This window comes from Acipenser ruthenus, chromosome 9 (genome assembly GCF_902713425.1).
Source record: "Acipenser ruthenus chromosome 9, fAciRut3.2 maternal haplotype, whole genome shotgun sequence".
Classification (NCBI taxonomy): domain Eukaryota; kingdom Metazoa; phylum Chordata; class Actinopteri; order Acipenseriformes; family Acipenseridae; genus Acipenser; species Acipenser ruthenus.
In genome coordinates this window covers 18,762,326-19,339,041 of record NC_081197.1, presented here as the reverse complement: position 1 = coordinate 19,339,041, position 576,716 = coordinate 18,762,326, and the positions used below count along the sequence as shown (strand labels likewise).

At 37.7% G+C, this 576,716-nt stretch overlaps 1 protein-coding gene across 5 annotated transcripts; it reads left to right on the top strand.

Moving 5' to 3' along the window:
- Window positions 1–134,991: 134,991 nt before the first annotated feature.
- On the top strand, window positions 134,992–575,340 carry LOC117405462 (roundabout homolog 1-like). 5 transcript variants are annotated; one of them, XM_059031315.1, is made up of 31 exons: window positions 134,992–135,185; window positions 204,495–204,636; window positions 330,443–330,526; window positions 408,798–409,124; window positions 517,132–517,289; window positions 529,502–529,622; window positions 529,858–529,996; window positions 530,593–530,720; window positions 536,803–536,927; window positions 539,057–539,228; window positions 542,025–542,230; window positions 545,593–545,674; window positions 545,860–546,028; window positions 546,298–546,464; window positions 546,614–546,735; window positions 548,023–548,254; window positions 548,739–548,860; window positions 551,359–551,530; window positions 555,007–555,210; window positions 558,365–558,391; window positions 560,248–560,290; window positions 561,549–561,703; window positions 565,128–565,463; window positions 566,618–566,728; window positions 567,226–567,367; window positions 567,746–568,015; window positions 568,750–569,162; window positions 569,679–569,831; window positions 571,666–571,881; window positions 573,275–573,477; window positions 574,367–575,340. In XM_059031315.1, the coding sequence occupies exons 2-31, from the start codon at window positions 204,543–204,545 to the stop codon at window positions 574,379–574,381; spliced, it is 4,908 nt and encodes a 1,635-aa protein (XP_058887298.1). In that variant the 5' UTR covers window positions 134,992–135,185; window positions 204,495–204,542; the 3' UTR covers window positions 574,382–575,340. The 5 variants fall into 5 exon arrangements, with proteins under 5 accessions (XP_058887298.1, XP_058887296.1, XP_058887299.1 ...); XM_059031313.1 differs by having other exon boundaries at window positions 571,594–571,881; XM_059031316.1 differs by lacking the exon at window positions 330,443–330,526 and having other exon boundaries at window positions 571,594–571,881.
- Window positions 575,341–576,716: the final 1,376 nt, after the last annotated feature.

Sequence of the window (576,716 nt, the reverse complement as noted above, 5' to 3'; positions counted from 1 at the left end):
AGTTCCACACACCATGACAGCAGTGGATAAATTCCAGTCCCCAAACACTGTTCAATCTCCCTTGCAATATTTGCAGTAGTGTGATCCTCAGAGAATGCAATTGCTCTGCAACTGCCATTCAGTCCACAAAGTGTATTGTCAGACTCATAAATGGTTCCATTGTGAAGGATTTCCACATATAGTAAAGGCATAACACACAGCATCTTGCAGCCCTGCAGCTGGAGACCTGCAATTATTCTAAAACTTTCAAAAGCTGCTGTAGTAGACCTGATCTGCAAAAAGCACACATTTATTTAACTTTCTTATAAATTGTTATATCATTTTTACTGAAATGCAATATAACGATTGTGTACTGTAAGTGCAATGTAACTCAATGTGACGACATGCTGCAATGAGTCAAGGGTTTCGGTTTGCAATTCAGCCTCCCGACAACAGAAGGTATCGAATCAACCCAAGGCTTCCCTTACCAAGATCACGTGACCGTGACGTAAATCACCTTTATAGGGGGCGCCATCTTGGTGAGGGCAGAAGTGTGAGTTTGAAAATCCCTGCCACTCGAGTCATGTGAAGGTTTAGAACTGTTTATTTTTTTATAACCAGCGAGTCTGCCATCAGCCTGACAGAGACAGCTGCTGAAGAAACTACCAGTGTTATTTTTTTGTTTATATATTTAATCCCTCACTGCTATCCCCTCATGGATTTCTTTTGTTTATTTTTGTAAATAAACCCTATTTTGTTTTGTCACTTACAACACTGCCTGGATTGTATTTTGTTGCCTACACAACCAATCATACCACACATGCATATGGGCCTCGTCAAACCATAGAACCTCAAAACTTCACTGTGGCTGCTAGTAAGCCTACTCTGAATGACGATATATCATTAAGATATATGCAGAAACACAGGCACATAAACGGCTTGAATTGCAAGCGTTTTTTTTTTCTTGCAATCTGGCTCCCATTTTGAAAGGAAGTCGATTTTAATCAGAAAACAGAGAACAATAATGTGCTATCCTGTATAAACAAACAAAAAGGAACAAAGTCGTTATCACTTTGTCAAGATGTTATGCATTTATGGCATCTGGCTACTGAAAAGCAAATATAAATTCAGACTAGTTGTGTTTCTGCTCCCACAGACAGACTGAGCAAACTGCAGCTAGATTTATAAATTTATTGAAAAGACACTGCTGACTGGTTTCCTGCAGGCGCATCTTAAAGCCATTGTTGAAAATTCAAAAGCATCAAACTTTTTGTAAAATAATCAAATGTTAAGATACTGTTTTCCACCACCCACGTTTTCTCATTTTTTATTTTTTAGGTAATTTTCAAAATTCAGATGGAGAAGTGATTTGGATGTGTTTGGTACCAGCTATTATTAAAGGTCTGTTCAGCCATGTGTTCAATTCCCTATCAAACCTCACCTTCTGTCCCAACATAAGTAAAAGCTGTTGCTTCCTTCTGCAGAAACTGAAGGATCAGGGTTTAGCTCATTTGGTCGTCTACTATATTATCCTCTATACAATTATCTACAAGTGCTTGTTATTCACAAAAATGCTATATACTTGAAATTTGGTCTGCTAATAGGATCATCGATCAAGCACAGTCTAATAGATTCTGAGCTCTAGCTCAAATATATGAAGGTTTACTCCTCAGCAATCTCTGCTTGAAGGGGATTTATTGATTTGGGGTATTCTCCCCTTTTGACCAATTATTTTATGACTTTGTTGGGATTTCATTTGATGCTGGATTAATTGTCTGAATTACCTTTTGAGAAAATGTTTATAGTATGACGTTCTTGTCTTCCTAGACAGCCTTTCTACTGGCAGTTACTTCTGAAAAAGGGTTAGTGATTTGAGTACCATAATCCATAATATGCAATTATCCATAAACAGATCCATTTAAACATCTGCCAGTTGTGTCTCCATTTTATGTTAACTTGTATTGCACTCATTTTACCATAAACCTCAGTTGAGCATGCTATGTGGTGTAGTGTGTTAGGTATACAATTTATTTAAAAATGAATAAGTCTTTAGTCACCCACCCAGGGATGCCAAAAATGTAAGAAATTATATACATATATATATACCTATCATGTAGAACCCGAATTCCCTTGACAATAATCAACATTCACACAATTTGTCAGAAATATAAAGCAAGATTTTATTTAAGAATAAAAAGGGTGCACAACTAATTTAATATTACAGAAAGGAAAGGCTATTGGTTAGATGTATGCATAAATAGTATACAGCTCATTGAGTCCTTAGTCAAATGATTACAATGACCACAACGTTTGTATTTAATGTACTATGCCCTGTATTTCACTGTATTTACATGTATTATGCATTGTTCCTCACTTGTAAAGTGCTTTGTGATGGTGGTCCACTATGAAAGGTGCTATATAAAATAAATATTGATTGATTGATTATTGATTGATTGATTATTATTAAGATACTAATATTAATTATTGTTAATCACAAAGTAGTGTACTTTGCATTAGTATTTTCAAAACTCGTTTCTCGTTGTCACCAATCATATTTCATATCAAAATGAACGAGAATTAATTAAACTTCCCATTCAGAATGGAATCCAACATTCCAATAACTAATTTATCAAATTAGTTTTACTTTTAATTTAGTTTAGAAGTGATCTACCAAACTGGCAATATGTTATCAACCTCAATTGATTCTATATTCAAATTAACTCAGAAATGGGGCAATGATCAAATTCTCTGCATTTATTAGGCAACTCCTTTGAGTTACACATTGCAACAAACAAAATACATTTTTTGCACTCTAAAACAGGAAGTTATATTATATTCCTAGAACAATTTATCCACTGAGTTGATAGAATTAGCTACAGTTAATTTCTCATAAAATTATTTAATATTTGATATGTTGAATACCTATCGATTTTCAACAAAGAGTCAGTCTTCTTAGAGCGATGAGAACACTGCAGTTTCTCACATTCTCTCCACTGAAGGAAAAGAAGACGGTACTTTACTTGTAGTAGGCACTGTATTGCATCGGCTCTCAGCAAACAATAGTTATTTTCAAAGGTAGGTAGCTGTTGATTTTCAACAGTCTTGCAACATTATCTTTGTAGTTTGTAAGAGTGTTCTCGTTGCAATTCTTTGGCATGGCTACGGGACCTTCCAGATGCACAGCTGCTGGCTAGTTGCTTCAGTTTGTTTTGTGGTTGATTTCAAGCAGCGAAATAAAACAAAGACCTGTTTTCGGATCTTTGTTGTGTCCTGTTTCCTGGTTCAGTCTCTCGCAGGGCAGAGAGCAGGGCCCTCGTCTGAACTGATTTCAGCCTCCTCGGGACATGATTTTAGCCAGACACTTTCAGAACACATTTCTTAGAACACATTTAGAACATATTTTCTGACTACTTGTCTGACTTCTTCAGAATAGTGTCCCAGTCTTTTGAATTAAACCTCAACCCGTCTTGATTGGAACGTTGAATTCATGGGTGATGTTTAATGTCATGCAAGGTGCCTAAACACTGGTTAATTCATCTCTGGCCACTCCTTGGCCTTGCCCACAGCTTGTGATTGACAGTTCACTCGAAGTTCCTTTGTCTTGTCAAGGATGATTGACGCCCCCCCTACCTCCGCATTCTTGATGGGGGAAAAGAACTGGCTCTCATCAATGTCCAGAACTGCCTGTTTGTAGAGATCTCAGTTTGTGATTACGCAAAGGAGTTTTTAGATCTCAGCTTCACAAAGCTGCATTTGTCTAAGTTTGACCAAGAGATGAGGAGAAGAAAGAAAACATTAACTTGCAACTTTCTCAAACAAGTTTAAACAGTCAATATCAATATCCAGCAGTAACCTGATTTGACTGCACTGTCTGCTCCAGTGGCATACACTTGATATCCAGTCTGCAAACTCTAACTTATTTTTAGTTTCATTAGATGTATGCAATAAGGGTTTTGCTGTTTCTTATGAGTACTCACGAATCCCCAGTGAAGACAGGCGACTTCGCAGAGCCAGGATATGAACTTGCGCTCCCCTGACTGTATGACTCACCCTGCACACCATACAACCAACCCTTAGCTGTGATTTTGATTAACAAAAAGTAGTTCTTTATTGCCTTAGCATCCCTTGTTAATTAAGAATTTATAAATATTTACATTCATTGAACAATTCTGACATATGTGACTGCAGTGTTTCGTTATATACATAAACATTTTTTCTTTTTTTATATTTCCAGCCTTTTCAATAAAGAGCTTATTTAAGATTGATATGGGAACTGTGATTTGGAACGTGGCTTCATTAACTTTAATGCTGCTGTGAAAAGTTAAGATTTGTATGAAACATTTCTGTTTAAATACATAGGCCTGCCCCTCGTACTTTCTGGAAGTAATTTAGTCCAACGTGTTTTATATTCTGATATGCACTTATTATTTTGCTGTGAGTATTTAATTATCTGGAATAAATTACTAAACACAAGTATGAAACATGGACTTTCCATTATTTAAGAAAATAATTTATATTTTTTAGAAACCTTTAATATTTTAGATCAGCTCTAAAGTTTATGAAGCCGGTAGACGGTGTGTAGCGGCAAAACAATGTACTGGAGCTGTCCTAAAAATCAATAATGGTACATTGTAAAGTATACTAACTCAGTTGGCACAGTTAAATCATTTACTTAAATTACTTGAACAATAACACATTTCCTGTTGTTTTTCACTCAACTTTTCCCTCATAAGAAATCCAAAAGTTATAATCCAGTGTGTCCAAAAGCCAAACTATAGCTTTTTAACAGTGTAAAATACAAATGCCCTCACTGGAGTGTAATCATAAAATACAGCGTTTTTTTAATCAAAATCAAGGGTAAATGCATTTTGCATTAGAAGTTTTCCCCATCATCAAATGTTATGGAAATTATATTTCCTCAGCAGCACATGTTTACACTTGATATTATAGTTTTGGGATGTCAGAATAGTACATGAATTGCACGTACCTGGCTTATATGTACCTTATTATTATTATTATTATATATTTCTTAGCAGACGCCCTTATCCAGGGCAACTTACAATTGTTACAAGATATCACATTATACATTATTTCACATTATACAGATATCACATTATTTTTACATACAATTACCCATTTATACAGTTGGGTTTTTACTGGAGCAATCTAGGTAAAGTACCTTGCTCAAGGGGTACAACAGCAGTGTCCCCCACTGGGGATTGAACCCACAACCCTCCGGTCAAGAGTCCAGAGCCCTAACCACTACTCCACACTGCTGCCCCACCTTCTACCTACCTTCTATGTGCAATGTCACATTCGTGGACAGCACAGAATCAGCAATAGAGTATTTAGCAGACCTGTCAACTCGCCCTTATTTGCCAGGACTCTCCCAGACAACTGTGGCAGTACATGACAGTGCATGGGTGGCTGCGAGGGAGTTCATTTATTCCCTACAAACACATGTGGGAATGTGGCTAGAGTTATCAATTGAATACATGTTTAAATGATTAATTAAGTCTCCAGCTACAGATGTTAGTTAGAATTGTGTTGGTGAAGGAACGGTGTGTTTTGTTGTTTTGTGAGTGTTGTATAAATGTAAATAAATGTGTGCGTAAGGGCTTACCTACAGCAGTTCATGGTCTGTGAGTCTCCGTGGCAACGCTCACCCTGTCACACAACTCCTGGGACAGATTTTCTCCTGTATTTTGCTCAAAACTCTACTGTTTTCTGCAAAAGTCAATTTCTCGTTAAGATTTCAGGTACTAAAGTTATGGATACTGTGTCATGTATGGTCTGTGGTTACTACAATACCCGTTTGTATCTAGCAGGGTTTAGGACCCAGGGGAGCCCTGTGGCCGGCATGCATTCAGTGTGCGAGGCAAGCTCACATACAGTGCCTTGCGAAAGTATTCGGCCCCCTTGAACTTTGCGACCTTTTGCCACATTTCAGGCTTCAAACATAAAGATATGAAACTGTAATTTTTTGTGAAGAATCAACAACAAGTGGGACACAATCATGAAGTGGAACAAAATTTATTGGATATTTCAAACTTTTTTAACAAATAAAAAACTGAAAAATTGGGCGTGCAAAATTATTCAGCCCCCTTAAGTTAATACTTTGTAGCGCCACCTTTTGCTGCGATTACAGCTGTAAGTCGCTTGGGGTATGTCTCTATCAGTTTTGCACATCGAGAGACTGAAATTTTTGCCCATTCCTCCTTGCAAAACAGCTCGAGCTCAGTGAGGTTGGATGGAGAGCATTTGTGAACAGCAGTTTTCAGTTCTTTCCACAGATTCTCGATTGGATTCAGGTCTGGACTTTGACTTGGCCATTCTAACACCTGGATATGTTTATTTGTGAACCATTCCATTGTAGATTTTGCTTTATGTTTTGGATCATTGTCTTGTTGGAAGACAAATCTCCGTCCCAGTCTCAGGTCTTTTGCAGACTCCAGGTTTTCTTCCAGAATGGTCCTGTATTTGGCTCCATCCATCTTCCCATCAATTTTAACCATCTTCCCTGTCCCTGCTGAAGAAAAGCAGGCCCAAACCATGATGCTGCCACCACCATGTTTGACAGTGGGGATGGTGTGTTCAGGGTGATGAGCTGTGTTGCTTTTATGCCAAACATAACGTTTTGCATTGTTGCCAAAAAGTTCGATTTTGGTTTCATCTGACCAGAGCACCTTCTTCCACATGTTTGGTGTGTCTCCCAGGTGGCTTGTGGCAAACTGTAAACGACACTTTTTATGGATATCTTTAAGAAATGGCTTTCTTCTTGCCACTCTTCCATAAAGGCCAGATTTGTGCAGTATACGACTGATTATTGTACTATGGACAGAGTCTCCCACCTCAGCTGTAGATCTCTGCAGTTCATCCAGAGTGATCATGGGCCTCTTGGCTGCATCTCTGATCAGTCTTCTCCTTGTATGAGCTGAAAGTTTAGAGGGACGGCCAGGTCTTGGTAGATTTGCAGTGGTCTGATACTCCTTCCATTTCAATATTATCGCTTGCACAGTGCTCCTTGGGATGTTTAAAGCTTGGGAAATCTTTCTGTATCCAAATCCGGCTTTAAACTTCTCCACAACAGTATCTCGGACCTGCCTGGTGTGTTCCTTGTTCTTCATGATGCTCTCTGCGCTTTAAACGGACCTCTGAGACTATCACAGTGCAGGTGCATTTATACGGAGACTTGATTACACACAGGTGGATTCTATTTATCATCATTAGGTCATTTAGGTCAACATTGGATCATTCAGAGATCCTCACTGAACTTCTGGAGAGAGTTTGCTGCACTGAAAGTAAAGGGGCTGAATAATTTTGCACGCCCAATTTTTCAGTTTTTTATTTGTTAAAAAAGTTTGAAATATCCAATAAATTTTGTTCCACTTCATGATTGTGTCCCACTTGTTGTTGATTCTTCACAAAAAATTACAGTTTCATATCTTTATGTTTGAAGCCTGAAATGTGGCAAAAGGTTGCAAAGTTCAAGGGGGCCGAATACTTTCGCAAGGCACTGTACTTGACCATCTACAATGGCTGTGCGTGCGATAAGCCCACCTCGTCTGCTAAAAAAAAATGTTGCCCTACCACTTTGTTGTGTATTTTGGCTTTTGTTTTGTATTTATTTTGATTTTTTTTAATTCATAGGTTTTTTTTCTTGTTATAAAGTAGGTGCCATAGCTCGTCCTTTGAAGACTAGGTCAATGTGCAGTACCAAACTCTGCTTTAAGTTTGTTTTGTGATGAAAGTAACAACACCAACTGTGTATGCTTCCCTGTTGTGCAAAATCAACTACAGTGGACCGTTTACAAATCAGCCACCTACAACTACAGTACAATAAGAACCACAGGGGCCAAGAGAGAATTTGATTGTGAAGCAATTCATGGTTGTTTTTCTGTTTAATATTTTTCCTTTTTAAAAGCAATTAGAAGGAACAACATATCACAGTCTATCATTCTACCAAATAATAACATGGAATAGTTGTATGCCTTTGTCTTTTGTAGGTATTCACTTACAAAAGCTCCCTTCTTTTGAAAACTCATTGTTGACAGGTATGATTTAGATGTTGGTCACTGTACAAAGGATGCCCTCATAAAGTCAGAAATAGATTAAAATGAATCATTACTGGTTAGATAACAAATAATTGATCACACTCCACCAACACCACTAATAGTGTATCAAAAAAAGAAATGTAAAGTTGATGTGTAGTGTTTAATTATTATTTTTTTAATTATTATATATTTTTTTAAATTTGGGAATCACCAATTGTTTTTTACCCCATTATCTCCCCAATTTGAAATGCCCAATTTTAAGCCTGGCTCACTGCTGCAACCCCCGCACTGACTCGGGAGGGACGAAACTTTGAAACGTGTGTTGTCAGTCATCCACGTGTGCTGTGTTCTGTCAGCCATCCACTTATTTCAGCCATAGAGCTACCTTCAGAGCTACAGCGTTGGAGAACCACACAGCTCTGGGCTGCTTACAGGCAGGCCCGAAGGCGCCAGGACTGTCTACAGGGGTCGCTGGTGTGTGGTGAGCCCAGGACACCCTGGCTGACCTAAGCCCTTCCCACCCCGGGCGGCAATCGGCCAATTGTGCGCAGCCCCCTGGGAACTCCCGTCCACGGCAGGCAGTGGAATAGCCTGGACCTAAACCAGCGATCTCCAGGCTATAGGGCGCATCCTGCACTCCAGACGGAGTGCCTTTACTGGATGCGCAACTTGAGAGCCCCTTGATGTGTAGTGTTCATACTCGAAAAGGCTGATACACTGCACTCCACAAGTGGCTTCTTTTCATTGTTTAATGATTACACCGTGTAACAATTTATTTTTTTTTGGTTCCTGGGTAGTAAGTGTTCCTTCTAATTGCTTTTAAAAAGGAAAAATATTAAACAGAAAAACAACCATGAATTGCTTCACAATCAAATTCTCTCTTGGCCCCTGTGGTTCTTTTTGTACTGTAGTTGTAGGTGGCTGATTTGTAAACGGTCCACTGTAGTTGCTTATGCCTCAAAAGTATAGAAAATGGCTATTATTCCCCACAAACTTTGCTTTTGTGACCAGGACAGTGATACTTTGAAATTTACCTATTTTCCAGAACATTCCAGATAGATTCAGTGCTGAGTAAACTTGGAGTAACTTCTAGAACTTTCCAGTAATATAAATAGTAGTATAAATACAGGGGCCTTAAGCCCACCAGTTCAGTTTAGTTCCAGCTGCCTAAGTGGATACATATCTGCATTTTTCTGAGATGGCATCAAGGTCATAGGAGACTTCAAAATGGTGGCATTCCTGATGGGTCTCCAAGGCGGTTTTACCAAGTTTCCCTGCTATCTTTGCCTTTGGGACAGCAGGGACACCAAGGCGCACTACCACAGGCGGGACTGGCCACAGCAGACCGAGTTCTCTGTGGGGAGGAACAACGTCAAGTGGGAGCCACTGGTGGACCCCCGGAAGGTGCTGATGCCACCACTGCACATCAAATTGGGCCTTATGAAACAATTTGTCAGAGCTCTAGATAAGGAGTCGGCAGCCTTCAAGTACCTTCAAGACTTCTTCCCTAAGCTGTCTGAGGCAAAGGTCAAAGTCGGTGTCTTCGTCAGACCACAGATAAAGAAGATCCTGGAGTGCAATGAATTCCCCAAGAAGCTCACTAGTAAGGAGAAAGCGGCTTGGAACAGCTTTGTCGCAGTGGTTCGGGGCTTCCTGGGCAATCACAAGGCCAAAAACTATGTGGAGCTGGTTGAGACTCTGGTGAAGAACTACGGCACAATGGGCTGTAGGATGTCCCTCAAAGTCCATATCCTTGATGCTCATCTTGATAAATTCAAGGAGAACACAGGAATCTGCATTTTTCTGAGATGGCATCAAGGTCATAGGAGACTTCAAAATGGTGGCATTCCTGATGGGTCTCCAAGGCGGTTTTACCAAGTTTCCCTGCTATCTTTGCCTTTGGGACAGCAGGGACACCAAGGCGCACTACCACAGGCGGGACTGGCCACAGCAGACCGAGTTCTCTGTGGGGAGGAACAACGTCAAGTGGGAGCCACTGGTGGACCCCCGGAAGGTGCTGATGCCACCACTGCACATCAAATTGGGCCTTATGAAACAATTTGTCAGAGCTCTAGATAAGGAGTCGGCAGCCTTCAAGTACCTTCAAGACTTCTTCCCTAAGCTGTCTGAGGCAAAGGTCAAAGCCGGTGTCTTCGTCAGACCACAGATCCTGGAGTGCAATGAATTCCCCAAGAAGCTCACTAGTAAGGAGAAAGCGGCTTGGAACAGCTTTGTCGCAGTGGTTCGGGGCTTCCTGGGCAATCACAAGGCCGAAAACTATGTGGAGCTGGTTGAGACTCTGGTGAAGAACTACGGCACAATGGGCTGTAGGATGTCCCTCAAAGTCCATATCCTTGATGCTCATCTTGATAAATTCAAGGAGAACACAGGAGTGTACTCGGAGGAGCAAGGCGAGCGCTTCCACCAGGATATACTGGACTTTGAACACCGCTACCAAGGACAGTATAACGAGAACATGATGGGAGACTACATTTGGGGGCTGATTTGTGAAAGTGATTTACAGTATAATCGTAAATCTCGAAAAACTACTCACTTCTAAATCTTTTGTAGTCATTTTTGTATTACTTTAGTATAAATACATGTTAATTTGGATTCATATGTTGTTTTTTTCTGACTTTATATGAACGAAAAGACACAAATTCGCCCGTTTTCTCATTGGAAATAGGTACATTTCAAAATATCACTGTCTGGTCACAAAAGCAAAGTTTGTGGGGAATAATAGCCATTTTCTATACTTTTGAGGCATAAGCAGTTAGGAAATAACACTTACTACCCAGGAACAAAAATTGTGTTACATAGTGTTATGTTACATTTTTGTTTGAAGCACATTTAAATATTTAATATTAATATTATAGTTGAATGGCTGAATTACAATGGTCTTAATACAGAGCTCTTCAGATTATCTCCAAATGGAAAGGGACTAACAGAGAGACTAAGAGAGTAGTCTAAATGGTGAGTTGCTATAATAAGCGGGTCAGAACAAGGGAGTTCAATGTACAGTGTTCCTTTGGTCAATTCTTCCAGTTTCCTTCAGCTTGCTTTAGCATCATTTGGAGCAGGCATATATGATCCTCACCTTTGACTATTCCACAAACAATTCTGTATGTGAGTGAGGAGAATTGTAATTATTTCTTTTTTTAGAAAATTGTCTTGAGGCTATACTTTTTTGCTTGATCCCACGCTGACCTGTGTGGGTTCTACAGTATCCTCTCATCTGTATAAGCCCTTTTCTGTAATCATAGTTTTAAAGTATATAGCATGTGGTTTTAGAAACAGTGTTAACCTGTTAGACATACTGTGAGGCTCGTAAGAGTTCTAAATAAAATACAGGTTTTGTAGTATCAGTCCTGTATTACTTCACAATTAGAATAGCATCCCCTCCCCCCCGACAATAAAAAAGTAATAAACTGGCACACACGGTACTACATTCATCCGACTTTGCATCATCAGCATTATGATGTGTACTGAATATTGCGATCGCTTGATGATCACACGAAATGGCAGTTTCAGTGATAACAAATTGCAATATTTATATATGCTTTTACAATTGCATACGTCTTGCAGAACTTGCAGAATTTGTAGGCTATACATTTTAGATTCTGTAGCAGTCACAGATGGTCGACAATGGTTTTGTTTCTATTTTCTTTGTTGATCTGTGTTTAATTAGCATTATATTTTCCGTAACAATGTTTTTAAAAGCAGAAAAAAGCTGCAATGGTAGTGCGGCAGGGTACACCCTGTCCCTGTGTGTATTTTGTTTATTTTGTGTTTTTTGTGTTATGTGTTGTTATTATTTAAAATTATTTCCATGTCCCTATTCGTCCAGCGCACAGGAAGTACCTCCGCTTTGCCTTTCAGGGGAGCGTCTTCAAAAAACATGTCAGTAGTAGCGTACATGAACCACCAGGGAGGGCTTCGGTCCCTGGGGTTAAACCGCATAGACTTTCGGCTGTTGATCTGGGCACAGAGGCACTTACTATACCTCTGGGCTGTCCACCACACTGGGAGTGGTGAACTGGGCAGCACACCTCCTCTCCAGGGAGGGTCCTCACGCGTCAGAATGGTGATTGCACCCTCAGGTGGAGCAGCACATTTGGCAACGCTTCGGGGAAGCCCGTCGACCCATTGCCCCCAGTGGTTCTCCCTCCATAACTGCGGAGGTCCACTAGGCATTGACGCCCTAGCCCACGAATGACCCAAAGCGTTTTGTATGCTTTCCCGCCGATACCACTGCTCCCTGCCTTCTTCGAGAAGGTCAGGAGAGACAAGGCGACAGTTCTCCTAGTAGCCCCCAGATAACCCAGGAGATTCTGGTTTTCAAACCTCTGCCAGCTGCTGCAGGGCCAGCCCTGGGAGATCCTGCTGCGAAAGGATCTCCTCAGTCAGGTGCAAGGCACCCAACTGTGGGACTGGCCCCTGAACGGGACCGTCTGTCCGCCTTAGGGCTCTCAGACGCAGTTGTCAGTACACTGCTGAATGCTAGGGCCTCCTCCACAGGAGTGTTGTACCTCTATAAGTGGAAGTACGCCTATAAGTGGAAGTATTGCCCTATAGCAACTGCGAAGGTCCACTAGGCATTGACGCCCTAGCCCACGAGTGACCCAAAGCGTTTTCTACCCTTTCCCGCCGATACCACTGCTCCCTGCCTTCTTCGAGAAGGTCAGGAGAGACAAGGCGACAGTTCTCCTAGTAGCCCCCAGATAACCCAGGAGATTCTGGTTTTCAAAACTCTGCCAGCTGCTGCAGGGCCAGCCCTGGGAGATCCTGCTGCGAAAGGATCTCCTCAGTCAGGTGCAAGGCACCCAACTGTGGGACTGGCCCCTGAACGGGACCGTCTGTCCGCCTTAGGGCTCTCAGACGCAGTTGTCAGTACACTGCTGAATGCTAGGGCCTCCTCCACAGGAGTGTTGTACATCTATAAGTGGAAGTACGCCTATAAGTGGAAGTATTGCCCTATAGCAACTATTTTGCAGTTTCTGCAAGATCTGTGGGTCTATCCCCCTCTACGTTGAAAGTGTACCTAGCAGCCATGTCTGCATGCCATGTCCCCATTGACTCAGTGTCCTGGGCGCTCATATACTAGCGACCCATTTTTTGAAGGGTACTCAGAGGTTACGTCTTCCTAAGAAGGACATTCTCCCCGAATGCAGCCTAGATGTGGTATTGGAGGCTTTCACTAAGGCCCCGTTTGAGCCTATACACTGCATAGAGTTGAAGTATCTGTCTATGAAGACAGCCTTCCTCTTGGCTATCACCTCCGCAAAGCGGGTCAGTGAACTACAGGCGCTGTCGGTGCACAGCTCCTGCATGCGTATTTGGGACGATGGCAGCAGGGTGTCACTATGTACAAACCTTGCTTTCCTCCCTAAGGTGATCATTGTCTTCTACATAAACCAGTCTGTGTAACAGGAGTTTTTCCATCCACCTCTATTTTCTTCGGAGGAGGATAGGAGATTGAACTTCCTCTTGATAGGACAAGAGCTCTGCGTCATACTGACCAGCTCTTTGTCTGTCATGGGATACGGACCCTAGGACAGCCCCTCTTGAAGCAGCGACTGTCGCACTGGATTGTGGACACAGTCTCGACTGCGTATGACAATGCTGGCTTGCCCCCACTTGGGCGGGTAGCCGCGCAATCTACCAGAGGGTTGGCTACATCTTGGGCCCTCTTCGGAGGGGCCTCGCTGTCCAATATTTGTACTGCGGCTAGTTGGGTTACGCTGCATACTTTCGCCAGGTTCTATCGCCTTAATGTGATAGATCATTCCTTGCCTTCATTAGGCACGAGGGTCCTTGAGGTTGCAAGCTCGCACCGCTAACCTTGGGTTATGCAATTCTGATGCGTCCCTCATCTGCTGCCATTCCTTCTCCCTCGCGACTGCTCTAGTGTACTTTCCCATAAGTATGTTTTGGTGGTCGTCTTCGAATTGAAAGGAAACATTAGGTTACTTACCGTAACCCTGGTTCCCTGAAAGAGAAGACGACCACCAACCAGCGAGGTCGCATCAGTCGCCCTCACGGGTTTGATGCAAAAGAGAACATGGCTTCCATGGGTTGACTGTTTAATCCCTCGGTAGGCGGGACCAAGGACGTCACCTCAGGAAGGGGCCTATCGGTAGCTCTGATATAAAGATCTCAGTGAATACCTACCCAAGGCAGACATGTCCCGTAAGTATGTTTTCGTGGTCGTCTTCTTTCAGGGAATCAGGGTTACGGTAAGTAACCTAACATTTTAATTTGTTTTACTTACCGTGTATGACCTGGACTATTCAGGTTTCCCTGCTGGCTGTTTAACCCTGATTTACTGAGAACCTGACTTGTGAACTGACTCCTGCTATCCTGACCACATGTGCTGCCTGTTGCAGCACGGGAAAGCAAATAAATATACAGGTACTGTCCTGTTGGAACTAATTTTCTGTTGTGTGTTCCCACACCGTTTTGTGTACAAGTTCTAATAACCCCTAAGAACTTTATCACAATATGTATAATTTTGATTTTGTGATTTATATTATTACTCAATTTTTATATACTGTAGGCCAGGGATGGCGAACCTTTTTTAGCTGGAGTGCCCAAAGTTGGATTTTTTTTTTAAATATACATCACTAAGTGCCAAGGGTGCCAATGATTAATTAGGGGTGTAAAAGGTTATCTGCCGGCTAAATGGTAACTTTTTAAAATAATATTTACTTTCCTTTTTTGTAATTAAGTTTTTATTAAGCAAACATACCAAAAAAACAGCAATCCACAATACAAAATAATCAAGAACATTACATGAACTAGGACAGAACCCTTCCATCAGCCCTCATCCCCTCACAACCTCCACAAACCCTGAACCCCCTCCCCCCTCTCTTGTCTGGAGAGCAGGTGTGGGGGAACAATATTTACATTCCTATGACTAATGGGACTTCTGCTGCTGAATATCCGCTAACATTTTTTCAACCCGTGGTTCATAGAAGCACACTGAAACAGGTTGTCTTACTATCACCCCAGAAGAGGTCTCTATACAACAGCAGCTTTCAGCATGAACAGCTATCCCACTATTGCAGATATTTGCTGGGTGCCATACCTAACAAAAAATGGCCACAGTTAATATTATTATTATTATTATTATTATTTATTTCTTAGCAGACGCCCTTATCCAGGGCGACTTACAATTGTTACAAGATATTTTTACATACAATTACCCATTTATACAGTTTGGTTTTTACTGGAGCAATCTAGGTAAAGTACCTAGCTCAAGGATACAACAGCAGTGTCCCCCACTGGGGATTGAACCCACAACCCTCCGGTCAAGAGTCCAGAGCCCTAACCACTACTCCACACTGCTGCCCTCCACATCCCCTCCCCCCATCCCATCCATATCCCCATCCCCATCATAACTGCCAGACCAAACACACACACTCTCTCTTCAACCCCATCCCACTCCTGTTCCCCTTTATACTTCACTGGGCACTTAATGCTGGTCTCCCCTCACCTCCCATAATTTCCGCTTGTCCCTGAGAACTCGCAATCTGTCCTAAGCAATTCCCTTAGGTTCCCCATTCCCTGTCCCTAAGTACACTGCACATTCTTTTTTTGTAAATTTACAGACATAAAAAGCAATAGTGATAGTGCACCTCACAGGGACCCATCAACCTTTGCATATGCCCCTCTATATATTTTGGACAATGACTCTTTAATCCTTATTCAAGTAAGATCAATCAATCTTAATTTTATATAGCGCCTTTCATAGTAGAACATCATCTCAAAGCACTTCACAGCATGTAAAAGAATAACAGTGCATACATAATTTGAATATTATATTGTATTACTTGTATTGTAACACTTGAAATGTATTTGCTTACGATTGTAAGTCGCCCTGGATAAGGGCGTCTGCTAAGAAATAAATAATAATAATAATAATAATAATAATAATAAACTACTGTAAAATACATAAATCACATTTCATGACGCATTAAGTTTAGAATTATAATGCTAAACATCAGTAAAAGCAACAATCACAGTGCATCATACAATAAATATAAGACGTTTGCTCAATTGGCGCGCTGCACCAGTAACCCTGGCCATAATTGTTTTGTTTTTATTGTTTGCAGTTGCACACAGTGGCAGCCATTACCGCTGTACTGTCATTTTTTCCCAACTGTATATTTACTTACATAAAACATATCTACTGATTTTACATTTTGTAAAATAACTATTCAAAAGACAAGTAGCAGATAACATACTTATTAGAAAAAGATTTCTGTGGTGTCAAACTACCTTGAAAAAAAAGGAGTATCCACAAATGTACTCTACATATCGGAGGCATAATTTATTTTGAGACGATTGTTTTTTGAGAATTTACAACCTGCTTTTCCCCACTGTATGAAGAGGGGTAACATACCACAGTATGACCCGTAATTAAGATTAAAATAGTATTAAAAAAAACAAACAACAAAAAAAAAACAGTGCATCAAACAAAGATTACATAATTTGAGATACGAGTATGTGACAGTGAAATATATTTTCGGTATTTATGACAAGGGAAAGGTTTGACAATCAAAACTGCGTGGGACATTTGCTTTAAAGTTCAATGCACGTGTTGCCGCCAGTGACACCTGCAAAAGACCTTGCACTGCACATTAACACGTGTGCGAAAAGCTGTACATCTTTTTAAAAAAGACGTAAGCCGAAAGTGCTTGGTTATGTAATTTCAACCTATTTTAGGCTCGCAGACCCCCGACCCCGAGTGTAAAGTATGAAAGATTGTGGCCATTTCTCCATTTAGTAGAGCAGATGACGGTCAGTAAAATGCTACGAGCATCAGGCTAACGATCCCTTCCTCCCCGCGTGTCCCGCTGACACATCCATAGCTGACCACAATTACATTTGATCCTCCATGGGACAGACTTACTGTTTTTGATCAGCTTTCCGTTCCCAGGGTACTTGAATAAAGCAGCTCAGCAGCATAAACAGCCAACCATGAACGTGTAGATAATAACGGCTACAGTTAGCGCTGCTTAATTACTGGGGGTGGGGCCGTCCTTGCAAATCAAACTGACTGGCTTTCCAAAGTGCCACTCAGAGGGCGTGCAAAAAAAAAAAAAAAGCAGATAACTGCTCACTCGGCGTGCCAACAAATACGACTCTGTGTGCCACTCTGGGCACGGGTGCCATAGGTTCGCCGTCGCTGCTGTAGGCTATACTGTGATATTAAGGTTACCACGGTACAGTACACCCTTGCTATAACACTTTGATTGTCTTTTCGTTATAGCAAAAGGACAATCAAAATGAACGATAAACTGTTGGGTGTAATAATGAGATGAGATTGTGAATAAAAAGTAGAATTACATTAACCTGTTGGTCTCATGTATGCAGTATTTGCTTTATCCTTTTCATTAAAGAATTAAAAAGCTGTATAAAAAGCAAAAATCCTTCATTGAAGCTGAACTTTCATTCAAAATCAATCAGACAGAATCATTTCAAAGTGCACCAAATCTTAATCCAACATGCAAGAATCCCAAACTGAGCTTTTATTCCAAATCAACCTGACATGAAAAGTTTGACATGAAAAGTTCATCAGATCCTCAAGTTTTTTGTTGTTGTTGTTTCTTCTTTAATCAATTTTGCTTTGCCGCAAGGTTGCTGAACAAGCCAAAAAACAGAGTGCTTTTTGACAACCTATATTCACGACAGAAATATGCCTGCTTTACTCGTTACTCCTTTTTTCAAACGATCAATAGTTTCCAGCTTTGTTTCAACATAAAATTATTTTTGTTTTGGAGGCATAGTTACACAGCATTCACTTTTTATTGAGACAAAAGAGTTGACTTTACTGCGGAGGTGGCATCCCATGCGTACAGACCAGGATGTTGACAGCGTGTATTTATATTATCTTTTTTTTTATTTGGGGTCCAGGGACCAGGTTCATTACAGCTGAAGGTTCGTTATAATGAAGGCCGTTATAGCGAGGGCGTACTGTATTTTTATTTTTATACCGGGGCCCACCCGTAGTCCATAGTATTTTGACAGTGTCTGCACTGCTGCTGCATACACACTATGCACATCGGTTTCGATGTACAGTACTGTTGTTTTTTGCTTTGGGCCCCAGGGAAATTTCCCCATCCTCCCCGCCCTTTCGGTGGGCCTGACTGTACGAATGGGAACAGGCATCACCCAATGTTGAAGGTTTCTGTGATTTTGACCACTTTAGAATGTCTGCTGCTTGTCACAACAGTGCACAGGTCTGCAGGTTCAATTTGTTCCTGCTTACAAACAAAGTTGTTCTTTCCAGTAATGTATTTTTTCTGCAAACGTTGCCATTCCAGGAATACCCAGATAAGCCCAGCATGGGCACGCACTATGGCGTCCCTTGTGACAGATATTATTTGCTGACCAAATCAAATAAATTGACATTGTAGACAAAGAGGGTTTCCAATTATTCTTACATTTCCAATTTTTAGCGTCATGCTGGGCCAACTTCAGGATGTGTGTTGTTGTGACCAAGAATTATTAGAAAAAATGGTTACAAGAGCTGAGTTCAGTGCTTTACTTATAATTAGGGCCCTACCAAATTCACGGATGTGAAAAACGCATCATGGACTGTGAAATCTGGTCTCCCCTGTGAAATCTAGTCTTTTGTGTACTTTTACCCTGTAGTAAAATCCAATGCAGTTAAATGTACCGTTACAGATGCGATTATTAGCTTGTTTCAATTTAAAAATGAAAGCTCATCATGAACAGGACATGATTTATTGATTGACACTTGACAACAGCCAATAACTGGGCTCTACTCACTGATTGGTAGACCCAGACATCCGGGGTGGGTTTAGTATGACCTAAGGATCTCAACTGGTAGTACCGTCAGGCGAGTCAAATGAGACCTACATTTTAAAATGAGTGTCCAAAATAAATCAAAAAGTGCTACAATCATTACTGCAGTAGATCATGTAAAATAATTTGGAAGCCAAATATACACCAAATAGTAGTATGAGCAGAAAAATACATAAAAAACACAGCAGAACAATAAATAAATAAATAGATATGTCAGTAATTTCAGAGACTTTATATTTTTTGGCATCTGAATATACTGTCCAGCTACAGACTCATCCCTAGCTCGGCACTGTCTGTCAATTCCAAGAAACTCTGTGGATACAGGTATTTACACCACAGACAGGGAATGAAGAAAAACAGCATTTCAGAATAGTTTTTGGGTTATGGTTGCATACAATGACGTTTAAAACCAGAACAGTTTTTTTTTAAATATAATAACAATAACAGAAACGCAACAATCATAGAGTGATCCTCTGGATTTCAGTTTCATTTTCTTTTAGCGTTTCTACTTTGTTATTCACATGATTCTGTTAACTTCAGGGCTTTAAATGTTTATATTTTTCCGTTTTTTAACTACCTGTTCATACTTTGTTACACCACTGTGAAATTTAACATTTAAATAACTGAAACCATGAAAGCATTTTTAAAATGTTATGACTGTGAAATGTATAAAAATGTACCGAGAATTTGGCTGGGTCCTACTTATAATGAGTCTCAGGGGAAACCATAAACCAGAAGTGCAATGATCATAACTCCGAACTCCAACACACAAAAAAACCCTTAAAGCTCTGTATATGTTTTAAAGATAAGCATCTGAATGTAACAGGTAAAACAGTAAACACAAATGCTTGTATGAACATGCATGGTTGATTAGTCCTTTGTAATCAGACACTTTGTAATGAACATGCCAACAATTATGAAAGTTTGCAATTTAAAAGTACGTAAAACCTAGTATTTAACATCCTTATTTCTTCAAATGCAATTTGAGGGCAGTGACTGGTATTAGAGTGTGACTTAAATTCAGAATTTTCTTCACGTGTGTGTCTGGCACATTTTCCATTTCAATAAGGTCTTGGGAAGGTGGTGTCTGGAGAAGATATTGGGTAGGCTTTGTGTATCTTTTTGAGTGAGTCATAACTTTTAATCATGGGAGTCTTGTATAAAACTATAAAACCAGCTACAAATGCTGTCACCCCTTTTGATTTTGTGCTGCCCCCCTCCCATATATATACAGTATAGAGTTTTTTCCCAAACTTAATGTGTCAGATGCTTTATATGAGTCGCATTAAAACTAATAAATGGTTTATATCTAATTCCCGTCAATGGTGCTACAACGAGTATAAGTGTAATTGAATCATTATAACCCATTAGTGCTTCAGTGTGATGCTTTCATTTTGAACATTGCATTTTATAACTTGTTTTTTTGGCTACATTTCAACCTCATTACCATATACAAGTTAGACTAAATTCTGCAGTATTGGGTGTCTGGTGTTATCTCAACTCTGTGTTCTGTCTGGTCGTTATGTCAGAGTGAATGCAAAACGAAGTGCTTTTCTGATTGATTTGAACTTCCACCTTATCTAGCCTTGCAGTTTAAAATATGAATTAATTCAACACTTCCACTCAAACAGTGAAAACTAAAGTGGTAGAACAATAGTGAGCTAAATATGTTGTGGTACAGGAACATTTAGGTGCCACTAATGTACAGGACTTGAAATAAATAAGCATATCAATTAAGTGCCTGTTATATATGTTCTATCTTCTCACTCAGAGATCAATCTGAATTAAATATCCAAATGCCAATGTTGGGGAACAGAATTTTCAGACAATATGAACCCCAATTAAAGTACAAAAAAGGTATAAAGCATATTTTATGGCACTTTCTATTAGCTCTATATCAAGAGTAAGACAAGAAAGTATATAAGTATGATAACCTAATGTCAAAATTTGATTGATTACTTTTGTATGACCTTTTATGACTTTTTATGACCTTTTATGACCCCCTTGAATTGCCGAAACTAACTGTCCTAAGTATACGTGGTTATTGACTTCTTCAAGCCTGATCCCACTGACTTCAATTGCCTGTGGAGTGGTATATTTATTGAACATGACATGAGTCTTCTTCAGGTTCATTTTAAAACCTGCTTTGATGCTAGCCTTGTGTAGTTCTTGTATTCTTGTTTGTAATTCTTCTGGGCACGTTGTAAATATGAGTATGTCGTCAGCAAATCGTAGGTGATTCAAGTAGGCTCCATTGATCTTCAGCTTCTTATTTTCACAATCCAGTGTTTTGAAAATGTCTTCTAGGGTGGCCGTGAAGGGCTTTGGGGAAATTGTATCTACTTGATGAACTCCTTTTTTAATCTTGGCCAGGCGGTTTGACGAGTGCCTCGTCCACTTTGGCCGAGTATGTTACTCAAGCTTTCACAGCATGGTTGAACCTGCCAGTCAGGGGACCCTGTGGCAGTGTGACCCCGCCTTGTGCATATTGTTTGTTTATATGTTGCATGTTGTGTGTTAAATGTTGGTGTATAGTCATTGGTACACGGGATATAAATGGGTCTGCGTAGCACGAGTGATAAAATGTATATTTGTATTTAGCCACGAGGGTTGCACATAACTTCACGTGCTGATTAAAATGTAATACTATGTGAGCACGGGGAAGGACACATAATTAATCCATGTGCAGTTGTACCGAGATTCTAATTGAATGATTGATTAGCAATCGAGTCTCGGTACAACTGCATAAAAGATGCACATTGTCACTCGGTCGGGGCTGGGTGTACAGAGAGGTGGTACGGGGGAGATAGAAGGGAGACAATAACAATTGCTAAAACGTGCTGGATTAGCCAGCACGACACTTACTTGTTTGTCTGGCCCTTGTGCCCGTTTGTTTTGTGTGTTTTGTTCAACTTTTATTTTGAATTATTATTTAATAAAGAAACTGAGCACTTTCAGGTCTCGGTTTTAACCCGCAGCTGCTGTGTATTTGCGTCTTCTTCTGGGTGTGACGTCACCACTGCAGCCATCGTGCCACAGACCCGCTGTACTTTGTCTTGAGAACCCATTGTCACCCTCCTGTCACTTTGATATAAGAAAGGAAAAAGTGTTTAGTTTGGAGAAATACATAAATAAATAAATAAATGGGAAGAAGCCCCGCTGTCTCCAGCGCGAGAGGGAGAATCCCCGCTGTCTCCAGCTCGAGAGGGAGAAGCCCCGCTGTCTCCAGCACGAGAGGGAGAAGCCCCGCTGTCTCCAGCACGAGAGGGAGAAGCTGCGCTGTCTCCAGCGCGAGAGGGAGAAGCCGCACTGTCTCCAGCGCGAGAGTGAGAAGCCCCGCTGTCTCCAGCGTGACAGGGAGAAGCCCTGCTGTCTCCAGCACGAGAGAGAGAAGCCGCGTTGTCTCCAGAGCAAGAGGGAGAAGGCCCGCTGTCTCCAGAGCGAGAGTGAGAAGCCCCGCTGTCCTCAGTGAGCGAAGGAGAGCCGCACCAGTTCCCCGCGACCGATGATGGAGGGAGACTACCTGCTGCTCTCGTCTCCACCACCAGGGGGAGACTACCAGCTGTTCCCACCTTCGTCACCAGGAGACTACCTGCTGCTCCCACCTTCACCACCAGGGGGCGACTACCTGCCGCTGCCACCTCCATCACTAGAGGAGGACTACCTGCCACTCCCACCTCCGCTGCCATGGGAGGACTGCCTGCCCTCCCACCTCCACCACCAGAGGGAGAGGAGCTGCAGCTGTTTAGGCCCGCACCTGGTGATTGGCTGTCCCCCACCGCCTGGGGTTGCCTCTCCCGCACCGCCAAGGGCTGCCGAGCCTGCCGGGGTGGTGTTAAATCCAGCAGCAGTCTTTGCACTGCTGGAAAGTCTGGGGCCGGAGCCCCAGAAAAGGGAGCCGTCAGCTACAGAACAGAAACCCTCGAGTTCACCTCCTGAGGGTCCGGAGCTGTCGCTGCAGGAGGGTTCGGAGCCATCATTGTTGGAGGGTCTGGAGCTGTCACTTTCAGAGGGTTCAGAGCTATCGTTGGCTGTCCTGCAACGTTGTTCACACCATAGTATTAATTTTTATTATGGAATTCATATTTTGCATTATATATGTTTATTTGTTTGCACAGTCCATGGTACTGACACTGTGTGTTCCCACCGGTCACAATTGTGACCGACAATAAAACATACTTTTTCACAAACTTTCCACATTTTTTTTTTAAAGCTGATTTAGATTATTTGAAAGGGTGATAAATATAATATTATATTTATAGTTTTATGTCTGGAAAAATTGGGAACAAATGGGTTAATATTATTATTTATTTAAGTAAACACAGATGATTGAACATGTCATAAGTAAAAGCCTGGGCATCTTACACAGCTGTCTAAAATAAAATGTATCCATCTGTTAACAAGAGAAATAAGAGAAAATGCTCACAATCCTTATTTTAAAAACATCAAACAGGACTGATTTTTTTAAACCACACCATTTTTTTTGCCTATTACCAGCCACCAGGGCTACACCACCACGCAGTGCCTACAAAGGTACCAAGAAATGCACCTGTCAGGACAACTGAGGAAGTCAGCACCTCCGGTCACTTTTTTGTAAAGTAACAAAAATGCTTATTCACCTCCAAACATGTACTACTTTAGGTGTGTAATGGCTGAAGTATAGGATACTGACCTTAGGTTTAGGGTTTCGTTGTTGGGAGAGGATTATTCATTGTTTTATTAACAATAATATGATAACCAATCAGAGTGCAGTGTCCTGACGGGAACATTTGGTGATACCACTCCCCATGTAGTATCATTTCCTGGTTTATATATACCAGAATTCCTGTCAGGTGATACTGGGAGTTCTGGGTCTTGTAGGGTTTTTTTTTTTCTATTAGCCTACAGAAATCTCACACATTCTACACAGAGACATTTTAAAACAACTGTGACAATTATTATTTTGCAGTGCAACAGGACTAAATCATTTAAACCCCACTCTTTTAACGCATTTATTCCGGAAAATCTACATTATCTGTCATAATATATATTAGTGGGCCTATTCTTATTCAAGGAGGTCATAAAAAGTCATAAAAGGTACTGCATACTTCTACTACTCAAGGCTATCCATTATGTTATGCTGATTCAGTATATTAAACATTGAATTTTTGGATCAGAACTTGTGTTTATAATAATATGTATTTACTGTATGTACATATTTGCTTTTGTTTTTTTTAATGTTATTAATCTGTGCTTTTATGTAGTACAGCCTTTTTGGGAGACCTCTTTTTAAAAAATACATGCATTGAATAAACACCAAACTGAAAAACAAGGAAAAAGCAAACGGCAAACATGAAAGGCAAACTGTAGTGCAGTGAAGTAAAATGTGCTGTATGTTGTCTCTGAATGTCGCAAGGCAAAATATCACATTCCTTACATTACATATATACGAGAGAGAGCATTTTCAAGAGTGGATTGGGCACCACCTGGCAATCCCAGATTGAGATGAACTGATTTTGTATATTGGACATTCCATAAGGGATACACAATAAGTTTATGTTTTGAGTGCCCTTAGGCACGAGGAACTGTAGATTATTTTCTTACCAATTCAACACATTGAGGTGTTTACAGTTGGATAAATCATCACATTCAAACAGTTTAGCATTAAAGTCAGATGTAGTGGTCCTCTTCTGCTAGATAACTGACCACAGCACTTGACAAAAGAAAAGGTCAATTGTCTGCAGGTCAGTTATCATTGCAGGCATATTAACTGAAAAAAATATTGTTGTGTATGAAGACATTTTTATGTTTTTAGTAATGCTGTTAAAAGTAATCAGCACAAAATAATCTAGAAATTGCTCCAAAACTTGGTCACCAAGGATACCTCTGTCTGACTATTATTTGAGCTCATAGAGAATGTATCTCTCTAACTGATGAAAATTAAAGCAGGATTGTCCAAAGCAAAGCTTTACAGCACTAATCCCTATTCAACTGGCATTGACTATGAACAAGATGGAGAAAAATACACAATTTAAAAAGAACAAAAACACAGTGACAAACCAAATGATGAAGGCCTTGATATATCTTAACTCCTGCAATACTTCAAAGCTAATCTGTAACAAGAACGTAATTCTCCTTAAGAAGCTTTTGGTGAAATTTGTATTGATTCAGAATGAAGGTGGCTGACAAAATTGTAATACATTTTGCCTACTTAAAGGCAATCAATACAGATTTGAACCCTTTTGTGGGAAATTGTCATCTATTACCTTTGCTACAGCCAAGTGGCTGCTACAGATAATATCTTGCTCAACAGATCGCACATTTTATCTCATCATAATCGCTACGGTAGGACCATTTACATTTAAAACAGTGCCCCATAATTTGCTTTATTTTGCATATTGGGTGCAACTATAGCATACACAAATTGTATTGTCCTTATTTTGGTAAATTGTTTTTCATTACAAATATGTGACTAATCACAAATATATATAAGTTATCTAATTTAAAAATGATAAATTGATTTGTCCTTTGTTACTGTGAGTAGCAAGATAATAGTATTTACCAATTGTGATATATATATATATATTTTTTTTTTTTTTGGCTGAACCCACAGGTTAAGAGGTTTTCATGAAAATAAAAATAAAATAAAAAATCAACAGTGGTTCAAATCAGTGTGGTCTTATTGATATGTTTCCTTTGTCTTGGTGGTTTGGCAAATTGCCATGGTTACCTGGGTTGATGAACCTGCAGTAAAGTGTAAGCATTCCCTTTTATGCAATGTCAAAAAAATGTCCTTTCGCTACAATTCAATTTCTCCCAGTAAACACCAGATATTTTATTGAACAATACAAATAATACCAGGTCTAATAACATGTTAAGCAAGCATAGTCATATAGTATGTAAGACACCTCTTTGGAGATTCACATGGAGCACATTTTGTCATTCATTGGTGATATGTAAAGGCTTATATATTGCTTTTCTTGCTATTCTGCTGCATAGAAATATATATCCCTTAAAAAACATGTTTTTATACGCCCAGACTCTTTGACAGTTTTTTGTTTTGTTTTCAAGTTGCCTTTTACTGGTCTAAAGCAATTAGTTAATGGTGTGCTTAAAATGCACTCATAAGCTCCACCACCCAAATGAATACCTGGATCAGCAGCGATGGATATGCACTAATTAACTTCAGGGCTGCATCAGCACTACTGCATTGCATTTATTATTCCAAAGCTGCATAGTTCCATTGGTTTCTTTCGTTTTTGGTGCCTGACACGTCTCATTAAGACCATGATTTAACCTACTGATCTTTATGCTATAAATCTAAAAACAAGGCATATAAGAAACTCTGCCAGTAATGTAATTAGCTTAGTTTATATATATATATATATATATATATATATATATATATATATATATATATATATATATATATATATATATATATATATTGGAAACTGGAAAGAAGGAAAGAAAACTGACCTTTCAAAATTTGAATGTAGGGGACAAAACCAAAGAAAACAATTTAAGAAACATGGAAACCAGCGAAATGTGATTTAAACGATGTAATGGCTGCAGCTAGAATAAAACCTAGACTTTCAATTCGGTCACGGCGACTGAACACACTGGTAAGTTGACCTTATGTGTTACAAGGTCATCAGTCTAAATAATGCTTCTGCTGGTCGAGCTAGTACCCACATTACTGATTCAGGGTTCTGTTTTAATTCCAGTAATGTGTGCAAAAGCCAGGTGTGCTCTGTGCACATACTGCGGCATTACTCAAATTAAAACAGAGCTCATATTACTTTACATATGTCAACTGAGCATGGGGAGGGGCTCCATTTGCTCAGTTCTGGGGTAAGTAATTGATCTCAGCAAGAAGTGTAAGGCAGAAAATGAATGCAAATCCTTTAGATCCAACAGCCAGCCTGACCAGGAGTGGGAATTGTCAGGTAGTGCTCCAGGGGGAGCAAACAACCACATCAGCTCTAGCAGAAGGAAGCAAGCATGTATACACTCCACTCAATCTAGTTATTCATTTGGGACATGATTGTGCATAATAAATATTCCCTATCATTCACAAAAACAAACTAACATTGTGCTAATATAAAAATACACATGGTGCCAAGGTATGTAACATCCAATATGGTTCTGAATTAGCTGCTATTTTGTTTGTAATTGGAAAAAGGAAAAGGCAGTTGGATGAATTTCACAAAGGTCAGCAATTTGCCATTTCTACAGCACTGCAGACAGTTTTGATGGTGGTGTGACCTGTCAGTATCTTTCTGAAAAAAATGAGAAAGCAGAGTTCAATGAAAACAAGCAGCAGATTCAATTCAATATGAAGGTTATTTGGAACGGCTATGCTGACAGAGTTGCTGTAATACTGCAATCAACTGCATTTCCCCCAGTGGCTACGCTGATAAAAACAGGCCTTTGTGAGTATTGACTGTGTTTTTATTTGATGTTGCTATGGAGTCATTGGCAGAGATATAATAGGTTACATTTTATAGGTAGTAATAGATGCTGAAAAAATTTACCTTTAATAACTGTATTATTATAGTGTAACAACACTATATATAAGGTGGGCATTTTTCTTAGAAAAAGGGTAAAATTTGGTTATAGACTGGTACATGCACAGGCTGATACTTTGATTTCCCTACACCTCTACTGTTTATTGATTGCTGGCATGGGTTAAATAGTTAGTTAATTGTTATATATATATATATATATATATATATATATATATATATATATATATATATATATATATATATAATCACAGCTATATTTAAATTATAATTATATAAATTATAGATAAAATATCATATAGAAGAGACAATAATCTAAGAGAATAAGTAGTCCACAGTGTGATTTGTTTTTCTGGGTCGTTAACAAAGTTACCTCATCATTGGCTTGGGACATTTTATTTTTGTTTTGTTTTTTACTTAAGCAATAATGACCGACTGGCTGAGCATTTAACCCAGCCCCGGCTGGGTTAAAGTCCCTTGGCTTAACGACCAGGAAATGCCCTGCCTGGAGGTCATTATTGCTATTATAAACCGTCTTTATGGTTTTAACAGCAATAACATTAAGATTTATAACATTTTATTTATTTTTTTCTTTATGTCCTGTGGTGCTCATCCTGTGCTGCTGCATTAGAATGAAGACCATTCTTGTTTGTTGGATGGCGATGGAGCCAGTAATTGTTTTATAGAAAAGTTGTTTTTGTGACCTCTTATAGACATTATTTCATGGGTTTGTTGTGGTTCTGACAGTTGACAGTTATACTAGATGTTCTTTTAGGCAGATTGATACCTTACTGTACTTTATCAGTGATGGTTGTGTGGACATTCTGAGGGCATTTCCTGGCCATTAATGCCCTCTACAGCAACCAATCAGAAGACAACATTCCCATTCTATTCATTTTATAATGATGAATACAATATTGGTGTGCAAATGCTGAAACACTGTGCTCAGACCTATCAGTCGATTATGAGTTATTTAGTTTTCCCTCTTTTAAACATATACAAATGATTACATATACAATTGTTATTTTGGCCTTTTATGAGCGGTACATTTATTAGGGCGTTGTTTAATGCAGTTAAACAAATACAGGAGATTCCTGTTAACTGCATAGGCCATTTGCCTAACATTTTGATGTAATTTACTAGCATATGCAATTACTAGGAACAATTATGTGCATTTTCATATGAAATGTTTCAAAATGCAATGCACTTAACTAGAATATACACAAGCAATTATCACACATATACAGAAGGTCTAAATTACGTAGTTGCTTCATTGTAATTTAATATTAACTACCTTTGGTTTAAATAAAAATAATATTTTAAAATGTTTTACATTCAAGAAAGAAAGAGGTGGCATTTAGCTTGTCCTGAGAGAAAAGCTTGTCCTAACAGAGTGGCACGGAGCTTGTCCTGAGAGGAAAGCTTGTCCTCCCAGGAGTGGCACGGAGCTTGTCCTGAGAGGAACGCTTGTCCTCCCAGGACTGGCATGGAGCTTGTCCTGAGAGAGACATTATTATTATTATTGTTATTTGTGTTATTAGTAGGAACTCTGCATAAGGAACTTCTGCAGAGTCACTTACAACACAATATTGCAGTTTAAATAATACAAATGTAGCCCACTTGACATTTCTACATGCTTTAAAAATAAAAATACTACAAAGCCTCCCATGGATGAGACACTTTGATATAATTTGAAAAATGTCTAAGGTGTGAAAAAGAAGGTATGTCGCGAACTATAAAGATTGTCAGCTCATTGGATGATTCCAGATATAATTGAAGAAAAGCTCAATGAATTGAATAAAGGCAGCAAAGGAAATTTCACTCAGGTGATTAGAAGATGTGATATCCAACAAAAACCATGTGGCATTTGTTCTGGAAACCCCACAGCGACAAGAGCTAATGGCTGTAGTTCCTACATTTCATTTTAAGTGTTGAAAGAGGGCTGTAACATAGCTCTAGTTGTTTGTGAACAGTTATCTCTAACTGGTCATGATCTAAAGAAAGCAGAGGAAAAGAGGATCAATCCCATTGATCAAATGTTGATAGGCCTCAGTAATGTCTTGCTGTCTTTACTGAAATTACCTTGAAAGCTGTAGAATGGGCACAGTTGCATGGCAATACGATGTTGCTGATAGAAGATATTACTTAACATTTAATGACATTGCTTTTCTTAGACAACACTGGAAAAACTCTTACAGATTTGACCACAATGAAGCAGCTAGTGTGAATAAACTTATTCAGACTGTACTATAAGAGGATCTTTTACTAGCCTTTATCTTGTACCAACCGGGACCCCCTGATTTTGTGCTTGCAGTCTGCTTAGCAGAAATGCCATTTAGAAGAATATGGTAAAAATTTAGTGTTTTTGGATGCAACATATTCAGGTGAGTCTGCATATGGATATGCATTGCACACACTCCTTATCATGAATGACCATGGACACAGTGTCCCAGTAGCATTTTTTGTGACCAGCTGTGAAAAGCAATAAACTCTGGAAGCTCTAAACTATTTTTCACCCAGGTATTTAACAATTAGGCCTAACATTTGATGTTTCTATTCAGAATATGGAGGGAGCAAGTGGGATACACTATTTTGTAAACCTGTGGCATTTTTAACCCAATATCTTAGTGCAAGAGTTTTATGAATGTCTCACCAACATTGTTTATCTAATGCCCTGTTCACACCAGCATTTTTATACCGGTAACCGTACCGAAACATCTGTCCAGACTGGAGTTCTTATCGGTGTACAGTAATATCGGTACAAAACTCAAAAAAGAGCAGGTTTCATACCAGTACTGTTTCGATACGATTCGGAACAGCTTAAAGGCCATTGCACACTGGATCCGTTCCTTCATTTAGCATCCGTCATCCGAAAAAGTTGTGTGTCAATCCATTGCACACTAGGTGCGTTAATATCGTACTTCAGAGCGCTGATGTGCAGTGGAGGCTTTGTAGTAAATGTACCTAGTTTCAGTATTTTTTTTTTTTTCCTTTCTAAAAATGTAGTCGTTGCCAATTATTTTTTATTATTTTCTCCCAATTTGGAATGGCCAATTATTTTATTATGCTCAGCTCACCGCTACCACCCCTGCGCTGACTCGGGAGGGCGAAGACGAACACACACTGTCCTCCGAAGTGTGTGCCATCAGCCGACCGCCTTTTCTCACACTGCGGACTCACCATGCAGCCACCCAAGAGCTACAGCGTCAGAGGACAACGCAGCTCCCGAGCAGCTTACAGGCAAGCCCGCAGGCGCCCGGCTAGACTACAGGGTTCGCTGGGCCAATTGAGCACCGCCCCCTGGGAGCTTCCGTCCTCGGTCGGCAAAGGAATAGCCTGGACTCGAACTCGCGATGTCCAGACTATAGGGCACATCCTGCACTCTACGCAAGTGCTTTTACTGGATGCGCCACTCGGGAGCCCCTAGTTTCAGTATTTTAATAAAAAATAAATACAATTCTGTTATTAATTCTTACATAACTGAACAGAAAAAAATATTAAATGTAGTATAAACTTAATGATCAGCAAACGCTGATGGAAGTTAAAACATTTGCTAATTATTACGTTTCTACTAGAGCTACAATAATGTTGTTACGCAATACATAACAACAACAAAAAAACATTTTTTTTTATTACACAACAGAGATGTCATAGCATCAGAAACTATATGACCAATATTTAATTTTTCAAACGCTCGCTCCTGTAATAAATATCTATAACAAAAACATTCTCAATGTAAAAAAACAAGTTCAAAAAACGCAACAGCCGTTTAAATTAGTGATATCAAACACAAAAGCCCAAGTTAGGAGAAGCAATTGGGGCAACCTTGTCAAGCATCAAGTAAATAGGCACAATTGGAAAGGTGCTGGGGCCCAACATTCACACAATTGTTGCTTCTAACTTGGCTTCTTTTTTTGATCGCTCCACTTTACATTGAAATGCTCTCTCCCTTATCAGCTGGGTTGTAACCAGAATAAAGATGCTGAGACACATGTGCCAAGGAAAGTGCTCAACACAGACTGAAGTGTTCTTGGTTATCCTCACAAGCACAACTACAGAGAGAAAGACAGCCAGGGAATGGGAGGCGTCATCACAGGTGCAGACAAGTATGCTTTGGGAAGACACACTTGGACAACATGCAGGTAAGGCACAGGTAGATGAGGGCACACATGGACAGACATTTAGCCCATACATAAAAGAATACGTGAAAGAGCATGAAGCAATATATTTCCAACAATGAAGATGATGAATAAGACCAATAATGGCAACGAGTGCAAGGGATAATGAGAATGCAAGGTAAGTGTATGGGAAGTGACAGTTGATGGGGCAGGCATTGCAGATCCAGGGGTGGGGTGCATTTTTTTTGCTTGTGCATTTTCAATATTTTTTGTTGCAGATGTGACTTTTGAGTTGATTAGGGAACGGTCACAATGCCCTTGAAGTTGTACAAAGAGCATTTCAATGTAAAGTGGAGCGATGAAAAAAAGAAGCCAAGTTAGAAGCAACAATTGTGTGAATGTTGGGCCCCACCACCTTTCCAATTGTGCCTATTTGCTTGATGCTTGACCAGGTTGCACCAATTGCTTCTCCTAACTTGGGCTTTTGTGTTTGATATTACCTCTTTAAACGGCTGTTGCGTTTTTCTAATGTTTTTTTAACATTGACAAAATTTGTTATAGATAATATAAACATATATTCATTTCTACATTTATTTATTTAAAAATATTTATTTCTAAATGTATTTATTCCTCTATGCATTTGTTTAAATCATTTATTTATTTCTAACAAATAAATTATTTATTTATTTCTTTTTAATTAAACAAGGAACTACAATTTATCAGAGATCAGAGATTTAGACAAGGAAGCTACATGCCACTCTTGTGTACAATTCCATTCTATGGTATCTACCAAACAAACAGGAAACTGGATATTTTCAAACAGGAAACAGAACATTTCTAGAAATTGAGCAGAACCTTCAGGTTTTCAGCGAGAGCTGGTCAGGCATGGATGTAAGCTTAAAAAATTAATGCATTTCAACAACAGTGCAGTGGTGCAGCGGGCTAAGGTAGTGCGCTCTTCAAACATCTAGTTCAAACCACGGTATTTTTCTTTTTTCCTGCGATATGTGCTGTTTTAAAACATAAATAAATTGTTTAATATAAATGGTGTGGATATCAAACTGCTTGCATTCCCTAGTTTATTTTGACGTTGACCAAAAAGTGGAATCACATGATTGGTAGATGTCCAGTTATTTAGCTTTTCTGTTTATAAAGTCGCTACACACGCTTAAAAAGTAAACAGAAGAAGAAAAAGGAGGAGAAGGAGAATAACAATTTTACCTTAGTTTAAAGACTTATATCTCATTGTGTATAAGAGGTATTTACGTTTTTTTCACATTTTATCTAAGAAAGTTTCAGACTTTTGGTACTGGTATAGATGGTAATTCTAAGTGATTTAGTTTTGCTGCTGCAACATGGTGAAAACAGCATAACTCTTGCAGCTGTATAGAGACTCTCGGTAGTTTGTACGAGGAACAACCGTTTCTCTCAATTGGTAGTTTTTCTAACTTGTACAAGGAACTACCGTCCCTCTCAATTTGTCCTTAGGAAACTAAGAAACAGTTCCTAATTGTAATTGTAACTTTAGTAACTTATGTTATTCCTTGCAAAGTCATGTTAGAGAATGTCTTCTATGAAATACTATAGGAATTACTTTGCCATATAGTTTTGGAAAATATCTTAAATGGGAAACTATGAATTTCCATTATAACTGTTATAAACTCATGGTATTAAATCGCTAAATCATTATATGGTATTCATTTATAAATATTACTAGGCTATTTCGTTTTCATCCCCGTTTTCCCTGGATTGTCCCTGTCTTACCGAGACACTAAATGATCCTGGTTTTTAATCCCCGTTTTTAGTTTTATGCTTCCACATCAAATGTAGATATGATTACTACAGCAACACCACAATGCCACTCCCATAAATTTAGCAGAAGCAAAAACATTATCAAGATAATATTACTGCAATAGAACCACAATATGAATTGGATGTCAGTACTGTTATCAATGCTGTATATTAGATCACAATAGTATTTCTTGAGAATTTAAAGGATGACATCATGAAGGATTTACAAACTGTAATTAATACTAACTGTTAAATTCCTTAATTAGAATATGGATATAAAATATAGCCGTATCTACCCCCCCACCATACAGTTTAAATTGCAGTCTTCAAAGACATCACCCTTTGTGTGTGTGTGTGTGTTAGTGTGTGTGTGTGTATATATAAATCTTACTACATATTTGTTTATACAGTATGGGATTTCAAGTGGATTACGATCTGGTGTTGTGAAGGTTGAGGAAGGTGTGTGAAGTCCCCAAGGTACAGTGTCTGTGATTCCTCTGAACCGATGTACTGTTTATGCTCTATCTTGTCTTTGTAACATCTACTCTCGTGTAATGGAAATCATGTACAGTAATAAATACATTGCAGAGCTGTATCTGCTATTATAATGCCCATGTTTCAATATCCATTTTTTTAATATAGTAAAAAACATGTTTAACTCTCTCAAGGTATTGTTCTGCCCATTGCTCAAACTGACATGGCTAGTTCTGCTCTTTTAAATAATCTCAATCAGTTAGGACCAGAACCCAGAGTATTGATTGTGACCTGTATAATACTACAATTGTGTAGTTATGTTTTTATACTATGCAAACATATATGTAATCAAAAATGTGTATACAACACAGAGACAGTATATATATTTTTTATGTAACTTACTAAACTCTTTCAAATGACAAACTGCACTGTACACATCTGGAAATATTTGAATATCAGAATGCATTTCATTACAGTATGATAGTGTGGTTCGGACTGCCCCTTACACACTGTCACTTCTACCGGCTCACAATCCCACGTAATGTGAAACCACGTACCTGGGTCGTACCCGGGTTAACCCGGGTCCCAGCTACCCACCCTCAGGATGTGGGTCTACACGCTTTGACCCGGGTTGAGCGAGACAAAATGCTTGAAGGGCGTGAGCCAACACAATAACAGACAGCCACACCTGCGTGAAGGTTTCACTTCTGCAAGGAACATTTCTGTTTAGCCATATTTTTGTTAATTGAGACACAGCATGAGCCATATTGCAGCAGGGATGTAGAAACATTTGCTCTAATCAATATTTGACCCAGGTAGGGACTCCTGAGTGGCGCATCCGGTAAAGGCACTCCTCCTGGAGTGTAGGATGCGCCCTATAGCTTGGAGACTGCCGGTTCAAATCCAAGCTATGCCACTGCCGACCGTGAACGGGAGGTCCCAGGAGGCGGTGCACAATTGGCCAAGCGCTGCCCGGGCAGGGTAGGGCTTAGGTTGGCTAGGGAGTCTCAATGCACACCAGCGACCCCTGTGGCTGGCCAGGTGCCCACTGTATCCCATCAACCCATGCACCCAACTTTTGGCCTATCAGGGAAATCAACGACTTGACGTCTCATCGCTGCCTGAAAGGCTCCAATATGTCAGCTCCCTCAAGTGTTACTTGACCCAGAAAGTGGACAAAGAAATTACAAACATCTCTAAACACGCAACTTGTTGACCAAATCGGTGCAGCAAGAAGCATTATTGGATATGCGGACCACAAAGAGAGCTTTGTTATTTTTGGGTACAGGTACCCTTTAACACAGGTTAAAGATATGCCATCTACTGTAAATTCTCAATATTATTTTTTGTTAAAATACATTTGTGTTCCTCCAAGCCATATATAAATACTATTTAGTTAATAAAATAATCTTCAATAGTTGTTAAATGTTTTGTGAGGAATTAGTTAGATATTAAGCTTTAGTGAGAACATTTCTATTGTAATTAACAATATTATCTATTAAACTAGTATTCCTTGTTTGTGCTGATTCTCTGTGTTTTGTTGGACCTCTAAGTTTGTTTTTCTTGTTAAGATTTTAAATACATGTTCTTACCTCTGTCATTTTCACTGCCCCCCCCTATGAATGAATTCTACCCTGCCCATCACATCTCAGTATCTATGCTAAAAGTGTAACCTGGATGCAGCTGAGTTATGGGTGGTGGGCATTTCTTGACTTTTGTGACTTCAAGTTTAAACCATGACAACGTTTTTTTACTGAATTCCGTGACTTGTAAATGGTCGTGTGACAGGATAGCACTGTGGGCCCAGGTGTTAGTTGGCAGGAAAAAGACAAGGAAGCTACAGTTTAAGCAATGGTGCACACCTTTACTAACAAAACAAAAACAGGAACAAAATAAACTCGCACGAGGACCAAAATAAAATGTTCAAACAAAAGAATAAATCACTTGTAGGCTGGGGATTAACCTTCACTACCGATTAAAAACAATACAAAAATCAGAGCACACTCATACTCAAACCGATTTTGCCTCCTTTTATACACGTGGCCACTCCCCAATTAGCATCAATTACCTAACTGGGGAATGGCCACGCCTGTGATTGTTGGCAGGGACAGATTTAACCCCATGCTTCTGCCCTGCCACAGATAGTAATACTAGTGTTTATTATATAAGCAGTAACCCATGATAGGGTTTGTGGTCAGACATAGCTTACCGCACAACTGGTGCATTGTGAGGCTCTAGGCTGCTATGTCTTATCGCACACCCAGTCGTGGGTTATTGTGCTTATTAAATTGCTCTATGTTTATTTTGTAAATGTATTAAATATATCCTTCCACAAGTGCAAAATATTTCATATACATTAGAGACTACAAGTTAGCTTGATTAACTTATTGCTGCTGAATAAATTTTGTATTTATTTTTGTAGATATGCACATTTATATGAATGTATGTATTTATTTTTTCTGTAAAGTAAAACTACAAAAATGTAGAATGCTTACCTACATGTTTATATATATACATTGGTAAGTAAATTTGATGTTTACAATAATGACGCTCTGTACCTTTAAATTTGAAATGCCAAGCCATCATTTGTTCTCACCAGCAGAGACAGGCAGGCTTGCTTACTTGCTTGCTGGATGTCACTCAACACGAACAAAACGGTTCACTGCATTTTAATACACACTGATGTCTGCAAGTATTGTACCTCTGTTTACTTTATTACTTTTTTCACCGACTTGAAAATTTGAAACAAAGAGTTTTTTCTTTAGTTTTTTTCAATGCGCAATCTCTTCGTAGTTAAGGTATAACGCCACCACTCACCTGTAATGGTGGTGAAATTCACTTTTTTAAAAGCTGTTGACCCAGGTGCTCTTTGATCTTAATCTAAGTCCATAATGTTATATACTCTACAGTCCTACAATTTTCTTAATGTAATTTAACTTATATTTTTAATGTTACAAACTCATCATTTGTGAATATTCTTCACAAAGAACGACAGAAACATCAAAGCAACACAAACACAAAATAGTTCAATTTGACAGCTAAAATATGTATTCATGTCCCCTGCTGGTGTTCAGAGAATTTAAGCCGAACGCTGTGAAAAATCTATTTCCGAAACAACCAACCAGAACAAAATAACATTGGTGTTTTTGCATGTGACTGGTTTAATATTCCCCCAAACACTCAAATATATAAGCCACACAAATCTATCAAATTATACCACCATTGGAAATTAGTCAGCACAGACAGCAACATCTGCATTGAGTACTATGCTGTAGCTATTATTACTGTTTTTTCTAGCGGCACTATAATAAGTTATAACTTTTTTTTTTTTTTTTTAATATTAAAGTAGCCCTAAAAATTGCCCTTTGATTTCAATCCCTTGGATATTTACATTATGCACTAAAACCACATATCTCGATCAATAACACCCCAACATTTGTTTTTAATTTGAGTACTACTGCCAAAAATTATAAACAAATGGCATATTTAAGAATATAGTGTGGAGCAGCAGTGTGGAGTAGTGGTTAGGGCTCTGGACTCTTGACCGGAGGGTTGTGGGTTCAATCCCCAGTGGGGGACACTGCTGTTGTACCCTTGAGCAAGGTACTTAGATTGCAAGGTACCTAGATTGCTCCAGTAAAAACCCAACTGTATAAATGGGTAATTGTATGTAATTGTATGTAAAAATAATGTGATATCTGTATAATGTGAAATAATGTATAATGTGATATCTTGTAACAATTGTAAGTCGCCCTGGATAAGGGCGTCTGCTAAGAAACAAATAATAATAATAATAATATATTTTTCATTACCAACTGAAATCATTATGAGTGAAAATGGTGACTGCAGTTAACTTTAGTTCAAATTAATAACAAAGAATAATGTTGTCTTTTATCTTAAATAAGCCATTAGATGGTAGTTTGCACTTACTGAAAATAACTTATTTTAAAGTATTTTGTAGCTGTCAACAAAACTGCAAACACTCCAATTAACAAAATGTGAGTGTGGTGCAAGATGTTGTATGTCGGGAATTATGTTTTAATTTAAATCTGTTTACCTTTCTGACTGAACTTGTTTCTACCCAGATTTAAAGACATCATTTCCTGTATGGCTGTATCAGGTGAGGGTAGGGGAATTTTCTTAATGCATTTAGACAGAGCTATTAATGGCTGGAAATTGGAGTTTAACATAAAAACAAAGTTAAAATCATGAGGCTATAATGTTTAAGTAAAGGAAGCAAGTTTATATCAACTATTGTATATGGAGCAGGGGAGCGGAGCAGAGCGGGGTAGTTGCTGGAGCGGACATTTCCGGCCCGCTCCTTTACAGCACTGAGAAGAACTGAGCACTTAAATATACGTTCTGCCATGGAGTTTGCACAAAAGAGTTATAACAAAGGTGACAAATACAGATGCAGTCACTTTACAGTATTTTCCATCACGCCTGTGCATGGTAACCATTCATTTTCCAGTTTCAAACCACAATTAGGCACTTTTATGTTTGCAGACTTGAAAATTGCATTTTTTAAAAAGGCTTTTATTTTTCTTTTATATTCAAAGTGATTAACATGGCACTTTATAATTCATTATGATATATATTTTCCTGATTGTGGAGCTGCGTTTGTGCCATGTAAAAATGTGAGAAACATCATCCGTGTGTGTGTGTGTCCATCTGTCTGCGGTTATTGTTCTTATACAGTTCTAAGGTTATGCACCAATAAAGAGTGGTGAACACGGTTTATATTTTCTGCACTCTTAAGTATAGTTCATACACTAGTACGGGGTGGTCCGTCATGGGTCGTTCATGGGTTACTTTGAGCTCCCTATGAGATATTCAGCCCTGTATAAAGCTAATTTGATACGAATCATATGCAAAGTTTGAAATGGACGCATCTTTTCAGTACCAAACAATAATAATGATAAAGTGTCTTCGAATTGAATTAGATTATTTCTATGAGCACTTTATGTCGGCTTTTTTCTTTGCTGGTCACAGCTGGGGATTTTTTTTTTTACTTTGGTCAAGGTATGCGATTATAATAGTGACGATTAAATAATATTCCTTTCTGAATGTAATTACATCTTTTCATCTGCAATCGGCAACACGATGGGGGAAAAAAACCAGCTAGTTTATTTATTTACTTATTATTATATATCTTTTTTAATACCGTGTGAGCAGAGAGTGCCTATTTTGCCTGGAGCGGGGATCACAAGAGTGGAGCTGAGGATATTATGAGTGATGACCGGAATTGTCACTGCTTCGCTCCTCTCACATTCTCTGTTAACCCAGGATTTGCACATCACAGGAGAGTAGAAGTGAGTAAACTCTGTGTCTCTTATATGAGAAGTGGGTGAACAATATATTGCTCAAATTCAAACTGAGTAAACGCCCTTTACCTGGGTATACCCTCGACTACACCACTGCCTTTACCCCCCAACCATTACGGAAATATTAATGGTTGAAAATTGGAATTTAACATGGAAACCATAACCGTATAGCAACACTATCCTGCTGCTATGATGGGGCTTATCGTGAATATTCATAAACCTGTTTACATTCTTGTGAACCTGTGTACATCCTCTAGTAAGCTAAGTCCTGCCCCTGCCCTTAAAACAATCAGGATACTGTTGAAAGAGGTGTACTAGGAATATGTACAAAATAGCATGTGTTTTGTTATAAACTCTGTTCATTCAATTTGAATCACTGATTTGTATTTATGCTAATATTAAATTTACATGTGGAATTTAAATGATTTTTTGATCAGATTTTTGCTTGTTTATTGATCTTCTATTTTGAAAGAATGATTGCTTGACTATATGTTGAAATGTTGATATTTTCAACATATAATCAATTATTCATAGCATGACTGGCAGCCTCCCCAGGTGACGCATGCACAGGGATCAGTATTAGGTCCTCTGCTATTCCTAATCTACATTAATGATTTAGATTCTGTTATAGTAAGCAAACTTGTTAAATTTGCAGACGACACAAAAATAGGAGGAGTGGCAAACACTGTTGCAGCAGCAAAGGTAATTCAAAATGATCTAGACAGCAGAACTGGGCAGACACATGGCAAATTACATTTAATAGAGAATAGTGTAAAGTACTGCACGCAGGCAATAGAAATGTGCATTATAAATATCATATGGGAGATACTGAAATTGAAGAAGGAATCTATGAAAAAGACCTAGGATTTTATGTTGACTCAGAAATGTCTTCATCTAGACAATGTGGGGAAGCTATAAAAAAGGCCAACAAGATGCTCAGATATATTGTGTATTTATAAGTGTTGAATTTAAATCAAGGGAAGTAATGTTAAAACAAGGAGGCTGTGTGGTCCAGTGGTTAAAGAAAAGGGCTTGTAACCAGGAGGTCCCGGGTTCAAATCCCATCTCAGCCACTGACTCATTGTGTGACCCTGAGCAAGTCACGTAACCTCCTTGTGCTCCGTCTTTCGGGTGAGACGTAATTGTAAGTGACTCTGCAGCTGATGCATAGTTCACACACCCTAGTCTCTGTAAGTCGCCTTGGATAAAGGTGTCTGCTAAATAAACAAATAATAATAATAATAAAACTTTACAATGCATTAGTAAGACCTCACCTAGAATATTGTGTTCAGTTCTGGTCACCTCGTTACAAAAAGGATATTGTTGCTCTAGAAAGAGTGCAAAGAAGAGCAACCAGAATTATCCCGGGTTTAAAAGGCATGTCGTATGCAGACAGGCTAAAAGAATTGAATCTATTCAGTCTTGAACAAAGAAGACTATCAGTGATCTAATTCAAGCATTCAAAATCCTAAAAGGTATAGACAATTATGACGTGAAAAAAAGAAACAAGGACCAGGGGTCACAAATGGAGATTAGATAAAGGGGCATTCAGAACAGAAAATAGGAGGCACTTTTTTACACAGAGAATTGTGAGGGTCTGGAACCAACTCCCCAGTAATGTTGTTGAAGATCATTCAAGAAGCTGTTTGATGAGATTCTGGAATCAATAAGCTACTAACAACAAATTAGCAAGATGGGCTGAATGGCCTCCTCTCGTTTGTAAACTTTCTTATGTTCTTATGTTCTTATATCTCAAAATAATGCTAAATTTGTCAGGGTGCAATATTCGGCACGACACAGGGAAGTTACAGAAATAATTCCTAGCTATGATGAGTTACTTGCTGCTCACATGAAACAAGTAACCATATTTACTGCCTCTGCTTTTTGTATCCCAGGCTCTGCTCAATTTTCATCCCTGGCAGGGAATATAGATTTTGCACTGACAATGTCTTTCTGCTGGAAAATGTCATTTATACATATGATATTCATGACGGCCAAATAAATGTATTCTTAATCTCATATAAAAAAAAAATGAGGACTAGGAGTTTGGTTATAAAAGTGCCAACATTTTGCCTATAGTATGGCAAGTATATGTACGTATGTGCAGTACACCGTCACTCAGCTTTTAGTTTTTCATTTTAAATAATGATTAGGAATCTAAGATTTTAGCAACTTTTCTTTGTAGTATTCATTATAAGTGTACATGGTTATTGCCTTTTAGTTATCAGTAATAATAATAATAATAATAATAATAATAATAATAAAACGTGCTAAAGGACAATAACTGCATTTGCATGGTGACAGATGTTGGCAGTGGTGTATCAACATGATGTATCTTTACTATAGGCTTTCCTACAAAGAATTAAAGGAAACATATTTTGTAGCAAAAGTTTTGCTTTTGTGGATGAGGAAAGAAAGTTACAAGAAATAGATTACACAATTATTTATTTCAGCATTTTTTTTTGCAAAACTCAAAAAAGGCACATTTAGAAATAATAACCTATTTTAAATGATTAGGATATTTATCAATAAGCTTTTGGCATGATTCTTAGGGATTTGTGACCATTCTTCAACGCAAAATTGTTCCAGTTCCTTCAAATTCCAAGGACTTCTCTTGTGCACAGCCTTCTTCAACTCAAACCAAAGATTCTCAATCGGATTTAGATAGGGACTTTGACTAGGCCATTCCAGAACTTTGATTTTATTCTTCTTTAACCACTGAAGTAGATTTTGATGTGTGCTTTGGATCGTTGTCGTGTTGGAACATCCAGTTGTGCTTTAAAACAAGTTTTGTAGTGGAGGGTTTCAGATGATTGGCCAATATCTTTTGGTACTCTATGGAATCCATTTTGCCATGTATTGGAACTAAATTTCCTGTGCCATTAGAGCAGTGTTTTTCAACAGGGGTGGTACTGCCCCCCAATGGGCATTCTGAAGCCAAAGGGGGCTTTTACATCCAAGAGGATGGGAGAGGGGCGTTTTAGCTAAAAAAAAAAGGGGGCTGTGTTTTCTTTAAAATTTTAGGAAACTTATTTCAAAATATTGATTAACTACTTACACACAATGTGCCATTGATGTACTATAAGATCGTGTAAACATCAAGTCAGAAATGTGTGTTGCTACGCAGCAACCTAACTGCCATTTCTGCTATCCGGTTTGTCATGCAAATGTAATATGGTCCAATTATGACACAGGAGCCATTCCTTGTGTCTGTTGCCATGTTAAGGTACATGTCTGAATTTCACAGTTTATTCTTATTGTTATCTAGTGATGTGCATTTGAGGAATCGGTTCTGAACAAATACACAAATAAATAGAATGCAAAAAACTGGAGATACATAAAACATGTTTTGCAAAGGAAAAATATTTGACACTGTACATATATGATCCCTAAACAATGCATCTTTTGCGATGTTCGGACAATATTGTGCAATCTATGAAATTGCCCTGTATAATTAAAGTTAACAAAATAATCTAATGTCCAATTTGCACAGTAAGAGTTGTATTACAACAGCGGAAGCCATTATGTGCTTGTACACTGAGTGTACAAAACATTAGGAACACCTTCCTAATATTGAGATGCACCCCCTTTTGCCCTCAGAACAGCCTCAATTCGTCGGGGCATGGACTCTACAAGGTGTCAAAAGCGTTCCACAGGGATGCTGGCCCATGTTGACTCCAAGCTTCCCACAGTTGTGTCAAGTTGGCTGGTAGTGGATCTCTACTCCAAATAACTTGTTCCATCTCATCCCACAGATGCTCAATTGGATTGAGATCTGGTGACTGGGCAGGCCACTGCAGTAAGCTGAATTCACTGTCATGTGCGTGGAACCATTCCTGGACAATCCTAGCCTTGTGGCATGGGGCATTATCCTGCTGAAAAAATCCATTAGCAGATGGATACACTGCTGCCATGAAGGGATGCACCTGATTGGCAATGATGTTCAGATATCCTGTGGCATTCAAAACGTTGCTCCACTTTTATCAAATGTGTGCCATGAAAACACACCCCACATCATCACACCACCACCACCAGCCTGCAATGTTGACACGCGGCATGATGGATGCATGTACTCATGTGGTTTTCTCCATACCCTAGTCCTCCCATCAGCGTGAAACAGCAGGAACCGGGATTCATCAGACCAGCCAGTGTTTTTCCAATTCTCCAGTGTCCTGTAGCCCGTCTGTTGCTCTGCACAATTCGTGTCAGCCTCCTTTGGCCTCTTTCATCAATGAGCCGTTTTCAACCACTGGCCTGCCATTGGCTGGATGTCCTTTGGGTGGTGGACCATCCTTGATACACATGGGAAACTGTTCAGCGTGAAAAACCCAGCAGCGTTGCAGTTCTTGACACACACAAACCGGCACGCCTGGCACCTACTACCATACCCCGTTCAAAGGCACTTAAATCTTTTGTCTTGCTCATTTACCCCCTGACTGACACACATACAGTACACAATCCATGTCTCAATTGTGTCAAGGCTTAAAAATTCTTCTTTAACCTGTCTCCCCTTCATCTACACTGATTGAAGTGGGTTTAACAGGTTACATCAATAAGGGATCATAGCTTTCACCTGGATTCACCTTGTCAGTCTATTTCATGGAAAGAGCAGGTGTTCCTAATGTTTTGTACACTCAGTGCATATGAACCATGTTAATTGCAAATTTCACAAAGCTTACAATTTAAAAAATCTTTGTATGTGCAAACAGATCAGTGTATGTTAGGATCCCAAGCCGAAATACAACCCCATCAGCTTGGGGTTAAATTACTTTTTTAGATAGCTGAAATCGTGTCATTCGGCTTGGGGTTGTCTTGTGAATGATCCCATCGAGGTGCAGAAGATAGACTTTACCGAAAACGTTTTCAACACTTCATTTAAAAGTGATTTAAAAGTGAATTATTCTCCAGGGAAATAAATATAATTAAAAAACAAACAAACAAAAAAAACTTTAAAATCCCCATTATTGCTGTAATAAATATTTTGCAGACCTTTTTTTCTAAGTGTGAACATGTCAATTATAGTTATCGAATGTATTTTTGACAGAAATTAATGTTTTAATAATCAGTTTTATTAAAAACATAATAGTACTGACTGGAACTGGATCCCTGATATTTGTATCCGGTTCGTCGGTTCCAAAGCAGGAACCGGGTACCCGATTTCAAAGGAACCGGTTTGCATATCTCTATTGCTATCCACAGCATGGCGCAAGCAAAGAAGATATGTCGGCAATGTTCCATAATAGTAAACATTTTATGTATGTATCTACATGTTGATTATACCAGCGACTGGGGTTTATTTTTGTTTTATGAATTATTTTAAGCTCAGCTGATCCTTAGGGGGCGTTGTTACGAAAAAGGTTGAGAAACACTGCATTAGAGGAAAAACTGCCCCATAGCCCCATATTACCACCTCCATGCTTGACAGTAGGTATGGTGTTCTTTTCTTTGTACTCCTCACCAGAATTTCTCCAAACATAACAACTATCAGTGTGACCAAATAGCTCGATTTTTGTTTCATCACTCCACAAAACCTTTGACCATATCCATCATTCAAATGCTGTTTTGCAAACTTTAAGTGATTGTCCTTGTGACATTTTCCTAAGAGTGGCTTTTTCCTTGACCTGCAACCATTGAGACCTTCACCATGCAGTACTTGACCTATGGTTGAAATGGAAACCTAGCCCCACTTGCAGCCAATTCACTTTGAATATCTTTGGCAGTCAATCTCAGACTGTTATTAACCTTCCTCACAATTCTTCTACTTGTACTTGGTGAAAGAACCTTCTTTCTTCCAGACCAAGGGGGTGTTGTGACGTTGTGAGTCTTGTACTTCTTGATAATAGAAACAGTAGATGAAATTGGGATACTTAAATGCTTGGAAACTTCTTGTATCCTTCTCTAGCTTTATGACAATAAATAATTTTCTGCTTAGGGTCTTCAGATAGCTCTTTATTTTGTCCCATATTGACTTATTGGTAATGACAGCAATCATCCTATGCCTAACTCTTTTATACTCTCTAAGAATGTTCACCTACAATCCAGCATTTTCTATACTTTTCTAGAATTAGGTTCTGCATTATCATATTTAAATTTCTAGCATCTTGCAGAAAATACTATCACAGTGTCAAAGGGTATGAATACTTTTGAATTAGCATTTTTAGAGTTTTGCAAAAAAAAAATGCTGAAATAAATAATTGTAGACATCTATTTATGTAACTTTTTTTCCTCATACACAAAAGCAGCTACAAAAGATTGTTCCTAAAATTCTTTGTTTCTGAGAAATTTCTAGAAATTATACATTTCCATTGTAGTATGTAAACTTTTGACTATATACAGTGCCTATAAAAAGTCTACACCCCCTTTCACCTTTTGTTGCCTTATAGCCTGGAATTAAAATGCATTAAAATAGTTTTTTTCATTTATCTACACATCCTACCCCACAACTTCCAAGTGAAAGAAATATTCTAGAAATTTGTAGAAAAATAATTAAAAATAAAAACTGAAATAGCTTGGTTGGATAAGTGTCCACCCCCTTGTAATAGCAATCCAAAATTGGCTCAGGTGTAACCAATCGCCTTCAAAATCACACACCAAGTTAAGTGACCTCCGCCTGTGTTAAATTGTAGTGATTCACATGATTTCAGGATAAATTCAGCAGTTCCTGTAGGTTCCCTCTACTGGGTAGTGCATTTCAAAGCAAAGACTCAACCACCAAGGCGCTTTCAAAAGAACTCCGGGACAAAGTTGTTAAAAGGCACAGATCAGGGATGGGTATAAAAAAATATCAAAGGCCTTGAATATCCCTTGGAGCATGGTCAAGACGATTATTAAGAAGTGGAAGGTGTATGGCACCACTAAGACCCTGCCTAGATCAGGCCGTCCCTCCAAACTGGATGACCGAGCAAGAAGGAGACTGATCAGAAAGGCTACCAAGAGGCTAATGGCAACTTTGCAAGAGCTACAGGCTTTTATGGCCAAGACTGGTCAAAGTGTGCATGTGACAACAATATCCCAAGCACTCCACAAATCTGGCCTGTATGGTAGGGTGGCAAGAAGGAAGCCATTACTCAAGAAAGCCCACCTTGAATCCTGTTTGAAGTATGCAAAAAAACACTCAGGAGATTCTGTAGCATGTGGCAAAAAGTTTTGTGGTCTGACGAAACTAAAATTGAACTTTTTGGCCTAAATGCAAAGTGTTATGTTTGGCGCAAACCCAACACAGCGCATCACCCAAAGAACACCACCCCTACTGTGAAGCATGGTGGTGGCAGCATCATGTTAGGGGGATGTTTCTCATCGGCAGGGACTGGGGCACTTGTCAAGATAGAAAGGAAAATGAATGGAGCAAAATACAGAGAAGTCCTTGAGGAAAACCTGCTGCCCTCTGCAAGAAAGCTAAAACTGGGATGGAAGTTCACCTTTCAGCATGACAACGACCCAAAGCACATAGCCAAAGCTACACTGGAGTGGCTAAGGAACAAAAAGGTAAATGTCCTTGAGTGGCCCAGTCAGAGTATGGTGTGTAGATAAGTGGAAAAAAATCCTCATTTAAATGCATGAAACTCTGAGGCACTGACACAACAAAATGTGAAAAAAGTTCAAGGGGGTGTAGACTTTCTATAGAACATTCCTTTGGAATACATTGATTTGCTAAGTGATTTAAATTATATTTTTAGTTTGCTGCATTTGAATTACAGATGAGCTCACTTGTCCTATTTCAATTTTTGGCTGAATTCAGAAGTACCAATCACTAATTACAGTACAGCTTGTTCCTCAACGTGTAGAGACTTATAGCAACTACTTGCTAATGCATTAACACTGCTAGTCCCAAATTAATTTATGATACTACTCCTTCTGCGGTAAATAGCATATGTTAGCCACTGAAGCACAAAATAAGCAGCTGTACATTATTGCAAATGTACATCATGTACATTATTCTTGCAGTAATTTCATACTGTTTAATTGTGCAGTTTTAAACATGTAAAATTCATTTTAAGATATCTGTAAAATAATCAAAGATATCTCAAATTGATTTACAGATATCTTTAAATAATATGGAAACCATGTAGATTTTGCTAGCATGGTACCCCAAACTCATTTAGAGATATCTTAAAATGAGGGTTTAAAAAATATCTCTAAATCATTTGAAGATATCTCTAAATAACTTCCTGTTCATTTGGAGACAACTCTAAATGGACAGGCAGTCCATTCAAAACATAGAGAATTTTCACAGGAAGTCATTTAGAGATAGCTTCAAATGACTTCCTGTTCATTTCAAGATATCTGTAAATGATTTAGAGATATCTCTAAATGAACAGGAAGTTATTTTGAGATCTTCAGATGATTTAGCGATATATTTAAATAATATGGAAACCATGTGGATTTTGCTAGCATGGTACGCCAAACTGCCATTTAGAGATATATTAAAATGAGGGTTTTAAATATATATATCTAAATGACTTCCTATTCATTAAAAATATCTCTAAATCATTTGAAGATATCTCAAAATAACTTCCTGCTCATTTGGAGATATCTCTAAATAGAGAGGAAGTCCTTGCAAAACATTTTCACAGGAAGTCATGTCTCTTCTTCAGGTGAGAGTAGGAAAGAGAGATTGATGTTTACATTTGAATGCTAAAGAAGGTCCTTAGCAAGTTTCATCACTATTGGACAAGCAATTTCCTAGATACAAAACCTTAAAATAACATTCAGAAAGACAGTCAGATAGACACAACCTCCACATACCCTAAGGTTATATGATGCATTATATAACCTGAGCTAAAGATTGTCCTTGGCATGTTTCATCACAATTGGACACATTGTTCTCTAGATAGGTGTACATGTAGACCCTTTCCTTCACAACATTTCCCCAGAGGGATATAAAAAGTACAGAAGTAAAATATATATCAAATGAAGTTTTTCTGAAGTGCAGTGTAATCAGCTAGATTTTCTCAAGTAGGCCAAAAGAAATGGAGTAGCTCATCGTCCAGTTCCCAAGTCTGTCACGCTTACTAATGTATTGACCTTGGTACTGCTTCAAAAAAGCTTACTTCAGCAAAGCCTGACCTGAATATTCAGCCTCTGTGAAATGTTTGTGTTGCTTGAGGTGGCAAGAGTGTGAATTTAATTTATGTTCTGTGATGACATGACAACATATATAAAAAAAAGCTGGTGTGACAAACTTGGCAAAAAAAAGTAGGGCTGCTCCGATTAACAGATTAATCGGACCGATTAATCAACTAAATAGCTGATCGCAGATTACTTTTTTTCACAATTTAATCGGGAATTTTTTTTTTTTTGGCTGGGCATTTTGAACTCCATTTCCCAACATCCCCTGCTGAGAAGGAATGTGCACAAGAAGGCTTCCCACGTCAGTTTGTATCTGGTTTGTTGTTGCTACACACGCACTTATTACATTATCTACAACGTCCAGAACGATCCTCAATGTCTGCTGCCAGCTTGGAAAAATATGTCAGCATTTAATACAATCAAAGCAGACTTTATTCAATTTAAAACTGTATTGGTGAAAAGGGAGTTTTTATGTTTATGCTGGATGTACAATGTTCATTTCAACAGAGTTGACTGTGCAGTGCAGCATTTATTTTTCACAATTCCTTTATTTGGCGTGGCATGGTTTCAGGCAAGTAAATGTATTTTACTAGTGTCACAAGCTGCAACTGTAACGTTTTGTTTTATTGATTTTAGTATTGTTAATATTAGATTACTGTTCAAGTTGTTCATGTATACCGATTTTCACTAGTTTATATTGTGGAACATGGGTAGGAGAGTTGTTTTAAACGATGTTTACCTGTTTCATGTTCATGAAAAGTGTTTTTTTTTTTTTATGCCAAAAACCCGGAAGCCCTAAAAATAAATGTAAAAAATAAATAAAGGTTGTTCATAAGGAGCCATAAGTGTTATATACGGTATGTTTGCATCAAAGACAAAAAAAAAAAAATCCATTCTCAGTTCTTGTGCATTATATTTTGCTATTAAACTCTATTGGGCTTATGTTATTTTAGATAGATTTTTTTATGTATTACAATGCAGGTCGGCCGCTATAAGATCATTACCAAGTGACAGCCCTAAAAAAAAAGTCATGGAGCCCAATTTTCATGATGTCGCAAAGTAGCGCCACTGGCGCAAAGGTCGTTTGGGCACGATTTTTAGCGCTCAAGGTCAGGGCAAACTTTTTTTGCGCTTGAATGCGATTTTTAAGTCATGCTTTTGCGCCTTCTTTTAGGGCTAGGGCTGGTGCTAGCGCCAGTGGTCGGCATAACTTTTGAGGCGTGGTGTCGTTAACATTTTGTTGTGAAGTGATTTTGATGCAGTGCAAAGCCAGTGCTGGGTGCTGTGTTTGCATTTTGAAAGAGACATCTTAATCGGAGAGCAATCATCGGCACCGGGGGTAGAAGGAAGTGAAACGTGGAGAAACAAGAGAAGATGAATGTAAAGACAGAACGTAAAGATAAATGATATGTATATTTTATAAATCAAATATGTATTAATGTTGTGTTTGTTTGTTTTTAGAGAGAATGGGATAGGCATTAGCATTCCTGGATCGAAAGGACAGAAGGAGATATCAAAACAGAGTTTTCCAAACCTGTGTCTCTTTTTTTTACGACTATCAGACAGCGAATGCAGACATCGCCTATGACTAACAAGCAAATTATAGCTGATATCTGCCAGTTACTGCAGGCAGATCTGGAAAGAGATACGGGAAGATATAGCGCATTACCTGTTACATTAAAGGTCATGGCTGCACTAACTTTTTTGCCACTGGTTCCTTTGACAGGACTGTAGGTGCTACTGCAGATATTAGCCAGTCGGCTATAAGTGGTGCAGCACATGAAGTTACTGCATCTTTAGTGAAGCGTGCAGGGCATTGTATTTGTGGCTTATGACATCGTTTTGCAAATCAAGTACTGCTGAATGCAGGTATAATCAAGTCATCACCTCTGCTTAATTGAGCATACATTTGTAATGTTTAAAATGTGTTACAGATGTTTGGATCGGTCAAGTACTACAATACAGTCCTCAGGTCAGCTCATGTTGTGTTTTTCACAATATTGCCATATGAAATGGATGTTGTATTGACCTCCCAGAGGACACAAGGTTTTAGGGAACATGAGGCTTTTAGGGAACACTGGCAGTTGCTCCAGTTGCTGCTACTGTGAGACAGATCAGGGAGCGCCTTTTTTATATGTATTGATTTAAATTGTGTACTATAATAGACATTGTATTACCTATAGCCTACTAATTTTTTGTAAGCTATCCAAGTATTTTTGTTTTCTAGGCATTTACAAAGGGCATGACATTTCACCTCCCACTCGGCAGTTTGGCAAAGCGCAAAGACATTGTGTTGGATTACGCTTGCACCAAGCACTAAATTTAATCAAAATCACTCTCATGCAGCACTACTGCAATGACTTTGAGGGTTGCCTTTGACACACCATGCAGGTGCGCAGGTTTTGTTTACAATATTTACAAGTTCAGTTGCAGTGGTAGGTAGTCACCACTAGGGCACCAGCAAAGATAGTCCTAGTACAGTCAGCACTGATATATCCAACCCTATAAAATTTTGACTTCAGTGACGGTTAAACGAGTGTGACGCATATCCAATTATTTCATTTTGGCCCATTCTAACCCTTGTTCTTTTTTCAGGGAAAACAAAAAAGATACAATGTCAAAAATACATAAATGAAAGGACTGTGTTTTAAAGTACGTAGGCTTCCATTTAGATGTACTGTAGTTGGTTTTGTTGGTACAGTACTATATTTTCAACAGAAGAAGTATTCTAATTCAGAACGATATGATTCTGAAAATATCACTTGCCAATAGAGATGACATGTGGACTGTAATACAGTACATACTGTAGCAGGGGGCAGCTTATTTGCAAGACAATGTGGGAATGGACCTGATTATGGACTGGGGAAGGGGATGGGACTCTGTAACTAATGTGTGTTTGTAAACTGTGTTATTCTTTGGTATTTGGGGTGTGTGGAGATGACGGCGGGAGAGTTGAGAGAAGAGGTTGAGTTTGTGAGTGAGAGGAGAGGAATGAGAGCCATTGTTCACTAATAGCTAAAAAAAACCTACTGCTTTGAACTGCAACTGTTGTCTGTCTTATTATACCCCAGAAACCCCACAGCTGAGCGCTACAATACTTTTAAATCCAGTACGTACTGTGGCAGTATGTACAATTCCCTATTAACGACTCAACAGCAAAATTAAATCAAAATTTTACCCATGCACAGAACTGTGTAAAACATAAAAGGCAATGCTATTAAAAAACAACAACAGTTTCCAGAATTAAAACACCACCCAAAGTCAGTATTCAAACTTGCAGAATATAGCGCTCGATAAGACCCTAATGTCACAGTTCACTTACAAATGAAAATGCATAAAAGATTTTTTTTTTTTAAATGAATCACAGTAAAGTTTATCTTGTTCACTTTATTTTTGCTACATTTTTGTCATGGGAAATTGGAGGAAGTGTTGAGTAACTGCAAAATCAAGACAGACTGAATTGGCATGCGATAATAAAAAATAAAAAACGCGGGCTGTGATGGATAAAGAACTACATTGTAACATTGAAGAGATGGGCTTTGTATCAGACAAATGGTGACGGAGTCGGAAAATGCCTGACGGGTAAGTGCATTCATTTGTTCCATATATATAAAATGGGGATTGATTTTATTCTTAATATAAGGGTGGTAAAACGTGACTGACATGTATCTGAGTAACGGACATCCGAGTTCTGACTGTATAATCAAAATAGTAAATACAAAATGGCAAAGCAAAACACAGTGGGAAAACAGCTAAATATAACAGTTCGACAAAAACACGGCTCAATGCTGCTCCCACTGTAAGGGAGGTCCTGTTGCAGGAACCTTCTCCCTGATACACTTTCAGATACACTAGGTAAGATTAAAATCCCTTAATCTAATCCCTATGATAAATACCAAGGATCCTGGTTAAACACATGGAGGTCGTGTATTTGGCCCACTCACCCTGGATGTACACACAAGACATTAGCCTTCAAGCTGGTAGACAAAGAATAAAGGAATTGCCATTCTAGCTCCTTTTTAAAGCATGTGGCCAGGGTTACTTGATAAGCAATAAATCAATAAATGCCTGGCCACATTCTACACTCGTCCTATTTAGGGAGGGGATTCTAATCCCATCCCTGCCCTATTGAACACACACTTAAATATGTCAATAAAGTTTGTTTACATAGAGAAACAAAAATATACTATTTACACGTGCAGGGCCTCAGCCGTGCCACAGTGGCAAACAATACAAATATGGTCTGTAGATAGGAATTGATGAAAGAATGGAAGAGGAGATGTCAACAATGGCTTGCTTCCCAGTCTTGGACCAACAATAAATGTATTTCCTTGACAAGTGTAAAAGGCACAAACAAGCTAATGGAAAGGGTGATTAACTGACAAGTGTTCATCAGGTAGCAGATACATTTACATCACTGTATGCAAGGAGAGACTGACACACACAATGAAAAACAGTATAGAACATATGAACAGACTGTTGCTGTTCTTTTTTTCGAACAACAACAATTTAAGATGACTGAGGATGATACAGTGAATGATACATGAATGAAGTCCTGTTAATGTAAGGGACCTTTCACATCTGGTTCATTTGGAGAGGATATTTCGCACTAGAGTTTAGTTAACACCTAAGATTGGTTTGTTTGTTAAGGTGTGAAACGTCAAAAATATTAGTTCCACAGAGTGTGCACCAAAGAGGACTAAGATTCACCTGAAAGGGTGGTCTCAGCTCGAGTGAGGGGGAACTGTAATGCGTTTCCCACTCAATGTCGGCCAGTGTGAAAGCAATCGCGTTAGAATTCACAATGCAATAGAAACCGAACCTACTGGTCATTACAATACAATCATATTGAGACGAGAAAGGCTGATAAACAGGGATTGATAGTGACTGCTTACAACTCACCGATGTTGGGATGCCACTGGCAATGCAACAGCCGACAAAAATTGAAAAAATAAAGTGTTCCTCCTCATTTGTCGCCTTTGAAAACGTCTCCTCTGTGAACATAACGCAGCATGTGCTGACATTCTACCAGCAGATGTTGAATAAACAAAATGTACATACATAGTACTATATCACAAGTCTTGCATGGGCGGAACCCTCCATGTTTAGTAACAAACATCTGCCTGGGCATTAACGGGAAGATATCATTTTGGTCATGTGCACAAATCTAGACGATCAGATTCACTTAAAAAATTGCAGTGTATAAACAAACGCAATCTGGTGCAATTACAGTCGAGAAGGCGAACTTGAACTCGTTTGGAGGCATTGCAGTTTGTTTGAGATCTTCTGGTGTGAAACCAATCGAAGCAAAATTGCAACATTTTAGTTCATTTGCAAGTGAATTCTAAATCGGATCTTCATAAACGAACTAAGTATGAAAGGGCTCTAATATGGTGTTCACACACTGTATTCCAAGTATGTGCATGAGGGAATCTCCAAGCACTGCAGTGGAGACTGAACCCAGGACTTCAAGAAGCAAAAAAACTACAGTGCTGTTGGATAAGCTGAAGGATCAATTCTGCATGCTCAGGTTTTCCCATATCTAATTTTTTATTGTCCACGGAGAACAGACATTAAGAAGAAATGTTTATTCTGTTAATCTCTTTAGTGTCACAGAGTGCCTGCCAAAAAAAGTCCTATTAGTGTCCATTATGATTTTTCGATATTTTCCTCATTTTGGGCTCAATTCACATACCAGTGGTAAAACTCGATTTAAGACTGAAGATGTGTTATTAGCACTCCTCCAACCATTACTGCTGTAATTCACGAACGTCCTAATGGCGTTTTTTCCGTATCATTTGATCAGTTCTTAATAATAATTAATTTGTGTTAATACCACCATCTTTACCATGATAGTGGGACTCTTACCTTATTACAGTTGTCCCGCATTATAACGCCCCCCTTTATAACGCCACCCTTGCATACCGCCAGCTATTCTCTCTGAACAAATGTCACCAAAATAAAAACAGTGCTATTTTTACCCATTATATTGCCACCCCGCTGTCCGTCACCCGCCAACTTCCCAAGCCAAGCAAGTGTAAATATAAGCATTGTAGTTTTCCTCAATGTAGTGCCAGCGAAATAATAATGGCCAATTAAAACAACTAAGTTATGCAGTCAACCTTTGACTCGCTTTCCTAATTGGTTGTTAACTGAACATTCATACCAATGTCATCAACACTCCCGCTCCCAAAGCAAAACAGAAAGTACAAAATGTCGAGTCGACCCTACATTTAACACCAGAGTAAAATAAACAAATCAGCATGTGTGCATCTGAAAATAAGAAAGCAAGTCAGCAAGACATTGTTTTCTCGCCTAAGTGAGGCATATACTGTTAATCGAAGGACAATTGGAGACATTCTAATGGATAAAAACAAATGGCTTACCTTGATGGAACGGGTCGATTTTGTAAAAGCTGAAAAAGGCTTGATGCAGTCTAAAATAAGTGACTTTTATAACCACAGTAAATAAAAAGGTAATAGGTTTGTTTGTTAATGTGCAAGTTTTGCACAAATGAAGGCTGACTTAATCTGAAGCATCAGTTTTGTAAACAGCAGAATATTTTTTTTTTTTACTTTTCGTTTAAAAAAGTGTTTGCCTGTACATATTAAACTTTTTTTTTTTAACTGCTTAAAAAAGAATACTGAGCTTAAATTGCTTTGTGAAATAAATAGATGGCATTTTTCAATGCTGGATAGTATTCAGCAGGCTTACAGTCGTGCCACAAACACTAAAGTTCAAATGACCAGTACAGTAAAAAAAAAAAAAAAATTCTACGCTTTTTTGTTTTTATGGAATTGTTGTTTGGGTGACTTAACACTAAATGAGTGTTTTTTTTTTTTATTTTTATAAACTGTTCCTCAAAAGTATCCATGTATGTTTTATACAGGTGTGAAAAGATGATGAAACGTCACTAGTAAACCTATTGTTGTGTAAAGAACTAGTACTGTAGTTTTAAAAAAGATGTTTTATTGTTTTATTAAAATGTCCTGGAGATACTGTAATTGTGTAACAAGAAAAATAAAACATTTGGAGTTATTGCAAACATAGAAGGTTGTGTGTATTTTTTTTTATTGACCCTCACTATAACACCACCCTCACTTATTGCCTGTTTTTGCCCATGGCCCTTACCTGGCAGTATAAGAGGGTTGACTATCTCTCCTTCAAATAAATTGCCACATGCTAATACTTTCAGTACAGCTAGCTGTAGGCACATTGGGATAATATAGCTTGTATTTAAACATTCTTTAACAAAAAAATTTCTAATATGTTTGTACACAAGTTACTTATAATATTATTTTTTCTTTCAAGTTGTATTAGTTACTTTCAAGCAACAGTAATATGAAATGTATTATTTTAAGTGACTAATCATTTGTTTAGTGAGATTAAAAATGTAATTGAAAATGTACATTGAAACAATCCCTGATTTAGTTTAAGTGATTACAATTTCATATTACAGTTAATACTTTTTAGTTATATTACTTGTATATTAAAACAGGCATATTACCCTTGGTGGTGCATCTTTAGTTAGTTAGGAACTCTCTGCACAGCTGCATTTGAAACTGTACCTCAGTTTAAAATATCTCTCCAAATGCACCTCTTTTCAGCTGTCTTCACTTCTTAAGCTTCCTAGATTTTGAAATATGAACTGAGATTTTGTTATCTTGTTTTTATTCTTACATTGTTACCACTGTGATTGGGAAATTCTGCTTTTATCTTGTATTCAAGTTTACAATGATTATAAATGTGTGGACAATTTATTGTGCAGTGCCTTGGGACACTTTGGTGTGAAAGGCACTATATTTAAATGTAGTATTATTATTATTATTATTATTATTATTATTATTATTATTATTATTATTATTATTATCTTAAACTATACCACACAATTACTCCATCTCTATACATATTAAAAAGAAATATCATTATATGAATTCATATTTTTTTAATAAATTAAAATGCTTCCAGACCAAGACAAAATTACCCAGACGGGTCACAAAAAAACTCATACAATAATCATTATTTTTAATATATAGACTAATCACATGGTATAGTTTTCAAGATGTTTCACATTGCTTTAGTGCTCTGACTAGGCAGTTTTTTTTCTTGGTTCGACTTTCAAGCAGTCCTATTAAACATTGATTTTAGTTGAAGAGTTTATTAAAAATTTTAAGTGATATCTGGAAGTCAAGGAACACAACACAGCACATCAAGGAGAGACATAATTTGGAAATTAACATTACAGAAAATAAATGATGTTGGTCAAATAAAAAGAACTGAGAGTGAACAAAAAAAAAGATGAACTTACAAAGCAAAAAATTAAAGAAAAAATTGCATTGTCAAAAACAAATCTGGTTGGGTGGTCGACTGCCTCTGGATACTTATTTAACCCCTCTGGAAGTCCAATTAACTAAACATCAAATGAATTAGGGGAACAGATGGCATTCAGTCCTCAGACAAATGGTATGTACTGTACTGTATCTCCATATTTATTTAAATAGAATATGTCAATGATTCTTGGTAGTACATCTCCCTCCCGATCTGTAAGGGCGTTAGCAGCGAGAACAGAGTACCTTGGACGGGCTGGCCTGACAGTTCTTTCCCAGGGTTCAAGGGAAGTCGGCCAGGTAGAAAGGGGGCGGAACTCCGATGCATTAACTCATCGACCCGGAAGGGAAACGGACTGGAGGGGCAGCAGCACTCGTTTACCAAGCGGTCATGTGTGACGGCATAAAAGGGGACGGAGAGACGCAATCTGTTCCTTTGCTTTTGTTTCTGATTTGAACCTGAAAGGACCCATGAGAGACCCCATGATAAAACCTATCGTGAGCGTCTTGTTTGTTATTATTTGATGGTTAACACATTCCGGAGCTGTCGCCAAGGGCCAGCACAAAACCCGGAACAGCACTTCACTTTTGTCACGCATAAACTTGTATCATCCATGCACTACAGCACGCACCCAGGACTAGTGACCGTGTTTGTATATTGTGGGAAAGATACATGTGTTTATTATTTGGGACTGCAACCCGTTTATTTATTCCAGTGCATTACATATTGTTGTGTATTGCCTGGAGTTATTGTTTGGTCACCAGACAAGGATTATAATTAAAAACCCTTTCCAAGTGGATTACAACTCTGTCTGTTAATTGCACACTGCATCACTCCTGCACCTGTACACAATCAACCACTCTGCCACATGTGGTGTCAGAAACGGGACTATGGACCACAACGCATTGGCAGAACTGCTGGAGGCGCTGGATAATAGACGGGAGGCAGAGGAGAGGAGTGAGGAGCGATACAACAAGCTCATTGAGAGGGTAGGGTTGGCAATGACAGCGCCAAACCCTACGGGAATACCAGCGATGTCGGCACTGAAGGCTCGGGCGATGAAGATGATGGCGAAGGATCACCCAGAGGCGTACCTGGTCGCCTTTGAGCGGCTAGCCACCACCGCGTCATGGCCACGGGAGTTCTGGGTGAGCCAGCTGGAACCCTGCCTGATCAGGGAGGCTCAGGCAGCCTACCAGGCTATGAGCGATGCCAACACTGCCAGTTACGACCTGGTGAAGCTGGCCATCCTTCGTCGCCTCAACATTATGGCAGAGACTCAATGGGTACGGAGGTCCCTGGAGACATTATTATTATTATTATTATTATTTTTTTCTTAGCAGACGCCCTTATCCAGGGCGACTTACAATCGTAAGCAAATACATTTCAAGTGTTACAAGTAATACAATAAGAGCAAGATAAATACAATTACTGTTCAAGCAAAGTACAAGTGTGACAAAATACAATTCAATAATACAGCAGATAACAGTGATAGTTACATCAGGATATGATTAAATACAAAATACTACAGATTAAACACTTGGCAGATTACAGTATTCTGAAGTACAGGATTAAATGCAGTAAAATAGGGGGCAGATAAGAGCAAATAAAGCGCATTTAAGGAAGGGTGATAGTGTCCCAGGGGAAAAACAGAGGAGTTCTACAGGTGCTGTCTGAAGAGGTGAGTCTTAAGGAGGCGCCGGAATGTGGTCAGGGACTGGGCAATCCTGACATCTGTGGGAAGGTCATTCCACCACTGCGGAGCAAGGGTGGAGAAGGAGCGGGCTCTGGAAGCAGGGGAGCGTAGCGGAGGTAGAGCCAGTCTTCTAGTGCAGGCGGAGCGGAGAGGTCGAGTGGGGGTGTAGGAGAGATGAGGGTCTGGAGGTAGCTGGGTGCAGTCTGGTCAAGGCATCTGTAGGCTAGTACAAGAGTCTTGAACTGGATGCGAGCGGTGATCGGGAGCCAGTGGAGTGAGCGGAGTAGTGGAGTAGCGTGGGAGAAGCGAGGCAGAGAGAACACCAGGCGGGCAGCGGAGTTCTGGATGAGCTAGAGCGGACGGGTGGCGGACGCAGGGAGGCCAGCCAGGAGGGAGTTACAGTAGTCTATGCGGGAGAGTACCAAGGCCTGGACCAGGAGCTGGGTAGCATAGTTGGTGAGGAAGGGTCGGATTCTTCGGATGTTGCTCAGGAAGAATCGGCAAGTGCGTGCCAGAGTGGAGATGTGCTGGGAATAAGAGAGGCAGGGGTCCAGGGTGACTCCAAGGTTCTTAGCAGAGGAAGAGGGAGAGAGTGTGGTAGATTCCAGAGGAACAGAGATAGAGAGATCAGAGGAGGGGGAGGAGGAAAGAAAAGGAGGTCAGATTTAGAGAGGTTGAGTTTGAGGTGATGCGAGTGCATCCAGGAGGAAATAGCAGACAGACAGGTAGAGAAGTCCATTTAGCATTTGTCACATATTTGCATTTGCATTTGAGATACGGGAGGAGATGGTGGAGTCAGAGGTGGGGAAGGAGAGGAAAATCTGAGCATCATCAACCAGGGTGGTTGTGGAACTGTTGTGCGACCACATGGTACACTGGCTGACCCCTGAGAAGAAAACCAACTTGCAGATGGGGGAGGTGGTGGTTGTGGTGCAATTCTGCCATGTGGTCGGCACCGAAGCCCAAGCTTGGATACGGCGCCACAGCCCCAGACACCCTGGAGAACGCCGTGAAACTGGCCGAGGATTTTGAGGACTGCCTGGTCTCCACCCGGACAGGGATCCTGTCGGTCCCCGCCCTTTGGAGCAGCCGAGCACCTCTCTCTCCTCCACCACCACCAGCATCAGCCCTGGGATCCAGACTTCCGAGATAGCCGACCCCAATGTTCCCCCTTGTCTCCCCTTCATGGGAACCAAGGTTGGCCCCCAGCTGGGGTAGAGGTGCTGCCCCTGTCCCGTTGCCATACCAGCAACAGGACAGATATTTAACCACTGTTCCCTCTGTCCCCCCAACATGTTTTAAGTGCAATCAACCGGGACACCTGGCCAGTGTAGGCACAATTGCCTGCAATTAATAATAATTTTTGATATAAGTACATATCTGAACTAATATTTTGGATTCATTCTTGAACACGCAGTCCAATGCAGCATGTGAACTTTTGACTGGAGCAACTCCTGAAACATCCTACACAAAGGAGGGGGGTAGTGATCTGCACTAATCTTGGACTACCTTACCTGAGTTAACATTAGGTAGTCCTAGATTAGTGCTAATTGACACCTGTGCAGCCAGCCATTTAAGAGCTACAAATAATTCAAATGCTCTGATTAGACAAATTATTCATTCAATTGAGGGTTCAATTCAGTAATTTAAAGCTCAGTTGGAACAAAAATCAACAAACACTGGGTCCTCAGGACCAAGATTGTGAAACACTGTTTTATGTAACTTGCTTCCTATATTGGTACATACCTGTTAATTATTATAAACTATGTGATTACTGTGTTTATGTTGTTATTATATAAACTGTTTTCCTTGTATGTCACCTTGGATAAAGGCCTTTGTCACATATTTGCATTTGTATTTAGTTTGGTAGTAAATGTATCACATTTGCATTTGTATTAAGCAAATTCGCAAGAACATTGACATTGCCACTGGTCTCATCAATGGGGCAATAGGGAAGCTTCAAGCTGTTTCCTACTATCTGGAAAACACAAGTATGGTCAAAACCATAACCATCAAATTTAACAATGGGGTCACCCATACCTTTCAACGTTAACTGAGCCATCATTAATGAAGTATCTTGCATGGTTTCAGTCACAATAAGTCATGACATCCTATGTACTAGATGTAACTACTGCTCATCAAACCGAGAGGTGTTGCATGTTTATCCTCTACATGTACCTGCTGGTACAGATTCCATGTGTTTGGAAGAACTAATTTATAGTAATGACAAGTGGGCAATGATTCCTGGTAGGAAATGTAGGCAATGCAAAACTTCTCCAATCGTGAAGCGTGAACTTATTCAATCAGCAGGAAGAATGATTGCAGTCCAACTTATGCTTTGGGAAACCAAACCAGACACGACTGTTACAAAGTAACACAATGCTAAGTTTACTGCTGTGCAGAAGAGCACAATTACTGTCGACAACAGGAACTTACAACTAGCTTCCATTATCATACACCAAGGACAGGGTGTTACTTCAGGACACTATGTGTCTGTTCTTGCTGTGGTGCTACAAGAAAATGGGTGCATGAAAATGATGAACTTATTGAAGTCAAACCATGGCCAAGAAATGCAAAGTACATGCATATGGCCTTTTATGAAGAGATCTAATGCTTTACAAATGCCTTACATTAGCCTAAGTCCATAACACCACTATATCAAGGAGAATAATGTTTTTTTTCCAGCATTAAAATCTGTTAGTTTACTAACCTTTAGCACTGACATGCATATGTACCTTTTTAACCATTCATAATATTGTAGTTTTGTACCTATGTAAATATCAATACCTACCAAAATAGACATATTGTTTTCACCACTGATGCAACTATAAGAATACAATGTTTACACTTTCAATACTGTCCAAAAGTCCCTTCTACCATTATTTGACTTTCAAATCTTTTCTCATTTCTCTTATATTACTCTACTTAGTACTCTCTTATCTTGTCTGTCTGTCTGTCTATTTACCATACACATTCTCGAATATCTTTCCCTCGCTATATTCATTATTTGATGAAGTAAAAAAAGAAGTGATATCTATAACAAAAACATTTGCGTGGTCGACAGCCAATCTGTCAATAATTCCTTAGCTGCCAACCACGCATTCTCACGAGATGTAGCCTGGCAGAGACGAGCAGCACACCTTGTCCCTTCCAAGCTACCTTAAATTATAACAATACAATCACCTGTTCTAAATAAACACAAACAATACATTTAAATAACAATAAACCATTATTTTAAATTAAAACAACACATTTATCAGCATATTTATATGCAGGGCTCTTCTACCCTGCTACATCCCTCCTTATTGCTTCTACCCGTCAATAAACTAGAATGTATTCACTCACTCACTCACTCAGATCAACAGAAACCATTTCAACACATTTCTTTGCTCCTGAGGCATTGCAATTTCCCCATTTGCATGATTCCTCAAGGTAGGAGCTTCAGATCTTGTCTCCTCACTCTATACACTACAGTAACAGATCTAGCCCATCAGAATATAGCTAATATGCCCAGAGTGGGGGCCATCTCTTCACAAGGACCACTGGTCGGCTCTCCATGAGCCAAGGGGAAACCCTGTACACTTTACAATCTGCTTTCATCTGTGCCAGTCTCCCTCTATGGAGACCTCTTCTTTGCCTGTTTATTTATTTCTCTCTTTCAGCGTTCCTGTCTCCCCGCATGGCTCAGCCTCGGAAGTCTGGCTGCACCGACCTCCCTAAGCGTAGGCGACTCTTGTAAGCCTGGGAGACTTCTAGAACTCTTTGATTTATCCACTTTCCTTAATTTCCCCTTAGAGGAAGAAACGCTTGCTTCTCAGCGTTGGAGGCTGACTTTTTTGGTTCTTGGTATGTACTCATGATAGCTGCTTGTGACAGGATTGGCAGAGGTTGAGGCTCAGAGACAGTTTGAAGTTCAAAATAAAGCTTTTTAATAAACAAAAATAATCAAATAAATAGGCACAAGGGCCAAACAGAAAGCTTTCAAAATACAAAATAGACACAAAACAAAACTTACAAAATAAATACAGCTTCCAGGCTGGGCATTGCCTTCACTGGTTTCAAAACTAACAAAACAGCACACAAAAAAAACCTGCTTCTTCTTCTAGAACTCTCCCCCAAATGGGAGGCTGAGGCCTCCTTTTATGCCAGGTGGCTAAGTCCATAATTGAATAATTAATTGACTGATTGCTCCCACCTGAAGCAATCAATCTGGGCAGGGAGGAGAATTTAACTCCTTCCCTGCCAGTATTTCTAAGGGCAGAGCCCTGCTCTGCCACACTGCTACTTAAGGCTAGTGTAACATGAATTGCATCTTATCTTACTGCTAAGAGACAGAAAAGTCCCTTAGCAGTATGCTTAAAGCAATCAGCTATCCAATCACCAAACATGAAAAAAACAAAAATGTAAAGGATAAAAAATATATTTGTATGCTTTGCAAAGGGCTTCCTTTATTTATTTATTTGTTTATTTATGTATGCAAAAAGCTGTTTTTTTTACTTTGTAGTAGCTTCAATGTTTTTTATAACCTTGCTTATAAAATAACTAAATTATAAAGCACTTTCATTTTACGAGTTACCTGCAAATGGCAATAATTTGAAATGTTGAATAAAAATTAAAAATACAAAAATACCTAATGAAAAGGTCTCTAAACCCCTTGTACTGTATGCATATATATTTTTTCGTTTTAGTAAAAGAAACTTGTCAGGGCTACTTTCATCAGATCTCAGTTGTTAATAAAGAATTGCTTGGTACAGCCTTTAGTTATAGTAGAAACAGGATCTTGATACTGCTTTAGAACTTGTTGCCATGAAACAATCTGGGTGGCTTTTTAGTGTGAGTATGCAATTTAACAACCCTTTTTAGCCGTACCTTGTTTTGGTTGAAATTTGCGTCACATTCTCACGACAGTGGAGAGAATTTGGAATATCTAAACTGAATGTCAACCAAGTCAGTGATGACCACTTTAATTCATTCAGGGATAATCTACAGCAACAACTTTAAAACATATAACATCACTTTTTGAGACTTTTGTTGTAAAAAGTAATTTGTTCATTCTTGGATACAGGAGCGCCTGCCAACCTAGTGAGTGACTAATGTGAGATCTGCTTCCATATAGTAACACCCTCCTCAAAAGCATGTTTTACCAGGAAAAGCTGCCAGTTTCCGCCTAGCTTTTTATAAAATGTAAGCTGTTTTAAAGCTCATTTCTTCATAAACACAGAGAGGACCTTTTACAGTGTTTGTACAGATTTTTATAGTACTTGCATAAAAATTCAATTCCAATTGATGAAAATGAACTGCTGCTCTCATGCTACGTCGTAAAATATGGTAGGTTTTATATTGACACATGTGTGCGTAAAATGCAAAGGTTTCTCACTTCATAAAAAAACACTTTCCATTTATTATCACAATACAGCCTCCCCCGCTGTAAAAATCTGTGTGTGCATGTGTATACATCTGAAAAAAAAACAAGTTCACTTCACAGAAATGTAATATACTGAATTTAAACATAAGGAGCTTATAAATATTTCATGTTTCATTTAAACCTATATGGTGTGGAATATTTAATTTTGTTTCATGATTACATGCTTGTGGACAGTGCCGGTGCTAGGATTTACTGGGTCCTGGTGCAAGACTGAATTAGACCCCCCCACCCCCCTGAAACAAAAACACACATGCATTTCAGCTGCAGCATAACCTATAGAAAACCTTCTGAAAACAAATACAGCAGCAGCAAAATCTGAATCGGTCAGAAACATAGTCTTTTTTTTATTTTCCAAGAAACTTTATTTTAAGATGCCTGTGAAGAAGTAACATTATACAAACATTTTAATAAATCAATGATGTAACAAGATGAATCAATTTGATTAATAACTAGATTTGGTTAATATTGAAACATATTAATAGCTTCCAATTAGTCACAAAAATTTATTAATCATAGGCATCAATTCAATTTTTGTCTTAATGAGATCTGAAAAGTTTCACTGCACTGCACGCATACAGTTTAGTTTAGTTTAGTGAAAACTAAACGTTTCTAGCCCTAAAGGCTGCTTGAGAGTGATAGCTAGCAAATAGTACATTTACTCATATTTGCAATATTTACTCATATTTCATTTCTGTATGTGTGTGGGGGCCCCTGGCGGTTGCCCGGGTTTTCGGGTGCTGATGCCGGCCCTGTCTATCACGTCTGCACTTTCCACCTGTATGAATGCATGATTTTGTTTGAGCGGATTTTCACTCTGATATATATAGTATTTACTGCTGGGTAAAGCAGGCAATTACACCTATGGAGAGTGCTTTGTGCTGCTCATGATCTTTGCTGTTTTCAACTTGTTGTATCAGTGAAGCACAATGTTTCTGCATTTTTTAGAAGTATAAATGCTCCGATAAACATAAATAATAATCACAATACCTCATACTTTGACGGTTTTTGTTTTATTTATTAGGCACGGCTGTATTTAGCAAAAGCGTCTGGTTGAATTTGTTTTCAGTGTTTGAAATGGATACATTTCTTGCAAAAGAAAAACGAAGGAACAAAACACAAGAGTCTACAGAAAGTGTAAAACGTTATACAGAGTCCCTTTGGATATTTTTTATGCTGGGTTTAAAAAAGAAAACATTTATCATTGTTATTATCGTTTTGTCTCGAGGTTAATGTTTTTGATATTGTAAACATTTTAAATGGCACACAGACTTATGCTGAGATGGGAAGTAAATGGTAACATGATAAGTATTTACAATGCAGACTGTTATGTATTATTTATAATAACTTTGCCGAATAGAAAGCAAATATCAGTGTTTCCAAAGAGATTGTCAGTCCCAAACTGTTGTAAAAATGATATATTAAATAAACTGGGGGAAAAAATGGTTAAACAGATTATTCTGCCTTTGTTGCAATGTGGTACCATTCAGTGGAGATAAAATTGTAAAGGGTACTTTAGTTGAAACCTCCCGACAGAAGGGGTACAGTTTAAAAAAAAAAAAAACTCTGCCCAAGAACAATGGTTCTGTAAGTCAAACCGAAAGCACGCCCACACAATAACGAAAAGTCATAAGGATTCAATCAGAAATACTTCCACCAAGACTCACACACAGATGTAAGTGGATTCAGACTTCTCTGCATTCTCTGCCAGCAGTCTGAATAGGGGCTAGTGCCAGCGGGCGGACCAAAGGGGCCTGGCCTCCCCTGAAACATTGTTGCCCCCCCCACGCTATCGTGTAATCAGATTTTAACTTGAAATGTGTGGTGCATCTGTGACAAAGAATTCCGTGTTGTGATATCAGCGAATTACTGTCATCACGGGATGGCTTTTAATATTGCGATAATATGGCAGTGTGGCAGTGAACCCCTACAGAAATGAAATAGTCAATTTTTTTCTTGAACATGACCTGTGAGTTCCATGTCTGTTCCAGTTGCCTTAGCAGAGCTTCCAGGTTGTGTTCCAGAAAATTAAAAACTTGCAGCATTGCCTTTTACTCAGCAGACACCAGCCATGTTAAGAATGAAATTATAAATGTGTCATAAGAAAAAACAGGGACATATCTCTTCATACAATATCCTCCTCCAAAGTGTATCTCATGGAAAGGAAATAGAAGGAAAAACTAGCAAGAAATCTGTAGCTAGTGCAAGCTTCTGTGTATTCTAGTGAGAGATTTTTAATATTTAGATTAATTTCATTCTACTTCTGACGTGGTGTGTATTCCAGGGTGTGTGGCTTTAAATATTTTGTTCTGTCAAATGATTTTATGTATTCTGTGGTTTTAAATATATGGGTGCATTTTATTTGGTTTATAAAATGGTGTATATTCTAGGGTGTGTGGCTTAAAATATTTGCCTTCAGTGGCTTGAGCTCCTTTAAATTTTTTGATAATTTAATTTCAAATTATTTAAAGGGTGCACTAAATGTAAAGGGTGTGTAGCTCTCCAAATGTTGGTAATAGTAACTAACATTTCCATGCATGCATAAGGCTTACTTAAAATGTAGTTAGTACCTGGTCTGAATTATCTTTCTAGCTGGACTATGTATGTATTTATACATTTTTACGTGGTTTAGATATCGCAAAACTATAGTGTGTCATGGGGGTGCATTCTGCTTAGGATGAGGCTCTGAGCGGAAATGAATGGTCCACACATGTTACAAAAAACTGCAAACAAATTGGCTAGGGACATTTTCAATGTATCTCCTTTTCAGATGGCAGTCTTTTGTCATGCTTTTTGAATTGTACATGAATATTGCATCACCTTACATTTCCATACATTTTTGTGCATTGCTTTTATAATTGAAAAAATAAATAAACTTGGCACTCTTCTGCATATAAGTGATGCTGAAGTGTGAAATTATTCTGTATCCATCTGATTTTGAAATACTCCATCTGGGCAAGGACAGCTTGGCTTTAAATATATATATATTTATATTTAGGATGTCCAATTATTTTTTCCCCCCACCGCAGCAATTCCCCACAGCTCATGAGAACTAAAGGTTCAGTTTGCGTCCTCCAATCCCACGATCAAGCCAGTTTCTTCTTTTACACCCAGGGAAATGAGAGTGGATTTCAGTGAGTTACCATCCTGTGGGGTGTCCAACTGAGCTCACTAGGTGGACACCTGGCTGTCGGTTTTGCCTCCTTAACCCGCGGGAGTGCCAGAGCCAATGCGGCGCTTCCTCCAGCATCTCCAGCAAAGGCCGGCAACTTTGCACTGCCAGGATACAAACCTGGGCTCCCCTCACTTTATGACTAGGGCCACAGAAAATTCACGATTTCACAAATTTCACAGAAATCATGTATTTGACTGCCTACTGATTTCTGGGTGAGGTCTGAAATCAGATTCCCAAACATGGCAAAAATGGCATGCTGTTTTTTGTCAATTCCACCAAACTGCACGGATAAATGGGGGTCTACTGTGTGTGTGTGTGTGTGTGTGTGTGTGTGTGTGTGTATATATATATACAGTATATATATATATATATATATATATATATATATATATATATATATATATATATATACACAGTAGAGTCTCAAAAACAATCATGTTTAGGGCATTTTTTAATTTTATTAAATATCCTTACGCCAATAAAGTAGTCCCATTTATAACTTTGAACTACACACTTACACAAGTTTAGATGACGAAACTAATTTAATTAAGACATGCAAAAGAAAGTACAGTCAAACCTGCTCATGCGACCACCTTTATTTAGCGACCACCTGGTCTAAGTGACCACTTTAAATTCCTCCCAATGATATCTGTGCTTTTATTGAACTGTATTAAGTGACCGCCTGTCTAACGTGACCAGCGACCACAATTCTCTTACCCAGCAACAGACTGTGTAAGCAGCCTTACACAGGGCTATTGTTATAAGAAAAATGTGGTTTTAAATGGTACATCCTAAATTCAAAGGAATACGGTTACCACTTCAGCTGTCTTTTATCCGTAATCAATAAAACAACAGTGCTCTCTTGTAAAGGAAGAGAGAAAACATTGAGAAACAAAAGTTCCTCCCTAGATGACAGAAATAAAATTATTAAACTTGTAAAGACAGTAAGTGCCAGAAAAATTCAGGACTAGAAAGACGCAGATAGAGCATTTTGAAACGGAAAGAACTAGGGCTTGAAGTTTTCGTTTTTTATTTTTGTTCATGTGACTGTGTTTTGAGCTGATTCAATATCTTAATTAAACTGTTAATTACTCAATAAAGTCGCTTCTTTTTGCCTTGATGTCCTGATTGACTTGCTGATTCTGTTTCAGCTTCTTCATTATTCGAACATAAGAGCAAGCAATGACATTAATCACTTCCCCCAGATGCTGCTTTAACTTACATTTCGTTCTTGAACTTTCTTGGGAACTAGGTAGCTTCCAATGTGTCCATTTTGTGTTGTGTTGTTCTTTCCCACTAATTTAACAGAATATTCTCATAATTAGGATGTAGCGGCTTAAAACTTAAAGGCAAACCGTTAAAAGGAAAATAGGTCCAATTTGGGTCCAATTTAGGCTTTGGACAACCTTTATTGTTAATTTTTATTCTTATTTTTTCCTCAACATTATAAAAAATATACTACGTACTGTAAAGGGAAATCAAAACTTAAGGGAATAGCCACATGTGACACGTGGCAACAGACACGTCAAGATTAAGTCTAATTATGAGTGGCAGAGGCTAGTCTCAAGCTTGCCACAACTGTATAAATGTTAGAATGTAGAAACTCAGGTACACCAGCCAGCCAGCCAGCCAGGGATACTATAGATTCAAGTAGTGGACTAATTATGGTTTTCTCTCCATGTTTCTAACATACCCACCCTATATTTTAACAATTTGGATCGTTTGTAGTCTATACTAGCTCCCTGCCTTAATGCACAAATCTTGCATTTAAATGGAATTTGCTGATTCTCTCATCACCTATATAAAAGCGAAGCACGCATTAAGAAGGTCACAATGCATGTGCATTTGCCATAAATCTGGATCCAAATGGATCGACACATTTGACCATAAAAAACAGGACAGATGACTTTCAAAACTGAAAGAAACAGAAGCTAGGGATTGCAACATGCTATTAAGCTGTCATTCCATTTGCCATGATGTTCAATTAAATTAAATTGCTGTGCATATCTACAGTACTTAGCACTTTCAAAAGGAAATTAGTGAAGTCTTAAACAATGTTATGTTAATAGTTACAACTTAGAGCTTTATTATCCAAATAATACTGTCTTGGTTCCCTAGTGTAATGTGAGTACTGGAAGACACAATGGTTATATGTGCATGCATTATTATTAACTTAAAACAGAAAGAAAAAAACAGAATAAACAAATCACAAAATACTATTGGTTAAACTGTGACTGTTCTGGAAGTATGGCCTGTAAAATAGTCAAGCACTGTTAAAAACTCTTTAAAAGAGGCATCCTTTATTCTACGTGTTCTTGATCAAAGACAAAGGGCAGCATTTTCTATTGAATTAGTATTTACTCATTAAAGGAGTTAATTAAATTTGAAATTAAACTTTAGGTTCTTTGTTTGTATTTTATACTTCGGTTTGGAATATGCAGATATTTTAAAGACAACACTATAGATGAAAGGTTTCTGAAATTGGAGTATAAGATGTAAACACAGTCAGAAATCTTGCAGAGATGGTGGTGGATTGCACACTATCTACCATGGGGACCAGTCAGTGCTACAAATGCTAACATGTATTGTTTAATGCAACTGGATCAAAATATTACATTATTCCTTCAGTTTTTCCAAGTGCAGACAGAATCAGACCAAGTACATATAATATAAGTCTCTTTTCATTTAGAATCTGAGGGAAATTCAGGTTCAGGCTCAACCCAAGGTCAGACCAGTGAGATTAAAATCCAAAATCTCAAGGTGTCATTATTTGTTCATAAAATGTATTACAGATACAATGATAAGTATCATGTTTCAGTTTGGACATGTTCTTCTGTATTAAGGTGATTCTTACTGCAGACTGCTTTTCATTAAATTCCTAACACACAGTTTCCAATAACGTTCAGATATCAAAAAATCTCCCACTAATAATTGATCTGCCTTACTGTAAGAAAGAAAGTAGAATACTTTTTTATCTTCTTGGTACATAGATTTGTGCTTCCCTGTAACTCAATGTAAATGTTATGTCATCAGAGATCAAATTTGCAGTAGTTGCCAGAATGAAATGTAGGACATTCTGAATATGACATGTACATTATGATTTTTCGCAGATCCTTGTACTGTTTAATGAACTACTAAAACAGACAAGCATACAAACTGTTGTAGACATCCATCTCTGGAAATGCAATTTTACAGGTACGCTTGTTTGTTAATGTCACAGCCTGGTCAGGTCTTTTGCATACAGTATTAGAACTTTAATAAAATACAACTGTCAATGGATTTAACATTATATCAAATATGACATGTGTATGTAAATTGTTGTCAACTTAAAATCTGTCTCTTATGTCAAAGTTGCCAGATTATATAAACAAACTGACTGACACACAGTTCTGAATCTTACAATCTGTTGTTTGTAAAAGACAGGTAGCATACACTGTTCTGTTTCAATATCTCTGCTGCTGTCTTTTCCCTTCCTCGTTTCTTCCATGCTACACCGCTGCTCCGCTGTCTGCAATGGCTCCCTATTGCTGCTCGCATCCAATTCAAAACTCTTGTACTCGCCAATTGCTGTCTTGACCTTTCTGCTCCCTCTTATCTTCAGACTATCATTTCTCCCTACACCCCCTCCACTCCTCCACCACTGGCAGATTAGCTCTGCCCCCCCCCCCCCCCCCCCCCTTAGCTCCCCCTCTTCCAGAGCCCACTCCTTCTCCACCCTTGCCCCTCAGTGGGACGACCTACCCACGGATATCAGAACTGCTCAGTCCCTGACCACCTTCCGGCGCCTCCTCGAGACACACCTGTTCAGACAGCATCTGTAAACACAACTCTCGACTACACTGGACTATATGGCACTGTAACAGGGCGAGGTGCCCTGTACATTGTTTTGTTTGTTTTATTTTAGAACGGAGTCCCCCTCCGCCCGTGTGCAGTGGATTTTGTATTTATTTTGTATTATGATTTAGTATTGTATTTTATATTACGGCGAGACGCCGCAGGTTTTGTTTTTGTATTTATTGTTATTATTATGTTTAGATGATGGCGTAGCCGTTTGTTTATTATTTGGTAACGTGGATGGGAAGCCCCATCCACATAGTAATTAATAAACTCATGCAGATTGTGGCCGAGGGGTAATAGAATAATTAATTGCAAGCTAGTTAAACCCCTCGGCCACGATATAAAAAGGCTGCAGCTCTCCAGCTTCGAGGTGGGTGTTGTAGGAGCGGAGAGAGCGAGAGTGGAAAGAAACGTAAACGGTAAAACATTTAAGCATAACAATACAGGAACAGTGACAGCGACTGCCCAGCCTGACCTGTATGGTTTATTTAGTATTTAGTGTTTGTTATTTATTTTTGTTTAAATATTTATTTTCGCTCTGTGACCAAGTTTCGTTTTTGTTAAAATATTTATTTTATTTTTGTTATTAATAAAAACGGTGGCCATTTTGTCAAAATATTGGGCCTTTATAATTAATTAGTTTGTTCATTAATTCATATCCAGGTTGAGGTTGATGATAGGCCCATTTCAGCTGTAGTGGAAGAGAGAGTCAGGGAGAGCCAGGATGCCAGCCCAACTTTTGATTATTTCAAGAGACCCAAGTCAGATGACCTAAACATGTTTTTTAGTTTCCACCCTCAACAGGAATCAAAAAACCCTGTTTTAAAGATGGCACCAATCGAAAGTGGCTGTCATACAGTGAAGAAAGCCATGCTTTATACTGTTCAATTTGTATGGCATTTGCCAAGCCCACCGACAGCAGTATTTTCATGAGTGGAATGACAGATTGGAAACATATTCACCGAAGAGCATGAGAAGAGCAACATGCACAGAAGTAGTGCTGAGGCATATGTTTTAAGGGCCTCCAAAGCAGATATTGAAAATCTGCTCAGTGGCAGTCAGATTTCTGCTCATAGAGAGCAGGTTCGCAAGAGGAGGCAATCATGACAATTCAGGATGTGTTCTGTAGAACTCTTTTAACAGTGTACAGAGTGTGTGTGTGTTCTGTAGCACTCTGAAAATAGTACTGCATTAGTGTACAACAATAGCTGTGATGCAGCTAGGTGGTGGTATTAGGGGCTGGTGTGTGAACGTGCGTGCGTCGGCGGGGCGGGGGCGGTGGAGTATCCGCGGACCGGTTGTGGTGGGCCGGTCTGGGTCCAGGGCCGTTTTTTAGTCCCAGTCCGTCCCTGGCACACCCTACCATATGGGGGTTCATTAAAGGTCTCCACAAATTACAGAGGAAGTGGGACGGTGAATTTGAACAGCTGGTGGCTGGAAATCCACCTCCTGCACAGCGAAGAGTGTACCGGGACATCAACCAGAAAATTGAAGCCATAGTCCATGGGTATGCTGGTCAAACCACAGAAGAGTTCCTGCATGGAACTGCTCATAATTTAACATTTTAAAAGTAAGTATGCTCGTTTAAACTAAGTTGCGCGTTTATATGCCAGCCTTTAGGGGTAGTTCGGGGGGCGGTGGAGAGGGCGCTCTCTCCTTCTTTCTCTGTTTTCTTCCATCTCTCCATCTCTTATAAAGATCCTCTCAGATCGCTTTCATTAAACAAAAAGATGTAGATTCCAAGGTTTTTTTCATAGGTGGAATATCATCTTCAACTCTACAACTAAAAAACAAACAAACATCATTTAAGACAATTAAGCGAATTATTTGTTGTTTTTTGTGTTTCACCTGTAGGAAAACTGCATCAGGATGCTGCTTTGTATAACATGGGTGGAGGACTTAGTTAAGGTTAAAAAATGTGTGTCTCTAGCATTACAAAATAGAGGTTATGTCACTAAATGTAAAACCAACATTATAGCCTACTTTGTAACAGACGTGATAACCTGAACTTGTAGATTCTGGTAATGTCACTTTTAAACTTAACGTATTAAAAAAAAACTACAACTCCTACGTTGCAGCGCAGTTATCTTAACCTCTACAGCACAGCACATTTGTTTTAATTCCTGTTAGCGGCCAGCTTATTAAAGACAACATTTTGAAAGTTTTGCAAGGAAACTTATTGGGGTAAGCGATTAAAAACAACAATAACAACAACAGACACAAATACATTAATCATAAAAGTGTTGTAGCGGACACACTTATTGGCTCATATTTGCAGTCTCAATTTGCATATTCCCAACCAGACCACGTGAACTCAGACAGGCATGCTACGCATAGCGCCTGATCATGCACAGCAGAGACCTGACAGCTGAAGCAACAGCGAGAGGAGAACAGTTGTGCACAATTACAAACCACCTGCACATTAATAGAATAGGTGTGTTTCCTATTCCTATACAGATGCTCAGAATGAGCTGGAGGGGTTAGCGCACATGTGTGCAGTCTATTGCTCCCTGATTTTAGGGAAAAATAGGTATTTCGCTGTTTGCCTCAGAAATGCATTGAGTAGAACTGGCAGTGTATGAGAAAAGTCAGACAAGGCCATGCCAGCAACAATTGCTGCCACAAAGCATTCCCTAAAAAGTCGCAAATAGCATTACGCCTGTTTAGTACATTTCACCCAAGACTTCCGACTCGTTTGCAACTGATTTGCAACTATTGCGACAGGTGCAACACTTTGTAAACCTACCCCCTAGTATTTTGTCTAGTTATGTTGTAAGCTATTGCCTTACTTGGTAACATTGTGATGTAATCTTTAGCATATTTCAATAAATGTGACAGAGGTTTCTGAAATTCCAAGGGGACTTAAGCAAGAGGGGTCTGCAGAAGCATTTTCTGTTCCGTATTTAGAGAACTTTAATAAATGCTTATTTTTCCCTGCTTGGGATTCACAATGTCTGCCTAGGGGGATGTTGTGGAGGCTGGCATATGAGTTACATATAGCCAGATAATTGCTTGTCCAATTGTGTATCATGTAAGAATGCTGTCCGTCTGTCTGTCATACATCTATGTAGAGAATTGCTTATCAAAGTCATGATAATAGGAATTTTAAAATTACATATGTGGCAGGGAATACATGTCCCTGACATTTTTGGTTCTTTTATTTTGCTTTAATCCTTCACCTGACTGTTCATTGTGAATCACCTCCAACCCTTATAAATCCTAAAACGTGATTGTAACAATACTTTTCTGATACAAAATTTAGTCTTTCCTTATCCACACTTTCATCTGCACTTCTAAAGATGGAGGGCATCTCATCTATCCAGGGTTAATCTTCTGTCGTATCGGCTTTGACTTCATCCAATCAACTGAAGATTTTTCCGGACCTGAAGGTGAGATTAAATTTGATTTTCAAACTCTTTCCTATCCTGGCCTGAGGGAACACATTTGCGGGAGTACATGTAATTGTTGAACAGAAGTCTAACTACTGGATGTATTAATGCAAATATATCCAGGCTTAGTTTTGTGCCGCAAATTATAAGCAGAGCAATAGGTTAGTTATTCTGCTTAGAGCCAATTAAAACTTTTCAAAGAAACTAAAAAGCCTTTACTGTTTAGCTACAGTACATGCCCATGACTGTGCACAAACTGATTAAATGTTCTTGTTTAAACCTTATCTAAATGAGCTCATTAGCCTTTTTAAATGTGTAAAAACTCCAAAAGAGAAAAGAGAGATTCAACTTTAATTTTCCTGGTGATCCTGATCTCAGAGATTCTTGCTGCTGTTCATTCTGGTCTATTTACCTAATCATCCCTGCTGTTTGTTTGTAATTGTAATTACCATGCAAATCCTGTGACCCTCCAACCTGACATTCCCCTACAACAATTTCCTTCTGTTGCTTTTCTAATAAAGCAGAAGTCGTCTGCAGCATTTATACAGTATGCCCTTCTTCAGATAAAGCAAAGATGTAGCGACAAATATATGTAGAATAAAATAGATTGCATGTTGGATACTACCTTCTGTCAGATTAGGTGCCAGATTGACACTTGAAAAGTGAACATTGCATTTAACCAGATTTGATGTCATTTAGTTTTTCTTCAGTATAGACCCAGTAAAGCTGGAGTTGGTTCTCCAGCGTAGTTCTTTACCTGCATGACACAGCCACATAAAAAAGTAAGTTGCATTATTTTTTTATGTGGTTTGGTTTGTTGACACATGCTAATGTGCATGATAGGCTACTTGCACACCATGTGTTGTCTGCTGCTGCAAGCAAGTTAGAAAAGGGGTTCAAATTGTCTCCAGCTCCTTCTGTGACTATGAAGGGAGTTATTACATTTGTCGATGTATTTATTTTCATTTCTTTCTTTCTTTTTAATTATTTCTTTTTAATTCAACATTGCTCGACTGAATTTTAATGTTTCAGTTAGAATGTGTTACTTATCGTCTGTCGTTATTTTTATGTGGTGCATAATGTGTTTGTAACTAAGTTATAAACTCTGAAAATGTTTAAAAACATTTTTTTTTAAATTGGCATTAAAGCCTACTTAATTAGGCATTTGTTGAACTTGTATGTGTGCTGCGTTTTTAATATGCAAAGTCTGCTGTGATTATGTATGAGTGGGTTGTTGTGTTTTATATTGTAAAGCGCTTTGAGATGTGCTATTTCAATTTTGCTATATAAAATAAAGATTATTATTATTATAAAAGTACTTTCCAAATTCATCAAGTTCCTTTTTTTGTTAGTGTCAAACAAATACAAGGTGACAGCAGAAATCAGGATAAGGTCTCACTGTTTTAAATCCTTGAAGAAGAATGAGAAGCCGCACAGTTTAATAGTTGGGTGTAAAGTTCAGAGTTCCAGTTCTTGTAGCTTGCACATCTGTTTTGTATATAAGAATAACAATGAATACAAAATTGTACAGTTTCATGACATAATCATTGAAAAATTCTACTGCAAGCATTTGTAAATATGTGCATGCTATGAATTTAAATAGCTAATGCCCGGTACACAAATATGTGCATATAAACAGAGCCCCGACCTAAATCCTATCGAAAATTTGTGGCATTACTTGAAGATTGTTGTCCATCAATGCTCCCCAAGGAACCTGACAGAGCTTTAACAGTTTTGTAAAGAAGAATGGTCAAATATTGCCAAATCTAGGTGTGCAAAGTTGGTAGAGACCTATCCCAACAGACTCACATCTGTAATTGCTGCCAAAGGTGCTTCCACCAAGTATTAACTCAGGGGGGTGGAGACTTATCCAATTATGATCTTTCAGTTTTGTATTTTTAATATATAATCTTTTTCTCAATAAAAACTTTTTCCCCTTAACAGTGTGGAGTATGATGTGTAGATAAGTGGAAAAAATCCTCATTTAAATGCATGAAACTCTGAGGCACTGACACAACAAAATGTGAAAAAAGTTCAAGGGGATGTAGACTTTCTATAGGCACTATATATATATATATATATATATATATATATACATATATATATATATATATATATATATATATATATATATATATATATATATATATATATATATATATATACACACACAATGTAGGCCATGTGGTACATATGGGCTTCATTTCTGATTTAGTTGGAATTTAGGTTAATAGGGTGTCACAGGGGTATACAGGTGTGTAATTGACTGACACATTAGTTAATCAATTGTGTTCAGTTTGAGAAGACAGGAGGGACGTTACAAGAAGGAAAGGTTCCTTTCTTTATGGGCATTTCAGTTTTTAACTGTATAACTTCAAATGGCTACTGCTGTCGTGGAGTACATTATAATTCCTACCTTGAGTTCCTGCTTATGCCTGTTCTGATCAAGCTACCAACCACACCAAATTAAGTTCTTGGTATTTTTCTTAATACTGAACTTTGCTTTGTGGTACTGTTATTGCTTCAATCGTCAGGTAATAAGGTAATAATAACAGGGGTAAGATCCTGGTATTGGAATTATTAATTTAGATCCATTACAATGGATTCCTACGGCAGTTTTTTCAATCCATTATACATTCTATTCAATTCAGCACTACATGGCAATGCCTAGAAGTTGGAATAATGGCAGGATGCACCATTTCTCCACTGGCTTTTACCATGGCAATGGAAGTAATCATTAGGGCATCAAAATGGGTAGTAGGAGGAGAGCGCTTGGCTTCTGGAATGCGACTACCACCAATTCGAGCATACATGGATGACATGACAACCATAACTACAACAGTAGCCTGCACTAATCGGTTATTGGGCAAATTAACCAATAACATTGAATGGGTACGAATGCAATTCAAGCCCACTAAATCAAGGAACATCTCTATAATTAAAGGTAAAGTAGTAGATAAACCGTTCTTCATTAACGGTGAGGCAATACCAACAGTGTCTGAGAAGCCAGTGAAGAGTCTTGGGAGATGGTACGACGGGGATCTAAAGGACACAGTTTGTGTGGGAGAAGTTAGACAACAAGCAGTGGAAGGGTTGAAGAGCATAGACAGCAGCGCTTTACCAGGCAAACTAAAACTCTGGTGCTTTCAGTTTGGTCTACTGCCGAGGTTGCTGTGGCCACTGACTGTGTATGAGGTTTCTTTGACAACAGTAGAGAAGCTGGAAGCCTTAATCAGTTCATACATCAGGAAATGGTTGGGAGTTCCACGCTGCCTCAGTAAAGTGGGACTTTATGGTAAAGGAATACTGCAGCTACCAGCATCCGCTCTAACCGAGGAGTTTAAGTGCGCCAAGGTCAGCCTGGAAATGACATTAGTAGAGTCACGCGACAAATGCGTAAGGGAGGCAGCACCTGTGTTGAAAACTGGAAGAAAGTGGGCAGCAAAGAAAGCTGTGGAAGATGCAAAGGCTGCCCTTCGAATTAATGATATCATGGGGCAAGTTCAGCATGGAAGAGGGGGTCTTGGTCTCAGTTCAGCTCCTCCTACATGGCACAAGGCAGCCCCAGCTCAAAGGAGGAAGCTGGTAGTCAACGAGGTGCAAAAGCAGGAGGAGAGGATGAGGTGTATAAAGGCCATTTCCCAGGCCAAGCAGGGAAAATGGATGAGATGGGAGAGTGTGGAACAACGCAAGATTGGCTGGCAAGACCTATGGTCAATGGAAGCCAGCATTACACTTCAGCCATCAACACCTGACAGAAGGATATCTACATCATCATATGGAAGGAAGCGCAAATGGATGGAGACACCTATGGATCACATTAGTTTACTGTAAAGCTATGTGTTAGTTGGTGCTTATCTTGGCAAGAGCCGAGTTCAAATCAGCATGAAGTTTTAACATCTACTCTCGTGTAATGGAAATCTCAGACAGAAGATTTCTCTAAACTCATTTAAGAACAATAACTTTTTTCTACAAAGGAGGAACAATTAAACAAATATACCAGGACCCAATTTATTAATCTTCAGAATGAAAAATTGCTTCTTGAATAAATAATATAATTGATATATTGGAAGGGAGATATTTATTGGAGGGGTTTTAGTTATCAATTATACTTTATAAGATTCTCCAGCCTGCATAAGCTGTTGGTTGATATTGTTTAAAGTTAATGTATAAATATCACACTTTGAAAAAAATAGTTTTTTCTCACATTGCCTGCATTTCACTTCTTCAAAATGATATCTATATGCTGTCTTAGAACTCCCCAGAAACAAAAATCTGTGAACGTGTTCTAACATGTTTGCAGTGATAGGAAAAGGCAGGTACTCCGTTTAAATCAATGGCATCAAATCCAAGTTCTCAGATCACAACAGCTCATGGCATCACTTTTTATGTCACTATCTTCTCCAGATACTGTTTTAGGGATGTCATTGACAAGTCAGTGCTGCACAGATTTCGATGTCCTCAACAGCACGTATTATAAGATGTTATCTGTGTGACATTGTCAGTGACAGGCAGCCAAGGTCAAATGTCGGAGATTGATCTGACCACCAGGTGGATTGCTCCAGCTCTGAAAACCCTGTAGTGGCCCTTTCTGTCAGCAACATTGGAACATTAGTTGACCATTGTTGTATTAGTAAACTATAGCCTTTTGTCCTTGATAAAATACAGAACCTCATTGCTGTTTTAGTCTGAATTTTGGCCATTGTCAAGGCAAAACAGATCATTTTGCTTTTAGAGTTGAGTTGAGTTGAGTTGAGCATACTGAATATTAAAGTTCAGTGGATGACCCCATATATCAGGCTGTATTTCTGATATTTAGTTGCAGAAAGTGTAGGGTAATGTTAGTTTTCTGACTGGCTTTATCAGATCCATTGTCATTGGTTATTATGCTTATAAAATGTTTAGAAACTATGTTTCCTTTACCAAAAGAAAAAAAAAAAACAATATATGTTAATCTTTAAAGAAGAACTCATCACTGCTGAGTGGATTTTTTCAATGTATTTTTGTAGATATGTATTGGTTTAAGTTTGCTGAATTCTGAGTTCAAAATGGTTTAACTGCTGCATTTGAAAAAACCGCTCGATTACATAAGTGTACTGCCATTTTAACTAGATGACCACTGGAAATAAACAAAAATGCAATTTTTGCAAAAAACACCCCTTAATGGATTATGTTCAAATTCAAATGGTAGTTATGACCTAGTGGTGAATTTTTTACTGTATATGGAAATGGCAGCCGTTTTTCAGTTTTCTCCATGAACTGGCACAAATGGGCAATATCTCATAAAAACCACATGATTCATTATGCTAAAACTTACAGAGGAGTTAGTGTATGACCCACCAATGGATCTATGAATGTTTTTTGTTTACTGTTTTTGGAAATGGCAGCCATTTTTTACTTCCTTTGTCCCGTATGCACAAGGCACACTTTGAGCACACAAATCCATGATAAACTAATTAGCAAAATTCACTTCAAATTAATTAATGTATTGGTTGATCAGTCTGTTCAAGAATTCCATTGCACATCCTGCTTGATATATACAGTGTGTGTGTGTGTGTGTGTGTGTGTGTGTATATATATATATATATATATATATATATATATATATATATACAGTGCCTTGCATAAGTATTCAATTGGTTGCACCAGAGCTTATTTAAGGGTGTCACAGCAAAGGGAGTGAATACTTATGCAATCAAGACTTTTCAGTTTTTTATTTGTAAATAATTTTGAAAAATATGTAGATTTTTTTTCCCCACTTCGACATTATGGACTATTTTGTGTAGATCAGTGACAAAAAATCCCAATTAAATCAATTTTAATTCCAGGTTGTAACACTACAAAATGTGGAAAAGTCCAAGGTGGGTTAATACTTATGCAAAGCACTGTACATTATATATATATATATATATATATATATATATATATATATATATATATATATATATATATATATATATGTATATATATATATATATATTGTGACAGTGCTTGTTTGTCAACTTGAAATACACCACATTGTACTCAGTTTCACTTAGCCACCAGGGGTGTGTATTATTTACTGGTTGTTAACCAAAGTACTCAAACAGATTACCCTAATTGTCCCTTTAATTGGGTTGAGTTAACTGGGGGGGGGGGGGGGGGCAATAACTTTTTCACACCTGAAGATTGCAATCTGACCAAATACAATGTGAAAAATGTGTAAAAAAGCAGAAAAGCAGACAGGGGGCAAATAATTTTTCATATATATTGTAACCGGTTGGTATTAGTTACGTAATGTGTAGGATAGCCAGAAGGTGTAGAACAGGGTGAACAGATGGACGCCACACAGGAAATGCAAAACTACAGTAACTTTTATTGTGCTGCTGCTCTTTCTGCGTTATCCACAACACAACATAGAGTGTCCCTGTAGTCTTGAGGGAGTAAATCATACACGTAATAAAGTTCAGGATTGTCTCAGGTCCGTCGCTCACCATCCACTTAAACCTCCTGGCGTGGAACTGCAAGGTGAGTAGGTTCAGCTTTCTAGTGGGCACTCCCAACCCTTATAAACCACAGTTACTTTATTCCTGCGTTGCATACAGTTCCTCCAGTCCCCTCTAGAGGCAGTGCACAGACAGGCCACCCCTCCTCCAGCGAGTACGTTGGTTCAGCTCTGCTGCTCCTGGGTTACAGAGGTCCTGTACTGCAAGGTGGACACGACTGCCCCTCCTGGTACTTGGTGGAAGTCCTTTATATGCTGCAGGTCTTAAAGTTAAAAAGTATACCGTCCAGAGACCAATCCTAACAACTAATAAAACAGTACTTCAAATAAAGCACACGGTGTTTTTTCTTCCACTGTACACCGTGTGCGCCAATCTCTGCTCCTCTCAGCCTTTGTTCCCCGTAGCTCAGAGATATAACAGTCACTGACTTATATGCATTGTAAATCCACTCCGTTGAGTAAAATAATTAAACACGCTGTTACTTCACGTCTCACAAGAACAGACGCGCACTTTCTGTGTGCACAAGCAGTGTGGTACTTCCCAGCAGCGTCCTCGGTGTTGTTAGTGCACCGCAAGAATCTTAACAATCAGTCAGTCCCACAAAGAACGCCAGTTCCCTGTACACATTAACACAGGCCGTCTGTCTGGTAACAGCGAATGAATAACAATGCAAAAACCTGGGTTTACATACCCTTCCTTTAAGCCTCTGTACTTCGTCCAACTCAAAAGACGTTTCAACTGCTGGTTGTTTTTATAAATCCGAAGTGCCTCTTCAGGTCAATAAAAGAAAGCTTACAGCTTTCCTTCTTCATAAACTGAACTGTGCTTCGTTGTTCAATTTAAATCTTCCACCGTACGCCGTCTCCAACTACTTCAACACTTTTAATATTGTAGACTTTCGCCGTCTCTACAATCAACACGGAACTCTCCACCGTTCCTACGACCCCCCCCCCCATTAGCTTCGCCAGTCAATTTAAACCTGCGCTAATTACCCAGTATGCATTGACTGGTCACGCTAATGATTATGGGTTCTGTAGTTCACTCTATCCCTTACTTCTCACAACGGGATTTAAAAACAACCAGCAACACATTCATCTTAATACATCCCATTTATACAGCGTTTTCGTTTTGGTACAACCGTTCTTTTTACTTCATTTATTTTATTGTACCCTCTGTATACCTCATTCCTTCTACATATCCTCCCACTCAGCTCTAACCTACCGGTTCGAGCGACCTTACTACCCCAACAATGTATTCTAGAGAGGCCATCAGCATTGGCATTCTGCTTACCACTACGATGTTCAATTGTGAACTTGTAAGGCTGTAAAGCTAGAAACCATCTAGTTACTCTCGCATTCCGTTCTTTATTTTCCTTCATCCATTTCAGCGGCGAGTGATCAGTGACTAAGATGAATTCTCGTCCTAACAAATAGTACTTTAAGGACTCAATTGCCCACTTCACAGCCAAGCACTCCTTTTCCACTACTGCGTAACGAGTCTCTCTAGGCAAGAGCTTCCTGCTTAAATACATGACTGGGTGCTCTACACCATTCTTTATCTGCGACAGTACTGCTCCTAGTCCTATTTCAGACGCATCTGTCTGCAAGATAAATTTATTTGCAAAATCAGGTACCGTTAATACTGGTTCACTACACAATGTTCTACTGATCTCACGGAACGCTGCCTCCGTCTCCGTGGTCCAGTTAACCTTATTCAAAGCTGACTTTTTAGTTAAATCAGTTAGTGGTGCTGCAACAGTTGAGAATTCTGGTACAAACCTCCTGTAATACCCTGCCAAACCTAAAAATGCCCTCACTTGTTTTTTCGTTTGCGGGGTTGGCCAGCTCTTTATGGCTTCTACCTTACTGACCTGAGGTTTGATAATACCACCACCTACCACATACCCTAAATACTTTGCTTCTTTCAAGCCTACATAACACTTCTCAGGGTTCGCCGTTAAACCTGCGTCCCTTAAGCTACCCAAAACGGCTTCCACCTTTTTTAAATGATCTTCCCACGACTCTGTAAACACGACAATGTCATCAATATACGCAGAGGCATACTCTAAATGAGGTCTTAGAACTTTATCCATTAGGCGTTGGAACGATGCCGGTGCGCCATGCAACCCAAAAGGCATTACCTTATACTGGTACAATCCCCACGGTGTGGAAAAAGCTGTTTTCTCCCGTGCACCCGGTGTTAATGGGATTTGCCAATATCCTTTGGTAAGGTCCAACGTTGTTAAATACCTCGCCTTACCTAGCCTCTCAATAAGCTCATCTACCCTTGGCATGGGGTAGGCATCAAACTTTGATACAGCGTTTAACTGTCGGAAGTCATTACAAAAGCGCCAAGTGCCATTGGGCTTAGCCACCATGACAATTGGGCTACTCCATGGGCTATGCGACTCTTCGACTACGTCTAGGGTTTTCATTAACTCTAGTTCTTTCAGAACATCTGCTTTCTTTGCTTCCGGTATGCGGTATGGTCTGACTCTAACTTTAACACCCGGGGCTGTCACAATGTCATGCTCTATAACACTTGTTCGGCCCGGTGTTAAGGAGAACACTTCACTGTGCCGTTGTACCATTCTACGTACTTCTTGTACCTGTTTTTCTGCAAGGTCCGGTCCTACGTTTATTTGACCCTTTTTACCACCTTTCTCCATATTATTTTCTACGGGTGTCTCTGGACTGCGAATTGCCTGTCCAGTTTCAACTGTTAAAGCTTCTCTATCTACCCATGGCTTTAATAAATTAACATGATATAGCTGTTCCTTCTTACGCTTATCATGTTGGCGCACCTTATAATTTACTGGCCCCACTGCCTCGATAATTTCATAAGGTCCCTGCCAATGGGTAAAGAGCTTACTTTCTGGAGTAGGGACTAACACCATCACTCTATCTCCAGGGTTAAACTGACGAACTTTAGCCAGTTTGTTATACTGCACTGCCTGTTTCCTCTGTGCCTGTTTAAGGTGACTAGTGACAATGGGAGTGACCCTATCTATCCGGTCCTGCATTTGGATAATGTGGTCCACTATATTTTTACCTACTTTGTTTTGCTCCTCCCACGTTTCCCTGGCAACGTCTAATATTCCCCGTGGTTGACGCCCATACAACAATTCAAATGGCGAGAAGCCTGTGGAAGATTGGGGTACTTCTCTAACTGCAAACATTAAGTAGGGTAACAGTAAATCCCAGTCTTTCCCATCCTTGGATATCACCTTCCTTAACATTGATTTAAGGGTTTTATTAAAACGTTCTACTAATCCATCCGTTTGTGGATGGTAAACAGATGTTTTAATTGGCTTTATTTGCAGCAATTTACACAAATCTTTCATCAGCTTACTGACGAACGGGGTCCCTTGATCCGTCAGGATCTCTTTGGGGATTCCCACCCTAGAAAATACCTGGATTAACTCTTTGGCAATGGTTTTTGATGCCATGTTCCGTAAAGGAATCGCTTCAGGGTATCTAGTGGCGTAATCTAAAATTACCAGAACATATTCATGTCCCCTAGCTGATTTATTCAGCGGACCTACCAGATCCATAGCTATCCTTTCGAAGGGTACCTCTATAATAGGCATAGGCTGTAGAGGAGCTCTGAAACTAGGTCTGGGGCTAGCTCTTTGACATTCAGGACAGGATTTACAAAACCGTTCTACTTCTTTGTTAATCCCTAGCCAATAGAACCTTTGCACTATACGTTGTAATGTTTTCTCACTTCCCAAATGGGCACCAAACAAATGATTGTGTGCTAATTTTAACACTAGTAAACGATATGCCTTGGGTACCAACAGCTGTTCTACTTGATTACCATTAATTACCGTAACCCTATACAACAAGTCATTTTTAATGAGATAATGCTCTTGTGGGTTAACAGTTACATTCTCCACGGGCACATCATTAATAGAAACCACTTTCTCTCTAATGTTTATTAGCGTGGGATCCTGCGCTTGATCCCGCCCAAAATTCCTGGTTGAAGGAGAAAATGTATCATACCAATTATCTACCCCACCGTCATTTATCTCCACAACCTCTTCACCAGTTTCCTCTAATATGTCACTGGGGGAGCACTGGGTGCTTACACCTTTCCCCGCCCTTTTTCCAACTTCTCCCACCAAGACATTTCTACCTGGTGACACTTTCCATTTTTCTAGGCGTCTTTGTCGACGACTCTTATAAATTTTATGGGGCCGTGGCCCTTCAAACAAGGATGCATCGCTAAATGGAAACAATGTTGCTAGACTCTCATCAGTAGTATTCCCTACTGTATCTTTTAGCTTTGGGCATGCCAATTCCCTCTTTATGGTTACCAGGTCTTTGAATCCTGGATAATCTCTACCAAGGATTACACGATGGGGTAAACTGCGCACCACACCCACTCTCAGAGTGTACACTTGCCCTTGAAATAACACAGTAGCCAGAGTGGTGGGGTAACATTTCACATCCCCATGTATACATGTAATACCTATGGTGAAATTATTGTCCAATTGGTTTGTAGCTATTAAATCTGCTGCTACTAACGTTAATGAGCTACCAGTATCAATGAGAGCGTTAACTATGGTTCCATTTATACCTACTTCTGCTACATAGGGAGCTTTACCTTCCAGCTTCCCTGGTATTACAATGCTACCACAAAAGTGATGCCCCATATTGCACTGCATAGGCTCTTCCGTCTGCGGACAGTGCCTAGCAATGTGACCCATTGCATTACATTTATAACATTTGTAAAAAGAGTAATCAATTCCCTCTCGTTTACATGTTATACCACGCCCCGCCCCCTGCATTTGTCCCTTCACGACTGTATGCCGCTCTTCATTACCCCTTGTAGAGGACTTACCCGTCTTGAAGTAGACGCGCTGCTTCCTTTCCACCGGGTCAGGCGTTGAAGTTTTAGGACTGGGGTTCGCAGTTGAGCGCACCAACTCTTCGGCCGCTAGTTGGCGTTCCACCAATGAGATAAACTCATTCAGTGTAGTTGGATCTCCTTGGCCCACCCACTTTCTCATAGGCGATGGAAGGGCTCTGAGATATCGATCCATCACCAGGAGATCAATAACCTGGTGACTGCTGTTCTCATCTGGTTTTAGCCACCGCTTGGCTAAGTGGATGAGATCAAACATTTGCGATCTTGGCGGTAGTGACATCTTGAAGCTCCATGCGTGATATTTTTGGGCTCTCAAAGCAGTAGTAATCCCAGCCCGGGCTAAGATCTCAGCTTTGAGTACGTCGTAACTGTCAGCTTCCTCTTGAGCCAGGTCAAAGTAAGCTTTTTGGGCCTCTCCAACCAGAAAAGGTGCGACAATTCCAGCCCACTTATCACGTGACCAGCCCTCTCGTATTGCAGTCCTCTCGAAGGCTAAGAGATAGGCCTCGATGTCGTCTCCGCTCGTCATCTTGTTCAGGACATGTGTTGACCTGATTGATGCATTGGTTGCAGATGGAGTAGAGGAAGTAGGGGCTGTAGCCACTTGTTCCAACCGTTGAAAAATAGCCACTCTTTCTACCCTTGCTTCATGTATCTGTTCATTCTGCAACCGGTTTGCTTCCTGTTGCGCACTGGCCATGTTTATCATGGTCTGTAGCAAGACGTCCATGTTTGCCATGTTCAATGGTGTTCTTCGGTCAGGTGGGTACTGTAGTTGAATCCTGCAGTTTTGGCAATCCCACCGCTGCCACCAAGTGTAACCCGGTTGGTATTAGTTACGTAATGTGTAGGATAGCCAGAAGGTGTAGAACAGGGTGAACAGATGGACGCCACACAGGAAATGCAAAACTACAGTAACTTTTATTGTGCTGCTGCTCTTTCTGCGTTATCCACAACACAACATAGAGTGTCCCTGTAGTCTTGAGGGAGTAAATCATACACGTAATAAAGTTCAGGATTGTCTCAGGTCCGTCGCTCACCATCCACTTAAACCTCCTGGCGTGGAACTGCAAGGTGAGTAGGTTCAGCTTTCTAGTGGGCACTCCCAACCCTTATAAACCACAGTTACTTTATTCCTGCGTTGCATACAGTTCCTCCAGTCCCCTCTAGAGGCAGTGCACAGACAGGCCACCCCTCCTCCAGCGAGTACGTTGGTTCAGCTCTGCTGCTCCTGGGTTACAGAGGTCCTGTACTGCAAGGTGGACACGACTGCCCCTCCTGGTACTTGGTGGAAGTCCTTTATATGCTGCAGGTCTTAAAGTTAAAAAGTATACCGTCCAGAGACCAATCCTAACAACTAATAAAACAGTACTTCAAATAAAGCACACAGTGTTTTTTCTTCCACTGTACACCGTGTGCGCCAATCTCTGCTCCTCTCAGCCTTTGTTCCCCGTAGCTCAGAGATATAACAGTCACTGACTTATATGCATTGTAAATCCACTCCGTTGAGTAAAATAATTAAACACGCTGTTACTTCACGTCTCACAAGAACAGACGCGCACTTTCTGTGTGCACAAGCAGTGTGGTACTTCCCAGCAGCGTCCTCGGTGTTGTTAGTGCACCGCAAGAATCTTAACAATCAGTCAGTCCCACAAAGAACGCCAGTTCCCTGTACACATTAACACAGGCCGTCTGTCTGGTAACAGCGAATGAATAACAATGCAAAAACCTGGGTTTACATACCCTTCCTTTAAGCCTCTGTACTTCGTCCAACTTAAAAGACGTTTCAACTGCTGGTTGTTTTTATAAATCCGAAGTGCCTCTTCAGGTCAATAAAAGAAAGCTTACAGCTTTCCTTCTTCATAAACTGAACTGTGCTTCGTTGTTCAATTTAAATCTTCCACCGTACGCCGTCTCCAACTACTTCAACACTTTTAATATTGTAGACTTTCGCCGTCTCTACAATCAACACGGAACTCTCCACCGTTCCTACGACCCCCCCTCATTAGCTTCGCCAGTCAATTTAAACCTGCGTTAATTACCCAGTATGCATTGACTGGTCACGCTAATGATTATGGGTTCTGTAGTTCACTCTATCCCTTACTTCTCACAACGGGATTTAAAAACAACCAGCAACACATTCATCTTAATACATCCCATTTATACAGCGTTTTCGTTTTGGTACAACCGTTCTTTTTACTTCATTTATTTTATTGTACCCTCTGTATACCTCATTCCTTCTACAATATGCAGTGCCTTGCAAAAGTATTCAGACCCCTGACTAATTCTCTCATATTACTGAATTACAAATTAAATTAAGTACATTGAAATTTCGTTCTGTTTGATATTTTATTTTAAAACACTGAAACTCAAAACCAATTATTGTAAGGTGACATTGGTTTTATGTTGCTAAATATTTTTAAGAAAAATAAAAAACTGAAATATCTTGCTATGGAAGCTCCCAGTTTACACCGATGAAAGAAATTGCCCTAACAAGGACACTATTACCTTACCATTGGCCACCACCTATGAACCATTAAAGTTGCTGTCACATTTTCTGGATAAAAACCCCACTGTTGAAGGATCATTGGTCAGGCTGTGAATCTGAAGGAAAATGAAGACCAAAGAGCATTCTGCAGAAGTTAGAGATAAAGTAATACAAATGCATGGATTAGGGAAAGGGTACAAAATATTATCCAAGTGTTTGGATATCCCAGTGAGCACAGTTGCATCAATAATCAGGAAGTGGAAGCTGCATCACACCACCCAGGCACTGCCAAGAAAAGGCCGTCCCTCAAAACTCAGCGCTCAAACAAGAAGGAGACTTGTGAGAGAAGTCACAGAGAGGCCAACAGTCACTTTGAAGGAGCTACAGAGTTCAGTGGCTGGGAGTGGAGTAATGGTGCACCAGTCAACCATATCAAGAGCTATGCATAACACTGGCCTGTATAGGAGGGTGGCAAGAAAGAAGCCGTTACTCAAAAAGTACCATCTGAAAGCCTCCACGTCTGGAGTTTGCCAGAAAGCATGAGAGTGACCCAGCTGCGATGTGGGAAAAGGTTTTGTGGTCAGATGAGACCAAGATAAAGCTTTTTGGCCAAAACTCAAAGCGCTATGTGTGGCGCAAACCTAACACTGCCCATGCCGCAAGACACACCATCCTGACAGTGAAGTATGGTGGTGGCAGCATCATGCTGTGGGATGCTTCTCATCAGCAGGGACTGGGCATCTTGTTAAAATTGAAGGAAGAATGGATGGAGCAAAATCCAGGGAAATACTGCAAGAGAACCTGCTTCAGTCCGCTAAAAAACTGAAGCTTGGGAGGAAATTCACCATTCAGCAGGACAATGATCCCAAGCACAAGGCCAAAGCAACATTGGAGTGGCTCAAGAACAAAAAGGTGAATGTCCTACAGTGGCCCAGTCAAAGTCCTGATCTCAATCCCATTAAGAATCTGTGGCACTATTTGAACATTGCGGTCCACAAGCATCATCCAACCATCCTGAACAACCTGGAGCAAATCTGCCAAGAAGAATGGGCCAAAATCACTCCGACACTGTGTGCAAAGCTGGTACATACTTACCCCAAAAGACTTAAAGCTGTTATTGAAGCGAAAGGAGGCTCTACCAAATATTAATGTGTGGGGGTTGAATACTAATGCAAGCAAGATATTTCAGTTTTTTATTTTTCTTAAAAATATTTCCCAACATAAAACCAATGTCACCTTACAATAATTGATTTTGAGTTTCAGTGTTTTAAAATAAAATATCAAACAGAATGAAATTTTAATGTACCATTTGTAATTCAGTAATATGAGAGAACTGGTCAGGGGTCTGAATACTTTTGCAAGGCACTGTATATATATATATAACTATGTAACACAATTTTTGTTCCTGGGTAGTAAGTATTATTTCCTAATTGCTTATGCCTCAAAAGTATAGAAAATGGCTATTATTCCCCACAAACTTTGCTTTTGTGACCAGGACAGTGATATTTTGAAATTTACCTTTTTCCAATGAGAAAACGGGCGAATTTGTGTCTTTTCGTTCACATAAAGTCAGAAAAAAACAACATATGAATCCAAATTAACATGTATTTATACTAAAGTAATACAAAAATGACTACAAAAGATTTAGAAGTGAGTAGTTTTTCGAGATTTACGATTATACTGTAAATCACTTTCACGAATCAGCCCCCAAATGTAGTCTCCCATCATGTTCTCGTTATACTGTCCTTGGTAGCGGCGTTCAAAGTCCAGTATATCCTGGTGGAAGCGCTCACCTTGCTCCTCCGAGTACGCTCCCATGTTATCCTTGAATTTATCAAGATGAGCATCAAGGATATGGACTTTGAGGGACACCCTACAGCCCATTGTGCCGTAGTTCTTCACCAGAGTCTCAACCAGCTCCACATAGTTTTCGGCCTTGTGATTGCCCAGGAAGCCCCAAACCACTGCGACAAAGCTGTTCCAAGCCGCTTTCTCCTTACTAGTGAGCTTCTTGGGGAATTCATTGCACTCCAGGATCTTCTTTATCTGTGGTCCAACGAAGACACCAGCTTTGACCTTTGCCTCAGACAGCTTAGGGAAGAAGTCTTGAAGGTACTTGAAGGCTGCCGACTCCTTATCTAGAGCTCTGACAAATTGTTTCATAAGGCCCAATTTGATGTGCAGCGTTGGCATCAGCACCTTCCGGGGGTCCACCAGTGGCTCCCACTTAACGTTGTTCCTCCCCACAGAGAACTCGGTCCTCTGTGGCCAGTCCCGCCTGTGGTAGTGCGCCTTGGTGTCCCTGCTGTCCCAAAGGCAAAGATAGCAGGGAAACTTGGTAAAACCACCTTGGAGACCCATCAGGAATGCCACCATTTTGAAGTCTCCTATGACCTCCCAGCCGTACTCATCATACTTCAAGGCGTCCAGCAAGGTCTTGATGCTGTTGTAATCCTCTTTGAGGTGCACTGAGCCAGGGGAAGAGACGGGTACTTTTTACCATTATGGAGCAGCACAGCTTTGAGGCTCCTGGATGAGCTGTCAATGAAGAGGCGCCACTCATTCTGGTTACAGGCGATTCCGATTGCCTCGAACAGACTGGTCACATTGTGGCAAAGCAGAGCCCATCTTGATGGGTGAAGAAGCTGGAAAAAGGTCGGTGACGCTTCCTCTGATCTGCGACATGCACACTTTCATCCAACAAGTTCCACTGCTTGAGCCTAGATGTCAAAAGCTCGGCATTGGACTTGGTGAGACCAAGATCTCTAATCAAGTTGTTGAGGTCTTTTTGGTTGGGGTAGTATGGGTTTCTCTCCTCAGCTCCACCTCTGAAATTGTCATCTGGATCTACAACGTCTTCCTCGCTCTCTGACTTGCTGCTCTCTTCTAAAGACGGCTGCTCTCTCTCCGGAGGAATGGGTACGGGGAGCTCATGGCAGTGTGACAACGACCCCAAACATACAGCAAAAGTCATTAAGAACTATCTTCAGCGTAAAGAAGAACAAGGAGTCCTGGAAGTGATGGTATGGCCCCCACAGAGCCCTGATCTCAACATCATCGAGTCTCTGGGATTGCATGAAGAGAGAGAAGCAACTGAGGCTGCCTAAATCCACAGAAGAACTGTGGTTAGTTCTCCAAGATGTTTGGGCCAACCTACCTGCTGAGTTCCTTCAAAAAGTGTGTGCAAGTGTACCTAGAAGAATTGATGCTGTTTTGAAGGCAAAGGGTGGTCACACCAAATATTGATTTGATGTAGATTTTTCTTCTGTACACACACTTTGCATTTCGTTAATTAATAAATATAAACTATTAACATGTCTATTTTTGAAAGCATTCTTACTTTACAGCATTTTTTCACACCTGCCTAAAACTTTTGCACAGTCCTGTATGTCATAGATTGGTGCTATATCAATTATAGGAGGATAGGATGCAGAACCTCCAGTCTAAAATAATTGATATAGTATTTTGTGCAGTATATGGGGATTTAAAGTTTTGGTCTACCCACCACTAGTTAGTTTTGGAAAGACAGGCATTAAGTGGGTTCTAGAAGCTTCTGAGCTGGCCTCGATTGATTGGTTTGGGAACAGGAAATTCCACCACCTAGAGTCAAAAGGAAGCTGTCATGACCCAGGAAGGGGGAAGTAACCAGGAAGAATTATGTTTGGAGAGCATGTGCTGCTAAAGCTGGAGACTTCTCTGAGAGACCAAACAAAACCTAAAAGGAATTAGTGAATCCGTTTGTTATTTTTGAAAAGCTTTTGAATGTGTTTCTTTAGCCTTAGATTATTAGTAAAACAACAAGTTTGTCGAGTTGTTTGTATTTTGTGTTTGCAGTTAGCGAGTCTGTCGAGCTAACTAAAAATAACTAAAAGAAGAGAACCAAAGTGGTGGAGTACAGGGAACCTAACAAAAACTCCAGCGAGTGTGTCAAGCTGGACTGCACTGGAACCAAGGAGCCACTCGGAGGAACTGCAATACGCTGCTGCCTAGAAGAGGAAGCACTAGCCCGACTCGTTACCAGGAACAACAATGTGAGCACCACTCTGAACCTTACTATTAAGATTGTCGTTGTTGGGAACCCAACTGTGGTTAAAAGTGTTTTAAAGGCAGAGCGCAAAAGTAGCTATCATAGGAAGATAGTGAAGGTGTGGAAGCTTTTGGGCAAAGAAAGACAAAACAAAGGACAAGTCAGCGACGGTTTTATTCTTGCTGGAACTGAGGAGTGGTATCTATGGAAGGAAACCAGAAGACAATTACCAGGGAAACCACAAGGGGCAACTGGACAACAAACAGAAGCAAAATACTTACCGTTGGTTTTTACTGTGGGCTTTGACTGCCACCTTGTGATTCTCTGGAAAAGCATCACAGGACCTTCAGGAGGACCCCACTGTTCTACTACTCCCCTCTAGAGGTCGCTGAGAGACAGAATTTTAACAAGATTCACCGGTAAATAATACACACGCCTGGTGGCTAACAGTGAAACAATACAGTGTGGTGTATTTCAAGTTGACAAACAAGCACCGTCACATTATATTATATATATATATATATATATATATATATATATATATATATATATATATATATATATATATATATATATAGTCAAAGTTAGTTGCATTCAGTTTTTTATTAAATCACATTACTAAAATCTGAAAACACTGAATAAACTGCTACTCTGCCATATTTTATGGCAATTGAAGAAGAAAACACATACAAGTGTTACTGTTTTAATCAAATCCAAACTAGGCAGTCTTACTGACCAGTTTAATCAGCAAACAAATGTAGTCCATGGTGCAAAATAAATATTTTAAATAAACAAAAAAACAAAACAAAAAAAATTGCTGAAATAAATAATTAAATAATGAAAGCAATCTGTACAAAAAGTTTACTAACTCCCTGCAATATCAATATCTCTTTCCTTCTTTTATATTTTGCCTTTTGTTTCGTTTACCCCATTTCTACATCTGAATCACTATTAAATGTCTCAATGAGACTGCACTGCACTCGTTGATTATAATATAGAAACACCAAGGCCTTGACGTTTGATTCAGACAGCAAGCGTCTCCTGGCTGACAGCACCAGTTTCTGGATGCTGTAGCTTCTTTCCACATATGCAGAATTAGTCACACAATCCTTGTATGTTTTGGCCAGTTTGGCAAACACAGGTGGTAGTGCCTGCGTGCTGTCCCAGAAAAGATCAGTGTCAATTACACCACAGCCAGAGGACATTACAGCATTAGGACCAAACTTGGTAAAGTACAAGTGAAGCTCTTCATCTGGTACATCTGTGAATCCTGGGATATGTGAGAATTCTGTCTTATCCTCTGGAAAAAGGACTAGACGAAGGGTTGAAAATCCTGCACCATTCATGTACTTCGAGAGTTTCTCTTCAGCTAACTGGTAAGCCTGCTCAATGGTTGCTAATGTCTCTTTCTTTTTTGAAAAAGGCAGATCACCAAAAGGCTCAAAGGAGGAACGGTCTTCTAGCTTCAGAACTTTATTTGCAGCAAAACTGATCTACAAATCGTCAAGGCAGTCAAAAGCTTTCATTGCCACAGGCCTACTGCTTTCAAACAGATTGCTAAGCTGCAGAAGAACTTTAGACTTTTCTGTTAAAATATTCAGCTGCAACTGCAGTAATTGGGAAAGCAACTTATTCTGTGTCATTTGATGCAAGCTCTCCAGAAAGTTAGGAGAGATGTGCCTATGCTCCTCCATTTCTGATTCAACAAATTATTTGTATAAAGCAAAGTGCTCTGCATGGTAGGCTGTTGTTGTGTACCAGGAATTCCACCATGTGCCACATGGATTTGGAGCCATGATTGCTTTTTTGCCAGAGGCAGAAGCCGAAAGCTCGGCTGTAAGATAATTCAAGTACCTTCTCTTTCTTGCACCTGCCACGTAGAAAACTTGTGAGAAGCACCTCATAAACTTATTCACTTCTTCAAATTGTTTTCTAAGGCAGGTCATGTGGACAGAATTTGGAAAGAGAGCTGTAGGCTTTTGTCATGTACGCAGCATTGTCAGTATCAATTGAAATTACATTCTGATTAGCAACTTCATAGCTTTGCAGAGCACTGACCTAAATATCTGGATGCTTATCAAACATCACAGCCACTGACTTGTCACAGATAAGTTCTTTGATAGCTTCTTTTTCAACTGCAAGTATTTCTCTTGAAGCTGATGTGAGCCTGGAATGGCCCCTCCACTGAATACTCTGTTTCTCAGAAAGTCTTCATGAGGGGGTGGTCTGTTCTGGACAGTGGTATACTGGTTGCAGTACATGCTCAGACCCATTCGTGGCAAACCTAAATGGTGGTGATTGTAAAGATAAAGAAAAGAAAAGAAAGGTTCCCTATAACTATTGGCAGCCTATTGGATACTGTTTATTGGATGCCATTTTTGAAATAATTATTTATGGATATAACTATTATGACTAGATGAAATCACATTTTAATAAAATTCACCTAGCAGAATAAGATTTTAGTGGTGCTCTGGAATTAAAATTATTATTAGTACATTTTACAACAGCAATGTTTTATAAACATGTTCTAGGCTTGGAGAATGTAAATATAACATGGTATTTTTAGGAAGATTTTCTGTTTACCAAAATATTGTAATTTTAAAACGTATCCACATCAAGGCAGAATGTAGAAATAGATAGGAAACTGTGAAAGGCACTTAGAAACAGTGTGACATGCAACATTGATATAAACTAGCATTCAGACTCTGATACAATCAGAAGGCAGCTTTTTTGTTTATTTGACCACAATGTGAAAGTACTTTCACTTTCCACAAAACGATCAGGAATGTAACGATTACAAAAAAAAAACAAAAAAACTTGTCTCGTTCTTCAGCAGCCACTGTTTGTCAAGTCTTGGTTGTTGTCAAGGTCTTCTGCCATTTTAACAGAAGCTCGGTCTGTGAGGCATTGTTAATACTGGACTTTCGTTTTGTATGGTGAATGGACTTCAAATGGTCATCAATGGTTGACTTCCTTCTGAGGTCAAGTACCTTGTTGCATACAGTACAAAATAGCTTCCCACCATCTTCACGGAGGTCTTTGTAGTCTTGTGCTCGTTTGCCGTTATATTTTGTGCTAATTTGATTTGCTTTCAGAGCTCGCCGATGGCCTTAAATACCTCTCTATGGCTTAAGCTCCTACTGAAACCCCGTCATAAACTGATACAAATAGCATTTAGGTGCTACTCTAGTGACATCTAACCATAACAGTCGGTACAAATGAAGAACTTTTTTTAATGGAAAATTCTGCAAGGGCAAATTCCATGTTTGTTTGTTTTTTCGTGATCGCGGAATCCTGGAGGGACTAACTGATGTTATTATTATTATTATTATTATTATTATTATTATTATTATTATTATTATTATTATTATTATCCTTACCTGTAAATAAAATCGTTTAAAATGTATTTATGCATTTATTTAAGGTGGAATGTATCCATACCGTACCGCCAATAATTTAGAAATTACAAATACAGTACACCCTTGCTATAACGAACCTGTTGGGGTCCAAGCCTTTTATTTGTTATATCGAGGGGTTAGTTATAGAGAAATGAGCAAAAAGCAAAAATCCCGAAGTAAAGCTGAACTTTTATTCAAAATCAATCTGACATGAATCGTTTCAAAGTGCACCAAATCTTAATCCAACATGCAAGAATCCCAAACTGAGTTTTTATTCCAAATCAACCCGACATGAAAGGTTTATCAGATCCTCAAGTTTTTTTTTTGTCGTTTTTTAAATTAATTTTGCTTTGCCTCATGGTTGCAGAACAAGACAAAAAACAAAGTGCTTTTTGACAACCTTTATTCATGACAGAGATATGCATGCGTTACTGCTTTTTTCAAATTATCAATATAGTTTCCAGCTTTGTTACTACATCAAATTATTTTTGTTTTCGGAGGCATAGTTACACAGCACATGTTTTTATTAAGACAAAAGAGTTGACTTCACTGCGGAGGTGGCATCCTGTGCGAACAGACCGGGATTTTTTTTTTGGGGGGGGGGGGTCCAGAGGCCAGGTTTGTTACAGTCGAAGGTTCATTATAATGAAGGGCATTATAGCAAGGGTGTATTGTATATATAAATTATTTATAATGAATTAGTATTGCATTATTTATGCAATAATGGACTTTTATGTATCTTCTGATCTTCATCAACATCTAGAATTCCCTATTCTGATACTGAGGGTGATGAATTTCACCAGCTTCAAGAGAAATCAAGCAATTTTCAGATACAGGTTAAATTCCTATTATCTTTCGTCTGTCACTTTCAGATTATCTGTCCTTGTGTGAACACGATGGCATGGATTCAGCATGACATTGGTCAAATGAAAGGGCTGGACTGTTCTGCATCAGTTTTGTTGCAGCATATATACAATTAACACACCATTTCATTCCTACACAAATGTTCAACTCGGGAAACAGCTGTCTCATTATCTGGCCTGTATGCAACCGTATAGCATTTGATTGCCTTTGATGTTTTGCCATTGCCGTACACAGTAAAAAAAAAAAAGATGTATTGGTGGGTCATAAACTCCTCCAAGTTTTAGCATAATGAATGATGGGGTTTGAGATATTGCCCATTTTCGCCAGTACATACAGAAAATCAAAAAATGTGCGCTATTTCCATTGGGCAGTAGTGTGTAGTGGTTAGGGCTCTGGACTCTTGGTCGTGGGTTCAATCCCAGGTGGGAACATTGCTGCTGTACCCTTGAGCAAGGTACTTTACCTAGATTGCTCCAGTAAAAACCCAACTGTATAAATGGGTAATTGTATGTAAAAATAATGTGATATCTTGTAATGATTGTAAGTTGCCCTGGATAAGGGCGTCTGCTAAGAATAAATAATGTTTTTTTTTTTCTTTTTAATGTTTTGCAAAAATTGCACTTTTGTTTATTTCCATTGGTCATGTAGTGGCGAAAGATGGTAGTACAGTTATGCAAATAAGGGGTCAATTTACATTCTGCAGTCAAAGAGAAAACAATTGATGATAAAAGAAATGCTCAAATAGTTTATTCAGGTCTTTTAAATTTAATGTCATTTTTTAGATTTTTTTTTTTTTTACCCATCACCTTCTGGTGTGAATTATTTGTTTTGTAGAATTTTGAAAATAAGGAGTATGGACCCATATGCATTTTTCAAACTCAGAGATATACATTTTTCCACAAATTAGAATAATAACTAGATTGTGTTACATAGTGTGTTCATATTGCTTATTATTATTATTTATTTATTTGCAGACTTACAATTGTTACAAGATATCACATTATTTTTACATACAATTACTTTTTTTTTTTTTTTTACACATTATTGTTACATACAATTACCCATTTATACAGGGGTTTTTACTGGAGCAATCTCCCCTCCCCCTTCCAGCTGCTGTTAATTAAACTCCTTTGGCCATCCCGGAAAGTGGAGCCCTATGGCAGTTACTCTGTGGGGTATTTAAAGACGTATCAGACAATTTACTTAGTGATAATTTGTCCTGTAGTAATGTAACTATAGAACCTCACCTTTCTATGTTGCATTATAACTTACTCTTGCATATTTATCACAATATATATATATATATATATATATATATATATATATATATATATATATATATATATATATATTCAAAATAAATACATGTATTGTAAAAGGCAGTCAAAATGACTGCTTTGGCGGTTCTAGGTGGGCAGGATTATAACTTCCTTATTTTCGTGATCCTGCCTTTCAAACGCCGTCAGGGTATTTAATACATGTAATTGGGAGAAATCATAAACAGACAACCGCATAACTTTCAGACATGCTGAGTAATTTCAATTTGAAAACCTCAAACCCTCAAAATGACTGCCGTGGCAGTTCTAGTGTTAACCACAACCTAAAATATTTATTTGAAACACTATTAAGCAGTTAATTTAATAAACGACCACTTTTTATTATTTAAGGGGGGTGGAGGGGGCAGTGGTGTACTACTAATTATTACTCAATATGCATGTGTGACAGGAATGGCTGAGGGTCTGACGTCACGGCAGAAGAAGGCACAACAAAAACAAAAAGGTATGGTGCAGTGGCGCGGGCGCCGTTTTATTTAAAGCAACCAAAAAATAAAATATTTAAACAAAAATAAACACTCGCTCACAGAGCAAAATAAAAGGTTAAACAAAAACAAATCACGAACACAAAATAAACAATAAATAATACGATCCCAGGTCAGGCTGGGCAGTTGCTGTCACTGTTCCTGGAATCTATGTTTTAGTTTTGTTTTCAAATAAATCTTCTCTCGTTTCTCCGTCACTCCTCTCGCACACTCTCTCCTTCTGACACCCACCACGAGTTGGAGATCTGCAGGCTTTTTATAACAGGTGACCATCTCCCGATTAGCAACAAATTACATCACCTAATTAATTCGGGAGATGGCCACCTTCTGCACGAGTTTTAATTATTACTCCTGGCAGAGGACGAGCACCGATCTCGCCTCTGCCAAGAAACGTTTTAAAAATAAACAAAATAATGTACAGGGCTGCGCGCCCTGTTACATATCCCCCCCCCCCCTTGTGCAACGCACACATGGCCCCAACGGCCACCTCCCCCCTCAGTCTCAATGTCCTGGAAGAGGGGGAAGCAAGTTGTTTCCGGGGGGTGGCCATGGTGGAATCTCCGGCACCCCCCAATTCTTCGTGGCCGGCAGCTCCCTCTTCTGGGGCTCCCTCCACACTCTCTCCTGCCGCGAAAGTGCGGCTGGGGGAGCTGGTCTCCTGACCTTCCCCCTTCTCTTCATGGCCAGCAGTTCCCCTCCGTGGGGCTCTGACCACCCAAACTCCTGCCGCGAAAGTGCGGCTGGGGGAGCTGGTCTCCTGACCTCCCCCCCTTTCTTGATGGCCGGCAGCTCCCCTCCGTGGGGCTCCGACCACATGACCTCCGGCCGCGAAAGTGCGGCTGGGGGAGCTGGTCTTCTGACCTCCCCCCCTTTCTTGATGGCCGGCAGCTCCCCTCCGTGGGGCTCCGACCACAGTGTAGTGACCCCAGGTGAAGCAGGATCCCTGGCGACCCCAGGCGACGGCAGCGGCAGCGGACCCTCGGGAGGCGACGGCAGCGGACCCTCGGGAGGCGACGGCAGCGGACCCTCGGGAGGCGACACAGGACCGGCAGCAACCCTAGGAGACGCAAGGGAGACACAGGCAACCCCAGGCGATGCCGACGGCGGGAGGGGAGCCCCCGGCCATGAAGGCGGCAGCAGGAGCTCCACTTCTCCCAATGGTGGTGGTGGTGGAGGTAGAGGTAGCTCCTGCTCCTCTCCTCCTGACGGTAAAGGCGGCAGGGGCTCCTCCTCTTCTGGCGGCCGGGGCTCCTCCCCTTCTGGCGGCCAAGGCGGCAGGGGCTCCTCCCCTTCTGGCGGCCAAGGCGGCAGGGCTTCCTCCCCTTCAGGCTGCGAAGGCGGCAGGGCTTCCTCCCCTTCAGGCTGTGAAGGCGGCAGGGCTTCCTCCCCTTCAGGCTGCGAAGGCGGCAGGGGCTCCTCCTCTTCAGGCAGCGAAGGCGGCTCCTCCCCTTCTAGCAGCGAAGGCGGCTCCTCCCCTTCTGGCAGCGAAGGCGGCTCCTCCCCTTCTGGCAGCAAAGGCGGCAGGGGCGCCTCCCCTTCTGGCTGCAACAGGGAAACCAGCAGGCATGTTCCCTCTGCTGGAGGTGGTGGAAGCGGAACCAGCAGGCATGCTCCCTCTGCTGGTGGTGGTGGTGGGAGCGACATGTCGTCCTCCCACAGTGGTGGAGGTGGAACCAGCAGGTATGCTCCCTCTGCTGGCGGAGGTGGGAGCGACTCACAGTCCTCCCATGGAGACGGAGGTGGCACCAGCAGGTATTCTCCCTCTGCTGGCGGAGGTGGGAGAGACACCCAGTCCTCCCAGGGCGGTGGAGGTGGCACCAGCAGGAATGCTCCCTCTGCTGGCGGAGGTGGGAGCGACTCACAGTCCTCCCACAGAGGTGGAGGTGTAACCAGCAGGAACTCTCCCTCTGCTGGCAGGTACCTGGGCTGTGGCCCTTCGGCCTTCCCCTTCTTGGGCTGTGGACTCACCGACTCCCCCCTCTTGGGCTGTGGACGCACCGACTCCCCCCTCTTGGGCTGTGGACGCACCGACTCCCCCCTTTTGGGCTGTGGACGCACCGACTCCCCCCTCTTGGGCTGTGGACGTTCGGGCTCCTCCCTTTTAGGCGCAGGACGTTCGGGCTCCTCCCACTCAGACGCAGGACGTTCGGGCTCCTCCCACTCAGGCGCAGGACGTTCGGGCTCCTCCCACTCAGGCGCAGGACATACCAACTCCTCCCTCTTGTCTCCCCTCCAGCAGCTGTAATCCCAATCTTCAGGGAGGGGGCAATTAACTGGGAAATGCCCCCGCTTCCCACAGATGCAGCAACAACTCAGCTGGCTTATGCTATGGAGAAGGGCTTCCCAGCTCATCTCCTCCTGTGCCTGCTGTTGCTGCAGTGGCTGCTGTCTCCTCATCCTCCTTCTTCCCATCTTCCTCTTCACTCTCCACACAATCAAAAAACGAAAAAAAAATGAAAAAGATGCAGTACCCTCTTCTGCCTGCGTCCTGGAGGCGCTGCAATCCCACGCAGGACACCACGTGTGAAAGGAATGGCTGAGGGTCTGACGTCACGGCAGAAGAAGGCACAACAAAAACAAAAAGGTATGGTGCAGTGGCGCGGGCGCCGTTTTATTTAAAGCAACCAAAAAATAAAATATTTAAACAAAAATAAACACTCGCTCACAGAGCAAAATAAAAGGTTAAACAAAAACAAATCACGAACACAAAATAAACAATAAATAATACGATCCCAGGTCAGGCTGGGCAGTTGCTGTCACTGTTCCTGGAATCTATGTTTTAGTTTTGTTTTCAAATAAATCTCTCGTTTCTCCGTCACTCCTCTCGCACACTCTCTCCTTCTGACACCCACCACGAGTTGGAGATCTGCAGGCTTTTTATAACAGGTGACCATCTCCCGATTAGCAACAAATTACATCACCTAATTAATTCGGGAGATGGCCACCTTCTGCACGAGTTTTAATTATTACTCCTGGCAGAGGACGAGCACCGATCTCGCCTCTGCCAGGACACGTTTTAAAAATAAACAAAACAATGTACAGGGCTGCGCGCCCTGTTACAGCATGTAAAAATGTATATGCACAACACTTGCTGTGCTTCATTTCTCTAACTGAAGCTCAAATATTTCATTACTGTGACACATGTAAAGTAAGAGTGTTCAGTGAAAGATCCAATAAGCAAGCCAAATAAAGTATGAATCTACAGTATAACAACATGTGGGGAAAAAGTAACACTTAGGATATCCTTATATAGAGATATTGTGCAGATAGTGGTACGTCTGTATATATGTCACACTTACGTATTAGTGTAGCTGCAAAATATACAACCCCTTCAAAAATATGGGGTTAAAATGTATTCTGTGTCAAGGGTACTTCATATTAGCCATTCATCACAACGCCTCAGGATTTAATCTTTCTTTTTAGTTTACCCAGACCCATGGAAGAAACTGAAGTCTCCATAAATCAATACACATTTCACATTATTCTGTTTCAGAATGAGGACTGTGCTGATACTTGCGTCTATTTCATTCACTCAAATGAATCTGAAATGAAATGGGGGTGTGATAAAACCTCATTCCACAAAAAAGAAGCAGCAGCTGTAATGGAGAAGCCCCGTTTTTGATTGGCAATGCCCTCAGCTTGTCTGAAAAACACCTGGTTACTGTTTGACGGTAATTTGTTTGGACATGGTTTATAATTTAATTCCACTGACGAATTAACTTCCAATACAAGAAGCTATTAGCTGTAAGATAGGGATCGCTGAGCTCTATATGACTCTTCAAATAGGGATGGGATAACACTTTGCAGCTAAATAGATCGGCCCAGAGATCTCTAACACAGTGTGATTGAGGCTCCTCAAGGAAAATATATCCTGTTTAAAGTTTTGGTTGCAGTGCAAGTACCTATACATGTTTACTGCAATGTGTTATTTTTCTGTCCTCATAGATACAGCGTATTGTCTAAAACATGTCCTCATAGATACAGATACAGTATATTGTCAAAAACAGGCAGGTTTTAATATATTCAGTACAAACCTCAAACAAACTGTCAGTGATACACTAAATATTTAGCATTCTCCTTGTTTTAAAAAACTTGGACTGGCTGTTCAGGTCATAAAATCAATAATCTACATATCTATTTTTGTAAAATAAATCCATTAGAGTATATCTGTGAGTTAAATAATTGCTTTACAGGTCTCAGCAGGTGGAATCTTGAGCAAGAAAGCTGCCAGTAAACCTACAGGTTTCGACAGGTGGTCTTCGAGCCCCACCTTGGCCTCAAGATGTTGTCTGAGCTGCCAAGGTGACAGAGGTGGTATGTCTGAGCTGGCGTCAGTGTAGATGTCATTTTTCTGAGCCCTGAACATTGGTTACAGACATGAATATACAGGGCAGGTTACATCCCACTGGAGAGCAGCATGCTCATGACTCGAATGTTGGTTGTGAGTGAGTCCAGCATGCAGATACATGCAGGTGTATATATAGACAGAAGACTAAAAGAGGGCAGTCAGACTCTTTACAATAGGGGTGGCACCATTGTGTGGTGGGCAACAATGGCAATGAGAGGGGAGACTGGCAAACAATGTGCTGATTTATTTAAATAAAAGGCAATCAAGAGTGGGTGCTTACCATTGAAGATATGTAAATCACTTCAGGACAAGCAATTACCACCTCTTCAAAACAATGGCTGTGAGACCACCTTTGCACTTCTCTTGGAAACCACATTATGCCGGTTCACACAACCACCCAAAATACAGTCTGGCTCCATGACAAGAAGGAATAGTCTTTATAATAATTCAAAGAGTATAACTTGACAAAAATATCCTTACAGTAGTTTACATAATAATCCCATAATTGTTTTCATGCCATGCACTTCCATTCACTTTACAGGTCTGGTACACTATGCAAATGAAAGCTATGTTTGCAGTCTTGGCGTTGAGATTTTCATGGTAATTCCACATTCTGTAACACACCAGCTTTGTCCCTGTAATGACTGACATGCTTGACCATGAAGACACTGCTGAGGTTAAATTACCTTGGAAGTGTAATGTCCTGGTAGACAAGGCAAGGTACCTTGAAATACATTATTAGGAATTTCACAACATACTTCTTTGAATAATGGGGCAGCAGTGTGGAGTAGTGGTTAGGGCTCTGGACTCTTGACCAGAGGGTCCTGGGTTCAATCCCATGTGGGGGACACTGCTGCTGTTACCTAGATTGCTCCAGTAAAAACCCAAGTGTATAAATGGGGAATTGTATGTAAAAATAATGGATATCTTGTAACAATTGTAAGTCGCCCTGGATAAGGGTGTCTGCTAAGAAATAATAATAATCTCAAAACAGTTAATCTGTTTGTTTTTTTGCTGTACATTCTTTATAAATCGAAATTACAAATACAGTATAGTTGAGATATACACTTCCAGTCTGTCACTGATAAAAACCACTGAAATGTCAGGACCAAGCAGAACTATCCATGTAGCTTAGTCAGTAAAAATGAGTTTACAGTCCTTCAGATCGAAGCGCTGTTGTTGTATTTTAATACAAAGGTACTTCTCTGACTATAACTCTAGTAGTTATAACCTCTCTGAAAATGTAATTGGTTTGGAGTTAAGAATCATATATCATATATCTTGTACCAGACATTTTATTTTAACTGAAAGCTGTAAAATTTGACCAAGGTTTTATTCATATTACAGGGAAGCTGTTGAAAGTGATGATTGCATTGCTGGTGAGGGATACCCATATTATCTGTATATACTTCAAAAAATAAATGTCAATGCAATTGTAGTAGCGGAAACATATAACAAATAATTAAATGTATCCATCCTCACAGACAAGTGGAACAAATAGCTCCTCCTTAATTACCATAAAATTACATCCACTGCTGTGGTAAATATAAACCCATGTTATAATAAACAATAATGATAGGGTCAAGTAGATTTTTTCAAGAATAATAGCACTACAATCAGCATACCATTTTCTTTGTAAATGTAGCCATTGTGTATGCATCTGTGCATTGTGTGTCACATACAGGAATATGCTTCTTATTTGAATGCACTAATAGCTTTGTTGTAAGATTTATTTGTACCGATATCAATGTAAAGTCGAGGTGAACACATAATGTTGTATGTATGTAAGAATGAGTGTTCAAGGTATACAATGGTAAGTGGAGAAAAGGAATGTGAGAGTTTCCTATTGCAGGGGCTCGAAGGGGTCCAATTCTGAGTGGAGAAAAGGGAATACATATTAAATACGTCTATTCTATGGAAAGTACTGTTTCATGCATAATTTGAAACAGATGTGAAACAAAGCATATCATTTTTTAGGGAATTTAGTTTGTACATGTTCAGAGCCAAATTAACTGTTCTATATAAGAGTAATTAAGAAAACAACCAGATGAGTTGCTCAGGTCTGGAATCACAGGAATACCTTCATAATCTGTCTGAAAGATTGGTCCCAGTTAAGAGGTAATATGACATCATTACTATTCAGACTGTCAGCTAGGAGGCTACCAATATTTCATCTAGAGAAAATGTATTTTCTAGAGAAATGTATGCAGTGTGGAGTAGTGGTTAGGGCTCTGGACTCTTGACCGGAGGGTTGTGGGTTCAATCCCTTGTTGGGGACACAGCTGCTGTACCCTTGAGCAAGGTACTTTACCTAGATTGCTCCAGTAAAAACCCAACTGTATAAACGGGTAATTGTATGTAAAAAAAAATAAAAAATACAAAAAAAATAATGTGATCTTGTAACAATTGTAAGTCACCCTGGATAAGGGCGTCTGCAAAGAAATAAATAAATAAAAAAAAATTGCAATAATTGTGATGTTTCTATCTTGAATAACCAATAAATGTAATCAAATGTAATTATGTATTGAATATAATCCTCTGTTAAGAATAATATTTTATTAACACTAGCACTGCCGGATTTTCGAACTACCTAGAACCGCCATGTGGGTCACTGTGACGCATACATTTTTAAACTGCTTCGTTATGAAAATTAGACATACTATTGGATTCAATGAAAGGTTTTATTCATGAACATTAATATCTAACATTTGCATCCCAGAAACAACGTATTTAAATGGAAAATTAAACATAAAGGCTTTATTTTTAAATGAGCACATATACAGCATGACTACAAACAGTGAAAAAAATATAATAAAATATATATTTCAAAAGAAACAGGTATGTACATATACACCGTGCCTGCTGTAATGCAGCAGAGTTTGCCAGGTAGTTTGGTGTTTGGTCATTCCTGACATCTGTAGGAAGGTCATTCCACCACTGCGGAGCAAGGGTGGAGAAGGAGCGGGCTCTGGAGGCAGGGGAGCGTAGCGGAGGTAGAGCCAGTCTTCTAGTGCAGGCGGAGCAGAGAGGTCGAGTGGGGGTATAGGGAGAGATGAGGGTCTGGAGGTAGCTGGGTGCAGTCTGGTCAAGGCATCTGTAGGCTAGTACATTTTACATAGATTTGTTTTTTTGTACTTATAAAGGCACTGACACCTGACACAAAACATTTATTTTTGCAGCCATTAGACCTGTAAATACATAAACAGATTTTCTTGTATTTACCAAAACCATTAAAAAAAACTGTGTGGAGCTTTTTATTTTTTCATTTAATGCTCCAAACTTTCCCCCTTTATCCTATAGAGAATGTACAAAAATGTGAAGAACCTGCAATTGCATTTCTGCTAGAAAATGGCACAAGAGGTTCAAAACATTATCTTGAGACAAAATAAATATTGCTTGCTAAAGGTGGTCCTCTGTGCATGCCAATATATTACTGTTTTCAGAAATATTTTAGAAAATGTGCTATCCGAAAACTATCGATTCCTTTCCACCCTGAAGTCAAATTCACATATTTCTTCCAATACAAATAATTACTTTATATTTCTCTTGTTTAAAAAAAAATACTAAAAAAATACTAAAAAAAGATACAATTCCCTATTGTTCAGTATGAGAAACTGCACATATGAAGACCAAATTCCCTTCAGGGTAAATTGCAGTTTACATCCAGTTCCTATCCCAATCCCATCCTTTCTTAACATACCATTCAAAACGACTAAAATAAGGTACGTTGAAATCTTAATCCAGTACAATCAAGGCTAAAATATGGAGGTTAAATATCTGTTGGCCACTTTCTTACCACAGAAGCACAATACAAAACTGAGAGCAGGTAAGTTTTAAATCTACATAGAGTAACATATTTATTCATATCTATAATGCAAAGAAAAAAGATACCAGATTTATATTTGCAGCAGCATATGTTTTACCAGATGTGTGACTTAGTATAAAGAACTATATGTACAGTGTGACTTTTTTGGTGGTTTCCAGTGCAAAGTGCAAAGTGATTCTATAAATATACCGAGCATCAAAAGAAATGTATTACTTATATTTGAGCATCAAAAGAAACTTATCACTTATAACAATTGACATCATGAAGATGCTGCAAAATGATCTGTCAATTGGTCTCCCAGTTCGTGGCCTGTCATTGACAGAGTGTGTCTGGTTATACCGTCTCGCTGGCTTTGAGCACCCAAGACGGAGCCACAGTATGCTGCCCTGGTCCAGCCTCCAACATGCTGATTGCACGAAGGCACTGCTCTCTTGACAGACGTGGCATATTGTTTTTTTTTTTTTTTCTGTGATTTTCTTTATTGCTTTTATTCAAGCTTGCAATTCAACAGCTGAAGTCACTCCATGTCCAGTGTCCAATCAACTGTCTCACTAATTAGGTGATTAAGTGCAAAGTCACAGTCACTCAAGCGTGTCATGGTCAAGGATGAATGATTGAGTGATTAAAAAGAAACCAAAAACATTTCGTCAATGTCCATCATTTATATACCTTATTTTTTTTAAATAAATGTGTTATAATAATAGGTTTCTTTTGATGTTCCGTATACAATTGCCAAATATAAATTAGGAGATTAAAAAGAACATTCCAATACATTGTAACACATTTCATTTTAATCATTCCTCATTGTACTAGTTTGCTACTCATTTATTATTTTAGATTTTTTTTTTTTATTTAAATGAAATGTTTCTGTAGAATCAGGTACATACTCTTTCACATCAAGTCTGAATTGCAATGAAAATATTACTGAACACACTGTAAAGTTTATGACAAAATACGCTACTCACTGAGGTTGTCTGCAATGTTGAATTTATCCCTACAATATCTTTATTAAAACAATCATGATTGATTTAAGATTTATATTCATATATCCTTGTTTTTTTTAATTTAGTCGTTGTCAATCTTTTTTTTTCCAGGTTTTCTCCGCAATTTGGAATGCCCAATTATTATTATTTTTTTATCCTGGTTCACCACTGCAACCTCCCCGGTGACTTGGGAAACAGAGGCTGAAACACACGTCCTCCGAAACATGTTCCTGCCAGTCCGTCATTTTTCGCACTGCGGATCCATAGCGAAGCCACCAGACCTATAGTGCCGGAGGTCAACACAGATCTGAATGGCTCCACTGTAGATCAGCAGGCGCCCTATCAGCCACAGGGGTCACTGGTGCACGGTGAATCGTCGATTGCCCTGCCGACCTAAGCCCTCCCTACCCGGGCGGCGCTCGGCCAATTGTGCGTCACCCCCGGTCACGGTTGGCAATGACATAGCCTGGATTCGAACCTGCGATCTCCAGGCTATAGGGCGCATCCTGCACTCCACGCGGAACGCCTTTATTGGATGCACCACTCAGGAGCCCCTATCATATATCCTTGTTGACCAACGGGTGGTTGTATCGCACCAATTGTATCAATCCTGTACTTTACCTGCTCTCAATCACAACCTGTCAGCTCGACTGGAGCTCAGACACAGCCTCTTTCAACAACAAGCCGAGACGGACAGTTCAGTAATATTGCTCCATTGAGATATCTGGCACTGTTCAGATAAACTATAAGCAGCTCTGACAAGTAATAAAAGTTATTTGTTTAATAAAGTAATTTTTCTCTAACCTATCGCGGTCAATTACCATGTGGCAGAGCCTTCATCGACGGGCACTATAGAGTAAATGTTCTACTACAGTTGGTGTTGTTGCAATATGGCGAATGATCTGTAAAGAGCTATTGATTGAACCTACAGATTTCAGGGTTTTTTTTGTAGCAATACACAACATATTGGCAACAAGGATGACTTCCACTGCGATACAACCACCTGTTGCTTTCTTGGAATGCCCAGGAGAACCCAAAACCTTATTACGTAACCTTGAAAATTACCTTCTTGCTATAGACGGACTGAGCAGGTCTTGCTGATACATAGTGTTGGAACAGAAGGATAGAAAATATACTACTAGATGCTTACCTTGTCAGAAATGAAATATAGAGGTACCGTTCGTGTGCTAGAAGGTTACTTAGCTCTAAAAGTGAATGTTGTTGCAGAATGATATCGACTCAGACAACGTACTCAACATCTAGGTGAGTCTACTGATCATAATGTTGCTACTTTAAAGGAACTGGTGATCTCGGATTTCACTCTCGATAAAGCTTTAAGGATCATGAGACAGACCGAAACTGCAATTGAAGACGCTAAATCTATAGCTGATGAAGATATATGTCACTTTGATGCTATTGTTAGGCAAAAGAAACAATGGAATAGCAAAGCTGCAGTAAATTCAAATGCCAAGGAGAAGGTAAATAACACTAAGTGTTTCCATTGTGGATCAGTTCATCATTTAGCAAATTACTCATCATGCCCTGCTATAAGTGCTAAATGCAGATCGTGTGGGAAGTTGGGACACCTTTCTAAAGTCTGCCGTTCGACTTCATGCCCTATAAATGAAGTTACTGTGCCTGAATTTTTTGTTCTAAGTGGTTTAAATGAAGGATTATTGCAGTGTAACATTACACACCAACACAGAATAAATGCAGTGTTGACCTGCTAATAGACACAGGTTCTGCAGTATTCATTTTACCAGAGAGCATTTAATTGTTTAACTTTAAGAATTCTGCGTTGACACCTACAGAGAAACTATTACTTTGAATATTACTTATTCAAAGCAAGCACTAGATGTTTTAGGTTGTTTTTCTGCAATGGCAACACCTTGACAGAAGTACTACAGTGAAGTTCTGTGTGATGAAAACAGGAACACCAATCTTAGCATCTTCACTAAACCTACACATTTGTGGACCTAAATTAGTTTCAGAAACACCAGCTACAATGTTATACATATCCTTACTTACTAATGACTTCAGTGAACAAGCCTAGCAAAAAGGGTTGTGGTTGTGCATAAAGTTAAATTATGTGTCGATGTAAAACCAGTATAAAAAAACCTCAGACGATTATCACTGTCTGTCAGAGATGCAGTCACAAAGGAACTAAAAGTTCTGGAAAATACTGGACTCAATGAGAGAGTTGATGCTTCAGAGTGGGTTTCTCCTATAATAGTAACCCAGAAGAAAACTGGTGGCACACGGAAATGTGGCTATAGTAGTAGACAGCTATCCACTACCACTCATAGAAGATATTTTTGTCTGTGATGTTCTCGACTCTTGATTTGAAAACCACTTACCACTTTTCTTCATGAAGACAGCAGAGACCTTACTGCTTTCATTACTCATGATGGAATATTTTGATCTCGTCATCTGCAATACGGTCTCAGATCTGCTCCTTCAGCCTTTCAGAAAATGATGTCTACTATAGTGACTGGATTGAAAGGAGTGCAGTGTTATTTGGTGTGACTTAACTGTCTATGGAAAGACGAAAGCTGAACATGAAGACAATCTTCATGTTTCTTTATTCAATTTACACTAAGCTGGGCATAAACTTAATACCAGCAAATGCAAGTTCTGACAAAACAAACTTTGCTTCCGGGCCTATCAAGTTTTGCCAGAGAAGTTACACCCAGATGGAGCTCATGTTGCTGCAGTCCTGAGTGCACCACCACTAGTTGATGCTACAAGTTTTTGTTCTTTCTTGGGACTGACTGCATGGTATAGCAGATTTGTACCCAACTACACTACAGTTGTTGAACCAATGCAAACTTTCCTGTGAGGAAAAAAAAAACATTGAATGAACCAGTGCTGCGCAAAATAGTTTTGAAATAGTCAAGCAAATGACTGAATAGCCCTGCTTTAACTCTTTTGACTACTTCCAACCATTGTAGCAGACAGTGTAGTCAGATCAGGTTATTGCTGGATATTAATGTACACTGTTTAAACTTGTTGAGAAAGTTGCAAGTTAATTTTTTCTTTCTTCTCCCCATCTCTTGGTCAAACTTAGACAAATGCAGCTTTGTGAAGCTGAGTCGTAAAAATTAATTTTCATAATCACAAACTGAGATCTCAGCAAACAGGCAGTTCTTGGACATTGACATGAACCAGTTCTTTTTTTCCCTTAACTGTAGCAAATGCTGTCAAGTTAGTGGATACATTGTTCTAGGAATAGAATATAACTTTCTGTTTTAGAGTGTGTAAGAAATGTATTTTGTTTGTTGAAATGTGTAACTCAAAGGAGTTGCCTCATAAAGAGAATTTGATAATTGCCCCAATCCTGAGTTAATTTGAATATAGAATCAATTGAGGTTTAGAACATATTTATAACATATCAGTTTGGTAGATCAAGGCTAAACTAAATTAACACAGTAAAACTAATTTGATAATTTAGTTATTGGAATGTTGCATTCCGTTCTGAATGGGAAGTTGAATTAATTCTTATGCATTTGATATGAAACATCAATGAATATTAATATTAACCATGTATGCTAATAATGTTGTGGTTGTTGTAATCGTTTGACTAAGAAATCTAAGAAATCAATTAACTGTATACTATTCATGCATATTTCTAACCAATTGCCTTTCCTTTCTGTAATATTAGATTAGTTGTGCACCCTTTTTCTTAAATAAAATCTGTCGATTATTGTCATGGGAATTTGGGTTCTACATGATGCTGAACTCATAAGGTATATATATATATATATATATATATATATATATATATATATATATATATATATATATATATATATAATTTTACTTTTTGAGATGCAGTTTTGTTAGTACAGGACAAGATGCATTGATGACTGTTTCAAAACAATTTTGACAGCCTTGGCTATCCTCTACACTCTGCTCATCCTGTAATGAGCTGCACACTGCTGAGCAGAAAAAGATTGGAAGAGATCCAAGCTGCCCTCTGACTTAAACCACTACTGCTCCCTCCTCTCCTCCTTCTCGAAAGCCCTCACCTCTGCCAAAAACTCCTACTATCAATCTATCATCATGTCCTCCTCCAACAACCCACGTCGACTTTTCCCTACCCATTGCACTACTGTGTCAGTGTAGATATAACTTGTAATCTTAACTTGTTGCATCCTAGTTTATATTGTATTTTAGTACATGTGTGCTGTGTGTTCCTACTCTTGGCTGAAATCTGTGCTGCTGGTTGAATTAACATCGAAATAGGCAAGTGGATTGCAGTTAATTTGATAGTTAAAATTGTTTGCTAAATTAACTACCCTGCACTTTATTATTATAATTAAGTTTTCTTAACTGTGCTGGGCTGTGTTGAATTGTGAGGATGATTAGAATATTGTGTTAAGTATACGGCTCTAGGCCTACAGGATAGTATAACTTGGTAAACAGTGTCTTAGAACGCCAGCTGTTCTAAGCGCCAGCCAGTCTAAGGGTCACACGTCCAAGGGCAGTCTGAGCTGTGGCAGTCAGAGCGAGGACAGGTGGAGCAAGGACTTTTTCAAAACCTCTCCCAATGCCTACTAGAGGCCTCATTCCTACTCTGACACCTAACGTCTGGATCCCCTGGACAAAGCGGGCTCACTCTTTCTCCCCTCCTAGAATGAACACTGGTAAGTACTTGCTTAAGATACCCCTACTAACTCCCTCTCCCCCTGTACTGCCTGCTACAAACTGTAAATTTTCCTTCCTAAATTGCTGTTCTCTGACTAACAAATTTCTGCTTCTCAACGAACGTATAACTGATGCTAATCTTGATTTTCTCTGTCTAGCAGAAACCTGGCACTCTGTAAATGATAAGCACTCACTACATCTACACACCCCAAATGGCTACTCGCGCTTTGACAAGCCACACCTCACTGGTAGAGGTGGGGGCACTGCTGCTATTGCTAACTCTGTGCTTGCCGCCTCAACTTTCTCTATGCCAGCCTTCTCTTTGTTTGAGCATCTCGCTATCAAGCTCTCCTCTCCCGTGTCCCTCACCCTTGCTGTTATCCATCGTCCACCAAAGAATAACTCTGCTTTTATTCCTGAGTTCTCACAATTCCTCTCCCTAATCTGCACTACAGCTGACAAAATTCTACTCCTAGGTGACTTCAACATCCATGTCGGTTTGCCTTCTTCACCTCTAGTGACCGAATTTGTCATGCTCCTGACTGGTGCTCTCCTGTCTTCTGTCAATGATGCGGTGTCCCTCTACAACGCCACTCTTACTCAGATCATTGACACAGCTGCCCCGTTTACAACCAGAACAGTGAAGAAACATTGCAACTGTCCATGGTATACCCTCGAACTTTGACTGCTTAAGTCTGCCTGCCACATGTCAGGCAGACTTAAGCAGGCCTCTTCTGTTCAACATCTGTTCTTGGGCCTCTTCTATTCAACATCTACATGCTTCCCTTGGGTCACCTCATTTTTGTCTCATCTGACCATAGCACCCGGTTCCAATCGAAGTGCCAATGCCGTTTAGCAAACTCCAGGCGCTTACGTTTGTTGGTTGCTCTCAATAAAGGCTTTTTTTCTGGCAACCCTTCCAAATAGCCTATTGACATGGAGGTGGCGTAAAATTGTAGATTTGGAGACTTGGTGACCCCAAGATGCAACCAAGTTCTGTATTTCTCCAACTGTGGCCCTTGGATTTCCCTTTGTCTCCCAAACCATCTTCCTCACTGTGCGTGGGGGCAAGATACACTTGCGTCATCTATCAGGCAAGTTTACCACTGTTCCAGTGGTTTTGAACTTCTTAATTATTGCCCTAATAGTGGTAAGTGGTATATTTAGTTTTTTAGCTATTGTTTTGTACCCATTGTCTGATTTATGAAGGTCAACAACCATTTGTCTCTTTTCATTTGTGAGTTATTTGCCTTTCCCCATGGTGATGGATGACAAATGGATTTCATATGCGTGTTACCTCATTTTTATACCCCAGTAAAACAGGAAGCCATGGAAGGCCACAATGCAGTTCCATAAGATTGAAATGAACTTAAAGAAGTTGAATGTTAATGCAGATTTAATTTTGTTTGATTTTATTTATAAGAATCTTTAGGGGTGCCAATAATTCTGACAACTATCTTTTTGAGAAAAAAATGTATTACTTTTTCTCTGAGCAATTGTATTAGAATAAAAGAATATGGTTTTCCCATATATTTGAGCATAAAATATAGCTCATTACCTGTGTTGTTTATTTTATATATCCTTTTTTGCTCATCTTTATCAAGGGTGCCTGTATATATATATATATATATATATATATATATATATATATATATATATATATATATATATATATATATTGTAAGATAGCGGGTTGTGAGAGACAGCAGGGAGGGGGTTAAAACCTCCCTGCGAGAAATGCACCTTTTTGTTTAATTTGTGTTTCATTTAGTTTGCTAATTGTTTTATTATTTAGTTATCATCCGCACCTGGGCGTTATTGGAAATTAGGCCCAGGTGCGGGGTTTAAAAGGTGAGCAGGCAGTCTGTTCGGGGCTGCAGTGAGGAAGGAGGCAGAGAGGTGCGCTGTCTCCAGGTAGCCAAAGGAAGAGAGCGAAAAAGTAAGTGCGGTTCCAAACCGGTGTGTTTTGAGAAGGGCGGGTAAACAGCATAGCTGTCCCGCGTTAGTCAGGGTGTTACAGAAAGTTGAGTTAGTGCTCCAAGAGGAGCTAGGTGTTTGTTTTGCTTTTGTATTTTGTTGGTGTTATTTTTGTGTTTATTAAAAAAAATAGCGCGTCAGCGCTTGAAAAATCCATTCCTGTGTTCCTGGGTCAAGTTCTTAAAGGGGCAACGAACCCGAGTGAGGTTGAACCTTTCACATATGGTGTCAGAGAGTGTGGGCGCCCCTAAGACCCAGAAGATGGATTTATTGCAAATGATCGAACAGATCACCAGAAATGCCGTTGCTCAGAAGGAGCAACTTGAGAGATGGGGGAGAGAGATGGGGTTGGCACCGCAGAAAAGAAGAGAGCCAACCGAATTGGAGCTGTTACTCCAAAAATGGGAGCAGGCTAGCGGAGCTCCGCAGCCTCCCGAGCCAGAGGGGGAGGAGCTGCCGCTGCCAGAACCCAGAGAGGAGGAGCTGCCGCTTCCGGAGCCCAGAGGGGAGGAGCCGCCGCTTCCGGAGCCCAGAGGGGAGGAGCCGCCGCTTCCGGAGCCCAGAGGGGAGGAGCCGCCGCTTCCGGAGCCCAGAGGGGAGGAGCCGCCGCTTCCAGAGCCCAGAGGGGAGGAGCCGCCGCTTCCGGAGCCCAGAGGGGAGGAGCCGCCGCTTCCGGAGCCCAGAGGGGAGGAGCCGCCGCTTCCGGAGCCCAGGGGGGAGGTGAAAAGTTTACCTCCACCACAGCCCCGACCACCGCCCCTACGGTCCAGTCCGGCACCGCTGCGTCCAGTCCCTCACCCTTTGCTCCAGGACACCCGGCCGGTCTTCCCGGACCTTCCTGCGCTGGACCTTGAGCCCAGGAGTGTGCAGCACTGGCCACAGCTTTTCCCCTGGTCCCCTGCTCCGCTCTTCCCGAGCACCCAGACGTCGCTGGGCTGCTGCCAGACGTCGCTTTTGCTCCCCCTGTTCGCTGCTTCGCTTCCCCTGGGTGATCGGACGTCACTGCGCCGGTTCCCAGGGGAAGATCTCTGCCCACTGCTGCATCCTCCAGTGCCACGGTCTACGCTCCGGTCGCCCCTGTTGAGCCGTTGGGTCCCCTTGTCGCCGGTGCGAGGTCCCTACCTGGCTGAGCCGGGACGTGGACCGATCCACCCTCAAGCCTGCCCGTGGAAGAGGGCAAGAAAGGACATTTATGGACTTGAGGGTGGGTGGTTGTGTTTTAGGGGAGGAGGTGGCCGTCTCGTGGCCTGTGTCTTGTAAAGACAAGGGGGGGGAAATGTAAGATAGCGGGTTGTGAGAGACAGCAGGGAGGGGGTTAAAACCTCCCTGCGAGAAATGCACCTTTTTGTTTAATTTGTGTTTCATTTAGTTTGCTAATTGTTTTATTATTTAGTTATCATCCGCACCTGGGCGTTATTGGAAATTAGGCCCAGGTGCGGGGTTTAAAAGGTGAGCAGGCAGTCTGTTCGGGGCTGCAGTGTGGAAGGAGGCAGAGAGGTGCGCTGTCTCCAGGTAGCCAAAGGAAGAGAGCGAAAAAGTAAGTGCGGTTCCAAACCGGTGTGTTTTGAGAAGGGCGGGTAAACAGCATAGCTGTCCCGCGTTAGTCAGGGTGTTACAGAAAGTTGAGTTAGTGCTCCAAGAGGAGCTAGGTGTTTGTTTTGCTTTTGTATTTTGTTGGTGTTATTTTTGTGTTTATTAAAAAAAATAGCGCGTCAGCGCTTGAAAAATCCATTCCTGTGTTCCTGGGTCAAGTTCTTAAAGGGGCAACGAACCCGAGTGAGGTTGAACCTTTCACAATATATATATATATATATATATATATATATATATATATATATATATACAGTTAAAATGTTGGTACATGCTTTATTTTAAAAATAGATGCAACCATTATCAAACCGTAAAATCTCGAATAAGCCACATTGTTCATAAATGTTACTATAAACAAATTTGTGATTCACATTTAATTGATATGTCACTTATAAATGAATAATTGTATTATTATTATTATTATTATTATTATTATTATTATTATTATTATTATTATTATTATTATTATTTAACTAAATATGTGTAGCCTAGCCACCAATCACAATGTCAGATTTGCTGTTAACAAGATTGATATACATATTATATATAAATCTTATTTTTTGTTTGTTTTAGTATGGATGGGTCAACCAAAACAGTAGTTTTGGAAGTAGCAGCCAAATTAAATGTGGAGGAAAGCTCTACTGGTAACATGTTTGTTGTTTTGTGGGAAGATGACACATGGATGTTATTGGTGAACGGGACATCGTGTCTGTAAACATCCAAACATTAAAATATAGATATTCAATTACTGCACACTATGGGAAAGAAACATACACTGCCTTCATTTTATATAGATCAGGTACGACCTCTGTATTTCTTCATTTCTTTTGTAACTTTAAAAACATTTTGATGTAAAGTACCCCCCCACCCCCCATCCCCACACAGTTATTCTGCTGTAGTATTACATTGTATTATATTTCCTGCACTCTGATTTGCTGAACACAGGGATATAATCCCTGAAATAAATCCATTACCAAAGAAAATACTTTTTTAAAAGAAAATTGCACACATGGATATGTCTTTTTTTCTTATCATTGTTCTCAGTCTGTTCAAATAAAAGTTTGCAGTTTTAAAAACACTGTTATGTACCCTGATTATATAGAGTAGTTCCACATCAGGTGTTACCAAGCAGTGTGAAATGCCTAGTAATGTCATCTGCATATAGTTTCCATTGTACAATTTGCTTTCTAGTTTGATGCTTTTAAAATACAATGTTAGTTATTAATAGTGTCTTAATTAATTAGGATGTAGTACATTTATTGCAGTAAATATATCTAATCACATGTACACTATGTTTCAGGTTATACTAAAACAAGACTCGTCATGTCCTCAGGTATATGAGCAAACTGAATTAACGGAACTGGTTGTCTCAAAACCATGGCTCCAAGGAACGCTTGCTAAGTGTCAACAGAAAGGACCAAGCTTGGTGAAAAATCCTGTAATGTGAGCATTAAGATGTAAGTGAAAGTCATTTTAGTAAGTGTAAGTGATTTACAACTGTTATATCTAATGCAACTAATATATGCTTTTTTCTTTTTTTAGTGTATGCCATCAACAAGCTGAGAATGAAGGATTCAGACTTCAATAAAGCCATTAATTGAAAAGCCCACACTTCCAAAAGGGCAGTTTTGGTGAATTGTGTTAAGTAAAAGACTGGAGCTTGTTCTTTTCAAATGGTAAGTCCAAATGTAACAAATCTAATGTTTTTGATTTATTTGAGGTATTCCATATTTAGGTTCATATACAGTGCACTCTGTTTATAAGAATTACTGATATAAGAATCAACCGCATATAGTGATCAAAACCACTGGGACAAAATCATTCCTATACTAACCATGCTAAAATACTCTGCTTGTAAGAATCAAGCAATCTGCTTATAAGAATCATTTCAGGGCAAACTGACTGCATGTAAAACGATACTGTATCATGTGCAATGACGTGTACAGCCAATAAAGCTGTTTCTGAATTTGAATTTGCGTGATTAGGCACATATGTAGCATGTATACAGTATAATCCCTGGTCAGCAGCAACCCCCAGTAGAAAAAAAAGCAAGTTGTGCAGTTTACGTGCGAGTCGAAATGGCAGGTGTTTTTTTTTTGTTCTCTTAGTGAAAATGTGTTTTAATAAAGTGAATACACATTCATTGAATACATGCTGAGTACAGCACTGTTATTGTGTGATAAGCATGTAGAGCGAGGGTGACTGCGTAGCGGCGCAGTGAGGAGGGGGGTGGGGATTGCAGAGCTTTGCATCTCCGCTTAGTGAAAAACTGTGTGAGATTTGCATCACAACTGAAAAAAAGCAAGCCACAGATGCTTAAATGCAGTGGTAGTCGTGACAGTAAAATACTGTACTGTAATGTCATTTTAATTCAAAGGCCATTACACGTAACCCGCATAGCAGTTAAACTAGGCACCCTCGCGAGACAATCGCTTCTCAAGTATACTGTAGTAAAATAGGATTCTGCAGCCTTGAGTAAACATAATCATGAACATAAGAAAGTTTACAAACGAGAGGAGGCCATTCGGCCCATCTTGCTCGTTTGGTTGTTAGTAGCTTATTGATCCCAGAATCTCATCAAGCAGCTTCTTGAAGGATCCCAGGGTGTCAGCTTCAACAACATTACAACAACATCATATAACAAGCTGCTTACCCACAAGGACTTGTTTTGACGTATTGCCCTCATTGGTTGAGCACCATTGACATTTGTATACTGTATTTAAACTGCTGATGCGCGGAGGCACGCTTTTGCTAATTGTAACCATATCATTCTGCTTTTAAGAATCTACCGCTTATAAGAATCAAATCATCCAGGATGGATGTGATTCTTATTAACGGAGTGCATTGTATTTGATTAAGACATTTAAATCTTTTTACTGCTATTTCATATATGTGAATGTTATTTTGTTGTGATACCTTATCATTTTCAAATTATGAGCTTAGTTTACAATGTAGATTTTTTTTTACATTTAAAACTTAATGTTTAGTGCTTGGGAATCGATGTATAGCTGTTTTACTTGACATTGCATTCTATTCAGTGTTTTATGCATTTTGATTGTCTACTGAATAAAGTTTTAAAGCTAGTTTTCAGTGCTTTTTTAAGTTAGTTAAGGGGGCTAATGACTCTTATTGGCTGCTCTTACAGAAAGCAATACCCTGGCATACAATGTGACTCATTTATTTAATCTTTGATACATACATATTTACATTCAAATTACTTTTTAGGCTGATAAAGATGAAGAAAATATGGCTCAAGATATAGCTAGCTTGAAATAACATGCTTTTGTTCTAAGCAGAAATGTAGTTAGCAAAACACACCCTGGAGTACAACAAAATAATTTCTATGTTCACAATATTTTAATCTAGGATTAAAATATTGTTAACATGTTATTGTGTTCCACTGTTTAAATACATGAGCTGAATTGTCAAAACTTTATTCCCAAGCTGGTGTGTATACATTATTTTTTATCTTTTTTTTTTTTTTTACAAAACAGATATTTAAAAATACATGTTAGGTTTTTTAATCTTTCATATATGTCCACTGCATGTCTACAAAAAAAGCAAATCACAATATTCACAATGGCCATTCTCACAATATTCACAATAGTTCATCAGAAGTTTTCTATTACTACACCATAAATGTCTGCCAGAAGATCGCCACAACTGTTTGCCAGAACATCTAATATGCATGTGAAAAGCGACCTTGTGGTAAATTTGCCACAAATATTCACCACAAGTTTGCCAGAAGGTCTATATTTTGGTAAGGGTTGGTTTGGTTTCCTTTTTAGTACTGAATATGTAATCACTGTGTGTGTCTTTTTATGCTTATTTGATATGTATTTTTAAGAATCCTATTAACTTTTACTGATAAACCTGTTAATTGTCTATTTTTTAATATAAAGTCTACTTTGCAGTCGCCACATCAAATTCTTTAATTGCCTGTAAAAAAAAAACAGATGGTCTCTTCTGCTTCTCAATTAAGCCTAATTCCTTTAGAACTCACCATGTTTTCCCCCCCAAAAAAAGCATTCTGAGAAGATTTTTTTGGTCACATGTTTTCTTTTATGTGAATGTACTGATTTACATTGAATGTATGTGAATTAATGCATCTTGAACTAGCAAATTGAATTACCAAAATACTATAGAGTCTACAGTATTTTTGAAATTCACATGTATTTATGTGAATGAAGCTGTTTCCATTGGGCTAATCTTTAAACATTTCCTTTTAGCGAATTAACAGCTCCAATGAAAACATAGCATTGTGTTACAGCGTTTTCTCTTATATTATTCATACGAGGCAGACGGCAAATCTCGTAAGATATATATTTTCTGTTTAAAAAAATAAATAAATCAGTCTAACAGCTTTGTTGCAAAAAAGAATTGCACTGAACATTTATGGAGATAAACTGCACTGTGAGCTGAAGGCTAAACCATGGATTAATGCCCAGGACCTGAGAAAATCAGTGAGTGGATAAAACAGATGATTAGAAAGATATATTAAAAGCCCTTTATTTCTCATGTTTTACTAAGCAAAGGGAAATTGTGTTTAATATATATTAAAAACCATAGATTGAAATAAGCAACAGTACTTGATTAAAAAATGAAAGGACTAAATGCTAATATGTTGATTCAATAACTCTTATCTTGAATGCTGTGTTATTCCCTGTGCTTGTTTCAAATTTGTGTCATGAAAAACTTTGTTATATAATGCAACACAATATAAGACAATTCTGGAGGAATAAAATAATTGTAATAGTACAAAATTACCCAATAACTTGGTTGCAGGCAGTTCCATTATTATTCCAAGTAGTTTTATTACAGTATTTTCTTGGTAGTTTTATACTGACAAAATGATAAACTATGCAGTATGTAAGAAACTGCTACCTTGTACCTTGCTGCATCTGAATGATTTCCTGGTTTTTGGAATCAGGAATGGGGGTGGGTCACAGAATCTCTCCTGTGGCAATCACTATGCACATATTAGTTCTGATTGTGCGAGTACTGTTGTAAAAATGGACCCAGCATATTTGTTCTTGAATGGACCACGTTAATCATTGGTCTTTGGTTTGCTGCTGTTGAATCAGAATCACCTGGTGTCCTGACATTAGCCAGTATATTTTTTGTGTTATTAGAATTCCATGTCAAATCAACACATTTTTATGTGACCTGCCACAACATATAAGAATACCTCGAAGAAATGAACATATTCAGAATAGCACTAAGCAATTTCACTGATTTACCAGCTGCCCAGCTGATTTTCAGCTCATTTCGACTAACTTTGCTCCTGGGGGTAGACTCCAGTAATAGCACATTTTGAAAATGCTATGTGGAAAATGCTGCTATAGCTACATGAGTTCTTGATGAAGGAATGATCCTTGACCATAACTTGACTGAGTTTTACCCAGATCCCAGAGGGATAACCTTGCAGAATGGAGGTTGACTTTCAAAACGTTCAACAAATAACAATACATCTAAAGCATGTAAAGACCTTTAAAATAACCAATTACTGAAGTCTCTAGCTACATTATGAGCAGTTACTGTGAAAATGAGTTGAAGATTAGAAAGCCGTCAAGTAGAAATTCTCAATGCATTTTACCGTCATTTCTCAAGAACAGTTTGTACCAGGACTATTTCTCAAGAACAGTTTGTACCAGGACTATTTCTCAAGAACAGTTTGTACCAGGACTATTTCTCAAGAACAGTTTGTACCAGGTCTATTTCTCAAGAACAGTTTGTAGCAGGACCATTTCTCAAGAACAGTTTGTACCAGGACTATTTTTCAAGAACAGTTTGTACCAGGACCATTTCTCAAGAACAGTTTGTACCAGGACTATTTTGCATGTGTCTATATTTTGGTGGTGTCCATTTATAAAGTGACTTTCAGCAAACTTCCAAAGGGTCATGTTAAAAAAAGTGTGTTGAGTTGACACTGTGTTGCAGATAAAAAATATTGTTGGGAAATATCAAAGTTAATTTAGTGTCAAAATATTTCAAATGTATTTTGAACTATTATATGTATTCAGTATTTAACCAAGGGAGTAATTGTATCTCTTCCATATAATGGAAGTGTTTTGATACTATTGCCTGTCTATTACAGATCAAACAAGTGCCCTGGTTTCTTTCATACTTTATTCACAGTAGGCAATAAGTGAGACTTGCAAAACATGTTTAGAAATCTAAAAAGAATTACTGTCTGTGAAAATATACTTGTTGTAAAGGCTAACAGCCAGCTGCCCTGTGATTATAAGAACAAAATCGTTCTCCTGCAGAGAACATCTTGTTATCTTTTGTGATCAGTTTTGGTATACCACCTATAACGAACCATCATGGTGTGTCACTTAATAAATAACAGAAAATACAAGTATGTTTCATGTGGTGAATTTCTCATTTATATACATAAATGCCAAACACACAGGGCTCAGTTCTCACACTAAGTTACATTTCTACCTGATATATGATATAGCAGTGTTTCCAATTTAATTTACAAGGAATTCTCAAACTTATTTTCTAAGTTTGTATTCAGCCCTGTGCAATTATATGCAAATGAAGGTAAACAAACATATGGAACTAAATGTTGAATTGCATTTGTGATATTTAATGTTCCTAAATTCTATGGCTCAGAAGTGGAATTTTATGTATTACTTTAGCAGTAAATGCTGCAGTCACTTACTGAAATGATATCAGACATCAGTTTTAAACAACGACGACAATCACAGGTGACTTTGAAAGGATAAATCCAGCCTGTGTGTGGAATAAAAACAATGATCTATAAAATGAATACATCCTCAGACCTTTATTCACAAGTAACCACTTTACCTATTACATTTCCAGCTAGTTTAACCCAACAGAAAATAGACTTATTTGCATATTTTGTCAACATGCCATAGATCAGCCACTGACTCATTGTGTGACCCTAAGCAAGTCACTTAACCTCCTTGTGCTCCATCTTTCGGGTGAGACGTAATTGTAAGTGACTCTGCAGCTGATGCATAGTTCACACACCCTAGTTTCTGTAAGTCGCCTTGGATAAAGGCGTCTGCTAAATAAACAAATAATAATAATAATAATAATAATAATAATAATTTGCATCACAAACATATTCCTTTACAAGTGTTCAGTTTGAGTACCAAATGAGTATGGTCCCCATTACATTGTAAATCAGAGGTGGGGGTGATACACCGTAGCGTGGGATGCCTTTGACCCTTCTCCTCACAAAGTTAATTTCCTTGTTGATGAATCTGGCACTGCTTCTCCAACCAGGGGTGTAGTGCTGGGGGGTCGCAGAGGAGCGCCGCCCCCCCCCCCCACACACTTCTCTTGGGCAGGGAGAGTGCCACTTCCGTACTTCATGTGTAGAATTTGAACTGTTTTGCTCCTATTAATATATGGAGATATACATGTGTATAACCCATACAAATAAGCAAAGAATACAATAACCGTCAGAAACCCTCAAGAGATAAATAATGAAAAAAGTTTGAATATTGCGTGCCTGGTCTGGAACAACAGGTGTGAATAATGTGTAAGAGAGGTGAAGGGAACCTGTATTAACACCGTGCTGTCAGCATTTTAGGTTTAGATAATTGGAACAGTTCTTATTTTTAGACCCATATATAAGAAATAATGTAGAACAATAAGCTAAACATTTATTTAAAAGATAAAACTCAATCACAACAAGCAAATAAAGGATACCTGTGGCATTACACATCTTTTTTTGCAAACTGATGCATTTCTGTTTCAAAACTTCAGTCTCAGTCGCACAGTATTGTGGCAAAGTGGTTTGCAGTGTGCAGGTGTAGTGATGATGTGATTGTGAAACACAAGACAGACAACAAAGTTCACAATCCAAACAGGTTTTATTTTTAAAATCCTGCTCTGGCGACCACAAATAATAATCCCAGGCAATACGCAAAAATGTGTATTGCACTGTTCCAAAACAACAGGTTGCAGTCCCGAAATAGTAAGACACAGTTCAGTTAGAACACACACAAAGACACACGTTCACAGGTCCAGAGTGATTGTTATTGTGCTCGTGGTGATTTACAATTTATTCGTGATTAAAGGTGCAGTGTTGTCCGGGTTTAGTGCCTGTAGCGACAGCTCCAGATCATGTTAGCCATCTAATAATAACAAACAAGTCAATTTTTTACACACAACAAAACAAACAAAACATTCCTGATCATTTCACAGTACTCCTTCAGGTTCAGCTTAACCATAATAAAGGAACAGATCACCTCGCTACATCCCCTTTTGTACCGTCAGTCACGCCTCCTTAGTTAGCAAGTGCAACCGTTTCTCCACCAATCCACGGTTGCCACATTGCTTCCCTTCCAGGTCGATGACTTGGTGTACTGTAGCTCCGCCCCCTTCCACCTAACCCTGGTAATGAATTGTCAGGCCATCTATTCCAGGGCACTCTGTTCTTTTTACACATCGCCCTCACTGGTCGGGAGCAAGATTCATCACCAAGATTCATTCTGTCTCTGTGACAATCCTCCAATATCCCCAAATGCTTTCATGATATGTTTTGGCGAGTGGACATTACAAATACAGTACTCAGAACAGGCATCTGAATGAGAATGACTGTCAATAATGCTGTACTGTATACAATTTCTGAGGCTTGTTGTAAAATGGTGGATCATGGAGCGATGTGATCAGATGCCGAAATCAAGGCACATTGATATCTGGAGTGATGAAATCAGTCAAGGAGGACTTCATTTCAAAACAAAACGCACACATTATGATTTAATTTGCCTTGTGTTTTTAAGAAACAAAACCATAACGTTCATGCTAAGAAGCTATGTCTTCCATCGGTACGGGCTCCATATTTGCCGGTTTGTAAACATAAAATATAGTATATGGTGGGATAATGTCATATTAAATCCCACAGTCCATTGTGCTGCTCGGAACTGTAACCAGACTATTTCAATAGTGAGTGTACGCATTAAGCCTGACTAAACATGAAACGATACTTTAGTGTGGATTCTTTGAGCTGGATTAATTTAAACGTTTTTGAGTACAGTTCTTGAGCTCAGTTATATATTGTGGACAGGGCCTAAAATGAATAGCAATCATTTAATGGGGTAATATTTTGTTTACAACATATCAAAATGTGATCATTATATGACTGTTAAAGCAAATGAATTCGTCTCTTAATAAGTTCAACTCTATAAATTATATATTACTTATTTGGAGGTTACATAGACACAGTAGCACAATTGTTTTGTTGTCCTCCTCAATTTATGAGTGTAATATGATTAAACAAAATATTGTATGCATATTTAACTGAAGTCATTATATATTTGGCATTGTTTATTCTAAGATTTTTTTTTTGTAATATGAAATGTCCTGTCATTTATACTTATTACTTAATTAAATGTTATAATTTATAGATTTAATAAATCGCTTTGATTAATGTGTGCTTTTTATCCCTAATTATGCTCTACAACAGTGGTACCCAATTATTTTCCGCACTGGGCCACTTCAGATGATGACAATAAAGCCACTACAGTTTTGTTTACTCTGAGTATTATAATGAATAAAAACACTGTTTTATGAAAACAGTAGTTTTGGAAATAACCAGTTAAATGTTATCACTGAAAAATAGGCAAAACATTTAAACCCATTTTATTTGCTTTATGGTTTAAATGTAAATGCAGCAGGGGTTTATATAATTCTAAATACCTGTGTTGCAAATATCACACAATCTAGCATGCCAATTGCAGTTTTAGCTTTACATATACTTTACGCACCGGATAATGAGAATGAGGCAGCGGCGACCAGATGCAAGCCTTTTGAAGTCAGGTTGGTATGACGTCGTGGTAATACCCAGGCACTGGTGAAGGTGGTCATCTGTGATGCGATTTCGTTGCTATTTCGTTTTATGAGATTCAACGTAGAGAAGCCAAATTCATATATATGTTGAGCCAACCATGGTTAACAATAAAATGGCAAGTTTTTGGGTTGATTTAATTAAACCAGAATTCACAGGGATTAACATCTTTGAGCCTGGCTTTCAGTACTTATGCATTGTGAAGCTCAACCATTTCTAATTGGATAGATCCCTCATCCAGTGTAGGAAGCAGATGGTCCATTTGCAGAAACTGATAAATTGCAATTGATGAATCCTGATCAGATCAGAAATTAAAGAAATTAAAGAACTAAGAGCCCTCCTTTCCACACATCTCACTGCGCTATTGTCAGACAATGGAATCTGTTTAACCAGATCTAGAGTTGATTTTCTTGTTTTCTCATCATTACTGAGCACTTCATGTAGCATTTCTATTGCACAGGCCTTAACAAGCTCTGCTTCAGAGAATGGCTTTTTATAAAAAGCCATGCTACCTAAAGGGATGCTGCTGTCACATTTTCCTGTTGGGATGCTGTTCAACTGATTCTAAGGGTAGAACACATGCAAGAAGAAATCAAGCTTTCAATTTTATCTTTGCAGGTTTTAGATTTCAAAGGACAGCTGTCATTAAAATAACTGTGTTTCGTCTCACAGTGCCTCCAGATGTTTGCAACTTTGCAGACTGCAACCGTTTGAGTGCAATTGAAGCAGGTTAAACTGCCGATTTTCGACTTTGAGCCATTTGGACGCTTTCCTCAACTGCAGGTTCACTCTCACTGTATCTAACATCACTGGAGAACTGAGAAGGAGTTCTATTCTGCACAGTGATTGGCTGTTTCCGTGGAATATCCAATAGGCTTTGCTGCAAAGCACCCCTTCTCTTGCACTTAGCTCAGCTGTGCACACAGCTCCTCTCCCACTCTCCCATCCCTCTGTGTTCTCACGTGATGTCAAAGATGCCACATTTATTTTTCTAAATATAGTATGATTTGAACAGTGTAATATCTGATCTTATAACACGGCTTGGAAAAATAACTACCTCTGATTGGTTAAACAACATCACATGACTGTGCGTATATATAACGTTTAGCACGGCTTGCATACTAATGAGCAGCTTCACACTGAATAAATCACTACTCATCACTACATTCTAAATTCCATGACAAACTGCCATTTTATTTGTTATTAGTTACAAAACCACAGCCAAAATGAGTGCAGAATTGTAAAATACAGTCAGTGGGCCCTATTCACAAAGCTTCTTATGAAAAAAATGTCATTATTTATATTTTCACTGTATAGCTGGATCAATGTTATTGGGTGGACACTTTTTAAAAAGATTTGTAAGATAGACAGGATATATATGGACAATTTTTCCAATGTCATTGTCACATTACGTTAAAGCACTGTCAAGGTCCGAGTGCCTGAAATGATGGACGGTACATCCAAATTTAGCCTATGCCCCTTCCAAGTAGGAGTACCTATACCAACAGGATGGCTCTGAAGATGAGTGTGAGTAATGGCTCCTCTGCACACCACAACCAGAAACCAAGCACCAGACCCTGGAAGTTTATACAGGAAGCAAGGAGCCAACGTGTGCTATGCATACTGGTTCACATTATTTTTATTGTACAGTTCCTTACTTATACTTTACTTTGGGGTTATTACAATTAGTTATATTTTTTGTTGATTTAATATATGTATTATTGGATGTATTTTATGTAAGTTAAGGTAATAAGGAAATCTGTATCTCTGAGATGCCTGACAGCAATAGTTGTAATTTTACAATGGCTGAGGTTCACTTCATACAGTATCATGCACAGCTAGGTTTACACACTTTAAAACCCCATGAGCTTTATATGCATAAGAACTCTTGAGGGTTCCATGGGATTCTTAATTAATCTTGCAATCCCCATGCTAATCTTTTGAGAATTTTCCATATGGGAAGGTGAGTGGTATTTTGAAAAGAGTAGACATTTGGCTCTATGGGATTTCTGTTTATAAATAGGCACTCCTCAGTAAATAGCAGAAGTGTTATAGTCTCTGTTGTACTCTCTTGCTGATATGAATCCTTTAACTTTTTATATAATTCAGTATAATAATAAATAAAAAAAACCTAACTGAAGAACAACTTTTTACACTCATAACTTTACACTCTGTTTCAAAGCTTTTTTCAAAATGGCTGCTCTAGTGCACTGGAGTTTGAGATCTGTCCTCCAAATCACTGCAGGAAGAGTGATTAAAAAAAACAACATAACAAGTGCTCTTGCTTTTCTGTTCTGTTTTCTTGTGGTTTTCTTGTTTTCTTGTGGTACCGGCAGTAGTCATAGTCTGATTTGAAGCCTGCTACATCTCCAGCTGTCAGAAGACAGTAGTTGAACTGATATTTTCAACAAAATTATTTTATTGCTATACATTTATATATACAACTTACTGCAATCTCAGCTGTGTTTCTTTACAAATTCCTCCTTTGATCCTATTTGTTTCTTAAGTTTAAGTATGTTAAAGTGCACATTATTATTATTATTATTATTATTATTATTATTATTATTATTATTATTATTACGTTGTTTTTTTTGTTAAGCACTACATAATCACCATCTTCATTATTATTATTATTATTATTATTATTATTATTATTATTATTATTATTATTATTATTATTATCTGTGTTATGCGCAGGTCACCACTTGCCTTGTATTATTATTTACTTTTATTTAGTTTTTCGTTTTAAAACAGTCCGGTGAACTTGACAGAAAATGCTTTCCAAATATGTCTCATAATCTTCAAAACTATGTATGAGCTTGGTAATGTTGGGATGTGTCACATAGAATACAAATTTGTGTTTGTTTGGTGAATCTCCACAAAACTTTGCTTTATGCGTATGTAAAGGCCGCCTTCTTGTCACAGATTTGTGCCACAGAACAATTTCGTGAACAAAACGTTATCTATCATAAAAACAAACAAACAAAATAAAAAAAAAACATAACTTAAAATTAGGTCACATGTTCAAGTTGTGTGAATGTGGGACCTTTTTTGTGTCATTTTTAAAAGCCAGCAAAAGTGTACATTTTTCTTTTAAATGCAGGGTATGTAGACCACATGTATGCTCTGGTTTATTTTTGCTTATTAATAAACCTATTTTTATGCAGCTTGCACAATCGGAACGAAAATGTCTCGGTGCTGTTAAGTGCACCACCTGCAAGCCATCCAGGCATTGTTGTAAGGAATAATTGATAAACAACTGAAAAACAATATTAGTGAAGTCAAAAATATGTTTATTGCTACAGCGTAGAATAGACAATTGTATTGAACAGAGTCGCGTCATGCTGGGCTGCAGTGAGATTGATAGAACTGAGCACCAGACAATGCATTCACTTCAGTTCCAAAACACACCCTTTTAATTATAGCATTTATGACCCCTCCTCACTATACCTGTGTACGTGGCAAGTTTCCAAGCCTCACAAACATTCCTTTACATCTGTTATTTTTGAGATTCTCCCATCCCCCCATGCAACCAAATAGAGCAGAACAGAGGACCCTTCACAAATGCCCATAAATGGTCATATTTGCTCTCCCTCTAGTCAATCTGCAATTTATTGTCAGACCCTCCATTCCAAAAAATCCCACCTAAACTCTGTGCTCAATATCTCTCCATTGAAAGTACCATGCATTCCAAATATACTAACAATATGAATATGGACTATCAAATTTCCTTACATTGTCTTTCTCCTGAATGTCTTTGTAGTCATTTAATTTGCAATCATATAATAATGGATACTGCTGCAGCTCATAAATTAACTTTTTGAGGTGTGTGTTTGACATGTGTCAAGGGTGTTAACCTTGCTTGTAATTGGTCAGTTTCATTCCAGTCGCACGGCAAAAAAAAAAAAAATCGAAACAGGTTCTATTTCAGCAACGCAAAATTTTCTCAATGCAACATCGCTTGCATCTGGTGTGGATACTCTCATTTGACTGCAGTGACTTCTAAATTATTCGCTCGATCCAGTGTGGACGCAGCTTTACTCGGTGGTCCAGATTGCATTGTGCAAATTGACGAGAGTGTCATGGTACGGGTCAAATATAGACGTGGTCGCAACCTGGGAAAGTCTGACAGATGGGTATTCGGCATTTACCAACCCGCTATCCAGCTCGGGTACCTCACCTTTGTTGAGTGTAGGAATGTGTTGACCTTCCTACCCATCATCACCAAGGTAGTGAGACAGGGCTCTGAAATACATAGCGATCAGTGGCCAGGATACCATCAAATTTCCGCCCTGACTGGAAATCGGTGCATTCACAAAACAGTATATCACTCAGAACACTTTACTGACCCTGACACAGGAGTCCACACTAACAACGTGTAGAATTACTGGACCTGTGCAAAAAAACAGTTCAAAACAATGCAGGGAATAACAGAAGAAATTATTCCGTCATACCTTGATGAATTTAGGTGGCGAGAAAGGTACGGCAAAAACATCTCAGAAGTATTTTCTAATATCCTACATCATATTGCAGACCGCACAGCTGTGCACCTATGCCGTTAGGACAGCGAGGAAGCAAAATATTATACATTGACAGACAACATTCAGAGGGCATGTGCACTACAAGAACGGAGACTTTCTTTCAACAAGCAGGCAAAAGGTAAACTACACGAATACTGTATTTACGTATTTTTGGGAGGATTGATTTGGAACAGTGATTAAACATAGTTTGAAAGATAACATTCAAGGTCCTTTATCAGAGATTTAAGCCCTCGTATTGACCAATCAGGTTAAAGGAAATCTCTGATCCATTTTCTAATTCGTTATAATGTTTCAAACTAGTTAAGGTCGTACGTTATCAGGCAACCAAACCAATATCTTGTTTCAGGTCTGCCGATAGTAGTGACTTATGTCAATCACGGAAACAATGCAAATACATTGTGTCAAGTTTACACAGCAGTTAACTCATTTACAATTGCACATGATACACACACACACAGCACTAGCAACAACCAGGACAGACATACACATACAGATACAAAAGTGGCGCTCCTGTTATGCTGCTCTCCATATACTGTACGTAAATATTTCCCCTTGTAATAATTGCCATGAAAATAAATTGCTACAGTCCTTGTGAAAATAAATGTAGTACTCCATTGTATCTGCAAAACAAGATTTTTTTAACAAAAAATCATATATTTGTTTATTATTAATTTATGAATACTATTGTTAGTTTCTCATTTTTCCATCTTAGGTGCTTTTTTCTTTTCTTTTACTTATCTTTCTTTGATTTCCTCTTTTTATGTCAGTCCAAATGCACGCAGGTGCTACTTAGAACTACTTTGCTTTTTATTGTGTTGTGGCAAAGTGAGCAGGTGTAGATGTGATGCAATGCTTCAAACAATGACAAACACAGTACTGGTGATATGATGGTTTCTTTTATTTATAATCCAAAGGTCGAAACTGACCAACAGAAAAACAATAATGAAACACAGGCAGTACCAAATGGTGGGTACTGCTCTGTATAAATAATACACAGGGAAGTCCCGAATGAATGAACAAATCCACAGACAATAAACACACACAGACAAAACATACACGGTCACCAGTCCTTTAGTGAGTGCAGTAGTGCGAGTGGTGAATTATAACAATGGTGCTCTAGTGCAGTGACGTTCCGGGTGGGTGCTGGCTTCTGGTGACAGCTCCGGAACTTTGTGTTTTAGCCGTCTGTCAATACAAGAAGGAACAGTTAGACAAAGACAAAGACAAAAAACACTCACAGTACACTTAACACGGGTCCTTCCAGTATCCACAAACATTTACCCAAGTGAAGGAACCGATTACAATTCTCCGTCCCCTTTTTATGCTGTCACACATGACCCCTTGGTAAAAGAGTGCAACCACATCTCCAATCAGAGGCTGCCACATCGTTTACCTTCTGGGTCAATGCATTCTTGCAATGGAGTCTCGCCTTCATCCAGACTGGCCGACTTCCCGACCCTGGGAAAGGACTATCAGACCAGCCCGTCAAAAGAACTTGGTTCTTGCTGCTTAGCGCCCTCACAGGTCAGGAGGGAGATTTACAACCAAGCATCATTGTATTTCTGTCACAAGTATGTTCAATTGTTCAATTCCTGATTGCGTCACTAAATAAACCTGGTTTCAGCGTGCTTAACGCAGTGCTCAATCGTCTATTTAGGACCCCATTGCACTCATCAGAATCGCTTCGGCGAGTATGTTAATGATAACACACCCCGACATTTATGCTGACATGTGGCGATGCGGCAGGCGCTCTATAACGGCACAAGACATGTCTTCAGAATACCATTTCAGCGCAGTGGGGGGTTTTTTATGTCTTCGCTCCACTTATGCGCCACAGAATCGGGGGCAAGCACCGTTCGCGCTTGCACTCACATTTGCGCTGTGATCAGAATACAGCCCTAAGTCTGCTTCCTCAGTGTCCAATGCATTTAATCTACAGGCATCTATTTAAATTTATATAAAAATGTATATCAAATAAATAATTGCTGTCTGCGGAAATACATTAACCACAATAGCAACTAGTCTCCGGTTTGAACAACTGGATGCCATCTGATTACTTTCAGCAATGTAATTACAGCATATAACAAAAGAGGACTGTCCTCTCGTCTCTAACAAACACAGTGAAGAGGTTACTGAACAAACAGCACGATCAGCATTAACACATGTAGACTACAAGATATTTTTAATTACTAAAACTAACATTTTTATATATTGTTAATAATTGTAGGACCTAACGGTAACTTAAATACTGAAATGTACACAAATACACTAACCTGCATTCAAATCCTCATAAAAAAAATTAAAGGTTAGCTGTACTTATTCTTTTACATGTTTTGCAAAAAGTTCACAAACCATGTGCGCTTCTGTGTATGAGGTACCTGAACTAAAGAAGAGCTCCATGTAAGCAGAATATTATTTTTTAGTATTGAGGTGTTATTTAGGCGATTGGAAATACCCATGATGCCACACTGAAGCCTGAAGGCTACCAGACCACAAATGCATTTCTGACCAAACCACATTACTCATAGTGAGGAAAACGTTTGTCTTCATTAGCAACAAAAACTAGTGCTGCATAAAAACACGAAAAAACAAACTTGAATTGTTATTTTTTAGCGTATCAATTTTCTAATAGTGATAAAACCCTCATAAGAGGGCTTTACCGTCTGATAAGGCCCTTCTCATTATGCTGAATGCACTCACCTTCGGCTCGGGACATTAAACACACGAGGCAGCCCTACCAGACGGTAAAGCACTCTTCTTCGGGTTCTATTGCTTAATTAAAATAATTCAAAGACAGACAGCTACATGTTTTTACAAACTTTTATTTAAACATTACAGAAGTATAATGAATTTACCCTTTACAATTACAAAAAACATTTGCATTTTACAAACTAAAACCAAAATATAGTATAGTATTCTGATAGACACATCTGCCCATGTTACTGTTTTCCTGGTATTAACTTGTTGTATGTGTGTTTAATCCAGCATAGAAAATAAACATTCATGAATCACTAGAAATAAAGATTTAAATATTTGTCCTTAACAGGATTTATCTCATGAAATCCGCCTACACGTGGAACATAATAAAAATCCAATTCTGACAATTATTTGTAAATCACATTTAGGTGACACCCATGCAAAATCCATGAAAAAGACCAAAATTATTTAAAAACTGAATAGAAATTCAAACAAAACATTAAGTGAGCCATATCCAAAGAAGAACATGTTGAATCTAGAACTGAAATTATGAAGTAGTACCAAAATCTGTGATAATTTAAGATTATAAAAATGTACCAAATGCACCAGTTTACTGTAGTTCTAGTCAACATGATTGTACCGTAGGTCATGTTTCCATTAGGCTCTATTAGTTGCATCTTCATAGATAGACCAGAGCCTTGCCGTCGGAATGCCATTAAAACATTTTTTTTTAAGTTTTAACACAGTGAACCTAAAAGCAGATTAAATATACTATTTAGCTAGTGTAACAGGGGCAGTTTGTTTACAGGTGTGGTGCAGTGTAAGGTGGCCGCCACTAGGGTACCAGCAATGTTAGACCTAGTGTGGGAAGGACATTTACACAAGTGTAAACATAATTATAAAAATACAAAACAAAACACTGTGGGGAAAACAGCTAATAAAACAAAAGCTGGCCAAACACCGGCCGAGTTTTGCTCCTACTATAAGGGAAGTCCTGCTCCAGGAACATTCTCCCTAACACATGCTGACCTATACTTTTGCGAGATTAAAATCCCCTAAATGAATCCCTTTACAAACACCAGGATCCCAGTTAAAACACGGTGGTCCTTGTTGCACTCATGACCCCAGTTAACACACGGTGGTCATGTATTTGGTTCACTGACTGGATATCAAGTCTTCACGCTGATACACAAAGAACAGGGACAAAGAAGGCATGTGGCCAGGGTTGTTTGGTAATCAATTAATCAATCAACACTTGGCCACATTCCGCACATGGATTTAAATTAGGCAAGGAAGGAATTGTAACCTCCAGCAATGCTATATCTAGCACAAACTTAATTTGAATAAACTTTATTTAAACTAAACAAAAACACACTATTTACACGTGAAGGGCTTCTGCCCTGCCACAGCTAGGCATAAAAAGCCAGAGAAAAAAATTGTCATTTTTTTTGTGACCAGTTGCACCATCCTCTGGCAGAATATGTTGCCCAATCTTAGCCACTGCACAAAAGAGCCAGGCTCGTTTGCACAATCAATTATTGTGCTTTTAACATCTCATTTGTCAGAATCTGTATCGGTAGTGCATCACACAACACTCCCTGTGACATGCATGATGAAACCAATGGTAGAATGCTGTCTGGGATGGACATGTATCCAGCTGCATTTAGTCATTTTATGAAAACACAGCATACCAAAAATGTTTTCCCGTAATTTCTTCCAGAAGATCATATATCTACAGTAATCAGTCCCCCTCTGTTTAAATTGCGTGACGTTTTGTACAATCCAAGAGAGATCTTAAGATCCATAGCTATACGTCTCAGTGACTGATCACACTCCCAGAGGCCGATTGCCTTGCTTTGGGTAAGTGGGGAACCATCACAGGCTTCCACTGACTGGCATCATACACTGTTTCATGCTGACTATACTAGGTTGGTATATTCCTTTATTTCTATTGTTGAATTGCCCCATGAGTTATTGAAAAAGGGATTTCCAAAGCTAGCCAAAAAAAAAACTATTGAATTGCCACTGTGTGATGATAATTTTAGTCAAGTTTTCTTTTTCATATTATTCTCATAATCCCTGCTGTGAGGAGTTGTTTGTTGTTTTTTTTATAATGTTCTATATATTTTTTCTGTTTCATTTCATATGCTACAGACAAAAATGTAATAGCCCTCTTTTGGTTAGAAAAGTGAGTATTATATTTATTCTATGATATATAATGTATACAGTGATTCTATGTGTAGGTAATAAGGTAGTTCTCTATTGTGTTTTCATTGTGTTGATAATTTTAAAGCATATTTGAATGCCCTCTGCATATTCAATATTATATTTGGTTTGTAGTTTTACGAAGATTTTTTATTTTTATTTTCAAAGATACATTCCGGTTAATTTTTTTTTTCATTATATAGTTTGATTAGTGAATCAAAGCAGTCTTCTCTAAATTGGCAGTCCAGAACACCCCAAGGGATTTATGCAGTAGCAAGCCATTTGAAAAGCATTAGGACCCAGAGGAAACCTGGAGGTAGCTGCAAGAGCACAAGGAATTATTTGTATGCGATGCTGCTTGCCTTGCGCATTAATAGTAATTCAGATAACGGTTAAGGATTCGCATCAGACGGATTAGGTTTTTACCAGGACCCAGATATTGAAGGACGAACAAACATCTTTGCGTATTTTGCCAGCAGAGCTAAAACTCTTACATCTGTTTTGCTTTCACCCAGAATTATACGATATAGGAAAGTTGTATAGATCTGGTCATGGAACTGATATCCTCTTTCTAAATACATTAAGGGCAGTGGGTAAGTTTACTTAAAATCTTAAGTTTTATTTAAAATCTTGAACATGTTTAAGACAACTGTTTATTTAAATTGTCTGTATGTGTGGGTTTGTGAAGTTTGATTCTGAGTAAAGCAGACACATTGAAATGTGTTAGCATACCTGGAAGCGGCATTCAAGTGTGAATTAAGTCGAGTCCTGGTCTGTAGAGATGCTTACTTGCGCAAGTAGTTACATTTTCTTAAAGCTGTATATTAACACGACAGACAATCCAGTTACTGAAGAAAAAAAAAACATATTTTTTTCTTAAAACCTGTGTACAGTCATTGTCTATTATATACGCGGAACCGACTATGGAAAAAGGGAATTATAATGCACCACAGAAGACAAGTGTAGTTTTACGTTTTGAAACGAGTCAAAATTAATTTATGTGAAGTTCAATAAAGACGCCGACGCTTGCCATAACTCTTCAGTATGACCTTTGTCGTGAATGTGAGCACTTAAAATATATGTGTTTTCTGTTAGTCAGTATTTATTTCTTTAAATAATGAGTTGTTTTAAGTTCTGCTTGCTTTTTTTGCCAGACGAAATGTGTTATTTGGTGTTGTGTAGTCTCGTTTGTAAATCATTTGTTGGTCGCATTTGCTGTCAAATGTTGCGGAGAACCAGAAGTTTTGCATTATTTATGAAGAATAACTCATTTGGGATCATCTCATTCCTCCCGATAGAGACTGGACCCAGTCTGCCTGTGGTATAGTTACACACTGGAAACCCTATCCATCTCATCTACTGAGGTCTACTCCGCACAATGGCAGATGTGCAAGCAAAATATGAGCTGTTTATTAAAATAAGCGTTGTTTAATGAGGCAAATGTAGCTACTTTTTTTTAGCCATTGAAGGTCTGGCGTACATGCCAACCAGTGTGCAAAACACCCAAAGGCGATTTTTTTTCTTTTTTCCCCTTTTTTAATTAATAGGGAGTGGGGTGGGTTGCATCATTTTATCTTGCCTGTATATGTTACAGAACTATGATCTACACATACCACAGGGGCTCTGGGAAGATTCGGTATCAATATGGTTAGTCTAATGTCAGGAACTGACCAATATTATTTTTCAGTTCTGCAAGGTACTATTACATTTTCGAATCGGTCTAAAATATTGTAAAGTAATTAATAGGGATTAATTGTTTTTAGAACTAAACCTGCAGTATATATATATATATATATATATACAGTTCAAATTCATACTGCTATGTTGTATAAACAGAAATATACAGATCCTTGATGTTAGATACTTGATTCAAGCAAACTAGTATGATTTACTGCGTCGTAAGGTATGCTGCGTATTAAAAGTTGTTATGTTTGTAAATGGGTTACAATTAAAGCACAGATAAAAACTATTTTTCCTATGAATCATTGCTGTGTACAGTTGTGTGCAGTACGATATGAAATAATATACATCGATGTTTATGAAAGGTAATGATCATTTTATGATGTGGTGGGTGGAAATACCGTAGTTTTGGATCGGGTTCAAATTTACAGTAAGTGATTGCACTAAATAGCTGGTGGTTACTTAGTGTGATAACAATAAACATATAGAAAATAACACTTGTCGTTACACGTGTGGTGTATCAAGCACAGCAGCTGTATATTTTAGTATGCGACATGCTGCATGGATCAGACCTTTCAACTGAGATAGTCTCCTATTGTATTCTTTCAAAGGGCTGTCTAGAGAGTTGATACCACATGGATGCTGTCCATAGGCTTGTGGTGCTGAAGTCTTTTGAAGAATATGTTGTTTCAGCAAGTGTTAAATGCAGTAGAACCAGGGCCAGCGCAAGGATTTTTGCCGTCCTAGGCAATGAAATTTTGCTGCCCTTCCTTTTCACTCTTTTTTTAAATTTATATATATATATATATATATATATATATATATATATATATATATATATATATATATATATCTATATATCTATATATATATATATATATATATATATATATATATATATATATATAGTAATGAACCGCTGCATTGGAAGTGAAACAAGACAAGGAGACCAGATGGGATTCCAAATTTGCTGCTTTTAATTACTGTACTAAATAAAATAACAGCGAATCCCTGTTTGGGCCGGAGTTCACGCCAAATCAGTAAATAAAAATAACTCCCTCACTCTCTCTGCTCTTCCTCTTCTCTTTCTTTCCTCCAACACTCTCACTCGCTCTCGTCCTCTGTTCTTCCAACTCACTCTAGGCTGTTCCACCGCTTCACAGATAGGCATTCTCTTTGAGCCTTTAACTCTGTCCCTCACAGCCTCACTCCAGTCGAATATACATGCATTCTCCCGCTCGTGGCTCGTCCCCCCCTTAGCTTAGCAACGGGCTCAACAACCACGAGCCTGTTCCCAGGGGAGACCAGATTTGACACCGCATCGGCATGATCACCCCCCCCCCACCCCCCAGTGTTCCCGTACTTCCAGATTTAGACTACACCACTGATCATGATATGGTTCCGTAACGTCATCAATAAGTTTTGCAGAACAAGAAACAGTGTTCTAAGTTGTTGAACAAATAAATGTGAAGTATAACATGTAATTATGTACCGTTTTTGCAGCCCCCTTCAATTTGCCGCCCTAGGCGGCCGCCAGTTCTGCTTATATGGTTACGTCAGCCCTGAGTAGGCCTATCATATTTTCATCAAAAGTTTTCATCAAAAGTAGTAAATGATTAAAAAATTTAGGCAAATAATTCTAACTAACCAAATAGTCCTAAATAGAGTTAACTACACTGCACGGAACATATTTGATAATATGTTATCTAAATAGAGCCCTGCTCAGTTTTCGATATTACACATATATTGATAATTCCCAGTTATTATAATAAAAGTATGTACAAAAATGTACAAAAATGTGAATTGATAAAAATAAAAAAAAATCAATTATATCAGGACGTTTTAGCCCTATAGAATTGTACTTATTTTGTTAAATAAACCACATTTTTTACATTAAATAAAAATGGCATATGAATATGTTTTATGAACATCTTACCTGAAGTTGTAATATATTTGTATATTGGTAAATATCTTTCTGATGGCTATACTGTCCTGGCCTTCAAAGTTAGAAAAGAGACCGTAAAATGGGCTTAAATTAAGCCATTGCTGGTACGTTGAAGTTGAAAAATCTTTTGGACACCTTGTGGTCTAAATTGATAAGTTGCAATTGTGCTCATATACTGGCCTTTTTTAAGACCCGTTCTGAGGTTTAAACCGGTTTAAGTGGTATGTTGCAATTGACCCAAAGTGTTGTATATACAGTATTTGTGACAAAACAACACATCATTTTTAGTTATTTGTTATTTGAAGAACATTTCTGTCCAGGATGAACGGTATGTACTCTCAAGTTTCTTTGTAAATGCAGGACAGAATGATGTGAAATGTTTTCAGTGACATAGTGGCTGACAATAGAGCAACTACCAGTCCCTGTATTCCACAAACTAGCTGTTGCTTCCCCTTTGGATCTGTACACTCCATCTAGCAAAAGTAACCCAATGTATGCATGCATATCAACATGATCAAGTTATTTCCACTTTGCACCAAGTGCAGTACATGCCTGCCTTCCAGTTGGTCATTTCTATTCTAATTGTTTTGATTGCTGATGGTATGAAAAGATCAAATGCTGATGCTATATCATGAATGTGAGTAACAGCATATGTAGTAGGCCCAGAAACCATTTTGATGACATTGACATTTGATGGCTTACCTTGATTCATACATGGAGATGCTGCCCATGTTACATATAAAAGATCAAGTGAACGTATTTTGCTTTCTTGCATACAAAGCTACATTGGATCACATTGAACCCAGCCATTATGTTTGTATACAAGAACAGTTCTAAAAAGCTTCTGATTTTCTGTTTATAAGTGTGTGTGTGACCCCAACTTAGGAAAAGTAATTGAAGGTAAATGGAATCCCATAATAGGAGGGTTAAATAGTTCATGAGTTGATGTTTTTTTTTTTTAAATTGTGCCTTCAAATCAGATATACAGAGAAACATGCATTGTCACCAATGGGACTAAATATCTGTGACTTCTTAAGACAAATGGCTGTTATCACCTGCTGTATATGTGGAGTGGAGGTGGCTACATGTTCATAAATATATATAGAGAACTGTTTATACAAAAATTTGCTAAGGACATTCTTTTTCAGAAGTTGCGTGTAATCATAATCTGGGGGTATATGGAGGCATTTGCCTGCACATCAAATCTGTGTTGAAATAGTGGACGCATGTTAAGGTGATCTAGGCTACTTACATTTGTTCTAATAATGGATGTATGCCTTGGTCATCTACTTTTTCATGTGACTGAAAGCTGTAGTTTGGGGAGGAAGTATGCCACACTAACATACTTGTTTAAGATGCTATTCTCAAACATTTCTCCTGGAGCTAAACATCAATACATACATGGCTTGCTTTAATTCTGATATCAAAATATCCTAAGTGGTTATTTTTTTATGTCCGTAACTGACTACTTTAATCTGTATAAGTACCTCAGTTTCTGGTTTGTGTCTGTACTACTTTGCAGATGAATCAAAGCTCCTGCATACCCACAGTGTAAATGTCTCAAGTGTTCCATGTTGTATGCAGTGGTATATCCAGCTAATGTAGCATATGGGGGAGTGTGTCACTTATGTGGACACACAACCTGCAGGGAGGGCTAACATATTGGTTGTGGATGTCATAGCCTACAACTGTAATATCTAGGCTTCTGTTTTCAGTGTACCTTTGTGGCTACCTTGAACTACAAATCTCAAGCTATGCTAAAATTTAACATTTCTTCCAGGTCATTTTTCTGCAGGGTTGTAGAAAATGGAGTTGTACTGTGTGTCATTTGTTTATTTATTTATTTATTATTACAACTAAATGTGTTTCAAACTAAATATATGTTTGACATTCAAACATTGAATCTATATTTTGTATAATCAGACCTGTAATGTCATATGTTTTTTTTTTTTCTTCTTTGTTGTGTCCTCATTGGATTTAATATAAATTGGACGATAGAAAAAAGTACATTGTTATTTACTGTGTGCAATGTAGTTTTGTGTCGGTTTATAAAAGTCTTTGAAATATGAACGTGAGTTGTAAGTATTTTATCAAATGAAAAACTATTTTTCCAAATTACTAAGTTTCAGTATTTTGGTAAAACTATATTTTTTTGTATATAGTTTTTTTTTTATAAATGTTTTGCCATCATTTATATTTCAACTGTTTTGTTGGAGCAAGGTTAGAAAACATGGAAGAACTTCAAGAAATTACTAACATTTCACACTTTGTAACTTCCTGTCCTGAAAGCCAATGAACTATACTGGCTATCCTTCTCAGAAGTTAACAATCCCCACATGACCTTTTACTTTATATCAACAGGAAGTATCTCACAATATACTACTACAAAGTGCAATTACAGTCTGCTAGGTTGGTTTATTTTTTCATTTCATCCTGAGGCATGTTCAAATTATTCTTTCAAAATCAGAAGATTTGTGTTTGAATGCATACCTTGTAAAGCTTTGTGCACAAACAGAAGTAATTGAAATCTCAGCATTGAAAGTATTGAGTTAAGGTCACATGCTTTAGTGATTTTGTGAAAGGTTTTACTGAGGTGGAAAAATATAGTCTGTCAAGCTTGGTGATTTTATTAGTGTATTGATTATGCCGATTGCAAGTATTTTGGCTTACATACATATTTGTATGATGTGATAGGCTGTACCTTTTAGATTTACCAGCTTCCTTATAAATACATTTTAAAAGGTTGTTCTTTACGTGCAGAACCACCTCATTGCTTATGGGAATACAATGTTCTAAAATGCCTGAAGATGGGTTTTGAAAAAAACAGGATTACCAGATAGAGAGAATGATTTTGATATTATTGCTTCAGAAAATGCCTCTGGTTGTCTGTGAAGAACGATGTGTTCTTTGCACAGAGTGAACACTCAGTCATATCTCTTGTTGCAGGGTCTTTATTATACTAAGGGATAGTTCTCCCTCGATTTCAAATTACAGCTTATCATCTAAATGGAATTTAACTGTAAGAAAACTAAGAAAACAGTAGTAGATTTAATCTGTCATGAGTGATTTTAGGGCAGAAAACGGCTGTAAAATAACAAAACAAATCCAACTAACAGGTTGGTATTTAAAAGGATATTAACTGAAATTACAGTATATGGTCTTTTATTTGAAGACATGTGTGAAAGTAGTCTGTGTTGCTTTGTAATTTGGAAGTTCTCTGGGTAGGAGGTTCACAGCCTGTGGTATGGGGAACACTTGTCGTCCATACTTAACTCTGGTTCCTGAAACATGTCCCAAAATACAGTGCATCTACCAATTTACACATACCCAAGCAGTTTATATATTACGTTGTCTACACCTAACACACACACAAGTTATTTGCCTCGCTATTTGCTATTACTCCATCTTTTTAATAGATTATTAAATATTTCTCAAGCTAGAAATAATCAATCACTGCTTAAATTTAAACACTTGCAAGAATTTGCAAGACATTATCTACAGGATAATTGATTGTATAGCATAAATACAAGTACATTTTGGTCTCATATTGGTGGTGGTTTGTTGGAAAAATGCTTTATTTCTTAAACTGTTATATTTCACTTGTTTGTTCACATTTATTTTTTTAATACGGGTGATAGTTGTATTCCATTATACTGCTGGAGATCCCTCCCTTAGCAATTTAAGCTAACTTTATGTCAAATCATTTAATTTTCATTTCACATTAACTCCTCTCCACAACAAGACACCTGATTCTCATGTCTTCTGTTGCATCTGTGCAGCAAGGGTTCTAAAATGTTCCTGCAACAGAAGTACTTTATGCTTTACAACTTAAGTCAACATTAAGATTATGGATTATGTGAGGACTGTCATTATAAATGTTAGTAACTGTATGCGTTTGTGGCAAAGTGCCCCGCCCCTGTGTGCATTTGTGTGTTTTGTGTATGTATGCGTGCGTATGTTAATGTTGGTGTATAGATTGGTACACGGGATATAAACGGGTCTGTGTTTCACGTATATTTAAAAAGTGTAGATTTGTATGTAGGCACGAGGAGGGCACAAATCACTTCACGTGCTGGTTAAATGTAATATGTGAGCACGGGGTTGCACAGAATTAATTCACGTGCTGGGATTCAAGTGAATAATTAATTAGTAATTGAATCCCAGCACAACAGTATAAATAGGCACATTTTTAGTCAGTCAGGGTGGGGTGTTCGGTGAGTGGAGAACGGGATTGGAGACGGAGGTAGTAATTGTTAGAATAAGAGTAATAGTTAACGTGTTTTCACTCACCGTGTTTGTTCGTCTGTCTGTCCTGCACCGTCTGTTTAGTGTTTAGTCGTTTTGTATGTCTGTTTATTTTGGCGTCAAGTGCCGTGTCCTGTTTTTGTGCTGTTTGAAACCTTTTATTTTGTTAATAAACGCTGAGTGCAGCCATTGCACTCAGCTCATCACCATCACCGTCTGTCTGTGTTTGAATTCCTTCCTGCTTCCGGTCTGACGCCACCCACTCTGGCCGTCTTTGTGACACGTGGTGTCTTCGTGGGATAGCCGCGCCTCCAAGCGTCAGACCAGGAGGGGTCTGGATTACAAAAAAAAAAAAAAAGTAAGAGCAAGAAGAGGGATGGGGAGAAAGAGCTGCAGGAAGCAGCAGAAGCAGCGGTCACCCCAACCAGCAGTAGCCACCCCACTGCCACCGGGTTCCCCACCGTCCCGAGAAATATGGGACTGGTTGGTGCACCCCGAGGGGAAAATGGAAGGCTGGAGAGACGGCTGCCGGGACCTGGAGGACCTCCTCGGGGGCCTCGAGGACCAAGGCTGGTGCATGGCCTGTGGGGTCCAAGGACACACGGTGGCGATCTGCCCCTTCCAAGGTGAGGAGGAGGAGGAACAGCAGCCCGGGTGTTACTGCTGTGCTGAGCCTGGGCATTCCCGCACCAACTGCCCCTGGTACCCCCTCGGACAGCTACCCCAACGATGCCCCATCTGCGGAGGTGAGCACTTCGTGGCCCACTGCCCTGTCCATCAGGAGAGGGAGGAGCAGGGGTCGCCTCAGTCTCCACCACCAGCAGGGGGAGGTAGACTGCTGCTCCCACCGCCCCAACCACAACTGCAACAGCGGCCAGAGGAGCCAGAGAACCTGTTCCCCTGGTGCACCTGGTGCGGAGAGGTGGATCACCGCTGGAGGGACTGCTCCGAGGTGCCACCGAGCTGGTGCGGGCGATGTGAGGAAGGGGGACATGACTGGTCAGGATGCCCCTATGCCAGCTCGCCAGTGCCCAAGCGGAAGGAGCCTGAATGTCCTACGCCTGAGTGGGAGGAGCCCGAACATCCTACGCCTGAGTGGGAGGAGCCCGAACGTCCTACGCCTGAGTGGGAGGAGCCCGAACGTCCTACGCCTGAGTGGGAGGAGCCCGAACATCCTACGCCTGAGTGGGGGGAGCCCGAACGTCCACAGCCCAAGAGGGGGGAGTCGGTGCGTCCACAGCCCAAAAGGGAGGAGTCGGTGCGTCCACAGCCCAAAAGGGAGGAGTCGGTGCGTCCACAGCCCAAAAGGGAGGAGTCAGTGCGTCCACAGCCCAAAGGGAGGCAAGTTGGGGCTTCCACAGCTCTGGGACCCAAGCCACCAGCAGAGGGAAAATGCCTGCTGGTTCAGCCCCAAGAGCCGGAAGGGGAGGGGTTACAGGCCCAACCCCCTGGAAATTTTTGGGGGGGAGAGGGGCAGGAGGCTGGTGTCCCCCAGCAGCCTCTATTCATGCTGCTGAAGGCAGCACGGCGCGCACCAGCCCAGCCGCCACAGCGGAGGGAGCCAGCGCCGCCAGGAGCAGAGGAGCTGCCTCTGCCTCCGCCACCTCCACCGCTTCCTCCACTAGGAGCAGAGGAGCAGGAGCTGCCTCTGCCTCCACCACCACCAGGAGCAGAGGAGCAGGAGCTGCCACTGCCTCCACCACCGCCAGGAGCAGAGGAGCAGGAGCTGCCTCTGCCTCCACCACTTCCAGGAGCAGAGGAGCAGGAGCTGCCTCTGCCTCCACCACCGCCAGGAGCAGAGGAGCAGGAGCTGCCTCTGCCTCCACCACTTCCAGGAGCAGAGGAGCAGGAGCTGCCTCTGCCTCCACCACCTCCAGGAGCAGAGGAGCAGGAGCTGCCTCTGCCTCCACCACCTCCAGGAGCAGAGGAGCAGGAGCTGCCTCTGCCTCCACCACCGCCAGGAGCAGAGGAGCTGGAGCTGCCTCTGCCTCCGCCACCGCCCGGAGCAGAGGAGCAGGAGCTGCCTCTGCTGCCCGTACCTCCGCAGGGAGTACGGTGGCCGGAGCCCCAGAAAGGGGAGCTGCCGGCCACGAAGAAGGGGGAGGAGGTCTGGAGACCACTTTCCCCAGCAGCAGTTTCGCTGCAGGAGTTCTTGTGGCCGGAGCCCCACAGGAGGGAGCTGCCGGCTACGAAGAAGGGGGAGGTCGGGGGACCACCTGCCCCCGCAGCTTTTTCGCTGCAGGACGGGACCAACAGGCTGTCAGCCGTGCCACTACCGGCAGGGGTGCTGACAGCATTGCCAGCCAAGGGCCCACTGAAGCCCCCCTACCCAGCCCGAGACTTTGTCCTGGACTGCTGGGTTTTTAAGGGGGGAGGTGGCCGTTGAGGCCATGTGTGCTGCGCACAAGGGGGGGTATATGTGGCAAAGTGCCCCGCCCCTGTGTGCATTTGTGTGTTTTGTGTATGTATGCGTGCGTATGTTAATGTTGGTGTATAGATTGGTACACGGGATATAAACGGGTCTGTGTTTCACGTATATTTAAAAAGTGTAGATTTGTATGTAGGCACAAGGAGGGCACAAATCACTTCACGTGCTGGTTAAATGTAATATGTGAGCACGGGGTTGCACAGAATTAATTCACGTGCTGGGATTCAAGTGAATAATTAATTAGTAATTGAATCCCAGCACAACAGTATAAATAGGCACATTTTTAGTCAGTCAGAGTGGGGTGTTCGGTGAGTGGAGAACGGGATTGGAGACGGAGGTAGTAATTGTTAGAATAAGAGTAATAGTTAACGTGTTTTCACTCACCGTGTTTGTTCGTCTGTCTGTCCTGCACCGTCTGTTTAGTGTTTAGTCGTTTTGTATGTCTGTTTATTTTGGCGTCAAGTGCCGTGTCCTGTTTTTGTGATGTTTGAAACCTTTTATTTTGTTAATAAACGCTGAGTGCAGCCATTGCACTCAGCTCATCACCATCACCATCTGTCTGTGTTTGAATTCCTTCCTGCTTCCGGTCTGACGCCACCCACTCTGGCCGTCTTTGTGACAGCGTTTCATGGTGCTCTTTATTTAATTCAGGTTTTGTTATGATTCTGCAATGTGGATCATGAAGCGTAGTATTATAGCCCAATACTGGGTTCAACATCACCCCCAAGTATGTGATGCAATAGAAATTGAGCTGTTGCTGCATAGATGCAACAGACAACTTGTGGGATTGACTGAATGTGATGTTATTGGTGTTTTCAATGCATTAAGTGAGGTGTATCATACACTTAAGGAAAATGTCCTGTTTTTAATTATGTTACAACAGTAATTATAAGGATTTATTAAAAGGAAGTTTCCTTAATCATATTCTAGTTTCTGAAAGAGGAGGATATATGTTTTTTAATGAAGTCTGGGTGCAATAAGAACACTTAAGTAGGTAGTGAATGGTATAATTAGTCAGGTAATTGGTTACAGTATGGATCAGTGATTTTGCTAGGATTTTTCAGGGAGGGTACTTTGCTGCCCGTCAAGGGGGTGTCTGCAAATGCCAAGCATCATTTGTAGGAGTAAGGGATTATCTATAAATGACCAAAAAAGAAAAGGTCAGTAATACATAAAGGTTAATCTAAATAATACCCTTTGCTCAAAACAGCAACGATATAGATAAAACTTAAATTTTGGAGAGAATTAGCAATTTTATTAATCTTTTCAATTTATTCATGCAGATCAAGTTTTACTTGCAAAATATGTTACTTTGGTGAACCTGAATATAAATGTGTAGTTATTACATATCTATATAACACATCTCTCCAGTTATATAGAAGGGAGGCATTTTTTTATAAGAATGATTATGGTGAATACCATATACATGTTATTACACAAGTTTTCTATGTGATAGCGGAATTGATAGGGATGCTGTGAGATGTACTGTATCAACGAATTATAGGGATGTTGTGGAAAACCCTGCTGAATTGCGTGTATGTGTGTGTGTGGGGGGGGGAGATATTGTATAGGGAGGGGGTTACATTTCTCCCTGTCAAAGGATTGAATAAATGAGTAAAGGATTAATTAGGCTCCAGCCACAGGTGTATAAAATAGGTGTTCACGGGTGATAGTTTAGAATTAGTAGAATTAATGTTGGTGCTAGAGGTGGAGGCGGAGGTCCGTGTTTGTGGTCCGTGCTGTGTTCCCGTTTACATTCGTGAGTTTTTGTAAAATGTTTTGTTTCGTGCCCTTGTGCCCATGTGCAGTTTGTTTTCTGAAGTGTGTTTTGTCCATGTTATTTTTGTGAATAAAGAGCGCATTAGCGCATTTAACTTGCAGCTTTCTGTGTCTGCGTCTCTCCCTGTCAATACCATCTGGGCTGTGACGCTGCCGTGCCACACATGAATATGGTGGTGTTCAACAACTTTTAAATTATATTCAGGCAGGTCACTTTATATGGAATTAAAATATAACACAGAGTAGTAAACCTTTCCCATAAGTACTTTATAAAAAGTATAATTTTATAACTGCTACCATGTAAACCAATTAATTGTGTTTTATATCAAACTTAACACTTAATACCGGTTGAGTTGCATACATTTTCTTCTTTGTTATGCAATTCAAAGTTGAGAAGCTGACATTCATTAGTATAGGATTGGTGTGTTGAACAGATTATTAATAACTATAAAATTCTATTCGAAAATTAAGGAACAAAACACGGCCAATCAAGGAGAGGCATCTTTTGGAAATCCATAAGGCAGAAAATAAATCCTGTCTGTCAAACAAAAACTCTGAGGAAAGTGAAAAAAGGCAGACATCCTACTACTCCTGTGTATACGAATGGGGTTAATAACCCTTTTTTTAAAAGCGGACCTTTCCTGGTTTTAATAACGCTCCATTGAGAAGGTGCCAACAAGTCTTACACCTTTGTGGATTTCACAGATTATATAATGAACATGGGAACACCCCAAATGCGTTTACAAAGTGCTATTAAGAAAATATGTGCGTAGCACTAATTCAAGCGCACACACTGACCTTTGTGGGTTAGATCATTTGCTGAAGAAGGATATTAAGTCAGAGATGGTGCTCACGGTTTGTGAATCGGTCCAAAGAGTTTAACTACAAAAACCTTTTTCTACAAGATTCCCCGTTCTGCAGCATGTGGTTTACCAAATGCCTTCAAGTAATGTGTGCCAAGAAAAGAAATGAACACAACACCTGAGGCACGACCCTATTTGTCCACTTATACTGTTTCAACTCCCATTGAGCAAATTGCTTGGAGGTACAATACAGTTCATTACTCAGTTCTGACATGGACATTACCCATTGCTCTAATAGTAGGTCATTTATGGCATGGCCCAGGTCTCATCACAAATCTGTCTGTTTAAGTGACATCTTATCAATGGAAACTCAATTAGTCAAGTATGGGGCATACAATGAACAGCATTTAATTTGGCTTTGATGTTTAGTTTCTTGATACGTCATCGGTTTTTACTTATTTTTATTTTTGTTTGGTCTGTTACATCTCCATTTTAAATAAGCTCACACTATGCAAGTGACTGTTATATATTTAGGTTTATAAGTTTAGTATTTTATGTACTGTATTGGGACAGGGACACCAAAACTGTGGTTAAGCATTATTATTTGTTTATTTAGCAGACACCTTTATCCAAGGCAACTTACAGAGACTAGGGTGTGTGAACTATGCATCAGCTGTAGAGTCACTTACTACTACACTCGAAAGACACCCAGAGCACAAGGAGGATAAGTGACTTGCTCAGGATCACACAATGAGTCAGTGGCTGGGGTGGGATTTGAACCGGGGGCCTCCTGGTTACAAGCCCTTTTCTTTAACCACTGGACCACACAGCCTCCTTTACATGGCCAAAGGCGCACTTGGTTTGACAAGTGAGAGAATAATTATTCTCTAAAACAATTTATTCTAAAACTGTTTTTAGTTTTTATTTGCATTATTGAATATTAAAATGAAAAGCAGGTGTCTGAGCAAGTGAGAAAGCTCAGTTATGATTTATCTAACCAATCAGTGATAGCAAGAAGAGGGGTTTTGTCAGAGATGAAATTGCTGTAATTTGAAGCATCCCTCCATATTTCAAACTAAAAAGGAACAGAAAAGCATAAACATGTTCTTATTAGATGTATACATTACAAAACAGATGTTGATTCTGAGTCTAACTATAAGAAGGATTCTGGCATTTTAAGTTCCTGTGGTTATATACAGTTTGTTTTTAGATGTAAATATCCCACTGAGGATAACAGTTTGGGTATATATTCTTTCAATATTGAAGTGCAGGTACCAAAGAAAATAACTCTCTTTTTTGGAGTTTCAAGCTCTTCTTTCCTCTCCACCCAACTAATCCTACCATTTAATAAAATCAACGGTTCCCTCTGGCAGCACAACTTACCACCAAAGATGAATACAAAACAGTTGTCCACCATAATTATACAATATAATGTACTTCATACATACTGTATTAAATATTAGCATTCATTGTAACGTGTGAACAATTGTGCAATGTGATTTTGTTAATAAATAAATAAATAAATAAATAAATAAATAAATAAACAAATAAATAAATAGAAAGTCTATCAAACCTATTATAACAGTGCATTTTGTATTTCTGTTATGCTGAGTCTTATAATTTCAATCATATTGAAAACCTGTCTGACATTTTGACCACAGGGTGCACAGCTGTGTCTCATCAGTATGCATCAAAGATAATAGACTGTGAATGGTGAGTGACTCTGTGAGTGACACCATATCACTTCAAACAGGAAATGTTATTACTGCCAATTGCTGGAGATGAATGCAGCATCGTCATCTATTACTTAAGAAGAAAGGGTTAGTTTTTTTTTCACTTCTCTAGGGCTTATGATTATTTTCCTTTTAAAAAGTCCCTAATTTATTAAAATAACTAGAGAGCTGAAAAGACAGAATACAGATTAAAATTAATAAGCTTTGCTGTATAGTTTTGTATTATATAAATATCATTAAACTAAAACAAATTTTGCAGTAATTCCTTTATGATGCTTTCCAAACACTTTTACATAGAAATCTTTTTCAATGTCTTCTAAAATAATTTTAGTCGAAACATTTGTATATTTCTAAACTGTGTAAATTGTAGTAAAAGGTCAACAACAACAATACAAGCCATTGCTGCAGTAGATATTTACCACAAAGTAACACATACAAACATTTCAACATGTAATTGAGATAGCACTATAAAGAGGAATAAAGTGAACCTCTACTCAATGAATGAATGGACGAATGGTGTCTTCTAAACCAGAAGGGATAGTATTAATACAGTTTTGTTTTTTTTAATAATTTAGTCATCGCCAATTTTTTTTTTTACCCCCGTTTTCTCCCCAATTTAGTATGGCCAATTATTATCTGTATCCTCGGCTCACCGCTTGCAACCCCCCCGCCGACTCGGGAAACGGCAGCTGGAGCACACGTCCTCCGAAACGTGCTCCTGCCAAGCCGTCATTTTTCGCACTGCAGATCCACAGTGATGCCACCCGACCTATAGTGCCAGAGAACAACACAGATCTGGCAGCTCCACTGCAGAACCACAGGTGCCCTATCTGCCACAGAGGTCGTTGATGCGCGGTGAGCCGTGGATTCCCCTGCCGACCTAAGCCCCTCCCTACCCGGGCAGCTCTCGGCCAATTGTGCTCCGCCCCCTAGGAACTCCCGGTCACGGTTGGGTGTGACATAGCCTGGATTCGAACTTGCGATCTCCAGGCTATAGGGCACATCCTGCACTCCGCGTGGAGCGCCTTTACTGGAATCGCCACTCGGGAGCCCCCCTATTAATACCGTTTTTGTATTTGAAATTTGGAGAAAGGCAGAATGAATGAAAAACGTTTTTTTTAATTGACATCCCTTGAAAGGTTGACATAATATTCATATTCTGGTTTTAAGCTCTCATTTCGGCAATACCTAAAAAAGAATTACCTAGAAGATCGCCGTTACAGGTAAGAGCGGCTGGCAGCGCCTTGTTTAAACTCATTTAAACTCTATTTTGAGGGGTATGTTTTCTCTGCCGTTTCAAAACAGATCGGGACGGTATTTCGTACGCTCCGTGTGTGTGACGGATCAATTTTTTTGTCCAAGTTTCGTGAAAATCTGTGCGGTAGTTTTTAAGTTACAGAATTGCGAAAAAAATATTTGGACAAATTTGTCTGTTTTTTTCCTGCTAAAATAACTCGTACTTGGAGTGACTTTTTTTTGGAACCTTAAAAATTGATAAAGTATTTAGCAAGTTATTTATATTTTTCTCCGCACATGCGCGGTTTCTTATTTGATAACTGATAAGTTACGCATGTGCAGTCAGGCTCCACCACCAAGAGTAAGTTAGTGGGTATTCGTCAGTTTAATAATTTTCTTTGAGTAATTTAATTTGAATTCCTTAGGTCACTTATATCTTGTGGTTCTTGTGGATCCTGACTTTATCCATTTCATTTTTTACAACTTATTATTTGTTTATTTTTTTTTAAATGCTTCCGACCTTAACTCAATCTGTGAAGCTAAACCCCGGATGCAGTACCATGATTGACAGCACTATCTCCAATGAGGAATCCATTCGGGGAGTCTGAATTAAATTGTACCTCTTTTAAATATTTAAAGCCAAGATACTAGACAGTATATATTTTGTTTAAATGCACTATATACCTTAAAACATAAGCATAAAATATCTATATTCGTAATACTAATATATTGTGTACGATAACGTATTACAAACAATATAATGTACATGATAATTAATATTACCAAATGTTATAGAGGTTTTTTTTTCTTTCCGAAAACAACAATCACATAATAAATTACTCACAAACTATTATGGATTTGCAGCATTTGAGTGATCATTTATGTTCAGAACCCTCCTTCCCTGTCAACTGAGATGGACAATACATACAGTGCAGTTATGAATACACTAGGATTGCTGCATTTGGCAATGTTTGATCTAATATCATATTGCAGAATGCAGAGACTCATGGTGATATTCAGAATGAACTTCAAAAATGTTTTATTGTGAATAAATGATCTTATTGTCTTTGAAATTGCATTTCTACACAAGTATAGTTATTACATTATACAGTAGCAATTCAATAATATCAAATTCTGAGATTCTATTTTATTGCTGATTACTGCTGCAAATCTTTGATTTCCACTTTCCATCTCTCTCTATCTCTATGCTATCCTCCAGCGTCCAATCTGCAACCCAGGCACTTCCTGGATGAAAACATTACATATCACAGTATTTCTATTTATGATATTGTTACTTCATAGAATCAATTTTCTTCAAAATATTTAATTTCTTACCATCTAATACTGGTATTTGTGGTACTTGTTTTGTATATTTTTTCTATTGCAGTTTCTGCTTGGATCATTAGTATGCTGTGATTAATAGATACAAATAATTTTTTCAGCCACTTTCTACTATTAAACTATTACTATTAAAGGTGATGAAATGTGTTAAATATCCTATCTTTTGTGTGCAATAAATGAAGCCCACTAATCAGCTTTTCTGAGGTTTGTTTAGAAGCTACCCTGATTGCAGAAACAGGAATTTACTTCTGAAGTATTAAGTCTGGTAAATAGTAGGCATGTAGGCAAACCCTTTGTTTCTCAGAATAGCTGTATTTCCAAATCCCCCCTTTAACATGCTGTAAGCTGATGGGCATCACTTTAAATGGAAAGGAACCTGTTAAACTTGTTAATTGCATGATGAAATTTCCTGCCTATTCCATTTTTTCGGTACCAATCAATGAGCATGAGAAAGCGTCTTCTGACAATCTAAATTAGATAAGTACACATTTTACAAAGGCTAATTTCTTTGCTGATCTTGGCTGGAGTTTATTTTTTGAGTCAACAGTATAGGTTGAGACATGGATCAAGGTGTAATAATATGAAATCCTATTCCCTTTTTGGATCAAATGTTGTCACTTCTTTACCTACGAAAGGAATAATATTAAATCTTCCTTAATATAAGCATAAGCATTAGCTTATGTAAAATGTGCACAGACGTTTTCAGATTGTCAGGAGATGCTTTCTCATTATCATTGATTGGTACTGAAAAACTACATAGATGGAAATGTCATCATACAATTAAGTTTTTAACAGGTTCCTTTCTGTTTTAAGTGATACCTGTTGGCTTAAAACATGTTACAAAGGAAATTTGGAAATAAAACTATTTGGGGAAACTTAAAGGGATCGACCCCACCCCCTGCCCCTCAGTAATTTCAGCTGTGACGTTTGCCTCTTTTGCTGAAGGAAAAACATATGTTTTTATCAATATGTTTTTTTCTTTTATTAAACTAATAGCTGTGAAAAAGTAAAATACTTATAAAATACCTTATAGAGCTACGTGACAGAAAGACAATGATTCTTGGTGGTAAATCTCCCTCCCGACCTGTGAGGGTGCTAAGTAACAGGAACAGAGTACCCAGGACTGCTTGGCCTGACACTTTGTTCCTAGGGTTAAAAGGAAGTCTGTCATTTAGAAAAGGGCCGGAGCTTGGGTACACTAACTCATCGACCCTGAAGGGAAATGATGTGGCAGCCGCGGATTGAAGGAACGGCTGCAATCATTTACCAAGGGGTCATGAGTGACGGTATAAATAGGGGTCGAAGCGGTGTAATCTGGTCCGTTGTTTTGGTTGATGGAAAATAACCTGTGTTTTGTGTATCCGTAATGTGAGTGTTAGTTTGTTTTGTCTAATTGTTGCTTGTTATCATTAGACAGCTAACACGTTCCGGGGCTGTCACCAGAGGCCAGCACAAACAAAGAACAGGACTGCACTTTTATCACAAATAACTGTATTTGCACCACTAGCACTAATTCACGCTCTAACTGACTTGTGTATATGTTTTGTGTTTTGTGTGGGTGTATAATAAAAACGGGACTATTATTTCGGGACAAACCCGGGGATTACAAATTAAGTAATACACACTGCTGTATACTTAACATCATTTATTGTTTACTGTTTGTTTTGCCGTCAGGCACTGGACATAAAAATATCATTAAACAAACTTTGCACCTGGATTATAATTGTCTGTCTGTTCATTGATCACATGCACCTGCACACTGTTAACCACTTTGCCACAAGCTATCACATGTATGCAACCTTTGTCTCTATTTTTTTCTTAAACTTTGTAGGATAAAATATACTTCTTCTTCTATAATACATTTAACACAGACATAAAAATAAGGGGTCACCAAATTAAAGAGATTTATCCTGCCTGTAGGGCAGCTTATTTAGATATTTAAAAAAAAGAAAGGTAAAATGAAACAAGGATGTGATTATTTTTTTGTAATTGTTTTAAACTATTAAAAGTGGGACTGTCCCATCCAAAACAGGACATCTGGTCACCTTATGTATATGTGTATAAGGTATCTGAAATGTGGTCCTTCTTGGGAATGTTTTTATAATAGTAGAGAATTTTTCTTATACAAAACCTTATACAAAGAGTTGCACCAAAAACCTAATTTAAGATATACAGAGAGGACTACAATCTAAATGGATGGATCTATTTTCCATTCGATTTGGTGTGAAGTGTGAACAACAAAGTCAGCTTGGGAAACTAACTGTACCGAGTTCACATAAAGAGGTGGTCTCGGCCCGTTTGGCAAACGCACCGAGTCTGGTTTGCTTGTTAAACCTCTATGTGAACAACTACTGGACTTGGTCCTTTTGCACACAGGAAACAAACTATACAAGGTAACCTGACCAGGAAGTAAACATTTTGCACGTAGTTGAGTTCATATTCTGAAAAAACAAGTAGAGCAAAAAAAAAAAATGTCTTTGGGAACTACATTAGGGTTACCAGACATCCTGTGAAAACTGGGATTATCACGCTTCAGCCTTAATTTGTTGTCCCGGTCTGAAAAAGTAATTATAGAGTAATTAGGTTGTGTTATAAAATAAACACTTATAGGGATTATTTGTTTAATCATTCTGATTAGGAGTGTATACCATATGTTTAAATTACAATAGCTGATCTATTTAAAATAATATAAAGAAAATAATGAGTTGTTATGATCTGCAATAAATTCTCCCCAATGTTCAATTTTTAAACTATTATTGTGTTATTATATACTGTTATTTTAACAGCTTCAGAGTTGCTACTGTGGAAATCTGGACAGTGGGAGAAACTGAAGCTCTGACAGACATTTGGTCAGGCAACAAAATCTAGGCTGAACAGGACAAAACTCACATAAATAGTAAAATACATTCAGTATTTTCTTAAATTACTTTGTTTAATGCCGACAGTAGAATTGTGTAGAATTGTGTAAACTGCATTATTCTTCTACTGTAGGCATTCACTTCATCTATGAATTAAATTAGTGAAGTGCTCCCCCAGTGTTTTCTTCCACAGCAATATGTAAGAATCTAAAACATGCTATATTAAAAACTGGATCAATACATCAATAGCTGCCATGTTTCAAGATGCCTTGCAGGATATTGTAAACATCCGGTTCACACACCATATAAACGAACCGAGTTCACTTGAAAACTTCATTGTGAACACAAACGGACTCAGTCCTGAAAAAAATGGAAAAGAACCAAAAAAACAAACTTTAGTTTGCATCCAAACAAACTTGGTCCCTTTGCTTGCAGATAAGTGTGAACAGCAAACACACTGATACATTGCTTCAAACTAAATGAACCAGACAAGTCCATTAGAAACGGACCCAGTGTGAATGCAGCCTACGAGTGCTATCTGGCTCTGTTGCAAACTGATCATTACATTAGATTAAAGCTGCTGCTTAGGTGTTAAGTGAACAGGTGTTCTGAATTATAGCTTGTAATACCATATTTTGCTTTGGTCACCAGAAAAAAAAAAAAGCAGACATTTCTCTGTATATAAGTGGTGCATAATTTACAAAGTAAAAAATGTCATAAAACAGCTTGAAACACTGTAGGGATGCCACACTATAATTGGGGAATTTTTCATACTAAATGTTTTAATGGTTTTTAAGACGGTTTTCTGTCTGGTGTTTAAAATTGCAAATATCTCTACAGCAGCTGGATTGCTGCACAAGCTCTTCAGTACAGAGGGGCCACAATGCATTTCTGTAAAGCTATGTGTCTGAACCAGATTTGAATAAATGCTGAATTAAACAACAGGCAATGATTAAATTACAAAAGAAGAAGAAGAAAAAAAACCTAGTTGCAAAATATTAGTTTATATAACCATAATGTTTCCCTACATTAGATACTGTACATGCACAGTACACTAAAATATAATCATCATTAAAATGCTGATTTAAAAAAAAAAAAAAAAAAAACTTGGGGTGAATAGAACATCCAAAAACCAATTTAATAAGAAATGAAATGCTATCCAGTGCCTGTCAAAAACCCAAAGCAAATTTAAAAACTCCATCTTGGTGCTTCTGAGATGACAGTTAGGCTACCATTGTAGGTATTACGTAATGTTGTTATCTACACGGATTTATACGTTTCGAGGGGACCACTTGCCATGCTGACACTGTACAAACAAAATGTGCTCCTTGTACTGGAACGGTGGGCTTGTTCTTACATGCCGAGAATTTGGGCTTCATAATGTTTCTGTGTAGGCCAACATGTTGAAGTACTTTACGAGAGTAACCAAATGTTTTAAAATATAAAGTTAATATCGTTAAAGTGGTTAGAACATTCATACGTTCTTTATTAGTATTCTAGTTTGTTTACATTTGTTAGCCTTGAGTTTGATCGAAGTTCCATGGAATGGAGCACTGTGCCTTTAAGAAATTAATAATTTGAACAGAGGTAGGTGACGTCACAGATGATATGTGAATATGTCTATGGACTTAAAGTGTACCGTCCGTAGTTGTAGCAAAGATAAGAAATAAAATAAAATATATCTAAAAAGCTTTACCATCACTGAAAGAGACACTGCTTCAAGCAAACCTCTCCATTAGTAGAGAGAGAGAATCTCATGATTGCCAATGGTTCTCATTTCATTCCAATCAGGAAAACCACAGTTCCATATCCATACAGTAAACCACAAGCCATTGTAAAAGTACAGGTGTGGAACTGGACTGATACAACCTATTTCTCAGGTGGTTGTAGACGGTTGCGCCTGGGATGTTCATGAAAACAGGATGTACATCTCAATGTACCCTATCATAATCCTAATGAAAAAAAAAATGTATGCAATTGTGCAACTTCAGGAAGCCTTCATTCACTCCTCTTAAGGCCGGGACACACATATGCGGCGCACCACAGCAAGGCATTTTTGCAGTGCGATACCGCTCGTCCTCAACCAGGCACACATGAGCGGTATGGACTTTCTGCTACAATACTGTAGAAAAATGTAATGGTAGTTGTCAGTACTACACAGTATGCTATGTCCTTGAATATAATGTACAAATATGGCCAGAAGTTTAGCATCACCTAGAATGTTAGGATTGAGATCATAAAAAAATGAACATAATTGATATATTATTAACATCATGTAATCAAAGAAACTACAAAATGATATCGTAAAAGTAAACCGTTATATTTCAAAATGTCACATTTTTCAATTTGTCTGTTTTTCATTAAGTATATGAAAAACTACAAAGCGGTATGTAATTCAAGATATTAACGTAACATTATTCAGCAGGTCTCATTCAACTTTATGAAACAACATTTGTTAATTCTATAGGCTTATGCTAAACTTTTGCCCATAGCTGTTATGTCCCAGTGGCAAGCTGGCCTGTGTGGTGACGTCAGACCCGGAAGAAACACAGCACTGCAAGGTGATGTGGTGAATGAAAGCACTTGCTTGCACGTTTTAATAATACACAGAAAATAAAACAGTTGAACAAAACAGCACACGGGACTTTGAGCCAAAATAAATAGACAAACTAAATGGACTAACACTGAACAAACAGTGGATGAACAAACAAGTGTCGTGCTAGTTTAAAAGCCAGCATGCTTAGCAATTGTTATTTCTTTTTTTTAATTAATTCTCTCCTCTCCACACCCATTCTCCACTCTTGAACACACAACCCTGAGTGAGTGCTTCATGCCTCTATATATACAGTTGTGCCAGGATTCAATTACTAATTAATTATTCCCTTGAATCCCAACAAGTGACCTAATTTGTGCAATCCCCGTGCCTAAATACAACTATATATTTTAAATCACTCATGCTACACAGACCCATTTATATCCCATGCACCACTATATCCACATATAACAGACAACATGAAACACAAAGATACGCACAGGGGCAGGGCACACTGCCACAATCCCTCATATAACATAAAAATTTAAAAAAAATGGTTTGTTTATCAAAGTTGTTTTCTGTGATCTATTTCTAAGTTTATGAAATAAATGATCAACTTGACTAAGAAACTGATATTTATAGTATCAAGTGATAACAGTATCATTTGATACTATAAATATGTTTACCGTTTACCAAATAGGCTACAGGAAGAATGCTTATCAGGAGTGATGTATAAAATACTGACCTGTCTGTCCAATTGTTGCTCCTATGGCTTCATCCCAGCATATTTGTAGGAAATATGGGAGGGATCAAAGGTGCTTGGACACCTCCGTAGACAACGGTTTGTCATTCATAATTTTCCTGTCAAGCACGTGTCACCACTTGGCTGTGATTGGTTCATTCACTAATGGTACCGCGCGGCAGATGGAAAAAATCGTTTTGGATTTGATTTGAGCGGCAGCGCTCAGCAACACTGCGATACTGCTGTATTATATCGCTTTGGTCTATGCTGCACCATTCATAAACACTGACAGCGATATTGGCGGTAAAATGAAAGCCGACGGCATTGCACCGCGTATGTCTGTCCCGGCCTAGGGAATCTGATTGTAAATGCAATACGGTGAATCTGCATGTGAACTTCAGATTTACCCATTCGTGTCCCAGTTGTGGCCCTCCAATACATTGTGATTGTTAAGGAGGATGCCATGTTAGAAGGCTGTTATAGGTGGAGAAAATGATGAACAGAAATCCTTGTTAAACTAACTGTGCCTTCTCAGCCAGTGAAATATTTTCCCAGCTGTATTTGAACCATTATATGGAGTCTCATAAAGATCGTTATTATGTTAAACTGCAGTCTTCTGAATTAACTGATTATTTTTATTCTGAATATAGCATGCAGGCCTCTATTTAAATTCAATGTGCAATTTGAGCTATTGGAGGAAAATAAAATTGGTTATAAAAAGTTAGAGGACTAGTGAAAAACATTTTATTCCACTGACACTGGAAATCATTGGTTTTGGTCACCTTATTAAATCAGCATTGTCCTGCAGTCATATTCAGTTTTCACATTCCTTGGTGTCCACTTTACTGCATTTGCTGAATGTTTATAGTCCAGTTTGTTTACATAATGAATGGTTGTTTTAAAGGTTGTTGCGGTAGGGGGTACAAGCTTACCTTTCAAACCTGCTTGTCACAACAGCATAGAAAATAGGCAAGATTATTCTACTCCTTCCAGCAGTAGGATATTATACATTTCAAATAAAACTATATAACTTTGTAGAGATTGTCTATCTCCTGTTCTATGGCAGTTTTCATATAGTTCAATGAAGAGGTGTGTTTCATATGTTTTACAGTGTGAGCAGCATGTTCCTAACCCTGCGCTGCAGATTACAGCATGCCGTCTGTTGCGACATGCTACATGACAAACATTGTGAATTTTCACCATATCAGTGCAAGACATGCCAGAGCGTATTTTCAGCTTTTGTCTAGTTGTGAACCCCTACTACACGTAATTTCATCAAGCATATCTCATTTGCCATTCCATTGAAATATTGGTCCATGTCTACATTGTTGGTTTTGGTTTAATTTCCTGTTTTATCAAATTAAAATGTGTAGCAATTTGATTTAGAACATTCTAAAAATATTTCAAGCATGTTCTAACGAGTGTTTTGAAGCCTACTGTAGATTGCCTTCCATCAGAACATGATTTTCAGTATGTGACACCTGCTGGTGAACAGCTGTATTTCAGGTATGATTTTTTTAATTCCAGCATTAAAAACACACAATGCCAGGTGAACAAAGCTCAATTGTGCTGCAAATTCTGATGGAAGATTTTGCGTCACTGTGGTCAAGATATACGGAAGCGTATTGCTGCCATACATAAAAAAAATTATATATATATATATATATATATATATATATATATATATATATATATATATATATATATATATATATAATTAGGGAATAGGGAATTATCATGTAATTACGTGATCATTTCGAATCACGTGATTATTCTTAACACATGGTACTGCCACATTGGGTTGCACGGAAGTTTTCTCTGTATTCAGAACGACTGGTGGTCTTTCATTTCCATGTACTAGTGTCACCGGCTTAAAATTCAATTTCTGTAAGTGTGTCATATGATACTTGTTTCATGTTGTTTGTTTACTCTTAGTAAATTAATGGTACAACCAAAAAATATTTTTTAAAACAAACAGCATTTATTTAATTTAACAACAGGTTTATAGAATAGCATTATGTATGCACAAATGTGATCAGAGTTACATTTTTCCAAAGCTGGTAAAGGATTTACTCATGAGTAAGGACAGTACATGTGCTTATTAGATTTACTATATTGTACTTACAGCTGATCTACTCAAACAACATGGTTGTAAAAAAGCCCCCATAAATGATCCCTGTCACAAAATTACATGATAGTCATCACGTAATTACGTGATATAATTTTTTTTTTTATGTATGGCAGCAATGCGCTTCTGTAGAGACCCACAGTCAAATCAGGGCTTGTGGAACACTGACACAAGTTTTGCTAACTTTTGCTAATGCACTGGTTGAATAACGCAATAAAACATGGAAATAATGCAGCTCTGTATCTTATGAAACCAAGAGTTTATTTTAATCATTTGATTTTTAATTGCACATTTAAGATCAGTAAGTCGAGAAAAAAAAAAAAGTCTTATGAGGTATGAGCTTAAGTACCTGCTTTATTTCTGTATGGGACACTGTTGTATTTTGGGAGTAAGAAGAAGCTGATCAGCTGGTTTTATCCACTTTAAGAAAACAAAAGAGCAAATCCTAATTCCTAAACAGTGGCACATATAGAAAGTAACAGTCCTCAGTAACCAGGGGTAAATAAAATACAATAGTTAGTAGAACATGGCTTCTGTTATTAGTGTGTCTTTATGCTTCTTCATTAGTTTCCTAGGACAGTTGAATGCTACTTAGAGAATGATGTCACCCTTAAGAATTGTATGCTGTTATTTTAATGGCAGGTGTAATATAATGGTAATTTCCTGTCCATATACAAACCTGCAGTACACATTATTAACATCAAAGTGAACAGAGATAGAGTTGCAGCTAAAATTTGACAGTTTTTTTTCTTTTTTTCTACTATGAGTCTGTCTCATTATGATCCCTTGTAGATTTGTTTTAATGATGCTGTCAGAAACAGAACCATGAATGCAAGACATACATCAATTGGTTGCAAAGGGTTTAAGTCTCCCATGGCCATAAATGTTCAGTCATCACTAATGTTGACACTATCCACTATGCATGAAAATGCATCTCTTTGTGACTGACATATAGCCTTAAGGAAATGAAAAGGAGGGATTAAAAGGCAGGAATAACGATCACTGTGTCTGTTGTTAATCAATGGCAATCTGCAGTGCTAATGTTTTGTGTTGAGGCCCAATCCATCGACTCAGTCCCTTTGAAATTGATGTTTTGGTTAATTATCTATTGTGTGGTCTATTGGCCATACCCTGTTCCTGTTAATTACACAAAGTCATACATTGCTTCCATTGCTACCAATAAGACATTAGGTGCAGGATTTTCAAAAGGTTGTAAATGGTAACTCCAGTGTTAGTCAAGAAATCGTTATGTAGCATTGACTTTGGGATTTTCAAGTGGTCGCTATGCCTATTTTGTTATTAACTAATCATCCTAATGTGATTGTTGAAATTATGTTAATTTACGAAATACTGTTAATATCTTAACGAGCAGTGCTTCTTGCGACTATTTATTTTGTTTGCGTGGGAATTTAAAAGCAAATCCGTGTTAATTGTCATAATTTATCAGGAGTTCATTTGGACTTGGAAAAGGAGGGTTTTAATTAACGAAAGACTACAACTCACCTTGAAACAGAAATTTAACAGACCGCGGTTGTGATGCTGATGATACAGAGACTACCTAGATAATTCAATATTTGTAGTTATGGAAATATTTTAGACTTTTATATACTTGTGATTGTGAATGAGATTTGTTCACTTGTTTTAACAATTTGTAACCTTAAGCCCGGAACACACTTCCCGATGACATCACAGGAAGGGATGCATGATGCATAAAGTACAGTGGCAATGGAGCAACTGCTGCTATAATCACGATTCATTTATTATTAACAGCGTTATCATTAAATTATACCAAATCACATTTTTTATTTACAATGAAGGTAACCTATACTGTGTCACCCAAATGCTTATAGTCAGCAAAAACATTTTTTCACTTCATTGTAAATAAAAACGTGTTTTGGTATAGTTTAATTTTAACACTATTAATAATAAACTAATCACTTTTTACCGCTTTTTATTCATTATTTTCTCTGCGGTCCAGATTTGAACCACCAACTCTCTCACTAAAGGCAGACACGCTATGCAACATAAGAAAATAAATTCCAACCCCCCGTCCCATCCAAAAAATATGTGACCTGCGACAATTAAGCTTTTTAACGAGAAATGCATTCATTAACGACCTCGTCGACTCAATTTCAATGGATTGATTTAATTAACACATTTTGTTTGAAAATGACTTGCTACTAAAGCTCTCGTTACTATATTATTATTATTATTTGTTTATTTAGCAGACGCCTTTATCCAAGGTGACTTACAGAGGCTGTGAACTGTGTGAACTGTGCATCAGCTGCAGAGTCACTTACAACTACATCTCACCCGAAAGACGGAGCACAAGGAGGTTAAGTGACTTGCTCAGGGTCACACACTGAGTCAGTGGCTGAGGTGGGATTTGAACCAGGGACCTCCGGGTTACAAGCCATTTTCTTTAACCACTGGACCACACATCCTCCTATAAAGTGTTCAGTATTTTTGAAGTTTTCCCATTATTACTATTATCTTATTTCTTAACAGACACCCTTATCCAGGGCAACTTACAATTGTTACAAGATATCACATTATTTTTACATACAATTCCCCATTTATACAGTTGGGTTTTTACTGGAGCAATCTAGGTAAAGTACCTTGCTCAAGGGTACAGCAGTAGTGTCTCCCACCTGGGACTGAACCCACGACCCTCCGGTCAAGAGTCCAGAGCCCTAACCACTAATCCACACTGCTGCCCCTATACCACAAGTTCAATACAATACACTGTTTTTTGAAAATCCTGCCCTAGGCCTCTAATTTCCCATCATTTGTCTGACGGTTATGATAATGTGTTTTGAATTCAGTTATTTTTAAAATAAAATTGGTGCATGTTTTTACAGATATTTTTTTGGTTGCATGCAAAATATTGAGCCTTCAGCTTTAGACACAGATTGATAATTCATCTACATTAAATACATTGTCAGATATAATTATGGTTTAATATTGTGTAGATGTCAAATTAAACAAAAATAAAATAAGCTTGTGGCACAAATGAAAGCTCTGCATTAAAACAGGGATAGTGCAATTTGATTGAAAATATAAAATGTAAAGTAGGAGAAGTTAAAAATAGACTCATACAGAATGCTAACACTTAATCCTTCACACAGTTTATTCAGGGAATCAGATTTTTTTCTTTGCTTTCTCCAGTACACCTTTTTATACAAATATAACTATTTTTTATTAGTTTGAATTATATATTTAAAATGTATGTGTGAATATACCCACAATTGAAATTGTTGAAATAAACATCTAGAGTGAAACTATTAAGCTATCATATTTTTTTTTTTAATTATGTCCACTCCAGCCTATGAGCTGTAGTAACTAACTGTCCAAAGCAGGTTTGCTTATGTTTATATCCCTAGGTGGTGATAAACACGCTTGCAATCATATTGACATTTCACATTGCCCAGCAGTTTTAAAAGCCTCACAATGGATATAAGTGTTTTAGTTTAGCTGATTTCCATTCAGGGAGTGCCTGACAGGTACCATCGTGTGTGCTCTGTCTAATTCCCTGCAGTGTCCTTCAGTTTTCTGTCACAGTACTTGGCAGTACAAGGTATTATTTTCTTAGCCCTGTGGCAAGTTTCCAATCCCCCTTGGGAGTCAGAGTGACAGCTTAGTAAAGACACGGTTTCACAGCTGATGAAATATCAGCTGTGATGCAGTTAGTCTTCACCTTCACTCGGTAACAGTGGTGTCCTTCCCTAGCAACATCACACCACATTTTGGGGCAAAGGTCTGTGCCATAAAAGTCCACAGGGAACCATTAGTGTCTTTAGCAGGGTGTGCCAGCAGAGACAATACAATCCATTAGAAGAATGCCTTGGTGTTGCCGATATTTTTTTTTCTTCTGCTCTGTTAGTTTCTTTAATACAATGTTGAACTCCTAGTTGTCTTTCTGTCTGTCAGAGTTCCATATGTATGCACAAAAGATTCTGCTTAGAAATCAGCTTGCTTCTTTTTTTATATAAATTTAGAGTGACCAAATATTATTTTGATTTATTTTCCCACAATTTGAAATGTCCAGTTATGTTTTTTCTCCTCCCCGCAGCGAGTCCCCACACAGCACGGATGTTCTGAAAGCGTATGAGCATCCTTTGATCTCACAAGCCTAAAACTAGAATCGCTTTTACGCCAAGCAATCCAGAGCAGAAGTGGACAGGCTACCGATCCCGGAAGACAGAGATCAGCCCTACTTCTTAGTCACTCTGAATATGCTCGGTGTCTGTCCAGTAAGGTTTGCTGTTGCGTGATGAGGAGAGTAAGGCCATGCTGGTTTCCCAACCCCACCCCATTGAACATCAGAGCCAATGTGATGCCCCTTCGGAGTCCCCAGCAGAGTTCGGCCTCTTTGCACAGCCTGGTCACGAACCGGCACTAAGCTGAATGACTCATCCTGCGCTTTAACTGGATGAGCCACTCGTGGGACCCAATGTTACTTTTTAAAAGAGGAAAAAAAAAGTGCAGGATGTGCCCTATAGCTGTGAGATCGCAGGTTCGAATCAAGGCTATGTCATTGCAGTCCATGACCGGGGGTTCCCAGGGGGGCGGCGCACAATTGGCCGAGCACCGCCCGGGTAGGGAGGGCTTAGGTCAGCAGTGCAATCCACGGTTCACTGTGCACCAGTGACCCCTGTGGATGAAAGGGCGCCTGCGGGTCTGCAGTGGAGCCATTCAAATCTGTGTTGTCCTCCGACACTATAGGTCTGATGGCTTCGCTGTGGATCCGCAGTGCGAAAAATGACACCTTGGCAGGAACACATTTCGGAGGACGCGTGTTTCAGCCTCTGTTTCGCGAGTCGCCGGGGGGTTGCAGCGGTGAACCAGGATTAATAATAACACAACTGGCGATTCCAAATTGGGGAGAAAATGGGTAAAAATCATTGGCAACTACTAAATGAAAAAAAGGTGTTTACAAAATGTTGATAATTATGGGAAAAGAAAAAGTCAGTAGAAAAAAACGATTCATAAATGACAACACATGGGGAGCAGTCAGGGACAGTGCTGTTTTTACTGTTAACTGTGGTCTGTCTTTGAAGAAAAATATTATTACTGCCTACAACAGAATAATTATAAAAGTACCTTGTACCAATATTTGCAGGAACCAGGAGCAGGCAAAATAATTTGCTAACAAGAAAACTTGCAGTTGTGACAACTGTAAATGTAATACTGTATCAATTTTTGGATACATATTACCTTGTTTTGCTTAATAATTAGTGCTCTTAAGAAAGTTTACTACGACTACTACGACTAATAATAATAATAGTAAAGCACTATTTGAAGTGTGTTGCTATTTTGTATGGAAATAAACTGTGTAAGGAAACTAAGTTTAAAATTGTGCTGATTACTCATCTTAATTTTTTATTTTTATTTTTATGCCGTAGCTTTTTCCACTGAAATCTAGGCCAGGGGCTGCTAGCTATTTTTTCTTTCTCTTCTTAATCTATTTATTGGAAACAGACACGGCTGGTGTCTAGTTCCATTAAACAAATTAAGAAGACAAAAAAACCTACCATTACCAAAAAGATAACTATAGTAATCATATACCGCTATGTTTTTCTATTATTGTTTTAAATATAAATAGCTAAATGCTTACGATTACAGTGGTATCTAAACCATGGCTACTACAGAGTGTTATGGTGTAGTAATTCACAAAGTGTGAAGCGACTTATTTGTATAAAAGATGTGCGTATACATTTTTCCAGGTCATGTGATGAAGTTTAACCACTCCCTCTTTCTAATTTTTCCAAGCCATTTTATAGATAGAATAATAGCACAATAACAAAACAAGGATGCACTTTACATATACACTCTATGCAAGTAATAGTGGTGAAGCAAAGAGAGAATTGAACATGACAGAACATGACAGCAGATATCAGGAAATTAGATTAACAACACCAACAAGGACAATGTCACCAACTGTGTAGCCAGGCCTATTGCCAGTAAACAAATAGATCTTAAAGACACAGAAGCATTTCATACCAGCACTGGTGTAACAAAACAAACTGCACACAACTTACATAAAGACTAGCAGTATTAGGAATGTATAAAACAGTTCACAAAGAGATCTACAACACAACCAGCACTGCATTCACACAATAAATGGTCCCAAACCTGAAATGTGAAAATAATGCCCATGAAAACAAGATTCATACGTAAAATATCTTCTATTTACTGGATTCTGCTGATTAAAGTTGAATGCCCCAAACAATTAAAAAAAAAAAGTCTTTACATATTTATGACAGTTGCTACTGTAAGCCAGTGTTAAAAATATGGCATGTCCCGTAAAATATCTCATGGTGATCCTTCAAAATGTATAACTTCCTACTGCTGCAACTACAGTAATGCAAGGCACTCAGCGGGTTTCAAGGGTAGTAAGCTGTGAAATAACTAGGGGAAAGATCTAAAGATCTCAAGTCTGGCATTGCAGCTGTTAATAGAAAAAGAGAAATATAGCTCACCAAAATGAAATGAAAAAAGAAGCACATTTCTTGGAACAATTAGTTCCCTGTTCTGGAAATACTAGTTTGGTGGTCCCCTGCTGGATTTCAGATCGATCAATGTGATTTATAAACTGGTGTTAATACATTATCAGTGACAGATTTTAAACTGCCCTTCAGCTTCTTTGAACACCCAAACCTGGAGGCTGGTTGTCGTGTTGTTCATAAACTTTTGGAATAATTGTCAAAGGTTAAGATTAATAGATTATTTAATATATATTATTTTTAAAGAATGGGTTTGTGAGGCGTGTGAGTAATAATGGAATGTCCGGACAGTAATTTACGTGCAACAAAAATAAAATTTGTTTTATTATTATTATTTGTTACACGATGAAATAAAACAAAACAAAAAAAATAATGGCATGAGGGAGGGGGTGCTGGAATAATGATAAAAAGAAGGGTTTGGAAACTCTTTAGTCCTCTCCACAATATCCCCGGACATAAAAAGGGATAAAACAGAAAAGAAAACATTAATATTATTATGATGCCAAAACAAGCCAATGCTTCGTCTCTCCCTCCAGCCTATTCACCCTACCTCCAAAACAAAAAAAATAATGGCATGAGGGAGGGGGTGCTGGAATAATGATAAAAAGAAGGGTTTGGAAACTCTTTAGTCCTCTCCACAATATCCCCGGACATAAAAAGGGATAAAACAGAAAAGAAAACATTAATATTATTATGATGCCAAAACAAGCCAATGCTTCGTCTCTCCCTCCAGCCTATTCACCCTACCTATGCTTTTTAGGACCAAACCCCGAACACAGTAGTACATTCCCTTTAGTATGCAATGCCCCGCCCCTGTAGTCAGTGGAACACCAATCCCAAACTGACAAGTGTCCTTACAACTCACTTGACTCAAGTGGCCGGAATTTACATACTCGCACTTCCGCCCCTCACCAAGGTGCTGCCCCTCATAAAGATGACTTTCGTCATGGTCACGAGACCTTGGTAAGGAAAGTCCCGAGTTGGTTTGCTGCCTTCTACTGTCGGGAGGCTGAATTACAGACCGAAACCCCTTTGACTCATCACAGGGTTGTATTAGAGTCTTTCCTGCCAGAGTATCTATTCATCTCTACCCCTTTGGATCTTTTAAAGGTGGACAGTTTAATTTTTCAAAGCTGTTCATTTTAACTGAGAACTATGGAAGTTCACTCATGTGAATCACAGCTGTAGATGTAATAACATCTAAGGGTATTTCACAGTGACTTAGAAGGCTACTTTCTGACTGGAACCCTGCCTGCAAACCAAGAATTACCAGTTCAGTCCATCCCGCTGAGAATAATTCTTCTTTCCAGTGTTAAATTTAAAGCAGGCTTTCTGAGAGCAATAACATTGTAAAAAAAAAAATTAATCGATGTATGAGCATGTGGAGTTTTAATGATTTTTGAATTTTGTATCTGCACTTTGTCTTTTTTTTAAGACGTACTGTCCACCGATGGTATTATGAGTTTTGGAAAAACAAAACCACACATTTGTTTGAAATACTGGTTATGGTGATGATGTAGGTAACTCCAGTCCTGGAGTGCTGTTCCATTCCATTTTTAATAGATATTAGTTCATTTATTATGCACTTTTGTACCTTGTCATCTATGTTACTTATTTTATCCATAGAAATTGCAGACATATATTGATTAACATAATCTTTACAGACACTGTATGAACACAATGAAAAATAAAAACGATCCTAGCAAAGGAAAAAGAAAAATAACAAAAAGTTAATTGAAAGTAAATTGAATCTGAATGTTATTTGTATCTATAAAATCAAGAAATAGTTGTATGGACGGTTAATTAAGTACTTTTTTATTTCGGTTGAAAGTAATACCATACAGTTTATGGAAACATAAGAAACAAAAAAAAGGTTTTATGAACAAACAAGGGGTATTAAAATGTGGGGATATTTAAACAAACTGAAACATGAATTTACTGGTAAATCTTCTTGTGGTAGACATTGTTTTGGAAATGCTACATCTGAATTAAAAAAACAAATTTCATTTGATCTACTTTCCTTTATCTGTTATTGCATCACCCTTGCTATGTGAACTGGAATGGCTAGAATACAAAATACAAAACTATAATATTTGTCACTGTTTAATAAAGATTAGTAAGTTTTTTTAATGGCTTGTTCTTAAAACCCTGTTTGAACTAATCCACCACTATCTAAACTAACTTCTAGTAAGTTAGTTCAAGACTAGTGCTAATCAAGGTTTGTAAAACCAATCAGATATTATTAAAAGGAGAATCCCATTTCTATCCTGAAGTGTTAGGTTTTTTAAAGGAATTTTAGTTATGTATCATCTCAGGTCATTCAGGAAGAGGTATACTTGTGTAAAAGCCATCCCACTTAAACTGTATATTTATAATAGACATAGTACATATAGGAAATGTCTAATACTTACTAAGATGATTTTTAACATTGGTTGCGACTCCTGAAACAGCTTCCTTTTTCAAGACTGCCTGTGGCAAAATGTCTCTTCTACAGCTGTAGTTAACCGTTTTGCATCACCCTATATAATTAACACATTTTGTTTCAGAAAGTTGAATAAAACCTGCTCAGTAATGTTATGCTAACATATTTAATTACATACCGCTTTTCCATAGTACTTAACAAAAAACTGACAAATTAAAAAATTTGACATTTTGAAATCTAACATGAATTATTGTACTAGTATTATGGCTTCCAGTAAATTTTATGCAATATAATGTTGTAGTTTCTTTGATTACATGATGTTAAATAAAAGATCTAAATTATGTTCATGTAGTTTTAATAATGTTAGACAATTGTAATCTTGTGAGATATCATAGCAAACTAAGGTGTAAAATACAGATCTAGAAGCAAACCAGCTTGTATATGAAACTGCAGTATAAAAAGTAGCAGAAGACTTTTCAATCAAAGTTTCTTTAGCAGAATATTCTTCTACAAATTAAAAACAAGGTTGTATTGAATCAAACATGTTAGTTTAATATAGCAACTTTAGAAAGGGTAATGTTACCGTAAATGCAAGTGTATATCTGTGCTCTCATAGTTTTAGTAGCCAATAAATCACCAGGAATTAGTTTAAATTCATAAAGGTTAGGATGTCATGTTCTTAGGTCTTAACCTTTGATACTGACAAGCCCAGAGAGACTTGCCTTTGATGGAAAAATTGAGTCATACAGCAATTCCCAGTGCATTTCAAAAATATTTTCATCACTTTTAGGCTCAAACATGTCCTATACTGTATTACTAGTTTGTGACCCATATAAACCAAAGGGGATGTAATTGTGCAATCACTCTATTCTGTCAGTTTATTTTTAGACACATGTCTTTTCTTCCCACCATATTGATTTTAGTGGTATAAATGAACCATCATTATAAAATGGCTGGCACATTTCTTGAATTCTGATTGGCTGCTGACATTCCAAAGCCATACTGTTAAAACAGTACAACCAACGGTTGTATTGCATATGATTCCCTGGATTAGGATCAAAGTGCGCCTGGGTCAACAGCTTTTTAAAGCAAAATTCACCACCATTACTGCTGGTGGTTAAGCGCTACAGGCCATGCAGATATTAATCTTTTTTCATAATTATTCAATCTCCTCGAACCTTGGATGTCTTTTCTTTAAAATCACAACATTTCGATTTGGCCAGCCACAACAAGAACATCTTTAATTTGTCGGGCTTCAGTACTGAATGCAGTTTGTGAAACCAGGGTTGAGCATAGTTGCATTGGACCTTAGCTACGAAGGGATCGCGTGTGAGAAACAAAAGTTCTGTTCAAGAAAATTCAGGTAAACAGTACTGTAAATACAGACATCAGTGTGAATTAAAATTCAGTAGGCAGTTTTGTTTTTGTTTACTATAGCAAGCAAGCCACTGCCTGCCACTGCCCCTCTGAGTTTAGCTGATGCGCTGAGCCTGAGCACTGGTATTGAGAATAAACAAAGGCGTGTCATTTCAAATGTACATACCAATGTGTACAACACATTTTTGTAGTTTTCCTTTTCAGCAAATTAATATATTGACACTGCAGTACAGTTGTACGGATACAACCCACATCTCAGGTGGTTGAAGGTTCACCTGAGGCGTGGGTTCTATCTATACAATACATGCCTTCTCGTGTATTATTGTTTACTTCTAACAGCTTGTGATGTCAGGGACAAAATGAATGTTCACGTCTGTAATAAAAAAAATAATGAAGTTGTGAGTAGAGATAAACAACTTGACTTCGTCCCTCGCTGATTGTTTTGCACACACTGGTTGCATAGCCGCATCACTAAGTTTTAACTTTCTCACACTACTCAGGTTGTTCTTCTGGAATGGGTCATTTTATAACCAAAACAAGACACTTAAAGGTTGATGTTTTATTGCAAAGTTTTTCAGAACTTTTGTTGCTTTTGTTTTTCCAAAGTTGAAGCATATACAAAGACTTTTTCATTTCTATAATAATGTGCATACTGGTACTTTGTTTTTTACTGTGGATGGGCAGAGTTGAAGGGATCAATAAACTTGGCTGCCTGTGCTCCAGCAGCACTGTCTGTTTGGTATGCTATCTGCAGAAAGCCATCTGTAAGGGAGTTCTTCAGGTTGCTTATTAATGTCAAGAGAATTTCGTGGGCATTGCTCTCTGTCGAATGATTTATTCTTAAACTTTGACACAAACTAAGTTGTGCATTCATATTTATTCAGATCTATAATTGTACTGCAATAAGCTATTTTATGCTAATTTAACTTGCATGCCTGAACATAAACTTTAGGAAATTTAAAAGTAAATACGAAAGTAAAGCCTTGTCCTAAAAGAGAAGCTTATCCATGCTATAACTGACATTGGCAGATGTTTAAAGTAATTGTCTATTTCACTTTCAACATAGAAACTGCCCAGGCCATTGGTAAACCATGATATTGCTGTTAACCATGATGGTTTAAAATTCATTCATTAATAGAACCAGGGTCCCAAGTGACTCACCTACTGAAGGCACTACTGCATGGAGTGCCAGGAGCTCAATGGTTTAGTGTGTAGTTCATGGTTTAACCATGACAAATAAACACCAACTCTACCTTGGCTTGGCTCTGGCCAAGTGACATGCATTTTACTGCTAGGGGTTCCTATGCCTTCTGTTAAGCCATATACCTAAAGATAAAATAAGTAACATTATTGTGGACTGATTGGCAGGTATGAGAAGATGTTATCTGGTGATCTCAAAATAAGTCAATTGGGTACAGTCGTTCAATATCTAAGCAATTAGACTCAACAACGAGAATGTTATCAGTAATTACCAGACACCAATAGGCCAGAAGAAAAGCTTAGTGCTTATTATGATAAATTGGACTAAAATCCTAGTATATAATGATTGTATTTCAAATCTTTTGTATATTTCAGAATAGGGATGTCATTTGCACAACAAATGAATCAGTCAAGAAAGGAACACTGTTTTACAAAAGTATGCACTATATATTAAATGTGTTTCATTTTAAAAGACTTAGGAAGAAATGGAAATGGTTAGACAACTTCCATAAAGATAGGCAACAGATGGAAGTGTATTTGCATAATGGCAATGGATACACATACTGGAAAAAGAGAAGAAAATGAGGGGAAAAGGTACACACATGTATTTAACACCATTCACGTTACAGTCTCCAGATAGCTCTTAAATTTACTTTCAAATTAATTTTTGAGGCACTTAAAGCTAAATTGGTGAGAAATTCTAAACTAAAATGTAACAGATATTACTGTTAATTGGTTTAAACACAGGTCCATCTGTTAACATGTGGATAAGACAGGTTTAGAGATGTTACCACTAAACATCTTTCTGCATATTAAGATAAATTAAAAATACATCTCTTGGCTTTCACATACATTATTGTTTACATAATGTAGTCTTCATCTACATGATTAATGATATTTAAAACTGTTATTTTTGGTTTATTTGTATAGTTCATTTTTATTTTAAATACATTTTTGATACATCACTTATCACCTTTTTTCTACCCAATTAAAATACCCAGTTTTAATGTTGCCTCATCATTGCAACCAACTTACTGATTAGGAGGACTGACGATCAACTGGTGACTTCCCTAACCCACAGGAGCACACAGGCCAATTCAGTGTTCCGTGTCGGCCCCCAGCAAAGAATAACAAGTCTGCAAAAACAGGATTCGAACCATGCTTGCATGACTCACCTTTCACTCCAAGCAGATTGCTTTTCCTAGGTGAGCCACTGGGGACCCCTTATATAATTTCTTCTTTATGTTTCTTTTTTGTATAGTTTATATTTGATTTTACTTTAATAACAGCAATGATAAAACTTAATAAAACCAACATTGAAAAACAAAATAATGTTATTGAAGTCCTCAATAAATCCCAACAATCACACTATGTAATATCTCTTGGAAGTTTAATAATAATTTTTGTTACAGAAATAGCGTTTTTGAATTTTGCCATATTGTTTAATTTGAAAAATAATGTCAAGCTACTGTTATTATGTTTATTTACTAATGTGTATGTTGTAATTATATTGGTGGCACAACCTTTTATATTTCAAAAATACCACATTACAGCACCAATATGTTATCCCTTTGTGTAGCCATACTTAATGTTACATAATCCATAATTGTGTAGGATGTCGTACTCTTATGTTTTAATTATAGTAACTAGGTACTGCAAATGTCAATGCTATTACATTGGGATAATGTAATTTTAATACATATTAAGTAAATCACTGTTATTCCATACATGACATTACAGGGTAACAAAGGACTACTTAATTATATTTGTTATCAATTCATTAATCTTAAGAAGCAGGCTTAACTAAAAAGAGTTAGCAATTCAATTATTTCACCAGCTATTGTACCACAAGCAACATCCAAGGTATGGCAGTGTCTTTAACCTATTTAATGTAACCGCTGAACAGATCATTGCACTTGTCCTGTGGTTCTAATGTAACATACAGGTCTTGCAGTTACACTGGCACACATTTTATCAAATTGAGGGCATGTTTGTCTTGGCACTCACTGCTGCTGAAACACATGTTTGAGGTAAAATCAAGTACAAAAGGTCCCACCCAGCTGTTCTGTATTGATAGAAAATTGATAATATCTGGGGGACCGCTGAACTTAAGCGACAGATTGTTTATTTTCGAGGTTTTAATTATAAAGGTTGTGTTGGAAAGAATGAGGTAAATATATTTTGGCAGTTGAATATATTGGCTGAATAGCAAAAAAGGGATTAGAAATACAATTTTGACTGCAATGTTGACTTATTTTAAGAACAAATATTTATTACAAATAAACATTGTCATTTGGGTATACAATTAATATTGTCCCATAGCTAAGGGATTTGGTAGATTAAAAAACACAAAACAAACCCTGGTCACAGGAACATAACATCTCTTGAACCTCAGCTACATAAGTATATTTAATGTGTAAAAGTACTCTACAGTATATGCACATGTTAATGCCACAAAAGTTTTCCAGATGACTTTACCTAGTCTGGGAATGTAATGTATTTTCTGGAAACAATGGACTCAATAATAACATTTTTGTTAAAGCAAGTATTGTAGGAACAATTCAATAATTGATAATTTAATGTTTATCTGGGTTGATTAGTTCTCTTATTAATAATATTTAATTGACGTGTTACAAAGATCGAGGATTTACTATGAACACACATACACCCGCTAGACACATGGAATGTTTAATCAATATTAGTATTTTATTAAGTACACAAATATTAAACAGAAATCAGAAAAGTCAGAAAGTATCAAACACAGGGCAATTGAAATATGACACCTATCTCCTTACACACAAGGTATCAACTTCAACAGCAAGCAGACTGTGAGGTAACGAGTACCTTGCTCACACACACACACACACATATATGCAGGCACCCAGCCTAACTGAAATGATGCAGACAATCTTAGAATAGACCACATTCAGCTGGTCTATACAACAAGTATGAATATCATCAAGTTTCACTAAAAGTTAATTCACACGCAAAGTGTGCAAACTAAATAATTAACAGTACAATTTTATGTGAATGTTTTACAATTAATTAATTTAGTTCCATGAAAGGAAAATGCAGCTGGAATTATACTCAACGGTTCCTTGAAGTTTAGACTTTTGGTCTGCTGGTTTGGAAACTCAATCTATTGAAGTGTCCAGTACAAAAGGCTCTCCACTCAGCAACAAAGTCTTCAATCCCACATTGGATCAAACTAGGCAACAAAGCTTTCAATTCTCGATAGAATCAACAAACAGCTGCAACAAAGTCTTCACTCCTCGGTATAGGACCCACAACAGCGCCCGGTCGCTCTGTCCTCTTCGCTGAATCTTTTAGCTATGCAGGTAGCAAGGTACAGTTTATTTTGGGTACTGTGGTTTTAGGTGTACAGCAGTCCCAGACTGGTTGGTCTGATAACAGTCTCTAAGTTTTACGGCCGTCCTCCAGCCGGGCCTCAGTCTCATTGCTTGTGGTCGTTGACTCGCAGCTTGCTTTTCTTGGGTACGTTTTTAGGCAGAGTCCTGGAGTTACAGCTTTGATTAGCAAAGTGACAGCATTCGATATGGAGTCAAAATGTTTTGTTTTGCTTGGATACTTAGTCTTTTCACTCTGCTGAGTAGCTACTTTCATCAAGACACTTGTGTTCCTCGCCTTTTTTAACTTGCAGATCTTTGAGATGTGTCTTTTGTCTGCTTCCTTTCGTCCAACAGCTTGTTGTTGCAGTTGGGACTTGTTGACATCTATATATTATGTCTTCCTTGCACCAAACCACTTGTGTTTACAGTTTTATGGTCTTTGGCCCTGGTCATCTTCAGTTCAGTATTCCGGCCAGGAACCAAGGGGCCCTTTTCTTAAGACACAGCAGTTTCATTAATTAGTCCAGTTGTATCATTAATACACATTCAGGTATTAATATCATATTCAGGGAATATGTCCCAAAGTATAAAGAATTATTTTCTACAGCCTCAGTGCAAAAAGCAAGCAAAAACAAAAAAATAGGCAAATGCATTCCACATACCAGAAATCTAAATTGTAACAGTTATAGTATATAGAGTAAAATAACATTTTTCAAGTCAACAGAAATCCTGTTCATTTCCAACCGGTCTTTGTCTCAACATCTTGCTCAAAATGTCTTGTCCCTGATTTGTGGGGATTTGGTCAGAGCTCCCAAAGACTGGAATTCACAGATAATGTACATGTAGCCTGCACTATATCCCTAACTGTCCGTTACTGTTATAAAATGAAGGAAGAAACTCCAAATGAACCAATTTCTAAATGTTGAACCTTTGAAAGCAACCTTACCCCATACAGTGAGAAATGTGGTGTTTCTTAGCCACCTTACTGCTAGTTTAACAAACTGCTTAGTGCAACTGAGATTGTTGAATGCAGCTGTTGACTTTGACATAGGTGCCGCACATAAGAGGCTTGGGGAGGCTAAGCCCAAAATAAATTGCCCAAACACTCACAAGAAATTGTTCTGAACAACACAAAAAATATTTGTCAGTGAATAAATCAATTTTTGGTCCCTGTAAGCGCGCAAAGCAGGTCTGACAAACATGTTTCTCGTTTTCCTACTGTGCAACTGCTAGACCGCAAGGGCAGCTGGGATATCAAAATCAACACTGTAGTACAGATACAGGATTTAGTTGCATTTCAATGTCATTAGAGGAGACAATGCTTGGCTGGTTTATCGTCTATTCTTCCCGCCGATCTGAGCCCCCCATACCGCTGCAGGAGGCAGCCGACGAAAACTCTGAATCCTTTTCGCTCACTCCCTTGCCTGGAACATCCTCTTCACAATTTCTACATTTATTCGAATTGCTGTTATCTATACAAACAGTTTGATGTAAATCTGATTTTACAGAACTTGTGGCAAAATATTTTCGTAGCATACTGTCTGTTTTCACGCACCACCGTTTTGTGAGAAATAACTGTGACGCTAGTCAGAACATACACCTTTCAGGACACCGTTTGTGGTGCCAGATTATGAATGTTTCAGAAGTTTTTTTTTCTTTAGATATTTCCAGTCCTTCACTCCATTTTCAGTGAAAGCGGGGTCTTTTGAACTTCTGAAAAAGTGTCTGCATGGAAAGCAGAAAACTGCATCTGCCTGCATAATATTCTGATGAAAATGAATACTTTTGCTTACCAAAGGCAGTTTTCGGATAGTCAGTATTAATAATTGATTTAAATTGGTGTGAAGTAATGGAAATGGTGTTCGAAATTGGTGTAGGTACTGTAGGACTGTAGAACATGTTAATGGATTTAAAGGTTTTAAAAAAAAAACTGTGCAGCTTGTTATCGTTACTATGAAAAAGACCTAGGAGTTTATGTTGACTCAGAAATGTCTGACAATGTGGGGAAGCTATAAAAAAGGCTAACAAGATGCTCGGATATATTGTGAGAAGTGTTGAATTTAAATCAAGGGAAGTAATGTTAAAACTCTACAATGCATTAGTAAGACCTCACCTAGAATATTGTGTTCAGTTCTGGTCACCTCGTTACAAAAAGGATATTGCTGCTCTAGAAAGAGTGCAAAGAAGAGCAACCAGAATTATCCCAGGTTTAAAAGGCATGTCGTATGCAGACAGGCTAAAAGAATTTAATCTATTCAGTCTTGAACAAAGAAGACTACGCGGCGATCTGATTCAAACATTCAAAATCCTAAAAGGTATAGACAATGTCAACCCGGGGGACTTCTTTGACTTGAAAAAAGAAAAAGGACCAGGGGTCATAAATGGAGATTAGATAAAGGGGCATTCAGAACAGAAAATAGGAGGCACTTTTTTACACAGAGAATTGTGAGGGTCTGGAACCAACTCCCCAGTAATGTTGTTGAAGCTGACACCCTAGGATCCTTCAAGAAGCTGCTTGATGAGATTCTGGGATCAATAAGCTACTAACAACCAAACGAGCAAGATGGGCTGAATGGCCTCCTCTCGTTTGTAAACTTTCTTATGTTCTTATGTTACTGTTTTTCTATAGGCATAACATGTTTTAAAGTACAAGCTAGTGCTATGTTAAAATTAATTTATTTGGCTGCCTTATGTTGTTTTGTGCTATAAATTATTATACAGTACAATTTCTCAAAAAGACGCAGGAGAATGAATCCGGTTTACAGCTTTTATTTGTGTCCGTCAATCCGACTATTTTTCAAACTCAACACAATGAATGAAACTTAGTATTCAGACTCACTGGTAACAGAGTAATATGGACGCCTATGGACTTTGAGTGTTATTATAAAGGCAGTTGGCCATCTTGCACTAGTGTTGTGGACATCACAAAGCAAAACTTGTCTGATAATGGAGGCTCCAAAACCATGGGGATTAAGGTTGATGCAGTCAGTGCTTTAAAAGCTTCATATGATTAGCATTCATCTCAAGAAAGGGTTCCATTGTCGAGAAAATGTGAAAATAGAAAACAAAAAACTGTACTTGCAAGGACATACAACACCTCTTTTTCAAACTGGTCACCAGTCACCGGAGGCTGTGTGGTCCAGTGGTTAAAGAAAAGGGCTTGTAACCAGGAGGTCATTGTGTGACCCTGAGCAAGTCACTTAACCTCCTTGTGCTCCGTCTTTCGGGTGAGACGTAGTTGTAAGTGACTCTGCAGCGGATGCATAGGTCACACACCCTAGTCTGCTAAATAAACAAATAATAATAATAACCAGACTCCAAACTCACTTCAACAGACCAAAAACCAGCTTTAAATAACTCTTTGGAAGTGTATAAACTCCTGCATTGAGATGGTCTTGCTTTCCTGGATGACTTTCTTAAAGGGAAAGGCTTGCAGCAGCATGGGACAAGAAAGTTATTCATAATCTCTCAAATTAAAGTGCATTCTTGGCTCTTGGGATTTAAAAAAAAACAAAAATATCTGGTTAACTGCAATTGATGCCATAAAGTCAAGGCAAATAATGAGAGCAAGCATTTATTGGTTGAGGTTCATTATCTTGAACAGTGCATACAGAATATTGGTTAATAATGTTGGATTATATGGTTAACGATGATGTATTAAAAATAATTAATGTAGTATGATAGAAGAAATTAAATGATTGCACTAGTGTCAAGCATACAGTAATATTAGACTCACCATTCTGTTTTGTCTGTGCTTTGCACTTTGCAGCAGTAGATAGTTTTTTATTTATTGTGTTGAGCATTCAAAATGTCAAGTACATCCTGAATAAACATGTTTGTATGCTGTCTGGTTGCAGAGTTGCAAATACAGTTAGGAAGGAAGAGAGTTGTAAAAAAACATTTTTAAAACAAAATGTGATTGGGTCCTTAATGAAAATATTTTTTGATAGGTTGTGCATTAAGTGGTGTGTTCATTTTAAAATTAGATTTTACATATTTATTCATCACATAATTCCATGATGAAAAGACTGGCTCTATACTGTAGGCGTTTCTTGTAAAATTATACTGTAACGACCCAGACGATGGCATCTTGCAGGACACTGTTTGTTTTGTCATGTCTTGTTTTGTGTTACATGTCTTGTAAGGCTACGGGGCATGCCATTAGAGTAAGGGGGAGGGAAGGGGGAGAGTGTGAGAGTGTGTGTGGGTGTGGGTGGGGGGGTCGCCTGCTGCCGAGGGATGCACCAGTTGGAATCATTCTTTGCTACTCTCCAGAAACGGCGGGAGCCGGAGGGTCGTGGGGAATGGATCTGGATGGTAGGCGGGTAGCCCCCCCGAGGCTATATATAGGGGGAGCAAGCCTCCACGCCGGTAGAACGCACACAGACTTGAACGTGAGTGGTTGCTGTGAGACTGTGCGGGACACAGAGAGAAAGGCTGAGAGAAAGGGCCTAAGCTGTGAAGCAGTGGAAGAATCTGAAAGTGAGTCTGTGAAGTGCAAGAGAGACAGAGCGAGAGTGTATGTGGGGAAAGAAGATAGCAGTGAGTGAGAGAGAGTGCGACAACGAACGTGCAGAGAGAATTGACAGTTTTGTTATTTGGCGTGAACCCCGGCCCAAACAGGAATTCGCTGTTTTCCATCAGTTTGTTCAAAATAAACTGGTTACATTTGGAATCTCATCTGGTCTCCCGAATTCTGTGGGTTGTATTTTCCTGCATCCAGAGCTTTAGGAAGTAATGTATTATCTTTTTCTGTGGAAATATAACAGGAGTATACATTTTTGGCCATGTCAAATTAGGACAGAGCAGCTTTAATGATGCTTTATTGAATTGAAAGAATCACACAGACAATACAGTACATTCAATCAGATGGTTAAAGGAATGATTATTTAATAGAAAATAGAAAGCCATAGATATTTACTGGGAGTACTACAAACATAACACGTTAAAAAACACTATATTGTAACTTACTGTATTAGTATTTTTTTTTTTTTAAAGACAGTATTTTGTCATGTAGCATTTTGCAAAACAAAGTAAAAATTATTTTGAATATTACATTTTTTTCATGTGAATTCTATGGCAAATGCTGGATAGGCTTACTAGACTGGCAAAATGCATATCTTTCTTCCAAGTGTTGCTTAGAGTCACTTTTCAGAGTCATTATAAATCACTGCATGGCCTTCAGGTAATAAGAGGAGAGGAATCTTTAGTGAAACACCTATCACATCCATCAAAGAATGCCTCTGGCAAAGAGTAAATGGCTCTTCTTTTCCCATAAGAAAAGAGTAATGTTTTAATTTTTGAATGGTGCAATTAATAAGATGATTTATAAGTCAGTAATTCCATCAGAGGTTTTCAGTAGTATTATAAGATTTGTCTGTTGAAGAACTGAGTGACACAATGGCTGCGCTCCAATTTTTCATTCTGCTATTCAGGCATCCTTGAAGTCCATATTAATAAACCGCTGAAATTAAGGATCGCAAATTACGCATAAGCCACTGTGACAGAGAAAGAATGAATCTTGGTTATAAATCTCCCTCCAGATCTGTGAGGGCACTGTGTAAAGAGAACAGAGTGCCCCAGACTGGATAGACTAACAATTCATTCCAGGGAAGGAGGAAGTCAGCCATCTAGAAAGGGGGCAGAGCCACGGTACACTAAGTCATCGCCCCAGAAGGGAAGCGATGTGGCAACTGCGGATTGGAAGAGAAACAGCTGCACTCGTTAACCAAGGGGGCATGACTGACGGTACAAAAGGGGATGTGGCTAAAAACTTCCTTTGTTATGGTTGAGATCGAACCCACGAAGGTGAATAATAAAATAACTGTGAGTGTTTGGTGTTTGTTTTTTTTGTCATGTCTAATTGTACTTGTTTGTTCTTGTTAGACGGCTAACACGATCCGGAGCTGTCGCTTAAGGCCAGCACAAAACCGGACAACACTTCACCACTGTGCACGAATAAATTGTATTTTCACCACTTGCACGTTAGCAGTCACTGTGGACTTGTGATCGTGTGCATGTCTTGTGTGTGTTTAATACTGAAAAGGGACTCATTTGCATACGCTAGAGCAAAGGACTATGGGAAGGTACTCGCGCAGTTGCGAGTACCCATTCCTCTATTTCTTTAAAAGTGTTATTGTGCTAAATTGAAGAGTTTTGTGACTGTTGTTGCTCCCGTTACCCCCCTATATCTGTGTGTGAAATGTAGGTCAGTCATTGTTGTGTCGCTGTTAGTCTGTGTGTGCCCCCTCCCCTCTGTGCTGCCTGTTGGTGATTGGTTTTCCCTTGACTCAGTTCTTAGAGACGTGTTGTCCTTTTAAGGGTTGCTGGGAACTAAATAAAGAGCTCTTCCATTGAATCCATGCAGGCAGAAATGCTACAATGTGTAAAATAAAATAAGAATTTTTTTTTTTCAAAGATAAAAGACAAAAACGTGGAATACTAGTTATATCTAAATATATTTAAAATTATATGAATTTCAAATTCACATTTGGTTAGATAAGGAATGTATAACTTGGGCTGTATTTTTTTTAGGGTAAAAAATTGCTTATTTGACAGCACTTCATGGTCTAAAGATAGATCACTGGACAGCACGATCTTTAGCAGAAATATTTTCAATCTTTTTTCGTTAAAGAAATTTAAAAAAAAATTGTGTAGCTCTATTCAGTGCATTAAATCATTAACTGAAAGAAAACTAAACTAAACTGTCTCCCAGGTTCTTAAATGTGACAGGTAGTGTGTCAGTAAACACTGTATTTATTTTTAAATGTTAAAGAAACATGTATATTTACATTATTCTTTCAGAAATTAGAATTTTCACAGGGGTCTACATATTACATGGCAATGGGTACATTTCATGGAAATCGTGAAATCTGCGATAACCATGAAAAAAATACAGCCTTATGCATAACTATATTAATACTCTATGACATTGTGGCAAAATGGTTAACAGTGTTCAGGTGCAGGTGATTAATAAACAGACAGACAATTATAATCCAGGTGCAATGTTGTTTAACCCTTAGCGGTCCATTTATTCAGCACTTATCAGGCACATCAGGTCCAATTTATTTTCACACGCGCAGTTTATTTTAGACGCGCTGTTGAAAAGTATTTTTTTCACAGTAAAACAGGTTTAAAACGCACTGCATATCAACAGGACACTCAGTACTGCATCTCCAGCCCCGCCCCACCCCTTGTTCACTATATTTTTCAAATGCCTCTTAATAATAGTACATACCGATAAATCATCTCTTGATCACTCGTTTTATCACCAAACTCCTCAATAATGCGATCCAAGTCATTATTTTATTACTATAACATCTAAAAAAAGCTCTGCAAATGTCTGTGATGTTCTTTGAGCGCTGGATGCGGAAGCAGCTATCTTGTTTGTTTATGTCCGTGTTAGCTATGTGGTGTCAGGGTCTATCAGTATCCTATCGGTCTCACTCGGCCATTGAATGGTTTTCTCTGCTTTTTCCGGAGAAAAAACGACTAGAGACCTGTTTTTTGCGTCTTTTTGATGATGTCGGACAGGGTCCGACATTGGATCGGAAAGGGAAAATTGTGATGTCGGACTAGGTCCGACATAGGACCGCAAAGGGTTAATGGTTGTATTTTGTAATCCAAATGCCTGATGGGAAACAACAGTAAATAATAACAATGTTAATGAGAAGCAATACAGTGGCGTCTATTGCTTATCTGTAATCTGTGGGTTGGCCCTGAAATAATAATAGTCCCGTTTTAATTCACCCCCACGTAACACATACACAAACACAAACACCAGTCCACCGTGCATGCTCTAATGCTCGTGGTGAAAATACAGTTTAGTGTAAACAAAGTGAAGTCTGTCCAGGTTCCTGCTGGCCTTTAGCGACAGCTCCTGGGTCGTGTTTAGCCGTCTAAATAACACATAAGTATAATTCAGACACGACAATAAATAAACAAAACACTCATGATTTTCTTTACACAAATCACAGGTCCTTCCAGTTTGTTCTCTAACCAAAACGAAGGAACAGATTACATCGCTTCGTCCCCTATTTGAATCGTCACACATGACCCCTTGATAAACGATTGCAGACGCTCCTCCAATCCGTGACTGCCACATCATTTCCCTTTCGGGTCGATGAGTTAGTGCACCAAATCTCCGCCCCCTTTCTAAATGACCGACTTCCTTTTAACCCTGTGATTGAAGTGTCAGGCCAAACAGTCCAGGGTACTCTATTCCTGTTACTTAGCGCCCTCACAGGTCGATAGGGAGATTTACCACCAAGAATAATTGTCTTTCTGTCACAGACATTAATACTGTATGCCATGATTTTTCGTTGTATCCGTGTCGATCCTGTACATGATCGTTCTAATAGGGCTAATTTGCATTGAAAAAATCAGTTCTTGCTGTTGGGATCGTTAAAAATGGGTGTTCATTATAAGAAGGATTCGTTACAGTGAAGTTAGCCTGTATAATATATATATATATATATATATATATATATATATATATATATATATATATATATATATATATATACACACACACACACACAAACACTTCAGTGGAAAGATCCCACGCATTCTAAATACGGTTTAGCTAGAGGGATATCATCCCTGATATATGCCCTTAGAATCTTTGTAACCGCATCAAAAAACAAATCAAACAAGATCACTCCATCAGCTATTAACAAAATGTCATTTAAAGTAAATTTCAACCTTTTTAATAAGATGTCAATTGAGGACCATCAACGAAGAGCAACGCAAAACCTGGTCACACACTCTGTCGGCAGCAGGAAACGTTCATTCGCACACTGCTTCTGATGTCCCAATTACAAGGCAACTTTTCTGGAAACATTTTTAATAACTGCTCGATATCTGGAAATATTCAAATCTATTACCAAGGAAAAGATTATTATTATTATTATTATTATTATTATTATTATTATTATTATTATTATTATTACAATTGCACAATCTTTTTTTCTGATCTTTGTTTATTTTCACAGAAGCAGTTTTAATAACTGTGCTCTAATAGTAATGGTAGTAATAATAATAATAATAATAATAATACATATTTTTTCACAATCCTTTTGTTCTCTTTTTATTCAAATAAAAGTACACAGTTTTAAAAACGCTGTTTTGTACACTCATTTTATAGGAGAAGATCGTTGTTATGGAGGACTATATTTATAGACCATTCATTTTAGAGTGCTTATGTGGAAGAATACGTAAAAAAAGGAAAACCTAAATAAATTCAGTTAAAAGCAATAAAAATGATAGTTAATTGTGCTGTAACATTGAAGTATATAAGCAATAAGACCCTCCACATCGGGCATTACCAGACATTAAACGACTGTTAGGTTGTAATAGCGCCCTCGACTCGGGCCCCATTACCCAAACGGTTGTATAATGCTTTGTGTACCTACATTACCTTTTTCTTTTTATATATATATATATATATATATATATATATATATAAATGCTGGCAGGTGTGGTCTGTGTTTTCATGCACACTCATATTTTAAACACCCTCTATAAGAACTGTTAGATCTTCTGTAAAACTGATTTTCATTGTCTTTACATAGCCATTATCTTTACACATGAGTTTGACCAGCACACAGCTGTTTACACATGTTTCTTACAGGGGTTAGCTACTTTGTTTATTGATTGTGTGTCTGTGAACCTAACATTATTGCCAGAGGCTCTTAATTGGCTGAAAGCTACTAACCCTTTTTTTTTTTTTTTTTTAGCAGTCGCAAGACCACACTTGTGTCTAAGGTACTGTGTCTAAAGTTCCATTCATTAGGATAACAGTGCTTGAACAGATCCTGAAACTCAGCCCCGTTGAATAGTTGCCTTACTTTGAAATAGATATACTTAATGTGAAGGCACTACAAAACGTATGCAATCATTTTACATAATACTATGCAGGTAAATCTAACATATTTCCTATTTAACAGAGGAATATTATTAGCATAATATCCTGGCAAGAATTTATCATGACCTTGACAATTTATATTACAGAGGCAAACACTTAAGAAAATTCCCCTTGTCTGCTCCCTGACATACTGAATACAACACGCTATGAAAATAATTTGCTATCAATGCCTGTGTCTGCACATTATGTGGTCGTCTCCTATAAGATTGTTTATTTAAAGGTTATACAGCATGAGGCAAACAATTTGCTACACCACTGAGCTGAATCCAATGAATCATTATATAAACGGCAATCATATATCTCTTATATATGTGGCCTTGACTTCTGGGTGTTACAAACGAGCTGCTATCTTTGATCATATATAATTTGCTGTATACTGCTAGTTACTTCTGGGAAAACATTATTTATGCATAGTGAATTTCTGTATCGATAAAGAAAATAGTTTTTGAAATGAAAAGGAAACACAAAAGTTCTTTGCATGGCTGATTCCACAACATTGCCCTTTAATAAGACACATGATAGCAGTCATTAAAACCATGAACTGAGTTAGAAATCTGTGCTTTAACTCAAGAAATTGTAATGGTGTAGTAATGCTTAATTAAAACATGCTGAATACTTTTTGTACTTGTACGTTGCAAATGTTAGATGTAGACCATTCTATAGTCCTATAGAAGGTCCAGGAGGTCCCCGGTTCAAATCCCACCTCAGCCACTGACTCATTGTGTGACCCTGAGCAAGTCACTTAACCTCATTGTGCTCCGTCTTTCGGGTGAGACGTAGTTGTAAGTGACTCTGCAGCTGATGCGTAGTTCACACACCCTAGTCTCTGTAAGTCGCCTTGGATAAAGGCGTTTGCTAAATAAACAAATAAATAATAGCTTGGTATCCTCCCGTACCTTTTCTGTCTTGGTCCTTCTAATTTTAAAAGATAAACATACTCACAATCCAGTAACATGCGGTGAGGTCAGTGGTTGGGTAGGCACTGGCCAGTCTCACACCCCAGTTTACATAGATTCGATTGGCAGTCTTATAGAGAGCGGAATTAGAATTATGCACGGTTGGGAACAAGACTGTTATTGACGCAGCTCAGCAAAAACCCAGATGTAATTACATGATTCAACCAACAGATGGCACTGAATTTCAATACCTACTTTATTATTATCTGACCTCAATGTCAAATTGATGGTTATTATTGTCCACAAAAGAATGTACTGTAAAGCATACACACTGATTTAATTCATACTATTAGTGTTTTTATATAAATGCCCAAATCTACAGTTAACCTGTTACTGTTCTTTAAACATTTGCTCACCAATACCCGACAATTAAAATGAAAATAAATATTTGCACTTACATATCTACTTGTATATGAAGTCCATCCTCCTACTTCTGGACGAAGATGTCCGTGACATCATTGTAGAATTGCTCTCTCGGCCTGAAGTTTTAAAAGTATTTTTAATTGAAACAATCGGTAAAAATCGGGGGGGGGGGGGGGGGGGGGGGGGGAATCTCAGTCTACACACTTTACAAGTGGAATATGATGTGTAGCAGTTCTGGTTTCTTGTTAGGTTTAATGTCCCTGGCATGTCTGATGAAGCACAATCTGTGCAAGTCGAAGCCACATTTTCCCAAGTTAACTGGTACTTTGCGAACGTTTGGGCAATCGCTGTGCTGACAGAAACAGTATCTACAGAAGGTATGAACATGACATCAGCACAAAACAAGCCAGGTTTATTCACCATTAAATCATAAAAAGAAAAGAATAGACAGAACTGGGCTGTGCAAGCCATCGGGAGACACTTCAAAAATCACCCTGGACATTTCCATCAATGCGCTCTATAAGTTTACAAACTAAAGCATCACTGTGTTCTGTCAAATATTTATGATTAAGATTGTCGATGTTAGGCAGTGTTTTAGCTGATGGACAGTATTGTCACACAAAGTCACCAATACATACCTCTCTGCAATAAACAGTGGCTGTCCAGCAAAGCACAGCGCTCTGACAAACTCATTAACAGTCATTAGACAAAAATCGAGTATAAATCAGTAAAAACCGACGTCCAGTTAAAAAAATAATCCTGTAATGTTTTGGTAAAATTTGGAATAAACCAGAAATGCAGAACACTAAGTATACCACAGCAAAAGCACAGAAGGGGATTGTAACATGGTGTGAATTCCTAGTCAAACTTAGTAGCAAACAATTAGGTCTTCCTCAAAACATGTCTATGTCACCCATTTGATTTTGAAAAAAATTCTAATTGAACTGAAAACTATGGATTATTCAGAAAACTTTAATCTGTCAAATAAATCACAGGCAACAAATACACATTAGTCAATTGCTCCTTGATCTATAGGAAAATCAATTCAGTCTTTCATACCACAGGATCTCAAAGCACTTTATATAATATCAGTTAAAACAGATCAAAAGTATGCACTATCAAGACATTGTAAAATTCCAAAATGACAGAAAATTATAATAGTATCAGTTATAATAAAAAAATAAATAAAATAATTGAAGGTTAAAAAGACTAAATTACAAAAATAAGTCTTTAATCTTGACTTAAAAATATTGACCGACGCAGTATCTCTAATAGAAAATGGCAGAGTTCCACAATCTGGGGGCAATATAACTAAACACACTTTCTCCTTTCCTGTTTAATTTTACCTTTGAGAGGCACAAAAGGCCAGCATTACCTGACCTTCAAGCGCACAGAAGTTTATATGGCACAGAATCTCCCTTAAGTAATCCGGTGCCAAGTCATTTAGTGCTTTATATGTCAAAAGTACGATTTTAAAATTGATTCTAAAATGCACTGGAATCCAGTGCAGTGAGGCCAACACAGGAGTTATATGCACCCTTTTCTTTGTTCTAGTGATAACCCTAGTAGCTGCGTTCTGATCAAGCTGCAAACATAAGGAAGGCAAGAAAATAAAACATTGCAAAGTCGAAAAAGCTAGCAACCTGCTGTCCACCACAATTATATCAACCAGAGGCTGGAAACCATTGACGACTCGGACATTGGTTTTGTACGTAGATAAATAGAATGTTTATTCTGTAGCACAGCTTCACAGAACTGCAGGTAAACCGCTTCAGGCACAGAGGTACAAACTACCAGTTCTCTTTCCTCTGTATGCTCTCTAAATGATCCTCCTAGTCACGATGTTTAAACTGCATAAGTCACCGCTCCTGACGAGCCGACAAACTGAGCACCGCTCTCTCACCCCCATTAAACAACTGTGCTTATATATAGTCCGCCCACTAATACACATAGTTTACCTGTAACATTTTAATTGTTTTTATAAAAACTCTGCATATGTACTATTGTATATTTATATACAAAATATATACAAAAATACATTCTTAATAACAATAATTACAACAATAACAAAAATACATTATACAAAAAACTTTAACCCATCATTCGGGTAAGCTTTTGTTTGTTTTAAACATCTTTCTGTCACAGCCTCAAAACTAAAACCAGAATCGAATATAACCCCCAAAAGTCAAATTGCCCAAATCTATTTTTAAGGAATTTGCAAGCTCCAGCTGCTGAGAACCTAACAGCAAAACCTCTGTCTTATAGGAGTTCAATTGCAAGAAATTTTGAGACGTCCAACTTTTGACATCAGCAAGACATTTACATTGTTAATACTAACGTGGTTTAATTGTAAAAAAAAAAAAAAAAAAAAGTGGACATTTTGGATTTGTCAATGGCATTTTGAATGTGATTAGACACTGGCGTTAAATTAGTGTTCAAACAATCCAAAGTTCTCGAGTGTTTTTACACAGAGGGCCTCATTTACAAAAGGGCGCTAAGCTTTATGGTATGCGATAATTGCAATTACTGTGCACGTTAATAATTTCTGCATTTACTAATGCAATTATATTCATTATCTCGTGAAATAGTGGCCATGTTATGGTGCACACTAATTCTATTGTACCACACTATGATAATCAGAATAAGTATGTGATTTTTATGGTAAAGGCATGATAATGTATTTAAATGAGCATCCAGCTCAGAATAATGAGATGAGCTGTATTCACAAGGATGTTAATTTTAGTGCCTGCATTAAAGTGATCATTTATTAGTGCGTATGGGAACCAGGCTTTAACCACTGATAGACACAATATTTTTCTGGCCTGAAAACTAGTGATGTGCAGTTTGATTCTTTTTACTGACTCGATTAGTTTGATTCATTCAGTTTAGTGAATCGAATCTATGTAAACTGGGGTGTGAGACTGGCCAGTACCTACCCAACCACTGACCTCACCGCATGTTACTGGATTGTGAGTATGTTTATCTTTTAAAATTAGAAGGACCAAGACAGAAAAGGTACGGGAGGATACCAAGCTATTATTTACTTGTTTATTTAGCAAACGCCTTTATCCAAGGCGACTTACAGAGACTAGGGTGTGTGAACTATGCATCAGCTGCAGAGTCACTTACAATTACATCTCACCCCAAAGACGGAGCACAAGGAAGTTAAGTGACTTGCTCAGGGTCACACAATGAGTCAGTGGCTGAGGTGGGATTTGAACCGGGGACCTCCTGGTTACAAGCTCATTTCTTTAACCACTGGACCACACAGCCTCCTTTTCAAGCAGACCCAGACACAGAAATTGAATTTTTAAGCACTTTCGTGCAATTTTATTATGTACAAAAATAAAAGAAAAATTAAAACAAAACCTAACTCCCACATGGAGTACTAAACTGAACTGTTCACGATTCTAACTAAAATCAGATGGCTAAGCACACACTACCTTTTTCTATGAACCACACAAGTCTCTCCACACTGACAGTCTCTTGCCTTCACACAGACGCAGACTGCCCTGAACAAATATTTTTTTGCTGTTAAATACCTAATCACAGGCAGGTGGCACTCATTAACTCTTAGCGCCAGGTGTACCTCATCCTGGCTCTCTCCTGTGGCATTCTGGGGGATGTAATCCTTTACCCCGTTTACACTTGCACACCCATACCGTGAAGGCTCCACGCCCTCACGGTACGGGTGTGTTTACACTATCAAATAACCGAGCTGAGCCGGAACCAAGCCGTGAAACTCCAGCCCTGCAACATATCTGAATCTGGCTCGGGGCCGAAGCAGGCTGCGGGCGGGGTTACTGCATTTCGTCATTACGCTCAAACGTCATTACAAGAAAAAGTGGCAACCCCGCAGGACACATAACAACACACATCTGACTAAAAATACTAAATAAAATAACTCCTTCTCTATAATACGCATATAGTGAATCAAAAATGTAACTTTCCGTGAATTAACCATGCATAAAGCACAATGTAAGCAACGCTATATTTTTAACAAAAAAAAATAAAAAAAGGTAACATTCCCACTCGAGGATCATTTTAATCAGCAGTTTTTAAACTATAGCCTGGCTAAACGGCAGTGGGGAGTTCAGTTCAAAGCGACAGGCAAGCAAACTAACAAAATGCGAGAAGGAGAGCGGGTCGGGAGAGGGGAAGAGGGAATGGGCTCACTCCAGGTGCGGCTGCCGGAGCGGGGCTGAAGCGTCTCGTCTTCCGGAGAAAGATAACCACGTTGCAACCTAATATTTATTTAGTTATAAAATGAATGCTGAATAAGAATCTCCAGTTCAGATACTGTATCAATACTGTATACTGTATCAATAGGGAGAGACAGAAACGGAAGTTACACTGATAAGTTGTTTACAGTTTGAACACCGGTACTGTATTTAGTGTAGAAATATTGCATGAATCACAATTATAGGGAATTGGGGGACATGCTGTAGGAACGTTATATCCGAGGCGCGTTATTATGTATACCTTTAATATGGTCCCCTGTCTTTGCTTCCTTTGTTTATGTATGTATTACAACCCCCCCCCCCCCCCCCCCCCTTCGCATTTTCAGTACTTCTCCGCAATAATAATAATAATAAAATCCATGGTAAAAAAAGATTTTATTAAATTAATCCTTTGTTCTATTTTTGCTGTCTGTGACATTTAATGTAATCGACTCAGCACGTTCATTATGCGTGACGTCTCTCAGCTCGGCTCGCCTTTCTCTAGTGTAAACGCAACTCAAGCTACCCGAGCCGTACCAGGCTGGCTCGACTCGGCACCGGCTCGGCTCGGGTGTGCAGGTGTAAATGTAGAATTAGCCCCTCCCAGACTACATTTTTCTCTCCTCCTCCCCCTAGTCTGCCACAATATATATATATACATCGTAATGTACGTGAAAATGTGTATATAAATTGTATTTAGGCCAATATACTCAAATATACTACTTTACACAAAACACATTACCCCCACTGCATGATTCCTAGTCATCAATATACAGGCAATGGTTTCAATCAACTAATCAACACATCTATTGTATAGTACAGAAATAGGAAGATATAACTAGAAGCAGCTTCTAGAACACTGACAAAAAAAACGAAATATCACAAAATGGGAAATAGAAGAGTATTTTTATTTCAATGGAAAGCTCAAACAGTAAAAAGAAAAAAAGAGTATATAATGTTAAGTTTCAATATTTAACTTATATACCAAAATATAGCATTTTTAACAGCACTGAAGAAAAAAAAAAAGATACCGACAAGCTGTGAAAATGCAAAATAGTAACCAGTACCACTATGAATTGTATCTTTTCATGACTTCTGTCTGGACACATGGCACTTATTTTCTGGCACACTTAAATACTCATTATGTGTTCTAATTCTGCAACTTTTCCACATAATGCCTGTTGATGCAGAATGCAGTGTAAGAAAATTGGTACTTATGCATTTCTTTCTTTAATTTTTTCCAGCTAGCCAGTCCACTCTTTTGTCCAGTCATATGGTGCACCCTCTGTTGTAATCCCAGTTACTTTCTTCCAAGGCAATTCTGCACTTTCCATGGCTTCTTGAAGTTAAAAAAGTCATTTTCTGTGGTTGTGTTGTTCATGGCAGCCACAGCACTTTTCAGAAAAACCTTTCATTGACTCCATAGCTTCTTTCACTTCCAGTAAACTCAAAATACGTTGGTTTGTGCAGCGTATCATAGTGACGTTGTATGTTATAATCTTTCATAACTGCAACCGTTGCACTGCAAATCAGACATATTGCCTTGCTGTCAAAATTATTCAGTGAACAAATAATCAGCTGGCTAACGATTTTGGAATCGTTCCGCCTCCACCTTTCGCTTCTGTGACATTTCCAACTACTTTTTTGCTATTGATTTAAAATTTTACACAAAGTAAAATAAATAGCTTAAACAAGGCTTTGATTCGCTATCCTAATCAAAATTGTGTGTGCTGTGTGCATGAGGAAATGGATCCTGTGTGCTAATTGATTGGCTATTTTACCTCCTATGTGAGCCATGATTGGCTTAATGGGAAAGTCACTCACACAATGCCAAGTAAGTCTTTAATCTTGACTTAATTCCAAAACGATACAGTACAGAAACTAATGGGCGGGCCGTATGCATTAAAGGAGAAAGGAAAGGCTGCTTTTTTTTTCTTTTTTTTTTTACATCACACAAGGAATACATGTTAAAATTAAAAAGGTAAGCAGTGCATTTTCACGTTACGTTGCCTCTGCCTGTCCCCTGCTGAGTGCTGTGTCTGTTGATCGTTCATTTTCGTGCAATGTAAGCCACCTTCACCTTCACAATAAGCGACTGACCAAAAGATACGCCAGGACTGCTGGGACTTTTGATATCACGGTGGTCACGAGAAGTCTCTGACGTTATCGTACACGTTAAATTATCGCTCACAATACATGTAGCGTGCATGTAAATTAATGCATTCTCTGTTAGTAAATGGGGCAGTAAATTTAGATTCATCACACACGTTAAGCTCACTACTTACTCCAAATGTAGTGCCCTTTTGTAAATCAGGCCCTTAGTGTTGTTTCTTAGTTTGCCTCACAGGATTGTGTCAGAGAAATGTAGCCTTTCTTCTGAAAAATGCAAGCTTTTTCTTTTTTTCTGCCTGATTGTTTGTAATAGGAGACTGTAATGCAGAAGATCCATGGGGATAGTGGCCACAAGAACAGCATCGCGTCTAGCCTTTGTATTTCTTTTTGAAGTAACTGGAAAGCCAGTGCCATTAGTGTAATAAAATAATTAAAACTGAAATCCTGTTTAGCAGTTGAATGCAATTCAAGACTCATTTCTTTCTTTATCTAAAATTTGTAATGAGATTTCATTATTGAAGATTTGTATTGTTCTCACAAAAAACCTATGCAGTACATACATCAAAAGGAAAATACTATGCTAGTATTATTATCTCATAATAATACTAAAGTGTAATTCTTTTATATTGGTTTGTTACACCTGAGTTTGCAGAAAACAGATTTTGTTGACAATTCCAGGCACATTTCCCAAAGGTATTTTTGTTCTGTAAATAGGCATGGTCCTGCTACAACTTGGAGCAGCAGGAGGTTATAAAAGACATATTCAAGCTCAGGAAGCAAGACACACATTTTAAGAGAGTTTCTTTTTTTAAATGGTGTTTTTGTTAAAACACCTATACTGCTGATATTTTCAACAAGGGGTAATCTGCTTGAACACGTAAAGACTATATTGAGACTATATACTTTCAACCTAACCGAGTAAACAAAAGTTGCATTTTAGTGACTTATAAAAACATAAAAAAGACAGTTGTTTGTTCTGATATATTCTCTTTCTTTTCAAAATAAAATGTTGTATTTTTTGTGTTTCAAAATACATGGATCATTATTGATTACGTATAATTCCTGTCATTCCCCTGCAGCTCTTTCCCTGGCCCAGCTGCATACTGTTGAAATCGCCTGGCTGCTTTAGGCATTTATCAGATTTTTTCTGAAAGGGGAAGAGGCAGTTATCTGATACAATTATCTTTGAAAATTGAATCTCTTTTTGCTGCCTGCTGTGAGGCAGCTTGTCTTTGAGAAAAAAAAAAAAAAACACTTTAGCTTTCTATTAATCATATGCAACGCATTAGTGGAAAATAATATATAATTGTTGTTTTATTCTTTTGAAGAATCTATTGTATATTTTGACTGAAATGAATAGTCAGTGCACACTATTTGTGGCCTAAATCCTGAATATGTATTGAATGCTATACAGAACAAAATTAGATTAACCTATTAAAGTTCTGTTGTAAATTAAATTTCCTTGTAACTAACAAAATTAAAGGTTAGGTGTCACCAAATTCAACTCTGACAAAAATGTGATGCCTAGCTGAACTGCAAACAAAGACATGACAAATCCAACATCACAAAAGACCCAGGCCAAATGCATAAAAGATGGTGGTAATTTCCGGCCATTAACACTAGAACCGCCACGGTAGTCATTTTGACGGGTTTGGATTTAAAATGTAAACAAATCTGTGTTTGTGAATGCAATGCGGTTGTCCTTTTTTGTTCTTTCTTGTTTTTTTTATTTTTTTATTTTTAAACGGACAACCACATTGCATTGACAGTACGCAGATTCGTTTACATTTTAAATCTCATTAATCCCGCGGCGGTTCTAGTTTTAAAAAACAAAATTATTGGGCAGTATTTAACACACAATTTATAAAACTACTGCTTTGTAGGATGTGATTTGCCGTCACGGATTGTTACCGAGAGATTTTATCTTGCCAATTGTCAGAGGTATGCAATTGTCAGAGGTATGCAAATAAGACGTCAATGGCATACACTGTCTGTTAACTTCGTTCCGTTATGGCTACGGCTGGAGGCAGACAGGTTGTCCGAAATATTGAGATGTCAGGTTTTTTAAAAAATCAAATAAATTGCACACACAGGTGCTGGACGTGAGTGAGAGGTTAGGGGCAGTGGAGACTTGATTTAAAAAAGTATGATATTTTATATAGCCGATATGCACATGCCTTCCTGAAAAAGAATTGTAACCACCAGAAAAGTAATTTTTGTCACAGTTTGTGATATTTGACTTTTGTTTGAGAAAAAAAGGATCCTCTAATGTTAGCACATGTTTCCTTTCCATCGCACAAGAAAGCAGAAGGCACTGGAGCGTCAAGCTCTGGTTATTTTTCTCATGTTTAAAACATTTGTTTGAATGACAAATAGCACAGCAAGACAGCACCACACAGTTACACTAAATAGCCTACAATTCATTGTTAAATGGCAAAAAAATATGTTTTTCATTGTTACAGTATTCCCTCAATTTGTAAATACCTGCACAATTCATTCACATACAATACATACAGATCTACACTCTGTTTTTCATTACTAAATCCGAGACTCATTGCATGTTTATTTTAATAACATAAATTAGTTTTACGTGTTTAAAGCCTGTGTAGATGACCAAAAACAATGAGATACAATGCAAATGCTTCTTTCTTTCCTTCCTGACGGCTATTTTGGTGTTTTTGTGGGTTCATAATTACCTACTTATAGCACAGCAAGGTCTATTCCTGTTCAAAATTATTGTAATGCTTTTTTGATCAAGGTGAAGCATAACCCATTTGTACATATTCATACTGGAAGAAAAATAATGTACATGTTTACATTATAATCAGTGTGCAGTTTAATTGTGTTTCCAAAATAACCACTAAGACGTGTTTATATTCTGTTCCTTGTCGGAATTTTATTTAATGTTTAATTCTTAACCATTTGGGTTTACAGTAATACAGTACACATTACCCTACAAAAAGCTTATTTTAAACTAAAATAAATAAATACACCTAGATTGAAAAATCCTGTCTGTCACACAATACTACTTTCATAGCGAAATTCGATTAAAAAACACTACATATTTCTTACAATTTATTTTTAGTTACTAAAGTACAACTTCTTAAAGTGAACCAGTTCCCCATATTCCCTTCCAAAATGTATTCTTTATTTGAACATAGTCCAGATAGTAAGGGCATGATATCCAAATTTTACAATTAATTTTTTTCCTTACATTGGCCCTTTGGACTCTATTCTTCTCCGAGTGCACTCCTCTTCCATTTTTGCTTGTCATGCCCTCATTCAGTTCAAAATCCTGCATCGTATTTACATGTCCAACACCAAGCTGGCTAAAATGTACCCTGATTTAGACCCCACATGTGACAGATGTAAGCAGGCTCCTGCCTCACTGATCCATATGTTCTGGTGCTGTCCCAGGCTAGCCTCATTTTGGAGCTTAGTCTTTGAGACCTTTTACGAAATGTATTTGTCTATTGACCCCACACCACATATGGCAATCTTTGGGACAGCCTGATAGTATCCCTCTGTCTAAAGTTCAGTGGAGCACCCTGGTTTTTGCATCACTGTTGGCCCGACGTCTTATTTTGTTAAATTGGAAGCAAGTGGCCCCGACCTCATATGTTCACAGGGTTAGAGATGTCATGCAGCATCTCAAACTGGAGAAAATCAGATATACTCTCTGGGTCTAGCAACAAGTTTTATGCTGCATGGCAGCCCTACATTGACAACCTGAAGCTCTCAACCTCCCTTAGGCTTTTCCTCTGTGCCTTTTTGCATCTTGCAGTAATTGTTGAGACCCAATCACCACTTTTCTGTTTTTTTTTATATTTTGTATTACTGTTTGTTTTATTTTATTTTATTTCGTATGTTTTATTTTATATTTATTTTTATTTTGTTTTGCATGTCTGTAAAACAGCGGTGCATTTTGTATTGGATTTTTTGTATTGGTTTGGTGTGTTGAAACTTAATTAAAAAAAATGAAATAAAATACTTCATGAACTAACTAACAATCCCGTTTGACACAAATATGTATTTTTCAGCAGCTATGGCCAAAGGTTTTGCATCACCTAGAATTTTATCAATCAATCAATCAATCTTTATTTCATATAGCGCCTTTTATAGTGGACCACCATCACAAAGCGCTTTAGAAGATGCAGTAAGGAAAATCCATAATACTTTAATACAGAGAAATGCATAATACATGATATACAGTATAAAACATAAAAAATAAATGCATAATACATTAAATACAGTGGAAAGTGCATAATACATGAAATAGTACATTAAATACAGTGGAAAGTGCATAATACATGATAGTAACATAATACATGAAATAGTACATTAAATACAGTGGAAAGTGCATAATACATGATAGTAACATAATACATGAAATAGTAGCAGCAACACAGCAGCTAATAGCAGATATCAGGCTTAAAGAGCATGGAAAGCAAGAGAGAACAGGTGGGTCTTGAGAGTTGATTTAAAGCGAGCGACTGTGGGAGCATCACGCACCAAAGCTGGGAGAGAGTTCCAAAGAGTCGGAGCCATGAAGCTAAATGAGCATTCTCCAAGTGTGGTGCACTTTTTCTTTGGGATAACAAGCAGGCCAGAGTCGGAGGACCTCAACTTGCGGACAGGGACATAGCGGGTCAGCAGGTTGAGGAGGTATTCGGGACCTGTGTGATGAAGGGCATTGTAGGTGAGCAAGAGAGTTTTGAAAATACAGATAGCCAGTGCAGCTGGGCAAGACGGGGGTGATGTGATCACGTTTTTTAGATCTGGTAAGGATTCTGGCAGCGGCATTCTGGACAAGCTGCAGTTGGTTTATGATGCGTGTCGGGAGACCACCTGTGGCGGAGTGTCCCGCCCCTATTTATTATTATTTGTATTTTTGTTTGCGGCGCGGGTAAAAGCGCCGCGTCTTTTGTTATTATATTTAAAAACCCCGTGAGGATGCATGGCTGATCAGCTACTGATTATTTAACTAGCTGACAGTCATGCATCCTTACCAAACGCGTGCAGACTCTGGCCGAGGGATAATAAGATAATTACCAACTAGTTAATCCCTCGGCCAGAGTATATAAACCAGCAGCACTCTGCACTCGGGGTTGAGAGTGTAGAGGAGAGTACGGGAGAGCGGAGAGAGAAAAAGCAACATTAACAAAACAATTGCTAAAACGTGCTGGATTTCCCAGCACATCACTTACTTGTTTGTTTGTTCATTCGTTTGGCCCTTGTGCCCTTTTGTTTTGTGTTGTGTTAATTTGTTTAATATTTTGTTTATTAAATACGCTGAGTGCACTAACACTCAGCTTCAACCGCCCATCCACTGTTTGGTTTGAGTTACTTCCTGGTCCGTGACGTCATCCACATCACCACTGCGAGCCAGACTGTCACATATGGTGTCCTGCGTGGGACAAACAACGCCTCCAACAGCCGGACCAGGATTGAAAAGTGCGTTTTTTTTTGTTTGTTCGTTTTTTTTTTCAAATTAAAAATGGGGAAAAGTAGCCGGAGGAGAAAGCAGCAGCAGCAGCAACAACAGCAGCAGGAGGCGCAGCAACATCAGCCTTACCTTGCCACACTGGATATCTGCCTCACCTGCCTGAAGGGTGAGGAGTGGTGCTTCGCGGTTGGTGAGGTTGGGCACGTGGCACCAGACCAACCCCCTCCATGGCAGGAGAAAGAGGAGCCAGAGCGTCCAGTGAGGGAGGACCTGCATCCTCCAAAGAGGACGAATGCACTCTCCTCTGAGGGAGTCTGGGACTGGCTGGTGGAGCCGGGGAGGGATTATGAGGAAGCCCTCCCTGCAGTGATCAACCTCCTGTGGGCAAGAGATGGGGAGCGCTGGGAGGCCTGGGAACAGCAACACCACCCAGCTTCCCTCCCAGACATCGCAGCCATGGTGTTCAACTACCTGGCTGCGGATATGGGAGAGACCCTGCTGCTGCCATCTCCAGCATCAGAGGGAGAGGAGCCATCGCTGCCGTCTCCAGCGCCAGAGGGAGAGGAGCCATCGCTGCCGTCTCCAGCGCCAGAGGGAGAGGAGCCATCGCTGCCGTCTCCAGCGCCAGAGGGAGAGGAGCCATCGCTGCCGTCTCCAGCGCCAGAGGGAGAGGAGCCATCGCTGCCGTCTCCAGCGCCAGAGGGAGAGGAGCCATCGCTGCCGTCTCCAGCGCCAGAGGGAGAGGAGCCATCGCTGCCGTCTCCAGCGCCAGAGGGAGAGGAGCCATCGCTGCCGTCTCCAGCGCCAGAGGGAGAGGAGCCATCGCTGCCGTCTCCAGCATCAGAGGGAGAGGAGCCATCGCTACCGTCTCCAGCATCAGAGGGAGAGGAGCCATCGCTGCCATCTCCAGCATCAGAGGGAGAGGAGCCATCGCTACCGTCTCCAGCATCAGAGGGAGAGGAGCCATCGCTACTGTCTCCACCAGCAGAGGGTGAATGCCTGCTGGTTCCACATCCACCGTCGTGGGAGGACTGCTTGCCCCTCCCACCTCCACCAGCAGAGGGTGAATGCCTGCTGGTTCCGCCTCCACCGTCGTGGGAGGACTGCTTGCCCCTCCCACCTCCACCAGCAGAGGATGAATGCCTGCTGGTTCTGCCTCAACCGTCGTGGGAGGACTGCTTGCCCCTCCCACCTCCACCAGCAGAGGATGAATACCTGCTGGTTCCGCCTCAGCCGCCGTGGGAGGACTGCTTGCCACTCCCAGCTCCACCAGCAGAGGGTGAATACCTGCTGGTTCCGTCTCAGCCGCTGTGGGAGGACTGCTTTCCCCTCCCACCTCCACCAGCAGAGGGTGAATACCTGCTGGTTCCACATCCACCGTCATGGGAAGGACTGCTCCTGCCCTGCCTCGCACCACCCAGGGATGCCTGCCTCGCATCGCCTGGGGCTGCCTGTTCCACATCGCCTGGGGTCGCCAGGGATCCTGCTTCGCCTGGGGTCGCCAGGGATCCTGCTTCGCCTGGGGTCGCCAGGGATCCTGCTTCGCCTGGGGTCGCCAGGGATCCTGCTTCGCCTGGGGTCGCCAGGGATCCTGCTTTGCCTGGGGTCGCCAGGGATCCTGCTTCGCCTGGGGTCACTACACTGTGGTCGGAGCCCCACGGAGGGGAGCTGCCGGCCATGAAGAAAGGGGGGGAGGTCAGGAGACCAGCTCCCCCAGCCGCACTTTCGCGGCCGGAGATCATGTGGTCAGAGCCCCACGAAGGGGAGCTGCCAGCCATGGAAAAGGGGGGGAGGTCAGGAGACCAGCTCCCCCAGCCGCACTTTCGCGGCAGGAAATACTGTGGCTGGAGCCCCGTGAAGGGCAGCTGTCAGCCATGAAGAAGGGGGGGGAGGTCAGGAGACCAGCTTCCCCCGCAGCAATTTCGCTGCAGGAGAAAGGGTGGCCAGAGCCCCACGGAGGGGAGCTGTCGGCCATGAAGAAGGGGGGGCAGGTCTGGAGACCACCCCCAAAAATTTTTTGGCCAGAGGAGCTGGCCGGTGCGCGGGCCATTGGAACACTACGGCTGTTTGGGTGGGAGGAGGACATCCCACCGTGGCCGCCACCTTTGGCCCGTTGCTGCCCCTGTTCCTGCGCCGGGACTGCTGACCGGGACTTTGGGGACTAAGGGGGGAGGTGGCCGAAAAGGCCATGTGTGCTGCGCACAAGGGGGGGCATGTGTGGCGGAGTGTCCCGCCCCTATTTATTATTATTTGTATTTTTGTTTGCGGCGCGGGTAAAAGCGCCGCGTCTTTTGTTATTATATTTAAAAACCCCGTGAGGATGCATGGCTGATCAGCTACTGATTATTTAACTAGCTGACAGTCATGCATCCTTACCAAACGCGTGCAGACTCTGGCCGAGGGATAATAAGATAATTACCAACTAGTTAATCCCTCGGCCAGAGTATATAAACCAGCAGCACTCTGCACTCGGGGTTGAGAGTGTAGAGGAGAGTACGGGAGAGCGGAGAGAGAAAAAGCAACATTAACAAAACAATTGCTAAGACGTGCTGGATTTCCCAGCACATCACTTACTTGTTTGTTTGTTCATTCGTTTGGCCCTTGTGCCCTTTTGTTTTGTGTTGTGTTAATTTGTTTAATATTTTGTTTATTAAATACGCTGAGTGCACTAACACTCAGCTTCAACCGCCCATCCACTGTTTGGTTTGAGTTACTTCCTGGTCCGTGACGTCATCCACATCACCACTGCGAGCCAGACTGTCACACCACCATATAGAGAATTTTAGTAGTCGAGTCGAGAGGAGACAAATGCATGACAAAGTATCTCCGCATCTGGGAGGGAAAGGTAGGGACGGACTTTGGAGATGTTTCGAAGATGGTAGAAGGAAGATATGACCACAGTGGAGATGTGGGCATCAAAGGTGAGGTTGCTGTCAAGAAGTACACCAAGGCTTCGTACTGTGCGGGAAGGCAGCAGCAGACAGTTTCCAAGGTTCAGGGCAGCTATATTTAGATTCTTAAATTGAGTTTTAGATCCTACTAGAAGGAGTTCAGATTTGCTAGTATTCAGCTGAAGAAAACTGGCAGACATCCAGACTTCGATGTCTTGAATGCAAGCCGAGAGCCGGACCATGGCAGAGGGGCTACCAGGGTTGAGTTTTAACCCTTTGCGGTCCATTTATTCAGCGCCTGTGAGGTGCGTCAGATCCAATTTATTTTCACACGCTGTTTATTTTACACATGCTGTTTAACAGTAATTTTATTCACAGTAAAACTGGTTTTAGTCACTGCATATAAACAGGACACTCAGTACTGCATCTCCAGCCATGCCCCACTCCTTGTTTGCTGTATTTTTCAAACATCTCTTCATAGTAGTGCATACTGATAAATCATCTCCTGATCACTTGTTTCATCACCAAACTCCTCGATAATGCTATCCAAGTCATTATTTTATTACTATAACATCTCAATAACATATCTGTGATATTTTTTGAGCGCTGGATGTGGCAGCAGCTATCTTGTTTGTTTATGTCTGTGTTATGCCTGTGGCGAAGGGACTGTATTGCTTAGATCCGCCTGTGTTGGCGGATGAGGTGACCCAAGGGAAACAGGCTTGATCCTAACTGTGGGCGGCACTTTGATTATTCAGGCGATGTCACTACAGGAGCCTGGCTCCCTCCTCGTGAAGTTTCCACCTTCCGCTATTCAGCCAGCCCAGAGCTCCAGCGCCGGAGGACAACGCAGCTCTGGGCAGCTTACAGGCAAGCCTGCAGGCACCCGGCCAGTCTACAGGGGTCGCTGGTGCACGGTGAGCCGAGGACATCCTGCGCTCGGCTAATTGCCACCCAGGGGGGGAGGTGTGCCGCCTCCTGGGAGCTCCCGTACACGGTCGGCAGTGGAATAGCCTGGACAAACCAGCGACGTCCAGGTTATAGGGCACATCCTGCACTCCACGTGGAGCGCCTTCACTGGATGTGTCACTCTGTACCTTATATTTAATCGCTTACTTGTGTATTCTTTGTTGTTGTTTCTGCTTAGATCACTATTTGCCACGCTTACTAATTATTCCAGAAACATTACTTCTGAAAAGGCAGATTGTGGTGAGGTTTATACCTGTGCTGTTCAGGTTTTAGTGCATAGTGCTTAATCTATGGGCTTCAGTGCACAGTGCAACACTAATACCCACCTTACTTCTTCAATTAGTCTTGTGGTTTTCAGAAGCATTATTTTGCTGGTATCTATAGTGGATCATATAGAACACTCATAAAAGGATATTAAACAAGTAAGTAAAACTTAGAAAAAAAAACATATGATCTCTTTAATATTAAATGTTATTGACCTCAGAGGATATTTTATAGCAATATATATCTTAGAAAGAGGAAGTAAAATGTAGTAGTTTTTTCTATATCATAGTAAAATAGCGCTCTCTGTTGGTTAGTGCATTTTAATGTACTGTCAATTCTTTAAGGTTTAAGAAAGACAAAGGTTTAAGAAAGATTAAGGTTAAGAAAGACAAACAGGGCATATATTTTGTTTGAGCCCTGAGGCTAATATGTTTTCTCAGTTTGTTGGACAATCAGCTACACTGGTTAAGTAATTATAAAAACATTAATGTTTAATGATTTAACTGATATTAATGCATAGTTTATAGTCCCCTTCTGTGTTTATATCTCCCCATTTATAGCTAGACTCATTGTTTAGCATTAAATAACTATATAGTAAGATTACCCTAAGATACAGTAACTGATGAAAGAGTTCTGAGTGATCTTTCTCAGACCTCTTGAAAGAGTTAAAGTAAGTATTTAAATCCATCTGATTGTATTGAACTCCCTCCCAACCTGTGAGGGCGCTAAGTAACGGGAACAAAGTACCCTGGACTGCTTGGCCTGACACTTCGTTCTTAGGGCCTAGAAAAGGGGCAGAGCTTCAGTACATTAACTCATCGACCCGGAAGGGAAATGATGTGACAGCCACGGATTGGAGGAGCGGCTGCAATAGTTTACCAAGGGGTCATAAATGATGGTATAAGTAAGGGATGGAGTGACGCAATCTGTTCTTTCGTTTTGGTTTATGAAAAAGAACCCAGAAGGACCTGTGTTTTGTGTATCAGTATCATGAGTGTTTGTTTGTTTTGTCTAATTGTTGCTTGTTATCATTAGACAGCTAACACGTTCTGGAGCTGTCGCCAGAGGCCAGCACAAACTCGGAACAGCACTGCACTTGTATCACAAATAAATGTTTTCGCACCACGAGGAATAATTCACGCACTAAACGGACTTGTGTATGTGTTTTGTGTGGGTGTATAATAAACGGGACTATTATTTCGGGACAAACCTGGGGATTACAAATTAAGTAAAACACGCCGCTGTATTACTTACCATCATTTATTGTTTACTGTTTGTTTTGCACCTGGATTATAATTGTCTGTCTGTTCATTGATCACCTGCACCTGCGCACTGTTAACCACTTTGCCACACTGCAATATGTGCCTTGTGGTCAAATTGGCTTGACTGCGGAGATGAGCTTTAAGTGTTGTCCATCAGGGTTCAGCTTGCGAATGGTGACCCAAGCTTTTTTACTATTGTGTCAAAGGTCATGAGCATTTCCTTGAGCTCAATGGTTTCTTCACCAAAGGGATCCAAGTCAAACAATTCTGAATATCTCTTATTTTGCTGTTCTGAGAGCTCAGGTACATAGTGTCCAGCATCCTTTTTGTCTTCCAAATTCTCCATAGTGCTTATATGTTGAAATAATAGTACAAATGAATTTGTCCAATTCAGAAGTAAAGCCTTCCTGAAGTTAAATCTCGGCAAGTATTTTGTTTTCCTGGGTTGTACTGCAGCCTCTATTGTCACTTGTACTGGTCTATGCTGAGATTTTGGGATCATTGACACAACCTGCCTCTGAAGTTGCCTGCATTTTCAGAGGGGGTAAGTCAGGTTTACCCCATTTTCCATCGACCTGGCATGGTTTTCATGGCAGGGGAAAGTCGGTTGGCCATGCAAACAGTGATTCTCACCAGTCTTTTGTCACATATAATATTGCGCTGTCATAGAAGTTGCTTTCGAGGTTTGCTGTAATATGCATACCAGGGATGTTCAGTGCTGCTGTCTCTTGATGTGTCTCTTGCAAACACTTAATATCTGCTTTCATGCTAGACAGAATATCAGCCTTCTCAGCAGAGGCCTTCCACACTGAAGCTGTTAATTGAGTGCCGTCAGTTTGTATATTATATCAACGTCTATGTCTATGTCTTGTATTGTGGTCTTGGTATTGTCAGAGTTGGTCTCACCCGTGAAGTCACCATGGAGATTAACAGGGTTCCCAGCGTGAACTTATCTGACTCAACCCCCAGTAATTTTAATGTAGCAGAAGGGTTCCCTTTAGAAATATTAAACCCAGGAAAATTACCTTAAAGATTCAGTTTTGAGAATCACAACATTTTCTCAACGGTACAGTTATTTAAAGCATCTTCCTGGAAAAATACAGTATTTGCTGCTGTAGTTCTTTTGTTTTTGCAACTAAATGCTACCTGAATAATCTCCATGTAGTAACAGTATTTCATTTATTGCAGATAATTGCAAGTGTGACAGAATCTGGGTGATGCAAGGAAGGTAAAACCATGCAAATCAAATGGACAGGACTTGCTTCTATTATCGTTACAGCTGTCTTCAGACTGACAATTTCCCAGCATCTTGTGGGACAACTTCTTCCAGGTAGGAATTATGATTCACCAGTTCTTATATCCATACCTGTTTGTATTTTAGTCGAAAAGCCTAGGATTGTCTGTCTTTCTCTCTCTCGCTCGCTGATGCATCTTGGACTCAAAATAAGTGCAATACACCTTTCTCCTTTCCATTGAGAAAGACTGTGGGTTAGAAGGAGGGAAGCAATGGATTTATCTACACCCAAAAATACATACAAAAAGGGAATTGCTTGAAAATTTACTAATCATTAGTACAAATGCATTGCTTTTAATGTACTATAATTTATGACTTTGTTGTTCAAGTAAAGACTTTACTACATTACAAGGAATTACTTAAATATGTTTATAAATTACTAAGTAAAACAACTTTTTATTGAAAATTAATACATTTTGTTCATTCTGGATGTCACTTTACTGTTTTTAGGTAATATATTAACTATTTAAAAGGCATTATGTATTTTTATTTATTTATTTATTTATTTTGTAGTGTAGAAGAAAGATATTGTATAACAGAACAAGAATCATCAACCCAACCTCTGATGATGGAAGATTTTCTTTTATATTTATGAACTTACTTCTCAGTATTCAAAAGCTAAATCAATTTACTTTCAAAGTGTACTGTATGTTTGATGGATCTAAAATGTAACATTTAAAAGGTGCAGACTTTCGTTCCAGAATCTCTCAGAAGCAATTTACCTGTCACTAGAATACTTGCTCACATTTTTAAAGAAGCATCCAAGGCAGCAAACTTATTTTCATTCTAACTGCCTCATTCTGCTTGTGCTGCTTCAATCTCGACAGAATCTTATAGCATACTTTAAAAAGGTAGCCAGGGTAGTATTGCTCATTCCTTCAATTTCAATTGAGAAGCAAATCACAGCTGGCATCTTGATTTTCCTTCAGCTTTGTAATTTTCATCTCCTGCGGTAGACCTGAGCTGGCAGATTACCTCCATCAACAAGATATTGTTTGATCAGACTGGCAGGGGTCCAGAGTCTGATTTATTCCTATTTTTTGCATTTTTTGCCAAAACAAGAAAAATATCCTTTTTTGCAATAGTCTATCCAATGTATTTTGTTTGTTGTTACTGGGCATTATAAAATAAGGCTGGGATGAATGTGTGGTCTGTCTAATTCTGTCAGTTTCTTTTGATGCCACCGGTAATGGTATTTGGTCAGTGTAGCATTGCTAACTACTATATTAATATCAGCAGGCTTGCACAACAAATTAAGTTTTTTCGCTAGCTGTCCCAAGAGTCATGGGTATGAATTATGGCCCCACATATATATCAGATAGTTGTATTCAGCTTGAATACCAAACATTCACACAACAGAAAAAAAAAATAAGCCTGCTGCCATGGGGTAGTCAAAAGTGATATATCTATCTCATCATGCAAAATAAATACCAAATACAGCTAGTCAATTAAAATCCCTCAATGCAAATAAATTCATAATTTCTGTCATTAAATTAGTTATTATGAGCAAGGTAAAGACACAAATCACAATAGTTAATTTAGAGAAATGGTTATTTTACACAGCCTGTTCATAGAAAGAACTGGTTACAAAAGGGTTCGGTGGCCAGCTGAGACAAATAAATTGTGTTTTTTATGTGCCCTCAAACCTGCATGAAGTTTTGTTGAAATAAAACCAAAACATTTAAAAAGTGGAATATTTTGTATTGTGAAAAGCAGATGTAGTACTGATTGCACATATTTCACATAACTATAAAACACAACTTTAATTCTGTTTTGTAAGTTTCTTTTTGTTTTACTGTATATATTATATATATATATATATATATATATATATATGTATATATTCCCCTTTTTATTATGTTTGCTACACATGAGATTAAATAACCTTCAAAACACAGTTTACCACTTCAACCATTTTTATTGTTTGCATCATTTTATAAACCCATAAAGAAACTCAGGGACATGTTTCATGTCTGATTTTAAAACAGTTAAATAATATGTAAAAGAAACATACAAACCGATTATTGATTCCTTCCAAGTTGCTTCAATGTAGAGCTCATCCTTTCATTTTGGCTACACATTTTCAGCCATTGGACAGGAATATATTAGATTCCCCATCTTTATAAATATATCCTTATTTTGGATCGGCATCTAGATTGCTTCTAAGGTTTTTATCGTTCTTCTCCTTTCTTGCCTCAAGAAGTCAACCAGATTCCTTGTCTTCAAAATAACAAAGGTTTTAAGATACCATCAGCACAAATGTCAGCCATCATGCTGTGAAGAGGACATATATTTAAAAAAACAGTGTGCCCTGCCTTCTAGTAACTGTCAAATGGTGCACACTGTGTGGTCCTAATGAACAAAAAGATATCCAGCTGTACACCCATTAACTATTTTTTTTATTAGCCTCAGTTGTTTAATATAGATGCTGGCTAACTGTGTGTGTGTGTATATATATATATATATATATATATATATATATATATATATATATATACACACGAAATACATATACAGATATATATATATACAGAAACACGAAATACCCATAGAATTGTTACTTCACACGTGTGTAAAACAAAATAAAAAGGATGTAGGCTTAAATAGTACTACACAGCGACGTACTACAATTGTCCTTACAATGAGTAAAGCAAACATAAAACTATGTGTTGTACTTACAATCAATTCTAGAAAACACCATTTTAAAATAAGAAATTGTGCAATGTTGTCTGCTTTTTACAATGTACGACCTCCTGCTGTAAATCCATCTCAATTTTGCATGCAGTTTCAAAGCCACGATTCTGCCTCAGTCCGCCAGAAATACGCAGTTGTGAAGTCAGTGTGTTATAAAAGCTGCATGAAGTATGTGCATAAATATATGGCAAGCCAAATTATCATTTGGAGATACCTTGAAATGCATTTCAAGATATCTTAAATTGAATTGCAGATATCTCAAACTAACTCCATTTCAAGATATCTCAAACTCATTTCGAGATCTCTCAAATTCAATTTGAGATATCTTAAATTCAATTCGAGATATCTCAAATTGACTTCCTGTCCTGTTTGATATCTCAAATTGAATCTGAGATATCTCAAATTGACTTCCTGTGAAAATGCTCTGTGTTTTGAATAGACTTCCAGCACGTTTCAAAATATCTCAAACTAGACAGGAAGTCAATTTCAGATATCTCAAATTGAATTTGAGATATCTCAAACTGGACAGGAAATCATTTTGAGATATCTCAAATTCAAATTGAGATATCTCAAATTGAATTTGAAATATCTCAAATTGAATTCGAGATATCCTGTCTAGAAGTCAATTTCAGATATCTCAAATTGAATTTGAGATATCTCAAACTGGACAGGAAGTCATTTTGAGATATCTCAAATTCAAATTGAGATATCTCAAATTAAATTTGAAATATCTCAAATTGAATTTGAGATGTCTCAAATTGAATTTGAGATATCTGAAATTGAATTTGAGATATCCTGTCTAGATGTCCTGTCTAGTCCTGTCTAGATGTCTCAAATTGAATTTGAGAAGTCTCAAATTGAATTTGAGAAGTCTCAAATTGAATTTGAGGTATATTGAAATCAGGATTAATTTGAATATATCTCGAATTGAATTTGAGATATCTAATTTAAAGCTCCAATTACAGATATCTCAAAATTGAGCTTTAAATGAAATATCTCAAATTAATTTTGAAATATCTAAAAATGACTTCCTGTCCAGTTTGGATATGTTGAATTGAATTTGAGATATCTCTAATTGACTTCCTGTCTAGTTTGAGATATCTTGAAATGGGCCGGAAGTCCATTCAAATTGACTTCACAGGAAGTCAATTTGAGATATCTCAAACTAGACAACTTTATTACTAGTTGCCAGTTCTACAGAGCACACTTGCATGATTTATATGGCAAGCCAAATTATCATTTAGAGATATCTCAAAATGAGTTTGAGAAATCTTGAAATCGAGTTAGTTTGAGATATCTGCAATTCAATTCAATTTAAGATATCTTGAAATTCATTTCGAGATATCTCTAAATGATAATTTGGCTTGCCATATAAATCATGCAAGTGTGCTCTGTAGCACTGGCAGCTAGTAATACAGTTGTCAATAAGCGACGTGCAGTTGCTAATATCAGAATTCCATTAACATTAAAGTCTATGGGACGGGATTGGTTCCTGGGAAAATGTTGTTAATAACCAAAAGTTGTCTTTATCAGGGTTGCTAATAATCAGGGTTGCTAATAATACACTGTATACAGTGGGATACGTTTGAAGCCACTAGAGTAGTTTCTTTAATAAAATCAACAGGATTTGGAAAGGAGTAGTATGTTTTCTGTTTTTTGTTTGTTTTTTTTAATGGTGATGTGGCCTTTCAAATGAACCTCACTGCAGCCACGTGTGTTATAGTCTCCATGTAAGTAAGTCATCAGAATGCTGTGGAGCACACTGAGGGACTCATATGGACTTGCACACGTAATTTTAGTTCCCCTGTTGCTTGGTTAATAGGAAATGGCAGTGTTCTAGATTATGACTGATAGAGGTTACAGGGAGCAAAGCTTCCTTGATTTTCTACTGAAGGTAGTTCCTGTTGCTATTCGTATACACTTTTTGAAAAAAAAAGATGTTGTTCTTTATTTCTAAGCCATGCAGACACAGCATTATCAAATATATTACCTTTTTCTAACAAACATGCTACGCTTCATATGGAGAAGCTGTTTAGTAGAATTCATTATGCATCTGTGGATTTGTGTAATGTTTCCTGTACAAATATCAAGATAATAACACAAAATAGGGTATTCAGCTATTCCAATTAACTTCTACCAGGAATTAAAAAAAAAAAAATTGAATGAACCTTAAACAGTTTGTGGCAGTTTGTGCACTTTACCTTTGTAAATTTTTGGCATATTTTATTTATTCATTTTTAATATCATTTTCTCTCAATTTAGAAATGTGATATTCATCATCCAGAATCAGACTATAGTGTCAGTATTGACATTACATTGTATGACAGTTCCACATCGCCATGAAATTCAAAGAAAATGTTTCTCTCCATTTAATAAATGACTGAATATATTAAGTCTTAAAATAATAAAAGGTGAGGACTTAATCAACTAATGCTGGCGTGAAGCACTACATTTCCTGTTATAACAAAAATTAGAAAACGATTCAGTAACGTCAGCCAATCAGCTTCCAGTTCTAGCAGGTTCTAATATACGGTAGATGCCCGCTGAAGTGTCTCAGCACCAACTGTGAATCCAATTTAAAATCAATCCGCACAAGTTCTGGCTTTTTCTTTGAATTGCTGTATTTTTAAGTATAGTTCACATCTATTGGACAGTAAATACTAAACAAAGACACACAATCCTGTATCTGCAACTGCTGAGTGCCAATCACAGACTGCTAGCTCGACTGCAGCACAGACACAGCGTCTTTCAACAACAACAAAGCGAGACAGTTCAGTAATATTGCGCCATTCATATGTAAATTCAGGAGAGAAAGGTTTTGGCTGAAGGTAGAAACATGGTGAGTTAGGAGGCATTTTAGAGTGTTATGTAATGAGAGATTTTATTGATAGTTCAGACTCCATTGTACATGGACTGTTCATTAATTGCTCCGTTCATTTCTCAGACAATGTCCTGATTATAAATAGGGGTTTAAAACCCTAACAAGTTAATACAAAATAAAAATTGATTTACTAAATCAAAACTCATTGTTTTTCTCTTTATATGTATGTCATGCTTGTTCTTTATTTTAAAAATTTTCGGGACTATTTTCTTCCAAGGTTTGTGGTGCGTGCGCTGTGCTGTGAAGTGCTGTGCAATGAGGGGCGTGCTCTGAGGTATGTGCTGGCTCGCTGGCTACAGCCTCCCGTCCTCTCGCTCCTCTGTTAACACACAAAAATAAAACACGTAATCACAGAAAACAAACATCGGCTCCGGCTGATCGCTTTTTAACTCAGCGCAAGGGGAGGTTTTGACGTAGCTGCTTCCCCTTTGTACCCAGCAAACTCCTCCCTGCAGTCAGCGCGTCGCCATGGTTTCTCCAATAGAGGGCTGCCCCACAGCTGACTGCAATGGAATCGTCCCTAGTACTTGCAGCTACGCACCCCTCCTAATATGGTCACCTTCCGGTTTCCACCTACCACCGAGGTGGCAGATCTAGGAGGCAGCATACCTTCCCCCTTACACAGCGCCCTTTCTAATCGGGAGGGAGATTTACAGCATCGATCCTTTCTCTCTCTATCACAGGTGTTAACACTTTTCTACTAAGAAATGGCATTATAATGCCCCCTACTTCTAAAACTCAGGAAGCTAGAAAGGGATGTAGTTCAAGAAAATTGCTATTATAAATCACACAATTTGTTTTGTATTGACCATTAATTTAAATAAATTAAATAATATCTTAGGAGCAGACAGGTTTCCATTTGGGGTTCCTAGATTAGCGTTACAGTGGCCAGCCTGAGGACAAAATACAGTGCTGTTCATTTCTTATACAATGCTGACATATTTAAATCATACATCAAGTAATAGAATGCAGGCAACCTGACAATTATTGATAAGGGGATTTGACCTACCTTGATAGAAAGCTTGTAGTGGGTAATATACAATTTTAGAATTGTTATTTGTGCAGCACTGCTTTTCATAAAAATTCAGTCTGCGGACACAGAGAACAATGCTGGCCATATATGTAAATGTCTTATTGAAATATAAACAACATTTTGTTCTTGTTCCCAGGCTGACTGTCAAGTACAAATGACAGTCATATGGTTTTATACCAGAGATGACTAGATATGTACAGTGCATGGCACTGCTGTTTACATTGACAAGGGGTAAGAATATTGAAGCAACTAAAGAATTCTAAACCTGTAGAATCATAAAACTTGCCTTAAATGCCAACATACATTTCAAGCAGCCTAAACCCAGGTTCAAAACTTTTTTTTTCTTTTTGCTTTATAATTGCATTAATATCCTCTGGAGTGGTAATTATCTGTGGATAATTTACTTTGTCTTTCGTTAAGTACCCTGCTATATGTGTCGGGATGCTTAACTGTCACAAGGGTCAACATAATGACCACTGCATCGGACATGAGAATGCTCTTGATTCGTGACAAGATTGAAAATGTTCATTTTAACTGGTAATAGGAATGGTAATGTTAACTTTTGGACAGCACAAATGTTTTTTGTAAAAAAAACTAGATAGCCCTCAAAGTGTCCTTAGTTTTTACTGTTCTTGAACTTGAAGTTTCCTTTAATACTGTAGATGTCTGATGGAATTTGTCATTTGGGATGAGATATGCCGTATCTGCAATATGTCTCTGCCAAAGCATACCAGTTGACACCCGCATCATCTACCTATGTTCAGCAAATAACTAATTATGTTGAGAAAGACTTAATTACAGTCCATAGTTACACTGTTTTGGTCCTCCCAAGAACAGTACCCAAATGGAAAAAATACCTCATATTATGTATGTATAGTTTAATTAGGGATATTATTCTATTTTAGTACACAATGACATTTTCTCATCAACATCACAGTGCATTTTATAATCTGTTTCAGCTATAGTCTTGTAGTATTGATGTTTGTTTGTTTGTTTTTCTCCCAACTCCCATAGATACATTGTACTGCAAATCAATTGTTCTGTGGTATGGTTTATTCAAAGGTCAGCATAATATTGATTTTCAATACTGAGCATCACAAGTTAACCCATTGCCTAGCTTATTTAATTGTTATTAAATCACTATGCTTTCAAAGGTTAATATAGGTAAGGTTTTATCTCCAAACATTACATTAGGTACTTAGGCACATGTTATCTTTGCTAAGCATTATCAGGTGGATTACTGATTTGTGTTTTTTACTGTGGTTATTTGTATTTATTAAATTAATTCTCCAGGAATGCAGGTTTTCATTTTAAACAACTTGCTTATTTTTTAATGCGAATGTCAGTTTAGCATTGAGCAGTCAGGTTGGTTTTAGTTTATGCTCACCCTATTTATAAACAAAAAATAGGTGCAAAGGGCTGATACAGATCACAATCCCTAATAAAACCACACAATTGTTTCAGGATCCTCAATTACTCTTGGGGTTTGGGTTATGGCTTCCTGCTCACCACTGACATCAATTTCTGTTATAAAAACAGTGCAGAGGAGATGAATGTTTGATGCACCTTTCATCTAAATCCCTGACTTGTTGATTTTTCAAGTTAAGATGAATGTGCTAAGCATTTGTACCCCCTGTTGCGTACCTGGCCCAATATTTAAATTGTGTTGTCATTAAATTAATGTAAAAGTGAAATACTTTTGTGAAATACCCTACTTTTGTCTAATCTCTTAAGACTTTAAATTTGGTTGCACACATAGGCTACAAAAGGTACTACAAACCAAGGTCATTTTATTTCCTGTGGAAAATAACAGCATACTTGTAATTTAGATCAGTGGTGCACAAACTTTTTATATGCCACCCCCTTACTTAGCATACATTTTGTTGCATACATTCAACTTTTGCCTAACAGATCCATCTGAAAAAACATTATCGTTCAGGAATTAAATCTGAAAAAATAAATCTGGGTTTTCACAAAATAAATATTTATTTTGCCAGCTAAATCTGAAACTAAATGAGCCCCCACCCATTGAAGCGTTTGATTTGGCATTGTGTGCTGCAGAGCTGCAGTTACACTCCAAGAGCTTCCCTGCTTCCCCGCCTCCTCTGTATATTACAATGCCAGAAAAATGTACACATTTCAAAACCTTTTAGAATGTGTTTGTTAACATGCATGTATTAAACTAAATCAGAACTTTTTTTTGGTTAAATCTAGGAAAAAAATACATGATTTACATTAAATCCAGGAAAAATACTGTTAAAATATAAATACATGGAAGCTGCATTTCGGCTCTGTTCACTGCAGTTTCACTGACACTCACCACTTCAAACATCATTTCTCCGGTTCTACAAGCCCTAGAGTGATTGCCAACGGCTCATTTGAAAGGTAAGAACTTGGACTTAATTACCTCTCATTTATGTATTTATTTAACATTTTCTATCCTTTAAAAAGTTTGTGAATTCATTCTTTCCATTTAATTAAATGTTAACCTATATGTGGGGTTCAGGGGGCGGAGCTAGGCACCAACAACCTATCATCTGCTGTCACCAATTAAACCTACCTTATTTAAACTTTAGTCACCTCTACCTCGCTGTCTTGTGTTTTTTCGTTTTTTGGCTTAAACCTAAGCGATTTCAAGACCCATCTACATTTGCGTACCTCAATAATGGAGTACTTACAGCAGCTGTCATCGGATTCTGAGGATTCCCAGGATTTTCTGTCATTAACAGATCATTCTCCTTCAGCTTCAATCCAGGGTCCATCCAGTCTCCGTTTTTTCTCCCCTTCTGCTATTTCAGTTACATCTGATCAGGCTCCTGATCAGGCTCTCGACCAGGTTCCAGTACAAATGTTGCCTACCGTTCCTGCCACCCAAACATCGAATCTGCGGCGATCCAAGCGTCTTCGGCCTCAGGACGCCCCTCCGGATCGATTGTTTTGGAAGGACTGGCCCATGAATAAATTGATAAAAACCCTCCTTAAAAATGGTAATGCAATTCCGGCAGGGAGTGATAGAGAGTCTCTTTTCATTCTCTATTGCAATTCAATCTCAGCAGAACCAGTCTTTCCTCCGAAAAAACATAATCAGCCGCGCCCAGCCATTCTGCGTCCTAAAACAGACAGTAGGCAGTCTATTCCGGATCTAACCACCCCCACAACTAGCACCGCTAACCAGCAGCCAGCCATTGAAACCCAACACTCGCAAATATTCAACGAGATAAAATCATTTATGCAGCCTTTTTCCGATACTCTATCTTCGGTCAGTTCTCAACTGTCGGATTTAGAGAAAAGGGTGTCTGTTATGGAACAGGGAAAACAATCTACAGCGCAGTCATTATTTTCAGCATCAAATACTGCAGCGCCACCTACAGCTTCTTACGGTCCAGCCCTAATTTCAGCCAGCGAAGCAGATCCTCCAATATACAACCTCGCTACTGCATCTACATACGGATCCTCCTCTCCAACTGCAGCGAGACGTCACACTATATCTCCACAAATCAGACGTGTCATTCTCGAAGGTAAGGACATTAATCTTGTTTCACTATTAATGACGACTTCGGAATTCTTGGACCATAGAGTAGTCGATTGTGGAGATTTGGCGGTAACTCTAAAATCCAGAGATCCCAGACTGCTTAAAAATCTTACATTAGGGGAGTTTGTCCTTGCTTTCTCCATATTCAGGGATGTGTTATGCTCGGTATATCCTAACCGCAGAGCTGAATTGGAATCTTACGAATATTACATCGTGGAGCTGTCTGTCAGATACTGAGGGACTATGTTTTATGAGTATCATAAAGCATTCTCTGCAAAAGCAGCAGCGATATTGGCAGCAGATAATCACATCATCAATTGGGCAAAACCTGATCCAGATCTATTTAATAGAATTTTTGGTGGTCTAAGGGCTAATGCATGTGGGGTCTGCGCTTCAACAGCTCATTCAACAGCCCTCTGCCCTAAAGCTGCAATTGCATCAACTTCTAAAGCACCCGGTTTCGCCGCTAATTCATACAGATTTTCAGTACCTAATCCTATACATTCTTCAGCTCCCCTCGATCAATCTACAAGGAAAGACAAATACGGGCGCAGTATCAGATTTTCAGGAGGAAGACAAATCTGCAACAATTTCAATACTGGCTTCTGTTCGAATAGGCAATGCAATTTTATCCACATGTGCAGCAATTGCGGTGACGCTCACTCTAATACAATCTGCCCTTTAAAACGCAAGTGACTTTCCCCGATGCTCACCGTCTTTACTCCTATAAACATCCTGGCGTTATCAAGTAAATTACAGAATCATCCCGACAGTAACTTAATTAATTACCTGATCGACGGATTAAAAAATGGTTTTTCAACCGGTCTTACTCAAATTCCTTCTTCCTCGTTCCAAAGCAAAAATCTTTATTCAGCGACTCACGATCCACAATCAGTGCAGTCTCTCATCGAAAAAGAAATTAAGAAAGGATTTATAGTCGGTCCATTTTTAGCTCCTCCTTTTCCAGTATATAGAATTAATCCTATCGGCATTGCCACGAGGAAAATGTCAGGAAAAAAGCGTCTCATTATTGATTTATCAGCACCACGGGGGTCAAGCACCAGCAGCATTAACTCATTAATTCCCCAAGATCAATTTTCCCTGCATTACATCACTATTGCAGACGCAATACATTCAATTAAATTAGCAGGTCGTGGTTCCTGGTTAGCAAAAGCAGATATATCAGACGCATTTAAAGTAATGCCAATCCATCCTTCTCTCCGGCACCTGTTTGGTATATGCTGGGAAGGGAAGTTTTATTTTGCCACTCAATTGACTTTCGGCTGCCGCAGCAGCCCGAAGATATTTGATACCCTGTCGGAAGCATTATGCTGGATTCTCCTTAATGTCTATCATGTCCCGTTCTTGCTCCACTTGCTGGACGATTTTTTAGTAATTTCTCCTCCTTCAGATGCACCAGCAGAAGCGATTTCCAATCTTAAAAGCTTATTTTCTGAAGTTGGCGTTCCGCTTTCAGAAGAAAAATCAATCGGTCCCCTTCATTCTTTGGAATTCCTTGGAATCATTCTAGATACAGAAAAGTTTGAAGCCCGCCTGCCTGAGTCTAAACTTAACCATATTCGTTTGCTCATTCAGGATTTTCAGATCAGTAAAACAATTAAAAAACGGGCACTGCTTTCATTGCTGGGTTACTTTAATTTTGCAATACGTATCATTCCACAGGGGAGGACGTTTATATCTCGGCTGCTAGCGCTGGCATCAACAGCAAAAAATCTGGACTCCTACTTAAATATCTCTTCAGAAGCTAGGAAAGACATTAAAATGTGGTCTGCGCTTATTCAGCACTGGAACGGTCTCTCTATGTTTTATGATGATTTCATTTCAGCTCCTCACGATATGGCTTTATTTACTGATGCCTCATCTCTGGGATTCGGAGGTCTATTTAATAATCAATGGTTTTGCAGTACATGGCCTGAGGAAATCGAGAACATATCTCCTCATCTAAAATCCACAGCTCTACTAGAGATATACCCAATTGTAGCAGCTGCCCAGCTATGGGGTCATCTCTGGTCTAAGAAATCAATACTATTTTACTGTGATAATTCAACTACAGTGCATATTATAAATAAAGGACGTTCCTCCTCTGCCCTTATAATGCAATTGCTGCGGCGGCTAGTATGGATTTCAGTCTCTAATAACTTCCTAATACAAGCTCGCCACGTACCGGGCATTTTTAATAATGCAGCTGATGCTCTTTCCCGTTTACAGATTTCCAAATTCCACAGTTTGCTGCCCTCAGCTCTGCAATATCCAGCAGCAACGCCTCAGTTCAATCAGCTGATTTTCAACTAAATCCAACTATTAATAAACTTCTTAATTCAGCTCAAGATTACATGGCATCAGCACTTGCCCCATCTACCAGATCCTCGTACTCTACAGGTTGGGCATGTTATGTAACTTTCTGTTTACAAAGCAGGATTAATCCTACTCCATTCAACCAGGACTGGATTATGGCGTTCATAGTGCACGCAAAGGACTCTCTACATCTGGCACCAGCTACAATCAGACTATATTTGTCAGGAATTCAGCATCAATTTCGCTTGATGTCCATCAATTCCCCAACTCTATTATCAATTCCAGCAGTTCGTCTCCTTTTACGAGGAATTTCCAAGTGTTCTCCGGCTCCTTCTTCTGCTCGCCTGCCTATTTCTATAGACATTCTCAGTAAATTGATTTCAATTCTCCGCCACGGCTGTTTTTCTCCATTTGATGATCTAACTATGGAAGTCATATGTCTATCTGCATTTTTTGGATTTTTGAGATGTTCTGAATATACAGTTCCTTCTATTGCCAGCTTTCCTACCCTAGGTATCCGCTGCAGTGACCTCAAGCTCATCCCAGATTCTCATTTCATCTTATTTCTTCGCATTTCAAAAACAGATCAACTGCGGCAAGGACAATGTATTCAGCTTTCTAAGATCAACTCTCCTCTGTGTCCCTTCACTTCCATGTTGAAGTACATTGCAGAACGCAAAGCCATTTCATCCTCCGACCCTTTGTTTATCAATTCAAGCCGGTCCATTGTATCAAGGCATTGGTTTTCAACACACCTTTCCACCGTGGTATCCAGAGCAGGTCTTCCTTCGCAATTCTACACTCCTCATTCATTTAGAATAGGGGCAGCTACTTCAGCCGCAAAAGCCAACATTAACCAGCATTTAATTAAAAATATGGGGCGCTGGACTTCATCAGCAGTTGAAAGTTATATTCGTTCTTCATCATCTGAAATATCCTCCGCACATCAGTCCATTGCTAGTATGTCCGGAGTGGGGACGACCTTTCTGCCTGAGCCACCAAAGATTTCCCCCTAAGAAATAAAGTTAAAGAAAGGGGGGTTTTTTCTTTCCACTGTGCAGAGGGTCTTCACATAGTCATTAGGGTACAGTCTACTAACCCCTTTGTCACGTTAAGTGTTTGTTTTCTTTCGTCTAAATGTTTTCTCTTTTCTTCTTTCTTATGCATTGGCGGTTCTCTCTTCTTTCTTCATGTTGCGTCAGCGGGGAGCCGGGGGTCCATCTTTTGGGGGGTTAGTGGTTCCACTTTCTCCAACCCTTTGTTAAGCTCCGCTTCATTTACCTCATAGAGGAGGGTTCTCCATGAGTCAGAGGGGACCCCCGGCCAAACCCTTCCATCTGCATGTATGTTTCTTTTGGGATTCTTCTTTCAGGTCTGATGCCTCTATGTGAGGGTCCCCAAGCAGTGGCATCCCTCGTGTTTGTCGGGTCTCCTCAAAGACGGTGGCCCCTCTCCTGTTTGTCGGGTCTCCTCAGCGACGGAACCCCCCTTCTATTATGTTGGGCTTCAAAGAGGTGGAACACCACGCATTATATGTTTTAACAAATACTAACTTTATGTTTTCTTTCCGGTTCGCGAGCCTCTTCGTATGTCGGGTAACCTCAGAGACGGTGCCCCTCTTGGTATGTCGGGTCACCTCAAAGACGGTGGCCCCCTCCTGTTTGTCGGGTCTCCTCAGCGACGGAACCCCTCTACTGTATATGTTGGGTCAGGAAGAGCCGGAACCTCTTTTGTGTTATTAATACTAATTCATGTTTTCTTTCCGGTTCGCGAGCCTCTTCGTATGTCGGGTAACCTCAGAGACGGTGCCCCTCTCGTTTGTCGGGTCACCTCAAAGACGGTGGCCCCCCTCCTGTTTATCGTGTCTATCGATCAAGTAAATGTTGGGCCTGGAAGAGGCGGAGCCCCTCTCTCCATGTGTATATGTTTACTAACTCTGTCAATAAACACTATCAGGTGGCATAGCTCCGCCCCGTGAAATAATTAAATAGAAGAGGGAATGGGAGTCCATCAAGCTTGGGTGGGACATACAGCACACAGCCATGTAAGGCCTTCATTAGCATACTTCATTTATTCATAATGCTCCACTTCAATGTCATTCAGCCAAAGATTACCACAGATTTTAAACAATAAAACTATACAAGAATTCATGAAAAGGGGAAGTTGCATTTCCCTTGGGTTTTTGGGATGTTTTTTTTTTTAATTAAGCCGATAGTTGCCATAGGGGCCCTCCTTAACATGATCTTCAATGGCAATGCAATGGTTATGTACAAAGTACTACAGGGCAGTTCCTATGTTACTGTATTTCATAACTTGATACAGTATACTAAGGTATATTAAGAAATACATATCATTTATTTCCCTTCCCCTATGTAAAGAATAGTTTGTCTATATTGAATAAAAGCTAAATTAATTGTTTCAAGCACCTGTTAATACGAACAAGCCCTCAAGGGCTCTGCTAAATGCTAATCGGCTCACTACTGCCCTCATGTTCCAACATGTCTTTTTTTATAGTAGAGCGTAGTGAGTTTCTTTCTTTTTTTATCTCATCCATTCCCTTGGGGTAAACTTTAATGATGAGAGATCTCAGACAGCAGAGTGCAGACCAAAAGGAGGCAAACCAAGGTTATGTATGCCTCGATTTGAAGCTTGCGTTAATGTGACCTCTTGTAGATGTTTACAGAGGCAAAGGATTAATTTCCCTTTCCTCTGCAACCTTTATTCAGTGGAATACTGTAGTTTCATCTACAGTAATTTAGCTGGCAGACAAGACTTAAATGATTTGTGTTTGCGATTAAAATTCACCACTGGGGACTGAGCTAAAAAGAATGATTTAAGAATACCTAAGGTGAAACATTCAAGTGCGAATTCAGGATCTTTACTGTGGTCTTGGAAGAGAGTGGCTTTGTCATTAATAACTACGGAAGGCTTTATTTTAATCCCAGTCCAAATATGGCAGCTATTGTGTAATGTTATCATTAAGGCCAGCAAAATATCTGTATCACCAGTGTCCGTAAGATATGTTTCATTGGAAGGCATCCATTGTCAAATTAATACAGATGCTAAAAAGGGGTGTGTGTACCATTATAATTTGGAAAACCCATCAGGCCTGCAATCGTACTTGTGTTGTGTTATGTGAAATGTCACATGAACTAGACTGTGTATGCAGAATTTGCATTTCATTGCAAATCCATGTTTTGGCCAGACGATGTAGCCTGCTGTTACAAAAGACTTGCTTTAGTGAAGGATGTCAACTGACATAAGAACTAGAATATATTAAGGAGAGGTCTTTGTGTTCTTATCCTTATTTGAATGTTGCTTATGAAAGATTAGGGATTGGATTCATTGCAGTTGAAGAACCATTTGTTTTTATCCAGAATAAACTTCATGGTGTTCTGGTTAATTTTTTATTGTGTTCAATTGCTGTACGACTAAATCCTGATTTATTGTATATATAAAATTAGTACACTAGGGAACTGGGAAGTATACTTAATTAGGAAAAGGTTACATCCATTGACCCTGTATCTCCTGCTGGAAAGGTACCATCAGGTGTAAAGCCCCATGGAAACTCAGCAGGCAACGCGGTTGATCCCCTGTGCAGCTGAGCACCAGGGAAACAAATTGATTTATGCAGAGATTGGTCACAGTAGGGGGGTTCCAATATGAATGTGTTTTGGGGTCAGGGTTTTGGAATGTAAATAACTGAAAGGCCGCAAATTCATTTCCCTACAAATCAGATATAGAAATGTGACCTGTCGACTAACACCCCTATAATCCTGGGCAATTATTATTGATATATGATGTATTTATTATTATATGATGCATATCAGTAAAATAACAAGATGTCACTGATTCATATATACAGTATATATGTGTATATATATATATATATATATATATATATATATATATATATATATATATATATATATAGTAACTGATGTAGCAGGACAGGGGGGCCAGCAATGTAAAAATGTTTTGTTTGATGGCAGGGACAGAGTTAAAGCCTCCCTGCCAAGGTAATTGCTTTTGTCTAATTGTTTCATTGTTTTATTGTTTTGTTTAATTATTAATTTATCACCTGCACTTGGCACTTATTGGAAATTAGAGCCTGGTGCTGGGTATAAAAGGGAAGCAGTCAGGCTGCTCTAGGCTGAAGAGCCCGACGGAAAGTCATAAAGGTCTGTTTAAAACCTACATTTATATATATCCTGTGTGTAATATATATATATATATATATATATATATATATATATATATATATATATATACACACACACACACACACACACACACACACACACATATATATACATATATACATATATATATATATATATATATATATATATGATGGTATATTGCACCTACTGGTGCATGGATAATTTCAATAACATTTTAAAATGAAGCATTCATAAATATTATAATTATCATGCTAAAGGTGTTTCAACCAGTCAAGTTGGGTCATTTTAAGGACCCCAATCGGTACTGCTGTTACAGAACAATGTCATTCTAACATCCCTGACACAATTCCCTTTTCAAAACAACATGCATCTTTGCAAATAAGAAACACTTTGAGAGCTGACATGGTAAACATAAAATTGTCAAAATGTATATACAATAGTGGAATTAAAGGTACACAAAATGTTCCTTTAGAATTGGGTTATCCAGGATTTAGATTCTGGAATGGGTGGACCTAGGCAGAAGTACAAGGTGAACCGGAAGTGAAGGTGGTTTCTTTTATAGAATGATGCAGACAGCAGTTGTCCGGACCAAAAAAAAGCTCTTGAAAATCAAATACTGGAACACGTTTTCCACTTTTTCAGCTGCTTATGTATGAATCGTCACAGATTTGGGCATGTTACAGCTGTTCAGAAATGTAAGAATAAAGTAATTCTAACATTTGGTATAGCTGATTCTTATATTCACACCCACTTTTATGAACCATACATATCGGGTTTCATTGTTCCTCCTTAAATATGTCAAATCTGGTGTTTGCACCCCAAACAATAGCTGTGAAAACCACAACAAAACATTGTGTGTTATTCAGCCTTCCCACTCATATAAATGACTACAGAACTCAATATGTGGTTAATGTCCTCTACATCTCCAGTGTTCTTTCTCATAAACACAGCTTTATTTGTGTGTGTATTTGTGTGTGTGTGTGTGTGTGTGTGTGTGTGTGTGTGTGTGTTTTATCAGTGTTTATTAATTAAAACCTAATATCAGAACCCCTAATTGTAATGATGCATGCCTTTCACAGCAAAATCAGTTTTGCACCAGATACCACTGTTTACTTAGGTCCCATTTACATTCCATTATTTGATTGTTCTCTGAGAGACGTGTATCAACAAATGGTCTTGGGGGAATGACTGTATGTATTAAAAAAAAAAAAAAAAAAGACCAAATAAATGCTGGTGCAAAGCTGGACAGAAGATGTTTTAGTCATGGATCCTACCCTTAAACAAGGCACTATTTTTTTCTGTTTTCTGTTTTACATTTAATTTGCAATCAGCTTACAAAGCTTTGTTAAATTGTCTATACATACATGTAAATGTAACTAATTGATTTTGTGTTAGTATTTTTTCAGTATATATTTTTTTACAATATGATATCATGTTTCTACTATAGTAACTTTTACTTTAATTTTTTTTTTTTTGCGAAAATGCAATGGTCAACTATATTAGAAGTAAATTAAATGTGAGTAAAATGGTTTAAGGTCAATCATGATATAGAGAGGTATTCAGTCAGTGTCAAGCTTGCCTTTGAGCTTTGTGTCTACATGTTTAACCTTTCTGTTTCTGCAAATCTTCAATCAATCTGTGTTACAGTCACCTTGTAGAAAAAAGTCAGAAACACCCAGTCAGCATTTACATTCAGTAAAAAATCTATTTTGTTAGCCATGAATTGCTGTCAAGAATACAAATTGTACTATTGTAAAGTTAAACAGGACACCTGAAGTTCTTAATCATTTATTTTTTTAAAAAGCTGTACAAACCACAAATGTAATAACTGCCCACAAATGTAATATCTCCCACAAATGTAATATCTCCCACAAATGTAATAACCACCTGCCTACAAATGTAATAATCCCACCCACAAATGTAATAACCACCTGCCCACAAATGTAATAATCTCACCCACAAATGTAATAACCACCTGTTCACATATATAATGTGTCCCACAAATGTTGCATCCATGATAATGCCCATGAATTACTTAATACATATGTATTTATGTATTTAAATAACAGTTTAACTTATAATTAATAATATTCATTAGTGCCGGTTTTGGATATAAAGATTTTTTAAAAAGGCCATTCGCATACCCCCAATAATGACTACCCAATGATTAAAATATATACTCTTTTATTTAATTGTGACAAATGTTTTTTGGGGGGTTTTTTGTAATGAATAATAACTGAAAGTTGGTAGATGCGTATAATATTTTTGGGAGAGATTATAACATTTCTGGGTAGTTATTACATTTGAAATAGGGCCAAATTCTCAAAGCTTTTTACACCAAATTGTTATTGGCATACATTTTGAATGAAATGAAAAAAAAGAAACACCAATTACAATTCTAAAAGGAGTAGTTTAAAAACCAACAACTATATTACTGGAGTGTACTTGAGACCATTTAGTGCATTTATGTATAACATGATAAGAAGGCCCTTTGTACACGATTTAAAAATTGCATAATGTTTCATTACAGATGGAAATGTGTAATTAAAAAAAGGTATGATTTAGATTTGTCCTGAGCTCATCCAAGCTTCACTGTGCTGTCTTTCTGATTTGCTGTTACAGTGATTGCAGTTTACAAAATAATTCCATACGTCTCAAATGAGTAGTTTTGCAAAATGTAATTCCATTTAAAACATGACGGGCAGGATTTTAAAAAACCAGTGTTATTGTATCAAACTTGTGGTATAGTAACGAGAGATTTAGTAGCAAGCGATTTTCAAACTAAATGTGTTAATTAAATCAATCAGTTAATGCTTTGAAATTGAGTCGATGAGGTCTTTAATGAATGTTTTTCTCGTTAAAAAGCTTAATTGTCGCTGGTCACGTACATCACTTCCAGTCTCAACGACTAGCTAAGGGGAACTACTATCGGCCACAGGGGTCGCTGATGCGCGGTGAGCCGTGGATTCCCCTGCCGACCTAAGCCCTCCCTACCCGGGCAGCGCTCAGCCAATTGTGCGCCGCCCCCTAGGAACTCTCGGTCACGGTCAGCTGTGACATAGCCTGGATTCGAACCAGCGATCTCCAGGCTATAGGGCACATCCTGCGAGGAGCGCCTTTACTGGATGCGCCACTCGGGAGCAAGGGGAACTTGTTAATCAAAATGCATGTTAACAAGATCAAGAAAAATGAATGGAAGCATAATGGAAACGCTGTTATGGAAACTACTAGCGTACAGGGAGGTGGCTCTCCTACCAGCGAGCAGCAGCCAAATGGAAATAAAAAATAATGGGAATATCTATGTTGTGTATAATTTGTAAACTTCATTTCAAATTGTGCATTTTGTCATGCAGAATGTACACTTATTTAAAACACTTAACATATAAAATGATTTACGATTACTGGCATGTGGGTAAAACACAGATTTTTAAAAAAATTATAAATAAATAAATAAATAAGCACCACTAGTCATTTACCCTCTTTCAGGGGAGGGGGTGAATTATCTAGGTTGTCTGTAAGAAATTAACTCTGGTCCTGTACACTTTTTGCATGTTTTTTTTTTTTTAGATGTAAAGATGCATGCATGTCATAGTTTATTGCTCTAACTTAATTTTATAAGAATTGCATATTGTATAGATGCCTGGCATCAGCTATCATGTACTGCACATACTTACCACATGTTGCATTACTGCAGATATGATTGAAAACTATTTAGTATTCAACTCCTTATTCCAAACTTTGAAACATCAGGGGTTCTAGTATATGATAATTCTTTCATCCCATGCAACAGAGGGCTAAACACACTCACTAGAATACACTATTTTATTTAAAGACATGCCGTTTCATGTTGCAATTACATGCCACATTGACATAGGGTTGCTTCAGGCACATTATATTATATCAACTGGAAAAAAAAGTTAATTGTAGCCACTATTTGTGTGTGTACTGTATGCTTGAAAATAGCAGGAATGCATGTAAAATGTTTGAGTGAATCCAAATTATTTATTACATGCTTCAGGGAACACAAAAATACATTAGTTTTTATGTACTACAACTTGTACATTGTAAAGAGTGGATAGCAACCCATTGTAATGTTATACATACTGTACAAGGCTGTAATTAAACTAAACATCACATTTGTCCATTAGTACTCCTTGTTATCCTTCTTTCTCATTTTCACTTTTTAAATCACAGAAGTGAAGCTATTATATCTTTGTAACTGCAGACAGTGCCATTCTGCAAAGAATGAAACAATGAACAATTTAGAACGCTTAGTAAACGTCTTAAGATAATTGTTAATTTTGTGTCATTTTTAATTGAAAACATAGACTAAGATATGTTTTCTGCATTTCAGTAACTCCTCTCATGTCAGTAATGCAGCTGACTTATGGATTGCCTCACACGTTACTGCTTACAGAAACTGGATCTAGAAGTGTGTAACACATTGCATGTAGAATCCTAAAAGTCAGCCGTTTAGTCTTAGTCTCTAGTCATGTCACAGCTGTTTACAATTTCGGTAACCTATAAATCCTATGTCATAGGCAGTCATTTGTGAAGGGTGTCATATGTTAACTGGAATGAGTCAAGGTGGCATTTTGCCTGTTATTAGCTCGTCTAGGTTACTAGAACTCACATTTTGACAGCTGTCTCTGAGGAAGCTATTTGTTACATAGTGGTTGAGGTCAGCCAATTAAAAGTGCTTTCCACCCATGAATACAGTCATGCCCCCCACTGCTCTCACCTTTCATCCCATAGCATGAAGGAAGGTGTTTGTGTGGAAACCGAGCTGTTACATTTCTGGGATTATATGTGCTGCAAGACATGTTTATAAACCAGCAGGAAAAAAAAATAAAAATCTTTCTAGGGGATATATAAACAAGACTGCAAATACCGTCTTTGGATATTAATAAATAACGGTATGCCATTTCTCACGATTACAATGATGATCCACTCTATTGCAGTATGAGTTTTTTTTTCTTTATTAAGAAAAATGACCGTGAAAATAAATGTAAAGAATAAGTAAGGACACATTTTCCTTTTCATCAGTGTATTAAGCGAAATGCAACTGTCAACTTCACTGTTTTCAATTAACTTTAATAGCTAGCATATCGTAAAACTTCAAATAATCACACAGTCTCTCATGAGCGCAGAGGCTGCTGGGAAATATGATAAATAGATGACAAGTCTCTTTTAAACACCGGGTTATGAATAATAATATAATGCTGAATGTTCTAGCCAATATACACACATGGCTGTACAGCGAGGCTCAAGATGAATGATAAAAAAACTGAATTTAATTTATTTTAAGGTACACGTAATGCATACAGGGTTGCCTTTTAGTGTATTTGTGAGTGTTATTTTTGTTTTATTTGATGCCTATATAAGCAATAAGCGCTTTGACATGATACACTAAACTGAAAGTACATACAAAAAAAATGTCTTTCATCCTAGTTACCATATACTTTGCATTAAAAACATCTATAATATGTGTACAATTAGCTGTTTGAGATGGTTTTTGGAGGACATGCAGAGCATAGCCAGTGAATTCCAGCAACAAGTTCCCAAACTTATCACCCTACCCAATTATGGAACTGAGATTTTGATGGTGAAATCATGCTGAGGCTTTGAGTTTTGTAATTACAAAAAAGCATAGTGTGGTTTTGGGATGTTTCTTTGTAAATAACAAATCATGATATCATGATAAAAGGGTGTTCAATTGATCTGAACAGCAATATATCTAAATGCCAGCTCTGAGGTAATTCAAATGTGAGAATCAAATATCTAATAGCATATGTGAGTCTCTTATGTATTTTTCTCTCTTTCGAGATTTAAACCACAAGGCATGTGAGGCATATACTGTACAAAAGCGTGTACATTGAACAGGAATCATGGATGTTATGATACTTACAGAAGGACAGTCAATTCTCGTTAATATGAATTTCAAGGGACCAATTTTGCTTTATACCACTAATTCGTATTATCACGTGTAGCCTATAAGCTAAATGTATACTGTCCATTTTTATTTAAGTTAGTCAGGTTGCAGTGCTAAATTGTGCACAATTACAAACCACCTGCACATCAATAGAATATGTGTGTTTCCTATTCCTATACAGATGTTCAAAATGAGCTGGAGGCGTTAGCGGCACATGTGTGCAGTCTATTGCTCCCAACAAGTTGGGAAAACCAGACATTTGTTAACAAGGCTTGTAAGTACACCCTACTTTTAGGGAAAAATAGGTATTTGGGTGTTCGCCACAAAAATGCATTGAGCACAACTAGCAACACACGAGAAAAAGAGGACAGGGAAATGCCAGCAACAATTGCGACTGTCTAAAACGTGCTTACAAAAGTTCTTAACAAATTGATGCAATTGTAAGTATCGCAATTGTTGGCAGCTTTAGTACATCCCATTATAATATTTGAGAACCCTAATTTCCACCCCATTTTTGTGAATTTATGCAGGAACGCACATAATGACATATTCATCTAAGGCTGAACCGCAAAGAAAAACTGCTGCCGCAAAGCATTCCCTAAAAGGTCGCTAACAGCATTGTGCATGTTTACTACATTTCATCGTAGACTTCCGACTCGTCTGCAACCGCAACACGTTAGTACATCTACCCCTCAGGGTTTACTCAAAAATATGCTAGCCTGGAATGACTGTAGACTATAGACTGTAATACATATTATTGTTCTTGTGAAGGATTTATCTTTGAGACCAGGCATTGCAGACACAGTTAAAGATGTGCCTGTTTTTTCCTTTTGGTTTACTTTTACTTGTACTTAATTTTTAATGATGATTGCTGATGCTCATTTAATACAACTATGAGGTATTGTAAGCCTTGGCCAGTGATTCAGCACTCCTGCAGCCAGTGGATATTCTGAAGAATACAATATTGACAGGTATTATGTTTCCAAGCCAGGATTCAGGCTAATGAGCTGCTCTGGGCCAGTACTGCTGTCAGTGCTGGATTTTTAAAGGATCATAGGCCTATACTAATCCGTGTGAGAAATCAACCTGAATTCCAGGGGAATTGCTCGATCCATTAGAGTAGCAATCTAGCTTCATTTTTTCTTGTTTTTATTAGAAAATAACTTTATTTCAGGGGGCATTGTTATTGTCACCCGGGGAATTACCACTTTTTACCTAAATAGAATCTTTTAGGCAACTTTTCATGTTTTATGGCTTTACATGTTGGGTAGTGATTTAGCAATATCTTCAGCTCACTGATAAATTCAGCTTTTAGAACAAATGGTTTTGCATCAAATGTGAAAAAAACATCTTTTTCCACATTGTATATGTGTATACATGACTGTAGACTAGAGTAATGTTTTAAAAGGTTTAATAATCTACTAGTAATGTTTATTATTTTTAAACATTTGCTTGTAATTTTGTATTCATTGTAGAGTGGGAAGGTAAAGAGAAGTGGTCATAGTCAAACAATACAGTAATGGAGAAATGGCACTTAGGACAATGCATCAGCCCTTTAACTGCCTTTGCAAACAGAGATCGAACAGTGGTTAAGATGCTGGGAAGGCAAGAACTAGGTGCAGCGTATCCGATGGCCCCAGCGTATCCGATGGCCTTTACCAATGTCCACTTTTGGAACAGTGGCACCCACTGGACTGCTTCTGTATGAACAGTACTTCCTTTTCCCTTGTCCAGTTACTTTGGATAAACATAAAATACCAGTCCCATTGAATGGCCATCAAAGTAATCAAATAATGAACTTACAGATTTTCTCCGGGAGCACTCAAGTATACTTCTTTTAGTTTGAGTTTCTTTCTACATTTAAACAACGTAACTCTCTAAATCTCGCCAAAGCCTGTTTTTCATTCATTATTTCAAAGGAAGAGCCAATTTGATCAAATTCTGGTGAACAAAAAAAGCATCTTCTAGCTAGTGGTTATTCAAAGTAAGAGAGTTGGTGTGAAGGACAGAGGCTGAAACAGGTACACACCCAAGTCTCCCATGTGTATTTTTCATATGAATGGTTGAAACAAGCAGTGAGTCAATGGTTTTGGCCTCTCTTGTGGCTGTGCCAAGAGGCTCTATCTCCAGCACTGTTTCAAAAATAATCATTCAATATTCTGGTCAGCAACCAGCAGGAGGTAAAGTGGTAGAGAATAGGGCATGCTCTAGAACAGTTTTCAGGGACTTGATTAGTAACCAGCAGAAGCTGCTACAGCAGATTTCCCAGCAACTGGCTGAAAAGTAAACGTGTTAATATTGTCTGGGACTCATGCAGGTGATTGTGACTGCCCATGGAATGTGGCTGCAGCAATCACCCAATTAATTCACAGCTTTCAACAATCCACATCTGCACTGTCACAGTTCATTTCAATATGAACACTGCAGAAAGTTTTAAATTAGGTTCCGCTGATGTAATTAACAAAGCATAACTCTACTGTGAGAATATGAATTGAACAATTATGTATTCAATATTTCTAATTTAAAAGGCTTAAAAACTAATTACAAGACTCATTTTTTAAGTCGTAGATACAGTTGAAATATTTTTCAGCTTGATTTATCTTAAAACTTGGCTATATTAAATAAAAAGACCAGCTCGGCTTCAGGCTCTACTAGGATGTGGGATTGTAGAACAAGGCTTTATGTTCTTTGCACTAGTATTCGAAGCAGCTGGGTGTTGAAATATTCCTCATCATCTTCAAAGTGAAAAGGCTGCAGGAAGAGGGACACTCCAGGGCTCCCCGGATTAGACTTCTGTTTGTTCTCGGTACAAACTTGATAACTGTGTGATTAGGGGCGCTGCCCTCTGGGTTGAAAGAAATGTGTTTCATTCAAATTTAAGACCCCCTAGAGGAAAGACAACTCTTTATTCTAAGAAACCACTCCAGTTTACTTATGCAAATAGATAAATGGCGTGCCTGTAAGTATATGTGACTACCTTTTATTAATTTAAAATATAAACTATAGTTTGAAAAAACTAGTTATTTCTAAAGTAAAATTGTGTATTGAATTACAAAAAAGCAGCAAAAAGAAAATTCAACAGGAACAAAAAGCTATGCATTTTTATTTGAAAACAAGTAATCAAAGAGAGGTCAATTTTACTTTTATAGAAAAATACTTAACAATTCGGTCATATATCGCTTATTTCCAAATACAAATAAATAAATAAACAGCATTTAATTCCTCATAACATTTCTTACCGTTTCAAAGATTACATGTACTGTGAGTACAGTGTGTTTGGGGGTAAAAAATAATTTCTCACTAGGTTGCACATTGCTTATTTGATTTCCTTTCCCTAAGTAAACTGTATTTGCCATGTAGTGTACAAATTACAAGAGCAGTGAAAAGGTCAATCTAATTTATCAATCATATAATGTCACAAAATAAATATATAAGAAATTTTAATCGGAATAAAAGGGACATATATATATTTTAGCTCAAAGAGCCAGCTGCCCAACGTTTCGATATGTTTTACATATCTTTCTCAAGGGAGCCTGTGTTTGAATATATATATATATATATATATATATATATATAGGCAGTTTAGCTTCAGGCTATATTTGTTGTTGATCACTTGGTTAGCATTTTTAATATATGGTATAATTTTGTTCTTGGCAATGCTCATTTCACATTCAATTGCATCAAAAATGTTTTCCGTGTGGCAGGTGAAATGGACTAATATAGAAACTGTCAAACTGACTTGTAAGTTGCTAAGAATTTCAATTTCATTAAAATACTACCACAGTTTAATAAATAACACGTGGCCTTTGAAATGCCACGATAACATGCTTTTAGGAAATGAAGCACTGACATTTTATTATCTGGCTTTTAGTATATTTGCTTTGCAGGGTTTCCTGCAAAGGGAGAGCACTTTGCTAATGTCATTATTAAGCAAAGTAATTTGAGAAAAAATATTTTTCTATTTTTGTGAGTTTGTCCAGTTCGGCTTGGCTTTTGGTGTCTGACCACATTTCTATGAGAGCTTTAGTTCTCACAGTGTAATTTAGGGTTACCAGATTTGCAGAGTGAAAAACTGGTACTTTTTATTTTCTTCAATACACTGACACCATAGCAACTCTGAAGCCGTTAAAATAGCAGGATATAATAACACAATATTAGTTTAAAAACTAACATTGGGTGTATTTATCGCAGGTCACAACTCATTATTTTTTTTATATTGTCATCTCAAAACATGTTAACTGTTCAAAAATCCAGATTAAAAAATAGATCAGTGTCACAAAGACGAAAGGAATACACAGACAGACGGTGGTGATGAGAAGCTAAGTGCAAATGGTAGCACTCAGCGTTTATTAACAAAGTAAAGGTTTAAACAGAACACAAAACAGGACACGGCACTTACACCAAAATGAATAGACGAACAAAATGGACTAAAACAGTAAACAGACAGACAAACGGTGAGTGAAACAAAAACGTAGCTTTCTTTACTTTTTTCCTACTTTCCTTTTTCCTCCTCTCTCTCTCCCGTTCTCCACTCTCGAACACCAAACCCTGAGTGAGTCAAACGTGCATCTATATATACTGTTGTGCTGGGATTCAATTACTAATTAATTATTCACTTGAATCCCAGCACGTGAATTAATTATGTGCAACCTCGTGCTCGCATATTAAATTACTTTAAATGCACGTGCAGTGATGTGCAATCCCGTGCCTAAATACAATTATACATTTTAAATACACGTGAAACACAGACCCGTTTATATCCTGTGTACCATCTCTATACACCAACATTTACACACAACACGTAACATACAACATATAACACACACATGCACACAGGGGCGGGGCACATTGCCACAATCAGCTACTAGCATTACCATTTAAACATGTGATAAACACATGAGAATGATTACGCAAATAACAATCCATAAGATTGTTTATTTTAAAGTAATACATTACGTTGCTATTAACTTGCTGAGCACACCAATACAGTTTTGTACTTAAAAAAAATATACAAAACGCAAAAACTATACAAAGATATACAAAACGCAAAACTGGGATGATTTAACAAAACCAGGACAAAAAATGAAGAATGAAAACTGGGACAATCCCTAATGTAGCCTCGAAACATTTCTGCTCTACTTGCTTCCTCAGAATATGAACTCAACTACGCACAAAATGTTTACTTCCGAGTCACGTTACCTTGTATAGTTTGTTTCCTATGTGCAAAAGGACCAAGTCCAGCAGTTGTTCACATTGAGGTTTAGCAAGCAAACCAGTTTGGTGCTCCTTTGTTAAATGTTTATTTTACACAAAAAGACTGTGCCAAAAGGTCCCGGAAAAACTAACAAAGTCAACAACAAAGAGACGGTTTGTCACTATATATAATTATTTGTATATACCTAGTGTGAAAAAACTATATCACAAGCATACCAGAGCAGTAAAAAAAATGTCAAACATACCTGTATAAATAAATAAATACAAATTCTGTGCAATACATGGATAGAGAATCCAGTAGTCTAAATCTGCATTATCAGTAAACCAAACCCCTTCCTGGTCCCAATAAGACATGTCTTTTTAAAATGTTGTTTTAGCATGCTGTCTACAGAGGATAATAACTAACAATAGTAACCTTGGTGTGGTTGAGGGAGCAAATCGTCAATCTTCCATCTGCATGCTATTTAAACCCCTAGTCAAGTCCCTATCGTTTGCACTTTTTGCGGCACCATCCCTCCTGATCACCATCTTTGAAACTGCATCTTCCTCCGGACAGCAGATGAAGCTAACTATCAGGCGTGGAGGCTCGGTCGCACTGTGCCTCTCCTCCTCTAGGATGGACAGCTGTCCAGACTGCTTATTCCCCCCATTAGAAAAGGTTATTTGATTTTGTACTGTGTGCCTTTTTTCATACATGTGTTGTGTTAGTGTATACTGTATTAGTAGTTAATCCAAGGTCTTTTCAAAGGGTGTCCCAGCTATGAAAATTCGAGAGCCACTTGACTAAGACCCCATTCACACTTGCGATTTAAGGTGTCCCAGGGCTGCCTCAGGGCCGCCATTTCTCATATGTGAACGCTCAAAAAAAAAAAAAAAGCCAGCCCAGGGCCAGATTTAGGCCACCGTTTCAATGTGGCCCAGGGCCTGCAATCTGGGACCAGGGCTGGCCTTTACATATATATGAACGCAAAGTAGACTTAGGGTCGCCTTTTCAGATCACGTTACCAATTTGATTATGTAGCTCAGTAACAGGGATCAAAGGAATCCATTTGCTGTGGAATAACAAGGAAAAACGCAGATTTTCTATGAGATTTTTTTTTTACATTTGGGGAGGGGCAAAAAACAAACAGCTTTTTTTATTTGTTTGATAATACCCAAATCAATACACATACGATATAGAAAAACATGAACACATGCAACTTTGCTTTAAATTTGCTTTAAACACATGGGAAGTGAGAAACATAAATTGAATGAAAGGAAACATAAACGTAAACAACAGCATATTTGGGATTATTTTCTGTGCTCAACGGCAGCGTCTGACAACAATCATAGTTGAACGAACATGAATATTTTTTATTTTTTTTACAACAGGGAACTTAATGAAGGCTTTGTTATAGCCATATGTTCGGTAATCTTCCAAGAGAAGGTGCCGTAGACCACTCCATCTTATTAAATCGGCTCAAATACTTAGTGGGATTGTCTGGCCTTGTCTTATCCTGGTTTCAATTTTACCTCTCTGATTGGTATCAATTTGTCTCTAGTGGGGAAGAAAAATCAGCATTGACCGAGAAGTTGATTGCGGTGTTCCACAAGGTTCTCTTCTGGGTCCATTGCTATTTTCATTATATATGTTACAATTGGGTGATATCGTTAGGAAACATGGTGTGTACTTCGTTTGACCCTAGCAGTCATTTATCAAATCCCAAAACTGAAATAAAAAAATTGGGGGTTCTCTTTGATCCTGATTTATCATTTGAGTCTTATATTAGGGAAGCTTCTAAAGTATCGTTCTCACTTGAGAAACAAAGCCAAACTGAGACCTATTATCTCCTTATCTGATGCCGAGAGACTAACACATGCCTTTGTTTCTTCAAGAATTGATTACTGTAATGCACTCCTCTCTAATAAAAAAACATCTGCTACAGATCAAACATTACTGTATATCCTGGTAGCTCTTCCAATCTGAGTGCAGGCTATTGTTCCATAAAAAAAAAAGCAATTCGCCAAATTTTAAGCCTGCTTTTCAGTCACATATGTGAATGTGCAAAGGTGCCTTAAACCGCAAGTGTGAACGGGGTTGCGGACCTAAATATGCGGCCCAGTAGTGTGAACGGGGTCTAAAGCCTATTAACTGCAGTCTTTCTTTGTCTTTAGAAAACTTAAAAAATCCACTGTTTTTAAGCAAATATACTTTGTTATGTACCATATAGCCTATTTATATGTTTTAGCTTTATCGAATGCCATAAAAACCATGATAACTTATTGAAACAATACATAGGGCCCCACACAGACTAAGGCCGGCCCTGCCTGAAATGCATTTTTATTCACTGTGAGAAGAAATTGAAAGTGACATGAAAGCTTTATCTTGGAGTGTACAGCAAATCTCTAGCAGAGACAGTCAGATTGGAGTTGAAAATATGAATTATTTTATAGCCAACCATGGACCACTCATTGGCTTTGTACCCTACGGGCCTAGAGGAGGGAGGGGGGCATCTCCACAGTCCCTAAGAGGGAAGCTTTATGCAGTGTTTAGTTTTGTCGCTGTTTCTTTTGTTACTGTGGTTCTAACCCGTTGGGCTTCTAAATATTCTGCTGATACGAAAAAGATTCTAGTGAGTGGCTGTGACAGGATGCGAGTGACGTGGTGCAATAAATACAATGTCCAAACCAGATTCTCCCAAAATGTCAGTGATTTATTTCATAAAGTTTATGAAACAAAATAACAAAAGAAAAACACTCCTAATCCACGATCCTCCGTGCACGAAAACTGTGCTCTGTAATTCCAGGGATTGTGGTGAGTGGTTGGTGCCGTGCTGTGAGGGAAGTGCTCCGGGGATTGTGCTGGCTCAGTGGCTGCAGCCCCTCGCTCCTACTCCTCCGCTGTCATGGATCCAATAAGGATTTAGGGTTTGATTGCATGAAGGTCAGACTGAGTTGACAACAGTCATGTATAACTGTAACTATTTTCACCAGATTTAATAATGTTTTTGCTCTGAAGGATTGTAAGAAATATTATCCAATTACATTTATTGGAATATTTTAATATATGCTGTAAAATATTGGTTTAAAAAACAAAAAAAAAAAAAACAGAATAGAATCGTAATTTATAATGCCATTGAGATGTTTTTTAATGTTTCAGCAACTATTGTATTCCTGTACATTTTAAAATAACCTTAACATGTTATTCTTGTGTGTTGGAATATAGTATATATTTTTTTATATAAACAGAAATACAAATTTGATTATACTTTATTTCTGGTTAAAAACATTTTACATAGTCCCATCACAGGTTTGCATTTTATAGGATTATATACAATTTATATATGCTCAATTCTAACTATAACATAATAAGCTATAGAATACAATGAATGCATGGCATGTTTTTTGTCTGCACATTTAAACCATCTCATACCATAAATATGGTAAATATGGTGGGGACTGCAAGTGTGGTTTAAATCCAGCTCACGGCAAGTTGCCGATGTTTCTCCTGCTGGGCTAAGGATGAAAATTGGCTGGGGCTAGCTCACCTCATCATGCTTCAGAGACCCCTACTGGCCAGCGACATGACAAGTGCAGGCATAGACTTCCCAGGCAGGGCCCTTGCCTCCAGGGCAGCTTGCTATAAATCGAACTTACAATTTTCCTCTTGTACCCAATGTTTTCACGATTAACTGACAGCCCTGTGTTCAGTCTGGACATTTATTTTTCTCCAGCCTATTACATTACATGCTTATACTGTAGGTAACTTTTTCCATCAGAGTGAGTTTCAGCACAAAATCCTTGTCTTGATTCAAACCTGCTTGGTCTTCTGCAGATGGAAACACATAGAACTGATTTTAATCCATTTCAATTCAGTCCCAAGGGCAGATTGATACATATAGTAGCATTAGAACATTATACATAAATATGTACTAAAACAACACCTGCCTGATTAGACAGTGACACCCCCCTCCCATAGCAGTTTAAATAAGAATAAAAAAATGATATTGCATATGATTCACATATAAATTGCACTGTCAGACTGATAACATTTGTAAAGAATACCTTAAGCCTATAGAAGCCATCCTTCATGAGCATGAACGCAATACAGAAAATTGCTTTGAGATCTAATGGATGATGAAGAGTTCAGATGTTATTTCTCAAAAATCCTTTGCTCTGTAAAAAAAATTAAAAGGGAAACAGGATGGAATCTGTCAAATGAAACAGCATCTCTAAATTTGTGTTACTTTTGGAAAACAGAATTGTTATATCCATGCGTTTCATTAATACCGATACTATATTTGTACAATTTGTTACTGCACTTTCTGTTCCTTATGTAGTTGTGGCTTGTATAGATATGTTCCTTTAATTAACTTACAGTTGTCACAGTTGCAAAGGGGATATTTGCTCATTTCTAAAACCACCTCACAATAGAGAAGGTATAAAATATCCCTTAAACCTGGCAGTTATATTTTAAGCAACACATAAAACCCTGAATAACTGAATGGTTTCACTCTTAACCTGCCTGGAAGTTATCTTATAAAGGCCCCTTTTTAGAATAGTAAAGCAGGGAATATTTTTCATATATTTCTTTCAAAGCTGCACATATACAATTGACATAGTCAGTAGAAGTGCAAGATCTGTGGAATTATATAACTTTAACCAACGATACCCAACACAGACCCGACATTACAAACCGGTTAGTTATCAGGCTATATGGCTTTTAGTAATTTTAAAGCACAATTGTTGATTTTAGATGTTTACCATTTTTTTTAAATAACTCAATCTCCCAGAAGCCAAATGCACTGGCTCGCATTTGAGTACCAGTCACTGCTTTTCCTACGACATGTTTTCAATGTCGACTTAAATCTTTCATGCAATCTTACAAAGTTGACCAGAAGTGTAGTATTAAAGAATCTGCAAGAGTGTTAAATGTATATTCTTCACTAACGGCTTCAAATAAATTACCATAAAAAAATCGAATTAACTATTACCATAATGTGTGCATTTTTCATATAGGTGAATCCGAGACCTACAACATGATGGCAGTATATATTGGGTAAGATTTACAAAAATTATTTTTTTTTAGCTCAAGGTACTTTATCGTAAAGCTCTTGTAACTCTATAAAACATAAGAAAACGGTTGGGTGCGAACAGCCAATCAGATTCCAGATCTAGCTGGTTTCTATTTTGCCCACTGGAACGTTGAAGTGCTTAACTGTGAATACAATTTTAAATCAATCCGCACATAAATAATGGATTTTTCCCTTAATATTCTAATCTACAACTAATCTGATAACATAAAAAGCTACTGAAACATTGATACTTTCCGACGCTGATCTAGAGACAAGGGAAATCATGTCTGTGACAGGACACCGTAATGAACACTCCATTCGCAGCTCCTGGACAGAAAATAAACAGGAAAGACACGATTGGTCCACAATTCTCTCATTAGCTGGATCCAAACAACACCCTGCCTCAAAACCAGCCAGTCAAACTGCCAACCCTGTTTCAGTTCTTTCCGCACCAGCCAATCCACTCCCTGCCAGCTTGAATGACGCCCCGCCTCCAACAACAAGTTTCGAGTCTGACTCTATACTACACGGACTATTCAACAATTATATAGTTAATTTATCTGTGTGTCATTTTTTTATTCTAGTTATGTTAGGGACTATTTTCCTCAATGGAAAGTTACCCAACAAAATATCAGAAGTTCAAGGTAAATATAGGTTGTTTTTTCTTAAAAAGAAAATGAAGAAATAAATTATTTTCTAATAGCGATAGAGCCCTCTCGATGCGTGCTCTACTGTGTGGTAGATGACCTTGACTCGTTAGCGTCCTCACCTACGGCTTGGGACGCATAACTCCAGTTGTGGTCATCTACCACATGGTAGAGCCCGCTTCAACAGGCTGTATTGCTTAATTATAAAATACTGTAAAAAAAAAAAATGAGTCAACAGGAATATCCCTACACCCATAACCAAAAGTCAAGGACACATTGGACTAAAGTAACTCCCACATTCATGTCAACTATTTAGTTAATCTCTGCAAATTTCACCTCATTTGCAGCCTCCCCAACACAATCAGTCAAAATATCGAGGCAGCTCTAACTGCCCCGAAATGAGATGCTGAGCACCAAAATGATATAAATGCTACTATCTATAAATGCTACTGTTTTATTCTCTAATAAAATATTTTTAAATTGAAAGAGCAGTCCTACCTGCAATTCAAATAATCATTTCCGTCTTGTTTTGTTGTCACAATTTTTAAATTGCAGTAAGTAGTATACATATAACAAGATTAATACAATTATAAATAGTGTATAGTTAAAGATTGCTTCATCACTGTGATTATAAATGACATATTCCTGGAAGTAATATCCTTAAGAATCACTCTGTTGCTACCTACCTTGCATTGAAATCACAGTACTCAGACTTTAATACCAAGTTATACATTACCATAGATAAATGCACTAGATATATGACAGGTCTTTCTATTCAGATATATTATCAGACAATGGTTGTGTGATGGAGAATAAAGCATTGATTGGCCACTTGAATCAAGGGCACACAGATCTGTTAAATTTGATAGATTTTGAGTGTGGTGGAGTTGAACTGCTTATCAAAGAAGTGATTTGCTAGACCTTTATATCTCTTGCCATTAATCATCCTGTCACCGTTGTGCCATCCTCGGGAACTATTATGTTACAAAGAACCTTAATATACCGAGCATCAAAAGAAACTTATCACTATTATAACACATTTATTAAAAAATAAGGTTTATAAATGATGGACATTGACAAAATGTTTTTGGTTTCTTTTTAATCACTCGATCATTCATCCTTGACCATGACACGCTTGAGTGACTATGACTGAAGCATATGCACTTAATCACCTAATCAGTGAGACAGTTGATTGGACACTGGATATGGAGTGATTTCAGCTGTTGAATTGCAAGCTTGAATAAAAGCAATAAAGAAAATCACAGAAAAAAAAACAATATGCCACGTCTGTCAAGAGAGCAGCGCCTTCGTGCAATCGGCATGTTGGAGCCTGGACTAGGGCAGCGTACTGTGGCTGGCCGTCTTGGGTGCTCACAGCCAGCCATTTCAAACCTGGTGAGACGGTATAACCGGACACACTCTGTCAATGACAAGTCAGGAACCAAGAGTCACAACACCTGCCCAAGATCGACAGATCATTTTGCAGCATCTTCGTGATGTCAGTTGTTAATCAGCACAATAAAAAGACACTGCACCTGCTCTAAAAACTTTGTCAATTTTCAATCAAATCTAGTGAATTTTATCCAAATATAAGTGATAAGTTTCTTTTGGTGCTCAAATATAAGTGATACATTTCTTTTGATGCACAGTATACTTTCTTTTTATTCCTGTTTTCTTATATATAAATGTGGTTCTCAATCAAACTTAAAACACATATCCTAGCATTGTAATAGAATCTTGTTGCTGAGCATTTGAACTCCTGTACATAAGAAGGCTCTGTTTTAATTCCAGATATTACAAATCCAGACTGTTAAGGCCTAGTAATATAGTCTAATGTTAATGGAATTAAGCACAGCTCAACTCTAAAGCACTTAAAGTGAGGTGAATATGAACCTAATGTCTCTTCTAAAGGTTTACCATGGTAAATATTCAAAACCTCTTTTTACCATGAATATACATTTTCTTTCCACAGTTATCTTTTTTTTTTTTTACCATGCTGTGGCACACTACAAGAAGGCAGACTTCCAGAACAATACATCAATACATCTTTTTAATATAAAACTTGGTAAAGCTGAATATGCAAAGTTCCATCTTTCTTAGTGCAATCCTGGATATTATTTCCCTAAATACACTCACTTTTCTGAACTATCTGGAACCAGACCCTGTACAGATTTATGATTTATATGATATTCTGATTGCAGTCGGCACCATAATTATTATTTTTTTAAACACCTTTTTCTGGTCTTTGCTTTACTCTCCAATTTATATTTTATTAAACATCAGAAATCAAAATGTGGTTGTAAAGGTAACTTTATTATGTCCTTAGTCATTTCTTTACTTTCAAGTTATGACCTGAAATGTTCTATACATGTGCTCACTGTTTGTAGAAATGTTTAAATTCAGTTTTGTAAACTGCTTTCAGAATGCATTTCATTATGATTATGACATGGCGCAATTCAGATTACAGGTCAGTTCGGACAGTAAGAGTGCACAATACAAGACTAAACATGTTTAATAATGCTACTGCAGTGTGATAGCCCTTCACTAAAAGGGTTCCATGCCATTATTGTATCACCATCTTTTACAATAAACAACCTGGTCTCCTTCAATATGCAAGATGATTTCAGGCAACACACTGTGTGCATGTAGAGTTCTTAGGTTAATAAGTGTTAACATTTCTTATTACTCTAAAAGCTACACAAGTATTCAAGTGATATATTGACTCCATTAAATGAACAATGTGACAGGTCTTTGAGTAGTAAGAATTGTGTACATTAAAAGCTTGGTGGAAATGGCATACACTATTTTTGAAATGAGTAGATTGTAGAAGTGTAAAACACTCATCAGCCAGATGATTTAATATAGTGCAGAAAGTCATTGTTAAACAGAAATAACTGGATTGGTAAGGAATAGCGGTTGGGCTATCGTTTCACTGTCCCCTAGTGATTAGGTACCACACAGGTTCAGGCCAACATTTCCCAGGCTCAGTAACTCAGATTTTCCTCAGTAGGGTTCGGTCATTTGATAACATCCATTGGTTAGGTAAAAAAGAGGTGATCTGTAAGTGGTTTGCATTGATGAAACCGCTTTGGAATTAAGCATTTCAAACTAGGTAGAACAAACAGTAGTTGCAATTGGCTTCCTACCCTCCACCACTAAACATGCATGCTCCCATTACTACTTGCAGCAGTAGGTCCTCTAAAGCTCATCTATATGGGACCCCAATTGGCTTTCCTGGTAAAAGCATAACTATGTGGTGTACAATGGTGAATCAGAGCAGAGGTTCTCACCCTGGCTGTTAAATTGCCGATCTTCGCTGGAGATTCCACAGAGGACTGTTTCTCCTCACCCTGCACAAGTGGACACCTGAGCGGTTGTGGAAAACTTCTGCAGGGAGGGAGTGTAATTGGATAATCTAAATTGCCTAAATTAATTGGGCTATTCATGGCCAATCTTTAAAAGGTTAAGGGAAGAGAATACCGTTAAGTGACTGAAGTAGATGGCTAACTGTGATGTCACTGTTTTTTAATTAATATCCAGGGTTGCAATAAAATGTCCTTCTTAAAACTGAAGTTAGATTTATACGGTAAATTGCAGCATTGCACCAATACGATTTAAAACTTGAATTGATTGACTATTGTATATGCATTCGCATTCAAGCTACTGCTTAAAAAATACAATATTACATTTACTACCTGATGTGTGTATTGACCATAATAATAAAGTATCCGGATGGATGTGTCTAGATGTGTACCCATTAAATGTATTACATGAATAATGAAGACAGTATTAATAAAATGTATACAATACAAGCGACCATTGAGTCTGATATAGGTTTTTATAAGCGGACTGCAAAGAGCAGAGACAATGTACTGCTTATTCTTCAACTTGACATAAAGCTTTTTCTTCAGTTTGACATAAGCTCTACACTGACTGATAGAAAATCAATACCTAGTAGCTAACACTTGGTCCGATCTAGTGGTCAGCCGCTGTATGTTAACTGCCTTGGGGACAAAACAAAGAAAATGATATAGTTAGTCGAGGTGTGCTGATACTAGTATTTTCTTCGTAATTACCTTTAAGAAGTATTACATAAATCAAAACACACCTATTTATAAATTTAAGCTGCCCTTCCCTCACCTTTACAATTGAGTACCAATCAATGTTAGTTATCTTCTGCACACTGAGTGGTATATAAATCTGTACAGTACACCTATACAGTATACAGTACAGTAGTAATTTTATCCTGTAGGCTACCAGTATGGTAACACAAAATATATCATGCTGCTGCATTGTACACATTGGTGTACAATACGAATAAAATAGAATTTAAATTGAAAATAAATTATTAAAAAAAAAAAAAAAAATCATATTATTATTAACTTGGCACCCTAGACAATTAACACAAAATAGATGATGGTGCTGCATTGACAAGTTATTATATTTACAGGAGAACAGTCAATTCTCATTAATACGGACCAGCAACAAATTTTGCATTATACCACTAATTCGTATTATCATTAGTAGCCTGGCTATAAACAAATGTATACTGTCCGTTTTTATTTAAGTTAGTCAGGTTGCAGTGCTAAATTGTGCACAGTTACAAACCACCTGCACATTAATAGAATAGGTGTGTTTCCTATTCCTGTACAGGTATTTGGCTGTTTGCCTCAAAAATGCATTGAGCACTGGCAACAGATAGCATTGCGCTTGTTTAGTACATTTCACCCAAGACTTGCAACTGGTTTGCGACTATTGCAACAGGTTCAACACTTTAGTACACCTACCCCCGAGTGTTTTAAAAGCAGATTGGAAGGGAATCTTCCTCTCTTCTGAGGCGCTGTACCGAGGGCATAAACTAACAATGACAATATGTTATCAAAATGCTAAAAGAAAGCTAAGACAAATAATTGCTTATATAATAAATGAGCTAGTTTGATCATGACAGGTTCTATATTAAATAACACTGTCAGACTGTTATTGATTGATGCTTATGTATACAAAGAAAACGGAGAGACCCAATTGTTATGTGTTGAGTAATTAACATGTTTTATTACATGTAATTAATACCAAACAACTTCACATTTCTTAAAGGTGGTTAATTGTGTATTGATCGATTGTGATACTTAGGTAATATCTTGTGATACAATACTTGCCAAATGATTCTTTTTTTGTTTTGTAATTTAGAGTGACCAATTATTATTTGTATTGCTTTTTCCCCCAATTTGGAGTGTCCAATTATGTTTTTTCTCCTCACTGCAGCGAGTCCCCACACAGCACACACGTTCTGAAAGTGTGCGATTATCCTCCAATCTCACAAGCCTTAACCCAGAATTACGCCAAGCAATCCAGAGCAGAGGTGGGTGAGCTACTGATCCCGGAGAACAGAGATCAGCCCTGCTTTTTATCCAGTAATCCCTGCCGGTTTCCCACCCCCCATCCCGGGAGTCCCCAGCAAAGTTTGGCCTCTTTGCACAGCCCACACAAACTGGCGCCATCCAAGCTATATGACTCTGTGGCAATGTGCCCCGCCCCTGTGTGCATATTATGTGTTGTATGTTGCGTGCGTGTGTTAATGTTGGTGTATAGTCATTGGTACACGGGATATAAACGGGTCTGTGTTTCACGTGTATTTAAAAAAGTGTAGATTTGTATTTAGGCACGAGGAGGGCACAAATCACTTCACGTGCTGGTTAAATGTAATATGTGAGCACAGGGTTGCACAGAATTAATTCACGTGCTGGGATTCAAGTGAATAATTAATTAGTAATTGAATCCCAGCACAACAGTATATATAGAGACACGTAGCATTCAGTCAGGGTTTGGGTGTTCGGTGAGTGGAGAACGGGATTGGAGACGGAGGTAATTGTGTATCGTAAAAGCGTAAATAGTTAAATCTGCTCACCGTGTTTTGTTCGTCTGTCTGTGCACTGTTTAGTTCGTTTTGTTTGTCTTTTTATTTTGGCGTATAGTGCCGTGTCCTGTTTTGTGTTCTATTCAAACCTTTTATTTTCTGTTCTGTTTATTAAATACTGAGCGAAAGCATTCACTCAGCTTCACCAAACCACACCTCTCTGTCTGTTTATTTCCTGCTTCTGGTCTGATGCCACCCACTCCGGCCGTCTTTGTGACAGACTCCCAGCGGCAGCGCTTTAACTGGGTGAGCCACTCGGAGACCTCTTTGCAAATGATTCTTACAAAATAAATAGGTGTGATGTATTGTTGTTGGTATGATTACATGTTTCCCAAGCAGTTTGTAGGGAAATGGAAATAATCTGTAATGATCTGTAATTTTAAAAGTTTAAGGATTTTAAAATAGCAACAAAACCCTTGAAACAAATAACAATAAATGTAAATCTAAGACATAACTGTAAACCCCATCTTTTCAGCCACTATCATTCACAGTAGATAGGTGCCTGCTATAAATCTCGCAGGGCTTTTTTTAAACAATCATTCTAGTGGCTGCTTAGTTTCAAACAGCCTAATCCAATTTAATATACAAAAAGCAATCTTCATTAAGTATCTTCATACACAAAAATTATTTTTCGTCGTATAATTTTAATACCCTACAATGTGGACATACCTGCTAGATTATGCACCCTGTGTTTTGCTAAGTGCCTTTAGCCCAGGATGCTTAACTGTCACTGTAGTCAATTATCTGTCAGGAAATGCCACTGCTTCAGGTATCAAAGCTTAATATTTTTTATAGGTGCAGGCATATTCCAGTTTCAGCAGAATACACATTAAATTTAAGGATTATTTTTTGAGTAGCTGAAACACAAAGAGAGATGGTTTTATATATATATATATATATATATATATATATATATATATATATATATATATATATACAGACGTGCTCAAATTTGTTGGTACCCTTACAGATCATTGAAATAATGCTTCATTTTATCATGTATACTTGCATGCCTTTGGTATGTCGTAGAACAAAGCAAAGAAGCTGTGAAAAGAGATGAATTATTGCTTATTCTACAAAGATATTCTAAAATGGCCTGGACACATTTGTTGGTACCCCTTAGAAAAGATAATAAATCATTGGATTATAGTGATATTTCAAACTAATTAGTTTCTTTAATTAGTATCACACATGTCTCCAATCTTGTAATCAGTCATTCAGCCTATTTAAATGGAGAAAAGTAGTCACTGTGCTGTTTGGTATCATTGTGTGCACCACACTGAACATGGACCAGAGAAAGCAAAGGAGTTGTCTGAGGAGATCAGAAAGAAAATAATAGACAAGCATGGTAAAGGTAAAGGCTACAAGACCATCTCCAAGCAGCATGATGTTCCTGTGACAACAGTTGCAAATATTATTAAGAAGTTTAAGGTCCATGTAACTGTAGCCAACCTCCCTGGGCACGGCCGCAAGAGGAAAATCGACCCTAGAGTGAACAGAAGGATAGTGCGAATGGTAGAAAAAGAACCAAGGATAACTGCCAAAGAGATACAAGCTGAACTCCAAGGTGAAGGTACGTCAGTTTGTGATCGCACCATCCGTCGCTTTTTGAGTGAAAGTAGGCTTCATGGAAGAAGACCCAGGAGGACTCCACTTTTGACAGAAAAACATAAAAAAGCCAGACTGGAATTTGCTAAAATGCATATTGACAAGCCACAATCCTTCTGGAAGAATGTCCTTTGGACAGATGAGTCAAAACTGGAGCTTTTTGGCAAGTCACATCAGCTCTATGTTCACAGACGAAAAAATGAAGCTTTCAAAGAAAAGAACACCATACCTACAGTGAAACATGGAGGAGGCTCGGTTAGGTTTTGGGGCTGCTTTGCTGCGCCTGGCAAATGGTGCCTTGAATCTGTGCAGGGCACAATGAAATCTCAAGACTATCAAGGCATTCTGGAGCGAAATGTACTGCCCAGTGTCAGAAAGTTCTGTCTCAGTCGCAGGTCATGGGTCCTCCAACAGGATAATGACCCAAAACACACAGCTAAAAGCACCCAAGAATGGATAAGAACAAAACATTGGACTATTCTGAAGTGGCCTTCTATGAGTCCTGATCTGAATCCTATCGAACATCTATGGAAAGAGCTGAAACTTGCAGTCTGGAGAAGGCACCCATCAAACCCATCAAACCTGAGACAGCTGGAGCAGTTTGCTCAGGAAGAGTGGGCCAAACTACCTGTTAACAGGTGCAGAAGTCTCATTGAGAGCTACAGAAAACGTTTGATTGCAGTGATTGCCTCTAAAGGTTGTGCAACAAAATATTAGGTCAGCGGTCCCATCATTTTTGTCCATGCCATTTTCATTTGTTTTATTATTTACAATATTATGTTGAATAAAAAATAAAAAAGCAAAGTCTGATTTCTATTAAATATGGAATAAACAATGGTGGATGCCAATTACTTTTGTCAGTTTCAAGTTATTTCAGAGAAAATTGTGCATTCTTTGTTTTTTGTGGAGGGGTACCAACAAATTTGAGCACGTCTGTATATATATGGTTTAAATACTATTCAATTATCCCAATTTTAAGGAAAGCCATTGCAACTTTCATCCCTTGTAGTTTCTTCATGGATTTTTTTAATGTTACCCACTTACACCCATCACATATGCTCAGTTTAATGAAGTCATGAAGTGCTAACAAAACTATTGATTGTGTGCTTGGTTCTGTTTATCAGCTGAAGAAAGTGAGATACAGGTAGAACTCTTGTCAAAGACACGACAAGACAGGGCTGCAATAACCTTGACTTGTACACAGAATCAGCATGATCAGAGTCAGAGCAAATTTCAAGCACACTCCCTGACAATAAATAAATGGAGGTGTCAAGTCTCATTTCAATCATCTTCAATAATGACCTTGAATGCATGCACATGTGAAATGTGCTCACTGGGAACCCCCACAGCAACTGTACTTTTCAGCTGGGAAATGAACAGGAGCTCTGCACCTAGACAGGAATTTCACACCACTGTACATTAGTGAAGGGTGGTGATCCAGTGGAGCTTACTTCCCGGTAATGATAGCTATAGGGCCACCTGGTCTATTAGTATGGTAATCTACACATTCACCATGGCATAAAGATCATAAAGATAAAGATCAGCATTAAGATCCAGATGAGAAATCTGAAGTCTGTAGCAACCGGAGAGTTTATGAGTTTCAAGAACAATGCTGTCAAATTACTTACACATACAGTAGTGTTCAAAAGGAAACAACAAATGATTTACAGTGAGACTAGGGGTGGGGATTGTTTTGCCAATTTTTCCTCACTCAGACTCCTTACTTACTAAATACCCTGGTATCTCTGAACAGATAATTGTCTCCTCTTTCAAAATATGCTAAATATTTTATTGAGCAAGACATCTCACAAGTAGAATGGTACCACAAAATGTTCTCCTTTTTCTAGGAAAGCAGTACAACTGGGATGGGGAGTTTGTTGCTGGATAACTTCACTCAGACTACTTTCTCACAAGATATCTTGATATCACTGAATAGAAAATGGTCTCCATTTATGCAATTTGTAATGAGATTGTAATGAACCATCTGTCCCACAAGTGCTGTGGCACCCCAAATATGTTCAACTTACTGACAATAATGAAAAACTGGGTATGACATTTTCTCTTCATTTTACCATTAAAAATAGGCCGAGTGAAGTTATCCGGCAACAAACTCCCCATCCCCAGTTGTACTGCTTTCCTAGAAAAAGGAGAACATTTTGTGGTACCATTCTACTTGTGAGATGTCTTACTCATTAAAATATTAAGCATATTTTGAGAGGAGACAGTTATCTGTTCATAGATATCAGGGTATTTAGTAAGTAAGAGGTCTGAGTGGGCAAAAAAAATACCACCCCGATCCCTGCTGTAAATGTGTTGTTTCCACACTTTTGAACACCACTGCATATATAAAACAAATTATAGAAAGATGATTTATAATATGTGTGGTATTCATTTAATAAATGCATACTTAACATTTTTGTAGTTTGCTGGAAAATAATGTAATGAGCCATTATAGTTTCCTGGCACATCTATATTCTAAACCAGGTTAGCACAAAACTGCAACTTCATTTACGTTTTTTCAGCAAATTCTTGTTGAGCTTAAAAAAAAAACAAAAAAAAACATATAGGACAAATAATATACCACAGAGAAACCATTACATTGATTTCAGTAAAAGGAAAGGATCCTTTCTGAAAGGTTTTAAAGGAACGGGATACCTCCAGGTTTCTAATTAAACCCTTGAAGAAACTCAGTTCAATGTGGCTTCTTTAACAATGGAAGCGACCCTGTTGAACCCTAAGACATGTCCATGTGAAAAACAAATCTTCTGCGGTGTGACCTCACTTACTTAGAGAGCACTTACTCCCTGGTGCAATCCACTCTGTTCTATGGAAGCACTGACTTAAGAGAAGAGTCTGTAGGAGCTAACTAAGGGTGTGATTTCTAGAATACAAAAACCTCACTGAACTCAATCTACATTAAATAAATCAAAAAAATAAAAGACATCCTAATTACCTTTAGTCTCCCAGTGCAAATACAACTGGGACGAGTATTGCTTGTCAAGAAGCTGACCTCCATGGTGGTTTTTACTTGGTCTTTTACGTAAGCATCAGATTAATCTATTGTAATTATTAAAAACAAGCAAGCTGGGCAGGTCTTCTATCTATGGTGTTGATAAGCCAATAATCTGACATCTATTTGCATGAAACACAAGTATAGTTAATGACTTACTGTGATAGAGGGATAATACAGTATGTGTGTCTGGTGGTACAGAAATTGCTATTAACAATAGAACCGCAGTGGGATTAATGAGATTTAAAATGTAAACGAATCTGCATCCAAACCCATTAAAATGACTACCTAGTCATAAGATTGTTAATCTTTATGTATATGCAAAATTTGTTATTTTGCAACATATTTTTTCTTAGAAAAAATTATTGTATGATAGAGTGGGCTCCTAAAACACTGCTTCAAGCTTCAGACTCAAATTCTGTAATACTTAAGTGCCCGAATGTACTGTGAATTAACTTTGTGGCTGGGTTTTAGCAAGCAGTATTACAAATTGAGTTTATTTTTAGCAATTATTTTATTTTATTTTTTTTGCCTGCAAATGGAATTTCTGTTTGCAAACCATTTCCAGATAGAGTGGGTCCTGTAGAAGAGAACTGGGGACCGTGTGAATACTGTAGATACTGGAAGACAACCATCTACAGATTGTTCTACAGATCAAGGCAAAATAAAGAGCCATATAAAAATAAAAAAATAACACAAAAAATGTTGACCTTTTCAAAACTAAATATAGTTAAAAAAAAACTGCATTTTGTTAAAACATCTGCTAAAGTACTTGCTAAAACGACAGTATTTTTGATTGTGTATAATATTGACAGTTGTTGCAATATATTTAATAATACTAATACTATAATAATATTTTGCAATACTGATGAATAATATGAATATTATTAAGGAAATCCCCAAAAGATCAATTTTTCATTGCTACTTGAATAGTTACAAAATTAGCCACTTGTCTGATGCAACAAAGAGTGTGTGAGAAACCACTCCTAGCATGATTACAGGTAGCCATGGAACACTTATAAATGCATATCAAACTGTGCCTGGATCAGTAGCATACAACAGAAGAGGATACAAATGTAATTCTGACAGTGATGCCTCAGAGCTATAGCCTTCAGCTTTAACTGTGATTGATTGCCTACTCGGTTTCAAGTAATTTCTAACAGTTATCTCTGCTAATGACAGAAGATGATTCAAAGAAGGGTGTCGTTTGTTTTGCAGAAGGATAAAATCAAACGTATTGTTCTAAAAAATCTCATCTTTTACATTGTATAGTAAGGTTTTAAATTGGACGGTCTTTCAAGTTGTATATTTTAGTAGGATTTGTTGTTCACTGTGATAGATTACATCTAGCGTTTCAAATAATTTGCCCTTAGTTCCAATAGGAAACAGATTTTCAATGAAGATGATTTAAAAAATAGAAATAAACATTCCATTGAGAACAACTACTGTATGAATAAAAAAAATAAAGATATGTTTCTATTTACAATCATTACTTTTAAAGTAACATAGAGATTAATTTAGTGAATCTGGTCCCAGAATATGATTATTGATTCAAGTAAACATAAAATATTCTCTGGATTAATATGTAACATTTACATAATTAAAAAATGCAGGTGTACAGTTACAGAGACAGTAATGAAGGGTTGTGATGAAACGGTCATTAAGAACTTCATGCAAGCGGTTGAAGCAGAGCAGTGATGATAAACACAACATTTGTCCTTGGTAATCAGTCTGTGATGCCCCTGCAAGGTACAGTGCTTTGTAAAGGTATCATAATTGGATCAATGTTTTTTGCTACTGAAATTTTGCCATATACTGAAACAATTAACCCTATCATTGTCACAATCCCCATGTGTTTATTTTCTCTTTTATTTAGCAATATTTAAAGGTAAAATAAGGCAAGTTTGTTAAGCCTAAAGTAACCTGATATGTTTGTTTTGGTATTTTTTTTACCTATTAATAATATTTTTGATACGTTTTGAGAAAATGTAAATAGAAGACAAAGCTTTACATTAAATATGAGAATATCTTTTTCAGGCCCTTAGTTTGTAGAAAATGCAATGGCAGAGAGGAATAGAAAAAACAGTTATAAAACTAGTAAGAATTCACTCAGACCAATAATTTCACTTCTCCTTCCAGTAACGTTTTTTTTCTTGTTTTATGCTTTTTCAAAAAATTGGCCTTTGCAAATATAACAGATGTAAAACATAATAAAATGACCTTCAGCTCTTTAAATTTTCATGTGAAACCATGACGTCAACCCCATATTCTGTGTACTAGACAGATATCTGTTCCCAATCAATTATACTTACAGTACAAGACCTTCCGTTTCTAGTTCTGTTATACACACCACAGTGCAAGAGCAGAAAAATACATTCATTCAGACTAAGCTTTGTGTGGTAGTCAATACAAGTTGTTGGTGATGTGAGTTTTGAGCCACAAATAAATAATGTTCTTCTGTCTTAATTTGGTGTGTTTATTGCACAGTTAAGCCATATTAAGAATATGGTTAAATCAAATTACCTTGTTAGAATGTGAGTGATGAATTCTTTACAGGTTGTTATGGCAACTGGTGTAGTACATGGGTTCAAAGACAAAACACAGATGAAGGCTAGTTGAAATGCATATGGTGCTATTTCATAGATGCCAGCTTTCCAGGAGACTAAATCAGTAAATGAGTAAGTGGCTATGATTCTGGAACTGTGATAATTTAGCCAGTTAATTAATTGGTAGCTGGGAAGTCCCCTGGGTAGACGAATGGTAGAGGAAGCAAGAAGGCTGTTTGCAAGTGTAAGCAAGTGTTGGGGGGGGCTCATTCACTAACCCTATGCACAGTGCACCTTTAGCTATGGTTGTAAAAGTATACATTTTGAGCAAATAAGTCCCTGAGTTTAGTTGTTTGCAGGACAATACAATACCAACATAATGTTTCGGCAGTTAATCCATGCAGCTTGTTATATTTTGTTCCACGTGATCAACATTATTAGAAAAAACAAGTGGATCTCTTACATTGAGAAGCCTCATAATACTTTGCTTAACTCTGATTTTTGTCTTATTTTATCTTACCTCGGTTTGCATTCAATTAAGAAATCATATGCCTTAGTATTATATATCGTTTGCGGTCTTGTGACTAAATATCATTGTCATGTCAGAAGAGGTTTTAAAACAGCTTTCAGAAAATCACTATAATTTAAAGATAGAAAATGTTTATCCTTTTAAAGAGAGTTTCAAAACGCCTATTTCACATGATTATGATTATGCATGGCAATGATCTTTGTTCTGTGCTTAAGATGTTCACAGCTGAGGTTTATATTTAGATATTTAATTACAACAATAGTATCCAGGCTCATTATTGTAAGACTTCTGTCCTTTACATTTTTTAAATATTAAATAATTAGTTTTGAGACTTAAACACTAAAGTGTATAATGATATCTAGTTGTTTGATTACATTGAGATCTGTCATGCAGGCTGTGAAGGCTGCAATACAAACCAGAATTTTTATAAATGTGAAGGAGATTATTCCATATGCAAGAAAGGGGCTTTTATACATTAATAATTACTTCTCAGAGGAATAAGTACCGTAGCCTGTCAAAAGAATAACCGATAGAAAAGTGTAGTTTCTGCTGTTAATTCAATATTTGTTATTCTGTCATTGATTTATAAAATTAAACTGTATGTTACAAAACAACGTTGTGTACAAAGGTTCCGTTTTTACAGTTACTTCATTGGATGTTTCTCCTACTTGTGTTATGTTTTGTGTTTATTTTTTGGTGGTCCCTTTTTCTGAATTGTGTTCTTGATTATAGTGGCTCTTTATGAATACCACTCTGCATTTCTTTGGGGGATGGTTCAGGAATTGTTATTCTAGTTCTGTTTTACATGCAGTAGAAACAGGAATTAATTGAGAGGCCGTTCAAAAAAGCATTTAGAAACTGATAGAATGTCCGAGGCTCAAAGCGGAATGGCTAAATGCCAAAAAGAGCCTCAGTGTTCCTCGTCTCCATTGTTGACACTTAGAATCAGTGTGGAACTTTCCCTCAGATGATGAGGCGTTGTTGATTTTGACAACAATTTGTGAGATTTTATAAAAATCAATATACAAAATCTCCCCCCCCCCCACACACAAAATAGCCCCAATGCCACCAAAGAAAAACACTGAAGTAAAGAGAACTACATTATATTTCAAAACAGAGGACAGACAAACTACTAAAGTGGCATTCATGATTTAAACTAACAGAATATAACTGTAATTCCATACACTGGAACCAGGCACTGTTATCCATGCTGAATCACTGACTCAGGAAAGGTGCTGAAGTATGAAGGGTAGAGGTCAAGGTCTTATATCAGTTAGCATAAATAATGGCAGCTCTCAAGTCTACTAGCGGTTGCGCTGCTAAACCGACTTGCCAGTGAGGCAGGGAATGGGAGCTTGGTCCAATTCCTAGTATGTGACATCACAATCTTGAACCTGTGAGATATGATAAGAGTATGGTAAAAGAGAACACAATTACACCTAGTTCTGCATGAAATACACTGAAAGGACATTGGTTAACACAACCAGCCAAAGAAGGTAAAGTCAATGTCTACACCTAAAACATACTAAACAGTGGAGCTCTCCCCCCACCCCCGTGGTTCACTTAGTAAAAGTAGTACGGTGTGAAGTGCAGGGTAAGTCATCTAAGAGTATTTCTTAATTCATATAACGCAATTAACGAACACTTCATTGATCCCTAGTGGATGCTTATATAATATCATTGAGCCCAAATTTAATCTGGGCCTTTCAAAATGGTTACAAAATTTTGAAAAAAACATAACAAAAAAAGCACAAAACAGCAAAACATAGCATGGAGTTTGTTGATAACTTGATCCAAAACACTGGTAAGACTGGTACAATATATGTGGTATATATTCTTTGTGTGATTGAGGATATAAGTACCCTTCAAGGCTTGTACACTGCATTTTGTTTCCTAAGCTGTTTGGTGTCAAACAACCGTTTAATCTAGGACTAATAATCAGCATGATGACAAAGGCGGAGGTCTTCATTAGCTTTACTTAATTAGGATTAATAAGCTCCCACAAGTGAGTGTCAGTTTTGTAATTATGCACAGATTCTTTTTCATCTTGATACACATATAGGGAGGGAGGATTATTAAACACTGTATCCCAAAAGCCCTTTTTGTTACCTTAGCATTCCCATATTTATGTCTGGAAGAAAATTATTTTGAAATTCTAATGTGTACTTTTATGTAGAAAGAAATTGACTTTAACGGTAATTTCCATAAGGACATTTCTTTTCCTTGGGGAATCTATGTAAATGTAATATTGTATCATAAAGGAAGATAAAGAAACAGTGGAAAATAACAAAAGATGGAGGATGCAAGGGGCGAATGGGAACAAAGAAATGTAGGCTGTGCTGCATAAAAATAGGGTTTAGATTTAATGTTTTTGAAAATATTTTGTTTATGTAATTTCTAGTATCAAATATAAAAAACTGATAGTAAAACAGTTTTATGAAGAGCTAAGGAATAGTGATACTGAAAACACAGTCCTTTGTTTTTTTATGATTTTTTTTTTCATTAAAGAAATGGTTCTTTCCAAAAAGATGATAATCAACATTATTAAAGCAGATGAGCTGTTTCGTAAATGCACAGTAGATATCATGTGGAATCTGTCTGGATCTTAGGCATCTTCTGTGCTGAGATCCCAATTAATTTACTTTGTCTTGCAGTAAAGGTCCCGTTGGTTATCCTCAACTGTGAGTACCAGTTTTAATGTCCTTTATCATTGATGATAAAAGTGTGTAAAAGAGTTCCTTGCTTTTGCTGTCCAAAATGTTTGTGACAAGCTCTGTCTCTTCAAAAGCTGCACCACCAAAGAAGATTTCTGGGAGCTGGCAGGGTTTTTTTTTTCTTTTTGTTCAGACTACTCAAGAAGAAAGCCTCTTAACTAGAGGAGAAGTGTTCATGCCTATAAACGAGGGATTAACCTGTTCAATCTGTTAGCACTGTGAATCTAGCTCCCCAGAACTGCTTAGAAACACATCTCCCTCGGAGAGATGGCAGAAATATAGCACAGGTGGCTGACTGGCCCCTTTTGCACACTGGAGTAATTGATAATTTGTGAAATCCTTTCTCTGTGAGGCTTGCAAGACAACCAGGCCCATGGTGTATTGAGGGTCTTACACAGTACAGATGTAGAGGAAGGCTCGGTGTCACTCAAGGCGGTATCTCGTTGGTGTGATTGACACTTAAAGCAGAGTTTTTCTGCCATTCTGATGTTTTCTGTCTTGCAGAGGGACATCTCAGAGGCAAACCGTCTGTGTAATCCAACCCCTATTGTCATCTTCTAGGGACGTTTTCATTCTAATGAAAGCGATCAGTCTTGTGTGCAAATGCCAGGCTTTTTCTTTCTTTTTTTTTTTTTTTTGCTCCTTGGTATGCACTGAAATTCAATCAGATGCTTAATTACATCTGAACATGAGTTCCTAGCAGCTGGCTTATTCCCTTGTTTCTGATTAAGGGGATTAGGAAAATAAAATTTCATAGTGGATTTACATAGTTCTAAAAGGGGAAATGTTTGCACATCTAGCAAATTTAACTTGTGTCTGTTTGGCGCTAGGGATCAATGTGAGCATGAAAAAGGTGCTTGTAATATTACAGACTTGGGAAACTTACTTATATATGATATAGGCAGGAGTTAGAGAGGAGTTTAGTGTTTTCAAGTGGATGTTGGGGCTTCTAATTTTTGTAATTAGATTTTAACTTTTAATTACTTGTCAACTATTGATGAGTCATTGATGCTATTAGCTCTGTCTAGTCTAGTCAGTGGAAAACAACAGGTTAGGAATAATAACAACAACAATACCGGTAACAACATTCCACTGTAGATCATTTGAATTCCATCAAGGGGTTTTAGTGATAACATAAGCCACAATAGTACACTGTAATATATGTACAATTTTTGTGTTATATACTAACCACAAAATTAGTCTAACAGAACAAAGTTAATGTCACTTATTGGCGTGGTTTACGTGTACAAATAAAAATGTCACCTTTTTGTCACGCTATTCATCAGTTGATGCTAATGTAACTTAATTGTGTCTTGCAGCTAGCTGATGTTAAGCCCCATATTTGTCTTTTTGAACAAATTCATGGAACCAACAGGTTTGTTGATTTTTTCTTGTTCATGTTTTTGTTCTTGTGAAACAAATCTTGCCCCATCAATTAGGTTTAAGAGATTTTACTTCAGCTCTATACATGGTTGTGCAAGCCTGGTGCTGAAGTTGGTAGCCTACAGCAATAATATAGGAGACCACTGGCACCAATTCCCAGCAGTGCTAATACATTTTGGGGTACAAAGTTACTTTTTTGTTCTTTGTAGGTAACCATGATAGATACTACTAAGGGTTGTGTGTAACATGGATAGCATCTTATCTTCCTGCTAAGAGACAGAGAAGTCCAAGCTTAAAGCAATCAGATATCACTAAGCATGTACTATATGTTCAACAGAAGATGTATTTTAATTCAGAATGCTATGATTCTAAAAATATTACTTGCCAAAAGAGACGACTGTGGACACGTGGACTGTAATACAATACATACTTTTACTGTAGCAGTAAATAAACTTCCCCATTAACGACCCAACAGCAAAATTAAATCAAAATGTTACCCATGCACAGAAAAACGTAAAAGGTAATGCAATTTAGCAAAAGATTAAAAAAAATAACAACACAGTTTCCAGAATTAAAACAGTATCCGAAGTCAGTATTCAAAATTGCAGAATATAGACAGTGCTCGGTAAGGCCCTAATGTCACAGTTCACTTGTGAATGAAAATGCACAAAAGCAACTAAAGATCACAGATTTAAAAAAAAAATACATCACAGTAAACTGTTTTTCATTACAGTAGCTAGTCTCATTTGCTTTGTTGTTGCTGCATTTTCATCAGGTGAAACTGGAGGCTGTGTATCTGCACAATAAATACTGATTTGCGCATGTGAGAAAAAAAAAACAAAAAACAAAAAACCGCGGGCTGTGACGAATAATCAAATAAATTGTAACATTGAAGAGATGGGCTTTGTAAGAGAAAACTGGTGATGGTCGGAAATCGTGTGTGACTGGTAAGTGTATTAATTTGTTACAGATATATAATGGGAATTGATTGGTTTCTTAATACAAGGACGGTAAAACGCGACTGACGTGTATCTGAGTGTTGTATATCCAAGTGCTGACTGTGTGTGTATACATATTTCCTTTTTTTTTTTGAGGGTTTTTTTAAATTTTCTTTTTATTTTTGGCCAATTTGCGTGGCTTTTTAGCATAAGACGGCGATTTACCCATCCTCTTTAGCCCGGCCATATTTTGGCTGCACAGTAGAACGAGGAGTGTGCGTGCTTAATTATATTTAGCTTGCATATTTCAAAAGTGTTTTTTAATTATTAAATATCAAACTAGTAGAAGAATCACAATTAAATACACTTTTACATCTATACTGTATTTAGGGGGTTATATATGTATTTGTTGTACTTGCAAGACTCTTGAAGATGAATCACATAGCTAGCCTAATTGAATCTGCTTCTATGTTTTAACATATAACGTAGTCAACATGTTTTTCTGCCTTAGAGTCTTGTGTTTAATGCAATGCCTTCAGACATGAAGACATGAACTATAAAATCAATTGCTGCAATTGCAGTGATAGATTACCAAAATGTAAATGGTTTGTATTGCATATGTTGTGTTAGTGGCAATATATTGATTTTTTTTTTTTTAATTCACTAAAATGAACGTTTTTTTGTGTGTTAATGTTAAATCCAATAAGAATGTAGCAGCCAGGTATTCACATTGTGCTTTTCATAATACATGTAGCTATAGTGCTCTCTTGTGGTTGACAACACTTAAAGGTTTAATATCAAGTACTATGGTGATTATTTTAGCAATGGCAAGCACTATTTTATTTTGGTCTGGTACTGTAATTGTGAAAATAAATAAATAAATAAAATAAGCCAATTCAAGTTAAGTGAGTGTTTTCTATTGATCAAATTGCTGTAAAACTGTATTTAGATGGTATATGCCAGCTGGGTGCCATGCATCCATGCTCAGGCTATGGGAAGCTATGTGCTCTTGGTCTCTGACCTGAGCAGATTATATCACTTGTTCAGCACTAAATACCTATAGAAAAAGACAATCCCACTATAGCAAATTAAATATGGTCAGTGTCTTATAGAAAAATAAGTCATACACAAATGATATAGGGGCATACCCAAGACTGGGCCTGGTTAACTGGTCTGATGGGTTTAGTTAATTTATTTTAAAATGGTAATATCATTTGTGTAGTTATATTTTGATCTGGGGCTGAGAAATGAAGAATATGTATTATTTAATTAGTTTGCCATCTTGTGGACTCGGCAAAACTGCAATTTGTATCTTTTGTCCTCGAAGTCAGCATCTTGACCAAACCTGTTTGTGTCTTGGACATGTATCTGCCAACCAACATGATCAGTCTTTATTATACTAATCATGTGTTTTACAGTTACATATATTTCACGACTCTGTAACAGACAGCCCAGAATTAATTCAGCTGATAATTATATGTAATTTCAAGCTAAAAACAACACGGTGTTGAGAGCTGATGCGTTTTTCTACAATTAAATGACCATTTAATTGTGATATTAAAACTGATCCTACATACTGTTTGCACAACACCACCACCCAAAAAAAAAACAAACTATTTTGTTATAGTTCACATGCACTATCCCATAATCAAATGTTACACCAACATATTTTTTATAATATGTTGTGCTGTTAACAAGCCAGAAATGTCCCACAAGGTGGTGACATTTTCGGTTGTAGGGATTCAAGAACTACTCCATGAACAACACCAGAATACCAGGGTCTTTTTCGGGTAATATTAAAAAAATTAAAAAAATAAAAATAACATATTAATGTACAGGACACATTGAAATAATAATAATAATAATAATAATAAACATCTCAGTCTGAATACAGTTATGTTAAATGCGTTTCATGCTGCAGGATTCTTTGTGACATATAGCGGAGAAAACTTGGCAGAACCCCGAACAGAATCCACAGGTTGAGGGAACGGGTGAGCATAGGATGAAGACCCGGGCCGTGAGGATAGCGACGGTCGGGGTAACGCTGCCAAGTGCAGTACCTTTATTTTGTAGTTTTATTACTGTGTTTTATTTTCCCTTTTTCTTTCGCCTTTTGTTTTCATTATTATTTTTGAGCACTTGTATGTGCACTGGACTGTATACCAGTATTGGTAACCCTGTGTTCCTGTTTACTGTTGCCAGTATTCATGCCACAGACAACAGCGCCCTCTGTGGGTAAAAATAAATCAGTGCGCCTGAGCGGCATTACAAATAAAGTTCTGTCTCTGTGTCAGTGAATTGCCCACCACCCTTCCACACTTGCACCCTTGCACAGTCTGCAAAAAAAAAAAAAAAAAACCTGACAGGCTCATTTTTCCAGGTCAGTAGTTTAGAAACATCTACGATACTTACAAGTGGTTTTCTTTCAGGTTTAAAAAACATATTTACTGTCACTAACTTGAATATGTTTCAACTGTCGTTATCCCCTTATTTTAATTTATTTATTTTTACCATAACAAAACCAAAACAGTAGGAAATACTATTCAACACTGTATTACAGTGTTTATTATCATTATTTGTCCATTTTATGATAAAACACGTTTTTTTTTCAGTTCATCTATAAATGTAACAGTTAAGGCCATTGCACACTGGATCCGATAACACATCCGAATTTAAGGTGCGTCTAAACAGAAACAATTAAGTGAATTCCCTATTGTACCTTGCACACTCCGGAGTCCAGAATTGTTGTACGATGGTGATGCGTCAATTTTGCAATCGAAACAAGTTTGATTTGATCCGATTTGACATGCATTAAAAAATACATTGACCAATGAAAAACGACTGGGAAGACACATGGATTCTTGCAGTTCCCTGAACAAAATGGAAAATCTAATCTGCTATAGGCTAAAGTAAAAAAAAAAAGTTCTAGGTATTTATTTGATTTTACTACTGTACTGTATACTGTATATGCATGTACACATTTATATTTTTACATAATGTAATCTGTACAGAGAACACGTTCATGTTATTTAAAATATATTGAGCACTATAAATGTACGTGTGCGATTTTTATTTTTATTTTAACTGGATACCTTGTTATTTCGGACAACCTGTCTGTCTCCCGACATGTCCAGTTTATCAAGGCTTCGCAATTAAAATCATTTAACAATTAACAATGCATATTAAACAAATAGTCTAAAAAAAATTATCTTTAACATCAAACAGATAGAACCCATACCGAAATGAAAACAATGCTTCTTTAATTTATGTTTTGTTTCTTGAACTATAGAGATGCAATAAATACATTTTTACAACTACTGCAGATCAGATAAAACTACCCTTGGGAATATAAAAACACTGGACTGTCAGCAAATTCTAAATTATTTTAACATTGAATGTAGAAAAATTTATATAGCTTAGGGACACTGCATCTGAAAAGTTTTTATGTACTGTATGTTTGCAAAATATATTTCCTGTGAGTGCTCTGCATTTCATCTTATGTTGGCTTAATTAAATTGATTATGTACTGGACTATATATAGTATCCAAGCTGTGAAAAATGTTGGGAGTAGCAGCCAATACAGGGCACCTGAGGAAAAACGTAATGATATACTTGTTTTCAGTGTTTGATAATACTTATATATTAACTCTCAAATGCCCTTTATAAAACATCTGACCACTACATAGGGTTGTAATACCAATGCATTTTGGCTGTTGCTATGCCACAAGTAATCATTCAGTCTAACTCATTTTTTGTCAAACTATATGTACTGAAGATGAAGAGATTTTCTGCAATATTGTGTTATGCTTGCAAAATAACTCTTGTCCAATCCCTCTGCCTCCGTTACATCACATCATTATGACTGACTGTATGTGATTCTACCAAGATTCCTGCAACCAGGAAATAATGCATAGAAAGCATAGGAAAAATTAAATTTTTCATATGAAGATTTTGATTTCTAAGTATTGTCGGTGAGTATATCATCGATTTGGTAATTTCATAACCAAAAATGTGTGACAAGTATAGTGTATTCATGTTATTACTGATACTTTATTTAAACTATCTACACTAGAAATCTAAATTTTCCAGATACAGTTTTCATTTGAATAAATATTACATGGGAAATAGTAAATACATTAGTTCAGTCAAGCTTCAGAGTTTGCAGAAATACGCAATGTTCAAGAAGACATTCCACATGGAAAAGGCAAGGATGTCTGAGTAATGGCCATGTCTAGCAGTCTGGACAGTTTCACAAAAATGAAGAAAATCATTTGTGACAATCAATGGCTTACGGTTATCACTGTGTTAAGTGATTAAAGTTGTTTGATGTGGCTGTTTGTGTAACTTGTATGCATTCTTTTCATGATATTGTTAAGATTATAGTGTATGTTATAGTTAAAAGGTATACTTGTAGTAATAGATCATGCAAACACATAGAAGTAAGATGATACACATGCAAATGTTTCATCGATGTAACAGTATGAGGTGTAAGAAGAAAAGTACAGCACTGTTTTATGTTGTTAACCTATTTAAAAATACCATTCTATAGGCCTCATTTACGAAAGGGTGCTAAACTTTATGGTGCGCGATAATTGCAATTCGTGTGCATGTTAATGATTTCCGTATTTACTATTGCAATTTTATTCATTATCGTGTGCGATACTTGTCATATTATGGCGCATGCTAAATTTAGTGCTTCACACTATGGGAATATGCAATTGTAATTTATTGTAATGCATGCTGATATATTTAAATGAGCATCCAGCTCAGACGAATGAGATGAGCTGTATTCACATGGTATTTACTAAAGGACATTAATTTTAGTGCATGCATTAAAGTAATCATTTATTAGTGCGTATGGAAATGTTAGGTTACTTACCTTAACCCTGGTGCCCAGGTGGGGGCAAGCCGGCACTATCATACGCAGTCGAGACTGTGTCCACAATCCTGTGCAACAGTCGCTGCTTCGTGAGGGGCTGTCCTAAGGTCTTTATCCTATGACAGACAAAGAGCTGGTCAGAATGACGCAGAACCCTTGTCCTTTCCACGTAACACCTCAGTGCCTGCACTGGGCAGAGGAAGTTCAATCACCTATCGTCCTCCGAAGAAAATGGAGGTGGGTGGAAAGACTGCAATTTCACAGACTGGTTCATGTTGAAAGCTGTGATCATCTTATGGAGGAAAATAGGGTTTGTACGCAGTGACACCCTGCTCTCATCGTCCCAAATACGCATACAGGAGCTGTACACTGACAGCACCTGTAGTTCACTGACCCACTTTGCGGAGGTGATAGCCAAGAGGAAGGCTGTCTTCATAGACAGATACAACTCTATGGAGTGTATCGGCTCAAACTGGGCATTCATGAGAGCCACCAGCACAATATCAAGGCTCCATTCGGGGAGAACGACCCTCCTTTGAGGGCGTATTCGCTGAGCACCCTTAAGAAAATGGGTTGCCTAGAAATGCGCACCCGGAAATACAAAGTCTACAGGGAAATGGCCACTAAATACACCTTTAATGTAGAAGGTGACCTACCAGCCTCGAGCAGTTCTTGCAGAAACTGCAAGATAACTGGCATGGGGCAAGTAACTGGGTCATGACTTCTAGTCAGACACCAATTCTGAAAATACTTCCATTTATAGGTGTACAGCGACCTAGTGGAGTCTGACCTAGTGCTCTGCAGAGTACCCACAGCCGCGTCTGATAGCCCTAGGGCTGTCCAGCGGTCCCGTTCAGGGGCCAGACCCATAACTGGTTCCAGATGCCAGAGAGTGCCTTTCGCCTGACTGAGGAGATCCATGCGCAGCGGGATCTCCCAGGGCTGGCCTTCTAAGAGCTGGCACAGGGTCGAGAACCAGATTCTACTGGGCCACCTGGGGGCCACTAGGAGAACTGTTGCCTTCTCTAACTGGACCTTCTCTAGAAAGGTCAGGAGCAACGGTATCGGCAGGAATGCATAAAGGAGCGTCCTGGGCCACTCGTGGGCTAGGGTGTCGACACCTAGTGGACTGCCTAATTGGTGGAGGGAGTACCACAGGGGGAAGTGTGTCATCTCCGCCAAGGCGAAGAGATCGACCTGCTCCTTCCCGAATCATTCCCAAATGCGCTCCACCAGGGTGGAGCCGCTACTCTGACGGATGGGCACCCTCCCTCGAAAGGAGGTTTGCTGCCCAGTTCACCACTCCAGGAAGATGCGTCGCCCATAGGGACAGCAGGTTCCTTTGAGCCCACATCAAAAGCCGGAAGGCAATGTGATGCAACCCCGGGGACCAGAGGCTACCCTGATGGTTGACATACGTCACCACTGCTGTGTTGTCCGTCGCGCTTCGGATGTAAATTAAACGCACTGAGCCACGCTTGCAGCGGGTGCATGCAGAGTAAGCCCAGCTCGATGGCTGATACAGCTGCGGCCATCAGACCCAATAGTTTTTGACACAACACCAAGGTAACCTCCGATCCCTGTCAAAACAGGGAGAGGCAACCTCGGACAGCTGCTACTCTGTCTTCCAAAAGGTATGCGCGCATCATACCGGAGTCCAGCCGGAGCCCCAAGTATGTTGTGCACTGCACCGGTGTAAGCCAACTATTTGCATCGTTGATGATGAGGCCTAGCCTCACCAGATGCTCTGTCACAATCGCCGTGTGGGCCCCTGCCCCCTCTCATCGAGTCGTCAAGGTAGTTCAATACTCTGATCCCCTGCAACCGCAAGGGTGGCAGGATAACGTCCACGCACTTTGAAACCATATGAGGAGCTAATGAGAGGCCGAACGGCAGCACGGAAAACTCATAAACACTTCCCTGAACGGGGAAGCGGAGGTACTTCCTGTGCTTGGGACGAATGGGAATGTGGAAGTACGTGTCCTGTAAGTTCACAGTGGTAAACCAGTCATCTGGCCGGACGGACTGGAGAATGTGACGGTGAGTCAGCATTTGGAACCTCCTCTCCTTCAAAAACTTGTTGAAGAGTCTCAGGTCTAGGATGGGGCGAAAGCTGTCACACCTTTTTGGGTATCAGAAAGTATCTCGAGTAGAACCTCTCTCTGTGGGAGGTGGGGTCTAGAAGACGAATGGCTCGCTTGCACAGCAAAGCGCCCACTTCTTTCTGAAGTACCGAGACCTGAAGAGGGTCTGTCATGCATGTATTCCTGACCCCTCGAAAGGGAGGAGGCCCCAAGCGGAAATGTAGCGCGTAACCGTTGTGTACGATTGCGAGCGCTCAGGTGTCCGAGGTGCAAGCGCGCCAGTATTGCAGCTGGTGTGTGGAAAATGAATGGGTCTGAGGCCGCAAGCCTTCAGGGTCCCTGTTGGGGCTGCTGAGGTTGGGACAGAGCACTCTGAGGCGGCTGCCTAGGGTGACGGCCCTGGAACTGCCTCCTAGAACGCTGCTGCGTGGACGCACCACGCCTTGCGTTGCCTTTACCCTGCGGGAGAGCCCGGTTGCCCACTGCCGCTGTGGCCTTTAGGCGTCGCCTGAAGCAATTTATGCAATATTGTATCAAGTTCTGATCATACCAGAGTATAGCTGGCAAATTCTGTGGTGTTGAAACCTAATTTTATGTTTGACATAAGCTAGATTCAGCCAAGCCTTTGGAGATGAAAAGCATGAGATTTTAGTGAATGAGATTTCGTCAAGGTTTTTTTTTTTCTGATATTTTTGTCTTACTTTAAAATGAGATACATAATTGTCCACTGGAGGGCAATATATTTTCTGCATAGAACACATAAAACCAAAATTAAAAAATACAGATAAGGAAGCCTTTTTTTTTAATTAACCCAGGCAATAATGAACAGAGATTATATAATTTACAACATAATTATCAGTAATAGCTGTTAATATTATGTTGAAGGCAGCTAAGGTTAGAGTAATACAATTAAGTATTACAAAATGGCTTGGTAATACTGTATCAAATTAATAATTATTGTAGTATTAGCAAACATGTTGTCTTTTTATGTATTTCCCCCTTTCTTTTTTGTTATGGTTCTTATGAATTTAGTATTTAGGAAAGGTAAGGGACAATCAACGACACAGGCACGGCAGCTCTGTGATTGCAAATAAATCCTGACAAAGATACTGCAATTCAGCAATTCAATAGGTGAAAGGCATGCATGGCTAGTGAAAGAATCTGCTGCAACACTCAGCTCCCTATTAGAACGTTTAGCTAAAGCAAAGTCGGTATGTATGTATGCAAATAACTAATTAAAACCCTAACAGAAATATTTGTCTACTTGTTATTTACCTAAGCATGTACAGTGTGGTATTTCTCTCAGTATGTACAGTGTAATTACTACTGGTGTATTACATTTTTTTACAGTTTTATTAACTTTAAACTGAGGTCAAAAGCTCCATTCCATTTATGACAGGAGTACGGGGGTACTCTGATCAACTGCTGTGTTAATATATTCCTACTGAACACCATTTTAAAATTCATTTTTATTAGACAATGTAAGGGATGCTAATCTGGAAAAGTTGGCATTATGTTGTGCCCTGCTACAGAACACTAAGCAGACTTCTGAATACAATTGTTGAAATGTTTACTGGATTGTAACTATCTGAAGCAGTTTTTAATTAATATGGTTATCTTTAGACCACACATGTATATCTAGTTTATACATATTTTAACAGATAACTGATGCATGGTCATTTGTACTAATATGATCTTAGTGGTGTATATTATATTTTCACCAATTACAAATACATCTTCAGTCATTGCACAAAGGGCTGCTTCCACAGATCTGTATATTGCTTATATTATATTAATATTTAAGTCACTTAGCTTTGTGTCTTCCCTTATGTCATTTTGTCAGCATTTTTGTGCCCCCAGGAAAGATAATTTCTGGTCTGCAACATAGCTATCACCCACAATGTAAAATTATAAACGAAACAAACTGTTTGCTTTGGGTTTTACTAGAGGAAAAATAATCTGTTGAGTTTAGTAGACACAATTGATGTACAATGTGTGCTATTGGACAGAAATGACAAGAAACAAAAACTGTGTAAATTGAATGGTAAATTTATCTTGTCACTGTTTGTATTTATACTTGCAAGTGGGATGGATGAACATTCAAAGCTGCATGGTTTAACTGTTGTACTTTTAATTAAGGGGCAGCATATGTTTAAAACACATGCAAAGTAACTTTAATAGTACTAAAGGGAATTAATTATTTTAAATACACAGCATATGCTTCTAAAGCTGTTAAAAAAATGAATAAAAATATGAACACATTCTGCCAGTGATTTACAAGGTTGAGTCTGTACCAGAAGATACAGGAATACAGCAGTATCTTGCTACAGTCATTTTGGACAAGTAGTGGTGATTTCATTGTCTGTTGGAAAGATTGAGACTATGGTATTGTGCCAGAAACATATCCGCATTGGAACGGAGTACATTTTACCTTTCTGCCCAAGAACAACTACAATTCCCTCAATAACCAGTTTAACGATAACACCGACAATTACGAGAGAGTTCCACCTGCTTTGGGTCATTGACCTTTATGCAAAAAAATAGTTACTGCCCCCTGCCAACAACTGCCATTATTTTGTGATATGGGCGTGGGCCTTTTATGACAAAGGCCAGTCAGTAATTTCCAACAGCAATTATAGTCTTCAAAGTCACCTGAACTTAGAAGTCACCTCCTCTTACCTGCTAAAGATAGCCGCCCTAACCGTCAATCCGCCATGATCACTCTGTTCAGCAACGTTAGTTTATTATTGAACAGAGAAGATCAGTTCAGAGATTGTAGATCTCACCAAAGTTTTCACTGTGTTGTATGTGTCTGTGCACTACCATTGCTTGTAGTGTCACATGAGCTGTTCAGTGTGCTGAATTGTTATAATCTTTTAGTTTCAGTTCTTGTTGTCTCACTCTCTTGTTCCACCTCTGAACACCCTCCCCGATCATCCAAAGCTGCGGGTTTATATACATGTGACCGTCTCCAAATTAGTAATAAATGTATCAATCAATCAATTTGGAGACGGTCACATTCTGCATGGGTTTAGCATGGATGGGGAAGTTTAACCCCATCCATGCTGCAAAAAACACAATAACAAAACATTGTGTTTTATACAAATTAAACACTATGTTTTAAATAATAATAACACAAATACAAAATAATACATAATACACACAGAGGCGGGGGCTACCCCGTCACAGCATGTTATTGTAGCAGGGTTATGTTGCGGGCAAGGCTGGTCAGCAGCAGGAAAGCAAACCTAGAGTCAGGAAGTTGCAATTTCAAGCACACTTTTATTAAACACAAAATAAACAAAGCAAGGAAACAAAGGCACCTTCACTGAACTGTTCAAAAACACATCCATCTCCTCCATCAAACAAAGGATTCTGCTCCCTTTTATACCATGTGGCTGGCACTTGATTGATGATCAATTATTCAGTCAAGACCCAGTCACATTCCACACATGGATTTGGCAGGGATGGAATTAACACCATCCCTGCCAAACTTATACACCGGTGCGACTTATACACTGGTTTTTACGGTAAATATCTACACATAAACAGCTTTAAAAGATATGCTGGTTGCTTTTTTGTTTGATAAATGTACAAACAAAATAACCTTAAATAAAACTCTCAAATCCCCAAATAATATGAAATACAAACATTTATCTTTTTAAATAACATGTGTTTTTGGAAAGTAAATCCTTATGAAATCCCTTTGTCAAAGTGGATGCTGTGTAATGGAGGACTAAGGTGTAGCTCAAAGACTGCTGTGCTGATGATCACAGTCAGCATTGCTCTATTGGAGCTAGGAGCTGATTCAATGCATTTTTATACATACTTTTTTTCTCCGAATTACAAGTAATAGCAACATTACTTGTGTTTTACACATTCTCAAAAAATCATAACAATTACTTGTTTGTACAAGTTACTCGGCACGACCATACCTGCTACCAGTTACCTCATAGTTACCGGCTTTGTGTCCCATTTTTAATAAGGAGCTGCAAACAATGTAATTTAGTTTTTTTATTTTTTGAAGCCTAATACCCAACAGAATGTTTGTGGTCAACCACAAGCTGTAAAACTATTTTTCACATAGTAAAACTCAATTGTTCTTTTCATATGCCGTTCTCTTTTTTTTCTGCATCAGCAATCCAGGTCCTGTTGGTTGCCATGACGGTATAATACATCAAATTTGCACCGTGGCCCATTACATTCTGTGAGCACAACACCAAAACATCATCATGCAGCACAGCATGTGTTTTCACATCATTTACACAAGGAGCATGATCCCCATGTTAAATCCATATACTCTGTGGTCTTGTTATTAAAAAATGCAAATAATGATTCTGTTAAGATGCAGAACACCCAACTCTCATTTTGTATCACAAAACTGGACAGCGTAACTGCAGTAAAATATAAATTGGCATACACCGTACCAAGATGTTAAATCTATCTATTCTACCAGCTTTCTAATTTTATTCTTGGAAGCATGTGTCTCTGGGATATACAACCTAGTTACTGGTGCCCATCGCAATTTGTACAAACACATAAAAGACATAAAAAAACAATGTTAGAAAATGATTCAATACCATCAGCCAATCAGCTTCCATCTCTATTGGGCTTCTATCAGATGACAGATGCCCGCTGCTAAGTCACAGCATCAGCTGTGAATCAAATTTAAAATCCATCCACGCAAGTACCTGCTTTTTTCATCTATTGGACAGCAAATACTAAACAAAGACAATTGGTTCAAATACCAAATACCGAGGAAAGCAACTAGTCATGCAACTACCAAATTAGCCAATCACAGCCTTAACTGGTGCTCAGCATCTTTCAATGACAACAAACTGAGACACATATTCAGTAATGTTGCTCCATTATATTGCTCCAGATATCTAGTACTGTCCAGATAAACTGTAAGAAAGTCTGACAAGTAAAAAGTCTGACAAGTAAAAAGTTATTTATTTAATAAAATTATTCAGTTTTTTTTAAATATTTTTTCAATTATGTATATGATCCTTTTTGACCATTTTTGGGGCTATTTTATTAAAATTTTTCTCAACGGTAGGGTACCATTACAAATCATTACGAAGTTAAAGGTAAATCTAGGTTTTAAAGTGTTTTTTTTTTTTTTAAAGAACACAATGGGGAAAATCTCATTCTAATAGCAATAGTGCACTCTCGATGAAGGCTCTACCATGTGTTAGTTGACCTTGACCTTGGGCTCACGATGCATAACTCCAGTCGCGATCATCTAACACATGGTAGAGCTTTCATCGAAGGGCACTATCGCTTAAATAGAACCCAAAATAAAAAAGGAATGTAAAAATACAATAAATAGAAGAGGGTTGCAAGCCAGGAGACCCCCCCCCCCCCCTCCCCCCCCCCTTAAGATCATTCCAGTGTAGACAAGAATATCTATAGTGAATACTTACTGTAGCAGTAGTTTCTTTTTGGTGTGCATCACTGTTTTCAACTTGCAGTAAAGCTACATTTTATATGAGGTTTGCCTAAAAAATATTACCCTCTGCTTTTCAAATACTACATGTTTTGTAATTTAATTAATTTTTTTGGTAGTGTCGCCTCTGAACGATGAATGGTTTTGTGATTGACAGCTTTATTGTGTCCCTGTTCTGTAGAAAGCTGCTTGCATCTCCTTGGAGATGTTCTCTCCGCCCATCGTAATCACTTTCACTTTCATGTCTGCTCCCTGTCACCAACAACCATTCCAAGGTGCCTTCTGAAAGGATATCTTTTCATTAGACTGATAAATTTCCACTTTGAGAAAAAAAAAATACCATAGTGTGCATTTACAGCTTCAGCCTATTCCTAAGAGAATTGGTTTTCCCCAGTGGCAGATAGGTACAATTATAACTAGCTGTTTTTTTTAAAGTCTGTGCCATGTGTGCTACTGCAGGATATTAATTTGGTGGGTAGGAGGTCTCGCCACTAAGGCTGCCAACTTTAAATATGTATTGCTAGTAATTATTTAGAAAATCCATAATCAACCAACTACCCTATGCTTTCCATGTAAATAAGTCATACACAAATTATATAGGGGCATACCCAAGACCAGGAACAGTTTACTGGTCTGCTATGTTGAGTGGAGCTATGTTCTCTAGTTCTTCTTACATCTGTGCAGCATTGAAAGCATTAAGAGGCAGTCCCTGTGTGCTTTTTCCAAAAGGTCCACACACTGTACCATAAAGTAAAAGTCCTTTTATATGGTCAACAATAATGTAACTTCTTTGTTTTGAACTAGGGATGCAATGGTTATGATTTTCCCAAACCGAAACTGATATTTGCATACAATTCCAAACCGAACAATACCAACAAAAGATAAAACCAAAACCAATTTTTTTGTACAATGAAAAAGCATTGTCAGTCTCAGCATGAAATGGTGGCATTACAGCCCATTCAATTTCTGAAAGCTCTCTGGTCCACTGTGCTAGAAAAAGTACAGTAATCTGTTGCATATCCTAAAGTGCAGTAATCTGTTGCATATCCAACTGCTGTGAGACCAGAGTAAGGACAGATATATAAAAAGTCGGATGAATGAATCCTGTTTTAAATACCATTATACACAGCTGTAACAATTACTATATTCACACAATTATTGTTTTTAAATTCAGCTTTTATTAGGGAGTTCCCATAAATCCCTTGTTTAGAAAGATACAGGGTATTAATGCTTGTGACAGAGTAGCCGTCTGCAGTGTGGGTGCATGCATTCGCTGCTGAGTGACAACAGATTGAGACAGAGGTTGAAGTTGATACGCCCTGCAGGCGAACAGGATTTATTTACATATCAAGTCAACACACTGAAGAATTCACGTGGCACTACCAGCAATGGTTGTGCACGGAGCACATACAACACAGTGTACGAAAACTTTGGTAGGATCTACAATCTCTGAACTAATCTTCTCTAATAAACAATAATAAACTAACATTGCTGAAGAGATTGATAAACGGTTAGGGCAGATATGTAACTGGAGGATACGTGACGGATTACTGTAATGATTTTACAAGCTGCACTGAACGACAACCGTGGTATACTGTGACATGCCTCAAGGTACTGCAAGTTCACTGCAGTACCAAGGACATTTTCCATGGACTGTAAGAGGATTCTATTCCTCAACCAAAAGTAAAATATGTACTTTAACTTAAGCCTTTTGTTAAAAAAATGCATCCCAAGAAATGAAAAACTGAAGCTGGAAGTTTCTGACTTAAAAAAGGTTGTTGAGTCAGTCACGTTTGTTAAATTACTATGTGTAGACCAAATAAAAAATCTAATAATATATGCTAAACTGACTAAAACAGCCAAATGCAGAAGTACTGAAAGAAAAGAAAATGTTAGCTGAGGTCCCGAACCATTGTGAAACTTGAATAAGCAGTAAACAAGCAAAACAGATGCTGCAGACAAATATCTGAAAGCTGATTTAAATGAGATGCTTCTGTGAGCAGGTCAGTTGATTTTTTATTAAGGTAGCTTCATTTACTGTGCATGAAATTAGTTTAGCTTGTCTGATGACTTTGTTACATTCTATCAGTATATTGATTGATTTCACATGCAACAGCCTTACTATAGAGTCATATGTATTATATTAACATGCTATAATAAATCAGCATACTGAATAAGAACTTTGTTTATGTTTTTTGGTGGGCTGGCGGCATGCCTGATATAATACATTATTATGAGTGATGCACTAGCACTGTATTGAGCTTATGTGTTACAGTTATAAAAACAATGTGCGTAATAATGGTAAGTCCGGTTCCCTTGGCTGCACAAATGCACAGTTTAATTTCGGATTTACCAAAAACCGACTGGACGTCAACAACAGCTGAGAGTTGATAAAACACCAAACAAGTCGTAACCAACTTGCATCCGTATTTTGAACACATATATTTACAGGTTTCATACAGTAGCAAATAAATTCAGTTCATATTGCAAGTGGAGCTAAATTTGAAACATCATGAAGATTTGCATGTGAAGAATACAAATGTAAACTTTACAGATGCAATGCACAAGAAGTAAATAAAAAATGCTTATTTTATTACAGGCTTTTCTCAGCAAGCACAAAACATTCTCGCCTCATGCTTCACATCCACCAGTTGTAGATTGAATGCATGCTCCGCCCTGGGCTGTTGTTTACGCAAGAATAACTTTTACCTTTTTCGCACAAAATTGTAATCCCAAATTGTAGCTCCTTATTCACTTTCGGTTGGTAAATGCACAATTGGTCTTTGTTGAGTTCACAAAATGACAATGTATTTAATAATTTGAAGTAAAGAAGGTACTAAGAATGTTTCAGTTCAATTTGACAAGCGGTTCTTCTAGATATTTGCAAAACTGTAAGACAAAGACCTGTATAACATTTTAAATGTTGTTTATATAAAATTAGTTTTGTGATATTTTATTGTTAAAACAATGATTTTCTGAATTGGTAATTATTATCAATAACAGTAATATACAGAAGTAATGTGTTTTTTGCTATGATTAAAGAGTTGTGTACATTGTACCTTGGAGGGTTTTATCAAGGTTTTACTTTTGTGCACATTGATCTGTCTTGTGTTTTATTAATCACAATACAATAATAGGAAACATTTTGGTATGGATGAAAAATTATCGCTCAAAAAAAAACTGCTGAGCCAAGTCCTGCCTGCCTCAACACCAGCAGGGAAATCATCAACTAGGGACAGGAGAGTTGGCAGAGCTCCAGCTCAGATTCTTGCTTGGATAATTTCCATGGACTTCACTAAATTCTGTTTCTGGCTCAGTTTAATTCCCAGCAAAGTAAATCATAGGGAAAACATGTTAAAGCACCAGGTTAAAGCAAAGTAAATTCACAATCTGAAAATAGTGAAATACAAAATTACTGGGAGAATTTCCATACATTGTATTTGTAACACTGGCTATGTTTTCTCCATACATCAGTATGGAGAAAACAAGTACCAGTAATTTATATCAATAATTGAAACTTAACATGCCATTATGATTTACATAAAAACAAAGGTATGTAGAACAAGTTGTAGGCTGGCTTCACAGAAGTGAGTTTAAGCAAAATTGGTGTAATGTGTTGCATGAACAAGCTTTGAAGTATTATGTGGAATAATAATGGAATAAGTTCCCTCTTAAAATGAGCCTTCCCTCTTGAAAACAACCTCAGCATTGTCTAGAATTTTGCAGGTGGCCACTGCAGCAATCCATTTTTGGCTTTCAAAAAGTGAGACAGGATCATTTTTAAACTTTGGTACATTTTACATTTCATGAAAAAGTGACGGGAGTACTGCATAAAGTATGTTGATGTGATTGATTTCATTACTGAGGTAAGTGAGCCCACTGTGCTGTGCTGGTTGACAGAGTGATTAATGGCTAAAGTATGGATAAGTTCTTGTGTTCCAGCTCAGGGAAGCTTTCACGCCTAAACATGACATACAGTACTACTTAAATTGCAGAGGTTGCTGAAATAAACCATTTATTTAATTTTGAAACTACATGCAGCATAAACAATTTTGGTACAGAAATAGAAAGGGGACATGCTTCAAGTTTAATATGACAAAACATTGATTATCAATATTGCTAACATATTAACAGACTGTAAAACAAATACAGTGTAGTGTATAAAAGTAAACTTATTGGGCCCATATTACTAAATACTAGTATGCTAGTTACAAATACATTAGTACATACATTTTCTAGTACCTGTATTGAATTCTCTCAGATTACAACTATGCTTTTTTTCATATGCATGCTCTGATGTATGTATTGTCTACTTATTGTGGCAGAGTAGGGGGAGGAAAGAGGAAAAATGTAGTCCTGGTGTTTATTACAGGACTACATCCCCCAGAATGCCTTGGAAACAGAAACCAAGGACCAACTTTACTTTAGAATTGAATATGATTGTGTGACACTGCAGCTTTAAACAAAAATATCTTTGAAATACCAATGCTCTGGCTCAAGCACAAAAGTACTTTTGAACTATTGAGAGCTTGTTAAAATAGTAATGAAGGACAGGCAAGCGCGATAAATGGAATCATGCACATGTTGACATTTTATTTTTAAGCTGTTGCAAGCCTGAGTAAATTCAATATTCCATACAAACACAATATACTGTATCGGTATGTATATTTCAGATTCATTTATTATCACCTAGATATTTAGCATTCCAGCAAGGTACATCAGTTTACAAACCTTTCTTGTACTATAGATACTCTGTGACAGCAGCCAGAATGGAATCTTCTGTATTTGGAAAATCACCACTCTCTCTCAGCTCTTCATCGCTCTCAGAAATAGGAATGCAGTGTAAATGCAGCTGAAGTCACAGTAGTGCAATTTCTTCCTGTGATTTTCTTTCTTCATCTCATATCAATTTTCTATTCCCACTGTACTGTCAAAACTGCAATATGTCCTTAACGCCTACCACCCTTCAACTCTGGTAACTGTTTAGTGTCAAAGCTGAATGTTTTATTTTACCAACTGTGTCTGCGTGGAACATTTTGCAAGGCGTGTTGCAAAAATGACTGAGTTTATGTGTGTATTGAATACTGAAGAACTGAAGGTGGCTAAGCCAAGGGCAAATTATATACCAGCAGCATTTGAGAAACCCTAGACAGGAATAAAAATGCTCTGCGGTTGACTTTTTGGTGCTGGAATTACAATAGGCATGTCGTGAGTATCATTTAAGGAATGTCTCAATTTAATAAAAGGAGAAAATCTCAAAAGTTTCCTACCTTGGACAGAAAAACGTGTCTCATCTTCCTTTGCTGAGAGGAACAGAGGGTGTTTTTGGAGTCTTTCTAATTTTCAGAGCCAGATAGTCCACTGTAGGTATTTTATTATTTTTGTTTGTCTGGAATGGCTGCAATAACTGTGCTCCTGCTGATGCTGCTTTGGATTCTGGAATTAAACAATGCCTTTGACATCCCTGGAAGATCAAAACCTGGGTCAAGGTGGAAAGGTGAAAAGAATCGTGAGTAACCTCCTATCCCCCCCCCCCCCCCCCCCCCCTTCTTTAAGCACGAGAGCAGGTCTCTGGTAAATCTCCTTGTCAATACGACAAAAGCCACACCTTCTGTACTATACTGTATGTTTCACACATCTGCAGTACATTTCTTACAACGAAAACATCTGCTGTACAATTCGTGTTAAATTGTTGTGCTTATATTGGTATAGATATGTTGTTTTGGTTAAAATTGTGTATCTGTTGGTCAAAACACATTAAATTGAAACTACAATCTGTTGTCAACGTAACTCTCGGAAGGTAAGGTATGCTAGAAATTGCTCCCAACGTATTCATGTTAGGTGATGCACATTTGTTTCAGATTATGCTTAACTCTGCAGGTGAGGTGAATTCGGGTATTGTAAGCAACTTCCCATGTAAATGTGATTTTTTTGTAGCTAGGTGGTGCAGCAGGAATTTTATTTCTGTTATTTTATTATAATCAGCTTCCCAAGAAGAAAAGTGCATAGAATGATGCGAGTTTTATGAGGCTGGCTGTTCCAAAATTCAAATGTACACTCATAGGCCACTTCGAAATGATAGCGCAACCATCCTTAAGGTTTTGTATGTGATACTGCCCCCATAAGTTCACGTGATGCACAGGCTGTATTATAGTGAAGTGAAATGATCCCTAAACCTTTGTCTCCCCAATCTGCATGAGCACCTGACCAATGTGATGATCATGTGGATCACCAGCTAAGATCTGAAACTTGGCATAGCCAGGCCAGTGATTCTCTAGGTCACGTTTGATTGTGGATGTCATGCTAGAATTAATGCTTTCCTGTTTTTAAAGCTGCTGCCGTCACAGCCTTGCAACTCAGAAACCATTTGAGGCAGCAACTTAATATGTCCAGGTTTATACAGTATAAACCCTGTATGGTAAATGTTTTGCTGACCATAGCATTGACCTCTGATCTAATGTGGCTGCCATTTGGGGTCATGTGAATTTTTGAATTATTGTCTTAATGTTTTGTGCACAGCTGTATTCTTAGATTTACTTACGTTCCATTACAGTGTTGTCATTGACTTTGTTAAACTACAGTTATATTAATGATACAGACCATTAATATTTCTACTGTTAATACCTCATTAACCATTTGAGATGCTGACTTTGTTTTCTGTACAGTGGGTACATATCTATTTTTGATTCTTTCAGTTAAGTTCCATTACAAGGTGTCCAATAAGGATAGACCTTTTCACTGTTAAACCACTGACCATATCAATAGATCTTTCACATATGACATTCCATTTTGATAATCTTACATTATCATGATAACATTCTTTAAACATTATGCCAGGCTGTTTTTATTCCTGAATTATTAAAACTGTTAAGTAATTCAAACAGAACCAATTTCCTTTATAAATCAGCTAACTGGTTTGAATGTGTGGTGGCTGATCTAGAAACGTCATGGTCAGAGCCACCTTGGGCTCATTCTTATTTCTGTCTGACTTTACTATTACAAGCACTAAATTTATAGCATGATTATGCAAGCAGATTCAGCACTTGTCATACAAGTCATACATTAAGCTACATGCTGTTAGAGACCAAGTCTAATCAAATGGTAATTCTTAAGTGCTAAAGTGATTGTATTATTTCCAAAGCATTATAAACAATTGTTTGACGACTGCTAAGTGATGTGAATATACAGAACACAATGGCAGATGGTAAGCTTATGTAACTAGTACAAGACTTTTTAAAGATCTTTTTTTCTGTAAAATGTTATTTTAGATTAGATGTTACATAATAGTTTAATCATTTTCCTCACAGCATATTACCTACTGCACAAAAGTTGACCATTTTGTGGTGTTGTATGTAAACTGCTGTATCAGCTGCAGGGCAAGGCACCGTGGCTCAGAGTGCTACCATGCTAGCGTGCTGCTCCTCTGCATGAGGAATGGTGTGAGTTACAGTGAGTTCAGCTGCACCTGTCAGGTGGGCATCCAAACTGCCTGAAGTCATGTACTGGTATAGTTTGTTGGTTTTCATTGCACATGACACAAGTGGTTCTCCAGAAATTAACTGAACAGGTCCCTCCAGGGTGAATGCAAATTACCACAAAACAGAAAAGATAAAAGAGGTTATTTTTGCTGTACCTATATACAGGTGTGCAGTGTTGAAAGAGTTATAGATAGATAGATAGATAGATAGATAGATAGATATACGGTAAATCTTAACGGTATTGTGGATTCTGTGCTGTTTTGTAACAAGATTGGTTATTATAGATTGTTTCCCAGGAGACTGACATAGCTGTTAAAAAGAAATGCCTAATAAATAACTTTAATACACAGTTGCCAATTTAATACTCTTAAGACCTACACCTTTTCTTAGACATACAACCTTGTACAGTTTCAATAACCCAAAGGAGAGAGCATTTAATGTGTAGATTTCATTAGAAAATGAGCCATAAAAGTTAATGGAAAGCCTTGACAGTAGATTTATATTGGAGAATAAAATGATAAGTTGAAGAACAGATGTGCCTTGATGGTAATGATGGCATTTACTTCCATGTTGTTCTAAATAGCATACTTAGGGAAGTTATGTGAGAAATGGCAATCCTAATCAGATTTATATGTAACTTGAGCTGATCAGTGTTTGTGAGTGTTGCTGAAGCGTCCAAATGCCAAATTCAATATTCAAAACAGGAAAGGGGTGGTTTTTCAAAGTGGGAAGATTTATGAGCATTGGAAATTGCTTTTTTTCGAAAGAGAAAGTATTATACTGAACCTATAAGAGCTTTTATAAGCTGAGAGGATATTTCTGGAATTATTCACAGAGTTTAAACCTGCTGCCAGTGAATTTGGTATTCAGTAATTTAAGAATGTCTGCTTTCAAAATGTTGTTATCCATATTATAACAAAAAAAATCCAATAGCTTACTGAAGTTGCATTATTTCTTTACCTTATATATCCCTAATATTCAACATATTTAAGTGTTTAACCAGAAAAAATTAAGAGTGCCAAACTGGAGCTGGTCCAGGCTTTCGAGTCTTCATGTATCACTTTCTGTATTTCTTTATAGCCTTACAAATGGAACATGCTGTAAAACATACTGCAGCATATTCAGAGTGCATTTACAAGTGTCCCAAGGTGGGTGACCACATCTCTTCAGTGTTGGAATCCCTAGCTATGCAATATGATCGTCATTAAGATCCTCTTTTTGACATAAAAGGTCATAAGTGGCCTTGCTGAGCTACTTATTCCCTATACAACCTGCAGTGATCTGTGGTCACAGGACACAGACTTGTTAAAGTATAACCTAGCGTTTACTATCCCTAACGCTAGGCCTTTTGAGTCTCCTGTTCATGATCAACAGCAACTGTTTAGCTAGACTTTTTTGTTGTCAGGAAAGACTTTATGTGTGTGTCACATAAGACTTACATTAGGAACAATGATATATTAATTTTGCAATAATGAGTAAAAAGATGATAGTGTTTATTATTTTACATCATGGCTTAAAATGACTAAAACCACATATATGAAACCACATAATTTTGACATGAACAGCATATGCAAATAAGCGTTTATAATGTCCCAGTCATTGCTTCTACGCAAGTTAATGTTGTCAGTTTACATTTTTAGTTTTTATATAATTTATATTCATATGGCATTAGAAAACTTACTTTAACAGCCTTAAATACCTGCTCTGTTTTTTTTTCCAGTTTTGTAACTTTAACAGTTTTTTCCTTTTTTCTTTGCTTTGAAAACCAGCCCCATTGCATCTCACTCCGAGTATCTTAGTTTTTTTTTGTAAAACTAACATTCATATCACTGTTTAGTGCAGATGAACAGTTTTATAACCATATACAGTATAACACAACATATGATTTATATTTTCCATCATGCAGTTTATTAGGTTATTGTGCCAAGTAATTGCCTTTAAGAAAAATGAAGTTATATAAAACAATGGTGTCCCTTGTTTACAAAGTATTGAGTATCAATCAATAACAATCTGACAATGTTATTAAATATAGACATTGTTGTAATCAAAGTAACACATTTTATAAGCGATAATTTGTCCTTTGAATAAAAGACTGGCTTTTCAGCCCTTTTTAATCCTTCTGCTACAGTGAAAATTCTACGCATTTGAGGTCTGACTGACATAACTTGGCTTTCGGCTTGTATCAGGACAAATATCCACCGAATGTATACTGAATTCAGGCCCGGACTGGCTATCTGGCAGCTCTGGCAAATGCCAGAAGGGCCAGTGCGTTAGTGGGCCTGTGATCATGAGGAAAACGTAAACGTCATTTTTTTTTTGCTTTCGCTATGGTGTACATGTAGAGTAATCCTAAAATAATGTAATTAAATGCAAATTGAGGGGCCTTCCTTCTCAGCAATTTTATTTAAAAAACACTGTGATGCACACACACACTCATGCGTGGCTTCTCCCTAATCCTGAGCCAATCAGTGCAGAATGTTGGGTCATCATATATTAAAAAAAAAAAAAAAGGCAATGACGTCAAAATTAGTAGGTCTGCACTCCCTGTTAGAAAGATGGATAAATCAAATAAACAAAAAGTCAGGGCCGAGAAAATTAGACAAAAAAGCAGAAGATTCTAGAAACTGAAGCACAAAAATGTGTTAAAATAACTGATTTGTTTAGTCATCCCAGCCATTCTCGACCATCGTCATCAACTTGGGAATCGTGATCTTGGTGAGATAGAAATGTTAGTAATGATTCTGTGGCAGATATTATTGATCCTGTGGCAGCTATTCTTGTTATTGATCAACACTTTGCAGAATTAGGTGATTTAGCATCTAATGTGAGTGCCGATCTCGAGGAGAGCCAGCAGTAGGCTGATCCATAGGTCCTCTTTAATATTATTATTTTGCCTTGGCCGGTAGATGGAGCTACACATTTATAACTGCTTATTGTTTGAGGGTAGTCCTTATTTCATAAAACAGAAAGTTAGTAGAAAGAAGAGAAAAAGGTATAACAGTAGTAGTAAAGGTAGAAAGTAAGTTCATCTGTATGTTCATCGACATGTCAAGTCTCGTGAGACTCACACGCATTCCTAAGCTTATCTCATGCATTGTCAGTGCAGTACAAGATTTTAAATATTTTTACTCAGGCTCTTCAAGAGACAACAATACAGCTCCAGGGCCTCAGGCACAAGGCTTAACCAAGCTTGTGTACTGTGGTAATTATGGAGACTACATGCCCACGAGAGGAGAGAGGAGCAACTGTTCAGCCAATTGTATAGCCGTGCGGGTGGAGACGTTTAGCGTTTCAACCAATTGGCACTAAGCAATAATGTGCAAGGGCGGGTGTTCTTGTTTTCAACCAGTGATCGTATCAGCACCAAGTGCTGCAAGAGAGACAGTGTTTACTGTATTTGATGCTTTCGCTAACTGTGATGTCGGGTGGCAAACTTTAATAGCACATTTCTGACTTATAGAACGCCATATTTAAAACAATCGCACATGTGCATAAACTCTAGGTCAGACTATGCAGCATAAACTCTGGGTGAGATTTTGTGCAAACAGCCAATCCCTACAAGAAAATAGTTAATTTGAAGAAAGTGTAATAATGCATGTTCCCTTTCAAGTCGAAAATAACCATCAACATGAGATATTGCCGTCAGGCAGCACCGGTAGGCTGAGCTTTTATAGCAAAGCTGCCGATAGGCCCCCACGCCAGCTGCAGTGTAAGCCCGCCCCCCTGGGAGCTTACTTAACTGCGCGCGTGGGGATGCACTTCCTCTTTTGTCTTCAGCCTTGGTACGGTAGGTAATAGATAACAGAGCGAGCTTGTTAACTGATTGTACTCGATAAGCTTTACGCTTGAGAAGCTGGTTAATTACCCCTTCTCTGAGTTTATTTCAGTTACTGTGTTTTAGGATTTATATATTCTTGTTAATATATATATATTTTTCCTTTCGCTTTGCTTCGGCATCGCGTCTTCGTGGTCTCCCGTCTTCCTTTTCTTTGTTATTATTATAATATATAATTATATTATATTTATTATTTGGGTTTTTTGTGTGTATATATATTGTTATATATATTCTTTTTTGTATATTGTTTGGGACGCGTGTTGCGTTGGCCTTAGGCCACGCGCATTTTTGCAGCCTCGGTCTTGCTTAGGCTAGACCGCGTGTGTGTGTGTGTGTGCGTGCAGACCTGCATTGCAGTCTCCCCCCCCACCGCGGCGCGTTCTACCGCCACGTGGCTGCTATTTAGTATAGCCCCACTGTTCTACACCATACGTAGTGTCTGCTGCAGCGTCCAAACAAAACAAAAAAAAAAAAAAAAAAAAAAGTTTTTTTCCCATACAGTACTAAGGAAGACGACCACCAAGTGCATTAACTGTTGCCCTTATAAGCAGCACAACACCTTGTCTTTCGAGACTCGGTGCTCGGTGCCTCGGTGCACGCACCTCGACGCTCGGTGCTCGGTGCCTCGGTGCACGCACCTCGACGCTCGGTGCTCGGTGCCTCGGTGCACGCACCTCGACGCTCGGTGCTCGGTGCCTCGGTGCACGCACCTCGACGCTCGGTGCTCGGTGCACGCACCTCGACGCTCGGTGCTCGGTGCCTCGGTGCACGCACCTCGACGCTCGGTGCTCGGTGCCTCGGTGCACGCACCTCGACGCTCGGTGCTCGGTGCCTCGGTGCACGCACCTCGACGCTCGGTGCTCGGTGCCTCGGTGTACGCACCTCGACGCTCGGTGCTCGGTGCCTTGGTGCACGCACCTCGACGCTCGGTGCCTCGGTGCACGTACCTCGACGCTCGGTGCTCGGTGCCTCGGTGCACGCACCTCGACGCTCGGTGCTCGGTGCACGCACCTCGACGCTCAGTGCCTTAGTGCACGCACTCGACGTTTGTCTTCAGTGCTTGGTGCACGCGCCTCAACGCACCTTAAAGCTGTTCGCTTGGTGCTCAGTGCTTAACGCTCGGCGCTCCTATTACTGGCACGGTACGCTTGGGCATACAACGTGCTGCACCATGTCATTTCACCGCTGTGTCACCTGTGGGATGAAGTTACCGGCTAATGACCCGCATGAGGACTGCGTGTCCTGTCTGGGGCCGGAGCATGCGGCATCTGCTTTGGCAGACAAAGCCTTTTGCACGTTATGTGCAAGTTTTCAGACGCGCACTCTGCGCCGTAGGGCGAGGAGAGCAGTCGGGGATCGCTCCCCTTCATCTGGGTCGTCACACACCCTTTCCGCCCCGCAGCCTTCTTTGGCTTCCCCGCCAGCGAAGCTGCCTTTTTCCAGGAGTTCGCCTTCCCAGGTTACCCCTGGTCAACGATCTCCTGACGTTAGGCGTAAGAGAGACCGCTCCCACAGCCTTTCTGTAAGGCGAGGCCCTTCTCCTCGCGGCGAACGCCCCCGTCAGATCTCGAGATCCCGCTCTAGATCGCCCCGAAGGAGAGGACGTTCCCGTTCTCCTCGTCGCGACAGGCGAGGTGGTGTAACTGAGCTTACTAGTAAGATGTCTCAGTTTATGGACCTTATGATGGGGCAGCAATCGTTGCTCATGTCCCTGGCCACAGCTCGGGCCGCAGAGGAGCCAGTCAGACCGGCTGTCAACCAGCCGATCATCCTACCACAACCCCTGTCCGTTCCAGTTGCGCAACAGGACGCATGGGACGTGGATGCTATCTCTCGAGATGCATCAGAGGGTGAGCCTCTCCACGGAGAGGATAGTGTGGAGGCAGAGCTCACGTCCCACCACTCAGAGTCTGAGATGGAGATAGGCGTGGATGACTCTTTATGGTCCCTAGTAGAGCGGGCGACTCGCCACCTGGGCTTAGAATGGCCTGCCACTGAAGAGCCTAGGCGCTCTCTTTTTGAGTCGCCTTTGGCACAGGGCCAGCAGTCTAGGACGCTTCCGGCCTTCCCAGACTTTGTTAAGGAGGTGCAGTCCACTTGGGGGACTCCAGCCTCCGCCCCGGCAACCTCGCGTAAGGCGGCTGCCTTTACCATGCAAGGTGCGAGTGAAGCGGGTCTGGTGTCATTTCCGCCAGTTGGCGCTGCGTTCGCAGCGTTGGTGAAAGACCCCACCTGTCCTAACAAGCAGTGCAGGATCACCGAGGTGCACCTCAAGAAGGGCTATTCGGCGGCTACAGAGGCAGTTAGGCTGTCCAATCTGGCCAGCCTCCTCTCAGTTTATCAGGCTGCGCTAATAAAGGATCTCCCAGACTACCCTTCGGTGTCTCTGAGAGCAGAGTTGGGGCTAGTTGCCCAGCTGCTGGTCAAGCTAGCCCAGCTTAACGCGCGGGCCCAGGGCAGGAGCATCGCGTCTCTGGTGGTGGCCAGACGACAGCTCTGGCTCTCGCAGGCGAGAGTCCAGGAGCATGACAAAGCTCCCTTGTTGGATGCCCCAATCACACCGGGGCACACATTTGGCCCAGCGGTGGAAGAGATGTTGCAAAGCTCAGCTAAGGCTAGAGAGGCATCACAGCAGTTGGCTACGATATGGCCGCGTAGGCCTTTCCAGGTCAAACGCCCACAAGAACATCAGTGGCGTAGAGCACCACCGCAACACCAGCCGCGTCCAGGGGGTACTAAGACCTCCCCGGCGGATACAGCAGCGCGTGGCCAAATCCCAAGGGGACGACCGCAGCGCACAGGGTGGCGACCTAGAGGAGGCGGCAGACCACGCCCTCGTGGCGCTGGCCAGGCCCCTCGTGAGCGAGCGAAGCCTAAGCAGCCCTGAGAAAACCAGGCAGCCATTAACCCAACCCTATACTGTTCCACAGCTTCTGTTTTGGCAACAATGCACCAGCGATATCTGGGTGCGCAAAACTATACTCACCGGGTACACCCTTCAGTTCCGGTTAAACCCCCCCCCCCCTTCAGGGGGGTGGTGGTAACTGCGGTGAAGGACGTGGTTCAGTCCTCAGCTCTGAATGTGGAAATACAGGCATTGCTCAGGAAGCGTGCCATTCAACTAGTAGACCCTGCTCTGACCGACCAGGGGTTCTACTCCAAATACTTCCTTGTGCCAAAGAAGGACGGCGGGCTCCGCCCTATTCTAGACCTGCGTGTACTGAACAAATACCTACGGGTGTTGTCGTTCAAGATGCTCACGCACAGGCACATTGTCCAGTCTGTCCGGCAGGGCGACTGGTTTACCACCATAGATCTGACAGATGCGTACTTTCACGTTCCCATCTGTCCGGGTCACAGGAAGTATCTACGATTCGCATTCCAGAGCAGGGTCTACGAGTTTTGCGTCCTGCCATTCGGCCTGTCTCTAGCTCCTCGAACCTTTTCGAAGTGTATGGACGCCATTTTAGCTCCTTTGCGGGCTCAAGGCGTCCGACTGCTGAACTATCTGGACGACTGGCTCGCCTGCGCGCAGTCAAAGGAGCAGCTGGCACAGCACACAGTGATGGTTACAGACCATCTCCAGCGGCTAGGTCTGAAGGTCAATCCAGACAAGAGCCGCCTCGTGCCCAGCCAACAGACCGAGTTTTTGGGTCTGCATCTGGACTCAGTGTCCATGGAAGCGACCCTATCGACACAAAGAGTTGCCTCATTAGAGCGGTGTCTCTCCCTATTCAGGTTGAGAGAAACAGTCAGCATGGAGCTCTGTCAGCGCATGCTGGGGTTGATGGCTGCCGCCTCGCAAGCCCTTCCTTTGGGCTTACTACACCAGAGACCTCTGCAGGCCTGGTTCAATGCCTTCGCGTTGCACCCGCGGAGAGACAAGCACCGCAGGTTGAGGGTATCCCGAACCTGCTGGGAGGCATTACGCTGGTGGAAAGTTCAGTCGAACATCCGCCAGGGCGTGCGCTTGGGTCCCATCTTCCGAAGGGAAGTTATCACAACCGACGCTTCCAACCAAGGTTGGGGAGCAGTCTGGAACGGGACAGGGACCCGTGGAGTGTGGTCAGGACCCTGGAGGTCAGCCCACATCAACGCTCTGGAACTCAGAGCAGTGGACCTCGCCCTTCGGCACTTCTTGCCAGTGCTTCTAGACAAGCACGTGTTAGTGCGGTCAGACAACACCACAGTAGTGGCGTATATCAATCGCCAGGGCGGATTGCGGTCCCCCTGTCTTCACCGGATGGTAACGCGGCTGTTGCTCTGGGCTCAACCGCGTTTAGCCTCTCTGCGTGCAGTTCATCTGCCGGGCAGAGTCAATTACGCAGCGGATCTCCTGTCCAGAGGAGGTCCTCTTGCGGGCGAATGGCGTCTTCACCCTCGGGTGGTAGAGCGCATCTGGGAATGGTTCGGCACAGCGCAAGTCGATCTCTTCGCTTCGCGAGAGACCACGCACTGTCCTCTATGGTTCTCGGTGAAGGACCTCGACAGCCCCCTGGGGGTGGATGCACTGGCTCACGATTGGCCGCCAGGGCTCCTGTATGCCTTTCCACCGATTCCGATGCTCCCCGCCTTCTTGGAGAAGGTCAGGGTAGAGCGAGCGACAGTGATTCTGATCGCTCCTCGGTGGCCTCGGAGAATATGGTTCCCGAGTCTAGTGCAATTACTGCACGGCCGCCCGAGGGAGCTCCCTCTGCGAGCGGACCTGTTGTCCCAAGCTCAAGGAGAGCTTTGGCATCCGAACCCCAAACTCATGCAGTTATGGGCTTGGCCCCTGAGCGGGAGCGCCTGTCAGCCTTAGGGCTTTCGACTGCAGTTATATCGACCATCCAGAGTGCGAGAGCGCCCTCTACTAGGTCGCAGTATGCGTATAAGTGGCAGTTGTTTCAGAGTTGGTGTCTGGCTGAGAGCCACGACCCAGTCTCTTGTCCTATGGCAGTAATATTGCAGTTTCTGCAGAAACTGCTGGATGAAGGGAAATCTCCTTCTACACTTAAAGTGTATTTAGCCGCCATTTCGGCTTGTCATGTACGCATTGACGGTTTATCACCTGGTTGCCATTTTTTGGCATCTCAGTTTCTGAAAGGCGCAAGACGCTTGCGGCCTCCAAGAACGACCAGTTTACCGTCGTGGAGCCTTGATGTGGTGCTAGAAGCCCTTACCAAGGCACCATTTGAGCCTCTCCACAGCGTGGATATGAAGCTCATATCTATTAAGACTGCATTTTTGCTGGCTGTGGTATCAGCAAAACGCGTGAGCGAGTTACATGCACTTTCAGTGCATCCTTCTTGTACTCGTTTTGCAGGAGACGGTTCTAAGGTCTCCATGCGCCCTAATCCGGCCTTTTTACCAAAGGTTATATCCCCGTTCCACATGAACCAGTCAGTCGAGTTGATGGCGTTCCATCCTCCTCCTTTTTCTTCCCCAGAGGAAGAGCGGTTACACATGCTCTGCCCCGTGAGGGCATTGAGGTGTTATATTGACCGTACAAGGACTGTGAGGCAGACAGAACAGTTGTTCATATGCCATGGTTCTAAATCTTTGGGTCAGCCGCTGTCTAAACAGCGCCTTTCCCACTGGATAGTGGATGCTATTAAATTAGCGTATGAATCTGCAGGCCTTCCTCCACCAGGGCAGTTGAAGGCACATTCTACCAGGGGTATGGCGACATCCTGGGCCCTCTTTCGAGGGGTGCCGGTGTCTGATATTTGCGCGGCAGCCAGTTGGGCTACGCCGCATACTTTCATGAGGTTTTACAGGTTAAATGTACTGGATTCCTCTGCTCCACTGTTTGGAGCATCTGTTTTGCACTCTATGACGCCTCAGGATGCGGACGTATAGAGTGGTAGATAGCATGGTGTTGACTGTTCCACCTTTAAGACAGGTGTCATTACGAGCATAGACGCTGAGGCGCAGCTCCGCATATGCCTAGATGTACTGTCTACGCAGTTGCGTTATGACGTAAGTCTGTCCTACTGCCGAGAATCCTCCCTCGCGACAGCTTGGGTACACTGTATCCCATGTTGATGGTTATTTTCGACTTGAAAGGGAACGATAGGTTGCGGATGCAACCCCGGTTCCCTGAAAGAGAAAATAACCATCAAGCTGCGAGGTCGCTCCGGTAGCCTTCACGGCCTGAAGAGCAAAAGAGGAAGTGCATCCCCACGCGCGCAGTTAAGTAAGCTCCCAGGGGGGCGGGCTTACACTGCAGCTGGCGTGGGGGCCTATCGGCAGCTTTGCTATAAAAGCTCAGCCTACCGGTGCTGCCTGACGGCAATATCTCATGTTGATGGTTATTTTCTCTTTCAGGGAACCGGGGTTGCATCCGCAACCTATCGTTTTTATTTATTCCATGCCTCATTAATGCAGTGGTTTCATTTGCATGGTAGTTTCTATACTGTAATTTATAAATTCTGTGACATGAATAGAAAATACATTTTAATTGAAGCTGCGTATTTGTCCCAATGCTAAACAAAACAATTGCGTTGCATGTATGGGTTTGCCAAGATCGTACTGCATCATAAAGAAAGTACAGCTGCCTTTCTACCACAGAATATGTTCTTAAACATTGTGTAAGAGAAGTGGATTATGAACAGTAAGTACACACGTTTCTTATTATGTGTATTATTTAAGTTAAAGCTGCCAATTGTCCTGGGAAAATATAAATCAAATTCTGTTTTACCATAATTTTCTCAGCGATCCTCCGATTTATTTACAAGACATTGGCACCTTCGGTAAAATTTCAAGGTCAGGCATCTTGTGTCTTTTTAGTCCCACATGAATTGAACATGTCAGTGTTATGTTGGAATTGATATAAGCATTTGTGGAGTATTCACCTAAAAGCAATACCAGCCTGTACAATAAACCATAATAGAATATTCAAATTGGTAAGATCTGTCTTGAGATTCTGCAGTTCAGTAAATTGCAACGATTGGGTATATCCAAATAGGGGATGGGTGAAAATACAAAACATAATTGGCGACTCTTTAAAAAAGTGATGCTCTGAACTAAGCATTTGAAGATGTGTATGAAAATACATATCACTCAAGGGATGAAACGATTATTCGACATGGTCATGGTGCTGGTAGTTTGTGGAAAAGAAGGTACAATTAAATAAAAAGACACTCAGTTCATATGCTTTATTCTTTTTCCATTTTCCAGGAGTTATTTACATCTGGTTCACTGTTTACAAATCATGCACAAAAGCAATCTCTGGCCACAACATCTCATTTCATTTAGAATTTACCATTCCTTGATGAAGTTCACGTCTGTGAGGTTACTAGAGGTCTGCTTTTGACCAACTCTGAGGACACCTGATTTTTAGCCCCCTGTGAATCATGTTCAAGACAAATAAAGTATAAATAAATAAATAAATAAATAAATAAATAAATAATTGCTGTCAGTGGCAATTTAGTAACCATAATAGCAATAGCAACTGGTCTCCGGTTTGAATGACAAGTTGTAGAAAGCAAAACAAGTGGATGCATGTGGCGGAGTGTTCTGCCCCTATTATTATTATTTGTATTATTGTTTGCGGCGCGGATAACAGCGCAGCGTATTTCTTATTATTTAGATTTAAAAACCTTGTGAGGATGCATGACTGATCAGCTACTGATTATTTAACTAGCTGACAGTCATGCATCCTTACCAAACGCGTGCAGACTGTTGCCGAGGGGTAATAAGATAATTAACAGCTAGTTAATCCCTCTGCCAGAGTATAAGAACCTGCAGCTGTCCGTTCTGCAGGGTGGAGTGCAGAGGAGAGTACAGGGAGAGAGCAAGAGCGAGGAAACATAACGACATTTAAAAACGACTGCTAAACAGTCTTTATTTATTCGTTTGGCCCTTGTGCCTTTTTGTTTTGTGTTTTGTTCATTGTTTAAATCTTTTGTTTTTGTTTATTTGATTAATTAAATACGCTGAATGCAGTAGCATTCAGCTTAACCCGCCCATCCATTGTTTTGGTTTCTGTACTTCCTGGTCCGTGACGACACCACACCTCACCACTGCGAGCCAGACTGTCACAATGCAGATTGATTACTTTCAGCATTTCAGTTTATTTCAGCATATCATAATAACACAGGCATGGTGCTCTATGAACACACTGTGAACAAGTTACTGAACAGACAGCATGATCAGCATTTAACACATGTAGGCTACTAGATATTTTTAATTATTACAACTTTTTTTATTTTTTTACTTTCGCTATAAATGTTAGGACCTAACAGTAACTTACCTGCAGAAATGTACACAAATACACGTACAGGCACTCAAATCCTAATACAAATGTAAAGTTACCAGTACTTCTGTTCTTTTACATGTTTTACATTTAAGAGGTAGATAAAAACAAACAGTTTTTCACAAACCATGTTCCCTTTTGTTTACGAGGTACCTGAACTGAAGAACAGATTTTTTAGTACTGAAGTATTATTTAGGCTATGAGAAATACCCAAGATTCAATATCATCCACCACTGGGATACAGAAGCCTGAAGGCTTCCAGATCACAGATGGAATTCTGAGCAAACCGCATTACTCGTGGAATATTAGCACTTTAAAGCCCTTTTCTTTGGGTTCTGTTGCTTAATTAGCAATTTAATTAGCACACAAATGTATGAACAGAATATCTTCTAACATATAAGTTACCGGTAATTGAAAGCTACTTACAATAAACATAACATCTATGGCCATTACACTTCTGTTTTCATTACTTTGCAATAAAGATCAGTATAGAGTGTCACACCCACCGAGCCAGAGTGCTGATCTACACCATGATTTCCATTACATGACAGCAGATGTTAAAACTTCATGCTGATTTGAAGATAAGCACCAACTAAGACTTAGCTTTACAGTATACTAATGTGATCTATCTGCATCTCCATCCATTTGCGTTTCTTTCCATCTGATGATGTAGATATCCTTTTGTCTGGTGTTGATGGCTGAAGTGTAATGCTGGCTCCAGGGATCAGCTTATTTTACCTCCCCAGTGCATCAGCACACACAACGGCTGCGATGCTGGCTCTGGGGATCAACCACAGTGCGGTCTCCCCAGCGCATCAGCATGACAACCGTCTGGATTGAGCTAAGTAGAGTACATCTCTGGGGTCTTCAAGTGGGCACCTTCCGTCCTCAGTGTTTCGTCGACTAGCCCACTACATCTCAAGAGGGCTCGACAGTGATTCTGGTGTCCCAGCATCACCCCCCTCCATCCCCCACTCAACTCAGCCCAGCTTACTTATCCGTACATCAGCATTGCTTTCTTTCTATTGTGCTTGAGATCCCCAGCCAGAATCTTTCTGTCTCAACCACAGCCAGTTGCTGCTCCTCTCTGCTGCTTCAGATAAGTTCTTCACTGTGCGATGCTACTCTTGGCCACTGAACCCGACGTCTCTGAGAAACCGGGTTGTAGAGTGTGCCACAAATCCTCGACAACCCACCTCCATTGGGTAAACCCAGACTCTCCATCCTCGCTGTTCCGCTTCAGTGGCTAGTTGAGCATACCAAAGTTTCTTCCTCTCATACGCCTCATCCACAGCATCCTCCCATGGCACTGTTAACTCTACCAGATGAACAAGGTGTGCTGATCCAGACCACAAGAAAATGTCTGGTCGAAGGTTAGTGGTGGCAATCTCATGTGGAAAAATAAGCCGTTGACCAACATCTGCCAGCATTTTCCAGTCCCTAGCAGCTTCCAGTTGCCCTGGGCAACGCTTGGTTTTAACACCTTTTCTTGGTGTTTGCTCTCCTGGACGGAGGAATATTGTCTTTTGTTTGTAATGCTTTGATGGAACTGGTGGCAACTTATTGGTCATGTTACACTTGTCTTCAAATGCTAAGGCCAAACATCGCAGCACCTGGTCATGGTGCCAAGTAAACCGTCCTTGGCTAAAACCCACCTTACATCCTGTCAAACTGTGCCTTAATGTTGCAGGTGATGAACACAAAGGACATGAGGGATCCTCACCCACCCAGAGGTTTAGGTTCTGTGGTGATGGGAGAACATAATATGTTGATCTGATGAGGAAACTGATCCTGCTCTGTTCCATTGTCCACAGGTCTTGCCAGCCCATCTTGCGTTGTTCCACACTCTCCCATCTCATCCATTCTCCCTGCTTGGCCTGGGAAACAGCCTTTACACACCTCATCCTCTCCTCCTGCTTTTGCACCTCGTTGACTACCGGCTTCCTCCATTGGAGTTGCCTTGTGCCATGTAGGAGGAGCTGAACTGAGACCAAGACCCCCTCTTCCATGCTGAACTTGCCCCATAATATCACCGATATGTGTCAGTGGGTCCTCCTGTAGTTTACTGATACTGGCTATCATATTTAGGGTTGTTGATTCCTAGATATGCTGAGCACTGAAATCATTTTGTCTAGTAATGATTTCTTACTCCTTACTCTATGCCAGGTAATGGCTCCAGTAGTTGTAGACTTAATGGCTTTTCTTTGTGGTGATAGCAGTGATGCCAGTGCATTACTATCAGGGAGACAAATATTGTATGCCAGCCAAAGTGATATAAAAGCAATACCTTGGAGTATTTAACTTTGTCCTTTATAAATAACCACAGGATGCTAACAGGAAAACATCTCCGGACCTTGATGTGTATAACACTGTAGCATGGCAGATCATATTTTCTGCTATCCTAAGGAAGTGTTTTACTGCTAGTGATAGTTATCTCATGGTCATATTTTCCTCTTTAGATTTATTTAAAATGTCCTTGCCTATAATATGGATGTACACCTAATTATTTTCATAATTGTGCCTATTTTGTAAACATTAAAACAGGGACCAACAAAAGCATCCATTCGGTTTATTCGACTAATAACTATATATAAAAATAATTTAAAAAATAAACACCTACCTACTGTTTTAAATAGGCTGAATAACACAAAATATCACATAGTAGGCCTATATTTTAATCAGAAAGTATTTATTGAAACCACCTTGTGCTCAGCTAACTAATGCAATTCCTTGTCGAAATGTATTTTGTTTTATCCTTAAGTTCGACAAGAATGCGACCATATCTGTCATCTAAGTACTTGATATGCCATCAGTACAGTTAACCAGGTTATGTTTCATCAATAACTATCTACCTATTATGTGTTAATTTTTAGCGTGTGTGAAACCAGAGTTAACATGATAACGAAATAATCTCTGTGACAGATTAAATTAGCATTTTATAGACACTTAATAAACTTAATATCCTGTTAGGTCATTGCCTGTTATCTTATAAAATCATAATGTTTTTAACAGTTATTTAATTTTACTTTTGGTCTATAAAATAAACTTCATACTTTTAAATTGTATCCACATTGTTCTGTAGTACTGTAGGTATTTCTACTGCACTGTCCAATACAATTTGCATTGTGGGCCTTGCACATATCTGCATGGGGCGGTACAAACCTCAGTCATCTATCGGGAAGCTCTATAGAGTTTCTTGTATTGTATGCAATGGTTTCCCGCTTTATGAAAGATACTAATAATGTATTTGTTAAAAAAAAGGAATCCTGGTAATTATGTACATGTTCACTTAGGGTCGGTCAAATACTGCCGCATAAGGTATCAGAAAAATGCTACTGCATAAAAAAAACTAGTAGCAAATTAAGAGTTTTGTGTAGCAACATGCTACCAAATGTATGTTAACATCGAGCCTTGATAATATATACAATCTATATAAAAATCACAACACAACATTTTCAGGAAGTTGGGTACTATTTAAGTGGGGCATTTCAGAATGATGTGCTTGCTTTTTTTCTGTCCCGTGAGATTCTGGCTCGCGCAGCACAACACATTTTTGTCCGAGATGGCTTTCCATAGAGATCACTATGAGTGCACGCCCGGTGAGGCGGTAAATAAGTGCAAGGTATTTTTGTCATTTCTAGCGAATACAAACATCTGATTTTTGTATCCTGTGGAAGGATGAGGAATTCACTGACACAGGAGACAAAAAGTTAGAGTTTCTAAACACCACTCGGATGCAGGGTTTATTGTGGCCACAAGGTGGCACTGGTTCACTATTGTTACAGGCGACTGACAGCTCACCTTCAGTGCGCACAAAGATGCACAAAATAATAATCAAAAACAGAAGGTACAAAGAAAAATAAAAAATAAAACATTATTAATCAAAACTACAAAATAAAGGTGCTGCACTCTGCAGCTTTTCCCTGACCATCACTACTCGCACTACCCGGGTCTCCGTCCTACACTCCACCGTTCCCTCAGATTGTTCTCTAATACTTTTGGGGTCTGCCCACGGTTTCCCCACTACCCCTATATTTCTCTTCTTCTCTCGGTTGTCCTTTCTTTTTGTTTTTGGTCTCTGGCCATTCTCGGTCTGGCAATATAGTTTCGGCTGGCTCATTTGTCTTACAGGACCATGCATGCGTCAGACAGTCAGCACAGGTCTCCCCTGTTACATATCCGAATACATGTAAAAAAAAAATTGTTTGAATATTCAGATATTTGTCCCAGCACTATATATATATATATATATATATATATATATATATATATATATATATATACACACACACACATACAGGTGCACTCTGCTTATAACAGAACCAGTTAGAACGGAGTTCGGTTTACACAGTAAAACAGGTTTAAAAGGCACTGCATATCGGGGCTCCCGAGTGGTGCATCCGGTAAAGCTCCGTGTGGAGTGCAGGATGCGCTCTATAGCCTGGATGTCGCCGGTTCAAGTCCAGGCTATTCCACAGCCGACCGTGGACGGGAGCTCCCAGGGGGCGGCGCACAATTTGCTAAGCGTAGCCCGGGGGGGGTTTATGTCGGCCAGGGTGTCCCGGGCTCACCGCACACCAGCGACCCATGTAGTCTGGCCGGGCGCCTGCGAGCTTGCCTGTAAGCTGCCCGAGAGCTGTGTTGTCCTCCGACGCTGTAGCTCTTGGGTGGCTGCATGGTGAGTCCGCAGTGTGAAAAAAAGCGGTCGGCTGACAGCACACGCTTCTGAGGACAGCGTGTGTTCGTCTTCGCCCTCCTGAGTCAGCGCAGGGGTGGTAGTGGTGAGCTGAGCTTCAAAATAATAATTGGCCATTCCAAATTGGGAGAAAATAATAAAAATAAATTTTAAAAAAAGGCACTGCATATCAACAGGACACTCAGTACTGCATCTCCAGCCCCGCCCCACCCCTTGTTCGCTGTATTTTTCACATACCTCTTCATAGTCGTACATACCGATAAATCATCTCCTGATCACTCGGTTTATCACCAAACTCCTCAATAATGCGATCCAAGTCATTATTTTATTACTATAACATCTCAAAAAGCTCTACAAATGTCTGTGATATTCTTTGAGCGCTGGATGCAGAAGCAGCTGTCTTGTTTGTTTATGTCAGTGTTATCTCTGTGGTGCCGGGGCTATCTGTATTGCTCAGATACGCCCCTTTTTTTCCGGCTTCTCTCGGCTCCTATCGGTCGGCCATTGAATGGTTTTCTTGGCTTTTTCCGGAGAAAAAATGACTAGAGACCTGTTTTTTTCTTTTTGATGATGTCGGACAGGGTCCGACATTGGACCGGAAAGGGAAAAGTGTAATGTCGGACTAGGTCCGACATAGGACCGCAAAGGGTTAATGGGGAATTACTGTGGTTAAAGTGGACTCGTTTATAATGTATATAACGTATATACCGTTTAGTATGTAAAGTTTTCTTGTTCCACAGGCAGATGTTTTGCATTTAATATGTACCGTTTTCCTGTTCCACAGGCAGATATTTTGTGCAAAAAGGTACATCAGTCATGGAGGCATGTAACAGGGGAGATCTGTGCTGACTGTCTGGCGCATGCGTGGTACTGCAGGAAGGGGGCAGCAGCCTCGTAGATCTGCCTGTCAGTCAGTGTTTTGGTGGGGGTGTTGTTTCTTTAAATCATATAATCATAAAAGCTCTATTTTGGTATCATCAGACCATAGAATCTTCTTCCACTTGGTCTCAGTCTCCCACATGCCTTCTGGCAAACTCTAGCCAACATTTCATGTGAGTTTTTTTCAAATGGCTTTCTTTTTGCCACTCTCCCATAAAGGCCAGTTTTGTGAAGTACCCGGGCTATTGTTGCCGTATGCACAGTGCCTCCCAGCTCAGCCGTGGAAGACTGTAACTCCTTTAGAGTTGCCATAGGCCTCTTGGTGGCCTCCCTGACTAGTGCCCTTCTCACCCGAATACTCAGCTTTTGAGGGCAGTCTGTTCTAGACAGATTCACAGTTGTGCCATATTCTCTCCATTTCTTAATAATGGACTTTACTGTGCTCTGGGGGATATTCAATGCCTTGGAAATGTTCTTATATCCTACCCCTGATTGGTGCTTTTGAAGAACCTTATTCCGGATTTGCTTTGAATGTTCCTTCGTCTTCATGATGTAGTTTTTGTTAGGACATGCACTAACCAACTGTGGGACCTCCCAGAGACAGGTGTTTTTAACTTGAAATCACGTGAAACACCTTAATTGCACACAGGTGGACTCCATTCAACTAATTATGTGACTTCTAAAGACAATTGGTTGCACCAGAGCTTATTTAGGTGTGTCATAGCAAAGGGGGTGAATACTTATGCAATCAATTTTTTTTATGTTTTATATTTGTAATTAATTTAGAACAATTTGTAGATTTTATTTTTCACTTTGACATTATGGACTTTTTTTGTGTTGATCAGTGGCAAAAACTAATTAAATCCATTCTGATTCCATGTTGTAACACAAAAAATGTGGGGGTGAATACTTTTGAAGGCCACTGTATAAACGGAAATAAATCATAACAACAAAATAATATATACATTAATAAAGGGGTGGGCACCCCGTCACAAATCATTATTGTATTTCCCTAGAGCAGGGCTTCTCAAATTCTAAGAGTTTGTTTGGAATGAAAAACAGCAGCCACAGGGGTTTCCCAGGAACGAGTTTGAGAAGCCTTGCCCTAGAGTTAAAATAAATATTAATTTTCAGTTCATTCCTGGTAATTCAAAACAGTTGAATATTTAAGTGGCCTGTAATAGTGGCGAAATTCACTTTTAAAAGCTGTTAACCCAAACGCACTTTGCTCTTTATGCAGTTCATTTAAGTTTTCAGAATGTGATGAGGCAAAAACAAAGTTCCAACCTGTGCAATACTGCAAAAATGAAATTTGGAGATGTGTTTCTTATGTTTCTGTAATAAGTGGAACAAAATAAACATTGCTGTGAGACCACACAGTATTGACAGATATGTTTGATTTGATGTGAAGAGTCTGCAATTTCCTCTGGAGAATTACATGACCATTCCTCAATGATGACCACTTCTAATTCCTAGGGAAGCTGTGTTTGTAAAGCTGCAGCATAGTTTGACTTTTTATATATTACAGGATACATACTGGAATCATGTGAGGGATGCACATGTGTGTGCTGCATCAAATCTATCCTTAAATACATAAACTGAAATAGTATAACAATACAATTTATAGTTTTATATGTTTTATATATGGTTCAAAAAAGCTAGAACCTGAACCATAATAATTTAAAAGACACGAAAAAAGGACCAGACTTTACATTTGTAATAATATACAGTAGTCTCAATTTACTTCATGAAAAAAAAAAAACATTTGTAACTGCAAAAAGAAGCTATTGTGAAATAAATCAGAAATGCTGCAGGGTAAATATTATTGACTTTTTGTAAACTGCTATCCAGTGATCCAATTTGATTTAGGTTTGGCACAAAAATAAATTCCAAATTGGCAAAAGAAATGTGCATTGTAATTTTTGTGTGTGTGGCCATTGCGTTGCTGCCAAAAAAGGGGACTAGTGCGGCTGCTTTTGAAAAGGAAATCGCCAGTGTTTTAATGTATCGATGTTATTATTATATAGAGCTTGCAGGAGACTGTTGGAGTTGCCTTTGCTAGTCCAGTTGAAGACAGACGAGACTCCAAATGTCTTAATTAAAGGGTCTATGAATGGCTCCCAAAAATTAGACAAGGATGATAATGATATGCAAATGTGCCTGTCAGAGATGTAAAGTCGACAGTTGGCAATCAAAGAAAGAACAATACTAAAATACATAATTTGAAAAAGCTTTAAGGCAGCTTTGTCAATAGCTTACTCCCCAAATTAATTGAAAAAACACATTCATATAAATAAAAAGACCAAAAATATCATTTTGAAAAGCTTTGTGAGTATAGTCCTTTGGTTTTAAAAGTAAGTCTGAATGGTTTCCATATATTTTAATGTGTATAGTCATTTCTAAAAAATAAAACTGAATTGCTTTGACATGTACCCACCACCTAACCACCCACATAGAGTTCCTGAGACAGTTTCAAAGTTATCATTACTCATCAAGTCAGAATTATTAGTCAGAAGTATTTTTTTTATTAAAGTTTATATACAAGTGGCAGTATCTTAAAATCCCAAATGCTTTTTTCAGTATTACTTTGTCGTGGGCCACCCAAGGTGCCATCAGGTCGCATCTGCTTCTGAAACTTAGCTTTCAGGCTCATAAATAAACCACTAAGGCATTTTTACTACTGAGTATGTGAAATTATGTCATTACTGTATCTGGTTGCAGATTCCACTATACAGCAGTGGATCATATTTTTAAACTATGTATTTCATTGCTAAGAAACTAGCTATATTTTACTATAATGCATTCAAACTGAAGTGCACAAAATAATCTAAACTGATATAAATATCAAAAGAAGAAAGTGTCACAAATATCGGGGCAAATGCAATTGTGCTATAGTTGCATTTCATTAAGGCCCTTTCATTTTTTATTTTAACTTCTGTGTGCCGAAAAACTTTTAACAGTATAAGAAACTTGGTGGGTGCACTGCTTAGCGCACTATTAATTCTAGGACCAGCGAGTTAACATACTGTACTGAAAACTTTTAAATTACACAGACAAACATGTAGAGGATCTCTTCCTTTTATAGTACAAGTCAAATATCCATTAGACCACAGATATCAGGATACATAATTAAATATAAATAAATGTAACATAAAACCATGACAAATCCATGATATGAAATACACGGTGAAGATCCCCTGTTAATTCATCTTTCAGTAGATGAAGCAGTAGGCGCATAAGAAACTACAGTTTAACGGACAGACATACTAGATCATTTAAGGAAAGTCAACTAAAACTAGAATTGAAGTTTCTGGAGAAACTTTGTCTGCGTTGTAAAACTCGACAGGTCAAAAGTCAAGGTCTAGGTCAGTTTTGGATATGGCTATGTTTGACCATTAGGGTTAGGTTATAGCCAATTACAGTTTTTGTACTGACAAATTATAACCATTGTGAAATGTAATGCTGGCATCTAGAGATTGAATTAAAATAGTTTCCTAAATGTTAGTTACAGTATATCCCAACATAATGAAATACATTAATACTTGCAGCACAAACCTACACTGTTCTATGTTTGCTTGTAGTAAAGCACTAAACTGTACTATAAGTACTTATAGTAGTATACTGTACTATATAATATACAGCAGTATGAGATTAGCAATACACATGCATACACAATATACACTGCAGTGTACAATAGGTCTGCAGTATGCATAATTCTTGGTGCTGCATTAGGTACTACAGAATTCTATAGATTCCAAAAAAAAATACCAGTGTAGTTGTGTAGTTACCATAGTGTAGTTTTTCTATAGTACAGCACATATAGCCCAGTGAATTCTATAGATTTTGAAAGCATACCATAGTATAGTTTTTTCTGTAGTATATACTATATAGTACATACTACAGTTTTTAGGTACTCAATTCTATAAAATTCTATAGATTCAACAAAAATACATACTATATAGGTACATACTATAGTAAATACTACAGTAAATGCTATGGTACTTGCTATAGATTTTTTTTTCATATGGGTGGTAAGCTCGCTCTACAGCCATGTGTATGTATTGGCTGGAACATTCAGTATTATTTATAACCCGGCTTTTAAAAGAGACCTAGCATCTATTTACCATATTTCCCAGCAGCCCCAGCACCTATTAGAGACCGGCGAGTATTGGAGGCCGGCGATTATTTGAAGTTTTACAGTATATACCATATTCCACTTATTCATTATATAAAATCAGCTGACCAATCACCAGCAGCATTCCTAAAGCACCATTGACAGTATTGTACAGTAATGTATGTGCATTTCAAAACGGATCACTACAAAAAGTAATAGCAACTAAATTCAAATACATTGGAAGAGCTGAGCGAAAAAATCGAGTTGATCGGTTGAAAACTGTAGGAGGAGATACCGTTACAAAATTATGGCAGAATAATATAATAAAGAACCCGAGAGAAAACAATGGCTGCGTCTCAAGCCACACCCTTGCTCACTCGTTACCTTCTATTGAGTGGCAGAAGTACTGTGCTCACCATCTTAAGGGTTGTCCCAATTCCTTAGGGAACGAGTGAAGGGTGTTTTATGTGCCCTTCACTGCACCCTTCGACTGAGTGTACAAAACAGTTGACTTCTGCGGAAGTGTTTTTGTGCTGAAGTCCCAGAACTCTTTGCGTTAAAGGTGGAGACAAGTGGGAGCAATTTGCAAATATGGCAGACACGGCTGCACATAAATGTAATGTAACTGTAGATATTTTTAAGTTATTTAACAAGCAAATTATTTGTGAGATGTATGTTGTATTGAGTCGCTTAGCTAATAAAATTAATCTTTTTAAATCTGCGATCACAATTTAAATATATGATTAGAAAGTACAGCGAAAAATCTTTTCAATACATATCGATTGCTGGAATTAATTATCTATCAATTAATTAATTAATGAACTAGATAGGTAGCTACAAAACTGGCAGATGATATAAGCGAGCAATATATTTCAAAATTATTATTATTATTTTTTTTACGAAATACAGGGACAGAGGAAGAGACCCTAAAACTGATCCAGCTGCGTGCCGCAAAAAATGTCCTCTTCACGGGGAAAAGAAACGCCACGAAGCTGGGCTGGGACTGACATTTGAAACTTTTATATAGCCTGCACACTTTTATCATTTATTATATGTTTTTGCAGTGATTAATAAATTAGTGCAGAACCTTTAGACATTTCGTAGTGATACTGAACATAAAGCAAAATATATTACCTATTGGATTTAAAGTAAAATAGATACCTTATTATTTAAAACAAAACAAAAAAAACTAAATATTAGGCTACATTATTAAGTACATGTTCGTAAGAAGTGGCAAAGTTTTTATTTTATTAACCAATATCAAAGGTTTTCAAATTATCTCAAAGTTTAAAAATAACCATATACATGTAAAATGTTCTAAATACCTCTTGTTTGCTCAGTAGGGCAATAGCGTGGTCTCCTACTTGACGAAATCCTTGCCACAGTTCTTTGGAACAGGAATCATGCAAATGCTACAGCCATTCTTCCAAACTACAATCTGACAACAAAAGATTGCGTAGCTTCTTGCTCAGTCAAAGGTAAAGGCGCTGAATGATGATGCTGAAGTGCGTCCCATTTAACGCTTTTAGCGTTAAAAAATACACCCTACTCCCTCGCTCACCCAAGTGCACACTCTGTGATGTGAGTAAAACGTCACACGAAGTGTATACTTGTCGAAGGATGTAGGGTGCAAGGAAATGGTTTGGGATGCAGACAACTAAAAAGCCAACAAGGTCTGGTTTTAATGATGTAGGGTGCACAGAAGGGTAAACTACAGGATAATGGTGGTTTACAGTTACCCAGTACTGAACATGAACATGATTGTGGGACATAGCATCTTTAAATCAATACACCACACAGTGTATACTTTCTGCATGCAAGGTCAAGGTCGTACTGACATGAATATGTTGATAAAGACTTCTCATTGAAAAGCTTGTCAAAGAAAGTTTCTTTTTACTATTTCTATATATCCTACCAATACAAGTAGATAAGTGTCCTATATCTTCTCAGTATTAAATCTTAACATAAACTGAAGCTTCACCCAAATCCTATGCAATGAAATGATAAACTAAGTAAACTAAAAAGCCTTATGGTAGAGCTTGTGACAGAGCCTTTTTGCTGCACTTTCCTTTAACACATCCTAAAACGTTCATGGAAACAGTTTAAGAAAGCGGTATGATATTAGTCACCGCGCGAGACCAAATTGGAAGTCAGACACAAACATTTAAATATACCCTCCCGTATTTTAATATGAATTAGACTATTTGCATTTCGAATGAGAAGTTCTCTGGCTAAAAGAAAACTACATGGAAACGCACACATCCCTAAAGTACTGCCAAAATAAAGTGAGAAAAATGTGACTTATTTTTTCTTTTTCCATGGAAATTGCTCCATTATGTTCCCATGGGGCAGTGCCTTGTCAAACTACATCAGTCTGTTCAGCAAGCAATGCCATATTTACATCACCATTGCCTCATGGGAGTCCATCTGTATACGGCAGTGGCATGGTGTGTAATGAATGACTTTCACGAGACAGACAGCTCCCAAACAGATGAGCAGCCTGAGCTTGAACTGGGGCTCATAATGGGAACAGGGGCTAGAACTAATCAGATTTAATGAAGAAAGACATGTCATGGTCGAGCAAATGAGTTGCATTATAATTAAACTCTAATTGAAAATCTGGAAGTGATATTGGGCTTTTCTTTTCTCTCCCCTGAAAGATCTGAAAAGTTTGTGCAGTTTGAGTTCCATTGTATTCTTTATTAAACAATGCATGGTTAATTATATTCTGTACAATTGGAGCGACAGGAGAGAAACTGAGCTAATCAGTCTGAGTTTCTGTTAAGGTTCCCTTAAATTTGTGTTTTTCCAAGCCTTGTGTAAATTATGTACAGTTTGTAAGTGGGTAGCAGTGTGGAGTAGTGGTTAGGTCTCTGGACTCTTGACCGGAGGGACGTGGGTTCAATCCCAGGTGGAGAACACTGCTGCTGTACCCTTGAGCAAGGTATTTTACCTAGATTGCTCCAGTAAAAACCAAACTGTATAAATGGGTAATTGTATGTAAAAATAACATGATATCTTGTAACAATTGTAAGTCGCCCTTGATAAGGGTGTCTGCTAAGAAAAAAAAAAAATAATAAGTAGGGATTTGTTTTCAGTACTGATCACTATCTTTACCATGTAATTGCTTTGTCTTGCCTTTGTTTTTCATACTCTAATTTAATTTTCATATAATAATCCTTTGTAAAACAATACCGAGACAGCTGTAAATGATATGCACTTAGTCATAAAAAAGAAGTAAATTACAAATGGTGACCTGCACTCTACTGTACATGTAGGGTGCAGGTCAGTTGAGACAGCCAGGGTCTACTGTAAATGTAAAAGATAAACTCTTCACTTTTAGATGCTTGTTGTAAAGCACAAAAAAAATGTAAGCGATAACTAGAGTTCTTCTGAGTAGATAAAATCAGAGACAAAGTCAAAGTTGTATTACTTGTGAGGAAGACAATTATCTTTAAGTACACTAGGGGCATCCTCTAGCTGTGTTTCTTCTTTACTTTAAGGTCCTATATTTGAACATAAGTCAGTTATGTGCTGCTTCGACTCTGTCTGACTTTAACTGCATCAGTCATTGGCTCAGTAATAGGCTGCTGTCACTGTGCTGTTAATGTGATCCGTTGTGTTTGTTTATCCAAACTGTAGCATGTCCTGTTAAAGCAGGATGACAGGATTTAGAATCACAGTGAATGAGAGATTCCACTTGTCATTTAATTAAATGTTAACTTTAGGGCTGGTTAAGACATTTTTTCCTATTTAGAAACAACTAGACCTAAAATTAATGCAATTATGCGACAAATGTTTTCAACAAGCCTTTAAAAACTCAAATTTCTCTGACTGAGCTGAAAACTCTGTAGGCTTTGAGTTTTAAGACATGATACCTGAGACCAGTGACATCATAAGTATACAATATGATGGTAGATGAATATCAAATGAAAGTATCTGGATACAATTATTATATAGACAGCTGTTTTAAAGTGCAATTCTGCTTACGTTTCATTGCAATGATTGACAGACCCTTTGAAAAAACAGGTTGGTGTCAGTTTCATTCAGTGGCTGGAGACTGAGCTGTGCTGAGGTTTAAAAAGTAAAGCTTTTATGACATTGGGTTTATTGCAGGATACTGTATACCAACAGTATTTTGTTCTTAGTCAGTTCTGTCTATAATATGTTATTAGAGGCCCCAAAATAATGAAACTTTACAGTACAGTTTCTTTTCAAAAACACAGGCAAATGTGGGTTCTCTGTCAGGACTAGACTAGCAAAGAAGAGATGGTAACATGAACTTCCTGGCATGTACAGTACATCACCATATTTTTCATTCAAATCATCTGTTTCAAATAAATTACGGAAGAGATTTTCAGACACTTTTGTTTTGCAAATCTGCATTAAGAAAAAAATTAGCTTCAAGTTTGCCTTTCATATACTGTACTCAATATATTCACCTTCTCAGGATTTATTACTGAGAGGGAGACTTTGCTCATCCAGCACCTTAATGTTTTACCCACTGTTGCAGTGAATAACACTGTCATGGTTGAGGCGATACTATTTCCATGGATGTAATAAGATTATCAGGTAGAAATAAGTGAAGGTGAAAGTTAAAGTGGCGGAAAATCCTTCAAATTGTACAACTAGGAGATAAGACTTTTGTCTGAGACATTCTCAGACATTTGTCTGAGAATATGCACCTCACGTACTTGTATGTATATTCAATATACTGAGTCTAGAACTGTGATTCTCTCATGATCTTGATTTTCATACTAATTCAATGCTTTCTAAGATGCAAAATAACCCTTGCTATAGAAAGCCTTGAATTTTTCATTCGCCTGGACGGAGTTAAAAAAAAAAAAAGATAATTGATTATAACTGCCAAAATTAACTGTGTGAATTCAAATGTAATTACAATGTTTTCTTTTTGTGTGTAATGGTGTTCCAAATGAAGCATTTCCATAATAATAAACTAGGTAATGCACATATTTAACTCATGTTAAAGATCTGAAGAAGTGGGCAAGTGTAGCATTTATTTGCACAAAATCAAAAAGTCCATCAGCTTCAATATGTGCACTCTCGTCCTTAGTGCTTAGGATTTTAGAAACTTCAATTAAATCCCCCCTGACCTAATATTTTAACCTGCCCCCCTTGCTCACCCTCTGAACTAAAATATGTACTGTATTTATTTTAGAGAGTTATCTCGACCTATGGTCAAATCCTTCATACTGTACTTAATCTACCCTGGGTAAGTAAATGCTTAAAGATGGTTCTTACTGTGTATAATGGATACCAACCTGTTTTTGCATAATTTAACTTGTAAATCTATTTTCTGGCAAAAGGTTAAAACAATAGATTTTAAAGCCTTAATTATCAAAAGTTTAAGTACATTATATCATTCAGGAACAGTGTTAACACAGTGTTTACTGCGTGCTTCTTGAAACTAAGAATCCCCTCTTTTTCCTGACAGTACTATACAGTAAAATGTAGCATATGATATACAAATATAATTTTAGTGTGATAAATATTATTTGATTAACTTATCTTCAAGAAGTCTGAGGCCTCCTAGTTTATATGAACATACATTTCCAAGAGAGCGATACCTACCACCTATTGTGAGGGATGAAGGTTGACCCTGTTGAGTATTCCAGGCCTGCTATGCATATCAGCCTGCAGCACACTTTCCTAATTATACAGTCAGTGCATGTGTAAACTGCTGATAAACTCAATGCCTAATATTTTTTTCTGCATGAATTACTGTCTGCATCTCAAGATGGATGTCTAGCAAAACAAGCTCCCTTTTCCTTACTTACTCCACCCTACTAAGTATGTCCCACACATTCCAATCGGAAACACCTTGCTATAGTATGTCCTGCTAAAATAGGATTTAAGCACGTAATTCCTCTACATTAAGCTATTTTTCCAAAGGTTGTACACTGCAGCTTACGGCAGAACAGATTATATGTCTGTTGCAATCGTAGTTCACATCTTATCAGTAATATTCTAAGTGAAAGCTTTATAACAGTATATTTCCCTCAAAAAAACCTTGCTGAATGTGGTAGGTGGGAATTAGTGTTGGTATAATCTGTATGTGGAAATGGGTTTATTGTGTGTCTTTTTGGAGTTGATTTTTGTGATTAAATTATTGTTTACAGACAGGCGCTCTTTTGAGACTTTGCTGCCTGCTGGGTTTGGTTGAGAGGAGGGGCAGTGGATGATTGGCTGTGCCGGTCCTCAATCAGCAGGTGGGCGGATCTTGACCGAGTGTCCATCAGTTTAAAAACATACGGTGGAGATCGCTCAGGGCGACTGTAATGCCATGCTACAGAGGGGAGCTACGTATATTCAAGAGGAGAGAGTCTGCTCTGCAGGAAAGACAGCTATGCAACCCTGAAACTGCAAGCGGTCCTTGTGAAGGCAATGCGCTGCCAAGGCCATATGAAGCAGCAGGAGTCGTTGTATGGATACCGACTCATAAGTAGGTTAGTTTATGGGATAGTGATTCCAAATAATGTATAGCGAGGGTTACGTAATGTAGCCGGTTCCTGGAGCGGGACGCCTCGTTATAAGGCTAGCGCTCGCCCTTTGCGGCACCTTTTATTTGTAGTTTTTGGACTGTGTTTTATTTTTTTTTGTACACCTTGCTGTATGTGTCCTCTGTGCATTACCATCGCTGGTAATGTCACATGACCCCTTTATTTACTTTCTTTTTGTATTAATAAATCCTGCGCGCCTGTGCTGGTGTTTCAACTCCACCTCCTATGTCTCTCTGTATTGCTAAAGCAGCGGTTACCCACACACGTGACATGAGCACCCTGGCACACTGAGCAATTAACAGGCCACAGCAATGGTTTTAGAACAAATGCTAAGTAAAATATATGTTCCTTTCTATCAAGAGCTTGTAGCCGTCCTTAAATTGCATTGTACAGAATCATTGCATTGTTACTTCGTTGCCATTGAAGTTAATTTGGTCTGAACAGTAAAACTTTGCCCCCCCCCCAGGCAGTAGATTAAACAATTAATTTGAAACAGAAAACACTGGTACATTTATTTGAGGGATGTGACATTATTGCATTGCTGCCAACAGGCTAAAGCATTATCAGACCCAGCAGCGCCACAACCTGACCTGTAACTGCTAATCTGAGTAAAACAGCATATTAGCAGGGTATTTTTCATTTTTGACTTCTAGACCATGGTCCCTATGCATAAACATTCTGTGTTTGTATCAACCCTTTAAGAGTTAGCATAGCTTTACACTGTCTAAACATTATGTGATATTTATAAAGCTATTTGTTGTCTTACTGTATGTTTGGGATGCATGTTTGGGATACAGTCTTACAGTTTTTGTTGTATATTCTATATATTCTATGTTTTTGCATCAGGGAAAAAAAAAATACTTTTATTAGGTTCTTTTATAAAGTGAAGGGAATATCATGGCCAGGATTACAGTACTGTTATGTTGTTAAATGTTTTAAGCAAAAACAATTATGTGAAGTTCTTTCTTTAAGAAGTTGGTAATAAAAATATAATAAAAGCAACACAGATATTGTTTTCCAAAATGCTACATCATTTTGGTATATTGCTGTATAGCATTATCTATGAAATATTGTCCCAATGTATCACAAATGCAGTACTGGTTTATAAATACAAATAATGCTTATACAATTTGTAAGGTGCCTGTAAACTCACTTCTTTCATATGAAAGAACTAAGAATAATGTTAATGTTATATGTGATGACCACCAACACCATACTTTTGGGATATGCCTGCTTGTCAGGTATTCACTGAGCATTTTATATCAAAACTGCCAATAGGCCCCTCCATGGACTGATGGGGGTAGCATTTATGTGCAAGGATGCCCAGTGGCCTGCCCAGGGTCCGCAGACTCCTCTGCCTGCCCAGACCGCTCCCCAGCCAGAGTTGAATGTGTCTGTCGTCACCACTTGATGGTTGTGTATCACTCCCATTCTTATGCCTTCTCTTAGGTGAGAGGGTTTCCTCCACCAGTGTAGGGCTTCCAAGCATAGACGAGACACGGACAGCCGACAGTGTCTCTCGTGCTTGGGGTGTAGCTGAAAGGCATTGAGCCACGCTTGGAGTGGGCACATTTGGAGTAACCACAGTACGTTGCTCTGCAACGTCAGGAGTGACCACCGGTAAGAAAGGGGCATGCTGCGAGGCAAGTACTTGAGTGTTTGGGCCATCTGGCCCTTTAATTCGGAAATGTCTTTGGCATGGTCTGCCTTTCTCGCCCGCTTCCTGCCCCTTGATGGCAATCTTGAGTGGTTGCGAGCCAGACGGGCTGGAGCCTGCGCGCAGGGTATGCTCTGCGAGGGGCTCACAGACAGATGGAGGAGAGGGGAACCTGAGACACCCAACTCTGCAGGAGACCCAGGTTCATTGGAGGAGGTGTCACCTACAAACTCCGCCAGCCTACTTTGTAGGGTCTTCACCCTATAATTTGCGCATATTGCGCAGAACGCCTTGTCTGTCATGGCAGCAGAGGCATGTTGCATGCCCAAGCATCTGACACAGAGGAGATGCTTGTCCTGTGGGGGAAGCTTCCCTCTGCAGGACGTGCAAGGGTGAAAGCTGGTCATTTCAACGTGCCAGTGGCGAAGCACCGAGTCATGGAACGTTTAGAGAGTAGATGGAGCCAAAGCACCAAGATGTCGAGGCTATAGGGCACAGGGGCACCGAAACCCTTGAGGGGATCAAGTGCATTGATATACAAAGAACGGCTTAGCACCAAGGGCGTCGATGCACAGAGGCGTTGAGTCCTCGAGGCACCAGGGGTGTCAAAGCACCGCGGTACCGAGGCTATGGAGCACCGCGTCACCAAGGGCGACGATGCACAGGGCTCAAAACCTCAAAGGCATCGTAGTGCTGAGGCTTAAAAGCCTTGAAGGCGTCGAAGCGCCAAGGCATATAGTCCTCAAGGCACCGAGGATGCCAAAGAACCAAGGCTATGGAGCTCCGGAGTACTTGAACACTGAGGGCACCAAGGCATCGAGGCTCTAGTGCACTGAGGGCGCCGAAGCACCGAGGCACAGAGGACCCGAGGGTACTACGTTCGTCTAGGCTGAGACACTGAGGCGTCAACGCACCGAGCACCAACTACCGAGGGCTTAAGCACCAAGGTACTGAGCTGTGTGTCTTTGTCTAGGCTACTTGCAGTCACACAACCAGGAACAGCGAGTAGCTTGCAACGGTGTGGAGCGTAGCCTACAGACAGTTGCAGTGCAGTCACACAATCAGTGCAGCGTGAAGCTTACAGTGGAGTGGAGCAGTCTCAGATGTCATCTGCATCGAGTATAGCACACGGCCGGTGCAGCAGGTAGCTTGCAGTGAGGTGGCACAGCCTACAGACGGGAGAAAAAAAACAGAAGAGAGAGAGAGAGACTGTTTTTTTAATAACTATTATATATTTTTGGACCTACACACCGCTTTTTGGGTGAGTGGTTTGAATCTGCTCAACAGTAGGACCAAGTAATACCAGGCCTAATGGAGGAAGCACATGGTTCTGTTTTTTTGTTTGTTTTTTTAACTGCAAGGCAGTAGTACACACAGACAGCTGTAATGGAAAAACAATAGTAATTAACAACCTGTAGGGGCACTAGGCCGCACACAGCGAGTGGGCGTGCCGAGGTAGTCCAAAGTCCTCGATTCAACAGCACCGCACAGAGAGCTCTTAAAGAGTCAATCACACAACTGTACTTTACCTACCTGGTCGTGAGCAGGCAAAAGAGCATGCTGTCTCCGCGCAGTGACTATTTATTACCTAAGGAGGCGGGACTGAGGACGTCACACCACGGAGGGGCCTATCGGCAGCTTTGATATAAAATGCTCAGTGAATACCTGACAAGCAGGCATATCCCAAAAGTATGGTGTTGGTGGTCATCTTCGTATTGAAGGGGAACACTTATTCCATATCCGGTTCCATAGCTTCACTGATGTTTTTATTCTTTGTTAAGAAACACACAGAATGTTGCTAAATGAGTGTCTAAAACGTGCTAAATGGCTACAGTAAAGTGAGTGACAAATGATGTATACATGTAGGTTGCACCAGTCATAATTCAAATATCACAGAATCCAATAAACTGATGAAGTATTATACATCACCTGTACAGGGAAGTTTACAACTGAAACTCGCAAGACAAAGCAATACTTGCCACATCAATTTCTTACCTCTCCATGGTTAATGTGATGGGCTCAAACCAGGGAAAGAGAGCAAAAGTGAGCTAGTAACATTAATAGGGTAATTCTCCATACTGGAACAACACAACTCACAATGAATGAAAACATCATAAATAAGGGTAAACAAAATGCATTAAAAATGATTTTCTCTAGACACACTGCCTAGTTGCTGAAAGATCTTCTATTATGTTTCACATAAGATGTCATAAAAACAACAGTTCACCAAGTCCAGCACTAAGATAAACTTTAGATTTCAGATTTAAAAATACTGAACTATTCATCAGTGTCAGGTCTGTGGTCAGAACACAGCAACACACCTTTTTTACACTGTTTATTCTGTGCTGATTAAACAGAGCCCTTTCATTAACTCCACTTCCTTATAGAATGTTTCTTTTTCAAACATTTTGTAGGCCAAAACCAACAGTCATCGACATTCTCCTTACCTCTATCCAACAGCCCCTCCCCCTTTTTTATACAGAGCTACTTTCACATAACCTGTAAACCTGCAAATTGTAAGTGTAAGGCTGACCCCCGTTTTTCCAAACACATTGGGCTTATATTCCTCTTAACCCAGAATGGAACAAATTACTTAGGCAAACAAATGATTTAACTGCTGGGTTATGCCCATAAATTTTGCTGGATAAACTCAATTTTTGTTTGAAACTTACTGAAGCTTTTAAAAGTGCTATAACCCTTAGAGAATATACACTTTTATGGTTATTTCTTAAATTTCTCGCACCTCATTTAAATAGAAGTGGATGTATAAACCAGGACTCATGTCCATTGTTTCTTTACTGTCATGTGCCATTTAACATTCAATATTGCGTTTTTATGCAGCCACCTACCATTTTCTCATGCTCAAGTTACTAGCACATGAACGCTGGAATAAAGGTTGACTGTTTCTTGACATCTATGACTGATAATACAAAAGGTTTAAATACAGTCATCACCAGGCCCAGACGGAATCTGCTGGGAATTTTTTGAAATTCTGCGGATCACTTTACCTAAATTCTGCGGAAAATCTGCGGAAATTAATATATTTGATTTTATGTAAAAGGTTATTTTGTTTTATGAATAAAAATAATATGAAACATACTGCAATGTACATATTTGCTGTTTATTAACACAAATGTGCATTTATCCATAATGTTGAAATCTTAAATTATAAGAGACTGCATTTTTTTTATTACCAGCACATGTCACATTTTAGGGTAATAATAATAATAATAATAATAATAATAATAATAATAATAATAATAATAATAATAATTTCCCCACACTCTGATACTACAATATTTATTAAGACAGCATTTCATAATGTTTATTTAAAATTTGGCTGAAACTATCAGCTAAACCCATTAAAAAATCTATAAAGTTGCGTAACAAAAATAAGCTTTCAGTGTTTAACTAAATGTAAACAATGTATTTAATATTGAATTTATTATAATAGAAAACTCAACTTAACCCCCAACCAAATATCATTCAATGTTTGCATACAGTAACTATACTAATGTGATTCATACAGTGTATGTCTGAAATAATAAATGTATACCATTTGAAACGTAGTTACTTGGAGGAATCTTTAAACAAATGAAACTTGACATTAGCTGATCCATAATTTCGTGTTATTGTTATTATTTGTTTATTTAGCAGACGCCTTTATCCAAGGCGACGTACAGAGACTAAGGTGTGTGAACTATGCAACAGCTGCAGATTGACTTACAATTACATCTCACCCCAAACGGAGCACAAGGAGGTTAAGTGACTTGCTCAGGGTCACACAATGAGTCAGTGGCTGAGGTGGGATTTGAACCGGGGACCTTCTGGTTATAAGCCCTTTTCTTTAACCACTGGACCACACAGTGGTGTTCGCTTAATACTAATGTTAATGCTGCTATTGGCTAGTTCACAAAACTTGAAGACAATATTTGTTATCCATGTCTACAGTGCAAAACAGAAACAAATATAGTTGTAGTAATAATGATAATAATAATAATAATAATAATAATAATATATGCTTGATTTGTTTTGCTTTTCTGTTGATGTGCCTCTGAGATTTCACGTGTTCAAACACTGTTTGCTTCTGAAGGTAATCGATTGAGTGCTGACAGAATGTACTAAAAAGCAAATCCCGTCTTCATGGAAATCGCCCGGAAATTGTTGAGCATGATCCCGTGCACTCATTTTGGTTGAAACGTATTTTTTTCCTGCCATCATTAGTGTTTTGCTTCCTGTTTTTGTCTGATTTTAGTATTTGTCTCATTTTTAATAACTACAGTACTCAATACTGGTAGCTATCAATACTGTATTTCAAATCAAATTATTGTGCGCTGATTGTGTGACCGGAAATGCAACTGTCATAGCAACGAACTCTACCAATGCCATGGACAGTGTAATATACATCAACATGAGTTAGTAGTTAGTTTACATTAATCTTTACTGTTTTTAGGTCTGTGTAGTGTGTGATTATGCTAGTATTTGTGTTACTGCTGTAGTGTGACACTGTACATAATGCTTTATTTTGCACATCATTTGAATACATTGAATTCTTCGGGAATTCGACTTTTTTCCATTTTCTGCAGTCTTTAGTGAATTCTGCGCATTTTCGTCAAAAATCCACGGGCGCGTATTCCGTCTGGCCCTGGTCATCACCTGAGTGCAGCTCTGGTTCAAAAACAGTGGTCATACAGGAATGCTAGTTGTTGTTGTTGTTTTTTTTTTTTTAGCTCAAGAGTGAAATCGAAAGACATAAAACAATATATGCCGGTATAATACTGTCATAACTCTTTCACACAGCCAAAGGGACCATGTAAGTACAAATTTTGAACCTGTCAGTCAACAGATCGTTTTCATGGCAATGGTTGTATCCACGCTCACACATCATGTCAGCAATTCGGCCATAGATTACAGCATCACGCACTGTCCCTTCTTGTCAATTCACCTTCTTGTCAGCCCGTAAAGTTACAATTCCTTAACTTCTTCTGGACTCCAATTACTACCTTGTTCTTGATCAACCATTGTATTTGAAAAAAATGAAAGCGTGTAACAGCGACGACAAAAAGACCCAACACGTCCGGTATACATACAGTCATGTGGGATGTAGACTTTCAATCGATACCCACTATAGCACTTCAGTGCCGGCATAGCATTTCACACAGGCAGTTAAGACCGTTCAGTGCTCTCGAGGTGGGCCAGGGACGGCATAAAATATGACGGCTCTGTGACAGTATAGGCAATTCACACAGACCAAAATGCATGTTCTGAGCTATCATGACTCGTCTGTGTGAGTAGGGTAACAGCAGACTGGTCATATGCAGGTAGGCAACACAGGAGTAGTTCTTCGAAGGGCAGGTTTAATGGGTATAATTTAGTACTTTGGGGTTTAATGGGTTCAATTTAAAAATTAAACACATGATGGGAACAAAGACCTGGACTGCGTGTTAATTCAAGCTTTAAACCAAATATTCTAACCCTAACATACATGTATTTTATAATGTTGTTGATTTTGACCTCACATGGAAGGCAATATCTTAAAATGTATCTTGCAGGTCAAACACGCCAATACATTTCTGTATAGATTTCATCAATAGAAATAAAATTGTTTTTATGCAGTTAAAAAAAATATTAATAAACAACAAATAAATGATGGATACATTAAGATGCCCAGTGCGTCATTTATTACATTTTAATTTCCTAGTGTACTAGTGGCTAAGCCTGTAGGCACCAGAACAAAAATAGTTTAAAGTTTAAATAGTATAATGGGAAGGGTTGGATTTAGTTTGACCTACCAAATGAATAAATATGAATGTATGTTATATACAAAAAAAAAATTAATTAAAAGCAAAAACATACATAATAAATTAACTTAAAAGGGGAAACATGATGTTTGTACAATTAACAAGGTAACACGCAGAGCCATATTTATTTGGAATCAAATGCCTGTGGGGCATTTAAGCAATCATGTGATTTATTCATGGCACATTGCTTCACTGGCAAGATATACATGATAAAATCCTCTGCAATTATGTACAACTGGCTTAGCCTTCAAGAATGAGTTGTAAAAACCCATTGCATTACACAATGTCAATGTCTGTTGTTTTCTTTACCAAAATGTTACAGTATTAAAAGTATGTAATGTAGAGAAATTCCAAGATTATTAACAAATTGTTTACCAAAGAAGAAGAAGAAGAAGAAGAAGATTGTACTCTCCATGTGCCTTGGGTCATTGATGAAAGGTTTAAAAGCACTATACACATGTACAGTGTTGCATTTTATCCAGAAAGTGGTGCAGTTGTTTAATGCATTGGCCTTTTATGTCTGTCTTTGAATCTGACTAACAACAAGGGAAATTAGTTTGAAGGTCTCAGTTTAGAGCTCAGTAGATCTTGGTCCAAATCACACAATTCACTACACAATTCAGCAAACTTGCAACTGGTCAAGGATGATTTGGGGAAGCTTACATTCTCACTTGTTGTGATGTCTCTGTGAATAGATGATGTTAGTCACCAGTGCTCCAGCACCTTTCATGATCACGACAGTGATTCCAGTCGTTAACCACAGTAAGGTCTTCTGCCTATGACTCACATATTTTTCAGTGTACTAATGACCCAGTGTCAGAAGAAGTTTCAGATTAGCATAGTGCCATTCCATGCTTTTCGTAAAGTACATGTTTTCAAGTTTGCAAGAGCAGCTTTAAAGAAGGACTCATAAATGTGTAGGTTTCTTTTGTTATTATTTCCACATAATTGGTTATGTCATATGCACAGCTGGAAGCCCTCAAGATACCATAAAGTACATCTGGAAAGCAGTCGAGAGCCCACCCTCACAAAGTGCTTTGGTTCCTTATCAAAGAGATTAACAACCATAAAGGAGCCATAAAATGAAATTGTCGTGCCTCAGCTGAGAAACTAATCAAAACATGCCAAAACTGTAACTTTTAAAAAAGTACTGGTTTAATAACAAAACCATAAATCTTGCTCCGTGAAATTTTTTTGAAATGTCAACCCATAAATTGTATTACTGTATGAATATTTTTAGCCCTTGCAAGTATTGGTACAATTTAAATCAAATATTGAATAATTGCACTTTTCATAAATTAAATGCAACCCTATAAATGTCAAACATGACAGTATTAATGACGGCATTTGTAAATATTTGACTACAGATTATAGTTTTATGTTTTATAATACTGTATTAATACATTTTACATAATCTATTGAGAATCTAAAAGTGTTAAAATATTAATGAAACCACGGTGTCTGTTTTAAATATCAAAACAGTGGTGAAAATAAATACATCTGCCCTCTATAGTATTCCTAATGGTATTTTCAACCCATGAGTAATTCATTGACCCCCTGTGACAGAAAGACACTGATTCTTGGTGGTAAATCTACCTCCTGACCTGTGAGGGCGCTAAGTAACGGGAACAGAGTACTCTGAACTACTTGGCATTACGTTTTGTTCCGAGGGTTAAAAGGAAGTCGGTCATGTAGAAAAGAGACGGAGCTTCGGTACACTAACTCATTGACCCGGAAGGGAAATGATGTGGCAGCCGTGGAGTGGAGGAGCGGCTGCAATCGTTTACCAAGGGGTCATGAGTGACGGTATAAATAGGGGTTGAAGCGAGGTTATCTGTTCCTTCGTTTTTTAGTTATTGTAAATTGACCCGGAAGGACCTGTGCTGAGTGTTTTGTTTTGTACTGTCTATTTGTTACTTGTCTCACTAGACAGCTAACATGTTCTGGAGCTGTCTCCAGAGGCCAGCACAAACCCGGAACAGCACTTCACCTGTTTCACAGTAACTTGTATTGTACCACAATCACTAATTCACGCACTAAAGGCACTTGTGTATGTGTTTTGTGTTTGATGTGGGGATACACTAACGGGACTATTATTTCGGGACCATCTTGGGGAATTATAAATGTAAGTAATACACACCGCTGTATTACTTACCGGCATTATTATTTACTGTTTGTTTCACCGTCAGGCACTGGACAAAAACAAATAAAACAAACCTTTGCATCTGGATTATAATTGTCTGTCTGTTCTTTAATCACCTGCACCTACACACTATTAACCACTTTGCCACACCCCCTCATTAGCATCACTAAATATAGTTACACTCCACAAGGCCTTTAAAGTAAACCCTTATGTGTTTCTGGGGTTTGTGAAACAAACAGTATGAAAAACCTAGCTAAGCCCACTGGCTAATGACGTGTTGTACCCACTGTTCTTTTTTGTGAAGTTCATAAAATCTGTGGAAAACTAAGGAAACATCTTAGGGGACAATTCAGTTAACTTTTAGTAGGGAAACAACATTTGGGAAAATATAATTCTATACAATATACTAAGTGGATGTGGGGACATTATTATTTGATGTCTTAACACAAAACTCTAAGTGTATATTTTTCTAGCATGCTTTTTCACAGCTAACAGTTAATTGAATTTGACCCTTATTTTGAATGTTTCTTTAGATTAATATCTTTAGTTTTGCAGACTATGCTATGATCGAGTCTTAAGTCCAATTCACAAAGCGATTTTCTGGTGTCTTAACTTAGACCATGTTTCTGTCCTCGTGCAACGCATCTGTACGATCTCCCGCTCATAAGAAAGCTGCTCACTGCCTGAGGGAAAATTGTCAGTTTGGCTCCTTTACTGGGAGGCTATATAATCGTATCAGAAAATGTACTGTAAATATATACAATAATGTCAAACTAATATATTGTAAAATAGGATTTAATAATTTCTATTAATAACGCATTGTTATAATCATATTTTAAGATGATAAATAAAGTGATATTCTGCATAGAAGCACATTTATGTGCAGTTTAACTATGTGTCCTTTCATTTACAATACTGTTTATTTTTATTGAATACAATGTTTTTGTGCTATGCTAGCTTGCTGCATTAAACAACTTGGTACCTTTTCTTTTTAATTGTACAGTCTTGTACTGCATTTTAGTTTTTATAGATAACAATTTGTACTGTTTTGTTTCAAAGAAAATGCTCTAAAATTGACAATTTCATTTATTTAAATAAGTTCGAGTAACTGTAAAGATAGTAATGTACCTTTTTGCCTGCAACAAAGGTGGAATTGCATTGCTTCTGTTGGTTGAGGGAGAAAGATCTGTATTTTAAAGCTGTATTAGCGTTTCAATTGACTGTCTCCCAAACGGTATCCAAACTTTTCTCTGTCTACAAAAAAAGTTCTACATCTGGGTGATCTTCAAATAAATTGCACAGTATTATCTGTCGAGCCATCTTAGTTAAAAATAGCTGTGGTCAAAAGCAAATTAGGACCAGCCTCTTCCAGGGTAGTCTTAAGTTAAGACCACAATTCCATTTAGACTCGTTCATGAATAAGACTTAAGTCCAAATTGATGACTTACGAGCAGTCTTAGACTTAAGTCAGCTTTATGAACACATCTTTGTGAATATGGTATATTAACAATTAAGATGCATAATATAGATCTTTTTGAACTACATACTGTATCAATTTGGTGTATATCGTATATTAAACAAAGGATCAGAGATTCCCTTTAACCTGATTGGTCAATAGGAGGTCCTTAATCTCTGGGAAAGGAACTTGAATGTTATCGTTCAAACTATGTTTAAGTGCTGTTCTAAATCAATCCGCTGAAAAATACCAAAATACAGTATTCATCTTTTTCTGCTTGATGAAAGAAAATCTTCATTCTGTACACACCCACTGAACATTGTCTGACAATGCAGACTAAGTATGCTTCCTCACATACATTCAATCTATTTATTTAAAGTGAGTACAGCAAATAAAAATCGTAATCATTATTATTATTATTATTATTATTATTATTATTATTATTATTATTATTATTATTATTTATTTATTTATTTATTTATTTATTTATTTATTAGCAGACACCCTTACCCAGGGCGATTTATAGTTGTATACAAAAAATACATATCAAGAATTACAGTACAATTAAGAGCAAGATACAAAATACAATGACTTCAGTCCTAATAAGAGCAAATACAAAACACAGTATGATTTGATATCGGGGCAGTTCAAGAGCAGATAACAGTGTTGATAGTTACATCAGGGTTAGATATGAGTGGAGTGAAATACAAAATACTACAGATTGGGTTAAGTGCAGGATTAAATACAGTAAAATAGGGAACAGATAAGTGCAAGTTAAAGTGCATTAGAGGCAGAATGCTATATTATCCAGAAGGGAAGAGTTGAGTTTTACAGTTGTTGTCTGAAGAGGTGTGTCTTGAGGAGGCGTCTGAAGGTGGTCAGGGACTGGGCAGTCCTGACATCTGTTGGAAGGTCGTTCCCCAACTGCGGGGCAAGGGTGGAGAAGGAGCGGGCTCTGAAGGCAGGGGAGCGTAGAGGAGGTACAGTCAGTCTTCTAGTGCAGGCAGAGCAGAGTGTTATGCATTACCATTGAAATCAGTAACTTTCACCAGTTACGTACAGGTGTGTGAATGATTACATTGGGAAATATAAATCAGACATTAATTTAAGGCTGAGAAAATGATATTTATCTGTTTTTATATACAATAAAATACAATTCTGTCAAAACCTATGAATTTACTAATCTATTATTGGGTAAATGTCTTCGAAAAAAGAGATCATTTGAATATTTAATCTTGCATCACTGAGTTCTACATACGTATTTTCTTGAACTGCAGGCAATATAAAAAATGCTCATTATCATGTCACTTGTGATACATTGGAAAGAAAAACAGGCATAAGAAATAGGAACTATTCCTCTAGGCATTTATGGTAAGAAGAAAAAAAAATGAAATTAGCTGGTATGAAATTAGCTGGTACACTTGGGAGTAGTTCACTCAATAGGCCTCAGACAGTGCAGAGAGAAATCAATTTAGAAACTACCTTTGGGCATGCTGAAACTACCTTTAGGCATGCTGAAACTAAGCATTGTCCCTGCACTGTGCTTAACCTAAAATAAATTGAAAGCAAACTGACTAGTTACTGGACCTATATGCTATACAATATAGGTTAGTGCCAAAAGCAGTACCAACAAAAAGGGTATTTCATTCATCCGACCTTTGCATTAAACATTGTTTCGATTGATTTTCCATGTGAATATGACCTTGGACAGTGCTCAATTCGTTCATATAGTATTGATTTTAATTTTGGCAAGTTAAAGTGTAGTCAGCTTGCACAATTTATTGTAAGTAGAGAATCTTATTAACTTTTTCAGTGCCACTGTAAATAGAAAATGTGCATTCTGGTGTTCCATGATAACAAATGCAAGTTTTCATTGTTGTATTAAAATACTTGTTTTATCATTTAAACAACATATTTATGTAAAATCCAGGGACTCCAAAAATATCCAGTTACCTTAAGTTTTAATATGTATAATTGTATACTGAATAGTGTAAGCTCAATTGTGAAAAACAGAATACTATCTTTTAAGCTGTAATCTTAAAACAACTGAATATTTTGAAAGTAGAAAAAGTCTTTATATTATTTAATATTCTTACATTCGGATTCAGACTCTTACTAACAAGGGAACTATATCTGTAGGAATAAAGGTGTCTACGGTACTGTATAATGAAAAGCCAGTGGAATTATATTAATCATTGTTTTGTATTACATAAATAAAAGAGGCACTGAACCTTAATAGAATGTGTACCTTGCATTCATGGTAATGTATAGATCCAACCTAGAGTTGAAGTGATTTTCTGGATTTATTACAGTGTGATGGAAATTTAATTATGTGAAGCAGTCACCATAGTGCAGGTACTGTATATGTGTGTGAGGTGGTCCTTTACTTAACTGATGAATGACTATCCTACACACATTTTGTAATTGTGTCTGTGTTAAGTGGAACACTACTTCTATCCTGTTAGCTGCTCTGGAGAAGATACACATTATTCCCCCTGTACTGCCCATTCTTCTGCCACAGTAACCCAAGGGGGTGTTCAGTAGTCTGTTTAGTCCAAATGGTTTTAAAAAGCCTCAGCACTCTTTTGATTTCTTTTCACACAGACAATTTTTACATATAACAAAGCTCCCCGTTTACCCCTAACCTTCATTATGGTAATTAGCACGGCACAATTTGTAAAGCGGAGGTAGGGTATGGACGCTCTAATATGCATAATCCTCTTTCTGACACAAATTAAGCAAGTTTAATCAGTTTTCCGTAGTTGGCATCCTACTGTTTCCACATGGTAGAACTGAATTCTGAGGAGGAGGTACCATGTGAGTGTTTGGTATATCATTTGCATGTATTTCTGCTATTCACAAAGCCATCATCCTGGTAGTAATCCCTTAGCATCTGCTATTGTGATGGTCACTTTTGGGATCATTGTCTTTGTGTACTATCCAAGACTAAAAGGTCACTCAACTCCCAAAGCTGAGTTAGTTCTGCTTGTGCTACTTAGCACCAAGCCCCTTCCAAATGCTTGCATTTCTTTCTGTGCGGATGTCATACTGTCCATAGTTCTTTTCTGCCTATGGGACACTGATTTCATGTTGCTGTCATGTGTGTCCTGAGATGTCGTAAATCACACATTACGGAACATTACATTGAAAACAATTTTCATGATCTAATGGACCATCAGCTTTCATTTGACTTAAATTTTATTAAAGCCAGTAGTATGAACCATCAGCTTGAGATATGAGATGATGTTCTTGAACATTTAGACAGTGCTTTCAGCATTCGTTCACAGCTCATTTCAGCAATTACAATGAACAAAGGATAAAACTGTGTGTGTGTATATATATATATATATATATATATATATATATATATATATATATATATATATAATCAGTACAGTAATCAGTACTATCAAATAAGTGTTGGGAGAGATAATATTATATGCAGAACTATTTTGCCCCACTCAAATGTATTGGTTATTAAATATTAGATAATTGCTTCATCGTCAACTGTTATACATGCAAAATATTTTTATTGAGCAATCCGTCTCACAGGTGAGATGGAACCTCAAATATTATCAATTTACTGCCAATGCAGAGGGAGGCCTGGTCAGCCAGGGTGTCCTTGGTTCACCGTGCACCAACGACCCCTGTAGACTTGCCGGGTGCCTGCGGGCTTGACTGTAAGCTGCCCAGAGTGAAAAGAAGCAGTCGGCTGACGGCACACGCTTCGGAAGACAGCATGTGTTTGTCTTCGCCACTCCCGAGTCAGCGCAGGGGTGGTAGCGGTGAGCTGAGCCTAAATACAATTGGACATTTTAAATTGGGAGAAAAACGGGGTAAAATTAATTGGTGACTACTAACTTAAAAAAAAAATAATAATACTTGGGAACATTCCCCAGAAGAAAGAGATTTTTTCTCCAAAACATTACTGTGTGTCCAATTCATGCTCCCTCCTGCAACAATGTTGATGCCCTGCTTGAAATGAATGGTGTATTGTGGGGACAGAAAATCAGCATTGTTGCAGGGGGGAGCTTTATCTGGCTGCTCTGTGATCCTTAGAGATTTTTGTCCTTCTATTTAAATGATAGTGCCTGTCGATGAAGGATCTACCATGTGGTAGTTGACCACGACTGGAGTTATGCGTCTCAAGCCGAAGGCGAGGGCGCTAACGAAAGTTTAAAATCAAACACTTTAAAACAACATTTACCTTGAACTTGTAATGACAAAAGTTTTAGAAAAATACTCCTGAAAATGTTCATAAAGGATCACATAATTAATTATAGAAAAAATATATATATTAAACAAATAACTTTTTACTTATCAGAGTTGCTTACAGTTTATCTGGAAAGAGCCAGATATCTGAATGGAGCAATATTACGGTATTGTTCGTGTCTCGGTTTGTTGTTGTTTAAAGATGCTGTCTGAGCTCCAGTCAAGCTGACAGGTTGTGATTGGCTGATTCGGCAGTTGCGAGTACTAGACTGGTTGCTTTCGTCCAAATGTATGAAATGTATGAAATACATTTGGACCACTTGTGTCTTTGTTTAGTATTTGCTAACCAGTAGCTGTGAACTAACATTCCAGCGGGCAGCTACTGTCTGATAGAAGCCTGCTAGAGCTGGAAGCTGATTGACTGATGGCACTGAATAATTTTCTAATATTCCATAGTATATCCGGATAAAACCTACAGTTTTGTCATGTATCTCAATGGTAATTGTTATGCTACACTATAAATCTAAAATGTTTTTGAGTCCGGTTTCATGAAATAATAGGGTGCATTAAACTTGAATACCTCCTGTACTGTTTTTGTTTACCAAGGTTATGAAAATCAAACTAAACTAATCTAACAGTTCATGAGTCTCTTTGGTGTATTCCGTGCTGTAAAATTCTGTAAACTCTGGAAGGTCCTGATTTAACAATTTAAACAACAGTGGTGATTAGCTCCACCATTGAATAGCATGTATTAAGGATGTCTACTGCAGCATCACTGCCGCCTTAACCATTAAAATAAGATTTCTTAATAGGTCTTTGTATGTTTGTAGTTTTCAGTACTGTATTACATTAGACTTAGGCTTCATAGCTGTTATTTTCTTTTCAAATTAATAAAGCACAGGCAATATTTCAAGCTTTTAGAAATTCAGAAAAATGCCCCCATAGAAATACGTGCAAGGCCATGCTTAAGCACTATTATAAACCTATTATAAACCATCCACTACATAAGCCTTTCAAAAGATGTTTTTCATATACTGTGTAAAAACACAAGATATGCAATGACAGTACCCTTTTAGATGGTAATCATCTATCTTACATCAGGAAGACCCACAGATGCTGCCTGCTAAGTGGCTGCTATTGGTTGGCACCCTGAATTAGCATTAACAATGCAGTATTAACAGGCCTCCAAATCCACAACAGCTTCTGCCATACACATACCAGATTGGCACACAATCATAGCCAAGTTCTAAAGCTGCAGGCTTAGCCATTTGTTTGAGGTTCTGCATAATTAAACACCCATTATTCATAGCATTGTTTCTTGTGGGTTTCTCATCTGGCATGTTATTTTATATGCTTTCCTGCCAGTTTTTCTTCTTCGTTTGCAGAAATGACTTCCCTTTATGTGCTGTTCTAATCAGAGGCTTGATTAAAACCCCATTACCAGTGTTCTATAAGAATAGTAAAAAGAATAATCAAAATGGAAGTTAGACCGGGGTGTGGACTATAAATTAGATGGTTCTATTGTAAGTGTATTCCATTGCATTTTGGAAGAGGTTAGCTTGTTGACAGTATAACAAACTCATTTGTAGTGAGGCACATGCAACAGTAGCTAGAGCAGATAAAAGGATTACAACCCCCCACCCACCCCCATCTCTACAACATTAATACAGTGTATTAGAGTACAGACGTTAAATGTGTTTTTCAACATTTGGTGAAGATAATTTACCGGAAAGTCAAGAACAAACAGCTGAAAGAGTGGCATGTACTTACTTGATATTATTGTATATGAGGTTTCACTTAGAAGCAATGCGATTCTATAGAAATGACAATATTTTTATCATCTATATCAGGGGTTTTCAATCGGGGGTACTTCTAAGGGTCATAGGGGCTATGCAGGACGACTCAAATGCACAAATAAAAATGGAATGATTTTTTTTAACAGTATGATGTAGTATCTCTAAACCATCAATATTACATTTTTGTTTACAGCTCAAAGGAACTGCAGATAAAATTTTTAAAAACACAGAATATATCATGTCCTGTGTATGCAGATTTCTGTATCTCCTTAGATTTGACGCCTGAGTAGATTAAGATCGCTATACGTGAACGCTTGATGTTTCTGAACAGTATTTACATTTAATAAAATTAAAATGTGTTTTAAACGAAAAATACAGTTTTATAAGTTTACTTTTAATCAAGGGTTACTGAGCGTACTGCAGAAAATCAGTGGTGCTAAATGTGCTGTTTTATTTTGCTACAGAATTAGTTTGGTCATGTTTTCAATATATGTTGCAAACTGCAGCAGAACTTAATGGCAGTGCTCGAGAACAGCAGGACTTGGGCACAGGAACAACTGCATCTGCACAGGCATGGAATCATGCAGGGATACAGAAATCTGCGGAATACCGTACATACGCATGCATGATTCCGATTGAGTGGACAGGACTGCCATTAGGGTGGGTGAAGTAGGCGTCTGGTGATTGTGCCTATGGAGAGCGCTCTGTCCTGCTCATGAACTTTGCTGTTTTCAGCTTGTTTTGAATACTGATTATTATTAATATTATTTAGTCATTTAGCAGACGCTTTTATCCAAAGCGACTTACAGAGATTTGGGGGTGTACCTCCTAGTAATAAGCCCCCTTCTTTAACAACTGGACCACCAATCCTCCTAATCAGGGAAGTGCAGTCTTTCTGCATTTTTTAGTACAGTATAAATGCTCCAGTATATATAATTATTAATCATAGAAAAGGATAAGGGACAGCAGTGTGGAGTAGTGGTTAGGGCTCTGGACTCTTGACCAGAGGGTTGTGGGTTCAATCCCTGGTGGGGGACACTGCTGCTGTACCCTTGAGAAAGGTACTTTACCTAGATTGCTCCAGTAAAAACCCAACTGTATAAATGGGTAATTGTATGTAAAAATAATGTGTAAAAAATAATGTAATTGTATGTAAAAATAATGTGACATATTTTGTAACAATTGTAAGTCGCCCTGGATAAGAGCATCTGCTAAGAAATAAATAATAATACTTTGACAGTTTTTGTTTTATTTATTAGGCACAGCTGCATTTTAGTAACAGCAATAGCATCTGGTTGAATTGGTTTTTGGTGTTTGATGAAATGAATACATTGCTTACTTGCAAATGAAAGGAAGAAAACACAAATCTACAGAAAATGCAAAGCAACAGAAAGTTATATCGAATCCCTTTGGATAATTCTTATGTTGGCTTTAATAAAAACATTTATCATTGTTAGTAGTTATTATAGTTTTATCTTGAGGTAAACATTTTAAATGGCACATAATTAAGCAGAGATGGATAGTAAACATTAATGTAAAAAACATTTACAATGCACACTATTTTGTATTATTTATACTAACTTTGCCAAATAGAAAGGGAATACGACTCTTTCCAAATACTTGTAATTAAAAGTTAAGAATTAAGCCTGCTGTTTGTTATTCTGTCCTAAACCCAAATTGTTGTGACAAATTATTTATTAAATAAACAGGGAGGAAAAGAAATGTGTTAATCAGATTATTGTCCATTTTATTACAATTGTTGTGCCATTCAGTAGAGCGAAAGTTGTAACGGGGTACTTGAGCTGAAACCTCCAGACAGAAGGGGTACAGTTTCAAAAAAGGGTTGAAAACCCCGATCTATATCTATAAATCACTCAATCGTGGATTATTTAGTAATATTTAATGAAACTTGTAAAAAATGTTTAAATTAGTAAATTGAGTTTTTCTGAATGTCAATTGAAGACATTGAGAAAGACATAGTCAACATATTAGTATTAGTACATACCTTTAGTTTTAGAATTTGAAATATTTCAAGCTGTGTTTCTTTTCATGTTTCATGATAGTTTTACAATTGTATTATCAAAATAAGATACAGAAATGTACATGGACTTCAGTCATTAACTGCACCTTTGGTAGCTATCTCAATCCAGCTTAGTCTTTATAATCCCATAAAAAACATGTCTAATTCACTTACAAATCTCTTATTTTTCTGTCAGTAGAAAAAAAAAGTAAGCCTTTAAGTGACGAGTAATTATACTGCATTATAAGCAATGTAACATAATTATAAGGAATTTCAGACACAAAGGTCAGCTAACTTATCTTCTGGGTTCTAATTTGTTCTGAGTGAGGTTTTATATTTTAGTGTAGCTCAACTCAGTGTCAAGTAAAGTCAAAGCCTGAGCTAAATTGTAAGAAAATGTAGCAGTGCAGAGGACAGTGTGTAGCAACAAGTCACAACTGGAGCAGAAACCCATTATTTGCTTAATCGTCCTACAATCTTGGGAATAGTTATAGGAATCCTGAGTGAAAAATAAAACACAAAAATACAAGTTAAAGTACTGGGGTACATGGGGTTAATACCCTTGCATAGATTGTTTTGAATAGGCCTAGCAGTTGGGTTGCATTTTCTCTAAAAAGCAGCGGAAATGGGGTAGAAAGTGGCATGATTAGTTATAATATTAAGATAATAAATTCAGTAGGGCGTCCTCTTGACAAAATGACATGGTATCCTGCAAGTGTGTATTTTGAGGGGGGTTAGATATTAGAAGGAAAAAGAGACATGTGAGCAACAGACCTTATATTTTGTGAAGATGTTAACCTGCTGACCCTATTACGCTATGATAAATCCTATTATAGTGCTTTTGTAAAGAGAAATGTGAGTGGACGATTTATAGTTTGTGTTTAGTTTGAAAAACAATGTGTGTGGAACCCTCTCTACATGAATGTTTTAGAATGGGAGTGAAAAGTTGAATGGTTGGCACAAGTAAAAGCATTCAAATATTTATACACTTGCGACCAGCTCTGCTTTCAAGTGAAGAGTTCCAATGCTCCTCTCAGTCCCTACAGCCAGACGAAAGAAATTTGGGGCCCTGGTACATCATGTTGGCTAGAGGCCCCCATCGCCATCACCCAATGGTTCACCAAGCCTTATAAAGTTTCGAAGTGTGTTGTCACGCTGTCAGTTGTAAGCTAAATTAAAGATATCTGAAACAAAAACGTTAAATAAAAAAGCATTTTAATGCGCACAAATCATATCATTAATTAACTGGATATCCATCTGAACTAACTTTGAATTTCAATAGAATGATTAAAATAACATCACAATTCAAATAAAAAAGTGAACCTGTGCTGCATTGTTAAAATAGCAAATCACTGAGTCATGTTAAAGTAAATTAATTTGTCTCTTAATAAGTACAACACTATAAATTCTATATTATTTTTACTAAGATTTATTTGGAGGTTACAAAGACACAGTAGCAAAATTGCTACTTGTTTTCCTCCTCAATTTGTGTAATAAGATTAGACATAACAACATATTTTATGCATCTTTAACTGAAGTCGGAATATATTTTTTATTGTTTATTTTAAGCATTTTATAAATGAGCCAAATATGAAAGGTTGACCTGTCTGACATACTGCCATTTATACTTATTACCTAATTAAGTGTTATAATTTATAGATTCAATGTATATCGCTTTGACTAATGTGTGATTGTTGATCCCTAATTATGCTCTACAACATTAAAAAACCAAACCGCTCTGGTACTTTCAGAATTGCTCGGTGCGTTGGGCCCCGCTCTCTCTGCTGCTTCTGATACACTGGTGCAGAGGATAGAGCAGCAAGTCTGTGGCGCCGAGACAGGCCAGTCAAACTTGAATGCGCATCACTTATTCCCACCCATATATCCCTGAAGGCACCCATGATAGGTTAATAATTCAAAGAGGTCTGTCTTCGTGACACATAGCATTAACCACACATTAACTTTTTGAGCGATTGATAGGTGGTTACAGCTTCAAAATACCGTTTGATTTTTTTTTTTCATGTTCCAATTGCCAGATTTGCTGTTAATCAGGTCAATAGAAAGCTTTTAATTATTATTTTACTCACAAAATTATCATGTAAATATACATATATAATTTTTAGGGGCCCCACTGAGCACGGAGCCCCAGTTGCCATTGAATGACAACCAATATGGCTCAAATAACTATGAAGTAATGTGCACTGATGCCCTGCACAGTGCCAGGATTCAACTGCAACTCACAATCTAGATACAGTTCTGTTTATATATATTAGATCAATAAAATGTCAGGCTCAAGTGAACCTTACTGCTTTGTCTGTGACCCAGAAAGTTTCTACTTGGTGTTTTCACACAAGGGTAACCCTATTCTCAGCCCTTAGTAACCACTTACTAACACATGGCTTTCCATAATTAATCAACAGGCACAGGAGAGGTTGTGATGATAGGACTGTATCTGCCCATGCAGCTTAGGCAGCTGGGGGCACCACCTGTTAACTAACATTGAAGCAACACTTAATTAGCAGAGTAGCTGCTACTTCCCTTTTTGTCATGTGTACGAGGAAAGAGAGCAGATGCAGGGCAGTGCAGAGAAAGAGAGTCAGAGCAGACTGTTGACAGCAAATAAAGCGACCGTGAATGAAAACAGACTGCCACAATACTGTCCTCGCTCAAAAGCTGACAAAAGGCTATCGAAAGTGTGGACAGGCAGACCATGTCCTCCCTATTTTCTTCAGTTTAGAGACTTAGAATTGAATTTGAACTCGGTACTCTTTGGTGCACATATTTTCTTCTTTTTATTTATGCTTTTGATAAAAAAATATGTTGCATGTTTTTAACTTTTGATTATTCATATAATGATTTTATTTTTATTTGTAAATATTTGCTTGTTATAATTTTAATATTCTTGTCAGGGTATTAAAGCATTTTGAACTTATATTGTAAACTTATTTGTTTCTTTGAGGTAGATTTAGATGTAATGGACTTGTGTAATAAGCAATTACAGATGAACCCATTTTATATCACCTCGCTTAATATCATGTGGTTACTTAGTAAAGCCCAGCCATGCTAGTAACCACATGATAGAATTAATTTCCACCGCAACTAACAACCAATAATAATCTCGGCTGATAAACTGATGTTTTGTGCAGCCTGTCAAATGCTACAGTTCAGTTACAAAACACCATTGTCACCAAATTTTTATTTTTTACCATCTTATTCACAAAAAACCCACCAAGTGCAACGATAGCTCTCATCAGTTGACAATTCAATGTATTTGTCCTGTAGTAAACAATATGCATTTGTTTAAATGTAAAGAACGACTAAATGTACAGTATTAAAACACTGCTCTTTAATTCATGACATAAAGTGGATTCATCTGTATTTCAATCCAAATTATTGTATTATCTCTTTTATAGTTGTTTATATAATAAATGCATGAGATTGTTTAGGCACTGGTGTTACAATCAGTATAGTCAATAAAGAACAGCTTTGAATTAGAAGCAGGAGTCCTGACCTACCACTAACTAGCTTTTGAGATGTTTATGAATCCAGGATACAACTGTCATAGTTCTGACGTCATCTTTTAGTAAGATGAAACAGCTGAGGGTCACTCGTTAGCAGAATAAAATAGGTTATGTAATAAAGGATCCTGTTTGCTCCAGGATAAAGTTGGTTAATCTAAACTAAAAGTCGGAAGTCAAGAGAACAATCATTTTGACAGAGTAAACATGATGCTATCGATGCCATAAGTGTGTTATCAGTCATTCAATAGGAGCAGGATATTTCATTTCATTAGACCCCTGTGACTAAAACTTCTATTGCTGTCACCACCTTGAGTGCACCTCTAAACTGTCAAAGTAACCCATCTATGTTAGCAAACTAACCCACTATTCACAAGTTTAAGTTTTCTTTGAATGTACATTTAACTTTTATTGTTGCACATGTTTCATTTGAGGGATCCAGCATTTTAAAGAGTAAGTAGTGGGGTTCTGAAAAATATAGTGTTATACGTCCCCACGTGTTGCTACAACTGTTTAGACAACGTACCTGTCATTGCTTTTCCCTGTTAACATCCTGACAACTTTTTACACCTATAGCTAGGCTTGCTACTATTCGATTTTTATTCTTTTGGCAAATCAACTGTTTTCCTATTACTTCTTACACCTCAGAGAACAACCTGTAACAGCTCACAATGTAGCCGCTCATGGATGTTTATTAACTGTTTACAGTGGTGACAGCTTTGATTTGTATGAACCTCTGTAGCAGTTCCTACCAAGGGGAACGGAGTAAATTAGCAGGTCATAGTGAAACTGACTGACTTTTGACAAGCCATTTTGTTTTTTGTTGTGCAAGAGAGAGAGAAAGACAGACTGATTTATATTTTGTGCACTAGGTTTTAAAATGTGTTCCATTCAGCCATACCGCACTGTTTAATGTGTTTCCCTGACCCCTTTGTCATTGTCAATGTTGAATGTATTCCATTATGTGTAAGTCAGCAAACCAATTTTTGTGTTGTATCGCAAGAGCTCTTACTGGTAACTGCTTTTTTATGAAAAGCAAAAAAAAAAAAAAAAAGTGTTAATAGCGTTTTCTCAGCAAGAGTCTGTGGCTGTGACAATTAGACAAGCCACCTTCCAAAAAATGTCATCTTAGCCTGAAATTGAAAAAAAATCAAACAACAGTTGTCATTTCCCTGGAATAATTTATTACGAATAAGTATTGTCATATGTGATTTGTTTTATTTTTTACAATTTGTTTATATGTTATTTCTATTTTTGTATTAAGATATTAGTTCAAATAATTTGCACTTTGGGAAAATAAATTGATACAATATACCCAGAGAATATTTGATTACATGTGGTGGTCTAAAATCACTTACTATTCATTTGTATTTATTATGATAGTGTTTCAAATAAACAATTAAATTATACCATTTTATTTTTTTTTAAAAATGACCCACTCTCATATGTATCTCAGTTGAAATAGTGCTATAAATACTTAACATTAGAAATATGAAATAGAACTTTAAAAAAAAATCTTATCAAAGTGAATATTGCTTTTAGGACAGAACAGTTCACTGTTTTGTGGTCTGACAAAGACTATAGTATCTTCAATGTTTGTGTTGAGGGAACCTTAAACATTCTGGAACTCTCTCACGTATTTCTTCATATGCTTTTGTGTCGTTGAAGTAATTTCACTGCTCAGTCTCAACCTTTCTTCTGAAAAGTTAATTCCAAAAGCGTCTGACAACTAAACAGTGCATTTATTAATTACCAAGGCAGATGAATCCAGTTATTAAAAAGGGTATTGTGTTATAGTCAACAACAGTGTGTTATGAGAATGTTATAAAAGGCACAGGGTGTTCTGTTTATATAATATGGACAAAGGATTTTACTCTTAATCTTACAGAACAATTATTTGCCGAAAAGTAAAATCAACATTTACAATTTTAATAAGATAGCAATCAAGACTCCTAAAATAAATGACAGGGTTAGGTAAGAGGGTTTTTTTGGTGAAGTAACTTTATTGGGTAAATTTTTCCAAACATGACTTATTATGCTTATGATAATTTGGGGTTAAAAGCTGTGAGAATCTAGTCCTATATATTATTTTCTAGTTCATTTTTTAAAACAAAGCTTTGTAAACATAAAAAGCACCACAGATGGTATAGCTTTATACTGTAATCTCTGTTTTACAAATATAGCCATTTTCTATAGATGTGTTCAATGGTTTTTTTTACCCCCAAATACTATGAATATAGGTTCACTTAGCGTTTAGTATCCCTGGCTCTCTGATTCAGAGGGATGTCTCAGAACACCCCCCTCTGACAGTCTGTTGCTTTGCAACATCACAGATGTGATAGTTGTTCCTGCCTCCCCCCTCCCCCTAGTGAAGGTGTGGCAACACTCATTTTGTTCCTCCCCTTGCATTTGGGAGTCCAGTTGTCACTGCCCCTACCCCTCTCTTTCACTAAGGTAAGGCTGTCTCCTGGGCCTGCACTTGTCAGATGAAGCGATGATGGGGACTTTCAATTGCTCTGATTAACAATAAAGTGGGAAATTAGCAAACCTAGCATTGAGCCACCCTGCCTCATTCTTCCCATATGCTTCCCACAGTGTATGTGTGTGTGTGTGAAGGCTGCTGGCTGTCACACTTGTACACAGAGCACTTGTACACCGCAAGCTATGAGGTAACACCTCAGTGTCAGTGCTAGAGACAGAAAATAGTTTGATTAATATCAGTACACATAAAGAAACTCATCCAGAAGACAAATAGGGGGAAAAAGCAGAGAGGATGCTACCTGGTTTAATGTGGAGTGGGCCGCACAGGGGTGGAGTTTGCGTTCTGGCCCCATTTTGTGTACTTGTGTGTTTTGTGGATATACTTGTTTCTGGACAAGCTTTAGCAACTGTTTCAACTGTGACCCCTTCAGCAGCTCTGGTGTTGTTTCCGACAGACACTGACAGCCCGGAGAGGGGCAACGACAGCGGCACGCCGGCCCCAGCCTCCGATAATGATGACAATTCACTGGGCTACACAGGTACTTTGGTCACCATCTTCTCACTCACCTCATGTCAGCCCCTCCATCTTCCATTGGTGTGAATGCATGTATGTCAGATTGCATCCTTATTGCCTGTGCCGATAACAAGTGTCAGGGCCTCATACTGTTCTACCTGTAAGCTGTTGACAGCGGTGTGGAAGAATATCACCACAGAATTTGGTTATTTATACAGCAGTGTTTGGATTCATGTTAACTTTAAAAAACGGTCTGGTCTTCCACATAATGTCATGATTTCCTGGTAAAATACAATTTGCATTATTTATTACTAAAGATATTCACATATATGATACAATATACCATTAAACATCTATGACAATACATACAGTACCACAACAGGGTTTTAGTCTTATTAAGAATGAATAATGCCAAAAGAAGACTTGGTGTGAGTGGGATCTTGGGTTATGCTTGTACTCTAGGCACGAAGAGAACAAAAACATGCTTATTGAGCATGGATCATACTAAATAAGATTTTGAACTTATAATGTGTTCTACAAAATATATAGCGGATATTAAAATGCCAAAGCAAGTTGTAAATATCAAAAACAAGATAACTTACTTTATGACATCACTAAACTAAGACTGTAGCTTTTTTGTGTTCGTCAGCAACAACATTGCTTATACTGCACTTCATGTCCAGTGTACATTTTCAAGAGAAACAGAATACACTCAGTAAACAAAAAGCAATGTTTTGTCTAGAAGGGACATCATTTAAAATGAGTTGCAGGGAAACCATAGCACTTCACTGTCCCTTAATATTAGATTTTAGAAATTGCAAATAATAAAAAAAATACATTGCTGCTTTACAAAATCTATTACTAAAAAAAACAACACAATATTGTTAGCTGCTACAGCAGAAGCAACTGTTATTTTACAGCAGTATGCTCAGATATATTGATCTACATGTCACTAGATAAGGTATTAAATCAGCAGTTATCATGTGCAGTGTATTGGGACATGCATATATGTTATTATATAGGGCTTTGGAGCCTGAACCTGTCTGTGGCAGTTAATTAAACTACACGGCTCAGTAATGATATGATTTTTTTTCTCAATGTATATGATTGCTTGACATTGTATTATTGAATGTAAGGAGGTGGCAAGCAGTAACAACATGATATATCTGAGTAAAACATTGTAGGGAGCACAATGAATAGTCATTTTAAAATCTGTTTTTATTTAGGTAAATTAAAGCTTTTTAAAGTAAAAAGGTTAAGAGACAAGCACTTTTCAGTTTTACTGATAATAACATATAGAAAATGCGTTTTTTATTTTTTGTGGTGAATAAAACATGGACATTTAAAATGAATATATTTTTTTTATAAACATAAGTATGGAAAGATGTTGTAATGGTGTAATCAACAATAATGGTGTAATTTTTGCACAGCGCAGCTGGCACTGTACAGTACATCTGGGTATAATTGGAACACAAGCGTGCTTAACAAGAGTTTGAAAACCTTAACATATGTTTTCTGAAGCTACAACGGGGAGCAGAACAAAATAATTTAGACAGCATGTAAAGGAAAATTAGGATTTTGTAGAGAGTTTTAATTCCTGAGAAAAGTTACACAGCTATACATACAGCTATGGCCAAAAGTTTTGCATCACCTAGAATTTTAGTATTGAGACATAATTAAAAAAAAGCTATATGAACATGTGACAGAGAGCGAATGAATCCTCGTCAGCAATCTCCCTCCAGACCAGTATAACAGGAACAGTGTGCCCCATACTGGATGGTTTGGCAGTTCATTCCAGGGTCAGTCGAAGCCAGCCATCCAGGAAGGGGGCGGAGTCACAATACCAGAAGACAGTGCCTTTTGAAGACAGTTTTTATTTTTCAATATATCCTACACTACACTTCCACATACTGGAAGGTAAGCATATATTTTAATTTAATATCTATTTTATATTGATGCATTGCTATAAGGTATAGAAATGATGTTTTAGTCTTAAGAGTGATATATATATATATATATATATATATATATATATATATATATATATATATATATATATATAGAATGTTCTAGAATTTAACTTTAGGCGTTTTTTTTGCTTTTTGCATTTTATAGCCTAAGAGCTAAATATTTGATAACCATATTTGTATTACTGTATTGAAGTATTAATGCTGTTAAACCTGTAAAGCACTGGATCACCCAGACTGCTTTTTACTTGGGATTTATGGTGATCTGCGCAATCAACCAATCCCATTTTTAAAGCATTTAATAAACCAAAAAGAGCACTACTACTGTTCTGATTCGTTAAAACTTCAAATTAAATGAGTCTGTGTGATTTTCTCGATTATTAAAAAGTTGTCTGGACATATAGCATGCCCAGTGCATGAACAATACCACTTACAGGAGTTTTGAACATCTCTGTCCTCCTTAAACGTCTCTCCTGGGTTTAAGAGTGTGCTCAGAGCATATATATATATCAATAAAAAGAGTATGGGTGTTTGGTGGCTAACTTTCCGCTGTAAAGAATACAGCATTGTGAGTGTATCCATCAGAAAATACACACGACTGTGAATGGTAACATTTATTATAAACTTTTTAGAAGTTAAAAAAAACAACAACCAGATATTAATGCACTGCTTTCAGATACAAAACCATCAGTGATGGCAACGGAAGGACAGGGCAGGGACACCGCAAATGGGAATACCACACTATAGGAGATGACATTTTTGCTAGAGATCCTGCTGTGAAGCCAGTCAGTCAGATATTGGTAGCACTTCATTTTTTCGCAACTGGTAGCTTCCAAGCAGTTGTTGGAGAAGTATTCCATATACACACATCTATGGTTAGCAGAGTATTTCACAAGGTTTCCAATGTGCTATGTCGAAGGGTTGAACATTGCATCCACTTTCCGATTAACGACATGCAAAAGGACTATGCTGTGGATTTCCACACAGTCGCTGGATTTCCCAGGATTGCGGGTGTTATAGATGACATCAGAATACAGGCACGACATGAATTTGAGGAAACCTACCTTAACAGAAAACAATTACCATTCAATTAATGTACAATGCATTTGCGATCCATCAATATCATTGCCTCTTGGCCTGGGAGTATCCATGATGCGAGAATTTTAAAGGAGAGCAAGATTGTAACTATTGTATTTGCTCTAACTTGTAATTATATTTAAATTTTTGGTACTTGCACATATCTGTATTGTAATACTCTGTAACTACTGCAAGGGTGTCTGTTAAGCAAATAAATAATAATATCATTACAGGAGATAATATCATTTCAAGTCATCTCATGCCAAAACATGCATGATCATAGAAAGGTTTTTGGGTCAGCTGAAGAGACGTTTTCACTGCCTTCATGCGGAGCTCCGTGTGAGTCCAGGACGAGCCTGCAGAACAATAATAGCATGTGCAGTGCTATTCAACATTTCAAAGAAACGCGGTCTCCCGGACTTCGAGGAAGACTACAGCCATAATGAGGAGGAACGAGCACAGGGATGCGAAGAAGGGCAAGACATTTGCACTCAAGGAGATGGCTTCTTTATAAGAGATGCCATCGTAAATTATTTTTTTTCTATTTAATTTTTTCTTTTTTTAAAAGCTTAATTCAAATCTATCCTGGGAAATCTAGCGACTTTTTGGAAATCCACAGATTATTCCGAAGTGAGTTCTTGTTTGTGGTTGTAAATTTTATTCCAGCATTGCAGACACTTAAAAAGACAGAACTTTTAGTCAAAGCAACAGTTTTTTTGTATTTTTTATTAATTGCTCATCATCCATTATATCCAAAGGATTTTCTCTGTCCCTGAAAATCCTTCTGCACTCAAATGTGTTAAAAACAACTCATAGTGTTTTTTTTTTTTTTTACACATTACTGAGTGTGATTAAGGACAACACATTTTGTGTTCATTTTAACAAAGGCACTGTGTTGGAATATTAGGAGAAACACAGGCACCACGTTGGAATATTTAGGAGAGACACAGTATCCTACACAGACCGTGCAAAAAGCTACACAAAATATATTTTCATTTTTTTTATCTTGTGAATGCTGCGATTTACCGTTAAAATTTCTTGCATTCACACATTCAGCTATTTCTGCCCATTTTTTCTGCTTCATGGCAGTTGTCAAATTTGGACACAGTTTGCCTTTTATTATTTGCTTTCTTTTATTATATTCCTCCAAGTGTATTATTTCTTTCCTCCTCTGACCAGTTTGGGTTTCTTTTTTTATCAGCCATACTGTAGTTTTACTTAACTGCCCAAACGTTGCCATGGAGACAGGATTCACAGAGTAGAGTCCTATTGGTTGAAATCTTTAAAGATTCCAGGTACACGTAAGTGTTTTCCCTTAGCTAAGGAGAGTGGTTAATATGTTTTGTGCAACAACCCTAAGTGAAAAATACACTTGTGTCACACTTAAGTGAAATACTTAAGATGTTGTATGCAACCAAGACCCCAACAGGTTTGTTATAGCGAGGGTGTACTGTTTATACTGTGGTTTTTAATTTGCAACATTGTATGTACTGTATAGTGTAAAAACTGCGGTTTTAATGAATACATTTGAAACTATTTATAATGGCAAGTGCTTAATTACATTTTTTTTGGTGGACAGTAGTTATGGGTTAACTTCCTCACAGAATCACCTGTCACCTCTGTGGTTAGTGACTGTACTGTAATGGATACCGGTATTTCTAGCTAAAACACATGTTGGTAAAACTGCCCAAGAGCTCCTGTTTAATAATGTACATGTGATGTTGTTTGAATCAAGCTATGGAAACCAGGACTATACAATGATATCCTGGCTAAAAAACAGTTCAAATTATTAATTAACCACATAACTTGGGTTTTTAGAGTGTGAATGCAAGGCTACAGTAATAGTAATAGTAACTAATATTGGCCTCTCTCATTATTAACTGATGGTTCCACAAAGCAGTCAAATCTCTCCTAACAATTTCCAACTCCTGACAAACTACTATTTCAGAATAAGTAGTCCCTCGCTAAACCAGACATGTCTTTACAGAAATAATATATATTTTTAATTTATCCAAGGCGACTTACAGAGACTAGGGTGTGTGAACTATGCATCAGCTGCAGAGTCACTTACAACTACATCTCACCTGAAAGACGGAGCACAAGGAGGTTAAGTGACTTGCTCAGGGTCACACAATGAGTCAGTAGCTGAGGTGTGATTTGAACCAGGGACCTCCTGGTTACAAGCCCTTTTCTTTAACCACTGGACCACACAGCCTCCTGATGATAATAATAGATGTTATGATAATGAGGTGCGACAAAACGCTTGTCAAATGAAAGGATTGTTGGAAACTAAATGTTTCCAATTACAGAATGTCTTTAATTGGCACATTTGTATAAGTGTATGTCGAGATCAGCCAATAGCTTTCAGCCTTACGAAGAATTGGGGAGGATGGAAGCCAATAGGGAGTGAGAAGAGGTGGGACTAATGGAACAGAGAATAGTTTAGTTTAGTTTAGTGAAAGCTAAACGTTTCTAGCCCTAAAGGCTTCTTGAGTAGGATAGCTGGCACAGAAATAGTACATTTACTCATATTTGCAATTTCATTTCGGTATGTGTGTGCCCCCCCACCCCATCCCCGACGTCAGGGCACCAGGTGCTGCTGCCAGCCCTGCTACTAAGCAGTGTTGCAATTATACCCTGATATTGAGAATGTGATATATTACAAACAATGTGAGTTTATACTTCAAGTCAGTGATGCAGAAATTAGTTTGTAATAAAAGTATATTTTGTGTTTTATGTAATGGCTGAACAAAACAGAACAACTGTTCACAGTAAGAATAGTTACTGTTCATTTATTTATTATGTGTGTATCCAGATTATCTGTAATGATTAAGAAAATTAACAAATAAAATGGGACCCTAGAAAAGATTGGTTCATTTGCTGCTTTTATAATGCAAATTGATGGTATATGTACAGGTTGGTTGTGAGTTATGTAATTGAAAATGTATGCAAGAATTAATAGGCAAGAAACAAAGTGGTCTTTCTGTCCTGATTGACTGCTTTTAACTTAATTGTGTGTCACATTTTATAAGTTTCAAGGTGTTGTTTATAGGGTTTAATGTGGACCAGGGTTTTGGTCAACTTCACACATATTTAAGAATCTGTGCACACTAGGCTTCAGGTATGAAACCTTTTTAATTGCCTGATGCTGCAAGAAAAATGCAGCTCAGCTGTTTTAGAGATGCATGAAAGCAAAGTGTCTTCAGAAGCCATCCCTGCACGTTGCTTTGTCAGTTGAAGTATGTCAAAAGTCATTGTTATAGGCGGCTACAGCACCACAAGTCTTCATTTAAAAGAATAAGGTTAAGAAGGACACCAGCATTGCATCTGTCATGCTAAGCATTTTTAATGTTTTACTGTATTTCCGTTCTAAAGCCTTGGGGCTTAAGTTGAAGTTGTTATATGCTGTAGCTGGTTCTTTAACAAAATCAACCCTTATGTGAAAAAATAAAATGACAATATATTACAAAGTTTGGCCATATAGGTTGAGTATTATTTTGACAAATAATGAAGTAAATCAAACATTTTGTGTACATTTTACTAATACATAATTTAACCCTCTACCACATGCTGTTGCCTTAAGGCAACACAGTAGTGAAAGTAGTTAATGCATGATGTTGTCAGTAAGCAACACATTTTACAATCCAATGAGGAGGACCTGGGTTCAATATGATTTGAAGAGGTTGGGCACCCCTTCAGAAAGCTGGACTTGTAAAGGGCATGCTATGTCAATGAGTTTCTAAATTGTTGATTGTTTGATCATTTAAAAAATGTTATACTTACAAACCACCAAGTACACATATGGGTGTGTTTTTGAGAATTTGTATATACCCCTATTTTAATTAACAAAATTAGATTTTGTTGCTTGAAAGCTACACCATATAAAATGTTAAAAAAACAGTGACAAGGGAGGGCAGCAAAACTTTGTTTGCCTAGGGCAGCAAAAATCCTTGCGTCGGACCTGGCTACACCATGCAAATGGAGTTAATTTCAAACAAATGTAAAACATTATATAGATAATATTTTCTAGAGTTCAACACCAATTAAAATAACACATATATGGATGGATCACACTAATTTACTGCCCAAGAGTTAGTTTAAGTAAATATCTTTGATTTACAAAAACAATTGCGTAAGAACTTAGTAAACATTTGCAAACTAATTATTCATTTTCTGTTTTATAGTTAATATGTTAATTGTAAATATTGAAAACGAAAGTCATTGATCTCTACAAAGGTATTGTTAGTATACACTTATACCACTTTTCTATGAGCCACATAACCCGGGTACATGCTCGAGTTGCCCCCCCACACCTCCGTTTCCATGTTTTTAAATTACTCGAGTTGGCTCACAATACGGGCGGGAGCCCGAATCTTCTGGTCCGTTTTCACCCCACGGGCTGGCCTCAATTCTAAAGTCTCAATTCGGGCTGGGAGGAAATTACATCAGTAAATGTCGATCAAAAATGTTGTAGTGGGTGGGAACATGCAGTATAACAGGAGATTTTGGCTGGTATTAAATTTGGCATTTGCTACCTTGGGTGATTTTGACGGTTTTTGAATTGTCGTTTTTCAATTGGCACGTTCACAAAGAAAAATGCAACTCAGTTTTGCATTTATACTTTTAATTCAAATGCTAAAACTGTATCTCATTTACAGTAACTCATTCTAGCATCTGTCACTGCAGGAACTTGGAGAACAACAAAGGCCTTCTTTACAGTATTTAGCATCTTATATGGCCAACTCAAGTGATCACTCGGGTAACTCGGGAATGCATGGAAACGTCACCTTTTTCACCAGCTTGAGTTGTCCATCAGCTCGAGTTCTCAAAGAATTCAGGCCAATTCGATCGCACTCGAGTCGACTCGAGTTGGCTGTCCATGGAAACACGGTATTATTAGTTAGATTTTTGCTATAGAATAAAGCACTAATACTGACTGTGTGTGCTTTGTTTTTAGTGCCTTAACTGCATAGTGTTGCCTTGGGGCAAAAAATATATTAATGACAAGGGTGGGTGAAAATTTTAAAAACAAACTAAGATTTATTTTAGAGAGTTAACCAAACAAAATAGAACATTAAGACTTACCAAAAATAAAAACATCTTTTAAAAAGTATATGCTAGTTTCACAGACGTGTGCTCACAGGCATAATGCATAACCTTTCAAAAAGTTTTAAATCCCCAAATAAACCTAATATGAACTAACAAATATATATTTTTTAAATAGAGTGTGTTTTGGAAAGCATATCCTTAGGAAATCCCTTTTTCAAAATAGATACCCTAAACCTTTGTTAAAACAATGCATCATATGAAGTGAAAAACTGATGCTGGAAGTTTTTGAATGGTTGAGTCTGTTAAGTGTGTAGACCTAATTAAATCTGTATTTACAGATACAAATAAAAATAATAATGTAAACATATCAAAATAAAATAAAACATTAGTCCCGAACAAGAGTGAACTTGGAATAAGCATTGAACTGGGAAAAACTGCAGAACTGTGAAAGGGATGCAACAGGCATGTTGAGCCAGTCAGACATAGTAAAATAACATGCACACATATTTTTTATGAACATTAAAAAATGTTTATTTGTGAAAAGAATCACACAAATATAATGCACAATAAAAATATACATTTTTTGTAAATAGCAACACATGCAATGAACAATAAAATTAAAAATGTATTTGTAAACAGTATAATACATACAAAACACAAGATTTCTGAAGAATATATATATATATATTTTTATAAACAGGAAAACATACATATGCAAGATTTATGATGAATGCATTTATTTTCTTTCTGAAAACAACAACATGCACATTATTAATTTTATTTTACTGTGACTATTACAAAATGTACATCACATCAGCATGAAAGCATGCAGAGATGAACAGCTGGGTGTATCACGCTATTGTTCTATATTCAAAAATCAAAGGATGGTTTCAGCTCTACGTCTTCATCTTCCTCATCATTTTCACAAAATAAAACCTTCAAAGTTACTGTTTTCAACTATTCTTTACTTCCAGTGTCTGAATCAATCGTACTGTATATTTTGACATTTTGTTTGCAATGATAGCAAGCAAGTTATACCAATATAAAATAAAAGCAAACAAGTAAGACTACAAATAACTGCACCACAAATGAAAGTAAATGCTATATATACACATTTAAGGCTGCTGCACACCAGACGTGATGTGGCAAGCGGAACTGTGCAGCAATGCGACACAATTAATAGAACCTATACTTTTGATTAGTATCTTTCACACCACAGGCGACAAGACAGGTAACGTGGGAGCAGCACCAGGGCGTGAAATAAACAGGATTGAATCCTATGTTTTTGCAATGTGACACACGTCAACAAGGGCATTGAGCAATCAGAGAACAGCTTCAATGCACGTGGTCCAGCAGGGTGAAGCAGTATCCAAAATGCTGGAGAATACAATAATTCTGAAAATATATTATTGAAAAAATACCCAGAGCTTTATGACAAAGGGCATCAAAATTATAAAGATACAGATTTGAAAGACAATATATGGGAGTCCATTTCGAAGGAACTGGATAAGTCTGGTATGTATGATTTATTGCCAAATGTGTTGAAATACTGTCAGAGAAGACACTCATAATTACTACATCATGTTGACAAATATGTACCAGTCTTGATCATAGTTTTGTCAATAGCAATTCTGAACAGTTGTATAGATCTGGCAGTTTTTAAACCTGTCACATTGCCTCTGTGTCGCTTCTGGTGTTTGTGGTCATGACGCTGCGAAAGTGTTTCGTCGCCAATTAAAAAATTGCATCACGTCTGGTGTGTGGTAGCCTTTAGATCGGCAATGGTTTTCTGCTGTATCTTCCATTCTTCTCAATGCACTCACAGATGCAAGGGATGTTTCAGCGAAAATGCAATTGGATAAAAATGTCACTGGACAAACCCCCAACCACCCCCAAATGCAAACCAAAAATGCATTAGTAAAAAAACAACAAAAAAAGCAATTTATAGATGTTGAATTGAACATTGCCATTGGGGGAGTTTCCATGAGTGGTTATTACAGCTCGAAAGGATCAGGTTTTGTGGCCAAAAATAAACCTGAAATGTATAGGGACATTTTTCATTTGGCTCAAATAAAATTAGAACACACATGGAAACTCCCCCATTAAAAGTGCAGTTTTTTGTTTATTTGATTCGTTATTCTTGGTTTGTTCATTACATTTTAAAGTAAAATATTACTTGCCATTTTCATCACGACACAGCACAAATGAGTCTGCCGTTAAATCATGCAGACCCTTCCTCACAAGACCTGCAACAGTATCAGATGATTTTTTTTTAAATAAATCGTCCTTTGTTATCCAAGGTAGTTAGGTATCCATACCAGCTTTGTGCTACCGCTTCAGTGGCGAGAAAAACGTCATTTGCATTATGGAATACCTGGTTACTTATCAAACTGACTTTGCAGTTTATGGCTGGACAACGTGGAGAACTACTGGGCCTGTGTCAGGAAACCATTTAAAACAATGCAGGGCACAGTAGAAGAGATGATACCAGCATACCTGGATGAATGTATGGAGAGAAAGGTACGGCAGGAATTGTCGAGATGCATTTCTAAATATTCTGCATCAGATCACACAGCTGCACAGGGGTTGGGACCAGTGGCAGCAGGCAGACTGACCAGAGCAGAAGAACGGACAGACCAGGGGCAGGGACAACAAAACATCTATTTAACCAACAAAGTCTCTTTTAAGAGCGACCCAAACGTTCTTAAAAAGATGATAAATTAAGATTTTTTTTTAACTGTTTTCAGAATGGGATAGGGAAACACTGTAGTCCACGGAGGAGGAGCAGTGAGTTATCGGAATGTCGAATTTTGAATTGATTTAAATACGTACTTTCACTACTTTAATTAATCATTGGTGTCCAATTAAGACTCATTCTCATGGATACTTCGGTTTGCCAAAAGGTCAACATTTACTGTACATAAATCTCGTCAGTCATGTTTATTGCAATAAATTCCAATTTGTCTGCCCTATTTTAATTTCAATATTCTAGTGGTGTATGGATATTTGCCAGTGATTTGCCCTTTTTTGAGAAGAAGTGCCGACCCATGGTGATATGCTGTAATATACCAGTACTTGCATCATCTTATACTTGCACTGAACCGCTCCATACTTTGTCGTATTCTACTACTGCGCTTAATTATAACTACTTCCTGTGTCTTGTACTTGATTTTACTCTTATAGGTATCCGTATTCACGTTTTTGTTTGTAATTGCTCTTATTTGAAATCATTCTTATCCATTTATTACGTGCTCTTAATTGAATTGACTCTTATAAGCAAATATGTTTACTATAAGTTGAACTGCTCTTAGTCATTTTCGCTCTTAAATTGTAATTATTTACTCTTTATTTTGCTCTTATTTGAATTTAATCTTATTTTCAACTGATTTTGTACTTTATAACTGCTCTTATCTGTAAGGTGATATTTTGTAATGTGATACTTTGTATTGTGATATTTTGTAACTACTGTAAGTCATCCTGGATAAGGGTATCTGCTAAGAAATAATAATAATAATAATAATAATAATAATAATAATAATAATAATAATAATAATAATAATAATATCAACACCCCCATGTGACCTGTTTTGACTAATGAGAATAGAATATTTAAAATAACCATTTTATAAATTGCACTAAAAATTGTGTTTACAACAACTTTGAACGATTTTAGAATGATATTCCAGAAATGTTCTAATTTGACTTCCCTAATAGTGGTCATCCGGCTTTACAGCAGATGTAACTGGAGCATTCTGCTTGTCATCTATGCTTGTGCTATGCTGAAGTTTTACATTTAACTACATTCTATTAATATATGCTATGATTTATGGTTACCTAGGGTTACCATATGGCTCCAGATTAACCGGACGCTTTGAGACAGACCAGGATTTCAAAATTCCCCCTAAACTGAAAGTAATTCACGTATAAACGAGCTCCACCTTTGCTGAGATTAATCCTGCTGTGGTGGAATTGCTTGGGCGCAGCAAACAATTCACACGGATCAGCTGCTTCTGATCAGATCTTAATGAACGAATAGCTAATCTATCGATAGAGCAACGAGATGATGATGTGATTCTATTTGCAGAATAATATGGGCGATTGAATTTTAACAAACAGAAAAACATAGCGACTGGCTGCAATTCATTCGTAGTATAATACAATTATTTGACATGCGGGTATTTAAGCACCATTATTAATTGTAGTTAAGGATGGTTCATTTACACCTTCATTTATTTCAATTTAGGGACAAGTTTGAAATCCCGTTCTGTCTCACAGCGTCCGTAATCTGTAGCCACATGATAACCCTATGGTTACCCTACCTTACTTCACTGTAATATGAACTTCAATATGAACGATTCTTACCTTCAAATCAATTCATTTTCAAAGAAAGTCTATAGATACTATATTACTAGAGAAGTACTTTTATATTAAAAAGAATTGCATTTATTTGCAACGGGCGAGTTGTTGATTTTTCTATGTGTCCTGGAATTTTATGCATTTTGACCCATGTAAAGATGTTAATCATACCAAATTAGCACTGGCTGCACTTGGAATGTGCATTTCCAAAATCTATAAAAGTATAGTACAATGATGGTGTGATGACATCAAAATTCTAGGAAAAGAATGTTCCATACTGGGTGCCAGAACTTATTGTAAACATAGCTGTTGACGGTGTGCAAACCAAGTGGGCTATGTTGTTGTATATGACGATTTGTGCTGCCACAGGTCATGGCCAGTGGCGTGCCGTCAGGACCTTCAAGGTATTCTCTGCTGACCAGACAGTGCCAAGTAAACCGTCAGTCAAATCACATTACGTTGCCTCACTCACCTGCGTACAGTGTGCTTGCTTGTACTATGAAACATACTACTTTAATTATTATTTGTTCATTTGTCTGACGCCTTTATCCAAGATGACTTACAGGGTTTACTAGAGGTTTTTTAAGAGTCTAGGGGTTTCCTGAAGGGAATGTGATCAGCCAATAAGAGATCTGCATTTCCTCTGCATACGTCTAAAACAACAACCAGACGCTAGAAAAAAAAAACAGTTGAGGGTATTCTCCGTTTCAGTTGAAGGTCTTGAGTGAGTTTAACCAATAGACGAGTCGAAGAATGTCCTTTTTAGACAGGAGACCAATCAGGAGTGAGCAGAGGCGGGCCATAAATCTCCCAGGGTATTCTCTGCCTCACTTGAAGGGCCTGCTTTAGCAACTAATTGGAAAGTCAAAAGCTCTGACAGCTGACCAATCATTAGTTAGCAACCCCAAAACATGAATATTCCTTGGTTAGCACTGCAGTTATGAGGATAGCTGGATTCTCATGATATTGCATATAAATGTACATTGATAAATACAAATACCTTTACAACATCTAATTATTTCGAATTTTATTCGATTTGGTTACGAATCCTTTTCAAGGAGAACTTTCTCTGAAAAATTGGAGATTGTTAAAAAAGGGAGATATACACCACAGATCCCCGAGGTTACACAGGAAGGGAAAGGATATACTCGGCACTTTCAGAATTAAAATTATGAAACGTATCTGTGGCTTACAGGTAGCTGCCACTTAAAAAAGGATGGGGGGCGGCAGCGGTGGGGGGGGTTGGTTGCGACAACTCTGCTACCCCAGTCCATTTTGTCACGGCACACCACTGGTCATGGCCTATGTGTATTTGTTTGAACTCCTTAACACTGCCAAGATTTGTCTACAGAGGAGCTCCATTGTTGAGATAACATTAAAAATAGCAGAATACTATATCTTGGCTATGTCAGGAATGTTTTTTTCTGTAGTAGTACTCAAAGTGGCCAATCGACATAATATTAGAAAAAATAATTTAAAAAAATTATGCCATGTAAAAATACAAGATATCAAAAATGTCTTACAGTACTTTTGAAAGACAGGTTGCTTTATTGAGGCACATTACCCTAGTTACAGCCAGTTGTGTGTTTATTAATATTTTTCAGTACCCATTCACATCCTTGCATTCTAAACCCGTCATTCTTAGACAGTGTTGAATTCCCTAGACCTATCGGCACACTTCAAATACCCACCACTTATTGCTTCTGAAATTCAGTCCTATTTAGCCTTATCATTTTTTTTAACCCAGCTCATTTTCAAAAGGATATGACCAAGTACGACTGCTTTAAATCCCCTTTTAATCCCTTTGGGCGAGATCCTTAACCTTGTGCAATACAGCATTTTAGCAAACATGACTTCAACGGTTGGATTAGGTGTCACAAAAAGTTCAAGAGGCAATCACACTGTGGAAAAGAAGTGCAGATTATTCAGTCCTTTGTTGCTTCAGCTGTGGCCTGAATACAATTTATTTTATTATCATTATATTTTCTGCTTGAATTCTGTTTTTTGGTGTTGGACACTGGACAGAATTGATTATATGTCAAAAGTGATTGTATTGTTTCAAATGTGTTTATTTATAATTGGTTAAAAATGTGTCCCTCTACACAAACGAAATGTGGGCATTTTTATCAAAAAGCTACATAAAATACAAAGTGCATCTTATTAAGTGTGTATTATTACAACTATTAAACCATTGGGTCATTCCATACCAACTCAATCAGATCCGTTGCCTGAACGTCTAAGATTGTGCTAGAAAAATTCACCTGGAGGGTTTCGGGCCTGCTGAGTTCAGAAATGCTAATCTTTAAAAAAAAAAAAAAAAAAAAAAAAAAAAAAGGTTTCCCCTTCGAGCTGTGACCTGGCAAAAGTCAACCTAAAGTGAGAAAGTGACCCTGACCAGAAAAATCACCCTGGGCTCAACTTAGACGCTACCATCATGTGTAGCACCTCGTTCGACTAGTAATGAATAGGGCTTTAGAGAAAAAAATACCAGGAGCACCTAACTCACTTTTGGCAAGTGGCCAGACGATGGGGTAAGTGACAAGTTTTATTTGAACTTCAGCCCAACCCTTTACCCTGTAAGGGATGCAGGTCCTAAAATGTTAGTATTGCTGTAAGAACCTTAGGGACCACTCTTCAAAATTTTGTGAAGCACTTTTGGTTTCAAGTCCCCCCACTGGTCATTAACCCCCTCTGAAATTTGAAATGTTGTTATTTCTACCAGTTTAGGCGGAAATAACTCATGTGGGGGTCTCCAAAAAATTACTCAAAGATATTTTTGGATAGATGGTGATGAGCTCTACAAGAATCATGCAAAACATTTTGGTATCTGCAGATTTTGGATTTTTGGCAGATTTGTGAAGTTGCATTTGTCATGCATTCGAGCATTGCTTATGGCCACTTTGGTGAGGCTAAAGTACCACATAGTCCTAAACGAACTGGTGTTATTCTTCAATTTTGCATTGTCTGGGGTTAGAGCTAGAGTAAAAAGTGACAGGATGTGCTTCCATTGGCACTAGCTTGCAGCTGAAGGGTTATGAACTTGTGGAACTTATATTGTTTTGTTACAGTGACACATTTTAAACTACCAAAAACTCAATTAGTTGTGTTTTAAAAACTACAAATTGATGGAAAATGCAAAAAATAGATTACCATGGTAAACTTGAGGGGTTAACAACTTCAGGCGTCACTAGAATTTCACGTCTACTCCTACTGGAATCGTACTAAAAATCTCAGTCCTTATGATGAGTATATAATTACGCAAAAAGGAAAGGATCTTAAAAGTTGCATGCAGAATGTGGCTGAATAACAACTGCTATAGAAACGACACATCACAAAGTTCAGTAATCATCACATTTAAAATTATTACGGATGTGAACTGGAACGGGGAGTGAGATTTTCTTCATAATGTTCTTCCATTCATAGAACAGTCTGTCCTCGGGGAAGGGCCACTTGAAGGTGTTCAGTCCAGCAGGATGCATAACCTTCACTCCATCTTCAGAGACGTTCTCAACTTCTCCAGGGAACATTTTATTGTCATACATCTTCACCCACTCACCAACTTGTAGATGCAGCTGAGCTGGACCCTCCTGGAGAACTGCATCTTTCAACACTGTCACCACACGGAATTCTGTACTTTGACTGGTAAACGAGACCTTTATCTTGTCTTGGGTATCGGGTACAAAGTGATGTGCTTCACTGGAGCTGGTGTTGGCTAGGGTGTCGCCATACCTGGAATTAAGGAGAGGGTGGTTCTCTTCAACCGGTTACGTGTCCTTTCGCCCATCCATACAGCTGGTAAGGGGTACGAATTATGTTGCCTTGAAGACTAAATTGTGCTGCTCTTGCGTTAATAGTACCTCCCACACCTTGTTCTGCGTGATGTGGCAAAGTAATGCCATTCTGCGGTGATACCGAAGTCTTGCTAATGAAAGCTAAGGTTGACGATTGTTGCCTGAGAATTGTCCCAATTATATCCTTGGGCAGTGTCTTGGATCACAAAACTATAATTTTCTGCAAAATCCAGCAGACAGATGGCATGGTCCTCGTTCAGATCTTCTTTCAGGCACCTCAGGAAGTTGCTTTGACTCATGGTGACAAAGTGATGCTTCTGCAGGCTCTGAAATGTCTGAACCAGGATTCTTTTGAAATCCTCGACCTTCTCCATCAATGTTAGCAGGTTGGAGTGATCAACATACACCCACTGATGGAATACAACGTTGTCAACTGTATCCAGACTTTCTAGACCATCAAAGTATTCCTCTAGGGTTTGAAGACCAGGACATGCTTCACATACAAGTTTCTCCCTCAAGGGAGTACACAGTCTTACCAAGCAAACTGATGTAGTCCTCCTGAGCACCACACACCTTTAAGATCAACTTTACGTTCTGAAGGTACGTACAGACGCACACGGAGTGAGTCCCAAAAGCTCCAAGCAGTATGCACCACTTAGGCCAAAGAGCTTCAAATGATGAGAACACAATCTTCTTGTCGGGGTATCGCTCTTGGAAGGTACGATGGGCCTCATGAAGGTCAACAAGCATTAAGTGCTTTGGCTTCTTCACTTTCTCTCCATTGATACGCATGGTTACCACCTGTCTTGCCCCTGGACATACGCAACTCACTTCTTGCTCTTCGTAGAAGACTTGTACGCAGTCTTTCAAGTCTATCATCAAAGTCCAACCACGTTTAGGGTCAGGCTCAAAGTCTGGACGTAGTACCTTCGAAGTAGTCGAAGAAAAGGCGTCTTTGAGGTTCTGAAGCACATAATCACCGTCTGGCACACTTGGAGAATACGCTGGATTTGATGTACTAGTCGAGGGGATTTCTCCAACACCCAAAACTTTTGAAACCTTAGCTGCTATTGTAGAATAAATCTTTAACTTACATTTACCATAAGCCTCACGGCATTCAACAAGAGCTTTCCACTTCGCTGGAGACTGCCTGGTGCTGACAAGAGACTTGTTCAGAGCATCCCCAACAATGAAGGAAATGGATGATGAAACCGAGCTTTCTTCACCAGATGTGCTTTGTACTTGCTCAGGCTGCTCCTGCTTGCTTTCCTTAAACTGGTTTTGCACTTTGGGATCGTCTATCCAGATGACACATCAGGGACAGAGCTTGTACCCTGGAATTAGTTTTTCGCCTGTTTTAGATGCCTTTAACTGATGCCTGTGTCTTGTGGCTTCCAGTTGGATCAGCACACCACTATGAGATGCTTATACTTATCAAGAAAAACTCGACGATGGTATAGGCAAATATTCACTGGATCACCTCCAGAGAACCTCAGCCGTAGCAGCTTTTGGTCATCTTCAGAGAATTCTACCAAAGGTGTCAGTTGATCAGGGACTTTTGAGTTAGGTCGAAGATAAGTCAATTGGTGGCACTCATCTCGATACCGAAAAGAGTAGTCCTCCATCTTTGTCAGATATGGCAGGATCCCTTTAAAGAGTGTGCTGCTCACTAGTGTGTGCGCTTGTGCACGTGCATGAGTGGCGCAAGCACCACTTGGTAGAGAAAACTGTCGTCTTAAACTGACTTAAACTGCATATAATTCCTATTAATATACCGAAAGATACAAAACAAAATGATCAAATACGGTTAAATGTTTTATTTCAACAAAATACAAAATAAACAATGGCTCAAGGGCCAAAAAACAACTAAGAATGGCAGCATTCTGTCCTCTCTCTCTCTCTCTCTCTCTCTCTCTGTTTCTTCTTCTCGTTCCTTGTGGTTTCTCTCCAACAAAAGAAAACTTTATTATTGGGTGTGGTCCCTACCTAGGAGGATAAATGACTGATTGGCCAACCATTCATGAGAAAGCCATTTGCTGCATTCTCATGCTGGCCAATCAGTCAATTAAGCCTACTGGGCAGGCACACCTGAAAGTCTTTGGCGTTTAAGTCTTCAGTGGCAGGGAACCTCTACCTTGCCACAACAGGACAAGTCCTATTTCTTCAAGATGTGCCAGTTGCCAGTATGCATGGTGCCAGGACACTGGAGCACTGCACGGAGCAGTGTTAAAAACCACATGGAAACCACGCTGCATTGTCAAGATTGCAGAAGGCATGCATATGCAAACAGTGGGGTAAACTGGGATTTTTGTTTTGTTTTGAAAAACACTGAATTTTCCATAATTTTTTCAAATCCAGACCTCACAGCCAAAGGAAATTTTGACATTGGAAACCGCATACAGAATCTGCGGATACCAGAATGTCTTGCTTGATTCTTGTAGATCTCATCAACATATATCCAAAAATATCTTTGGGTGATTTTTTTGAGCAGCCCCATGTGAGTTATTTCAGCCTAAACTTGGTAGAAATACCAACAATTCAAATTTCAGTGGGGGTTAATGACCAGTGGGGGGACTTGAAACCAAAATAAAACAAAACAGACAGACAATGATTTCCAGGTGCAAGGGTGTTTACGGAATGATTTTACAATGTCCAGAGTCTTATGGCAAATACCTGTAAATAATAATGTTGGAGTGATACAGCAGTGTGTATCCCCGGGTTTGACCTGTAACCAAAAAGTCCAGTTTTTACGCACACACCCACACTAAACACAGAAAACAAACACAGTTTTTAGTGACAGTGAATAGGTGCTAGTGGTGTATTACAGTTCTCTGTGAATGCAGGGGTGAAAGTGATGTCCGGGTTGATGCTGGCTTGCGCTACAGCTCCGGATCGTGTTACTGGTAGTCTAGTTTAAGACGACAGACAGTTACAACAAACACTAACAAACACAAGACAAAACTCATGGTTTTGAGCAACGTAACACAGGTTCCATGTAGGTTGTATCTAACCATTTACCAAGGAATAGATCACTTACACTACAACCCCTTATATACCCTCCCCCATGACCCCTCCAATCCACGGATGCCACGCCGTTTCCTGTCCGGGTCATTGAGTTTGGGTACAGTAGCTCCGCCCCTTTTCTAGACGACCGACTTCCACCTAACCCAAGGAATAAATTGTCATGCCATTTAGTCAAGGGTACTCTGTTCCCTTTACACAGCGACCTCACAGGTCGGGAGGGAGATCTAACACCAAGAATCATTCGATCTCTGTCACAGTAGCATATAAATTTAAAAAATAATAATAATTGAGCAGCATGGACATTTTACAGCATGTCCCCCAAATAACCTTGTGCTTAGTTTAGTATTCTTTTTTTGAAAGCCTGAAAAGCTTAGTTCGGATGAATGAAGCATAAAGATGTAAATATCCCACATTCTGCTGATTTTTTCCCATCTCTCCTTTCTGCACACCTTACCTGCAGCTAAGTAAATTAACATTTGGTCTCTTTGGACAACAGAGGCCTGCAGTGAAATGCTCCCGGGGCCATGCAAACATGCTTTGTAGGATGGAAGAAAAAAAGCTAGTTCTAAATGTCATATTGTGATATTGAAAAGACTCAAAATACACATCGATGAAAGAGACATTAGGAGAAAATTAAAATCTTAGTGGAATTTTTTCACACAGTTCACCCGCCATTTTAAGTCTCTCTTTTTTACATGACTGCTTTTTGCCCCTGTATTCATGAACCATTTTCAGTGACACATTCTTGCCATTTAGCCAGACAGGTAAATGTGACTGAAGCATTACTATAAGAACAATGTTACTGAACGAAAAAAAGGTGATAAAAAAATTAATGTGTGATTTGGCATATTTATTGAGACCTCTGCTGTTAACTCGGGCAAAATGTAATAATTACGCTTATTAATTTGCATTTTACAGGATGTTTATTGCTGGAGACAATTGCACATTAATGGCTCACATTGCTGAATTTTCACAATGGGTGATAAGGCTGGATGCCAGAAAAACAGATATACTGTGAGGCTACCGTTCTGACATCTGAATCTTTTAGTCCAGGACATTAGACAGTAAAGAGGACTCCAATAGGAGCTCTAAATTCTAAATTGTGATATACAGTACAACCTGTCCAATCCAGCCCCTCTCAAACCTGCATTCTGTATAATTGCATCATCCCGACCAAATCCCTATTGATCGGAATGATATCCTCTACAGTCCGGAACCTGTCTATTCTGGAGGAATCCAACATTATTTCTTGTACATCTGACACCAAGTCATGTGATTTTGCTTTTCGAAGTTTTAAACTAGTATTAATACAAAACAAAAGCAAGACGTTCCATATATATATATATATATATATATATATATATATATATATATATATATATACAGTGCCTTGCATAAGTATTCACCCCCCTTGGACTTTTCCACATTTTGTAGTGTTACAACCTGGAATTAAAATGGATTTAATTGGGATTTTTACCATTTGATTTACACAACATACTTAACACTTTGTAGGTGCAAAATATTTTTTATTGTGACACAAAAGTGAATTAAACAAAAAAAAAAGACATTTGTTAGTTGCATAAGTATTCACCCCCCTGAGTCAATACTTGATAGAAGCACCTTTGGCAGTAATTACAGCTGTGAGTCTTTTTGGATAAGTCTCTACCAGCTTTGCACATCTGGGTCCTGCAATTTTTGCCCATTCTTCTTGGCAAAATTGCTCAAGCTCTGTCAAGTTGGATGGGGACTGTTGGTGAACAGCAATTTTCAAGTCTTGTCACAGATTCTTAATCAGATTGAGGTCTGGGCTTTGACTGGGCCATTCTAAGACATTCAGGTTCTTGTTTTTAAACCACTCCAGTGTAGCTTTGGCTGTGTGTTTAGGGTCATTGTCCTGCTTGAAGGTGAACCTCCGCCCCAGTCCCAGGTCTCTTGCAGATTGAAACAGGTTTTCCTCTAGAATTTCCCTGTATTTGGCTCCATCCATCTTGCCCTCAATCCTGACCAGTTTCCCTGTCCCTGCCGATGAAAAGCATCTCCATAACATGATGCCACCACCATGCTTCACCGTGGGGATGGTGTTCTCAGGGTGATGAGTAGTGTTGGCTTTGCGCCACACATAGCGTTTTGCGCTAAGGCCAAAAAGTACAATTTTGGTCTCATCAGACCAGAGAACCTTTTTCCACATGTTTGCTGTGTCTCCCACATGGCAAAATCCAAACAGGATTTGATATGGTTTTTTTTCAGCAATGGCTTTTTTCTCGCCACTCTTCCATAAAGCCCAGCTTTGTGGAGCATCCGGGTTATAGTTGTCCCATGGACGGTTTCTCCCATCTCAGCTGTGGATCTCTCCAGCTCCTTCAGAGTTACCATTGGCCTCTTGGTTGCTTCTCTGACTAATGCCCTCCTTACCTGGTCACTGAGTTTTGGTGGACGGCCTTCTCTAGGCAGAGTCGCAGTTGTGCCATATTCTTTCCATTTTTTAATAATGGATTTAACAGTGCTCCGGGGGATGTTCAAAGTTTGGGATATTTTTTTATAACCCAACCCTGATTGGTGCTTCTCCAGAACTTTATCCCAGACTTGTTTTGATAGCTCCTTGGTCTTTATGATGCTGTTTGTTTAGATATGCTCTCTAACAAACTCTGGGGCCTTCCAGAAACAGGTGTATTTAATCTGAGATCATGTGACACTTTAATTGCACACAGGTGGACTCCATTCAACTAATTATGTGACTTCTGAAGGCAATTCGTTGCACCAGAACTTATTTAGGGGTGTCACAGCAAAGGGGGTGAATACTTATGCAATCAAGACTTTTCAGTTTTTTATTTGTAAATAATTGTGAAAAATATGTAGATTTTTTTCCCCACTTCGACATTATGGACTATTTTGTGTAGATCAGTGACAAAAAATCCTAATTTAAATCCATTTTAATTTCAGGTTGTAACACTACAAAATGTGGACAAGTCCAAGGGGGGTGAATACTTATGCAAGGCACTATATATATATATATTATTATTATTATTATTATTATTATTATTATTTATTTCTTAGCAGACGCCCTTATCCAGGGCAACTTACAATCGAAAGCAAATACATTTCAAGTATCACAGTTAGGAGCAAGATAAATACAATGACTTTGGTTTAAGCAAGTACAAGTGTGACAAAATACAATTCAATGATACAGCAGATAAGTGTTAGTGATAGTTACATCAGGATATGATTAAATACAAAATACTACAGATTAAACACTTGGCAGATTACAGTACTCTGATGTACAGGATTAAATGCAGTAAAATAGGGGGCAGATAAGAGCAAGTAAAGCGCATTTAAGGAAGGGTGATAAGTGTCCCAGGCGAAGAACAGGAGTTCTACAGGTGCTTTCTGAAGAGGTGAGTCTTGAGGAGGCGCCGGAATGTGGTCAGAGACTGGGCAGTCCTGACATCTGTAGGAAGGTCATTCCACCACTGCGGGGCGAGGGTGGAAAAGGAGCGGGCTCTGGAGGCAGGGGAGCGTAGAGGAGGTAGAGCCAGTCTTCTAGTGCAGGCGGAGCGGAGAGGTCGAGTGGGGGTTTAGGGAGAGATGAGGGTCTGGAGGTAGCTGGGTGCAGTCTGGTCAAGGCATCTGTAGGCTAGTACAAGAGTCTTGAACTGGATGCGAGCAGTGATCGGGAGCCAGTGGAGTGAGCGGAGCAGTGGAGTTGCGTGGGAGAAGCGAGGCAGAGAGAACACCAGGCAGGCAGCGGAGTTCTGGATGAGCTGGAGCGGACGGGTGGCGGACGCAGGGAGGCCAGCCAGGAGGGAGTTGAAGTAGTCTAGGCGGGAGAGTACCAAGGCCTGGACCAGGAGCTGGGTGGCGTAGTTGGTGAGGAAGGGTCGGATTCTTCGGATGTTGCTCAGGAAGAATCGCCAAGTGCGTGCCAGAGTGGAGATGTGCTGGGAATAAGAGAGGCAGGGGTCCAGGGTGACTCCGAGGTTCTTAGCGGAGGAAGAGGGAGAGAGTGCGGTAGATTCCAGAGGAACAGAGATAGAGAGATCAGAGGAGGGGGAGGAGGAGGAGGGAAAGAAAAGGAGGTCAGAATTAGAGAGGTTGAGTTTGAGATGATGCAAGTGCATCCTGGAGGAGATAGCAGACAGACAGGTAGAGATACGGGAGGGGATGGTGGAGTCAGAGGTGGGGAAGGAGAGGAAAATCTGAGCATCATCAGCATAGAAATGGTATGAGAAACCATAGGATGCGATGAGGGGGCCCAGGGAGCGGGTGTAGAGAGAGAACAGGAGAGGAACAAAAGACTGACCCTTGGGGGACTCCTGTTGAGGGCGAGTTGTGGAGGTTGCTCCACGCCAGGTTACCTGGTAAGTGCAGTTGGAGAGGTAGGAGGAGAACCAGGTTAGCGCAGTTCCAGAGATTCCCAGGTCAGCAAGAGAGGATAGTAGGATAGAGTGATCAACAGTGTCAAAGGAAGCAGAGAGGTCGAGGAGAATTAGGACAGAGGAGAGAGAGGCAGCTCAGGCAGACTTTAGTGAGTTGGTGACAGACAGGAGGGCGGTTTCAGTGGAGTGAGCAGAACGGAAGCCAGATTGGAGAGGATCGAGCAGAGAGTGGTTGGACAGGAAAGCAGAGAGCTGGCAGTGTACAGTCCGCTCAAGGGTTTTGGAGAGGAAGGGTAGGAGGGAGACGGGACGGTAGCTTTGTGTATATATATATATATATATATATATATATATATATATATATACAGCTCTGGAAAAAATTAAGAGACCACTGCAAAATTATCAGTTTCTCTGGTTTTACTATTTATAGGTATGTGTTTGGGTAAAATGAACATTTTAGTTTTATTCTATAAACTACTGACAACATTTCTCCCAAATTCCAAATAAAAATATTGTCATTTAGAGCATTTATTTGCAGAAAATGACAACTGGTCAAAATAACAAAAAAGATGCAGTGTTGTCAGACCTTGAATAATGCAAAGAAAATAAGTTCATATTCATTTTTAAACAACACAATACTAACGTTTTAACTTAGGAAGAGTTCAGAAATCAATATTTGGTGGAATAACCCTGATTTTCAAGCACAGCTTTCATGCGTCTTGGCATGCTCTCCACCAGTCTTTCACATTGATGTTGGGTGACTTTATGCCACTCCTGGCGCAAAAATTCAAGCAGCTCAGCTTTGTTTGATGGCTTGTGACCATCCATCTTCCTCTTGATCACATTCCAGGTTTTCAGTGGGGTTCAGGTCTGGAGATTGGGCTGGCCATGACAGGGTCTTGATTTTGGGAGAAATGTTGTCAGTAGTTTATAGAATAAAACAAAAATGTTCATTTTACCCAAACACATACCTATAAATAGTAAAACTAGAGAAACTGTTAATTTTGCAGTGGTCTCTTAATTTTTTCCAGAGCTGTATATATATATATATATATATATATATATATATATATATATATATATATATATATATATATATATATATATATAGTGTGAGACAGCAGAGAGGGGGTTAAAACCTCTCTGCAGTAAAAACATGTGCGGAATGCACATTTGTTTTGTTTAATTGTTTTCTGTTAATTGTTTATTGTTAATTATCACCTGCACCTGGCTATGATTGTAAATTAGAGCCAGGTGCAGGGTTTATAAGGAGAGTAGCCAGTCTGCTCTGGACTGCTGGGAAGCAGAGTACCTCTTCCTGCCTCCTTCTACTCAGCAGCCCAGAGCAGACTGGCTACTCTCCTTATAAACCCTGCACCTGGCTCTAATTTACAATCATAGCCAGGTGCAGGTGATAATTAACAATAAAACAATTAACAGAAAACAATTAAACAAAACAAATGTGCATTCCGCACATGTTTTTACTGCAGAGAGGTTTTAACCCCCTCTCTGCTGTCTCACACTATATATATATATATATATATATATATATATATATATATATATATATATAATTTGCATATACATACTTTACTCACATGTCCTGCCGGCGCTATTCTCAATTGCGCAGTTGTTGAACAGCAAATAAATGTCTAAATGTTTGCACAGCAAGCATATCTCTTGAACAAAAATCTACGCTTATCAAAAAAGCTGAATGTTTACCAAAACCAACACAAAAAGAGCTAAGTGAAAAATTCAAAATTGCAAGGCAAACCCTTTCAGATATTCTGAAAATAAAATACTCCCACTTAAAAGCAACACAGAGAAAACCTCAATGCCAGCAGAAAATGTTTGAATCTCACATGCAGGTACGAACAAGTGAGCACCTTCCTATGGGAATGGTTTAATAACAAGTTAAGATTTTGTTGAGGTATTATTGTGTTTATTATACTGTTTTTCTTAAAGCATTCAAATGGTTTTGTCATTTTATCTTTTTTTTAGGTACAGTATTAGATTTTTTACGGTACCCCTGTAATCCAGCACAATTTTCCAGGTCCCAACGCTGGATTGCACAGGTTTTACGGTAGTCGTTCACTCACAGTCATACCCTGTCAAGTTTTATACCTTGTTGGCCACATTAGTTATATTTTGGTAATGTTTAGTAGTGAGCAAAAGTGACTTAAGATATTTAATGTCGCCCTGCAAAGGTTTCAATATGAAAAAGTTTGTAACAAGCACGCTCAACTCAATTTCACTAAAGTTCTCAATGGGTGCTGAAACTTAAATCAAATGAAAATGGAACAAGTCAGCACTCCTTAAAAAGGATATTTTTATTTTTGTTTAAAACATGGTTAGGCAGACGACAAAAGAAAAAAGATAAAATAGCACATTGCGGCTATCAAGCCTTTGTCAGTGCATGGTGAGTCTGAAGTTGGCTTGCATGGTGAGTCTGAAGTTGGCTTGCTTTTTTGTTACTATGGATTCTGTGTACTTTACCATTGAGGCTTTTTCATACTTCTCTATGCTTTTATGCTTAGCATAAACAAGTACCGTATAGTAATATGTACACCACCTGCTTTCTTTTTGGCATGCGGGGAAGTCAACATGACCAAATAATTTGTTTATCACAATAGACCTTTTTGGCAGCTTGTTTGATAAAAAGAATGCTGTTCTCATTAAGCAGGGTCTATGTATTATTAATCCCTTGCCAACATTTCCTTAGACTATTATCACTTTATTTTTACATGTTTTTTTCCATCCATCTAGGAATATCATTCATCTTACTTTTATACGTAGAGCAAATTTGTACATTTTAGAAGAATAAAATATAGTATTGTAAAATATTTTCTTTTGTAATTTACAGCAGACTTAAAAAATGCCCTTAGCTATTTATACAAAATGTAAAGGTTTGCCTGTTGTCCTATTTAGCCATTTGTTAAAATCTTACTAACGTATTATTAGACTGGTATCATAGGTGCAGTGGATGGAACAATGTCAGATATAAGTATTTCAACTTGCATTTTAAAGTAGCAGTGTTCATTACATTTTGGTAAGGGATGTACATCTGCATTAGTTTTGCTGAATTATGATACATCATGAATTTTAGATTACCCACTAAAAAACATTAAAGACAAATGCATGTTGGGGCATTTTAAATGCTCTATAATTATACTGTAGTCCTTTTACACTAAAGGTCCATACCATTTGTTTGCTCATTTTAATTCAATTGTGTTGCTCTCTGGCTCATATTGAGAAAAGTCTCAGAATGATGCGTTACCATGGTTCCCCCTCTCTCTTAGAAAGCTTCAGTGCCTCACAAGAGAAGCACCATGAAGAAACACCAGCTAATACTGACATTTCTCCCTCTGGTGGACTGTCATGGATGGCTTTAGTGGTGCGTGTGGGTGGTGACGCCAGGTTCAGGAAGCAGCACAAACACAAATGATACAGGGCTGAAACTGCCAAAGCAGAATATTTATTAAATAATAAAGCAAAGATTTAAACAAAACACAACAAAAGAAAAGGGCACATTGGCCAAAGTAAATATAACTCAAACAATTATAATTCTTCTTATCAAAGACAAGTACCTTGTTCGCTGTGGCTGGAGCCTTAATTACCCATTAAATAATTACCTTATTAAGGCTCCAGCCACACTCCCACGAGCTACTTAGGATGGGGGATTCAACCCCATCCATGCCAAACACATTGTACGAGACCGGCTTTTCAACGGTCTCAAATAATAAATAATAATGTCAGACGGCTTTCGTTCTTCCACACACAAATACAATTTAATATAATAATAACAATAACAACAACAACAACACATAAATAATAAAAGGGCGGGCACCTTGCCACATAGACCTATATGACATTGCATATTAAAATTATTTTAAAAGCATGCTGTTCCTTGAAGTCTGTAAATTAATGCATGGAGTAACTTTGTTGTTTTGAAAATAATGTATGAAGGTCTAAAAAATGGTACAACAAACTGTAAACAAAAACAAATGTACTGTTATAAAATTGTTCTGGGCTTAAACAAAGTTGTCTTTTAAACTAGAATGTAACATGTATAAATTAGATTTGATTCTTCTGAGCGGATTTTCTCAAGAAACGTATGTGCGCGTAAACATTTAAATAATAAATGCTGGTGTTTGACATGTTAGCCCTTAGCCAGGAGATGGCATGGTTTGCATTATTATCGTCCTTCCCACATATCTGTTTGACTATAATTTAAATCTGAGCTTCTGTAAGTATAGCAATGAAGTAAAACTTTAATTTAGCAGAATCATGTTGTGTAAATAATAGCCTGTGTCCCCACCACAAAATTCAACCTGACAACTTCATTAGACCTTAGAAAACACCTAGCCATGCTTTGGTGGAAACAGATTTTAAATGTAAATGACACATGGCCTAAGTCACTGGTTCTGAGGCCTGATATTGCATTTCAAATGTATTTTTTAACAAAGCTCTGTAGTGTTGAAATGTCTGTTAAAGTTTGACCTTGTCTGACCTCTGTTGTTTAAAAAAACTGTACTGTCTGACAGAAGCCCAAAACATTCTGCAAATAAATCTATCATTATCTTAATTTCCAGTCAGTCTTAGTGGTTTATGTTTATTTACAAAATAATACTGGCTGACATCACAATGTGATACATTTTACTGGAAAGGAGTACCAAATTACAAAATTTTGACCTCAATAGCACCACCAGAATACACCAACCCTAACCCCCCCCCCCCTTCTGACATTTTATTCATTATTTAAACACTTACTATAAAGTTTTAAAAATATATACCATTGGAATACCAGTAGAACACCACAATATTACCCTGAACAAACGCTGACAGCACATGATTACAAACAATCCATGACAGTCCTGATGACTTGGTACTGATAGTGTGTAGTGTGTATTGATTCACACCACTGTGATATATTGTCGAAAATGTCAAACTATGAATATTATACCACTGAGGTACTGTACTGTACCATTCTAGCAATGGAAAAACACGGTAGCTGACCTTTTGCAACCATTGGCGACTGCCTTGTTATGAAGATAATTTGATAACGGTTGCTCTTTATTTTTAAAAAAACCATTAAAACTCACACATTGCTCCACAATAAAAAAAAATGGTGTTTTGTGCTGAGTTACGGGTAAAATGCTGATATGTAATTTCAACCAATTTTGAAATGTCCTTTCACAATGTCAACCAATGTTAGTCCTTTGTTTGCAGTAGCTAAAAACAGTTCTCTCAGTAAGAGAAGCAAACCCACACCCTTTAAAAAAATACTGTTATCTAAATGCAATTCACAAAACATTCAACCTTCATGGTATAAAAAAAAAGCATAGTACTGTATTAAGCCATAGCACAAAACTAACTGTTTTTCAGTTAGTTGGGCAACACAATGACTTGATGTCCTCACTTATAATGGGCCAATGCATATTTAATTTGTCTCAATAGAAAGGAAATTGCTGAACAAATGCAAATGTATTCAGCAAACGCAAGCAGGCATAAAAAATGCTGCCTGTTTATCGCATGTTTTGTTTTCCATTTTATCTTAAAGGAGGATCAATTCTTTAGAGAATACGACATCAAGCACCACTTTGCCGGCTGGAGACAATCTTTATTTCTCAAAGCTGCTCCTAGTATTTCAGAGTTAACCAAGAGAAAATGACTTTTAATGTATTGGTTTGATTTGAGTTCCTGAATATATTGCTATATATATTCTTAAGTTATGACAAATATATTTGTGAAAGAATTCTAAAGTAGTCCACTGTTTTACTCAGCAATTGCATTGAGCTACAATGTATTATACTATTACTTCACCTCCAAGTAGGAGCAGCAGCACATTCACATATTCAAAACCATACAACCATTCAGGAAAAGAATCAATACATGTGTGAGACTTCCTGAGGGTCATTGTCAAAATGTTAAGCATATTATTTTTTTCAACCCAAAAAAACACCCGGAGGTACCTACCCATACTTTAAAAGGCCTTAAATTAGAAATCAAATCTGTTTATTTCTAATAAAGAGTTCAAAAGACTCCAGTGGAAATTAGCCTCTGCTTATTAAATCAACATTATTAAGTGGTATTTACATATTGAACCACAAACAAGTACTTCACCGTACGACAACAGGCAGTCCTTTCTCATCAGTGAGCCTATAAAATGAGGCATCTCACTGGGGAGCTCTACAAACCCAGTCAGGGCAGGGCTTTAAACAGTTACAGGTCCCCGTTGTGCTTGTCAGCTGAGCATCACCCTTCTCCAGTATCTGCTGAAGCCTGCAATGAGGCAAGCCCAAAAAAACTTGTTACCAACACATCTTCTACAGTTCACAGACTCTCAAAAAAGGGCACATTAAAACAGTTTCAATCCCTAGGGCAAACAAGGGGGTAGATTAAGTGGCCTGCTCCTGAAACAGAACCCCAACAAGCTGACAAAGCTGTGCATTGTGCATTCAACCAGCTATCTCTTTCGAGCGGCAACTCTTACTGCACCCTCCACCGTGCCGGAACATAAATGTTTTGGGGGGCTTTTACAGAGCACTTTACCAACATAGCCACTTGCTGTCAGAGCAGTGTGGGAACAGCTTCCAAAGACAACAAACATGCCCTTTAGAAAATAGATTGGGTTCTTGTGTTGTTCACTGTACAGACAACAGACTCACATTTTAAAGTGTGTGTTTACTCAACATTAAACACAACTAGACTTTTATTGCAATGTGTGGGCAGGTGGAACAGCTTAAATAGTATTTAAGTAAAATAAAGAGGAACTAGAAATGCTGATGGCATTTTATATCTTTTTCTGTCATTTAGTAATTACTGTACTGTAACCATTAAAACTGATCTGACTTACATTCTCTCATTAGTGACTGCTTTTGAATTCATTCTTAAAAATGCAAGATAGTCTAAGATAATAACTTTCATACCAGTCTTTCTTTAGCATTGGGTGTAATATCAATCTTTTAATGTATGTCGCCACTGCAGAAACAAACACACATCCCATCCAGCTGTTCTAGATTGGTAGTAAATAGATAACATTTGGTTTATCACTACATCTTTTGCCTGTTTTTGAAGAGGGGTCAGTTATCTTAGGGATACCAATGTACTGTATTTAGAGAAAGGGGTTTTCTTTTTATGTAGGCCAGCACATAGGCAATACATCCATAAGGTGAGCAAAGCGAGGCCACTAAAGACAGGATGACTAGTAACAATATGTTTATTGTAATACATATACAATGTTTAGCATTAAAGGTAAACAAATCTCAGTTCATTGTTTTCAGTTGGTCCACAGGTCTGTCCAGCATGTAACATAATATCATACTGGCATGAGTTTGGAAATGGATTCAAATGTATTCACACACTGATGCCTTTCCTTTACTTTCCTATTCAAGCGCTACTAGTATTTTGGAGTCAGAGCGTCACGCTTCAGCTGATATGTTCCTAATCATATTTACCCCGAAAGAACTAAATAAAACAGTACTAAACAAATAGCCCCTCCAGCAAAACACAGTCAATTGTCTTTGTTTTTGCTTTCTAAGATTGTATAAGACAGTGTGATGTGAATGGAAACCATTAAATAGCATTAGTCAGGGAGCAACAATGTGGGTTCCATCACCTCTACTTTGGTAAATGGTGGATTTGTATAGACCCTGTGTGTCTTCAATAAGGATATCAGCATGGTGCCTTCAAGGTTTCATTTCATTAAAAAAAGCAACACTTGCTTTGAATATTTAAGAGAATTCTGTGTCTTTATCATGAGCCTTTCTACAGAGCCCATAAAGAACGTTGTATTTTTCCTTTGCCATGGTGCAAAGGGATTATGATAGCTGCACAGCCAACTGGCAGTACTTAGATATGGTTGAAGGAGATGGTCTCCAGCTCAGGAAATGTTGTTGCTTTTCTCTAAAGACGCTGGTAATCAGTGTTGCAATTGGACATTGTAACTATGGACTGGAACTTCGAGTGAAATGCAGATTGTGGGGAACATTTTCGTTCTTCAGATGCTGCTTGGGGTTGTTGTGGCTCACAAAACCTTTCATGGTAAGGGGCCACAAATTTTGCAACTGCACTGGTGTAAACGCTCTGTAGCATCTCTGCTTGGGAACCGGCGCTCTGCAGCATCTCCGCTTGGGAACCGGCGCTCCGCAGCATCTCCGCTTGGGAACCGGCGCTCCGCAGCATCTCCGCTTGGGAACCGGCGCTCCGCAGCATCTCCGCTTGGGAACCGGCGCTCTGCAGCATCTCTGCTTGGGAACCAGCTGGTTCATGTGCCTTTAAAAGCCTTTGGCAGCAGAGGTCTCAAATGTGAATATCCACATGTCCGTAAGTTTTCTGAATTTCTACAACCTTTGGTTTCTTAACATGAGCTGTTAGTAATGCAGACACACTAAACAAATAAACACATAAATAAGTAAACATTTATAATAACATCAATGAGAATGATAGTTTTCTATTAAATCATGTGCAACAGGAGTTTTTTCTGTCAAAATAAAATAGTACTAAAAACGGCCCTGGTTGGAAAAGGTGCTTGGTAGCGTGCTTATACCTACCAATACCTGTTTATACTCATTTTTAAATAGAGTATCTCCACAGTGGGTTTGTTATTGTAAGGCTGACATCCAAATATTATAACTATTTTAATTAAAACAGTAAAAAGGTGCAAGTGTTTTAAATATCAATCAATCGTAGCATTATGGATCACAACCTAATCATATTTGAAAGCATTTCATGATGGTTTTTAAAGTAATTTTCTACCATGCAAATTTAGGCTAAACAAGATTATATAGCTATATCTATCTATCTATCTATCTATCTATCTATCTATATATATATATATATATATATATATATATATATATATATATATATATATATATATATATATACAGATGTGCTCAAATTTGTTGGTACCCCTCCACAAAAAACAAAGAATGCACAATTTTCTCTGAAATAACTTGAAACTGACAAAAGTAATTGGCATCAACCATTGTTTATTCCATATTTAATAGAAATCAGACTTTGCTTTTGATTTTTTATTCAACATAATATTGTAAATAAGAAAACAAATGAAAATGGCATGGACAAAAATGATGGGACCGCTAACCTAATATTTTGTTGCACAACCTTTAGGGGCAATCACTGCAATCAAACGTTTTCTGTAGCTCTCAATGAGACTTCTGCACCTGTTAACAGGTAGTTTGGCCCACTCTTCCTGAGCAAACTGCTCCAGCTGTCTCAGGTTTGATGGGTGCCTTCTCCAGACTGCAAGTTTCAGCTCTTTCCATAGATGTTCGATAGGATTCAGATCAGGACTCATAGAAGGCCACTTCAGAATAGTCCAATGTTTTGTTCTTATCCATTCTTGGGTGCTTTTAGCTGTGTGTTTTGGGTCATTATCCTGTTGGAGGACCCATGACCTGCGACTGAGACAGAGCTTTCTGACACTGGGCAGTACGTTTCGCTCCAGAATGCCTTGATAGTCTTGAGATTTCATTGTGCCCTGCACAGATTCAAGGCACCCTGTGCCAGGCGCAGCAAAGCAGCCCCAAAACATAACCGAGCCTCCTCCATGTTTCACTGTAGGTATGGTGTTCTTTTCTTTGAAAGCTTCATTTTTTCGTCTGTGAACATAGAGCTGATGTGAATTGCCAAAAAGCTCCAGTTTTGACTCATCTGTCCAAAGGACATTCTCCCAGAAGGATTGTGGCTTGTCAATATGCATTTTAGCAAATTCCAGTCTGGCTTTTTTATGTTTTTCTGTCAAAAGTGGAGTCCTCCTGGGTCTTCTTCCATGGAGCCCACTTTCGCTCAAAAAGTGACGGATGGTGCGATCAGAAACTGACGTACCTTCACCTTGGAATTCAGCTTGTATCTCTTTGGCAGTTATCCTTGGTTCTTTTTCTACCATTCGCACTATCCTTCTGTTCACTCTGGGGTCGATTTTCCTCTTGCGGCCGCGCCCAGGGAGGTTGGCTACAGTTCCATGGACCTTAAACTTCTTAATAATATTTGCAACTGTTGTCACAGGAACATCATGCTGCTTGGAGATGGTCTTGTAGCCTTTACCTTTACCATGCTTGTCTATTATTTTCTTTCTGATCTCCTCAGACAACTCTCTCCTTTGCTTTCTCTGGTCCATGTTCAGTGTGGTGCACACAATGATACCAAACAGCACAGTGACTACTTTTCTCCATTTAAATAGGCTGAATGACTTATGATTACAAGATTGGTGATACTAATTAAAGAAACTAATTAGTTTGAAATATCACTATAATCCAATTATTTATTATCTTTTCTAAGGGGTACCAACAAATGTGTCCAGGCCATTTTAGAATATCTTTGTAGAATAAGCAATAATTCATCTCTTTTCACAGCTTCTTTGCTTTATTCTATGACATACCAAAGGCATGCAAGTATACATGATAAAATAGCTTTTAATTTCATCACGTTTCAGGAGGAATGAAGCATTATTTCAATAAGCTGTAAGGGTACCAACAAATTTGAGCACGTCTGTATATATGCTTTTTTGGCGTTACTGTTTTGTTACTGTGAGAGTCTGGGACTAAGACTATATTTTTTGTTATTACAGCACACGTGGAATTGGTTGAAGTGTTGGCACAGTTATGCTATTCTAAATATTATTTTAATAATAATACAAAGACTTGTATGTTTCAACTCTATTTAAGCACACATAACTATTCCATCATAGTGCTACATGAGTTTTAATTACAGGCCTGAGAGCTAAAATAGCTATTTAATATACATTTATCTCGTGAGTTATTTAATATTTTGGACTGCTTTTCCACTTGAAAATGTGTTTAAGGTTCTAATATGCGGTGTTGGCGCATATCCCAGAATGGTACTGCCATTTGTCTTGCTTGGTACAAATTACATTTTGAATAGTATTGTCAAAAATTAGATTTATTGACCAAGTGGCACATGAAATGAAAGAAGTATCGACCAATGCTTTAGCTACCTGTCATTATAATTGCAAGTCAAGAAATGTAGATCTTCCTTTTAAATTCTGTACACAAAACACGTGCAAAAAATGAGCCTCTACAAACATTTATCAATGACTTGCAGTAGAAATATGTGTCAAAAAATGTACTAGTCTCTTCTAGTATTTCTACATGTGTTGTTTTCTTGCTGCTACTGGGATAAAGATATTGCCATGTTCACATAAGGCACACATCTTTATAGTGGTGTGCTCCATACAGTTTATAAAATCCTCATTTAAAAATATTAGCTGTGTAGGCATTTCATGTAAAATTCAATGTGCATTTTTCCATGATCGTTTTGCTTTTCTGAACTGCAGTGGAGCTTGCAAATTAAACTCTTCACCTCCTGCTGCTGTAGGTAGTGACACAGTGTAGTTTTTTTGTGTGACACAGCAGCTTCAAATTGTATTATCAAGGATTAAAAATGATTACAATATGGGTCTGTATAAAAACAATGGATATTCTCAGCACAAACTTCTGTGAATTAACACTTTTGGTGCTGATATCAAATGACATTCTATACCCAGACATGCACATACTGTTCATTTTGCAGATGTAATTAATTGTGATACAGATTGTTAGTGTTAAATCTATTACTGTATTCCTTCGAATTTAAGACACCCTCGAATTTAAGATATAGCCCAAATTTCCCACCCTCAATTTGAGGAAAAAATAAAACATCAAATAAATATGCATTTACAAAGAACCTCAGTTACGCATACGTCCGCCTGCTTTCACACAGAGCATTACAGTTATGTGTTGCTTCTCATTTCCAGTCGTGATTACTCATGCATGTTTTTTTCCCAGTTTCCTGTGGTATTGCTTGGCATGTCGAAAAATACAGGGGTCTGATCAGCATTTCCGATCTGTCCAAGCTGGTACTGTTTGTTAGAAATGCTGAAATTGTAAAAGCTTCTCTTTGAATTTCTCAGGAAGTTAATGACGCTTGGTAGTAATGTTTTGGTTTGTCTTTTCTCGGCAGTAAGTCACGTTGCTGCTTGTGTATTCAGGCAGTCACATCTTTTGTTAATGATTTTAATACACGCATCACTACTGTACTCTATGGAAGGCCACCCGGGTCAAAAACGCGAAATTTAGTACACGTTTCAAATATTTAGTCCCTGATCCCTGAAAATGAAATTTGAACCAATGAATTGAAAGAAAATAGTATGTGTAATAAATTATCCAATTAAAAGCCATGGATGTCGCCGGTTCGAGTCCAAACTATTCCTTTGCCGACCCAGCTCCCAACGGGCGGCGCACAATTGGCCGAGCGCCACCTGGGGGAGGGAGGGTTAAGTCGGCTCCTCAGCTCACCGCGCACCAGCGACCCCTGTGGTCTGGCCAGGCGCCTGCGGGCTTGTCCTCCAACACTGTAGCTCTGGGTGGCTGCATGGTGAGTCTGCAGTGGGTAAAAAAGTGGGCGGCTAACGGCACACTCTTCGGAGGACAGCGTGTGTTCGTCTTCGCCCCTCCCGAGTCAGCGCAGGGGTGGTAGGGGAGAGCTGAGCTAAACAAAATAATTGGACACTACTAAATTGGGGAAAAGGGTAAACTATCTGATAACATCTTCCATTATAGTTCAGTGTTTCAGAGCATGTAAACAGGGAACACACCAAGCTCTTTAGAAGAGGCTCACAGGAACCAGACTTTAGAAAAAAATATACCAAGGCTAACAGCAGAACCATGTCTTGGTTGTTAAGGTTTGTTTTCACAGTTCTGGTATGTAATTGTTTTAATGTATGTCCAGTTTGGCTTAATCTTGTACTAGTCACTCACTTCTGGCAAATGTGTTTAATTGTGCAGAATTATGTGCTGATGTCACCTTATATCCACTAGGGTGTCTAAGCTGGGCCCACAGAGAACTGAGTCTGATTCAAACCCAGGTTTGTGATTTAATCTGCTGTGTCATCTACTGTACAACTGGCATGGTGTAAAAGAACAAAACTGTACATATTGTGAGCAGAGCCATCAAATTATCTTTGTGAAAATGTAGTGAATTGTGATCCGCTATTTATCACAATGAGCCTCTATCCACCTTGGTATTAAAATGAGCGCTGCTAGTACACCACTATAAACAACTATGGTAGCTAACTTGCTTTATCTGAGGGGAAATGATGTTAAGCCCCTGTTGTGCCCATGGACTGTTGTCAAGTGTCTTTGTCACTGTAATTTGCCAGTTTTTCATTGTTATTTCAACAAGCACGTGAGTAGCATTTAATGGCTGTAAATACAAAATCGGAGCCATCATTGAAAAAGAAGATAGGTAAAATATTTGACAGACAGACTCCGAATACTCCAGATTTTGATACACTCAATAAAGAAGGAACTTTTCACAATCGAATAAGCAGTTTTCTAGTAACAAGTAAACATGTCAGTGTGGTGTCCAGCTCCACTATACTATAAACCGTAGTGTAGCAACCAACATACTTTACTACTGAGGAAGTGTGTAATCGTTGGGACACGTACATGGTTAAAAAGTTATAGTTTGTCAACAGTCGGAGAAGTCCCAATTCACAGTCTTGTAAACTTGAGACAGCCTTTTAAGAGCGCTGTCAAGGACCCACTGTTGTTTAAAAGACCGTAGCTCAATGTGTTTCATATTACAGGTTGTTTGAGTGTTTGTTTACAGATGAATTGGCTTTTTAAGAATACCAAAATGGAAAACAGTGTTGTGTGCCTTGTGCACTGTTTGGTGAGAGAGTTTAAGATGGGGGTCTTTCCTATGCACCATTTGTGTGGTATGGATAAGTTCCTTTGCTGTATGATTTGAGAAGCACTTTACTGATCCAGACAGTACCAGAAACATGTCATGTCGTGTTGTGAGGTTGCCAATAGAAGAATGGTGTGCAGTGCCTTAAATAAAAAATAATATTTACAGAACTTAAACTACCATCAGAGGATAGATTTTCACGGTAATGATTTTATCCACTGAAATTGTTGCAGCAAATCACTGAGCAAATATTTGATAAAAAAGACTCCTTTTTTCTCCGGATAAGTATTACTTAAAGTTGAAAAAAATTGGTGTGCATGGAAAACTCATGAAGGCCTCCCACTTACACTGACAAAGGAGTCCTTTGTGTGTCTGATTTGGCAAGATGCCTAATGTATATATGGCTTTTCCTGAACATATTTAGTTTATTACTTCAGTTTTATGAAATCCACAACTTTTGACAACAGACAGTTAACATGTTATTACAGAAATATGAGGAAATAACTTGATGTAAATTATGTCTATGATGTAAGTCTATTTTTCCCCCTTTTTAAAATATGTTTTTCAAAACCGTGACTAAGGTATTGAAATCCTAACTCGCCAAATGGTAGTTTCTCTATCAGAGATCAGAAGTTATGATTAATGGGGGTTAAACGTTTTTTGAAATGTATACTTTTTTCTAGTATACAGAACTATTGAGGGTAGGGAATTGTATTGGCCTCATAACCTATATTTATATTACCAACTGTTTGTGTATTTTACTGCTATTTGCGACTTAACAATTTTGCATGTTTATAATTCGGAACAAATACTAAACATCAATGTAGAATGTACAGTTGTCTGCTTACTGTATTTTGTAATATAACATTTTAACTAGTAACCTGGATCATTATACAGGACTGTTTTTAAAAGGTGTAAACAGAAAGAAAGAAAGAAAGAAAGAAAGAAAGAAAGAAAGAAAGAAAGAATACCAGACATCACCAGCAGAGGGAGAACTTAACCCATTTATCTCTCACATCCATGTTTCCTATTGTCAAATGTTAAAGCAGACGGTCATATGAGCCATATAAAGCTCATTGCACTCCATGTTATGTTTTTTTTTTCTTCTTCTATTTAGCGGTGAAGTATCCCATTTAGGCTCTTAATGGGTTTGAAAAATCTTGTTGGCAGAAAGCAAAATCAAAATGCAATAAACTGACAGGTTTAGCACACAAATATTGTAAAACTTATTTGGTCAGCTTTTTAGTTTTATTAAATTAAATGTAAACATTCCTGACAGTAGTCTTTAATTGTTAAAGGTTACTGTCGGAAATGTTTTTATTTTATTTAATGTGTGTTTGTGATTTTCTGACTCTAAGAGCCCACAGGTTGTTAGAATGACTCTTCTAAACAAAACGGTTGGGCAGATCTTTGTTAGAGCATAAATAGATGTTAAGTCAAAGTCATATTTGAATACCTATATTTTACATGAGATACACACAGAGCAATAGTAAAAATGGTAACATAATGAACAATGAAGCAGGTTTGTGCTACTGCATTCAGTAAAGATGGCTAATAAGATAACTTGATATTTTTCTGTATATTTCGAAATCATCAGATTGGTATCACTTGTACTATTGATAATTAACTATTAATAATATATATATATATATATATATATATATATATATATATATATATATATATATATATATATATATATCACTGAAATATTTAGTACAAAAAAAAGATCTTAGTGGAAACTGTGCTGAATTCCTATGTATTTTTCCTTTCACTGGCACAAGGTGGTGCTGTAGCACTCCCGCTTCTTCGTTACTGCATTTTCTGGAGGCATTGCACTTGGTAATGACCACATGTTAAATTCCAGGAGAGATGTCTGTATTACAGTATTAAAGGCTTTGTTTCAACAACAACTGCGATAACCTTGTTTTTACAAGCAAAAGGGTGTAAAACTGTATTGTCAGGCTCAGGAAATTCACATCCCACCCACATTTAAATCATTCATTCGATTTATAGAATTCTACTCAACACGGTTAGTCGTGCTTGTTTTTGCGTTATTTTAATACTGTTTTATTTTTGAATGTGTTGGCTTTTGTAACCACTGTAATCCCTTAACTGCTTTGCTATCTCTTACACAGTGTGAACAGCTGTGATATGTAGCACACACTGTTGCATAAATGGGCACACCCCTCACATACATTTATTTGTTGATCAAATTGTTACACAAGTGGCGTCCCTGACACATTCTGTAATATATAAATGCTTCTTCTCCCAGTTGCACATCAGGACCATTCTTTGCTTTGCTGCAGAGTTATGTATACAACTTCCCTTCATTTTATAAAATGTAAAAACCTTTCAGGCTCGTAACATTCAATCAGTGCTGTCTTAAGCCACTTTCACGCTGGCATGCTCTACCCGGGTCAGGACCAGGTGTCATGCAGGTCGGCCACATGATTTCCCACTGCTTTTGATAAAGCAGGGTTGACCTGGGTGACAGAGGCAAGTGCAGAATGCGCGTGTCAATGCCCTGGAAGCAGCTTGTTACTGATGCTTCCATCCAAGCTTCTCTGGATTGAACCGTCAGCTCAAATGTTGATTAGAGCAAATGTTTCTTCATCCCTGCTGCAATCTGGCTCATGGTGTGTCTCAAGCAACAAAAATATGGCTCAACAGAATAAACAGAAATGTTCCTTGCGGAAGTGAAACCTTCACGCAGGCGTGGCTGTTTGTTATATTGTGTCGGCTCACAAACGTCCGTCTGCATTTTGTCTCGCTCAACCCGGGTCAAAGCGTCTTGACCCACATCCTGAGATGGGTTGCTGGGACCCGGGTCAACCCGGGTACAACCCAGTTAAGTGGTTTAACACTACGTGGGATTGTGACCCGGGTAGCCAGATTCTGGGTCCAGACCCAGGTAGGAGTGCCAGTGTGAAAGGGGCTTGAGCTGCCCATAGTGGCCTCACACTCTGTTGACAGTGTTCTTGTAGATTTTTCTAATTTTTGTTCAGTATCATACAGTGTCATACATTTGTATATTTACAGCTATGGCCAAAAGGCTCACCTAGAATTTTAGAATGGAGACATAATTTTAAAAAAAAAGATATATATATCTATATATATCTATATATATATGTCTTTGATTACATGATGTTAAATAAAATAGCAAAATTATATATATATATATATATATATATATATATATATATATATAATTTTGCTATTTTATTTAACATCATGTAATCAAAGACACAAAATTATATCTAAATTCTACCGGAAGCCATAATAGTAGTACAGTATTTCATATTAGATTTCAAAATGTCACATTTTCCAATTTGTGTCAGTTTTTCATTAAGTATATGGAAAACTATGAAACGGTATACAATTTAATAAGTTAATGTAACATTATTCAGCAGGTTTAATTCGACTTTATGAAGCAAAATTTGTTAATTATGCAGGGTGATGCAAAACGTTTGGCCATATCTGTAGGTGAACAAAAATATACAAGGTTTGATCTTCATTGGGAATACATTGCTAATCCTAGGTACACAGTTTTAAATTTCAATCAAACCTTACTTTTAAAAGTAAAGCTTACTGTGTGTGTACACGCATTTATTTTGGTGTAGCTGTGTGGATAACAGTAAATAAGAGGCTAACAGATGACTGCAGTACAGGTATTGGTAGTCAGGAAAATTGATATTTGATTGTTTCATTAAAAGTAAGTCTTTAGTTTGCAAAGTAAATTACAATCTTTGATCTCAAGAAGCTTTTCAGCTCATTGCTAATCGCCCTTCAAGTGAATTTTAATTGGCTGATTAAGATGGTATCTTTCCTGGCCATGCGGTATCTGGGGTTAGGAATGCCAACATGACAAAAACCGTGCTTATAAACAAAGTTTCCGTTTCACATCTGTGAGACTTGAAGATAGCTGTGTTGGAAATGCCAGCACTGACCAGTACTCTTTGCCAGCACAGCTGACAGCTCTGGCCATGCTGTGGATTGAAATACGGGTTAAAGAAAAAAAAAAAAAAGTAAAGTTGTTGTCTCTATACTTTTTAATAACTGTACATATTTAATGAGAGTAGTGATTGTGTGCTTGTTTGAGAATTAACGTAAATACAAAAACCGTTGAACATGTATTTGCAGTGCACTACCACTAATATTATTTTATGTACAGTACTAGACTTTTCACTCAAAACATAAGTAGAGTTAAATTAGGATAGCATAAAACTAAACACTTTCAATGAAAACTGAGTTGGTTACGGCAGGGGGCTGTTTGTTAAAATTAGGTTACATTGCAGTAGGTGATATGCGATATCCACGGTTTGACCTATGTAGATTTACTTAGGTATTGTTATCCCGTGTGGATATAAATAGTTACCGGTATAAAATATTTGTAGCTACATGTTACATGATATTATCAAATAAATAAATAAATAAATAAATAAAGAAAGAAATAATAAAGAAAAAAAGAAACCATTGTAACGCTTTTATTACAGAAGTTGTAAAAGTGTGTTACAAATATGTTCTTGACGTTAGAAATGCATAAAAGGTGGAGTTACATGTTTTGTTGTTAACTTACATAGTAATGCTTTCTGAAACTCCATCGTGTCCTTGTTAAAATGATTACGCACATTTTTGGAATTGACTATTGATTAAATCAATCCAGCATGGAAGAGGTTAAGTTCCATCATTGGTAAAATCCATTGTTTAACATCAGAGAGGGGTGAATGGCTCGTACCATTATACAATCCTCGCAGCCACCCTGTGAAACTGCCGTTTGTTTTCATTCCCCTTTGTGAGTCAGAGGGGGTTAGACACTGAGATAAAAAAAATTAAATAAAATAACTCAGCAGGGGGAAAATATTAGGCAACTGAGCACAAATCCAACTTTTAAACTGCAACGAAGAAGAAAAAAAACAGATGCACTGAACGTCTGTTTCTGAACTGAGACGGAAAAGTTTTCGTGCTCACAAGGGGAAAAGTCATTCAGAATTGATGAGAATGAAAGGACTGACGTCTGGATTTTAACATTTTAAGTCTGTATTAAGGAGGTGTATACTACAGCACTTTTGGGGAATCTGTTCAATTGGCATTTTCCCTTTTTCTTAGAAAGAAGAGTATATGTGTGCGCTCAATCAAGCCTAAATTGAGAAGATGTTCAAACTGCGCTAAAGTATGAGCAAAAAGTATCTCTGAACTGAGGAAGAAAAAAAAAAAAAAAAAACGTTCAAGAAACTTCAAAATTACCAGGAAAAATAATGTGGCAAGCGACTTGGTATCGACTTTAGCCATTTAAACGTGTTGGGCCAAGTTCAGATGCACAGTTTATTTGTAAGCAGGACTGGATTGTTTTTAGCTTTTTTCCCCCATAACTCTCACATTGAGAGGTCCATCCAACTCACGAAAAAAAACTGTTGAGAATTGATTAATTTACTTAGACAGAGGAACAGATTTTGATTTTTAAAACACTTCCAGCTTTATACTGGCATCTGGAAAACGTCATCATATTTGTTTCAGTGAAAATAAGCACGGATTCAAATAATACATAACGTTTTTTTCATATGAGAACACGTGATATATTTCTGTTTTAAAATCTGAAAACAGGATTATGAAGGACCAGGCATCGTTTTGCTTGCAGTGATTATTTGGGATTATAAATTTACTTTTTTGCTAGGAACCTTTTGAACAATGCCTGCACGTTTTATAGGAATTTACCTTGTGTTTGGATTCCTCAGTACTTGCTCAGGTATTTTTTTTCCTTACTTTTTGCCATTCATTATTATGGGATTGTATTCTGATCAGAATTCCTAATAGCTAGGTAAAGTAATTTTGTCTATTTAATACTCAGAGATTGGACTATTATCAACTGTAAACATCAATGTTATATATTGTTTCTGGTAAAATCGGAGTGTTCACAGTCCGGCTCAGGAAATTAGTGGTCTTTTTAGTTTAAAATAAGACTAGAGGTTGATTTGATTTGAATTTACAGCGGTGCAACACAGGATGCAGTAGTTGTAATTAGGAGTCTGGATTTGAAACAATAGCGACTCCTATTATTATGTTAACTGGCAACTATAATTAAACCCTATTATGACCACGCGAGAGGAAACTATTCACTTCTGCTGTAGGATATGATAACTTCCTTTGGTTATAGTCGGACCCAATGCTACTTGTTAAATGCACCGATATATTTTTGGGATACATCAACGGGCAGCAGTGTGGAGTAGTGAGTGGTTAGGGCTCTGGACTCCAGACCGGAGGGTCATGGGTTCAATCCCCAGTGGGAGACTTTGCTGTTGTACCCTTGAGCAAGGTACTTTACCTAAAATTTCTCCAATAAAAACCCAACTGTAGAAATGGGTAATTGTATGTAAAAAATAATGTGTAAAAAAAATAATGTGATATCTTGTAACAATTGTAAGTCGCCCTGGATAAGGGCGTCTGCTAAGAAATAAATAATAATAATAATAATAATAATAATAATCATTGCATACTGGCCTTCTGAGAACACCTTTACTCTGCTTTTGATGTACATTTATTGCTTTCTATGAAATAATAACCATCATCATCATAATAAAGTAAAACAGGAACTGTATCCACCTTTCACACACAACCGCCCACCTCCTTCCGAGAAGCGTACAGGCTGCAGTTTAAACTTACCAAGCTGGGCCATATGGAAACCATCGTCTGTCCTTTTAATTTAAAAAAAAAAAAAAAAAAAAAAAAAAAAGCATTTCTGTTATTGCAGTTCATACAGCGCGCAGTTTCATTATTGAGATACATTACAGGTAGGGTTTTGTGAAATAAATAAAATAAAAAAGTAAGGTAGCAATACTACTTTCACTGTACTCTGCACGTGCAATTTACATCCATTTATTGGGTTATTAGACATGAAACGACATTATCAGCCCATAATATATCGATAAGGCAGATAAAAGGTAATTTAGTAACTGGTAATAATAATGATTATATTTTGTCTCTGTTGTGAAGGAAAAGTATGTAAATGACATTAATTTCTAAAACCACTGTTTAATGTTAATTGTATAGCGGTTCCAGCAATTAATACTGTTGGTTGCTTGTAGGAGCTCTTGCTTTGTGAATATTTTGGGGAAAAAACGTGAACTGTTAAATTAAGTAGCTTTGAGATGTTACTGTTTTTAAGTTAATGGGCATCTGGTCGCGTTTTAACTCTTTAATTAGTCTGTACTTATTGTTGCTTATTACCATAATAACCTTAACATTCTCCCTGTTTTTGCTAGACCCTTAGTATTGGGATTTTCAGATGGTGTTTTGTGTTTCTAAATGGCTATAGTTCATATTGAGCTGGTAAGACAAACACTTTGCATAAAAAGCTACTTCTAGGACTTCGGCTCCATGACGAAATAACTACCATTAAAGAGTTGGTTGTAGGGAAAACATGTCCATATACACTTGTGAGGCATGTTGCCTGGCTTTAAACAAAAGTATAGTTGTGTATCTTGACAGTTTTTACACACAGTACTTTTCACAATAGTATGTCAATGTTCTGCCTTTGACTGCAGGTATATGCAATTATAACCATACAACTATGTCATACAACTATGTCTGTTTCTTCGATCAGTTCAGTAGACATTTAAATGACTTGTCATGGGCTACTGTGTCAGGTTAAGTTTAGTAGAACACAGTATACTGAATTCTAATAAGACAAATACTGTATGTGAGGTAATTGGCAAAGTGGAGACATATTAGCCTAATCTGTGATACAGGTGAAGCTATTCAGTAGATTCAATTCTATACAGCAGTTTTGTTAGCAGGATGCACTTTACCCAATTTATGAAAGCAGAATAAACAAAAGGCAAATCTCATCAACATTAGGGAAATGGCGAAACTTTGAGGCAATTTGCTCACGTGTGTAGAGAGGTGTGAGTAGAATAGTAAATGAAGGAAGAGGAGATTACTACAGAGATACAGGGATTAATGGTCATTAGTTGGTGTTTGATGTGGAGTTTTTTGCTTTGGGTTCTTTATCATGTCTGTAGATAAGACAGACCAGAGCTAATGGGAGCGCTGATAGCTGCAAGGTTCACAGACCATCGCCTTCAAACTTTTCAATTTACTTAAAGGTGTGGTGTCCCACCAACATTTTCAGTTGTAATGGTAAAATATTACTCCCCCGTCTTCTATAGTTTAGCCTTCTTTGCTCTATACATAACAGAAAGTAGCTGCTTGTTCTCCGTCTTGGTATGTGTTCTCCAAAGGTAGTTGAAGCTCGGGTCACAAGCCTGCCTATCCCTGAAGCCTGCTACTTACACTAGTAGGTGTAGGAGATTATAAATGGTATCATAAGGTCCTGGTGTTGCCGAAGTAACCAAAAAGAAATTAAAAAAGGTTAAATGCATTTTTTTCCATATTGAGAAAAATCAAATACATTATGGATGTTTTTATAACAGTATGGGTCACTATTAAAGTTATTTAAATAGACTGCTTCCCTGTGTTAAAATACAAAGTGAGTTCCTTGTTTGAACTGCATTGCTAATTGTTGTGTTCCAGGTCAACTTCAACTGAATGATTTAAATAATAGGCACGTAAAATCTAAGCATAACTTTTGTTAAGCAATTTTCTCTGGATAAAAATGTTACCCAGTTTCTTTTAATGAAGGAACAGGAAGACATTAGTATGCTGCTGTGTCTTAAAGTATGTCCTTTTGTCTCATAAAAAAAAATACTAACTTTTGAAAGCTCTCAATGTTAGCTTTGAAAAAAGCTTGCTGTCCATCAGACTAAACTAATCTGAGCAGCAGGGAATTCAGCTGATTTACTGTCTGTTTATACTGTTCACTTTAGAGATAGTAAACTCAAAGTTAGAACAAAGCAAGCTTTTTTCCCATTAAGAATATAGAAAATAATAACATACATTTTAGCCATAAAAACCCCAAAAAAACCCACTAGCTTTGCAGAGTCGCAAAGCTCCAATAATCTAGTGTAGAAGTTGTATGTCTTGGTGAGCGCTGGCTATTTTGAACAAGAATGTTATTGATTTATAAAATTGCAACAGGCCCAGGTGAGCAATTAGGTTATGTGACTGGACGCCACCTGGCTGGTAGATGAATGAACTGTTTGAAGGCTAGGGTTTCACGGGTAACCTGCAGCAGTTGAACACTATGTCATCTTCCTGTCATTCTGCCAGTATGGACTGTAAAATATATATTTGATGGAGTCGCACGATAAATCAAACTGGAAACTCTAAGTAACTTTAGTTGGGGGTGAGGACCCTTTGGTGCACTAGAGGCCTGCCTTATACAGCTGAGGGTTGTGTTGTGCAATCAATCATTTTGTTAGCTTTTGTTGTTTTAAAGTAAACTTTTTTAAAAACATTTTGTCCACTCCTGGTTTAAGAATTTGCTTTCTGTTCCATTAAATCCCTTATTAAACCTATAGTGATATTCAAAAGCTCATGTTAGTTGCTAGACTCATTTAAACACTCTCCTCAATGTTCCTGTATATAAGCCTGTAACACAATTTTTCTAGTAAAAGCTTCAAAAAGCCTGCTAATACTGATTTTTCTTTCACATAATATGATAGTTACTTCTGAAGTACTTTTGTCTGTTGGTTTATATTAACAAGGTCAAGTTATGCTTGTTAAAAAATTAATTGCAAAAAAAAAAAAAACTTAAGATAACGTTAAGTTTATGACAACAACTCACACAACTAGGAAAATTGGGGTTAGGTTTTTACACTACAGCAATCTTAACTGAGACATGCTCTACCTAGTTATTGCAGCACAGACAAGGAAAGTGTGGAGTCTCCCCTGGTACCCACATGTGTAATAGTTAGCACCTCAGTTTTTCAACAATGGGTGGCCAAATGAAATGGTCTGAAACGCTGGAATGTAACTAATTTTTAGCCACGCCTTTAACTCAAAGTACACAGCAGAGAGTTAAGCCCAAGTTATTCATATCAGGGCAGCAGTGTGGAGTTGTGGTTAGGGCTCTGGACTCTTGACAAGAGGGTTGTTGGTTCAATCCCAGATGGGGGACACTGCTGCTGTACCCTTGAGCAAGGTACTTTACCTAGATTTGCTCCAGTAAAAACCCAACTGTATAAATGGGTAATTGTATGTAAAAATAATGTGATATCTTGTAACAATTGTAAGTCGCCCTGGATAAGGGCGTCTGCTAAGAAATAAATAATAATAATCTCAAACATTTTGTTTGTAATGGGAGTTCTGATGCAGTTACACTACCACACCTCGGTAATGTTGCTGGAGGGCCATTTGCCATTCCTTCACATACGTTTAAAAGGTCTGAATAGGTAAAACTAAACCCAGCTAATATATTAAGATGTCGTACAAACAGGAGATGGCATTTTCCCATTGTGATCTGGAGGGGCTTCTGCCTCAGAAATGGAACTGTTTTTATTTGCTTGGTTAGCTGCTTTATTCTGTTCCAAGTCCTGTGGGGCAGTACTGCAGTTTTCTCAACTGCACTTTCACTGTGACCATAATGATTGAAGTAGCTATAAAAGCTGTCATTTGATATCCAGTCTATGTATTACATTCCGGTTTTCCTGGCATGTTCCTCCAGTATTCTCATGTCCAGAGGGGCCTTGTGCCAGTAGGAAACTACTGGTAGAGTTTGTGCCACGTTTTTAAAGGGAGGATCTCTGGCAGTAAAAACTGGACCATGTTTTTAATAGTGCGTCCTAAATGGTTTTTAGGTTGATGTTTTGAGGCCATATTCTGCAGGGCATCTGATTTAACCACATATCCTTCACAACCACAGTTTGTTTTTTTTGGCCATTTTCTTGGAAGGACTGAAGGGCTGGGAGGTATCGCTTCTAAGGGTTTTTCAGGCCACTGGGTTGAGTTACACGTTCTAATTTATTGTTAACTTGTTCTGCACCAGGAGAAAGTTGATATTCCTGAAGTGAAACGAATAAAAATGACTATTTGATCTGCATAGAAATACCACAGTATACATGAACAATGAGCTGTAGTTTTAATACGTAAAACTAAAAAAAAAAACTGTTTGTTTTAGAGCAGTTTTTAATGAAACTTGGTATTTGTAACACTAATGTAGTCACATTTTAAGTTATTCAATTTTTGTTTTAAATGTTTGTTTAAAAAAAAAAAGACATTAAAAAAAAAAAAACATTTAATTTTCATTGAGTGAGTTGATCACTATATTATGTTTATTCAGAGTTTGGCACAGTCAGTATGTGTAAACAGTAAAGTTTACATTTTGACCAATACTGAAACTTAGCATTTTGGGCACAGTGAATAATAATAAAAAAAAGAAAAAACATATGTACTGTACTTTTGCAGTACTGCATCATTTACAAATTCTGCATTATATTGCAATTTTAAGGGGTACTTTATCTTTAACAGCAATGGAGGATAAGGAATTGATTTGGAGGGCTGAATGTTGTTTGTTAATGTGTTTTTTAAAGTTTGGGTTTTACATTGTGTAAGTGCTCATTACCAATCTATATGGGCACTTAGATCTTTGTAATAGTATTGAAGAAAAAAAAAAAGGGAATAAGACAGACATTTCAGATTTGATTTGGCAGATGCATTTATTCATAGTTCCTGTTGACTCAGCTTAGACATAGGCAAAGCACTAAGTTGCACTATATAATCATGCATGAAAGTAGGTGAATGGCTGAGGAGAAACACTGTTCCATACGAAGACTGCCACCTTCTAAAAGTGTTTTCCATACTCTATCAACATTGAGCAGCTAACAAATCTGCTTCATTTATCTCACTTTGTTATTATTCCAGTCCAGTTCTCAAACAGCACAACGTTGCACACAGATTTTCTGTATTTGACAGTCAATTTTACAGTATAAGTCACTTGTACCAGGTGACTGCATTCTGCAGTATTAATGACAGTAAAAGTGGCCTGTATTATTTACTGCTTACTAATACATGTGAAATACTGTTGAATGATGATTAATTGTTAATGTTTTTTTTTTTTTTTTTTTTTTTTGCTTGACAAGCCCTGACCATTTTTAAACGTTGCCATTCAGTTTACTGCTGATTGTTGAAATGTAAACATGGCATGCCTTTCAATACCTTTACCACCATGTTGAGCTCTTCCTTGTTTGGCCTGAAAATACAGATAACAGAAATGACATTGTTTGTGTTAAATGTCTGCTGTAAACCATTTTAAATGTAATTTACCCTGCCTTCTCAAATCTTTTTTAATGAACTTTATATTTCCTGAATTTGGCCATTCATTTGTGTTTAAAGAGCACACAGTTGGTTTAGATTATTGGCTGCATGCTGAACGCTGCACCAGTTTGCCAGGAATACATGTTTATTGTGAGGGAAATAACACTGTATCCTGCCCACAGCGTCTGCTTATACAGAATCCAGGGACTCTTCAGTTCATGCATAAACTCTTTAACATTTTAAAGGAGAGACAGACGGCACTGAGGGATTTATGTTCCTTAGCATGCAGTCACTACTAAGCTGCAACCAAAACACAGTTTAACTCCCTTCTCCAGACAAAGGATTTCTCCTTCCTTACATACATGTGTCCACTCCCCAATTAGCACTCAATTACCTAATTGGGGAATGAGCCACACCTGTGATTGCTGGCAGGGACAGATTTAACCCCATATCTGCCAACCTTACATTTCCACACACATGCTATTTACATTAAGGGCTTTTTCCCTGCCACAAGACCTCAATCCAGAAGTCAAATCTTTTATAAAAAGAGAGAAACGAAAGCCTTGGTTTGGAGTAAAATGTGTTTGACTCTTAATTCTACTGTGGAATGATCTTGTTTAAAGCAAACTGTATTGAACATGAGAAAATCAACAGTAATGTGAGAGAACGATTTACTTACTAGAACAAAAACACACATTTACTGTATTCATTATACTGATTATTTACTTTTGAAATAAACTGGACTTTGAACTTTTTCAGGTTTACATGTACTGAATGAGTTAACAGATTTCCTTGTGATTTACTATACTGTGAAGGTTATTTAATTGTGTCTATTCAAAGTAAATGTTGATTTTAATAGGTTTTTAATAATACTTTGGAGTGTTATCTTCAATTTTAAATGGTGACACCGAAGATGGAATCATTCATTTCAAAGGCCAAGTATGAAAACAGGAACCTGCAAGCAAGGACATAACTTTTTAAATGTAATTTTCCAAACTACAAGGAGCTTGTGAAGCAGTTTGAAATTGATGCATTGGAGCGTTTAAGTATGACCTGTTTTAGATATTCTACAATAACACACTAAAACAAATAGGTACACTGTCTTCAGAATGGTTTAAACATAATCATGGGTAAAAGTTTTCTGTCTAGACAAATAAATAAAAAAATTGTCTCTATTTTTTATCGTGGAAAACTGTAAAATGTTTTTGCACACGCTTGATTTTTATAACGTTTGACTTTTTAAAAAAATATTTACTCTCCCCGTCGTTCTGCATTTGCATCAGAATGAAGTTTCAGAGAGAGACAGAGAGAGAGAGCGAGAGAGCGCTTCTGACATGGGTCAGTATTTTGAACTGCCTTAATTAGGGAATACTTACCATCAAAAGAACGGTACTTGCTTTTCTGTATTTGTTTAACAGTTTCCTTTAATAAACTACATGAGGGAGTTCTAGGTGCAGCACTATACAGATATGCCATTGGTATTGGTTGTGCCATTTGGTGCTACTTGCTATGTTTGTAATTAATGCCTGCTCAGTAAGTACATATTGAAAATGTTATACTGAAACAACTGCCCAATCAAATTTATATTATGTGAATTGGGCATACGTGTAAAAGGTTTGATCAGTAACATTTCAAAAACTATGTTTAACTAGCCTTGTGTGATTTATCAGGTTGGTCCATCTGGTAAAATGACAAGTGTAAGGGAAGTCATTTCTGAATTACTTTTTCTACAAAGTCAAGTTCAGATTTGCTTTTGAAAGTGGTCCAAAATGGCTCAGAATGCATCTGAGAGCGTACACAACCCCAGAGCTTCTGGGGTGCCTAGGTGCCCACTAGACCCCTGGCCAAAAGATTTATTTTACCCCAGTTCAGTCAAAATGATCATTGGCCACTTTCACCCATGCATAATAGATGTAGCTTTATTAAAGAATGACCCAGTAATTTATTTCTTTTATTTTTAAAATATAATATAATCTTGAAACTGTGCCCGTACCAAAACATTTTTTTCAGGTCACACATATCCTGGATAGATTTACAGTCCATATAGCGACTTCAGTACTTTTTTGTGCATTAATTGGGAAAAGGCTTGTTGTTTTGGATGGATGCTCTTGCTGCCAGAATAGTGAATATAAAGATATTATGATTTCTAGTGTCAGGTGGTTAGTTGATGCACAGGATTAATGTGCTGCCTGAAATGCTTTGGTTTTGTATCTTTGGGATTAGGTTCAAATATAGCATGGACCAAATTGACCCAATTGGCTGTATCACTGAATATAAAAGATCATATCCCAAAACTTCAGTTTTGCCACGTTTTACCTTTTCCTGGACCTTGTGTAGTTTACATATGAGTATAGTTTGTGTGGCCTGAAGCAAACCCTTTTTGACTGCCCATGCTCCAGTGTCCATGCGGTGCACTATAATGTTTTATGTAGAACCACTGAACTGAACTTTACTCACAGTACTGGATATGGACGTGGACAAGATCATTTTTTTCACAGGAACCACATTTAAACAAAACAATGATTTTAATAGGGGAAAAAAGCTAGGTGTTTTTGTTACTTAAAAATAAATACTTTGTCTATAAATCCTAGGTTGCTGAGCTTTATTTTTCTTTGCATAATTATAGCAGCCTAAACTATGGAGCGCCATTTGTGCCAAAACTATCCAGCCGTTAGTTTGTCAATTTGTTTGCCAATTTGTGAATTGGTCAATTTGTCCAGCAATTCCCCCATAAATTTGTCAATTCATACAGTAATTCATAAACGTATTTGTTAATTCATCTAAATTAATTAATTTGTCAATTAATTAATACGAAAGCCTGTACGGACATGCACATTTCCAATCAACCAGACAGACTTCCCAACAAACAGACAAACTTCCAACTGTCAATCTTGCACTGTGCCGAAAACACTGCAACCTTTTTAGCCAATGGGAGCACACACTAATATTTTAATCAATGAAAATCCAGCCTCACTCAAAACAGCTTCAGCCAATAATATTTAGAAGGGCATTTCAAAAGATACTTTGTTTAACAAGATACTCGACTCTGCTGATTTTATAGAGACTTCCGTCTCACTGCGCGCAAAGCATTGTGGTATATAGAGAGTTAGGCAAAAAATTCTATGGAGAGTTAATGCAGACGTAAGAAATGTAGCTGGTTTTCGTCATGTTTAAAAAAAAAAAAAAAAAAAAAAAAAAAAAAAAAAAGCTGGTAGTTTGTTTACTGTACTGTATTGCTGGGTCTTGATAATATTTTATGTTGTTATGTATTTCTAAAGTAACTGGTGTTACCGGACTGTTAAATGATTTAATCAATACGTTTCTTTAGAGCGATGTTTCTGCGCATGCTCCAACAAACGGGACAGTCCTCACAAAATAGCATTTTTCATAATAACTACATATTGTCATAATTTGCTAATGTTGCAGTTTTCTTCAAAAGGCCTTGGGCAAATATGCATTTTTTAACATGGCAAAAACCAGCAACATTTCGTACGCCTGCATTGACTCTCCATAGAATTGTTTTGTCTAACTCTATACCACAGTGCTTTGCGCGCAGTGAGATGGAAGTCCCCATTGAAAATCAGCGGAGTTGAGTATCTTGTTAAATAGAATATCTTTTGAAACGCCCTTCAAAAAATGAGGCTGGAATTAACAAATACGTTTATGAATTACTGTATTAATTGACAAATTTATGGACAAATTGCTGGGCAAATTGACCAGTTCACGAATTGACAAACAAACTGATGGCTCAATAGTTTTGGCACAAATGACCCTCCATACTAAACAGTAGTGGGTACTGTACGTGCCTATAACTAAAGGGTTTCCCCCAGAGGCAATGACTCCTGTTACAAAGAAAGATGACCACAAACCCCACTGGAGGTCCAGAGACATGCAGCCTAATTCAGTGTCGTATTTTCAGTTGCTGAGAAACTAGCCAGGACCACATCCTGACAGCAGAAGGCCCACCAACTGCCCTGTCAAACTACTTGACCTTATCATTTTGAAAGTCTCCCATCTGTTACAAACAAGACGCAAGGGGGGTTGAAAATATGAGCATGCCAAAGATGTGCCATCAACATTTCACTTGGACCACCTGAATGCATCCCACCCGTACAACTGCCAGAGCCTTATTACATTTTTTGCTGCTTCAGCTAGACTCGAGTTAGACCAAAAGGTTGAAAGCCGGTGTTCATGACCAGTGAATCAACCTTCTAGCTTTTTCTTGTGATGCATTTATTTTATTGGGTAACAAGTTTCCCAAACGATTAGCAATCCATGAATAAGACATCTGGTAGTGCTTTCCTCTAAGCTTTGAATACCCAAATCTACAGGGGGAAACAAGCAGATAAAAGAAAAAACTGCTACAGAATAGTTCACTGATGCAAGATTTATTACAATGCACAGCATTCCTTGGTGATGCCTAAGTGATGCGGTTTAGGCTAGGATGTATACACTTTATCGTAAAGGGTCAGGCTGGAAAGGCCGGGGGCAAGGCTCACCACTTAGCCTTGTATAAATGTTACATAGTCTTGGTAGTTCCAGAAACTAAAAAGATGAGACAGAGTTAATTAATGTAACTATATGAGTAAGAAAATGAGTTTGGTATGTGAAATTTTAAAAGAAGATTACTTTAAAGAGTTATTTTAAAAAATATATTTATGTATCGTTTAAATATGAATATCTGAAATTTGGTTGATCTTAGAAATATTTTTGCGTAAGTTTAGTTTTTTTTTGAGATTTTACAATGTGATGTTTGCAAAAGGTATTGAAGCTAATCTTCAACTTGTCTTTGACAGTGCTGCTAAACAATACAAACTAAAGTGGTGTCAAATAAGCATATTAATATATTAACTATGCGTTTGTCACCATCGTTTTTTTTTTTATATAGAAAAGAAAACAGAAAATAAACAATACCATTGTTCCAGACATTTTATTGTTCACAATTATAATTTAAAAGGGTACAGGTTTTGTCTTTCTAGCATTGTCAATACCATGCCAACCAACCCAAGCTAGTGTGCTAAACTAGACAGGTACAGAAAAAAAACTGTTTTTTGTTATTTATATATTTATTATTTTTTTTTAAAATAAAGTAACCAGTCATAGATAGAAGTGCATTTGGTTGTTTTTGGCGTTAGATACATGAAACCAATTTGATTTGTGGACAACACTGACAAGTAAAACTAACATGTGACCTGAGATGCCAATAATACTTTTGATAATTATGCAAATCCCCAGAAATGTCCTTGGAATGCAGTCTTCTTTCATGACCAAAGAGGCAAAATAGGGCAATCAGTCAGGCAGATATGTGGTCATTTATGAAAAAGAGGATTTAAAGTGTACTGCCTAAGGTCTGATCCATAGCTGACTCTCGTCTTGAGGGCTTGCAAGGCAGTAAGTCCCTCTGGAATAGGCAAAAACCAAAGCTACGGAGCCTGTTCATAATTATCTAGCAGAGCACCACTGCTTAAAAGAGCCATGTCTCTGTCAGGGAACAGGGAATGTCCAAAAGGGACAGGAGAGGAGACAGGGATTTGCCCTGTTTGTGCTGTTGGAATATGAATGTAATGCATCTTATTTCAACCTGCAATCTCATAGCGGAGCATCAAAATAATGCCTCTGTTCTCATTTTTCAAAAAGGGCATTTGTCTACCAGAATTGCATAGTTTGAACAAGTACAGTTTTAAACAAATATTTAAGAAAATTGCAGAAGTAAATGTAATCCAATGCCTACTGGGTATAGCTGAAGACTGGGAGCCACAATATCTTGGGTTTAAAATGCATCCCATGTATTAACTTTACATGTTGTTTTTTGTCTCCAAGACTAGAAAGAGCACTTTCTTTTTGCATCTGAAAGACTATGTCACCATTTACTGCAAGATACATCTGGGAACATCCTCCTTCTCTGTCCAATATTTCAACATTGTCATGATGACAATGAAATCAGTCCAGTGTCGAGCTACAGCATTCATTTCTGGTTGCTTGCTGCCAAATGGAGGCAGGTAGCAACACGATATTGTAAACATGTTGTTTATGCAAGCTCATTTAATATATCCCCAAAGAATATCGCTAATTACGTATATGTTGTAATCTATTACAATAAAGTCTTGTTGCAAGTGCAACATTAAATGCATTATGTATTCAGTGCTAGGCAGACTTACCCGTCTGAGCTTTGTCTATTGTGGTGTAGTTTTATACTAATTATAGGGTTAAATATAAAAAATAAAAAAAAACTTTAAGATAATTTTATACATTATTTTTCCCCCTCTAGCTTTATAAGGCTATGGTTAATAACTTCTGTGTACTGTAACTTAAAAATAAATAACCTCTTGTCAACTGCTTGCCCTTTTTAGCTCCTCATCCTTAACAACAAACATAGCCCACCCAATAAAGCTGACATTGCCAGTTATAGAACAAAATATCCACTGTGAGTCTTGTTAAAGCTACATTTTGGGTTGTCAAAAGCAGTTGTTTTAATGGTTAAATGCTGCAGGCATGTCTCAGGTGCCATATATTATTCTGACAAAATGCAAAGGCCAGGTGGACAGTCAAAGCAACTGTTTTGTAGTCTCTATTTGACAAGTTTATTATTTTACTGTCTAATTTGCATGGTACCATATTGAAAATACTTTAGTAATTGTTTTTAGATTTTTTTAGGTGCATCTTTTAAATTGCTGTCTAGAGACAAAACAAGGTGAAGACGTATTTTCTATTGTTCACAAAGTAATGACTTGAGCATTTTTAAAGGCATTCAATCTTCAGTCCTTCTACTGAATTTTATTCAGACAGAATGTAATTACAAGATGTTTAGAGTTACATTTTGCGAATTTCCCTGAGACCGACCATTGACCACAATCCTGAAATTTGGGACTTTTCAAACGTGCACAGAATCATGGAGTCCACTATTTTAATTGTTTTTTTTCAATTGCATTGTGGTTCAGGACTTGGTTGGCTAGTTAATGTGAATGTGCAACTTCCCAGTGGGAGGCAATGAACAGAGTTTCCTTTCAGACCCCCCCCCCCCCCACACCCCACTTTCTTTATTTACTGCAATGGCCAGCCTGGGCTTTTCAGAAACACATCAAAATAGCAGAGGCCCAAGGCCTTCTGCAGTGATGGAAATGAGGAGAGAACATTGTGTTGTTTCAACAATTTCATTGTGTGTAATAAAATACAAGCAGGTTAGACAACAAGCACAGAAAGAAGGCATGCTCTATCAGACTTGGAAGACACAGTTCAGTACCTAAAGCTACCATTCCTTTTTTTTCCATATTTAAAGGTTCCATGAAAAATGGGAGGGTAATACTCTCTGGATAAAAAGCCTTGGTGCTAATGTAAAATCTAAATGGGTATTCTTAGCCACTGTAAATGTTGGTTATTGTTCAGCTCACATCTTTTAGTGCCATTTGTTCTCTTAATATGAGGTATAGAAACAGGCATTTAATGTGAGTATCTGCCACACGCATTTTAATTAGCTTAAAAGCTGAGCTGAGGGATAAAAGCAATGGATTTTGCCTCATTTTTTTGCATTGGTTAATTAAATGCCATTGTGGATCACTCTTTCAGATCAGCCCTTTTTGCCTTAATGACCATTCATTTTACTTTGCCTGAGATGCACATTTGAAATGCTAAACTCCCAGCTTTATCCTGCAAAACAAAAAAGGGTTTTGTTTAAGAAAATCTCAAGTTAGCCTGTGAGGAAGCCGCCTAGCATCAATCCCTCCTGAAACAAATGCATTTTGGGTAAATACTCTCCAAGTTACCCTATTAAAGCCAACAGACATTAGGTGCTCAATATGGTGCTGGCTAAATGTAATTACCTAGACATGAGCTCTCAGAGCTGTATGAGACGTACTTGTTGATTTAAATAAATACTTGTGGTCTGAAGTGCCGTAGTGGAGGGCCAAGAGAGCACTACAATAAAAGAAAAAGCCTGGCAAATAGTACTTCAGAATGAGTCGAGCCTTTTAGGTGGTGGAAGTAAATTGAAAGATAACTTTGCAAAACCACTGAGCACTTACCTGCGGACTGTGAGCCTTACTTTGCCACCTTTCCTTCCTTATCCAGTGAATTTTGGTAATGTGGGTGTATGTGACATTGTTGTTGATGCTGAGTTTCCATCAGCTGAGACTGCTGGTGATTCATTAGGATCACTGAACAGCAAATTCTGACCCCAGGGCTATTCATGTACACAGCATGTGAATAGGTAGGTTTGTTTTAAGCGTATTTAATTAACCATGATAAGACCCAGAAATGTTACCTCAAGGACCATCCTTTGAGGTGGTTATACCCACAGTATAATGCGGTGCCATACTGTTAATAAGCTGGAACTCGGCTGAAGACCACTTTACATTTATTTCCATTGCGTGAGATATGGAAAATAATAGTTTGTTGGGCCATAAGGATCAGATTAAACTTGGGTGCTAGAAGAAACAATAGGGTTTGCAATTATTTTAAATGGCACAAACCCATACTTTTTGTTAAAAGCAATAAATTGCTACCTTTATTTCCTAACTGCTGCTTCACAGTAGGAATTTGAGTACAGCAACCGTCGAAAGCAAAACATTTTTTGTCGAACATGAGTGGCAAGTGTAGGTGTGAGTTTAGTTTGGCTTTCTCTCAGGAAAAACGCTGGCAAGCAAAAGAAAGGCAATTTATAGCTTGTACTCATTTTGACAACCTGCAGGGATCCACATACTTTGTTTTTGGACATCCTAGTCCGTGTTGTAGGAGTTTTTTTTCACTTAGTGTAATCAGCTGTAGCCAAGGGTTTAATCTACTTGACTCCAAAAAAGATAAAATTTGGTCCTTTATGGTTGCCATTGTGTTTTGAAAATGTATGACTACAGTTAACCAAACAGTTAGTGCCTATTTTATTAATGTAGTCATTTTAATTGTGTTACTGTACATAGTACCATTCCAAGAACAAAGCCCAAGGAATGTAGATTGTGATGCTGCATAGATTAAACAATGTCTCGGAATGTCTGAATTGTTCCAAACATCTATAAAATCTATAATAAATGGGAAATGTCTGACATTCACTGAAATAAATAAAGTATGCTTACAACCCAGCAGCACCAGGTTTAAAGCTAAATTTTCAGTAAATGGCAGAAAGCTAAAAGCAAATGGTTTGATCCGTTTTGTCATAAGCCACAAAAGTCTGTATAATAGGAACACCAATTAGTACATTGTTAATTTAGACTAAAAGCCTTACAAAATGTAATTAAGGACATAGTTTGGTGTTACTGAACTTGCATGCCATGTGTTTGCAAACAGAACAGTGCTTACACCGCTAAAGTGACCCTGGAGTCACTAGAGACAAGGCATCCAGTTACCTTGGAATGCACGAGTGCTGCCATCATTCTCCTAAGTGTGGCTTGTAATGAAAGGATTGCAAAGTTGTCTGTCAACAGCCAACATGTCAGATTTTGAGCTGATGGATTACATGCAGATTGGAAGCAGACTTTTTGCGGCAGCTGGAGCAGCCCAATACAGGACCCTTGTTCCGTATTTAATAATTCGGGTACAGGTTTTCATTAACACATAAAACCTGTTTTGTGTGAAGGCAACCTTCTCATTTATATGGTATAAACATGCTACAGTAGTTTTCTATGTCCCAAATTATTCTAATTATTTTTTAGCAATGAGGGGCTCCATAGCTCAGCTACAGTTTAATAAATACCATTAAAAATGAGATTTTGGCATACAAAATAGTTGACATTCCTTTCAGGGGATAGGTTAATTATAGCCTATTTAGCGGAAGAATATTTAAAGGTTAAATGACATCTAACCAATTCTACATAACTTTTGAGTAGTTTTATTGTTTTACAAGGGCTCTGGAGGTCAAACAGTTTAGCAGATGTGTTGCTTTTGGGGATGTTCCTTTTGAAAAACTTAAGAGATCAATGACAGGAAGAGGAACTAATAAATTCTAAGGGGGGTAGCTGAAGAAAGGACATGCTTAGTAAGTGGTTGAAATTACTGTATGTTTTACTTGACAGGTCATGCATCCAAACAAACTGAAATGCTGTGGTATGATAGGCATTTGTGGTTCATATTTATTTATGTAAGTTTCTGTGTATACATGTACACAGCCCTCCACTTTCCAGTGGTGACTCTGGACCATACTTAATGTTTTACTTGTATTAACAGTTACCATTGTTGAAATGAAGAACATGTGTCCCACCAAGTCATCCTGCTTGCATTCATCTGTTCCATTGCTTGTTGGAGTTTATGTTTAATCAATTTATTTAGCAGGATTCACCCCACTGCCATATTTTTTGGGGCAGAATGAGTTGCTCTAAAATTCATGTCCATACACATTCGGAACTAAAATACACAGTTGTGTGTTACAATGTATTCCTTTCCTGAAAGTATCTGGCATAAAGAACTGCTTTTGGCACGCAGCACTTGCATATTACATATTGACATATGTATTCTTACTGTAGTGCTAATTATAACAAATCCCCACTAGACATGTGACTGACATAAATATTAAATTAGATTTTTTTCTTTGTGGATTATAAATAAGGCTGCTGTTTTTGGCTTTTTTGCATTTTATATACTGTATGAAATTGTTTTCGGTTACTTTCCAAAATGCTTGGACGTTTTTTTCTGTCACAATATGTATAGTACCTCGACAGTACTTGCACACTTAAGTTTCTTTGTTGTCTTCCACAATGAAATCCTTATTTAACAAGCACATTCTTCTTAAATCCTCACTATCTAACTGTAACATAGCTTTAAATCCTGTGAACAAGTCTTCTAATTGTAATCTCGTTTTAAATCTTGCAAGCGGATTCTCCAATAGAAATGTAGGAATTTGCTGCCACCCAGTACTTGGGGTGGGTTTAAAGTATTCAGAATGAATCACTGATAGATACAAGTCAGGAAGGAGGGACATTGCCCAACTGCACTGGGAGAGGTACTTTTTATTTTGTATTCTTTTTTTTTTATGAAAGGGGTTTAGTCAACATGAATTGAGCGACCATTCCCAGTGTTTTCCTGTGTTTTGGCTACACACCGATTTCTAATAATCAGAAGCCCTGATTAGAAATGAATACATACCTTTTTCATTACTGAAATCATTGATGACCATCTTAATTTGATTGGCCATAACCCTGACAATACTATTTCAAAGGTAAGCCAAATACAGCACCAAAACACACCGCTATCTTTATGATCTAAACAGCAGCAGGTCTAACTACCAACCCTTTCACACTTCTAAACCAGCTCTTTCCCCTGTGTCTGTATTGTATGTTAATAAGGGTTTGTCTATGAATCACCCACCCATGGGGGGGAGAAAACAGTAGGATTAATACAGTGCTAAAGGGTGATGATGTTTAGATCTGCTGGAATTTTAAATAATAGATCCTTGCATTTTGTCAGTTTCCACACACATTTGAACAGATTTTTCAAATCTAGAGACCACAAAAAAGGGCAGTTGTATGAAGTAGGAATTTGTAATCACACTCCTACACATCATGCAAAAGTGACATCTGCTGTGGCAGATTTATTTTTTATGTGCCAAAGATTGAAATTAAAATCTTCTGTTCAAGTGGCTAAATGAAAAATTCCCTGGAAATATGTAAATAAAGAGCCCTTAGATCGGCAAGAACATAACAAGATGGCATAAAGAACAGACAGTTGTGTGGAATTGTCTGCCCAGGTTTTCAGTTGCAAATTGGACAGCTCATTTGCTTATCAAAGCCTAATAGTCTCCAATTTTAAAAAAGTTTTCTGCCTTAAGGAACATACACTGCCCTCTTGTCATTGCTGACTTCAGAGACATCATTTTCTTTTAATTAAAATATGTTTTAACAGTTTGGCACATTGACATACTACATTTAGTTTAACATGCACTCCCTGGAGAATACTGAACAGAATCTTGATTTTTCTTCTGCACAAGGGCACTGTGATGCTGTCTCTTCATATGGCTGGGAACAATAGTTATGTTCCTGGCCTATAACTTACTATGGACTGTGATGGATTTTGTGACTGACAAAATAGTCTGTTGGACCGTAATAAAAATAAAAGACTTACCTGGATCAGAGGATTCCGAATAAGACAGAAGTATAACAAAATAGAAAAACAAATATTGTATATACAGAGACACGTGTGATTAATTGTTTTTAAATGAATATTGGTTTAAACCCCGGGGTGGTGTGAAGAGTGTATGGAGAATGTGTTCATAGGATAGTAATGTTATGTGTATTAGAGAAACTGGGTGTGTTGGTGGTTTTGTGTTTTCTGTTTGTCTAAACGATAGGAGTTACAAAACCAGGCTTACAAATCCCTTAAATACAGCTGGGTATTTACTTGGGGGTGGGGGCTGTAATATAAAAGGGAAGTGAGTGGGAGAAAGGGGGGTAGCCACGAGAGCTAGCTAACTGTGGTTGAAAGTAGTGTGTTGCTGCGAACCGAAGGCTAAGATTATAGAGCGCAGTGTATTAACTCCGGTGTGTGTACTCCTGTTCAGTTGTTCGTCAACGTGTTTCAAATAAAAGTATCAAACATTTTGCACCTGATCTCTGTGTGGACCTGAATCGAGGGACAAACATACATATGTTACCTGCTTTCCACGAAAGTAAAGGGGGCCGGGTGGCAGGCACAATGCACAGTATATTGTTTATCACATTTTTAAATAGAAAACATAGCAGCAAACTAGTTAATGCCTAATTTATCCAGAAGAAAACATGAAGAGAACATAAATATATATTGGAAAGTACTGGACAGCAGTTTAACCCATTGAGGCCTACTCCCTTTCCTGTTTCTAAGACCCCGTTCACACTAATGCCTCAGGGGCGGCGCATATTTAGGTATGCAACCCCGTTCACATTGGTGGTTAAAGGCACCTTTGCGCATTCACATATGTGACTGAAAAGGAGGCCTAAAATGTGGCAAATTGCTTTTTTTTTGTTTGTTTTAATGGAACAATAGCCTGCACTGAGAATGGAAGAGCTACCACGTTATATAGTAATCCTTAATTTGTAGCAGGTATTTCTTTATATATATATTCAATACAGCGCTGTAGCAGTTTTATGGTACATATTAAAAAAAAACCTGATATATAAACCCCTGATATATTAACTATTTTGATGTAGTTATGGTGCATCAACGATCTTAATATTTGTGGATGAGAACAGTATTTTATGTATGTGTAAAAGCAAGCAACTAATAAAGCTGTAAAGACACACACTTCTGAAGCTATGTATATCGTTGAATGCAAAATAAACAATGGTGGCTGAATATGCCAAGTTGCCAGCATTATTGATCATTATTGAGATCTACAATCCTGCAGTTTTTATATTTATCATTTAGTTACTAAATAACAGGAAGTAAAGGTAATTGTGACAAATTAATGAATGCACTGTAACTCATATTGCATGAAAGAAACAACCTGAACGTTAATCCACTAGATTTTTTTTTTAATTAATATTTTTATAATCAAAGTTGTATGATGTAGAAATAATTACCATTCAATATTGATCCACTGTCGTCTTGGCTAGCAGAGCATTCACCTTTCACATGCGTGGAAGTATGGGAGTGTCTACTGAGCTACGTAACCAAATTGGTAACGTGATCTGAAAAGGTGGCCCTAAGTCTACTTTGTGTTCATATATATGTACAGATCGGCCCTGGTCTTGCAATTGCAGGACCTGAGCCACATCGAAACAGTGGCCTAAATCTAGGCCAGCCCAGGGCTGCCGTTTCTTTTTTGGAGCGTTCACATATGAGAATCACAAGTGTGAATGGGGTCTTGGACAATCTGAACAAAGGAAAGCATTATTGCTTATTTAAGGTTTAAATGTGGCTGTCCATATTCTTGGATGTCTACTAAAATGTCTACAGGATTGTTTGATTTTCTAATGTAACTAATGTATTCGGAAAACTGAATCAGAAAATTGGTGTTCTGAAAATTACACTTTTCTGTGTTTACATGACTTGGCATAGATATTCCAATTCTGATAAATTCAACTGTATGCATGGATTACATTTTTTGGAAAACATAGCGCATTCAAGCATATGCAATAGTTAGTAGTATGGGAACAGTCTGGGCATGAATTATCAGGCATTTTAGATTTTGCAAAGTTGCAAATTCTTATGCTGTATTCAACAGATTATTATCCTATATATCTCTCTTGTTCTAATTCTCCAGCATGTGCAAACTGTCTACTCCTTGCTACAGCTCATCCTTTTCTTCATATAAGCTGCTGTACCTTACAAGTTACATACTGTACATTTTCAATGCATTTTGCCTAGCTAGAATTTGCTGCTCCAACAGTATAGGCAATTTCTGTGTGAACCACTGTAGTTATAATAATGGAGATTTTTTTCAATCAAATACTATTACTTTATTTAAATGAATAATATAACTTTATCTGTAACTAGACAAATGGATCCATGTAAACTGATCAGTGACTGAAATGAGATATACATTTATAATTCTTTAATTGATTTATTTATTTATTTTTTTTTGGAAAAATAAATACAACACAAAATAGAAAAGCATCCCTTGGACTACATATTATACAAACCAAAATCATGACGCAGTTCCCGTTATGTGCATCACCAGCCTGCTTTTTATTTCCACCCTTACAGAAGATGACATTCCATAACTTGAAAAGCAAAACTGATAAATAGTTATCAAGCTCTGCTTTCTCCTCATGTATTGCTGCTTTTTAGATCTCATTTTGTTAATCTTACATTTTGATCTATGGAGATGCATTGAAATGGGAACGTGACAAAACGTTCTCCCAACACCCATTGTTCTGGTACTATGTCTCGCCTCTATGCGTCAAAACGTTTAATCATTATTGCCGCTGTGTGTTGTGTTTTTTTTTGGTTTTTTTTCTGGCTGGAAGTATGGATGTAGTTGCTTTAATAATCACGTCTTCAGGGTATGATGTCTTTTGCACATGTGCAATACACATCAGAATACGTTTTCAGAAAACTGTTTTTATATCACTTTTGATATTGGAATTACTTTTTGGAAAATTGTAAATTCTTATGTTCATATAAATACACTGAATGAATGTTAATACTAAAGTTGAATGGCAAATTAATTTAACTCTTATTTATTCTAGCCCTATACAATATTATCATGAACATTATTTTAAAGAAATAAACTGGTTATTTGACTTTTCTTTTTCTGTTTAATAATACACTGTGTTTTTTGTTAATATTAAATATTTTTAAAACTTTTTTTTTTTTTACTTTGCAACAGTGATAGAAGTGAATTAAGATTATTGAGTTTATATTCCACAGCGAACGTTAAACTGTGGCAATGTTACATTCTTTATGATAAAGCAGAAACAATATACTGCTTCTTATGGGAAGCTGATACGAGTCACAGCGATGTCTACAAATGTTAAAATTCCTCAGACTGAAATGTATACCTTTGCACAGTAAGAAACCAGAAGTATCAGGTTCAACTTTGAAAGCCATTCATGCATTTCATATTGGGTACTTAATAATGCGATACCTGTAATATATTGTTACACTGCATGTCTTGGGTCATTCAATACGTGGGTGTATGGTACTGCATTCTCTTTATCTTTAGGCAGATAAGGTACTTTTTTAACATGAAAGCTGTGAACGGGTCATTTACATTCACTTTTGCATGCTTCCCTTTTTTTAGGCGTGCTTCCCTGTCTCTGTGCTGTATTAATGGTTCATTTAAGACTGTCTGGATTCGATTACCTTTTGACTGACAGGCTTACTGAAGATTGCTGTGTTTTTTTCTGAAATATTACATGCAGGATCTTGATCACACAGTCAGATCCCACTGATGTAATTGCATTTTAACATCACGTATCTTCACTGCCTCAAGTGGATTTCAGCTGCCCAGGAACATTCCTATATCAGGACAATACATTCTCATAAAATCACAGATTAATCGCCTGACTATAAATGTAGGTTTGGCAACACTGTAGTACTTGTGTAAAACATGTAGTCAATGATTTAGTGATAACTGACCTTTAGTAATCTATATTATTTAATTATGTAATTGGTATACTTTGGTTATTACAATTAAACACATTGCAACCTCACAGGACAAACTTGTTTGTCCTGTAGTTTTCTTTTAGGGCAGTTGACAGTTTGAGGGATTGACATGTTCATGACTTATCTGGCAACAAACTGATCTAAAAAGCAAGAAATCAAACTGAGAAGCTTTTGTGGGGCAGCAGTGTGGAGTAGTGGTTAGGGCTCTGGACTCTTGACCAGAGGGTCGTGGATTCAATCCCAGATGGGGACACTGCTGCTGTACCCTTGAGCAAGGTACTTTACCTAGATTGCTCCAGTAAAAACCCAACTGTATAAATGGGTAACTGTATGTAAAAATAATGTGATATCTTGTAACAATTGTAAGTCGCCCTGGATAGGGGGTCTGCTAAGAAATAAATAATAATAATAATAATAATAATAATAATAATAATAATTTGAACTTTACCAGGCCCTTTGTCAGCCTGAGAGGCAATTTAAATTGGAAACGCTTTACTGGAGGTATGATAACTAGTGTGCTGTAAAAGTTTGTCACATGGTTGATATTTTCTCTCAAATTCTCTGCAATAAGAATCTAAGTCTCCCCTCTGCAGAAGCTTTCAGGAGTAGTTCACAGGGCAGGAGCCTGGGCTATGAGAGTAGTTTGTTAGATCGTATATTGGGCTGGTAAGAGGAAAGCCTCTAGAGAAAACATGTAAAAGGGTTGCTTGCTCAATGAAGAGAAGCTTGGCTGTCGAGACTGTGCACAGCATCCCTTGAGGAAGGAGTAGGTAGAGGATGCAAACCGGAATATCTTGAGGGTGGAATAGGTAGCAGATGCAAATCTGAAATAAAGGACAGAATATATTAGAAGCAGAGAGTCTCCTGCAGGGATCTGAAAGGAGGTTAGTTAGGACTTTAGGCTCTAAGCACATAGTAGGATAGAAGTGGATAGAAGGAAAAATTGAGCTTTTGTTTGAGGTAAGGAATAGCGCATAAGCTGTGGAAGGATAGGTGTGGCTGGGGGTCCCCACTGACATATATAATGAGAATCCCCTTTTTTTGAAGGCAGAGGTGATGTTGCCTGACCTAAGGTTGGGGCAGTGAGATCGCTTGCCCCCCAAAAGAAGGACCCCCGACTCCATAGAAGTTCTGCAGAACCGTCCGGCAAAGAAGAAAGACCACGTGCCAACGCATAGGAAAAACACACGAGACAACAATATATAAGGAGTTAGTTAGATGTATGGAGTATGTGTATGTATTGCTATACCTATATCTCTCGCTCAGTGGAAAGGAAAAACTCCCTCGTGGGGGGGAAACCTTCACCTCCGGCGAAGAGCTAGCACTCCGGGCAAGCTAGCAATGCATTGTTGAGCTGTGGAAATATCATAAATGGATGAGCGAATGTATAAGTTGGCTGCGAAGACCAGCACCCCAGACTATGAGGTGTTCGTTGACTCTGGCTTTTGCTGCCGATGTTGCGGCCCTGATCCTGAGGGAGTGAGAGGTGTAGAACTGGGGCGGAAGGCCTACCTTGGAGATCAGGGAGGCCAGATGGGAAGAGAACCAATGTCTTGATACTACTGTAAGGGAAGAATTCACAAACAGGGTCTGACGGGAGGAGGGGTTTTCTACGAGCAAGGTACCTAGACATGGAGCTGTAAGGGCAAAGAGGAGAGTTAATCTTTGACAGTTGTATGAACTGGCCTTGACGAAGTTGATCTGTTCAGGAGGTGCAAAATAGTGGGAAGTGGGATTCAGGAACCATTGAGAGGTCGCAGGAACGGATGTCGATGGAGGGAAAACTGGTGAATTCTGCGCATCTGAGAAATCCGAAGAAAGCGGTTAGACACATTGTCTCCATGAGTAGATCACTGAAAGGGGTGAGGTAGCCTTTTTGAAGGATTTGAATTAAAAATGTCTGCAGATATAGGTAGCCGTGATAGGGTAGTTGGTGCTACACTTTGTATGATTCCACTATTTCAGATGCACTGCTGGAATAGACAACAATGTAGGAGAAGAGACTGCCATTAAGAGATAGTGATACTGTATCCCGGACATGTATGATTTGATTGTACCTGGAGCCAGATGGAGAGAATTCCTTGCGTGGACTATGCAAGCAAGGATCCAGTCTTGATTGAAGGGGATAGGAAGAATACAATTTTGAGCACAGAAAACTGAATAGCAGTTCCAGCCTGTGGTGTAAGATGATCTTGTGGATTGAGCGAGAGTTGAGGCCATGTTTCTGGCAGATTTGAAGGAGCTTGGATAGAGTAATTGAACACTAGGTGCTGGCATTGCAGGACCTGCAATGGGACTGAAGCTGCTTCTGAGATCAGAAGGCAGAACCTGGAGACCTGAAGGCGAGAAAGCATCAGCAGCATTATTGTGGATGCCTGCAATGTGGCCTGAATAATTAAATTGTGGGACACTGACATCCATATGAGGCTGTGGAGTAAGCTCGTGATGAGAGGAGAAGATGAACAACCTTTATTGATGATGTGCACAGTGGGTAGGTTGTCTTGAGCCGTGGATTCCCCTGCCGACCTAAGCCCTCCCTACCCGGGCAGCGCTCAGCCAATTGTGCGCCACCCCCTTGGAACTCTCGGTCACGGTCAGCTGTGACATAGCCTGGATTCGAACCTGCGATCTCCAGGCTATAGGGCACATCCTGCGAGGAGCGCCTTTACTGGATGCGCCACTCGGGAGCCCAAACGTGATGTTGTGGCTGTATTCATCTGTATTCCTATAAGACAAAGGTGGCGCTGATGCATGGGATGTATGAGAAGCCGAAAATGGAGCCGAGATTCTGTCCCTGAAATGAGGTGGAGTGGAAGGAGCCACTCTGTGAGCGGTGGATGCTATAGCAGTTTTTGGACACAAGGACTTGGCAGCCCAGTTGATTACTAGATTATCTGATGCTAGAATGGAAACTGCTTTGGTTGTGAAAGCTTTGTGATATTCATAAAACATCGTACCTCCATATCTGACTGACAATTATGTGATGTAAAATAAATAATGATCCAATTCCAAGCGGCGATGTGGATAAACAGCATAAAATGTCCAGATAAACAGAAAATGCCAGCGTGAATTCTCCCAAGATAAGGGAGAATTTTTGAGCAAAAGGGGGTTGCTGGATTTAACCCTTTGCGGTCCTATTTCGGACCTGGTCCGACATTGCAATTATCAAAAAGATGCAAAAAATGGGTTTCTAGTCGTTTTTTCTCCGGAAAAAGCTGAGAAAACCATTCAATGGCCGAGTGGGAGCGACAGGAGCCGAGACAAGCAGAAAAAAAGGGCGTATCTCATGAATAGTCATACTTGCCCCTGACATCAGATAACGGCGGCCATAAGGAAACAAGCTGGGTGATACTGCATCAGCGCTCAGAGAATATCACAGACATTTGCAGAGCTTTTTTGAGATGTTATAGTAATGACGTGGATCGCATTATTGAGGCTTTTGGTGATTCCCACATGGCGATTTCCTGGTCTGAGTGGTTGAGAGGTTGTTCATGCTGGCTTGATTTAGCTCAACGGAGAACAGGGTTGTGGTGAATGAAAAACAAGACACTTGATAAGGCAGATAGGCATGAATAGGCTTTAAATAAGAATTATATGATGATTGACAGGAGCCGCAAATTTGAAGAGCACTAGCTCCCGCCCCCTGAACTCCACCTAAAGGTTAACATTAGTTTTCTTTCACTTAAGCTCTATCCAAAGGATTATGTTTCTTTACTCTATCTTTTATCTTTTTTTTTTTTTTTTTTTTTAAATAAATGTTACAGCTTGGCTTCACCAAGATTTTTGGGGGTGGATATAATTTATAAATCCATGGAAGAAAGTTTATGTTGATGGAAATACTTAATCAGTCCACACTGTAGTTGGTCTGTTGAAAGAGGGATTTAGTCAACAAATGATAAACTAAAACATTCCACTTGTATTTTGAGTCTGACTGAAAATGAAACAAAGAAAATGATTTGGTCCTGTGGAGGATTGCTGTACAGTAATACTGAGATCTGCCCTCAAGTCCTACATCTCCTCACACATAGTTTTGCCTTTTCATGTCTTCAAACAGTCAGTGCTGAGCTGCTCTTTTGCAGATAAAGCACCTTAATCCATATTTAATACATCAGCACCAACAGAACCTGAGGCTGGATGGTAGCCAGATACTCATTGGGGCTTTACACAGTTTTACAGTCTTAGCCTGGATACACTGAGGAGGACAAGCATGCATGCATTTATTTATTTATTTATTTATTTATTTATTTATTTATTTATTTATTTATTTAAACACATCTTCATGTGTGGATTTACATTCTTTTAGAACAGCAGCATTTGGCAGAATAAACTGACTTTGTAATAGCTGGGATAGATCGAAATGGACTAGGAGAATGGCACATTAACATTTTGGGTTCGCTAAGGCAGTGGTGATTTAAAGTAGCAGCTATAATGCATTTAGAATAATTAATTTTTTCTTCCCCAAAGATACATTCTCTGCCTTGATATTAGTACTATTTTAATATTTATGATTCCCCCCCCCCCCGGACAATATTATTTCTTAATTGCACGAGGATCCTTAAATACCAGTCTTTTCTGAAACTAATGCTGAACCAATGAATCTTTTATTTTCTGTTTTGGTTGTACCTTTTATTCGCTCCTTCATATCTATATCATTTCATCTGAAGGATTAAGATGAGTAAAATATGGAACACCACTGTGAGGTTAATCCTATTGACATTGGAGCACTTGACCTTGTCAACTTGCATTTGTCTCACCAGTATGTTGATTTAATCAATTAATTAATTAATACACATAGCATGAACAACAGAAGCATAATTGGACAGGCACTTTCCTATTTTCAGAAGAGTAAATCTTGGTTTTCTACTGCTTATATCCATAGTAAGAATGCAAAACAATACTTGCTGAAGTAGGTGCTGAATTTTTAGATGTGTTACCTCCTTATACACTAAATAACATTCAAAAGTGTAAAGTATACTCAAAGCATGTTAAAACACAGCAAAACATGCTAGTAGGTACATGCAGTATAGTCTATTTTGGGGGTAAGCCATTGTTTAGCTATTAAGATAATTTCATACATAATATACTAGAGAAAAAAGAGGAAATGGCATTAAGCTACATGCAGAATAATCTCTGTGTCTTGTAATTAAAAACTGGCAAAGGCTAAAGCATTATATATAGTCTTGTTTTAGGCTGCTTTCTACAATACCAATTTGAGGAGAGGAATAAATTGTCTTTGTTGTGAGAATAAAACATTAAAAAAACAAAAGTGATTCATTATATTTAAAAAAGCATTTGGTTTTACAGCCTTCGAAACATGTAAGAGCAGTTGTGTAATTGTTTAGTGTAGTGTAATTACCTATATGCTTACTTTAAAAAATAAAATGAGCTCAGCAGACTTCCTACTGAGAGGGAACCGCTGTTACCTGTTAATCCATTTAAAACCATACCCAGCCATTTCATGCCACGTAATCTCGTAGGGCACCTGGGAACAGCTGGAGAATGACTGGTGCGACAAGCTGCAATCAGTCTCATGGCCTAAATGCAGGCTCTTTGTCTTAAAGCCAGCAAAGGGGGTAGTGGTTTGTTTGTTAGGAACTGTTTATGTTAGTTTAAAGTTGTTTACAGAAAATAGCAGGGTGTAGATGTTACAGACCAGGTGGCCAGTTAGTACTGCTGTAAGAAAACTGTGCTTACTGTGATGGAATACACCTGCATTTATATGCTGGTTCTGGCTTCAGCTATGGAAATTAATACAATAGCAGCTAGCTCATTGAATTTAGCACACACATTCTCTTATATTTTTTAAATATATATATTTTAACATCAATTAGCCAATGTTTAGAAGCACTAATGCTTATAAACATTCCACCCAATAAAGGTACCCTCACTATCAGAAAACTGAAAGCACATATATAATCTGTTTACCTTTCTAACAAAGCAGTATATCCTTGAGTTATCCATAAACTTACAATTTTCTTGAAAACAAAATGATATTGTCAGATTTATAATAGTTAAAAGGCTCATTAGGGTGTCCTCTTCACCAAAATGATTGGGGTCTGTCATTCAGATATGTTTCTCTGTGTACTTTTTTGTTGTTGTTTGGGACCCTGTAATATTGTTAAGCGGGTGCCCTATTGAACCTACCACCCTGCATAGGTGTTTCATCTTATTTTATGCCAGCTGTGATGTTGAGCTTTAATAGCTGCTTTTAGAAATGTGATTTAACAGGTTGCATGCCCTTATTTATTGCTGTTTTGCCTGATTAAGTTTACAGTGCATCACCTTTCCCATTCCAGGGGAACTCGCATGCATTTTTGTCAAGTAGTGACTTCTGCTGGAAGCAGCACAGGAGATCACAAAACCAAACCTTTTTTTGGTATATTATGCTTGTTTCTATGACCCCTCAGCTATCTTAAGCCAGCTATAGAAAAGCACTGTGTCTTTGGTTGCAGTGGACTTTTAATTCTAAAATGTGCTTGTGTTCTTCTCAGGAACTATGGATGTTTAGGAATCTTAAATTGTTCAGAGCAGAAAAATAGCATAGTTGTCAATTCTATTAAAAAAATTATCTTTTGAGAAGAGCGCTTATATTTTTCTTTCATGTTCATCCGACATACTGTCCCAGTTCTCAGTATCTCAGTGATATGCTAAGTACATTGATGATATGCTGCATGTTTCATAGGGTGAACAAGCATCTTGTTAGCAAAGCCTGTCACCTTGAAGATGGTGTTGTGTTTGGGACAGTCTGTTCTGCCAGCTATTTTTAAAAAGAATGATACACATCTTGAAGAAACCTGTAAAAATGAGTGAAGGCTTTATAGAAGGCATCATCAGTCGATTTGTAAGTGAGCAGGATTGCTGATTTGTGCAAAAGCTAGCAGTCAATTTTAGTGTTAAATTCCTAAGTCTGTTAGGTTGCTTAGCATTTTTATACATTTCCTCCACTATTTTAAAACCTCCTTGAGACTGACTTCATACACTGTTTAGTATACACTGAAATTAGTGCTACACTGTCATCCCTGCAGGTTCTATGTGCATTACATCCTGTCATGCTAGCATTAAGACCTATTAATCACTGTAATAGTTTGCATACATTATAGCCTGTAAAAATGCATTCTCCCATTACTAATGTAATAAAAACAAGTAGATTATAACAGATGTTAACAGTTAAAGGACAGAAATTGTATTATTTTTAAACTTTTATTTTATTTTTTTTCCCCTCTCTTACCGGGTGTAGGTTACACACACACACACACATACAAAGATTCTGCAGGCATTAAAGCCTTGTCTAGCAGTAAAATATAGATTAAAGCTAGTGTTTAAAAAGCTCTGTAACTTACATTGAATAGAACTCTGGAACAACAACAACAACAAAAAATCACATTTAGGTCATGATTACTCAAATAACATTACCTAACTAAGCAAGACAGAATCTAAATTTAAGGTGAAAAACAAAATTGTAGAAGTGAGTATGTTTACTCACTTAGCCATAAGTCACAGTCACCTACATAGTTACATCATATCACTTTAGTTACATCTATGTAAACAAAGACAAATATGAACCCCTATTTGATAAAAGCGGAACTGTCTTAGATATTTAGTGTCTATGTTAAGGTAAAAGTCTGAATATTGGCAATTCTTACGATAATGCTTTACTTCGACCATTTACCGGTAAATCTCAAGAATAATCAAGTGCCTTTACAAACAAGCTTCGGTAAATGTCCGAAAAGCCATATATTTTAAGAAATCTTGTACTCAATTTTGCTGTGATTTAATTTTTTTTCAGTACTTACCAAAAAGACAATGTTTATTTATGTATTTATTTATTGAATTACTATATTGTTCTTGCAAGGATTATTATTTTATTTGGTTTAGTTTAAAGGGCTTCAAATGAATTAAATTTTGCCAGATTTTTCCAGTTTTATATCTGTTACTGTATGTATACCACCTAAGTGGTAAGTTACCAAATAAGGAGCCTTTTCCTAACCAATATTTAATATTTTTGGGAAAAAAAGACATTGCCAGGTTAAGCAAAGGTTGATGGGAAGTTGCATTCATCAGAGGATTTCATGTTAATCTTAAAAGATAATAACTACATTTTAAAATGTTATATTCTTAAAGCTGAATAATTGCAGGGTATTTAATGTTTGAAAAGGTGAAGAAACAGTAGTTCATCAATACCACATTGTACTTTTTCTTTCTTCAATTTTGGTGCTAGAGAATTTAATGCTGATGAAAGGTAAGGGGTATTGGCACTGTCTACATGTTCCGTGAGGCGCCATGACTTTAAAATTACACTGTTGGGCTAGGTTGAGACCATCAAACTCATTTGAAATGGTTATTAATGCATATTAGAAAATGATTCAATATCATCAGCCAATCAACTTCCAGCTATAGCAGGCATTAGTATACAGTATATGCCCACTGGAGCATCACCGCATCACCTCTGAATCAAATTTAAAATCAATCTGCGCAAGTAGTGGCTTTTATCTTTTTGACTTTCTGCATTTTTTATCTATTGGACAGTACTAAACAAAGACACAATCGGTACAAATTCATTTTATTATCCACCAAAACCAGCCAATCAATACTTTGCATCAACGAAAGCAACCAATCCTGTACCTGCAACTGCAGAGTAAGTCGATCACAACACAGCGCAGACACAGCAACTTTCAACAACAACAAAGCGAGACACAGACAGTTTAGTAGTATTGCTCCATGCAGATATCTGGCACTGTTAAGATAAACTATAAGCAACCCTGACAAGTGAAAAAGTTGTTTAATAAAGTATTTTTTCTCTAATTGTGTGTAATCCTTTATGAAAATTTCTCAAGGGTACCTGACGAATCATTAGAAGTTCAAGGTAAATGTAGGTTTTAAAGTGTTTTTTGAAAGAAAATAATGAGAAAAATAATTTTCTAATAGGGATAGTGCCCTCTCGATGAAGGCTCTACCGTGTGTTAGTTGACCTTGACTTTCGTTGGTGCCCTCGCCTTCAGCTCAGGACACATAACTCCAGTTGTGGTCAACTTAACACACGGCAGATGGGTCATTGGTAACATTAAGGGGTTCAAACATTTTATTATTATTGATACAAGATATACATTTTGTTTTGAAAAACACCATCAGTGTATGAGACATTTCAACAGGAAACTAGATCTGATTTCTCTTCATTCAGACAGCACATCATTGTTCATGGAAAGTGTTAAATTGCAATGCCAACAGACTAAGACTGTTTCAGTATGCTGGTGGTGCGTCATGTGTATGCATTCGTCTAACTCGGTCTAGACAGGCAAAACTAAAGATAACTGGCAGGGCAGGGCCCTGCTTGTAAATAGTGTGATTGGTGTATTGCTGGTGGTGATTGGCAGGGATGGGGTTAATTTCCTATCCCTGCCAAATACATGTGAGAATGTGGCTGGAGCCTTAATTGAATGATTAAGGGTTAATTAGGCTCCAGCCACAAGGTTTTTAGGAGGGAAAATCCTTTGTTTGGGATCAGTGCTCTTTTTTGTTGCTTTTTAATGCAGATGCCTCAGAGGGAGAGAATATGATAGCAATGTTACCTGTTGAATGAGTCTTAATAGCTAAAAAGCCTTTCCTAGTCTTTTTAAATGGTAAGGGAAGCTGAAAAAACAAGTTGGAAAAGGCACAGTGGCTGTTTTTTTTTTTTTTTTTTTAATTCATATGGTGAACTTGAGTAGAGGGTTATAGCATGGCTGTCACAGCCTTCAACTCCCTCAGGCTGATTCACAGCAACATTTGGTGTTAAGCCTCATCATATGTCTGTCAAACACTTTAACGGACCTGGTCTTTTTTTGCCTTTCTTTTTCTAACTCTCTTGGGGTTTTAATTTAAATGCAAGTGAATTCCTTGGTACAATGAGGGACCTTTACCAAACAGTCAGCTGTTGCTGTCTGAACCTCAGGGCTTACTGTACACAGATGACAACGTCAGATTGTATACAGTCTTAGAACAAGTTTAACTGTTATTTAATCTTTTAAATAACAAAAGAGACTGGAAACACATTCATCTTTTGAAGAAAAAAAGGTTATTGTTCCATCTTTTTCAGATAACTGTTTGAAAATAGTAGTGGCTTTATTACAGCAGGTTGCAAATGGAACCTACATTTTGGAATTTGGGGCCTGGTTTAGTAACCCTTTGCAGACTGTGAAAATGCTACCCTTTTGAGGTCCGACTGTCATAACTTGACTTGTATCAGGGCAAATATCCACAAAAAGTATACAGTATTGTACCTTTCTAGACAGCCGAGGGTCTGGAGATTAAGAAAGTAACATGTTCACAATGAAATATACTCTGCGATTTACCTAGTTTGAATGTAAAAAAAAAAAAAAAAAAGTGTTTTAACATTCACTCTCATTCATTTTTCTTTAGAAATATCCTCATAAGTGTAATTTAGTTATCTCCTACCTAAAAACTACAATTACCAGTGGTAGCCACAACCCTCAGGTGCACAGGCTCGTCGACTTCAGATTCTTTACTGGAATCAGCGTGAAGGCGTTTGTCATCCCATAGATCTGTTATTGCATCAACATCTTCGGTAAAATACAGATATTTTTTCTTTAGAATCGATAAGCATTCTTGGTTGTGTAAAGCAATATTGTATGCTCTCCGATAATGCCTGCACTTTGAAGCTATGGTATATGGTAGTCCTAAGCATATGTACTGAAATGCTGCACCTCCTTTAAAAAGGTATCTCTATTGGCTTGGGGCTTTAGTGAAATCTGTTTTGATGGGTGTGTCATCCCTGAAGTTTGTCTGAATATTTCACTACAGTTCATATTTTCTTTTTGGGTTTATGAACATTTTGGACAATTTAGTAGGATTTCAGGTAAACTTTGTACTTGTGGTTGCCAAATAAAAGTTTGCTTTAAAAAAATTAATAAATAAGAAAATTATATTGCTCTTGACTTACTCCACTAACTGCATTTTGGTTAATTGTCTAAAGTCTGAAGACTTTTATGCTAGTTTAAAAAAAATAGGCTGTCTGCAAAGGGCTTTATTCAAAAGTAACATTTGTGTAAGAAAGTAAAACATTTCCAAAACCTTCCCTACCTTCGATAGTACCCCGGTTGACAAAAGACCCAATCTGCAGCAAGCAAGCCCAGGGACTGAACACTATTTGCACATCCATCTAGTAAATCCATCAGTACACAAACCGTTCAAGACAAAACTAATTATACGCCTTATTCTTCTCTTTCTACATTTACTTTTGTCATTTCCACCATTCCACACTATTAAGTATGCATTATTAATCTTGCTTAAGAAAACAAAGAACCATCATTACAGGTTTGTCAAAATTCATCTTATCCTATGTACAGATGTCACCCCATATGCACATTCAAATATACAATATTCATTGTTGTATTTTAATGTACAAGAGACATATTTTTCACAGTTTGTGCAGCGCTGGCTGTCCATGTTAGGTATAGAAGTTGTTGAATGCAACCCCCCCTCCTACAGTTTTGTTAATTGGTCTTTTTAGGAAGTTTTTTTTCTTTGCAGCCCTGAATTTTAAATGACTTCCCTTTTGTTAGGAAAAGATCAGGAAGATATAATAGTAAATCCAACTTCTGCTCAAGCTGCGTTAATTTCCACAAGCAAATATTGGCAAGTGAGAAATACAAATACATTTTAAAACAAAATTAACCTACTGTATGCAAGTAATGAGACAACTGATCTAAAACTGGTTAAGGTCTCCACGCTTCTCTTATTTCTGAACTGCTATTAGGCTTGCATCATTATTCTAATTATACTTCTACAAAGGATCACATCTACTAAACAGATATATAATTCCACAAATATACAAATCTACTTAACAGATGGAGTGATGAATAATTTGCTTGATTTTGAGTGTTGGTTGGAATAATTTTGCCCACCTTGGCTGAAGCTGTAGTAATTATCTGACTAAACAAATTGAAAACTGACAAATCATAAAGATGTTCATACATCGTTGGTTATTAATCTGTATGTTACCAGCAGAGGTTGCAGGTTTCCCAAATCATAACGGTCAGTGCCGATCTGTAATGGCTGGGTTTGGCTCACAATATTTCCTATCCAAATGCATTATTAAGCTTCACTGCTACTAAATAGGGTCCATTTCATCCCAAGGCATAATTTGCTGACACCCATCATGCAAACCTCTCAGCCTTTGAGCCACTATTTTTGAACGCTTTAATTGCGGAGTGACAACATTAGTACATTTCTCAGATTTCCAAATATTTGATATAATTAAAATATATATTTTATTAAATATTCTATTATATCACTATGAAAAAAGAGTAGCTGTATTTACGAAAACAAACCCTCTGTATATGATTAACTGATTGTGTGGACATCTCTTACTTCACTGTCCATTATCAAATTGTGCCTGTTTTGATTCACACTGTTAAATACTTTTTAGTCCATTTTGATTGAATACAATTTACATTTGAGGCCTGGGTTCAAATTTAGCTTAGCTGGGTGTTGTGAAATTGATGTGGTGGCCTCAGCCTATCCTCCAGTGGAAATTAGCCCAATTCACAAAAGTACCATACAATTTGGCACAACTGGCCCATGACTGAATGGCAGAGTTTGTTCAGGTCAGAACTCAGGTACACTTACAGAGTTGTAGGGGGAGGCTCATGTGGAGCTTGCTAGTGCCATTGTTCCTTTTCACAAGTCTAGAAAACATGAAAGGACTATGTTCCTTTTGTTTCATCCAGATTTTATGATTGACTGTTTTGAAGTGAAATCTTTCCTGTTATCTGAGCCTCTTTTTGTTTGTGTCCAAGGATCCCGCCTTCGTCAGGAGGATTCCCCCCCTCGGATAGTGGAACACCCCTCTGACCTCATTGTCTCCAAAGGAGAGCCCGCCACTTTGAACTGCAAGGCGGAAGGCCGGCCTACCCCCACCATCGAGTGGTATAAGGATGGTGAGCGGGTGGAGACCGACAAGGATGATCCTCGCTCCCACCGCATGCTGCTTCCCAGCGGCTCGCTCTTCTTCCTCCGCATCGTGCACGGCCGACGCAGTAAACCGGACGAGGGGAGTTACGTCTGCGTGGCCAGGAACTACCTGGGGGAAGCCGTGAGCCACAATGCATCGCTGGAGGTAGCCAGTAAGTACCAAAACCTGGTTTATTTAAACTGTTTTCTTATGCTTATGTCTACTTTTTAAGCTAGTCTGACAACAGCTTCTACCATACTTGAGCATCCCTGACCTGACCCAGATGGCACCATTTTGTCTATACATTTATGGAAACATCTTTACGTAGAAGCGGTGCTGTGTATATTTAAACTAAACAAAGGGACTTTTCATGTTACAATCACAACCAGACTATATGGTGTACAGCTTCCCATAATGATCAGGTTTTTTCCATGGAGAATGTACATCCCATGATCTCTAGGGTCACTGAGCATGCTTAAAGGATTATTGAGCGTTGGTGGAGAAGATGACGTTTTAGTTGGTTTTTTTTGTATTTATATACTAGCATTCAGCATTGACATACACAATCAATAATCAAGTAGAGTGAACGTTACTGCACAGTGTTGTCATTTTGGAGTCTTGAAGAGTTTTTCTAACCTTGGTGGTAAGCATAGTGTGAAAATAAATTTAAATGGAAAAAAGGCAAAAATTTGAGGTACACAATAAACTTCTAAGTAATCTGTTCACATGCCTTTTAGTTGAACTACATTAAATATTGTATTAAATCTATACACATTCCTACATTCCTGTCTAACACATTTTATATTTTTTTCTGCTAACTTAACTCAGAGTTTGTCTTAAGAGAATGCATTGTTTTTTCCTTTTTCTGCAAAATTAAGAGCCAACTGCTCTCTCCCCAAACTTTCTATGCAGAGTAGTGATTTTTCTTCTCTCAAAATGATGCATGGTAGTGGAGTGTTGATCCTTCACAAAAAAGAAGGGCTTGATATGTTAATTGTACTGTGTGTATTGTGTATTTTGTGCCTCAGTGCAGTTTTGTGGACCCAGCAGAAGCCCCTGTTTTGTATATTGTTGCATTATGTGCATTTGAACACAGATTAACCCGTCTTCAGCACTCGCATTATGGAATGGTAAATATTTCAGACTTCAGTACGTGCTGCTTTTCTTTTATCTTCTACCCTGAGCATTATGAGTGAACACTTGGGGAAAAAAAAAACTTTTCACTGCTTTGCATAGATGTCCAAACCCTGTCACTAAGGCTCTTATTGTAATCTAATCAAGATGACTGGAGACAGGGTCATGCACCCATTTAGAAAATGCCAAGCTGGTTTGTTGGAACCGCACTGTGTTGTCGGCTTGGACTTGACATGAGGCCTTTTTCAAAATGATTTGTGCTGGTGGGAAATAAGTACCATTTAGGGTTAAAAGCTCTTAACCCTTCTCATTCCAGAACACACTTTGTGTATGTTACAGCAATGGGAATCCTTGATTAGCGCAAACTGCTTGCTTAGATGTCACAGATTTTGTGCACATATTATTACTTGTTAAATCTATTCTCATGTCAATAAAATGTGTTGCACATGCATTTACTGGCATCTTGGGGGATGAAGTTAAATAATTGTTATAAAATTAATATCTCGTTTTATCACATTCTGTGATTTTTAATTTTTAAATAATTGTTGTATTGTCTGTATATATTTCACACATTTTGTGTATTTTCTATTCTTTCTATCATTAAATATTTAATTTTATCTAAAATTAAGTTTGTTCAATTAAAAAAAGCAAATCTTTTAAGCTCCTAAGCCACATAATTAACGATTGTGGCACACTACAAATTTCAAACTAAATGGTAATGACGTAGTAGCATTTCTAAGCCCTTCCAAAAAGACACAGTGTGCTTTTGCACTGTAAACCAAGTTTGCTGCATGTAATTAAATTGTCACAGAAACCTAGAACATATACAGCTGTTTTGTGGCATAAAATGCAGTTTCTTTTTTTTACATACTGAGAAAATAAATAAATAAATAGTTTTTATTACCTGTGCGGCACTACAAAAAAAACATACATATCAAATACCTCAAAACAGGATTGTGGAGGTCTGTTTCTAGTGGTGTTTAAAGTCTAAATTATAATGGAATATAATATGCATGTTATCTTTTTATATAACATACTTATCTTTTGTTATCTTTTTATATAACATACTTGGTAACCCAGATAATTTAGAAGAAATTACTGTACAAAAAAAAAACAGTACATCAAATCTGTGAGTGATGGGTGCCAGTTTTGAAAGAAAGCTTGCCAGATTGATTGCCAATGAAGATACATTCTGTCTGTGCATTCTTTGGTGACAATGTGTTTGTGTTTGTATGATGAATCCCATTAGAAGACCAAGAGAGAGTTGTTTAATCCTGCATCAGAGAGGATAGTTTGGCTCTGAGTTCATTGTTTAGTTAAAATTCTTGTGTTTAAATTTCAGGTCACGCATGTTACTAGTCTCCGAAATGATAACTAGCCACCTTGTTACTGACTGTAAAATGAGCTACGCTTTCAATAATGTCCAAGCTATAGTCAAAAGTCTCAAAGAAATATCAGCAAAATACTGAACTACAGTTAACAACATGTTTTAAATCTGTTTTTTGTATATACTGAATGCTTGTGATGTAAACAATATAACTAAGAGCTGCAGTTACGGCAGGTTTAACTGGCACTTCAGAGGAAGATTAAGTATTTCAACTCCAGACGATACTATGTCTTATACCAAAGTATTTAGCAAAACCTTTCATAAAGAACTACTCTGTAGTTCATTTACTATCTCTAACCTAGAAGTTCAACAGCTGTAATAACAATAAGATGTTCTGTTTCTTTAGAAATGCGTCTCTATTAAATTTAGTTTTTCTGACTATCTGTCAAAAATGTCAAAATATATTCTATTTTCAGGCAGCACTTGACTAATGTAGTGACCCTATGAATTCGTACATCCTAAACAATTCTGTTCAGTTTAGGTTAGTTGAAGCACCATGCAAAGACATACAGAAATCAAGGTGTAATTCAATGATCTGTCTGTTGTAAGAATGGACTATATGGTATAAAAGGTAGTTATTATTCCTCAGTGGTTGATAAGTTGTTGTCAACATGCATAACATTTCTCTACACTATGGGGGTAATTATCAAGCTTGGCAAAGCACAGGAATTCACAAAGCAATTCACACATTGTGCATCACGTAACTAAACAGAAACATGGCATGTAGGGGCTGACCTACTCAATGCAATTGCAGTATATTCCACAATTTTAATAAAGTAAAAGATATTTATTTATTTTTATTTATTTATGTACTTAAAATGTTTGTAGTATGTTAGGTATCCTTACAGAGCAACAATAAAATCGGTCTAATTCAGCCCCTTTATAAACCGGCATTCTGTATGCTGTAATTCAGCATGATTTTTAGGTCCCCATAAATCCCTATTGAAATGAATGGTGTGATACCCTCTACAATCCGGAACCTGTCTATTCTGGAATCCAGCATGATTTTCAACTCTCTTCTGCCTAAGATCAATATGAATCTGACTGTGCAATCTGGCACCGGGTCATGTGATTTTTTTCCTGTTCTGGTTTAAAAAAAGGTACAGAGTGAATGACTTTCTATGGGGATGGTTTAAACAGGCTCATGCTAATAACAGGTACATATTTTGTTGAGGCATTGTTGTTTATTATACTGTGTATGTACAGTAATATATTTATATATTTTCTAGTCCCAAGCAGCGCTGGATTGTACAGGTTGTACATGGAGTATAACAGTAATCTTAACTAATGTATTCTTATTGTTGTTTAGATTCACTTTACATTGTGTTTCAGTCATCACATCCTGGTGACTTTTTTAAAACGCTGAAGATTTAAGCACCATGTGGAATTAATATATAGTAGCTCTCATAACCATTAAGCATTAACATATCCCCTGCAACACTCTGCCCCTAATAGATGTAAGAAACATTTGTTCCATGTGATATTTCTTATTGATGCATTTTTTACATCTGCTTGAGGCAGAGTACTGCAGGTGAATTATACTCTGTTGCACCAGATGTACAGGTTAGACATGATTCTGAGCAATTTAAACTTCATTTCAAAGTCACCAGGATGTTAGCACTAATACAGCAAATGATACAAAATGAATATACATGTCAACAACATTAACAATATATTAGTTAAGATTTCCTAACACTACCAATTTTTATAATTGTTTAAAAAGCAGTAGCTGCTTTCTGCAAGACTGCCAAGACTGTAAAAATCACTATAATGCTTTGAATATGTAAAATATGGGACACACATCAATATGATGGGTCAGCAGCATCGGGTTCTCAGTGGAAGTCAACTGTTGAGCACTTGTTTGTTTTCCATAAACCTATTACTTGTCCTCCATGAGGTACTTTTAAAGGAAATACAGGGGCTCCCTGCAGGATTTTTAGATGGAAAAGCCTTTTTTTTTTTTTTAAGAGAAAAAGAAAAATTATGAAGCATGCCATGAAGACTAAATGAAACTTATAGATATTCACAGTCAGAACAACTGAACAATCTACAACAACTATTTGTATGTCATTTTATATATATATATATATATATATATATATATATATATATATATATATATATATATATATATATATATATATACAGTACTGTGCAAAAGTTTTAGGTAGGTGTGAAAAAATGCTGTAAAGTAAGAATGCTTTCAAAAATAGACATGTTAATAGTTTATATTTATCAATTAACAAAATGCAAAATGAGTGAACAGAAGAAAAATCTACATCAAATCAATATTTGGTGTGACCACCCTTTGCCTTCAAAACAGCATCAATTCTTCTAGGTACACTTGCACGCAGTTTTTGAAGGAACTCGGCAGGTAGGTTGGCCCAAACATCTTGGAGAACTAACCACAGTTCTTCTGTGGATTTAGGCAGCCTCAGTTGCTTCTCTCTCTTCATGTAATCCCAGACAGACTCGATGATGTTGAGATCAGGGCTCTGTGGGGGCCATACCATCACTTCCAGGACTCCTTGTTCTTCTTTACGCTGAAGATAGTTCTTAATGACTTTCGCTGTATGTTTGGGGTCGTTGTCATGCTGCAGAATAAATTTGGGGCCAATCAGATGCCTCCCTGATGGTATTGCATGATGGATAAGTATCTGCCTGTACTTCTCAGCATTGAGGAGACCATTAATTCTGACCAAATCCCCAACTCCATTTGCAGAAATGCAGCCCCAAACTTGCAAGGAACCTCCACCATGCTTCACTGTTGCCTGCAGACACTCATTTGTGTACCGCTCTCCAGCCCTTCGGCGAACAAACGGCCTTCTGCTACAGCCAAATATTTCAAATTTTGACTCATCAATCCAGAGCACCTGCTGCCATTTTTCTGCACCCCAGTTCCTGTGTTTTCGTGCATAGTTGAGTCGCTTGACCTTGTTTCCACGTCGGAGGTATGGCTTTTTGGCCGCAAGTCTTCCATGAAGGCCACTTCTGACCAGACTTCTCCGGACAGTAGATGGCACTGCTGGACATCTTCCGATTGCGAAGGGAAGTAAGCATGATGTGTCTTTCATCTGCTGCAGTAAGTTTCCTTGGCCGACCACTGCGTCTACGGTCCTCAGCGTTGCCCGTTTCTTTGTGCTTCTTCAAAAGAGCTTGGACAGGACATCTGGAAACCCCTGTCTGCCTTGAAATTTCTGCCTGGGAGAGACCTTGCTGATGCAGTATAACTACCTTGTGTCTTGTTGCTGTGCTCAGTCTTGCCATGGTGTATGACTTTTGACAGTAAACTGTCTTCAGCAACCTCACCTTGTTAGCTGAGTTTGGCTGTTCCTCACCCAGTTTTATTCCTCCTACACAGCTGTTTCTGTTTCAGTTAATGATTGTGTTTCAACCTACATATTGAATTGATGATCATTAGCACCTGTTTGGTATAATTGTTTAATCATACATCTGACTATATGCCTACAAAATCCCTGACTTTGTGCAAGTGTACCTAGAAGAATTGATGCTGTTTTGAAGGCAAAGGGTGGTCACACCAAATATGGATTTGATTTAGATTTTTCTTCTGTTCACTCACTTTGCATTTAGTTAATTGATAAATATAATCTATTAACATGTCTATTTTTGAAAGCATTCTTACTTTACAGCATTTTTTCACACCTGCCTAAAACTTTTGCACAGTACTGTGTGTGTATATATATATATATATATATATATATATATATATATATATATATATATATAAACTCTTATCAGCTATATCAGCAAGTAATACTGTCCATTTTACTGTCCATTTTATTAACTGGGATGGGACCACTGGTCCCAAGGCCAGCTAAAAAACTAAATATTTGGACATTATGGAATACATAGATCTACATATCATTTGCTTCCAGGCCAGCGAGGTAAACATATTTTACATAATGTAGCAGCTTGTCTCTTCGGAAAGTGGCATTTAATAGATTTTTCATGTTGTGCTACCCCTGTTGCTGAATTAGAAAAATCAATCAGTTGGAATTTAGACGATTGTTGAGCACAACCCTATCTATTGAGCTGTCATCAATATGTCAATGGGTGCTAGCTGTTATTATACTCAAAGGGGAAGGATCTTAGTAAACACCAGTATTGATCTTTTTTTTAACCCTTTGCGGTCCATTTATTCAGTGCCTGTCAGGCTCGTCAGGTCTAATTCCTTTTCACACAAGCTGTTTATTTTAGACGCGCTGTTTAAAAGTATTTTTTTTCACAGTAAAACAGGTTTAAAAGGCACTGCATATCAACAGGACACTCAGTACTGCATCTCCAGCCCTGCCCCACCCCTTGTCCGCTGTATTTCTCACATATCTCTTCATAGTAGTGCATACTGATAAATCATCTCCTGATCACTCGATTTATCACCAAACTCCTCAATAATGCTATCCAAGTCATTATTTTATTACTATAACTCAAAAAGCTTGGCAAATGTCCACGATTTTCTTTGAGTGCTGGATGCGGAAGCAGCTGTCTTGTTTATTTATGTCAGATAGGGTACGACATCGGACCGGAAAGGAAAAATTGTAATGTTGGACCTGGTCCAACATAGGACCGCAAAGGGTTAATGATAATCTAAGTGGTTTGAAGTAAGGTGAATGATTTTAAAATCATTCTACTGTTATCAATAACTAAAACCTTGCAAAAACACCACAGAAAGTGAAGAGATGGGAGCACTAAACCATACACACAATTGTTAAGTAATTGAGTCCTATTAACAATTTCACTGTGCTCTATAATAGTTTGTACTATTGTTAATTATTCATTAAAATCAATTATGTAAGTAACTTCATTGAGCAGCCACATACATAAAAAAAATTGTTTACCATACTGTGTTTCTGTATGTAAACAAATATGATACTAAAACCTTGGTTACTTAAAGACTTGCTTTTTCTGATCAACTACTGTTGGTTTTCACCGTAGGTTAAACAAGTTAATGCTATAAATTCAAAAGCTAAATAGACTGCATTACTTTTTGTAAGTGCCTTGATTGTTCCGGCCTCTCCTTCTGTGTCATGTGTGAGTTTGTCTCTCTTTGTGCTGCGTTTGACTTCATTAAGACCATGGCTTTAACTGACCCCCTGACACTGTTTAAACTGTGACTTCTTTACTTCAGTGAAGTTAGGAGAGGTCAGTTACAGAGATGGAGACGGCATGGAATGGGCAGTTTTCAAAATGTTTGGTTTCCTCAAGGGGCAGCAGTGGGTCAGGTGAGCAAGGGAAGATGACATTTACATAAAGAAGGATTTGAAATGTCCATCACTATAATTGAGTTGGACAGCATGAATACGGCACAGTTAAGTAACGGCTCAAGTTGTTAGTCATTTTTGTTATTTTAAGGACATGTGCTTTTAACTTGCCTTGTGACATTGCCCTTTGCACACAGTTTTTTGGATTTGGAGGCCATAGGTTTGATCCTTGCCAGTGGCTAAACCAGTACAGTGGGGTTAACTGTCTTCCTGCCTAGAGGGCAGATTGAGTCTTGTGGTCAAACAGAATGGCTCCAGGGACTAGTGTTAGTTGCTTGGTTGTTTAGTGGAGATGGCAATCTAAATCCTTTCAAACACAGCATGTGGATTCAATACCACTGAACATTACACAGAAAGATAGGTTGGACGTCCTGTATTGCTACGGACATCCTGTTCTAAATACAGTTGATTAGTTATTTTTTTCTCAGCTTAATTGCAGGAATAAGTTAAAGGATAAGTGACCTCTAAAGTCCCAATTTGATTATTGTGGAAAGAAAAAAGTAATGGATAGTGGCTGTAGTGTGCCTTTTTTACTATGCATTTTGTGGCCCCATTGTTGAATAATATTTATTTTGTGGTGGATATCAATCTATGTGTTTTATTTTTCACTGTGAGCAATTTGAAGGAAGTTTGTCTTTTTTAATTCTGCAGTTTCTGGCTTTCTAATGTATTAATTCGTAACTATTTTCGTTGCTCATATTTTGCTGCATATGAAGCTGTTCATGTATTTTGCAACCAAGCCACCTCCTTTAAGATCTATCGATCTGTAGCCTGCCATACTCCTGTTTGAACTTGGGGCATTGGGGTGTTCTGTGTTAAATGTACATCACTGATTGAAGAATAAATTCGAGGTTTGTTTGATTTGTAGATGTTAAAGATCCCACAATATTTGATGAGAAATAGTATTATCGATCCTGTTGATTTTAGTCACGCTGTGTTCCTGGACCAAAAGTCTATCTCAGTCACACACAGAGAAGACACAATAGAAGACACATGTAACCTTCTTTTTATCTTGAAAAGTCAAATGATATTGGGACATCTTTAAAGATCATGCTGTCTGCAATTTAGCCTAAATGTGCCAATATGTGGGTGTCAGATTACCATCTTTTACAAAGCAGCCATACCTGGGCTGTAATCACAGTTCATCCCAAGCAGTCTGATTGCACAGATAAAACTTCAATTTTTCTTTCTTCCTGTCTATATTGATAGAGTGGCATTCCTCCCAATGAAGGTCCCTTTGATGTATCCTATATGAAGTTTAACTTCCTTTCCCCTGTGCGCATTGTACCTGACCTCCCTGAGCATTCATTACAATTTCAAACTTTTGCTGCAACCTATAGAAAAGCAAATTCATTTTTACTTTTTTACTTTTTATGTTAAATTTATGTTTTGGAGGCTGAAAATCAACCAAACTCATCCTTGAGCAGGAAAGCCATTACACTTCTGATGTGTTTAGCTATTAAAGGTAATTTGGTGTCATTGCAAGTACTCAAGAACTGCTTAGCAAGCAGAAAGAAAGTGTTTCCCAGCCTTTTTTTAGCAGCAGCACACCTTGCTGCATATAACTTTTTTGAGGCACACCAAACATATATTTTATGACAACTTACCATTCATGTGAATCCTGGGTCTGCATGAGTGAGCACAGTCTCTTTATCCAGGGTGGAACAGTCGGTAAGGCAACTCTTAGGTCCTGCTCCACTGACTGTAGGCGCTCCCTTCTATCTTGCACAACTAGGTTGCGGGAAAAGCAACGTAATTGAGAAAAGCATGGCCTGCAAAAGCTGGCTATTCTGTCGCCACAAGTAACCAAAATGTGTTCAAAGGCATCTCTGCAAACTTCATTTTAAATTCTTATGTCTGTGTTCTAAAAAAACCTTTCCAACGTGACATCAGAGGACACTTTACGCCTGTTGACCCTCCGCACGCAATGGTTATTGGCAGCGTTATTCGTACTAGTAGTCGTTGTCGTAGTAGTATTTATTTATTTATTTATTTTTTTATTTATGTGTGCCCAATTATTTTACACCGAATTTTCTCCCCATTTGCATTATCGCAAATTCACAATGGTATTACGTTCTGTGTGTCAGTATAGCAACCTGAGACCTGAGCTGAGTTGGCTATGTTGTGGTGCATAAACATAGGAATTACTGATAATGTTGCGGCACACCGGCTGGCAAACTCTGGTATAAGAATTAATCATGAAGAATGCTGCCACATCACAAATTAATAAATACATAAAAAACACTACATAGTTAAATGTTAGTCAAACTATAAAAGCAGCATAAACAACACACTGACAACCATCTCAGATATCTTTATTATAAGCAAGTCAACTTCTACATGCCTTAAGGAAAAGAGAAATACTTCCCTTTTGCTGTTGAAAGGAGCACACTCAAAAACAAATATTTTACTTAACATCCAGACAGAGTGGTTGGCTTGAGGTATTAGCAAATATGGTTCAGATTCCCAAAGCTACAGACTGGCAACTCCATCTTTAATCCTTAATTTGATATTGCAAATCTCATTATTTTCTTTTCCTTGAACACTATTGGTATCATATCTCATCCTAGAATTATGAAACTCAAAACTTCTGAAAGGAGGTATGAATTTTGTTTGAGAGAAAAAGGAGGTAAAACCTTTGTTGCCAGGTGAACACTAGGGCTTATTTATTTAAGTCTAAGCTGATAGCATTACATAATTTGTTTCAGAATGGGAGACTGATCAAGGCTGGGGAGAGAGTGGTATTCTGATTCCCTTTGTGCTTGGCTTCCCTCTCAAGGGTGTAGTGATGAAACTAAAGAATCCTTTGCAACCGTACACCCTGGAGATTGGACAGAATCTCTCTCTTTTAAGGGCATAGTAGCCTAGAGTGAGATGCGATCATTGACATCTGAATTTGAAAGAATGAGATGATTTGGCCTTTTCGCTCAAAGGATGTCAAAATGTCACCAAGTTTGAGTGACAATCATGCCTTGACCTGCCCCGTAGGCAAAAAGACATGGATATTTGATAGAGATCTATTTCAGAGATCCTGGTCTCTCCAAAGCTCCATTTAACAAATCAGCCATCTGCCAAAGTCAAAGCCATCTGATTGTTGCAAATACAAATTGTTGGTCAGATTCCGAACTAAGTATAGTTATTCTGTAGCTGAAACTTCACTTGGTAATCTGGTACATAAGCCATGTTCTTTATTTAAGGAGTGTAACAGTTTTAAAATTTACAAGCATTTACAGTGTGTAACTTTTACTGTAGTCTTTTTTCCTATTTTTTCAAGTTGCAATACTGTAGAACGACTCTCTCCTACATGTTCATCCACAGTGTTATGTGTACTCAACTGAGTGCCCCTTTCAGAGGAAATTAACTTCATATTTCACCTGTCCCACAGTTTCAGTAAAGTAACACAACAGGTTTTTAAGTGGAGTTCCTAGTCAAGCAAAGAAAGCTTGCTTTATAATAGTATTTATAATCTTACTCTGCTCCACTGCTCAAAAAAGCTGTTCAAACACTTGTTCTTTTGCAACTTAAGTGTCAGCTTTTTATAAACTTGTTCGTTGGCTTCTCATCATCATTTACTTAATTTATGTCATCAGCACTTTTTACCATTTTCCAAGGCTACATAAGATGATTTTTGCCTGATCCAAACTGCTTTATAATATGAAAATATAAAGTCAAGGCCATTACTTTACATTAGTCCATTATTCTGGCCCATCATACTATATATACACAGGAAAGCAGGTATCCATTAGCACTGTGTGGTGGGGGTATACAAACTTTGGTTACTTGGTTACTGCACATCATTTTGTTTGAATTGCTGTTTCTGACACTGCAAACCATATTAAACCTAGATGTCAGTACAATATCATTTGTCATTAAAAAGTGGGTTATATCCTCTTTGCAAAGTGGATTGTGCTTGGCAGTTCATCTTGATTGCTTCCTATTCTGAGCCTTTTAGTAGAATGAATCCAATAAAGGTATACAGACCACTTGCTTTTATTGCCTTCTAAAATTAACAAGTTAGTTAGCAGGAGTTATAATAAACCTGTGTTTTATTCACAGCCATCTGATGTAAGCTGTCAACCATTCCTACCAGCCAGATTTTCAAACCAAATTTTTCTTTTTTATACAAGTGATTTAAGAAAGACATCTAAATAAGCCGCCGATTGTTCGGTCCATTTTGTGACCATTTAATTCAGGTTTCATAGTAACTGTATTGTTTTTACACTGCATTTCTATTGAGTTGAATTTCAATTTTTAGAATTACAATTAAATATACACTTTTGCCACATCTCATGTACAGTACATGATTAAACAATAGTAAATGTGTTTTAATAAAATAAACGTTGCTGTGTGTTTGCAAATCGTCATTCTATTTTTTGAGAGCCAACAGATTTATAATTTTCTTTTCCTGAAATGTGTTGAACTACTTCTGATCTGATCAGCAGTTTGCAATGATCCATCATGCTCACTTGCAAGTTGGCAAACACTATCCGCTGTTCGGAATTAAACAGCACCTGGGTGCAGTTAGGCCTGGCAGACCAGGGATTGAACGTTGCATTGTATGTAGGAGTTAAGGGGACAGGTGGTAATCAGTTTCCTTAAAGCACAGACAGCTGGCTTATTCCGTTGGCTGCACTGCTGTTATTCTATAGGGGCTGTACTTGCCATCTGAGGTTTTTCTTCTTCGTGTTATCTGGGATACATTCTTAACCCTTTCATATCACTCTGCCTCCATTACCTGGGTCAACCATTGGTGGCACGTTCCCTGCAGTCTCCTGTTTCTTTGTGGTTGAGATGTACTGGTAAGCATATACGCAACTGCATCATCTAAAATAGCTGCATATCCAATATAAAATATAAGAAGCCCATATAGAAAACATGAACGTAACAGAAACCAGTATATACTGACAGAAAGAGAAGCTGAAGTAAAATATGGTACGAGGCAGACAGACCAGGAATTAAAGTAAACTAAAACTTTAGCTTTAGTCTAAACAACTATGAAGAATGCCTTTAGGCTCAGTATTTGTAGCAACTGTAAACAGTTTCAATTGATACTTATACACAGTAAATAAGTGTTTTAAATCACATGCATTATCATGCTAGACATTAATAGAAAAATAAATAAAGTCAGAAGACCAGACAGTGTTTGATTACAAGTCAATAAAGACTGTAAAGAAATAAAAACCCCACTTATGTACACAACTGTACCATTAGTATTCATTAAACTATTGGTGCTAGCTTGTGTTTGTTTTGTTCTAGTTAAAGCTGCAGGTTCCCACATTCCTGAACCTTTTAATATGACTACATTGTTTCATAGTTTGCCCTCTCTGTGCCATCCACTTCAGTCCAAATATTACACTTTTCATTTTTTTTTTTTTTAAATAATTTAGTAATCTGCAATTGATTTTACCCCGTTTTTCTCCCAATTTGAAATGCTCAATTATTTTTTAGGCTCAGTTCACCGCTACCACCTCTGCACTGACTTGGGAGCGGTGAAGACGAACACACGCTGTCCTCCGAAGCGTGTGCCGTCAGCTGCTTCTTTTCACTCTGCTGGCCCGCCATGTAGCCAACCCAGAGCTACAGCATCAGAGGACAATGCAGCTCTGGGCAGCTTTACAGGCAAGCCCGCAGGCGCCCGGCCAGTCTACAGGGGTCGCTGGTGCACAGTGAGCTGAGGACAACCTGGCTGACCTAAGCCCTACCATCCATTCTTGAGATACAGTGTTAAGAAAAAATAAGCACAGTGCCCACATCCCACATGTAGGAACAAACATCTGATTGACTGGCTAGTCTGCCACAGGATTTACCATATTTCACATAATCCACTATGAATGTAATACATTAGCTGGACTAGCATTATGCATATGGTTTATAAATACAGTTTTCTTGCCTAAATGGTGACAGGAAAGTCTGTATTTTGTCAGTTTTTCCACTTGCCGGACTGTAGCCAATACCACTGTCCCTCATGAACATAAAAGTGCAAACTCGGCTTGTTGTATCAGTGCCATCCTGTATATCCATGCTGGTCCTATATAACCTATTGTACTATTATGGCACTTTTTTCTATTTATTTGTCCAATCGCTATATACAAGGGTCAGATTTCTTCAAATGTCTTATTAGTAGTATGCTCTTCAGCACAATCCTTAATCATTGACAACTGTGAGGCACATGTCTCATGGTATCAGGGTTTTCAAAATAAGCCAGCAACCGGCGCGATCCACCGTCTAAAACGATATTTGTGACGGTTAGTTTTGTTTAAAATGATTATTAAAAAACAAAACAAAAAAAAAACATTCCTTTTGTTATGAGATATTTATTGGGTGGATAATGTCATGTATAGAGGCTGTACTCCTTTAAGAAGAAAGGCATGCTGGGATATCAGATGATCCCTTGTCAGCTGATGGCAGAAGATGAATGGGAGAGGGAGATCTGAGGAGGAGGAAGAAAAAGAAGAGACTTTGGAGAGACACCGCGCCAGACTTTTAAAATAAATCTGGGTGACTCCAGGTACCAATACTGGGCAATGTAACAGGTTTTGCACGTCATGTGTCAATAATTACATAACAAAAAAAATCATAATTTACTCAGAATGCAGTGGTTATTTAAATTATTTTATAAAATGTGTATTGTTGAGCGCTCATTAAATAAGTTATTTATATCCAAAATAACAATAATTAACAATAGCAATGTCATTACTTTTCATTAATACCATAATCCAGTATTGTACAACAATCATCAATAGTTATTTCATTATTTTTTTTATTGTGCCTTTGTAATACTGGCTTGATGCGGGGAATGTGTTTAACTCCCAACATTGTTACGTTGGCTGGGTCCACAAAAAAAAAAAAGATGGAGACATTGAATAGTATTTTAGCAGCAGCTAAATAATACTAATAACTAATAATAATAATAATAATAATAATAATAATAATAATAATAATAATAATAATACAGTACTACTATTTGGTCAAGTTACCCATTACAGTATGCAACGAAAGTAATAATATGCAACTAAATGGAGGAATACTAACTTTTATGAGTACTAACTTAAATTAAATAGAAAGGATAATTCTCTAAAGACAATATCTCAACTATTGTTGATTATATATGGATGGTTACTGTATTCATCGATTGTCTTAGAAAATACCAGTTCTTTTTCCAGCCAGTCTTGTATTGCAGGGGCCTTGATGATCCTAAAGTAAATTTGTCGTCTTGTTGATCTCGTCTTGCTGTGAGCAATGCTGAAATAAAACTTCTTCATTGCACTAATGGAGTACTTTGTCAGAAATTACAAACAAACCACTACAAGTCTAACACATGCTTGAAGCATGCAAAAATGTGGCAATGCGCCTCAATGACACTGGTGCCCCCTACTACCTTGTAAGTGCCACATACATACAAACTAATTGAAAACCCTGTGGTGTACATTTACTACCTGTTATCATTTATTGTTTAGATGGCTCCACACCAACCTGTGGTCGGTTATTCCACTAAGCAATCATTTATCATCCACCTCTTGCTTGCTTAATGAATTGAGCTCAGCTTTGTGTATATGAAGAATTGTCTGTTGCAGGGGAAAGGTCCTTCACCCCACATACCTAATTGGATTATGTTGTATTGAGGGAATTCAGTATAAGTAGAGATAAACTGGAACATTTGTTATCAGCCTTCCAAAACGAGACAAATTGGACAAAAGAGTGATTCTGACAGCAAGACATTAAATGCAACATTTTGTGTTTGTTTCCTATTTTTATTTTACTATTTTTATTTAGATGAATGTAATGACTTTGAACATTCACTATCTAAACTGCCAATGCAGACTTGGTCAAGACATAGTATTAGATGTGTCCTCATCATAATGGGCCTTGTGTTGTATTCTGCCAGCCCCCTGTCATCCCTAATAAATAAAATGCAGAAGTAAAATATTACAAAGCAAAAAAGACTGACCAGCTGTAACGTTAAATCTGATATGTGTGTTGTCTGTGCGGAGGCAGTCGCTGAAGCTGGAATCAGTAACATTTTGTTTGTATAAGTCCTTCATTCATGAGACACAATTGAATCTCGGGTAACACAGTTCTTTAGTATGGATGCAGGAATTATGGGCATTTTCATTATGGGGTTAAAGGATCCAAAGGCCTTTTGGTAAAATGTTGAATCAGAACTGATAGTTTACAGGTATTTCACCTTAACTCACACTTGCTGCAGCATAACATTTTTTGTCTCAGAACTTAAAATAGAAAGAAAACAATGCAAACAAATGTCTTTTATTGGCCAAACTACTGGTGCAGACATGGAAACCTGAATTCCGAATTTTGCCCAGAAGGCTCTGCCAAGTCCTAGCCGCAGTGTGACAGAGGGAAGGAGAGAGAATCCATGTGCAGGACAAAGCTCCATGGCTACCCTATCCATCACTGGCCAAAAATGTATTCAGTTTTAATTGTTATCTCCGAGTCAGTCTTAATCTTGGCCCTAAGCCTGTGACAGGCCTCATCATTTATTTCTGCTCTGTTTTGCAAAATTGCAATAACCTCCGTCCCTTTTCAGCAGACCTCATGAATAGCAGCTCATTAGCTATTTAAGAGTCTGGAGATATTGGGCAAAAAAAAGGAAAGCCTGGTCTATGTTATCGCTCTGACACAATTGAGCCTTTTCAAATTCCCTTTTTTGTATGTGTGGGTGTAGAGAGTGGGAACTTTTTAGTACAGTATTTAATTTGTATGTTTTAAAGTATGGATTACTAGCTGAGCTTTTATTTTTCACCATCAATGTTTTGAATGAATGGGCCTCTTAATATTAGCATCATATTATTACACTCTTAGCTGGACTAAATAACAGAATACCAAACAATTATTTAATTGTATATGTGCCACTCTATAGTCCTACAATCATCCTGTAATTTGCGATGTTAGTCTGTGTATATACATAATGTCATTATTATACTCGGACCCAATCAATTATATGAGAAATAATTCACAGAAGTGCTACATTATTTTGCATTTTCTGGCCCCATAGTTGCGGGACATATTGATACAAGTGAATTCAAATGAAGACATAAATCATTGTGGTAGATTTCATTCTTGTATTTTATGTATGTATGTATTTTGCTTTTCAGTGAAGTTCTTCTGTCTCAATTCATCTTTCTTGCTAATATCTTACTGTTTATAATTTTTTCATGTAACATATATTGGAAAAATATCCCCTCATTTTAACTTCTCGCATAGCAACAGTGCTTTTTCTGGCATTTATTATTATTATTATTATTATTATTATTATTTTAATTAATTAATTAATTAATTAATTAATTAATTATTTCTTAGCAGATGTTCTTATCCAGGGCAACTTACAACTGTTACAAGATATCACATTATTTTTACATAGTTACCCATTTATACAGTTGGGTTTTTTACTGGAGCAATCTAGGTAAAGTACCTTGCTCAAGGGTACAGCAGCAGTGTCCCCCACCTGGGATTGAACCCATGACCCTCCGGTCAAGTGTCCAGGTTATTTTCAGTGAAATACAGCTGATGTAGTCTCCCCTAATGTGAAGTGTGTTCACTTGAAAAAACACAATAGAATGAGCTCAGGAGGCTTTATTGCAGATCTCTAATATTTGAACTTTAAAAAAAAAAAAAAAAACTATAGTTATAAATGGGGCCAGAACCAAACATTGCCATATTTTTCATCTGCTTTATCTCCAATGTCAAACAGTTCATCTAAATAAGTGTTTGAGGACTTTATAGCTTGATTTATCAGTGGGCTAAGATAAGATGGTTCCAAATAACACTATTTAGTAATCCTGTCAGTAGTTTGGAATTACTCCTGTTTGCTTAGGTGTTACAAATTGCATCATTACCATTTAAGCAGGGATTGTAAACTGTCCACAGCTGTGCAGTATGACAGTCTGCTTACAGACGGTCCTTTGTAGAACTCACGTCAGCTAAGTGCAAAGTTCAAATCCTTCAAGGACATTTCCATAAAGCCTCAGGAACTTGCCACTCAAGGAAGTTAATAGAGCTTCTATTTAAAGTTGAGTGCTGGTATCGGCAGTGTCAGAAGAGCCCGTCTACCCCAACCCAAACTCCAGTTAAAAGCATGCAATACTTTCTCGTTCTTCTATTTAAAAATAAACCTACTTTGTATCAAGATGCTGTGTCTAATTTGTAGTCAGCCAGGTATCGGCTGAGGAAGCTGTCAGTTAGTTTAAGCTGTGCTGGCTGCATCTTTGAGTCTTGTGTAATTTAAATGTTAATTGTGGATGTAGATGAAACTAAATGTACAGTCCTTCTCAGAGACGTGTTGGAGTTGACTCAGAATGCCAATCAGCACAGCAGAATTCTACCAGCTATAAACTATACACCAACTAATCCAAAAGAGATGCTTGTTCTCATATACAATGGGGGGCTTACCACCCATTCATAGCTGGGATGACTGGACTTGTAAATGAGCACATAGGAAACCAGGTCTGGTTCCTTCCAAACCATTAAGTCATCTAGTTTCTAAAACAAATCTTCAAATTCAAATGTCAGTATTTTGGGGGAAAAAATGTACAATTCCTGAACTTGCTAGATCAGCTAGAGCTTGAAAACCTGGACCATATTAGTGTAATCAAGTGATTGCATTATAACAATTATCAGGTGTCAAATGTCTTTGCTGCCACTGTTTTTGTTTTTCAAAGTTCCAGCTGTGGAGCTATATTGAGCATAAATATTGCTTTTCATATTCTGAATTACAAGACATGGAGTAGTATCTGTTCAGGGAGCCTACACTGTTTTCCAAATCTTATTTTCCTCCAAGAGCAAGACAAACAGCCACTGCAGGATAAGGAAAAGGAAACCAATTATTTATACTTACGTTTTATAAATCTCTCTTTTATTGCTTACCCTTTTCAAAGAAGAAGATTATTTATATTATTCAGAGTTGTAAGTAGTAATAAATAATGTCACGTTGCATACTGCCTAAGGGTTTGGCCTTCTGGAAATGTAGCCACAACTCTCTGACTTTTTTAGAAGCTTTTACATTGAATATCTATTTAATTAATTCTTGTTTGTTAATTGCTAGCCAAAAAGCAGTAAGGATCTGAATGAACCATGAACATACAGGATTTTGGTTTCTCTGTAGCCTTTACCATGACCAGTTTCTGGCAAGGTTTTGGTTTTGACCACTGACCAGTCATGAGGGGTCCACAATAATTGTTTTGTGCCTCCCTCCAAGGACACTGTCACCTCTATTACAGTGATCTGTGCATAAAATGTACCCATTTGGACAATACAATCTTATTGATTTTAATGCTTTGTCTTTCTGTCAGTATTGATGAAGTTGTGATGTGCTTTGAATAATCAGTGTGTTTCTTTTCAGACTGACTAACTGAGGTTTAAGTGACCTTTGATACCAAAGACAGAAGTCTGTGTTTATACCACCAAGACTGACTGAAATAGGAGTCGTTCTGAAAGTATGAGATAACCGTTCACAGACTCAACTAATTTTGGTTAACAGTCTTTGGTAAACACATATATAATTGTTCTGTAATGTGTGTTTTTTACAGTGTTAGTATTTGACCCACAGACCTTTTATAAAGACAGTCTTTGTATAAAAGACAACAAGGTGAGGATACTGCTAGTTAACTTTGTATGTTAGAAGATTGTATAGTTTGAGAATTTTGCTCGCAAAAAAAAACAAAACATACAGTACATTCTATAAACTTAATTGAATGTTATCATACCATATCATTCATGGTTTGGACACTGGCTTCCTTTCAATTAAACATTCACTCTTATATGCCCTTTCAGTATCTGTTCTCAAAGTAGAAAATGGCACAATGACCCGTTTTCAGTGTATTATGGACAGTGCTGAAAACCAACATGAAAAGAAACAATAATTATATATATATATATATATATATATATATATATATATATATACACACACACATATACATACATACACACACACACACACACACACACACACACACAGTTGTAGTCAAAATGTTACATACCCCAATGGAAATTTATAATTTCTAGAAAATTCTCAAAAAGAAAGAATTTTAGGAAAACTCTTTTGTAGCAGAAGTTTTGTTTTTGTGGATGAGGAAAAAGTTACAAAAAATACAATTATTTATTTCAGCAATTTGTTTGAAAACTCAAAAAATGCTAATTGAAAAGTATTCATACCCTGACAAGGAAAATGAAATTAATAGCTAGATGAGGCACCTTTAGCAATAATAACCTCTTTTAAATGATTAGCATATTTGTCAATGAGCTTTTGGCATGATTCTTTAGTGATTTTTGACAATTGTTCAATACAAAATTGTTCCACTTCATTCAAATTCCGAGGACTTCTCTTGTGCGCAGCCTTCTTCAACTCATACCAAAGATTATCAATTTAGGAGGGGAGGAAATTAACTTTTCAGCAGGACAATGACCCGAAGCACAACCCCAAAGCCACACTGGAGTGGTTGAACAAGAAGAGAATTAATGTTCTTGAGTGGCCCAGTCAAAGTCCTGACTTGAATTCAATCGAAAATGTATGGCGAGACTTGAAGATTGCAGTCCATCGACGATCCCCAACAAACTTATCAGAACTGGAGTAATTTTCCCGTGAAGAATGGGCAAAAATGTCACCATGTGCAAAGCTAGTAGAGACCTATCCAAAAAGACTCAGCAGTAATTGCTGCAAAAGGTGCTTCTACCAAGTACTGACTTAAGGGGCTGAATACTTATGCAACCAGTAAATTTCATTTTGTACATTTTCTTTGGAAGTTTTGCTGACATTTAACCTCCTCCTCATATAACAGTGCTCAGTTTAACCACTACAGCTTTGAATAATAAAAAAAAAAAGTTTGTTGGCAAAACTCTGCATACATTATTTGTAATTCAACAAAATGTGACAGTATTGGTAGGGGGTGAATAATTCTGCAAACCATTGTGTGTGTGTGTGTGTGTGTGTATTGTAAGGGAGATGCTCGCAACACAGGCTCTTTCTTTCCCCTTTAAATTGACCCAAACACAGGAACTTGAGTTTTTACAGCGCGATTGCGCTAATTTTCTTGCGCTAATTTTCACAAAAATAAACAAATATGAACAAAAACCTAGCTCCACTTTGGAGTGCTAACTAAATTTCAGGAACACCCTGTCTAACATGGGACAGCTAAGCTGTTTCCCCGTCCTTACAAAAAAAACACAGCCAAAACAGCCAAAATCGTACACACAGTACTTTTTTTCCATTCCTTTTAACGACGCACAGTCGGGCTCTTCACACAGCAGCAGACCTGAAGTTTATACCAGCGCTAAAAATATATATTTGTCTGCTCATTTCCAAACTGGGGTGCCTTGTCCCAGGACTTAAACATAGAAAAAAAATATCTAACTGTAGAAAACCACAGAAAGAGGGAAACCGCAACTCCCTTGGATTGATCCAGATCTGCACTCGATTTGTAGATTATTTTCATATTATAAAAGTCAGCAAGTTACAATGTTAACGTGTTTCGACAGTTTGTCTTCATCAGAACATTGTAATAGACCTATGTTTTCAATATTTTAAGGACTTCAAAGCCGAGACCACACCAATAGTTTAATAATTAGTACCCAAGCAAGTCATTTAGTCAATGGTCAGTTAATAGATCATTATTTTCAACAAGTGATTATAATTACATCATGATTAAAGGCATATATATATATATATATATATATATATATATATATATACACACAGACGTGCTCAAATTTGTTGGTACCCTTACAGCTCATTGAAATAATGCTTCATTCCTCCTGAAAAGTGATGAAATTAAAAGCTATTTTATCATATATACTTGCATGCCTTTGGTATGTCATAGAATAAAGCAAAGAAGCTGTGAAAAGAGATGAATTATTGCTTATTCTACAAAGATATTCTAAAATGGCCTGGACACATTTGTTGGTACCCCTTAGAAAAGATAATAAATAATTGGATTATAGTGATATTTCAAACTAATTAGTTTCTTTAATTAGTATCACACATGTCTCCAATCTTGTAATCAGTCATTCAGCCTATTTAAATGGAGAAAAGTAGTCACTGTGCTGTTTGGTATCATTGTGTGCACCACACTGAACATGGACCAGAGAAAGCAAAGGAGAGTTGTCTGAGGAGATCAGAAAGAAAACAATAGACAAGCATGGTAAAGGTAAAGGCTACAAGACCATCACCAAGCAGCTTGATGTTCCTGTGACAACAGGACCCAGGAGGACTCCACTTTTGTAAGAAAAACATAAAAAAGCCAGACTGGAATTTGCTAAAATGCATATTGACAAGCCACAATCCTTCTGGGAGAATGTCCTTTGGACAGACGAGTCAAAACTGGAGCTTTTTGGCAAGTCACATCAGCTCTGTGTTCACAGACGAAAAAATGAAGCTTTCAAAGAAAAGAACACCATACCTACAGTGAAACATGGAGGAGGCTCGGTTATGTTTTGGGGCTGCTTTGCTGCGCCTGGCACAGGGTGCCTTGAATCTGTGCAGGGCACAATGAAATCTCAAGACTATCAAGGAATTCTGGAGCGAAACGTACTGCCCAGTGTCAGAAAGCTCTGTCTCAGTCGCAGGTCATGGGTCCTCCAACAGGATAATGACCCAAAACACACAGCTAAAAGCACCCAAGAATGGATAAGAACAAAACATTCGACTATTCTGAAGTGGCCTTCTGAGAGTCCTGATCTGAATCCTATCGAACATCTATGGAAAGAGCTGAAGCTTGCAGTCTGTAGAAGGCACCCATCAAACCTGAGACAGCTGGAGCAGTTTGCTCAGGAAGAGTGGGCCAAACTACCTGTTAACAGGTGCAGAAGTCTCATTGAGAGCTACAGAAAACGTTTGATTGCAGTGATTGCCTCTAAAGGTTGTGCAACAAAATATTAGGTTAGCGGTCCCATCATTTTTGTCCATGCCATTTTAATTTGTTTTATTATTTACAATATTATGTTGAATAAAAAATCAAAAGCAAAGTCTGATTTCTATTAAATATGGAATAAACAATGGAGGATGCCAATTACTTTTGTCAGTTTCAAGTTATTTTAAAGCAAATTGTGCATTCTTCATTTTTTGTGGAGGGGTACCAACAAATTTGAGCACGTCTGTGTGTATGTATATATATATATATATATATATATATATATATATATATATATATATATATATATAAGAAAAAGGTAATGTAGGTGCACAAAATGTGAATAATTGATAAAAAAAAAAGAATTGTATCAGGACATTTAGGACTACAAGTCCTTATTCAGCTGGGTGGAAAAAGCAAAGCGTGAACAAGCTGTCTTTCAAAAGAAAAATTCCATGATGACTTCAGAAAAGAGTGTTCAGAAACTAAAGGAACTTATTACAACCTTCTAGATATTTTCTGAGGAACCTCCTACAGATTAATCAAGTTGAAATTTCTAAACCAATATTTATAATCAAAATTGAAGAACAAAAAGTTGACTACATGGACACTTTTTAAAATATGCTAACCTTGTATGTATAAATATATTAACCCGTCTGACCTGATTTTCTGCACAATGTACAAATATGTGCCACAGGACAATAATTAAAAGGCTCTATAACTTCAGGTTGAAATTCTCAAACTTGTTTTCTGGTCCTCCAGGGAGTTTCAAAACAAGGACACATTAAGAATTGTTGAGTTCCACCTAGGGCCGGTTTAAATGAATTGTTCATCGTTTTCCCATAGAGACGTGGTGTTCTGGTAGGAGATAAACATGTGATTTATTTAGTGTGAGTTTCAAGTGCCATGCAAAAGAACACTAACTTAGCTAACTTAGAGGAGTATAGAACTAATTAGAAACAGTATTTTGGTTGGACTGTCATAGAGGAATAGCAGTGTAATTAGGGGAAAGCAAAAATGTTACAACTAGTTGCATAATTAAATTGTGAAGAAAAAAAATGGTATGTGCTTGTAACAACACTCTACGGTATTCCAAGTGTCTCAATATTGGTCTGTTTTACTTGTTGCTTTGTTTCCAAGAAAAAAGAAAAAGAAAAAAAAAACACACAGTAATTGAAAGGCTTGCTGTACAGGTAATTGTAGGCTTGCAAAAAACGAAGCCCTAAACATGGTAATTAGGCTCTTAGATCAGCCTCAGTTAATCTCTCCTTTAGTACCAGCTGGTGTAACTGAATTGACTTCCTCCAAAGCACGCAAATGCAGAAAATGTCCCATTTTCTGGTGTTCAATACTTCTGTGGCACAGGTCATATTTCTGTCTGCTAAAGCTCCAAATAATAGGCTCAGTATGCACTGAGAAACTCCCTAAGGAAGCTGCAGGGGAAAAGATGGAGCTGAACTGTGGCTTATGCACCGGGGGGGGGGATGTTTACCAAGCTGAGTGCAGTTGGCGTGCACCTCTGTTTGCACAAAAGCAATATAAATCCTGTTGGAACAGAAAACTGACCCGCCACAACAGGTCACTTTGGTGCAAGATCTCTTCCGAAAAATATGAAGCCCACATTGACTGTTAAACATAACATCTGGAGTCTTGGGGTCAGGTTCAAACCACCAGTGGTATGTTATGTTGCTGTGCTAAGACACTAAAGAATATTGAGAAGTTTAAATAGTCAGTGGTATGCATGCATATTGAAACTTTATAGAAATGTCACTCTGTAACTAGTGTGTAAATTATTTATACTTAAACCTGTTTATAAATATATTACTTTGGTTAGGACATAGTTATAAAACATGCCAATTGTTTCAAATGGTGGGACCATTTATTACTCGTTAATATTATTTATTTTCAATTTCTCATTAAGATTTCTTTCTATCAGCATCCGTACCTTTAATTTTTTTAGATTATAATCACACGTGTCCCCTGATGACAGTGATGAAGTCACTGGGGTTAAACAAACACAAACCTACTTTGGAGCACTGAACAGCAAAATCGAATTAGTATGTTAAGAGGAAAAGAAGAAATGCATGATCTGAGCTTCCATTAATACCCACATTTTGGTCACAAGGTAAAATTAGAGAATTTATAACTAGCTTTTTTTGGTATACATACACTGTGTTAAAAAAAAAAAAAAAAAAGTTAGAAAAGTTAGTTGTGTGCAATGAATATTTAAACATTAAAAAAATAAAAAAAATCCTATATTGTTAATTATATCAGTGACTGTCAAAGCTAATTTATTACAATGTAACCCAGGTGTGCTGTGTAAGAGATTTCAGCGAGCTGTGATAGTCTTGTAAAACTCTTAAAAAATAGACTGAAAGAAAACAAGGCTGGGCCTAGATCTGTTTAAGCTCACACACAGATCAGAGTATTAATGCTTTTGCTCCAGTGTCTGCCTACAGAACAAACAGGATCATGTTTCTAGCATTCCCAACAGACCACAGTGCCTGTTGCAGAGACAACACTGGCACGAGAATTACTGGCAACACTGGGGTATCAACCAGATAGATTAACTTGAAAGAATATGCATTGTGAACCAAATGTAATCCCTTTTGAGAAACAATAACCAATTCCTTGGAAGAGTCTGAACTGGCTTCAGCCTGATTAATACCACAGATAGGATGTAAAGGTGAAAGGTTTTCCTACAATATACTTCAAAGGATAGGATGTAAATCATTGTATTTACGTGTGGATGTCCGAAAATGAAATCTACTGTAATGTGAATATTTATCCGCCATTTTATGAAGACAAAAAAGCTATTCACTCTAAATGATCATTAAAGGATATAGAATGAAAATAAAATATAAAAAGATTAGTTTGACTTAAATAACATTTCTGTGTCTGTTTTATTGCTAGCAGATGTGTTCTTTTTCAAATACATTAGGCAAACAAGCAGTTAAATGTGTAATGTATATCATTACCTAACTATTGAAGTAGTCTGTGCTGCACCCACACCTTCTGATTGTTCCTTAATGTCGATAGATGATGTCACAGTGCCAACTTGAATTGGGTCCATGGCACAGTGGAGTGCTGCTGCTGACAGGTTTGTACAGGCCAGTTAAAAAATAATGGCATCAGATAACTGCTTTTCTACAGTGGCTACATTAGCAGCCTGCGTGGGCTGAACACAAAGTGCGGACTGTAAATCTAAGGGCGAGAATAGATAAGGCAGAAGTATTCTCTGGTGCTTCATATAGTGATGGCTTATTGTATCACTGTTGTCCATCTGAACTAAGATTTATTGAAAAGGTTTAATGGTTTATCCTTGTCAAATAGGTACATACAGTGGATTGCATATCTTTTAAGGATGGGAATTTTAAACGTTTAAATGTATAAACGCTAAAGAAATGGTAAAACGTTTAATAATATGCTAGACGTATAACCGGCCATGTGACAAATGTCACCAAACACATATTTTTTCATGCATTAATTTTAGTAATTTATCATCAGTAGTCCGTCGCGTATCAGACTGCTCTAGTGCCACAGTAAGGGCGGATATTATAAAAAGGAAGGGGTTTGGCAATTGCCTCCAAGTAGCCTTTCTAATTGGTGCAACAGAAAGATTGACACTCGGGCAGGTTTTATTCTTTGTTGATGTGGCGCTTCATTGGTGCACTGTGTGTGTTTATGCCTGTAGTAGACGTGGTATGGTATCAATTCCACGGCGGGGTTAAATAATGTTAATGACCAGTGTTTTTTTCTGAGTTGGTTCTAGATTTAAAATGGCATCTCTAAACAAAAAAACATAACAACATTTGCTATAGATTTGGCCGAACATTGGGCTTGATCACGCTATCCCCTATGAGGACAGTGTGTGTGTGAATCGTGAATGCAGCAGTTTTAAAATCGATGTAAGATTATCCAAATACTGTGCCGACCCATAAAACAATAACAGCGAGGCTGGAAAAACTTAAAGAAACTCGTGGACCCCATTCCCCAATCTTCCCATAGGTGGAAGGCTTTTTTCACTTGAAATTGTTCTGTAAGCTTTTGGACCGAACAGCCGTTTATGTTTAGTACAGTTTTTATTTGTATGTTGGAACTACTGCACCAAAGTAAAGGACCCCTGAGACACACATCAAACAGGTAGGCCAGGCATCTATTTTTACAATTGAATATGAAGTGTGGATACGTGAATTTGAATACTTTACGTTATTTAGTAATACTTGACCATATACAATTAACTGCACAAGAAGGCAAACATTATATTAATTACTTAATATATTACTTGATTGTGTGTTAGTTTGGCATTTAAAATATGACTTGTGGCCATGTTTGGGAGGTTTATGTACACTAGTACAGTATGTAGGAGAGTGGTGTTTGATTCGAGTACTCGGAAATTGTAAAGATCAAGTACTCGTCTTGAGCAATCTCAAAAATCCCACCGCTACTATCAAACAACGCAAACTTTTAAGTCTCTGAGGGAGACTTTTTAATATCAGTCACAGTGCTTTTTAAAATTCCAAAATATTTTGCTATTTTATCCCTATTAATTACCTTTTCCAGAAGTGAAAGTATTTCCAACTTTTTTTCAATTGTAAGTACAACTCGCTTTTGCGCTGTACAGTGGGTGATGTTCATCTCTTTATTTAATTTTTTTTTTTGTTAAACCATATAATTTGGGGCAAAGTTACTTTATAACAAAAAAAAAAAAACTAAAAAACTACAAACAAACGTAATAGGTTCATGTTTTGTTGTTGTTAAATGAACCTTTAGAAACACACTATTCTAAAAACATTGTACTATCCGAAAATGTGTTCAATATGTGCATTACGGTCATTTAATGATTATTTTGCTAATGGAAAATATATATGCAGAAATAAATATATTCTTCAACATTAATGCTTATTTTGTCAATTGGCAATGTATAAGCAGGAATAAATAAATAATTTGATAATATACCTGCATTTACTATTAAGCTTTGTAAAATCATGAAATTAACCAGTAAATGTCTGAAAAGCAATCTATTTCTTCATAATTTTGGACATCTACTATCTTATTTGGTAAATTATGACATTTACTGGTAAAACTTAAGATTTAACCAGATTCAAACTTGTACTGTAATATATACACTATATATTTATTTAACTTATCATTTATAATTGAGTTTTTTTTTATTAATCTATACTGCTGCACTAAATCTAAGATGACCTGTAATTTAAAACCATGAATTAATCAACTTGTAAATCTATCACAAGCAGTGATAATTATTATTATTTTTTCCGATGTCTAAATAAGATAACTTGAATTGGTCTAGTAATGTGTAGAATGTATAAATTACTGTCCCTCGCTATACATGCATTAAAAAGCTGATCTTTTACAGTATTCTTTTGGCTTCAAAACAGATTTGATCAGCAGTGTTTTTTTCAGTATTCCTAAATTTAATGGCAGTTTTGATTGTTACTTGTATGCTGGAAATTAACCATATTAGTATTTCTTTCCAGTAACTGTCAGCCAGCAGGGACCTTCAGATCTTATGTTAACTGAACATTTTTGACATTTGAAATTCTGTACATGCCACATCCAGTAGTTGTTACAGATTATTTTCTTTGAACAGTATTTTATTGCAGGAAATTTTTCCAATTATGTTGTATGACTGTTCATCCATAACTGTGAACTCCTAATCATAAACTCTTGAGTAAAAATATCAAGAACCTCATATAGACAAGTTTAATGAATACCAATTGTGAGATTTCTTTTTTGTAGTGGTCTTATACATTGAATATCTTATTTGGCTCTTCCACGTGACAGATAGGTATGAAGTTACCAATTACTTCAAGAATGCTTGGTAGGGGGGTCATGTACACCAAGTTGTGAAAAGAGTGCTAAACTGGAAACATAATTATAGTTGTAGATAATAGCAGGAGGAGGGAAAGAATGGGAATGGAGGAGAAAAGATTCTATTCACTATTACCTATCTACTGCACAAACGTCACATGTTGAAGATATTGAATGAGGTGATTTCATACATTTATTAGTCTGCATAGGATACAAGAGGAAAGGGAAAATGGGAAAATATTGGTCATTTCTTAATTCCAAATGGGTTGTCAGTCACAAACTGCTATAAAGTGTTTCTCTGCTTTTTTTAAAAAAAATTTAAATGTTTTTTTGCGTAAGGCTATTAAGTTACCTTGTAAAATGGCGACTCATGGGTTAAAGTGAGGCGGAAGCCTTATTGGAACGATTTGTCTCAACGCTGATGTAGATGCGTCAGTATAAGTCCACATTAGTTTATTATTCCCTTTTCAACACACTCTCTTTTTTGATTATCTATTCTCCCTGTTGCCAGCATCTTGTTACAGCACTTTTGCATTCTTTGTTCAATTATAATGGAATTGTTTAGTCACCCTCAAGACTGTAGTACCATAAAATAGCGATGGAGGGGAACTGATTTTTTTTTTTACCCAATCTTCATTATATATATATATATATATATATATATATATATATATATATATATATATATATATATATATATATATATATATATATATAAAAAATACAAAAATACTGTGTTGAAATTACTCCTACAAATAATTTCCTATGGGTCAACATTTGTATTGGTTATTTTAGATGAAGGCACTTTGAAATGCATTACAATGTAATTATACAGATATTCATTTCAATCTTGGGAGACTGTGTCTCTCCAAGATATAAATATTAAAGTTTTAAAAGAGGAGCATGGTTTAATTGTATGTTGTATTCGATATTCTGTTTCTCACAAACATATGTTGGGTGATAACTGGTTAACAATAAAGCTTTATTTTAAAGTGCAAACATCAAAAATATTCATCATGGTATCATTAAAACCAAATACAATGTATCATTAAAACCAAATGCAATTACAATGTGGATGTACAGTACTTTTTAGGCTCAGCTTTTGTTTCTTAGTTACTCTGCTTGCCCACTGTGAAATAGACATCTAAGCCGTGATGTATGACTTTAACAGTACCGTGCCCTCGTGTACCCAGACCACACAAACAAAAAGTAATCGTGGTTAGGATATGAAACTGCAGTCTTGCCACTTTAAAGAAATCTCGCTGCTTTTTAAGTTTTCCATACATTTTAGCTGTTCACTGAAGTACACTTTTCAGATGTATGTTCTGTTTATACTAGGTAGAAGTGATGGGATTAATCATTGTCTTGCTTGCTAGAAGTATAAGCAGTTAAACGCTTTACATTAGACAGGCCTACAACTGTGTGGGTTTGTTTATGAAAGTCCCAAACTTATTTTTACATTCCAAACTCAAGCGGTGGTTGTCTGATTCATTGTCTGCACTGGTGTTACATAGTCGTCTGTGTGTGATGTTTCTCTCTTTGATCTCAGTCACCACTTGTGCATTCGGTACTACAGTAATTATTTATATCCAACTAGAACATTTTAGTTCCATTCCATGGACCATAAAATGGTTTATACAATATTTTAAAGTGACTGCTTGAAGAAAAAAATATTTCTGTATATATTTTTTGTAATTGCTGATCAGACCCATAAAGACTACATTTTTCTTTATTAAGGTGTCTTTCTGGTAAAGTTGAAAATAACTGTATGTTCTGTGTAAGACATATGAAGGAATTAGACACTTTTTTTTATATAAGCTGAATATATACAGTACAGTAGCCAGTGATTTTTTATTTATTTATTTATTTATTTATTTATTTATTTATTTTTGTGCTCTAGTTCATTCTCTTGGGCTTGATTAGCTACCAGAACACACCTGTGCATTTCCTTAAGGATTCTTGGTAACAGTTGTTTGTTGAGGTGTTAAGCTTGTTGAGGTGCTAAACGCACACAGTATTAACAAATCTTAATTATTTCTGATCAGTAAATCAGTTTTCCTTTTAGTTCGATTTATAAATAAAAGCCTACTAATGTAAGCCATATGGGGTTTATGGCAAAAAGCTGTGGATTATAGGAAGTAATCCACCAAGTAATGGTTTGCAAGACTCCCAAGCAACTGGAGAAAGGGTTATGAATGTCCACGGGCACTTGATGGATTGGTTTTCATAATCTGTCATTCCCTAGCGAAGTAACTAGCACTGGCTGAAAAAATAATCAACTGGTAATTGCTCTAGAGACCCAGCATGTGGTACAGTATAAACATGAGAAATCTACCATCACAAAAAAGCATTAGAAATGGCAGCAGCAGCAGCAGTAATCTTTGTGTCACAAGGTGGAGAGTGACAGGTCCATGAATGATGTCATGGCAAAGAGTTAATGTAAAATTGCGTTTAGGAGACAGGGTGAAAAATTATGTATTTACAATAAAGATTGCAAAAAAAAATAAAAAAAAAATGCTAAGATTATTTTGGAAGGATTACTTCCCATGTAACTATTTTTCCATAAGATACTGTTAAAATAACACTGTAGGAAGCTCAGTTCCTGGTCAGTTGAGTTTTTTTGAATGTTGGTTTTTGCTGATTTATAACCTTTACTGTTGGAAGGTTCCTTGATGTAACTGTAAAGTGTCCTTCTCTGCATTTCATTATGTAAACCTTGTAATGTTCTCTTTTTCATAAATAAAACATCCCTGAACATAAAGAACAATAGCCTAATTGTATTAATACAGTCAGCACAGCATATCTGACCATTTACAATTTTGACTTCAGTGAAGGTTAAAAGAATGTGACGCATATCTGATCATTTAATTTTGTTCCAACTCTTGTCTGTTTTTCAGGGAACACAAAGATACAAATGTCAAAAATACATAGTTGAAAGGACTGTGTTTTAAAATAAGTAGGCTTCCATTTAGATGTACTGTAGTTGATTTTGTTGGTACATTACTATATTTTCATCAGAAGTATTTTAATTCAGAACGATCTGATTCAGAAAATATCACTTGCCAAAAGAGACTACACATGGACTGTAATACAGTACATACTTTAAAATCTGGTATGTATTGTAGCAGTATGTAACCTTCCCCATTAAAGACCCATTAGCAAAATTAAATCAAAATGTTACCTATGCACATAACTGCGTAAAATGTAAAAGGCAGTGCAATTTGGTAAAAGGCAAAGTGCAATATTTTACAGTGGGCAGTAGGCATAGGAATGGGAAGTGGGGATGAAAAATCACATGTTCCCATATAACGTATACAATCTGGCACTTTTGAGGGCACCCGGCAGACTCAGGTGCACGTCCAATTAGTGTAATATTGATGGGCTTAATGTTGTGAAGCGCAGTACCACATGTGTTTCTGCAGCATGTCTTCAGCAGTCAGGGCATGAATATTTACAAACTAGAGGGAAGTGGTCACCAAATTTTCAATTTTCTGACACACAAGATCATTGATTGCGAGATGCAGTCTACATTCAAGATAGAGAATGTGTAGTAAACAGTGGTGGAATTCAAGGCACATTTTTAAAAAGCTGCAATGTCTAATAGGCTGATAATCTTGTTAAATAAAAATTCATATCTCTGCAGATATTAGCTACTATTCATGTTTGCCTATTCATGAGACAGATTTAAAAAAAAAAAATGCCAATGTGGCTTTTTTGCATAAATCAGTTGCCTTTCACTGCTTACCATTAATGTAAAATCAAACCCGCTCCACGCTTAGTTAATGCAAATGTAAGCACTTTCGGCTGTAAAATCATTTAAAACAAGATAAACTCCTGGATTAGGCAGTCGCAGCAGCAGGATGATGGTAGATAAGAAGAAAAACACTACTCAGAATTGTAAGGAGTGGCTGAGGACTCTGAAATCAAGAGGCATAAAAGCATTGTGGCTTGCAGTTTTCACAGCTATTGTAGGCAGCGTAGGATTCAAACTAAAAGCTTTTTTCTCCTTTTTTTTTTCCCCCAAACTGAATCATCTGTGCTCATCTATGAATTGTCTATTATTCAAAGCTTAGTGTGAATTTCCCAGGGTTACAGCATGGTTTTTGTAATCCCACTAATTAAAGGGATGTAGCTAGTCCCAGGGAGGCCAGGTATGAATATACATTGATGTGATTTGTCAGGCCTGAGCATAGATGGTTTGCTTGTGTCTAACAGCAGCTTCTAGTGGCAGTTGATGTCAGCTCCCAGTGTACCATCTTGTTTCATGTCAAACACATGTTGGGCCCTGTAATAAATCACTGACAAGCAGACTCCTCCACCCTTCCTTTACAGTGCACATCCTGGATCTTGATTAATGTGGTTTCCCGAGAGCAAGAACAATGCAGCCTGCGCATATGCACATGAAAAGCTCTTTTGCTGGCACAGAACATAGAGCTATGCTGCTTTTTCCCCCCTTCTTTTTTTGATCAATTTGCTTCCTGGCACTTGGCATAGAAAAGTATTTGGTATGAACCTTTAAGCTAATTGACAACCAGGGCCCTGGGTTGCCCAAAGTTGGACTGGTTATTCTGCAATAATGGACAGTTCTATAAGAAACCCCCTTGCACCCACTACACAATCTTTAGAGATTCCAACAAGCACACATGTCAACTGTAAAAGCCCTGAATAGCAAGGCCCCTTACTGCTCAGAGATGTCAGTAGTTGTCTAAGACATTGTTTGACACCATTCTTTGTCCAACTGGTTTTGCTTGGCAGTAAACAGGAATAGCTCCATTCAAAGCCAAGAATAATAATAATAAAAAAAAGGTTTCATTAAAACAATAGCTCTTAGTTGCCTGACTCCTTGAACTAAAGTAATTGTAAGTTCTAAGAGAATGTAAGCCTATTTGTCTCACACAAATCACCTCGGTTCATTACCCTCAATTAAGAGTGTGAATATACTTGTTTAGTTCAAGAACTTGGGATAAGTGCCAATTCAACACAACGCAGCAGTGTTTCACTGAGTTTCTCTTAAGCTTTAAGAAACATTACCAGACATGTTGTACTGATACTGATCTAGAAATTAAGATTTCTTTTGAAATACATTGCTCTAAAATATCTGTTCTTTTTAACCATTTTTTTTCTTTAGCATTACATAAAAAATCAATTGCAGTTACTTAACTTTTAAGGAAATAAGCTATATTTTTCCACTTTTACAGTGTGTTGCCAAGTTGTCCATGATTAATTTCAGAACAGATCTTTTGTATAGCTTTGAATGGTCAAACATAAAGTGTATCTATTGTTTAATAAAGGTATGCTGGACTCCAGTGACATGCAAGATGGATATTTACAGGAACACCCTGACAAGTTCAGGATCATTTAAATCTGGTTATAGCATGTTATTGCAAACCTGGTTTAAAGCACTTGTTTGGGATTGTAATTAACCATAATGTTTATTCATTGTAATCTCAAAGAGAGATTGTCTGGAAAGTGTTTTTTTTTAATAACTACCTCTCATAACTTCCTCAAAGTAGAAAACTCAGCATAGGTATATGAAGCAGAGCTTAGTCATGGCCTTGATTTATCTTCATCTGATCTGAAAATAGTCATGTGTAGATGACTTTGCATGCCAGCTTTAATTAAATGTTTCATCCATTTTCTGTCACCCTGACGTTACTTGCAGTAAAGTGGAATTCAAGAGGTAGGCGTTGGTTAATAGTTATTTACATCACCATGATTATACATGGCACCATAAATGACTGAGGAAAATGTGGGGAAGATGCTGATACATATATGAATTATAACTTAAACATGTTAGGATTGTTTTGTGTGTGTGTGTGTGTGTGTCTATATATATATATATATATATATATATATATATATATATATATATATATAGTTACAAAATATTATTATTATTATTATTATTATTATTATTATTATTATTATTATTATTATTATTATTATTTCCTTAGCCTCATCTATTTAATAAAATACAACATTTAACAGTATTAACAGACAATTAAATATAATTACTGTAAATCTATATAAATAAATGGTGATATCAATAACTGAAGTAGGGAAAATGAAAATAAACAGATGAATAAACATTCACGAATAACGCTGCACAATTTTGTTCATCTTCTGAAAATCACCAACATTTTGTATTATATCCACTGAGATTTTATAAGTGAGCACTTGAGTAACTTGTATCAAATGTGTCACAAAGCTAAACTGCTTTGGTTCACCTCCAGGGATGGTTCAGTAATTATTAAGAATTAAGGTCCATGCCTGTTCGTTTTTTCTGTGGAGACTGACAGCTGCAGGAAGAGTCAGTCCAGGAATTATATTTGAAGCACTGCTGCACCATTTTTCAGCCAGACAATTCCTTACATGCCTCCTGCAGCCTTGTACATGATTTCTTAAATGAAATGCCAGCGACAAACGAGAGTCTGGAGCTGTGAAATAAGGCATATGCAGTAGCTTCCCGGGAGAGTGGACCTTATTAATAATCATGTATGTTTCACGCTGTCCTCGGGACAACTATATAGAGCAAGAAAACATCTCAACCGCCCGACAACATGAGCACAGAGGAACAAAAGGCTTGCCGCTTTCTATGTTACTGCTAGTTAATGTTTATTTGCAAATACTGCTGATGTTATTTCCCAGTGTCTTTTGGATGTCTTATTTCTGAAAATATCAAAAAAGGCTTTTTAGTATTTATTTATTGTATTTAGTTATAAAAAAAAAAAAGTATATTGAGGCACTGGTCCAGTTAAATGACGTCCTGATGGAGAACAATACCAGGGAATAATTTGACTCCACACCTTTTTAGCTGTTCATTTCTAGTATGTGAACATGTACAATATATCTACCATTTATGTTAATTAGTTCTGTGAATCCGTGACATTCTCAGACTTCCATACCGTTCTCAGAATGCTCGTACTTTTTTCTGATTGTATTGGAGCAAATTAGCAGATTGAAGGCACGTAACCTTCTGTTAAAAGTGGCTGAAAGGCCCTGTTGACAGTCAGACTACCTGTATTTGCAAAATTTGTTCTCCCTGCAATTAAACGTAATTATAAAGTGATGTGATAAATACCTCAGTGCAAGAAACTGTATAATTTACAGCAGGTCTGGTTTAAACATGTTTTCGGTCAAGTATTTTTGGTAAGAGGGACACTGTTACTGAAGTGAACTATTATGGGTATAAAGAATTTCAGCTCTGGTTTACTAGTTACAATCTCATTGTCTTAATTTCATTGAGATGGCTGTTTTGAAGCTACATTGTGTAAAATACTTTTGTGGTTGACTTGGTTTTGGAACAAACAGCTGTCTTTCATGGAAAATCACGGTAGATAAATATTTATAATTCAGGTTACTGCATTAGAAAGATGGGCAGAGTTACTAATTTTACATTATCACTGGTTAGTCTACATGCACATGTGAGCTTTTAATAAGCACTAAAAATGAATAAACATAAATAAAACAAACACTAAAATCATATGTGTAATGCAGTACTGGGGTTATGTGTATCTCTGTTATTATATTCATCCTATTGAAGTATTTGCCTTTCCCATTTTTAAAGCAAATATTTTGTGTAGAGGAGCTGTGATGTGGGGATAAACAGCTTGTGTTTGAATAGCTGTGTGCTATTGCAGCCTGGACGAGCATTGTTGATCGCAGACTATCTAAAAAAATCATAATACTACCCACAATGATGTCCCAATATGCCTTTCTTTTCTTAAAGCATACAGCTCTTGACAACCTGAGGCCTTCTCCCAAGGTTTATGACATTGAATAAAAAAGGTGGAAAGACAGCAGTTCCGTCAATATTACCCCCTTGCCATTTGAGCAGTAGAATAATACAAAGATAGTTCTGCTGGGATTAATTTGTTGCAGCCTAAAGCGGCAGGCCTCTCTTGGCAGTGTGCTCTGAAGCTGAATAAGCAACATCCTAGCAGCTGTTGTCAATAATATAAATGAGTTGCAGCATCAAATAGGGCTGGTTGAAAAAAATGATTAAAAATAAAAAATGTCGCCGGAATAGATGTTTTTAAGCAAGAGCACCAACAATAAGAACAGAAAAATATTATTAGTGTCTATGTCTGTCTGCCGTCTAATGTAGTTTAAAAGGTTCCCAGACTATTATCCTTCAGGTTCGAACACTAATTAACGTGTACAAACTCTGCCAGTCAACAACTGAATCAATTAATTTAATACACAACAGGTTTTGCATACTGCCGTCACATCAGGTTTTTGTTTAAAAGTTAAGCTTTGAAAAGTATCCATGCTAAAACCGCACAAAAATGTTATTGTCCTAATGCTTGGTTTATGGTTCTTTTTCAAGCTGGAAGGAATCTATTAAAATAGATACATTTTTACACATTGTAGGGCTCCTGTTTTTTCACTATTTTGCTTGTATGTATTGTGGGGGAGTTCCTGGTAGTTCATGGATACCAAAATATTCAAGTAGCTATCCTGACATGTACTGATTTTGTGTTTCAGCTGTTTCAAGTAATTAAAAAAAAAAACTGACACATTTTGTTACAACTGCTTAAACATTTGTGTAAGGTCACATTTTTGTTCAGCTTGGGGTGTATATATATGTTAATGATATTGTTCTGTTGAGTGCTGAGGAAGAGGTTTCTGTGAACCATCATGAAGTAATTGGCTAGGCCATTGAAGAGAATTAAAAACAGTTACAACAGAGTCTGTGTCCCTCAGACATTTTACATATTTTATTTATTTATTTTTGGTAAAATCATTTTCTTTGCTTGACACAAAAAATTGGCCCCAAAAGTAAAGTCTAACCAGCTGTCTGTAGCTAAAGTCTGTTAGGACTGATTCATTAAATTTGATTCAAGCGGTGCCAAGTTAAATCACAGGATTTTTTTTTTTTTTTTTTGCACTGGGCTAAGGATACGGATCAACACACAAAGAATAGGCAAACCCCACGGGGGGGGGAAGCAAGTGAAAAGAAAGTCTTTGGGCCCAAACACTGATCTCATCTGGAGGGAAGCAGTTGTCCACTTTCTTTTCCTATAAAGAAATAAAAAGAATGGTCAAGAGGCCATGTGGTTGGACATATGAGCCATACGAGTCTGTTTGGCCCCAGTCCCCTACTTCCCCTACTTAGAGTCTGTTTGGCCCCAGTCCCCTACTTCTACAGATGCTATTTTGGCATTCTTTTTTTCTGTAAAAACCACTGGTAATAATATCCATGCATTTTTATATGCTTGTTGCATCCTAGTTATGATTTACTAACTACATAATTTGACAAATATTATATCTGGGTAAGACCACTGGTTGGAAACTTAAATTCAGCCTGAATGTGGCAGATAGTTTGTTTCCTTACAAATGGCTCTCCTATTTTATGCCATACTGTGTGTGTTTCTTTTGACAATTACTGTATATTTTAACATTCATGATTGGTGGATAATTGAGTGTTTGCTTCAACATTAAATAATTCCTCAAACACTAATGCTACTAAGACACTAGAATAAATGTTCTCGCTCATTACAAAATAAAGCATTACAAAATGTCATACAGCCTGGTGTAACCCGTGACAAAGCACTGCATAGGCATGGGAAATCAAGGGCAATTGCAAAATTACTTCTTATCAATGCTGCCCAATTCATGTGGCCAGAGAACATTTCAAATTGGACTTTATCAGATGCTTGTTAAACGGCTGACTGCAGTCACAATTTGCATTGGCATTTTGAACAGATTGGAGGTGGTTAATATTGTGTTTTTCAAAGGTGATTCAAATAAAGGGTTACAAGTCTGAAGTGCAGTCCTGGAGTATTCTTAAAAACTTGATTCAACACACAAATCATCTTACTGCTTTGACCTCAGTCATTGTGTAGTTCTACAACTATACAGATTAGAAAATACTGACAATTTGAAGTACAGTGTGCATAAGTTGCTGCATTTGTTGGTACAAACACCAAAAAGGAATACATGCATTTGTGTTGAATCAAATGTTGTGTAGAGGCTACAAGCTTGATGCTGTACTTAATAAAATAAACAACATTTTTACTGATGAGAATTGTAAATATTGTCAAGGAAGTATTAGAGGCTTATAGGGAGGCAATTAAAGTGTAAAATAAGTATGTATTAACTAGTTAAAAAAATATATTCATACATATCCTGTCCAAATGTGTCTTTGCACATTGTGTAGTGCGTTGCGCCAGATGCAGAAGCTGTACACCATTGCACCAGCATGTGAAGTCTGTTGGAAGCACTTATCAGGAAAACACAGGAAGTTGTGGTCCATTTCATTCCACTCAAAGTGCGTTGCTCCATAAGCTGCATCAATGGGGTCACTCTCACATCCCATTTCCTTTTTTTTCCCACCCCTTCTTGCTAGCATCTGCAGTGAATTGTGTCAGAAGTTATTTGAGGCCTTACATAAAGGTCTGCGAAGACTGAGTGAGTCAGACTTTGTTTCCAGGTTATTAACTGTCTCATGGTTAGGTAGACAAAGGCTAGCATTCACAATGCAGTGGGAATATTCTGGGCCATCTCCCACTTGTACAAAAGAATGAGGTATGCAGATTGATGTGGAATTCAGAAGGGAAGAATGGTCAAAATATTGCTTGTTCTTTTCCATTGCCGCTCCCTAGAGGTCAGCCGTTGCATTGTCCTGTCCCTTCATATCTGCACAACTGGCTTCTGCAAATAATCTTATGTATAATTTACTGTCTGTTTTTAAAACCATCCCATAGGGTATGTTAGGTACCTTTGGGGAACTATACATTATACAAGCCCTCGGCTTCTGGATTCAGCTCAACTCTGTCAGAGTAAAAGTCCCCCGGAACTCTGACTGCAGACTAGAAAGCCATAACCAAAACAGTCACATGTATAGATGTTTTCTAAACTTGGATACTAATTTATTTGGCTCCTCCTTTCCATTATAAGTGTATCCCTCAGGGCAACACTGTTATTCCAAGCTAACATACTTCACAATCTCTTAACTGTAACTTGATCAATTTACATTTTCAGATATGATCCAGGGAAGCCTTGGAACAAAAGCGTACAGTGTTTTCACGTCAAATTATCGACTAGACAAAAGGAATCTTTACATGAATTCAGGTTTATTTTGGAATTATTATTCATTACAGAACACACAAACCAAAGCTCCACAAACTTACAAAAAGGCTTACAAAAGATACAAATACATAGTTTTCCTGAAGTTTCCTGTCATTAGTACATGCTGCATGTGGAAATGTAAGACTGAATACAGTATTAATAGACAATGTTAATGTTTGATTCTGGTTAGCATTGTACTTTTTCACAGAAGAAACCTTCGGAACCAAAGGTTGTAGGGACACGATCTATGACCCAAGTAAGCATGTAAAAGGTTATAAAATCAGGAAGAAAAAAAAAATGAATAAATTAGTTATCGATTTTTGTTTTAAACAATGCATGTGCAACACTGATAATATTAAGAAAACAGATGATATTTTCAATATAACAACATTCTTAATTATTAAATTTTTTTAAACTATTGGCACTTAACTGAAAAGGGAGTATGACACTTTCTGAATATGCAGGCACAAGGACATTTAGTTTCTGTCTTTTCAATGTAAACATGTCATGCTTTGGGACAGATAACCAGTACAGATAATTTGGATGGCAGCATTAATCCGTTGATAACATTTACTTTACGCAAATCTTGCCAACAGCAGTGCAAAAGATAACATTGTACTACATATTAGAAAATAAGTTACTTTTCTTTTCAAGCAAAAGAATGTCACTGTGTTGAAGGGAGAATGTATAATGTTTCAGTGGAATCCCACAACGCTTTTTCACCCATTGTTCCAATTAGGGTTTGCAAGCTAAAGCCATTGGAAGAGGATACTTGCATGAAACAGAAGACCGATACTGTGTGCTAAAATATAATTTTTCCTTCTAGGCCTTCTGGTGTTCAGCTACATAACTATGATGCCAAGCTATTATTTAGCGTTTTGATTCATTGTGATGCTTTTTATCCTCAGGTTTCAAGGCATTGGAATTCAGGCTCAATAGAAAACCCAAATCTTATTTAAATGATGGACCAGTCTCTGCGTCAATCTGTCTGTCATATTCGCTGTCTAATTATGCTACCAAATGAACGACTAGGTAGACAGCAATTTGATGTATAATTTATAGATTTAATTGACCCCTATTTTCTTTATATTCCTGTTATACTGAGAAATCAACCAATCACGGTTAAGGGTTTGTCAGAATTCCGGTACATCTTATCCTGTATAAAGTTGTCATCCTCTGTGTAAAACATATTGCAGAATTCGTGGATGTCTCTTATTAAAATACATTGTTTTGCTAGCTTTGCTTCATGGTCGCTCAAACTGCACAAGATGACTAACAACGTATAAATATTGTTCATTTAACTGCATATTCATGTGCTGTAAATATTCTGGGTTGCTGTCCAGAATTCCATTGTAATAAATGTGCCCCTCTGCATGTTAACCAATTGTCTTAATGTCTGCAGTCAGCTTGTATAACTACCTAGAACTCAGTCTGACAGTGGTATGTGTTCTATGGCTACATCTTGGTATACATTTGATCTTTTTTAATATTCTGCACTGTGCAGACTATGGGACTATTTTGAGTTGACTACAATGAGATTTAGTCAAAAGATGATACACGTTTGCTAATTACCTCAGTGAGTTATTCATTGTGAACAAATGAAAAGTGAGCTACGTTTGTTTCAGCAAAAACAGGCTTAGATGGAACTGCAGACACAACAAACGTTCATAAAGGCATTTGACTTTCCTTTTAAAGCAAAAAAGGAATAGAAAATTAAAAGAAAAAATCTAAAAGGGAAGAAAGATAAAGGATTGACCAGGGCTTGAAGCTGAGGAAATAAAACAGCAAGACTCTGACGTGAATATTTTACATTATTTCTTATTTCTCTTATTTAAGTCTGGGAATTGTTTGTGTTTTGAAAGCTTTCAGTGTCCATTGATCCAAGAAAGAAAATGGATTCATTTGGTTTCTAGTTCAGGCTGCTAAAGGTGCACCCCTGTAAATTGATTCTATTTCTGCTGTCCTTATCTTATTCTGTACACCATAATATTGACCTTTTGGGAGTAACAGGAGGCATTGCTCATAGCTAAAGTAACAATAACCTCCTTCATTCCCTTTAAAAATCTAAAGCGTTTTCGGGAATTATCTGAGTTTCACCTTATCTTGAGACGTAGTGCCCTGAATAGAGCGAGAGCACTTTTAAATTGTGAACCTTCAGGTCCATTACATGGTTTGTAAAGTAATTGCCAGGCAAAGTTTTTGAAAACTTTTCAGATGCACTCTCTTTCTTTCCATGTTTTGTTACAAAAAAAGATTTTCTTTGGGTTCAAGAATGTGTTTTCTGGCTGTCAGAAATGTTGAAGTCATTTACATTGAGGTTGATTCTAAGGAGTCGCGCATTTCGTTATTTTATTATAATGAGTAGCATTTAATTTTCAGGGAGACATCTTTGGGCAAACACCAAACAGCTGAGCCGATCTTTAATTATAAAAAGATCGGCTATATATAAAATATAATTAAATGTTTTCCCCAAGGACAAAGGCAATAAAGTAAATAATGGTCTGTATCCACATTATTTGAGTGCTGTATGAACATTGAAATGGGGAGCAGAGCTTATACAGACATCCCTCCTGACTACTCTTACTACCAGAAGCTGCTCGCTGCTACCCCAAATTCAGTTTATGATTTAACTTTGTTTTCAATATTTCCAACAGAAAGTGTATTGTACATGTAGTGTATATATAATGTAGGAACAGAACCGAAGGAAGGTTGGTACTAATCTGCATAATTTACTGGAGACGTCACCATAGCTGCTAGTTTATATCTGATTAAAAATCCTATTATTTTACAGGTAATCCATATAAATGCAATACAACATTTACATGTAGTTTAAAAAATACATAATATAGAACAGTAGTCATGTTTTTAGAATTTAAATAAAAATACACATTGTGTATGTACATGTAATTGATGCTGCTTGCGATATACTGTATACAGCATTGCAGCAGCACCTTTTTACAGCCAATAAAATAACTGCAGCTGACTTAGGCAAAATAAAGCTTTATTTAAGTCACCGTTCCAAGCAGGTTATCAGTCACATTTTACTACAACTAAAAATAATAAAATAATATTAATAATAATATGAACTTATGCTTGTCAAGTGATCCCAGAGGTTGGTTGTGCCTCCATGATACATCAAGAGTCACCTGCACAGTTTATATTTAACTTTTTTTGGTCATCTCGGGATTTAACAAAAAAATTCCAAACAGCAGATGGTTTTCGAGACATTTATTTCAATACAGCTTGCGCTATACAACGCTTTGCTGTTGAGATGACGAATGAAGAAATTAAAGTTCTGCCTCTGGATAACACAAGCTGGAGGGGGGAGGGGTGGACAGTGCTCAGTTTTCGAAATTAATTATTAGTGTTAGCGAATGTTTTGCATGTTTCAAACATATTCTACTATAGCACTTCTCTTACAATGTCTTATACACTAGGTATTCAGTACATATTTTACTGAAGCAATACAACTTTTGTTTAAGTAATATGCATTATACAAATCAAAAGTTCGAATTTTGCATGTGAGTGACGTTTAATGTGCGATTTATAGTATTCACACATTGTCAAACGGTTTCTGTTAACAGAGAAAAAAAAAAAACCTTTTGAATGCCTGGCTAGCGAACGAACACAGCCCTAATATAATGTATGGTAACAGAATAAAAACGATGGAGAAACTAAACATTTACACTTTTGCAGTTCTGGAATCAAATGCTAAAATAGGCCAGTACTATATATGTATTATAATAGTAACCGTGCAGTTCAAATTCAGTTACCATATTTTAGTGTTGAAATAAATTATGAACAGGATGTTGTCAGCTCCCACAAGATGTTTCGTATCTGTCAGGAATTTCACTTAAATTCTCTTATACAAGAAAATAGAATTTCACAGTGAGTAGCCTTTGATTTTAGAAGAACTACTTTTTTAAATCTGGAAATTTGTGTAGCCAAACTTGAAGGATTATCCATGCTTGGTCTGGCAGATTGCAGAGATCAAACAATATGTAGGGGTCAGTGCATCTAGTACAGATGTAAGCTGGCTGCAGTAGTGGTGGTTGCTTTGAATTTGTTCCTTTTAAAGTGATTAATGGTGTAGGTTTTCAGTGTTGTCATGACCCAAATAAACAGATGACCTTTAGGTTTAGTTTATTGTTGTTTTCAAATTGACCCTGATAACATGAATAAAATGTTGTGTTTGTTAAGTAAAAAAAAATAAATCTTTGCTTGAACATTTTAAAGGGCTATTTTAATAAGATTCACACTGTTGGCTTATTGATATCGATATGTGGGCTTGCTGCTTCTTGTTTTTTTTTTTCTTCCCTGAGGGCATGTGGACTACCATATAGATGCAGTGGTTACACCTCTTTTTCATTACAATTACTTTCCATAACAGTCAACATTTCATGTAAAAATGTATTATAACAACTTATTTTGGGAACTACGAACTAGATGGGTAAGCTTGTCATAGTGAAATTCAACCATCACATCAAATACGGGTGAGCTTGAATACCTCTGGATTTGGCTATGAACTTGCCATTGGGTCTAATAAAGTAATGCTCTATGCTAGTTCTATGTTCTATGATCCTGTTTGGCCCGAAGATAAATTTGCCATTTGGAATATAAATAACATAAATACCATTCCTTTTTTCTTTCTTGTTTTACTTGACCGTTGTGTTATTTGAGCATGACATTTCAAGCAAGCATGATTTCAACCTGGAATTTAGATTAGCTCTATTTCAAAGCAAGCTTGTCTGTCTCTAGCAAAAAAAACAGTGAGGAAGAATAACAGTAAAACAGTGTCACAGTAAAACTTGTATTTAAAGTATAGGGGGTCTTCCACATCTTTCCTGAAATAAGTTTAGTTTTTTTGGAATATTATTGGGAACATTGATAATGAATTAGTTGAAATAAAAGCAGGATTATTAATTTACCACTTTTGTACAAGGTCCAAGTATAAGACAAAACATGATTTGTTAAGTCTTCTTAAAGGAAATGTGTTTCATTACAATGATGTGTTTCATTAGTGACATGGCTTACTTGTGACAGAGAGGTCAACAAGATTTCAGGTGCAGGGTCAGTCATAGGTGGCTAAGCCTCCCCCAAAATAAATTGCCCAAACCCTCACAAGAAATTGTTCTGACCAACACAAAAAAATATTTATGAGAGAAGATCGATTTTTTTCCCCGCAAATGCACAAAGCAGGTCTAACAAACATATTTCTCGTTTTCCTACTGCGCAACCGCCAGACCGCTAGGGCAGCTGGGATATCAAAATCAACACTGTAGTACAGATACAGGATTTAGTTGCATTTCAATGTCATTGGAGGAGACAATGCTTGGCTGGTTTAACATCAATTCTTTCCACCGATCTGAGCCCCCCATACCACTGCAGGAGGCAGCCGACGAAAACTTTGAATCATTTTCGCTCATTCGCTTGCCTGGAACATCCTCTTCACAATTTCTACATTTATTCAAATTGCTGTTATCGATACAAACAGCTTAATCCGAATCTGATTTTACAGCACTTGTGGCAAAATATTTTCGTAGCATACGGTCTGTTTTCATGCACCACCGTTTTGTAAGAATTTGATAACTGTTACGCTATAGTCAGAACATACTTCCTTCGACTGTTTGAACAAATGCCTCATTTCAGAACACTGTTTGTGGTGCCAGATTATGAATGTTTCTGAAGTTTTTTCTTTAGATTATTCCAGTCCTTCACTCCATTTTCAGTGAAACCGGGGTCTTTTGAACTTCTGAAAATGTGTCTGCAAGGAAAGCAGAAAATCGCATCTGCCTGCTTACTGTACTCTAAATATGAAAAATTTTAATATTCTGATGAAAATGAAAGGTTTTGCTTACCAACAACAGTGTTCGGATACACAGGTAAACAAGGCTATGACAGTCCTGTTGCAGTATCACCAAGGTCCAAAATACATGATTTAGTTGGCATTTCAATGTCATTCGAGGAGACAATGCTTGGGTGGTTTAACGTCCATTCTTCCCGCCAGTCTGAGCCCATATACATATTTGAAAGGTTTTTTTTAAATATACCTTATGAAATACGTTGAATGCCCCTTGATTATAAGTACAATAGTAAGTGTGTGTTTAGAAGCTTAATAGTCAGTATTAATAATTGATTTAAATTGGTGTGAAGTGATGGAAATGGTGTAGGTACTGTAGGACTGCAGAACAGGTTAACAGATTTAAAGGTTTGTTATCCTTACTGTTTTTCTAATTTGCTTAAATAGGCATAACATGTTTTAAAGTACAAGCTAGTGCTATGCTAAACTTCATTTATTTGGCCTCCTTATGATGGAAAAAAAACAATGTCAAATATATATGTAACATCCCTGAGTGGTTTTGAGGTCTGTTTTGTGCTATAAATTATTATTCAGTAAAAGTTCTCAAAAAGACAAAGGAGAATGAATCTGGCTTACAGCTTCATTTTTATATATATATATATATATATATATATATATATATATATATATATATATATATATATAATGTGCGTGTATCTTACTGTACATCGTTGGGTTCAATAAATGCAGGGGGAAAAGTGTGGAATTGCCTCCCCAAACGAAAGATTCACGCGCCGCCTATGGGGTTAGGTATGTTGCTTTTCTTTAATTTAAAAGCAGCACTCTATAGTTAGGCCACTAAATTAAAAAAAAAAAAAAACACAGTATTTATTTATTCATTGTTTATTTTATTTTATGCATTACTATATTTTTTTAAAAGGTTTTGCAAACATTCTCAGTACTATTAGGAGCTTGAGTAGGCTGAATAGCTGTCTGGTATACAGTGCATAGTTTAGTTAAATGTAACTTTCTGACAGTCTAATAACCAGACACTATGAAACTATGTTGTAGAACAGTCGTGTTGTACAATCATGCTGTAGCTTGACTGTCACCGTTGCAGCAACAACATGCCTACTCTGTAAACCGTGATCAAGCAGTATGATGCTTATGTTAAAACAAACTTCAGGGTGTTTGTTAAAGATTTCTCAGTTTCATATAACAGTGCTATTTATCAAAATGAATGTTGAAAGCAGAACAATTTTAGGCAAGTTTTGTTCTTCAGTAAATTCCCTCAAAACTCACTTTTAAACTGCCTGTGACATATGTTTCAGTAGTTAAAAGAACAGTAGACACAGTACAAGTTTGGTTTTGATTTCGAAACAAAGATTCATAGATCAAAGTGTAACCCTAAAGTCATACATAATCTACGTCTCAACTGTCCCTCATTATAGAGTATTCCTTATAATAGACACCACATGTTCCAAAGTAAACATTTGAATTCTGCACTTTCTAATTGTGTCTTCTAATTTGTCAAGCCCTCTTCAGAACCAATACATAAGGTTTAAAATAAATGCTGTCAAAATAATCTAAAAGTGCCATAAGACCCAGGACTCCCTTTTCCCTCCAGTAACTATTTGACAACTTGATACAACCAAAATTGGATGCTGTCTGAGTGTTGGCATCTTGCGCAATGTGTCTCTCCTAATTAAAAGATGCAATTAAAGTGCCTATGGAAACCAATTGAAACCTAACTGAACCCAGTTCTTATTAAAGTACATATCTGCACGGCAAGGCAGACTAAACTGGCAGGTCCTTCCCAAAGGGACCATAACCATACGGTGCCATTGGGTATTCCCAACTGTTTGAAGCAGAAGAAAATGAGACAGGGCTGATTTTACAGTTTTTTCATAGAATTTGTGTTTGAAATTATAGCTGTTTATGGGTTGGGTCCAGGGATGAAATTCTCAACAAAAAAGTGCAGGTACTCATATGCGCAGCCGGTACACAATACACTTATGAATACAAAATAAACATTAAAAAATAACTGATGAAATCTTACCAGTTGATCATAAACAAACAATCTGAAAATACTGAAAGCTTTGTACCCTTCTGCATGTATCACTCGGTCATTTACTGTAATATAACACTAATGTTACACCTTAAATAAATATTACACTATGCAGTAACTGCTGTAGGGTGGGAGTTTTGTTTCAGGATATCCTAAAAAAGGGGCAATGTTATACAAAATATGTACAAAGAAAACAATTGTGCTATGAACAAATGATACAAAAAGATCTAAGTCAAACAATGCGCAATACGGGCTGAAATACCCCTCTGTTTTTTAATTTACCAGGCACTAGTCTTAAAAAAATGACGTGGCCATTTCAATCTCCATTGTATTCTCTGAAATCATCCCCATATTTTCCAGACCCTGGGTGCTCACCTACAACAGGACCTGGCCATGCTACATTGATAGCCTTGGATTAGAACATATATCCCTGTTATTTATTTATTTTTTACTGATTACTTATCCTACAATAATATATTATGTGTGCTTCTCTGTTGTGTTTCTGTGTAGATTAATTACACCATGATCTAGTCCAGAAAAATAGTGTATTTCAGGCAGAAATAGTATAAAAGTAGACATCAGGTTTTTTTGTTTTTTGTTTTTTAATCCCTATTTGAACGTGTTTTTATTTGAACATCTTAATATCACAGTATAGGCCTTTAGGGAGAAAAGCAATGATGTCCTGCCATTAACAACATTCCACCCCGAGGGGCTCCCGAGTGGCGCATCCAGTAAAAGCACTCGCTAGAGTGCAGGATGCGCTCTATAGCCTGGATGTCGCCGGTTCGAGTCCAGGCTATTCCACAACTACCGTGGACGGGAGCTCCAGGCGGCGGCGCTCAATTGACCGAGCGTCGTCCGGGGGGAGGGAGGGTTAGGTCGGTCAAGGTGTCCTCGGCTCACCGCGCACCAGTGACCTCTGTAGTCTGGCCGGGCGCCTGCAGGCTTGCCTGTAAGCTGCCCAGAGCTGCATTGTCCTCCGACGCTATAGCTCTGAGGCTGCTGCACGATGAGTCTGCAGAGTGTAAAGAAGCAGGCGGCTGACGGCACACGCTTCAGAGGACAGCGTGTGTTCATCTTTGCCCCTCCCGAGTCAGCGCAGAGGTGGTAGCGGTGAACTGAGCCTAGAAAATAATTGGGCATTTCAAATTGGGGAGAAAATAATAAAAAAACTATTTGGCAATGACTAAAAAAAAAAAAAAAACAACATTCCACCCCTTAAAATATTAAAACAGCAGAGTGAGTCTTATTTTAATGAATGCTGTCTTTAGATCAAACGGATAGACCCTTCAATTAGAAGTTGAAATTGTAAACAAAGGACATGCGGTGCAAATCTGAGCTCATGTTTTCTTGTCTCTTTGCAACATTTTTGGCACATGGTCAGTGTCTAATGCATCACCAGTTTCTGGCTTCTTTTATTAGTACAGGGAGACTAGTGTCAGTGTCATTGTTGGGAGTTGTTGACTAATGACAGTTTAAGTTCCCTATGCAAACAACAAGCAGACTGCTGTTTATTTGGAAGAGCTGAAGGAGCCTTTGGTCATGGATGATCAGTAATGACCTGCCAAAATACAGAGCAATCCATCACTGGTTCAGCAACTGCTGACACTCAGAATTACAGGGGGTACCAAATGAGGAAGCTCAAATAAAAAAGACCAGGGCCCAATTAAAAAAAATGTTTCTACATGCACCCTGAGGGGAAAAAAGACTTTACAAATATGTCGCTAACAAGGAGACTTTGCCCAAAATGGAAGATAGCAGTTATATTTTCCTGTGGAATGGCCGTAGTAACATTCTGAAACAAACCTACTATGTGAAAATATTTAGGGAAGTGCAGAATGTATGCCTTTACGTATAAGTGATTGTCAACAAGCAAACCCTTTCTAAAAGTACACACATATTTATTATTTTAACACCCAATCATAATATTTTCATCAGCATTAAGGAAAATTACAGAAAGATGTGAAAATTGGTTATCCAAATGGCATCTTTTTCATCAGTTGTTAGTGCTAATAATAATTGTGCTTGAATTTTTCTCATTTTCATAATCAGGGCGTGTTTCTTATTACCATAAACAATTTTTGAAAGGATATGAAAAGGAATGTTCTATTACCATAGCTCGATAACCCACAAACACTTCAGTTTTCAACAAACAATGTTTGGTTGGCAAAATGACGCAAGCAAGTTTACCTAACAAAAAAGAACATTGTGGATTATCAAGTTTTTGTTCCAGGACATTCCTCTGTTTCTCTAGCAATACCAGTCTCTCTGCTTAACTGCATACATCATAGTGATTTCAAATTATTTAGTTGGGCTTTGTCTATTTTTGATCATTTTTTATAGTATTAGTTTATTTCTTTGGGTCCATAGGGTATTCATAATAGACATCAGACTTTCTACTTAAATAAATAGTGTTATTGTATGTTGTTTGTATGTATGTTGTTTTATGTGTACCATTCAGCACTTTGCAATCAGTTCTCAGTCGTTTGAAATAGAATAAACCCTTGTAACTCAGTCTAAACAGTATACACATTTTCTTTCTAGCAGATGTTTTTAGTTTGATTGTGCTAGAATGTTCATAAGAATGCAGTATTGCATTGCTCACAGATAACATTAACCCCCTTCAACTTGAGAAGGCTATAGTAATAAATATAGTGTTTATGTGCTATAAAACACCTGCATGACAGGCCAGTGTTGAGAGGATGTTACATGTCCTAAAGTGGCTTTTATGCTGAGATTTACTTCACCTCTGAATGACCTAACATAAAAAAGCCAGACTTTAATAACCAGCTGCTTGGGGCAGCTGGATGAATCACTGTAAGCTGAGGTACATGAAAATTAAATCTTCAAAATTGAAAAACATACAAAAAGCTATCACTCCTTTGATATTGTTCAAGTTGAGGCCTATACAAATAAAACCGTGATTCCACTGTTTGTATGTTTCACTGCTTTGTTTTTGTACATACCTTCCCCTGTAATTTAGTAATGTCTTTTTATTAAAAAAAGGAGTTCCAAGTTCTAAACTGCTGTGGAATGGAACACATAACACAGGTTAAACGTACACGGTGCAGTAATTCAAGTACTATCATAGCTATAGTATTCAAGTACTATCGTTGAGAGTGCTAGAAAAATACAACCTTATTTTTCTAGCACTCTCAACGAGGCTAATTTGGCGCAAAACTAGGCAACTTAAAATACCATTTTATTAAAATAACTTATTTCCATTTTAAGGTGTGTATACTACTTTTTTTTAAACAATGTTATGATTTTCTTTAAGCCAGGGAATTGGAATAATGTCCTTTATTGAAACAGTGGTACAATGGCTTTAGTATCCATGTTTTCCGAGGAAGTTGCCCTGCAATGAAAAATGTGTATGTGGAAGGTTAAACAGGGGTCAGCAATTCCGAGGAAAAAAAATGATTTAGCTATATTATTAAGGCCTGTTATGCCCACTTAATCAACACAGTATACACGGGTCCACAGGGGCCTTCAACATCAGGGGCTGCACTTAAATATATCACTTGGGCACCGTCAAACACAGAAAGCAGGACTGCTGCTGAGTTGTCAGCATTGGCAGCAAACTGTAAGTACCTGATGAGGGTTTGTTCTCAAATACAGTGATGTTAGCTGCATTTCACTTTAGTTATTCCTACTGAGATAGTATAACACTTTTCATCATGTATCCATCAGATGTTGAAATCCTTGTTTCTGACTTCAGGATATGTCTAGGACAATGAGTCAGTTGTAATCTTGATGCGTCCTAGTATAAGTCTACATGATATCTCTTAAGACAGACACAAGTGCTTCCTTCACAGGCACTAAAGGTATATGTGTGAGTTCATTGTGCACTATATTTGATCTTTTGGTTTTAATAACAAATATATACAGTTGTAGTCAAAAAAGTTTACATAACCCAGCAGAAATGTTCTAATTTCTAGAAATTTCTCAAATAAATAAATATAGGAAAAAAATTGTGTAGCAAAAGTTTTGCTTTTCTGGATGAGGAAAAAAAAGTTACAAAAAATAGATGTTCAATTATTTTTCAGCATTTTTTTCAGCAAAACTCAGAAAAATGCTAATACAAAAGTATTCATACCCTGACAAGGAAAATTAAATTAATAGCTAGTTGAGGCACCTTTAGCAATAATAACCTCTTTTAAACGATTAGGATATTTGTCAATGAGCTTTTGGCATGATTCTTTAGTGATTTTTGACCATTCTTTAACACAAAATTGTTCCAGTTCATTCAAATTCCGAGGACTCCTCTTGTGCACAGCCTTCAACTCATACCAAAGATTCTCAATATGATTTTGATCTGGACTTTGACTAGGCCACTCCAGAACCTTGATTTTATTCTTCTTTAACCATTCTGAAGTAGATTTTGATGTGTGCTTTGGATCGTTGTCGTGTTGGAACGTCCAGTTGCGCTTTAAACCAAGTTTTGTAGTGGAGGGTTTCAGATGATTTGCCAATATCGTTTGGTATGCTATGGAATCCATTTTACCATGTATTGGAACTAAATTTCCTGTGCCATTAGAGGAAAAACAGCCCCATAGAAGGCTATTACCACCCCTGTGCTTGACAGTAGGCGTGGTGTTCTTTTCTTTGTACGCCTCACCAAACGTAACGACTATCAGAGAGACTAAATTGCTCAATTTTTGTTTCATCACTCCACAAAACCTTTGACGAGAACTCATATCCATCATTCAAATGCCGTTTTGCAAACTTTAAGCGATTTGTTCTTGTGACTTTTTCCTAAGAGTGGCTTTTTCCTTGGCCTGTAACCATTGAGACCTTCACCATGCAATACTCGACCTATGATTGAAATGGAAACTCCAGTCCCACTTGCAGCCAATTCACTTTGAATATCTTTGGCAGTCAGTCTCGGATTGTTATTAACCATCCTCGCAATATTTCTACTTCTATACAACCTTCTTTCTTCCAGACCAAGGGAGCATTGTGACAGTGTGTGGCAAAGTGGTTGATAGTGTGCAGGTGCAGGTGATCAATGAACAGACAGACAATTATAATCCAGGTGCAAAGTTTGTTTAATGATATTTTTATGTCCAGTGCCTGACGGCAAAACAAACAGTAAACAATAAATGATGTTAAGTAATACAGCAGAGTGTATTACTTAATTTGTAATCCCCGGGTTTGTCCCAAAATAATAGTCCTGTTTTTATTATACACCCACACTCAACACATACACAAGTCTGTTAGTGCGTGAATTAGTCCTAGTGGTGCAAATACAATTATTTGTGATACAAGTGCAGTGCTGTTCTGGGTTTGTGCTGGCCTCTGGCGACAGCTCCAGAACGTGTTAGCTGTCTAGCGATAGCAAGCAACAAATAGACAGAACAAACAAACACTCACGATACGGATACACAAAACACAGGTCCTTCCAGGTCACTTTTCATAAACCAAAACGAAGGAACAGATTACATCGCTTCGACCCCTATTTATACCGTCACTCATGCCCCCTTTGTAAACGATTGCCCAGCTCCGTCGATGAGTTAGTGTACCGAGTGTACTCTGTTCCCGTTACTTAGCGCCCTCACAGGTCGGGAGGGAGATTTACCACCAAGAATCATTGTCACATAGTGCCATGAGTCTTCTAGTTGAAATTGAGATACTCAAATGCTTGTAAATCGTCTTGTATCCTTCTCTAGCTTGATGACAATAAATAATGTTCTGCCTAAGGTCTTCAGATAGCTCTTTTACTTTGTCCCATATTGACTTATTGGTAATGACAGCAATCATCCTATGCCTAAGCCTTTTATACTCTAAGAATGTTCACCTACAATCCAGCATTTTCTAGAATTAGGTTCTGCATTATCATATTGAAATTTCTAGCACCTTATAGATAGTACTATCATACCATCAAAGGGTATGAATACTTTTGAATGAGCATTTTTTGAGTTTTTCAAAAAACAAATTGTTGAAATAAATAATTGTAGACTAAATAATTGTAAATCTATTTCTTGTAACTTTTTTTTTTTCCTACAAAAGATTTTTCCTAAATTTTGTTTGAGAAATTTGTAAACTTTTGACTACAACTGTATGGTGGATGTTGGCTTCTGTAACAATAGCCAGGACAGAAGAACTATCCTTAAGTGCACTGTCTAAACACAGGCGAGTCCACTTTTCTGTATGCAGGATATTATTGTGTGAAAAGGATGTTTTACCTCAGACACGGTAGTGCCTTAATGTGAACATGATGCTCCAGGCACAGTCTGAAGAAATTCAGCAGTTTGATTTTTAAAAAAGAAAATAGAAATATATTAAGATGCAAGGAAGTTACAGTATATAACAACTTTATTATAAACACTAGAAAGTGCTCTCATTTAATTTTAATAACATCCTCAGAACCAGTTGATGTCTAGTTAGACATACATAGATAATATTGCATGTTTGCCTATAATTTTTCCCCGACCACCTGGTTTTTGGAGGGCTTTTGACCCTGACTGGCATTCCATGAACAGCAATTGTGCCTCCTAAGAAATTGCTTGTTTCCTTTTACTGTGCTTTCTTAACCTTTTGGGTGAGGGAGATGGTGAAGGCATACATTTACTGCGTACAGTACTGTTGCTGTGTGTGAGTTCCGTTGGAGAGCTGTGTGAGTTACTGTGTGACTCTAAAATAAAGAAAACTCCCTGGCTCACCTCTGTGACCTGTTCTACAGTAGAATGGGAATGTTACAATATGAAAGATAGTTACAGTGTATTGACACTTCTTTTTTTGTCCAAACAAGGTCTGGTGCTTACAATGCTTGGAGTGAACCCTGAACTATCTTTTGATGTGACAAAAAAAACCAGAAATGGACCTGCATGTAAAAACAATGCAATTAAAAAATGCTACCCCTTCAATGGGGCAATTTTCATGGAAAAAGAAAAGTGTGAACCTTTTCTCACTCTGTTGGTAGTACTTTCAGATTGTGTGTGTGTGTGTTTGTTTTTTTTTTTTTTTTTTTTTTTTTTTTAGCCAGAGAAATTCTCATTCCAAATGCAAATAACCTAAATATTAAAATATGGGAGGGTATATTAAAATGATTGTGTCCTGAGTTCCAATTATGTGGCCTATTATAAACATATTATTATTATTATTATTATTATTATTATTATTATTATTATTATTATAGTCATTTAGCAGACGCTTTTCTCCAAAGCCACAGAGACTAGGGGTGATCTATGCAACTGTTGCTGCAGAGTCACGTATCTGAAGGATGTATACACACGTATATATTTTTTTATATACATGTACAAGTTTCCCTCCTTTATAGTCTACTAACAGAGCTAAAGTACCAGCACTTTAATGATATAAAAGTGATGCAGCCAAAATGTTTAGCACATTGTCATACATTGGGGGACCCCACTCGCCACGTTTCCCACTACACATAATAATAATAATAATAATAATAATAATAATAATAATAATAATAATAATAACAAGAAATATCTGAATCTGAATCCTGCAGTGCCAGTGCAAGGCTCTGTAGATCTGTGGCCTTTAACAAATTCGTGGAACCAAGTTTTTTTTTTTTTTTTTTTCATGTTTTCGTACTTAAACAAATCTTGCTCGATGAATTTGTTCAAGCCTAGTGTTGTCAGTAGACAGCAGCAATAATACAGCTACGCTAACTTAATACATATTTTGGTACAAACGTGACTTTTTAGGTGCCTATGATAGATGGTATTTAACAGCTAGTGTACAGTTAATTGCATCTTATTGCTAAGGGGACAGAACAAGCTAGGCTAAAGCAATCAGCAATCCGATGACCAATGATGAAGATAACAAAAGTAAGTGTAAAGAAGTGCTTCGTTGTTTATTTATGTATTTATTACAAAGGGTAGTTTTTTTTTTTATTTGTAGTAGCTTCAGTATTTTTTACAACCTTGCTTAAAAAAAAATAATTTGAAATACTGAATAAAATGGTGTCTCGTAAAAATAAAAATAAAACACTGAATGAACTGGTAGGTCTTTAAACGCCTTTAGTCAAAGAAGCTTGCCAATAAAGGATTGCTTTGCACGGCCTTCAGTTATAGTAAAAAGTTGTGTGAGGTTAAGTCACAAACAGGACTTCTGAAGTCTCATAAAAATAATGTACAACTTCCAGACATGTTTCCATGCAAAAGAAATGAGAAGGTGATTTACCCACCTCTTAAAGTCATGCAGTGTTTTAGGCGCGCACTTCCTATAGCGCGTGGAATGTGTGTGCTACATCACATAAATAATGACTGTGGAGAGAGAGAGAGTGATGACTTTCTAAACTGCATGGAAACCCGGCCAATGATACATTTTTCAATACTCTGCCTTCTCATTTCCAGCCGACAGCCGGCTAAATTACCGTCTACTTTGCCAGATGAGCCGCCTAAAATAGTTATTTAAAAAAGAAGAAAAAAAAAAGTTTTTTTTTATAGTGCTCGTATGTTCCAGTGAATAGTATTCAAAATGTTTATTTTATTCCAGTAAAATAGCGCAATTTCCACAATTTATTGGGTCAATTGCAGCGAACATTCAGAGTTAGCACACATCAAGCGTACTAAGTTACAGACTAGCTAGTACAGTACTTTCCTGAGGATCATCCCCAGCTGCGGATTAAGTTAGTTCCAATTGCAGCTAACAAACGAGTTGTGGACGAGCTGATCCTCAGGTTTAATACACAGCAGAGGATCAAGACTATCTCCAAAGCTCAAGTGCGGGGTGTGCTCACAAACCAATTGATTACAGTTTGTTATAGTTCAAAGGATTTATGGGATTTAATTTTCTGCTAAATAAATAAATAAATAAATAAATAAATAAATAAATAAATATATGTAAAACATGAAGATAATACATTTTAAATAGCATAATAGTTTTTGCGTGGTATATACAAAATGTATTTATCTGCATAATTTAATTAACAATGATCATTAATCAGAGCAAAAATGTATCAAAGCTGTACATTTTATCAGATATGCAATCTGAGAAAATCGAGTCATCCAAGTATATAAAGGTGTAATGTTCATACCAAAAAAATCATGGCTGGCAGTCGTGCACAGAATTACTCGACAGAGTAGAAACTTCATTTTGTTGAGTGCGTAAAAAAATGACATTAAAACGTTGGAGGATGGTAGAAAACACGCCATAGCGATTCTGCAATCAAATGTCTGGCATGAAATTCTAAGCAGATTTAATACTGCGTTTCCTGAAAGTCGATCAGGAGCTCCACGCATCATGTGTGTTGCCTGCCCATTGTGCTACCATGTTGCGTATTCAGAGATGAGGCTCACACACCATCTGGCAATTGGTTAACGTGTAGCTATGCCTGTTGATGAAGCTCGGATCCTTATATTGCCTGTAAAAAAAAAAAAAAAAAAATACAGGTGTGAGTGCAGTCTATGACCCCAATAACCAGGTATTCCAGCTGTAGAATAAAATGCAGTGCAAATATTTCATTGCTCTTCTTCATTGGGCATGACACGCAAGAATGATCCCATTTATCTATCAGTCTATATAAGAAATATCCAAAACCATTTGTATATGTAATTTGTACACCAAAGTGATTTTCCATTTCAACATTACACTCTTCCATTTGAAGTAGTTTCCATGTTTTACAATTCCACATACCTGTTACTTGATATTTACTGTCAAGCTATAGATGCCAATACATTATTTACTGTTTGTATTTATTTTAATCAAGCAACAGTTGACAGAAAAAAAAAAAATTAAAAACGAAAGAAAAAAATACAACTTACTGCAGAAATCGATTTATGTTTACAGAAAATGCAACAGAAACGAACTTCTGAAAACAACTAAAATCAACAGTGTTTGAAATCGCAGTTCTTGCAAGCACGTTTTTAAAAATGTATTAATTAATGCACTTGGGCATTCTTGGACTCGGTAGTTCATGAAAAATGGAGACTGTATACTCAATCTAAGGACTGGTTGGTTCCATGAATATATTTAGAAACTTAAAATGTGTTTTGTTTTTGTTTTTTTGTATAAAATGCAAAGGCAAAAATGGAAAACAAAATACAGCTTATGGCTTACCTTTTCTGTATTCAAATTTACTACCAATTTAATACTGCTTCTTATTGTCTTTAATTTAGAAATTGCTTCACATTTTTCTCTTCTGTCTCACTTGGTTATTATGGTATCTATATAATGTGACATTTGTTTGTTTTTGTGCCTGAAATATAATTTCTCTGTTTAATTGGTGTCTGGTTCGGTCTTTCTTTAAGCACTTTTTTCTGTGTTTAATTATTGCAAAACCAAACTGAGTTTGCTTAAATATGTGGACTTTACTTACTTTGGAATTTACTGTGTGCTAAGACAAGTTTGTGGTTTTAAAATTCTAATATAAATAAATTATTTTGTAATTACTTTTAATAGACACATATGTAACTTTTACTTGCTCTTTAAATCTCATTGTCTAAAATCATACAAAAATTAACAAAGTTACTTATTTTGAATTTTGGGTCCCTATTAAGGCACATATTTATGCCCAGGATATGCAGGATTTAGAGCCCTGTAAAACCCTGAAATTCATTTTCTGTGGGGGGCATTGCCACTTGAACCTGTGCTGGGGGAGGACCCCCATACCCCCTGCCTTCTACTTGGGATATCTAGCATCCTACTTTAAATTAAAATGAAAAGACTGATACTAAAAGAAAATCTTTTAGCAAAAATAACTGTTCAAGTGATCATTACTGCTGCTTGATACAATACTGGAATATCATTCCTGCGCAAGCCTTTAATAACTTTAGTGTTTCCTCCCTTTGGTGTTCCAAAGGTTAAGGATCTGATGCTTTAATGAAATGAGGAGACTGCAGAAGAATCTGGGTGTGCCTGATACCAGTAATGACTGTGGAGCAGTAACAGCAGGAGTTTCTCATCCCTTTGCAGCACATCAGTTATTTCAGGAGGGCACTCTATCATTACCTGTACTACTACCAGGGGGATGATTGGAACCAGGAGGCTGGAAACCTATGTGTAATGTGCTTGTCTCAGACTGATAATGGAGAGGTTGGAAGAATGCAAAGAGCACAGTAATTAGGTTACTGCTTTGATCCTTGTAGCATGAGTAACAGCATCAGTCTGTTTCATTTTGCTATATATATTGGACAGTATTGAGAGAAGGGCACGTGCCATTGAATTATCTGCAATATACATCATATATATGTTGGCCTTTTAACTAAATATGTTTTGCATGTTAAGTACAGTTTGCCCCATCTTCTTCCTGTGGCCCTCTGTTGCTCTCAAAGATAACAATCTTTAACCCTTTGCAGTCCATTTATTAAGTGCGTGTGGGGCACGTCAGGTCCAATTTATTTTCACATGCGCAGTTAATTTTAGACGCGCTGTTTAAAAGTATTTTTTTTTTCCACAAACGGGTTTAAAAGGCCCTGCATATCAACAAAGCACTCACTAGGCATCTCCAGCCCCACCCCACCCTTTCGTTCGCTATAGCTTTCACATATGCTAAGAAATAAATAATAATAATAGTCGTACATACCGATCAATCATCTCCTGATCACTTGTTTTATCACCAAACGCCTCAATAATGCGATCCAAGTCATTATTTTATTACTGTAACATCTGAAAAAAGCTCTGCAAATGTCTGTGATATTCTCTGAGCGCTGATGCAGTAACAGCCAGCTTGTTTCCTTATGGCCGCTGTTATCTGATGCCAGGGGCAAGTATGACTATTCATGGGATACGCCCTTTTTTTTTTCGGCTTGTCTCGGCTCCTGTCACTCCCACTCGGCCATTGAATGGTTTTCTCGGCTTTTTCCGGAGAAAAAATGACTAGAAACCCGTTTTAGACCGGATAGGAATAACTGCAGTGTCGGACCAGGTCCGACATAGGACCGCAAAATTAAAGAAATTAAATTGTCAATATCACACAGTCAGACTTGTACATGTATGTTTGATTCTGTGTGTCTTTTGGGGTGTATTTTAACTTAGAAGTAGATTATAACAAACAGATAAAATGTAAGGTGAAAAAGTTTTAAACAGGTGGGTAATATATATATATATATATATATATATATATATATATATATATATATATATATATATATATATATACATATACATATATATATATAGCTCTGGAAAATTACTGCAAAATTATCAGTTTCTCTGGTTTTACTATTTATAGGTATGTGTTTGGGTAAAATGAACATTTTTGTTTTATTCTATAAACTACCGACAACATTTCTCCCAAATTCCAAATAAAAATATTGTCATTTAGAGCATTTATTTGCAGAAAATGACAACTGGTCAAAATAACAAAAAAGATGCAGTGTTGTCAGACCTCGAATAATGCAAAGAAAATAAGTTCATATTCATTTTTAAACAACACAATACTAACGTTTTAACTTAGGAAGAGTTCAGAAATCAATATTTGGTGGAATAACCCTGATTTTCAAGCACAGCTTTCATGCGTCTTGGCATGCTCTCCACCAGTCTTTCACATTGATGTTGGGTGACTTTATGCCACTCCTGGCGCAAAAATTCAAGCAGCTCGGCTTTGTTTGATGGCTTGTGACCATCCATCTTCCTCTTGATCACATTCCAGAGGTTTTCAATGGGGTTCAGGTCTGGAGATTTGGCTGGCCATGACGGTCTTGATCTGGTGGTCCGTTTGTTCACCGAAGGGCTGGAGAGCGGTACACGAATGAGTGTCTGCAGGCAGCAGTGAAGCATGGTGGAGGTTCCTTGCAAGTTTGGGGCTGCATTTCTGCAAAAGGAGTTGGATTTGGTCAGAATTAATGGTCTCCTCAATGCTGAGAAGTACAGGCAGATACTTATCCATCATGCAATACCATCAGGGAGGCATCTGATTGGCCCCAAATTTATTCTGCAGCATGACAACGACCCCAAACATACAGCGAAAGTCATTAAGAACTGTCTTCAGCGTAAAGAAGAACAAGGAGTCCTGGAAGTGATGGTATGGCCCCCACAGAGCCCTGATCTCAACATCATCGAGTCTGTCTGGGATTACATGAAGAGAGAGAAGCAACTGAGGCTGCCTAAATCCACAGAAGAACTGTGGTTAGTTCCAAGATGTTTGGGCCAACCTACCTGCCGAGTTCCTTCAAAAACTGTGTGCAAGTGTACCTAGAAGAATTGATGCTGTTTTGAAGGCAAAGGGTGGTCACACCAAATATTGATTTGATGTAGATTTTTCTTCTGTTCACTCACTTTGCATTTTGTTAATTGATAAATATAAACTATTAACATGTCTATTTTTGAAAGCATTCTTACTTTACAGCATTTTTTCACACCTGCCTAAAACTTTTGCACAGTACTATATATATATATATATATATATATATATATATATATATATATATATATATATATATATTCTATACAATAAAGGCATTATATCAAAATAATTAAAAAAATACATGCAGCCACATAATGCAAGAACAGGCCTAGCAAGAGGAAATCCTAAAATGCACAAAGAAAATCACCCTATGCGAATGATAGTCAGTACAATTGATAATCCAACACACATAATAGCTGAAATAGCAGAAAAACAACTTAGGTCACACGTTGAGAAATTACCAAGCTATGTTAAGATACAACACAATTTTTAGACTTGAAGCAATAAAACACAACCTTCCAGAGAATACAATTTTATTTTGCATGGATGTAAAATCCTTGTACCCAAGTGTCCCTCGTAAAGAAACTTTAGAAGCTTGTCAAAAAGCACTAGATAATAGACTAGATAAAATCAAAACCTACAGCAGAGGTACTGAACATGATCAACATAGTTTTAGAAAACAGTTATTTTGCATTTGTTGATAAGAATTACAAACAAAACGATGGTACCGTAATAGGATCTAAATTAGGAATGCATTTTGCCAGTACATACATGGGGAAATGGGAAGAACAATTACTTAGAAAATTGGAAAGAGAACCTTTAGAATACATTCGGTTCGTAGATGATGTTTTTGGGGTTTGGACACATGGAGAAGAATCTCTTTTCCAGTTTCATAAAATGGCAAATGAAATACACAGTAATATTAAGGTGGACCTTCGATGGACAAGGAAAGAAATATAATTTTTAGATACCATAGTAAAACTTGAAGAAGGTTCAATTGAGACTGACCTCTTCTGTAAACCTACTGACATGCATCAGTATTTACTCATGTCCTCTGCACATCCGATACACACTAAAAGGGCAATCCCAAAGGGTCTAGGAATAAGAATACGAAGAATATGCTCAAAAGAAAGTGACTATGTAAAACAAAGAAATGTATTAAAAACAAATCTTAAAAAAAGAGGATACAAAGAAAGAATTATAGAGACGGAGTTAAGAAAAGTGGATAAACTAAAAAGAGATGATCTACTAGATTATAAAAATAGAGATAAAAAGGTCAAAAGAGTCCCATTAATAATGACTTACTCTAAACTTTTGCCCAATATTTCTAAGATAGTTTGGAAACACTTGCGGATTCTACATAATTCAGAAAAATTAAAAAAAGTATTTCTTAAGGCCCCAGTTGTAGCATTCAAAAGAGAAGCTAATTTAGGTGATATTTTAGTTCACAGTAAACATAAAAGAATAATTGACAAAATAGGTTCTACGAACATATGCACTAGTAGATGTAAAGTGTGTAAATACATAGACAAACGTAAAAATATAATTAAACATAACAACACCACATATCCACTAAAAACTAATACCTACTGTAAAAATAGCAATGTTGTTTATGGAATAGCCTGTGAAAAATGTGATGAAATCAAATATGTTGGAGAGACTGTAACTACTTTATATAAAAGAATTCAGAACCACCTTTCATTAATTAGAAATAAAAAAATGAATGAACCAATAGTACAGCACTTCACCAGTCAGGGACATGACATAAATGATGTAAAGTTTGTAGTATTAGAACAGCTCAAATTAGACAATGCGACATATAGAAGAATAAAAGAAAGTAAATGGATAAATAGACTGAACACGATTATGCCAGCGGGACTCAACAGAAAAGAATGAACTAATTAATTTCAATAAATATATAACATTTAAATAAATAAACAAAATTCATTCAAAAGTTGTGCATGCTGATGCGCTGGGGAGGCCAAATCTAGACTTATCCTCAGAGCCAGCATTGCATGATATAATAAAAATATAAGTTTATATAAAGTAGTGTTAATTAGAATTAATACAGATTCAAAGATAGAAGTAAAAATGATGTCACAATATATAGAACACCATTACATCATGTAAGAATAAATCATGAATTTGAATGTAAACAATAACAATTAGTTGTCATGCTGTCAAAAACCTATAAATACCTCCAATGTTTAGACTCAAACACAGGCTCCCTTGAGAAAGATATGTACAACATATCGAAACGTTGGGCAGCTGGCTCTTTGAGCTAAATATATATATATATATATATATATATATATATATATAGGCTTCAGTTTCATGATTAATATCCATTTACAGTGTCCACAAATAAGCCTATCAAATAATTGGAAATGTAAATTACTGTAATTAGTGTTTTGCAGCAGAAATGTGTTGGCTTTCACAGACAAGTTTTTCTAGTAGTACATTTAATTCTCTGCCATTGTCATGCTCCTCTATTTAGTTCTTGGCACAAGGTGCTAAAACTAGGGCGTTTCTTTTTTCTTTCAATGTGATTGAAGCTGTGTTTCAAAGAGGTGCAATTAAATTGTAATTAAATTATAAAAAATATATATATGTAAGGCCTTTGGGTAGATACTTGGATAGTATTTCAAACAGGTAGTGCAGAGCTACTTTGTTTTTATTTATACGAGAATTGCCATTTGTTTCATCTGTGTTACTAAGCAAACTGTTATTACTCAATAGATCCAATAAATATGACAGTGAAACAGTAATAATTGTGTCCCAAGACTCTCTTATTTCTTTTGAACATATATTGACTAGAAATTTAAAACACCTGCTTTTTTTGCTGGCCTAAATTTCCAAACATTTAGATTTTATATATGAGAGTCTATATTGTGTTTTCTCACAGTAATTTGTTTCAAACAGTGCATGTAATATCAAACTACTGTACCAGTGCCACAATGGGATTACTGCAGCCATGGGTTATAGCTCACACAGACTTAACTGTCAACAACCCGATTTTATTTTTTTTCCAGATTCTACGGCATTCAGGTCATGTTGCTAGGTAGAAACACAAAACTACTGTTCTAATTAAAAGTTTTAATGTGTTACTCTCAGTACCCTTAGTCATTCTGAATGTTAAACACATGCTTTCAGACTCTTGACTGACATCTTGTCAACCCAGGCGCGTGCGTATGTGGAGAAAAAAATTGTGGTTAAAGTTATCAATCTTCAGAATATGAAAACGTCACAGCTATACTGCTTCACTGTTAACACAATAGCTCTATGCTCTATGAATTTCCTTTTTCCCACCCTCCCGAGCCATTGATTTGTCAACATTCAGACTGAACCCGCCCCTGTGATCCGTAGCAAACAGATATTGGCTAGAAAGCCGAGTAAAGTTATCAAGTTTTCTGTTCGTTGTAACTGCAATGCTACAGCCAGACAAAAAACGGAAATTCTACACAACAGGTTTGAAATTGCGCATTGTTGAATTTGCCGAAATGCATGGCAGTCGCAATGCTGAAAAAAGAGTACGTGACTGGAGACGAAACCTATACCTCGTTTCCATGGACAGCCAACTTGAATCGACTCGAGTGCGCTCCAATTGGTCTGAATTCTCCCAGAACTCGAGTTGGTGAAAAAGGAGGCGTTTCCATGGTTTTCCGAGGTACCCGAATTATCACAGGAGTTGGGCAGGAAATACTTGCGAGTTAAAGGTCAAGACGTGCATTTGCTGCAGGCGGTATTACAATCAAATTGTCAATGACTTAAAAGATAAATACATCTAGATACTCTTTTGCATTTGTTTCATGCAGTACATATACCTCTGGCACTGGTATGCAGAACAGGGAAAGAAGCGCTGGATAAGATAAATAATGTGTCAGATGTCAAAGGTGGGGGGGGGGGGGGGGCACGCACGAGTTATGTGGTTCATGGAAACGTGGTAAAAGACAAACTTAATGGCAAAAGAAAAACGAGCAGATAGAGGAGGAAAATGTTTATGGCCCGATGTAGAAAACATTTTGTTTGAATGGAGTACTTTTGAATGCCTTAGCACCCTCTGGGTACTAAGGCACGGCCACTGCACTGTACCCTACAGTACTACACGTCACACACAAATAAATGCGCTTGTGATACAGCAGCAAATTATTTAATTTCACACTAAAAACAAAAATTATTGTATGAAACCTATATATCACAAGAAACTTAAGACATTTAAGTTTTGTTCCGTCTTTTATTAATATAATTTCTGGACTGCATATAGAAATATTTATTAGCAAAAATGTTATACAAATGTGTTATTTTTATCCTCAAAACATCTATTATTTTCAGAATCAACCATGCAAATAAACACTTTAAAAAAAAAATACTACATACAAATCCCTAGCATTTTCTTTTTAAAATACTAAAACCACAAATGGTCTGCAAACAACATATCAAAAATATACACAATTTTGCAAGCAATAAACAGGCTAGAACCACAGGTAAATGTAAATGTACCCTCCAAAAACAATTTCTTTTTTTATTTAATAAAAGTTGTTACATTTTTATACCAACACAAACATAAGGCATTGGGTTCATTTTCACAATATTATTTACATTTTAGTACGACCGGAATAAATATTATTACTAAGTGCAAAAATTAACTAGCCAAATGTTATCCTACCATCATTTTAAAAATCAAACAAGCAAATAAATGTTGAATAAATATTATGACAAATCCTGATTTATTCTTATTTATTTTTTGCTTTATAAAAATTGAATTCACATAAATACTTACTAAAATAGGCGTTTCTGAAAGTAATGCCATCAACAGACCAGAGCTGCAACGCATTTCCATCCACAAACAGATATTTATTTACCAGCTATTTTTTTACAAAAAAAAAAAAAACATGAATAAAAAAATATTTAACCACAATCATTACATGCATTGTTATGTATCACGAAAACCAAACAAACAGCATTAACCGTATAATCTAGCATGGCATAAACACCTACAGCAATTTTGCACTCAAAGTAATAAGTAAACATAACTTCCTGTGATTGTCGAGGCACATGAGGGTTAGCACAGAGAAGCTTATTCTCCATTCAAATGCAATAAAGTCCTTTTTACTGTTTTGTAAATCCAGTTCTACAGTTTTGGTGAAAATAAAATAGAAACTTGAGACATTTTATTTGTGCGAATCCTGGCGTTGCTTGCAGTGTATATTTCGTATTCCAGTATTCTTTTCATGTTGGGCTTCCACACTAACCCCATATTAAACCACAACCCTAAAACAGCATGCAATCCATTGCTTGTCATACCGCCAGATTTTTTTTCAGTACTTTTTGTTCATTTCTAATGCATATTTGTTGGACTCGCTGCAGATATATTCTTGTAGCACTGATGAAAACAACGGCTCAAAGAATTCCATTGGTTGGGTTTCACTGCGTGATATGAATCTCGGACCACTAACCTCTGTGTAATTCTTTATATTCAATGTTATTTTCTGTTCTGGCAATTCTGTTAGTTGGCTTCAGTTGGGAAGTTTTTGCTCAACAGCCGAATTAAAGGCACGTCTTCGTCTGTACTTTCATCTCCTCCATCCCTGCCGCTCTTTTCTTCATCCTCATCCTCTTCTCCATTCCTCCTCTTCATTTAAATCAATATCGCTGTCATCACCATCCAGATTCATATATAGGCTAGCCCAATTAAATGTTTTATCAGCCTCAGAAGCCGTAAAACCTTTAAATGATCCTCCTTCGTCAGGCTCACAACAAAACACTCACTAAATTTGTCATCTCTCAACTGTCAGCTCAGTGGGTTTTTTTTTTGGGTTTTTTTTTGTAACCAATAAAAAGCTGTATTTCGTCGTATCGTATGACTATTTAATTAGCTAATATTAACAGCAAAAGTCTCTACTATTGGTTGGCATATTTTGTTGCTAGATAAAATAGTCCAATAAATACATTTCTGACAGCAAATGGGAGGGTCGATCTAGGGCCAACCATTGGTCCTCTAGTGCTTTAACAGCATACATCACTTGGCCGGTCATCGGCCCAATAGTACTCTGAGGGTTAATACATACTGTAACTTGTTCTACATGTCAGTTCAACACAGCAGTACAATTGTAAAGTATGTGTGTGGTTATGGTTCTGATTTAACAAAACAAAATGAATGTATTTGTACAGATGGAAATGTAATGCAATTGTACTGCACCGTATGCAACACTTGATGTTTTGTTTACTGGTTATTAGATGGTGCACTGTTTAGTGTGTTTTTATTGTTTTTTTTTTAATTGATACAAGCAGCACTGTTTAATACTTTTCTTTTAAATTTGTATTAATACAATGAATTTGTAAAAGCCAATGGAGCTGGAACTATTGTCTAAGTATGGTTTAGGAAATGTTCAGTAAACAAAGATATGTTCTTGAAGTGCTTGGGTACTTGATAAGCTAAAATAAAATAGGTTAATACAGGTGTGATGTGGGATGTATAACTTGATTTTACGCTCTGTTAATTTTATTTTTAAAAGTGTAGAGATTTTAAAAAAGTGAATAGTTTCTAGCAGTTTAACTAAAAACGAAAAACAACACTAACATTATTCATGGAATTAAATGTTGCAAACAAGGGTTATTTCTAAACTAAACCTGTGCATCTTTCTTTCTTTATCACCGTTGAGCATGTAGGGGGAAAAATACATTGTAAAAAAATTATTTTAAACACAAAAAAGGTGTTTTCCTAAAATTTAAGTCTCAAATAGGGGGGAGCAACTTTTACGCCAGTGTGACCTATACAACGGTAGTTAATTTTGTAGGGTGATGCAAAACGTTTGTCCATAGCTGTTATTTAATGGAAGTCCAATCTTCAAGTGCTGAGGTACTGTAGACCCGAGAGAGTTCTGAGGTACGGTTTAAGTGAAGGTAGTATAATGAAATAAAAAGCTAAGATTCACTTGAATCCAGTATTCTTTTTAATGATTTTGGACTCAAGAACAGTAAAGTGTATGTGTGTGTGTGTATATATCTATACAAAATACACTCCTACAACATGCAAACCCTTAGTTCTACCTTTTAATTTAAAACCCAGAAGCAGAACATAGATAAATGGTTTTGTGATAGATTTGACATTGTGAATTATTTTGTTTCTTCTATCAAATATAGACCTGTCTCTCAATCAAATTTCTGCTGGGGACCTAAACTACTTTTCTTTCCCTCAATTTAGATACCCATTAGAATCAAATGCAGCCTTAGTCTTATGGACAGGTCTTGTGGTTTCGGACAAAATTCCAAAGCTATTACACTCATGTTTTCAGTGGAAAGGGGGGGGGGGGTATTGCCTGGGACTGGCAGTGGGAAATGCAGCAAAGATGAAAGCTTCCTCCTGTGGGATCTGAGGATGTACACAGCTGCTGCAGCTGGCCTCCTCTGAAGTCAACACCTACTCCATCGAGCGAGAAGGCGATAATATGCCATGTCTGTATCTCAGGAATGCATAAGAACATAGTTAAAGGCAATCGATAAGATAACATTTACTATAACAGGAAGATTATAAGTTTCAATTAAGTACATGTCTTGTGTATGAGTCATTTTAAAACACACAATATCCACAGGTTGGTAGGTGGTTCACTAAAGCAGATCATTAGAGATTTTTTTTTGGGGGGAATTGGTAGAAATACAGTTTGAATTTCTTTTGTCATGGAAACCAAGTCCACCATATCACATTACATTGAGGGAAATTGTGGATGGATTTGTAATGCTCCAAAGTAGCTATGGTCCAATTATAAACTTGAACTGTTTGGATTGGTTTGAATTCATACCACATTGTTCACTGTCAAAAGGGTTTTCTCTGATGTACATGCTTGGGAAACAAAAAAATGATCACACAATCTGAATTTAATTAACTTTTAATTCCAAGATTAGCAAGCACAAAGTTGAATTGCCTTAGCCCTTGAAACAGAATAACCCTTTAACACCTGAATCAGAGTGATTTGCCCTTAGTCTTTAAGCTCATCGCTTTGGTCAATAATTGGTAACCAGTGATTAAAGAGCAGCTGTCTTGTAAGGTCAAAGTTCGTGGCCATTTGACCCTTGCTTGCGGGTATGAAATTATGATGTATTGAACCACAAGAAGCTAATAGGCTTATATACATAAAAACACTGGACCTTTAGTGGATCAATAAGACAATTTCATGTCTTTGAAAGATTGAGCATATGATAGTGAATTTTAAGCGAAGAAAGGTTTTGTATAAATGTTAAACAAGCCGCTGTAGTCCCTCAGCATAGCCATTTATATGACCTGTTTAAATTTGCTGATTGAAAGCACCACATTCTTTGAAATTAACTATACAAGATATGGGAATGCTGTAAATAAGATACAGATACATGGACACGTGTGGGTGATCCATAACAAGTTTCCAGTTCATTTTTTGGAATGTTAACTTTTAGTTTTTAACTTTAAAATATAAGCGCCAAAATATAATTTGTTAATTATATATTTTATGAAACACCAAATACAAATTATAGCGATAGCTAATATACAGTTAAACATGTCGTCTGTGGTATAGCTTGGCAGTTTCTAGTTTCATAGGTTAAATAATTTACCGTAGATACAAAACAGTATCATTTTGTATCAGTTAACATTTTAAAAACTGGGTGCCTACATTTACTAATACTGGTTCATATTGATCTGTTTAAAACCTAGATTGAGCTTACTGTACTGTGTTACAGGCATATTATAACATTATATTGATAAATCCTGTACAGGGCCATACTTTTGTTGTTCTAGAACAGTATGCATTTTCAATGTACTGAAAACATAAAGTCAGACACCTATTGAGCTATTTTTAAAATAAAGGCCTCCACAGACTGGGTCACATATGATGCCAAGTTTAGAAGGAACATCTCATTTTAATCTTGTATGTGTGCTCTCTCTTAGTCATTTCAGATGTTAGTTTCCAGTTTTTAACCACAGACTGTGGTGTCTTAAAGAACATGCCTGATCAATGAGTCATAATGAATACCCTCAACATTTTTATTAATTTTTTTTTTATTTATTATGTTTCACATGATAACCATGGCAACTGTGTAGGCCTTTGGGTTTTCTGTAAACAACATGTCAATCCAGTTTGTAAAACATATCTAAACACTATTATGTTTATTTGACAAAATAAAAACAGTATACTGCTTTATGATGTGGTGGTGGTTTTGTTGTTGTTGTTTTTTTTTTTTTTTCATAGGTAAATGTATTTATTTATGAAGTCCTTAACCCTAACCCTTGGGAATTTCATACAGCAGCTGTTGAAGGGATGTGTAGGATTGGAATAGTGGTTTATTTATGGCTGACAACCTATTAGGTTTCGCTACCGGATTCATACTTGTGCTGCTAAGTATAGCCTTGCCTTTTGTAATAGTCTAAACACAACATGAAAATGCAGGTTGTTAATAAGGGCTCCACAAGGTGTACAGAGTTGTTTTTTTTAAAGCAACCTCTTCTATAAAAAACATGGCATATCTAGAAGTCTATTCCTATTATTATTATTATTATTATTATTATTATTATTATTATTATTATTATTATCCAGGGCGAATTACAGTCGTAAACAAAAATACAATATTAACAGATTTCAACTGAAAAAAATTTGCTTAAAAGAAAAAAATAATGACTAAAAAAGTGTGGTAAAATCTATTGTATTATACACACACACACACACACACACACACACACACATTGTAACGGAGCCTCTCTCTGCTTCGCTCTCTGGCACCCTTAACACAGCAGACCCAGACACAAGAACGTGCACTTTTATTAAACACAAAAACCTAAGTGAGTGCTAAACTAAACTTTTAACAGTTCTAACTAGCGCACTGGATGGCTAAGCCGTTTACCAGCCAAAACACCTCTTTTACCAACAAGGTTCACAAAGTACCTTTTTATTTATTTATTTATTTTTTTTAATTACTCCGACCACAGGTCTCTTCATAGGCTCCACTCAGACAGCCATTGGCTTTCACACAGACAGCCCTGTTCAAACATTTGTGACCTGCTTATATACCTGCCTGCTAATCACACTCAGGTGTCCCTCATTAAAATTAGAGCCAGGTGAACCACATCCTGGCTCACTCCCGTGGCATTCTGGGAAATGTAGTGCATTACCCTCCATGACTACATCTCTCCTCCCCCTACTCTGCCACAAGTATATATATATATGTAGCCCAATTTGCAGACATTCTGAATTCTACTATAAACACTACATTATTCCATCTGGATTCTATTAAAAGAGCAGTCATGGCTTTAATTTAAAGAATGCATTATTTAAAAAATGCCACAAGAGCATATTGTTGCTTAAAAGACGGAAGACTTACTCTAGGCGATAAAAAATCATCACACTGGTACAGTACTGTACAGCGCACTGGGAAATCAGTCACTGCTGTGGTGTATTTAAAGGCTTTGATGTATTTTGTATTTCATTAAAAATGCATTTATAGGGAGACTGTTTACTGCAGGCATTATTTCATACTATTGCATAATACATTCAAAAGTCTTGCAACTATTCACATATGATGAAAAAAATGAAGACGCATAGTTTTTAATATCTTCATACATTTTGCCAAGATGAAGCATTTTTGATCAACATGCCCCACTGTCGAATTTCTTCTTGTGAATTAATTGCTTTGTGGTAATAAAAAAAAAAGCTGTTTTGGGCCTTTTTAACAGTGGAAGAATAATCAAAATGTAAGGACCTGGGCCTTGTAGTGTTGAATGCAAATGGATCATCACTATCTTACAAAATTTAAACTTGGAATGCTATAGTATGGTTGACCTTTGAAAAGCCCATTGCTGTTTAATTGACTGAACATGTCAAATGGCTGTGTAAAACACCTCTCTTTAGAATAGCTGCATGCTCCAGTGCCTTTAATTATGAAGAATGTATAACAACTGTTGGAAAGACTAATTTGCTCAGATCACTATTTAAGGTGTGGTGCTCTGAAAACATGTCACATTTGACCTCTCTGGGCAGTCTTTGAACTGTCTGTTTTCTTGATGCTCATCTGTGGTGTTTGTTGCCAGTGGAATACCGTTACTAATATTTGGGGTTTTAACATTGTTATGTCAGTTCAATGGTTGTACTAACTTAGTAACAAGAGTAACTTAAGCCCGATTCCCTACAAATCACCATATAAACCAGTGGTTTCAGAATTTTTACCGACATCGGTGAAATTTAGTCCCATGCGAACCGTCCATTTCTTTTTATCCCAGATAATTTTCTCAGAGGTCCTCTGATTATTTTACAGGACATCGGGACCTTCTGGAAAATTTCAAACTCAGGTGTCCTGTGTCTTCACCTCAAAGCAATACCAGCCTGTGACAGGGTACACCCCGTCCCTGTGTTTATTTTTATTATTTTTGTAGTATTATTATTGTTATTTTTTAAATGTATTGTGTATTATTATTATTAGGGTAGGTGTGTAGCAGCACGGCAGGGTGAAAGCCCTGCTAGAGCATTGGTGCATGTGGTGTGGGAATGTGGCTGGAGCCGTCAATTGAATAAATGTTTAAGGCTCCAGCCAGAGGTGAATAAATAGGTGTTCCCAGGTGTTTGGGAGAATTAGTGATGGTGAGAATTCATGTTGGTGAAGGTGAGGGTTTTGTGTGCTGTGTGTAAATATATAATACTTATCGTTGCGTTGTAGGGGAGTTTGTGAAGCCATGGTGTATTGAAAGCGCGGTCTACAATCGCGGTCTTTAAAATGATAGTATGCATTTGTAGGATAGTATACATGACTTCAGAGGAGGCCAGCTGCAGCAGCTGTGTACATCCTCAGATCCCACAGGAGGAAGCTTTCATCTTTGCTGCATTTCCCACTGCCAGTCCCAGGCAATACCCCCCCCCCCCCCCCCCCCCCTTTCCACTGAAAACATGAGTGTAATAGCTTTGGAATTTTGTCCGAAACCACAAGACCTGTCCATAAGACTAAGGCTGCATTTGATTCTAAAGTATGCATTTGCATTTAAACCTGCAGCTTTCTTGTGTTTGAGTCTCTTCCTGGTAGAAACAGCTTGCCAGTGACGTCATCCTGTTCACACAGCCTTTACAATAAACCATAATATAATATTCAAATTGGTACGATTTGTCCTGAGATTTTCCTGTGCAGTAAAACGCAACGATTAGGCAAAACCAAACTGGGACTCGGGCGAAAATACAAAACATAAGCGATTCTTAAAGAATTGATGCTTTGAATGGTGCATTTGAAGGTAAAATACATTATCACTCAAGGGACAAAATGGTTATTCTAGCCTTTGGAAAAGAAGGTACAACGAAATTAGTTATTTAAACCTGGTTCACTGTTTACAAATCATGCACAAAAGCGCCTTCTCTGGCCACAACATCGCATTTCATTTTGAATTTACCGACTTTTCTTGATGAAAACTAATCCGTTTGGGAGGTTACTAGCTGACCAGCTCTGAGGACACCTGATGTGCGAGGACATCTCAGTCCCGTGCGAATCATGCTTTAGTAGCATTCTTTATTTTTTTTGTACATTGTCTTTTATAATTGCAAATAATCAAAATGTTATTTTAGTTCTACTATATGTTTTATGGTTGAGTGTTTGAGTAGCTTAATACTTTGTAAAGTAACAGGTTATATTTTACAGGCTACTCTCACTACCAAAGCATTTAAACAGATCCAACCCTATTTTAATGATATTGTAGCGTGCACGGGGGAAGGCAACAGCAGGGCTGGTAGGTGACGTAATCACACACGAAGATATAAGCCCGATGTACGCTTCTTGCAAAGGAGACGGCTCTTTTGTACAGCGGTATCAGCGCTATGCTTTAGTGCGAGAGGTCCCGGGTTCACGCCTGCCCTCCACCTGTGTGTGGATTGCCTCGCCCTGTGTGATGCACCTGCCTGCATTAACCGATATCTCTACAATATCATCAGCATTGATCGCTTTGATAATCCTTAAATAGGGGGCATACCTTTTTAATAGGTTGCTACATATTGTTAGCTATTTGTTGATTTTATTTTATTTTATTTTATTTTTTAATTGCGGTAATAATGCTAGTTAACCGTTACATTATTTCTTTAATGAAAGCACTAGCTGAAATGTGTGTCTACTTCATTTTAACAAAAAAAGCTACCCTTAAATACATCATGTTAAATTATTGTAAAATTATTTTTATATTTTTACATAATTTGTTTTTATTTCAGCTTTTTTTGTGTCTTAAGTTGTCTTTAAAACAAAAACATAATTTTTTTGAGGAAAATATCAGTTGAACAATTGCTGTTATGTTTCATGTTTTTTTTGTAAGTGAAACCTTTTATTAAGTTTAATAAGCACAACATGTTGCTTAGTCAGACCTTGGATGTGTAATTTTGAAATACATTGTAAATTACACAGTGCTTCTGTTTTTGACCTCAAGAACATTGAAAAATTGCCCCTTTTAAGTTAAATAATTGCAGTAACACAGTAATTTTGTTTGTACCGTTTTAGTGCATTTCCCTGAATTACAAAACCTCCTCAACATTTTTTTTTTCTCAGATTATGGATCACAGGACATGCTTTTCTAGTAGTGCATCAAAACTAGTTATGTCTGTTTTTCAGTTTTGTGTTTTTGGTTTATTCTAGTTCAGCTTCAAACAGCTGTTGATGGGGCACTTTACAAAGGGGATGTGTTCCTCAGTCAGGCAGGACAGTTGTTATCCAGTTGTTTGCAGGACTGTGAAGCTTACAGAACTTTAATTTCTGACTATTCTCCTGTTTTTCCCTTTAGATATAGTCTCAAATATACAAGAAAAGAATGCAGCCAAGGCTGATCTATTATAAAATGTTGCTGCATGTAAGGTTTGAACATAAAAGGGATGGAGTCAAATAGGAGTTGCTCGATTGTATTAAACAACATAACAAATGAGAACTTCAAATGTATTACTCCAGCATGACAAGCTAATGGTGGCTGTGAAAGACCACAGAGGGCTCACTGTTCTTGCACATCTAAATACAGGTAGCAGAGACTATGACCAAGCAAGCTTGTGTTTGTTCACCTGGGAATATTGCATCCTTCCTAACACACATTTCTAGTCCTGAAAAGCCATTGGAATTTAGTATTAAAAACACTATGGACAGGTGTGTATGTTTTGCCTCTTGCTGTGGGTGAATTCATTCAGAGGTCCCTAAAAGGTATTCCAGCAGTCAGATTGCTGTCCAAGAAAATTCTTCAACATTAAAAAAAAAAAAAACTATATAAGAATATAGTTTCCTTATACCTGTAAGTCCATAAAAAAATAAGATAAAATCACCTCTGTTGGTGTTTCCTCTAAAATGTTATTATAACATCATGTGGAAAAGCTTACTGAACCATAATAATAATTTAAAAAAAATGAATATATAATTAACATCCCACTGCTACAAGAAAAAGCAGGAGCATGCCAATAAACTGGTTTAAACTAGTTATAAACAACTTTGTTTAAACAAGATTAACATGTTTTCTCAAAGGTTAAAATATGGGAGGTTATAAGTATATTTTACAACAGTATAAGTATAGTTTTACTGAAAGTTTTGTAAAAAAAAAATAATAATAATAATTTTGAAGAAGTCAAGAAAGTAATCTAAGTGTTAATTGTAAATTAAACAAATGTTTGGAAATGGTAGCGTAAAACCTAATCTACCCGGGCTGCAGATTTCACTTTGACAAAAATACGTGCCACTGTTTGTCAGTCTAACTGGCATAATCTCAAATCTTAATGTAAAACTGCCATCTTCACAGCAGGAATTTAAGGCTGCTCAACAGATCTGAATGGCAAAGTTGCCATTATCTGTTTTTACAAAGTCTGAGATGGATTGATTAGTATGTCACTGCTGTTATCATACATTTTTAATCGCAAAATATATCTGTAAATATATAGTATTCATTTGCATATTTAATTTCCATCAGCAAATGGAAAGTAAAAAAAAATAAAAGATTACAACTACAATATGTATTGCCATTGAATAATTATTTTAAGAGAATGTCTAATTACTGCAGTCCACAGAATGATAGAAACACATACAAAAGCAACTATGCTGAAATATCAATGCAGTTGTTTTTAGTATAAGAAGTTTAATTAGTTTGGCCTGTATACTTAGATGTTGAGACAGATTGTGCGTCACTGTACAGTTTATGCTAATACATCAGTAGAAACCTCACCCGCTGGCATAGTGCTGTAATTAGGGGTTCCAGGAGCTTCAGGGTGAGTCCCTGGGTGTGATGCAGTTTCAATTAGTTTACAATGAAAATAAAAAAGAATCTATTAATGACGATTTGTATTTTATGTGAATCTTAATTTTTTTCCTCCCACATGACTAATTTAGCTCAAATATAATTTCTGTGTTGTCAATTGCCAGAAGTCTAAAAACATCTTTGAGATGCAATATGATTCCTGAAATCCTTTATTAGACTAACATATTCTTGGTCAATTGAATTGCTGTTTTAAGAGCCCTGAATATACTGGTGTGTGTGTGTGTGTGTGTGTGTGTGTGTGTGTGTGTGTAATATATATATATATATATATATATATATATATATATATATATATATATATATATATATATATATAAATATATATATATATATATATATATATATATATATATATATATATATATATATATATATATAAAAAACACAGTTTACTTAATCCCTCAACTCACTGGAAGATTTTTTTTTAAGATTATCTTGCCCTGTACAATAAATACTTAGTAATCAACAATCAAATAGACTGGACAAGGATTTACGTAAAACATACTGGATACTGCTGCATGAACGTGTACAATACGTTCATTTTCTATTGTTGAAACTGGTTTAAGAGAATAATTTAGATAACAATCAGTTTGGCACCCCATTCTGTTCAAGTGGTAAATGTCTGCCCCATGACATAGGATAGGAGAACTTGGCTATATTTGTTTAAAAATATAAAGCTGCACTTTGCCATTCATTAGAGAGTGAGATGCAATTGGCTTGTCAGATTTGCAGGTAAAAGACGAGGCATTTTCATCAAACATTTTCTTATTTATAGTTGGTGAATGCACTGTTTACCCCAGGGAGGCTGGTATGATGTATTGTACTCTTGGCCTCTTGGCCTATTAGCCATTACAGTACGAATGAGTGCAGCTTACATTTCTTTATGAAATCTGACTCTGAGGTACACTGCAAGTGGTTATTCTCCTGTGCTCGTAAAACAAATTGGGTTAACTTAAAGGTAATTAACCACTTTCTTTATATGCATCATCACCAACATGCATATTTTGAGTCCTGGTGTCAGTTTGTCAAATACTAAATTTCTGGCTAAATTAAAAGGTATTTTATGGAGCCATGAGGCTGTGTTGCTACAGTAAGTTGAAGTAGCCCAGCTTCATTCTTGCCACACACCCTGTTATTCCACTCCTTGGTTTACGAAAGGATTCAGCTGTTGCCCAGATATCCACGTGACTGTTGTAACCTTGTTGGTACCAGCGCTGGATCTTCAGTTATTAGGTTCATGTTGAAAATGACTTGATTAAAGACAGCAGCATTGGGTTTCTGCCATTGGAATAGAAAGGCTGGATTGTTGAGAAAGGCCTATGGAGCAGAGAATTTGTGGTAAAAGGAAATTGAAAAGAAACAAAACATTTAGAATCAAGTTTCATGAAATAATGCTTGTGACAGAACGGGAAGGCAGTCTGAGGGGAAATTGACATTTTTTTTCCTAAGCTAGAGAAGTATGTCAGAAATAACAAATGAGCCATTGAGCAGCTTCATGAATCATTGCACATTAATGCTTAATATTCCATTTAGTGTCCGTCTGTACAATAATAATTGTGACATTTTTCAACTTAGTTTTAGAATTCTTTGGCAAGCTCTTTTGGTTTTGTTTACTCAATTGACTATGCCACGCAAGTTTCTAATATTTATGTCATCATACATAACATGCACTTTTTTATTGCCTACACCTTTCACTTGTAACCTAATACACGGTCCATATGGCACAGTTCTTTATTGTTGTCAAAGCTTTGGACCAATGTTTTGGACTACAATTACCCCAAGAAGATTAAAGTAGAAAAAAAAGAATATATATATATATATATATATATATATATATATATATATATATATATATATATATATATATATATATATATATACAGTGACTTGCAAAAGTTTTCAGACCCCTGACCAATTCTCTCATATTACTGAATTACAAATGGTACATTGAAATTTCATTCTGTTTGATATTTTATTTTAAAACACTGAAACTGAAAATCAATTATTGTAAGGTGACATTGGTTTTATGTTGGGAAATATTTAAGAAAAATAAAAAACTGAAATATCTTGCTTGCATAAGTATTCAACCCCTGTGCTGTGGAAGCTCCCAGTTTACACCGATGAAAGAAATTGCCCTAACGAGGACACAATTACCTTACCATTGGCCTCCACCTGTGAACCATTAAAGTTGCTGTCACATTTTCTGGATAAAAACCCAACTGTTGAAGGATCATTGGTCAGGCTGTGAATGTGAAGGAAAATGAAGACCAAAGAGCATTCTACAGAAGTTAGAGATAAAGTAATACAAATGCATAGATTAGGGAAAGGGTACAAAATAATATCCAAGTGTTTGGATATCCCAGTGAGCACAGTTGGATCAATAATCAGGAAGTGGAAGCTGCATCACACCACCCAGGCACTGCCAAGAAAAGACCATCCCTCAAAACCCAGCGCTCAAAGAGGAAGGAGACTTGTGAGAGAAGCCACAGAGAGGCCAACAATCACTTTGAAGGAGCTACAGAGTTCAGTGGCTGGGAGTGGAGTAATGGTACACCAGTCAACCATATCAAGAGCTCTGCATAACACTGGCCTGTATGGGAGGGTGGCAAGAAAGAAGCCGTTACTCAAAAAGTACCATCTGAAAGCACGTCTGGAGTTTGCCAGAAAGCATGAGAGTGACCCAGCTGCGATGTGGGAAAAGGTTTTGTGGTCAGATGAGACCAAGATAGAGCTTTTTGGCCAAAACTCAAAGCGCTATGTGTGGCGCAAACCTAACACTGCCCATGCCTCAAGACGCACCATCCCTACAGTGAAGTATGGTGGTGGCAGCAAAATGCTGTGGGGATGCTTCTCATCAGCAGGGACTGGGCATCTTGTTAAAATTGAAGGAAGAATGGATGGAGCAAAATCCAGGGAAATACTGCAAGAGAACCTGCTTCAGTCCGCTAAAAAACTGAAGCTTGGGAGGAAATTCACCTTTCAGCAGGACAATGATCCCAAGCACAAGGCCAAAGAACAAAAAGGTGAATGTCCTACAGTGGCCCAGTCAAAGTCCTGATCTCAATCCCATTGAGAATCTGTGGCACTATTTGAAAATTGCGGTCCACAAGCGTCGTCCAACCAACCTGAACAACCTGGAGCAAATCTGCCAAGAAGAATGGGCCAAAATCACTCCAACACTGTGTGCAAAGCTGGTACATACTTACCCCAAAAGACTTAAAGCTGTTATTGCAGCGAAAGGTGGCTCTAACAAATATTAATGTGTGGGTGTTGAATACTTATGCAAGCAAGATATTTCAGTTTTTTATTTTTCTTAAAAATATTTCCCAACATAAAACCAATGTCACCTTACAATAACTGATTTTGAGTTTCAGTGTTTTAAAATAAAATATCAAACAGACCGAAATTTCAATGTATCATTTGTAATTCAGTAATATGAGAGAATTGGTCAGGGGTCTGAATACTTTTGCAAGGCACTGTGTATATATATATATGTGTGTGTGTGTGTGTGTGTGTGTAATATTAATATGAAACCCATGTATCCATACTTGCAGAGTGCATTTGTTGCATTAACATTGCATTTAAAAGGCATATGTCGCCTCTTTTTTGTCCCATGTCTGCATGCTCTAGCCAAAGCATAGTGTTTGTTTAAGTTTGGACTAATGGTAACTAGCATGTGTAATTATCGAAGGGGCTGTTTTAAAATGGTATCAGCAAAAAAAAAAAAGAGCAGAACACTACTTCTTGCATAAAGTGACCTTTCTGAGGTTTCAGCTTAAGGACAAACCGTTTGGCCCACACTATTGTTTTTTGGGTAGTTCTTATCTTCCAATAAAAACATAGAAAATAGGAAATTAAGTCTCAAAGAGCTTCATCCAATGGTTTTTTAAGGAATCCGCCAAACTTAATGTGCCTCATCTGTAGTTTATTATACTGGAAATGTATGTACTGCTTATTCATTAAACACACCTTTAACCTCTGAGGAATAATTTAATAAAGGATTTAAATAATAAATGTACGCTTGTACATAGATTAAAGGCAGAGTCTCGTTTTTGTAAACTGGGTAGGTGAAACCCTTTTATTTCTAATAGTGTGTGAAATTGTTTAATGTGGTACTCAGATATTAAACCACATGACCCACCACCTAAGTAAAAGCTGGTGGTTCAATGAATGCAACATTAGAGGGCTTTTAGCAGGACTAGTAGGGACTTGTGTATGACTGATTTGCATTGGTTGTCACTGTTTATGTGAGCAAATATATTTCCTGTAGTAACAAAGACACTGAATAAGTTACAAACTAGTTTAACTGGGTTATTTGAACATCAAAAGCTTTACAGTTCAGGGCGTTTACAGCATTTTATTCATGGGGCCCTACTAACGAGTTCCAAGAATATCCAAGATATCAGTGGGTATTGTGAAGCAGTGAAGACTACAAGGAGCCCATTCTAAGAACAGCCCTGTAATAAATTAACCTGATTCAATGTTGTCATCAGCATTAATCTTTTAGGTAAAGTTTGTTTTGTTACTGATTCTTTTCCACTATATTACAAGGCAAAGCTATCCTTTATTTTTCACCAACCTCAAGATTTGAAAATAAAAGGAATTTTATTTCATATTGCAGTCGTGAAAAATTGAACAATTGATTTCCAGCAAGCGCTGAATTATTCAAAGGAACCAGTAATCTGAGTCCACAACTCTTTTTTTATTATACTATATTTCACATACAGTGATACAGCGAAACATTCAAGAAAGTGTAATTATGATATGCTACAGGAGAGAATTCCAATTACTTCCTGAAGCCCTGACCTTTTGCCTTGACTGACTTTTTATCCAAGTAAAATAAAAAATGAAGTCATTTTAACTGTTCACTATGTGAGAAATTATTCATATGGGTCAAAGTAAATGGCTACTCATTGCAACTAAAGGCAGTAAGAATTTACTGTTTATTTTCACTGGGTTACACTGAGATATTTAATTCCCAGAGTTAGCTAAATGAAAAAATCACGTGCTGAGATTAACCTGTAGACTTCAATTGGGTTTTCAGCAGTTTATTTTTAAATGGCACAGTTATTTTTTCTCATACAGTTTCAGGTATTTTAGAGGCATTTGTTCACCTAATATACCTCAGTATATTATGTTAACTGCCTCAACTAAATGAGTGTTATTTTGTAGAGTGAACCCAATGAATCCTGTCCTTACGGCAGATTAGTTAACAAACTGTATTAATAAAACATAGAAACAAACACAGAAAGGTATATTTACCATTTCTGGAGATACAGAGGGTAGCAGTTTTCTCTTTATTTCTCTGACCTAACATCAGACTCTAGCTATACTCTATTGATACCCAAATTGTTTACAAAATATTTGTCACAAAAGGACAGGAATGATGTCGTCAAAACATTTATCAAACATGGCCTTTTCTTTTTGAGAATTAGAATTAGCACATTTTATGGTAATCAGCATACATATTAAATATAACCATTGTGTACATGCTATTCTGCAATTATAGACTTATTTTTACATTGTAGAATGTCACAAAAAATATTGTCTTAAGTTCAAACAGAGCACACAGACAAGACAAATAATGCTAGAATAGCAACACAGAACAAGGCAATCAACTTCCATATGTTAAAAATTGTGTGATTTCATAACTTTAAAGTATCAATCATAAAATCTACAATTAAGGTAACATAAATCAAACATGAGGAAGGTATGCTAGGATTAAAACAGTTATTGGTCAGTTTTGTTAATGTCTGTTTACCTATCTTTTTAGTTTCTTTGGTGTTGCAAACCGTCACGTATTCATAAAAAACTATTTACTAATTGGTTATGCATGGTTGCACGTCTTCTTTTTTATTGTATTAGGTCTGTTGCTTAACAGTATAAGGTTCAACACAAACATTGATGATTCCATTCTTATTATATATTAATTAGTCTTCATGACCTCTCTTTTGGGGATATTACAATTATGCATCACTGACAATACTTTTTGGGATTGGGCAGTACTTTTAGCAGCCCCTGAGCCATGCGCTGAAGTGTGGATGTACAAAAGAATGTTCTTTTCATGATTTATTTTTTTTCTTCAGAAACTTACATGTGTATAATGGTTCAGACATACCTGTAGCTCTCTTATTACAAAAAAGCTCCTCAATGCTGCCTCTTATTAAAAGGCCATAGGGAGTTTGCAGGCATATTGTCCCCAGGACAGGTGTGCCGATGCACCACAGGGGTATATTGAATAAAGTATGCAGCAGAATTTAGGCTTGGTTTCAAAGTTAGATCTTCCTTTTTAGATTAATTGGAAGTACAAAATAATTAGTAAAAGAGAATGCAAGCAGACAACGGAGAAAGCTGTAAAGCACAAATTGTGTTTTTTTGCTGTGACTTGCCTGCACAAATGTATATAAAACCTCAGGCCACTGAAATCTTTTCAAGATTGCAAATGAGGTGAGCACCTATGAGAAAAAAAAAAAACATTGCCTGCTCAATAATATTCATGAGAGCTGGCAATTGCAAACAACACTGCGGCGATAAAGAGCTCTTGTCAGGCAAATTGAAATAATCGATCGTAGAAATAATAACGCATATGTGTTAAGGAGGGGAGTCTCAGAATAAATCCAGATGAATCTTGCTAAAAAATACAATCGTTGGCAAAAGATATAGCTTGGAATAGGTAATGAGGCAGACTTTACATTAGAGACAGGAGAAAACTCGCCACCAGAACTCTTTGGATTCCCAGGATGCACCGCTTCGGCTTGGACGGAAGTTCCAATGTTAAATCAGCGGAGTTGACCATCTTGTATATCGAGATCTTTGCTAAAGACACCCACAGTGCAGGTATCACAAAGTCTATAAACAAAACAAAGCCAGTGTGGAGTAGTGGTTAGGGCTCTGGACTCTTGACCGGAGGGTCGTGGGTTCAATCCCAGGTGGGGGACACTGCTGCTGTACCCTTGAGCAAGGTACTTTACCTAGATTGCTCCAGTAAAAACCCAACTGTATAAATGGGTAATTGTATGTAAAAAATAATGTGTAAAAAAAAAAAAAATAATAATGTAATTGTATATAATAATGTGATATCTTGTAACAATTCTTGTAACAATTGTAAGTCGCCCTGGATAAGGGTGTCTGCTAAGAAATAAATAATATTAATAATAGTAGTAGTAATAATAATAATAATAATAATAATAATAATAATAAATGAGTTCTGCCCTGTAAAAAACTGAGCTGATTTTAGCAATGCTTGCTAGTCTAACTGATTAGAAGGCCTTTTTATTGTTCTCCAAGTTGGTGCAGTGACATTGTAGATGCTAGTATAACGAGTTAGTCTAAATGAGATACTATTTTAGCAGACAGATTTCATTAAGTTAACATTTATTTGAATCTTTTTGGAATTAAAAGTATAACTGTAAAACTGCATTGATTTTCTTCTTTGTGACCATGAAAAACGGCAATTCAAAAACCATGAAAAAAGGTAGCAAACCCCCAAGGTAGCAAATCCGCCAAATTTAATACCAACAAAAATGTCCCATTATACAATGTTTCCGCCCCCTACAACATTTTTGATTGACATTTAGTGATGTAATTTCCTCCCAGCCCGAATTCAGGCCAGCCCGAGGAGTGAAATCGGACCAGAGAATTCGGGCTCCCGCCCGAATTGTGAGCCAACTCGAGTAATTTAAAAACATGGAAATGGAGGTGGAGGTGGCAGGGGGTGCAACTCGAGCACATACCCGACTTATGTGGTTCATGGAAACATGGTATAAAAAACTCTGCTAGGTGGAAGACAGTATGTTATCTAAAAACCTTACAAGAAATACAATATGTAAAGTATTTTAAATTTTATTTCAATGGGTTGTGTGCTGCAAGTACAGATAACGGGTGCGTTCAATAGGCAGAGCGCTACATGGAGCTTTCTATTGAATGACCTGCACACCGAGAGAGCTCCGTAATGTTAGCTAACATTCTGAGGAGCTGACTCGTGGGCATTTCAAAATGGCGGAGGTACAATACCAGTTTGGCGGCTGTGGTGTAATTTCCCCACATACTGGACTTTTTGACCAACATAACTGTATGCATTCGTTTTCATAAAAAATGCTCAGCTTGTTTGTTTGGTCAGCCTTACTTTAAGGAATATTTTCTTAACTGCATTTAAAAAGAAAAATAATGGACTAATAGTGATGTGTTAAAGGTGAACTATATGTAACGCTGTTTTTTTTTGTTTGTTGGTTTTAGAGTTTTGTAATTTATGGGATATTAAGTTTCACAGTGTATCTCGGCTGAAAAAGCACAGCAGTATAGGCTACACAGTATAAGCTAACAGTAGCACTTCAATTATAAGACTTTTGCAGAGGAACAGAAAAGGCAGATGCAGGACCTCATGGAAATGCAAAAGGTTGCAAAACAAAGAAACTAACTGCTAAAGTCATTCACAGATGTATTCAAAGAATCGTTGAAGAAATAATTTTATTTGGAACATTTTTGCTGTATAAAAATGTTACTGGGTTGAATAATTGTTGAAAAAATAAATGGTTCTATTTTGTTAAAGTTTTTTATATTTTGTTTTGCTCTACAACACCACTTACATAAGATAGAAACCTCTTAATTGCAAGTGTAAACTGCACTGTAGCCACCTGTAAATAAAACATGCAATATGCAACAATCACAATACTGAGGAACAATGCTCTCAACGTAGTTTTCAATCCACCAGGACCATTGCATGTGTTTGAATTCACTGCCGCTAAAGCCATGGTGTTGGCTCTCGATGCAAGTGCAATAGAGGCATTAAACAGCCTTTGTTATGAAACATAAGAAATGTAAATAAAATACTTCATGTTTCTTGGCGAAGGAAGTTTTTGCAGCTGTCTATCTCATAAATATGTCTCCAGTCTCCTACATTTAAGATAATGTGTACTGTCTGATTTCAGCTTTAGTTAAGCAGGTCTTATCAGTGACATTTCAGTACATAGAAATAGTCTTTATCTCAGTAATTCAGACAAGGTAGGCACGAGGCCTTATCTATCTCCTAGCTCTGCATCTGCTCTGCAGTCTTTCTGTTTTGAGAAATTGCTGCTCAGCTTGTGCTCACAGTATCTCAAGCAACTTTTGCACACAAAAATTGATTAGTGTATTTATTTAGATACATCAGCCCTGAGAATACAGTGTGTTATGGATGCAGTTGAAGTAAACATTGAGATACTGTAACAGTAGAAAATGTTATCAGCAGTCCTTTTTTGCTGCCAAAATACTGTTTGCTTTCTTATTTACAGGGGGACAGCGTTTGAAGTTGGCGTAATCTTTTGGCAACGTATACCGGTACAATTGTATATTAAAGCTACAGTAACTCATAAACCTAACCTATTCAAGTTTACACTAGAAAAAAACATGTCCCCCTTTGAAACCTGAACGCGTGTACCAGAAAGAAAAAAATTAAAAACTTTTTGTTAGAAATAGTGCAGGCAAGCTTAAAAAGAAGCTGAGATCCATAGACAAAACATTTTTGTGGACTTTTTATTTAATGTCTCTGAAATTGGCACACAACTGCTACACATCTGCATCAGCATCCTGCCAAAAGTTTAAATAATTTGACTTGCTCTCTTTGCTGCCTTTTTTCCAAAAGGGATTTGATTTTCAAGAATGTATGCAACAATAATTTAGAGCTTTGAACACTGTAAGCTTTGTGTATTGGGAATGGAATTACATGTTTCAGGGTTTCTCTAAAGGTCCCAACTCTCTTTAACCCATTGTAGTTGGACACCTGTTCACCACATACAGCTCTGAGCAGTCAGAGTTACTCTGTCATTAAAATACAATAGGGCTATCCACCAGTGGCCTACCATATGTCATCCTGGTTGTTCACTGAAAGCCAGAAGCCTTGAATTTAAGCATTAATTTATTTAAACAAAAAACAACAATGATGGACTATCAGTTAGGATTATTGGATAACACATAAAAGCAGATTTCAGTCAGACACGGCATTGCATCCAGTATACTGGACTTTGAATGATGTGATCCAAATAGTGTATTTTTGAGAGAGAACGTTGGTTTTAAAGTGGTTCTAATGCTTTCTAAGGTAATACACTACTAATACTGCATATATTAAACATGGTGATCACATTATACACACCTTTTGATGAGAATGTATTTAAATCACTTGTTAAAATACATTATGAATCTGTGCTTTTGTCCAATAAGTCATAACAAAATGGACTGTGATTGAAGTTCATTACCTACTGCATTAGTTAGAAGCATATCTTCCATCAAGTCCTTCTATGGTATAAGTTAAGTTGGAATAACAAAGCAAGTACTTGAACATTTTAGGCTTTCACCAGGATACATCTGGAATTTCTTGCTGGGCATTCTGGGATATTGTTGTAACCATCCCTTGGTATTAGCTCGCAGTTCTTCAGGTAGAGCCAACATTGTTCAATGTATAATTTGTTTCTGTGTTGAAAAATATTGCTGCACTTCTGCATACAAACTAAAGGAGTCAACAAGTGGCAAGACTGAGTGTTGTATTTCAGCATTTCTCCTCTACATAGCTGGTAACAGATCTGAGGAGATACGATGACATGCCTTTTGATCTTCTGCTTCAAACATCTGTTAAAGTTTAGCTGGCATGTGGTAGCAATTTTAATCTCAATGCATGCTGATTACGAAAAGATGTGCCCAAGTAAAACTGCCGCACATGTTGCAGAGAGACTGTACTGCAAGTCCAGTTTGTCTAATCTTGTTTGTCGATGCAGACCTTTTTGCAAAAGACTGATCGCTAAGATTGATAGAATTCAGATGTTAAGAAAAATAAATGTGAATGTTATTGTGACTTGAAATGAAAGTATCCATGACTAAACACTGAAGGTTCAGAATTATTTCCCTCAGTGTGTTATACTTGCTGCTTCTTTAAACAACAAGTATCATATTTCTATAGGTCTCCTTTGAATACTGATGCAATGTTAGATTTGTTTCCTTTCCGGCACCATGCCAAACCCTTCTTTTTTCAGTTTTCCAACTGCAAATGTTAAACTAAATTGTAGAAGAAGAAAAGATTCAAGGTGTATGTTTTCTTAGACAATTATTTTACTGTGACTTACTTTCAACAACTTTCCATCAATGTCTATACAGTCCATTACTTTTAACAGTACTTTCTTACTTTACACTCAGTATTTGGAAGGGACAATCACTCACACGCTTCCCCTAAACTCTGTTTTTCATTTCTCGAGTGGAGAGGAGATAATAAAGCCTGCCCTTAACTCCTAGAAGCAGATTCTGTGGTAACCATCCATGCGATCTTAATATGTCACAACTCCTACGCAGCTGTGAACTCAGAGTGCAAGCAAAAGGTTCAAGGCAAAGAATTTTAATTGGAGAAAGTGTTTTAATAATCCAGGATTTGGGCAGTTTGCTGGCCCAAACTATGTATTTGACAGATTGCACATGTTGTGCATCCCTTCCATTGAATCCAAGGGATAGCTGTCTGTCTGACAAGGAAAATAAATTTGACTTGCTCAACGTTAGCTGGAGTCCAGATAATGACATAAATGACAGTAATTGCTTGATGCTTTCCAAATGTTAACTCTTAACTTTTCTACTCACCAGAAAATATTTATGGAAAGTTGACTCCTGTGGAAAAATGTAATAATTTGGCAGGATGAGACAAAGCACTCTGCTAGAATGTGTTGCTTGGTCTCCCACTTCTTGCCTGAGCGCTTCCATGCTGAGTCGTCTTTGACTTCTACAGTACATGTGTTTGTCTAGTTTTACAGCAAAGCTTACGACAGACCCTAATGTTTCCCTAGTCAAAAAAGAAAGAAAGAAAGAAAACCTATTAAGGCAAAAAAGAAAACCAGCAATAAATATATAGGGAATGGCACACAACAACAAATACTGTATCTCACTGACTTGTCTCATGAACCGTATAGTATTCTCTGCTTGGTGTAAGGCCCTTGGGTACCATAATTGTTCTGTACAAATCCTATGACTTTGCTTACTGTGGGGTATTTTTAACTTGTGAATAAACAGAAGAAGCTCACGTATGTCACTTGCTTAATATTTTAGTCATACAGGTAGTTCTAAATGCATGTTTTAGATAAGTATTAGACAGGGTTGACTATATTATCTAACTATTTAATGATTTCAAATAAACATTGAAATATTAAATGACAACACGTTCCAGAACAATGTAATAATATCACTGTTTGGCACAATGTTCAAAAGTAGGCCTTTTGAAGGGTGAATGCGAGAAATCTGTGTTCTATTTAACTTGCAAGCTGTTTGGCATTATCGCCAGTGTTGTTGCCTCTGGAGTTGTAGCAGTCTACAGTGTGGATTATATTTGGATTGTTGAAAGCCATAGCATAGCATACAGGTTTGAGCTTTCAGCAAGCCTCGACGAATATGTGGACCTTTAGTTATGTGTAGAGGAAAACCTGCTTAAATACTTTGCCAGACTAACTTGTGGCTTATACAATGTTGAGATCTTAATATCAGCGCCTGTGAACCTTTAAGTATTTGAAGAGGCGCTTTAGGTTGAACGTTACACAGACATGTTGTCTTGGGTAATAACCACGGTTTGCAGACGTGATGACAGCTAGTCTACAAGAACATTACATATTCCACTGCGTGCTGAGATCAGTAGTTTGCGAGTGGTGGTTACCCAGGTCTGTGAAAAGACCTTTCAAGCCCATGACCTCTTATTTAATCTGGAAGAAAATAGTCATGACTTTCTCAGAGCCATTTTATTGCCTGTCTGCAAGTCACATCAAAATCATCACAATGGATTGAATACCTCTAGTGACAGGGATCGCAATGACTGTCTTCTTAGTCATTAGGGGAAGCAACCGGTTGGTTAATAAGTGAGAAATAAAATGTCAGAGGCAACAAAGATCAACATAATTGGAGGCCATCACCCTTCAATGTGACCATTTTTTGGGGGGTTTGATCCATGAACACATGAGGAAGCATGAGTAGTGAAGGGATTCCTAGTAGAAAGCCATTTTAAGGGTTTAAAATAGCTGTCCTTATGTTGTTTTCAAATATATTCAGGAATGAATCCATGTTTTTAATGATGTGTTTTATTTCAAAACCCAGACTTATATCTGACATTGTTGGAACCACAGTCATCACTTGCTTGGCCAGGTGATCAAGCAAGTATTGTAAAAGTCTAACCTCATTACATGACATGCAGAAATTTAAATTCGACAGAGCACAGCACTACACTATCTTTACTTTTAAAATCCATTAAAGTGTTGGCCACTTTAGGCCACATAGTGGTGACATAGACTTTATAGAGCACCCTCCTAGCAGTGGGCAAAGCGTGAAGTCACACTGGAGCCGTTTCCTCTCAGTACATGTTAGCCCAACTAAAAGCTTGCATTGGTGTGAAGAGCCTGTGCAATTTTTCTCCCTAGTAGCTATTATGAACAAAAGATCATGTGCCGTTTTGGCTAGCTCAACATAATGGTGCAGTACTTCATAAATATGCATGAAGCGAATGGAAAAAGCTTACTGATGGATTATTGAGTCCATTTGTGTGTCTACATGCAAATTAGCACTTGTGTGAATATAACATGCCATTTTGTTTAAAAGTATACAGGAGGAGAGCAAAAAATCAGCATGGAATGTAACGTTTTGCTTTTGAAATTCCTTGTCATACTGAATGATCAAAGACAATGTTAATTTGTAATTTCTATTTTTGCTAGTAAAAACATCTGGAAAGTGGAGCATATATAGTACAGTACCATGCCAGCTTTACACGCTTGGTTTGTTGCTTGCCATTAGTTATGTTATTTGGTTTTCTTTGTGATCGTGCTTTGGAACATATGGGAAAGTGGTCTACTGTTGAAATTAGTTTGAATGTGATCGTTCTATTTAAGGATGGAAAATCTAGACTGAATTAACTTTCAGACTCAACTTGTATTATTTGGGACTATAAACCCCACATGCTTATGTTTATAGACTTCTGTTTTAATTATTGAATATGTATTCATATTACACACTAATTACAAAATATGAATCACATTTATATTTATAAATACAAAAAATTGAAAATCCGCTCAAAAACATCCTACAAAAACTTTCCTTAATTCAACAAAAGTTTAATTGTTCGTTGTGTGTTAACTGTGCTTCATATGTGTTTAAAATTGATGCAGTAATATAATAATCTCAGTTGGGCAACTGTGTATGTCCTGCTGCAATATAAGTGATGTACAGTTAGGGACAATGACATGGTTACAGTCAGGTACGGTGCCGGGATGCAGACAGGAAGCTGACACTAAGGGGCACTAGTGTATTAGTGTGTGTGAACCATTTACTGTCGGGTAAGCTTGGCTCATAGTTTATAGCAAGTTAGCACTACTTTGTGAGCAAAAGGCACTTTTGTGGTTTTAAGAGCTCCTTCAAAAATTGAATCAAAGAAGTATTGTTTCTTACCTCGTCTGTTGAACTCCACACAGAGTGAACTCCTGGTTTCCATGTTGCTTGGTCAGGAGGAAACAAACTGATCTCTTACCCAGAGATCATTGATGTAATCCTTTTCGGTGCCAAAGCCCATGTCACTTCCTCCATAAAAGCCCACGTTATAACCAATCATTGTACAATTTTTTCTTGCATTTGCTTGGGTATGGAGGAATAGAGGTCTGCCTAAATTTAAAACCTGACCTGACCAAACAAAATCCGAAGCCAACCCAAGCCCGAGACCTTTGAAATATTTGTGGTCCAGTGGTTAAAAAAACGGTCTTGTATCCAAGAGGTCCCCGGTTCAAATCCCACCTCAGCCACTGACTCATTGTGTGACCCTGAGCAAGTCACTTAACCTCCTTGTGCTCCGTCTTTTGGGTGAGACGTAGTTGTAAGTGACTCTGCAGCTGATGCATAGTTCACACACCCTAGTCTCTGTAAGTCGCCTTGGATAAAGGCGTCTGCTAAATAAACAAATAATAATAATAATAATAATAATAATAATAATAATAATAATAATAATAATAATAATAATAATAATAATAATATTGCAACCAAGTACCTTCAGTGCAGAGTATTCCTGGTTTCCAGTTAAAATGTAAATAAATAAAAAAAAAATCATTCAATTAATCATATCTCATTTACTTCCTTTCCTAGTAATCCAACACTGCATAAAAGAAGACAATAGGCTTTTTCAAAACTGTGTTACCATAAATACCCACACAGAAGATGCTCTTGCAAATTCGCATACTTATCATATCAAACCGCTAAATTAACGTTCAACAACAAATATTACACCACAACTGTGGCTTTTAAAACAGCTACAGGACGAATACATAACTTTTTCAGTGTGCCGCTGCAGAAATGAATTTCCCGTCTTTTTGCTGTCATATTTCAGTAATATTTTGCAAGAGTTGCATTGGACAAAACCACATGAATTTTTATTATTGCTGAATACAACAATGTCGTAATGTTCCCTCTAAGCTGCGCGCAAACGCTCACTTCATAAAATCTCACGCACAGCACTCCTTGCTTTGTAACTTAAACTGACCCAGCTACCCCACAGGATAAATAGCCAACAACATTGAGAAGAGTTTAACACCAGCGACGGATATGTCTGCACACTGAAAACTGGTTACGATGGAGAGTTTTTACAAAAGATTCAATCCATGCTCTCATTCTTTCAGACGAGGTCAATTTCAGTTATCTGTTGTAGTAAAGCCACTTCCATCTCCAAAAACATAAGGACTGCAGTAATACCTCTGTTATCCATCGGGACCTGCCAATATCAGCTTGATGTTTTTTTTCTTTCTTGGGGATCTCTGCAGCTGAAGTATTCACCAAGTCTAGATGAAGTAACATTCACAAGGCATAGACATACATCATTAGATGTCTTTTGAGGGCAAGTTCTCTTTCTCTCTCAAAAAAATAAATAAAAGGACAGTAAACCCTGGAGCACAGTAAGAAGTAAGGCTTATTTGTCTACAGGGAAACATCACCTCACTCTACAGCACACTCTCGGCATTTCTGGGAATCCAGTTCTATACACTTGCAGGAAGAGTGTATTTCACATAGGAGTGGATAGTAACATACCATCATCTGTCAAACCTCTTCTACATAGGGGCCAGGCTAACAGCACAGTCATTTCAGCTGTTTCTGGGCATTGACAGCAGTAATCTCCTTGGTAAGAGAAGCAAATCTACAGGTGACACGCATAGGGGTGTCTCCTTTTTTTTCTTTTTAACTACCTTCCCAGTTTTCCTCAGCATCAAGCCTTCTTTGGGAGTTAAAGGAACTACAAGGTGACAACTAACACCTTCACTAAAATCATCCCGAATTTCAGCAATCTGCTGTATGCTGAAAAACAAAGGACATCACAAACCAGACAACCTACTTGGTGAACTTTAGCAATAGCATTCCGGATATACTCGGCACACAAGGTACCCCACGAGTAACAAATCTGCCAGATGAGCTACAGGGCATAGTTAACTACTAGTTTACAAGCTACTACTTTAATTGCTCCTTTTTCAGCGGGGAGCAGTCATGCCATACTCGTCCCTGACCATAGGCCAACAATATTTGGAAACGTAAATTGAGAGGGAGCCAGTCTTGTTCTTAGCTCCTCTCTGGGCCTCAAGGTTTTGGATTTCTGAGATCCTGGAAATAGCTGAAGCACCTACAGTGGAGCACCGATCTGCTGCCCAGAACAGGATGGTGTTTTCCACAATCCTTTGCGGTTGATTTTAGCTGCATGAAGACTGAAGGGCAACTACTGAAGAGCTAGGGCTATCGGAACAAGTACAAACCTTACTTGATCAAAAAGAAAATGGAAAGGGGACAATCTTCAGGTTTCAGACCCATACTGATGAAAAGGAATTGTGCTCGGTTGCGATCCAAGGTCAGTGCACGACTTGGAGTCTTTCTATCTACATTTATTATCATACCTCAGGGTTCTACCTACCCTCCATCAATGTTCACATTGCAGCAATCTCCAACATGCTGCCTGGCTGAGAACGTCACTATGTAGGTACCCACCCTAGAGTGGCTAGTGTTTGGTGGGGCTACCACCTAAAACCCCCCAAGGAAACACATCGCCCCTCAGGGGAGTCTTAGCCTGTATTCAACAGTTTAGGTTACCACAGTTCTGATCCTAGCTACAGGTAAGAAAAATGTCTACTGCATTTCTAGTGACTGTGATCTCAAAACCAGGGCAAAACTGTCTCCGAACAGACACATTTAAACTGGATCTCATCCTGCATCAAGTTCTGTTGTAGACTTGGAAGGAAACCATCTTAAGGATCCATCAAAACATAATATGCCCAAACAGGACATCTGCCACACTCCTGGGCCTCCTCTGAGACCTTTATTAGCATGACACCTTTAATGTGTGTTGTTTTCAGCCTACTTTTACTCCTGTGTATTCTGTGTCTACCTCTCCTAACTTCTACCAATCACCCTCTTGTCTTAAATGCTTTGATATGGTTCAAGTATGTGTGGAGTTCATCAGATGAGGTAAGAAGACAAAGATTACCTGTAATATGGTTTCTTTATAGGATGATGAACTCCAAACACCTATATCCCTCCCTCCTTTCCCCTCTTTTTGTTTGTATTTTTAAAATGTGTACAATGATTGGTTATGACGTGGGCTTTTATGGAGGAAGTGACATGGGCTTTGGCACCAAAAAGGATTACATCAATGATCTGTGGGTAAGAGATCAGTTTGTTTCTTCCTGACCAAGCAACATGGAGACCAGGAGTTCACTTTTTGTGGAGTTCATCATCCTAGGAAGAAACCATATTACAGGTAATCTCTGTCTTATTGAAGTAAGGTGTGCCAAGTCACACACAAACATTAACTTCAGTTTTGGCCTCAGGGCTAGTGAAGAGTTATGAACCTAAATAAATGCAAATCAATAGAAGCTCTGTCTTTTAGTATTTTCTTGGGAGTTTCCAGTATAATTTCTAAATAACACACACCAAGATGGACCGGTGAGTAGGTTTTAACCTTGATCCAGTGCCAAGATGAGTGGCTAGAATTCCATCATCATGGGAGTTGTCTTTTACTCTTCTAGGTTTTAATTGCTGTTTTGAGTAGCACGTGTACCTAAATGCCAAACCGCAAATCACTGAAACACCTCTGTCTCTGCTTGCTTTGTAAGTAAACAGCAAACAATATGATTTGTTTGGTATGGTAAATTTTGGTGCTATTGAGTTAACAAATTTTGGTTTGCAGACATTTAAGCCCACTTGTCTTCTTCAGTGGGCAGTTGTGAACACAGCCTGCTTTACTGAAACTGTGGAACAGTCCATTGACACAGGGTTTGATATTTCCTCTGTCAAACTTTGTTGGGCCATTCTCCCACATGTAGGCTAAATTAAGGAAAGGGCTGCTCTGTAAACATGTTACAAATGAAAATAAACAATAGCAGACATTGCCAAAAAATACTGAAGCTTATTAAGCATATTATTAAACCTTAGTAACTACAACTGCAAGTAACATAATCATTGCAACACAGACACATATTTTCATTACTGTAGTGGTGGTAGAATGTAACAGGTAGAATGTAAGAGGAATATTGGTATTGTGGATTCTCAGGGCTGTTGAAAATGAATTAAAAAAAAAAAAACATGCACACAAATGCACCATTAACAGCATTGCACAGTTTACTTAGAGAGATCAGCAACTCAAACATTTAAGATACAATCTTAATCCCTTGTACATAAATTGGTTAGATACAATTGTAATCCTCTTTGATTTTTAGCCCTTAACATCAAGGAAGATGAGTCTGGGTTTGCATGTACATTGAACAGGTATAGGAAAGTTTGCCAACTTATGGCTTACCTCACATAATGGTTTGGTTTCTTATCTGAAGTCTCTTCTTTTTTTACCACTGACACTTGCTATTTAAATCTGTGATGCTGCTTTGTTTGTTATGCTTTTGACTAAAAATAATCTCACTGTTTACTACCAAAGACTGAAACAAGCTTATTACACGTGTTTATGTGATTCTGTATTCCTTCATTTCTAATTCAGAGGTCTTTCTCTTCACTTAATTGTCTACATTTATAGATACTGGGCCATTCTTCTTGGGTGTTCCTTCCTTAAATTATTATTACCCTCATGCCCCTGGAATAATTTGCCTAGGGCCATTGAGACATTTACTTTATTTACGTTAAAACTGAAAATCTCTTTGCTTTCCCTAAACTTTGGAACTGCTATATAAACTGACCAAATTAATACATTTTAATGCAGTTTTAGAGTTGCTTAAATATAATGTTTATACTCCTACACTCAATACATTTATGTAGCACTGTGTTTACAGATGTCTAATTTGAATTGCTGAGTAATGGTTTGGAAGGTGGTGAATATCCCTATTTGTCTAGAAAGTGTGATACTTTCAGGCACTGCAGTTTCAATTTTGTAAATTCACATTAGTATAATAAGCAGCTCTTTATCTGTGTTAAATCATCACAAAAAATAAATATATAAATAAATTAAAATAAGATGAGATAGTACAACTTAATTAAGCAAACAGGCCAAAACACCAATTTAGGTGAAGAATAAAGGTTGGTTTATACTTCTCTCACAGACATTAGCCGTACGTCAGCTGTAGACACTTTGTTCGCAGACTTTTTGACGCATCAAAGTGAGGCTCCACAATCCCGAGACACTTTGAGACTGGATTTTAAAATTGCCCTTCTCATGAATGAAGTGAATGTGTAAATTGGCTCATATATATTTTTTATGAGCAGCAAACAAGTAAAACTGATCAGCTGTTCTGATCAGAGCAACGTTACTGATTTGATGGTGAAAGTAAGTGCATACAGAAAATAAATAGCAACGTTAACTTATTAGTGACTCAAATATATAAAAAGAATAACAATACAAATAAAAATAGATTGTATTCATTATTATTATACAAGTGGTTGCTGCGCATGGTAGCCTATGTAAGCAACAATATTCATTTTAGCAAAGGTTCATTTACGCTTTAATTTCATTCAGTTTAGAGGCAAGTTTAAAATCCTGTTCTGTTGTTCATGTTTATTGGGTCCCTCTAAAACTTGCTCTATCACGCTTCACTGGCTTGCGACCATGCAACAAATGTTGGATTTTTTCAAAATCACCCAACCCTGTGCGTTTTGCGGTCGCAGACACACAAGAAAAGGCGACTTTTTAAAAAAGACGCAGTCAGAAGTATAAACCAGCCTTATTAATTGTTTTTTCATGAGGTATATACACCACTTTTATGCAGCCCTTCAATCATGTGGAGAATAGGCTCTCAGCATATTTGGGGCTCTGGGCTCACAAAGTTTTCATGCCTACTACTGTTACCCATGGTAAGCAGTATTTAGTGTAACAATAGGAGGTCTCTAACACCCATTGCAGTTAGCCTTGCTACTTGAGACTGGTAGGCCAGTGTGCAATCAAAGAGGAGGTTAAGACACATTGGCTCTGCTTTTTCTTTGAAGTAGACGGCTGGGATCTCGTCTGAGAGGACGTGGTCTGGGCTTGAGCTGCTGGGGGACCAGAAGCAGTGCCCAAAGGGCGTTGCTGCAGGCAAATTCAATTGCTTCAATATGTGTGCACACACCACACATCCCAGTTTGGTAAAACAATCAGGCCTTATAGAGCTAATGAGATTGATGCAGATCGATCTTGCAGATTATGTGGCATTGTAACTTTGTGTGGGAAAATATTCGTTTTAAAGACATCTGATTGTTGGCCAGAAACCTGTTTCTGAAGAGACTGGAGCACTGTAGAACTTAATGTGGCAAGTTTGAATCAGTAGGGATTTGTTATTACGATTAAGCATGTATACAGCATAAGCAAACTGGAAACGTAACATAAAAACTCTAATGATAGTGATCATTTTGCTGTGTGTTTGTTGTAGGCGAGTCTTGGTGTTATTGTCTACCTCAATTCCAATTAGGTTATTAGTACTTGGCTGTTTTATATAAAAATATTTGATTTCAGTGTTTAAATCCAAACACTACTCTCAAACCAGACAGGCAGTACTGTAATAATATCAGGTTACACGTTACACCGAAGCCTATGGCCTATACTATATGGCTAATTAAGCTCAGGTGTGACTAATTAAGCTTGTAGTAAAGCCTGAAATTGCTATGCAATGTGTGTCTATTGGTTTACTGAGCGTGTCTCATGCTGCCAGAACATACAGTAGACGGTTGCTGCCAGCAACACAATCCCTATGAGACTCAGGGGGTAGTTGACTTGAGAATAAAGCACGGCAGAGCGCCTATGCTGCAGAGTGGCATGGGGAAAGAAATAAATCAAGAGTTATTTCAAGTTTGGTTGAATCTGATGAGATCAAAGTGCCATGTGGTGGGGGGTTGTTCTGGATCATTAACATTGCACCTGATACCACCATAGTTAAAGCTGGCAGCAACCACCACAGCATTCAGTGTTTCTATAAACAAAGCACCAGCAGCTGTCTTTTTTTTATCTTTACATTTTCCATTGTCTTTGTCACCTGTCTGAAGATGAGCAAAAACACAGCCAATTTACTGCCTGTGTATTAACTGAAAAGGCATGCAGAGACCATAGGAATGACAGATAGATGAGTTTGAAGAAGTACCTCAATAAAGAGGGATAAAAACAACTGCCAGCACAGCAGCTGAGGATGGAAGAGACGTGTGCAGGATTCAGCCTCTGATGTGTATAGCTGAATATCCAGTGAAAGAGAAAAAAAAGCAAGACTCAGAGCTTAAACTGGAAAAATTCAAGCCAATTTGGACCACTTTAACTTGTTTGCCACTGTTTTGAGCTAGAGGCTGACCAGATCCTTTTGTTTTGGGTTGTTTGACAGATGGCAGTTTGCACAATTTACCATCCTGTACATCAATGTTTGTTGTCACTGTTGCATGACAGCTATTGATGTTCTTTATATTCAACTTGACAGGATGTAATAGCTAGCTTGACGAGATGTGATCTGACAGTGGAGATCAGAGTAATCCCACCATTAATACAACTCGACCTGTACACTAAGATCTAGTATGAAGGCAGTTCCAGACAAAATCACTGTAAATGGGTTGAAATATAATCAAGAGAAAACTTCTCCCAAGTGGCATTGCTTTTTTTCCCAATCAGTATTTACACTGGAGATCTTTTATGAAGATATATAAATATTCTATAATATATTTATGAATTGTCTTATTGTGAAAGTTAAAAATAAATAAGACAAAACACATCTGGCAGCCTTATTTATTTCATATTTCTCCTTGTTCATATTGGATTTAAATAATGGGCTTCCTGTTGAGAGAAATGATTTACTGCAGTTAGTCATTAAACCTTTTACTGTATTATTTATTAATCTACATGTTGGTTGCTGTGATTGCTGCCTTGTAATGTCGAGAGGACTACATTAATGACATTGGTACACTTAATCAAAAGGAGAGGTTACTTTTAAAACGGTTCCAAGATAGTAAATTAGATTTTAATTTATTCAGTTCCAAGGGTCTTAAATTCAAGCCTTCTTATGCCCAAGTGAACAATCCTAATTGGTTCTGCAAGTACTTGATTGCATCATTCACGTTGATTTTTAGCAATTTGTCAGAATCAGTCTAGCTGATGCAGTATCCCTTATTGAAGTTTTCATCTAAGCTAGGTTACATTTAATTAAAAAACACTGTTTTTGACACATTACTTCAAGCTTTCCCAATGCAGTAGAGGTATTATTCAGTCTAAAAAAGTGGCAAGTTTCCATACTGGGTTGCAAGCGGTATCTTGCTCAGTATTATCTTCTTATCTTCAGCAAAGATGAAACAAAAGCAGTTTTTTCCCCAATGCACACAGGACAAACCGAACACTATACAAGTATGTAGCAAGAACTGTTCTTTCCTAATTATGACAAGCTTTGCATGTCATCACATGATCTCTTAAACAACAGAAAACATTTCAAAAGGTTTTTTTAACGTCCCTTTTTCCAGAAATTAGACTTTGTATGACAGAAAAGCTTAGTGTGTTAATAGTAATCCATGTACAGCAGTCTGGATTTTCATTAACATGCATAGTACAGAATAATTTCCATTAATTTTCAGTTTGATATTTCTGCATCTGTTTTACATTTTCCTTCAAATTCAGGAAAACAGTGTTACCGGTTCCAGACTTTATGTAAAATGAGTGTTATGCTTTAAAAATATATTTGGGTTCCAACATAGATCAAATTAATACACATTTTGAATAGATATTATAGCCCTGAGCAATACAAGCACTAATGTAACATTTGAAGTCTGACCCAGTACCCCCTAATAAGATAGCAACAATGTAAAAATGAAAAAAAATAATAACAGAAGTGTGGAATGTGCCTTAGGTGAAAAACCTGATTTTGTGCAGGAACAGGTAAGAGTCTGTTACACAATGCACTTTGGATAAAATTTGTCCTTTTTTGTACAACTAGTGTATTAATGTAACTAGAACCACACAGCTAAAGTCTGGGTCAAGAACAGCAAGCATCCTTCATCATATTTTTATCCATGGTTGACCAAAGTTATTTACCAGCATGAAGTGGCACTGCCAGCTAGGCATTGCCTCAGTGTTGAGCCACGTTCAAACACAGATGCATACACTACCAACACACAGCAATCGAATTACTTTGTTTGCAAGAGCTCATTTTTGCCCAGATTTGGTTTGGCCTTCGAGTTAACGGCCTTTAGAAATATTATCCTGGAACTGGCAGCTGTGATTTAAGGCTTCAAGAAGTCATAGAATCATTAAGCAACCAAACCCACATAAAATACCATTCATAACTGTTAAAAAGCTGGCATATTCCCAATGCCCATTGACAGGAGAAGAATTCAGATAAATTAGCTGATAATTTGAGTACTGAAGCAACACACCTTTTTTTCTGTAAGAAGAGACCAGCCACATGAAGGATTTGGCTGAGAAACCACTGCTGGCACAAGATCCTAACGACAGTATATTATCTCTGAATCGTTTCTAACAGGATTATGGATTCCAAGTTGCAAATCAAACAGATGTTAGCAGTTTACTGATGTTTTCTAATATCCTTTGTCATCTTTCCAGGAAATGCAGTAAGCGGAGTAGCGGGGGGGGGGATAACTTGGAGTTTTAGTGTAAACATGACAGTTACCAGACATCTCAGCACTTTCAGTCCTGTAAATATCCAGTTACTCATTAAAATAAATGTTTGTGTAAAATGTTTTAACTCCCTTGAGAAGAGTACAGTAACTCCTAAAATATATCAGTATCTAGATTTTATCTATGCAGAGTAAAATGAAATACAGTAGATGCTGCTTATTAACAACCTCTCGGTTCCCAGCAAAAAAAGTTGTCATTAACCGAACGTTGCCAATAAGTTTAAAGCGCTTGTTTTCAAGTGTATTTATATGGAACAACTATATATACTGTAGCTGTACAAATATGGCACAGACATAATTTTTTAACAGTAACATTTAACCCTTTGCGGTCCATTTATTCAGCGCGTGTCAGGCGCATCAGGTCCAATTTATTTTCACACGCGCAGTTTATTTTGATACTGTATGTCAAGAACAACTGTAGCCATCCAATATACTTTACTTTGAGTTAAACTGATAGCAGTGGTAAAATAAATGAATGTTATATCAGACTCAGAGGGCTTCAACCATTGAGCATTTTCATCCTTTGCCTAACAATAATGGTACACAAAACCATACTTTAATTACAGAACATCAGCACTCTGACATCAGTGCCTTAATTCCTTTTTATACACAGAAGCATGATGCTTTATAAATGCAACAGACAGCAGATATTTAGTGCTGTTGATGTTTTGTGTGTTTGTCAGTAGAGCACATGGAAAATAGCACAATAAACCTGTATTAAGACAAATATTTAACCACCATAACGTATTATAAGATAACGTTTTGTTTCAACATTAAATAAAGCTTGTTTTTTTAATTGTGCATGTGTGTACATGAGCCACAATCTAAGGGGTGGCTGCTTTACATCCTGTGCACAAAGTTTCTCTCCGTCTTGATGTACAGTATTGACAGATTGTTTCCCATACACCCATACAATACTGGGAGCCATGTTCATCAGCTTCGTTTAATTGAACTTTGACAGTTCAAAACCCTTTGCTCTCACAGACTGCTGACTCAATAGTGGGCTAAGATACTATCCGCTGGATAGAGGAGAGCATACAAATATTCCAGTCGCAGTCTTGCACAGCGGGAAACTCATCTACATAGTGCCTAAAAGGAGGATTCGCAGCAATTACAAGAGATAAAAGGCTTGTGCATTTTTTAATACTAAAACTGGTTTTAAATGACTGCTTTTGAAATATGAGAATCTCTTCTAAAATATGGAGAATAGGGAGATTTAATACTCAATTTGACAAAACTGAAGAGAAAACCTCACAAAAGTGCCTGGTGTACACGTTGTGAACTGTACAATAAGCAGAAATGGTATCTTGGCTCAAGTGATGCCCAATTAAATGCTTAGAGGTTTAAGAAGGAATTTGTCAGTTATCGGGGTTCAGGTTTCTTCCTGTATGTCTTGCTTTGATCTAACAAGGAGGTTTGCTTGTTAATTCCTAGCCTTTCTGGTCTGAGGGAGAGGGTCAGATGTTCATGGAGCTCAGCTCTACCTACCACAAAGCCCTTTGACAATCGTTTTCTTTTTTTCTTCACATTGCCACCAACTGACATAATTTACTGTTTGCTGACATTTGTTAATTTACTACTCATGAAAGATGAGTGACAATAGCACTGGCTACAGTTGCGCATGGTGCCAGCACACCTCAATCCTGACTTCTCGAGAAAACTGCCAGTTCTGCCTAATTGGGTGGTGGTTATGTGACTAATTTCTCCTGGGCATTAAGTTGAGCCCACTATTCCACTTGTAGTCAGCGCTAGGTTTTAACCCACGTTCAGAGATAAAAAGCTAATGAAACATTATTAACATGTGTACACTTGTAGGAATTTGGCACTACAGAGTGCAGCCTGTGCATGTTTTATCATACAGTACTATCACAGTACTGCCACTATACAGTACTGTCATTCCTGGATAATACAAAATTGCGGTCTAATGGAAAAACTGTTTCCAGTCTCCCTTCAGTGTGTTTTTTGTCACATTGATGTATCTCCCTGCCTGAATTGACTTCTTTCCTGCAAAGGTCAAAAGGGCAATTCAGTGTTCATTTACTTGAGGTTTTTCTCCAGTTACCGGTGGGCTTTATCTTGTAATCAGCAATATCATTTGTATAAAAAAAACACCAAATAACCAATTAATAATAATAATAATAATAATAATAATAATAATAATAATTCAAGTAGACAAAATGTTTGCCTAATGCCTTCCCACACTGAATTTATGATTGGGGGTTTTGAAGTTGAAGGCTAGTTTACATTTAACATCACAATAAACAAAACATTTTGTAGTAAATATAGAAATGTTGCGAACTCTTACTTTCAAGACATTATTTCACATCTAAAATAACTATTTTGAACGCAGTGGAGCAATAAATTGTCCGATGTAAATGTACATTAGACCATTTCAAATTTATTGCTGAAACTCAAGACACATGAAAAGGAAGACAGAACAATTATTTTGAGAAATGGGGGAAATCCTAAATTTATGAGAACACAGAGTCCCTCAGGCAAACCCATATATTTATATATAGTACAGCTGCAAAACTAATTACAGGGCTGATACAGTATCTCTGTAATGATCTTAAATGGATTTGATCTTGTTAGTTTTTCATATTTTTTTTTTTTACTTGAAGAAACTGAATTATCTACATACAATAAAAAAATACCTGACATGCCTACTTAAATTGGACAAATAGATCAGCTGAGAAGTTTTGAGATACGTTTTATAATCCATCAAGTAGTACCTAGTCACAACTTTATTATTTTATCCTTTGTCAGTGCAGTCTGATTTAAACAGTTTAATTGAGTTGTTAGTCGGCTTTACCTTCTGCTGACTTAAGTGCTCAAAGCAATTGGTGTGGTGGAATAGATAAACATTTTTCATTATTCTTTAATTTCCAAGCATATATACAGACGTGCTTAAATTTCTTGGTACCCTTACAGCTCATTGAAATAATGCTTCATTCCTCCTGAAAAGTGATGAAATTAAAAGCTATTTTATCATGTATACTTGCATGCCTTTGGTATGTCATAGAATAAAGCAAAGAAGCTGTGAAAAGAGATGAATTATTGCTTATTCTACAAAGATATTCTAAAATGGCCTGGACACATTTGTTGGTACCCCTTAGAAAAGATAATAAATAATTGGATTATAGTGATATTTCAAACTAATTAGATTCTTTAATTAGTATCACACATGTCTCCAATCTTGTAATCAGTCATTCAGCCTATTTAAATGGGGAAAAGTAGTCACTGTGCTGTTTGGTATCATTGTGTGCACCACACTGAACATGGACCAGAGAAAGCAAAGGAGAGAGTTGTCTGAGGAGATCAGAAAGAAAATAATAGACAAGCATGGTAAAGGTAAAGGCTACAAGACCATTGCCAAGCAGCTTGATGTTCCTGTGACAACAGTTGCAAATATTATTAAGAAGTTTAAGGTCCATGGAACTGTAGCCGACCTCCCTGGGCGCAGCCACAAGAGGAAAATCGACCCCAGATTGAACAGAAGGATAGTGTGAATGGTAGAAAAAGAACCAAGGATAACTGCCAAAGAGATACAAGCTGAACTCCAAGGTGAAGGTACGTCAGTTTCTGATCGCACCATCCGTCGCTTTTTGAGCGAAAGTGGGCTCCATGGAAGAAGACCCAGGAGGACTTCACTTTTGAAAGAAAAACATAAAGCCAGACTGGAATTTGCTAAAATGCATATTGACAAGCCACAATCCTTCTGGGAGAATGTCCTTTGGACAGATGAGTCAAAACTGGAGCTTTTTGGCAAGTCACATCAGCTCTATGTTCACAGACGAAAAAATGAAGCTTTCAAAGAAAAGAACACCATACCTACAGTGAAACATGGAGGAGGCTGGGTTATGTTTTGGGGCTGCTTTGCTGCGCCTGGCACAGGGTGCCTTGAATCTGTGCAGGGCACAATGAAATCTCAAGACTATCAAGGAATTCTGGAGCGAAACGTACTGCCCAGTGTCAGAAAGCTCTGTCTCAGTCGCAGGTCATGGGTCCTCCAACAGGATAATGACCCAAAACACACAGCTAAAAGCACCCAAGAATGGATAAGAACAAAACATTGGACTATTCTGAAGTGGCCTTCTATGAGTCCTGATCTGAATCCTATCGAACATCTATGGAAAGAGCTGAAACTTGCAGTCTGGAGAAGGCACCCATCAAACCTGAGACAGCTGGAGCAGTTTGTGGGCCAAACTACCTGTTAACAGGTGCAGAAGTATCATTGAGAGCTACAGAAAACGTTTGATTGCAGTGATTGCCTCTAAAGGTTGTGCAACAAAATATTAGGTTAGCGGTCCCATCATTTTTGTCCATGCCATTTTCATTTGTTTTATTATTTACAATATGTTGAATAAAAAATCAAAAGCAAAGTCTGATTTCTATTAAATATGGAATAAACAATGGTGGATGCCAATTACTTTTGTCAGTTTCAAGTTATTTCAGAGAAAATTGTGCGTTCTTCGTTTTTTGTGGAGGGGTACCAACAAATTTGAGCACGTCTGTGTATATATATATATATATATATATATATATATATATATATATATATATATACATACATACAGTGCCTTGCAAAAGTGTTCAGACTCATGACCAATTCTCTCATATTACTGAATTACAAATGGTACATTGAAATTTCGTTCTGTTTGATATTTTATTTTAAAACACTGAAACGCAAAATCAATTATTGTAAGGTGACATTGGTTTTATGTTGGGAAATATTGTTAAGAAAAATAAAAAACTGAAATAATGAATTATTATTATTATTATTGTTGTTGCTATTTGTACCAAAATATTATGGTATCTGGGGATTTTGGATTTTTGAAGTTGCATTTGTCATGCATTTAAGCATTGCTTATGGCCACTTTGCTTATGCACTTCCTCTGAGTTCTGAAGTAATTTGTTTTAATTCAGACCTGTTAATTTATGTGGATTTAATTACCTGTATTCATTCCATGTTCCTTTGTAACACATTATGTTGCTCTTTCCCCCCCTGGATTACAATCCCCTGGTGGGCGAGTAAGAGAATCTGGATGCATGCCTGTTACATGTGATCAACATTATTTGTTACAAAGAAACATGGAATGAATATGGATGATTAAATCCACATGAATGAACAAGACTGAATTCAAAATGAATTACTTCAGAACTCCGAGGAAGTGCATAAGATATTCAGGTGTTATTCCTGTTGTATTCAGCCGGAATTAATTATGAATTTGCAGCCATTATTTTAAATTGTACCAAAAACACGTCTCCCTGTGGCGGGGTGCCCCGTCCCTGTGCGTATTTGTGTGTGTTTGTTTTATGTGGTGTGTATGTATTGATGCACGGAGTGTGAGTTGTGTAACACAGTGATTTAAAATGTATATTTGTATTTAGGCACGGGGATTGCAAATTCACTTCACGTGTAGATTATAGTGTGTATTTGTATATGAACATGGGGATGTGTGTGTGGAATACTGGGTGACAGGGAGGCAGTTAATCCTCCCTGCATAAACATGTGAGAATGTGGTGGAGCAGTGAATTGAATAAATGATTAAATGATTAATTAAGACTCCAGCCACAGGTGTATAGAGTGATCACGGGTGACACAAGGAAAGTGTGTTCAGGGAGAAGGAACGGGATTGAGACGGAGCTGAGAATCAAAACTAGTAAAAAATAACAATTGCTACTCGTGCTGGAGGACCAGCACATTACTTGTTGTGTGTTTAGTTTTTGCCGCGTTTTGTCTATTTGTTGTTCATTTGTCTGATTTTGTTTTGTGTGCAGTGCTTTGTTTTGTTCAGCTGTTTTATTTGTTTATTTATTTAAACACGCAAGCAGTACATTCATTTCACTCGCAGTGCTGTGTGTTTCTTCCGGGTCTGACGTTACCTTGCCAGGTATAAAATCTTCTACTTCGCATTACATCAAGGCTGAAAAAGCGTTAAATATTTACAGCCTTTTGTTTTAGTAAAAGTCCCCATTATTTAATTAATTCATTATTAATTGTTATGCAGTATGTTTAAATAGTCTAGTTTTTTAATATAAAATTCATTTTAATACATGTTAAATTGAGTTTCTAAGCTATACCTATAATGTTTATTAGTATTACATGAAAAGTCTGACTCACGGTAGGTACAAGAGAGCTGTAGACACATACATGTATTAATGTGCAGTGAAATCTCTTAGAAAGTTTGAAAAATCTTCAACAATACCCAACTTTCTTGGGTTTGACTTCTGTGCCAGATTTGTTAATTTGCACCTTTTTGAGTCAGCTGTTCATTGGATAATATGTTCTACTGGGTAATTATTCTGAACTTGTCAGTTATTTGGGCAAGACACATAATGATGTAACCTAGTCTGGAAATTTGCTTACAAGTAATAGGTCTGTGGCAACTGTGGTTCAGCATTTGAACAAAGGTATTGCTGACTGACCCAGTTGCCATGCCAAGTAACTGCTGGAGGCAGTTTTTAGCAGTTAAGAAATCAGAGTGCCATTTTTATGAACAAATAATTCCTTTTTTGCAACCCATCTATAGACTATACCAGATTTGAATGCCTTGGTGTGCTGCCACACCCCTGAAAAAACAGCTTCAACCACTTTAGCATGCTTGAGCTTCTGTCATCTTGGAGATCAAATACTTGATTGCAGCTTTTTTGTGGATATAGGCCAGTTTTACATGAAAAAAGTTGTAATGAAAAGAGAAAAAAAGGAATAGCGTGTCAGATATGTCACATCTGAGACATGCTGCATGTATTGCAAGTGGCAGTTAAAAGTTTTGTCAAAAAAATAAATAAATAGTCATTTCCATTTTGTAATGATGAAAATACGTATAATATAAGTTTTAGCTCCTCAGTTACGGTTTTCGTGTTTGCCAACCAAACTGACCCAAAACTTTTGTTTTAATCCCAGTTTTTGTCAGCAGAAAGCTTCTGGCATTGTTTCACATTTATAAGTAGCATCATTTTATAGCATTTAATTGGCAAAAGAAACAACAAAAAAAGATTAAATATTAAAAAACCTACAGGACCTATTTTTCTGCTGCTTAAACACTACAAAACTAAATTCCAAGACTCATAAGTCTGACTGTAATGCAAATATGTAGCTCTGTCAGCCAATGTAAAAGCTTTGGAATCTAACTGCCAGCCAAATGGAACATAAACAGATTATGTTCAATTATCGTAGGAGTAGAGCTTATCTTATTTTGGCTGTATTGTTGCAGGAATCATTATTCAGATTGAATAATTTTCAATTTTCTTGGTTCACAGCTATGAGTAAGGCTTCAATCTAAAACTGCCGTACTTAAATTTACATCTGAGAAACCTTGTCTAGAAAGTTTAAAGCCTTTGTTCAAAAGTAACAAATAGGAAGGGGGTATAAACTCAGTGTAAAGCCCCTTTCAGACTGACACTCCTACCCAGGTTCTGGCTACCCGGGTCACAATCCCATGTAGTGTGAAACCACGTACCTTGGTTGTACCCGGGTGGACCCGGGTTGAGCGAGACAAAATGCATGACGGCCATTGGTAAGCCGACAAAAAACAAACAGCCACGTCTGCGTGAAGATTTCACTTCCACATGGAACATTTCTCTTTTATTCTGTTTTAAGCATATTTTTGTTGATTTGAGTCACAGCATGAGCCAGATACAAGCTGCTTCCGGGGGCATTGATGCGCAAATTGTGTATTTGCGTCTGTGACCTAGGTCTACCCTGCTTTATCAAAAGCAGTGTGAAATCACGTAGCCAACCCGCATGACACCATGTGCTGATCTGGGTAGGTTGCGACTGGGGTAGAGTATGCCAGTGTGAAAAAGGGGCTTTAGGGTACTGATCTTTTGAAGTGTGGTATCTTGTGTTTCATCCAGAGCTCAACTGATGCCTGCAATTTGAATGATTATTTTTCTATATTTTAGCTTAAATCTTTAATATATTACATCTTATGACAACAGCCAGAGTTTGATAATCAGCTCACTCTTTTTTGCTTTACTGTTTGTTGAAGGTGTAACTTGGCACACTTTGATGGTTGGTTCATGTTGAATGGCCTGATTAATTTTGGTGCAGGTTTGTTGCTAAAAACAGAACAAAGTACTCATGTCTGTTTAGCTTATTTTCAAAAGAATAATAATTTAAAAAAAACTCCACGGATGGGGAAACCAATGTAGATGCAATGGCCACAGAGAAGTAAAAAAAAAAGGTGACCATTTGGGCATATAATAAGACAGATTTTAAAAATACTGCAAAGGAACAGCATTTTTTGAATATGCTTACTTATTTTTAGTGATAGTGTTAAATGGTTATTTTCTTCTTCCTCCCACAGTCTTGCGTGATGATTTCAGACAGAACCCTTCGGATGTGATGGTAGCAGCTGGTGAACCTGCAGTAATGGAGTGCCTGCCTCCTCGTGGGCACCCTGAACCGACCATTTCCTGGAAAAAAGACGGAGTTCCAATAGACGACAGAGATGAAAGAATTACAGTGAGTTCCAACTTTGATAGCCTGCTGTTTGTGAATGCATGCACATAGCTTATAAAGGACGCAGTTTAGGTAATTATTAGGGGTGTGCCCGAGTCAAAGCACAAACGAGTATCCATAACAATTATGGGCATTTTTTTTCCAAGGCTTTTTCTTCAGTTTGCGAGTGTGCTCGACTGTACAAATAATAATATTTTCATTTTTCAAAGAAAATGATTAATGTGTAGAATATTTAAGTGTTTTTGTGTTGGAATCAGGCTTGTTTTTTTTTTTGTGACCTTCTCTTTGTCTAGCATGAACAGCCATTATTGTGTGTCTTTGTGTGATGATTTTATTTTGTTCTTGTCTTTCAATTCAGTCTTCCTGGCTTTGTTTTATAAACCAAAGTAAACTAATTGTTTTCAAGAATGTATTCTTGTGGGAGTGATTTTTTAAATTATTTTCCTTGTTATTTTATTTGAGATAGTGTGCAATTACATTTTGTACTAGTAGTACTGGCACAGGTCACGTAGACAATTCTTAAGCTACGTTCCTGTAAAATAACTAATAACTCCACTTTAAATTTACTTTGCACACAAAAGCTATAGTCTGTTTTGCATTAGCTTGAAAGAAGACATATTTTTAATGGCAAAGATATGTTCCATGAGATGTATGAATAGCTTTTTGGGACATTTTGTGCATGGTTTAATGGTCCATGTATTTCTTTCATCACATATCACTTTCCAAAGTTCTGGGAAAACTTGTGTTTGAGCGTTTTTGAGGTTGCAGATTCATAAGCAGACTTAATATTAAAAAAATAATATTTTCCTTTTTGTACACAAGCACCTCTCCATCACAATAAATACCTAAAATCCCCAAATAACAGTAACATATCAAATAGCATATCTTGCAGATGTGTTTGACCTCATCATATTAGCTCAGCTCATCACACTTTACTATGTACAACGCCCCAGAGTTTTTAAACAAAAATACATTTTTTTCAGATTTGCAATCTGGTCTAAGTGGTCTCCACTTCACTGTGTAATCACCCCAGAGTTTTTAAAATTAACATATATCTTAACTCTATGTTAACTCTTTGAAGATCACTGGATATCTTTACATGTGATTATGCCTTATTTGCTTACCTTTATTTTGATACCAAGAACATCCTTTTCCAACTTGGGAAATGGGAGTAATTTGTGGGGTACATTTGTGCCCCTTTCCACCATCTGAGGCTTACAAAAAAAATGCAATTTTCACACAGCAATCCACAATCACAGCTCATGGTTACTGGCTGATGGTTTCATTGTTGAGAGTTGCAGGAGACCTGAGGGAGATGTAGAAATCGTGTACTGGTTCTAAAAGGATTGATTTAGCCCTACAGGTTTTTTTTTTTAGCCGTATGTCAATTTCCCATATTAGAATGAGCATCTATGTGTGTATAATACATACATGTCTAGCACTGTATTTGATTACTGCATTCTTTACAGTAGCCTGTGTATTACCTCCTAGTACATTACTGAAAAAGATGTATTCAATACAGAACTGTTTAAATATAAACCAGGTTTGCTATTATTTTGCTTTAAATTATAAGTTAACCAGGTTTATGTATGTAGGGTGCATTTGCACCCTTTTTCCGCCTGCCTCATGAGCTCAATTATTGCTGCCGACGGAAGGTTAACCCTTTGTGGTCCATTGTCGGACTGGGTCCGACATTGCAATTATTCCTCACAGGTCCTTTGTCGGACTGGGTCCGACATCATTATAGCAACGCAATAAACGGGTGTCTAGTCGTTTTTTCGCCGGAAAAAGCCGAGAAAACCATTCAATTGCCGAGTGGGAGCGACAGGAGCCGAGACAAGTCGAAAAAAAAAAAAAGGCGTATCTCATGATTAGTCATACATGGTATCAGGTATCAGATAACGGGGGCGGTCTGAAGTAAACAAGTTGGCTGACTGAATCAGCGCACAGAAAACACGGACATTTGCAGAGCTTTTTTGAGATGTTATAGTAATAAAATAATGACTTGGATCGCATTATTGAGGAGTTTGGTGATAAAACGAGTCATCCGGAGATGATCGATCGCTATTATTATTATTATTATTATTATTATTATTATTATTATTTCTTACATAGGTGAACGCTATAGCAAACGAGAGGGGGGGCGGGGCTGGAGATGCCTAGTGAGTGCTTTGTTGATATGCAGGGCCATTTAAACCCGTTTGACTGTGAAAAAAAATACTTTTAAACAGTGCGTCTAAAATTAACTGCGCGTGTGAAAATTAATTAGACCTGGCGTGCCTGACGCGCGATTAATAAATGGACCGCAAAGGGTTAAATAAACATTAAAACACTGTATGCTCACTTTCTGAGTGAAAATAAGGGCAAGAGATGCATGTTAACAGCTCTTCCAGTTTTAGACCCACCCACTTCTGAGTAAATCCAGGTATGAGTATTCATACGAGTATTGGTTTCCAAGTACTAGTGCGAGTAATGGCTTCTCTGCACACCTCTATACCAATCAAGACAACAGTCAAGATCAAACATTCCATATTCTGTAGAGATCAAAACATATCTCCACCGTTCAGACTGTCCTTGATACATCTAAATATCTTGCAGGCGCTGTCTTTGTTTCTGTCTTCTAAAGACACTTCCAAACTTGAACCGGGTTCATACGCTGTCCCTGTTCTCCCAGAGGTACTAACTGATTGCTGTATGCCCATACCTTAGTCTAAACCGCAAATGATTTCAAATAGCCTGCCATCAAACGTGGCACGTGGAATAAACTAAACTACAAAACACATTTCTCCTTTCAGCACCAATGGCGATTGATTTCAAACAGCATATCAACTTACTGATAACAGTAAAAATAAGTTAAGCAAGTCTTTACAGTAAACAGTGGATTGGTAATTAAAGTGTTTTTACCATGTGAATCAGTTTATTCTGAGCATTAAATATACTTCTAAATACAGCTTTGCATTTAGACAGTATAACATAGAGTTCATAGAGAATAACAATATTTGAGAGATGCCGAGACATACAGTGTTATGGTGGCTTTACTAAACAATAGCCTGAATGGAATTCTCAAATCATTTATAGTACAATTTCAAACAGCAGATTTAGCATTGTCTATCTATAAAGTTTATTTGAAGTCACATAAGAAATTAAAGAGTTGTAGTTCCTCTATGCTTAAACTTTAGAACAAACACAAATAAACCCTGTGACTGGGGAAAAAGTTCAAGTTTCAAGTATGCTCAAATATGGATTCCCTGAAGCCAGTGGGGTACTGTATATCTCCTCTGGAAATGCTTAAACTGTTAGACTGCCAAATGTTAAAGTGCTGTATTTGCCCTTAAAGGTCAATGTACCTATATCTACAACATACTAGTGGTGTAAACTGAATTCCTAAATTTGCCTATAACTTTGCATTCCGAATTTTAACATATGACAAATTATTAGCCAGGTAATTTTACATTATTACAGTCAACAAAAAAAATATTTTGCTTTCATATTACCATATGATTTATTAAGGACATGGCTGTATATAATTTGCAACTTGCAAACCTTGTGAGATTTGCTTGCCCTTTTTGTGTCAGCCCAACGCTTCTATACTACTGGTGTCCTGCTTTTTCTGAGTGGAGGTGAAAAACGAATAAGGACACAGGTGTGCAGCAAAACAGTGGTGTCTTTATTTGCAGTGCAGACTGCAAACAGGTTCAGGTGATTGTCAGTACGGCAATCAGCACCAACGCCTGAGTAGCTCGCAGACTCTCCTCAAACAGCCCCACAGACATACACAGTTAAAACATTGTAAATGCTGTACCCAATCAGAAGTCCAGCCTGGTTACCTCCCCTCCACCTGTGACAAGTGCACCCTTCAGTCCCTTGTCCACCTTTCCCACGCTGGTTAGTTTGGGTAGGGTGAGTTCTTTTGCAAAGCCTTGTGCATTGCCCTCACATGTAAATCCTGTGTGCCAGCTATTAATTACTAGCGCCAAACAGTCTTGAGCAAGTCTTTGCAAGTTGCATGCTCTAAGCTCCGGCTTGCAGAGCATGGTCCCGTAAACAGTCGTGAACAACAGTTCAGCCACAGACACAGTTCCGACCGCGCTTGTTGTTACAATATGCTAAATGAACTGTCTATTAATTGACAATATACAATTTTCTTATTTTGGAAGCAAATCCAGTTAATTTTTTCCTTGTGTTTGAATAACACCCAGTACCATAATCTCATAATATTCTGTGAACATGCAAGTGCTAATGTAATTAAAGTGCAGCCCATATACTACACTGATTGACTTTTACTAATCCATGTATGATATTGGATATCAAAGATTGAATCTGAATTACATGGCAGCTCACTAAATATAATGGAAGGAACCTGATAATCCATTTTAAATTAAATCATATTCTTTCTGGATCACCAAGTGGCTCTTGATTAACATAACCATTAATCAAGTTTGAAAATCTTAATGAACCTGTGGTTAGTACAAATTAAATGTTGGCCGAATGGCGCTTGTAATTTTTTTTATCTGATATTCGTATGACCATCTCCTTCCCCACCTGCAAGAACAAAGACATATTAGAAGAAAGCAAACTGGCTTTTAAACCACACCTGTGTTGTTGAAGTTCTTTAATCTGTGCCTGGTTTAAATGGGAACAGCTGCCAGAATCTTCCAATGTTTTTGTTAGGGGTTTCAAATTGTTATACAAAATGTGTTTATAAAAGGGATGGCCAAACTGTCAAAGGAATGCTTCTACATAGATAGACTTCTTGCCAGTCCTTAATTTGTAAAGAAACAGGTGCCGGGGCGCAATCAATGACAATGCTGTTCTAAGAACCCCACATTCAAAATCATACCAAGAGTATTGTACATACTAGTGTTAAATGTTTACAATCACGTATTCTACATCATATACAAAGTAGTAGTATGTGCAGAAAAAATAATTAACCCTTTGCGGCCCATTTATTCAGCGCGTCTGAGGCGCGTCAGGTCCAATTTATTTTCACACACGCAGTTTAGACGCGCTGTTTAACCCTTTGCGGTTCATTGTCGGACTGGGTCCGACATTGCAATTATTCCTCACAGGTCCTTTGTCGGACTGGGTCCGACATCATTATACCAACGCAATAAACGGGTGTCTAGTCGTTTTTTCTCCGGAAAAAGCCGAGAAAACCATTCAATTGCCGAGTGGGAGCGACAGGAGCCGAGACAAGTCGAAAAAAAAAAAAAAAAAAAAAAAAGGCGCATCTCATGATTAGTCATACATGGTATCAGGTATCAGATAACTGGGGCGGTCGTAAGTAAACAAGTTGGCTGACTGAATCAGCGCACAGAAAACACAGACATTTGCAGAGCTTTTTTGAGATGTTATAGTAATAAAATAATGACTTGGATCGCATTATTGTGGAGTTTGGTGATAAAACGAGTCATCCGGAGATGATCGATCGGTATTTTCGACTATTATTATTATTATTATTATTATTATTATTATTATTATTATTATTATTATTATTATTATTATTTATTTCTTACATAGGTGAACACTATAGCAAACGAAAGGGTGGGGCGGGGCTGGAGATGCCTAGTGAGTGCTTTGTTGATATGCAGGGCCATTTAAACCCGTTTGACTGTGAAAAAAAATACTTTTAAACAGCGCGTCTAAAATTAACTGCGCGTGTGAAAATTAATTAGACCTGGCGTGCCTGACGCGCAATTAATAAATGGACCGCAAAGGGTTAAAAGTATTTTTTTCACAGTAAAACAGGTTTAAAAGGCACTGCATACCAACAGGACACTCAGTACTGCATCTCCAGCCCCGACCCACCCCTCGTTCGCTGTTTTTTCACATACCTCTTGATAGTAGTGCATACTGATAAATCATCTCCTGATCACTCGTTTTATCACCAAACTCCTCAATAATGCAATCTGTCATTATTTTATTACTATAACATCTAAAAAAAAGCTCTGCAAATGTCTGTGATATGGATGCAGAAGCAGCTATCTTGTTTGTTTTATGTCCGTGTTATCTATGTGATGCCGGGGCTATCTGTATTCATGAGATACGCCCCCTTTTATTTTTTGTTTTCGGCTTCTCTCGGATCCTATCGATCTCACTCGGCCATTGAATGGTTTTCTCGGCTTTTTCCAGAGAAAGAACCACTAGAGACCTGTTTTTTGCGTCTTTTTGATGATGTCGGACAGGGTCCGACATTGGACCGGAAAGGGAAAATTGCGATGTCGGACCAGGTCCGATATAGGACCGCAAAGGGTTAAAGTTCTTTAAGCAAATAATGAACAATACGTTAAATCCTTGCTCTCAATAATAAAACAATTGTATACATTTGTTTCATGTTCATGATTTTTTTTTTTTGGCTGTTAATGAAGATTGCATTATAAATGTTTCATTAATAGATAATAATTAAACAGGTTTTTATGGACAAAACATGAGGCATTTTGAGGCCTTGTGAAAAGAACCTTATATCTTGTCCATTAAAACCTGTTTAAACTGACATAAAGGGCTACTACATTACGTTAAGTCACTTATTTTGTCTAGTGTGATTCCACCTTAAGAGACACTTCATTTCTTATCTTACAGTTATGCACCATATATTTTGAAAAAAAGTGTGTAGATACAAATGATCAACACTGTTCTGTTATGTAGCTAGAATTACTGAGTTTGCCCTCTTTGCATTAACATGTCTAATAAAATGTGGTAAAATCCAGAAGTCATGTATGGAACACCTCCATAGAAGTGGCATAGTTTATAATGAAAATAAAAACAGTCTCCTCAAAAAGCAAAACAGTTCATTGCAAACAACTATGTTAATGCAGCAGTTAGGGTTGAACTCATCGTCACAAAAGCAAGGAAATTATTTTTCATTTGGTGTCAGGGCACAGAGCTAGACACCCTGTCCTGCCCAGTGGTGAGCATCCTGGATTACCTCTGGTCCCTCCCAGTCGGGCCTATGGTTGACGACCCTCAAAGTGCGCTTGGAAACCATCTCTTCATACCAGGCATGAGCTGCAAATACAGTTCTATTTTTGTAAAGTTTGATACGTTTCTGCAGCCTGAAGTAGGTGTGTATGTGTTGAAATGTACATGTATATCCATTGCTACAGCACCAGTGGACCATGATGATGGATATCTCTTGTGCCATCTGGAAAGAGTTGCATGTCTTACCTTTGGCTGCTTGTGTGGGGGTGGGAATGGTGAGTTAGGGTTGCTAGGATTGGCTAGCGTGAGAATGCAGCAAATGGCTTTTTCACAAATGGTTGGTTCGTCAGTCAATCAATTATCCCCCTAGTTAGGTACCACAACTTTACTATCACTTTTTGGTTTTTAAAATCCAACTATAAGGTTTTGGTAGTTTCAAATGTGGCATCATAACAACCAAGTCCCAAGTCCCATATGCAAGTTCACAACCCCTCAGCTCCAAGCTAGTGCCATTGGAAGCACATACTGTTGCTTTTTCCTCTAGATCAATCCTCAAAGAATGCAAAGTTGAAGTAATAGCCAGTTTGGATAGAACTATGTGGCACTTTAGCCTCATCAAAGTGGCCATAAGCAATGCTTAAATGCATGACAAGTGCAACTTCAAAAATCCAAAATCCCCAGATACCATAATATTTTGGTACAAATAGCAAAAGTTCAAATTTGAAGGGGGTTGAATGACCAGTGGTGGGACTTGAAACCAAAAGTTTTTCACAGAATTTGTAAGACTGGTTCCTAAGGTTCTTATAGCAATACTTACATTTTAGCACCCACATCCCCTACAGCAGGGGTGTCAAACTCCAGTCCTCGTGGGCCGCAGGGTCTTCTGGTTTTCATTCCAACTTGACATAAATATTTTTTTTAGGTCTTTTACAGTTGATGGTTTTAAAAATGCACTTGATTCAAGATACACTACCTATGAAACATTTTGAGGCCTGAAGAGAAGTGTTAAATGTGTCCAGTTAATCAAATCATTAGACCAATTAAGTAATTGAGAGCTCGGGTGGAACAAAAGCCAGAAGACACTGCGGCCCTCCAAGGAACTGAGTATGACACCCCTGCCCTACAGGGTAAAGGGTTAGGCTGAAGTTCAAATAAAACTTGTCAGTTACCCCTCGTCTGGCAATTTTTCAGAAGTGAGTAAGGTGCTCCTAGTATTTTTTTCTGAAAAGCTCTGTTCAATACAAGTAGAACTACACATGGTTCTACATATGTTGGTAGCATCTAAATTGCACCCAGGGTGATTTTTCTGGTCAAGGTCCCTTTCTCACCTTAGGTTGACCTTTGCAAGGTTTCAGGTCGAAGGGGAAAATTAAAAAAAAAAATAATGGCCATCATTTCTGAACTCAGCATGTCTGAAAACCCCCCAGGTGAATTTTTCTAGGAAAAATGTCCCTTTTCTGGTTGAGTTGACGTGGAATGACCATATGTGTGTAAGTGTTGGGGTTTTTGGTCTGTCCGGTATTAGTTAAGAACTTGGGAAAAGTTTAGTTTAGCACTCCTTGGAGGAGTTAGACATTGGTTTTGCATGAGAATAAATATACAGACACTGCCCTTTTTGAAATCTGTCTGTTTTGAGTGCTTTTCTGTTTATACAAGAAGATAGAGTGAAAAGGTCCTGAACGTGTCTATGATTTTTTTTTTTTTGTAGCCTACATAAATAGTTGATTGTTTTGTGCTAATGTTTCCTTTTAAAATAAATTATTTTCAAATAACAAAGCCATATGTACACTTGTCTACATGCAAAAAAAAGAATGTTATACTTTTTTTTCCGTTTGTTAGCTACCTGTAGTAGGCTATTGAGTTTACTGTATATTGGCAAATAGAAAAACAAACACACAAAAACTAAAAATATGAAGACTAGAAAAGTTGAAAAGTGCATGCAACAAAGGCAAGCAAACAATAGTAAAACTTCATACCCATCAATATTCACTTTAACTAAAATGTATTTTGACATGAATTTTATAGCATACAGCCTTTTAGTTGTATTTTGGCATGTGTCACTTTAAGCTATAATAACTTTGTTAGGCACTTTAAGTTATTATACCTACAGGAAGTACAGTATTCTTAAAACAGTATTTTAAAGTAGTTCACTAATACCATCCTTTTATTATGTGTCTTTCTGTTGTGTACTGTATCTTGTTTGTCCTAAACTATGCTTTCTCTAGGATTTTAAGCACATTGCTTTTACCATGGTATAGATTACTTTAAACTTTAATAAATGGTCAAGAACTTGATTAGATTGGCTTTAACTACAGTTTTCTTTATTTTCAAAGGATGTTCAACATTGGTGGCGATGCTGGGAATCAGCCATTATTTCTTTTAGTTTTATATATCTTTAGAATAAATGTAATACTCGTAGTTACTAAAAATCTTCAATACTTAAACTGTGTTTTGTAAGTTGTAACCTTGAAATGTTTGAAAAGTCAGTGCTGCTGTGCTTTAGAGAGTTGACACCCCCATCAAACATTAGTGCTCCCAGTGGATCTCCAGTCCCTAGTTCTATAGTTTTGTCTAATATTTGTTCTGCGTGCCCATGTATGTGTGTAATGCTTGTTAAAGCAGTCAATTGTTGTTCTACAAACTACAAAAGCCAGCCAGTGTGAAAATGTTGAAGATGTCAGACTGCTGATATATGCCAAGTTTAAAATGGAGGATCTCAACCATTTCATCTTCTGTGGTGAATGTTGGCTGGTTATGAGACTGATATACATAGTTAGGTCATGTAAATGGCATTTGAAAAAGGATTTATAGAATGAAAATTAAATAAATGGTTATTGAAGTATTTTTAGTGACAGTCAAGCTTATACGCAGACCTTATGATTGCATCTCTGGAGCAAAAGCTTACAGTTTATTACACAAGTTGTAGTCCAAACAGTTGCCTAAGAATGCAATTGGAAGAAATACTTGAATGAAATACTTGAGACTTTTGTAAATATATTGCTGCTGAGCTGTTAGTGAATCAATAACAGAATAATTAGCACAGCAGCAAATTCTCACTCGGTGGTCGAGAAAATGAAACACTGTGGGCCTTTTTCACATTGATGCATGTCCTGCTAAGCACTTGACAGTAATATAATGGGGTCTATGGCTGCCCAAGGTGAGTGCAGCTGTAGCTTTCAAGAATGAAATTAATCTACCCTTATGTCAAACAGCTTCTGCATTTTATCAACTTCAACTTTCACACCTAGCAACAAGTAGTCTGAAATAAAATGCAACTTGGTCGATAAATAACGTTATTTGTGCCTATGGTGGTAAAAGGGTGGTACCACACTGAAGTAATATGGGTAGTTTCCTACCAAATCTTAAAATATTTTCCCCGTTCATATGGTTCATGCATTACTTGAAGCATTCATAAATTCTGAAGTAAATCTGAGAAAGCCAAGCTGACAAAAATATTACTGTTATTTTCATTTGACCAGATACTCAAATTTATTGGGTGCTTTTTCCTTTCTGGAAAAATTGTGCTAAAACTTTTGGAATAAGAATCTAGCCCTTTTTGTCTAAACCTTTGTCTCTTTGATTACAATTTGACCTTTTAAAAATGGCTGAGATTGTATGTGATCTAGCCAGGAATTAAATTTTGTTACCTTTCGCACTGCAGGCCAAGACCTTACTACTGAGGTATTTATAGCCCATTAGTGGACATAGAAGCAAGTTACACAGTTACAAGTACAATTAGTGCACCAGTACCATAAAAATCACTTAACAGCATGAGAAAAAAAGAGCTGAATTTTATGAGACCGGTTTGGAAAAAAAAAAAAAAAAAAAACCTTTTAAATTGTCAAATGTAAGAACACATACCAGACTGCAAGTGTATGAGCTACAATTGAAGGTTCCTGTATAGCGGAAATGTGCAACATTTGAACCCAAGGGATACTTTTAAGTAGTTATTTGTGTTTTTTCTTTCTTTCACACAAATTGACCTGACCTTGGTTTTATACTAATGTCATACAGGTTGAGCCTTTTAAGCCCAGCAGGTTTCCTGTACAGACTAAAACAGTCATGCAATAAGATCCTTCAGTACCAAAGCACTTAAAATAGAATTCATTGAAATGTAATTTCCGCTCTGACTTTGCTGGACCCATTATTTAAAACAAGGTTAGTGTCATAAATTATGAGAAGTTTGTGAATAAAAAATGGTTATAAGTTCTAGGTGCTTCGCAGGTGTCAATATGCCCATATTTTTGAAAGAAACTCTAACTCTTCAGAGTTGATTAGGTGTGACATTTCAAACATTTCACAGCCATTTAAACACATATAGGTTGTAACCCATACTAAGGACTGCTGCACCCTTCAACTCGGTCATGCCCAGGCAATTTTAATAAACTAAGCTTTTAAGTCTTTGTACCTTGGACAGCCTCTCTTGTTATACTCATTTAATTTACTTTAATTGTTGAAATGGAGTTGGGTCCACAGTACAATACTTTTTGAAATAGCAGGCATATTGCCAGCTTTCCTCCATTTCTGTAGTGTTCCTTATTAGGATGTACAAGTGAGATTTTTATCAATGCTCCTATCTTTATGAGACTTTTAAACTTCTTCTGACTAATGGCTGAACTTGTGACCTCCTAATCTAAATAGATGTGTGGTAACCACTGCCATTTAATTGGTTGGTGTGTTTGATAGCGCAAGGATTGGAGTTTTAGTGTTAGATGTTAGCAAATTATTTTTGTGTGGTTTTCAATCTATGTGAACAAAGAGTTTAAAAGTCATACATGTGGGGCTCCCGAATGGCGCATCCAGTAAAAGCACTCGCTAGAGTGCAGGATGCGCTCTATAGCCTGGACGTCGCCGGTTCGAGTCCAGGCTATTCCACAGCCGACCGTGGACGGGAGCTCCCAGGCGGCGGCGCTCAATTGGCCGAGCGTCGTCCGGGGGGAGGGAGGGTTAGGTCGGCCAGGGTGTCCTCGGCTCACCGGGCACCAGCGACCCCTGTAGTCTGGCCGGGCGCCTGCGGGCTTGCCTGTAAGCTGCCCAGATCTGCGTTGTCCTCCGACGCTGTAGCTCTGAGGCGGCTGCACGGTGAGTCTGCAGAGTGTAAAGAAGCAGGCGGCTAACGGCACACGCTTCGCCCCTCCCGAGTCAGCGCAGGGGTGGTTGCGGTGAGCTGAGCCTAAAAATAATTGGGCATTTCAAATTGGGGAGAAAATAATAAAAACTAATTGGCAACAACTAAATTAAAAAAAAAAAAGAAAAGAAAAAAATGTGTCATACAAGTGTTTGCTTCTGTCTTTCAGATCAGAGGAGGAAAACTTATGATCACAAATGCCCGGAAGAACGATGCTGGCAAATATGTGTGTGTTGGGACCAATATGGTGGGCGAGCGAGACAGTGAAATTGCTGAGCTCACTGTTCTAGGTAATGTAAATATAAAATATTGTATACATGTTTTGTATTCAAGTAATTTAGTTTAAAAGCCATCTGGTAGGATCACTTCATATAATATATTCAATGCACCGGATTCACTGCTGTCAGCATCCCACAGGGACCATACATTGGACTTAATCCAAACAATGGAGGGGACAATGACAGTGTGTACGACATAATGCTGAATAATGTAAGGATTTTAATAAGGATTTACTTCACTGTGCAGAGCGTCCTAACTTTGTGAAAAGGCCTAGCAGCCAGTCTGTGCTTGTGGATGAGAGCGTGGAATTTCGGTGCGAGGCCAGAGGGGACCCGGTGCCTGCAGTGAGATGGCGTAAGGAAGATGGAGACTTACCGAAAGGAAGGTATGTGACTCTGCTAAAGCTTCTAGCCTCATCTTCTTAGCCATTATGCAAAAAGTGAGGACAAGACGAAGAGTCCCAGAAGGGCAAGGGGCTTCATTTTTTTTTTTTTAATCCTTTAATATTTTATTTTACTTTTCTGTGTATGATGGATGATTTTTTTTTTTACTGTTGGGTCTAAAATACAGCAAAGCCTTCTCCTCCCTAGGGTAAAATCCATTAGCAAGTGGTCACATACTTGAACAGAAAAAGACATCTGGTCAAATGTTTGTTGAAAAGAGGAACACGGAACACTTGCTGTGGACCACACTGGGTTATACAACATCCTAATTGAACACCAGCTGATCTGAATCACACCATAGCAATGAAGAATTATCAGACAGCTGCCCAAATGTCACTGTACACCACAGTTGCAATTATAGTTTCTGAATCCCAAGCAGTCAGTCAATTAATACAATGATGAGCAAGGAGCCGGGGCTGTCGTTTGTCCTTTTGACACAAAGGAGTTTAAGCCCAAAGGATTGCGGAGTTATTAAGTAGGTTATTGTTTTGTTCAAATATTGAATAGCTGTCACTAGTTATGGTTGATCTGATTTAAGGTTTGAAATTCGTGACGATCACACCTTGAAGATACGGCGGGTGACAGGAGCTGATGTGGGGTCGTATTCCTGCATTGCAGAAAACATGGTGGGAAAAACTGAAGCTTCTGCCACTTTGACGGTGCACGGTAAGAACGTATTTATTGTGGAATTGCAGACACTGCAGTTAAGGTTGCTAGAAAAGATACATAAAAGATTTCCATAGTGGGAGAGGTTTCAAAATATGGTGAATGTTTCACAAGGAGGCATTCACTAGAACAGAGGGTATATGAACATTTTCAGTACAGGAGCCATTTAGTATTATGGTAGTGCAGCTGGAGGTTGGAATCGGATAGAACTAGGTCTTATATAGCAGAACTGTATGCATATTGAGCACTGGAGTTCAATACAAGGTCAGATGTCTTAGTAGTAAATACAGGGCATAAAAAGGCAGTTGTGTATGTTGTTTGAACTAGGTACATGGACTAGACTAGGAAGTTCATTCATTATTTAAACATAACAAACAAGAGTTACCATAATGAAGAACAGCAAGAAGTAAGACTTGCTTACTTCTTGCTTACTTTAGAAACCCTTGAATCTTTTTTCTCATTTATAAGACATGGTAGCTTAAAATATAATTTTTACAACTGCTGTATACTGTGACGCCTTCTGAGATTACTATCGTTGAATGGAATGGTAACTGGACAAGAACTGTTTCCAGTTGCCTGATACGCATCTTAACACCCAGTCATCACCAGTCAGAACTCTCCGTGACCTTAGTCAGAAGATATGTGAGGGCTTGGCACCCATTCAGAACCTACCTCTCTGCATTGAAAAACCTACAAGTTGGGTTTATTGCATAATTAGTTTAGTTAGCGTTGTTTGTTCTTGTCAAGGCCAGTTTGAGACAGAAGATTAAAATTGATTTAGATAATTTCCTGTACTGGGGTCATGAGTTCTTGGGAATCTGATTTGAATCAGTTCTAAAGTACTCATAATAAAAGAAAAAACAAATGCTACAGCCTTCTGTCCTTCTAATCAAACCACTTGTACTGTAGGAATAGGAATGTCTGCTGTTTCTTGTTTTTTTTAAAATCCATTCAGGAAATTTTTTAAGGCATTAACTGAATACCATTTTCATTGCTCACTACTTCCCTATTTACTCAGTCATATATGTTTTAATTGTACATAGATAATGTAAATCGCAAGTGTTAGTAATATGTACTGGACTAATTAATATCCCTGCCTTATTAGCTACTTTTGAAACTGTTACAGCAGAGGTTCATAATGACTTTTGAGAAGACAAAGGAAGCTATAACAGTTATAAGTTATAACATCTGACATTTGGCGATGCAGCTGTATTTTTTTCATATTTATTTTTATAATATTATCTCAAAAACAAATCTTGGCATGTACAAAACCAAGCTTTCAAAAGTATTTCTAGTTTGATAGCTTGCAATAAAAGCCATACAAAGTAAAATCCCAGGCTGGAGAATTCTGACATGTTTTCAATTTTGACCTTTCATTTTCAAATCTGAATGGATAATTGCTACACACTGAGCAGAGGAAGGCACATGTAGAAGTGATGGGCTGAAAGATGTCAAATCTGTTTTCCTCTTGTCTTTCCACTTCAGATTATATCTGCCCCCTCCCTCCACAAAAAAAAAATATTCTCATCAAGCTATTTTTGCCGTCCCTTATTGCCCCTGAAGGAAATGAGACATAACAAAATGACTGTCTGACAACTGCATATCTTGACTGAGTGATATTCGCAGCTTCAGATTGCGCTGCTAAGGTTACTGAACGCATGCAAAAGCAAGGAAATCTACAGGGAACCTTATAGTTCTTCTTGCCAAGGCACACTAGAGTTTAATTGTTTTTTGACAGACCTGGATTCAGATAAACTGCAAGATTTTTTTAAATTCATCTATGTAAATCTGTATAGAAGGCAACATGGGGAAATAGCAGTATATCACATTTTGGATCTATTTGTATCATGCATTGGTATGTTTTATGTGGTGCTGGTGGTGTGCTAAATGGGGTACCAGTATGTCATTTCTAATCAACTTTTATCTGCACTATCTATGTAAACATATGTTGTTTTCTCTAGTAGAACATTTTAAAAGCATTTTCTTCATATACTATGTAATTCATACATCGGGCATTGTTTTTTGGCAAACAAACAATCTAGGAGTAGGTTGACTTGATCCGACTATTGAAAGTGAATAGGGCAGACCCCTTGTTCTGTGGCTCAGATATTATAAATGGACCTTGAGTAGGAGAACAGGAAGCCAGGCATGAATGGATGCTAATTTATACAGCTTGCTGTTACTCAAACTATATCCTGCTACTTTACACTTAACAGAGAGTGTTGGTGGCACACAGCAATCCACTATGCGGTAGACCTCCATTTGTGTTCACTTGCCAGAGAATTATAAAGCTCAATATTCAGTACTTTGTTCATTTTTTGTTAAATAAAATTAAATTAGAATTGCTCTTAACACAAGTTTGTCTTGCTAAAATATTTGTATACACCTTAATGCAGTTCAGTGCAGGCGCCCTGCATACAGTATGTATTTTACAGTAATTACTCCATGTTATTGGTTCTGCAGAAAATCAAATTTAGCTTTATTGGCATCCTTACTTCAAGTTACAAGACCTATACTATTGTTTTGGGGGTTTTTTAAAATGAGTTGTTAAGAGATTTAAAACGAGTTGTATTGGGTCTGCCAAGAAAGAAAATAATTCCTCACTCACTTTTGCAATTTCAGATAAGACTGCAGGTCTTTGATTGCTAATGTAACATAAAAATATAAAGAAACAACCACCTTAAATGTATATGTGTGTATATATATATATATATATATATATATTTTATTTTTCATTTTTTTTAAGATTTATGGTGCACAACAAATTTAAAGAAAGCCCTATTCTAGCAATATTTGAATTTTCAAACTTTGATTTATGTTGAACACAGTAGCTTTAGTATATCTTAATTTGTCAGGAAATGGGGCTGGTGGCAAAGTTCAAGTGATCTCTGAACCAGATTTGTGCTGTTCGGCCCAGTTGCCTTCAGTGGGAGTAAGGCTCTTGTTACACGAGTAACATAAATTGTAGCAACGTGTTGCCTGTGACGTCATCGCGGGGATTTGATCTGTTAAACGATACAACTAACAGTTAACTCGCATTCGATACAAAACTCAATTTAAAGTACAGTACTACACGTAGATACAAATGAACGATAATTCTTAATTTCTTTAAATGCTGTAAAATACCTACTGTTACATGCTGTTCCTGTGCCATTAACGCCTAGAATCCCACTGAGTTCAGAGAGTTTTGCCTCACGTTTTCCTCTTCTAAAATATTGTTCATCCCTCAGATCCCAGAGGAATTTGTGCTCTAAACAGTTCAATTAGAATAATTAAATCCACCTTCACTACAAAAAAGCTGCATATATATATATATATATATATATATATATATATATATATATATATATATATATGTGTCATAAAAAAACAGCCTTTTATGGTAATATTATCACAGTGCTGCGGAGTAACGGTTTAAAAAAAGGTAACAAAATAACATAATATGGGCATCGGTTTAGCAGAGTTACAGTAGCTACATTTTTATTCCCCTATTATTATTATTATTATTATTATTATTATTATTATTATTATTATTATTATTATTATTATTGCTGTCTTCTATACAAAGGTATTTTAATTCAAATAAGAAATGAAGCTTTAAATATTTTTTACATACCATTTATAATGTCAGGGATTTGTTAGTGGGATTGGGCTCTTGCTAATAGAATATTTATGCCTATCCTCACTTGACCCAATGGGACTGTCAGATGTGGAATGGCAGAGTAGCTTTCATACACCCACTTGTAAAGTGTATCAAAGCCACAAAACTACTCAAAGCACCTTACAATCAAAATACTTTTAGGGCCCTAGTTTGAAGCAACATCCAAGGCAAAGGTGTTTTTTTTGTGAGGAATAAAACCATTGTAACAAAAGAACACTGTCGAGGAACAACTTGCAGGAAGAGGTCATTTATTTTTGCCTTTCTAAACAGTCCTTAGACTTCTTAGATGTGTTTGTTTAGTATTTATGTAAACCAGTTAAACTGGAAAGATTTAGAGCAATTACACACATCTCATGGTAACAGCACCAGTGTATTTTCTATTTTTTAAAATAATGACCAAAGTGATTCAAAATATGTATAAAGAACCCACAACTCCTCCTTGGTTCAATTGCAGTCCAAAAATTATGAATAAAGCGCTGATAGCATTATTTACTGTTTTAGTAGTCATAAAAAGGGGTTTCCCTAGCAGTGCTGAATATATTATGCTGTAATTGTATTTGGCTGTATATGACCTGTAAGTTAGTCAGTTGATTACACTTATTGTGACTTAATATTCTCCTTTTTTTTAACACAACAAACAATATGGTAAGTAAAACAAGTGTATTTCAATTGTCCTGGATACCACTCCTTTTACTGTATTTAAAATGTATTTTTCTTATGCACAAAAATCTTCTGGTTGTTTTTATGTTTGCGTCATTTTATATTTATTTTCTTATATGTTTCTGTTTTGTTTTAGTTGTATCTGGTAAGTTGAAATTTCATTCGTCACCTATTCATCGCACTGACAGCGACAGGATGTTGTCAGGCCCCATCCTTCCATCACCTTTCTTCTCCTTCCACCACCAATCAACTTTCATGTTTCAGTTGTGATTGGCAACAGTGAAAGAATGGACAGCACATGCTTCACATAATGTATGGGTAACTGATTCTAAGGGACAAGGTAACCTTAAGATTTTTATATATTTATTTGTGATATTATTATTATTATTATTATTATTATTATTATTATTATTATTATTATTATTATTATTATTATTATTATTAGTATGGAGATCATGAACTAGATATATAGTAGATGCAGAAATATTCAATATTGGTCAAAATATTTGAATATTTAAGTAGATCATGCTTTAAAACACATCTTTGTCTGATCCTGCACCCTGGCCGATGGAACTTTTAGTATACGTTGTTATACATTGTAGAACAGGTAGATATTAGACATTCCATATGATGTATAATTGAAGCACATTCTTCTTTGGGCATTGGCCATTATCAGTCATCCTGACCTATTATTCATTTATTCAGCTTCATCAGACCCTCATTAGAAAGCACCATGACTTATTGCTGTTTGTGTTCTACACCATGGTAGGGTATACAGTATTACTTAGAATAATGTATTTTATACAGAGTCTTTTCGTCCATATGTCTACATGGTTTAAGAACAAGTTCTCACTTCTGACTGGATGTTCAGTATTGCATGGTAAGATAGAGTCGAGTTGGATGTGTCATGTACTGTGTAGGTATGTTTGAGAAGAGACCACTTAGGCCTGAAGATTATGATGTCAATTTTTCAGTGTCAAATGTGTTAGGAAATATGAGTATGTCTCTAGTGTTGCCCATGATGAGGTGCAGTACTTGCACAATGCCAATGCAAAGCACCTGATGATGGAAGTATTAACCAGGTTTTACTGAAGCTGACACAAATGGGTTTGATGTTTTTTAACATTCAGGAAAAAACCAAACAAGCAAAAGAAGTAAAAGTGAATTCCTTCATCAATGTCTTTGTATTTGTGCAGAAATGTCTCCGTTTCCAAAGATCGTGTTTAAAATGTGTAAATGAAAAATGTGGAGAATGCATGTTTAGCCTTTCACTTGCTTTTATAATGACTATTCTGTATTTGATTTTTTTTTTAAATACATGGCCCTGGAGTAAAGGAGCAGTTTATAACATGTGTTTCCCCAGCCAAACTTTATTGAAAGTATAGACACTATGAGAATTTCTACACAAGTTAAAATGCAATTGTTTTTAATTGAGATCTTGGTGGCCTCGTTTTGAAGTCCATAACCTGAACAATTAAACCATGAGTCATATCAGCTATCAAGCACAGTCACTATGAAAATTATTATTATTATTATTATTATTATTATTATTATTATTATTATTATTATTTATTTATTTATTTCTTAGCAGACGCCCTTATCCAGGGCGACTTACAATCGTAAGCAAATACATTTCAAGTCAATGTCAGCAGATTGTAGGAAAACCTGAAGTGGATTTTCTTGCTATTCACAGTAACCTTAAAGTAAATTACTTAACCTTTAGTTTTGTTAATGACACTATCGTTCTCATTTTGCCCCTAGTCCCTCCTCAGTTTGTGATACGGCCTCGAGACCAGGTTGTCGCAGTGGGGCGGACCGTAACTTTCCAATGCGAGGCAACTGGGAACCCGCAGCCTGCCATTTTCTGGCAAAGAGAAGGTAGTGAGGTAAGAACAATGACACAATACTTAGGCTTACTGCTTACATGGCATTAATATTGCAATGATGAAACACATCTAACCCAATGGTAGGGAATTTCTCAGTTGCCCTTATGGAATGGAAGTACAGTAGATCCTATCGTATCCGATCCTGTAAGATATGACCCCCTCTATTAACCGATGGACCTTCACACATGCTGGTACCAGGAGGCTGTGTGGAAACTCAGCAATGCACTTTTTATTATGGGTGTCTAAAACAATAAAGTGAGCTCTTAGAAGGACAGAATGGATTCAGTTTCCGATTTGAAAAAAAAATAGTGTGTTTAGGATTTGTTTCACTTTTTACATGCTGTCCTTGTAAAACAAGCTGCCATTTCTTAAATGCCAGTTCTGTCTCGGGTTAGCACGCACTTTTGGTGCAAAACAAGCTGTCGGATTACTTTGGCATGGGCTGAGAAAGCACCGGAAAAACTGTTTTTGGAATGCTGTTTTGTAAATTGTCAAATACTGTATTACAATACTTTGTTTTGCAATAATGTTCACTGATTTTCTATGTATAGTATATGTGCAGAGCTGTACTTTGGTGTTTCAGACACGGTTGTACCTGACATGGTTCATTTATAATGCCCGGACATTAATAAAACAACTCAAATCTAGTAGAACGACTCTTTCTGAGAAATATTTTCACCTCTCCAGTGGACCCCTGGAAGCAATTAAACTGGGTATGACAGGTTCTGCTGTATTTGTGTTACATATTTTAGGATGAAGAGACTATTACTTGAAGACATAGAGCTTAACTATACAATGGGTTTTATGGAAAATGTTCCCGGTTGGCGCAGTAGCTGATATCGCAGTGCAACACGGGTTACCAGTCATTTGTCACACAAACTTCTATTTATTTATTTTTATTTTTTTTAACTATTGAAACTGAAAGAGAATTCAACATATACAGTAAATTCAAGATGGACTTCCAGTTAAATAAGCAGATTTTGCAAATTAATTGTATTTTTTAATGGTTTTAAATTGGGTTTAAACAGATTTTTTTTTCTGTTTTAAATAAAACAATAAGTTTGACCACCGTGCTAGACGTAGTAGGTTTTTAAGTTTTACCTCTCCAAGGTGCTCATATTATTTTCCAGAAAGTTTGGGCTTACCCATTCTTCAATTAACGTGTTTATAAAAAGGTTGAAACGTACTTTAAACAACAGTTTGTTACAAATAAAACTGGTGGATAGATATTGTTTTGTTTTTATGATACGGTTACAAACTTTCTAAAGGCATATACTGGAGATTATATACCTCTAGCTCAGCCAATCAGAGTGCAGGGAATTTTTCTATTGAAGTATGCCATATGACACCAATCACTCCAGAATGCCTCACGTTTTACAACACTGGCCCAACTTGCAAAGGAAATGTCTCGCATTGTTAATAAACAATGGTATCTAACCTAACAAATTGCTAAAAGCTCTCTGCTGGAAAAAGAAAGTATTGGTTTTACTCTTCAGGCTGCACCGATGTACCAGGAGTTTGCCAGGGTAACGGCCATTTTCCATTGAACCCCCTGTATTATTAACCTATCAGATGCTCTGATGACACCATAAATATTGCATTTCTTTGTCTTCAGTACACAAAATGATTTACTTTTGTTTTGTGCATTCTACGTCTGTATATATATATATATGTATGTATGCAATGTACTGTATGTAATGCATTTATTCCATTCAAGTATTTGAATGAAAATACTATACAATAACGTATAGTTTTTTTTTGAGTTTTTTTTTTTTGTATTTTATTTCTGACCAGTCCCTGAAATAGTTTTTTGTGCTGCATGCTATCAGAAAATATAATGAAATAATTAAATCATTCATTTGAAGCTGAGGCTAATGCTATTACAGTAAATCCCTCCTTTTGACCAGCTCCATACAGAGACCAAATGATAAGTGAATGATTCCTTTGGGCTCAGTCATAAAATGGTCTTAATAAAATTACCTACATAGAGAACTGTTACTAAAAAAGAGATGTCTTAATTTTAAGGCACTGACAGAGAGTGGTGTTGATGCTGGTCATGAGATTTTTATTGGGCTACAAGGAAACTTATGGTTATATTAAACTAGCAGTTGGTGCTTTCTATCTTCCAGAATCTTCTCTTCTCATATCAACCTCCCCAGCCGTCCAGTCGATTTTCCGTCTCTCAAACCGGAGATTTAACCATCACCAATGCGGAGAGGTCTGATGTTGGCTACTATGGCTGCCAAGCTCTTAATGTTGCTGGGAGCGTTATCACCAAAGCTCTTCTGGAAGTTACAGATGGTAAAGCAAGAACATAACTCCACAATATGTATTAAAACACAATGTTTTTAGATGACAAAATTCATAAGCAGAGCTACATCAACAAATACCGTATTTGCTCGAGTAAAAGTTGACCTTAAGTAAAAGTTGACCCCCCCCCCCATTGTAAGGGCAAGATTTAGGTATATATATTTTCTTCCCTAAATATATGTATTAGATATCATGATGGCGTTTGAGTGGCAGATTTGCAAAAATAACATTTTTAAAAGCACTTCTACCTAGAACCGCCAGACGCATCATTTTGACATGTATTACAATACAGTACATGTTTTTTTGTTTTTTGTATAGCCTACAATAGTATTATTTTAGTATACAAGCCCCACCCCCACTTCCTTCCTAGCTCACACCGAAGTATGTATTTCAATGGAATGTGGGGGGTGGTGTGGTCTGGCTGTAATTCAATGAAACTGCATCTGAGTTTACATCACAGCTCCTGGATGTAAACAAACCTGGGATTCATTTTTTTATATATAGAATCAGAATTGTTTTCGCCAAATCTTGAGATGTTTGAGTTTTGATTTGAGAGAAATAGAAGGATTTGCTCTGGCAACAAGGATTTGCCCACAACAATGGAGGTGCTGCTGTTTCCCACAGAAACACTATGCTGCAGGGTCACGCAATAGAAAAGGGAACATTATTATTATTATTATTATTATTATTATTATGCATCTCCAAAACGTTCATGCTGCCGCCGGTCATCGCAATCAGTAAATATAGGCTTTTACTATAAACTTCAGGATTGTGTTTTGGGTTTAAAACACAATGACGGAAGCCTATCTAATTTCAGCAAGTAATGTAAATATGTCAGGGCTAAAGTCGACTGTTAGCTCAATGCTATCCATGCATAACAACTGATAGGAACAGTATGTAAACACTGCTCTTTCAGACAGTGGATGTCAAATCATGACTTTTGCAAGTCCTAGATCATGGATAGTTTGAACCTCTAGAACATGCCATGTTGCTTGATTTATGAGTAGGGTCTAATATGATTAAAGAAGAGATGTACATGCTGGTTACAATTATGTATAAGGAGATGTTTTCGAGAAAACAGTGATGAATTGCCTAAAACTATGTTAAGTTTGTTGGTGCCATTGAACTGAAGTTGATTGATTTGATTACTGTCAAGGGTTGATTGAAGTCAGGGGGTATTTGGTGAGTAAAACTAAAAACATTCAGTAAATGTATCAATAATCAGTTGAAGACAAGGGTGCACCAGCTGTATTATTTGAAAGAAATATTAATGTAAGGCTGCAAAAGACGGGGAAAAATATTCGACTACAGTTTAGATTTGAGAAAGCCGTTTTGTGCCATATTGCATATTTCCCATTTTACTAGTTAACGTAGCACTTTTACTAGTTAACGTATTGCAGGGTGTTTCTAATAAATTAAGTATGTTATGGATGTGATATAATATCTTAATAGCTGCATATTCTGAAAGTAGTTACTAATGGTAAAGGTTTATTTTGACTAGTATTAGACTGTAAATCCATCTGTATGATGAGTGCAGGCCTCTCAGCTGCCCTAGTTTAATTTACAGTACTGCTTTTTGGAGCCGTCCGTCAAAACTGTTCATGTTTCTTTAAGCAAAGGTTAATGGCTACTAATTGTTTGTGAAAATGAATAAATAATCCAGCTGCAGACAGATACAAAGCAGTCCATTTGCGTTTCCATAGCAATGGGAGAAGTGGTTCTGCTTTCCAATTGAGGGAAAGACCCTGAACCAGGTGACCTGTCTTCAATGAGCCAGGTGCCTGCTGTTCAAATCTATATAGGCATTAAACAAATCAGCTTATGAGGAAACTAAATGGTAGGCTTTTTCAGGTGAAGGGGATGGTACTTGTTTGTAAAGTACAAGTAAATATGTATATGCCAGATTGCTATTTTACAGCCTTTAAGTCTTTTATTCAAGGCCATTTGCAACTTTTACAGTTATTTAAACCCAACTAAAAATGGTTATGCTTTTGTTAACCATATTTAATAAAAAAAAAAAAAAAAACAGAACTTGAATAATGTTTTTCTTTTACTCATGGACACTGTTGAAGCAGTTAGGCTCTTTTATCTCTTAAATCACATCTGTCTGTGTGGAAAATTTCTTCCAGCAGTGGACGTTAAAAGAATAGGCAGGTCAGGATTGTCTTAACACTAATTATTCATGTGTTATTAAATACCAAATATAAGCTATCATTACTATATGAAAAATCTCCCTTTTTAGTATGCAAAATTAAATAGTGCAGCTTATACTGATATAAAAGTAATCTACTAAGTGCAGTAGATATACTTTAATTTTACCACAGGGTTATTTAATTGCAGGAGCCCAGCAGTAGGATTCAGTGAAGTAATTTCCCTTCTTGTCATGCAGTAAGACAATCCTGAGATCATTTGGATCCACTAGGAAACATTTACAGTTTGAGATTTGCAAATTGGAATGAAAATGTCCACTTCCTAATTCTATTTCTTTAAGTAAAATTCCCCAAAGACTTCATGATTAGTGTTTTGTGCCTGTATCCAACCGCATTTGTAAGCTAACAGTATTGCTTTGTTGATGCTCCCGGCTGTTTTTAAGGTAAATTCCAAAGCACTAATTTGAATATGCCGTAGAAACATGCCTGGAAAAAATTGAAACATGTATATGAACGTATATTATTTTAATTAGCTAGGGCTTGTTTTTCTAAGGTCAACTCCTGCTGCCGAATGATTAGAAAATTGTTTCCAGTTGTAAAAATGTGATTTCCTTTCTCTCTCTTTCTCTTTTGGCAGTTGTATCAGACAGACCTCCTCCTGTTATTAAACAGGGCCCTGTGAACCAGACTGTGGCTGTGGATGGTACTATAGTGCTCAACTGTTTGGCTACTGGCACTCCACCTCCCACCATCTTGTGGAGGAAAGATGGGGTGCTTGTCTCTACCCATGATTCCCGTGTCAAACAGCAGGAGACGGGAGCCCTCCAAATCCGATATGCCAAGGTACAAGCACCTCACATCAGCCACATTGCCCCAGGCTTTCAGCACTTAATCTCCTTGTGGTGCATTAATTAAATGTTAATTAGCTGTATTAACGTTTTAAATTATGGAAATAACCCCTTCGGATCCTGTTGTCATTCCATATTCATAAAAATAAATACAATTATATGTAAAAAATAATAATAATAATCAGTCCCTATTGGCAATAACTACTACAAGACATAATATATATATATATTTTCACAGCAATATTTTTGTCCAGGTTACTTGTTATCGTCAGATTAGTAGACTGATAAACGCAGAAATACAGTAGTCACATTTCCACAGACCATTCTTTTGAGAAAATAATGCTAGGTTTGAATACGCAAAGGGAATATAACATGGTCTGTCATTGATATTCTTACAGTTTTCAGATCGTCCTAAAGGAATAAAAAAAAGAGCTAACTTTTGGTCTATGCATGGATTCTGCAATATCATTATACAAATAAGATTTTGGCATTATTTTACATTAATGCTTTCCCCTTGAGACCTGTCTGCAACAACAAAAGAAAAAAATGACTCCCATGTGAAATACTGTAACAGCTGTTTACAGAAGAGTAACTTCAAAGAGCTGTCAGCAGCAGTCCCTTTGTTAGTAGGATGTCTGAAGTGTGGCGAGTTCAAGCTGTCAAAAATCACAATGAGTTGCTTCCTGACAACACCAAAAGTTAGTTGTTGTGGACTGAGAAGGCTATTCCAACAGAATAAATTAAAAAAAAAAAAAAAAAACTAGCCATTTATTTTAATTAGCCAGAACATTTCTCATTTTAAACTTCCAATACTTTCTGAGTGTCATTTTTACACAGCATGTTTAACTTTCAGATTTAACCATAACAAATGTTTTGGAAATTGAGCATCCTTCAAGCAGGATTCCTGTGTGAAAATATATCAGCATCTTTAGTTACACAAATGTGTTTCATATGTTATCAGGGTTTGACAACATGTGCTCAGTGACAATGTTATATATATATATATATATATATATATATATATATATATATATATATATATATATATATATATATATATATATAGACTGGAATGAGTAGTTTAATATTTTATTTATATTGGGGTGCAGCGAAGCATTTTATTTTACCAGTTTGTAGTTGTTTATTCACATCTTCAAGCTTACTAACATATTACAACACTTCCCATATGTTTCCAGTTAAACTGACAGGATTCAGACTAATGTTTATTTGTATAAAATGTGATTAAAAGTGTCATGATTGGTTGCATCGTGGTTACATCATACGTCAGCTATTGAAAGGGAAAATGTTCCATAAAAGAATAGGTAAGGAAGCAATGGTTGAATTAATCAATTGGACAATATGGACCAGTTTTCTAAAATCTGCTATATAGCCTATATATTCATAGTAGGTCCACATCCCATAATCTTTTATTTTTTTTATTTTTGTCCTGGCTTTCATACCCTGTAATTCCCTAAAATCCCCCTAAACAAGGTCTGTGTTGAGCATTGTGTAGAGGACCTCCTGTTTGGAGAGGCTTAGGGCTAGAGTGGCTTCACAGTGAGAGCCTGTAAATGCCTGCTTCTCAGTCCGCAGGGACTCTCTGGATCAGCAGTGCCCTTCACAGCAAGGAAAAGTGTGATACAGAATAAAAAGACATTAGGCTGACTTGTGATTCTGTACTGGCATTCAGAACTGGGGTGTATGATAAAAAAAATATACTTTTTTTATCAGAAAAAGTTGCTACTGGCGCTTTTTGAGGACACAGCAACACATAGTAATAACATGTATGTATAATGGCTATGACACAAACATCCTAATCAAATACCATAATTTACATTTTGAAGCTGGGGGAGGTCTTTCTGTTGGATTGTTATAATAGTATGTACTGTACATGCATAACCCTCAACCAAAGTGTATGTGAAGGGATTACTTTAGATTTTACTTTAGACTAATGAAAACAAAAGCTATATATTGAGTCAGTTTGACTGCTGAAAACATGTACACCTATAAGCAATGCTAAAATGTCCAGGACTTCCTGATCTTTCCCAAATGTTTGCCATGAGTAACTGATCTGGAAACTAAGCTTCTCAAGGGTGTGTTTGGTTCCTAGTCTTATGGTCATACTGGTGCTCAGTGTAAACTCCTGCAAGGCAGCCACCCACCCTCTCACAGCATGAAAGCTAATCTGTTGAGACAGACAACAGACAAGCTCCATAAACCAGCTGCATCTCGACTGAATGTTAAAATTCTTTTTTTATGAATACATGAGGATAGCTTCACATTATCACACGGCCATATTTTAAACTTAAAATAAATTTGAGGATTATCGTCCTTCGGATGAGACGTAAACCTGAGGTCCTATTGTAAGTGACACTACAGCAGCACTTGTTGAAGCATAGTTCACCCCCTAGTCTCTAAATGTCTTTGGATAAAAGCATCTGCTAAATGACTGAATAATAATGACTAAATGTTATTATTATTATTATTATTATTATTATTATTATTATTATTATTATTATTATTATTATTATTATTATCTCCTCCTTAAAACCCATTGTTGAGAAAACCCACTGCTGCATTTTATGAAGGACCTTTGTAGTAATCTGTTGCTGTCTTCTGTCAGCCCCTTATTCAATCCAAACTATATAAATATGTACAGCTATGATATACTGGTACTGCTTGAATTATAGAAAATATACAAAAATATATATCCATCGCCAGTATATGCTGCAGATTCCTCATATGAAGTGTGACAGAGATAAAAAAATAATAATAATAACTTGACTTGCTGTGTTTTTTTTTCTGCAAGCTAAATACATTTTTAATGATATTGAATTGTGAAAGATCATAAACGTAATCAAATACATTATCGTTTATATTTATTTGTCACTAAAATATCCCATTTGTTTTGCTTTAGCACAGAACAACTTGACCAGCTGCCACAAGCCAACTCTATATTGAGGCTCAAAATCTGTACTGTTGTTCTACAAGTAGAACAAGCTGAGGGAGCATCAGATGCTTGATTAACTATACCATTTTCTTGGATATAACATTATATTCATGAACGTAATGTGCTTGGGGAATGTTACATCCTACAAAATGAGTCGGGGGAAAGGTCTCAAATTAGTTTGCATTCATAAAATATTCTGTCCATTTGACTGTGAAATTCAGCCACTTGCTGTTTGACTGGGAGTGATAACATGATTACTAACCTTGGATCTTGCCTGTTTTAGAATGTTAATAAAGAGGGCTGCTGTGCTATCCATATTCATGGATTATAAATGGAACTGTAATTGCTTTTCCAGCCCACTGAGAGTCCAACCATTCCAACTATTTGTTTCTGCTTTTCTCTCACAGTTGGGTGACACAGGCATGTACACCTGCATTGCTTCCACTCCAAGTGGAGAAGCTACATGGAGAGCCTACCTTGAAGTTCAAGGTAAATCAATGAGGGATGCTCTGCATGGTTAACATTTGCAATACAATGAGAAAGATTCAACCTGTAATTGCATCCTGGGAGCTTTCTGAATTGGCACTGGCCAAACACAAAATACCAATTGAAATACAAATAAAAATCATAACAGATTTTTGTATTTCTCTCCCTTGTGGTTTCTGCTTGAAAAGAATTTGGGGTTCCAGTACAGCCAGCAAGACCCACAGACCCGAATTTAATTCCAAGTGCACCTTCAAAACCTGAGGTAACTGATGTCAGCCGGGCTATGGTAACGCTGTCATGGCAACCAAACTTAAATTCAGGAGCCACCCCAACTTCTTACATCATTGAGGCTTTCAGGTAAGGATGAAACTTACAACCATAAATAACATCTGTTGTGTGTACATACAGTATATAATAAGAATAGTGCAAAAAAGGGTCTAGATTATGGGATTTGGGACCAGCATTTTTGGATGTGTTTGGAGACAAACAAGGGCATAGGTTTCTTGTTTCTACACATAACGTTATTTAAATGTTGCTAGTACTTATCCACTACCCTTTAGGAGGCCCGATGAGTTTATTTGTTTAGTATACACAGTATTAATTGCATTTTGAAACCTTTTCTACAGCCATGCATCTGGGAGCAGCTGGCAAACTGTAGCCGAGCATGTGAAGACAGAGACATACACTTTGAAAGGATTGAAACCCAGTGCTGTATATCTCTTTCTTGTGAGAGCTGTAAATGCTTATGGACTTAGTGATCCAAGTCCAATAGCTGATCCAGTTAAAACTCAAGGTAGGGACAATGTATCTAATAAAACTGTGATAACTTGTTACTGTCATATTTGTCTGCTTCACAGTATCTGAGCGTCCTGTCTCGAACAGGCACCAAATGCAACTAGGCTTTCTTTATTTAAGAGGCTCTTTTAATGTTTTTGCTGGCAGATATTCCACCTACAAGTCAGGGAGTGGATCACAAACAAATCCAAAGGGAGCTAGGGGATGTCATTATCCATCTCCACAACCCCACCATCCTGTCTTCCTCCTCGGTCAAGATTCAGTGGACAGTAAGTAGTCCTGTGTATATAAGTATAATGGATGTAGAACATAAAACTGACTTGGCAGCTACAAAGCTGTCTGTTGAAACCATAAAGCAAGCCATGTGTTATAAGTCTGAGTTGTTCCAGGAGCTGTAAACAGGAACACATTTGTTGAATTTTGGGTTAATGATTTCCTTTGGGAATAGAAGGGGGTACTAACGCCCATAGGTATGCATCACCCATGAATGAACTTAAAGGTGCCTGCCTACATTTTGTGGTGTGTTAAAGGGAAGTAGAGAGATAAAGCAGAAACATCTGTATTAAATGTACACCCCTGTTTGTCAAAGTATCTTCACTTATCACAAGGACAAATTCATTTTACTTTCTATACTGAAGACACAGAATATAGGATGCTTGATGGGAGAAACATTCTTATTTTACTGTTTACAAAAACCGAAGATACCAGATGTTTTTACAGCTAAGGGAAATAAAATGTTCATTTTATAGACTTACACATTTTGTCCCTAATACTATGCAAATATATCCCCGCTTTGTCAAGGCTTGTAAATTGACAGCAAGTAGATGTCTAACCAATTGCAGACATTTCCAGAACACTTTGATATGATCTCATAGCTGGGGTTCTTAATAAACATATTGCTGTGAAAAGTAACTGAACCGGGAAACAGTCACAGAGAGCAATTTCACAGTTTTTAGGGGGATAATGCGTATACCGTAATATTCTGCTTTATGCAAGGCATTTTGTGTGTAATTTCAGATGTTGTCCTGATTTAAAGGTTGAAGCCCAACATTTCTAAAGCTGTAGTGGTTGCAGTTCAGCTTTATTCCAAGGGAACCTTTCTAACATGTTTTATATCCTGACATTTGTGTTATAAAATATGAAATTGTTAGGGATATTATTTTGTAAGTTTTTCCTAAAATTGTCAGCCTATAGCAAAAGTTCTCCAGTCAGGCATGTTTGATTTGACTACTTTTTACTCGGGTAGTAAAAATACGATTAAGCAACTACTGCACATTTTTTGCTTTGGGGCAACAAATCAATGCAGGTAACATGACTTTAAAAGGTACTCTCAGATAAGGAAGTATATAAATGCTTATGTGCCAAGCTTGTTGTGTAGATTTCATTTTTAGTGTTAAAAGACCCATTTGTGGAAGGCTGCAGTTTTTCAGGTAGGATTTGGGGGAATTTATTTTTACATGTTTAAAGCAGAAATCAAAAACCTGCAGCTGAAGACAGTGATACATTTGAAAGCTTTGTATGTGGACCTGCAGTATCAAATGTTTTTTGCTTTGTAGGTGGAACAGCAAACTCAGTATATCCAGGGATATAAAATCCTGTACAGATCCAATTCAGATGGTCAGGGGAAATCAGACTGGTCTGTCTTTGAAGTGAAGACCCCGGCTGAGGACAACACTGTCATCCCTCAGCTGAAGAAAGGAGTCCCCTATGAGTTCAAAGCCCGCCCTTTCTTCAATGAGTTTCAGGGGGCTGACAGTGAGGTGAAATATGCAAAAACCTTTGAAGAAGGTACGCATTTTGCTTCTTAAGATCCTAAATGCAAGATGATGGCATCTTAAAATAACAGCATTATTTGTATCAAGATACAAATTGCCATTTAAATAATTAAATTAGTCGCATTTGTGTACCAAGGTTATAAGAACTAACATCTCTAACACAGCATGCAGTGCTCTTTAGTTTTAGTGCCCAAGTCCTAATTAAATATTCTTCAGTGCAGCATTTTAACTGGGAAGTAGTGATCCGAAGCCCAGAAAACACACACCTCTTGGAATTAACATTCTGTTCTGAAGTTATCATCCTCTGGAATTTTTCTTTTGAAAGACAACTTGTTTATTACAACAGCTTATTTACAGCACTGCTTTTTCCATCCAGCTGAAGAACGGCTTGCAGTCCAAAAGCATCCTGATATAATTGACTTATGTATCAATTATAAATATCTATATAAGGAGGTGGTTGTTATCAATATGCTGTCACTGTTTCCCTCTCTGAGCAGCTCCCAGTGCTCCTCCCCAGAGTGTAACAGTAACAAAGAATGATGACAATGGGACAGCTATCCTGGTCTCCTGGCAACCGCCCCCAGAGGAGTACCAAAATGGAGTAGTGCAGGAGTACAAGGTAATGTGTGCCTTTTCACACAGCAGGCAGTGATGATGATTGAGATTAACATGGATAACCAGCACCATCTGCTGGCTGAGATTGATGCTATAAACCTGGCATAGCAGCTAGCATGATTTTCTTTCTATTAAAAACAGTGTTTTCCTGTTTTACCTTTATTTCTGCTAATAGATGGGATTTGTGTATCAAGTGGAATCATGCTGAAAGTGGATATAGTCACACAAGCAAAAGAAGCCTGAAAAATATTTTTAGTGCCCAAATATCACAAAAAAAACACCTCACTGATTGAAATGTTTTTCATTGTGACAAAAAATGAATTTTATTAAAGCTCAAGAATAAAGAGGAAAGGATTTCAATTTAGTTTGGAATCTAACAAAGAGACTAATATTGGTCATAAAACAGAAGTGAATTGCAGTAAACGACGAAGGCATTGTTCTTTTCATTTTAGGAATTCGATTGTCCCTGCTGTGAAGCATATCATAAAGTTGAAATAAAGCTTAATTGAATTATTGGCTTGTGATTTCTTAATAAGGAATTATTATTATTATTATTATTATTATTATTATTATTATTATTATTATTATTATTATTAGTAGTAGTAGTAGTAGTAGTAGTCGTAGTAGTCGTAGTAGTAGTATTTATTTCTTAGCAGACGCCCTTATCTAGGACAACTTACAGCTGTTACAAAATATCACATTACAGATAAAATAAGAGAATATAAATAGAGTAAATAATTAAGTTTGAGAGTGATTTCAACTAAGAGCAGTTAAAGAGTAAAAATATTTGTTTATAAGAGTAAATTCCATTAAGAGCAAATAGTAAGTACAGTAAATGGATAAGAACGATTTCAAGTAAGTCAATTACAAAAAACATGAATACGGTTACCTTTAGGAGTAAAATCAAGTATGATATAGAAGATATAATTATAATTAAAAGCAGTAGCAGAATACAGCAAAGTGTGGAGCAGTTAAGTACAAGTATTGATACAATTGGGTGCCATATAGTCCAGTATAGTCGAGAGTTGTGAGGTTTACAGATGCTGTCTGAACAGGTGTGTCTTGAGGAAAATAATATGAATGCATCTCTTTTGTAAAATATTAGATTATTAAAAAAAAAAAAAATGCTAGTTAATATTATTGAACATTGGCGTAATAGATCTATGGGACTGATCTATTTTACTTCAGTCAGAATTCATGGATAATACATTTAGCACAGGACAAGTTGCCTAGTTAAATACGATCAGAAACAAACCTACTACACAAATAATAACTCTCACAATATCAAAGTCTTTACGCCAAAGAGCAATGCACTGTTTATTATGACAGAACAGAACCAGTAACAAACACATTGATTGTTTCTACTTTTGTAACATTAGCAGTTTTATTTTTTCTTTCATAGAAAAAAGGTGCACACACCATTCACACTTTGGAGTAAAGACTTTGTTAGAATAGAAAAAAGTAAAACCTCAGTTTAAGCAGTATATTAAACTTGTATCCATGCGCTAAATATCAGTCCTATGAGAAAACAAAATGTTCAATGTGACTTTTGATTTAGACATTTGTTACCCAGCAACCACTAAAGCAGACCTAAAGCAGTGCACAGCAACCTCTAATACTGTGAAATATTTTTTAGATATGCAAATAGTTGTATAGACACAGCATTGCAGGTTTGCCCTTTCATGAAACTAAATTCCTAATATATTGTGAGAATACTCTACTGTCATTTTCCAACATATTTTGTTCTTCACAAAAGTAAAAAAAAAATCATTTGTATACTGTAGCATATTTGTGAACTATTTTGTTTTATACATTTCTTTTTCAAAACAGAAATACACAACCCAACAAGAACAACATAAAACAAAAGCACAACTCAAAAGAAAAACAGAAAAGTGGGGTGTCAAAGAAATGTACATCAAAACATCAGCAGGGATCTGCAACATACTAAATAAACACATTTCTAACGGTGGTGTTGTATAGCATATTGACATGTCTCATAAATAGATTCTTGTTTTTTGTTCTTGTTTCAAAAACAATTTAACAGCCCTTTCTCACAATACAGTGTCTCTGGAATGAGCTTTCAGTTTGTACTTGTAGTTTAGTCCATGAAGTGATGGTTTTGAAAACCTCAGTAATATGTGTACACCCACAAAGGCTTTTTTTGTCAGTCTGCCTTTCATTTTTGAAAGACCTTTTTTTAGAAGCATTCTTTTGTTTTTGCCACATCGCTGAAACTATACCATTCCAACCCACACAAATGGTTTTTGGTTATTATTTTTCACTCAAAGGTTCAAAACTTGCTTCTGGAGAAGACTGCTAAAACAAATAAGAGATTTCAATTATGTAAATGAAATGTCCTTTTGTTTGAATGCCACTGTCCTATAGGTGTCAAAAGAATCAGATTAGACAAAAGCCCTCAATAAAGGGAGGAAAATGTTCTGTGACTAACTAATGGTTAGACATTAGTAGAGCACAATAGTTATTCTTCTTGTTTCTGTTTAGATCTGGTGCCTTGGAAATGAAAGCCGCTACCACATAAACAAAACTGTGGATGGCTCGACTTTCTCTGTGGTCATCCCTAGCTTGTCCCCAGGAATCCGATACAGTGTGGAAGTAGCAGCTAGTACTGATGCAGGGCTGGGTGTGAAGAGCGAGTCGAGGTTTATCCAACTCGGTGAGTAATGGGTTGTTTTGAAATTAAAACTTCATGTATACCACGCTAGAACAATAGTTGCTGCCATATAGTAGGATACTATAACAGTGGTATTTAGAGTTGCATTTATATCATATTATTCACTTTAAAACAAAAAAACGTGTAAACTGAATGCAACACTTACTGAAAATACAGCAAATTTAAGATTAACAAAACAGAAATATTATGAAGAAGCTTATAAATCTGATAATGCATTTTGTAAATGCATTCCGTATACTAAAGGTTATGTTGTATTTTGGTAGGAAAAAAAAGTTATACTGAACCCCAGTATAATGTGTTATGAACTAGCTTACGATAAAAATGTTTATTATTCAATAATAAAAATAGAAAATCTCTCTCTCGCTCTCTCTCTCTGCCTCTGTATTTGTTGCCTGTGTAAGCAGTTCTGCTCAGTAACAACAACAATGGAACTAAATTAGTTTAATCAAGACATTTTTTTTAATATAGATGCGATGCGCCTGAGAATATTACTAAAATTTCTCAAATTAAAAATTCTTCTGCCTACTGGGCTTATCTTGTAAGTGTTGTGACAGCACATCACCTGTGTGCCTCAGGGCTGATATATAAATATATTTTTTTCTTTTGGAAAAACAATGAAAATAAGACATGATGTGGGGTTTCATTAGTGGATTGTATTTATTCTAGACAAATAACTTTCCTCGTACCAACTTGATGAGCTGGGAGAATAGTGCTTTTGGTCACATGTTGACTCTGGATTTAAAACTACGCTGTATATGAAAGCAAATTAGCAATGTAGCTGGTCACTGCTTTAGAATAACCATTACACAAAGCAGTGACACTAAATTAGATTCTTGCTGTAGAATCGCTATGGTTATTTTGTAGTACTGCAAAGTCACTGCATCCAAAGTACTTTTTACTAATACTTTTTTTGTAAGGGGCTGTTAAATTGACCAAATATTTTCTGTTGCCTTGCATTCAAAATTAAGTTATGCTTCACCAATTTCAGATTTGTTCACTCTCAGTAAAATTCTCTAAAATTGATTTATATTTTGTGTAATATGATATACATCATATTTATAATGTAAAACACCTTAAACCATTTTAATATTTAAACAAAAGCACCTAGTGTGACAAGACATGGTGTTTGTTGGTAGAACACAAGACTGCTTTGTAGAAGGTAACGTATAGTCCACACTATGACTGTATGTACTATATCATGAATACATCCATCGCCTTTCATAAGAAACAAAAATATAAATTCAAATTGAAGTATACTTCTAATAAATTAAAACCATAATGAAAAGAAAATCTGGCATAGCATTCCATCTGTGCATTAACATTTTACACTTCCAGCATTTCGTTTTAAGACTGGATGCATTAACATTTTACACTTCCAGCATTTCATTTTAAGACTGGATGCATTAACATTTTACACTTCCAGCATTTCGTTTTAAGACTGGATGCATTAACATTTTACATTTCCAGCATTTTGTTTTAAGACTGGATGCATTAACATTTTACACTTCCAGCATTTCGTTTTAAGACTGGATGCATTAACATTTTACATTTCCAGCATTTCGTTTTAAGACTGGATGCATTAACATTTTACATTTCCAGCATTTTGTTTTAAGACTGGATGCATTAACATTTTACATTTCCAGCATTTTGTTTTAAGACTGGATGCATTAACATTTTACATTTCCAGCATTTTGTTTTAAGACTGGATGCATTATAAGCTGTTTTAGGTCCACAGTAGGGGTGCTGTTATTTTACATTTATTTCTAAACCTAAGCGTTTTTCAAATCTTACAGGAAAAAGAAAAAGCTGCCTGGGCCTATAATGTGATAAAAGAGGGAGAATGAACACACCGAATGTAGTTTAAAATCCTTCTGAAGTAAATCCAAAGCATTTGTTGCTAGTTTGCTCCCCCATTGAGAAAATACAGTGAAATATAGAGAGGAATTATAATATATTAGTCACACTGTTTACCCAGCCCTTCTCTTTTCCTATCTGGATATTCGCAGTGGAGCCATATTGGTTGCTTTCCATAAAACTCTAGACAGCTCTAGACAGATGATTTCATGTTTGATTTAAAATATTAATAAAATTGTATATTACATATACAGACTATATTACATATACCTTAAGGTAGCTGATCAGGTAAAATGAAGTAACGAAGATTTAAAAAGGCAGTGTGGGAGCACTGTTGATTCATAATCAGATAGTTATTAACATGACATGTCAAGTGTTTCTTTAACGACGAGTATAATATATCAGAGAGTATGTATTTGAATCATGTTTAGTTGCTAGGTCTTTTTGTTTTTATTCATTATTTTAGTTTTTTGTTATTCTGCTGAAAGCTTCCAGAATTTTAAGCTCAGTGAATACCTCAGTAACATTATACCTCAGGATTATCATGTCGATCATTCACAGCAAAATCAATCTACCAACACTGTGTTGGATATGTAAAAAAAAAACAGTCATTATACAAATTTTAAAAAGTGTAGCTGAGTTACAAAATAGCATTGTAGTGACAGCAGAGGTGATTAATAATGTAATTAATTCTTAACCATCTTTGTTATTGCTTTCTATCTGGAAACAAAAGACATCATTGCTTGGGGGGAAAGCATTGTTGTGTGTTCTTTGATCTTTTGGTTTCCGTCCATTTTTAAACATGAAACTGGAACACTAAAAAAAAACCTGTTTGACCGTGGCCATGTGTAATGAGGATGTTACCTGCCTGGATCGTCACTGAATAATAACACAGAGCATTGGGTGTTGACACGCCGCACATGTGCACAGATAATAAACACACAGGTACTGCCACTAGGGTACCAGCAATGGTAGCCTTAGTGTCAGATTTAATAAAGAAAACAAAACAAAGCTAAAAATAAAAGTTTGCCACAAAAGGTGCCCCGCTCCAGGAACCTATTACACTACGAAACCCTCTCTATACTGATTGGGATCAACATCCCCTAAACCAGTGTTTCCCAACCCTGGTCCTGGGGACCCCCTGTGTCTGCTGGTTTTCACTCCGAGTTCTCAATTACTTACAGTAAGTGAACTGATAATTTGCTTAATTAGACTTTTGTAATTGTTTTCAGCTCTTAAACAGTTGCAGAGTTCAAGTTACTTATAAAATGTTATAGCTAACTGTCAAACCATGTCTTACTGATTTAAACAGTTTTGTTTATTTAAAAAAAAGAAAAGAGCCTTTATTTGCTTTGCTTTTTACTTTTTGTGAATTTAGTGTTCATGTAAGGTGGGGAACATTGGCACTCACTACAGTCCAGCATTGTGCTGGCATACCCCATGAGAATGTCCCTTCAAATCTCTGTAAGTGTACCTCAGTCCTGAACTGACCACCCCCTTCATTGTCCTGATAAAGACTGCCAATGTTTGTTTTTTTCGTGGACGATGATTTAAAGGTTCATATTTAACTTGTTCTGTCTTCTCTCTCCCCTCTTGATCATTAGACTCCTCAGGAAGAATCACTGCCAATACTGAAGAGTCTGTCAGTACTCTATCACAGCAGATATCCGACGTGGTAAAGCAGCCTGCGTTTATTGCTGGGATTGGAGCAGCCTGCTGGATTATCTTGATGGTTTTTAGCATCTGGCTGTACCGACATAGGAAGAAAAGGAGTGGCCTCAGTAGCAGTTATGCAGGGATAAGGAAAGGTAAATCATTTTAACATAGCAGACTTTGCTTTAGCATCTCAAAGGATTCCTGACACTTTTGTCAAGCTAAACCAGTTAGGCTTTGGCAGTTTTAAACTGCATAAATTGCAGAAAATGTACCTACTGAACTTCAATAATTTATGTTCATATTAAAAGCTAGCCTGTTTGGTCATTTGAATTTGGAACGCACATCAGTAGTACAAAGAAACCTAAGGAATTGTGAAATGAATAGTTTTATTTGTTTTCTATGGAAAACATTATTTGTTGTCTTGTTTTCAACAAAAGAAAAAATGCTAAACCGAGAATGTCCTGTAGGCTATTGAGAGAAGATTTGTATATTGTGATAATGCAATTGACTTCAGTTGATCATGCCAGAGTGTTGTTTGATACAATGTTTCACATACAGTACTATAGAGCTCCACCTTCAGTTCAAATAACTTGCTTTTTGCAGATTTCTCATCAAAAGGTTTGTCAAAAGAATTGTACTAGTTGATTTTTTTTAGATTTAGTATATATTGTATGATTAGGTGTTTTATAGTTATAAATAACGCATGCATTATCTTGTTATCAAGAGTTTCAGAATCTATGGGTATATGGAGGCATCTGTCCTTCTGTCTGTATGCCAAACTCACAATCCATCATAGTGATCGCCTTTTTAATATTACTGATACCTATAATTTTGCCAGTGTCATACAGTATATAAATCACAAAAATACAAGTGTGTCTTCTAAATTAACTGCTGAGTGACATCCTCATCAGCAGGAGAAAGAGATCTGGGCATGCATAGTTTTCCACTGGGATCGACCATGTCGGCTCATTATTGTTGATCAAATATTATAGAGAATTGGGTGCCAGCTCAATAAAAACCTCTAAGCGTCTTTCTCATTTATAGTGTGCATGTTTAAGGATACAAAATTAGGATGGAATTCATTAATGTAGTGGTGGAAAGAATTACATTTCATTTGTTAACTATTGATATTGTTTTTAATAGTTTTCTGTTTATCAGGAAACGTAATGTACATCTACTGTAAACTGTTTTAAAGTAACATATTCAGTCATACTTAGTTGGCATCGCAGTCTTTCACTTGCCTACATCACCAAACCACCACTCAATTCAGCATACAGTAATTTTCTGTCTACGCTTGAGAGAGGCCCAGGTATAATTGTGTTCAGGTTAGTTTTGAGGTCAATTGTAATTGTCACTGTCTCTAATAAAGTATATGGCCTGATATTTTAACTGTACTACGGACACATTGCACCTAGAAACCTATGCTTCCAAATGTATATGTGTATATCTGAGTGGTGGTGAGATACAAAGGGATACTGTGCATTGTATTTCTTCAGTATGGGCTGACTTAAACTCCACAATGAATCTGACTACTGTTAGCAAGTTAGCAGAGCTTTATTAAAACTGTAATTATGTCTTTTTAATGCCTTGCTTCAGGCTTTACAGCTGTTGAAGTGCCGCTCCCACACATAGCACAGCTAATCTTCTGTGGGTGTTTACAATAGATGGATGTCTGCACATATTTTATTCAGATTGACCTGTATGTATCTGTTCTTTAGTTCCATTTGAAAAGTTGTGAACTTCTAGTCACAACAGGACCCCCAGTTTTCAGAGAGAATAGAAACCATAGAAGTGTTTTTTTTTTTTTTTTCTTGTTATACATCGTGATAAATTGTGGTTGTAGCATGAAAAGAAGTAGATGAAAGATAGCACAATAGCATTTGGTTGATAGAGATTGCCTTGCAGCACTTGAAGGACAGTGTATGAATTGGATGTGCACTCCCAAGGTTATGTGTGTTTTTTTTCCCACAAGCAGCTAATAATAATAATAATAATAATAATAATAATAATAATAATAATAATAATTTGATTGAAAATCTTTCAATGCCAGCTAATACATACAGTAAATCATACATGATTTACTTCATTTAGGATGAATGCAAGCTCATTTATATAAGTAACCCATGGTTAAGCTTGCACTAATCGGGATGTCATGTGACTTCGGACAGGCATGCCTTCTTTATTAACTTACACTATCTGCGCCTGCATTTCATTACTGCTGTGAGAACAGAACCATGCCAGAGTGTTGTTTGATACAATATTTCACATACAGTACTATAGAGCTCCACCTTCAGTTCAAATAACTGTTGCTTTTTGCAGATTTCTCATCAAAAGAATTGTACTAGTTGATTTTTTTTGTTTTACTATATATTGTATGATTAGGTGTTTTATAGTTATAAATAACGCATGAATTATCTTGTTATCAAGAGTTTCAGAATCTATGGGTATATGGAGGCATCTGTCCTTCTGTCTGTATGCCAAACTCACAATCCATCATAGTGATCGCCTTTTTAATATTACTGATACCTATACTTTTGTATTTACTGCTTTTGCTGAGGATGTGTGTCCCTGGAGTTGTTGTTTTTCAATCTATTTTTTACAAAGGATTTCATATTTATATGGTGGTGCAGTTTGGGATTGGGACGGTAAAGTGCACTTCTGTAACATTACCAGAGTCTCCAGCACACTGAACTACTGTAATGCAGGGGCTTTATTTCATTACGTGGTTGTGATTGAAATAGCCATGTATTCGATAGTGCTATGATATTGCTTAACCAGAAGCAGCAGGCATCGACAGACTTGATTTGTGGGTGAAATCGCAGCTGCTCTAAGTCTCACCTCTCGGCAGGATGTGCTGTTAGGTTGTTGCGATCAAAGTGTCCCACTGTGGAAAAGTACAGTATGTTAAAAGGCAGAAATTGGCCAAACGATTCAAAGAAAATGTTTTTACAGCCCAATAAAAGCTGTACATTGAGTATTACTGATAAGCAGTTGTTTGATAGAATGGACCTGTACAAAAAAATACCAGTGTAAAACAATACAATTCAGGCTTTTTAATTTCAAATAATATAAAACTCCCAGAACCAACCTACAATATTTATGCTTGTCTGTATGTTTTGAGTGGCTGTCTGGCTGGATGAGCAAGATATCTGCAACATTAAAGATGCAAGTGTATCTTTGTGTGTGTGTGTAGATATAGAAATTATTGATTTGTTTTATATTTTATATATTAATAAAGAGGCCTCATTTGGTATTAAAACAGTGCTATATACCTTCTGCTCACTAACTAGTATCTTTTTTTTTCAGTTCCATCTTTTACCTTCACCCCAACAGGTACAGTAGATATGTATACCTTTGTGTGTCTTAATTGTTTGTTTATCTGGTGTAAAGGTTTCACAAGATTTCTGTCAATAGCTATCTAAATGTAAAAGTCATATTTCACAGGGCTTCCTGGTATTTCACAGCAAAATTGATCAGTCTTCACGAATAAATGTTGTTTAATTCTAATTAAAGCAAAAGAAGCACACTGTGGTTTGCTAATATAATTCACAGGGAAATCAGCATTATATAATAATAACTGATCTAGGAGTATTTGTCTCTTACTGGAGTCTGTCAGCCGTGATTTAATTTACTTAGAATAAAGGCAGCCAAGAGTCTTGAACCATTCGTAGTGTGCTATATTTTGTCATCATTCAGTAGGATAAGCTTAACAGTTGACAGTGTTATAATGACAAAAATATGTGCATGGGTAAAGTTCCTTGTACTCAAATACTGGTTTTATCAGTAGTTGTGTAGGAAGCAGAGACCGCTATAGTTTATAATACATTAAACTTGTTATTGATAGATAGTGCTGGCTTACTGTGAAAGATTTGTTCACAGAAGTGAAGGCCGCGTACCATAGCTAGTACTGTACATGTGTTAATGAGTTCTACATTGGGGGTATATAGAGTGCAGGTTCATGACTGGGGTATTTTGTTTTTAAAACATTTTAATTGAGACTGCAATGCCTTAATTACTATAATAAACATGCACAGCTGACAGCTGACAGTGCATTACACCTGGGAGCAGATTAACATCCAGTTTACTTGATTTCTGAACAGGATTTATTTTGTTTAAAGATTATGCCAGTACTTTCTGATGGTTTTCTGATCACAGTTTTGTTGCCGCAGCTGTTGAGGTTTTATTTTATTTTTTTGTGTGGAGTTAAAGAACAGGAATGCAGGAAATATCAAGTTCTCAGATAGTATTAATTCCAAATACATATTTGTAGAATACAATATTTAATTTATTTTGTGCTATTTTATATATACTTTTTGTGCTATTATATATATATTTTGTGCTATTTTATATATACCCACACACCAGCACAGTCAGGCTTCTACCCTCTTCAGTAGCCGCCCAGAGCAGACTGACTGCTCTCCTTATAAACCCTGCACCTGGCTCTAATTTTCAATAATAGCCAGGTGCAGGTAATGATTTACAATAAAACAAACAATTTAACCCCCTCCCTGCTGTCTTACAATATATTAAAATATATATATATATATATATATATATATATATATATATATATATATATATATATATATATATTAAGCATTTTAGTTCTATTCAGGTGACACATTTCAGTAGAAAAATACAGCATAGCTTTTGTGAGATGTTATCAGAAGTCTGGAAAACTCCTCTAAGCAGGCAGACAGGCTTTTAACTTTCTGTTTGGGTTAGAAAATAAGAAAACTGCAACTGTCTGTTACATTTTAATCCAAAATTTGTAATTAAGGTGGCAGTTATCTCTCCTTTACAGACCACCAGCTTAGAGCTACTTGAAAGAGGACAATTTAGCTGCCAATTCCACATGTTCCCTACTTAAAAAAATGCATAGCACCAGAATCCATCAGAATTTACAGCATGGATAAGCTTCTTAGCATCTTCCCTGCCCTGGTAGTCTCATTTAAATGTACCATGTTCCAGAAGAAAAATTGTGTGAAGTATAAATATATGTTTGTGTGCGCAAATGTACCACTACACTGACAGTGAAATACAAGCCTGCTTAACATGTGGTGTCTGCTTCTTCAAATGCCTGTGTTTTATACTTGGAGACCTAATCATGGTTGTACTGTGTACCAGAAATGTTCCTATTAATTTCCATTATGTGTATTTTAATACATGTTTCTTTCCAAATGGTTTAGTGACCTATCAGAGAGGAGGAGAAGCTGTAAGCAGTGGAGGAAGGTAATGTTTTAAGATTTAAAAATATGTGCGAATAACGCCTGCTACATTTAATTGATGAAAAGGGAATGCAATATTTTAGTAAATCTTATATTGAATGCAGAGATATGCTCTTCTCAAATTCTGGGGGAGCCTTACAAATTTGAATTTCCTTCCTATTAGATTTGTGTACTATATGTTGTGTATCTTTGCTATGAGTGGAGGAGTTTTAATTAGGGTAAGGTGTTTTTGTTTTTGAACTTTTCCTCATAATCTTGCTGATATATATATGTCTTTTTATAAGTATCATTTTATATTGCAACTTCAAACCCAGCTTTCCGTAGTGCCTTTCTTCTTGGAAAGAACCTTCATGTAAGCATCTACCTGGTTAAGTAAAGTAAATGCCACAAAGGACAAATACATTCCACAACATGCTACTTAATACAGTTTATAAGACTGACTGGGGTTGAATTTTGCACATGGGAGTTCAAAACTCAGACAGAACAGCCCACAATGCAAAGAAATGCAGAGAGAATAGCCCATCCTGACAGGGAATCAGGAAGAAACAATGCTGTGTTCATTAAATGCTAACACCAGAGCTTTGATTTAAAAAAATAAATAAAATAGCTGATGCCAGATGTGTTTTAAAGTAATTTTCTTCTGCCATTTATGAAGATAAAGATGGATCACATCCTTCTGGATGCGGCAAATGAAAAGACATGTTCATCAGCACAATTTGTGAAAAAATGCAAAGGACAGCAAAATAATTACAGCCAGTGATTTAAAGGGCCTTAAGTGGGAGGATTGAGCTCCAAGTGGAGTTTAATAGATCAAATTTCTAGAAATAATAATATTGCACCGAAAGTAAAGAACAGGATGCATTTTGTATATAAACATGTTTTTTATAATATATTATATAGATCCCTTATTCCCCATATTAACTGCCTTGCATTATCTCATCATTTAGTGTTACAATTTAACTACATAGCAGACGTTTTTTTTATGATCCTGGGATATTATTAAAACTTCCGCTATCTTCGGTATTGAAAGGCAAAATAACCACAGTTCATTCTGATTTAAAAATTATATATATTTGAAACATTTTCATTGTATTTTGCGTTATAATAACTTAAAAATAAATGTTATACTCAAAGTATCTCCCTAACTTGCAAAACTAGGAAAAGGTTAAACACAATATCAAAGCAAGAGGCTAAGTATTCTTTCAAAATTCAATTTAGAAACCAGATTTAAATGCTAATGACTTCTGTATTTTATCCTCTAGACCTGGTTTGCTGAACATTGGTGAGCCTGCTGCACAGCCATGGCTTGCAGATACCTGGCCCAACACTTGCTCAAACCACAATGACTGCAGCATGAACTGTTGTACATCAGGCAATGGAAACAGTGACAGCAACCTCGCGACCTACAGCCGCCCAGGTAAGGAAAAAAAATCAGCACAGCAATTAAAACAGTTTCTTGGATAGATCTACTGATGTTGGACAAACAACTAGAAACACCTGCAATATATTATACCTAGGGCTTCTGTTTTTCAGGTTTTATTAATTGTATTTTTCGGTGCTTATTTTTAGCTATTTTCGAATTTTATGTAAATCATTTTTTTCGGGGCTTTTGTTTTTGATATACTGTATGAAATTTGTGTTTTCGGTTACTTTCCAAAATGCTTGAGCGTTTTTTTTTGTGTGTGTGTGTGTGTGTGTGTCAAAATATGTATAGTAACTCGACCGTACTTGCACACTTAAATTGTACCTTCTTTCCTTTGCTGTCTTCCACAACGAAATCCCTATGGTCACGGGCACATTCTTCTGGGGTTTTTGTGTGTAGGCATTTTTGTACATTTCGCCACAATTCTGTTTTAAATCCTCCGTATCTTAACTGTAATACAGCTTTAAATCCTGCTAGCAAGCCCCCATCCTGATTTGTAATCTTGTTTTAAATCTCGCAAGCGGAGTCTCCAATAGAAATGTAGGATTGTGCTGTCATTCAGTAGTTGGGGCGGGTTTAAAGTATTGAGAACGAATCAATGACAGGTGCAAGTCAGGAAGGCGGGACATTGCCCAGCAGCACTGTGAAATGTATTTATTATTATTTTTGTAGTAGGTTTTTTTTTTTTTTTAATGGGAAAAGGGTAAAGTCAACGTGAATAGATAAACCATTTTCACAGTTTTTCCGGTGGTTATTGGCTAGCCACCGATTTCATTTTTTTTGTATCGGGGGTGTTTTATCGGTTAAAACTGAAAATCAGAAGCCCTAGTTATACCATGTGTATTATATTTTACTTAAAAGCTGAGACTCCTTTTTGTAAGGTAGTTTCAGTCACTGTTAATAGGTGATTTCTGGTGCTTGGTTGGTAGCTTACTGTTTGAGAAACGTTATGTTGTACCTTTACTACAGATTGACAACCCCAACTTTCCTGACAGAATTAGAAGATGAACCCTGCATTGAATGCACAGTTATTATATGTTGTAAAAGGTCGAGTTCAGAGGTTGGTTTGGCAATGTCAAATTATATGAGTCTTAATCAAGAAAACTTGGTACAATAAAGCTGTCAACTCCTTAGGGTAATATATTTCAAATGAATATGATTTAACAGTGGTATTTATTGAAATGCATATTTGTACAGTTGTAGTCAAATGTTTACATACCCCAGTGGAAGTTTATAATTTCTAGAAATTTGTAGAAAAACTAAGAATTTTAGGAAAAATCTTTTGTAGCAAAAGTTTTGAGGAAAAAAAGTTATAGTATATAATTTATTTATTTCTGCTTTTTTTTTTTTTGCAAAACTCCAAAAATGTTAATTCAAAAGCATTCATACCCTTTGATGCTATGATAGTATTGTCTACAAGGTGCTAGAAATTTCAATGTGATAATGCAGAACCTAATTCTAGAGAAATCTGGGAAAAGCTGGATTGTAGGTGAACATTCTTAGAGAGTATAAAAGGGTTAGGCGTAGGATGATTGCTGTCATTACTAATAAGTCAATATGGGAAAAAGTAAAGAGGCTTCTGAAGACCTTAGGCCAAAATGGTCAAAAATCACTAAAGAATCATGCCAAAAGCTCATTGACAAATATCCTAATCGTTTAAAAGAGGTTATTATTGCCTCAACTAGCTATTAATTTAATTTTCATTGTCAGGGTATGAATACTTTTGAATTAGCATTTTTGGAGTTTTGCAAAAAAAATTGCTGAAATAAATATTTCTGTAAACGTTTGACTACAACTGTATATATGTATATGCAATTGAGCTGTCTGATTTATAAAACTCAGCACTAACACTGATGTGAGCTACAGATGTATTTCTGTATCACAGTCTTATGATTTGTTAGAGGTGAAAGCAGGAGTGATTTAGAAAACCTGAATAGCTTTGGGGTTCACTTTGTAAGTGATCGAATCGCTGAGCTGATTTACATACTGATGTTATGGTTCCTAATGTAATTTCTTTTTAGTGTGCTCGGTTATTTAAAATATGTAGAAAAGCCTCGGAGAGCAAATGCAAGCACATCTTCATGTAATACCTGTAATATCATGAAAGTGGTTGTCTAGCTCCAGGTGTCCATTTAATACAGACAACAGTAAGAGGAATCACAAGACTAAAGACTTACAAGGAGCCAAGTGTTTCTACAAAGAGGCCAATCATAGATAACATAGTTATACATTTAAGAAGAATATACTTCACTGGCTTAATCCCTGTATTTACCACAATAGTTTGTAGGGATAGTCAAAAAATAGACTTAGTTTAAATAAACCAGTGAGAATTTGAGAATGTGAGCTTAAGTGCATAATACAGTTTTACGTTCAAACCTGTTGTATTTCTAATCTTTAGGTGTCATGTTTTTAGAACTCCTTCAATTACTATAACCCATTGTGACTGAATGGATATAGAATATATTCAATATATTCTAAACAATAAGCTACAATACCTTTTGCAGGTTGTAGAAACTTTAAGGAAGGGGTTTTCTTGTGTGTTTTGACATTTCAGAACATGGTTCCTAATAGCATTCCCTGTATAAATACAGCTGATAGAGACATTGTGGTGGGGTACAGCCCGGCCCTGTGCGGATTTTGTATTTGTTGGATTATGATTTAAATGTACTGTTTATTGTTGAAAACCACGATGTGTATTATTATTGTTTTACAACCTTATTGAGATCCTTGTGTTTCTTAGTAAAAATAAATAAATAAATAAAACAATAAATAATTACTCGTGTGCTGTGTAGTTATACACTTAATAAAAAGGCATTACATTTAAATAGCTTTCTTACTCAGGTTTTCCTTATGGAGCAGGCCATTTTATAATCAAAATATGACACTTTTGAGATGTGTGCTATTGTAAAGTTAACGCACAGCTAGGTGGTTGCTATACCAGGAACATGCAGTTTTAAAATACATACTTTAATGCCTTACCTAATGCTTTTACCATTCTGTGTTAAATTATAAACAAACAAATGTTCACTGGTTGCCATTAGTACCAGAGCAGTTTGATTCCTGGGTTTATGAAGTTTGGAGAAATATTTCTGTATTGGTGACACAAAATGATTGCCAAGTCATCAGGAATAAGGAGTGAGAACAGATGCCATTCCTGTCTCCAGATGGCACTGTAAACCTTACTGATGAGAGTAACAGGGAATGACTGGGGAAATTGCCTCTTTATTCCATTCTCTCCCTTTGTACAAGTTAATGTCAGCAATTCTGTGGAAACCTTGTATACCAAAAATACATCAATACATTGTTGAAAAAAAATGTTACAATATCTATAAATTTCCTAGCATTGAAAAAAAGAATATCTTGTAAAGTGATTGGTAAGTTATTTTGTTTTTTAAACATGGTGTTTTCTTTTGTTCAGCTGATTGTATTGCAAATTACAACAACCAGCTGGATAGCAAACAGACCAACCTGATGGTGCCTGACTCTGGAGTCTATGGAGATGTGGACCTGAGCAACAAAATCAATGAAATGAAGACATTCAACAGCCCCAACCTGAAGGACGGGCGCTTTATCAACCCAGCAGGACAGCCAACGCCTTATGCCACGACCCAGTTAATCCAATCCAGCATTGGAAACAACATCAACAGTGGCAATACGGAAATGAACGAGAAACACTGGAAGCCATCCATCCAGCAAAAGCAGGATCTCCCGGCCTTGCACTACAACATCATGGAACAAAATAAATTAAATAAAGGTAAGTAAAGATTGAAGGCATCCTGGTTGCAAGTGATTCCAGAACGGAACAGCATCTCAACTGATTGCTACACACATTATTCCATTTTAAAACACTCAATCGTCAAGCATTTTAAACAAGCTTTTGCAATCTGACTTTTATTTTTTTGGTTCTATGTATGCCAATTACATAAATGGCTAGCAATACCTATTTTTTGACAGTCTTTGCTTTTACACCTTTAATGAGCACCAATCAAACATCACCAGAACAGTATTAGAAAGTGTAGAATATAAAAGGGTCTTCTGTCTTTGTATATATTTAGGTTTAGCATAGAAGATATCCCCTGCATTTATTTTCACATTCAGGATTTTTGCTACAGTTACTAACACCATATGTACTGTATATTTTCCACAAGTCTACCAGTCTACTGTGTAATGTGTTTGCATTTTGTCTTGAATTAACTGCTAGCTAAAGAAAACCTTTACCATATTGAATGTTTAAACAGGATTTCCGGTATGCGTGTGGTTTTGAAATAAGGATAGCTTGAAGACTTCATAGAGTAGCTATTAACAAAGCTGGTAATTCATGTCAGTGAGTGACAGCTGGATTGCAAATACAGTAATTTTATGTCAGTGGTTCCTCAGACCAGTGATTGGTTTCATGTGTTTCTACTTTGAACTTTCTAGCAGAGAACCTTTAATCTTTTCCATGCCACGGTAATGTGTACTGTTAAAGTCAAAATTGTTCTCTGAATAGTTTAAGAATTTGCATCCAAAGAACAATAAAATATATGGATATCTAGTGAGATTTACTTTTCTGTTATTTATTTATGTATGTATTTATTTATTTATTTGTATGTGTTGAGTTTGTTTGTGTGTATTAAAGTTGTGGTGCCCCACAATTATGTTCATTTTACACTAAAATATAATTTATTGTCTGTCTGTTTCTACATTCTTCTTCTGTAGATATTAGGGACAACAGCTTCCTACCCAGTTAAACATAGCCATTACGTCAGTCTCTCAGTCAAAGAGACATGCTACAGCTGTTTCTACTTGCGGTGGTATGGGAATATAAATTACACTTTGAAGGACTGTTGTAGCTGTATTTAATACTCCAATATTTAATTGTTATTACCATATAATAAAACTGTAAATGTGCATTGTAATTCCTTTCAGATTATCGTGTTACTGACACAAGTATGCCCGCCACGATCCCTTACAACCAGTCGCATGATCAGAGCACAGCTGGCTCGTACAACAGTTCAGATAGAGGCAGCAACACTTCAGGTAAGTAAATAAATAAACACACTATGCTGTGTATAGGCATTTACTGTATATACAGTATACATTCAAACATATATACATACAAATTAAGACAAAAGTTCATAACTAAGCACTGTTACAAATGCATGTATTCAGTAGTTACCATCTACTTAAAGGGAGATGATAACTAGTGTTTACAACAAATATACAGCAAAGGTAAAACAATGCCTTTGTTGTAAACATTACAGGGTGTTCTGTAGCCCTTTAAACCGTTTATATTATCACGTTTCTCAAAGAAAGTTCAGCATTTTGAACATTTGTCCACTGAATGCCCTGTTTAATTCAACACATTCATTCAAATAAAATACATTTTATAGGGAGTTTGAATTAAGCCCTATAAATATTGGCATCAGCCCAATGTGAGCCATAATGTTGAAATAACATTTATTTTCAGTTTCAAATACACGCATAGTTAATATCAATTAGTAGTAATAATGTTGTTTTCTGTGTGAAATCAAAAGGGAGTCAAGGTCACAAGAAATCCCGAACTCCAAAAATTGCAAAACAGACTACGATGAACTGGGCAGACTTGCTTCCTCCACCTCCTGCCAACCCACCGCCATGTAGAAGCAATGAAGAGTACACTATTTCAATGGAAGAGAGGTAACCAGTTGAATGCATTATTACGATTTTAGTATGGATGCCCTGTAAAACTAAATATATTTATACAATATGTGTGGCTGAGTATTCTGAGAATAACTACAAGCTACAAAATAGGGTTTCTCCTATCTACAGATAAATCAATTTCCATGAAAAGTAATGAAGAATATAATAAAATATGCTGCTCATACATAGTAATTAAGCCTGAATTGGTAGCTTGATTGAAGTCTCAGCTGTGAATGTATACTAAAAAAAAATTCATGAAGGAAATCAACTATAAAATACTGTATAAATCTATTAAAAAATGGTGGATTATCCTCTATAGTAGATACTTAACTGAAAACTATGTTCTAATGTGTGGTATTGCTTTAATTCTCCCAGCTATGACCCAGAAATGCAGTGCCCTGTGCCCCCATCCAGAATGTACCTGCAGGACGAGCTTGAGGAAGATGATGAGGAGGACGACGAAGAGGAGGAGATTGAGAGGGGTCCCACTCCACCTATCAGGGGGGCTGCCTCATCCCCAGCAGCCGTGTCCTACAGCCACCAGTCAACTGCCACACTCACCCCCTCCCCACTAGAGGAGCTGCAGCCCATGCTACAGGAATGCCAGGAGGAAATGGCCCACACACAGCACCAGCATGACAGGAGGTATGCTGTTTGTGAGCCCTGTGGTATACAATGGTGTGTTAGCATAGGTTATCCTCCTGAGTTCATGCGGAACCTAAACTGGAGTAGACCCATTAAAACTCTTTTAATAATGCCGGATGTTTAGGTGCTGTATCGAAACACTGGCATACCTGTTAAACCTTGGCTATTCCAAAGTACATTTTTATTTATTTAAATATTTTAGGGTTAACTGATTTTAACTAAATAATGTTGAGAATGTTTGTAAAATGCACCACATGTAGGAAATCTCAATCATTGTTTATACATCTTAATGTGCCCTATTTATGTACACTGATTAACATATGGTCTGTATAGCCTATTGCTTTGGATTTTTCCCTTTTAAACTTCAAGTCTAATTATAGCAGTCTACTTCAATACTGCCATGAACTGTAATAGTTTCTGTGCTACCCCCCTGAAGGTACCTACATTATAGTAATGTAGTGGCCCATATCTTTTTAGTCCGTGCTTAAATATTTGTTTCCTGTAAAATGTTACATGTATAATAAAACACACATTTGAAGTTGTAATTTAAAACCTACTATTGCTGCAGTTAGTAGCAGGGACATGTCTTTATGGCTCACAGAGTGACATAGAGGCAAACAGGATTCAAGTTAAAGCTATGAATGAACTTCCTTCCAGGACTGTAAACACACTGGACAAGATGAGAGTTTACATAAGGTAAAGCCAATGGTGTGATCTTTGAATTACCCTTTCAGGCGCTATCCAGTCAGCCCTCCACCTCCTCCAAGGCCCATCTCTCCACCACACACATACGGTTACATATCTGGACCCCTAGTATCAGATATGGACACAGATGCCCCCGACGAAGATGCAGACGAGGCAGATGTTGAGGTCGCCAGGATGCACACAAGGAGATTGCTGCTGCGAGGGTTGGAGCAGACTCCTGCCTCCAGCGTGGGAGACCTGGAGAGCTCTGTAACAGGCTCCATGATCAACGGTTGGGGATCAGCCTCTGAGGAAGACAACGCTTCTAGCGGGAGGTCCAGTGCCGTCAGTTCTTCGGACGGCTCATTCTTCACCGACGCAGACTTTGCTCAGGCAGTCGCAGCTGCAGCAGAGTATGCTGGCCTCAAAGTAGCCAAATATTCAATGCCGGATGCTGCTAGAGGTACATTTGTGTTTTGTGAGTTGTGTACAAGCAAAGGAAGGCTGACCAGAAATGTGAACAGGAATAACACACTTGCTAAGATTCTGTACACTGATTGACAGCTGCTCACTAGGCTTGCATGCATAGAATACAATTTATAAATTCCAACTCCCAAGCCTGGATTAGTCTTTCAGTCCTACAAGCAGCTCTGTAGATTGTTAATGTTGAGAGTTTTTAAACAGCAGGTAGCACATTAAAGTCGCTATTTTTATCTGTACAACAGTGTATGTGTAAGTATGCAACATGGGATACCTCATCTTTTGTTCAGTGGGGCACTAATAGTAAAGGCACTTGTATCAAGATCAGACTGTGTTGATGGCTAAACCATGAATATGCAAACAGGAGCTCATGGCTTGCCCAGGTAAACTGCCAAGCAAGTAGCAGACCTACAGTAATGTTGTGTTTTGTGGGATTGCAGTTAAAACATTTGTATGTTTTTTTTTTGTTTTTTTTTTTATAACCTCTTCACTTGTGCAGGCCGCAGACACTATATGAACCCCAACAGTCATAGACCCACGAGTCCTGTCTCTACAGACAGCAACATGAGTGCTGCTGTCATTCAGAAAACACGACCTGCCAAAAAACAGAAGCACCCACCTGGGCATCTGCGTAAAGATGTTTACACAGAAGGTAAGGATGACAGTGAATTGGCTTGTTAGAAGTACCTAAAGTGTCTCGGACCCCGATATACTTCTGGATAAGACAGCGTGACATTTTGCTCAGTGTTGTTATGAGTATTGTACTTTTTTTGTACAGCATCAAAGATGTGGACAATCCTCACTTGTTCAGGTTTTTAAACTAAGAGAAGACCGTTTACATTGAGAAGGGTGAACTTTGATCATTTGTTTCCTGTGAAGGCCTCAGGCCCGGCGACAGAGTGTGCATTACGGGGAGGCGGGGGGGGGAGCACATTATGGAAAAGGTCACCCAAGTCAAATAACTCGCATTCACCACTATTAGGTGTTTCGCTTCACTATGACCATAAATAAATAAATACTATTACCACGTGATACTATGAAACACCCACACAGCACTGGTGCCACACTATACTGAAGGCTACGTTTGTTTCTGGAATTGTTTTTCTTCTTCACCTATTAGCAACCCTTACTTCTGAGCTACAAGTTTAAATGAATACAATGAATACAGTGTGCAAGTCCAAAGGGAGTGCAATTAACAAGTGACTGGACATTTTCAAACTGATATTAGACAACATTAAATACTGGTGTAACACAGTGCACCTGGGCCTTCTGGCGTACGCCCAGGCAAGCCAGTCTTGACCCTTTTGTTATTACAGCTTCTGTTTTCATCCATGTGCTGTGGTGGATGATGAGCAGGGGCAGCAAACCCTGTAAATCTTGTTCTTTATAAGCAATTTTACATTTATGGCTCCCCCACAGAGTAATTTAGCTTTGTTTCCCAGGGAACCCTTGCTGACTTTCTTGTTTTACATCTGGCTCTCAAGGATAGCCTTAACAAGGCTGCCAAAATCCATAAATTGAGCACCTATTAAATGTACAAGTTGCAGGTTCATGACAGTTTTCATATCCTACACTGCTAATTCCCCTATTACAAAACACCCTATTTTTATACCAATATTATTGCAGTGATAATAGATTCCATTGGTAAAAAAAAAAAAAAAAAAAAACGAAAGAATTACTATTTATTTTGTTTGTAATACACATTTAATGACAAGCAAATAAAATACAGCATCATTAAAAAAAAATGTGTATCTTTAGTTTTCCTTGTTATTATTTACCAGGACACTGTGATGCTTAATGAGTACCTATAGTATGGAGACAAACTCCTTTTATTTGTTTAAAAAGTTCAGTTTGCTGACTTCAGCTGAGCCTTTTCACTGTACTTGTGCCAGAGGTACAGGTCAGGAGATATTGTTCCATCTAGTTTGTCTGTCTCTGGATACAAGGGGTGAGCCCGAATACGAGTACAAACGAGTAAATATAACAAGTATGGCCTTTTTTCTGAGTACGAGTAATACACAAGTAATTTTGCTATTACATGTTATTAGGAGAGAGAAAAAATGTGAAAGAAATGCATTAAATCAGCTGTTGACTCCAATAGGGCAGTGATGACTGTCGAGCTCAACTCTAGAGATAGAGATCACTTCCAAAGTTAAGTGTAAAATAGGTGTGTTGTTTAAAGATGCATTTATTTTGTACTGAATATCACTTTCCAAAGTGTTTTGGTGTTTGTTAATAAGATATAGGTATCAAGCTTATCTGTAGCTCACAGTAAAACCTGGATGTGGCTAAAACTGGTTTTATGCCCATCCCTGAAGGACAATTCAAACTAGTTCCATGGTACCTTTTTTCTTTAAATGGTTACCCATTTATCTGGAGTTAAGAAGCTAACATGTACTGTATTATGTTCACAGACCTGCCCCCTCCCCCATTGCCTCCCCCTGCTATTAAGTCCCCCACCCACCTGACAAAATCTCTATTGGAAGGGCGTCCTATGATGTCATCCAAACTGGCATCTGCAGAGCAAAGGGGCGACCGGTCAGCAGAGAGGAGAGGTGGAAACTACCCCAGACAGCACTCAGATGGGCGTACAAGCTCAACAGAATGCAGAGAGTCCCAGGAACGGCAGAGGGAAAGCAAATCACGAGGAAGCAGGGCGGCAAGGCAAGAGGGCACGCCAGGCAAGGCTCGTCAGCACCCAGGTAAAAAAGTATTAAAAGTCTGAGGTTTAGGGGGCTCCCGAGTGGCGCATCCAGTAAAAGCACTCGCTAGAGTGCAGGATGCGCTCTATAGCCTGGACGTCGCCGGTTCGAGTCCAGGCTATTCCACAGCCGACCGTGGACGGGAGCTCCGAGGGGGCGGCGCTCAATTGGCCGAGCGTCGTCCGGGGGGAGGGAGGGTTAGGTCGGCCAGGGTGTCCTCGGCTCACCGGGCACCAGCGACCCCTGTAGTCTGGCCGGGCGCCTGTGGGCTTGCCTGTAAGCTGCCCAGAGCTGCGTTGTTCTCCAACGCTGTAGCTCTGAGGCGGCTGCACGGTGAGTTCGCAGTGTGTAAAGAAGCGGGCGGCTGACGGCACACGCTTCGGAGGACAGCGTGTGTTCATCTTCGCCCCTCCCGAGTCAGCGCAGGGGTGGTAGCGGTGAGCTGAGCCTAAAAATAATTGGGCATTTCAAATTGGGGGAAAATAATAAAAACTGATTGGCAACGACTAAATTTTAAAAAAAAAAGTCTGAGGTTTATAGGGTCCCCGAGTGGCTTACTTGCATGACCGTGTAGTGTGCATAGTGAGCACAGGTTCATGTCCTGGCTGTGCCAAGTTGACGGTCTTCGCTGGGGATTCCAGAGGGAGCTATGTTTCCTCATCGCACTACAGTGGACGCTACTGGCCAGGCACCCAATAAGCTCAAGCAGACACCTGCAGGGCTGGCCTTTTGTCCTGACATCCGCTCTCGAGTTCCTGGGTGTAAAAAGGGAAAATTGGCTTGGCCTTTGAATCGAAGGACACACACTGAAACTTCAGTTCTTCTGAGCTGAGTGGGAAATCTTTGTAAAATAATCAGAGGTAAAATAATTGAGCACAGAATTATTAATTTATACAGAATACAAAAAACTAAGAAAAAGTTTTTTTTAATTTACCACCTCTTTTCAAAGGAACTAATGAGAGACACGATGGACATTTATCAAAGCTTTTTGGAAAGTGTTAATTAAAAATGTTTTTTTTTTTTTTTTTTTTTTTTTTAAAGAACTATTTGTACTAAAAGTCTGTAAATTAAATACCTGATATTTTTATAACAAGTCTTTGTTTTTCTTTAATGTTAATGGTTACCCTAATACTATAAGTTCATGATTGAGCAATATTTTAAGTCAAAGCTCAATCATAGATTCTAAGGTAACTATATAGACTGTGTTTCAACAAGGGCCTTTATAAATGTAATCTAGCTGAAACAGTCAAAAAGAAAGTGCTCCAGTGCATCAAGAGAGGCATATGTCAGTGCAGTTACATTTTGAAGGATCAGGAATTGCCATGATCATTTAGAACTGGTGTAGGTTGAACGCATGTAATCCTTGCTAAGATTCTTATTTATCAATGTATAGGCCCTGAGGATATCCTGCCATACAACAGGCCCACATTTCCAACAGCACACAATCCCAGAGATCCCAGTTCCTCCAGTTCCATGTCATCAAGGGGTTCTGGGGGGAGACGACGAGCGGATCAGACTAGTGCAGGACGAAGGAATCCTTCAGATGCCGGATTGCAAGGATTGGGAACCTTTGAGCAAGAAGAAGATGAGCTAGAGGTAGATTCTTCCTTTATAGTCTTGCATCCCATCTTAGGTCTCTAAGCACAAGAGAACAAGATATTGTAATTAGTACTTTTTGCAAAAAAAAAACAACATATAACATGCTGCAAAACTTATAACATGCATCATGCAAGGTTCATTTATGGAGACCAAAGGGCAATTCCAGCTCAAGTGGACCGAGTTCTAGAAGATGTTTCATCCATCTGTTGGTGATCATACATAAACCATATGTGATGGAAAAGGGTTTCCAGGTTAGAAGTGTGTAAAAGAAGAGCTGTGAATCCCATGCCCCGCATAGTGAAACCATATATGACAATTGCAAAAATTACCATTTTGATTACTAATTTGTAGGGGGGTGACCTAAGAAATATCTTATTGATACATGCCATCCACTTCAGCTGCACTGGCACCAAAATATTCCTGAGTTTTTCAAGTTTTAGGAACCAGTTTGGCATGAAAGGAATGAAAAATGATGTGCAACCTTTTATTTATTTATTTTTTTTAAATGGAGGCAAACATTCTTATTCAAAGACCTTGATCAATCTGTACCAAGGTGACACTTATCTTTTTTTATCTGCCCGTGTTAAGCTGCCTAGACTTATCTATACATCATTCTAGTCTTGGAATGAAAGCCATGGCATTTTCTTCACCACTTTATCTTCTTGCAACTTTAAACCAAAACCCTATCGGCTGAGCTGAAATATTTTGAACTGACCTTTAGACAATACATCACTGTGTTATAGTGACAAGCGATTGTAAAGTAAATTGTTGGTCAAAAAAGTCATGATCCTTGAGTGTACTTCCAATTAGCATGTTTTGAGTTGTTTTTAAAAAAAAAAAAATTAAATACATTGCATTAAAACCCAAATGTGTTTACTCTCCACAGGGAGCAGAAAGCTGAAGAGAAAAATGAACAGCAAGGAAAAAAAACAATTAGTCCTGATAGCTAATGCCAGATACAATGTTTGGTGCAATCAAATTATGTAAATTATGTTTCTTTTCATCTTGTTAAACTGACCAATTTATATAAAAAAAAAAAATGTTTTGTTTTAATTTATGACTGGGATTGTGATGCCCAGTTAAAAGAAAGTACAGTAAAAGAAAATAATCTAGTGGTACTGTTTTGGTTTCAATGCAATATGGGGTAATAGTTTACACACCGACTATTATGTAGGGAATTGTTTTTGTCAATCCCTTTCGAAAACCCTTACAGTCATGTATTACTGTAATAAAATTAGCTACAAGCATATTGGGGTGGCCCATATTGTAAATATATATCATCTTTTTTTGTAACTTGTCGTGGTACTTAAAATGTGTCTTCCTTGTTTTTATTTTATCATTGTTGTACAATTGTTCAAAGGTTCAACCACCCCAAGCAAGCGCCACTTAGGGAAAGTTTAATTTGTATATTTTATTTTTTTGTAATGCACTGTTTGTTTGTTTTTTCTTCCATGGTTTTAAAAGCACAATCACTAAACTTTATTTTAAACCATTGTATCTATTAACCTTTTTGTCTTACTGAACAATAAAGTACGACAAGAAAGTCTTGTTATTATCATGGTGTTGTAATTGAAATGATAAGCTGATGGTAATGGAAGGAATTTGAAAAGATAAAATGAGGCCCACCTGGAGATTGCCTTTGTTTCATAGGACTTCTTCAAATGTATTTCGAAAATTCGAAACATCTCACTTCTAAGTTCCAAAAGGTATATGGATCCATTTGTCCTTTTTGAGTTTAAGATGATGCCATCAGCCATCTGGAAGCAGAGACTTCTCTGTTCATTTGAGGATTATAACACTCCAGGACTTAGACAACAAAAAAAAACTGTACTAATGTGCAGATGAACATTTGTCTGTGCAGATGAACATTTGGAGTGCCACACAGCAAACATAGTTTTGTACTAAAATGTAGTTAAAATTGTTTAAATGGTTATATAGCCAAGAATTACAGTACTAAGGGAATTTAACATTGTTGTTTTCATTATTTTCATGTAAAAGGCAACTTCTTTATCATTGGCCATAATTTTGCATTCTGAGGATCAAATAATCCTAAACATGTTTTTTCACATTATTTATTAAAAATGTCCTCAAATACCAAAACAAAAATCTCTGTGATGCTGTTTGTCGGTCCTTTTCACAAGCATGTTATAACTTCAACATATGTAGTTCTTTTTGTAGTTATTCAGACAAGTAAGGGGACAGGGGTGCGGTATAACACAGACACTAACAACAGAATTCCTTGAGCAACAAAAAATAAATAATTTGTAAGGTGTGTCCCTTAAGAAAATCAGCCAGGTATGGTAACATTTCCCTTTTGCACTCTACCACTAATTATAAAATGAAAAGCAGCTGCATACCAGCTTGTATTTTACTGTTAATCATGCATTTTAAAAGACACAATAATCGCTGACCATAGATTTGAAAGCCGTTGTGGGTGGATTTATAAGCGATAAATTGTTTTTAAGTCTAGAGTATGATGAACGATGAAGCCTGTCGAGTCGTTTATTTTAGAATTTGAAATGTTTAACTTTGAGTCAAAAAACTTTAAAACAAATCATCGCTATTATACACCACTGCTTTATAAAACAAACAACCTTAGAACATGTTCTATTCACTTTTTTTTTTTTTTTTTTTTTATTAGATACTTTTTTATTAGATACTTGAATGAATATAGACGTATTTGCTTCCACTGGCAGCTCATCACCTGTATTACTAGGAAAACTCCTCTAACCACCCATTTGTTTGATGTTTTTGTGGCCTTATACAAGTGCTGGTACTGCATCTGAATGGAATGGCATTCCATTTGGCTTGCTTAGGCTGCTTTAAATTTATATTGCAGTTTGAACAAGTTTCAAGATTTTAATGTCCTGGTAGCTTTAGAGGACATCTGCCATAGGATAATGAACTCTCTACTCGGAACTTGTTTGGCTGAGATGATATGTGAGGTTTATAATTGAGAATTGCTAACTTTGTTGAGTCTAACCAAATGAATAAAATAATGGCATATTGCACTCCATAAACAGACTGCTGAATTGATATGTGTTTCTATGTAGAGAAACCATCATGTTCTGGTTTGCAATGTTAAACACATGGTCTACTCACACTAGTCCTGCACTCAGTCCTGAGTTTTAGAACTTTGAGTTTGAACAATCAAGCCGCTGGTTAACAGAAGTCACACCTGAGTCTGAAGGGTTACTAATAGGAGTTGTTGTTCATGCAGCTACTGTTTAAGGGAG

Coding starts and splice junctions, on each gene's coding strand:
- LOC117405462 (XM_059031313.1), top strand. CDS start 204,543: ATGCAAATCAAATGGACAGGACTTGCTTCTATTATCGTTACAGCTGTC. Junction 565,464..566,617: donor ACAAAATAAATTAAATAAAG/GTAAGTAAAGAT, acceptor AATTCCTTTCAG/ATTATCGTGTTACTGACACA. Junction 569,832..571,593: donor TAAAGATGTTTACACAGAAG/GTAAGGATGACA, acceptor TTATGTTCACAG/ACCTGCCCCCTCCCCCATTG.